The following is a 520,335-nucleotide window of genomic DNA, read 5'->3' as shown; positions in this document are numbered from 1 at the left end:
TGTAATTAAAAAGTAAAGTTTACACAGTCATAGATAAATGAAATTCACACACACACACACAAACAACCTTTACAAAACTACACCTAGAAGTATACTACAGTTACCAAAGCAAATAAATATCGTTAATAACGTCCTTGAACTTTAAGTGAATAAAAATGATTGGTTAAATGCAAAAATATGCAAAACAAATACGTTAACTTAACAATAAATAGGAAAATATGATATTTCAAGGTAATATAAAAAGAAAGCAAATAATATTCAACAAAGTAAGAACTGAACTAGAACCTGAACTAAAACTGAAATAGAACTGAACTAGAACTGAACTAGAACTGAACTAGAACTGAACTAGAACTGAACTAGAACTGAACTAGAACTGAACTAGAACTGAACTAGAACTGAACTAGAACTGAACTAGAACTGAACTAGAACTGAACTAGAACTGAACTAGAACTGAACTAGAACTGAACTAGAACTGAACTAGAACTGAACTAGAACTGAACTAGAACTGAACTAGAACTGAACTAGAACTGAACTAGAACTGAACTAGAACTGAACTAGAACTGAACTAGAACTGAACTAGAACTGAACTAGAACTGAACTAGAACTGAACTAGAACTGAACTAGAACTGAACTAGAACTGAACTAGAACTGAACTAGAACTGAACTAGAACTGAACTAGAACTGAACTAGAACTGAACTAGAACTGAACTAGAACTGAACTAGAACTGAACTAGAACTGAACTAGAACTGAACTAGAACTGAACTAGAACTGAACTAGAACTGAACTAGAACTGAACTAGAACTGAACTAGAACTGAACTAGAACTGAACTAGAACTGAACTAGAACTGAACTAGAACTGAACTAGAACTGAACTAGAACTGAACTAGAACTGAACTAGAACTGAACTAGAACTGAACTAGAACTGAACTAGAACTGAACTAGAACTGAACTAGAACTGAACTAGAACTGAACTAGAACTGAACTAGAACTGAACTAGAACTGAACTAGAACTGAACTAGAACTGAACTAGAACTGAACTAGAACTGAACTAGAACTGAACTAGAACTGAACTAGAACTGAACTAGAACTGAACTAGAACTGAACTAGAACTGAACTAGAACTGAACTAGAACTGAACTAGAACTGAACTAGAACTGAACTAGAACTGAACTAGAACTGAACTAGAACTGAACTAGAACTGAACTAGAACTGAACTAGAACTGAACTAGAACTGAACTAGAACTGAACTAGAACTGAACTAGAACTGAACTAGAACTGAACTAGAACTGAACTAGAACTGAACTAGAACTGAACTAGAACTGAACTAGAACTGAACTAGAACTGAACTAGAACTGAACTAGAACTGAACTAGAACTGAACTAGAACTGAACTAGAACTGAACTAGAACTGAACTAGAACTGAACTAGAACTGAACTAGAACTGAACTAGAACTGAACTAGAACTGAACTAGAACTGAACTAGAACTGAACTAGAACTGAACTAGAACTGAACTAGAACTGAACTAGAACTGAACTAGAACTGAACTAGAACTGAACTAGAACTGAACTAGAACTGAACTAGAACTGAACTAGAACTGAACTAGAACTGAACTAGAACTGAACTAGAACTGAACTAGAACTGAACTAGAACTGAACTAGAACTGAACTAGAACTGAACTAGAACTGAACTAGAACTGAACTAGAACTGAACTAGAACTGAACTAGAACTGAACTAGAACTGAACTAGAACTGAACTAGAACTGAACTAGAACTGAACTAGAACTGAACTAGAACTGAACTAGAACTGAACTAGAACTGAACTAGAACTGAACTAGAACTGAACTAGAACTGAACTAGAACTGAACTAGAACTGAACTAGAACTGAACTAGAACTGAACTAGAACTGAACTAGAACTGAACTAGAACTGAACTAGAACTGAACTAGAACTGAACTAGAACTGAACTAGAACTGAACTAGAACTGAACTAGAACTGAACTAGAACTGAACTAGAACTGAACTAGAACTGAACTAGAACTGAACTAGAACTGAACTAGAACTGAACTAGAACTGAACTAGAACTGAACTAGAACTGAACTAGAACTGAACTAGAACTGAACTAGAACTGAACTAGAACTGAACTAGAACTGAACTAGAACCCAAATAAGAACCTGAACTGGAACTGAAACTAATACTGACACTTCAACTAATTGAATCTTTACAATAACTTTTAGTTAAATACATTTTAAATTGCTCTACCGTTTTTTTTTAGCAAAAATATGAAAAACATTCTACATTCTTTGTTTTAAACAATTATTTAAATTTTCTTTCCACTTAAACTTCTATTTTTTTACTCTTGTTCACACTTTCAACTTTCACTTTCTGCTACAATACAGAAAAAATAATATTATCGTTGTGGCACAAATTCAGTATTGCAGTTGTATGTCATCTATAAATCATGTTTAGGCAACGTTAAGGACTTTAAAAAGACTTGTAAAACTAAACCAGGTTAAGCCTTTGCCATACGCCCACCATTCAAGCATCTTTATTCCTTTTTTTACTACTTTATTTTTGTCCTTTCATTACTGTGAACCAACCAACAATTGTAAAAGCTGGCTAGAAACTATAAAACTATAATAAAGTTTACATAAAAACTTGAAGGAATATTAAATAGAAGAGAGAGAGAGAGAAAACAAGAAGAATAAAAAACAAATAGTATTGAATGGCAAAACAAATCATCATATTTAAAAAAAAATCAAAAAAAAAAACCAGAGTAGGAGAAAACTAAAACAAAACTGTAACACAAATACAAAATACTGCAGAAAAACTCGGTCAGTATAATAATTTTTTAAGTAACCATAACAAAAGTGAACTGAACTGTACAGTAATACAGTGAAAGAAAAGAAAGTGTTGAAAAACTGAAAACAAACAGCAGTTTTCATTTTAAAAATAATCTGCTGCTGCAACTTTTATTTGCCATATTTGTTTAACTCGTAGTAGGTTCTACTCATTCATACCTTTAGTAAGTGCAAAAATGGCTTTATTATTATTAGTAAGTAGTAAATTTACTTTAGCTTTCAAGGTTTTTCTAGTTCAAAAACTTTTTCTCTATTTATTTAGGTTCTTTTTTCCCTTCGACTTTGTTTGTATTAACTGAACAATTGTCAGGGGATAGTTTTGTTCATGTGTGTGGTTAAATACAAAGGCTTGTAGTTGTTTTTGGAGGGTAAAAGTTAAGGCTGGAATTATTTAATATAGAATTTATGTAAAAACTAATTAAAATGTATTTATTTGTATTGAAATTTCTTTGACCAACAATTTCAGTTCATTTTAGGATTACTTATAGTGTATGGTGCATTCTCAATCGAATGAGTTTTCGTATCGAAAAATGATTTCGATGGCGAAATAATAATAAAATGTAGTAAGAAAATTACGATAAATTCGTCTCGATCACGAATGCAATAATTCGACTCCAGGTCAATTCTAGTTCAGGTTCTAGTTCAGGTTCTAGTTCTAGTTCAGGTTCTAGTTCTGGATCTAGTTCAGGTTCTAGTTCAGGTTCTAGTTCAGGTTCTAGTTCAGGTTCTAGTTCAGGTTCTAGTTCAGGTTCTAGTTCAGGTTCTAGTTCAGGTTCTAGTTCAGGTTCTAGTTCAGGTTCTAGTTCAGGTTCTAGTTCAGGTTCTAGTTCAGGTTCTAGTTCAGGTTCTAGTTCAGGTTCTAGTTCAGGTTCTAGTTCAGTTCAAGTTCAGTTCTAGTTCAGTTCTAGTTCAGGTTTTAGTTCAGGTTCTAGTTCAGGTTCTAGTTCAGGTTCTAGTTCAGTTCAAGTTCAGTTCTAGTTCAGTTCTAGTTCAGGTTTTAGTTCAGGTTCTAGTTCTGGATCTAGTTCAGGTTCTAGTTCAGGTTCTAGTTCAGGTTCTAGTTCAGGTTCTAGTTCAGGTTCTAGTTCAGGTTCTAGTTCAGGTTCTAGTTCAGGTTCTAGTTCAGGTTCTAGTTCAGGTTCTAGTTCAGGTTCTAGTTCAGGTTCTAGTTCAGGTTTTAGTTCAGGTTCTAGTTCTAGTTCAGGTTCAGGTTCTAGTTCAGGTTCTAGTTCTGGTTCTAGTTCAGGTTCTAGTTCTGGTTCTAGTTCAGCTTCTACTTCAGGTTCTAGTTCAGGTTCTAGTTCAGGTTCTCGTTCAGTTCTAGTTCAGTTCTAGTTCAGTTCTAGTTCAGTTCTAGTTCAGTTCTAGTTCAGTTCTAGTTCAGTTCTAGTTCAGTTCTAGTTCACTTCTAGTTCAGTTCTAGTTCAGGTTTTATTTCAGGTTCTAGTTCAGGTTCTAGTTCAGGTTCTAGTTCAGGTTCTAGTTCAGTTCAAGTTCAGTTCTAGTTCAGTTCTAGTTCACTTCTAGTTCAGTTCTAGTTCAGGTTTTAGTTCAGGTTGTAGTTCAGGTTCTAGTTCAGGTTCTAGTTCAGTTCTAGTTCAGTTCTAGTTCAGTTCTAGTTCAGTTCTAGTTCAGTTCTAGTTCACTTCTAGTTCAGTTCTAGTTCAGGTTCTAGTTCTGGATCTAGTTCAGGTTCTAGTTCAGGTTCTAGTTCAGGTTCTAGTTCAGGTTCTAGTTCAGGTTCTAGTTCAGGTTCTAGTTCTAGTTCTAGTTCAGGTTCTAGTTCAGGTTCTAGTTCTGGTTCTAGTTCAGGTTCTAGTTCTGGTTCTAGTTCAGTTTCTACTTCAGGTTCTAGTTCAGGTTCTAGTTCAGGTTCTAGTTCAGGTTCTCGTTCAGTTCTAGTTCAGTTCTAGTTCAGTTCTAGTTCAGTTCTAGTTCAGTTCTAGTTCAGTTCTAGTTCAGTTCTAGTTCAGTTCTAGTTCAGTTCTAGTTCAGTTCTAGTTCAGTTCTAGTTCAGTTCTAGTTCAGTTCTAGTTCAGTTCTAGTTCAGTTCTAGTTCAGTTCTAGTTCAGTTCTAGTTCAGGTTTTAGTTCAGGTTCTAGTTCACATCTAGTTCAGTTCTAGTTCAGGTTTTAGTTCAGGTTCTAGTTCAGGTTCTAGTTCTGGTTCTAGTTCAGGTTCTAGTTCTGGTTCTAGTTCTAGTTCAGGTTCTAGTTCAGGTTCTAGTTCAGGTTCAGGTTCTAGTTCAGGTTCTAGTTCAGGTTCTAGTTCAGGTTCTAGTTCAGTTCTAGTTCAGGTTCTAGTTCAGGTTCTAGTTCAGGTTCTAGTTCTGGTTCTAGTTCAGGTTCTATTTCAGGTTCTAGTTCAGGTTCTAGTTCAGGTTCTAGTTCAGCTTCTAGTTCAGGTTCTAGTTCAGGTTCTAGTTCAGGTTCTAGTTCTGGTTCTAGTTCAGGTTCTAGTTCAGGTTCTAGTTCAGGTTCTAGTTCAGGTTCTAGTTCAGGTTCTAGTTCAGGTTCTAGTTCAGGTTCTAGTTCAGGTCCTAGTTCAGGTTCTAGTGCAGGTTCTAGTTCAGGTTCTAGTTCAGGTTCAGGTTCTAGTTCAGGTTCTAGTTCAGGTTCTAGTTCAGGTTCTAGTTCAGGTTCTAGTTCAGGTTTTAGTTCAGGTTCTAGTTCAGATTCAAGTTCAGGTTCTAGTTCAGGTTCAGGTTCTAGTTCAGGTTCAGGTTCAGGTTCTAGTTCAGGTTCTATTTCAGGTTCATAAGGGATGTTATTAAAAAAATAAAGCATATTTTGTAGCGTTTATTTTTTTTAAATCATTAAATGAATTTTAATGAATAAATCGTCTTGATAAACTAAAAAGCAATCAAAAATTTATATTTTACTTTAAAGCCCTTCAGGCAGCAAAACCATTAAACTAAAAAAAAGCAATATTGATTTCAAAGTAAAATGCTGTACTTTAAAACTTAAATGCTTCATGAGAATGTGAACAAAAAAATTTTTTAAAATTATGTGCAGAAAAAGTTTAGACCAATTTTACCAGCACATCTTGTGCAAAATTGAAATATGGTAAAAGAAACATTGAAGCCAACAAAAAAACAACATTTCAGTTAAAGGCAATACTGATTTTGTGGCACAACAGTTTTACTATTTTGTACGTTAGAAAAGTAATATGAGAGTATTGTTTAAAAAATGTAGGTTCACTTATATTTAAAGAATTTTGAAAGAGATTGTGAGTTGTGTTTAATGTGTTTAAAGAATTTTTTGAGTAAAAATATAAATAATTAAAGATTATCAAAAATATGAGAAAAATAAACACATTACTGAAAATTTTTTTTAATTTAGAACAAATGATTCACAACAAAATTTAGAAAATGATTTAGAAAATCTTTCTTAAATATTTTGAAAAGCAGAATTTTCACTGTTCCCTTGACTAGTGAAATTTGAGTTTATATTGAACTATTTAATATTAAATTGTAATATAGCCTAAGGTATATTGTGTTTTTTTGTTTATAATAAATACGTTATAAACAGAATAGCATATTTTCCATCAACAATAGTATGCCTTAGTTTTTTTCAAAGCACCTTTAGTGCTGCCTATCTTAAGGATTCACAAAAAGTTCAATATTCATAATTAATCACAAAAAGTTGAGGCTGTAAAATATCTAGTTTTATGAAACAGACAATTTCTCTGGTAAAAATCAAAACCGACACTTCTTATCTCCAGGCAATTAAATATTATTTAGCCAAATATATGTATGCATAGAAAAACCTTTTAGTTTTCTTCTTTTTTTTTGCTATATATTATGGAAATTTTGTGGCAAACCTTGAAGGTATATTTCATAAAATGTTAAACTATATAGAAAACTTCATTTGAATTAAAAATGTATGAGCTAAAAGTAAATGCTGTCTGCATGCATACTTTTGGAGATTCAAATGCCAAGGGATATTTGTTGTATGAGAAAAATAGCAATGAGAAAATTTTGCAAACATATAAACAGACACATATGCTTAAAAACAATAGCCTACATTAGGGTGTTATGGAAATAATTACAGCTAAATATATTAATGGAAATTTTGAATGAAAATTAAAGGAAAATTCTAAATGATTTTTAAAAATTTAAAAAATCTTCTTTATATTTTCTTTAAATTTATCTAACACAAAATTTTGCTTTTTCTTTGAGAAATTTTAAAGCAAATTCCTAAGCTATAATTATTTCATTAAAAGCTCTATTTAGTTTTCTTACAGTAGCCATTTTTCAAGACTTTTTAAATACAAAAGTTGCCTTTAAATAATCCTAGAGTGAAGTGTATGTTTAGTAGTCTGAAAACTTTCCATTCGAATATATATAAACAATTCCGCGTGTAGAGCTATATACAAGAAAGTTTCATAAAACAAACTAAATACTTTATATTAAGTTTTATTTAACAAAACATAAAAATAAATATAAAATGCAATAAAATAAAACAAACTCGTTTATTTTGCTACCAAAAATAATGCCTTAGTATTGTTCTCTCTCTCTTACTCTTTATTGTTGTTATAGTTTTACCATTTTCAGGGTTTAAACCGCAACAAAGGTTAGGAAAAATTGTAGGAAATGTTGTTTTATTATCTTAATAATTTAAAACAGAATTTTGTATTTGTGTGTTGTTTTAAAAGAAAATTTCAAATAGTTTTAAGGGGTTTACAGAAAATGATAAGTAGAAATCATAGCATATAATCTAGGCATAGAAAGTGATTTTATAAAAATGTTGCCTATTTTAAGGGGGGAAAGGAAAATTGTTAAGAAAGTGAAACACAGTTGGAACAATTATTATAAAATGTCTGTTTTACTGATTTAGCTAAGAAAATAAGCCTAGCCTACTTTTGGGGATATGGCTAAATTTGGCAAATAATGCCTTTAATATACAATTATTTTAATTGATTTCTTTAACAATGTTTGGAATTTAAAAACTATGGTATTATTTAAACAAGGAATGACCACTTTAAACAGCCTGTCATACATTTTATTGGCCGCTTTTGCATGTTGGGGCAACAATTTGGAGAACATTGGTGGGAATTTAGGAATTAAAATCACGAGTTTGGAAAAATTAACTATCGTCGTAATGGTAGTACTTTTCTTTATATAACTACATAATTAGTTTTCTCTATACTAGTATTTTCTATTCGCTAACAGATTTCTAAGGTGGAAATAATAATAAGGAAATAATCTAAGATATAATTGACTCAATTTAGTTCATTTGCATACCCAGTGCAACACGAAAAAAAATAATCATATACGGAAACCAAAAAAAGACCAAAAAAATTCCCTTTTCTCCCAGTTTTGCCCAAAGTCATGCACTTTTTTTATGGGCCCCCAAAGATTTGGGTCCTCGGTGTGATCGTTTTCTCAGGCTCATATCTTGCAAACAATTCGGAATTTTGATTTACTCTATGAGGCAAAGTTGTAGCCCTTGTCATAAAGAACAAAAATTGTGAACATATAAAATCAAAAAAACTTCAACTTCAAAATCAAAATCGCAAAAAACTTTCGAAATAAATTTTTTTCATGCTGCCTTAAAGTATGCTTTAGTTTTAAAAAGAACAAAAATGGACCAAAACAATTAATTCCTTTAGTTTTTTCTTACTAACTTATATTGACCTACATAACAGGGTATTAAGAATCATTCCTAGGAAGTTCATATGTTCTAGAAAGTTATTTAACGAGATCTTAGGTACATTTTTGTAGTTGATTGTTCCCATGAATTTTGAACGGTTTGCTACCTATGGACCTCAACAGGGGAAACAATTTACAAAAAATATATTTTTTTAAGTTTTTTGCGATTATAAATTTCTATGAATTCTGCCTTTTTTTCTATGAAATTTCATTACAGTAAAAATTTCATTATACACTGCGTATGATTAATATTAATTTATCGCTTATTTATATTATTAAAAAAAAAAAATTTCTAAAGTGAAGTTGATAGTTTTAAGAAATCTCGTACATTTTTGAAAACATAAGACAAACTTTAATATTAACAAAAAATAGTTTTCAAAATTTTCTTTAAATTTTAAGGAAAAACGTGATATATTTGTAATACTTAAAAATATTTTCTTTTAAATTTTGGAAAATATTTTATACAAAGCATTTTAAATCACGTTTAATAAATAAAATATCTTAAATTCATTCAAATTAATAAGACCAATAAAATTCTAAAAATAAAAAAAAATTTAAAAAATAAAGTATTTTGCGAAATCTTTAGAAATTTTTAATTTTTCTTATGTAAAGTAGCATTTTTTTCTTTAATTTTAAATAAATATTGCTCAAATATAGATATTATTAAAAATTTAAACGAATTCTGTCTTGTTTCTATAACATTTCGTTGAAATAAAATTTATTTTATACACTGCGTATGATTAATATTAATTAGTGGCTTTATTAACATTTTATTAAAATTTCTAAAGTGAATTTTATAATTTTAAGAAAATTCCTATATATTTAAAAAGCAAAGACATCAAGCTTTAATATAAAATATAAAACACTTTTTAAAATTTCTTTACAATTGAGAAAAGCGTAAATCATTTGGAATATTTAAAAAAAAAATAATTTGGGGTTTTGGGCAAATTAATTTATAGAATGAATTTTAAGTGATAGACATTATTTTTAATAAATAAAATATTTAAAATTCTTTTTAATAGTAAAAGAACTTTAATTGTAAGTCTTAAAAATTTAAAAAAAAAAGTTTTCGAAATTTTCAGAAATGAAAACTGTTTGTTACCGAACTGAATTTTTACTAGAAAATAAGTTATTTTAAAAAGGATATTGTTTAAATTTAAAAATGATTAAACAGTTCAATGAATTCTACCTTGGTTATATGAAATTTCGTTAAAATTAAAAAATAATTGTACACTGCGTATGATTAATATTAATTAATGAATTTATTTACAATTTATTAAAATTTCCTAGATAAAGTTCACACTTTAAATAAAATTCATATATTATTAAACAGCTAAGACTTTAAAATTTCTTACAATCAACAAATAGTTTTAAACATCTTTCGAAAACTGAGAAAATAAGAAATTATTTTGAATATTTTAAAAAATTTTTTATAAAATTTTGGAAAAATATTATACACAAAGGTTTTGAAGTGTTTTAAATAATTTCTAATAAATAAAACATTTAAAATATGTATAAATTAATTAGATTAATTAAATTCATTAAAAATTAAGAAAAAAAATTAAATTATTTTGGATTTTTTTCAATTAGTAAACTGAAATTTTACTGATTAAAGGTAAATATTGTACAAAATTTCAATAAATTCTGCCTTTTTTCTGTAAAATTTCTTTATAATTCACAATTTCTTATGCACGGCTTTTGATTAATATTAATTAATGGCTTTTTTACCATTTTCATAAAATTTTTAAAAAAAAAATTAAATTATTTTGGAATTTTTTTAAAAATTTTTAATTTTTCAATTGGAATACTGAAATTTAACTGTTTAAAGGTAAATATTGTACAAAGTTTCAATGAATTCTGCCTTTTTTCTTTGAAAATTCTTTATAATTAAAAATTTGTTATGCACTACGTATGATTAATATTAATTAAAGGTTGTTTTAACATTTTCATAAAATTTCTAAAGTAAAGTTCATATTTTTAAGAAAATTCCTACATTTTCTAAAAACTAATATCTTAAGCATTAAAATAAATTAAAAATTAATTTTCAAAATTTCTTTAAAATTGAAAAAATCGTAAATTATATGCAACATTTTTAAATATTTTTTTGTATAATTTTGGAAAAATATTTTATGTTAATAAACGAAACATTACAAATTCGTTTAAAATAATATGATTCTTTATTAATTGGCTTAAAAATTAAAAAAAAAAAAAAACTGAAACAATTATTAGCAATATTTTAGAAATTTTAAATTTTTTAATTGCCAAAACAATATTTTCTTATACAAACTGTTTACCTTGAAAGAATATATTTTAAGTGCAAATATTATTAAAACATTCCATGAATTTTGCCTTGTTTTCTATGAAATTTCGTTATAATTAAAAATTTATTATACACTGCGTATGATTAATATTAATTAATGACTTTATTTAGATTTTAATTAAATTTCTTAAGTGAAGTTCAGAGTTTAAAGAATATTCAAGTATTTTTGAAAAGCTGAGATTTCGGACTTTAATATAATTTAAAAAAAAGTTTTTAACATTGAGAAAATCTTAAATAATTTGCATTATTTAAAAATTTTTTCTTTGAAATTTTTGAATAATATTTTTTATTTTAAATAATTTTTAATAAGTCGTAAAAATAATTTAACATAGAAATAAAAAAAACCTTTAGAAAATCTCTAAATCAATATTAAATACCAAAGTTTCTTGAACTCCTTTAAAAAAAAAACTTAAATAAACTAAATAAAATTTCCCATCAGCCTTAAATATTATTGACTTTTATTCTTAAACACTAAAATTTATTAATGCCTGGCACGCAACAAACAACTAAAAAACATTTGGCGACAGATAATAAAAACTGCCAACTTTTTAATAAATAACACACAGTCACAGCTCTAAAAAAGTCTCAAAAGTTATACACAGTAAACACTTGAAAACAAAAACACAAAGCGAAAAGAACTTGACCTGACATTTAGACACTTGACGATGCAAAAGAAAAAAAAAAGAAAACACTAAACAAGAAAGGTTAAAGGTTTCTTTCTCACTTATAAAATTAATTGTATTTATTATATGATTTAAATTACTTTTAAGTGCTTTGAAATTGTAGACAAACACTAGAACAGTTGTTTGTATTAATAAGTGTAGCAATTAAAAATGATTGACAAATTAAAGGGACGAACAACACTTCAACAGCAACAACTTAATGACAAAAAAAAAAATATACATATATATCTTATTAATATAGCAACTAAAAGTAGGCAACACTTTTTGTACAACTCATACAGCTAAGCAGGTGATAGCTAAATAAATTATGTGCTATTAAGAGACTTTAGTTTTTGTTTAAGTGAATTTTAAAACATTTAATTGACATGAGATCCTTGAAATTTAAATTAATTCAATAAAAAATTATATTATTAGCAAGCACCTAAAAGTAGGCCACACTTTTGATTCAACTCATGCCTTTATTGCACATTTGTATTTGTTTTATATAACGAACGCAATTGTAACTTAATATCAACTAAATTTAATTTTTCTCAATTCATAGAATCACTTGTACAATTTCACAGAATATATTTTTAATATGCAATAATAACAATTTTGTTTAAACTTGTGGATGTTTACTTAAACTTTCATAATCCAGAAATAATATTTTACTAAACCAAGCCAATAAATCAAAAATAATTTTTCTATGTTTTTAATAAAAATAATCTTTGTTTATATAATAAATACGCTTACGACGTAATTTTTGTTACTGAAAATAATATTTTAATAATTAAAGAAAATTTTCCATGGAATTTTTTATTTTTTTATACTAGAAAATGTTAAATATTGCGAAGTCGATTTAAAAGACTATAATATAATATAACTAATGATTGCTTAAATTTTTCGCTCTAAAGGAAAATTTATACAGATTCTGTATGTTTATTTTGTTATGAATACCTGCTTTGGTATATTATTATTATTTATTATGTACCTTATTTAAAAACAAATTATAATGCTATTTTTTGAGCTGTTGAATCAGAAAACAAGAATTAAATGTTTTTAGAAATTTAAAATTTTTCAATTGGCAAACAAAAGACATAAATACTTTAATTGAGTATTGTTTAAATAAAAATATTATTAAAAATTATTATGAATTTCGCGTTGTTTCTATGAAATTTCGTTAAAATAAGAAAATCGTTATACGTTACGTATGATTAATATTAATTAATGACTTTTTTAATAGTTTATCATGAATTTCGCCTTGTTTCTAAGAAATTTCGTTAAAATAAAAAAAATCATTATACGTATCGTATGATTAATATTAATTAATGGCTTTTTTAATAGTTTATCAAAATTTCTTAAGTAAAGTTCACTGTTTTAACAAAATTTATAAATTTTTGAAATGCTAAGACTTCAGGCTTTAATATACTTTAAAAAATACTTTTCAAAATTTCTTTAAAATTGAGCAAATGATAAAATATTTGCAATAGTTTCATAAAGTTTTGGGAAAATATTTCAAACAATAACTTTTAGTTTACTTAAATAAGTATTAATAAATAATATATTACGAATTCATTAAAATAAACAAAATTCTTTAAATATTGGACTAAAAATTTAAAAAACCCCAAAAAATTATTTTCAAAGTTTTCAGAATTTTTTTAATTGGCGAACTGACAATAAGTTTCTTTTTAAAATAATATTGTTTAACTACATATTTCAATAATATTAAAAAAAAATAACAATGAATTCTGCCTTATTTCTATGAAATTTTGCTATAAATAAAAAATTGTTATGCATTGCGTATGATTAATATTAATTAATGGCTTTATTTACATTTTAATAAATTTTGTTATGTGATTTTCACATATTTAATAAAATTCAAACAGTTTTAAAAAGCTAAGACTCAAACTTCAATACATAAATAAAATATAGTTTTCAAAATTTAGTTAAAATGGAGAAAATTGTAGAACATTTGCAATATTTAAAAAAAAATTGTTTTAAAAAAATTTTATAATTGTTTTAAATAAGCTTTAGTAAATAAAATCATTTAAAATAAAAATATTATTTAACTGTTGGGCTAAAAATTAAAAAAAAAACCCAAAAAATATTTTGCAAAATTTTCAGAATTTAAAATTTTTTTAATTAGCGAACTGATTTTTCCCTCAGAACCTTATTTATTATAATATAATACTGTTGCAATGATAATATTATTAACATTTCATGAATTTTGCCTTGTTTCAATGAAATTTTGTAATAATAAAAAATTCATTATATACTGCGTATGATTAATATTAATTAAGGCCATTATTAACATTTTATTCAAATTTCTTAAGTGAAGTTCATAGTTTAAAGAAAATTGCAACATTTTTGAAAAGTCATGACTTAAATCTTTAATTTAAACTCTAAAATACTTTTCAGATTTTCATTAAAATTAAGGAAATCATAAATAATTTAAAATAATTGAAAATTTTTTTTTTTTGTAGTTTTGGAAAAATATTTCATAACAAAATATTTAACAAGTAAAATATACAGAATTCATTTAAATTTATAAGATTATTTATCCAATAAACTAAAATTGCATAACATAATTGCATAACAGATTTTTATCTAGAAAATAGGTTTATTTTAAAATAATATTTATATTTATTATTATTAAAAATTTCCATGAATCTTCATTGTTATTCGTTAACATTCGTTAAAATAAAAAATTTATTATCCACTGCGTATGATTAATATTAATTAGCGAATTTATTTACATTTTATTAAAATTTCTTAAGAAAATTTCACATTTTATACAAAATTCTTACATATCTGAAAAACTGAGATCACAGCCTTTGCACTAAATAAGAAAAATTTTCTTTACATAATTCAAGGATTTATAAAATTTCAACTCAATCTTACTTTGGCTGAAAAATTATAATGTTTTGACTTTGCAGTATAAGTAAAATGTGATTATTTTGAAAGGTAAAAATATTTCGGATGGCAGTGACTGATTGGTAAACGTTTTTGATAAGAAACTTATTCAATGCATTCATAAATTTCTTTTTAATATCTTGAAATTAAACACAATTCTGATAATTTTCTTTAATTTTTCGATTGCCAAAACAGACTTTACTTAAAACACATTTATGCTTTAATTGATTATTGTTTAAATGAATATTTACATTAAAAATTATTATGATTTTTGCCTTGTTTCTCTGAAATTTCGTTGAAATAAAAAAATCGTTATCTGTTGCGTATGATTAATATTAATTAAAGGCTTTATTATTAGATTATTAAAATTTCTTAAGTAATGTTCGTTGTTTTAATAAAATTCGTTTATTTTATATAGCAATTGATATTTTTAGTTTCATTCAGTAGCCATAATTATGAAATGTTTTTTTTCCACAAGCTTATTTTATTAATTTTTTTTCCACAAAAATATTTTTTTTTTCATTTTGAATTTCTTTAATTATTAAAATCTTTTCCTTTAATTTTTATCTAGAAAATAGGTTTATTTTAAAATAAATATAAATATTATTAACAATTTCCATGAATCTTCATTGTTATTCGTTAAAATAAAAAATGTATTATCCACTGCGTATGATTAATATTAATTAGCGAATTTATTTACATTTTATTAAAATTTCTTAAGTGAATTTCACATTTTATACAAAATTCTTACATATCTGAAAAACTGAGAGCACAGCCTTTGGATTAAATAAGAAAAATCTTCGTTACATAATTCAAGGATTTATAAAATTTCAACTCAATCTTACATTAGCTTAAAAATTTATAATATTTTGACTTTGCAGTATGTATAAGTAAAATGTGATTATTTTCAAAGGTAAAAAATAATTCGGATAATGGCAGTGACAGATTGGTGAAAGTTTTTCATAAGAAACTTTTTCAATGCATTTATAAATTTCTTTTTAATATCCTGAAATTAAACATAATTCTGGTAATTTTCTTTAATTTTTCGATTGGCAAACCAGACCTTACTTAAAAGACATTTATGCTTTAGTTGAGTATTGTTTAAATGAATATTTACTTTAAAAATTATTATGAATTTTGCCTTGTTTCTATGAAATTTCGTCGATATAAAAAAATCGTTATCTGTTGCGTATGATTAATATTAATTAAAGGTTTATTATTAGATTATTAAAATTCCTTAAGTAATGTTCGTTGTTTTAATAAAATCGTTTATTTTATATAGCAATTGATATTTTTAGTTTCATTCAGTAGCCATAAATATAAAATTTTTTTTCCACAAGCTTATTTTATTAAATTTTTTCCACAAAAATATTTTTTTTTTTTCATTTTGAATTTCTTTAATTATTAAAATCTTTTCCTTTAATGTTCCACTATTTTTAATGATTCCAACTAAGTAAAAGCTTTTATTTCTTTGATTTTATGCTTATCTTCCCCTAAAAATATGCTTTAAATTGCTTAAAGAAATTGCAAGCCAAAGAAAGATATAGAATTTTAATGATAAGACATGTATTGAAGTAAATTTGTTAACAAAAGTTAAAACAAATCAGTTCTGGGAAAACAAATTCATTTTATAAAAGAAAAAAAATTCACAGAAAACTAAATTCTAACTAGACTGAAAACATAAGCAATACTTAATGATATTAGATTCTATAGAAATCCATAATTTAACAAAAGCCAGGTAGAGGGCAAGCAATTGAAGTATATATTATTTCTCTAATCATTATAAGGTTGGAGTTTTATTTATTACTTTTCAATGATTACTTGTAAAATTTTATGCTGCACACTTGATTTGATTTACACTCCTAAAAGTATGCTTTAAATTACTTAATTAATCAGAAAAGGCAGCTATACAATTTTAATGCTAAAACTAATATGTGAACAAACTTTAAAAGAATTAGAGTTAGAATCAGTTCTAGGAGTTTAAATTCCCTTTATTAAAGATAATAGTTATACAAAATTAAAAGAAAACTGAATTCTAACTAAAATAGGAAAATATAAACAAAATGTTTAGATTTACTAGAAACTTTTAATGTAATGAGTTTAACTCAAAGCTAAAGCAGAAATAGAAACAGTTGTCCATAATAAATAGATTTTCAATGCCTTCCAAATACTATTACAATAAAAATGTAACTTGAACAACAGTTATTTTTTCGCAGTTTAACATTTTTTTATTTCAATTTAAGAAGTAGTTATTCTACTCACAATAATAATAATCTAATGACCATTATCACTTAGTGATTTATATTTTATTTATCTTTTGGGGCAAAATACATTACAAATCATCTATCGATGGGTCAGTATATCTTCATTTTGGTATAAAAATTGATAATGATTTAGAATTTTCTCCATTTTTAAATGTGTTTTAATAAACAGTTTTTAATTCATATTAAAGTCTGAGATCTTAGCTCTCCAAAATTCAAAAAATTTCATTAAAAATTAAAACTGTCCTAAAGAAATTTTAATAAAAAGTAAATATAGTCATTAATTAATATTAATCATACGTAGAGTATACCGAATTATTAATTATAAAGAAATTTCATAGAACCATACAAGAATTCATTGATATTTTTAATAGAATTCATATTTAAACAATATTATTTTATAACTAACATGTTTTCTAGTTAAAGTCTCGTATAACAATTGGAAATTTATAAATTCGAAAAAGTTTGGAAATTATTTTTTTTGTTTTTTTTTTTAATTTAAGCTATTGGTGAAAGAATCTCATTACTTTAAACTAATTCTGAATATTTTAAATTATTTAAAAGTCTTTGTATAAAAAATGTTTTTTTTCAAAACTTGTTAGAAAAAATTTTAAATTATTCTAAATGATTTTCTTAATTTTAATGAAATTTTTAAAAGTATTTTATAGTTTGTGTTTAAGTTTCAAGTATTAGCTTTTCAAAAATGTAAAATTTATGTTAAAACTATAGACTTTATTAAAGAAAATTTAATGAAATGTTAATAAACACATTAATTAATATTAATCATACGCTGTGTATAACGAATTTTTAGTTATAACGAAATTTCATAGAATTTATTGAAATTTTTAGTAATATTTACATTTAAACAATAATTTATTATAATAAACATGTTTTCTACTTAAAATCTTGTTTGCCAATTGAACATTAATTTCATTAAAAATAAAGAATTGCAAATTTCTAAGAACATTGTAAATTTTTTTTGTTGCTCTTTTAATTTTTAGTTGTAAAATTAAGGAGTCTTATTAAATTAATCAAGATAGAAATTTCGTTTATTAAAAATTATTGAAAAAAATCTTAAAAATCTAAGTAAACATTGAAAACTATTGGGTGAATGACTTTAAAATGCGGGATTTGCAATAGATGGCGTAGATTTTGAACGGAGTTCTTGTATTTAATAACTTATATTCGACAAAGTCGAATTTTGTATATAGGAAGTTTTCCTTTACTTTTTTAATTTAAAAAAAAAATCCTCTAAAGCACACCGATTGCTCACCAAAGCTTACGGTGAATGTGTTCCATCAGTTTCAACATGCGAGAGATGGTTTTTATTGTTCAGAAGTGATGATTTTGACACGGATCGAACAGACCAACCAAAAAAGACCAAGAATTGTAGGCATTACTCTATGAAGATTGTTGTAAAATTCAACAAGAACTTGTAAATTCATTGAGAGCTACTCAAACAGCAGTTTAAAAACGTTTGTAGCAGCTGGATTCTTCAATAAACAGGAAAATTGGGTACCATTGAAGCTGAGAGACATTGAAAGATGATTTTGCATATCCGAAATTCGGTTTGAAACGCCATAAAAGCTAACAATTTTTGCACCGAATCATTACATGCGATGAAAAATCGATCCACTACGATTATCCAAAGCGTATGTGAAGCCCGGCCAACCAGCCGAAACGACACTAAAGCCATATATCCATGGCGCTAAGGTAATGCTCTGTATTTGGAGGAAGCAAAAGGCTTACATCTAATATGAGATGCTTAAATCTGACACAGAACCTGTACCGAATGATTAATTTGAACCGAGTATTTGCTGAAAAATTACCAGAATATGCGGCCAGACATGAAACCTTAATATTCCATTATGACAATGCTCGGTCACATGTTGCAATACCTGTTAAAAACTATTAAGAATGAAGCGGTTGGAAAATTTTGCCTCAACCGCCTTTTAGTGCAGACCATGCCCCATCCGCCTACTTTTTGTTTGGATCACTGCAGAATGCTCTCTCTGGGATAAGCTTCACCTTAGGACAGAGTATCCTAAATTGCCTTGATTCATTCTTGGTCTCAAAAGATGAGTAGTTATTTTGGCTCGGAAACCACATGTTGCCAGAAAGATGGGAAAAGGTCATAGCTAACAATAAAGAATACTTCTAAGAAATTTATATTTAAAAATAAAAGATAAACATTTTAAAAAATCCATAATTTTTAAGTCATAATCTTAAAACAAATTTCTTAATTTTAAAGAAATTTTTAAAAATATATTTTTAGTTTTTGTTAAAGCTTCAAGTCTTAGCTTTTCAAATATGTGTAAATTTTATAAAAAATGTGAAATTCGTTTAAGCATTTTTAACAAAAAGTATAAAATCTATTAATTAATATTAATCATACGCAGTGTATTCTGATTTTTAATTTTTAATGAAATTTTAATAGAAACGCTGAGGAATTCACTAATATTATTAATACTTTTTATGTTTAAATAGCATTCCTTTAAAATACAGATGTTTTGTTGATAAAATTCAGTTCGACCAATTGAAAAATTTAAAAAATGGGAATTTTTTTTTAATTCTTAATTGCTTTTTTTGGGATATTTTTTTTTTTTGTTTCATAAAAAACATAGCTGACATTTTTTGCCTTAATTGAGGATACTGATTCTAAACTACAGAAGCTCAGTCATTTTCAAATGGAATTTTATAAATTGTTTTCTGTATAAAAGTTAAAACTCATAACTGTCAAACAAAAGAAACAATTTTAAAAGTTTTTAACCAATATATTTATGGTGTTTTGAAGTTGTAATTTTAATAACACCTTTATTTCACTTAATGAAATCCTTAATCTATAGACTCTAACAAAACAGAATTTCTACTTGAGAACCCCTGCATAATTTTTTCGTTCACCTTTGTTTTACAGTTTGACTTTAGCACAAAAAGTAATATCAAGAAGTTGCAAAATATTAAAAACAATCAAATTCCTTTAACAGTAATCCTTATATCTTTATGTAGCATACAATTAGGAGCATTAAGAAAAATGTTAAATTATTAATAGGTCTTAAAAGATTCACATAAGACTTTATTTTCCCAAAAAAAAATATTTTTTGCCTTCTTAATATACCTAACAATTTGCAAATTAAAAAAAAAATATCCTTTAAATAATTATAACTCTCTGTTACAGCTTACATTTACTAAATCACACGCGTAAAACTTTTTTATAATAATCAGTGTTTTGATGGTTATAGCAGCGACAGCCCAAAAGTATGCTTAGGTTTTATCGCAAATTTTTAAAAGACACAATTTTAATAATCACAACACATACACTGTAAACTCAAGCACATACGACACGACATACGACATTCATTTATATAGAGACACTTCAAGTAGCACATAAAAGTTTATGGCAAAACATACATTTTTTTATTTTTTTTACTTTTATTCGTTTTTTTCTTCTTTTTTTTTTGTTTTAGCTAAGAAAACAAATTGGCGACATCAACAATCCGGAACTTTTTGGCGAAAAAACAAAAAACAACAACGCGAACGATAAACACGCGCTTCTCAGTTATCACAGGCAAAAACCTTAGCCTAACATTTAGGCGTTATGACAAAACTTTTAAAAGCCGAAAAAATAACAACATTCAAGTTAATATTTTATGTAAATTTTTCAGTTAGGAATTTAAAACACTTTTTTGTTTAATTTTTCAATATTTTTTTCTGAAATAATTTTTATTTTTTTTTCATATTTTTTCATTACTTTTTAAAGCCTATTTTTAGGGTTTAATTTCTTTTTTTTATATATTTTGCAAAATTTTGTTGCTTCTTATGTATTTATTTTTTTGCAAACTTTATTAAAATTTTTTTGGATTTGTTTTTGTTTTTTCTTAAAGCGCGCTTCCAACGTTTTTAGCGAACCGTTGCTCAGATTTAAACAACCGCACGTTTCCGCAGACACGAAAGAACTAACAGCAAACTGCTCAAATAAAATCTAACAAAAGTCGGCAACACTTACAAGAAAATCACCAAAAAAAAAACAGGCAACATAAATTATGTTTAACATCCACAGCATCCTGGCAAAAACACTCATAGTCTAGCTGCGAATGGCTGTGTAACCCAAAATCTATGTTCCACTTATGTTCATCGAAATGTGTTACCAAGAAAAAGCCGCAAATGAATTGTGTAACTTAAGGGTGTAACATTTACCAAATGCTCTCACAGCATCTCTTTTCTGTCAGAAACTTTAAGCTGAATCTGTTGTTCGCTCTCTCTCTCTAGCAGAGAGCACCCACTTGTGGATTGTATAAAGTCACGTTGCCTTTTTACTTCCAAATGAGTGCCAGTAGTGCGTTTGTTCGTATTTACTGGTTTAAAGTGCAAGTATTTTCCATTACTGAATATGTATATCACTGGGTCAATATCCACTTTGTTTATCCTTTTTGTTTTTGTAGTTTTTGTTGTTGTTGTCTTGTGTGCGGTAGGCTTTATTAACCCCCACATCTGAATGCTTTATTGCTTTGTAGCAGGATTATTGTCAATGAATTTTTCCGCTTGTTTTTTCAATGGATTTTTAAGGTACATGACTTTTTGTTCAGACTTTATTGTATAAGGTTTTTCTAATGGTTTTTTGTTGTGATTTTTTTTCTTCTTGTCTATTAAGTTTGGTAGTTAAAACAACCACTAAACGGAATTGCTATTGTAGGGGATTTATTTGGAAAATTTAAAAAATTTTTAAATTTTTTGCTACATTTTTTAGAAAAACATAATTTTTTTTTTTAATTTGACAAAAATAAAATTATGATATCATGGATTTTTTTAATGTATTAACCAATGTATGAGGTACGTTGAGAGAACAAAACAATTGTTTTCACTGACAAACAAGGAGGAGTCGATTTAGCCATGTCCGTCAGTCCATTTGTCCAATAGCTTACAAACATGACTGATACATCAATATATCGGGAATTCTGCCGGCTCGGATGATATTTAAAATCAAGGAAATCAGCCCACAAGTGGCAACCTCGATTTTTGGCCTTTTTTATCTATTTCTGGATTTCTAAGTCATTAATATAAACAATATGGATATCTAATGAGAGATATTTCAAAAACTATAGTAAGTTGGACTTAAAATTGGTCAAAATCGGTAAAAAAAAAAAATTTAAAACAAAAATTTTTTTACCAAAAAAAAATATTTTTGATATAAATTTGTTTTCACTAAAAAATTAAAATTTTTTTTAAAAAAATGAAAAAATTTTTTTTTCAAAATATAAAAAATAAAATTAGAAAAAAATTTAAAACCATCGAAAAAAATTTAATATTTTTATTTTAAAATATAATTTGGTAAAGGGTATAAAAAACTCAGCACAGCCGAATATAGTTCTCCTACTTCTTTCTGTTAATTTATGTTCTTATTTCGTATCTAATAATATCAAAGACATTCAACTGTTAATCTTAAATAGTTCCATGGATGACAATTTCAAACAAAAACAATGAAGATTAAAGTGATCAAGAAATTTTCTTTATAAATCAAAGTTAACGATATATTTTCTATAGAAAATTAAAATTTTATTAAGAAAAAATTTCAGTTATCGACAAATTTTCTACAGAGAATCAAAACTTATCGATACATTTCCAGCAGAAAATCAAAATTATCGATATATTTTTTTTTTATAGAAAATTAAAATTATCAATATATTTTCATAAAAAAAACAAACTGAACAATTTAGCGATACATTTTTTATTAAAAAACAAAGTTATCGACAAATTTTGTATAGAAAATTAAAGTAATCAAGACATTTGCTTTAGAAATTCAAAGTTATCTATAAATTTTCTATAGAAAATCAAAGTTATCTGTAAATTTTCCTCAAAAACTCAATGTTATCGCTAAATTTTCTATTGAAAATCAAAGTTATCGCTAAAATTTTCTACACAGGATCAAAATTATAGATGAATTTTCAGCAGAAAATCAAAATTATCGATCACTCTTCTATAGAAAATTAATGTTATTGATACATGTTCTATAGAAAGTTAGGTTAGGTTTCTACAGAGAATCAAAAATGATCGATAAATTTTCAGCAGTTATCAAAGTTATCGATATATTTTCTCTAGAAAGTGACAGATAAACTTTCTATAGAAAATCAAATTTATCTATAACATTTCTACCAAAAAATCAATATATTTTTCTTTTTAAAAAAATCAAAGTTATAAATTTTCTCTGGAAAATCAAGGTTATCGATAATGTTTTTATAGAAAATTAAATTTATCAATAATTTTTTTATTAAAAAAAGTTATCGTTAAATTTTTATAGAAAATTAAAGTAATCAAGAAATTTTCTTTAGAAATTCAAAGTTATCCATAAATTTTCTTACGAAAATCAAAGTTATCGATACATTTTCTATAAAAAATCAAAGTTATCGATAATTTTTTTTATAAAAATCAAAGTTATCGATAAATTTTCTTACGAATATCAAAGTTATCGATATATTTTTTATTAAAAAACAAAGTTATCGATAAATTTTCTATAGAAAATCAAAGTTATCGATAATTTTTTTTTATCGATAAATTCTCTGTAGAACATAAAAGTTGTCGGTAAATTTTCTTTAGAAAATCAAAGTTATCGATAAAGTTTCTATAGAAAATTACAGTTACCGATACATTTTTTATTAAAAAACAAATTTATCGATAAATTTTGTATAGAAAATTAAAGTAATCAAGAAATTTTCTTTAGAAAATCAAAGTTATGTATAAATTTTCTATAGAAAATTTAAGTTATCGATACATTTTTTATAGAAAATCAAAGTTATCGATAAATTTTGTTTTCGATAACTTTGATTTTTGTTTAAGTTTTCGATAAATTTTCTTAAGGAAATTAAAGTTAGCGATGAATTCTCTGTAGAAAATAAAAGTTGTCTATAAATTTTCTCCAGAGAATCAAAATTATCAATAAATTTCTACGGAAAATTAAAATTATCGAAAAATTTTCTATATAAAATTAATGTTATCGATTACAGATTTTCAAAAGAAAAAAACAAATCAATAATCTACAACGAAATTAAAATTATCAACAAATTTTCTAAAAAAAAATTAAAAAAATACATTTTTTCTACAAAATCAGTTATCGATATATTTTCTCCAGAAATCTTAGTTATCCATAAATTGTCTATCCAAATCAAAGTTATCAATACATTTCTTATAGAAAGTCAAACTTATCGATTCATTTTATTATTGATTCATAGATATCGGTGCAGTTTTTCTAATCCATAATATTTTTATATTAAAGGGTGTTTTTATAGAGGCGGAGAATTTTAAATTGAAATAAAACAGAGACAAACAAATTAAATATGCAACCAATTGGCTTTGTTAATTAGATACTTTTGTGGCCGCGGCTAGTGCGTAGTAGATCAAATTTTGACACACCCTTCATTTGAAAATTTTGTTCAGTGATGAAGCACACTTTTAAGTTAAGTGGACAATAAACTGAATTGCGATGATAATCCTCAAGCCATTGTGCAAACACCATTACATCCAGAAAAACTCACTATTTGGTGTGCTTTATAACGCTGGTCAGAGCGTTACAGTCAAAAGTTACTTACTAACTTTTGCATGCCTCAATTGAAAGGTATTAGTATTGCGGACATGTTGTAGCCACTGGATGGTGCTACATGTCACACAGCGCGTGATACAAGCCATTTACTAAGAGAAACATTTGACGAACAAATAATTTTAAGAAATGAACCAGTCAAATGGCCACCTCATTCATATGATTTAACGCCATTAGATTGTTTTGTACGAAGTTAATATCAACGCGTTAATGTTGATTTACTGCGAAAATCAACATTGTTGATGATTTTTTTTTAGAAATAAAACATTTTAAAGAAAAAAGAAGTTTTGCTACAAAATGTTGTTTAAAAACTTTCTATGTATATAAAAGATCAAACATTTTAAATTTCCTGGTACTGCATACAATACGATCAACATATATTAAATTACATAGAGTAACATAGAGATGAGACGTAATTGTCAATAACCTAACTCTCGCTACAACAAAATACATACTATTTAATATACATATATTTTTGTCAAGTATAGACGCCCTGTCTATACTTGACAAATATTTATCATAATAATTAATGACGTTTGTTGTCAAGACAAAGTTTTCTGTGCAAAAGCACTAACAATTTTGTCATAATACTAATAAATGGAGACTATATCTGATAGTTTTTTATCTTGACAACTATTTTGACGTTTATCATGATAAAAATTGAGCAGGTATAGACAGGGGGTTATATTTTTATTTGACAAATCGAAGTGTCTCATCATTTTCCATTATAATAGAACATATGGAAAATATTCCTCCCTGTGAATTTGGAAATTACGTAAAATGCGTATTCTATTACAAGCTGGAAACCAGCAGGATAACTCACGTGGAAGTTACAGCATTTAATTTTGATTAAATGAATAGAAAACCGGCAAAAAAATTCGCAAAAAATTGAAAAATGTGTTTGACATTGTTATGAAAAATAAGGGTAAATTTTAGATAACTGACGTCAATTAGTAGTAGTAGAAAAGCTTTTGCAAAAATAAAAGGGAAATTCATTTCATAACGACTTCATTAAAACTTTGATTTTTAGTTTAACAAATAAACAAACAGCCCTAAAGACTTGAAAATACTTACAAGCCACCACAATACTATTTACGAGAGTAACAACAATATGAAACACTTAAAATACAATTGCAAAATCCGCATCAATCTGTTTCATTAGTAGTAATTAATGAGATAATCAAGTTGAGAGTTTCTTTTTTCTTTCTTACTTTCCCTCACTTTTATTTCAGTTTACTTTTTTGTTTCTTAAGATTTTTTTTTTGGTTTTGTTTTTATTTGTGCGTGTGCTTAAGTGCTTATTTAGCACGCTGTAATGAAACTATAAGTGGCAAGAAATTGCAGAGGAAGAGGAAACTATGAGAAACATACAAAGACAATCATAGTTGTAAAGAGAAGCGAACATGTTCCAATTCACACGCAACATATGTTACATGCTTAAGAAAATCAACACTCATACACGAACTTACACACACACACTTGCAAAGTGGCCTTGTGGCGAAGTTGGAAGGAAAAGTTAGTTCGAAAAAGATCTTCTTGAACTCTGCTTATTTTTACCTTTCCATTTGGATGCCACAATAGGCTTGCGGGTTCGGTTCCCACCAGAGTGTTGCGGGTGGGAACATAAAAATAAAATTTATTCACAGACAGTTCACTACAAGTGTTAAGAGAAATATTATTAATTAATATTTTTGGCGATAATTTGAATTCATTTGGGTGTTTTACTGTTGAACTTCCGTTGTAATATATAGAAATTCCCCTTAACTTCGAATTTAGATAAATATTTTTTTTGTTTTCCTTTATTTCGAAAAGGCCTTTTCAACCAGCCTGCTGCAAAAAACACAAACTTATAGTATGTACTTGCAAACAAATAAACGACTTTTCTTAATACCAACAACCAAAAGATTATTATTATTTTTTTTCTTTCTCTTAGTTTCACTCAGTCTCTTAACAAATGCAATAGAATGAATGTGTGTGTGTATTGGTTCTAGAATCACATAATCACAACTAAAAACATGAACATTTACAATTAATCTTCTTACTAAATAAACATCATTGAAATACTCGTTCTAATAGTACTCGTTCAACTTCACATACCGCCACACAAAAACAATATTTAACTTAATTTTCAGCACAGACACACTCACACTTGTTCAATGAAAATAAAATCACTTTTCAAAATTAACAACGAAAAGCGTAAAAATACCACGCAAACAACAACAACAACAAAAATATCATCATAAAAGACAAAGAATCCTAAAAGTATGCTATATTTATCTTACAAAGAAATTCAATCAACAATTTATGCATACGATTGAAAATAATCAAAAAGAATTATGGACGTGGGAATGAATAAATGAATGATACAATGTTTTTTGTATGTATCAGCAGCTAGATGAGATGAAACTATATAAAAAAGAGGGTAATAATAAAAAAGAAGGAAAAGCTAAAGGTCTAAAACGAATGTTATGGGCTCTACATTAAATTTGTTATTTTTTATACCCTTCACCTCGATTGGCAAAGGTATAAGTTTGTAATTTCTACATTTTCTATTTATGACCCCACAAAGTATATATATTATATTCTGGATCGTTATAGAAAGCGGGCCGATATAGCCATGCTCGTTTGTCCGTATGTATGTTGAAATCAACTTTCCGTAGGCCTCAAATCAATATATCGGGATTTCTCCCGGATCGGTTGCTATTTAAAATCGAGACAATCGGCTAACAAATGGCTGAGTTATAAGGATAAAACCAGGACAATTTTCAAATTTTTTTAATCAATATCTGGATTACTGAGTCATTAATATAGACAATATGGATATCCAAAGACCTTTGCAATGGCCAAAGAAGCTGCAATGGGTGTAAATCGGGAATAATATTTTTTTACCCGAATTTTTTTTCAGTAGAAAAATTTTTTTGTTATACCATTTTTTATACCCTTCACCTTCGTGAGAAGGGTATATATAAGTTTGTCATTCCGTTTGTAATTTCTACGTTTTTCATTTCCGACCCTATAAAGTATATATATTCTAGATCCTTATAGATAGCGGAGTCGATTAAGCCATGTCCGTCTGTCCGTCTGTCTGTTGAAATCAATTTTCTGAAGACCCCAGATATCTTCGGGATCCAAATCTTCAATAATTCTGTCAGACATGCTTTCCAGAAGTTTGCTATTTAAAATCAGCAAAATCGGTCCATAAATAACGGAGATATGAGCAAAAAATCGGGACAACCTCGATTTTTGACCTATTTTTGATCTATATCTGGATTACTAAGTCATTAATATAGACAATATGGATATCTAATGATAGATATTTCAAAGTCCATTGCAACGATGTAGATAAGGCTATAGTAAGTTGGACCTACAATGGGTTAAAATCGGGAAAAATATTTTTTAACCCGATTTTTTTTTTCATCAAAAAATTTTTTTTTTCATACATTTTTTTCCAAAAAAAAAAAAAATTTAAAAAAATGTTTTTTAAAAAAATTTGGAAAAAAAAATTTAAAAAAAATAAAAGTTTGTTTACCTAAAAATATTTAAAAAAATTTATTTTAAAGTATAATTTGGTGAAGGGTATATAAGATTCGGAACAGCCGAATATAACTCTTTTACTTGTTCAGTATTAAAAAAAAATTAAAAAAGAAATAATTTCTTATAATTTTATTTATTTAAAAATATTTAAAATTTTTATTTTAAAGTACGTAATTAGGTGAAGGGTTTATAAGATTCGGCACAGCCGAATATACCTCTCTTACTTGATTTATTCTAAAAACTAAGTTGAACCTTCAGTTCCCAAAGAAAAGTTGATTTCTATAGAAAATTTATCAATGACTTTGGTTTCATATAGAAAATGTATCGATAAATTAAATTTTCTCAAACTTTCTATAGAAAAGTTATCGATAATTTAGAATATCTATAGAAAAGTTATCGATAACTTTGAGTTTCTATAGAAAAGTTATCGATAACTTTGAGTTTCTATAGAAAAGTTATCGATAACTTCTCTTTTCTATAGAAAAGTTATCGATAACTTCTCTTTTCTATAGAAAAGTTCTCGATAACTTCTCTTTTCTATAGAAAAGTTATCGATAACTTCTCTTTTCTATAGAAAAGTTATCGATAACTTCTCTTTTCTATAGAAAAGTTATCGATAACTTCTCTTTTCTATAGAAAAGTTATCGATAACTTCTCTTTTCTATAGAAAAGTTATCGATAACTTTGAGTTTCTATAGAAAAGTTATCGATAACTTTGAGTTTCTATAGAAAAGTTATCGATAACTTTGAGTTTCTATAGAAAAGTTATCGATAACTTTGAGTTTCTATAGAAAAGTTATCGATAACTTTGAGTTTCTATAGAAAAGTTATCGATAACTTTGAGTTTCTATAGAAAAGTTATCGATAACTTTGAGTTTCTATAGAAAAGTTATCGATAACTTTGAGTTTCTATAGAAAAGTTATCGATAACTTTGAGTTTCTATAGACAAGTTATCGATAACTTTGAGTTTCTATAGACAAGTTATCGATAAATTTGAGTTTCTATAGACAAGTTATCGATAAATTTGAGTTTCTATAGACAAGTTATCGATAATATTGAGTTTCTATAGACAAGTTATCGATAATATTGAGTTTCTATAGACAAGTTATCGATAATATTGAGTTTCTATAGAAAAGTTATCGATAACTTTGAGTTTCTATAGAAAAGTTATCGATAATTTAGAATCTCTATAGAAAGGTTGTCGATAAAAGTGATTTTCTATAGAAAAATTATCGATAACTATTATTTTCTATAAAAAAAGTTATCGATAACTTAATAGAAAATTTATCGACAATTTGAATTTTTTATAGAAAATATATCGATAACTTTGATTTTTCATAGAAAATTTATTGGTAGCTACGATTTTCTATAGAAAATTTAGTAATACAATTACATTTCCATAGAAAATATAACGATCAATTTAGCTTTCTATAGAAAATGTATTGATAAATTTAATTTTCTATGGAAAACGTATCGATAACTTTGATATTTCATAGAAAATTTAACGACAACTTTGACATTTCATAGAAAATGTAACAATAACTTTGATGTTATGTAGAAAATGTAACAATAACTTTGATATTCTATATAAGATTTATCGATAGCTTTGATTTTCCATAGAAAATTTATTGATATTTATCTATTGAAATTTTCTAACAAAAATTTTCTATAGAAAATGTATCGATAACTAAAATTTTCTATAGAAAGTTGTTCGCCATCTTAAATTCTATATAGAAAAGTCATCGATACTTTCGATTTTCTAAAGAAAAGTTGTCGATATCATTGAATTTCTGCAGAAAAGTTGTCGATAACTTTGATTTTCCATACAAGACTTTGAATTTTTATAGAAAAGTTATCGAAAACATACATTTTATATAGAAAAGTTGTCGACAACTTTCGATTTTTTATAAAATTAACGACAACTTTGATTTTCCATAGAAAATTTATCGATAACATTGATTTTTTAAAGACACTGTATCGATAACTTTAATTTTCTAGAGAAAATTTTTCGATAACTTTAACTGTCGTTAATTTATCGTTAACTTACATTGCCTGTTGTAGTGAATGCTTTTAGTTAAACTTCTAACACATCCTCTAAAGAACCCACTAATAAATAATTATTTTTTTTTTGACTCTGTCTATTTTTTCTTTTTTGTCTAATATTGATTTGCTGATAATCAAATCATTAATAAATCTTAGTAGTTGTTTCTTAAACTTTGCACATTTCATATACAAAACAAACTTTTACATTTTCTTCTATATTTTTTTTCTTAATAAGAAAAGAACTTAAACAAAACTCATTTACTGTTATTAGCATTTCCGTTTAGGTCTGTGCTGTCTTTTACTGTTTCTGAAATGTATGGCTAAAATACTTTTAGGAATAACCAACAATTGTTAAAGTTTTACTTTAAAAAAAAAACATCATGTTTAGACCATCATTTGTAGTTAAATGTATTTGGATTTTTTTTTCTACTTTCATCTTTTTTTAAGTTTTTTCCTTCCCCGTAAGTAATAGTTTTAAGGGATTTTTCTTAAGTGTATATGTGTTATATTAAAATAAGCTAGATGTTAAATATTTCTTTAAATAAAAGTGCAAAGTTTTATTTAGACATAAAGAACAAGGTCAGAAAGTTAAATATTAATATGAGGGGGGAAGACATTTAAAATAAGAAAAACTATTTATTTTTATAATAGAATGGCTATGTATGTATAATGTTGATACTCCAACCTAATCCGATTTTAGGGGCATTTAAAGTTGATGAATATATTTCATGGCTGTTTGGTTTTAGTGTTTCATACAAAATGTAAACAATTATGGAATAAAATTAAAATAAGTCTATTCAAATAGACAAAACCTTAAAGCTGTAAAAATTGTTATGGAAATGAGGAAACAAATATAAGATTTTCCAAAACATTATACAATATAAAACATTTTACAAGACCTTAAATATTCCTCTATTAACTCACACCCCTCAAAATTAAACAACACACCTGCATAGGCAAAAACAAACAAGATAGTAAACCAAACGTTTCTCAATATCAAGCTACAAAATAAAAAAAAAAATAAAAAACAAACAAGAGAACAACAAAAACATTGATGAGACAATGTCTTTCCCACAAAAAATATAAATAAAAACTTCAAAAAATCAACCAAACGCATTGTAAACATAAAACAGTCAAAGCTAAAAACAAATATCATCCTTAAGGACCAACAATAGTATAAAATCCCAAGCACACGCAGCAAATACAAAAATCACAACCAAATAAAAAAAGCTGTAAACAAAAGTTTCAAAACAAAATCAATAAAGAAAACAACAAAGTATTTGATGCAATTAAAACAACAATTTGCAGAGACAGTAGGGACATTATAACAACAACTAGACTTGGCTGTTAGATGTGGCGATTTTTCGCCAAACATGGCGATTTTTCGCCAAACATGGCAATTTTTATACAAATTTGTTTTGACGATATAGCGATTTTATTTGGCGATAAATAATTCTATTTCTATTTTCTAAGGCAAGTTGTCTGCTGTCGTATGACCCTGTGGGCAATATCTCGAAAGCTGCATTAAATTTAGTAAAACTCGCCATAATATGTATATTTCCTCAATTAAAACACAAAATTATTCATCACATTCAAATGAAATTTCTAGAACAAAATCTAACCGTTTTAACATACCATTTTCATAAAAATACAGTCAAGGTGTAAGGAGTGAGATCGAAAAATTCTTAACATACATATATGTTTATAAAAAAGAAACCACTAAACTTACAGCTTTAATTTTTTTTTTATTTGATTGAAATTATTATTACAATTTACAAAAAAAATTATTTTTATAGTTTTAATCACTAGTGATGAAATTTTGAACCTTTTTCGGAAACCCTTCCATTAACGTTTTTATAGTGCTTTCTGTCACTTTGCTCGAACATGTAGTCCATCTCCGTTTAAAATCTACCACACTTTTGGACACCTTTTTTGTACTCTTCAATTCTCTTTTAACAAGAGCCCAATATCTCTCCACTGGCCTTAGCTCCGGGCAGTTTGGAGGATTTGCCTCTCTTGGTACAAATACCACATTATTGTTCTTGTACCACTCAAGGGCTTGTTTGCCATAGTGACAGGATGCCAAGTCAGGCCAAAAATAAGTGGACACATTATGAAGTCTTATGAATGGAAGCAGCCTTTTTTGTAAACATTCCTTGATGTAAATTTCGGTATTTATAGAGCCCGTTGTAACAAATGAGTGGCTTCTTTTGCCGCAACTGCATATTGCTTGCCATACCAAGAACTTTCTGGGAAATTTTGTCTGCTTTTGGGTCCTAAACTTTTCTTCAACATTCCCTCGAGCATCAGCAACATAAAATTTTTGACCTGGAAGTTGCGAAAAATCTGCCAGAACATACGTTTCGTCATCCATTATGCAGCAAGAATATTTTTTTATAAAACTTGACTTCAATTTCCGTGCTCTGTTTTTGGCCTCTAAATTTTTAGTAGCGTTCCTGTCAGGAACTTTTTGAGCCTTGTATGTTTTTAAACCTGCATTAGCTTTAACTTTTCGTACCAAATAGTCCGAGCACTGAGCTAACCGGGCTGCTTTCCTACCGGATGTGTTGGGAGCTCTTTTGAAAATGCGTTCTATTTTTTTGGCTTTAGAAACATCATGTGGACCATTCCTTCTACCTGAACCAGGTTTTCTATCAACTGACAAGTTCTCCCGGTACTGTTTAATAACATTGGAAACAGTTTGACGGCAGACCTTTGTATGCTTGGCCAACTTTTTGTAAGACCAAGTTGGGTTTTGTTGAAAATATTTAATAATTTCAGTACGCACTTTTTTCTGGTCACTCATTTTAATCAGATTAACAAAAAAATTAATATAATTGACATTACACATAATAACTGACATGTTTTTCAAAGGTAACTTGATCAAAAAAAAATTCAAATAATACTTGGGTTAAAAAATGTAATGAAAAACGTGTGTTAAGAATTTTTCGATCTCACTCCTTATTCAATAAGGTGAAGTTACGAGCACAGCTGATTTTTGTTTGTTTATTTATGTTGTGTTTGAAAGTGTCAAAAAGTTGTTTACTATTTGTTGTTGACATTCGAAATATTTAAAATGAAAATAATAAAAATCTGAAAATTGTTTAAATAAATTTGTTCAAGCAAACAAAAACCATAATATCTGCAAGAACAAAAAAAGCAATATTGGAAATTGATTGGTGAAAATGCATCACATTTATAGCTTTTGCTGAATTTTAATACCAAACTCCTTAGAAGAATTTGGTTGTGTATTTTGGACGTGGTTTTGTATTTAGGACAGACAGACGGCCATATGTACATAAATGGATAGTTTGATAGTTCCGCTGGAATCACCTAGCTTTCTATCCCCGCTGGCCGTTTTTAATATTAAATCTTCAAAAAAAAAAACAGTGCAAACTACAAATAATTGATTTTTTATTTGTTTGTTTTTAATATTTTTCATATAAAAACTTGTAATTTATTTATTTTTTAATTGTTTGTTTTTTATATTTTTTGACATTTTCAATCTCTTGACAAATAACAAATATTGTCTTTGTTGTATTTGTTGCCGAGACGCTCTCACCTGATTAATACGATACATGTATCGTTATTTTTGTAAAATCTAATAAAATTCAAGTAGATTTTGGCAAAGTTCTATTAAGAACTAGATTTTGTTTTGTATGGGAAATCTAATTTAAATCTAGTAAAATAAACTGGACTGTGATCGAAAACTCATTTAAATTAGATTTCGGGCAGATGTAAATGATCTATAAAAGAGAAACCAAAAGGGATTATAAATGTAAACAAATGCAGAGATTTTGCTGATGAACCCTTTATGTAGGCAATACTTTTTAAGTAAATGCACCAGGGTAATGCAGTAATGATTGCTAAGGTATAATAGTGATAACACCGTCCGACAAATAGAGAAAAAATTCGTTAGACACGAACCGGATGATATACGTCTGAAACTATAAATTTAATGGAGGAAAACTGTGTTTTCAGTTTTTCATTTCGTGATCCTTTGGACTTCAAAGTTTCAAAGAAGTACATTTTTCAAAAACTATTTAAAAAATACTCCTGCTATACCAACAATGACAAATTGTATGTCAAAAGAACAAGAAGAGTAGTAAAATATTTTGTATTATCTTTATTTTATCCTGTAAGGATCAAAAGATGTCAAAAATGTCCTTTAAAATGTTTATCCTTTAATATCCTTTAAGATTGCCAATAAATTACTTTTAAAAAAATAGTTCGTTAAAGACCCAAATATTCTATACTAAATGTCAAAATTTCATCCTTTATATATGGGGCATTTCATGTCAAGTGAACCAACTTTTGAAATCGATGTCTTCCGATCGGGATGAAATTTGCACCAAGGTTAGCTCTATTGGATAGTAACTCAGACACAATTTTTCAACAACATCGGTCGAGAACTCTCTGAGTTATAGGGGGTAAAATTTTGACAATTTGGTCAAACAGGGGTTTTTTCTTATCCATGTAACTTATTACCTATTGTTCTTAGCAAAATGTGTCCCAAATAGTATAGATAGCTATTTCTTCGATCTTTCGAAAAAAAATATTTAAAAAAAAAAAATAAAAAGTTTTTAATATTTTTTTTCCGAAATCAAAAACTTTTTTGACTTTTTTTAAAATACGTCCTTTTTTTTTTTTTTTTTTTTTTTCTTAAAATAAAGTTTAGATATTTTCCTTGAACACCTACTTGGTCGCTTAGTGGGATGCGAGTGGGATATCTATCAAAATAAATATTTTGTAACTCAAAACATAAAATTTTTGACTTTTTTTGCAAAATTAAAAACTTTGTTGACTTTTTTTTTCAAAATGGACCCTTTTTTAATCTTTTTTTTTAGGTCAAACAAAAGCTTAGATATTATCCTTGAAGACCCTTTTGGTCGCTTAGTGGGATGCGAGTGGGATATCTATCAAAATAAATATTTTTTAACTCAAGACTTACAATTTTTGACTTTTTTTTTTGCAAATACGATTTTTTTTCCAAATGGGCCCTTTTTTTAAAATTTTTTTTGTAGTCAAAAGAAAGCTTAGGTCCATTCCTTTAAGATATTTTTAGTCCCTTAGTGGGATGCGAGTGGGATATCTATCAAAATAAATATTTTGTAACGCAAGACATACAATTTTTTAATTTTTTTTTTTGCTCAAAAGAAAGCCTAGGTCCATTCCTTTAAGATATTTTTAGTCCCTTAGTGGGATGCGAGTGGGATATCTATCAAAATAAATGTTTTAACACAAAAATTGTATGTCTTGAGTTACAAAACATTTATTTTGATATATATTTTGATAGATATCCCACTCGTATCCCACTAAGGGACCTAAAATATCTTAAAGGAATGGACCTAAGCTTTCTTTTGACTAAAAAAAAATTTTTAAAAAGGGCCCATTTTGAAAAAAAATTCGAATTTGCAAAAAAAAAGTCAATAATTGAATGTCTTGAGTTACAACATTTTTATTTTAATAGATATCCTACTCACATCTTCCTAAGTGACAAAATAGGTCTTAAAGGAAAAGACCTAAGCTTTCTTTTGAGCAAAAAAAAAAATTTTAAAAAAAGTCCCATATTGGAAAAAAATTTCGATTTTGCAAAAAAAAATTAAAAAATTGTTACAAAATATTTATTTTGATAGATATCCCACTCGCATCCCACTAAGGGCTAAAAATATCTTAAAGGAATGGACCTAAGCTTTCTTTTGACTACAAAAAAAATTTTAAAAAAAGGGCCCATTTGGAAAAAAAATCGTATTTGCAAAAAAAAAAGTCAAAAATTGTAAGTCTTGAGTTAAAAAATATTTATTTTGATAGATATCCCACTCGCATCCCACTAAGCGACTAAAAGGGTCTTCAAGGATAATATCTAAGCTTTTGTTTGACCTAAAAAAAAAGATTAAAAAAGGGTCCATTTTGAAAAAAAAAAGTCAACAAAGTTTTTGATTTTGCAAAAAAAGTCAAAAATTTTATGTTTTGAGTTACAAAATATTTATTTTGATAGATATCCCACTCGCATCCCACTAAGCGACCAAGTAGGTGTTCAAGGAAAATATCTAAACTTTATTTTAAGAAAAAAAAAAAAAAAAAAAAAGGACGTATTTTAAAAAAAAGTCAAAAAAGTTTTTGATTTCGGAAAAAAAATATTAAAAATTTTTTATTTTTTTTTTTAAATATTTTTTTTCGAAAGATCGAAGAAATAGCTATCTATACTATTTGGGACACATTTTGCTAAGAACAATAGGTAATAAGTTACATGGATAAGAAAAAACCCCTGTTTGACCAAATTGTCAAAATTTTACCCCCTATAACTCAGAGAGTTCTCGACCGATGTTGTTGAAAAATTGTGTCTGAGTTACTATCCAATAGAGCTAACCTTGGTGCAAATTTCATCCCGATCGGAAGACATCGATTTCAAAAGTTGGTTCACTTGACATGAAATGCCCCATATATAAAAGTCAAATTAAAATATAAAAAAAATGTATTAGTATACAAAAATGTTCTATTAAGAAAAGTGCATGTTTATAAATTTACTTGTTCATTAAAAAGTCTTCTTCGTTGCTTTTCACAACGGATTTTGTTATATTTTTTTCGAATGAAATATTAAAATAAAATAATTCAAATTTAAAATATTTTTTATCACTTAAGTAGTTAAGATAGAAGGATGAAAGTTTGGCATGTGGTATTCAATATTTGGATCTTTAACTGACTATTTTTTTAAAAAAAAATTATTGAAAATCTAAAAGGATATTCAAGGATAAAAATTTGAAAGGACATTATTGATATTTTTTGATCCTTACAGGATAAAATAAAAACAAGTAAGAGTGCTATATTCGGCTGTGCCGAATCTTATATACCCTTCACCAAATTATACTTCAAAATTTTAAATATTTTTAGGTAAACAAAATTTAATTTTTTTTCCAGTTGTTTTTTGAATTTTTTGAAAAAAAAAATTTTTCGATTGTTATTTTAAATTTAAAAATTTTTTTTTTTAAATTTAAAATTTTTTTTTAAAAATTTAAAAAATTTTTTTTTTTAAATTTTAATTATTTTTTTTTTTTAAATTTTAAAATTTTTTTTTTATTTTTTCAATTTTTTTTAAAAAAAAAAATTCGGGTTCAAATTTTTTTTCCCGATTTTGACCCATTGTAGGTCCAACTTACTATGGTCTTATATACGTCGTTGCAAATGTCTTTGAAATATCTATCATTAGATATCCATATTGTCTATATTAATGTCTTAGTAATCCAGATATATGTAAAAAATAGGTCAAAAATCGAGGTAGTCTTGGTTTTTTCCTCATATCTCAGCCATTTGTGGACCGATTTTGCTGATTTTAAATAGCAAAATTCTCGAAAGCATGTCTGACAGAATTATTGAAGATTTGGATCCCGAAGATATCTGGGGTCTTCAGAAAACTGATTTCAACAGACAGACAGACAGACAGACAGACGGACAGACAGACAGACAGACAGACAGACAGACAGACAGACAGACAGACAGACAGACAGACAGACAGACAGACAGACAGACAGACAGACAGACGGACATGGCTTAATCAACTCCGCTATCTATAAGGATCCAGAATATATATACTTTATAGGGTCGGAAATGAAAAATGTAGAAATTACAAACGGAATGACAAACTTATATATACCCTTCTCACGAAGCTGAAGGGTATAATAATACGAAATATTTTACAACTCTTCTTGATCATGTGACACCAAACTTGACATAGTAGGATGATCAGAAGTATTTTAAACCATTTTTTTAAAAATGTACTCCTCTGAAAATTTGAAGTCCTTTTAAAAGGAAACAGGATCACGAAATGAAAAACTGAAAACGCAGTTTTTCTCCATTTAATTTATTATTTCAGAAGTATAACATCCGGTTCGTGTCTAATATTGAGTGTCGTAGGGTGAAATATGGCAAATATAGAATTTGATAGTTTTTATACCCTTTACCTTCGTGAGAAGGGTATATATCTGTCTGAAGGGTATATATCTGACTGTCTGTCTGTCCGTCTGTCTGTTGAAATCAATTTTCTGAAGACCCCAGATATCTTCGAGATCCAAATCTTCAATAATTCTGTCAGACATGCTTTCGATAAGTTTGGTATTTAAAATCAGCAAAATCGGTCCATAAATAACGGAGATATGAGCAAAAAACCGGGACAACCTCGATTTTTGACCTATTTTTGATCTATATCTGGATTACAAAGTCATTAATATAGACAATATGGATATCTAATGATAGATATTTCAAAGTCCATTACAACGATGTAGATAAGGCTATAGTAAGTTGGTCCTACAATGGGTCAAAATCGGGAAAAATATTTTTTAACCCGAATTTTTTTTTCATTAAAAATTTTTTTTTTAAATATATTTTTTTTCCAAAAAAAACTAAAAAAAACTAAAAAAAAAAAAAAAAAATTTAAAAAAAATTTGGAAAAAAACTTTTTATAAAAAAAAAATTGAAAAACAATTAAAAAAAAATTAAATTATGTTTACCTAAAAATATTTAAAAAAAAATTATTTTAAAGTATAATTTGGTGAAGGGTATATAAGATTCAGCACAGCCGAATATAGTTCTCTTACTTGTTTTTTTTATTTTCCTTCAAAGTTGAGAAATATTGAAAAAATGGATAGTTGGTAAATCTCGATTTACCTGGACAAATACAAAGCAAACATCATTATTCTATTCTTAATAAATATATCTATCAATAGAATCAAAAATAATGACCATCCGTTACATAGTTTTCGATATATTGTATCAAAAATTACCTAAAATTTATCTGTTTTTTTGAAAACTGAAAATCAGTCAACTTTGAAGGACTATATCTTCTGAACCAATAATCTGATTGTAATAAGAGGTTTATTCAATTTTTTTTTAGCGGCACATGCAGTTTTTGATTTTTGCAACCTCACTTGTTCTACGGGCGCCACTAGGCAACGTGAAAATCGCTCGACATAAGTTAGAAAATATCGTTGACCATTTGATGGAAGTAGATAACCAACTAAATCAATATGAATTTCTGCGAAACGACGAGAAGGTAAAGGAAAATGTCCTATAGAACTATTAGTATGACAAGAAATTTTTGCTTTTTGACAAGCTTGACAAATTTTCATCCAATATCTGCAATAGCGTTTCATAAATGGCCAAATATATCGTTCAGTAACGAGATTGGTTGATGTTTTAGAGCCACAATGAGACAAATTCTGTAATCCATTGAAAATTTAATTTCCTAGATCTTATGGTCTAGGAAAGTTATCATTTGAAAGGGCTCTTACAGCCACATACAACTCTACAGCTTCATTTACCTCGATTTTTAAGAAAATTTTTTTACTATTTTTTTCCAATTAAATTTTTTGTTACCTTTTAAAAGTGGTGGTTTATTTATTTTAAATAAACCTTATTTTTTTAATTGCAAATAAAAACTCTCTTTTGATACACACACTTTAAAAACAGACTGGTAATACAGTTGATATTAAGTCTAACAGCACCTACATTTGAAAAATATTAATACACAGTAATGTCGTCTGTGAATACCTTTATTGATATGAACTATTAGTGATCACAGATTGAGCAATTTTTGATGTTTATAGTAAAAAGATTTTAGATTTCTTTAAATTCTTGGATTGAAAAATTTGTTAGTTATGTATCAATCTATTTCTAGTTTGTTTTGATAACAAAACAAAACTCATTTCAATACCACTTTATTTAATTAGGTTTCTTTATACAAATATTGTTAATTTCACTTCAAAAGCCCTTAAAATTCCATTTATAAATCGTACAAACTACAAAATATCTTAAATGTCATGAAAATTCTTAACCTGGCTTTTAATACCTGTCATCAGTCTTTAGAATTTATAAATTTTATAGCAAATTAGTTATTAAAATCGCAAAAACACAAAACATAATATTGCTGCTTTGTTTGACACTTAAGAATCAATACATCAATCAATAATACTTATACAATTTACAATATTTTTGATTTATTAGCAAAATTCATTTAATCAATTAACTTTACAATGAATGTATGTATTTATGAAAGCTAAAAATTTACAATTCAAAGTGTTTTCCAATTAATTTGTAAATTTGACCCAAAAATCCTTTAATTGTGTAAATGAATGAATATTTGATGCAGCATAAAATACATTAACATTCATATAACTTACTGCCTTTTAATGCTTTCGATATTAAATGCCAATTATCAATTGACTTTTTGTGATTTTATATAAATAGGTTGTTGCTGCTGCTATTGATGTTGTGGCTTAAAAGGCTCATTTCAACAAATATTGAGTTTTATTATGTTTTAGAGAAGAAATATTGTAGAATTCATATTTCTTTTTTTTTTTTGCTCAAGTATTTATGTTGAGGTTTTTCATTTTATAAGAATCAATTTTTTTTTTAAGTAGTTTTGTATAGGTTAACAAGTAGATTTTGTTTTCTATTGAAATGCTTCAACACTCAAGTAAAGAATACATTTTTATATAAACCAAATATTTGAAACCGTAACCAAATATAATAGGAAAGTTTTGTGAAGTAATAATGCAAAAGTAATGCTTGAGGAAGGCGACCAACTAAGGGAACCAAATGGGATTGTTGTTTAGTTGAATGGGAATGGAAAATTTTCAAATAGCTCAATTTGAAGCTAATAGTTTTGGTCCTTCGAATCTGTGTTTGATTAAAAATTACATATTTGGGTAGCATTTCGAATGATAAGTTCGAACTATTAGATTTTTTTAGCTATTTAACAAAAATTATAAAAGTTCTTAGGTACAAACCCGGTTCGTTTTAAGGAATCTTATTTATGTTGCTGTGAATTCACAAGTTATATGAATTTTTCTATAGATTTGAAAGGTTTAAAATGTTGCCAATATGAAAAATTAAAGAAAAGAAAACTAAAAACAAGTAAGTGAGCTATATTTGGCTGTGCTGAATCTTATTACCCTTCACCAAATTATACTTTACAAAAAAATCTTTAATATTTTTAGGAAAATAAAAAAAAAAATATTTTTTAAATTTAAAAGTAAAAAAAAAATCGAGATAAAAAATATTTTCCCGTTTTTTTTATTAGTGAAAATGATTTATTGCAAAAAATGTTTTAAAATTTTTTGTTTTCAAATTTGTTAAATTTTTTTTTTTGTTTTTAAAATTTTTTTTTCAAATTTTTCAAATTTTTTTTTTTTAACTTTTAAATTTGTTTTTATAACTAAAAAAATTATACGACAAAAAAAAAATTCTGGATAAAAAATATTTTTCACGATTTTGACCCACTGTAGGTCCGATTTACGTTATATTCAAAAGGTCTTTGAAGTATCTATCATCAATTTTTTTTTTAATTTTTAATTTTTTTTTTTAATTTAAAATTTTTTTTTTATATAACTAAAAAAATTATACGACAAAAAAAAATTTTTGGTGAAAAAAAAATCTGGATAAAAAATATTCCGATTTTGACCCACTGCAGGTCCGATTTACGTTGTATATGTCATTGCAAAAGTCTTTGAAGTATCTATCATTACACAGTACAACATTTTTCAGTTCATTGCTTTGGGACTCAATTCTGACAATTGCACGTGAAAGTAGCCCCAAAAATAAGAACTTCTGCATCATTAGTTTTGTCAAGTTGGCTGCCGTATTAATTTAATGGCCATACGAATTTTTTTTTCCTCAAGGTGGATTTTTATCACTTTTTCTATATTTTAGCACGGTTATATCTCGTATACCGTACGGAATATCTCTTTTGTGTCTGAAGCAAAGTTGTAGATATTGAATAGTAGAAAAAAAGTACGGAACATACCTACCCGAAAAAGGTGCATCCAGTGCCTTAAAAATCGCAAAAATGCCCATTTTTTAAAATTTTTTTACCAATTTTTCACCTTTTTTGCTCAATAGCTGGATTACAAATCCAATTATGGAGTAATCATCATGAAATTAGGTCGTGTGATTTGTGTCTATATAAAAGTTATTTATCATGAATTTTGTATGTATACCATAATTTTTAACAGATTTATTCACTTTAAAGTGATTTTCGGAAGCTGGTCTTATATGGGAGCTATGAATAATTATGGACCGATCATAATAAAATTTTTTGACATGAATTCTGTATATATAAAACTTATTTGGAGCGAAATTTGTGTATATACATATATAAATTAAACATTTATGACCGATAAAGTCCAATTTCGGGAGTACATTTGTATGGGGGCTAGGTGAAATAATGAACCGATTTCAGCCAATTTCAACAGTTTTCGTCCTTGGGCCGAACAAATTATATGTACCGAATTTGTTTATGATCGGTCCATAATTAGTCATAGCTCACATATAAGACACGCTTCCGAAAATCACTTTAAAGTGAATAAATCTGTTAAAAATTATGGTATACATACAAAATTCATGATAAATAACTTTTATATAGACACAAATCACACGACCTAATTTCGTGGTGATCAGTCCATAATTGGATTTGTAATCCAGTTATTGAGCAAAAAAGGTGAAAAATTGGTTAAAAAATTTAAAAAATGGGCATTTTGGCGATTTTTAAGGCACTGGATGCATTTTTTTCGGGTAGGTATGTTCAGTAGTTTTTTTCTACTATTCAATATCTACAACTTTGCTTCAGCCACAAAAGAGATATTCCGTACGGTATACGAGATATAACCGTGCTAAAATATAGAAAAAGTGATAAAAATCCACCTTGAGGAAAAAAATTTCGTATGGCCATTAAATTAATACGGCAGCCAACTTGACAAAACTAATGATGCAGAAGTTCTTATTTTTGGGGCTACTTTCACGTGCAATTGTCAGAATTGAGTCCCAAAATCATGTGTTGTACTGTGTTAGATATCAATATTGTCTATATTAATGACTAGTAATAGATCAGAAAAAGGTCTAAAATCGAGGTTGTCCTGGTTTTTCTTATATCTCATTCATTTGTGGACCGATTTTTATATATCGACTCTCTATCTATAACGCTCCAGAATATGTTCTTTTTTATTTTTTTTTCCAAAATTGTTAAAATTTTTCTTTTAATTTCGAAAATTTTTTTCTTAAAAAAAATTCGTTATACAAATTTTTTTTCCCGATTTTTTTTTCAAAATTGTTTAAAAAAATTTAAATTTATAAGTGGAAAAAATTTGTTGGTGAAAAAAAATTCGGATGAAAAATATTTTTCCCGATTTTAACCCACTGTAGGTCCAACTTACGTTATATATGGCATTGCAAAGGTCTTTGAAATATCTATCATTAGATATCAATATTGTCTATATTAAAGACTTAGTAATCCAGATATAAATCAAAAATAGGTCTAAAATCAAGGATGTCCTGGTTTTTTCCATATATCTCAGTCATTTGTAGACCGATTTTCTCGATTTTTAAATAGCAACCAAACCGGGTCTATAGCGTATATATTGATGTATAAATCATGTATGTAAGTTATTTGGGGGCTACGGAAAGTTGATTTTAACATACAGACATGACTATATAGACTCCGCTGTCTATAACGATCCAGAATATATTTATTTTGTGGGGTCGAAAATGACAAATGTGGATATTACAAACGGAATGACAAACTTATATATACCCTTGCCACTCATGGTGAAGAGTATTTGTTAAGAATTATAAGTAGAAACAGAATTTGAAAATGCACGCAAAAGAGAACAGAAACGAAAAAAAAATAAAAAAATTTAGTTAACAGGAACTAAAAAATGCCTATTGTGATTAGGTGTGTGTGTGTGTAAGCCAGTACAAATACGAATATATTAATTTTGCTCAATACTAGTAACAGGCCACACAACTTCCGTACCACAGGCAAACCACAAAACCAAAAAAAAGCAAAAGACCTACTGTATCGTAAGTTAACAAAATGAGGGGAAAAAAATTCGTTTTCTTGTTCTCAACAACAATATAAAATAAATTGATTGTAAAATCTATGTTTTACGGTATATCAAGTTATGAATACAACAACATTTGATTTACAATCTTTAATAACCAAAGCAAACCAATACCGAAAGCCAGCAGTTTGGCAGTAAAGGAAATGAAGAATGAAGAATGAAGAACATGTTTAAGGGTCTGCTTTTAGGCGCTGGTTTTATTTATTGTAGGTAAAACTGTAACAGCATAAATGAGTACTACTCTCACCACCTTAAAATGAAAATTCAGGCAAAAGCAAATACATAAATTTGAATATTCAAAATAAACCAATGCATTTTGCTCTACAAAAAAACTAAGTAAGTCCTTATGGATGTTTTTTTTTATTCTGTATCTAGTTATTGTGGTATATTGGTTACAAAAAAAAATTGTAGTAGTTAGTTGTAGTAAACAAGCTTTGGAGGCAATTAAAAACGTAATTGGAGTCCAAAGAAAAAATCATGTGCTAAACATCAGTTATCAAGAGATACTTCAAGAAAATTTTGGTCAAGTGATTGTTGTATACAAGCAGCAGGAGTTTATTTATTGGTTTGTTAGTTCAAATAGAATGAAAAAAGTTTCTTATCTTGGATCTCAATTTTATTTTTACAAATAATTTTGGTTTGTTTACAAACGGCCAGAAACTTGAAAATTTTTCAACACAAATTGATTGGAAGAACATTGTTATTTATGTGAAGAGTGAAGAGGCCAGGCAGGCAGGCAGGCAATACTCGTTAAATTCAAATGAAACTGAAATTCTATACAAAATCAAAGACTTTGTTATTTCGTTTGAATGTTGTTTAACAGTTGTAATTGACCTAGTCGTAAATAAATGCTTAGGTACTTGGTTCAATAATTTATTTAAGGCACTAAAGAACAGAATTAAGTAAATAAATAAATAAATAAAAAGAATTAAAGCAATAAAATTTCATTCAAATAATTTGCATTTCATAAGCCTAAATGAAAATCGGATTTTTAGTATGAAAATCCACACAAAGCCACAAAATCTAAAAAATTTTAAAGGCTTTTTAAAACACTACACAATTTGGATGGTCCAAATTTTAAATTATATTGAGAGGTTTTTAAAAAAAACAAGTAAGAGAGCTATATTCGGCTGTGCCGAATCTTATATACCCTTCACCAAATTATACTTTAAAATAAATTTTTTTAAATATTTTTAGGTAAACAAAATTTTATTTTTTTAATTGTTTTTCAAAAATTTTTTTTTTGAAATGGTTTTTTAATTTTTTTTAAAAAAATTTTTTTTTTTCAAATTTTTTAATTTTTTTTTTTTTTTTTGAAAAAAAAATGTATGACAAAAAATATGTTTTGATGAAAAAAAAATTCGGATTAAAAAATATTTTTCCCGATTTTGACCCATTGTAGGTCCAACTTACCTTAGCCTTATCTACATCGTTGCAATGGACTTTGAAATATCTATCATTAGATATCCATATTGTCTATATTAATGACTTAGTAATCCAGATATAGATCAAAAATAGGTCAAAAATCGAGGTTGTCCCGGTTTTTTGCTCATATCTCCGTTATCTCGTAAGCATGTCTGACAGAATTATTGAAAATTTGGATCCCGAAGATATCTGGGGTCTTCAGAAAATTGATTTCAACAGACAGACGGACATGGCTTAATCGTCTCCGCTATCTATAAGGATCCAGAATATACATATATACTTTATAGGGTCGGAAATGAAAAATGTAGAAATTACAAACGGAATGACAAACTTATATATACCCTTCTCACGAAGGTGAAGGTGAGTTATAATAACACATTGCAGCAAAACATATTTTTATACCCTTCACCTTCGTGAGAAGGGTATATATAAGTTTGTAATTTCTACATTTTTCATTTCCGACCCTATAAAGTATATGGGGCATTTCATGTCAAGTGAACCAACTTTTGAAATCGATGTCTTCCGATCGGGATGAAATTTGCACCAAGGTTAGCTCTATTGGATAGTAACTCAGACACAATTTTTCAACAACATCGGTCGAGAACTCTCTGAGTTATAGGGGGTAAAATTTTGACAATTTGGTCAAACAGGGGTTTTTTCTTATCCATGTAACTTATTACCTATTGTTCTTAGCAAAATGTGTCCCAAATAGTATAGATAGCTATTTCTTCGATCTTTCGAAAAAAAATATTTAAAAAAAAAAATAAAAAATTTTTAATATTTTTTTTCCGAAATCAAAAACTTTTTTGACTTTTTTTTAAAATACGTCCTTTTTTTTTTTTAAATAAAATAAAGTTTAGATATTTTCCTTGAACACCTACTTGGTCGCTTAGTGGGATGCGAGTGGGATATCTATCAAAATAAATATTTTGTAACTCAAAACATAAAATTTTTGACTTTTTTTGCAAAATCAAAAACTTTGTTGACTTTTTTTTTTCAAAATGGACCTTTTTTTAAACTTTTTTTTTAGGTCAAACAAAAGCTTAGATATTATCCTTGAAGACCCTTTTGGTCGCTTAGTGGGATGCGAGTGGGATATCTATCAAAATAAATATTTTTTAACTCAAGACTTACAATTTTTGACTTTTTTTTTTGCAAATACGATTTTTTTTCCAAATGGGCCCTTTTTTAAAAATTTTTTTTGTAGTCAAAAGAAAGCTTAGGTCCATTCCTTTAAGATATTTTTAGTCCCTTAGTGGGATGCGAGTGGGATATCTATCAAAATAAATATTTTGTAACGCAAGACATACAATTTTTTAATTTTTTTTTGCAAAATCAAAATTTTTTTCCAATATGGGCCCTTTTTTAATTTTTTTTTTGCTCAAAAGAAAGCCTAGGTCCATTCCTTTAAGATATTTTTAGTCCCTTAGTGGGATGCGAGTGGGATATCTATCAAAATAAATGTTTTAACACAAAAATTGTATGTCTTGAGTTACAAAACATTTATTTTGATATATATCCCACTCGCATCCCACTAAGCGATCAAAACCATCTTAAAGGAATAGGCCTAAGCTTTCTTTATAGCAAAAAAAAAAATTACAAAAAGGGCCCATTTTAAAAAAAAGTCAAAAAAGTTTTTGATATTGCCAAAAAATCAAAAATTGTATATCTTGAGTTACAAAATATTTATTTTGATAGATATCCCACTCGTATCCCACTAAGGGACCTAAAATATCTTAAAGGAATGGACCTAAGCTTTCTTTTGACTAAAAAAAAATTTTTAAAAAAGTGCCCATTTTGAAAAAAAATTCGAATTTGCAAAAAAAAAGTCAATAATTGAATGTCTTGAGTTACAAAATTTTTATTTTAATAGATATCCTACTCACATCTTCCTAAGTGACAAAATAGGTCTTAAAGGAAAAGACCTAAGCTTTCTTTTGAGCAAAAAAAAATTTTTAAAAAAAAGTCCCATATTGGAAAAAAATTTTGATTTTGCAAAAAAAAATTAAAAAATTGTATGTCTTGCGTTACAAAATATTTATTTTGATAGATATCCCACTCGCATCCCACTAAGGGACTAAAAATATCTTAAAGGAATGGACCTAAGCTTTCTTTTGACTACAAAAAAATTTTAAAAAAAGGGCTCATTTGGAAAAAAAAATCGTATTTGCAAAAAAAAAAGTCAAAAATTGTAAGTCTTGAGTTAAAAAATATTTATTTTGATAGATATCCCACTCGCATCCCACTAAGCGACCAAAAGGGTCTTCAAGGATAATATCTAAGCTTTTGTTTGACCTAAAAAAAAGATTAAAAAAGGGTCCATTTTGAAAAAAAAGTCAACAAAGTTTTTGATTTTGCAAAAAAAAGTCAAAAATTTTATGTTTTGAGTTACAAAATATTTATTTTGATAGATATCCCACTCGCATCCCACTAAGCGACCAAGTAGGTGTTCAAGGAAAATATCTAAACTTTATTTTAAGAAAAAAAAAAAAAAAAAAAAAAAAAAAAAAGGACGTATTTTAAAAAAAAGTCAAAAAAGTTTTTGATTTCGGAAAAAAAATATTAAAAATTTTTTATTTTTTTTTTTTAATATTTTTTTTCGAAAGATCGAAGAAATAGCTATCTATACTATTTGGGACACATTTTGCTAAGAACAATAGGTAATAAGTTACATGGATAAGAAAAAACCCCTGTTTGACCAAATTGTCAAAATTTTACCCCCTATAACTCAGAGAGTTCTCGACCGATGTTGTTAAAAAATTGTGTCTGAGTTACTATCCAATAGAGCTAACCTTGGTGCAAATTTCATCCCGATCGGAAGACATCGATTTCAAAAGTTGGTTCAAAAGTATATATTCTGGTTCCTTATAGATAGCGGAGTCGATTAAGCCATGTCCGTCTGTCTGTTGAAATCAATTTTCTGAAGACCCCAGATATCTTCGGGATCCAAATCTTCAACAATTCTGTCAGACATGCTTTCGAGAAGTTTGCTATTTAAAATCAGCAAAATCGGTCCACAAATGGCTGAGATATGAGGAAAAAACCAGGACAACCCGCTTTTTGACCTATTTTTGACCTATATCTGTATTACTAAGACATTAATATAGACAATATGGATATCTAATGATAGATATTTCAAAGACATTTGCAACGACGTTTATAAGACCATAGCAAGTTGACCTACAATAGGTCAAAATCAAAAAAATATTTTTTAACCCGAATTTTTTTTTCACAAAAAAAAAATTTTTTAATTTAAAAATAAAATTGAAAATTTAAAAAAAAAAATTCAAAACCAACGTTTTGAAAAGGTTAAAACGTAACAATATGAAAAATCAAAGAAATCTTAAATCTATAATAACATTGAAAATACTGAGTTTTTAGAGAAAATAAGCTCAATCAGTGATCACACATATTTCACAAATTTTACAATAAAACCTCAAATAATCTTAAATCGTTAATAACTTGGAAGATATGGCCTTTTTAGAGAAAATATGCTTAATCCCTGATATTTCATACATATATTTTTTCACATTACGTCAATAAAAAGGAAATAACAATAAGCAGAAAAACGAAACACTTTCAAATTACAATATAAAAATCATACAAATTCGAACGAATTTCTTTTCGAAACGATTCCCCAGATTAATTGGCAGAGCTGCTTTCTGCGATCCCTTTAGGCAGGCAATACTTTTTATTAAAAACATTAATGGATAAAGCAGTTCTTATAACAAAGATAAAACTGTTTCTTCCGTCTAACGGTAACTGAGTGGCTGTTTACAATAAAACTGTTCAATATGCAATTCTTCACATAATTAACCACCTTCAAATCTTAATAATTTTCTATTTTTATAATATTTAAAACATTTATGAGTTTTACATTTAAATTTCTTATTTTATTAACCATGTCTTAGATTTTGCACTTTCAAAATGTATTGTTTCTTTTTAAAACTTTAACTATATCTATCCTTTAAAGTTTTACATAAGATTTTGTTCTAGTTTGTTGGATTTCTTTTTTTTTACACACATATGGCAGTAAGTAAATAAATAACTCTGTTATATATGAGATTTCTTAGGTTTTTTGTTCTATTCTTGTGTTGTTTCTTCATTTTCATTTTTTTGTACATGAAAATATGAATGTTGGGTATGTGGTTACAGCTGCACGTGTTGCCGTCACGTTTTGAATGACTCTTATTATGCAGAGTTTGGGGGGAAGAGAAAAAGTAATTTCTAGAAAAGGCAATTGAAAAAAACCTATTAGTGGCGGATTTACAAGGCCTTAAACTAGCGAGCGATTTAATGGAAACAATTATTTAAAAATATCTTAAAAAAAAGAACACATAATTGCCTATATATTTATATTTAAAACGTCTACTTTATTTCTTCCGAGTGACAAATGAGTGACTTCCAAATTAACAACTGGCAGTAAATGAGTTTACCTGGTAATGATGTGAAATTCAATGCCGTGTTAGAAAATATGTGAAAAAAATAGCAGGATTCAGGAATTATCCTGCATGTTGTTGATTTTGAATCTAAATTTCGTTCATTACCTTTAAAAAAAATAATTGTTTTGTTACATATATAAAAATTTTATTTTATTTTTTCAATATTTTATAAGAATTCTAAATTTCCTTAATTGCTTTATAATTCAGTCATATTTACTTAAAATAACTGTTTTTTAAAATAAAATTCTTATTAAGTTACAAGAAATAATTTAACTTCACAATTTTAAAATTTTAAGCAACTGGACGTATGATTAATATTAATATAAAGTTTGTATTAAATAAATGACTATAACTTATAAACTAAGAAATATATTGCCACGAATTGAATTTCCAAGTAAGGCCAAGACATTAGCCATTATATATATAAAAGTTTTAAAAATAAAACCACTTTTTTATTAACAAAACAAAAATATTTTCTTAAATTTTTTTTAATTAATGGATTTTTTAAAATTATTTTACGATATTATTATATTTAAACTGTATTTGCTTTATATAATTAATTTAACAATCAAATTCTTTTGTTTAGTAACAAGAAATGCCACAATAAACAATTTTAAACTTTGAGTCATCAAGACGTATGATTAATATTTATTCATAGGATATATTAGATAAATGACTATAACTTTTAAACTAAATATGATATTAGCATAAATTAAATTCGTAAGTAAAGCCAAGACATTAAGCTTTAAATAAATAGGAGCTTAAGTATTTAAATTTATTAAAAAAATAGTTTTTTATTAAAAATAACAAAAAAAAATTAATATTTAAATTTATTTTTCAACATATTGTGAGTAATTTAAAATTCTTGTTAGGTTTTATTGATATTTCAGTAGTTATTATAATAAGTAATTAATTTATCAATCAAATTCCTTTATTTATTAGCACAAAATACTACAGTGATTAAACGATTTTAAACTTTGAGTCATCAGACGTATGATTAATATTATTTCAAAGGATATGTTAGATAAATGGTTATAACTTGCAAACTAAGTATGATATTAGCATAAATTAAATTTGTAATTAAGCCAAGGCATTTAGATTTAAATAAATAAAAGTTCCTGTTTTAGCAATATTAACAAAACTACTTTTTTATTAAAAATCAGAAACAATTTTAATTTTTAAATTTATTTTTTTAACATATTGTGAGTAATTTAAAATTCTTGTTAGGTTTTATTTATATTTAAAAAGTTATTACAATAAATAATTAATTTCTCAATCAAAATCCTTTATTTTGTAGCAGGAAATACTGTGATTAAACAATTTTAAACTTTGAGACATCAAGACGTATGATTAATATTGTTTTAAGGGTTATTCTAACTATAAGGCTATAACTTTTAAACGAAAACAGATATGGCAACAAATTGAAATGGTAAGTAAAGCCAAGACGTTGAACATTAAATGCATACATGGTTTTGTATTAAGATTTAAAAATAAAACAAATTTTTTATTAGCAAAACAAAACTTTTTTTTTAATTTTAATATTTTATGAATAATTTTAAATAATTTGGCTGTTTCTTTAAATTTAAACTGTAATTGCTTTGTACAATCAATTTCTCAGTCAACAATCTTTATAAAGTAATAAGAAATACTACAAATAAACAATTTTCAACTTTAAGGCACCATCAAGGCGTATGATTAATATTAATTCAAAGGCTATGTTAAATAAATCGCTATATTTTTTAAACTAAAGAAGATATTACCACAAATTAAAATAGAAAGTAAAGCCAAGATATTAGGCTTTTTACGGGTAATCTTTTGTGTTTTTAGTTTTATTAATAGTTTTATTAGTGAAAATAAAAATAAATTACTTTTTTTAGTTTTATTATTTTAAATATTTTATAATTAATTTAAATTTATTTTAAGTTGTCTTTGTATTTAAGCAGTAATTGCTTGAAATAATTAATGTTTCAATCAAAATCTTTCATTTATTAAAAAGAAATACAGCAATTAAACAATTTTAAAGTTTGAGCCATCATGACGTATGATTAATATTAATTCAGAGGTTATGTTAAATAAATGGCTATAACTTTTTAACCAAAAAACATATAATCATAAATTAAATTGGTATGTAATCGCAAGAGATCAAGCATTAAATACATACGTGTTTTTGTTTCATGTTTTAAAAACAACAACATTTTAGATTATAAAAACCAAATTTTTTTTTTTTATTTTATGAATAATTTATTATTCTCTTAAGTATTCTTTGTGTTTTTAAGCAGTAATTTTATCAAATAATCAGTTTCTTATTGAACACTCTTGTTATAGTAGTAAGAAATACCATAATTAAACAATTTTAAATTTCAAAATAACAGGACGTATGATTAATATTTATTTAAAGGTTATGTTAAATAAATGAATATAACTTTGAAACTAAACAAGATATTACCACAAATTGAAATAGAAAGTGAAGCCTCGACATTAAGATTTTAAACAGTAATAGTTTGTGTATTTAGTTTTATTAATAAAACTGTGTTTTTAACAAAATTACAAATAACTTAATTTTTTAAAGTTTAATTTTTAAAATATTTTATCATTAATTTAAATTTCTTTTAAGTTTTCCTTGTATTTAAGCAGTAATTACTTTAAATAGTAAATTTTTTAATTAAAATCCTTTATTTATTAACTAGAAATACTGCAAATAAACAATTTTAATATTTGAAGCATCAAGTCGTATGATTAATATTAATTCAAAGGTTATGTTAAACAAATTTCAATAACTTTAAAATTAAATACGATATTAGCATAAATTAAATTTTGGAGTAAAGCCTAGACATTAAACATTAAATAAATATAAAAACCATTATGTAGATTTTCCTATTTACTTATAAATAACAAGAAAAAATATTTTTTTTTAAAAAATGAAAATTGTAATTTTTCCCTCCCTGTAACTTACCTGGTTATAAGTCAAATATTTTGAAAGCATTAGTGCTGCTGTATAATTTTCAGATGCAGGGATTTTTAATCTGAACAAAATTTTTTATAAATTTCCTTTTATTGAACTAATTTTTACCTTAAACCAATAACAATACTCAACCATTTAAAGCACAAGTTGAAAAAAAATCCATATAGAGTATAACAGGCATGTGTGGAATCTTTTTATTTCCTTGAGTAGTCCTTGCTTATGACAGTTGTTGTTGCTAGAAATAAATATGAAAGTCAAATATGTATGTACGAAAGGGGGCATAAAATCTAAAATAATTTCTATACACTTCTCTATATATATTTCAAGTTTAAAATGGCAACAAAAAAACCCTTATATAAATTGTATTGGTAACAAATCTTTAAAACCACAAGCAACTCGTTAAAATATATGTGATTTATTTTATACATGAACAGAAATATTACAATAATTTACAAATTAAGTACAATTTATACACAAAACTAAAATACAGTTAAAGCTACAATAACTTTGGAAGCTTAATTAAGCACATCGTCCAGGCTGATAGCAGACAAAGGTCGACCCGAATGTATAAGTGTGGAAAAAATACCATCTGGTTTCTGCTTTAACTCTTGGGGTGAGCCATCTTCTATGATTTTGCCTTGATCCAAAACAATAATACGATCATAGTCCATAATGGTGGATAAACGATGCTAAAAAGAAAGGAATTTTATTGAAAAACAATTCCAGACAACTAAGAATTTAAACTTACAGCTATGGTGATAATGGTTCTGCCCTGAAAAGCCTTATGAGCGGCATTTAGTAAAGCCCTTTCTGTGGTAGCATCTAAGGCACTGGTGGCCTCATCTAACACCAAACACACGGAACCCCTTAAAATGGCACGTGCCAAACAGAACAGTTGACGATGACCCACACTCAAGTTAAGACCACCATCCAGGATTTCAGTATCTAAGTGAGAGAAAAAAAACATAGAAAATAGTAAAACAGCTTATATTAAAACAATTAAAATTCAGCTAAAATTTTTTTATATTAAATTAAGAGGATGTTGTAAAGTATCTACTGCCTAACAATGTAAATTGTTTTCCAATCCCCACCACCATCAACAACAATGAGTTTAGCAAAAACCAGCAAAATCAAATCATTTCCTTGACAACAAATTCCATAAATTCCTATAAAACACTTTAAAAATCATTGAAAACATTGAGGGAAAATAATAGCAAGAAGCTACAAAAAAAAAAATGAAAAAAATGAACAAAAAAAGATGAAGTATGAAAGCGGAAATGGGGGAAAAATCAACATATTAAACAAATACAGCAAGCAAAAGCCATAAAGACTACTTGACATGCTAAATCCTAAAACTTGTATGTAAACGAGGGATGGCTTCAAAGGTCATGCAGCATTTTTTTTATTTGTTTAAAATTGGCAGTTACAATGGGGAGCTACAATGTAAGTCCTTTTCCTGCTTAACCCTCGTAGTTTATTTACTCATATAGTAAATCCTGTATTCCTCAATTATCAAACTGCATTTTGTTGTTATTGCTGGTTTTTGTTGTTGTTGTATTCAAATACAGGCATAAATCTGTGCCAGAGTACCACGGCACAGTGGGGTGGATAAATACAAAAAAAATATAGAATTATTTAAAAAAAACAAAGCAAATATGTCATCGAAAGATTTTTAATTTTGTAAAAACATAATTTCTCAATTAATAAAGCTTTTCTGTAAAAAAAAACTTGTTTGGTTAAAAATGCTTGATTACTGACTTTTTTATATTAAAAAGCTTTTTTTTATTAGTAAAGCTTTTCCGTAATAAAAACTTTTTGTTCGAAACAGCATATTTTTTGTGCGAAAAAGCTTTTTTTGGTTAAAGAAGCTTGATTATTGTAATTTTTTATTAAAAAGTTTTTTATATAAAAAAAGCTTTTAGTAGAATAAAATAGATTTTTAAACTGGTTTTTAAATTAAATTTTTAGCGGAAGATGAATTTTTAGTAGCCTAACTTTTTTGGTAAAATAATTACTTAAGAACAAATTTCAAAAAAAAAAAATTTTTTAAAAATTATTTTATGATTTATTTATATTTAAGCTGTAATTGCTTTATATAATTAATTTATCAATCAAAAACCTTTATATAGTAACAAGAAATACTCGAATTAAACAATTTTAAACTTTGAGGCATCAAGACGTATGATTAATATTAATTCAAAAGTTACATTAAACAAATGGCTATTACTTTTAAACTAAATACGACATTATTAAAAATTAAATGCAAAAATAAAGCCAAGACATGAAGCATTAAATAAGAGTTTCTGTTTCTAGAATTATTTTGCTTTTTTAGCGAAAATAGTTGATACTGACTAAAGCTTTCCAAATGCAACTTATTAGCAAGTAATGCATTTTGGAGAATGAGCAAACTTTAGAAAAAGCTTTTTAGTAAATAAAAACTTGTTTTTAAATTAAATTTTTAGTGGAAGATGCTTTTTTAGTAGCCTAGCTTTATTGGTAAAATAATTATTTAAGAACAAATTTCGACAAAAAAAATTTTTTTAGGAAAAGTTGTTTTTTATAAAAAAAACTTGTTAAAATTATTTTATGATTTATTTATATTTAAGCTGTAATTGCTTTATATAATTAATTTATCAATCAAAAACCTTTATATAGTAACAAGAAATACTCGAATTAAACAATTTTAAACTTTGAGGCATCAAGACGTATGATTAATATTAATTCAAAAGTTACATTAAACAAATGGCTATTACTTTTAAACTAAATACGATATTATCAAAAATTAAATATATAAGTAAAGCCAAGACATGAAGCAGTAAACAAGAATTTCTGTTTCTAGAATTATTAGCATAACTAGTGATCTTTATTAAAAAATACAAAAAATTAAAATTTTTTTAAATTAATTTTTTTTATATTTTGCGAGTAATTTTAAATTCTTTTTAGATTTTATTTATATTTAAGCAGTTATATAATAAATAATAAATTCCCCAATCAAAATCCTTTATTTATTAGCATGAATTACTGTTATTAAACATTTTTAAACTTTGAGACATCAAGACGTATGATTAATATTTATTTAAAGGTTATGCTAAATATAAGGCTATAACTTCTAAAACGAAAAAAGATATGGCAACAAATTGAAATGATAAGTAAAGCCAAGGCATTGAACATTAAATGCATACAAGTTTTTTGTATCAAGATTTAAAAATAAAACAAATTTCTTATAAGCAAAACAAAACTTATTTAAAAAAATTTTATTTTTTTGAATAATTTAAAATAATTTTTCTGTTTCTTTATATTTTCTCAAAGTAACTGCTTTTTTAATCAATTTCTCAATCAACCTTCTTTGTATAGTAATAGAAAAAACTAAAATTAAAGAATTTTAAACTTTAAGTCATCAAGACGTATGATTAATATTAATTCAAAGGCTATGTTAAATAAATATCTATAACTTTTAAACTAAAGCAGATATTACAACAAATTTAAATTGAAAGTAAAGCCAATACATTCAGCTTTTAAATAGTAATCGTTTGAGTATTTAGTTTTATTAATAAAACTAGTTTTTTTAATAAAAATACAAATAAATTAATTTTTTTAAGTATAATTTTTTCAATATTTTATTATTAATTTAAATTTCATTTAAGTTTTCTTTGTATTTAAGCAGTAATTGCTTTAGATTATAATTTTTTCAATCAAAATCCTTTATTTATTAGCAGGAATTACTGGCATTAAACATTTTTAAACTTTGAGACATCAAGACGTATGATTAATATTGATTTAAAGGTTATGCTAAATATAAGGCTATAACTTTTAAATCAAAAAAAAATATTGCTACAAATTGAAATGGAAAACCAAGCCTAGACATTGAATATTCAATGCATGCAAGTTTTTTGTATTAAGATTTAAAAATAAAACAAATTTCTTAGTAGCAAAATAAAACTTATTTAAAAACAATAATTTTTTTTTTAATAATTTAAAATAATTTGTCTGTTTCTTTATATTTGCTCTAAGTAACTGCTTTTTTAATCAATTTCTCTATCAACCTTCTTTGTATAGTAATAGAAAAACTACAACTAAACAATTTTAAACTTTAAGTTATCAAGACGTATGATTAATATTAATTCAAAGGCTATGTTAAATAAATACCAATAACTTTTAAACCAAAGCAGATATTACCACAAACTGAAATATAAAGTAAAGTTAAGGGATTAAGATTTTAAATAGAAATCGTTTGAGTATTTTTAGTAAAACTATAAATAAATTAATTTTTTTAAGTATAATTTTTTAAATATTTTATTATTAATTTAAATTTCATTTAAGTTTTCTTTGTATTTAAGTAGTAATTGCTTTACATTATAATTTTTTCAATCAAAATCCTTTATTTATTAGCATGAATTACTGGCATTAAACATTTTTAAACTTTGAGACATCAAGACGTATGATTAATATTGATTTAAAGGTTATGCTAAATATAGGGCTATAACTTTTAAATCAAAAAAAATATTGCTACAAATTGAAATGGAAAACCAAGCCTAGACATTGAATATTCAATGCATTAATAATAAAACCAATTTTTTATTAAAAAAAAAAAACTTATTTTAAAAAATTTAATTTTTTTTTAATAATTTAAAATAATTTGTTTGCTTCTTTGTATTTGCTCTAAGTAACTGCTTTTTTAATCAATTTCTCAATCAACCTTCTTTGTATAGTAATAAGAAAAACTAAAATTAAAGAATTTTAAACTTTAAGGCATCTAGACGTATGATTAATATTAATTCAAAGGCTATGTTAAATAAATATATATAACTTTTAAACTAAAGCAGATATTACCACAAACTAAAATAGAAAGTAAAGCCAAGACATTAAGCTTTTAAATAGAGATCGTTTGAGTATTTAGTTTTATTAATAAATCAATTTTTTTTAGTAAACTACAAATAAATAAATTTTTTTAAGTATAATTTTTTCAATTTATTTTAAGTTTTCTTTAAGCAGTAATTGCTTTAGATAATAAATTTTTCAATAAAAATCCTTTATTTATTAACAAGAAATACTGCCATTAACCAATTTAAAACATTGTGTCATCAAGACGTATGATTAATATTAATTCAGAAGTTATGTTAAAGAAATGCCTATAACTTTTTAAGTTTGGCGGAAAAAGTCTATTTCGATATAAATCTTTTTTTAAAGAAAACTCGTTTTTAGTGGAAATACTTTCGCAATGAAGATGCTTTTAGTTAAATAATCTTCTTTAATTAAAAAGATTTTTTAGTTAAAAAAATGAAATAAAAATCTTTTCTATGAATAACTATTTTTATGGGGAAAAAGATTTTAAATATAAATAATATTTTGGTATTTTTCAATACAGTTGTTAATCCTGCCCACAGTGCTCTTTAATCCACTTTTCCCTCACAAAACTAAAACCCAATTCATATGAATTTTCCACATTTGTAGTGTGGCATGTAGAAAATTGATGTTGTTGCTGCTGCTCCTACTGCTGGTGCTGGTGTGGTGCTTCAACACAATAAATAAGAGCTAGGTAGGATTGTAATGTTTTACCACTTTTGCCATTTTCTACGACATGCAAACGTTATTGTACTACGATTCATTCATTCATTCAATCAAACATGCAACCACTCAAGTACATATTTATAACAGACACACATTTCTACATAAATCCATACATAGATATGTACATATGTATTTACAATCATACATACCCAAGCCCTGTGGCATTTTTGTATTGACAAACTCCTTCAATTGTGCCAATTCAAGGCAATTCCATAGCTCTAAATCCGAATAGTAACCAGACGGGTCAAGATTCTCTCTAACTGTCATGCTAAACAAATGCACATCCTGTGGGATTATTGATAATCTCGTACGTATCTCATCGGGATGTATGGTGGCGATATCATTGCCATCGATGCGTATGCAACCATGACTGATCTGTAAAACACCAAACAGTGACAAGGCCAATGATGATTTACCACTGCCGGTGCGGCCACAAATGCCAATCTGTGAGGAAGGGAGCAAAAATTAGAAAAAAATGAAATAAAAGATTAAAAGAGATTAATATGGCAGCTAAGGAAGGGAATAAAAATAATGAAATTTTAAGATTTTAGTTAAAGGGGAAATTCATAAAATAGAGTTTTAAAGCAAAGATTAAAAATAAATAAAGCTTTTAAGGGAAAAAATAGTAATAACGTCATATGTTCATTATTTCCTTTTTAAACAAAATTTAATTACAAAGTGACCTTCAATATCTTAAATTCTGAAACTTATTTAAAATGTTTTGTCTATTATTATGTTTAATTTTCATGACAATTGTTTTAAATTGCCAAATCTCTAATACCTGTAAGCTTTTTACTGACAATTAAATTTTTTTTTTTGTTTTTGTAAGTAGCTAAATTTATATATAAAAATATCTGCATGTAGCATTTAACTTTTATTTGTTTGCTGCATTTTTTATACAGCTCCATTAAATATCCAATTATTTTTCAAACAATTGTTAGAAAATTTACCAACAAAAAAGTCTTTAAAAAAATCAATTACATTTTTAGAATATAACCTACAGAAAATGTAAAAACAAATTACTATTTACAGGGCAACAGTGGCGGAAATTATGTTAAAGACAAGACTTAATAAATAAAAAAATATATTTCCAGCACTAATGTCATAAAGAAATAAATTTTTTTTAAATTTATTAGTGAACACAATTTTGTTCCAAAAATTTTTTTATTATTTTTTTAAATTCTTTTATAATTTTTTTTTAATTTAAAAAAAAAAAAATTTTTTAAATTTGTTATTGAAAAAGTTGTATTTTTTTGTTTAAAAACAATTCGGGTTAAAAAATATTTTTCCCGATTTTGACCCATCGTAGGTATGTCTTACTATGCTGTTGATAAATATGGATATCTAGTGATAATCCATATTGTCTGTATTAATGAGGTTATCCTGGCATTTTCCTTATACCTCAACCATTTCAAGAAGCTAATTTTGCATTTAAACATTGGCAAATATATTGCAATGTTGCATTTAATGAATTTTCAGATTGTGTTTTTGATGCACAATCTCCAATTTGTTTCCCTTTTTATTATAAATTTTAATTATATAAAAAAGTGTATACTTTTAGGGGCTGTAATAAAAACAGTGCTTCACTTAAAATTTCACCAACTGTTGTTATTTAATTTTTAAAATTTTTTTCCTTGCAAACATTTTCGGTCTTTTAGACCAAAGGCAATTTGTTTTTATAAAAAGTGTTTTTTTTAATTTTTTTTATATTTAATATAATGTGCGGCATACAGCCCAGGGATGGAAAATGAAAAAATATGTCGGTATCAAAATAATATTCAATTAGTACTTTTTCAAACCATAGAGTAGCAAGATGGAAAATTTTAGTTAATTTTCATATTGGCGTAGTTATACCCTACACCGCCATAGTGGGCAGGGTATTATGCGTTTGTGCAGATGTTTGTAACGCCCAAAAATATTCGTCTAACACCCACCTAGAATCACTTTCTAAGTCGATTAAACGATGTCCGTCCGTCTGGTTGGCTGGCTGTCCATGTAAACCTTGTGCGCAAAGTATAGGTCGCAATTTTGAAGATATTTCGATCAAATTTGGTACATATTATTTTTTCGGCCCAAGGACCAAGTCTATTGAAACTGGCTAAAATCGGTCCATTATTTCACCTAGCCCCCATACAAATGTCCTTCCGAAATTGGACGTTATCGGTCATAAATGTTTAATTTATAAATGTATCTCCACAAATTGCACTCAAAATAAGTTTTATATATACAAAATTCATGTCACCAAATTTTGTTACGATCGGTCTATAATTAGTCATAGCTCCCATATAGACCCGCTTCCGGAAATCACTTTAACGTGCATAAATCACTTAAAAATGTTGGTATACTCACAAAATTCAACATAGTAAACTTTCATAGAGACATAAATCATGCGACCTAATTTCATGGTGATCGGTCCATAATTGGTCATAGCCCCCATATAAGGCCCACTTCCGAAAATCACTCAAAAATATAAATTATTGAAATTTTAAAAGAAAAATGTTTTTGCTCTTTTACTTAGTGTAGGGTATTATATGGTCGCGCTTGACCGACCATACTTTCTTACTTGTTTTGTGTTGTAAATCATCATATAAAAATATTGCGATACTGAAGGATTTCTATAGCAAAATACTGTTATTCACAATATTTTTATAACCTTCAACATGAGTTTATCATTCCATTTGTAATTTCTACATTTTTCATTTGCGACCCCACAAAGCGGAGTTGATATAGCCATGTCCGTCAGTCTGTATGTTGAAATCAACTTTCCGTAGCCCCCAAATATCTTATATACATGATTCATACATCAATATATCCGGTTCGGTTGCTATTTAAAATCAAGAAAATCGGCCCACAAATGGCTGAGAAAGGAAAAAACCAGGATATTATTGTATGGGAATCTACTCTATGACCTCCTTAAATCTAAATATTTGGATATATTTCTCACTTTCTATCTGTTGTATAAAATAAGTACTATTTATAATTGTAATACTTGTTGGCTGATTCCAGCAATCATTTAAACATTAATTCCTTTTAAGAAAATAATGATAAAACAAACACATATCCGTTAGCATTAGGCTTAAAATATTAAAAATCATATTTTTCTATAGGAGGCGTATGATTAATATTAATTATTGGGTTATTTAACTAAATATGCTATAACTCTGTTGCTAATTCGGCTAACTAAACTATAAAAACTGTTTCAAATAGCTAACAATATTCACTAATAGGTAGATTTGAAACACTATGAAATATTGTATTGAAAATATATTGAAATTTGTATTCAAAACTGAAGTGATTTAAATTTTTTAAAAATAATTTTAATAAATTATAATTTTAACTAAATATTTATAGAGAGTTTTTGGTTTAAATGAAGAGTACTACTTTATTTTATGGGAATTTTCTTCATGAGCTACTTGAATTTAAATATATATGCTTTATATTAGTCCTCAAATAGCTGAAATATTTGGACCAATTGCAAAAGGGAAAGATCGGTACAACCTCGATTTTTGGCCTATTTTTTATCTATATCTGGATTACTAAGTCATTAATATAGACAATATGGATATCTAATGATAGATATTTCAAGGTCCATTGCAACGATGTATATAAGGCTATATATAGTAAGTTGGACCTACAATGGGTCAAAATCAGGAACAAAATTTTTTACCCGAATTTTTTTTACCAAAAAATTAGTTTGTCAGAAATTTTATTTCACTAATAAATTGAAAAAAAAATTAAAAAAAAAAATGGGAAAAATTTTTGAAAAAAAAAATTTAAAATAGTTTTGAAATATTTAAAACTTGTATTTTAAAGTATAATTTGGTGAAGAGTATATAAGATTAGACACAGCCAAATATAGCATTCTCTGACTAAATTTTAAAAAATATTAAAATTTTTAATTTTAGTAAAAAAAAAAACAATTTTAAAAAAATAATTAATTAAAAAACCATTTCGAAATTTTTTTATTTTAAAAAAAACAATTTTTAAAAAAATTAAAAAACCAATTTAAAAAAAAATTAAGTTAAAAAACAATTTTTTTTTACCTAAAAATATTTAAAATTTTTATTTTAAAGTATATTTTGGTGATGCATTTGTAAGACTCGGCATAGCCGACTATTACTCTCCTACTTTTATATATAAAATATTATTTTAAACAGGAATCTTTATAGAAATTTCTGTTACATACAAGATTTTTTAAATACAATACTGGTTATATTGAATATTTTCTGCAAAAAATACAATTTGTTATGAAAAACATTTTCTACAAGATTCTTTGTAGAAAAGTCTATAGGAATTTGTAATGAAAATATGTAGTTTGAAAGTTTTCCATATAAAGTAGTATCAAAAAAAAGTACGATTCTATTAACTTTTCCATCACTGATACAGACATATTTTGTAAATGTATGTATGTATATAAAATTAATAATTTTTTTCTATGGTATTGATTATGTAAAAAAAAATATTTTTACACATGATAAACCAACTTAAAATATCCCAAAATGATACAATATATAGTAAAAAAAATAGATTTGTTTTTTATCAAAAGCTTAAATCTGTAGTATATTAACAGGAGCTGAGTAGGTTAATAAACTGTTGTGTTGTAGTGATGATGCAGTTTAATTGAGCTCATATACTATGCAACAGCAAAATAAATGAAATTAGTTATTATGGGGGAAAAAAATCTATATTTTATGAAAATCTATAAATAAGTTAGCAACGTCTGTTGTTAACCGAAAGAAAAAATAGAAAAAAGAACAAAATTTATAAAAAATTTAATAGAGTCACGGTCTAATTTAGTGAGGACAAGAATATTAATAGACATCTATTGAGGAACACGAAAAAATATAACCATATACGGACACCACTACGTGATAAAAGACCAAAAAAAGACTCGTGTCTCCCAGTTTTGCAATCTTTTTATGGACCCCTAAAGATTAGGGGCCTTGGTGTCATTATTGCAAAAAAGTGATAATTTTCTCAGGCTTATATCTTGCAAACAGTTCGGAAATTTGATTTACTCTCTGAGGCAAAGTTGTAGCCCTTGTCATAAAGAATAAAAATTGAGAACATATAAAATCAAAAAAACTTCATCTTCAAGATCAAAATCGCAAAAAACCCCTGTTAAGGTCCATAGGTAGCAAACCGTTCAAAATTCAAGAAAACAATCAACTACAAAAATGTACCTTAGATCTTAATAAACAACTTTCTAGAACATATCAACTTCCTAGGAATGATTCTTAACACCATTTAGTATGTTAGTATGAAAAAAGTAAAGGAATTAAGTTTTTTGTGCCATAAACTATTAAATTATTATAAATTAAAGCATACTTTTGGGCAGCTTTAAAAAAAAATTATTTCTAAATTAAGTTTGATTAAGATTTTTGCGATTTTGATCTTGAAGATGAAGTTTTTTTGATTTTAAATGTTCACAATTTTTGTTCTTTATGACAAGGGCTTCAACTTTGACTCAGAGAGTAAATCAAAATTCCGAACTGTTTGCAAGATATGAGCCTGAGAAAATGATAATTTTTTTTTGCAAAAATAAAAGTGCATGACTTTGGGCAAAACTGGGAGACACGGGTCTTTTTTTTTTGGTCTTTTATCACAAACTGGTGTCCGTATATGGTTATATTTCCATGACTCACAAACTTAAACAAACATAAAAGTTTAATAAATTAAGATTTAAACTTAATTTTAAATAAAACTTTGTCTTTTTAAATATGTAAAACTATTGATCAGAAACAGTCCTATCAAAAACCTAACTCAGTTGTCAAAAACCTAAGTGATAAGAAAAAGCTATGTGAAAACAAAAACAACTCTTGTAAGTGTGATTTATTGAGTAAGTTTTTGTTGGGCTAAAAAATTTAAATTTCATTTTTTTATTGCATTTTTTTTTAAATTTCCTTATAACACTTTCCATATTTGTTATAAAATTTTACATTTCCATTATTATTAGAATTGACTTACCCTTTGACCTGATGCTATTGTTAAATTTAAATTTTTAATAACATCCTCTGGTTGGCCTTCATAACGTAAACTGACATTTTCAAAAGATATATCACCACGTTGTGGCCACGAAATTGCTACTGGTTTGTCTGTAAAATATCAAAAGGCACCAACAAAAAAAAAAACTGTTAGTATATAGAATAACAACAATAACAATATTTAAATAAAAAAAAAACAATACATAAATAAATAATAACAGACAAAAAAATAAAGCAATATAACAATATTTTAAATAAAAAAACAGATAGGAAATATATTAAAGGGAAAAGAAGCACCCTACAAGGAAGTAATTGAATTATTTTTAATAGTAAGCTGGAAAATCTTCTGATTTCTTCAGGATTTCTTGATAGCCGAGACAAATTTTTCCGCCTATAAAATAAATAGTCGTCTCAGCGAATATTTTTCTCCTCCTGGATGTTACATATCCTTGAATTAACCAACTATATCACTTTTTTAAATACCTCAAGGGACCAAAAGAACAGAAAAAAACCTCTTTATTGGTAGCTCAAACACTGTTCAAACAGGATAGGCTTGGTTAAAAACAAGTTACAATTATGTAATCGGTTGTGACGAATATTATATACCCTTCTAAAAGTAAAATCTAAGACAAGTAAGAAAGTATGGTCGGTCAAGCCCGACCATATAATACCCTACACTAAGTAAAAGAGCAAAAACATTTTTCTTTTAAAATTTCAATAATTTATATTTTTGAGTGATTTTCGGAAGTGGGCCTTATATGGGGGCTATGACCAATTATGGACCGATCACCATGAAATTAGGTCGCATGATTTATGTCTCTATGAAAGTTTACTATGTTGAATTTTGTGAGTATACCAACATTTTTAAGCGATTTATGCACGTTAAAGTGATTTTCGGAAGCGGGTCTATATGGGAGCTATGACTAATTATGGACCGATCGTAACAAAATTTGGTGACATGAATTTTGTATATATAAAACTTATTTGGAGCGCAATTTGTGGATATACATATATAAATTAAACATTTATGACCGATAAAATCCAATTTCGAGAGAACATTTGTATGGGGGCTAGGTGAAATAATAGACCGATTTCAGCCAGTTTCAATAGGCTTGGTCCTTGGTTGGAAAAATTAATATGTACCAAATTTTATCGAAATATCTTCAAAATTGCGACCTGTATTCTGCGCACAAGGTTTACATGGACAGCCAGCCAACCAGACGGACGGACGGACATCGTTTAATCGACTAAGAAAGTGATTCTAAGTCGATCGGTATATTTTAAGGTGGGTGTAGGGTATAATAAATTATGTGAAAAAAAAAATTATTTTTTTTTTTAATAAAAATAATTAAAAATACTCTTCTCAAAGTAAAATAGTAAAAAAAATTTAGAAAAAAAATGTTGGGAAAAAATTTTTGTTAAAAATTTTTTTTTAAATTTTTTATTATTTTTTTTTTTTTTGAACAAAATTTTGTTGGAAACAAATAGGTGAAAAATAGCCGATTTTAGATAACAACCTAAGTTGGATTATGGTGGTTATATTTATGTATTTAAGTTATTTGTTGGCTTCGGAAAGATGATTTCCAAATTATGGGGTCTCAAATGAGAAAAATGTGGAAACCACAAACGGAATGACAAACTTATAATACACCCCTTATCCATCATGGTGAATGGTATAAAAAACAGTTAGCCAAACGAAATGGCGGATGAAAAAAACAGAAACAAAAAATTCTACTCAAAGATTTATTGTTTTCCAACCACAAAATGTGTCTGTGTCAGTCAAAAAAACGAACTAGAAACAAATATTAAAATAAAACATGAAAGTAAAATACTAATAAATATTTAAAAGGATTTCTCTTAACAAAAACACAAAACCAACTTTCTACAAAAAAAAAATATAAAATAAAATTAAAGAAATTTGGAAAATATAAATAAAACATTATGATTTATTGTATAAACAAAAAAAAAATAAAGTTCAAATAAAATAAAATTATAATCATAATAACATAACAAGGAGTTTTTCATTTATTTACTACAAAATCGATAATGCAGTTATGAAATTGTCAATAAACTTTTAAACCGGAAATTGCTGTAATAAACCATAAAGCTTCAGTTATGCTTAGTTAAGCTTAACATAAAACACACGCCCTAACTAACCAAAAAAATATAGAAAAATTCTTTAACAGAATAAAAGCCATCATAAAAATATTTATTTTATATTAAAAATAATAAAATTAGAAAGTTCTAAGATATCTCAAGATATCTCACCCTTCACTTAAATTGAGCTTTTCAATTTCGCCCCTTATTTAAAATTATTTTTAATTCAATTACTAATTGCTTAAAGAAAAAAGTTAAACTATAAATAAGTAGTAAAATTCTCACATTTAAAGCTGAATATCCCTGCTCATTCCTTTACACTCAAACATTCCCATATACCTCACACACATACACAGCAGGATACCAAACAAAGTCAAACAATTTTGCTCATAAACTTTAACCATTAAACTTACCTTGAAATTGAAATCACTAATACACAAACAAACAAATATACACACACACGCAAATTCACACTCAAACTCACATACAGTTTTCAACATAAAAAGTAAACAAACATGTTTTAGACAAAAACCCCCCTTAAACTGTCTTTTATACACTGCACAGTAGGCACAACTGGCTAAACCGTTTAACCACCACAGCACTGCTCCACAGTTCTGTGAGGTCATTCGTCATAACAGAAAGCGTAATCGGATCAACCACTTGGATATGGCAGATTTATTTCCAAAATATTTTTATTTTGCCCCACTGTGAGCTTACACACACAAGCCATCAGACAGACATTTCAGCTCATTTTCAGAAATAAACTTTAAAATAGAGAAAAACATTAACAAGAGCAAAGAAACAAATACTTCAATGTTTACTTGTGCTGTATATTTTAAGGCGTTTACGCTGGCATAGACTAGACCAATGACCACAGCACAGGATGGACGATAGATTAGAATATAGACTAGAACTGAACTAGAACCTGAACTAGAACCTGAACTAGAACCTGAACTAGAACCTGAACTAGAACCTGAACTAGAACCTGAACTAGAACCTAAACTAGAACCTGAACTAGAACCTGAACTAGAACCTGAACTAGAACCTGAACTAGAACCTGAACTAGAACCTGAACTAGAACCTGAACTAGAACCTGAACTAGAACCTGAACTAGAACCTGAACTAGAACCTGAACTAGAACCTGAACTAGAACCTGAACTAGAACCTGAACTAGAACCTGAACTAGAACCTGAACTAGAACCTGAACTAGAACCTGAACTAGAACCTGAACTAGAACCTGAACTAGAACCTGAACTAGAACCTGAACTAGAACCTGAACTAGAACCTGAACTAGAACCTGAACTAGAACCTGAACTAGAACCTGAACTAGAACCTGAACTAGAACCTGAACTAGAACCTGAACTAGAACCTGAACTAGAACCTGAACTAGAACCTGAACTAGAACCTGAACTAGAACCTGAACTAGAACCTGAACTAGAACCTGAACTAGAACCTGAACTAGAACCTGAACTAGAACCTGAACTAGAACCTGAACTAGAACCTGAACTAGAACCTGAACTAGAACCTGAACTAGAACCTGAACTAGAACCTGAACTAGAACCTGAACTAGAACCTGAACTAGAACCTGAACTAGAACCTGAACTAGAACCTGAACTAGAACCTGAACTAGAACCTGAACTAGAACCTGAACTAGAACCTGAACTAGAACCTGAACTAGAACCTGAACTAGAACCTGAACTAGAACCTGAACTAGAACCTGAACTAGAACCTGAACTAGAACCTGAACTAGAACCTGAACTAGAACCTGAACTAGAACCTGAACTAGAACCTGAACTAGAACCTGAACTAGAACCTGAACTAGAACCTGAACTAGAACCTGAACTAGAACCTGAACTAGAACCTGAACTAGAACCTGAACTAGAACCTGAACTAGAACCTGAACTAGAACCTGAACTAGAACCTGAACTAGAACCTGAACTAGAACTGAACTAGAACTGAACTAGAACTGAACTAGAACTGAACTAGAACTGAACTAGAACTGAACTAGAACTGAACTAGAACTGAACTAGAACTGAACTAGAACTGAACTAGAACTGAACTAGAACTGAACTAGAACTGAACTAGAACTGAACTAGAACTGAACTAGAACTGAACTAGAACTGAACTAGAACTGAACTAGAACTGAACTAGAACTGAACTAGAACTGAACTAGAACTGAACTAGAACTGAACTAGAACTGAACTAGAACTGAACTAGAACTGAACTAGAACTGAACAAGAACTGAACTAGAACTAAAACCTAAACTAGAATTGAACTAGAACTCTTTTTTCCTGCTAGTGTAAACAGTTTTTTTCTTAAACACATTCTACTTACATTGTTTTTTATACTTGGCCAAACGACGCACACTGGCTCTCCTTTCTGCATCATTACGTTCTAATGGCTTCGACGATGTGTTCGAGTTAGAAGATGTAAAAGACTTCTTATTCTTAATGTTCTTGGCTGCTGCTGTAGATGTTCGTGGTGATGTTGCAATCGTCTTCATGTCATTGTTGTCGTCACATTTTGTTGCTCCTGCTCCTGATGCTGCTGCTGCTGCTATTGTTGTTTGCTGTTTATGTGCTAAAGTTTTTGTGGTTTCAGCTGCAATATGTCCATCATTAGTAAGATGATGATGGGTATCATCATCAGTAGCTGCTTTATTTATGGTACAAGCTGTGGCAGTAGCTGTATCGACATTGTTGTCGGTTGTTTTATTATTTGCAGTTAAGTTTAAACATTTATCATTGTTGTCTGGTGAAGTTGTAGACTTTGCTATCAGACCAGTGATAGTTAAAGTATTTGGTACAATATCTTCATTATTTTCTTTTGTTATGATGCACTCTTTACAATTGTTGTTGCTGCTACAACTGACATTTGCCACATCATCAGCGCCAGCTCTGTTTTCTTCATTATGTCCTGTTTTTTCTGTAGTTTCTTCTGGGTGCCCTAATTTATTGTTTTCATCATCGACTTCCATAGTTTCCGAAGCATCAGCATAATAAGCAATACGTTCAACGGAACCAACATACATTTCCATATCGGCCAAAAGTTTTACAACCCAATTCAAATAAATTGGCATCAGCAGTGTATAGTTTATGGCCAAACCAACTAAAGATGGTGTCGGTGTTAGGGGCAACAGTGTTTCTTTTGTGTCGCCTGTCATCATGTGTTCATCATTGCTGGATTGTTGCTGCTGCTGTTGTTTACTATAACTGTTGCAGGCTATTGTTGCCGCCAATAAAGCTGTCACTATGGCCACAAATACAATCACACCACCCAGGTAATCCTATTGTTTGTTGCCAGCAATATTGTCGGAGGGAAATGAAGGAAAAGAAAAAATTACTTGTGGTTTACTAGGGTGTGGAAATTTTAGAGGAATTAAAAATAAGAAGTTTTAATAGAAAATTGTTAAGAAATTGTAAGAGTCATTAGTTGTATAGAAGTACCATTTTATAATTTAAAACAATTGTAATATATTAGAAAATAATGTGTCGTCTTAGGGGTTGTTGTAAGAGGTTTAAATGTGTACTTAAAGAAAATTTCTGTTGATAGGGGTTGTATGAGAAAGACACGATATAACTGAAGTTGATAGTAGAGATGACTTAAATTATTTTTTAAAAAAAAGTCCAACTTGGTGAACAATTTTGTCGTATTGTATCTAAAATTTTATTTTAATACAACATATTGTGCAAGCCTAACATATCTTCTATCATCAGTTTAAACTTACTTTGGAGTTGATCAATATTTCAGAAGTTATATAATGATTACAATTGTATAATTTCATTACCCCCATGTCGTATGATAGATATTAATTTATTCCAAAGTGGAAAATGTTACTCATACGCAGCGATCTTGTATATTGTATATAATATTGTGAGAGCTTAACTTCTCTTCTATCATCACATGAAGTTATCTTTTAATCCGATCAGGATTTTAAAAGTTGTATAATAACTAAATATATTTTTAATTATTGGACATCAGGGCGTATGATTGTTATTAATTGTTTCCCAACTACATTTCATTACTCATACGTAGTGGTACATATGAAATAATGCAAATAGGGAGGGAACTGATACATGTAATGTTTCAAATTATAAAACGAATAACAAAATGTTAATAACATGTTGGCCAAAAAGAACTAGAACCTGAACTAGAACATGAACTAGGACCTGTACTAGAACCTGACCAAGAACGTGAACCTGAACCTGAACTAGAACCTGAACTAAAACCTGAACTAGAACCTGAAGTAGAACCTGAACTAGAGCCTGAACTAGAACCTGAAGTAGAACCTGAAGTATAACCTGAACTAGAGCCTGAACTAGAACCTGAACTAGAACATGAAGTAGAACCTGAACCTGAACTAGAAGCTGAACTAAAACCTGAACTAGAACCTGAACTAGAATCTGAACTAGAACCTGATCTAGAACCTGAGCTAGAATCTGAACTAGAGCGTGATCTAGAACCTGAACTAGAATCTGAACTAGAACTTGACCAAGAACCTGAACAAGAACCTGCCTTAGAATCTGAACCTGAACTAGAACCTGAACCAGAACATGAACTAGAACCTGAACTAGAACCTGAACTAGAACTTGACGAAGAACCTGAACCTGACCTAGAATCTGAACCTGAACTAGAACCAGCACTAGAACCTGAACTAGAACCAGAACTAGAACCTGAACTAGAACCTGAACTAGAACTGAACTAGAATCTAAATCTGAACTAGAACCAGAACTAGAACCTGAACTAGAACCTGAACTAGAACCAGAACTAGCACCTGAACTAGAACTGAACTAGAAATTAATTAGAACTGAACTAGAACCTGAACTAGAACCTGAACTAGAACCTGAACTAGAACCTGAACTAGAACCTGACCTAGAACTTGACCAAGAACCTGAACCTGAACAAGAACCTGAATCTGAACCTGAACTAGAACCAGAACTAGAACCTGAACTAGAACCTGAACTAGAACCTGAACTAGAAATTGACCAAGAATCTGAACTAGAACCTGAACTAGAACCTGAACTAGAACCTGAACTAGAACTGAACTAGAACGGAACTATAACTGAACTAGAACTGAACTAGAACTGAACTAGAACTGAACTAGAACTGAACTAGAACTGAACTAGAACTGAACTAGAACTGAACTAGAACTGAACTAGAACTGAACTAGAACTGAACTAGAACTGAACTAGAACTGAACTAGAACTGAACTAGAACTGAACTAGAACTGAACTAGAACTGAACTAGAACTGAACTAGAACTGAACTAGAATTGAACTAGAACTGAACTAGAACTGAACTAGAACTGAACTAGAACTGAACTAGAACTGAACTAGAACTGAACTAGAACTGAACTAGAACTGAACTAGAACTGAACTAGAACCTGAACTAGAACTAGAACCTGAACTAGAACCTGAACTAGAACCTGAACTAGAACCTGAACTAGAACCTGAACTAAAACCTGAACTAGAATCTGAACTAGAACCTGAACTAGAACCTGAACTAGAACCTGAACTAGAACTGAACTAGAACCTGAACTAGAACCTGAACCTGAACTAGAACCTGAACTAGAACTAGAGCTAGAACATGAACTATAACCTGAACTAGAACCTGAACCTGAACTAGAATCTGAACTAGAATTTGAACTAGAACCTGAACTAGAACCTGACCTAGATCCTGAACTATAACCTAAACTAGAACCTGAACTAGAACCTAACCTAGAATCTAAATTAGAACCTAAACTAGAACCTAAACTAGAACCTGAACTAGAAGTTGATCAAGAACCTAAACCTGAACTAGAAACTGAACTAGAACCTGAACCTGAACTAGAACTGGCCAAAAGGAAGGTGTCAGCTTAACAAATCTAAATTTTATATAGGATTTATCAAGCTACTCACACAATATCATTAATTTCAAATACATTTATTAGTAATTATAGTTTGATTTAAAACTAATTTCATTTTAAAAAATCTAAATTACTTTTTAATTTATCATTTAAACACACCTTACTAAATTTCTCAATCAAATTACATTTATTGAACCCTCTCACTCTTTAATATAGCCAGAAACTTTCAAAAACTAACTATTTTGTAACAGTGTCTAAATTAGTTTCTTACTTTCCCTGAGAATGTTGAAAATAAACATATAACTTCACTTTAATTTTGTACATAAAATGTACAAAATACTTAGGATGGCCTTTAGGAACCCTGGCACGTTCCAGCAGTTATGACAGCTGTTGTAGGGAGTTTTCATATTTGTTTTAAAAAAAAAACATAAGAAGTTTTCCAACAAAATTCTTAAGAAATTAAAATAGCCAGGGAAAGAGAGAGAGAGTTGCAAAGATTTAATGGAAGTAAAATAACAACAGGAATTGCTATGAAAACAAAATACATAGTTTGTTTAAACAAAAAAATAGTTTAACGTATTTCCTAATTGTTTTTTAACAAATGACTTAATGACTAAACATGTAACTAACATATTAAGGAGTAAGAGAGTTGGGGCTCCTGTACAAGGAACACATGTGATTTAATCCAACACAGGCAATTAAGGTTACATGAACCGGATTTGTTTCACAAAAAAATCAAAACAAATTTTATCAAACAATTTGAACAAATGTTTAATATTTTAGGTTAGTTAGTACTGAATGTATGTTTTCTTCACTTACCAATGATATTCCCAACCAGCGATTGCTTGTATTCAATATGGTAAAGGCTATAGTATTTTCTTCGAGACGCCGAAACAGGATTTCTGTGAAACGTGACTCCTGATTGTAGGCACGTATTGTAGTTACACCTTGTATTGTTTCCGATAGATGGGAAATGACTGGTGAGTTTGTGGAATTCTCAATACGCTGCAATTCTCTAAACAGAAACAAACAAAATAAACGAATATTAATAACAAGTAAAATATTTACATAAAAAACGAGGAAATATAAATATAACTAAAAATAATTAAGAACAATTTCCAATCAAATATTTATTAGCATAAAAATGTTTATACTAAAAACCAATTCATTTAAAACACTTTCAATAAAACAATAATAAACTATGTTCAGTTTGAATTCCTTTAAATTATACTTCCCCCTGTCTACCCAATACTAGACTGCTGCCAAAAATTGATTTTACTCTTAAAATAATGTAAAATATGTAGAACATGCAACAACACTAGCGAGTGCATTGTTGCAACAATACCAAACTACAACATAAACTAAACAAAGTGAGGCAAAACACAACACAATCGACAACCTCAAAGGGACTTCTGTTTATTTATAATCCCTCTTTCTCTCTATTGTGCAGAGTGCTGCGTGTTTCTTGATAAAGCTGCCAAACTAAAAGTTAAAGTATAGTTTTTATTATTTACTAAACTAGAATGGAACGTACACAGTTCCTTTTACATTTCTTTGGTTTTCTATTTTGTTTCAAAGAACATTTTATTTCTTACTTTTCCCCACTGGTACTGGTAAAACAACAAAGGGAAAACTAAAGAAAAACTTAACAAAAATGTAAACATGTTTAAGCAACAAATAATGATAATATAGCAACTAGCAGCAACTACTACAACACAAGGAGAAACAGGAACATACTCGTATGTGTGCAATAAATAAATGGTTTAAAACAGGGACAAACTTAAGGATTTGATTGTTTTGTAGTGGGAGTTAAACTATTTAAAAAGGGAATATTTAATTTAAAGTTTCCTTAAAAAGGGGGAAACAGGAAATATAGGGATATAAATAGAGATAATAAACGAGGGAATATGGAATAATTCAGATGACAAAATTATAAATGATCAGACCATGCAGAAGAATAGGAATAAGATAGCAATAAGAATAGGAATAGGAATAGGATTGGGAATAGGAATGGTAATACGAATAGGAATGGGAATAGGAATAGGAATAGGAATAGGAATAGGAATAGGAATAGGAATAGGAATAGGAATAGGAATAGGAATAGGAATAGGAATAGGAATAGGAATAGGAATAGGAATAGGAATAGGAATAGGAATAGGAATAGGAATAGGAATAGGAATAGGAATAGGAATAGGAATAGGAATAGGAATAGGAATAGGAATAGGAATAGGAATAGGAATAGGAATAGGAATAGGAATAGGAATAGGAATAGGAATAGGAATAGGAATAGGAATAGGAATAGGAATAGGAATAGGAATAGGAATAGGAATAGGAATAGGAATAGGAATAGGAATAGGAATAGGAATAGGAATAGGAATAGGAATAGGAATAGGAATAGGAATAGGAATAGGAATAGGAATAGGAATAGGAATAGGAATAGGAATAGGAATAGGAATAGGAATAGGAATAGGAATAGGAATAGGAATAGGAATAGGAATAGGAATAGGAATAGGAATAGGAATAGGAATAGGAATAGGAATAGGAATAGGAATAGGAATAGGAATAGGAATAGGAATAGGAATAGGAATAGGAATAGGAATAGGAATAGGAATAGGAATAGGAATAGGAATAGGAATAGGAATAGGAATAGGAATAGGAATAGGAATAGGAATAGGAATAGGAATAGGAATAGGAATAGGAATAGGAATAGGAATAGGAATAGGAATAGGAATAGGAATAGGAATAGGAATAGGAATAGGAATAGGAATAGGAATAGGAATAGGAATAGGAATAGGAATAGGAATAGGAATAGGAATAGGAATAGGAATAGGAATAGGAATAGGAATAGGAATAGGAATAGGAATAGGAATAGGAATAGGAATAGGAATAGGAATAGGAATAGGAATAGGAATAGGAATAGGAATAGGAATAGGAATAGGAATAGGAATAGGAATAGGAATAGGAATAGGAATAGGAATAGGAATAGGAATAGGAATAGGAATAGGAATAGGAATAGGAATAGGAATAGGAATAGGAATAGGAATAGGAATAGGAATAGGAATAGGAATAGGAATAGGAATAGGAATAGGAATAGGAATAGGAATAGGAATAGGAATAGGAATAGGAATAGGAATAGGAATAGGAATAGGAATAGGAATAGGAATAGGAATAGGAATAGGAATAGGAATAGGAATAGGAATAGGAATAGGAATAGGAATAGGAATAGGAATAGGAATAGGAATAGGAATAGGAATAGGAATAGGAATAGGAATAGGAATAGGAATAGGAATAGGAATAGGAATAGGAATAGGAATAGGAATAGGAATAGGAATAGGAATAGGAATAGGAATAGGAATAGGAATAGGAATAGGAATAGGAATAGGAATAGGAATAGGAATAGGAATAGGAATAGGAATAGGAATAGGAATAGGAATAGGAATAGGAATAGGAATAGGAATAGGAATAGGAATAGGAATAGGAATAGGAATAGGAATAGGAATAGGAATAGGAATAGGAATAGGAATAGGAATAGGAATAGGAATAGGAATAGGAATAGGAATAGGAATAGGAATAGGAATAGGAATAGGAATAGGAATAGGAATAGGAATAGGAATAGGAATAGGAATAGGAATAGGAATAGGAATAGGAATAGGAATAGGAATGGGAATAGGAATGGGAATGGGAATGGGAATAGGAATAGGAATGGGAATAGAAATAGAAATAGAAATAGAAATAGAAATAGAAATAGAAATAGAAATAGAAATAGAAATAGAAATAGAAATAGAAATAGAAATAGAAATAGAAATAGAAATAGAAATAGAAATAGAAATAGAAATAGAAATAGAAATAGAAATAGAAATAGAAATAGAAATAGAAATAGAAATAGAAATAGAAATAGAAATAGAAATAGAAATAGAAATAGAAATAGAAATAGAAATAGAAATAGAAATAGAAATAGAAATAGAAATAGAAATAGAAATAGAAATAGGAATAGGAATAGGAATATGAAAACATGAGGAAAGTCTGTTCTGTATCTTAGAAGGTCTTATGAGTGCCTTGTGCCAACCCTTGCTTGACTAACCTGCTTCCAATCCACGAAAATCTGAAGCTTCGCTGAGATCTTACAGTGAATGCATAAACTGTTAAAAATGAAACTAGACAATTTGTGAAGGATATGGACATGAACAATTCACTAAACAAAATCATGCTAAATATAACTTTGTAAATCTTATCTTGTGTATTGCACTAGTTTAGCCAAAATTTCAGCATTATCTTAAAAACCTTAATTTTGCTACTAAAAAAAACTTTTTCTTATTACAAAACATTGCATATTTCATGAACTAATAACAATTTGTTTAAAAACTTTTTCATTTCCTTCCATTGCTCTCCGAAATAAAAGAAAACTGCAAGGGAAATAACGAAAACTATTGACAAAAATAAAAACTAAACAATTTTGTGCGTACTTTATCCGGTCTTTGACACTTATACGTTTAACGTGTTCATTTCTATTAGCAGTACTATTGTTGTTTGTTATATTTGCTCAAAAAGTTCTGTGGTGGAAAGGAAATGGCAACAATTGTGCTTAATTTGTAGCAATCGGTTGTTGCTAAATATGAGTTGCTTGTCTTTGAATTCTGAGTAATAGTTTTTAGTTTTAAAATTGTTTTATTTGATGCTTTTTGGAAAAAGTTTATTATAAAACAACAGTGTTATTTAATAATGCAGTTTTCATATTTATTGAGAAAAGAAATAGCAAAACTAATGTGTATTTTGTTTTGATGTTCATAATTTCATTAAAAAGTTGGTCTAGACTTTTCAGCTGCATAAAGTTTTTAATTAAGTTGATGTTGAATATTTTTCTGTTTTTTTTTTTAAGTAAATCAAATAATGTTGATATAAATTCAGTGAATATTAAAAAGATTTCATATTTGGGAAGCAAAAATATTTTCTCAGCTAAATATATAGAAAATTTTATGCAGTTGTAGTACAAAAGACTTTAGTTTATTTAAAAACGTATTCAAACTCTTTAAGTCTTTTAACTTTTAAGTTATTATTTAAATTTTATTGAGCTCTTAATACCTATTTAATCTTTTTTGGTAATTTGCTAAGTTTTTGAAACAAATTAAACTTGACATTTTGTTTATCTTACCTGGAGGAACATCTATAGAACTTTTGAATGGCATAATATGCCAGACAGACGGGTATGGTCACCACCATAAACCAGGGGGTAATAATGACATTGATTAGAATGGCACACAGACACAATAAAGTAAATTGTAACAGGCGCTGACTAGTAGCAGCAATTTTCTAAAAAAAAAACACAAAATACATTAAAAAAGTTAAAAAGAAAATTTATTAGGGATATTCAAGGAAATAAAAGCAAAAATGCAAAATAATAAATGTAAAATTAGAGTCTTACTTAGTATGTATCTAGTCCATTCTTGTCTAGTCTATTGTCCAGTCTATTGCCTATACTATTGTCTAGTCTAGTGTATTGTCTAGTCTATTGCCTATTCTATTGTCTAGTCTATTCTCTAGTCTATTGTCTAGTCTATTGTCTAGTCTATTGTCTAGTCTATTTTCTAGTCTATTGTCCAGTCTATTGCCTATTCTATTATCTAGTCAACTGTCTAGTCTATTGTCTAGTCTATTGTCTAGTCGATTGTATAGTATATTGTCTAGTCTATTGCCTATTCTATTATCTAGTCAACTGTCTAGTATATTGTCTAGTCTATAGTTTAGGCTATTGCCTATTCTATTGTCCAGTTTATTATCTAGTTTATTATCTAGTCTATTGTTTAGTGTATTGCCTATTCTATTGCCTATGCTATTGTCTAGTCTATTGTCTAGTCTACTGTCTAGTCTTTTATCTAGTCTTTTCTCTAGTCTATTGTCTAGTATATTGTCTATTCTCCAGTCTCTTGTCTATTCTATTGCCTATTCTATTGTCTAGTCTATTGTCTAGTCTATTCTCTAGTCTCGTGTCTAGTCTCTTGTCTAGTCTATTGTCTAGTATCTTGTCTAGTATATTGTCGAGTCCATTATCTGTATAGCCTGTTGTCCCTAAATACCCCTAATGCTCATCATGTTCCCCTACATGTTTTACTTTTCTCTGATTTATTTTTTTATTGTTTGCCCAACATCAAACTTACCTTATCTATTATGGCCATATCATTACTAAACCTATTCATTATTCTGCCCAATGGGGTAATTTGAAAAAAATGCAATGACTTGTGCATAATCGACTGTAAAAGTTTATCATGCAAATTTTGACGAGCTTTACAGCCGGCCCATTGACCAGCCGGCGTTGATAACATGGCCATCACAATACAAACACCCGAAATGGCCGCATAAATATGAAAATAATACGTGACTTCATGACGATCCACATTTTCAGTCATTGTTGCTCCAGAAGATACCACTGATGCAGATGCAAATGCAGTCATTGTAGTTGTTGTTGCTGCTGATGCATATTTGTGGCTCATTTGTTGCTCTGTTGGCTGCTGTTGTTGCTGTTTATGTAGTGCGGATATATTTTTTGTGGCAGCAAGTGGAGCAACTGCTGTTGCTTTTTGTAGATTATATGAATGGATGTTGTAGTCAGTCCATTGCTGTAACCAGACATCCGTATAAACACGCAATGTTTGCCAAATTAGGGCCGTGATGAAAAATATTAAAACAATTGTTAAACCAGATGCACGCAAATAAAGCAAATATATTTCCGCCGGTATTTTGCCATATTTACGTTCAACATCATAATTTGTAGTTGTTTTTTCTGCTAAAGTTTGTGGCAATGTTGTTGTTGTTGCTGCCGCTGCTGTATTGCAGATTGGTTTATTGCAGGCTGTAGCAACATCAGCACCACCTGTTTTCATTGAATTATTTTCATTGTTGGCCAGCAACATTTTATAGTCAATATTGGCATCTGTATAAAATATGGGAAGTGTAAAGAAAAGAATAGAATTTTTATATGTATTGTAGTTTTTATGTAATAATTTTTAGTTTATTTTTGAGAGAATTTGTTACAAATGTAAAATAAATATTGTATTGTATAGTGGGTACAAAAGGGTGTGACAAAGAGCAATGTGTAATTCTAACATCAGTCTTAGGTCTTTATACAGTACAATATTAACATCAATTTGAGGTTTTTACACAGACCATTATTAACATCAGTATGAGAGCTTTATACAGTTCAATATTAACTCCAATATGAGGTATCTATACTGTCAAATATTAACATCACTCTGAGGTCTTTATACAGTCCTCTATTAACATCAATATGAGGTCTTTATACAGTCCAATATTAAAATGAATCTAAGGGCTTTATACAGTCCAATATTAATATCAATCTGGATCTTTATACAGTCCAATATTAAAATAATTCTGAGGTATTCATACAGCACAATGTTAACATCAATCTGACATCTTTATTCAGTCCATTATTTATACCACTCTGAGTTCTTTATACAGTCCAATATTAACATCACTCTTTGGTCTTTATACAGTCCAATATTAGTATCAATCTGAGGTCTTTATACAGTCCTATATCAACATCAATATGAGGTCTTTATACAGTCCATTATTAAAATAAATCTGAGGTATTTATACAGTACAATATTAACATTAATCTGAGGTCTTTATACAGTCCTATATTAACATCAATTTGAGGTCTTTATGCAGTCCATTATTAACATCAATCTGAGGTATTTATACAGTACAATAGTAACATTAATCTGAGGTCTTTATACCGTTCTATATTAACCTCAATCTGAGGTCTTTATACAGCCCTTTATTAATATCACTCTCAGGTTTTTATACAGTCAAATATTAACATCACTCTGAGGTTTTTATACAGTCAAATATTAATATCAATCTGAGGTCTTTTTACAGACCTATATTAACATCAATATGAGGTTTTTAAACGGTCCAATATTAAAATAAATCTGAGGTCTTTATACAGTCCATTATTAATATCAATCTGAGGTATCTATACAGTTAAATATTAACATCAATATGAGGTCTTTATATAGTCCATTATTAATATCACTCTGAGGTATTTATACAGTCCTATATGAACATCAATATGAGGTCTTTATACAGTCCAATATTAAAATAAATCTGAGGTCTTTCTACAGTACAATAGTAGCATCAATCTGAGGTCTTTATACAGTCTAATATTAAAGTAAATCTGAGGTCTTTATACAGCACAATATTAGAATCAATCTGAGGTCTTTGTACAGTTCAATATTAACTTCATTCTGAGGTATCTATACAGTCAAATATTAACATCAATATATCAATATACAGTCCATTATTAGTATCACTCTGAGGTCTTTATACAGTGCTATATGAACATCAATATGAGGTCTTTATACAGTCCAATATTAAAATAAATATGAGGTCTTTCTACAGTACAATAGTAGCATCAATCTGAGGTCTTTATACAGTCTAATATTAAAATAAATCTGAGGTCTTTATACAGTACAATATTAGAATCAATTTGAGGTGTTTATACAGTCTAATATTCACATCACTCTGTGGTCTTTATACTGTCCAATATTAACATCAGTATGATTTCTTTATACAGTTCAATATTAACTTCAATCCGATATATCTATACAGTCAAATATTAACACCAATATGACGTCTTTATACAGTACATTATTAATATCACTCTGAGGTCTTTATACAGTCCAATATTAAAATAAATCTGAAGTCTTTATACAGCACAATGCCAACATCAATCTGAGGTCTTTATGCAGTTCATTATTAACATCAATCTAACGTCTTTATACAGTCCAATATTAAAATAAATCTGAGGTCCAATATTAATATCAATTTGAGGTCTTTATCAGTCCAATATTAATATCAATATGGGGTATTTATACAGTCCAATATTCACATCAATCTTAAGCCTTTATACAGTCCATTATTATTATCAAATCATTATACAGTCCAATATTAACATCACTTTCATCTATGATGTAGTCCACGATATTGTCCAAGATATTGTTTATAATGTTATCTGTAATGCCTTATTTCTGCATCTCTCTAATTCTCTCCTTTTTATATCCCCTTTTTTTCCACAAAATTCTAAAATTTTCGATTTTTTGTTCACCCAAATTGTAACTCAGTATTGATTTTAAATGAAAACACAACCTTATATTTGTTTTATATGCATTTTAAGGCCAAAGGGGTTTTTGAGTTGATTTTCGAAAAGTATCATATATCAATAACAACAAAAACTATGAATTATTATTTTTCTATGAAATTTTTTTTAGCCTTTTGAAAGTGGTAAATTTGTTAAATAAAAAAAAACTACACATCCTGTGTTATAAAATACGACGAACACATTTGAAGCTGTAGGCTAAGGAAGCACTAACTATATCTAATATGTAAATACATAATTTTATTCTATAGATGAAATGTATTTATAACTTTATGGTGAAAATATTTGTTTTGGACGTTAAAAATTATACAAAAAAAAAGAAAAATCATAAATGGAAAAGTCTGTTTAATATAATATTTGAACAGAATTATTGGATTTTTGTGTGGTACTTATACACAAAGAAAATTTTTTGCAAAAAAAAAAAAAACTTTTTTTAAAATGGAAACAATTTTCTCGCAGGCTAATTCATGTCATGTTTTTATTTTATAGAAGACCAATAAATATATATTTTTCAAAAGAAAATTTAAGGTAAATGATATTCATACTATTTGTGAGCATATAAGCACGAATCCAATTATGCTCCATAATTTACACTTAACCCTCAAAAGCATATTTTAGCTTATTTTCTAAAACATTCCTTCCATTGCAAAACCAACATTATTTTCTTCTTATTGCATATTTGAATTACTAATACATCTTTCAGCTAATTGATATTTATCAATTAATATGCTTCATTTTGTCATTTATCACTTTTATAAACTTTTTTTTTTGATTTATGACACTTTTCATTACTTAACACACAAACTCCCCTCTCAAGTCGCTTTTAACTTACAAAAAGTGCCAAAAACTTTTCTACACCTCATCCGCGTACGTGTTGAGATGGCATCTCAAACTTAATTCAATTAAAATCGATTAAACAATTTCAATTTGAATTGCTGCCAATTGTTGAAATTGTCTGCTGTTATCGCTCTAAATATCAGTTATCATTAGTGCTTAATAAACACCTTTTTTCGTGCTGTTTCCCGCAGTCTCCTGCTCCCTTTATTTCTTTTCAATACAATAAGTATTTGTGCAATTGTTAAGCGGCAACAGTTTGAATTTCAATAACTGCAAGTAACCACTCAATAGTGGGCTCATGAAATGTGAAAGACTATAGAGAAATGCACCAGCAGTTGGAGAGTTGATTTGAGGTACAGAGATAAGTTAAATAAGGGCAAGTAGAAACAAATTATTACTTTATTTGATTTCGACCAAATAGTCAAATGTTAACATCAATCATTGGTATTATTTTGCAAAAATAATAACATCAATCGTAGGTCTTGATATCGTTTTCAATTAACTTCAATTTTAACATCAATCTTAGGTCTTTGTACAGTCCAATAAAAACATCAATCTGAGGTCTTCATACAGTCTATTATTAACATCAATATTAGATCTTTATACAGTTCATTATTAATATCAATCTGAGGTATTTATACAGTCCAATATTAACATCACTCTGATGTCTTCATACAGTCCTATATTAACATCAATTTAAGGTCTTTATACAGTCCAATATTAAAATAAATCTGAGGTATTTATACAGTACAATATTTACATCAATCTGAAGTCTTTTTACAGTGCATTATTAATATCACTCTGAGGTCTTTATGCAGATCAATATTAACATCGCTCTGAAGGCTTTATACAGTCCGATATTACCATCCATCTGAGGTCTTTATACAGTCCAATATTAAAATAAATCTGAGATCTTCATACAGTCCATTACTACCATCAATCTGTGGTCTTTATACATTCCAATATTAACATCAATCTGAAGGCTTTATACAGTCCAATATTAACATCACTCAGAGGTCTTTATACCGTCTTATTTAACATCAATCTGATATCATTATACAGTCCAATATTAAAATAAATCTGAGGTTTTTATACAGTCCAATATTAACATCACTGAGAACTTTATACAGTCCAATACTAACATCAATCTGAGGTCTTTAAACAGCGCAATATTAAAATAAACCTGAGGTCTTTATACAGTCCAATATTAACATCAATCTGCGGACTTTTTACTGTCCGCTATTGATATCAATCTGAGGTATTTATACAGTCCATTATTAATATCACTCTGAGGTCTTTATACAGTCCGATATTAACATCACTATGAAGTATTTATACAGTCCTATTTAACATCAATCTGATATCTTTATACAGTCCAACATTAAAATAACTCTAAGAACTTTATACAGTCCTATACTAACATCAATCTGAGGTCTTTATACAGTCCATTATTAATATCACTCTGAAGTCTTTATACAGTCCGATATTAACATCACTAGGAAGTATTTATACAGTCCTATTTAACATCAATCTGATATCTTTATACAGTTCAATATTAAAATAAATCTAAGATCTTTATACAGTCCTATACTAACATCAATCTGAGGTCTTTATATAGTCCAAAATTAACAACAAACTGAGGTCTTTATACAGTGCATTATTAACTTCAATCTGAGGTCTTTATTCAGTCCAATATTAAAACAAATCTAAGGTGTTTATGCAGTACATTATTAACATCAATCTGAGGTCTGTATACAATCCTATATTAACATCAATCTTAGGTCTTTATACAGTACAATATTAAAACAAATATGAGGTCTTTATACAGTGCGTTATTAACATCAATCTGAGGTCTTTATACAGTACAATATTAGAAGAATATGAGGTCCAATATTAATACCGATCTGATGTCTTTATACAGTCCATTATTAACATCAGTCTGAGGTCTCTATACATTCAAATACTAACATCAATCTGCGGTCTTTATACTGTCCTATATTAAAATAAATCAGAGGCCTTTATACAGTCCAATATTAAAATCTTAGGTCTTTATACAGTCCTATATTAACATCAATATGAGGTCTTTATACAGTCCAATATTAAAATAATTCTGAGGTCTTTATACAATCCAATACTAATATCAATTTGAGTTCTTTATACAGTCTAATATTAGCTTCAATCTGAGATGTTTATATAGTCCTATAATAACTTTAATCAATTCATGCTAAAGTTCACGATAATTTAATTTAATTGTGCAACAGTTTCACTAATCTCTTGCCTCACTGTACAGCCACCCTGTTGCCTGTTGAAAGTTTTCTGTAGGCAACATACTTATAGTTTGTTGTATAAATATATGTATATATAAAACTGTGCATCTCTGTATAAAACTTATAGAATATTTACTTACCTTGTATGGATTCTTCATTTTCTATACCCGCTATCCAACTTTCCGTCTCAGTTTCAGCATCCGTTGCAGCCACTGAACTCAATTCAATTGATGGCACTGAGGCAGCACTACAGCCAGCAATGCCAGATTCCTCTGAGATGCTTCTAAAGGGGGGTTTTGGTGGGAGAGGAAACATACATATATTCAAGTGTAACAATATGAAAAAAAAGAGGAAAAGGAAGTGAAAAGAAGAAAATAAAAGTGTGAGTAAAAAGTTGATGGTATAAGTTACAATTTCTCAGAGCTTCTTTTCAATAATAAAATAAAATAAAACTGAAATGTTTACAATGAATGAAGTTTTTAAATTATAGAGAAAATAAGATAAACATTTTCATTATTAAATAAAAATTGCATTAATAATAAACATTTTGTTTTAGATAAAATTAAAAAAATTCCAATTACAATATTGACCCAGTATTGCCATGCTGTCTTCTATTATGTTGCACTGTTACCACTCCCTTGGGCTTACATGATTTCCGCATGGACATTCTTCTTAGAAACTGTTGAAAACCATTATTGGATCCCGATGTCTTTACCAAATCGGCCACTAAAGCTGCATCCGAATCTTTTTCATCTTCCTCTTTCACCTGTTGCTCATCGAAAGCCGGAGGCGAGGAAATATTCCTTGCCACCGGCTGATGTTGTTTATTGTTGGTTGCTCCTACCGGCTGCCATGATTGGGTGCGTGTGGAAGGCGATTCATCACCATAATTGCTGCTTAAATTGGTCATATAACTATTGGCACTGCTGCAGCTGTTCGTTAGTAAACTTCTTCTCAATTCGGTGGGTGTATTGCTGATGTTACTCAAGCGACTAGAGGTTCGTGAGCTGGGCCGTGCTTTTTGCTGACTATCGCTGCGACTGCTGGTGCGTCTGCGGCGTCTTAGTATAACGTTGTCGGTTTGACATTCATCCAGGGGTAGAGGTACATCATAGATGAGATGTCTGGAGCCGTAGACGGTGGAGGGCGTACGTTTCAGTTTGAAACTGGTGTTGTGGGAGATCATTGAGGAATGCTGGAAGAAGAAAGAACAATTTAATAAATTGGTATTTAGTCGAATATTATCATTACACGTAGGTACTTAAATAGTCCAATATTAACTTCAATCGTAGCTCTTTATACAGTCCAATATTAACTTCAATCGAAGCTCTTTATACAGTCCAATATTAACTTCAATCATAGCTCTATATATAGTAAAAAATGAACCTCAATCGTAGCTCTTTATACAGTCGAATATTAACTTCAATCTCAACTATTTATACAGTACAATACTAACTTCAATAGTAGCTCTTTATACATTCCAATATTAACTTCAATCGAAGCTCTGTATACAGTCCAATATTAACTTCAATCATAGCTCTATATATAGTAAAAAATGAACCTCAATCGTAGCTCTTTATACAGTCGAATATTAACTTCAATCTCAACTATTTATACAGTACAATATTAACTTCAATCGAAGCTCTTTATACAGTCCAATATTAACTTCAATCGAAGCTGTTTATACAGTCCAATATTAACTTCAATCATAGCTCTATATATAGTAAAAAATTAACATCAATCGTAGCTCTTTATACAGTCCAATATTAACTTCAATCTCAACTCTTTATACAGTACAATATTAACATCAATATAAACTCTTTATACAGGCCAATATTAACATCAATATCAACTCTTTATACAGTCCAATATTAACTTCAATCTCAACTATTTATACAGTCCAATATTAACTTCAATCGTAGCTCTTTATACAGTCCAATACTAACTTCAATCGCAGCTCTTTATACAGTCCAATATTAACTTCAGTCGAAGCACTTTATACAGTCCAATATTAACTTCAATCGAAGATCTTTATACAGTCCAATATATACTTTAATAGCAGCTCTTTTTACAGTACAATATTTACTTCAGTCGTAGCTCTTTATACAGTCCAATATTAATTCTAATCATAGATCTATATACAGTCCAATATTAATTTCAATCGTAGCTCTTTATACAGTCCAATATTAACTTCAATCGAAGCTCTTTATACAGTCCAATATTAACTTCAATCGAAGCTCTGTATACAGTCCAATATTAACTTCAATCATAGCTCTATATATAGTAAAAAATGTACCTCAATCGTAGCTCTTTATATAGTCCAATATTAACTTCAATCTCAACTCTTTATACAGTCCAATATTAACTTCAATCTCAACTCTTTATACAGTACAATATTAGCTTCAATCTCAACTCTTTATACAGTCCAATATTAACATCAATCGTAGCTCTTTATACAGTCCAATATTAACATCAATACCAACTCTAAATACAGTACAATATTAACTTCAATCTCAACTATTTATACAGTCCAATATTAACTTCAATCGTAGCTCTTTATACAGTCCAATACTAACTTCAATCGCAACTCTTTATACAGTCCAAAATTAACTTCAATCATAGCTCTATATATAGTCCAAAATTAACCTCAATCGTAGCTCTTTATACAGTCCAATATTAACTTCAATCTCAACTCTTTATACAGTCCAATATTAACTTCAATCGAAGCTCTTTATACAGTCCAATATTAACTTCAATCGCAACTCTTTATACAGTCCAATATTAACATCAATATTAACTCTTTATACAATCCAATATTAACTTCAATCGTAGGTCTTTATACAGTCCAATATTAACATCAATCTCAACTCTTTATACAGTACAATATCAACTTCAAACGTAGCTCTTTATACAGTCCAATATAAACTTCAATCGTAGCTCTTTATATAGTCCAAAATTATGTTCAATTTCAGTTCCTATAATAACCCAAAAGTATCCTCAAATTTATTATTTATTTCCAAAGAATTTTTATGCCACCAAGAACTAATAATTAAACCACCAGACTGAAACAAAATTATTGCAATTTCATAATGAAAAAATAACAAAAACAGAAAAATTAATAGAAATTCTAAATATAAAACATATCACCCACACAAAACACACATTATCTGCTAAGTTCCATTATAACAAAAGAAAGAGACTATCGAAAATACAAAACCACATTTCTTATGTCTTCCGAAAACTACCACTAAGAATTTCTTTATAAAACACTTACCACCGGCATCATTTGATTGTAAGCATCTTCATCATCATCGGCCGCCAATATATTTTCCATAGAAATGGTTGTTTTCATTTCTGTTTCCGCATCCACTTCACTGTGACTGTTATGAGCAGCTGTAGCACTATTGCCAGCACCTGCATTTGTTATGGAGGTTGAGCGTTGTAGACCCACTTTGGCCACATTTTTAAATAATTTCCAACGTTCACGCGCAGTGCGTCCTAAGGCGGCATTTTCGACTGAACTAATTAAGGAAAAAGAAAAAATAAACAAAATATTTTCAGCTGAATTTAAAGTTTAAATGAAATTTTAATTTCCTTGCAAAAGTTAGTCACTAATAAGCTGTATTAAATGTAGGCTTTTCTCTATGACTTGCTGCTGTTTTATACTTTTCATTTAAGCCTTTAATTCTTGTCATTGTTTAATTTCATTCTGTCCTCCTTATTTATATCAATAATAAAATAAATAATAATAAAAATAAACTCATACCCTTTCATCATCAATGTCCTAATAGTCTTCATTATCATCGTCATTATTACAAAAACCTTATGGCATGTCAAATATTTAAATATTTTTGCAAAAGACTGGTTCATGCTGGCTATGTTCGTAATACGAGGGTTGTCCCAAAAAAAATAACAAAAACCTAATGTTTATCTTTTCAAAATTTAATGACTTTATTAAAAATATTTAATGAAAATTATTGTTAATATATAGCCTGATGTTTTAGCTTTCATTTAAGAGTTATTTGAATTAAATCGCTTAACTTTTGTTAAAGTTATGAACTATTTCATAAAATAACTCACAATTAATATTAATCATACGTATAGGAGTTCAAAAAATCTAAAATTATGATTTTACTCCAAAAAACATAATTTTTAAGATCTTTATCATGAAGTTTGTAATTTTAGCAGGAAGTAAAAACCAAATAGAAACAAAAAACTGAAATATAATTTATTTTTTTTTTTTTAGATACTAATTTCTTCTACCCTCGTTTTTTTATGTAAGACTATAACTTCATGCACTCCTTTCAATTATTTTAGAATTTGTTTCGTTCCACTTGAGTGAGCTACTACCTGTTGTTAACTTACTTAAATAACAAAAACCTAATGTTTATCTTCCCAAAATTAAATATTTTAAACACAAATTTTAAAATCATTAAAAATATTTAATGAAAATTATTCATAATGTCTAGCCTGATGTTTTAGCTTTAATTTAAGAGTTCTTTGAATTAAATCACTTAATTTTTCTTAAAGTTATGAACGATTTCATAAAATAACTCACAATTAATATTAATCATACGTACGGGAGTTCAAAAATTCTAAAATTCAGATTTTACTCCAAAAACCATAATTTTTAATTAATATTTTAACTAGAAGTTAACATCAAATAGAAACAAAAAACCAAACAAATAATTGAAAATAGCCTTTCCACCCTCGTTCTTTTATATAAGACTATAACTTCCTGCCCTCCTTTCTATTATTTTAGATTTTATTTCGTTCCACTTGAGCTACTACCTGCAATTAACTTACTTAGGCCTATAATCATGACTAGGAACCTCACCAGTTAGTTACTAATACTCATACTTATTAATTCTATACTACTTATTACTGCTCGTCAAATTTTTTTTGCACAAGCAAAACTTACTACTACTTATTTTGCTTACAATGTTAGTTGGAGCATCATGGTTTTAATTTACACAACACTTGATATATTCTACCATAGACATACACCAAGCCCACAAAACTCTTCTTATTAGCAACCAACCCCCCTGACTCTTTACCCAAACAGTTCATCTGCCTTAATTGAATTGCAAGTAACAACAGCAGCAGGAGTAAGTAATGGTAGAAGTAGAATTAGAAGTACAAGCAAATACTCTAGGAACAGTAGCCCTCAGTGATACTAAGCAAATACTTAGGAAAACCAATTTGAATGTAGGGTCATGGAAATATGACAGGGGGTATGACTACTAAGTACATTGAATATTGTAGATACATTTCATTCCTCTTGCCAACCAGCTGTTCCAACCAGCCAGTTAAGACGGTTAATGTCTAAGTAAATGAAATGAAAATTGTTTAAGTTGAAAATATTGTATGAAAATTTATGAGGTATAAAATTTTAATAGAGTGAACCTGCATAAAGCAGGAAATGGTAGCGGAAACGTGGTTCTTAATAGCAGGGGCTGCTGATGTTTAAGAAATGCGTGTAGTTGATTTGATAGCATGCTTTAAGGGGCAGGGGGGCTTAAAGCCAATAAATCGTTTTTGTCATATTTTTTGAAGGGTTTTCTTTCATATCTGGTGATTTATTATATTTACAGGGGGGCAATGGTAGGTAGAGCAATAATTATGTTGGCATTGTGTGGGGATTGTGTTTAACAGCAATTAAATAATGAAGGTCTTTAATATTTTCAAATTATCAAATAATTATTAGCAATAATAAGAACGAAACTATTTAATATTTTTTCTTATGATTAATGTATAACAAATCATTTGAAATTGATGGGTGTTATAATTAAATAACGATATTTATTTAAAAGATCAAAAAAATCTTCAAAGTAAAAAATTTGAAAAAAAAATCTGACTGTACCGCAGATGGAAAGAAATAGTTTTACACCATCACAAAATCTCTCAAAAAAAAGTATCGAATTTTTATTTGGATTTTTTCTCATTCAATTCTTTAAGAATCCGTTAATCGATTAAAATCGGCTATTTTTTTAATCGATTATTTAAGAAGAGATATATTTTTATTTACCAAGTGACCGTGTGTGATTTAGTTGCAACTATCTCATTGAAAGTTGCCTAAACTGAATAATATCAACTGTCGAATTCTATAATAACCGGTTCTTTTTATGCTATCGATTTTTTTACTAGGTTCTTTAAAAAAATAATTAACGGATTCTTTAAGAATCTGTTAATCGATTAAAAACCAATTATTTTTTTATCGATTATTTAACAAGATGTAAATTTATATTCGATCATATAATAGCATTTTAAAATTCGGTTAATTTTTTATTCGATTATTTTTCAATCGATTAAAAACAATTATTTAACAAGATGTAAATTTATATTCGATCATATAATAGCATTTTAAAATTCGGTTAATTTTTTATTCGAATATTTTTCAATCGATTAAAAACCGATTATTTAACAAGGTGTAAATTTATATTCGATCATATAATAACATTTTAAAATTCGATTAATTTTTTATTCGATTATTTTTCAATCGATTATTTAACAAGGTGTAAATTTATATTCGAGCATATAATAGCATTTTAAAATTCGGTTAATTTTTTATTCGATTATTTTTCAATCGATTAAAAACCGGTTATTTTTGAATAAATTCTTAAGAAGAGTTACATTTTTATTAGATTTTTTTTAAGCAATTTTATACGAACCGTTAATTTGTTCATGAGATTTTTATGAATCATTTTTTAATCGATTCTTTAAAAAACAAGCAAATTTGTATTAAATTTTATGTAAACTGGATTTTTTTCTCATTCAGTCGTTAATCGTTAATCGATTAAAAACCGGTTATTTTTTAATCGATTAATCATTTTATTTTTCAAATACATTCTTCAAAAACTAATCGTATTTTCTTTAAATTTTATGTGAACAGGAATTTTTTTCCCTCAATATTTCAAGAATCCGTTAATCGATTAAAAACCGTTTATTTTTTAATCGATTATTTAAGATGATGTAAATTTATATTAAATTTTATGTAAACTGGATTTTTTTCTCATTCAATTTATTAGGAATAATTAATCGATTAAAACTAACTGGGTTTTAATCGATTAATTACGAACAGGTACATTTTTATTCGATCATATAATAACAGGTTAATTTTTTATTCGAAAATAAAATATCCATTTAATTTTGTATTCGCTTTTATATGATCCATTAATTTATAAAAATTTTATGAATCGTTTTTTAATCGACTCTAAAAAAAAATCAAATTTTTATTCTTTTTTATGCAAACTGGATGTTTTCTCATTCAATTCATTAAGAATCCGTTAATCGATTTATTAGGAACAGGTTTTTTATTAGAAAATAAAAAAGTATTTACCGTTAATTTGTACGTGAGAATTTTATGAATCGTTTTTTAATCGATTCTTTAAAAAACAATCAAAAATATGGATTTCTTTAATTTAATGCATTAATTATAAGGTTCTTTAATTTTTTTAGTTGATTCTTTAGCAACATGTTAATTTTGTATTCGAATATTAAAATATTCGGTTAAATTTAAATTCGATTTTATTTTTTTTGTTTTAATTTCTTATACATGATTATACATGAACTGTTTTATTTTATTCGACTCTTTTATTTAATAACGATTCTCATTTTTATTCGGTTTTTTTAAAAACCGGTTTTTATTCGGTTCTTTAAATATCGTACATTTTTTATTAGATTCTTTAGGAAGAAATTAATTTTATTTAATTCTTTAAGAATCGATAATTTTCTATGTAAACGGATACATTTTTCGTATGATTTCTTAAGAACGATTAATTTTATTTTTATTCGGTTTTTTTAAGAACCGGTTTTTTTTGGATATTTAATTTTTTTTATTAGATTCTTAAGAAAAGAATTAATTTTATTAAAATCTTTAAGAATCGATTAATTTTTTTATTCGAATCTATTTGATTCTTTAAGAATTTGTTATATTTTTATTCGATTATATGAATCAAATAAATATAAAAAAATTTATTTGATTCTATGTAAACTGATTAATATTTCGTATGATTCTTTAAAAACTATTAATTTTATTTTTATTCGGTTTTTAAGAATCGGTTCTTTTTATTCGATTTTTTTAATACCGTTTTATATTTTATAAGATTCTTAATAAAGGAATTCATTTTATTAAATTCTCGATTAATCGATTAATTTTTTTTCGAATCTATATGAAACGGTTTATTTATTCGATGCTTTAAGAATGGTTTTATTTTTATTCGATTCTGATTAATTTTTCGTAAGATTCTTTAAGAACGGTTAATTTTACTTTTTATTCGGTTCTTTAAATAGCGAGTTTTTATATAATTGTTTATTATATTCTTTAGGAATAGACTCATTTTAATAAATTCTTTCAGAATCAATTAATTTTTTATTCGAATCTATATGAAACGTTTTTTTATTCGATTCATTAGGTATCACTTATATTTCAATTCGTTTATACATGATTTCTTTTATATATTTTATTCGATTCTATAAAAAGTGATAATTTTTATTTTTATTCGGTTTTTAAAAAAACCGCTTCTTTAAATAGCATTAATTTTCTTATTAGATTCCTTAGGAACAGGCTCATTTTAATAAATTCTTTGAGAATCTGTTAATTTTTTCTTCGATTAGAACGATACTTTTTATTCAGTTTTTTAAGAACCGGTTTTTTTATTCGATTCTTTAAATATTAGATTCTTTAGGAACAGGCTCACTTTAATAAATTCTTTAATAATCTTTAATTTTTTATTCGAATCTATATGAAACGGTTTTTTTTCTTCTCCAATTTTTAAGAATCGGTTATATTTTTATTCGATTATACATAACACTTTAATTTTCTTTGCTTCTATATAAAGTGATTAATTTTTAAAGGATTTATTAAGAAAGATTCTTTTTTATTCGGGTTTTTTAATTTCATTAATAGATTATTTAGGAACAGATTAATTTTAAAAAATTCTTTAAGAATCGATAAATTTTTTATTCGATTCTATATAAACCGGTTTCATTATTCAATTATTTCGGAATCACTTTTGTTCATCTGTGCATTCCTTTCATTCGGTTTTTAAGAACCGGTTTTTTTATTCGGTTCTTTAAATACCATTACTTTTTTCATTAGATTCTTAGGAACAGATAATTTTTTTAAAGTAATTTTAGAGCGCTTCATCATTTTTTTCGGTTTTTAAGAACCGGTTTTTTATTCGGTTCTTTAAATACCATTAATTTTTTTAATATATTATTTAGGAAAAGTCTTATTTTAAATTTTTTTTTAAGAATCGGTTATTTTTTTTTATTCGATTATAGAAACGGTTTTTTTATTCGATTCTTTTAGAACCGATTAAATTTTTATTCGATTTTATTTTATTTTTATTTTTCAAAAGATTTTTTGGAAAAAAAATTATTCGGTTTTTTATGAAACGGATTTTTTATTCGATTCTTTAAAAACCTATTAATTTAAACTCAATTATTTCCGTTTATTTTTTATAAGATCTTTTTAAAAATCATTTTTATTCGGTATTTTTAGAACCGGTTTTTTTATTCGGTTCTTTAAATACCATTAATATTTTTATTAGATTTTTAGAAACATACAATTTTGTTTAAGTTTTTTAAGAACCGGTTTTTTATTCGGTTCTTTAAATACCATTACTTTTTTCATTAGATTCTTAGGAACAGATAATTTTTTTAAAGTTATTTTAGAGCGGTTCATCGTTTTTATTCGGTTTTTAAGAACCGGTTTTTTATTCGGTTCTTTAAATACCATTAATTTTTTTAATAGATTATTTAGGAAAAGTCTTATTTTAAATTTTTTTTTAAGAATCGGTTATTTTTTTATTCGATTATAGAAACAGTTTTTTTATTCGATTCTTTTAGAACCGATTAAATTTTTATTCGATTTTATTTTATTTTTATTTTTCAAAAGATTTTTTGCAAAAAAAATTATTCGGTTTTTTATGAAACGGATTTTTTATTCGATTCTTTAAAAACCTATTAATTTTAACTCAATTATTTCCATTTATTTTTTATAAGATCTTTTTAAAAATCATTTTTATTCGGTAGTTTTAGAACCGGTTTTTTATTCGTTTCTTTAAATACCATTAATATTTTTATTAGATTTTTAGAAACATACAATTTTGTTTAACTTTTTTAAGAACCGGTTTTTTATTCGGTTCTTTAAATACAATTACTTTTTTTATTAGATTTTAGGAACAGATCATTTTTTTAAATTATTTTAGAACGGTTCATTACTTTTATTCGGCTTTTAAGAACCGGTTTTTTATTCGGTTCTTTAAATTTAATTTTTTTTAATAGATTTTTCCGGAAAAGTCTTATTTTAAATTTTCTTTTTTAAGAATCGGTTATTTTTTTTATTCGATTATAGAAACGGGTTTTTAATTCGATTCTTTTAGAACCGATTAAATTTTTATTCGATTCAATTTTTATTCGATTTTCAAAAGATTTTTTGCAAAAAAATTTATTCGTTTTTTAAGAACCGGTTTTTTTTATTCGATTCTTTAAAAACCTTTTAATTTTAACTCAATTATTTCCGTTTATTTTTTATTAGATCATTCAGTACTTTATCAAATAATTATACCCAAAATCCAAATTTCCAATTTTACTAAATATCTTGATAACAAAATTCCTTGCAGTAATTTTCCTAATTAACATTTAGGATAATTTAACTTAGGAACGAAATTATTTTACATTTATTAGTTACATTTCTTAAAAATCTCTTAATTTTTTTTCGATTCTATTACTCAACATTAGCGGTTTTTTTATTCGATTCTTTTTGAATAGGTTATATTTTTATTGCTTTTTTCGTGATCTGTTCTATTTTTATTCAATTCTATATAAATTGTTTTATTTTTATTCGATTAATTGTTAATAAGATTTTTTATTCGGTTTTTTAAGAACCGGTTTTTTTATTCGGTTCTTAAAAAAACTATTAAATTTAACTCAATTATTCAGGAAACTCTTATTTGTTATACGTGGGTTTAGAATTTTTTTTTTCTAAAAAAAAATCAATTTTTTTAGCAAAAAAAACGCATTTTTGCTGAATATCTTGGTAACCAAATTCGCTATAGCAAAAATAATAAACGTTTCCTTTCAGACTTCTGTCGATTGCTTGAATTTTATGCTAATGGTAATCAATTTCTTATTCTAGCAATTTATTCTCAAACTCTCCTGTATTATTCCAATTTTTGTACATGAGTTACAAAATTCCTTGCAGTAATTTTCCTAATTAACATTTAGGATAATTTAACTTAGGAACGAATTAATTTTGTTACATTTTTTTTAAAAAAATCTCTTAATTTTCGATTCTATTACTCAACATTAGCGGTTTTTTTATTCGATTCTTTTAGAATCGGTTATATTTTTATTGCTTTTTTCCTGAACTGTTCTATTTTTATTCGATTCTATATAAATTGTTTTATTTTTATTCGATTAATTGTTAATAAGATTTTTTATTCGGTTTTTTAAGAGCCGGTTTTTTTATTCGGTTCTTTAAAAACCTATTAAATTTGACTAAATTATTCAGGAAGAAAGAAATTGGACTGAAAAAAAATGGTGAGAAAAAATTCTTATTTTAAATTTTTTTTTAAGAATCGGTTATTTTTTTATTCGATTATAGAAACGGTTTTTTATTCGATTCTTTTAGAACCGATTAAATTTTTATTCGATTCAACTGTTTTATTTTTCAAAAGATTTTTTGCATTTTTTTCGGTTTTTTAAGAACCGGTTTTTTTTATTCGATTCTTTAATACTTGTATATTTTTTTAATTGCATTATTCGTGAACTGTTTTCGATTCTATATAAATTGTTTTGTTTTTATTCGATTAATTGTTAATAAGATTTTTTATTCGGTTTTTTAAGAACCGGTTTTTTTATTCGGTTCTTTAAAAACCTATTAAATTTGACTCAATTATTCAGGAAGAAAGAAATTGGATAAAATTTTGATAAAAATTCTTATTTTAAAATTTTTTTAAGAATCGGTTATTTTTTTTATTCGATTATAGAAACGGTTTTTTATTCGATCCTTTTAGAACCGATTAAATTTTTATTCGATTCAACTGTTTTATTTTTCAAAAGATTTTTTGCATTTTTTTCGGTTTTTTAAGAACCGGTTTTATTTATTCAAAAAACCCGGGTTTGGAAAATTTTTTTGGCTAAAAAAAAAGATTTTTTAGCAAAAAACCCACATTTTTGCTGAATATCTTGGTAAAAAAATTCTCTATAGCTAAAATAAGGAATATTTCCTTCCAAACGTCTCTCGATTTCTTATTCCAGCAATTTATTTTCAAACTCTCCTCTGTTATTCCAATTTTTTTTCCATGAGTTACAAAATTCCTTGCATTAATTTTCCTAATTAACATTTAGTTTTTATCTCTACAATTTCAACTTTATTAACAACAAAACACATTTGAATTTTGTTAATCAACTCAATACCAAAAAAAAATTCCTTTCATTATCACAAGCAGCAATAAAAATTGTTTATTCATTTTTCAATTGTTCAACTGGACATGATGGTCTTTTGCATCAATAACTATTTTGTTTTTTTTATTTTGTTGAATTTTTTTGTACTATACTCTCAAATATACTTACTTATTTTGTTGGTCTTTTGCATTGGCTTTAGCAATTATTGAATTCCATTTAGCGATTATATGAGGATGAGTTACTTCGATATCCTTGTAGCTACCGGATGCTTGCAGGCAACCATCTTTCAACACAATTAACTAAAAGTAGCAAAAAAAAGAAGGGAAAATACAAAACAAAACAAAACAAAGCATAAATGAATAAATATCTTTTGGAATGAAAGAAAAATAATAAAAAAATATTAAAACACCAATACAGCAGACAGTAATAAAAACTGAAAAGTCAGGAATTAAGCTAAAAACAACAAAAAAAATATGAATTGAAAAATTGCACAATTTAAGCAATAAATTAAATATTTCTTCAATGAAACACAGCAAAATCAAATAATTTGAAAGTATACAAAAGCACAATTGAGAAATTATTTGAATTTTAAACACAGAAATCTATTTCTAAAAACATATTTGATTTGAAATAATAATAAGAAAGAAAAAAACTAAAACAACTTTTAACAAAATTAATATTTGTCTATCATTTATACCTCAAGGCCAGCAGCTATAAAAAGCTGTGTCCTTTTTCCAAAAAAATATTAAAAAAAAAAATCATATAAAATTTATTAGTTTTTTAACACCAGGAAGTGACAGTTGAGTTATTTTTTTTTCTGTTTCTCTTTTGGTGTTTTTTATGCATTCAGTCAACCATTCTTATTACAGTTATAAAATATTTCAAGCACAAAAGGCGACTAAAGAAAAGAAAATGTCCTTTTTCTGGCTGGCTGTCTGTCTGTGACAAGTGAGTGTATTTTAGTGAGCAGCACTTACATTGTGCGCCTGTTGGAGTAAATTTAATTGTTGTGTCACTAAAATGACAGTGCGATTGGCTTTCAATAGCATTTTTTTAATACTTTGTTCAAATATGTGACGGGCCACTTCATTGTCTAACGATGATAAAGGATCATCCTGTTTGTAGAAAAACAAAATGAAAAGAGAGAAAGAGCAAAATATAAAAATCATTAAATTAAAAACACATTTCAAGTTATATGAAAAGAAATAGTAATATAGCTATTAAGTAAATAAAAATGACATAAACTAGTAATAGTAGTAGCTGTAGCTGTAGCTCACCATTATCACCACGTTGGCTGATGAGTATAAAGCTCTGGCTATGGCCACTCTCTGCCTTTGACCACCCGACATGTTTATACCCCGCTCTCCTATCACTGTCAAATCACCGGCCGGCATTAGCTCTATGTCTGGCTTGAGAGCACAGGCTTCTAAAACGAAATCGTAACGTCGTGGACGAAAAGATTCACCAAATAGAATATTCTCTCGAATGCTGGCATTAAGCAGCCATGGCTGCTGGGGCACAAAGGCAATGGTAGAGGTTCTGGAAGAAAAAAATAAATTTTTTATGAAAATTTTAATAAAACATAGGCTGGCAATCAATTTTATTTTATTTATACATTTTAGAATAATACAAAGAAAATCTCTCAATTACACCAGCACGTATACTTAATATTAATGAAGTTGTACATAAATCATACGCTCCAAATCAAGAAAAAAAATTTAAATTCAAAACAAATTATTTAATAATCCGTAATTATAACCAACTTGGGAAATTAATAGAGACAAAGTTAAGCTTTCATAATATTTCTGAAAGAATTGAATAATAACACTGTCCAACAGTATTCTAAAAGGCATGTTGAGTATATCATTTTTGTAGAATAAATTTATAGTCCAGCTGTTCTGACTTTTGAGAGGACTTTTTTGATTTTGTCGAAAAAAAGGTCAAATTGACCCCTAAAAAGAGGAGCTAGAGTGTTAAGATCTTCCACAAAAATTATCCTCATAAAATACTCTCAGACATTAACTTACATACTAAATGAAAAAAATGTTGTATGTTAATGTCTGAGAGAATTCTTATTGTCAGAGTTGCAATGTGGAATTTTATGGGGATAATTTTTGTGGAATATCTTAACCCTCTAGCTCCTCTCTTTAGGGGTCAATTTGACCCTTTTTCGAGAAAATCAAAAAAGTCCTTTCAAAAGGGACATTTAAGGATTAAAATATTCTACGAAAATTTTTTCATTTTCAAAATTATAGGGTCGCTATTCTGTTTCAATTAAAAAGACTCAATTAATATTAAATAAAACAGTTAAAGGGTGCTGAAAATCGAACAATTATACAAACAGTAATACAAACAGTTTTTAAAGAATCCAATAAAAAAATTAAGAGTGCTATACTCGGTTGTGCAGAATCTTATATACCCTTCACCAAAGTTTACTTTACGAATAAAAAGTTTATTTTGAAAAAAAAAAATTGAAATTAATTTTGGTGATTTGAAAAAAAAATAATATTTTTTATTCGTTATTCGTTCGATTAATCGAGAAAATTTTAAAAACTAATCAATCATTCGAATAATAAAAATAATTTTATTCGATTAAAATAAAACTAAAATAATTGACAACCATTCTAAATACCCTGCCACTCATGGTCATGGATAATAAAGAATAGTATAACAATTAACTGATTGAAATAGAATCGAATTAAAAAATAAACATTGGGTTTATAAATAAACATATTATAAATGCGCTGAATCATATAATAGCGAATAAAAAATTAACCTGGGGCCGAATTACCGCATTCGATATCGAGTAAAATCGATCGTAATTTTCTTATTTGAGATAACGATATCGATATCGAGCATGAAATTTAATACATTTTATTATAATTACGATATCGAAATTATTTTTCGATACGACAGTTCATTCGATCACGAGTGCGGTAATTCGACCCCAGGTTTTAAAGAATCAAATTAAAAAAGCTTGACGCAAATAAATTATAAATAAAAAAGAACCATTTCATATACAATCAAATGAGAAATTAACAGATTTTTAAAGAAACCGGCTTACAAAAAATCATTCCTGAAAAAACAAATAAAAACTTAAGCGTTCTTAAAAAATCGAATAAAAATTAATCAGCTTTTAAAAAACCGACTAAAAATTAGCCGCTCTTAAAAAATTTAATAAAAAATCAATAAGTTTATATAGAATCGAATAAAAATAAACCAGTTTCTGTATAATCGAAACCGTTCTTGAAGAATCGAATAAAAAAGAACTGGTTCATATAGTATCGAATAAAAAATAATCGGTTTTTAAAGAATCGAATAAAATATTACTCGATTCTTTAAAAACATGGAATAAAAAAACAACCGTTTTTTATAGAACCGACTAAAAAATTTAATGAAATGAATTAATCAGAAAATAATAAAAATAAACAAGTCCATGTATAATTGAATAATTATGTTAAATAATAGAATAAAAACTCCAAAGTTCAAATATTGTAATGTAATGGTTAATAACAATATTAGGGAAAATTAGCCTGTTCTAGAAGAATCGAAAATTAGATAATGAACCGTGCGTAAAAAATCGAATGCAAAATCGATATAAATTTTTCGAAAACGTTCTTGAAGAATCAAATAAAAACGAACCGGTTCACATAAAATCGAATAAAAAATTAATCGTTTTTTAAAGAATCGAATAAAATATAATCGAGTGGAAATAAATCATTTCTTAAAATATAGAATAAAAAAAGAATCGGTTTTTAAAGAAAGTACCGAATAGAAATTAAACGGTTTTTAAAAAATTGTATGAGAAAAGAACCAGTTTACATATATATTCGGCTGTGCCGAATCTTCTATGCCCTTCACCAAATTATACTTTAAAATACTAATCTATATGTATAAAAATGAAATGGTCCATGTATGTAATGTCATCACGTGAGCACGGCTGGAGCGATTTGGCTGATTTTTTTTATTCGATTCGAAATTTTCAGGAGATGTTTTGTAAAGAAAAAAAATTAAAAAATTCCGGGTAAAACTCGGAAATTCTTTTTTTTTGTGAGTCCAGTCAACTGTAATACAAAAAGCTCCCTAAAGTATGCAGTACAAATTTAGATATTTTATTTGCAAATAAATAAGAACAGGCTGGTGTGCGTGAGTTGGAGAAACTTGAAGAACTAACATTAGTAAATGCTGCCGGTCGAAGCCGCGACGATCAACTAGTTTTATATATTTTATAAATTTTAATTTTTTTTAAATTATTTTTGAATATACAAAAAAAAAAATATTTTTTTTTCAAAATTGTTTTTTTTAATTTTTTTCGAAATTGATTTTTATTAATTTTTTTTTTAATTTTTTAAAATTTATTAGTTAAACAAATTTATGACAAAAAAATTTGATTTTGACACATTGCAGGTCCGACTTGCTTTGGCCTTATATACGTCGTTGCAAATGACTTTGAAATATCTATTATTAGATATCCATATTGTCTATATTAATGACTTAGTAATCCAGATATATATCAAAAATAGTCTAAAAATCGAGGTTGTCCTGGTTTTTTTCTTATATCTCAACCATTTGTGGGCCGATTTTCTCGATTTTAAACACAACTGAGCCGGGAGAATTCCTGATATATTGTTGTATCAATGACGTTTGTAAGTTATTTGGGGGCTACAGAAAGTTGATTTCAACATACATAAAGACAGGCGGATAGAAGGACAGACGGACATGAATATATCGACTTCGCTATCTATAACGATCCAGAATATATATACTTTGTGTGGTCGCAAATGAAAAATGTAGAAATTACAAACGGATTGACAAACTGATATACATATGTATACCTTTGCCACTCATGGTGAAGGGTATAACAAGTATGAGTGCAATATTAAGTATATGAGGCCATCAGTGCATAAGTGGTGTAACCCACAATTTTTTTTTTTTTTGTTTTTTGAACATACCATAACATAACAAAGTCATGGTGTAAGATACCTATACCTATACCCCTAAGTAAATAGTTAGGGGTTACACCACGTTTGTGCTGATAGCCTCATATATACTTCACCAAAAAAAAAAATATGAAAAAAAAAATTTAAAAAAAATACGGTAAAGAAAAATTTTGGTGAAAAAATAAAATGTGAAAAAAAAATTTGGTAAAACCATAAAATATGAAAAAATTGTTTTTCATATTTTATAATTTCGGTAAAGAAAAATTTTGGTGAAAAAAAATGTAAAAAAAAAATTTGGTGAAAAAAATTGTGCAAAAAATTTTGTGAAAAATAATTTTGTAAAAACATAACTGAGAAAATATTTTGTTCAACAAAATGATGGTGAAGGAATAACGATATTACGATATTAAATAGCTAGGAGTGCCCTCCTACTTTCACTAAAAATCACTAATTTCTCAGCCATCAGACAAAAAACTAGACTTTATAAACCTTAAACACGGATTTTTCCACAATTTTATGGGTAAACAGGCCTATATAATTTTTCTATTAAATTTATATTCCAATTCTCTATTACACTACTCCACTCTTCTACAATTTATTACTAAAAACCAAAATTTTATTAAATTAAATACTTGGTGATTATTAACTCATTAAGTACTTAACTTTCTAGACTAATTAATTATGTTGTTTAGTTAAATAAATTTTTGTAATAATTTAAGTAAACATATGGTTGGTATTAAAATATTTATGAAAAATTCGGTAAAGCAACTAATCACTAAATGATTTAAACATTGTCATATGTATTTATCTCGAATATTAACTACACTTATTTATATGTTAACCAAATGTTGATAATAATTTCAAAATGCAAACATTTACCTCTGTATTTATATGAGCTTTTATTACACAAAATCAAATTTACTGCCCTGCATAATGTGGGAAATTAAAAATTATGAAATATTTTTGGAACAAAATGGGGTAAACAGAACGAAAAATAACTGAGAATAGTTGCTACAGAGCAAGCAGCAATTGTATACAGTAGCTTGTTATTTTCGCTCTTTTAATTTAAACTGATCTCCATCCTTATTTCTGCTCATAACTGAAATTCGAGTGTTTATGTGGAAATGTCTATGTAGGTATAATTATTTTAATGGCTGTGGATGTGTGTTTAAATGGGGTATACACATTTAATTATTGTTTATTATTTATACGAAAATTACCATACACAATTTTAAACCTTTTAAACTTGATTTAAATATTTAATTAATTTATGCCACAGCTTCTAAATAAGTATACAAAATACAATGATAGAGAAAGAGAGCACAACACACATAAAGTTTAGCAAAGTTTTGCAAACAGTTATAGCATGTATGGTGTGAGAGAGGGAGAAAGAGAGAGAGAGGAAGAGGAAGAGTAATTGTTAATTAAACAGTAGGAAAATAATAACAACTCACACTATTGAAAATAACAGTATTTATTATAGAAATTTTGAACTCTTAAATACAGTAAATGTATTTGTTATGAATGCTTAAGTAGCTAAGTGGGAATGTATGAATATTAGGGTGACAACGTTTCTATGGAATAAAAAAATAAGGTGTTGATGCTCCTGAGACCATTTCTCAACATTATTGCGAGTAACTGCTGAGCTGGGTCAAAGGATAAAAAGGTTATTTTTATATTCACCATCAAAACAGATGGACGGAATTTTGATTTTGCCATTCCGTTAGTAACACAGTGCAACACGAAAAAATATAACGATATACGGACACCACTACGTGATAAAAGACCAAAAAAAGACCCGATTCTCCCAGTTTTGCCCAAAGTCATGCACTTTTTTATGAGCCCCCAAAGATTTGGGTACTCGGTGTCGTTTTTGCAAAAAAGCGATCATTTTCTCAGGCCCATAACTTGCAAACAGTTTAGAATTTTGATTTACTCTCTGAGGCAAAGTTGTAGCCCTTGTCATAAAGAACAAAAACTGTGAACATATAAAATCAAAAAAACTTCATCTTCAAGATCAAAATCGCAAAAAAACTTTAAAAAATTCGATTTTTTAACCATTTTTCACCTGTTCAGGTCCATAGGTAGCAAACCGTGCAAAATTCAAGGAAACAATAAACTACAAAAATGTACCTAAGATCTCAATAAACAACTTTCTAGAACATATGAACTTCCTAGGAATGATTCTTAATACCGTTTAGTTAGGTCAATATAAGTTAGTAAGAAAAAACTAAAGGAATTAAGTGTTTTGGGCCTTAAACAATTAAATAATAAACTAAAGCATACATTTAGGCAGCTTTAAACAAATTTATTTAAAATTTTTTAAAGTTTTTTGCGATTTTGATCTTGAACATGAAGTTTTTTTAAATTGAAATAAAAGTACCTTTTGAAATAAAAGTACCTTTTGAAATAAAAGTACCTTTTGAAATAAAAGTACCTTTTGAAAAAAAAGCTAGCTGCAGCTAATATTGACCTTATGACTAAAATGTTGGAAAACACTATCTAAGAATGAATTCAACATTTATTTTTCATGGAACAAACATTTTTGAGTCCACCCTAATGTTTATATTTATTCTATATGTATAAGTTTTTAAGTCAATTTTATCACATATTTAGGGTATGTGTTTATAATGGATGGAGTTTATAAATTATTCTTATTTCTGTGTTATACTTTTAGGCGGGAGTGTTTATAGTTTTTATTGCCTAAAAGTTTGTATAGGCTTCGAAATTCATTGCATAATATTTTGGTAAATTTATGTTGAGTAAATAGTTTTCATTAGGTTTCTATAATCTTGACATTAAATCAGCAAAATTAGTTTATGGCCTTACCTAATTAAAATTAATTATTTTGATAGAACTCTTTTAAAATAAAAATAAAAACAAAATAAAAAAGCTAAATTTGTTTAAGCCACGATAAACACAAAACAAAATCTGTAAGTTTTTAGAAAAACTTTAATATTTTTTAAAACCGAGATGGTAAACTTAGGCCCACTGTAACGCCATTTGTGCTTAACATTTACAGCTCCTTAAACAATATTTCAAATCTACAACTCTTGCTTTATTGTTATTCCTAGTTTTAAAGAATTCTGTTTGGTAGTTTAGAAGTTATTTATTTATTACCGCTTATCTCGTGACTGATTGAGGTTAGCTCACATTTTGTGTTATAACTTTTTTCCTATTAAAAGGACGTTTCTGATTTTTAATACCAAACAAATTAGGACAATAATAAAGATGCAGCAACAATTTTATGGATTTCCATATTATGTTTTAGACGTTAGAGTGATTTACACTAACAGATATCACAGATATCTATTGAAGTTTAGGAGTTAATATAATACGAGTGCGGTTCAAGTCCAAATCCGCAACTTTATGAATGAAGCACAGGTTTTTGGAAAAAAAAAACCTGTATATCTCCTTTGAGATATACAGGCAAATCCCGGTATAACGAATCTCACTTTAACGAAAATCCAATTTAACGCACGGTCAAATTCGTAACATTGACTAACTTATATAACGAACGTTTAAAAAATAGTATGCTCGATATAACGAATGGTGAGAAAAAACAAACAAAATCAAACAAACAACCAAATTTTTAACATTGATAACCTTATATAGCGAACATTTCGAATATTGTATGCTCAATTTAACGAACAGAAAGTATAAAAAACAAAAGTTTAAAGAATGTAAAAATAAGAAAATAAGTCGTTACAGTACCTTTTTCAATGGTTACTCTCTTTAAAAATAGGTGCTGTAATTTTTTCTATAGTTGTTTTAATTGCTTGTTTCACAATATCGAATGAAAGATTTCGTTCGCATAAACATGAAGGCAGGGAATCCAAAATCAGCTTTCTTTAGCTTAGAATGCGAATGAAATCATTCATTCAATATTGTGAAACAGGCAATAATTGTGCAGGTATTCATGTGAATTAAATATGGGGAACCTTAGAAGAATTTTATTGAAAGAAAAAGTAAAAAATTTAAATGAATGAATGAAATATGAAAAAACAAAGTTATCAACATTTTGAAGAAAATAAAACAAACATTTTATCGTGACTAAATGTTTCCTGTAAATTATCTTCACACAAATTAAGTCGAATCTTCAAAATTATTTTTTTTTAAATGAGGGGTAAACAGTTTAATTTACTACAGGTTGAATCATTTCCAACGTTTCTCCAATTGTCTAATCCCTTCCAAAAAATAAGATTTTTCGAGTTCATCAAAATAGTGTGTGAGATGATTTCATCGTTGGAGTCAAATCTCTTTCCACAGAATCATTTCTTCAGGTTTGGAAACAAGTAATAGCCAATCGGAGCTAAATCCGGAAAATAGGGTAGATGAGGCAGCCATTCGTAGACTAATTCATGGAACCTGTGAGATACCTATGGCTTCCAATATCTCTCGCAATTTCAATCTCCGATCGGCCAAAACCACATTGTAATTTCTTTGAATTGTAGAGAGCATAACTGTTGCTTGTACGACCAAAACGAAATACAGTAAATCACTTTTTATACCCTTCATCATGAGTGGCGACCCCACAAAGTATATACATATATACTGGATCGTTATGGATAGCGAAGTCAATATAGCCATGTCCGTCTGTCCGTCTGTATGTTGAAATCAACTTTCCGTAGCCCCCAAATAACTTACATACATGATTCATACATTAATATATCGGAAATTCTTTTTAAAGTATAATTTGGTGAAGGGTATATAAGATTCGGCACCGCCGAATATAGCTCTCTTACTTGTTTACCATTGAAAATGATGGTTCAGAGTTTCCATAGTATTTATCGTGCTTAGCCTTGGGGTGAGAGATGTTCTTATACCCTACACCACCATACTGGGTAAGCTATTATGCGTTTGTGCAGATGTTTGTAACGCCCAAAAATATTAGTCTAACACCCACCTTAAAGTATACCGATCGACTTAGAATCACTTTCTGAGTCGATTAAACGATGTCCGTCCGTCCGTCCGTCTGGTCGGCTGGCTGGCTGTAAACCTTGTGCGCAGAGATTTGGTACATATTATTTTTTCAGCCCAAGGACCAAGCCTATTGAAACTGACTGAAATCGGTCCATTATTTCACCGAACCCCCATACAAATGTCCTTCCGAAATTGGACTTTATCGGTCATAAATGTTTAATTTATAAATGTATCTCCACAAATTCCGCTCCAAATAAGTTTTATATATACAAAATTCATATCACCAAATTTTGTTAAGATCGGTCCATAATTAGTCATAGCTCCCATATAGATCCGCTTCCGAAAATCACTTTAATGTGCATAAATCGCTTAAAAATGTTGGTATACTCACAAAATTCAACATAGTAAACTTTCATATAGACATAAATCACACGACATAATTTCATGGTGATCGGTCCATAATTGGTCGTGGCCCCCATATAAGGCCCACTTCCGAAAATCACTTAAAAATATAAATTATTGAAATTTTAAAAGAAAAATGTTTTTGCTCTTTTACTTAGTGTAGGGTATTATACTTTCTTACTTGTTTTTTTTAGATTCAGTAGCCAAAACCATAACTTTTCCTTTATTGTTATTCCAAGCTTCAAAGAAATCTGATAATTACTTCAGAAATTATAAATTTATTAACATTTATTTTGTGATTGATTGAGGTTAGCTCTCAATTTGTGTTATAATTTTATTTGCACTAAAAGTATTTTATTGATTTTTAATAGAATTTCAAGGAATTTTATTTTTCACATTCCAGGTGGTCATTTTTGGACCGCTGTGGCGCCGCTTAAGCATAAACTTCACATTTCCTTAAACAATATTCAAAAGGAACAACTCTTCCTTTATTAATGTTCCAAGTTTCAAATAAATCTGTTGGGTACTTTAGAAGTTATTTAATTATTACCATTTATTTTTCCATTGATTGAGGTTAGCTTACATTTTCAGTTATAACTTTTTTTCTGCCAAAATGATTTTATTGATTTTTAATAGGAAACTAACTAGGTCCATAATAAAGATTTACAGAAAATCTCATTAATTTCAATAATGTATTTTACACGTCAGACTGATTTACACTAACGCATAGGAGACACATAGTCTTATATGTTGTCTTGCATATCAAAGTTTTGTTTATTTTTTTTAATCTTTGATTCTTATAATTGTTAACATTTTTATTATAATATTCTCTTAAAGTTCTATCAAGTAAGTCTAGTTTTTCTTACAATCTTCCCTTAATAAATGTAACAATTTAAGTCTAATCTAAGAAAACTTATAAAAATAAATTTAAGTGTTAAATAAAACTCTTGTATAAGAACATATTGCTGTCAGATGTTTGAAGAGTCATAAAATTTTCTTTTTATTACAAGTAGATAATATTCCATATTCCATACATTTATTCCTTTTGATGTCTTTTTTTTTCTTTTTGCCATGGCTTTTTTAAGTTCTCTGCAATTCAAAATTATTAACACTAAAATTTATTTTTTTGCCCTTTTTTCCAGCAATTTTTATTTCAACTCATGTTTTTTTTGTAAACATAAAAGAAGAACAAATCTATTGCCTTTTAGAAATTTAAAAAAAAAATGTGCAATGTCTGTTACATTTCAAGAAATATGAAAAAAAAAACACACACATATGATGTTTATGCTTATCACGTAAGAACAATTTATCACAAATGTTAATTTTATGGGGTGAATACTCACTCGTTCATACAGATACAAACAGACAAATATATATTCATTGACTCAAACTAAAACTCATTGGAAAATTTTTACGCAGTTATGTTAACGTTCAAAATGTGGCAGTACAGTTCAGTATGTTTCAAGCTTTAGCTTTTTTTACAGCATTCTGATCTTTAGAAGGATTATGATGAAGATGATAAGGATGATTTTGAGAATGACGTAATACTTATGCATATGCTTGCACTTATAGACAAAGTCATCAAATGCTGAAAAAAAAACTGCAGCAGCTAGTCAACTGAAAATTGTACACTGAGGGTAAAATATAAAAAAAAAACTTATAAAAACATAACAACGCCTGGTAAAATATAACAACAAGTTAAAGGATTTTGCATGCAAAAATGAACTTAAACACATAAAAATTCAAGAAACTGCAACAGTTGCAGACATTAAAGCAGAAATACTTATATTAAACACAAGCCGGCATATGGCTCACACTTATATTTACATTAGGATGGCCCCAAAGAAAATGTTTTGGATGTTTCAAACTCAAATAAAAGATTATTTCAAAAAAAAATCATAGAAAGGAGCTTTTTATCTTTTGATCCAGCTCACCAAATACTAACGCCAGAACAAACATTTTAAAAAATGCACTTCTCAAACGAATTAATCCTTAATTTTATATTAAAACATCGACAACTTATTTTATCTCCCTACAAAAGGGAACACCCCATTATTACACATCCACAAATAGCTGGTGTTTTTGCATTTACTAACACCTACACACTTCAAAACAAGCAGTCTCTTGCTCTCCCTCTCAATCCTGATAAAAGTAACCATTTCTTAGCTACAAAATATTATTGCATACTTATTGGCGTTTGGTGTATTATTTCCTTTACACTTTCTGTAAACTAAAGCTTAAATTACAAAGAGAAATGCGTTTTAACTGCAATTTTCTATACTTACTATAACATTTATGGTGGCAGTAACTGTTTGGAAATGTCTGAGTTGCATTTTCTTTTTTTGTTTTTAAATAATATTGTTTTAAATGTAAGTTGTTGGAAATTTCATGAATTTCTTTTAATGCTACTGAAGCAGTTGAGTTTAAGTGGCATTATAAATGTTTATACAAATGAGAAGGAATATTTAAATGCAAATTGACCAAGATGTGTTTAAGTTAGCAAGCAATAATTGAAAATAAATTGAAATGTAAGAAAAATTCTAAAATATGCTCAACTTTGTTCCACTGTAGTGTTGTTTGTGCTTAAACCTCACATCTCCTTAAACAATATTTCAAAAGCCCAACACTTCCTTTATTAATATTACAAGTTTCAAAGAATTCTGTTTGTTAGTTTAGAAGTTATATATTTATTGCCATTTATTTAGCAAACGTATGAGGTGATCTTACATTTTGCATTATAACTTTCTTTCTATTAAAATTATTTTGCTTATTTTTAATACCAAACTAGCTAGGTCCATAGTAAAGAAATGAACAGAATCTCATTCATTTAAATTAAGTAGTTTACAAGATATCCTGATTTACACACACACATTCTTAGCAAAATACTTCTTACCTCCATTAACACAAAGACTGGTTAGGTGTTAACTAATAGATATACTGTCGGTTAAACTTATTTTTTGTATGAAAACTGTTAGTATAGTTATTAGTTAACACATAACCAGACTTCGTGTTAATGGGGGTTGGAGTATTTTCTAGTTTTCTTGATTGATTAGTATTAAAAAAAATTCTAAAATATTTGTTAAAAATTCCCTGAAATCAGAATTTTGTATATATCAAAATATGACAATCCCAAAACAAATATTTGAGAAATATGATGGAAAATTTAAAAAATTAAAAAACTTCTTTATTTAGCTATTTACTAATGTTAGCTCATCAAGTTTCTCCAACCCACATACACCTGACTGTTCTTATTTATTTGCAAATAAAATATCTAAATTTGTACTGCATACTTTAGGGTGCTTTTTTATTACAGTTGACTGGACTCAAAAAAACCGGTTTTAGCCGGAATTTTTTAATTTATTTTTCTTTAGAAACCAAAAATCAGCCAAATCGCCACAGCCGTTCTCACGTGATGACATTACATACATGGACCATTTAATTTTTATATACAAACAGTTACTAAATTATACGTACGATCGACTTTTCGGACCTTTTTTTAAAAATCTATATATTTAAAAATACAAAGCCTAACTCATTCATTCACTCACTGACTCATCAGTCATGAGTGAGTGAATGAATGAATAAGTCAGGCTTGTATTTTTATATATATAGAATTTTCAAAAAGGGCCCAAAAAGTCAATCATATGTATAATTTAGTAACTGTGTGTATATAGATAGACTAGCTGACCCTGTGCGCTTCGCCACCCCAATTAGATGAAAGAAATAGTACTACTAAGTCTCCCGCTCACTCGGGTCCACATAATCTTTATTTCGTGTTTCTAAATTCATTGGTGAAGAAATTACTAAAAGTACCATTCGAATAAAGAAATAGTACCAAAAAGTCTACCCCTAGAATCCTACTCACTTAGGACCATATATGCTTAATTTCATGATTCTAAGTCCATTGTTATAGAAGTTTCAAAAAAGTACCATTAGATTAATGAAAAAGTATCATGAAGTATCCCCTTGAATTTTCACTCACTTAGGACCATATATACTTGTAGTTTCCCACTCACTTGGGTCCATATAAACTTCATTCCATGTTTCTATGTTCATTGGTGAAGAAATTACAAAAAGTACCATTAGATTAAAGAAAAAGTACCAGAAAGTCCACACTTGTGGTTTCCCACTCACTCTGTTCCATATAAGCTTTTTTCATGTTTCTAGGTCCATTATTATAGAAATTACAAAAAGTACCATTCGAATAAAGAAAATGTACCAAAAAGTCTTCCCCTAGAATTCTCACTCACTTAGGACCATATATGCTTAATTTCATGTTTCTAAGTCCATTGTAATAGAAAATTCAAAAAGTACCATTAGAAGAATGAAAAAGTACCTATAGTTCAGTTCTCACATTTTGGTACCTAAATATAATCCCTTATTTCTAACACTAACTTCACTCAGATACATATCAGCTAACTTTAATGTCGATAACTGAAATAATTTAAAATATTAAAAAGCTACCATTAGGAGAAAAGTACCAATTTCCCTTTTCCTCCTTGAACACCCCTCAAATTTGAAATTTAAAAATATTCCATTTTGCCAAAATTGTTTATGCTGCAGACATGTCTCAAAATATTAAAATTTATGTTAATGTGCCCAATAATAAATATGTTTTAAAAAAAGTACCAAACTGTTTACCCGGATTTGGCCTAAAATACACCATGGCACTCGAGTTCCAAATAACAACCTGTTGTTAATTTTTGTTAATTTTTGAACCAATGTTTTAAAAATTATCAAAATCGGCTTAATAATTTGCAATAAAATGTATTTCCCGATTTTATCCCCTTTTTGGTACCTTTTTTTAAAATATTATTAAAATAATTTTCTGTATCGTGGTGGGAGCTCATAGTAAAATATTCGAATGTCTATGTCAAATTATAGAAAAACATATTTTATGAAAAAGTACCAAAAATAAACACAATTTTTATCCCTTAAGGGTTCGAATTTCCAAAAAGTACCAAACTTTTTTTATTTTTTGATAAGTAAAGAATACGATTTAAATTTTGTTTCTATGTTTATTGGTTTAAAAGATAAATAGGGTGCCTAAAAAGTACCAAAATATAGTTTTTACCCGTTTTCTCCGCTAAAAGGTTCGAATTTCGAAAAAGTGCGAAACACCTGTTAGCTTATTTTTTAAATGGAGTAACATGCAATTTCAAGTTTTTTTGTATCTTTATTAGTTTTGAAGATATAAGATTACCTGATTTACCCGTTTTTACCGCCTAAACGTTCGAATTTCTAAAAATCCCTCCTTAGTGGATAGTTTTGGGGAGGGAGGAACCCACAGTTAAAATTTCATGATTCTAGCTTCAGTCGTTTGGGCTGTGGGATGATGAATCAGTCATTCAGTGAGTCAGTAACGTTACTCTTTTATATATATAGATATAAGATTTTTCTTGAGTGTCTCACTTCTTTGTACCTATTTTTTTTTTCCTATTAACATTTTTTTGCATATTCCTATAACAATATTTTTAGCTCTATTCTAAATATTATGAGCTAATCTTAGTAATTTCTGTTTAGTTTTTTGGTATTGAGTGTGATTTACACAAACAGACGGAAGATCATAATCAAGCAAATCGGCAATTATCTTAGTTTTTCCTAATAGATTTAGAACCATATAGAAATTATAAAACTCAATGTTTTACAGAACATTTTTATACCCTTCACCTTCGTGAAAAGTTTGTCATTCCGTTTGTAATTTCCACAATATAATTTTCCGACCCTATAATAGATAGCGGAGTCGATTAAGCCATGTCCGTCTGTCCGTCTGTTGAAATCAATTTTCTGAAGACCCCAGATATCTTCGGGATCCAAATCTTTAATAATTCTGTCAGACATGCTTTCGAGAAGTTTGCTATGTAAAATCAGGAAAATCGGTCCACAAATGGCTGAGATATGAGGAAAAAACCAGGACAACCTCGATTATTGCCCTATATCTGGATTACTAAGTCATTAATATAGACAATATAGATATCTACTGATAGATATTTAAAAGACCTTTGCAACGACGTATATAAAACCATTTGGACCTACAATGGGTCAAAATCGGAAAACATATTTTTTAACCCGAATTTTTCACAAAAAAAAAATTAAATTTAGAAAAGTTTTAAAATTAAAAAAAAATCAGAAAAAATTAAAAAACCTTTGAAAAACCTTTGAAAAAAAAATTGTTTACCTAAAAATATTTAAAATTTGTATTTTGAAGTATAATTTGGAGAAGCATAGAACTTTAACTTCAAATAACCCTATAAAAATAAATCTAATGGAGGTAAATCACACGATATTAGAGATATAATTCAGATCACTGAATTCTACTTTACATTAATAACAATAAAATTTAATTTGTCAAAAAAAAAAATTGTGTTTTTTTACTTATTAAACTCAAAATTTCCCACCGTTTAATAGCATTTTAACTTATTACCTGGCAATGAAAACATTTTGCTGGGTTATGGTAGAGATAAAGAATAATAGGAAATTGTTGTATCAGAATTTGAAAATGGTTGCCATTGTAGTTGTTTTAAAGCACTCACGACCACAAACTCACACAACGCAGATTATTAATTACAAAAAAAACTAAATTCTAATGTTTAAATAAATAATCATGTTGCTAGTGGTTACAAAAATATTTGCAAATATAATTAAGTTATACAAAAGAGAACAATATCAACAGTCAATTTTAGAAAGAAAGAGAGGAATAAACAGTTATACCAAAAGTATGCTTTAATTTGGCACCGATTTTAATTATGCGCCTTAATTCAGTGATTTTCATTAGAAAAAGATAAACAGCATGGTATAGGATTTATTTAGTTGCAAATTATTGACAAACATAAATAAAATCAAATACACAACTAACATACCTAAAGTATGCTTTAATTTGGAACACATTTTAATTATAACCCTTAAGTTAGGCACACTCGTTCAGCAGAAAAACATAATCAGCCCAATATAGGATTTATTTAGTTAAATATAATCAAAATTCACAATCAGAAATAGAAATTTTAAGACCCAGCCATAAGCAAGCTTTATTTTGAAATTAATATTAAATATAACCCTTAAGTTAGGCAATTATTTTCTACAGAAGGTAAAAGTGTTTAAAGTAAAGGATTAAGCAACATGTTCTCAATCTCTGGTTATCGTTTTTCGTAATGATATACTTCCAATTAATATAATTTTTATATGAGAACAGAGATTGAGAAAATGAGGCTAAGAATACCATAAAAGTGTTCCAGTTGTGTTGAAAATATAAAAATGTCTTGAAATTATTGCCCGAAAATGAAAATATTTCTCTATTATAAAAAATCCATTGTCGGGGAAAAACATAAAATGTCTATAAATTTCTACTGGAAGAAAATATATCAGAATCACGAATGGGTTTCTAATTTTCTTCAGTACCAAAACAAATGATTGAAATAAACTAAATACTGATCTATATATATCGAAATTGATTTGTATATAATAGTGTGACCATAGAATTTTATTTATAAAACTTATTTATATTTTAAGTCAACAGATAAATGTTTTTATAACAAGTGAAGTTTAAATTTGTTTATGAAAATATAGGAACTAGTTCAGTAATATGAACAAATATTTGTTTGTATACAAATACAAATAATTTAGTTTTAAAAATTTTGTTTTGTCCGTTTTACTGCATCAGAATGAAAATCTTAAATAAATTTGTGTCATATTTTGTTTAAGAATTTAGCTTTTTTTACTTTTTTTATTTATAACTTAATATTATTTTATATTGGAAAAAAAATATTTCCTTCCTGGTGTCATATACAAACTCGAACACAAATACTCTTTAACATTAGGGGGGACCCAAAAAATAAGTGCTGGATGTTGAATTCATTCTTAAAATTGTTTGTGTTTGGGTTTAGTATCCACTGATGATAAAAAGATAATATTCAAAGGTTTTTTTCATATTTCTTACAGATAAAACATATGAAATATTGGTATCAGGTGAAAGTTCTTTAAAAGACGCTGTCAACAATATAGCAGAGCTGTAAATGAATCATTCTTTTTTGATTTTAATTCATTATGAATTAGCTAAATTTTGAATTAAATGAATTGAATGAAATTTGAATCAATTCAAACGAATTAGGCAGAAATGAGTTGCAATTCATTTCCAATTCATTTGAATTGATTTTGAATTAATTCAATTGAATTAGAAAAAATAATTAGCAATTCAAATGAATGAATCAAAAATGAGTTGCAATCAATCAAATTCAAGAGCAAATCTCTAGGGGTGAATGAACAATTTCTACTACCAAAATGAAAATATCCAGTACAAAAATTGAAAAGCCTTGTCCTGTATCGGCGCTTGATCAATGAAAAAATGGTGTTTGGAGTTTGTTTCTTCAAAAAGAACTGCTTTTTATTTTGAAATTCGCTGAACAACAAAACAGATTTAATATTCAAGAAGCAATTAATAATTTTTGAAATTTTGTAACCCACGACCACCCAACGACAAACTGTTTGCTAATATTTATGTTATATTTATTTCAAAAAAATAAAACTATCTGCAACAAATAATCAAAAATCAGGAAAAATAAAAATTAGTTGAATGATGTTTATTATAGATTTACTTACTAAATCAATTCAAATTTCATTCAATTCAAATGAGTTGGAAATGAATTCAATTCAAATTATTTGCTAATTCTTTTTTCTAATTCATTTGAATTGAAAACTAACTGCAATTCATTTTTACCAAATTCATTTGAATTGATTCAAATTTCATTCAATTCATTTTTTTTTTGTGAATAATTCGCAAATTAGTTCAAAAATTAATGATTCATTTACAGCTCTGCAATATAGCAAATATATTCGTGTAAATCCAAAAATATTCAGTTTTTAAATTTTTGGCAAAAATTTGAATTTTTTTTTAGAATTATATCCTTCACCAGGCATGAGGTTGTCATTCCGTTTGTAATTTCTACATTTTTCATTTACGAACCCCTGGATCGTTAGCGGAGTCGATATAGTCACGTCATGCCCGTCTGTATGGTGAAATCTACTTTCCGTAGCCCCCCAATAACTTATATGTATGATACATTCATCAATATATCCGATATAGACCCTGTTCGGATACTATTTAAAATCGAGAATATCGGTCCACAAATGACTGAGATATAAGGAAAATACCAGGAAACCTCGATTTTTGACCTATTTTTGATATATGTATGTGTGTATACTATATCTGGGTTACTAAGTCATTAATATAGACAATATGGATATTTGATGATTGGTATTTCAAAGACCTTTGCAACGACGTATACAACGTCGGACCTACAATGGGTCAAAATCGGGAAAAATATTTTTTAACCCGAATTTTTTTTAAACCAAATTTCACTAATAAAATTTTAAAAATAAAATTGGAAAGAAATTTTGAAAAAAAAAATTTTGGAAATTTTTTTTTCTTTCTTCTTGGCTGAGATATAAGGAAAATTCCAGGACAACCTCGATTTTTGACCTATTTTTGATATACATACATATGTGTGTATATCTGAGTTCCTAAGTCATTAATATAGAAAATATGGACATTTGAAGATAGGTATTTCAAAGACCTTTGCAACGACGTATACAACGTCGGACCTATAATCGGGAAAAATATTTTTCAAGCCGAATTTTTTTTTCATCAAAAAAATATTTTTGTCATAAATTTTTTTCACTAATAAAATTTAAAAAATGAAATGTTAAAAAAATTAAAAAGAAATTTTGAAAAAAAAAAATTTTAATTTTTTTTTTTATTTTTTTCTTTCTTCTTCGACCTACTCATGCAAAGCATTATGTTGGAACTATAAAAATAGATTATGAGAAGGAGACATGAGGGAGCAATGTGTGTGGACATTCGATTTGTACTTTCCTACATTGAAAGTGACAGGAAAAACTTCAGCGGGAAGTTTGTTCCACATAAGCACAATACGGCTAATTTTAAAATCGACCATAAAGGGATGTATTCTTGATGAAAAACGTGTATTACGTAAAAATCTGTCGGTATCAGTAACAAGTTCCCTAATTTCATCAAAACACATTCGATTGTAGTGCCGATAGAACATTGAAACGCAGCCCACATTGCGTTGGTGGGTGTAAAGAAGGAGGTCAGATGGAGTGAAGTAATTCCTACACCGTTTCAGAAAACCGAGACACTTGGAAAATGTGGTTAGACCAGCAGACATCACATTGTATTCTCATGGCCAGAACATCAGAAGCGTCTGATTCTAAAATATTTACACCAACCATAAATACAGATGAAGCGCCAAAATGAAGCACTGTGCCTTGCGAGCGCTGAAAGCGTCCCCATTCGCACGATCCCATTCAGAGATTGTCAAAAGGTCGCGATTAAGGGAATAATTAAAATTTTGCTTCATCTCCTATATACTTGTTTTATAACTGAATGAATATGATTGGAAAATGTTGCTATTTCTGCAAAAGATTAGATAGAGTTGGAAGTTTGAGGTAGAAGGTCGTTTAATAAAAAGCTCTATATAAATAGAGACGTTTTTACCGACATCAAGAGCAATAAGTTTAAAAAAAACACCTTGCCATACTCTATTGAACGATTTGGTAATATCTAGAGCCACAACTTTACATTCGCCAAAACGGTGAAGAAAGGCTAGCAAGTCTCCATTAGAGTGTCTTCGAAAATTGTTAACATATAAAATCAAAAAAAAACTTCATCTTCAAGATCAAAATCGCAAAAAACTTTAACAAATTCAAAATAAATTTAGAAATACATTTTTTTTAAGCTGCCTAAAAGTATGCTTTAGTTTATAATAATTTAATAGTTTATGGCCCAAAACACTTAATTCCTTTAGTTTTTTCTTACTGACTTATATTGACCTACCTAAACGGTGTTAAGAATCATTCCCAGGAAGTTCATATGTTCTAGAAAGTTGTTTATTAAGATCTTAGGTACATTTTTGTTGTTGATTGTTTCCTTGAATTTTGAACGGTTTGCTATCTATGGACCTAAAAGGTAAAAAATATCGATTTTTTTTTTAAATTATTTGCGATTTTGATCTTTTTTTGATTTTATATGTTCACAATTGTTGTTCTTTATGACAAGGGCTACAACTTTGCCTCAGAGAGTAAATCTTTGGAAAAAGCAAAACAACAAAGTTTAGCTAATGGAAGTGGGTTGAAGAGCACTGCTTCAAGACCAACGCTGGTATGTCATCTAACCCAGGAGACTTATTTATGTTGAGAAACAAACTAAACTTGAATTTTATTGGGAACATTGACCCCTTTATTTCCTCATCACACAAATGTAGCCACCCTATTATACATACATCACAATAATGTTTGCTTTTATGCACACAGACAGACAGACAGACGGACATAATTGTTATTATTTTTTCACACATACTCAAATAAAATTTGCAACATTCTTAAAAAAACATGCACTCTTCTTTGTATAAATAAACTAAATGTATACTTTTTTTCATATTTTATTATCAACAAATTCAATTTATATGCAATAAGTCTAGCAGCATTTTTTTATTATTATTATCGTTAGATTTTTATTTTACCAAACCACATGAATATATTTTTATTTCTTTACACTCAAGACCAGTGTTTAGGCTTTTAGCCAAAAAAAAAAAAAAACAGAGAAATAAATAAAAAATATAATATGAAAACAGTATTGGCCATAAACGTGTTTGGTTTGGTTCGGTTTCTATATCTATTACATTTTCCTCATTCATAGACTTTACGAAAATCTACTGTCAAAGCCATAAATAAGTATATTTATCAACAATATAGATTTATTATTGTATTTCGGAATTTATACATTTTATTTTCTTTCCGTTTTCTTTTATTTATTTTATCATTTCAAGTATTTTTCTATGCAGCCAGCATGATTGTCGTCATAAAATTGATAAATTATTTTTTAATGCCATAAAATATTTATTATTTTGTAGCTGTTTAGCTCCAGCAAGGTGTAAAAGTCAAGACAAATTGAATTGTCTAAAGGAAAACGAAAATAACACAAAATCAATACAAATATATATAAATGACTTTAGGACTTAATTTTGGTAATTATTCTTTAATATAAACACTTTGAAACTATTTAAAAACAAAAATTATTTAAGTCTTGGGATTTTTGATCGAAAATAGTGAAATTTTATTAAAAATTCGAAGTTTATCATTAAATTAAAAAAATGTTTCATCTTTTTTTTCAATTCTTTTTACAAATTATAATAAACACATTTATTAGAATTAATATAACTTTTAAATGATACCTGCCAGCTGAAAAACATTGACAACAGAGCAGATTTTCTAAAAATAGTCAAATTTTCAATAGTATTTTATTCAACTGCATAAAAATTATATCAAAATTTATTTTTTCGAAATTATTTTTTCTATTTTTCATTAAAAACTTAACAATCTGTTGAAATTTAGAAAAATTATTGCAATACCTTAAACGGTTACGTTTTTATAAGCTTTCAAAGCCAAAAAATAAATATGTAAGAATATACAAATTTATCCAAAATATATTATTTTCACTGCGCCCAAATGTATGCTAACAATATAGAAAATAATACACTTTAAACAAATTTGACTCGAGATATATATGTTTTAGCCACTTTAGTTACTAATTGCAAGGGATTATATAGACATATTATATATCAATGGAAAGCTAAATAAATGTACTTTTATATTTTATTTAAATTTAAATCCTACTGTAAAATAAAAATGGAAACTGATTGAAAACAATTTAAAATTAGCTATTTGTATGTCTTATATATTTATTTTTTGGGTTTGAAATCTCCTAAAATAATTAATGTTTAAGATAACGTTACCATTTTTGAAACTTATATAGCTTGTTATGTTTTAAATGAACAGAAAAAACCTCAATTTCGAAAAATTAAATTTTAGTGACATTTTTATGAAATTAAAAAAATGCTTTTGAAATTTGACTAGTTTTACAAAATCTGCTCCCCCTTATCACATTTTTGAGCCAGCTGATAACAATTAATAAGCAGATTAATTGTAATAAATATGTTTATTATAATTTTTAAAAATAATTGCAACAACTAGATGAGACATTTTATTTTTTTAATGATAAACTTATAGAATTTATAAAAAAAAATACTATTTTCGATTATTGACCGAAGTATGTTGCATTGGAATATCAATTTAAATATTCATTATTAGTAATTTCTCAAGTCACTTCTTATCAAATAGGTAAAAATATTACATATTTTTTAAGAACATCTTTGAGTAAACTGAATAACAATTACACTGTGTGTAATTTTTTGAGTCATGGAAATATAACCATATACGGACACCAGTACGTGATAAAAGACCAAAAAAAAAAAGTCCCTTGTCGCCCAGTTTTGCCCAAAGTCATGCACTTTTTTTAATGGGTCCCCAAAGATTTGGGGCCTCGATGTCATCTTTGCAAAAAAGTTATCATTTTCTCAGGCTCATATCGTGCAAACAGTTCGGAATTTTGATTAACTCTCTGAGGCAAAGTTGTAGCCATTGTCATAAAGAACAAAAACTGTGAATATATAAAATCAAAAAAACTTCATCTTCAAAATCAAAATTGCAAAAACTTTAGAAAATGTCTTCGTGTTGCACTGTGTTATGCTTCATTTTGGTCAAAATTTAGCAATTTTTCAAACTCATTTCCAAATTTTGAATTTGATTATTTTTCAAGACTAAGCGGAGTGAGTTATTGCCAAAAGATTTTTAATGTATTATATTTGAAATTATTAGAAATAAAAGGATATTTTTAGAAAAATATTTGAACATTTATTACCGCAGATATTTGCGAAAAACCAAATAAAGTCATGGAAAAAATTAAACTTAAATATCTTTTATACTCTAAGAGATAACCTAATGAAATAAAGAGGTGATTCTTAACCGTTACACTTGCTTTATAATAAAGTTTCATTCATTTAAATCTGTTAATATTTGCACAAGTTACAAGCTATACAAAGTTTTCCTAACCACAGGTTGTCGACTTTTACACCCTGTATCTCACCTTGTATTCCAACAAGTTGGTCACAAATTGTATTTTCTTAAAGCTAATGTGCTTCTCTACGTTTCGTTCATACATAATTTTGCAATCGGATTGATAGTTTAGAATATTCAGATTAATTACCACTTTTTTTCGAGCGTCCGTACTGGGTGGCGTATGATTAATATTAATTTTAATAAAAAATTAGTTTAATGCATTTAAATAACAAAAATTCAATAAACTGCTACTAAAAAACACAACGAATTTAAATATTTTATAGAAAAATTCAACAAAAATTGTAAAATATTTTCCAAATAACTGCACAGCATGCCTAGACATGCAATACTGTAACCTTAACTAAAGCACTGTAACTGACTGTTAATCTAAAAAGTGGCTAAATTAATTAAATGTAATTTTGATTTAAAAAAAAAAAAAACTTAATTAATTACTAACAACAAATCAAATTGACATAAAAATAAACATCTAAATATCATTTATCATTTAATTCATTCATTCATCAAATTATTATTATCAAATTTACAAAAAAACTTAGGCCACAAAATTTAACTCTATAAAGTAATTTTTAACATATCTACTTTTAGCATTAAATTTAAATTCATTGTGTAAACATTTTACACCATTACGGTAAAATAATATAATTAAATAATTACATTACGAAAACAGAAAAAAAAACACATTAAGCCAGGCATAAAAACCACATCACTTGCAACATAATGTTGTAATAATCTATTCATTACTGCTGTAAAACAAAATGACTATGTATATGATGCAATGACGGATAGTTGCAAATGAAATGAGTGCGAATTTGAAAATGGTTTCAATTGTATTTGTTTGGAAAGTGCTCACATGACCACACTCACACAACACACAGATTATTAATTAGAAAATAAAAAAAAAACAAACCTAAAATTTTAATGTTTAAATAAATAATCATGATGCTAGTGGTTTTAGTTGGTCGCCAAATAGTTACAAATATAATTAAGTTAAATAAAACGAAATCAAGTTTCAATGTTAGAGAGACAAACTATTAAAACTCTGAAAAACTAGTGAAATTAGACACTAACTTTCGATTGGAGCACAGTGGGCCATTTGCAAAAAAAAGTGGTAATAAATCTTCAAAGTATGACAACATTAACTGTTAAAGCTGTTAAATTGTTTCCCCTCTTCAGGTCCATAGGTAGCAAACCGTTCAAAATTCAAGGAAACAATTAGCTACAAAAATGTAACTAAGATCTCAATAAACAACTTTCTAGAACATATAAACATCCTAGGAATGATTCTTAACACCGTTTAGGTAGATAAATATAAGTTAGTAAGAAAAAACTAAAGGAATTAAGTGTTTTGGGCCATAAACTATTAAATTATTATAAACTAAAGCATACTTTTAGCCAGCTTTAAAAATATTTATTTCTAAATTTATTTAGAATTTTTTTTGGCGATTTTGATCTTGAAGATGAAGTTTTTTTGATTTGATATGTTCAACATTTTTGTTCTTTATGACAAGGGCTACATCTTTGCCTCAGAGAGTAAATCAAAATTCCGAACTGTTTGCTAGACATGAGCCTGAGAAAATTATCACTTAACACCCTTTTTTTTTTTTGGTCTTTTACCACGTAGTGGTTACCGTATATGGTTATATTTCCATGACTCAAAATATTACACAAAGCGAAATTCATAAAACTACTAGAAGATGGCACTGTGTACATAAATAAACTTAGTGAAATATACAATAATTTATTCACTTTCCCACATGCTTTATTAATTTCATTTCATTCATTGAAGTCTTTTTAAATTTGTTTAAGTTACAAGCTGTTCAAAGTTTTACTAAACAGCCTGTGAGAAATAGAGGGTCGAAATGATTAACCTTCTATTCCAACAAGGTGGTAACAAAGTAAATTTTCTTAAAGCATATGTCTCCTATATGATTCATTTATACATTTTTTTGCACTCAATTAGAAGAGTCCAATTTATTACCATGTTTTTCGAACTTCCTCACTGTGACATTTTTATAACTAAAATTTTCTACAGGAGGCAAAGGGGTAAAACGAAAGTTTTATAACACCCTGACTGGTCTTTTCGTTCTGAAATACACCATATATGAACGAAATATATGCATATCTGTAACTATATCTCTATCTCTATCTCTATCTCTATCTCTATCTCTATCTCTATCTCTATCTCTATCTCTATCTCTATCTCTATCTCTATCTCTATCTCTATCTCTATCTCTATCTCTATCTCTATCTCTATCTCTATCTCTATCTCTATCTCTATCTCTATCTCTATCTCTATCTCTATCTCTATCTCTATCTCTATCTCTATCTCTATCTCTATCTCTATCTCTATCTCTATCTCTATCTCTATCTCTATCTCTATCTCTATCTCTATCTCTATCTCTATCTCTATCTCTATCTCTATCTCTATCTCTATCTCTATCTCTATCTCTATCTCTATCTCTATCTCTATCTCTATCTCTATCTCTATCTCTATCTCTATCTCTATCTCTATCTCTATCTCTATCTCTATCTCTATCTCTATCTCTATCTCTATCTCTATCTCTATCTCTATCTCTATCTCTATCTCTATCTCTATCTCTATCTCTATCTCTATCTCTATCTCTATCTCTATCTCTATCTCTATCTCTATCTCTATCTCTATCTCTATCTCTATCTCTATCTCTATCTCTATCTCTATCTCTATCTCTATCTCTATCTCTATCTCTATCTCTATCTCTATCTCTATCTCTATCTCTATCTCTATCTCTATCTCTATCTCTATCTCTATCTCTATCTCTATCTCTATCTCTATCTCTATCTCTATCTCTATCTCTATCTCTATCTCTATCTCTATCTCTATCTCTATCTCTATCTCTATCTCTATCTCTATCTCTATCTCTATTTCTATCTCTATATCTATCTCTATCTCTATATCTATCTCTATATCTATCTCCATCTCTATCTTGTCTTATGTTTTGTCTTATGTCTTGTCTTATGTCTTGTCTTATGTCTTGTCTTATGTCTTGTCTTATGTCTTGTCTTATGTCTTGTCTTATGTCTTGTCTTATGTCTTGTCTTATGTCTTGTCTTATGTCTTGTCTTTGTCTTATGTCTTGTCTTATGTCTTGTCTTATGTCTTGTCTTATGTCTTGTCTTATGTCTTGTCTTATGTCTTGTCTTATGTCTTGTCTTATGTCTTGTCTTATGTCTTGTCTTATGTCTTGTCTTATGTCTTGTCTTATGTCTTGTCTTATGTCTTGTCTTATGTCTTGTCTTATGTCTTGTCTTATGTCTTGTCTTATGTCTTGTCTTATGTCTTGTCTTATGTCTTGTCTTATGTCTTGTCTTATGTCTTGTCTTATGTCTTGTCTTATGTCTTGTCTTATGTCTTGTCTTATGTCTTGTCTTATGTCTTGTCTTATGTCTTGTCTTATGTCTTGTCTTATGTCTTGTCTTATGTCTTGTCTTATGTCTTGTCTTATGTCTTGTCTTATGTCTTGTCTTATGTCTTGTCTTATGTCTTGTCTTATGTCTTATGTCTTGTCTTATGTCTTGTCTTATGTCTTGTCTTATGTCTTGTCTTATGTCTTGTCTTATGTCTTGTCTTATGTCTTGTCTTATGTCTTGTCTTATGTCTTGTCTTATGTCTTGTCTTATGTCTTGTCTTATGTCTTGTCTTATGTCTTGTCTTATGTCTTGTCTTATGTCTTGTCTTATGTCTTGTCTTATGTCTTGTCTTATGTCTTGTCTTATGTCTTGTCTTATGTCTTGTCTTATATTTTATATCTTATGTCCTATAGCCATCTTTTATTCATTATCCATATTTATGTTTATGTCTGTCTAGATTTTATTAAAATGTTTCTAAATCCTACTTACTTGTTCCATATCATATCACCCGATATCAAAGGCATTTCCATCAGCAATGCCGACAGCAATGAAGACTTGCCACTGCCATTCTTACCCACAATCATGGTCAGTTTCCCTCTAAGTATAACAATATCGCGTATATATAAGATTTGCAGCAACTTCTGAGGATTCCAAGAGAATTTACAATCCTTCACCGACACCGCTATATCATCGGGCATTTTCAGCAACAAAGAATCACGATGCCAAGAATCAGTTTTCCTGTGTATATTATTGGTCGCAGCAACATTAGCTGCTACACTAGGTGCTGGTGCCTGAGGCAAACCCGACATTTGTAGCTTTCTGGGTCTTATTACCACATACGGAGTATTGCGCAATAGTTCTTTGCGAGCATGTAACGATAGCTTTTTATGGTCATCCGAAAAACGTAGAGGCTCTTTCGTATCGCATATGACTAAGGGTGTGTGAGGTTCTGAATTGGCCAAGGGGGCCGGTTTGTCTGGTATTATAATCTTTATTTTAGGTTTCTCACTAACATTTTTAAGAGCAATATTTGAGGGTAAAGATTGAGACTTCACCTCATACATATCCAGAGAAGCATCACTTTTGCTTAAAATCCTTGCCATATTACGTATGCCTTCAAATTGTTTTTGTATTTCGTGGGCGGCCAAAAATGTCTCCAGTCTTTTGGTGGAGACCACAGCCGATAAAATGATGGGCACGGTAATGGGAAATATCAGCAGGGGTACGGTGAGTTGTTGAAACAGGGCCAAGGCGGAAAATAAACGACTGGCGGTAAAGTCAGCACCTGATTCGCGATAAACATAAACCGCCAAGGTAACAAAAGTGATTAAAACTGAAGATATGTGGGTTAAAATGGCTGGAAAATATTAAGATAGATTTGTAGGTTTAAAAAATGTAAATAAGTTTTTTATAAATTTTAAAACTTACTCATTATGGTCCAGTAGAAAGAGTCCTTATTTAGGTATTTCAATTCCTGTTTTCTAGCCTCCGTTATTTTCTTTATAAACACATTATCCCAGGCATTTAGTTTTATCAGTTTAATGGCCACAAAACAATCATGTAGTTTTCTTAAGCGATTATCAGTGAATTTCTAAAAAAAATAAAAATATTTTAAAACTCTATTTACAATAAAATCTACAAAGAAAAATTGTAAATATTATTTCTATAAAACACCTAGCATATCACCAGCCTAACAATTAATACAGCCCTTAAAAGTATGCTTTAAAAACGTAAAAAAACATATCATTTAACACATGCTGTTTGAACTCTATTAAAATAAAAGATAATAAACTCATGTTATCATAAAGTTTCCATAGAGTCGATACTAAGAATATAACCAAAGCATAGTTTAAGGCGAAATAACCCCTTTTTATGTTTACTAGCTAGAGTGTGTAAGTTCTTTCAGCAAAATTTCCTTGAAACTAATAATTATATTAAATAATTGGATATGAAGTAACTAAGTAACAAAAAAAAGGAAATATATTTTTATAAGAATAAGTTGGTAAATGAACAATAAACTATAATTGTATTATTTTATGCTCTTCTCCCTAAAATTATGCCTGTATAACAAACTTATCTAATTAAGCCTAAAGTTAGTTAATAAAAAAAATCGTTTACCTCTATTCCCTTGTTTAATATTTACAGTTAATTAAAATTAATTTTTAATTACAATTGTTCTGCCCAAAATAGAAAAAAATAAAGTTTTAAAGTGTATCCATACAAAAACTTTTGCCACAAATTAATTTAACTGCAATTCAACTGCGCTGCATACACACAGGCGAACACAAGAGCAAAAAACAACAACTTTAATTGAAAATAAATAAAGCCAGCTTTTTGGTGAAAAAGAATAATAATATACAATAAAAAAACAATAACTTCGTTGCGAGTAGAAGAGTTGTAGTAAAAAGGGCTTGTTTAACACAGTATAACAGTTTTTTACTATACATTGTAAAGACTACTTTAAGGGCTACGAAACAACAATAAAATTAAAGCATACTTTTAGGGTTTACTTACAGGTAATAACAATTGCTTTAAATGTTATACATTTATGGTGTACTTTTAGGACGAAAAGTTTTTTTTTATCAGATTTGTTTAACAAAATGTAACTTTAAAAACTTACCGCCATAACTTCAGTATTTTTGGACATGGCTTTGCCTATTAGAAACTGCAAAGGAGTCATGGTTAATATGCACACAAAAGAGCCAATTACCGCACTTATGCCCAGCTTTAAATACAGCAAATACATCACAATAGCAATCTAGAGAAAGGAAACAAAATATAATTAAATAGTAGTAAATATATTTTAAGTTAAAACAATTTAAACCTCTCATAGAAACTACAAAAAAATTTAAAATGGGAATGAAAAAAATAAGCAGGAAAAAGCTTCAAAGAAGCTTCAAAGTCAACTATATTTATATTAAAGGTCCAAGGTCACATAACGGATTCATAATTGTGAAATATAGCCTTCAATATTTGGAATATAACCTATATACTCCTTTTCATACCCAGTTCAATTTATTATATAATATTTTTACTAGACTTAAACATACAATTTCTCATTAATTTCATAGATATTTTGTATGAATAAAATGCTTTTAATATACATAATTATAACTAATTAAATCTTAATATCACATGAGCATTGCCACAAGTTTGAATATAGAAATATTTATTTCGATGTAAATAACACCATAATTGAATTAAAAGCTAATCAGACAAGTTTTTAAAATGCTGATAAACAAATCAATTTAAATAAATAAAAGAAAATTTTAAACACACTGTAAATTCATAATTGTTTATTAATAATTAATCTTAATTATGCAGAAATATATAGGAATTTATTAAAATAGTTTATATATGCATACAAAATTGTGTAAATTTATTTAATACCTAATTAAATTTGAGAAATATTTAAACACTTTTCTTTAAAACTAAAAATTTCTATTTAAACACTAATTAATATCAATCATACGCTGCAGGCAACTACAGAGATATTGCAAATAAAGTAATGCATATTTAAAGGGGCAAACTGAACTAGAACTGAACTAGAAACTGAAGTAGAACCTGAACTAGAACCTGAACTAGAACCTGAACTAGAACCTGAACTAGAACCTGAACTAGAACCTGAACTAGAACCTGAACTAGAACCTGAACTAGAACCTGAACTAGAACCTGAACTAGAACCTGAACTAGATCCTGAACTAGAACCAGAACTAGAACCTGAACCTGAACTGGATCCTGAACTAGAACCTGAACTAGAACCTGAACTAGAACCTGAACTAGAACCTGAACTAGAACCTGAACTAGAACCTGAACTAGAACCTGAACTAGAACCTGAACTAGAACCTGAACTAGAACCTGAACTAGAACCTGAACTAGAACCTGAACTAGAACCTGAACTAGAACCTGAACTAGAACCTGAACTAGAACCTGAACTAGAACCTGAACTAGAACCTGAACTAGAACCTGAACTAGAACCTGAACTAGAACCTGAACTAGAACCTGAACTAGAACCTGAACTAGAACCTGAACTAGAACTGAACTAGAACTGAACTAGAACTGAAACAAATAGACACTGAACTAGAACCTGAACTAGATCTGCATTAGAACAATTACTGAAATGGAACTGATTTTATAATTTTCTATGTAAACTATTGTTTAAACCTCCCAATTATTTGTATTTTTGTAATATAATCTGCTCTTTATAACAACAAGTTATTAGCTATTTTAAGCTGTTTTAATAACAAACAAATCAGAACTTAATTTCAGCAGCCAATATGAATAGTTAACCAACTATTTACTTAAAATGCGAAAACCTTAAAGATAATTAATTCAAATTTAAACCTCTTAACTAGAGCAAAGGGAAATAAGCTAAATAACAATACACATACTACCTTTCTCTTCCTTTCTCCAACCCAATTATCTATATGAACTTACACCTACAAGTAGGAGAATTTTAAGAGTGTGCACCTAAAAATAGACTACACATTTGCTGTTCATTTCAGTGCATGTATTATACTCAAGTGTGTGTAAATATGAAATCTAAGCCATGCATTTAAGTAATATTATATTGTGTTTTTGGATAATTTGAATATGTTTTTAAGGTAAAATATGGAAGACAAACGTCAAAAGGTGTTTTATATTAAACTTTCATACTGTCTACAATAATTTAGAAATAAACAGTGAAAAGTTTACTGAACAGATATAATAAATTTATATAGAACTAGTAGTGTTTTGTTAAATTTCACTGTAATTTATATTAAAACATGTGTTTGTACTTGAACATGATATTATTCATGGCTTTATACTTAAACAATTGTAACTAAATATATTATATATGCTGAATTACACATTCTATATAGCTTTTTATATACATACATTCATAAAATTCATGAACCTCTTCGAAATGTTATTTTAACCAAACCCTAGAAAATTAATTATGCACACACATGTTTGGATTTGTTACTTAAGGTTATATGTGTATATGGTGCAAATGTTGTTTTTATTTAAAATGTTCTCTTACGTCTTGAAACCAAAAAAAAAAGCAATTAACACAAGTATTACTTGTTTTAATTTTGTATCTATAAATGGGTTTTGCTAGAAATTGTAAAGGATTTATTTGAAAATAAACACAACTGTTGAGGTTGTTTTTTTTAAGGAACCCAAACATCATATTAAAAGTTATTTATGTCTTCAGTTAATAATTTTAAATGAACTATGAATATAAAGAAATGGAAAATTACACTTGTGCTTTAAAATTTATATATTTCTGTAAGTATTATTGTTATATTGTAAATATATTTCAAATCTGCATTATGTTAGCTTTACACAACCGTTGTTTATTTGTTAATTTATTATTTAAGAAAAAAGTTATAAGCAATTATTTAAGTATACTTAATACAAAAATCTAATTAATATCAATCATACGCCATAGGTGGCCAAATTTGCAAATGCTTTGATTTTAACAATTTATTGCAATTTAAAAGAAACTTTATAAATAAAATTTTTGCCAAAGCATTTTATTATACAATAAACTTTATATTGGTCTAAGATTTCTTTACATTTATTTTATATTTCCTTTATTTTTAATTAATAAATTATCTCCTTTAAAAAAATCTGTCTTTTTATTTAAAATTTATATAAATTTTGTATTATAATTTGCTTTAAATCTATATATTTAACTATAAATTATTGCAAAATATATATATTTGTTTGTGTAAACGATTTGTGTAATGAAATTACATTTAATTTAAGCCTTTAGTTGTTAAGTATTTCTCTTATTTTGTTTTTCCAGTTAAAATAAATCTTTTGCTATAGTTTCTTTTTTTTGTTGTTGTTTCACATTAAACATTTGTAGATATAAATATAAATTTAAGTATTTTCCTGCATGTATGTAACATAATTGTATTTAAAAGCCATTAATTTTATACTTTATTTCAACAGCACAAAAATAATATTATTTTGCTGAATCGAATAATTTATGGTCCATGGGCTATTAAAGAAGAAGTATGGCTGGCAGGCAGGCAGGAGAAAATTTGTTGCATTTTTCATATATACATATATATAAAATACAACAAGTTTTATAATAGTAGATGTGTACTTACTTTTAAGGGTATGGCCCAGACATAATGAGCAATCCAAAAGAAGGACATTATATTTAAAGTGTCTTCCGACATCAAATTTGTTATGGCACCAATATCACTTAAAGCTGGTAAATAAAAAAAATAAAAAAAGAAAATTAAATGATTAGCCGGAAATGTTATAAAATTTATGAGCCAAAAATAGTAAAAGTGTTTTTCAAATAGAAAAATAAAATGCTGGAAATGGGAAACAATAATTTAAATAATGATTTCAAATAAAGGAGAAATAAATCTGAATTTTCTAAACTTTTAATTCTATTGCAAAATAATGTACGAATGAATCATAGAGGAGGACATAGGCTTTAAGCAAATGCAATATGTAACCACCTAGTTAGAATACAGGGTGAGATATAGAGTGTCAAAAGTGACCACAACTTTTTACACATTTTTTTATATTTTTCAATCAGACTCCTTGTTTGTTTTCCAGTAGGAATTAAATTAAAATAAAATATAAAAATACATTTATTTAGCTTTCCATTGATATATAATATGTCTATATAAACCATTTCAATTAGTAAATAAAATGGTCAAAATATACATAGCTCGTGTCAAACGAGTATTATTTAGTAGGTATGGCAGCACATATAATTTTGTTAGCATACTTTTGGACGCAATGAAAATAACATGAAATAACAAAATAACAACTTATATTTTTTACATATTTATTGGCTTTAAAAGCTCATAGAAAAATAACCGCTTAAGTTATTGTAATATTTTTTTTAAATTTCAACAGATTATTATGTTTTTAAATAATAGTGGAAAAAATAATTTCGAAAACATATATTTTAGTAGAAGTTTAATGCAATTGCATAAAATGCTATTGAAAATTTTAGGATTAAAAACTGTACTAATTTCAATAAATAGGTTTTTTAAAATTTTTTCTCCATATAAATGTCCATGGAAAACATTTTAAAGTGTTTCTCGTAACTTAAAATTTAGCAGTTTAGTTTTAATGTCACATTTTACCATTGCCAATTTGTCTAAATTCAATACAAAGCTCCTACACAGGTTATTTTATAAGACCTATTAATAAATATAAAAAATATCTATAGAATTATATCATAAATCTCAGGCTAATTTCTATTTGGCTCCAAACTGTCAAAGCTAATATAACTTTGTATTGAAAAAATCTTTATGGCCCACATTAAATGCAAAATAAATCTTTATACAATACAAAAATCAAAAGGATAATAAAAACTTTCCAAGAACATATTCAAATTGTCCTAATTTATTGTAAGGCTCACACAATCAATCAGTTACATTCGTGTTAATAAATTATTACATGTATTCTTGGAAATTATGGCAACAATTTTGTTATTAAATTCAATTCATTGAATTAGAATTCATTTGGTTAGATTTTCATGATACTTGTAAGACAGTGAAGGACATAAAATAGTCAAAATATTTTAAAAATTACAAATTTTAATAACAAAAATAAATGTGTAACTTTTATGATGAACCGATTTCTGAACCGATTTCAAAATTTAAATATTTTTAGGTAAACAAAATTTAAAAATTTATTAGTGAAAACAATTTTATAACAAAAACAAATACCCTTTACCAATTCATACTATAAGATACAAAATTTTTTAAAAAAAATTTCAAAATTGTGTTTGAAAATTCAAATTTTTTTTCAAACACAAATACCCTTCACCAAATTATACTTTAAAATACAAAATTACAAAAAAAAAAATTTGAAAATTCAAAATTTTTTTTCGAAATTATTTTTTTTCCATTTTTTTTAATATTTTTTTTTAAATTTATTAGTGAAAAAAAAAATTATGACAAAAAAATTTTTTGTTAAAAAAAAATCGGGTTAAAATTTTTTTTCCCGATTTTGACTCATTGTAGGTCCAAATTATTATAGCCTTATGGACTTTGAAATATCTTTCATTAGATATCCATATTATCTATATTAAGGACTTAGTAATCCAGATATAGATCAAAAATATGCAAAAAATCGAGGTTGTTCAGGTTTTTTCCTTATATTTCAGCCATTTGTGAGCCGATTTTCTTGATTTTAAATAGCAACCGATCCGGAAGAATTCCCGATATATTGATGTATCAATCATGTTTGAAAGTTATTTGTGGGCTACGCAAAGTTGATTTCAACATACAGACGGACATGGCTATATCAACTTCGCTATCTATAACGATCCATAATATATATACCTTGTGGGGTCGCAAATGAAAAATGTAGAAATTACAAACAGAATGACAATGCGAAGGGTATAATTATATTGTGCAATCATTTAAACACTATCTCCTTTTAAGAAAATAATGAGAAAACAAACACTTATTTGCTAGGATTATGCTTATAAGACAAAAAATCATATGAGGCGTATGATTAATATTAATTATTGGATTATTTAACAAAATGTGCTATAACTCTGTTGCTAGTTTGGATAATTAAACTTTAAAAACTGTTACAAATAGCTAACAATATTAACTAATACCTAGAGTTAAAAAAAAATAATTATTAAATAGAAAATATGTTAAAATTCTTATTAAAATGCAAAGTTATTAAATTTTTTTTTTAATAATTTTAATAAATTATAATTTTAACTAAACATTTATAAAGAGTTTCTGGTTTAAATGAAGAATATTATATTATTGTATGGGAATCTACTCTACGACCTACTTGAATCTAAATATTTGGATATATTTCTCACTTTCTACTTGTTGGCTGATTCCAGCAATCATTTAAACATTAATTCCTTTTAAGAAAATAATGATAAAACAAGCACATATCTGCTAACATTAGGCTTAAAATATTAAAATGCATATTTTTCTATAGTAGGCGTATGATTAATATTAATTATTGGATTATTTAACAAAATATGCTATAACTCTGTTGCTAGTTTGGCTAACTAAACTATAAAAACAGTTTCAAATAGCTAACAATATTCACTAATAAGTAGATTTGAAACACAATGAAATATTTTATTGAAAATATTTTTAAATTTGTGAAGTGATTTAAATTTTTTAAAAATAATTTTAATAAATTATAATTTTAACTAAACATTTATAGAGAGTTTTTGGTATAAATGAAGAGTACTACTTATATATTGGGAATTTTCTTCATGAGCTACTTGAATCTAAATATTTATGCTTTATATTAACTCTCAAATAGCTGAAATATTTGTTGGTTTACTTACAAATTCCACCAATCATTTAAACATTAGTTCCTTTAAAGAAAATCATGATAAAACGAACACTTATTTGCTGAAATTAAGCTTGAAATATCAAAATTAATTTTTCACTATAGGAGTCGTATGATTAATATTAATTATTGGGTTATTTAACTAAATATGCTATAACTCTGTTGCTAGTTTGGCTAACTAAACTATAAAAACTGTTTCAAATAGCTAATAATATTCACTAATAGCTAGAGTTAAAACAAAAATAATTATTAAATAGAAAATATGTTAAAATTCTTATTAAAATGCAAAGTTATTAAATTTTTTTTAATAATTTTAATAAATTATAATATTAACTAAACATTTATAAAGAGTTCCTTGTTTAAATGAAGAATATTATATTATTGTATGGGAATCTACTCTATGACCTACTTGAATATAAATATTTCTCACTTTCTGACAAAATGCTCTAATAGGAGGATTTAAAATGAAATACTGTATAGAAAATATATTAAAATTTGTATTAAGAACTAAAAAATAATTTCAATAAATTGTAATTTCAACTAAACATTTATAGAGATTTTTCGGTTTAAAAGAAGACCACTATTTTATTTTGTGGGAATTTACTTCAATCTAAATATGTTTGCATTATAATACCCCTCACACAGTTGTAATATTTGTTGGCTTTCATAAAAATGTCAGCAATCATTTAAACATGAATTCCTTTTAAGAAAATAATGATAAAACAAACACATATCTGCTAGCATTAGGCTTAAAATATTAAAATTCATATTTTCCTATAGGAGACGTATGATTAATATTAATTATTGGGTTATTTAACTAAATATGCTATAACTCTGTTGCTAGTTTGGCTAACTGAACTATAAAAACTGTTGCAAATAGCTAACAATATTCACTAATAGGTAGATTTGAAACACAATGAAATATTGTATTGAAAATATTTTAAAATATAAAATATTCAAAACTGAAGTGATTTAATTTTTTTTAAAAATAATTTTAATAAATTATAATTTTAACTAAATATTTATAGAGAGTTTTTGCTTTATATAAAGAGTACTACTTATATATTGGGAATTCTCTTTATGAGCTACTTGAATCTAAATATTTATGCTTTATATTAGCCCTCAAATAGCTGAAATATTTGTTGGCTTACTTACAAATTCCTGCAATCAGGAATTCTCTTTATGAGCTACTTGAATCTAAATATTTATGCTTTATATTAGCCCTCAAATAGCTGAAATATTTGTTGGCTTACTTACAAATTCCTGCAATCAATTAGTTCCTTTAAAGAAAATAATGATAAAACAAACACTTATTTGCTGGAATTAAGCTTAAAAATCAAAATTAATGTTTCACTATAGGAGGCGTATGATTAATATTAATTATAGGGTTATTTTACAAAATATGCTATAACTCTGTTGCTAGTTTGGCCAACTAAACTTTAAACACTGTTTGAAATAGCTAACAATATTCACTAATAGCTAGAGTTAAAACAAAAATAATTATTAAATAGAAAATATGTTAAAATTCTTATTAAAATGCAAAGATATTAAAATTTTTATAATTAATTTTAAAAAATTATAATTTTAACTAAACATTTATAAAGAATTTCTGGTTTAAATGAAGTATATTATATTATTGTATGGTAATCTACTCTATGACACACTTGAATCTAAATATTTTGATATGTTTCTCACTTTCTATCTGTTGTATAGAATAAGTACTATTTATAATTGTAATACTTGTTGGCTGATTCCAGCAATCATTTAAACATTAGATCCTTTTAAGAAAATTATGATAAAACAAACACATATCTGCTAACATTAGGCTTTAAATATTAAAATGCATATTTTTATATAGTAATTATTGGGTTATTTAACTAAATATGCTATAACACTGTTGCTAGTTTGACTAACTAAACTTTAAAAACTGTTTCAAATAACTAACAATATTCACTAATAGGTAGATTTGAAACACAATCAAATATTGTATTGAAAATATTTTGAAATTTGTATTCAAAACTGAAGTGATTTAAATTTTTTAAAAATAATTTTTTAAAAATAATTTTAATAAATTATAATTTTAACTAAACATTTATAGAGAGTTTTTGGTTTAAATGAAGAGTACTACTTTATTCTATGGGAATTTTCTTCACGAACTACTTGAATCTAAATATTTATTAGCCCTCAAATAGCTGAAATATTTGTTGGCTTACTTACAAATTCCACCAATCATTTAAACATTAGTTCCTTTAAAGAAAATCATGATAAAACAAACACTTATTTGCTGGTATTAAGCTTAAAATATCAAAATTAATTTTTCACTATAGGAGGCGTATGATTAATATTAATTATAGGGTTATTTTACAAAATATGCTATAACTCTGTTGCTAGTTTGTCTAATTAAACTTCAAAAACTGTTTCAAATAGCTGACAAAATGCACTAATAGTAGGATTTGAAATAAAATTAAATACTGTATGGAAAATATATAAAAATTTGTATTAAAAACTGATGATTAAAAAATAATTTCAATGAATTATAATTTCAACTTAACATTTATACAGATTTTTCGGTTTAAATGAAGAGCAACATTTGTAATATTTGTTGGCTTTCATAAAAATGTCAGCAATTTTTCATGAAAATCATGACAAAACAAACACATATTTGCTAGCATTAACCTTAAAAGACCAAAAATTTTATTTCCCTATAGGAGGCGTATGATTAATATTAATTATTGGGTTATTTTACAAAATATGCTATAACTCTGTTGCTTGTTTGGTTAACTAAACTTTAAAAACTGTTACAAATAGCTAACAATATTCACTAATAGCTAGAGTTAAAACAAAAATAATTATTAAATAGAAAACATGCAAAGTTATTAAAATTTTTATAATTAATTTTAAAAAATTATAATTTTAACTAAACATTTATAAAGAGTTTCTGGTTTAAATGAAGAATATTATATTATTGTATGGGAATCTACTCTATGACCTACTTAAATCTAAATATTTAGCTTTATTTTATGCCTCACTGTTTGAGTTTTATAAATCCTGCCTTAAATTATATAAAAATTATACATGGCTGTAATATATGTTGGCTTACTTACAATTTTCGATTTCTTCTCTGCCGTTTTTGTTGGCCTTAAGGTAATTGGTATCTTTATGATTATTATTGGCCATATTATTACTAGGCTCATTTTGACAATTAGCATTCACACTATTCTCAGTTTTACTTCCGGCTACAGGAGGTGTTGTTGTAACATTACTAGCTTCATTTGTTGTTGTTGTTGTTTGTGAATTGATGTTCAAAGTTTCCGTTACATCAGCTGCACCAACACCACCATCACCACCACCAATACATGTTGAATTTAACAATAGTGTTTTACGATAAATAAGACCCTGCAGTGATGTCTTAATCCTGATGCCAGTCATATTGAGTATATGTGTGGAGGCCTGTGATAAGGCACCCTGTGCCAAAGCGGCCAACAAAACTAACCAGGCAATGGCCCAGCCATTCGCTAGTAAATCTAACCAAGTTGGATAGTAAATTTTCACTTCAGCACCACTTGAGTATAAATTGGAATACGGCGACGATGATGAGTAGGATGTGGTATCAATGTAATCGATGCCATTTGCAATTTGATTATACACATTGGTATTATTCTCATTGTACCTATAGTTGCTGTTGATGTTGCTGTGGCTGTTGCCATTGTTATAAGTGTCATTTAAATTTGGCAACCATATTGATCCTGTTGCTGCTGCTGCAGCAGCTTCTTGTGCTTGTGTTACTACTTGTTTTACAGTTTTAACAACTGCTGCCTGTATGTTAATAGGACTTCTAATGCTTCTGCCTAAATTATCTTCATTCTCTTCGTTAGATAATAATGTTGAATACGATGATGTTGCTGCTTTTGCTAATAATGACGTTAGAGATGACAATGACGTTTGCATCTCTGGTGGGGTAATTGATGTATTGTTATTGCCTCTACTTATATTATTGCTCTTGCTTGTGTTCATCTGTAGTAATGCATTATTATTGTTGTTGCTGTTGCTGTTTTTATTGTATTGCAAAGCATACATATTCTCTATGTATTGTACAATTTGTTGTATGGCCAGTGGCCCAATCACCGCAAATAAATCTCCAAACAATTTCAGCAGGCCACCCAATGTGAACATCCGCCAACTGCTTTTCAAATAGCACAACCACAAAGAGGGAGGTTTATTTGAATTTTTCTTCAAAAGGCCATGAGCAAAAATGAAAAGAATTACATACAAAAAGAATTACAAATTTGTGTAATTGAGGAATTTTTTTTGAAAATAATGAAAATTTTTTAGTAATCGTCAGAAATAATAGAAAAATTGTTTAAAATAACAGCAACTTCTTCAATAGAGCTCTGAAATAATTGTTGCCTATGGTCAAAAAGCTTTTTAAAATAAATGTTTTTCTATACAAAAATAAAAAGCTTTTTAAAAACATTTTATTTAGAAAAGTTTCAAAATAATTTAGTAATTCTTTCATATTAAAAAGTAAAGAAAAGTTTTTAAAAAGCTTTCGTCAAAATTACTTTAAGAAAATGTTCCACACGAAAAGGATTTTTGCCTTTCAAAAGCCTTTTATTTAAAAAAGCTTCGAAATAATTTATTCGCAAACAGAGAAAGTATTTCATTCATATTAAAAAGTAAAGAAAAGCTTTTCAAAAGCTTTCGTTAAAAATGCTTTTAGAAAATTTCCACACAAAAAGGATTTTATGTGAAAAGGAAAAATTACTTGATTTTTTCACAAAAAAAGCTTTTCAAAAGGCTTTTATAAAAAAATTTTGAACAGTGTAAACGAAACTTTTTGTACAAAATAAAGAATTTCATACAAAAAAGATAAAAAAAAGTCTTTAAAATAAGTAATAAAGAGAGACTGTTCCGAATCTTTACGCCCTTCATTAAATTACATTTTAAACTAAAAATTTTAAATATATTTAGGTAAAGAAAATTAAAAAAACTAAATTTTAAAATTTTATTTAAATTTTTTTTTTAATTTGAAAAAAAATATGGTAAACAAAATTAAAAAAAAATTAAATTTTTACAATTTTTTTTACTTTTTTCAATTTTGAAAAACCTGGGTTAAAAAATATCTTTCACGATTTTGACACATAACTATGGCGTTATTTTCAAAAAAGGTGTAGAAATACTACTTTTTAAAAAAAAAGGAGTAGAAATACTACTTTTTTAAAAAAAGGAGTAAAAAATACTAATTTTTTAAGAAAAGAATAGAAATACTACTTATTTGAAGAAAGGAGTAGAAATACTACTCTTTTAAAAAAAGGAGTAGAAATACAACTTTTTTTGAAAAAGGAGTAGAAATACTACTTTTGATAAAAAAAAGAAGTAGAAATACTACTTTTTTTTGGAAAAAGGAGTAGAAATACTACTTTTTAAAAAAAAGGAGTAGAAATACTACTTTTTTTAAAAAAAGGAGTAGAAATACCACTTTTTTTGAAAAAGGAGTAGAAATACTACTTTTGTTAAAAAAGGAGTAAAATACTACTTTTTTTGAAAAAGGAGAAGAAATACTACTTTTTTAAAAAAAGGAGTAGAAATACTACTTTTTTATGAAAAAGGATTAGAAATACTACTTTTGTTAAAAAAGGAGTAGAAATACTACTTTTAAAAAAAGGAGTAAAATACTACTTTTTTTGAAAAGGAGTAGAAATACTACATTTAAAAAAAAAGGAGTAGAAATACCACTTTTTTTGAAAAAGGAGTAGAAATACTACTTTTTTTTGAAAAAGGAGTAAAATACTACTTTTTTTGAAAAGGAGTAGAAATACTACTTTTTTAAAAAAAAGGAGTAGAAATACTACTTTTTTTTGAAAAAGGAGTAGAAGTACTACTTTTAAAAAAAAGGAGTAGAAATACTACTTTTTTAAAAAAAAAGGAGTAGAAATACCACTTTTTTTGAAAAAGGAGTAGAAATACTACTTTTTTTGAAAAAGGAGTAGAAATACTACTTTTGTTAAAAAAGGAGTAAAATATTTTTTTTTAAAAAAAGTAATAGAAATAATACTTTTTTTAAAAAAGGAGTAGAAATACTACTTTTTTAAAAAAAGGAGTAGAAATACTACTGTTTTTGTTAAAATCATTTAAACAAAAAAGCTCTTCAAGAGCTATTTTCACACATTTGTTTAAAAATAATGCTTTTTGAAAGCTTTCTGCGCAGTAGTTCTTTTGAAGCCAATATGTTTTAAAAAATTATTTTTTCACAAAAAAAAACGAAATTTTTCCCAAAAAAAGCTTGAGTTTAAAAAAAAATACAAATCATTTTAACAGAAAAGCTTTCCAAAAACTTTTTATACAAACATGTGTTTCACATAAAAAGCTCTTTTTACAAAATAAGCTTTTCGATAGTTATTATGCCTAGAAAAACATACAACAATAATTTTCATATAAAAAGCTGTTAAAAAAAGTTTTTCAATAGAAAAAGCTTTTCGAAATACATTTACTTTTTCCGCTAACTTTCACCGAAAAAGCTTATGGAAAAAATTACTTAATTTTTCTGAAATAAAAAAATTTTTAAAACAAAGCTTTTCGATAGCATTCTGCCCTTTTCCGGAAAATATTTTTTAGCAAATTAATTTTTCCCAAAAAAGGTTTCCAGAAAGATTTTTACAAAAATGTTTTGAAAATCTAAAAAGCTTTTAGAAAAAAAAACTTGACATTTCACAAAAAAAAAAAATAAAAAAAAGGAAAATCAAAAGATTTTAGAAAAAACTTGACTTGAGCTTAAAACAAATAAATAGCTTTTAAAAATGTATGCTTAGATAAACAAATAAACTCCTCAAAGAAATATTTCTAACAAGCTAATTTTCACATAAAAAGCACTTTTGTCAATTTTTAGCAATAGAAAAAGCTTTTAGGAAAAATTTTACTTTTTCCGCAAAAGAGTATGTTATATAGAAAAGTTAAAAGAAAGCATTCACCACAAAAAGCTTTTTAAAATCATTTTAACAAAAAGCTCTTGTCAATAACTATTTATGCAAACATTTATTTAACACAAAAAAGCTTTTTTAAAAAAAAATTTCGAAAGCTTTCTGATCAGTAACTCTTTTCAAGCTAATATTTTTTAGCACATTAATTTTTCACAAAAAAGCTTTCAATTAAGATTTTTACAAAAAAGTTTTCAAAAGCTAAAAAGCATTTAGAAAGAAAATTTACAATTTCTCCAACAAATCTATGTATATATAAAAATTAAATGGTCCCTGTATATAATGGCATCACGTGAGAACGGCTGAAGCGATTTGGCTAATTTTTTTATTTGATTCGAAATTTTCAGGAGATGGTTGTAAAGAAAAAAAAATTCCGGGTAAAACTCGGAATTTTCTTTTTTTATTTATTTATTTATTTAATATAAATCTTATAGATAAATACAAGAATAATATAGGAAAATATTAGCACTGGCTGCCAGGGTCATCAGCTATGTATGGTTTTTTAATTCAGTTAACTGTAATAAAAAAAAACACCCTAAAGTATGCAATACAAATTTAGATATTTTATTTGCAAATAAATAAGAACAGGCAGGAGTATGCGGGATGGAAAAACTTGAAGAACGGTCAACTAGTAGTTCTATAAAAACTAAAAAAAATAAAAGATTTTAGATAAAACTTGACTTGAGCTGAAAACAAATAAAAATCTTTTCCAAAGTTATGCCTAGAAAAACAAATATACTCTTCAAAGAAATACTTTCACAAACTACAAAAATTTTCACTTAAAAAAAATTGGACATTTTTCCGCAAAATCTTGTATATGGGAAATTCCATGTCATCGTACGTGACATTTTGCACATAAATATCACTTTTATCACTTTTTAATTTTATTTTTGTCACTAAAATTAAAATTAAAAATGGGTTAAATTGGACCCGAAGACCTTAAATAAATAGAATTGAAATAAACATTGATTTACTTTTTTTATTATTTAGAACTTTATTTCTAAACAATGTTTTTTCTAGCTATTTGCATTTAGTTGTCCCACCATTGCACCTGACTACTTTAGCAAGTTTTGCACAATTTGTTGTTTTTTACACTTTTTTTACACTGCTCTTTTGTAGAAAGTTGTCATTCCAGCTACTTATAATAATATTAATTAATTTTAATTTATTTAAATAAAATTATCATCAGAAAAAGAATTCCATGAAAAATTGCATTGTTCAAATTTGGTATTAAAAACAGAAGATCCAATAGAAAATAACTTGCAAAAGAAAAACAGTAGTGATAGAAATCAAATCATCAAAATGAAGTTAAAGAAAATATCAAAACTATTTTGTATTACTAGAGTCAATATCGGACACAAATTTTCTGTTCCGTAAGAAAATATCAAAAGAAAAAATGTTTAAGCCGAGAGAAAATATCAGAAAAAAATTCTACTCCGAGAGAAAATACCGCAATAATTTATATTGCGAGAGAACATATTGAAAAAAATCCATTCCCAGAAAAAATATCGAAAATATGTTCTACTCCAAATTTATATTCCGAGAGAAAATATGAAAGAAGATATTTCTAGAAACAACTTAATGCTGATAATCTCATATTAATGTTAAAAATCATTTGTTGGGCAAAGGTCTAACAAAGTCATGAAATATTAACAGGGTTTTTAAATAGAAGCAGCATCATAAATTTACAATTGGGATGTTAACATGCAATTAATTTCATTAACATATTTTTATTTGTATTAAAAATACATTAAAGTATTAATAATTAATCATACACACACGCAATCACACTATTGCAGATGCAAACAATTCTGCATCCAAATATGTATATAGAGAGAAGGAGAGAAAACAAAAAGTCACAAAATAAACATTATCAGCAATTAATTTACGAATATATTTTGAAACCTCAATAAAGAGCAAATAATTTGAAACAAAAAAAAAAAGCACAAAAACAAAGAAGTAATCAATAGTTAATTAATGTGGGAAAAAAGAGTGGGTAAAGAGATGAAGAAGAGGAAAAAAAAATACAGTTGTTTACATTGCATAGAATTACACACATCTACATAAAATGGCCTACCATGTATGAATATTATACTCTAGAGCTCAATTGTTTTTGTTTTTATTTACAGTTAAACAAAGAGTAACAACACAAAATTAGAGAGTCATGGAGTAAGTGCATGTGTGTATGTTGTATTGAGAAGTTGTTTATGTTGATATTAACAGTTGTTTACTAGTGTGAGATCATGTGTGATATGTAAGGATGTGTAGTTGTTTATGTTTATATTAACAGTTGTTTACATTTTCTACTATACTCTGTTACACAAAGAGAGTTATTATTGTTTTGTTATGTTGGAAAGATGGAATAAATCAGTAATTTAATTTTGAAGCAAAAAGGTTACAAAATGAAAGCAATTTGCATTACAAAGTCTTTCAGAAACTTTTGTTTAATGAAATGTAAGCCAAATTTTAAAATTATTTTCCAAAAAACTTTAATAAAAATAAATTCCAAATATGAAAAACTGTTCAGCTTTAGCCCTGTATTCTGAACTTTATGAATATGACAAAATTATAATAATTTAATAATAATTTCCAGACAAAAGTTATAAAATCTTTAGTTTTGTTATAATTTTGCCATAAAGTTCTTAATAGAATGTTTAAAAATCATTTCAACAGTCATTAATTCACTTTGCAGCCTTTAATTTACGTTTTTGTTTTATTTAATTTTCCCTTTACACACCTTCACACTTTTAAAATGAATTTCCCTTGTTTATATTAATTTTTGCCTTTGTGTTATTGTTTTCTTTCAATTTTTTAAACATTCAAAGGCAATTCTTTTTTTTTATTTACATTATTACTCTTTGTTCTTTTATTATTACCCCATCAATTATATATTAATTAATATTTATTTAAAATTACTGCAAAATAGTTTAATAATTGTAATATTTAATTAACATTTCTGTAACTTACCACTTTAGCTGTTTTATAAATTAACAGAAAACGATCATAGTGTGCTCGGGCACTGTCCTCTACACGCATTTGACCCAAATCTTCCAATTCCAAAGGTTCTTTATAGCCAAACCATAGCAAGGGGGTTAGCCACCAGAAGCAGGCTTTGGAATAAAAGGTAGCCAAAGTGTGTCTGTAGCCGATTTTGTCATAGTCTTCCAAGTAGTCGGGACGATAGCGCTGTTTAGGCAAAGAAATAAAATAAATTTATTTATTATTATAATTTTTATTTATCATAGATTCTTCATTTGAAGCCAGAGTATTATGAAATTGAAGTTTTTAACAAATATATACATATGAAATTAAGCAGATTTGATAAAGTTTTTCCATGTAATGAAAATAAATGAAAACTGGATATACCATATTTCTACATTTCTGCATTCCATTAAAGAAATTTTATAAAAATCTTCATCAAATTGAAAATTGAAGAAACATTTTTTTTTTTGATTTTTTTCACTTTAAGGATTGGAAGCAATTTCTCTAAAATTATGAATGGAGCTTATAATTGCAGTCTTTTTATTAAAAATTTACAAAGTATTAGCTTTCAGTAGCTGTTTTTAGAAATATTCTAGTTAATATATAAATTAAGTTATAGGCAATTGTTTAACACAACCTACGAATTAATATTAATCATACGCAGTGTTTGTCCTTTATCGAAAATTTACTTTAATTTCAACAATTTTCAATAGATTTGTATAATTAATAGCTTATTTTATAGAGAAATAAAAGCACTACAATAACTTATATCAAAATATTTAAAGACTTTAAAAAAGTCCCTTAAAAAGCTGATATAAAAATTAAAAATATAAAAATGTAGATGATTCTTCTTAAAGAAAACGCTAGAAACAAAATGTTTAGTAAGTTAGAGCTTGTAAAAGACTTAAACACATCATTAGCTTTCATTAACAGTTTTCAGAATTGTTCTAACTGTTTTACAAACAAGGTTATGCACAATTGTTTAACACAGCCTACGAATTAATATTAATCATACGCCGTGTTTGTCTTTTTTAGAAAACTTACTATAATTTCAACAGATTTTTACAATTAAAAGCTTATTTTATTGAGAAATACATGCACTACAAGAATTTATATAAAATAATTTTATAATTTTAGAAAAGTCTCTTAAAAAAGTGACATCAAAATTAAAAAACCAAAATATTTAGTTACAATTTCAAAATAGCTTGAATAATAATTCAACATATTATTAGCTTTCATTACCGGTTTTCAGAAATGTTATAATTATCGTAGACAACTTTTTAACACAACCTAAAAGTTAATATTAATCCTACGCCAATTTACCTTTGAATTTGTGTTATGAACATGGTAGGCGTATGATTAATATTAATTACTAAGTAACTTAACAAAACTTTGCATAACTTTGTTGTTATTTAATCAATCACAATATCATAAAATGTTTTGAAAAGCCAAACCTTCAACAAAACTAAAAATGTCATCGAAATAAAAAAAGCTGCAATATTATAACAAATGCAGTTATTTTATTCTAAAAAAAGGTACTTTTATTTCAGGGTTATTTTTTGTTAAGAAAACATTTTTCTCATAATTTAATTAATATTTTTTTCTCTATTTCTAAACATAATTTTTCAATAACTTTTATTATTGTTGTTTTAATATTTTCCATAAACTATTAGCAATTAATATTGAAATCATTTCAAAGCTTTATATACAAAACCCCGGGTATTCAGTAGAGGTTTAGTTGTTTTTTTTTGTTACAAAGTAATAAATATATTTTGCCATTAGCAGAGCCAACTCTAAAGGGGGTTAAATTTAGAAAAAAAAATCATGTTAAGCCATAAAACAAAAGCTTTAGTTTGCACAATTTTACTACCTTCATTTCACAAATGTTTTTATTTTGTTTTTTTTTGAAAAATAAAACGCTCAAAACGTCCTTCAAACTGAAAAAAAAATTATAACAAAAGCTAACACGAGTACAGCAAATGAAACAAATAGTTTCAAGCGGAAAATAATATACAAACAATATAGGAAATGTACGTGTAATGGAGGATCCCTAAAGGAAGTCACTTGTAGTATTTTTCATTTTTTTTTTTGTTTTTTTTCTGCTCGCAATAAATGTTAGTTTTATGCAACTAGGAAATAAACAGAGTACAGTTTACAGGATAAGACTTGCATTGTTTTACTAAAATTAGGTAAATTTTATAAAATCCTGTAAAAAATAATGTGATATTTTTTGCAAAATTGTTGCTAGGTTGTTTTAGCTTTTATAAAAAATTTTATTTATTTATATTTGCAGTTTGTTCTTTAGGTTACTTAGTTGGTTTTCCATAAATTTTTAATGCACTTGCAATTATTAAATATTTATAAATTCTTTAAACCTCAAAAATAAGCTGTTGTTTTAGTACTATTTGAAATTCAAAACAATAGAGGGCAGAAAAATAGCATAAAACAAAAAAACAAAATTTAGAAAAAATATTTTCAAATATTTTTAACGATTTCTTTAATATTTTGGAAGGGGCTTATAATTGCAGTAGCTTTATTAAAAGTAACTATTCATTGGCTTTTCGTAGCAATTTTTGGAAATGTTCTAACTGCTATACAAACAAAGTTATAGGCAATTTTGTAACACAACCTACGAATTAATATTAATCATACGCCATGTTTGTTATTTTTAGAAAATTTACTGTAAATTCAACAGTTTTCAATAGATTTTGAAAATTTAAAGCTGATTTTAGTGGGAAATAACAATATTACAATACTTTATATAAATATTTTTAAAAATTTAGAAAATTCCTTCATCAAAGTGACATTAAAATGAAAAAAAAAATAAAAATTTTGTTCTTTAAGTAAAACGCTGCAAAACAATAGCTTAATAAGTTATAACCTGCATAAGAATTAACAACATTATAGGCTTTCAGTAGCAGTTTTCAGAAATGTACTAACTGCTATACAAAAGAAGTTATAGACAATTTTCTAACTTAACCTACGAATTAATATTAATCCTACGCAGTGTTTGTCCTTTTTAGAAAATGTACTGTAGTTTTCACAATTTTAATTAGATTTTTATAATTCAAAGCTGATTTTAGTGAGAAATAAAAGCACTACAATAACTTATTTAAAATTTTTTAAAGATTTTTAAAAGTCCCTTAGAAATTAAAAATAAAAAAATAAAAATTTTGCTCCTTAAAGGAAAATGCTAAAAACTAAATGTTTAGTAAGTTAAAGCTTGAATGAGACTTAAACACATTATTAGGTTTCAGTAGCAGTTTTCAGTAATGTTCTAACTGCTATACAAACGAAGTTATAGACAATTTTCTAACTTAACCTATGAATTAATATTAATCATACGCAGTGTTAGTCCTTTTTAGAAAATGTACTGTAATTTTCACAATTTTAGTTAGATTTTTATAATTCAAAGCTGCTTTTAGTGAGAAATGAAAGCCCTACAATAACTAATATCAAAATGTTTAAAGATTTTTAAAAGTCCCTTAAAAAACTGACATCAAAATTAAAAAAAAAAAAAAAAATTTGCTCCTTAAGGAAAATGCTAAAAACTAAATGTTTAGTAAGTTAGAGCTTGAATGAGACTTAAACACATTATTAGGTTTCAGTAGCAGTTTTCAGTAATGCTATACAAACGAAGTTATAGACAATTTTCTAACTTAACCTATGAATAATATTAATCATACGCCATGTTTGCCATTTTAGAAAAAGTACTATAAAATCCAAAATTTTTATCAGATTTTTATAATTCAAAGTTAGTTTTAGTGAGAAATAAAAGCACTACAATAACTTACTTAAAAATGTTTAAAGATTTCTAAAAGTTCATTAAAAAACTGACATCAAATTGAAAAATAAAAAAAAATAAAAATGTTGCTCCCTAAGGAAAATTCAAAAAAACAAAATAGTTATTAAGTTATAACATATATAAGAATTAACAACATTGTCGACTTTCAGAATCAGTTTTTAAAAATTTTCTGACTACTATACAAACGCAGTTATATGTAATTTTCTAACATAACCTACGAATTAAAATTAATCATACGTCCTGTTTGAACTTTCTAGAAAATGTACTGTAATTTCCACAATTTTTAATCGATTTTCATAATTAAAGTCTGATTTTATTAAGAATTAAAAGAACTATAATATTTTATACAAAACTTTATTTACTATATTTCTACTCTCCTCTGTACCTCTTTTAATGCATACAAAATTAGCTTATACATTTATTCATTCATACTCAAACTCCTACATACAACATAGATCCACATAGATTTTGTTATTAAATTTCTTTCATTTTCTTTCTAACTTACCGCATATATACGAGTACTTGCACATAATACATACTTGCTATAGAGCTTAACCTCAATTAATTTGTAAACATATTAAAATCTCTTATAAAATTTTCAGTTTATTTAAATTTTTTCTTCCTGTTCTCCGTAAAGGGTTTTCTCTCGTTATTTACCAAATCTCTGTATAATTTTTTTTGGGAAAACACAAACAACAACAACAACAACAAAATCTTCTTAACTCCTAAAAACCTCATCATGTGATCTGTTGAATTCATTAAATATAAATAATATTAAATTTTTGTTGGTGTTTGTTTCTAACCAAATAGAAACAGGGTTGTGGGGAAGGTGTGAGAGAAAAGTAAGTTTTTATAGAGAAATCTAAATACGTTCTTTCTATATTAAATCAAACAGATTTTATTAAAATTATTTTCAAATTTTAATTTAAAGAAAAATAATTTTTGAGTTTAAGGGCGATTTTTGTAAAATTATGAATGGGTTTTATAATTGCATTAGTTTTATTACAAATTAACATATTGTAAGCTTTCCGTAAAAGTTTTCAGAAATGCTTTAGCTATAATACAAAAAAAGTCATAGCTAATTTTTCAACACAACCTATGAATTAATATTAATCATACGCCATGATTGCCATTTTTAGAAAATTTACTGTAAATTCCACAATTTTTATTAGATTTTTGAAATTAAAGCCTCGTTTTAGTGAGAAATAAAAGCACTACAATAATTTGTAAAAACTTTATTAATGAATTAAAAAAGTTCCTTAAAAAAGTTGCATCAAAATGAAAAATAACAAAATAAAAATTATGGCTTGTTAAAGAACACGCAACAGATTGGATTTTCAAATATTTTAGAAACTTTAGAACACATTATAAAACCTTTTTAAATTAAAAATTGTTTGAATAACATTAAGCCAGAGTATTAACTAATCGAAAAGTCCAACATATGAATCCACAGATTTTATCGAGTTGTTCCTCTATTGAAAACAACTGAAAGAATCGAAATACGTTCTGTCTACATTTAGATAAAGAGATTTTATTAAAATCATCATCAAAACATAATTTTTAGAAAATTTATTTTTTATTTTTTTTTTACTTTTAGGTTTGTCAGTGATTTTTCTAAAATAATAAGTATGAATTATAATTGCAATGTTTTTTGTCAATATTGACAGTTTATTAGCTTTTATTAAAAGTTTTCGGAATTCCTCTAAATGTTACCCAAACGAAGTTATAGACAATTCTTCAACACAACCTATAAATTAATATTAATCATACGCTGTGTTTGACCTTTTAATAAAATGAGCTGTAATCGATTTTGAAGCTGTTTTTAGTGAAAAATAAATCCACTACAATAATTTATTAGAAAATATTGATAGATCTAAAATAGTTTTCCATAAAATAATCATCACAATGAAAAAAAAATATATTCTAATTTCAATAATATTCAACAGATTTTTAAAATTAAATGCTCATTTTGGGAGAAATACATGCAGTACAAAAATGTATATACAAATTGTAATAAAGTAAGTAAAGAAAAATTAAAAAAATTTTAGTTTTTCATGTTTGATGGGATTTCTCAAAAAATTTTAATAAGACTGTTTATTATTACATTATTATTAAAAATTTACAACTTATTAGCTTTTATTAGCAGTTTTCAGAAATGTTCTATCTGTTATACAAATGAATTTATAGGCAATTGTTTAACACAACCTATGAATTAATATTAATCATACGCTGTGTGTGCCCCTTTTATAAAATTTACTGTAGTTTCTGTAATTTTTAATATATTTTTAAAATTAAAGGCTTATTTTAATTAGCCATAAATGCACTACAAAACCATAGATAAACATTTTTAAAGTTTTAGAAAAATTCCCTAAAAAAAGTGATATTAAAATGAAAAATAAGAAAATAAAATGTTGCTCCTTAAAGAAAAAGCTAAAAAACCAAATGTTTAGCAAGTAACAACTTAAATAATAATTCAGTACTTTCTTAGCTTTCAGTAGCAGTTTTTATAAATGTTATAACTGTTATACACAAGTAGTTATAGGCAATTTTGTAACACAACCTATGAATTAATATTAATCATACGTTATGATTGTCTTACTTTAGAAAATGTTCCATAATTTCAACAATTTTCAATGACTTTTTATAATTAAAATCTCATTTTAATGGGTAATAAATGCACTACAACAATTTTTATAAAAATTTCAGAAAAGTTTCCTAAAAAAATAACATCAAAAATTTTTTCTCCATTTTTAATGAATGTTAAAATAAAGAATGCTATAGATTTGTTATAGAAATTAAAAAATAAAATGTTTAGTAAGCAAGAAACTTTAGACTTCGTTGTAAGACTTTTTTAAAATTTACTATGGTTTGAAAAGTGCCAGAGTTCTAACTAATCGAGGTGTCCCATATAATTTTACATATAAATTTTCTCAGATTTATGAAGATTTTCCTTTTGTTAAAAACAAATGATTCATTCTACATTCATTCTACATTCAAACGAAGACATTTTATAAAAACACAATTTTTAGAAATATTTTTTTTTAGATTTCACTTCAACGTTTGGTAACGATTTCGGAATTATTTCGAGAGGTTAATATAATTGCAGTCTTTATATTAATGATTGACAAATTATTAGCCGTCAGTATCAGTTTTTAGAAATGTTATACTTCTTATTTAAAAAAAAGTTATAGGCAATTGTTTAACACAACCTATGAATTAATATTAATCATACGCTGTGTTTGCCCTTTTTAGAAAATATACTGTAATTTCAACAATTTTCAATGGATTTTTGTAATTAAAGTCTCATTTTATTGACAAATAAATGCAAAACAAATATTTGTATTCAAATTTTAATGAATTTAAAAAAATCGCTTAAAAAATTGACATTGAAATGAAAAATTAAAAAATGTAAAAATTAAGTTAATTAATAAAAACGCTAAAAAATCAAAATGTTTAGTGAACTGAAATATGAAAACTTGAGTAACAATTCATCATATTATTAGCATTCAAAAGTAGTTTTCATAAATGTCCTAATTATTATACAAAGGAAGTTATGGGCAATTTTTAACACAACCTATGAATTAATATTAATCATACGCTGTGTTGGCTCTTTCTAGAAAATGTACTGTAATTTGCACAATTTTTAATAGATTTTTAAAACTAAAGTTTCATTTTACCCACAAATAAATGCACTACAATAATTTATATACAAATTTTCTTTAGGTTTATTTATCAGCCCCATATTTTCACTCAAAATGTGACATTGTTGGTGTATTTTCCAACTCCCTTTTTGACATTTTTGGACAACTATGCTCATTTAAGTGTTTGTTTGTTTTTTCCTGATTTTATTTTAAATTTTTTTCCCCCATTTTATTACAGTTTTTGTTTTATTGTTTTGTTTTCGGGTGAGGTTTTTTGTTTACAGTGCTGTGTGATGTCAAGCTAATAGTTTATTTTAAATGCAAACAGAACCGAACAACAAAAACTAACAAGAAGAAAATGCAAATGCATTTTTGATGTTTTGTTGCGGTTTATTATTGCTGCTGCTGCTGCTGCTTAAACTGTAACGCTGTAGTTGTTGTGGTTATAAAAACAAATAAATTTCCGGATTTTATGAAAATTCAAAATGTCCTTGTGCTGCTAGCTTGCTATTGCTGTTGCCTTTGTAAAATTTAGTGTCATTCCTTGTTGCGCCTTTAAGCTTATCTTGCTTCATCTTGTAGCCTTTGTAGTAGTTGTTGTTTCAGTGGGATTTTATATTCCCTGTTGGTTTTTTTTATTTAAGCAAAAGCAAATTGTATTCTTAGCTGTTTAGCTATAATAGCAGTAATAATACTGACTTTTATACTCAGCTCAGCAAAAACTCAGACACACACTGCTTTTAGTTACAGTTTCAGTATTTTCTGTGTTTAGTAGTTTGTTTTTTGTTTTTGTTTTCTTAGATTTTGTTAGTCAACTGGCGGAAAACTACTTAGTTATAGTTGCTTTCTTCCGCTACACTGCCAAGTAAATTTAGTTAGTCTGTTGTTGTTTAACTGTAGAGATTTTATGATTTTTTTTCTTTTGGTTCTTTTTTATAAGTAAATATTTTATCACAAGGAATAAGCTTGATTTTAGAACAATAATTTTTGAGACTGTGAGTATTATTTATGCAAAGAGTTTGAGCTAAACTATTTTTAAATTCAAAACTAAATTGTTGTGCTTTTAACATGAGTAAGTTTATTTAGTTGGTTATCATTTTCAGTTTTTGTAATGTCTTAAAGTTTACTACAAAGCAATTTATTAAAATAACCTCTAAATTCATATTAATCATACGCTCCGAAATCTTTTTTAAAGAAAATGTGTCGTAAATCTAATTTCCAATAGATTTTAATGTCAAACTAAATGCACTAGGAAACAAATTTTTTATTATTTTTTTTTTCTTAATTTTTTTGCAAAAAATTTCTTCCATATTGCGAATGGTTTTTATACTTGCAGTATTTTTATTAAAAACCTATAAATAATTAGCTTTCAGTAGCAGCTTTCAGAAATGTTCTATCTTCTATACAAACAAAGTTATAGGCAATTGTTTAACACAACCTTAGAATTAATATTACTCATACGCCCTGTTTGACCTTTTTACAGAAAATTGTAAATTCCACAATTTTCAATAGATTTTTATAATTAAGGGCTCATTTCAAAGAGAAATAAAGCCACTACAATAATTTGTAGAAAAATCAACATCAAAACATAATTTAAAGAAAAATATTTTTTTTTAAATTTTTTTCTTTAAAGTGTGGTGGCGATTTCCGCAGTATTTCGCTGGCTCTTATAATTGCAGTGTGTTTGTTAAACATTAACAAATAATTAACTTTGAGTAGCAGTTTTCAGAAGTGTTGCAATTATTATGCAATCAAAGTTGTAGGCAATTGTTGAACAAAACCTATGAATTAATATTAATCATACGCTGTGTTTTCCCTTTTTAGAAAAATTAATGTAATTTCCACAATTTTCAATAGATTTTTATAATTAAGGGCTCATTTCAAAGAGAAATAAAAGTACTATAATAATATTTTTTTTAGTTAAATGATTGGTGGCGATTCTTGTAGTAATTCGAGTGGTTCTTACAGTTCCAGTGTTTTTGTTAAACATTAACAATTAATCAGCTTTCAGTAGAAGTTTTCAGAAATGTTCTATCTTCTATACAAACAAAGTTGTAGGCAATTGTTGAACACAACCTATGAATTAATATTAATCATACGCCATGTTTGCCCTTTTTAGAAAATTTACTGTAATTTCCTTAATTTTCAATAGATTTTTATAATTAAGGGCTCATTTCAAAGAGAAATAAAAGCACTATAATAATTTGTAGAAAAATCAACATCAAAACATAATTTAAAGAAAAATATTTTTTTAAAATTTTTTGTTCTTCAAAGTTTGCTAGTGATTTCTGCATTAATTCGAGTGACTCTTATAATTGCAGTCTGTTTCTTAAGCATTAACGAATAATTAACTTTCTGTAGCAGTTTTCAGAAGTGTTCCAATTATTATGCAATCAAAGTTATAGGCAATTGTTTAACACAACCTATGAATTAATATTAATCATACGCTGTGTTTTCCCTTTTTAGAAAAATTACTGTAATTTCAACAATTTTCAATAGATTTTTATAATTAAGGGATCATTTCAAAGAAAAATAGAAGCACTATAATAATTTGTACAAACATATTTGAAAATTTAGAAAAGTACCTTAAAAAATTTACATCAAAGTGAAAAAATAAAAAAAATAAAAATTTTTTTATTTAAGAAATCGCTATAAAAAAATCAAACTTTTTGTAAGTTAAAACTTTATAACTTGAATAACAATTCACCACATTATTAGCTTTCAATAGCAGTTTTCAGACATGTTTAAGTTGGTATACAAACAAAGTTATACGCAATTATTTAATATAACCTATGAATTAATATTAATCATACGCCATGTTTTCCCTTTTTAGAAAAATAACTGTAGTTTCTAAAATTTTCAATATATTTTTATAATTAAAAGCTCATTTCAAAGAGAAATAAAAGCACTACAATAATTTGTAGAAGTAAGATTTAGAAAATTCCCATAAAAAAGTGACATCAAATTGGAAAAAATAAAAATTTTCTTGCTTAAGAAAACGCAAAAATAAATAAAACGTTTTCTAAATTAAAACTTGATAATTTGAACCATTATTAACCACATTATTAGCTTTTAGCAGCAGTTTTCAGATATGTTTAAATTATTATACAAACGAAGTTATAGGCAATTATTTAACACAGTCTTTGAATTAATATTAATTATACGCATTGTTTGTAATGTTCTGTAAAATCAAAAAATTTCAATGGATTATTATAATTTAAATGTTATTTTATTGATAACTAAATGCACTACAAAAATGTACATATATGTAAATTTTAAACAAATTTGGAAAAGTCCCTTAAAAAAATGCATATAAAAAAAATTTAAAAATAATATTTTTTTTTCCTTAAAGAAAATGCTGAAAAAAAACAAAATGTTGAGTAAGTTAACAAACTACGACTTGAATAACAATTTATCACATTATTAGCTTTCAATGACAGTTTTTAGAAATGTTATAATCATTATACAAACAATGTTATAGCCAATTTCTTAAAACCAGCTTGAATTAATATTAATCATACGTTATGTGTGCCATTTTTTAAATGTACTATAACTTCGTCCATTTTTAATATATTTTTACAACTAAGGGTTCATTGTATTGAGCAATAAAAGCACTACAACAATTGCCATAAACATTTGTTTAAAATTTCTAAGTTTTTTCCTAACAAATATTTATATTTTGCAAATATTTTTTTTTTTTTCAAAAACCATTTAACTACTTTATCAAATCTCTATTACCATAAATGACACTTTAAAAACTAAAATCTACTCATGACAACAGCAACGGAAAAAAATAAAAAAAAAACACAAAAAATAGAACTAAAAAAAATATTTTCTATTTGATGGGAAAACTGATACTTTACTGCTTTAAATAAAACATTCAACAATAACAACTAACAGCAATATAGCCAATAATGTAGAGAGAGGTAGTGTGGAGAGAGGAGAGGCGGCTAAAGAGAAGTCCCAAAAATGAACGAAAAGGAGTTGATAACATATGGATTCATTGTAAATTCTACAATTCCCTTAGAATACAATAATGCCAATGGAAAAAACTACACAAATAAATCTCTACATGTGTATAAGTATTTATGCATATGCTCTCTTGTGTGTGTGTGTGTGTTTGTGTATCTATGTGTTTGAATCATAACCCAAAAATTCATATGATGTTATGATAGACTACTACAAATACAATACAATTGCCTGCAGCAGCAATATTCACAGTTCTGTATGTATGCAGCCATATTTACGCGTTGAAATCTCATTCCCTGAGAGCTATATGCTGATGCTGATGACGATGATAAAAATAAAAAGCGATAAAATACATTTCTACAAGTATCAGCTGCTCTAAAAAATGTACTTTTTTTGCCTTCAACTTTTCACTGTTGAAGTAGGTATGTGTGTAGTGCTGTAGCACTTCGTTTATATGTTAAAAAAAAATATATAAGAAAAATACTAGCAATATCACATAATAAAAAAAAGTAGAAAATTCACAAACAGCAACAATCTATACAACATATAAAATATTTAACATAACTGTAACTGTGACAAAAAAAAACGAATAGTACCCATCGTTTACAGTAAGAAACAATAAAAATAATGGCTTCATTGAGAACTAAAATCAGCCTTTAAGTAAAAAAAATTTACTGAAATTTATGGAAATTAAACAATAGTTTCTGAAAAGGGCAAACACAGCGTATGATTAATATTAATTCAAAAGTTGTATTAGAAAATTGGCCATAACTTTGTTTGTATAGCAGTTAGAAGATTTCTCAAAACTGCTTTAGAATCAAAATAATATGATGAATTATTATTCAATATATTGTTATAAGATCTAACCTACTAAACATTATTTTTCAGCATTTGCTTTAAGGAACAAAATTTTAAATTTTTTTTATTTTTCATTTTGATGTCAGTTTTAAGAGACTTTTCCAAATCTTTTAAAATATTTATACAAATTATTGTAGTGCATTTATTTCTCACTTAATTCAGCTCTTAATTATAAAAATCGATTGAAAATTGTTGAAATTACAAAACATTTTCTAAAAAGGGAAACAGAGCGTATGATTAATATTAATTCAAATGTTGTGTTACAAAATTGACTACAACTTCGTTTATATAATAACTAGAAAATTTCTAAAAACTGCTACTGAAAGCCAATACTTTGGCAATTTTTACTAAATTAATTGCAATTATAGATCGCTCTCTTAATATCAAAGAAATCTTTATCAAACATTAAAAAAAAATAATTTATTTTTTTTTTTATTTTTTTAAATGAGTTTTAATATTTTCAGCCTTTAACCACACAGTGTATGGTTAATATTAATTAAAAACACAGCGTATGATTAATATTAATTCAAATGTTGTGTTACAAACTTGCCTATAACTTCGTTTATATAATAACTAGAAAATTTCTAAAAACTGCTACTGAAAGCCAATACTTTGGCAATTTTTACTAAATATATTGCAATTATAGATCGCCCTCTTAATATCAGAGAAATCTTTATCAAACATTAAAAAAAATATATATTTTTTTTAGTTTTTTAAATGAGTTTTAATATTTTCCGCTCTCTTCATTTAGTACAAAAATCAGCCTTTAATTATAAAAATCTATTAAAATTTATGAAATTTACACAATAGTTTCTAAAAATTACAAAGAGAGCGTATGATTAATATTAATTCGTAAGTTATGTTAGAAAATTGGCTATAAGTTCGTTTGTATAAAATCTATCTTTAAGGAACAAAATTTTTACTTTTTATTTTTTCTTTTGATGTCACTTTATAAGAGACTTTTCCAAATCTTTTAAAATGTTTAGACAAATTATTATAGTACATTTATTTCCAACTAAATTGAGCTTTTAATTATAAAAATCTATTGAAAATTGTTGAAATTACGGTATATTTTCTAAAATGGGCAAACACAGCGTATGATTAATATTAATTCATTGGTTGTGTTACAAAATTGCCTATAACATATTTTAAATAACAAGTACTTCACTTTTAATACTGATACTGAAAGCTAATAATTTGTCAATCTTTAATATAAAGACTACAATTATAATACCCTCTCTAGATACTGTAGAATCATCACTAAAAGTTGAACTAAAATCTAAAAAAAAAAATATTTTTCTAAAAATTATGTTTTGATATCGTTTTTTATAATTTAACGTAGAATGAACCAATCTCGACTATTCAAGAAAAGGAAAAACTTGATAAAATCTAAAAAAATTCATATGAAAAATTTAATTTTTTCCATTTTGATCTTACTTTTTTAGGAAAGTTTTCTGAAACTTTTAAAATGTTTATAAAAATTGTTGTAGTACATTTCTTTCTTACTATAATGAGCTTTTAATTATAAAAAACTATTGAAAATTGTTGAAATTACAGTATATTTTCTAAAAATGGCAAACACAGCGTATGATTAATATTAATTCATTGATTGTGTTACAAAATTGCATATAACTTATTTTAAATATCAAGTACTACACTTTTAAAACCTGATACTGAAATCTAATAATTTGTCAATCTTTAATATAAAGACAATTATAATACCCTCTCGAGATACTGTAGAAATCATCACTAAAAGTTGAAATAAAATCTAAAAAAAAAATATTTTTCTAAAAATTATGTTTTGATATCGTTTTTTATAATTTAATGTAGAACGAACCAATCTCGACTATTGAAGAAAAGGAAAAACTTGATAAAATCTAAAAAAAAAACATACGAAAAATTAAATTTTTTCCATTTTGATGTTACTTTTTTAGAAAGTTTTCTGAAACTTTCAAAATGTTTATAAAAATAGTTTTAGTGCATTTCTTTCTTACTATAATAAGCTTTTAATTATAAAAATCTATTAAAAATTGTTGAAATTACAGTACATTTTCTAAAAAGGGCAAACACAGCGTATGATTAATATTAATTCGTAGGTTGTGTTACAAAATTGCCTATAACTTTTTTTAAATAACAATTATAACATTTCTGAAAACTGATACTGAAAGCTAATAATTTGCCAATCTTTAATAAAAAGGCTGCAATTATAATAGCCTCTCAAAATAATTCAGAAATCGTCAGCAAACTTTGAAATAAAATCTAAAAAAAATCTATATGGATTTTTATAAAATATCTTTGATTGAATGTAGAATGAACATATCTCGACTATTCATTTGTTTTTAATAAAGAAAAAAATTGATATAATCTGAGGAAATTCATATGTTAAATTTAATGCGTCATCCGTTTAGTTAACACTCTGTCATAATGGCATTATTCACACAATATTAAATTTTAAAAAGGTCTTAGAAGTTATTTGCTTACTAAAACTTTTCTTTTTTAATTTATATAACAAATATGTATATTAATTTCTTTAAGATACAACATTGCATTCAAAATGGAGAAATTGATTTGATGTTACTTTTTAAGAAACTTTTCTTTTATAATTTTAATAAAAAATTTTGTAGTGCATTTATTACCCACTAAAATGAGCCTTTAATTATAAAAATCTATTGAAAATTGTAAAAATTACAGTATATTTTCTAAAAAGAGGAAACACATCGTATGATTAATATTATTTCGTAAGTTGTGTTAAAAAATTGCCTATAACTTTGGTTATATAACAATGAGAAGATATCTGAAAACTGTTACTGAAAGTGTACTATGGTGAAAGTGAAATTCAAGTTCTAATTTTCTAAACATTTTCCTTATTAGAGAATTTTTATTAAAGAAAAACTATTTTTTTAATTTTTCATTTTGATGTCATTTTTTTAAGGGATATAGAAAATATTTCAAAAATATTTCTACAAATTATTGTAGTGGTTTTATTTTGCTCTGAAATGAGCCCTTAATTGATAAAATCTGTTGAAAATTGTTGAAATTACAGTAAATTTTCCAAAAATGGCAAACACAGCGTATGATTAATATTAATTCAAAGGTTATATTAAACAATTGCCTATAACTTTGGTTGTATAATAACTAGAAGATTTCTAAAAACTGCTAATGAAAGCCAATAATTCGGCAATTTTGACTAAATATATTGTAATAATAGAACTCTCTCTTAATATCAAAGAAATCATTATTAAACATTAAGAAAAATTTTTATTTATTTTTTTAAAATTTTTTTTTTTTAATGAGTTTAAATATTTTCCGTAAAATATTTGTTCTTAAATTGACCGCCTAATAATTTTAAGAACATTTATCTTTAGCTCTCTCCTAGTTCAATTGAACCGGTTATTATGAAAATTGAAGTCTTGTATGTCTTTACACTTTCATGTCTCTTTTTGGCAGAAGTTTTTTAAATGTATTCAAATATTTATGTAGATTATTATAGTACATTTATTTCTCAATAAAATAAGATTTTATATGTTCAAATAGTTGACAAACTGTTAAAATTACAGCACATTTTCTAACAATGTTGGCAAAGCGTATGATTAATATTAATTCAAAAAATGTGTTAAAGAATTGCTTTTACAAATTTGTATAGAAATTATTGTAGTACATTTAATTCTCACTAAAATAAGCTTTTAATTATAAAAATCGATTGAAAACTAACGAAATTACAGACCATTTCATAAAAAAGGAAGCACGGCGTATGATTAATATTAATTCAGAGTTTGTATTAAACAATTGCGTATAACTTTGTTTGTACAAATGTTAAAAGAATTCTAAAACCTAATTCTGAGAGCTAATAATATGGTTATTGCTAATAAAAAGACTGGAATAATACAACCCACCAGCAGTACTTCAGAAATCGCAAGCAAAGAATGAAGTAAAAAATAAAAAAACTAATGATTGAATGACCATTTCTTTCTTTTAATGTAGGGAAAAACTTTATTAATTTTTAAATAAAATTTCTTAGCATTTTTTTTTTTCAAAGTGAATTTTATTATACAAAAAAGTTTTGGTCAATTTTAAAATTGTATTTTTCAAGAAATATTAAATTTCACTTGAAGACAATTTAGTTTTCTCAAAATTTGTTCTATTATTTCTTTTTAGTTTCAATACTTTTGTTTGCTACTGTTTTCATAAAGGATTTTATTTGAAAATTGTTATGTTTCTGCTTTATTTTCGCCCAATAGAGAAACTATGTGTGTGAAATGAATAGTACTTATTATTCAGTAACAAAAAAAAAGGGGTTTTAACAATTCGTTTAAAAAATATTTTCCCATGTTTTTTGCCATTTTGTTTAGAACTATGATAAAGTTGTTAATAAATAGTTCATTTTTTTAACTATTCTATTCTGTTTGATTATGAATTATTAAGAGGAAATGTGTTGGCAAATAAATTTGACATGAAAACTAATACAGAAAAAGGAAAACCTAAGTAAAAATGCACAAACGATTTTTTGTGTAAAAACATTTCTGAAAAATTCTTTATATTTTGTGTTCCAAATAACAATTTATTTAATAGAATTAAGAATAATGTTATTACCAAATAAATACCTGCTTTATTAGCTATCTTTAACAGTTTTTAAATTTAAAATAGCTTTTAAAACAACAAACTTACACACAATTTGCCCAGACAACCCCCTAATTAATAATAATCATACGCCCTGTTATCCCAAATTTAAAATTGTTGCTATATTGCGCCTCTAATTTAAATTCCTCTTATTTAAATTAAATTTTAATTAAAAACTTACCTCTTTGTAAACAGTAAAACCATCTATAATGGCCAATAGCAATAAACAGAAGGCCGATGAGGCTTGTATAATAGATTCCAGGGCCATAATTGAATCATAATAAACAATTTCCGCCAATTCATAAATACGTAAAATGAAAATTAACACCGACAATGTGCTGCTGACATATAAAAATTCTAGGAAAATGAAAAAAGAACACAAAAATTTAATAAAAAAAAGAAATATTTTCATTTTGATTTCACTCACCTAAAGATTTTTTTGTTTCCACCAAACGATGATACCAAATTAACATGATGGTTAAAATCAAAGCGGCCAAGGCATTGGCCAGTGAGGCAAAACCAATAACAACTACAATATGATCCGGTTCGGTGTCTATAAATGTCTGCTGCTGCTGTTGTGGCAAATTACTTTCACTTCCGTTTCCTTGCTGGTAATTGTTTTCATATCCGTTGTTAGCACTGTTACCACCTATTCCTGCATCATTTATATTGCTGGGCAGCGGCAGCAATGCCTTGGCCAATTCTATTGTATTAATGGCGAATAATAAAAGAGCCACGGCTGCCCTTAAATTATGAAATGTTAACAAAGCTTTATGGCACCTGCAAAAATACAAAAAAATAAACATGAAAAATACTGCATTTAAAAAACAAATTTGTTTATGTTTATTTCATTAAAACTAAAGTTTTGTAAAACATTAAAAGCAAGAGTTTTGCAAAAATAAAAAAAAATTACCCAACAAATTAACTTTAATTAATTGTTATGGCTGCTCTAGCTTTTAGTCTAACTCCCACTCAAGTGCTCCCACTACAAGTTATGAGTTTGTTGTGTAAAAGTTTAAGCCTGTTAGTAGACATGTAATCGTTGCTAAAGAGTTGAAAATTATGTATTTTATTATTATTATCGTTCGTTCTTAAGTTACCATCTGGGAAAACATAATTTCTAGGCAATTATGCAGTATTATATTGCAAGTGCATGTGCAAAATGGCATACTTCATCATATATTTATATAAAAGCATAATTTATACAGGATATCCTCCTTAAAGCATGTATATGAAATTAGATTATCTTTATGTTTAGACAAAGTGTTAATGGGGTTTCTTAATATAAATAGCTTAAATCAAAAGTTTAAGGTCACTTGGCTACCTTATGTTATTAAGGTGATAAAAGCTTAAAGTGTTGGCTTTCAGAAACAAAAGAGAAATGTTAAAAATTTTAAATAGAAAAAAAGTTATTTAAGTTCTCTTGAAAATACCAAGAATTAATATTAATCATACGCCTTGTAAGTAAAAAAATATAATATGACATTAAAGTGAAAATGTATGATAAATTCTCAGGAAAATTTACTAGAAATAGCTAATTCTAGAGAAATTTATTGGGATTTGCAATAGATGCAGTATATTTTGAACTCTGTTTATGTTTTTAATAACTTATATGTCATTTTGAAGGCTGCATATCTGTCATTATGCCCTTCACCAAGAGTTGCCAGTGGTATATAAAAGTTTGTAATTTCAAAATTTTTCATTTGCGACCCCATATATATTCTGGATCGTTATAAATAGCCATGCCCGTCTGTCCAGCTGTCCGTCTGTATGTTGAAATCAACTTTCCGGAGCCCCCAAAAAACTTGCAATCATGATTGATACATCAATATATCGGATATTCTACCGGTTCGGTTGCTATTTAAAATCGAGAAAATCGGACCACAAATGGCCGAGATATAAAGAAGCTCGATTTCAGGCCTATTTTAGATCTATATCAGGATTACTAAGTCATTAATATGACAATATGGATATCTAATGATAGATATTTCAAAGTCCATTGCAACGATGTATATAAGGCTATAGCAAGTTGGACCTACAATGGGTCAAAATCGGGAAAAATATTTTTTAGCCCGAATTTTTTCAACGAAAAAAATTGGTTTGTCATAAATTAATTTTTTCATTAATAAATTTAAAAAAAATTTAAAATACAATTTCGAAAAAAAAAAATTTCAAAACGGAAAATTGGGTACCATACGAGTTGAGCTGATAAACTTTAAAGGACGGTTTTGTATGTCTCAAATGCTGCTTGAATACCTGGATCTGGATTACCAAGTCATTAATATAGACAATATGGATATCTAATGATAGATATTTCAAAATCCACAGCAACGATGTATATAAAGCTATAGTAAGTTGGACCTACAATGCGTCAAAATCGGGAAAAATATTTTTTAACCCGAATTTTTGCACCAAAAATTTTTTTGTCATAAGTTTTTTTTTTACTAATAAATTAAAAACAATAAAAAAATTTTGAAAAACAATTTTGAAAAAAAAATTATTTTTAAATTTAGTTCACCTTTAAATATTTAAAAATAGTTGACCGCCCGGCTTCGACCGGTAGCTATTTACTAATGTTAAGTCTTCAAGTATCTCCAACCCACATACACCTGCCTGTTCTTATTTATTTGCAAATAAAATATCTAAATTTGTACTGCATACTTTAGGGAGCTTTTTTATTACAGTTGACTGGACTCACAAAAAAAAGAATTTCCGAGTTTTACCCGGAATTTTTTTCTTTACAAACCATCTCCTGAAAATTTCGAATCGAATAAAAAAAAATCAGCCAAATCACTCCAGCCGTTCTCACGAGATGACGTTACATACATGGACCATTTCCTTTTTATATATATAGATATAGATTTGTATTTTAAAATATAATTTGGTAAAGGTTATATAAGATTCGGCACAGCCGAATATAGCTCTTTTACTTGTTTTACTTCGAAAATGTCTAATTTTCTACCAACAAATCGTCATATGCGGGAAGTTTTGCTTTAATTTGAAAAAAACTACCGCTTGCTCAATAAAGCTTATAGTGAATGTGTTCCATCGGTTTCAATGTGCTAGAGATTGTTTGTGCGGTTCAGAAGTGGTGATTTTGACACAGAAGACAAAGATAGCCCAGGCCAGCCAAAAAAGTTTGAATACCAAGAATTTAAGGCATTACTCCATGAAGATTGTTGTAAAACTCAACAAGATCTTGCAAAATTATTGGGAGCTACTTAAGCAGCAATTTCAAAACATTTTCGAGCGGCAGAATTCATCCAGAAGCAGGGAAATTGAGTACCATACAAATTGAAGCCGAGAGACCTTAAAAGACAATTTTGCATGTCTGAAATGCTGCTTGAACCCTATAAAACAAAATAATTTTTTTTATGGGCCCCAAAAATTTGTGATCTCGGTGTCATTTTCTCAGGCTCATATCTTGCAAACAGTTCGGAATTTTGATTTACTCTCTGAGGCAAAGTTGTAGCCCTTGTCATAAATAACAAAAATTGTGAACATCAAAAAACTTCATCTTCAAGATCAAAATCGCAATAAACTTGAAAAAAATCGAAATAAATTGAAAAATAAATTTTTTTTAAAGCTGCCTAAAAGTATTCTTTAGTTTATAATAATTGAATAGTTTATGGCACAAAACACTTAATTCCTTTATAACTTATATTGACCTACCTAAACGGTGTTAAGAATCATTCCTAGGAAGTTAATATGTTCTAGAAAGTTGTTTATTAAGATCTTAGGTACATTTTTGTATTGATTGTTTCCTTAAATTTTTAACGGTTTGCTACCTATGGACCTGAGCAGGAAAAAAATCGAATGTTTTTAAAGTTTTTTGCGATTTTGATCTTCAAGATGAAGTTTTTTTGATTTTATATGTTCACAATGTTTGTTCTTTATGACAAGGGCTACAACTTTGCCTCAGAGAGTAAGTCAAAATTCCGAACTGTTTGTAAGATATGAGTCTGAGAAAATTATCACTTGCAAAAATTACAATTTTTTGGGAGCCCATAAAAAACTGCATGACTTTGGGCAAAACTAGGATACACGGTTCTTTTTTAGTGGTGTCCGTATATGGTTATTTTATTTAAAATCGAGAAAATCGGTCCACAAACGGCTGAGATATAAGGAAGAAACCAGGACAACCTCGATTTTTCAGTTATTTTTGATCTATATCTGGATTACTAAGTCATTAATATAGACAATATGGATATCTAATGATAGATATTCCAAAGAGCTTTGCAACGAATAATATATAAAACGCCATAGTAAGTTAGACCTACAATGGGTCAAAATCGGGAAAAATATTTTTTAACCCGAATTTTTTTTTCATCAAAAAATTTTTTTTTTTTCATAAAATTCACTAATAAATTAAAAAAAAAATATTAAAAAAATAAATTTTGTTTACCTAAAATATTGTTACGAAATTGTACTTGAATTCAAATATAACGATTTTAACGGCTGACTTAAAGTTGCATAATGCTATTTGAAAGCAGTGCCTCTCAAACTGTAACATATCTGTGGGCATTATTAACATTAAATAAAAGCTTTGAGTTGATCATTGATCGTAAGTATGGCAACGCTGAATGTTTGCTGCGACTCGTATATTCGAATTTGAATATTCGAGTTTTGACAGTTAAAGAACATTGTAGAAAGTTCACCAGAGATGGCGTGTATATTCGAAAGCTCTAGGTTTCGAATATACGAGCTTTGACAGTTAAAGAACAATCTAGAGTGCAGATGACAGTGTTATAAATAGTGGCAGAGGTTGTAGTCGTTAGTGAGTTTATCAGACACGCTATTCGAATAAACATCAACTGAGTGCCTTAAAGTGTGTTAAAGTGTATTTTATAAGTGAATTCGTGTACATTATAAAGTGTGTCTGTATTTCTGCGAATTTATAAACGTGTATAAAAAAACACTGAGTGACTATTTAATTCTGTTGTTGTACATTTTAAATAAATAAAGAGTTGTTACAATTTTCAAACTACTAAATGGCTTTTATTTACAATCAAAAGTATCCGGTTTATTTAAAGGAAATAAATCAACGTTTTGAAAACGTTAAAACTTTTATTTTAAAAAATAATTTGGTGAAGGGTATATAAGATTCGGCACAGCTCTCTTACTTGTTGACTTTTGATGTTTTTTTTTATTATTTTCTTGCACCTTAAAATATTTGGAAAATCTTTAAAATTCTGTCATTGTTTATAAATTGTAATTAAATGTTTCGTTTTTATATTTAGCCAAACTTTTTTTATTATTATGGTCATAAAATTTCCTTAAGCCACAAAACATCACATAAATTTTAAAGAAAAATTTCCAAAAAATTTGTTAACAAAAAACCATAACTAAAGACCAAACGTGCTTAATTACAAAACATAAAACATATTTTTTAAACAAAAAGATTAAATACTGCTCCAACAACCCTAAAGAGTTTTAAAGTAATTAAAAATAAAAAAAAAGAAATCCATAAAAATACAACAAAAAATAACAACACATTGAAATATATTTAAATATAAACAAGTGCCACATAAACTCGTTGTATAGTAACAAAAATAAATAAAAAACATATTGAGGCTATTGATAAAGTTTTGGAAGATATAGTTGCTTAAATAAAATATAAAAGAATTTAACCTACATTTTTGCCTTAAACAATGGCATATTTTTAGGGGTAATAACCGTCTGCTTTTGCAGAGAGTTCAATGTGTGAATGAGTGCTCTCTTCATATACAGAAACACAAACTCAACTGATTCTTAACAAATATCGACACATTTTTTTCGGAAGCAAAAATATAATGAATTATTCTTGCTTTATTATATCGTGCATGCTCGATACGAGTTACCATTACTACAGATAATCTCTTTGTTTCTCTTCAAAAATATACAATATATTGGTCAATATATAAAACAAAAGAGCTGTTGGATGTAAGCAAATCAACACTCAGATATATGACTATAACACTGCCACAAATAGGAGGGCTGTTTGTGGAGTTAAAGTGAACTTTAAAAGTTGTGACAATAAGGCTTGTTCAATGTAGTTATTAAATGTAAAAACTTTCTAAAATCATTAATAAAATATTGAAATTTCTCACTCCTCCCCCCTTTATACCATTAAATATTTTGAATATTTTTGCCATTTACATGTTAGTTTTATTTCCCAAAATAAACTGCAGAATTTAAAATGAATAAAACAAAAATAATAACAAACTGCAGCAGCAACAATAACAATAACACACTTCTCGTTATAACAAGAATTTACGTAAATGGTGCGAACAAAATTGTTGCCATACATTTTGGGTGCTAAAATATATTTATTACTGTTGCATATTTCCAGGCGCATTTGGGAATTTCATTTAAACTCCCAGTACCTTTTTTGTAAAGCTCGTTTTTTAGCTCTACATACATGATATATGGCTAGATTTTTTGTTTTTTTTGTTTGCCCCAATAAAACATTCACAAATAAAATCTATGAGAGAGAGCTAAAAGTGAAAAAAACAAGGTAAAAATGAAAATTGTTTAGTTTGTTAAAAAATAAAGTATTAATTACTTTTTGGGTTTTTGCTCATACACTAACTAACTCATTCATTCACTCAGTTAGTCGTTTTTTTTATTTTTTGCTTTCTCTCTAAAGGCAACATAAATAATTGATATGTTTGGCATACTTTATGGATTTTCGTATATAGTTTTTTTTTTTTAAATTTTTGTTTGCGTATTGTTTTTCTTTTCAAATGGACTTTGTTTAGTATTGTTAGAGGAAAAATTAATGGTTTAGAAAAGTTAAAGATAAACCATAAACCAAACACAAAAAACAAAGAATGGTTTAAAACAAAAAAATATAGAAAATAAGTTCACACCAGGGAAAACTATAACCTTGAAATGGTCATAAAATACGAGTAAATAAATAAATTCTTAAATGAAAAATTTGAAAAAAAAAAACTTATATAAGAAACGAATAATTGACGATAAATACAAAATTCCTTAAAAATCATTGATAAAAAAAACAAAAAAATTACTAAAAATGCTCGATAAATAGCAAATTCTTGGGAAATTTACTATAAAATAGAAAAATCTTAGGAAATTTTCGATAAATTAGCAAATTCTTGGGATATTTTCGATAAATAAGAGACAAGTAAGAGAGCTATATTCGGCAGTGCCGAATCTTATATACCCTTCATCAAATTATACTTTAAAATAAAAATTTTAAATATTTTTAAATAACAAAATTTAAAAAAATTGATTTTTAAATTCTTTTTTTCAAATTTTTTTTTTGGAATTTTTTTATGTCTGCTGGTGAAAAAAATTTATAAAAAAAAAAAAATTTTTTGGTGAAAAAAAAATTCGGGTTAAAAAATATTTTTCCCGATTTTGACCTATTATAAGTTCTACTTACTAAGGTCTTATATACTTCGTTGCAATGGACTTTGAAATATCTATCATTAGATATCCATATTGTCTATATTAATGACATAGTACTCCAGATATAGATCAAGACAATTAGGAGAGCTATATTCGACTGTGCCGAATCTTATATACCCTTCACAAAATTATACTTTAAAAGTAAACAATTTTAGGTAACAAAATTAAAAAAAAAAATTTAATTTTTATTTAAAAATTTTAAATAAATTATTTTTTTTAAGTTTTTAGTTTTTATACCCTTCGCCTTCCTGAGAAGGGCATATATAAGTTTGTCATTCAGTTTGTAATTTCCACAATACAATTTTCCGACCCTATAAAGTATATATTATTCTGGATCCTAATAGATAACGGAGTCGATTAAGCCATGTGTCTGTATATCTGTCGGTCTGTCCGTCCGTCCGTCTGTCTGTTGAAATAAATTTTCTAAAGACCCCAGATATCTTCGGTTTCTAAGTCTTTAATAATTCTATCAGACATGCTTTCGAGAAGTTTCCTATTTAAAATCAGCAAAATCGGTCCACAAATGGCTGAGATATGAGGAAAAAACCGGGACAACCTCGATTTTTTACCTATTTTTGATCTATGTATATTAGGGTGGCCCTTAATAAACGAAAGTTGGATTATGGCAATTCTCACCCCCCAGTTTGGTGAACATTAGTAAAAAAAATCATCCTGAAAAAATTTTAAGTAAATCGGTTGGGGTTAAGACTGAAGCCCTCTGAAGTTTTGAGATGCGTTTACAAGGGGAAAAAATGCATTTTTTTCAGTTTTTGTAAAAATTTTGCCATTAAAAAATTACTTTTGCAATTTAATATAATAACAGAATTGAAATGTGTACGTAATTGTCGTTCTAATGAGACATAAAAAATAGAAATTGGTCAAAAAATTTTAAAGTTATTAAAAATTCGCCAGGCCATTAACGTGTCTCAGGCAACTAGAACAAGAAATGTAGGAACAAAATTAACATATTTTGGTAAATATTAAAATAAAAGCTCATTTTTACTTAAAATATATCCAGATTTACTTGTATATGAGTTTTTGCCTTCGTAGGATACCGTTAACCTATTCGCAGGTATGACCAAAAAAATTAAATTTTTTAACGGCAGTTTCAAAACTCCATTTTCAAATTTTTAAAAATTTTGTTAAACAAATTTCAGAATTTTTTGATCATCTCATTGGGATTTATTGAGAATATAATAGGTAATAAAAATGTGAAAAAATTATGAAAATATCTGATATAGTTTTTCCGTACCTGCGATTTAAATTTTGAAATTTTCGAGAAAAAACAATTATTTGGCGAATGAGCTCCATTTCCTTACTCTTATGAATTTTAAGCAAAACTTATTCAGAATATTATAGTCCAGATAATTCTAAATATACTCTGAAACTTTAACTAAAATCGGGAAACATTAACCCTTAAATCTTGCAGGTCAAAGGTCAAATTTTTCAATATTTGGAATTTTTCATGGAGAGATAGCGAAATATTATCTACTTTTGGACCGATTTTGATGAAACTTAAGAAAAATATAACATAAACTCTAGGGTTTATAATAACAGCACAAGAATGGAAAGTAACGCTTAATGGCACTTGGGGTTAAAATGACCCCAAACATTTAAAATCATAATTTTTTTATGGTTTTAGAAGTTTGGGGTCATTTTAACACCAAGTGCTATATAGGGTTAATTTTAATTTTTCTGCTGTTTTTGTAAATACTAGGCTTTGTGTTATATTTTTGTTAAATTTCATCAAAATCGGCCCAAAAATATACAACATTTCGAACATTTCGAAATCTTTCCAAGAGAAATTCTAAATATTGAAAAAATTTGACTTTTTACCTTCACGATTCACGACCACGGTCTATGCAAAGGTCTTTGACATCTATAATTAGAGATCCAAATTGCTATATTAATGACTTCGTTGGCCAGATATATATAAGTTTGTCTTTCCGTTTGTAATTTCTAAATTTTTCATTTGCGACCCGATATAGCAATGTCCGTCTGAACGTCTGTATGTTGAAATCAACTTTCCGTAGCCCCCAAATAATTTACATACATGATTTATACATCAATATATCCGCTATAGACCCGGTTCGATTGCTATTTAAAATCGAGAAAATCGGCCCACAAATGGTTGAGATATATAGAAAAAACTAGGACAATCTTGATTTTTTACCTATTTTTTATCTATATATGGATTACTAACTCATTAATATAGACAATATGGATATCTAATGATAGATATTTGATATTATTATATCCTTTGCAACGACGAACAGTGGCGACATTTGCAGATAATCAAAAAATTTAAAAGGCATATTATAGATAATTGATCAGCCTATGAAATGAGTGTTTTAAAATGGTTCTACGCCTTTCAGGTGCCTACTTATGGGTTAGCAAAGTTGAAGTTTGAGGAAAAATCAATTTTATGGCAAGTAAAATAAAATATTTTTTAAAATTTTTTTAATTTTGTATGTTTCTTTTTAAAGGCTTTTATGATTTAAAATTATTCCAGAAAAGCAATTTTTAAACTACTAAACGTCTTTTATTTGCAATCAAAAGTATCCGGTTTATTTAAAGGAAATAAACCAACGTTTTGAAAAGGTTAAAACGTAACAATATGTTCTTATTGATTTCATAATATATTTTCCCCAAATATTGGAAGCTACGAAGTCCTTTGGTCAGATTTCCTTTGGGTCAGCTTTAATCTATATATATAAAAATGAAATGGTCCATGTATGTAATGGCATCACGTGAGAACGGCTGCAGCGATTTGGATGATTTTTAATACCCTTCACCTTCGTGAGAAGGGTATATATAAGTTTGTCATTCCGTTTGTAATTTCTACATTTTTCATTTCCGACCCTATAAAGTATATATATTCTGGATCCATGTCCGTCTGTCTGTCTGTTGAAATCAATTTTCTGAATTTTAACCCGAATTTTTTTTTTCCAAAAAAAAAAAAAAATTTAAATAAAAATCGAAAAATTTTTTTTTTCCAAAAAATGAAAAAACTGGAAAAAAATTAAATTTTGTTTACCTAAAAATATTTAAAATTTTGAAGTATAATTTGGTGAAGGGAATATAAGATTCGGCACTGCCGAATATAGCACTCTTACTTGTTTTTATTCGATTCGAAATTTTCAGGGTAAAACTCGATTTTAACTCCAGTTAACTGTATACAAAATCCCCCAAAGTATGCAGTACAAATTTAGATATTTTATTTGCAAATAAATAAGAACAGGCAGGTGTATGTGGGTTGGAGAAACTTGAAGAACTAACATTAGTAAATGCTACCGGAAGAAGCCGGGCGGTCAACTAGTTATAAATATTATTGCGTCATCTATCTAAAAAAAAACAATTTTGGGTGGAATCGTGAATGCTTCAAATTAATTCAATCAAAAATTTAATTTTGAGCAACACGAAGTTTGCAAATTCTTGGAAAATTTTTAAAAATACTGTAGTAGCTAGATAATGATTTTAAAAATTCTCTAAAAATATGAAATTCTTGGAGAAATTTACTATAAAATAGCATATTTTTTCGTAAATGTATTTGGAGAATTTATTGAAAATTTTCAATAAATAGCTAATAATTCTTGGGAATTTCACTATAAATAGCTAAATCTTGAGAAATTTTCAATAAATAGCTAATATTTGGGAAATTCACTATAAAATAGGTACTAATTCTAGGGACAATTTACCGAAACCAGCAAATTCTCGAGAAATTTACTATAAAATAGCATGTTTTCTGTAAAGATTTTCCATAAATTAAAATTTAAAAAATTTTCTATATTTAATTCTCTTAAACCCCTGCCTACACACTCGGTACACACACACTTTTCGCATTAAAACATGTCTCAATTGCATTCATTAACAACTGTAATTATTTTGTATGAACGCGACGCGTATGGCGTTGCAAGTGATTCTTTTTCTACATACATTTGTACAATATACATACATATGTGTGTCATTAGTGTTGGTTAGAGGTGGTGGTGGTGTGGCAAGTGGCACACCGCTACTATACAACATAAAATCAACAACAACAACATCATCGTCATCATCTGTATTTTATAGTAAATTTAAAACACCAACAAACTCAAGCAAACAAGTGCTTGTGCATGCAAGTTAGTGTGTGTCGTAGCATGTTTGTTTATATTTATTCATACAAATGTTGCATTAATGTGGCATTAACACACTAAATATAAGCAGCAACAACAACTACAACAAAATCATTTTACAAAATCACAATTCAAATGCACGTGCATTCAGGCATCTGCACACCAACACTCTGGAAATGTAAAGTAAAAGAGATGGAAAGTACCAATGAACATTTGTGGGTACTTTTTTTTAATGCAATATAAAGTAGAAGATTTCTTAAGAATTTGCTATTTATAGTAAATTTCTCGAATATTTGCTGTTTAAAGTAACTTTCTGAAAAATTAGCTATTTATAGTAAATTTTCTCCAAAAATTTGCTATTTATAAAAAATGTTCTGAAAAATTTGCTATTTATATTCTCAAGAACTTGCTATTTATAGTAAATTTTCTCTCAAATTTGCTATTTATATTAATTTTTCTCAAGAGCTGGTTATTTTTAGTAAATTTTCTCAATATTTTATAGTAAAATTTTCGCAAAAACTTGCTATTTATATTCTCAAGAACTTGTTATTTATAGTAAATTTTCCAAAAATTAGCTATTTATATTAAATTTTCTCCCAAAAATTGCTATTTATAATAAATTTTCCAAAAATTTGCTATTTATAGTAAATTTTCTCAAAAACTCGCTATTTATATTGTGTGTTTTTGGCTTAAAAATGCGGGATTTAAAATAGATGGCTTATCTTTTCAACCCAGTTTGTGTTTTTTAAAACATTTATGTTCTTTTGAAGGGTACATATCGTCCCCTCAATAAAACAATAGCGTATAACCATTGCACACCAAGAATCTACATAATTGATTCTATATGTGGTCAACATTTGGTGAAATTCTACTTCCAGAAAGTGGGTCGAAAGATCAATTGAAATATTACTTCTGTTCCAGATGTCTACTAAAAAAATTATGCACTATTGTTTTATTAAGGGGACGATATCTGCCATTTATTCCCACTTAGTTATAAAACATTATAATGTAAACGAAAATGTGGAATTTTGTGCCAACAAAATTTTGCTTTACTTCTTTAATTTGAAAAAAAAAATAATGCAGCTGAAGCACACCGATTGCTTACCAAAACTTATGGTGAATGTGTTCCATCAAAAACGTGCGGGAGGTAGTTTGTGCTGTTAATCGCCCAGGCCAGCCAGAAAAGTTTGAAGACCAATAATTGATGTCATTACTCAATGAAGATTGTTGTAAAACTCAATATGAGCTTGCAAAATCATTGGGAACTTCTCAAGCTGTAATTTCAAAACGTTAACGAGCTGTGGGATCCATTCAAAGCAAGGAAATTGGATACCATACGAACTGAAACCGAGAGACCTCGAAAGACGATTTAGCATGTCCGAAATGATGCGACGATTTAGCATGTCCATATTTGAGGTGAAAAATGAATCGAAACCAACGCCATATATCCATGGCGCTGAGTAAATTTTCTGGGAGCAAAAGGGACCTATCTATTATGAGCTGCTGAAATCTAACCAGACCATCTCAGGGAACCCCTATCGAACGGAACTGATTCTTTAATATGCAGAATATGCAGTCAAACATTGAACCGTAATATTCCATGTAGTTTTAAACGGTAATATGTTGCAATACCTGTTAAAAACTATTTAGAACGAAGTGGTTGGGAAATTTTTATAGTCCAGATATTGCCCCGTCTGACTACTATTTGTTTCGATAGATGCAGAATGCTCTCTCTGAGATACGCTTCACTTTGAAACAGAGTATCCGATATTGGCTTGATTCATTCTTGGTCTCAGAAGATGAGCAGTTCTTTTGTTTCGGAATCCATATGTTTCCAGAAAGATGGGAAAATTTCATAGCTAACAATGGCCAATACTTTGAATAAACTTATGTTGTACAAATATTTCAAATTAAAGCTAAAAATTTTAAAAAATCCCTAATTTTTAAGTCATATACCTAAAAATTTTTCCAAAAATTTGCTATTTAGAGTAAATTAATAAGGAGCTTCATTTGTTACTTATTTAAAAAATAAGAAATTTAAAAAAATTTTAAAAAGTGCTAATGAATAAAATTAAGAAATTTAAAAAAATCTAGAAAATAGGGATAATCACAGACCTTAATATAGGATCTTTTAAAGATTCTTCAAATTTATTTAGCAAAAACTTTATTTTAAATTTGTTTCTGCCATGTATAGTTAATTTCCATAGATAATTTTCTCGACAATTTAATATTCTATAGAAAATTTGCTAATCTAATGTAAATTTCTCGAGAATTTGCTAAAAGCTACAAAAAGTAGTTAATTTCTTTACCTTATTTAATGATTACAACTCTAATTTGTATAAATTGCCTACTTTTAGACTTACAATTTCAGCTCATGTTCAAGAGACTTCTTTCTGCTATTTTTAGTTAATTTCCAGAGACTTTGCAATTCTATAGATAATTTGCTCGAGAATTTGATATTTTGTATTAAATTTGTTCTAGAACTATAAAAAATAGTTAATTTATTTACCTTAAAACCTTAATTAATGAATTACAACTCTAATTTGAAGAAATTGCCTACTTTCAGGCTTGAAATTTCTCAATTTCTACAAATTCCTGTTGTAATAAAGTCTCCTAATTTAAACAAAAATAAATCTTAATTAAAACTAATTTATTAATAATGATCATAAAATCATAAAAATACACATGTCATTTACTAGCACAAATGTCTCAAAACAATATTTTAAATAATTTTTTTGTTTACATTAATACTCTTTAATGATTTTTAATTAAAACGTCATAATGATGATGATATTTAGAGAAAATCTCATAATGACACAACATAAAAAAACTCATGCACACATCATTAATAACGTCATTATCATCATCAATCCGTCTAAGTTTCGTCACACTCACTAGAAAATACCTGAATTGGAATCAGAGCGTTAAACGGCAAACGACACCATTTTGCCATTCCGTTTGTAATTTCTACAATATTAGTTTTGCGATCCTATAAACTACAATATATATTCTATAGTAAATTTCTAGAGAATTAGCTAAAGCTTTTTTATACCCTTCACCATGAGTTTGTTATTTCTACATTTTTCATCTGCTATCCCACAAAGTATATATATTCTGGATCGTTATAGATAGCAAAATCGATATAGCCATGTCCGTTTATCCGTCTGTATGTTGAAATCAACTTTCCGTAACCAATTAACATTAATATATCGGGAATTCTTCCGGATCGGTTGCTATTTAAAATCGGTCCAAAAATGGCTGAGATATAATGAAAACACCGGGATTACTAAGTCATTAATATAGACAATATGGATATCTAATGCTGGATATTTCAAAGTGCATTGCAACGATGTATATAAGGCTATAGTAAGTTGGACCTACAATGGGTCAAAATCGGGAAAAATATTTTTTAACGCAAATTTTTTTTTTCATCAAACTAATTTCTTTATCTAAATACTTTCTCCAAAAAAAAAGAAACTTTTTTAAAAAAAATTAAAAAACAATTTCGAAAAAAAAATTTTTAAAAATTTTGAAAAAATAAGTTTTGTTTACCTAAAAAAATGTATTTTAAAGTATAATTTTGGGATGGGCAAATAAAATTCGGCACATCGCTCGAACATAGCTCTCTTAAATTGGGTAAAAATCGGGAAAAATATTTTTAACCCGAAACAAATTTTTTTGTCATAAATTCTTTTTCCGAAAAAAAAATTGAAAAAAAAACTATTAAAAAAAAATTAAAAAACAATTTCGAAAAAAATTTAAAAATAAAAAACATTTAATTTTGTTTACCTAAAAAAAATTATTTAAAGTATAATTTGGTGAAGGGTATATAAGATTCTAAGTCATTAATATAGACAATATGGATATCCAATAATACGTATTTCAAAGACCTTTTCAATGGCGTATATAAGTCCAAAGTAAGTCGGACCTACAATTTTAATATTATTTATATTTTTTACCCCGAATTTTCTTTTTCACCAAAAAAATTTTTTCACAATAATTTTAAAAACTAATTTTTAATATAAAAAAATACATTTTTTTTAAATTTTGTTTACCAGAATTTATTTAAAATTTTTATTTTAAACCATAATTTGGTGAAGGGTATATAAGATTCGGCACAGCCGAATATGGCTCTGTTATTTGTTTTTATATTAAATTTTCCAAAAATGTGCTATTTTAATTAGCTATTTACGGCACAAAAGTAGTATTTCTACTCCTTTTTTAAAAAAGGTAGTATTTCTACTACTTTTTCAAAAAAAGTAGTATTTCTACTCCTTTTTTAAAAAAGTAGTATTTCTACTCCTTTTTTTAAAAAAAGTAGTTTTCTACTCCTTTTTCAAAAAAAAGGAGTATTTCTACTCCTTTTTCAAAAAAGTAGTAGTATTTCTACACTTTTTTCAAAAAAAGTAGTATTTCTACTCCTTTTTCAAAAAAAGTAGTATTTCTACTCCATTTTTTAGAAAAAGTAGTATTTCTACTCCATTTTTTAGAAAAAGTAGTATTTCTATTCCTTTTTTAAAAAGCTGTATTTCTACTCCTTTTTTTAAAAAAAAGTAGTTTTCTACTCCTTTTTCAAAAAAAGTAGTATTTCTACTCCTTTATTGAAAAAAAGTAGTATATCTACTCCTTTTTCAAAAAAAGTTGTATTTCTACTCCTTTTTCAAAAAAAGTAGAATTTCTGCTCCTTTATTAAAAAAAAGTAGTATTTCTACTCCTTTTTTAAAAAAAGTTGTATTTCTACTCCTTTTTCAAAAAAGTAGTATTTTTACTAATTTATTAAAAATAAGTAGTATTTCTACTGCTTTTTAAAAAAGTTGTATTTCTACTCCTTTTTTTAAAAAAAGTAGTAGTAGATTTTGCTATTGTGAATTTTCTCAAGAATTTGCTATTTAATAGTAAATTAGCTTTTTATCGAGATTTTCTCGAGAATTTTCAAACATTTTCCGAGAATTAGTTTGAAGAAAAAGGTACTATTTATAGTTAGCTTTGCTCATCCTTAGCATTTAAGTGTATTATTATTATATTTTTATTAATGTGTATGACGACTATAAATAGCAACCAACAAAATTTTATTTCAAAAATAATTTTAATGGAGTTGTTTGGTTTGTGTGCGAGTGTGTTTTTTTACTCATTATTGTTAAAAATGTGCACTTTTGAAATAGAGCCGTCCGTCTGTTCGTTCGTCCATGTATAGCTCAAGTGTTTTGGGAAATTGTAATTGATCAGACAAATTACTGTTGAGTACACGGAAGTGATTCTATATGATGTCGCTGGCAGTTGTATATTGGTTGTTTGTTAGTTCTTATTGTTTAAGTGTTACATGCACTTGATACTTGCAGTCTTCTTGAGGGGCACATTTAGTAAAATAAATAAAGAAAAGTGTTTAATTTGAAATTAAATAAAACATAATTATTTTTAGAATAAGTAAAAGAAATAATTGGAAATAAGTTTTGGAATTTTTGATGAATGAATAAAACTTAAATTTTATATATAGATTATTTATATAATTGAAAAATACATAAATCTTTTTGACCTTTTTTTCTAGAAAAATTTCTTTAGAAGCTATAAATTTTATTTTATAAACAAATTTTCGGGAAATTTCAGTTCAATTATTATTGTTTATTGTTGTAGTTTTTGGAAAAGATAAAAAACTAAGAAAAACTGTTTCCGAAATCAAGTGCATTTAACACGTTTATTTGATTTTATTAATGCATTTTGGGGAAAATTTATTTATTTTTTATGGCAAATGATTTTATGGCCGTTTTTACTTTCGATATAAGGGGGCCATATTGCAGTTTAGTGTGAAGAAATTTATTGAAAGGAAGTTTTTAAAACATAAAAAAGCTCATTAAATGCATTAATAAAAAAGATTAATAAAAATGGCCAATTTTTATGGATTTTTGTTTTAATTTATGATGTGTGAACATCAGAATAACAAAATATTAGTTTAGAGTTAGTAAAATTAAGATTTATGGAGTTCTAGGAAAACAATTATTGATTGCTTAACAAAATATTATTTCAAATTTTCATTTAATTGATTGCTTAAGAAAATAATATTTCAAATTTTCATTTAATCTCACTCCTTGCCATAGTGTAGTTTTGATTTGTGAAAATCTTTTTCTGACACTTGTTAATTTTCTTTTTTATATTAGTTTCATACATTGTTGCTTATTTTCCTCAATTTAATTAAAGCGGAAAATATCCCAGCAGGTTTTCACACTTAATTAAACCGTCATACATTCAACACCACAAGATTTGAAATTCTAGTAAATGTAATAATAGTTTTCCTCTTATTAAGTAGCTAACATTTGTTATTTATTTAGAAAACAAGAAATTTAAAATTTTGAAAAGCAGCTAATGAAAAAAATTACGAAATTTTATAAAAAATCTAGGAAATAGGGATAATCACAGACCTTAATATAGGATCTTTTGAAGATTCTTCAAATTTAAATTTGTTTCAGCTATTTATAGTTAATTTCCAGAGAATTTGCAATTCTATAGATATTTTGTATTAATTTTATTCCAGAATTTGTCTAGAATTGGCTAAAAGCTACAAAAAATGGTTAATTTGTTTACCTTAAAACCTTAATTAATTCAAACATGAATAAATTGCCTACTTTTAGGCTTAAAATTTCAGCTCATGTTTTTTATCATTTTTTAGTTAATTTCCAGAGACTTTACAATTCTATAGATAATTTGCTGGAGAATTTGATATTTTGTATTAAATTTGTTCTAGAACTACAAAAAATCTTTAATTTATTTACCTTAAAACCTTAATTAATGAATTACAACTCTAATTTGAAGAAATTGCCTACTTTTAGGCTTAAAATTTCATCTCAATTTCAACAGACTTCTGTTGTAATAAGTTGTCATAATTTAAACAAAAATAAATCTTAATTAAAACTAATTTATTAATAATGATCATAAAAATACACATGTCATTTACTAGCACAAATGTCTCAAAAGAATATTTTAAATAATTTTTTTGTTTACATTAATACTCGTTAATGATTTTTAATTAAAACGTCATAATGATGATGATATTTAGAGAAAAACTCAAAAGTTTAAATGACAAAACATAAACAAACTCAAGCACCCATCATTAATAACGTCATCATCATCATTAATCCATCTAGGTTTCGTCACACTCACTAGAAAATACATGAATTGGAATCAGAGCGTTAAGCGGCAAACGATAGCATTTAGCCATGCCATTTGTAATTTCTACAATATTGTTAAGGTTTTACCTTTTAAAAACGGTGGTCTATTTACTTTAAATAAACCGGATGCTTTTAATTGCAAATAAAAGGTATCAGTAGTTTTAAAATTGTAACAACTCTTTATTTATTTAAATTAACACAATAATTTAACCCTTTAATGCATATTGATGCCAATTGTCTACATTCCAGTTCCACTTAATTTTAGACGAATATAAGCTTGATACTAATTTAGATTAAAATCACATGGAGTACGAAAAGTTTCAGTTAAAGAAATTCTAAATCAAACTAAAGCTAAAGGAAATAGAATAAATAAAAATCAACTAAAAATTTGATATTTTATAGAAAAATACAAGTAAAAATCATGCATTTAAAGGTTAAATAGTCATTCTCTTTTAATACACACACTTTATAAAAATAATTTACAAGAATACACTGGTAATACAATTTATGTTAACTTAAATAACGCCTATGATATACTAACTGATCTGCAGCTCGTTATTACTATTCATATACACAGTGCCATCTTCTAGTAGTTTCATGAATCATCTAACGGACAAAACTAGAATGTTTTATTTCCACATTGATGTCCTTTTATCAGCTTTAATGTTATTGTTAGCAGTTTTAACCGTTAATATTGTCATTAATTATAAACAATGTTAATAACAGCGCACAGTGGGGCAAATCTTAAAAATGGTATTTATTACAATTTTGCCCTTGGGGACCACATTTTCTTCTGGGCTGGGAAAATACTTTGCGGATAAATAGGGAACACATCAAGGTTTCTAAGGCTGCTTTGCGTTTTTTGATCTCAAGTTTGGGATTTTAGAACATGTGGCACAAAATGTTGATAAAAAATAGGTCACATTCCTAAGGGCGTAGGGGCGACATATTTGAAGAATAGGATATGTTTTTTATGCCAAAATTTTCTCCGTAAAGATAAGTGCAATATTTTTGAATCTAATTGAGATATTGACTTGAAATTTTTATTTGTAAGGCCAAAAATTAACTTATCTAAACAAAAAAAAAATAATTCGGAATAAATGTGGATCAAATTGCTGCTAATATTGCAATCCAATTAAAATTTTGATGCAAATTTTCGTTTTAGAAACTCAATAAATATGTAATACATATGTAATGAAATCTTTATTTATTAACAAACCTCAATGAAATTTTCAATGTTTTTTTTTTACACTTGTCATTCTAAATAACAAAATGTAAAAAAAATTTGTCAAAAGGTCAAAGGGAATCCCGTAATTCCTAAAAATTGTAGCGAAATTCCTAAAAATTTTATTTTTTACATTTTTGCCAAAATATGTCAAATTCTGAAGGGCGTAGGGGCAACACATTCAAAAAATATGAAATGTTTTTTATATCAAAATGTTCTCCATAAAGATACCTTACAGGAAAACATAAAATTGTTATACGTTCTTAAAGAAAGTTTTTTTTTAATAAAAAAAGAGTTAAGTAACCTTTTTTCCCAAAATACTGCAAAAATCTACTATTATTTTAATTTTTAAATTGAAAATCGTTTATTTTTGGATCCATAATTTAAATTGCCCTGAAATCTTTTACATATTATTGGTAATTTAGTTGTCTAACTAACAAAAAAAAATTAGAGTCCATTTGGTCCAAAAGTACGGCCTATATTATTAAAAAAGGGGACCAAGGTATGGCAAAATTTTTAAATTTCAATTTTCAAATGCCTATAAAGGTATTTATAGACGGCAATACTGAGTATTAATATTTGTCAAAAACTCAAGTATCATAATACAATTTCATCGTCTAAACAAAATTTGTATTAGATTTTCAAAAAATACAAATGATTTTTTTGATTTACGGTCGGTATTGAAAATTTGTTTAAAACAATTCAAAAACTTTTTATTTTCATATGTATCGAGTATGTATTTATAAAAACAAATATGGCAAATAAAAATGTCAAGAAAATATAAAATAAAAATCAAATTTTCAGAAAAATATCAATCAACAAAGAAATAAAATATTTGTAATACTATCGTGTAAACAATAAATGTTTTTTCGAAACGATTTTTTGAAATACCGACTGATTTCAATAATCTTTTAAATTTGAAAAGTGTTAATACTCAGTATTGCCGTCTATAAATACCTTAACTTGGAAATTTTAAGAGATAAATAGCACACACAAGCATGTTTTCAAGTCCTAGCCGAGCGCTTTTCAAAAATGTAAAAATCTTTATTATCGGATGGGAAACAAAAAAATACCACGAGTTTAAGGTACCCTACTTTGAGTAATCATAGCGCCGACCCTGGAGAATTTGTATGTCCCATTTTAATAACTTAAACTCGAATACTCCTTGTCGTTTAGAAATGCCAGATTTATTTCCAAAAAATTTCGATTCTGTCCCACTGCGCGCCCCTGGAGAATGTGTCCCATTTTAATAACTTAAACCCGATCGGACCAGCCGTTTAGAAATGCCAGATTTATTTCCAAACAAATTTGATTCTGCCCACCGTGTAATGCAGGATTATCTTAGCCCGGTGCTCCCTATCGTAGTAAACCATTATTTTGCCATTGAAAGTATAAAAAATATCCTGCGATTTAATGAAATATTGATACTTTCCTTAAGACTTTCGGTCCGCTATAATTTCGTATTTTTTTACAGTGAGCAAGTTTCAATCCAGCCTATATTTAGTTAAATTACTTACAATGATAGAAAAGTTATTTATAGAAAGTTAGAAGACTCTAGCTATAACAGTTCTTTAGATATTCGAAAGGAACTATTTACTTTGTATGGGAGGTGCCACACCCACTATTCCGATCCAGACCATTTTAACTACAGTTGCGTACTGTGATAGAATTCATTATTCATACAATGTGTAAATACTTTACAATTATAGTGCTCCAGATATTCGAAATTAACTAATTACTTTCTATCCAATCCAATGTAAAATGATAAAAGAGCTATTCGGACAAAGTTTAAAGAATCTTGCAATTATAGTTCTTTACTTTGTATGGAATGTGGCATACCCCCTGTTCCGATCCGTTCCATTTTTGGTTAAACTTCATGCAGTAATGAGAAATTGATTCATATAAAGTTTGAAGACTGTCACAATTATAGTTCTACAGATATTGAAAAATAACTATTTACTTTGTATGGATGATGCCACGCCCATTTATACAATCATGCCTATTTTCAGCCTAGCTGCGCACAATGGTATCCAAGTAAATCCCGCAAAGTTTTGCGGCTTTCACAATTATAGTGCACCAGATATTTCATAACAATTTACTTTGTAGGAGAGATGCCACGCCCACTTGAAATATCAAATAAAAAATAGAATTTCAAGAGGATCGGTTCAGTGGATTAGCTTCATGGACAAATAATCAAATAAATTGTATATTTATATATGGGGAATTTCATGTCAAGTGAACCAACTTTTGAAATCGATGTCTTCCGATCGGGATGAAATTTGCACCAAGGTTAGCTCTATTGGATAGTAACTCAGACACAATTTTTCAACAACATCGGTCGAGAACTCTCTGAGTTATAGGGGGTAAAATTTTGACAATTTGGTCAAACAGGGGTTTTTTCTTATCCATGTAACTTATTACCTATTGTTCTTAGCAAAATGTGTCCCAAATAGTATAGATAGCTATTTCTTCGATCTTTCGAAAAAAAATATTTAAAAAATAAAATAAAAAATTTTTAATATTTTTTTTCCGAAATCATAAACTTTTTTTTTTTTTTTAAATTTTTTCTCTTTTTTTTTTTTTTCTTAAAATAAAGTTTAGATATTTTCCTTGAACACCTACTTGGTGGGTGTGGGATATCTATCTATGCGAGTGGGATATCTATCAAAATAAATATTTTGTAACTCAAAACATAAAATTTTTGACTTTTTTTGCAAAATCAAAAACTTTGTTGACTTTTTTTTTCAAAATGGACCCTTTTTTTTAGGTCAAACAAAAGCTTAGATATTATCCTTGAAGACCCTTTTGGTCGCTTAGTGGGATGCGAGTGGGATATCTATCAAAATAAATATTTTTTAACTCAAGACTTACAATTTTTGACTTTTTTTTTTGCAAATACGATTTTTTTTGATTTTGCAAAAAAAAATTAAAAAATTGTATGTCTTGCGTTACAAAATATTTATTTTGATAGATATCCCACTCGCATCCCACTAAGGGACTAAAAATATCTTAAAGGAATGGACCTAGGCTTTCTTTTGAGCAAAAAAAAAATTAAAAAAGGGCCCATATTGGAAAAAAATTTTGATTTTGCAAAAAAAAATTAAAAAATTGTATGTCTTGCGTTACAAAATATTTATTTTGATAGATATCCCACTCGCATCCCACTAAGGGACTAAAAATATCTTAAAGGAATGGACCTAAGCTTTCTTTTGACTACAAAAAAAAAATTTAAAAAAAGGGCCCATTTGGAAAAAAAATCGTATTTGCAAAAAAAAAAGTCAAAAATTGTAAGTCTTGAGTTAAAAAATATTTATTTTGATAGATATCCCACTCGCATCCCACTAAGCGACCAAAAGGGTCTTCAAGGATAATAACTAAGCTTTTGTTTGACCTAAAAAAAAAGATTAAAAAAGGGTCCATTTTGAAAAAAAAAAGTCAACAAAGTTTTTGATTTTGCAAAAAAAGTCAAAAATTTTATGTTTTGAGTTACAAAATATTTATTTTGATAGATATCCCACTCGCATCCCACTAAGCGACCAAGTAGGTGTTCAAGGAAAATATCTAAACTTTATTTTAAGAAAAAAAAAAAAAAAAAAAAAAAAAAGAGAAAAAATTTTAAAAAAAAAGTCAAAAAAGTTTTTGATTTCGGAAAAAAAATATTAAAAATTTTTTATTTTTTTTTTTTAAATATTTTTTTTCGAAAGATCGAAGAAATAGCTATCTATACTATTTGGGACACATTTTGCTAAGAACAATAGGTAATAAGTTACATGGATAAGAAAAAACCCCTGTTTGACCAAATTGTCAAAATTTTACCCCCTATAACTCAGAGAGTTCTCGACCGATGTTGTTGAAAAATTGTGTCTGAGTTACTCTCCAATAGAGCTAACCTTGGTGCAAATTTCATCCCGATCGGAAGACATCGATTTCAAAAGTTGGTTCACTTGACATGAAATGCCCCATATATGTATATAATAACAAGTACAAAGAAATATAAAACTTCCTCATCTTTGTCGCCTTATGGTCTATCGTTTTCATTGTAATTCTTCGGCCACTGTGTGTTACACATTGTCAAACAAATTAAAAGATCTACTACAAAATCGTAATGAACCATGCCACATTCTTATAAATAATAATTTGTTTGTTTGTTTATTTTTTCTTTTTATAAAAGAAACACACAACAAAACGAATTTAATTTATGACTAAAGTTTATTTTCATTCTTAGTAATCTAAAAGCTGTGTTCATATGGCTTTTTAGGGGAATTCCTTAGGCGATCAAATTAATGACAACATGTGATCTTCTTTTTTTTTATTCACATTTTTCCAAAATGAGTTTTTTACTCTCGTTTTCTTTATTATTCGTATTTTATGTTCTTTTAACTCTTGCATTTTTTTTTTATAAAATTTTCAATATTTCAGCTTTTTTTTATTGTTATTTGTTTATACACATTTTTTGTTTTTGGTTTACTTTTTGTTATTTTGTGCTAAATTTAAAATGTTTGTTCATTTTCATTTGTTTATTTATTAATTTGCCTTTCTTCTTTTTTTGAAAATTTTTGTTTAATATCAAGCAGATTGTTTTTAAAGCAATTACAATTGATACAATTACTTTTGGTTTTTGTTTCGTTTAAAAATTTAAGGCAGTTCACAGTGCATAATGCTTAAGTTTAGGTGAATTTTTTTCTCGTGTAAAAATGGAAAAGTTATACTTATTTTACATCAACAGAAAGGAAATTGTATCTACTTTTCAAAAATATATATTTAATATATTAAACTTATAAAATCTAAATTATTCAAAACTTTAATATTACGGCATGATCATTAATATTGAGTCAATATATTTGTCAAAAAGGGAAGAAAATTCAAACTTAATTTATATCAATAGAAAGCTAATTGGGTCTACTTTTAATAAATTTAAAAATAGTTTTAAAATTTAAAAAGATTTTTTTCAAATTACCAAAAAATTCAAAAAAGTAAAATTTTTCGGCATGATCATTAATATTGAGACAATATATTTGACAAGAGGGGAAGAAAAGTTAGACTTATTTTATATCAATAGAAAGCTAATTGTGCCTATTTTTCATAAATTTAGAAATAATTTAATTTTTTAAATTATTAAAAGATTTTTTTAAAAATTAACAAGAATTCAAAAAAGTAAAATTTTTCGGCATGATTATTAATATTGACTCAATATATTTGTCAAGAGGGGAAGAAGAATCAAACTTAATTTATATCAATAGAAAGGTAATTGTGTTTACTTTACATAAATTTAGAAATAATTTTAATATTTTAAAATTTTAAAAGATTTTTTTAAACAAATTACCAAAAATTCAAAAAAGTAAAATTTTTCGGCATGATCATTAATATTGAGTCAATATATTTGTCATGAGAGGAAGGAAAGTCAAACTTATTTTATATCAATAGAAAGGTAATTGTGTCTACTTTTCATAAATTTAAAAATAATTTTAATTTTTTAAAATTTTAAAAGATTTTTTTAAAAAATTAACAAGAATTCCAAAAAGTACAATTTTTCGGCATAATCATTAATACTGAGTCAATATATTTGTCAAGAGGAGAAAAAAGTCAGACTTATTTTATATCAATAGAAAGCTAATTGTGTCTATTTTTCATAAATTTAGAAATAATTTTAAAATTTTAAAAGATTTTTTTTTTAAATTACCAAAAATTCAAAAAAGTAAAATTTTTTGGCATGATCATTAATATTGAGACAATATATTTTTGTCAAGAGGGGAAAAAAAACAGATTTATTTTATATCAATAGAAAGCTAATTGTGTCTACTTTTCATAAATTTAAAAATAATTTTAATTCTTTAAAATTTTAAAAGTTTTTTAAAAAATTAACAAGAATTCCAAAAAGTACAATTTTACTGCATGATCTTTAATACTGAGTCAATATATTTCTCAAGAGGGGAAGAAAAGTTACACTTATTTTATATCAATAGAAAGCTAATTGTGTCTACTTTTCATAAATTTAAAAATAATTTTAATTTTTTAAAATTTTAAAAGATTTTTTTAAAAAATTAACAAGAATTCCAAAAAGTACAATTTTTCGGCATAATCATTAATACTGAGTCAATATATTTGTCAAGAGGAGAAAAAAGTCAGACTTATTTTATATCAATAGAAAGCTAATTGTGTCTACTTTTCATATATTTAGAAATAATTTTAATATTTTAAAAGATTTTTTTTTAAATTACCAAAAATTAAAAAAAGAAAAATTTTTTGGCATGATCATTAATATTGAGACAATATATTTTTGTCAAGAGGGGAAAAAAAGCAGATTTATTTTATATCAATAGAAAGCTAATTGTGTCTACCTTTTATAAATTTAAAAATAATTTTAATTTTTAAAAATTTTAAAAGTTTTTTTAAAAATTAACAAGAATTCCAAAAAGTACAATTTTACTGCATGATCTTTAATACTGAGTCAATATATTTGTCAAGAGGAGAAGAAAAGTCAGACTTATTTTATATCAATAGAAAGCTAATTGTGTCTATTTTTCATAAATTTAGAAATAATTTAATTTTTTAAATTATTAAAAGATTTTTTTTAAAACTTAACAAGAATTAAAAAAAAGTAATATTTTTCGGCATGACCATTATTATTGACACAATATATTTGTCAAGAGGGTAAGAAAAGTCCTACTTATTTTATATCAATAGAAAGGTAATTGTGTCTACTTTTAATAAATTTAGAAATAATTTTAATATTTAATATATTAAAAGATTTTTTTAAAAAAAATTACCAAAAAGTAAAATTTTTCGGCATTATCATTAATATTGACTCAATATATTTGTCAAGAGGAGAAGAAAAGTCAGACTTATTTTATATCAATAGAAAGCCAATTGTGTATACTTTTCATAAATTTAGATATAATTTTAATATTTTACAATTTTAAAAGATTTTTTTTTTAATTACCAAGAATTCAAAAAAGTAAAATTTTTCGGCATGATCATTAATAGACAATATATTTGTTAAGAGGATAAGAAAAGTCCTACTTATTTTATATCAATAGAAATGTAATTGTGTCTACTTTTAATAAATTTAGAAATAATTTTTGTATTTAATATATTAAAAGATTTTTTTAAAAAAAATTACAAAAAAATCAAAAAAGTACAATTTTTCGGCATGATCATTAACATTGAGTCAATATATTTGTCAAGAGGGTAAGAAAAGTCCTACTTATTTCATATCAATAGAAAGGCAATTGTGTCTACTTTTAATAAATTTAGAAATAATTTTTATATTAAAAGATTTTTTTAAAAAAAATTACCATTAATATTGAGACAATATATTTGTCAAGAGGGGAAGAAAAGTCAGACTTATTTTATATCAATAGAAAGCTAATTGTGTCTACTTTTCATAAATTTAGAAATAATTTTAATATTTTAAAATTTTAAAATATTTTTTTAACAAATTACCAAAAATTCAAAAAAGTAAAATTTTTCGGCATGATCATTAATATTCAATCAATATATTTGTCATGAGAGGAAGGAAAGTCAAACTTATTTTATATCAATAGAAAGGTAATTGTGTCTACTTTTCATAAATTTAGAAATAATTTAATTTTTTTAAATTTTAAAAGATTTTTTTTTTGTTAATTTACCAAGAATTCAAAAAAGTAAAATTTTTCGTCATTATCATTAATATTGACTCAATATATTTGTCAAGAGGGGAAGAAAAGTCAAACTTATTTTATATCAATAGAAAGCTAATTGTGTCTACTTTTCATAAATTTATAAATAATTTTAATATTTTAAAATATTAAACGATTTTTTTAAAAAAGAACCATGAATTCAAAAATGTAAAATTTTTTGGCATGATCCTTAATATTGAGTCAATATATTTTTGTCAATGAGGGGAAGAAAAATCAGAATTATTTTATATCAATAGAAAGCTAATTTTGTCTATTTTTCATAAATTTAAAAATAATTTTTGTATTTAAAATATTAAAAGATTTTTTTAAAAAATTAACAAGAATTCAAAAAGTAAAATTTTACTGCATGATCATTAATATTGAGACAATATATTTGTCATGAGGGGAAGAAAAGTTAGACTTATTTTATATCAATAGAAAGCAAATTGAATCTACTTTTTAAATATCTAGAAATAATTTTAATATTTTGAAAATTAAACAATTTTAAAAGATCTTTATTAAAAAAATCAAAATTTATTTTATTATTTTTACAAAATCAGTTATCTAGGACAAGTTTATGGCCGATTGAGAAATAATATTTTAATATAAAAGTTTAGAAATTTCATAATTGCTACAAATTGGTTAAAGGTTTCTTAATTAGACTCCAAAATTTGGAAGTTCCTTTAAAAATTTTAAATTTTCCATCAATTTTGACACCCTGTAACTCATGTTGTATATAAACAGGGTGATTACAAATTTAATTTTCTGAAAATTTACTTCCTGCTTTATAAATTTCTCATACATCATTTTTTTATTATTGTAGAAAATTATAATTCCTTCAAATCTTTGTAAAAGTTACGATTTTTTAAATTTATTTATACTTGAGCTGTTGATCTTTGGCAGCCTGTAGCTCATATTGTATAATAACATGGTGTTTACAAGTTCCAGTTTCTGAAAGCTTAGCTCCTGTTCCATGACTTTCTCATACATTATTTTCTCATTAGAGAAGTAAAATATAAATAAATCCGTCATCATTTGTAAAAGTAACGGGATGAAAAGTCTTTTCACACTTGAGGTTGTCAACTTTGACACCCTCCCTGTAGCTTATGTTGTATATAAACAGGGTGATTCCAAGTTTAATTTTCTGAAAGTTTAGGTCCTGCTCTAAAGCTGCCTTATACATTGTTCATTCAACACAAAATTTAAATCAATTCTATTCAGTCATCATTTCTAAAAGATTAGAGCTCTAAATTCCTTTACTCACTTGAGATGGTCAACTTTTACACCCTGTAGCTCATGTTGTTTTTAAACAGGGTATTTCATTAGAATGCTTAGGTCCAGCTCTATATCTTATATATGGATTACATTGTCATTGTAAAGTTTAAATTCCGCCTAAATCGAAGTTATCCGAAAAAGTTTAAAAAATTTATTCACACTCAATTTGGCCATCTGAAAATAAAATTCAATAGAATCTGTCGGGTTTTGTAAGTGATATAAGCACTAAACTGACACCCTGTAGCTCAGGTGGTAAACACACAGGGTGGTTATAAATAAAAATTTCTGAAAGTTTAAGTCTACCTCTATAAGTTTTGTTAACATTATTTTCAATTACAAACTTAAATTTCGGCCAAATCGTTTCTCATTTGTAAAAATCACAAGCTCTAAATACTTTTTCACACTCGAGGTGACCAGGTTTGACACCCTGTATGTCATGTTGTATACAAACAGGGTGGTTACAAGTATTTATTTCTGAAAGCTTAAGTCCCGCTCTTTAACTTGTCTATACAGTACTTTTTAATCAGACTAGTAGTTTAAAAGTTATGTACATATTTAGTATTGCAAATAGTTTATTTACAGTCAACCTTTTTGCGCATTATATGAAATTGTTCCCGTAGAGAAATACACAAAGAGCGGAAACTATAAAAAAAACTCAAATAAAAAAATTATTTAAAAAAATTCCACAGTACACCTAGCTTTTTTATACTAATAAATTCTCACCACTTAGGTTTTTGACAACTGAGTTAGGTTTTTGCCAGGAGAGTTTACGATCTATGTGTATTTATTACTAAAAAAATGTGGTGGTTTTGTTTTCTCAGTTTTTTTTACTAATACAATCCCACCTTTAAAGTTTCTGACAACTGAGTTAGGTTTTTGACTGGAGAGTTTCCGATCCCAAATTGTTTAGGTTGACAATATTACTTTCTTATTTGGAAAATCAACGTGTTCTAATAAGAACAAATGTAGGCCATCGACCTACAGGTGATTAAATTAGCAGATGTTGAACAAAAAAAATTATTTAGCAGCAGGTCTTTTATTTTGGGGTAAAAAAACATAATAACTTATGGACACATTTGTTTGAAAAGTGTTTCAAAAACATTTGATTTAATCGAATTAGAAAATTCTTTTGTAGTTTTTCATATTTCTGTTATAATTTGTGCCAGTCATGGAAATTAATTGGCTGCATATTTGCTACTGAAATCTGAATTGTAAATTTAGCCTACATTTGTTCAATATCAAAAAAACTATCCAGGCAAATTTTCAAGAGAAAAAAGTTTAACAAAAATATTGAAATAAATTGAAAAAAAATATTCGAAATTTCTTTCATGTTTTATTGATTTTTATTGTTTTCTAATGTAAAACTAAAATATTCATATTCAAACGGATTTTTCAATTATTTAAAATAAAAAATTTCCAATATTTAGAATTGAAATTGTAATATTTTGTACTTTAAAAGTTTGTAGTTATTTTCACTTACCTAAATTTAAACTTCCACAGCATGTAAACTATAATGGCCAGCAGCAATGTAGCTGCTATAATGGAGGCCTCCCATTTAACGGTAGTTATACTGCAAATATCCGTACCCAGCTGCTCGTATATAGTTTCCGCCTTAACATTTTCACAATATATCGTTAAACCCATATTTTAAATTCTTGTTTTCTTACACACAATACCCAAAATACTTTTAACAAAATTTTGCTAAATCTATTATTTAAATTTATTTTCTTTCCATTGTGTTTCTGTTTTAAAAAATTTCGCAAAATATGTTTACTGTTTAATAAGGAAGACAACTAAAAATAAGTAAGAGTGCTATATTCGGCTGTGCCGAATCTTAAATACCCTTCACCAAATTATACTTCAAAGTTTTAATTTTTTTTCCAGTTGTTTTTTGAATTTTTTGGAAAAAAAAATTTTTTCGATTGTTATTTTAATTTTTTTTTTTTTAAATTGAAAATTTTTTTTTTTTAAATTTTAAAAATTTAAAAAATTTTTTTTTTTTAAATTTAAAAATTTTTTTTTGGTTTTTTGTTTTTTAAAAAAAAAATCTGGTTCAAAATTTTTTTCCCGATTTTGACCCATTGTAGGTCCAACTTTCTATGGTCTTATATACGTCGTTGCAAATGTCTTTGAAATATCTATCATTAGATATCCATATTGTCTATATTAATGTCTTAGTAATCCAGATATAGGTAAAAAAATAGGTCAAAAATCGAGGTTGTCTTGGTTTTTTCCTCATATCTCAGCCATTTGTGGACCGATTTTGCTGATTTTAAATAGCAAAATTCTCGAAAGCATGTCTGACAGAATTATTGAAGATTTGGATCCCGAAGATATCTGGGGTCTTCAGAAAACTGATTTCAACAGACAGACAGACAGACAGACAGACAGACAGACAGACAGACGGACAGACAGACAGACAGACAGACAGACAGACGGACATGGCTTAATCGACTCCGCTATCTATAAGGATCCAGAATATATATACTTTATAGGGTCGGAAATGAAAAATGTAGAAATTACAAACGGAATGACAAACTTATATATACCCTTCTCACGAAGCTGAAGGGTATAAAAATAACACAATATTGTTTCAACACCCAAAATACAAATCATTCCATTTGTTTAGATTCAAAATAAACAATCAAATAACAAAATTTCCATTAATTCAATACACAATAACGATTTTTGTTTAACATTTCGTTAAATACAATAATTATATTTCGAATATTTATTTTATATATTCCAAAAATTTGTTTCAGCACAAAGTAATATACAAAATATTATTTTTATATTCCAAAAAAAAACACACACACAGATTATTGCTGGACTTTTTTTTGCTCAATAATAATTATGTTTAAATGTACATATTTTCAATACTTTTTTTTAAATGTACACAAATATATACAATTTTAATATGTATTTCTTTGCTCATTTGTTATATCTGGGCAATTGCACATACATAAATTAATTTATTTTTCCAAAACAAAAAACTACAATATTTACACACAAATCGCAAACAATATATTTTCAAATCGTTTGCTTTGGTTAAAAACCACGAGTATTTTTATTAAACAACAACCGTTACCACCGACTTCTAAAAATCATCTAAAGATATTGAAAATATTTAAATATTTTACTTATTCGAAATTTGTACAAAAATTCAAAACTCATCATACTCATTTCACACGCCAAAACAAACATTCTCAATTTACTGTAGAGCAGATGATGTTGTTGTTATAAATTAAAGAATTATTAGGGCGAAGCTAAGACATTAGAGAAGAGAAATACAAAATGTGTCTCTATCTATACATTTTTATACCCTTCACCTTCGTGAGAAGGGTATATATAAGTTTGTCATTCCATTTGTAATTTCTACATTTTTCATTTCCGACCCTATAAAGTATATATATTCTGGATCCTTATAGATAGCGGAGTCGATTAAGCCATGTCCGTCTGTCTGTCTGTTGAAATAAATTGTCTGAAGACCCCAGATATCTTCCAAATCCAAATCTTCAATAATTCTGTCAGACATGCTTTCGAGAAGTTTCCTATTTAAAATCAGCAAATCGGTCCACAAATGGCTGAGATATGAGGAAAAAACCAGGACAACCTCGATTTTTTACCTATATCTGGATTAGAAAGTCATTAATATAGACAATATGGATATCTAATGATAAATATTTCAAAGACCTTTGCAACGACGTATATAAGACCATAGTAAGTTGGACGTACAATGGGTCAATATCGGAAAAAATATTTTTTAACACGAATTTTTTTTTTACCAAAAGTTTTTTTCGCTAATATAAAAAAAATTGAAAAAACAAAAAAAAAATAAAATTTTAAAAATTAAAAAAAAAATCCAAAAAAAATTTTCCAAAAAATGAAAAAACTTTGTAAAAAAAATAAATTTTGTTTACCTAAAAATATTTAAAATTGTTATTTTAAAGTGTAATTTGGTGAAGGGTATATCAGATTTGGCACAGCCGAATATAGCTCTCTTACTTGTTATTATTAAATAACAAATTAAAATAACTTCTAACTGAATATTTTACCTAGAACTTAATTATAAAAATCCTTAAACTTCTCTAACAAAAACATATTTAAAAAAAAAACAAAATAAGTAAGAGAGCTATATTCGGCTGTGCCGAATCTTATATACCCTTCGCCAACACTTTAAAATAAAAATTTGAAATATTTTTAGGTAAACTAAATTTAATTTATTTTTTTCAAAAGTTGTTTTATTTCATTTTTTGGGAAACAAAATTCAGAAATTGTTTTTAAATTTAAAAAAAAAAATTATTATTTAGGGAAAACAAATTTTTTGGTGAAAAAAAATTCGCTTTAAAAAATATTTTTTTTTTTCGATTTTGACGAAATTCTTTTTAAATTTTTTTTATTATTTAATAAAGAAAATTTTTCGTAAAAAAAATTCGGTTTAAAAAAAACTTTAAACAAAAATTCTAGATCTGCACTTGAGACGGATTTCAAAATAAAATTAAAAAAAAAAATATTTAGAATTGTTGTACAGTGGTGTAGTATAGTAGTATCTTCTAAAATATTGATGATTTTCCAAATGCGAAAATAATATTGTCTACATAAAGTACTCTACATTAGTACTCTCAGAAACGAATTTGTTATTCAAAAATATAATATAGTTTAATATAAATAATATAATTCTATTACGAAATTGCATTAACGATATGAATTTAACAACTGCTTGCAACATTCAGCATGTTTATAAACATTTCCAGTGCTCGAAACTTCTACTTATCAACAATGTTGATAATACGCTATTATTAACATTGTTTGTAACATTAACTGTTGAAGCTGCTAACATTAACATAGCTGCTAAAAAAACATGTTAGTTTTGTCCGTTACATAGATAATTCATGAAACTACTAGAAGATGACACTGTGTGTATAAATAGTAACAGAAAATTGCAGTCAGTCAGTTTATCATAGGCGCTGTTAGAATAACATCAACTGCATACTTCTACATTATAAAGTGTGTAATTTAAGTGTGTGTATTCCTGTGAATTATAAACGTATATTTGTATAAAATCACAGAGTGACTATTTAAACTGTTGTTGTGTAAATTTTAATAAATCACGAGTTTTTACAATTTTGTAATTAAAAGTATTCGGTTTATTTAAAGGAAATAAACCCCCGTTTTTAAAAAGTAAAAACACAAGTAACATTACAAGGCTGTCAAAGTTGATTATCTGGAGTGTGAAAGGAATTTTAAACTCGTAGCTTAAAAACTAATGATGACTAATTTTATTGATTTATAATTTTGTAAGTGGATAAATAATGTAAAAGAAAGTTGTAGAACCGAATCTAACTTTCTATAATTTCAATGATGGAAAAGTTAACCTGTAAAATATAGTATGTATATTTAAATATTGAAAAATCTGTCCATAACAAAATAGTTTTCTAAAAAGTAACAAAAAGGCAAAATATTACATAGACACATCAGGAAAAAGTAAAAGGCTACGCTAATTGTGATCCTCAAGAGGTCATAGAGCAAAAAAAATGTGATCAGTCATATTTTCCATAAAAAAATGTTAAATCATTCATTCATAATTCGTTAGAGTTCCCAGAGCAAAAAATAATGAAAATCTGTGATCAATTAAATTTTTATATGAAAATTTAATTCATTAATAATTCGTTAAATTGAAGTCATAGAGCAAATATATTGAAAATCTATGATCACTCATAATTTACATCAAAAATCAATCGAATCAATGTTTTATTTGATCACAATCGAGTGTGTCAAAGTTGACAACATCAAGTGTGAAAGAAATTCAGAGCTACTAACTTTTACAAATGTTTACTGTATTGAATGAATTTAAATTTTCTGATCGAAAAATAATCTATTTGTATAAAAGAGTAACGTTGGAATTTTAACTGTGGGTTCCTCCCACTTAGAAGGGTTTTTTGGAAATTCAAACGTTTAGGGGTTAAAAAAAATGGTAAAAACAGGTAAATTCGATAACCTTATATCTTCAAAAGTAATAAAGATACAAAAAAACTTTAAATTGCATGTTACTCCATTTAAAAAATAAGCTGACAGGTGTTTCGTACTTTTACGAAATTCGAATCTTTTGGGAGATAAAACGGGTAAAGAGTGTATTTTGGTACTTTTAAACCAATAAACATAGAAACAAATTTTAAATCGTATTCTTTACTTATCAAATAATAACAAATATGAATTTGGTACTTTTTGGAAATTTGAACCCAGTGTTATTTGGAACTCAAGTGTCCCCATTAAGGGATAAACATTTTTTGTACATTTTTCATAAAATAGCTTCACCACGATACAGAAATTTATTTTAAATAAAATTTTGCAACCGCAATTGGGATAACAAAAAGTTACCAAAAATGGGGGTTAAAACTGGAAAATACGTTTTATTTGAAATTATTAAGCCAATTTTCATACAACAATTAACGAACAGGGTGTTATTTGGAACTCAAGTGTCAATGAGTATATTGGGCCAAATCCGGGCAAACAGTTTGGTACTTTTTTTAAAACATATTTTTCTTGAGCACATTAACACTGAATTTAATCGTTTGAGACATATCTGTAGCAAAAACCATTTTGGCAAAAGTATTTTTAAATTTCAAACAAGGAGGAAAAGGGAAATTGGTACTTTTCTCCTAAAGGTACTTTTTGAATATTTTAAATTATTTAACTTATCGACATTAAAATTAGCTGATATGTATCTGAATGAAGTTAGAGTTAGAAATAGGGGATAATATTTAGGTACCAAAATGTGAGAACAGAACTATAGGTACTTTTTGTTCTAATGGACCTAGAAATATGAAATTAAACATATATGGTTCTGAGTGAAAAAGAATCCAAGGGGTGACTATGGTACTTTTTTTATTGAATACATTTATAATAATGAACCTGGAATCATGAAATTAGGCGCATATGGTCCTAAATGAGTAAAATCTGCCAAATGTGTATTTAGTGGTACTTTTTGTTCTTCTAATGGTACTTTTTGAATTTTCTTTAATAATCGACCTAGAAATATGATTCTGAGGGTACTTTTTCTTTATTTGAATAGTACGTTATGAATTTTGTTCACTAATGAAACTAGACAAATGTTTTCATTATATGGAACCGATTCTGTGGGAATCAACAAGTGGCTGCTTGTGCAAAATAAAGTTATAGAGCAAGATCTCAGCTTTCAGAAAATTGAGCTTGTAGTCACCCTGTTCCTATACAACATAAGCTACAGGGTGTTAAATTTATACCCCATTTAAACTTTAAAATTTTATAATTTTTACGAAATTGTATCGCTTTAACTGAATTTAAATTTCCTGAAATATATTTTCTATTCCGCTACAGGCATCTTTAGTTGGAATTGCATTTAGAAAGGTTTAGATCAAGGCAAATTATATATAAAAGGTGGTGTCGGTGGCGAATTCAGGCAAATACGAGCGAATTCATGCATTTTTTATATATGAAGTTTGACATTCGATACAATGAGAGAGTGGTTTTGAATGTCAAACTCCATATATAAAAAATTAATGAATTCGCTCGTATTTTCCTGAATTCGCCACCGACACCACCTTGTATATAAATTCGCCTTGGTTTAGATTAATGAAAAAAAGGAAGCTTTCAGTATTAAAAAAATATAAAAGCCAAATACCATAAACAAATATTGAGAAACTCATTTTTTTTTATTGTAAAAAAAAATCTACCATTTCTCAACGAAAAAATATTAAAAATTTTCACCAAAAATTCAAATTTTTAAAATAAATGTTTGGCAAGAGAAACATCAATAAAAAAATTTAATTTTCACCAAAAAATTAAATTTTCACAAACAAATAGCATGATTTCGTTTCCAAAATATGAGGCGCCTTAATATTTACTCTCACACAATTATTTCTCTGCATGAGTTTTTACGTGCTCTAGAGAATTTTGAGAAATAATATTCAAAATTCTTTAAAATGTATAAAAAAAAGAGTGCGTGCTTATTTCCAGACAATTGGGAGTTTATTTTCTTTCTAAACTCTATAGATTTGAGATTGAAAGCTGTATGTTTTAAATAAAATTTGCATTTTATTTTCGAATACACAATATTTTTCACTTGTTATTAAGATTTCGAAATATGTAGCTAGTTTTATGCTCTTGCCTCATTTTTTTTCATTTGGAAAAGTGTCTGCTGCCTGTTCTTTTTTATTTTTGTCTCAGCTGCCAGTAGATCTTCAAAATTTTGTATAAACAATCAATATAATAAAAGATCGTGTAGCCAACGCCGCCACCACTTGTAAAATGATTGCTATTTTTTACGAATTGATTTGTTTATAAAACAAATTGCAGCAGTTTTGCTGGAGAATCAGTAAAGTGTTTATTTTTTGTAAGATTTTATTTAGAATTTTCAATTAAATTGTTGTTTTTATTTTCTTTCTAAATGAGTTTTATATCCTTAATGGTTGCTGCTGCGAATTTTTCACAAAAAATAAAAAAAAAATTCTTGATGTTTGCTCTGTAAAACTCAAGAATAATACTTGTAATTTGGTTGAAAGACAACATAGGGGAAGTTGTATTAACAGAAATACTGCAGTAATTTCAATTTCTTTGTGTAATATGCTAATATTTTGAATCAGCTTTAGTTTGGCATACCTTCTCCCACTTGTAAGATCATAATTTCGTTTTGGAGTGTCTTTTTTTAAACAACTTGTTATTTTACTTACTAATTAGAGCATTAATACAATGTTTACATTTTCTTTATTATTATTGAGATGGTTTTTATTTAAAAATATATCAGGCTGCGTATTTACTGAAGATTTTGTTCGAAATGCATTCAAATAATGTCTTTATGTTATATTTCGTTTTATATTAATTGACCCTTAACTTGATCACTACTTTAATCAGTCATCATATTGCAGTAGTTTTATTTGTTTTTCTTCTTAAATATCGTTTTCTTTATGTTATTGCTGTAGTAGCAATGGAATTTCCTTAATTCATTGTATGGCACAATATTTATAAAAATATAACAAAAAAAAGCATGACAAACATGCAATACAATAAAAAAGCCACCCTCAAAGATTTAATTGATCTAGCTAGTAATTGGCATTTGTGTAGGTACTACACAAATTTAAAGAAAACTTTCATTTTTCGCATTTTCACTTTCAACCATAAAAATATCATTTCACAGTTTTTTTTAACACCACCTCAAATTTGCTGCAAAAAAACCCAACAGTAAAACAATTCCAACTCTTTTTCCTAAATTTTGTTTTATTTGCCATAAATGTTTTATATGCTTTAATGCAGTTGTTCTCGAATATCCTAAGCTTTTTTTGTAAGTTTATAAATACCAAAAAAAAAAAAGGAAACAAACTGTACAACTGCTCCTATTAAATAAAATCCAAGTTGAAAGCATTTTACCACGAAATCCTTAAAATTCTTACATTTTAAATGATGCTACACAATTTGAAATGCATCATCAAAAACCTAAAAGATGGATGAAACAAAAAAACATGTATAAGTAATACTGAACTCCCAACTAATGCAACGTCCTAGAAACAAACAAACAACTACAGCTCAACACGTTCTGCATACGATTTTCACCCCCCCAAAAAAAGTATAAAATAAAAGATAAAACTGGTGCAACTGTTCTAAAATACATAAGAAAATAGACAAGGACTGGTTAGGTACTCTATCTAGTCATAGTCTAGTTCATAGGCTAGTTCATAGTATAATTCCTTGTGTAGTTCTTATTAAAAATTCCCAGCCCAGTTTCCACTCTAATTCATAATCAAGTTCATAGTCTAGTTAGTAAACTATTTCATAGTCTGGTTTATAGTCTAGTTCATGGACTAGTTCCAGTCTAGTTCCTAGTCGAGTTCCTAGTCTGGTTCCTAGTCCAGTTTCTAGTCTAGTTCGTAGTCTAGTTCCTAGTCTAGTTCCAAGTCGAGCTTCCAGTCTGGATCACTGTCGAGTTCTTAGTGCAGTTGCTAGTCTAGTTCCTAGTCTTGTCCCTAATCTAGTTCCTTGTATACTTCCTAGTCTAGTTCCCAATTTAGTTCCTTGTCTAGTACGAAGTCTAATTTCCAGTCTGGTTTCTAGTTCCTAGTCTAGTTCATAGTCGAGTTCTTATTGTAGTTCCTAGTCTAGTTTCTAGTCTAATTACTATTTTAGTTCATAGTCGAGTTCTTCCGAGTTCCTAGTCTATTTCCTAGTCTAGTTCCTAGTCTAGTTCCTAGTCTAGTTCCTAGTCTAGTTCCTAGTCTAGTTCCTAGTCTAGTTCCTAGTCTAGTTCCTAGTCTAGTTCCTAGTCTAGTTCCTAGTCTAGTTCCTAGTCTAGTTCCTAGTCTAGTTCCTAGTCTAGTTCCTAGTCTAATTCCTAGTCTAGTTCCAAGTCTAATTCCTTGTTTAGTTCCTATTCTAGTTCCTAGTCTAGTTCCTAGTCTAGTTCCTAGTCTAGCTCCTAGTCTAGTTCCTAGTCTAGTTCCTAGTCTAGTTCCTAGTCTAGTTCCTAGTCTAGTTCCTAGTCTAGTTCCTAGCCTAGTTCCTAGTCTAGTTCCTAGCCTAGTTCCTAGTCTAGTTCCCAGTCTAGTTCCTAGTCTAGTTCCTAGTCTAGTTCCTAGTCTAGTTCCTAGTCTAGTTCCTAGTCTAGTTCCTAGTCTAGTTCCTAGTCTAGTTCCTAGACTAGTCTAGTCTAGTTCCTAGACTAGTCTAGTCTAGTTCCTAGTCTAGTCTAGTCTAGTTCCTAGTCTAGTTCATAGTCGAGTTCCTAATCTAGTTCCTAGTCTAGTTCCTAGTCTAGTTCCTAGTCTGGTTCCCAGTCTAGTTCCTAGTCTAGTTCCTAGTCTATATCATAGTCCAGTTCCTAGTCTAGTTCCTAGTCTAGTTCCTAGTCTAGTTCCTAGTCTAGTTCCTAGTCTAGTACCTAGTCTAGTTCCTAGTCTAGTTCCTAGTCTAGTTCCTAGTCCAGTTCCTAGTCTAGTTCCTAGTCTAGTTCCTAGTCTAGTTCCTAGTCTAGTTCCTAGTCTAGTTCCTAGTCTAGTTCCTAGTCTAGTTCCTAGTCTAGTTCCTAGTATAGTTCCTAGTCTAGTTACTGGACTAGTTCCTAATCTAGTTCCTAGTCTAGTTCCAAGTCTAGTTTCCACTCTGGTTTCTAGTTCCTAGTCTAGTTTCCACTATGGTTTCTAGTTCCTAGTCTAGTTCCTAATCTAGTTCCTAGTTTAGTTCCTAGTCTAGTTCATAATCTAGTTCCTAGTCTAGTTCTTAGTTGAGTTCGAAGTCCTGTTCCTAGTCTACTTCCTAATCTAGTTCCTAGTCTAGTTCCTAGTCTAGTTCATAATCTAGTTCCTAGTCTAGTTCTTAGTTGAGTTCGAAGTCGTGTTCCTAGTCTAGTTCCTAGTCTAGTTCCTAGTCTAGTTCCTAGTCTAGTTCCTAGTCTAGTTCCTAGTCTAGTTCCTAGTCTAGTTCCTAGTCTAGTTCCTAGTCTAGTTCCTAGTCTAGTTCCTAGTCTAGTTCCTAGTCTAGTTCCTAGTCTAGTTCCTAATTTAGTTCCTAGTCTAGGTCCTAATCTGGTTTCTAGTCTAGTCCCTAGTATAGTTCCTAGTCTAGTTCCAAGTCTAGTTTCCACTCTGGTTTCTAGTTCCTAGTCAAGTTTCCCCTCTGGTTTCTAGTTCCTAATCTAGTTCCTAGTTTAGTTCCTAGTCTAGTTCCTAGTCTAGTTCCTAGTCTAGTTCCTAGTCTAGTTCCTAGTATAGTTCATAATCTAGTTTCTAGTCGAGTTTCTAGTCGAGTTCCTAGTCTAGTTCCTAGTCTAGTTTGAAGTCTAATTTCCAGTCTGGTTTCTAGTTCCTAGTCCAGTTTTTAGTCTAGCCTAGTCTAGTTCCAAGTCTAGTTCGAAGTCTAAATTCCAGTCTGGTTTCTAGTTCCTAGTCAGTTCCTAGTCTAGTTCCTAGTCAAGTTCATAATCTAGTTTCTAGTCTAGTCCCTAGTATAGTTCCTAGTCTAGTTTCTAGTCTTGTACATAGTAGTTCCTAATCTAGCTCCTAGTCTAATTCCTAGTTTAGATCATAATCTTGTTCATAGTCTAGTTTCATGTCTAGTTCCTAGTCTAGTTTCTAGTCTAGTTCCTAGTCTAGTTTCTAGTCTAGTTCCTGGTCTAGTTCCTAGTCTAGGTTCTAGTCTTGTACATAGTAGTTCCTAATCTAGCTCCTAGTCTAATTCCTAGTCTAGTTCATAATCTTGTTCATAGTCTAGTTTCATGTCTAGTTCTAGTCTAGTTTCATGTCTAGTTCTTGTCCAGTTCCTAGTCTAGTTCTAGTCCAGTTCCTAGTCTAGTTCCTAGTCTAGTTTCTAGTCTAGTTCCTAGTCGAGTTCTTAGTCGAGTTCGAAGTCCTGTTCCTAGTCTAGTTCCTAGTCTAGTTCATAATCTAGTTCCTAGTCTAGTTCCTGGTCTAGTTCCTAGTCTAGTTTCTAGTCTTGTACATAGTAGTTCCTAATCTAGTTTCAAGTCTATTTCCTAGTCTAGTTCATAATCTTGTTCATAGTCTAGTTTCTTGTCTAGTTCTAGCCCAGTTCCTAGTCTGGGCACATCTTTAAATATTGAAATGTTTTATTTCATTTACGGAACTGAATATGCCATCCAAACTGTTTACAACAAACAGCAAAGCAACTGGTTGTTACATACAGATTATTTACTTCCTACATCATTCATGATTATATTTTCGGTAGATTTTTTTCAACTCCTTTTGCTATAAGGAACTTAAGATACAATTTGGTTGTAAATACCAAAAAAAAAATGGAGTAAAACATTGTGGTTTCTCTAGTACGTTGTGATGAATATGTTGTTGTTTTTATTTTAACTTTCAACGTACCATTTTTACAATTCGATTAACTTGGCAAAATTGAAAATTCGTACTTGTACATTTGTTTTTTTTTATTTTGATTTTGCTGTTATTTTGGTTTAATTTTATATTCAAATAAAGTTAAAATTTGAATAATTGCTTCAAATAGTTAAATGATGTTTTTGCTGCTCTGAAAAAGTTGGATATAATTGTAATCAATGTGTAAGGAAAGAATTGATATACTAAATAGTGTATTTTCAATAGTTATTTTATTTCCGTTTCCTGTTGGAGTAAAATAATTTTACACCAAGAAACTATTTTTATTGGAATATTGAGAATATGTTGCAAAGTCATATCAAAAAGCAATAGAACACATTCATTAATATATCATTAATTTAGGTATTAATGAAAATTTAAATAATAAATATGTAAAGGAAACGTTTGAAATTATTTAATTTTCAAAAATACTTTGTTGTCCTGTGTTGATATCCATTTTGTATATTGGTATTCATTTTGTACTAGAAGTTATTTTATTTTGTTAACATTCTTCTTTCTGTTGAAAAAAATAAAAACAATTTTGGTTTAAAATCTTATTTCAAAACCACAGATTGAGTATCGTATAACATGGAAATGCGGATGCAAAATACAATATTTGGCTTTTTTAATGATTTTCTATGTATATACGGGTTTACTTAAAGGGTTTTTTATAAAAAGCTGTCATTCTAAAAAACAAGTATGAAATCTATAAAATAAAATATTTATGTCTTTGTTTGACCTTTAAAGGGAGACAGGTCCCTAAAAAAAATTCAACATTTGGGAGGAAAATCTCTTCAAAATACTCCAAGGTAACTTAATTGAATATCAAGAGAGGAAATTTATTCTCAATCTGTTAGCTGGTCTGGTTGCTATCGCCACGCGAAATTTCTAAAAAAATAGCGTAATGCTGTTATGCAATTTGCCAAAGAACATTTAAAGTGGTCAGTTCCTAGTCTAGTACCTAGCCTGGTTCCTAGTCTAATTCATAGTCTAGTTCGTAGTCTAGTTCCTTGTATACTTCCTAGTCTAGTTCTTAGTCCAGTTCCTAGTCTAGTTGCTAATCTAGTTTCCAGTCTAATTCCTAGTCTAGTTCCTTGTCTAGTTCCTAATCTAGTTTCTAGTCTAGTTCCTAGTCTAATTCCTAGTCTAGTTTCTAGTCTAATTTCTAGTCTAGTTCATATTCTAGTTCCTAGTCTAGTTCCTTGTCTACCTCCTAATCTAGTTCCTAGTCCAGTTCCTAGTCTAGTTCCTAGCCCAGTTCCTAGTCTCGTTCCTTGCCTACTTCCTAGTCTAGTTCCTAGTATAGTTCCTGGTCTAATTCCTAATGTAGTTCCTATTCCAATTCAGTCTAGTTTCTATTCTAGTTCCTCGTCTAGTTCATAGTCTAGTTTCTAATCTAGTTCCTAGTCTAGTTTCTAATCTAGTTCCTAGTCTAGTTCTAAGTCTACTTCCTAGTCTAGTTGCTAGTCTAGTTCCTAGTCCAGTTCCTAGTCTAGTTGCTAGTCTAGTTTCTAGTCTAATTCCTAATCTAGTTCATAGTCTAGTACTTTGTCTAGTTTCTAGCCTAGTTCCTAGTATATTTCGAAGTCTAGTTTCCAGTATAGTTCCTAGATTAGTTCCTGGTCCATTTCCGAGTCTAATTATTAGTCTAGTTCCTAGTCTAGTTCCTAGTCTAGTTCCTAGTCTAGTTCCTAGTCTAGTTCCTAGTCTAGTTCCTAGTCTAGTTCCTAGTCTAGTTCCTAGTCTAGTTCCTAGTCTAGTTCCTAGTCTAGTTCCTAGCCCAGTTCCTAGTCTCGTTCCTTGCCTACTTCCTAGTATAGTTCCTGGTCTAATTCCTAATGTAGTTCCTATTCCAATTCAGTCTAGTTTCTATTCTAGTTCCTCGTCTAGTTCATAGTCTAGTTTCTAATCTAGTTCCTAGTCTAGTTTCTAATCTAGTTCCTAGTCTAGTTCTAAGGCTACTTCCTAGTCTAGTTGCTAGTCTAGTTCCTAGTCCAGTTCCTAGTCTAGTTGCTAGTCTAGTTTCTAGTCTAATTCCTAATCTAGTTCATAGTCTAGTACTTTGTCTAGTTTCTAGCCTAGCTGCTAGTCTAGTTCCTAGTATATTTCGAAGTCTAGTTTCCAGTATAGTTCCTAGATTAGTTCCTGGTCCATTTCCGAGTCTAATTATTAGTCTAGTTCCTAGTCTAGTTCCTAGTCTAGTTCCTAGTCTAGTTCCTAGTCTAGTTCCTAGTCTAGTTCCTAGTCTAGGTCGAAGTCTAGTTTCCAGTATAGTTCCTAGTCCACTTCCGAGTCTAATTCTTAGTATATTTCCTAGTCTAGTTCTTAGTCTAGTTCATAGTCTAGTTCCTGGTCAAGTTCCTAGTCTAGTTCCTAGTCTAGTTTGAAGTCTAGTTTCCGGTATAGTTCCTAGTCTAGATCCTAGACTAGTTCCTGGTCTTTTTCCTAGTCTAATTCCTAGTCTAGTTTCTTGTCTTGTTCCTAGTTTAGTTCCTAGTATAGTTCCTACTCTTGCTCCCAGTGTAGTTCCTAGTCTTCTTTTTAGTTTCATTTCTAGTCTAGTAGCTAGTTTGGTTCATACTCAAGTTCCTAGTCTAGTTTATATTCTAGTTCTTAGTCTATTTCCTAGTCTGGTTCCCAATCTAGTTCGTAGCCTAAAAAAATTATTTTAAAACATTTTGTCTTAAATTAACATTTATTTTTCAAACTCCCTTTGTACTGACCATGTTTGTGTTTATTTTTTGGTATATGGTCAATGTTTGAGTGAATGAATGAACGAACGAATAAATGTAAGTGTGGATATGTGAAATATTTGTTATTTAGTATTGTTAACATTATTGTAAACATTTTATTGACCATACTCTATGATTTGTACACTCAGGTTCTGAAAAAGTAAATGAGCTACTAGATACTTCAACAAATACAGTTAAACACAAAAATTAATGGATAAATTGTAAAGGATACATGGAAGAAAATCATGTTGATATTAAAAATTGAGTTAAAAAAAGTTAAATCAAAAACGTTTTCAGATTTTGAATATTTAATTTTTTCTCAAAAAATGTAAAAAATAAAATAAATTTGAAAATGTCTTAATTGAGAACCTTCCTACATTAGCTTAATAAAGTAAATTAATCGTCCTCGAAATAATTTCAAAATTGATCACGAAAAACCAATTTTCTTTTAAAAAAAATCAAAACTATAAATTTAATTACATCAAACACTGTACCATTATATATATGTATATCTCTAGCATTGCACTGTAATGATTTTAAACTTAAACTAATATTTAAGCCAAAACTACATGTTACACATACATTTATCTATTTACTTTGTCAATACATACTTATGTACATCCAAAAAATATTGCACACATATCCTTTCCTGTACTCCAATCCCTGTACAAGTATAGCATGTTAGTCAATATTTGATTTGGTTTAACAATTTACAAAATATGTACATTTGTAAATACTCAATCCACAAAATGGCTTTTAACTTTACTTTCGAACAGAATCTTAAATATTTAAATATTTCCTTTATAGGAAGGACAGGAGTACAAGTGTAAATGCACCACAAGTTTGATAACGACAACATGACTTCCAATTGTTGGCAATTAATGGAATACTATATGGAAAATCTGGAGAAATTCATTGAATAAATAGTGTGTAATGAAAGTGGCAACATTAATTACACTATCAATATAAACAATTTCAGCAGCTTGCAGTGAAATTAATTGAAAATGAAATTAATAAAACAATTATTTATTTAAGGTTTAGATTTGGAATTCATTTTATTACGGAAATAATATATGTATAAGGTGACCAGTCGGAAATTATAATAAGCAAAATCGAAATTTTGTTACGTTTTAATTAAATAGCAACTTAAACAAGAGTAGTAAAGACAATTTTTATTAAAATATCAGAAAGAATTCCCGAAAAATCAATAATTTTTCACTACCAACTTTCCCAGGAAAAACTTATTTTTATCAAAAAGTTATACGGGAATACAAAATTAATTTTTTTGTTAAGAATTAGTGTGCTGAATTCCCAATAATTGATAAATTCACTGAAATTTATTGTTGGGGGATAAGCTAGTTCCTATGCGCATTTCACTGGTTGCTTAGGCCACATCATCAGGAAACCTTTTCCCAAAAGGCTTTAGAAAAACTAAAGATATTATACAAATAAAACAATAGAGTGAATGAGAATTACAGACACTCAAGCTTTATTTGTAAAAATATCAAAGCTTAAACAAAACACCAACAATAAACAGTGAGTTTATCTTATCTTACATTCCCTATTTTATTTTTTTTATTTTCTTCGTTTTTTAAATTTAATGGACTTTGAGATATCTATTATTAGTAGGGGGCGGATTTTCATGCATTTATTATTGGAAAATATGCGCCTAAAATATGCTTCAAAAAAATCAAAATATGACCTAAAAATTTAAAAAATATGCACTTATATTTTTGTGCAGAAACATAAAATAATTAAGTTGGATTTCGAAATGTCAAAAAAATACACAACACTTTTGCCAGCAGTTAGAACTTTTTAAATTATACCAGGAATTAAACAATTATAGTTCTAAAACTATTTTTAAAATAACTTTTCTTCTGAAAAAACGATGGATATTTATATTAGTTGTAATATCTTGGTATGAATACTTGTTTAAAGCCATAGAGCTTCTATATTGTGACTTTCCTTTTAAAATCATCAATAATGTTCACTTGGTCTGATCACTTGGCTGACTCCAATTTATATATTTTGGGTAATTTGACGTGCTATTTGTAATGCAGAGAGAAGTCAATTGGTTATACATCCCATGTAATCTAACATAAAGACAATTGTCACTTAAGTGTCTCTATGTAATCTATAGTGTAGGGACTTTAAACGTTAATTGTGTAGTGCATTTGTCTCTCTCTAAGTTATCCAAAATCAATAGTTTACGACAGTCTCGTACAACTGCTTGGAAATGACTGTCAGGAGCGTTTATTGTGTAGGTGAAGTTACAAAATCTTTCGATAATGAAATCTCTTATAAATCGAATGTGCAATGAAAACAAATATGAATTTTTTCGACACATTTACTACTGAATTTTTGATACTTAAAAAAAATAAACTTTTTTGAAGCAAAATGTTTTGAAATGATAATTTTCAATTACTGATAGAGAAATGAAGGACTTAATGCCAGTTTCTCGATGTCGAAAGAAGTTAGTCGATAAAATTGACTGCTATTTCTATAACAAATTCGACAAAAAAAATTTTCTCGAAACAATGTATTGCTCATTAACGACAAAAAATTATATTTTTTATTAAAAATTGGCATAATATACATATAAATATGCATTTTGAAGTAAAATATAACAAAATATGCATTATCAATAAAATATGCAAAAATATGCACTAACAAATCGATGCCATTTTGCAGTAAAATGTGCGATTCGGATAGATAATTAGTCTACATTGTATTTGGACGTTCGAGAAAAAACATGCATTTGCATATAAATCCGCCCCCTAATTATTAGATATCCATATTGTATATATTAATGACTTAGTACCTAATCCAGATATAGATTTGTATCTATATCTGGATTACTAAGTTTGACTTTGGCCGAGGTTGAACTGGTTGTTTCCTTATATCCCATTTGTAAGCCGATTTTCTCGATTTTAAATAACAACCGAACCGGGTCTGAATCTTGTATGTAAGTTATTTGGGGGCTTCGGAAAGTTGATTTCAACATACAGACTGCCAAACGGACTTGGTTATATCGACTCCGCATAGTCTAGTTCATAATCTAATTCGTAGTCTACACCATTTCCAATTCTATTTCAGAAATTTCTAATTATATTTCAGAAAATTCCAATTCAATTTCAGAAATTTCCAATTATATTTCATAATTTTCTAATTAAATTTCAGAAATTTCTAATTGAATTTCAGAATTTTCCATTTGTATTTCAGAATTTTTAATTTATACTTAAAAAGTTTCTAATTGTATTTCAGAATTTTCCAATTGTTTTTCAGAAATTTCTATTTGTATCTCAGAAATTTCACTTGGTATTGCTATAGAATTTTCTGAAATACAAATTGAAATTTCTGAAATTCAATTTTAAATTTCTGAAATATAAATGGAAAATTCTAAAATATAATTGGAATATTCTGAAATTGAATTAGAAAATTCTGAAATATAATTCGAAATTTCTGAAATTCAATTGGAAAATTCTGAAATATAATTGAAAATTTGTGAAAATTAATTGGAATTTTCTGAAATATAATTAGAAATTTCTGAAATACAATTGGAAATGGTGTAGTAAACAGTTTAGTTCATAGCATAATTCAAAGTCAAGTTCCAAGTCTAGTTCCTAGTCTATTTTATAGTCTAAATCATAGCCTAGTTCATAGTCTAGTTCATAGCCTAATTCGTAGTCTAGTATATATTCTAGTACATAGTTTAGTTCATAGTCTAAATCATAGCATAGTTTATAGCCTTATTTATAGTATAGTTCTAGACTATGAACTATATCATCATAGACTAGTTCATAGCCTAATTCATAGTCTATTTCATAGTCTATTATAGCCAAGTGCAAAGTCTAGTTCATAGTCTAATTCATAGTCTAGTTTATAATCTGGTTCATAGTCTTAGGAACTAGACTATGAACTAGTCTAGTTCGTAGTCTAGTACATAATATAATCATATCCTTATTCATAGACTAGTTCATAATATAGTTCATAGACAAATTTATAATCCAGTTTCAAGTCTAGTTCCTAGTCTAGTTCCTATTCAAGTACCTAGTTTTATAAGACTGTTAGGCCCGGTCCACACTGTGAAACATTTGCTGCAAAACATTTTTAAATTCTCGTGTCCACACAGTGAAGTTTTCGCTTTTCAGTTTTTAACATTTCTGTGCAGAACGAATACGAACGAAGAAATGTGGATGACATACTCAACAAAAACTTCATGTACATGAAACAAAGTTTCCTTTTTCATTCCTCTTTCCCCGTTCACTTATGCTGAATTCACCCATGAGTTTCTGAAACATTTTTTGTTCGGAACAATTTTTTTTTTATATTTGAAGTCTCTCTCAAAAATAGAACGTCAAACTACATATAAAAAAAATGTTCCGAACAAAAAATGTTTCAGAAACTCATGGGTGAATTTAGCTTTAGTATTTTTTTAATATATACTTTTATAAGTCTACGTACGACCACAATTTTTACCACTTTATTAGAGAAAACCCGGTAAATAAAAAAATAATAATTTGTTTGTTTGAAATCTATTTTTATTGCTATGCACCAAAAAAAATGTTGTTGCAATGTAAACTTGCACTTTGAAAAGAACATGGAATTCTGGAAGCGAGTTGTGTTCACTGATGAGTTGAAGAATAACATATTTTGAAGTGATGGGAGAGATAAAGTATGGTGCAAAACAAATACAGCAATGAATCCGAAAAACTTACTGGCTACAGTTAAGCATGGTGTTGGCCGTGTGATGGTTTGGGGTACTGTCGCTGCTTCTGGAGTGGGAAAGTTAGTGTTTATTGAGGATAATATGCATTGTTATCAGTACAAATCCATTTTGGAACAAAATTTGAGAGCATCCGTTGATATTTTAATTTAACTCTTGGTTAAAGTTGAATTTTTCAGCAAGATAACGATCCGAAACATTGGTCTCAAATTTTCAAAGATTGGCTCCATGATAATTGTACACACCACCTCAAAGCCCGGACTTAAATGTTATTGAGCACGTGTAGGAAATTCTACAACGGAAGATCCGAAAACATCTTATTACTTGTGCACCAATGTTAAAGGAGAACCATCCAGAAGAATGGCAAAATATAACGTCCGCAGAACTGGAAAATTTAGTTGCTTCGATGCCCAGACGCTTGTAGATGCCCGTGGTGGCCCAACGAAATATTGAATTTAATGAAATTTTAAACTTTTGTCAACATATTTTTTTAATTTTTTGTGAATAACAGTTTAAATTAATTATAAATTTACCGATATTTTTTTGTAATATTAATAAAAATGCATTTGAAATAAAACTGCATCATTACTTTTACTTATTATGGTTTAGAAGTCCGCGAGTTACGAAAATAATGGTCGTATGTAGACTTTTGTCGGTCACTGTATATTAACAAAAAAATAAGAACATAATTAAATTAAAATTAAATTTCAAAAAAAATGGTAAATTACACTCTGATTTTTTTACATTTTAAAAAACAAACAAGATAAAAAATCCAAAAAAAAAATATTTTTATATTTTTTTGTGGAATTTTATTAATGTTTTTGTTGTGTAAAAGTGTAAAAAAATCAGAGTGTAATTTTCCATTTTTTTAAATGAATAATAACCTTATTATTATGGTATTAACAAATAAATAGAAAATGGAAATTTTCTGGCCCTTTTTGCGACTCAGTATTTGGGCAGTCCACACGTACCTTATTGGATTGTAACCTCTCGGTTATTGCTAGAAGTGTCATGCTGGATTTACCAAACCTATGTTTATATGGATCTGTTTAAAATGGATCCTGCCATTTTAAAATATTTTTAATGGTTTCCAAACAGATGTTCCACACGAATTCTTATGCAGATGAAGTGGAATTTTTTTCTTTTTATTTCATTTTATTTTATAAAAAAAATTATTATGACACGGTGGTATAAATAAAACAAATATATTATTTTCTTCAAGGAATTAATTTCAAACAATACTCATAACTATGGCTTACAAGATACTAAATATTAGTCAACCCTAAACTGAAAATTTACTTTGTTTAACTCGAAATTTCAATATTCAGGGAGGACTATATAACCTAAATTTATAACAAAAAAATACAATATCAAATAAAATAGAAAATTTCAAATAACAAAATACATAAATATATCAAGACTCCCAGAAATTCTTTTCTACAGTGAACAAAAATAATCACAATTATCACACATGCCCTCCACTTGTTTGGTCAAAGGATTAACAAAGAAATTCAATTTGTTTAGACATTTCTGTTCATGTTCATCCACACTGTGGGAAAGTTTTCCACGCAAACCCTCCATATTGGCCGAAAAATTAAAACTAATTTATGGTTTTAGCATAATTGTAAAATAAAAATTACAATTCAAAACTACTTACTTGGCATTACATTTGCATCTGTAATTGTAAGAACCATCTTTGGCCTGAAAGATTACCAAATTTGAGACTTGACAAATGGGACATACTAAATCTTGTGAAATGGCCACTTCAATTATATAGTTTTGTTCCTCCTCCAATTGATCGACAAACCAGTCATTTAGTTCTTCCTCTAATTCATTATAGATTTCATCTTGCAAAGTAATATCATGTTCCAACTCAGCCAATTCCTGGCGTACAATATCTCTTAGGGAAAACTTGAAAAAGAAATTAAAGCATAAAAAATAAAAACTATTACCAAATTCCCTTATTTACCGGTTCCCCAGCAGCTCCATCTGGACGATTGTGTGAAAAGCCCAATTGGCGAGCTTGCTTAACACGTATGCGACATTTCTATTTATTATCAGACAAAGAAAATGTTTTTAATTTACACAAAAATTTTACCATTTTTTAAACACCAACTAACCTCTCTTAAAAGATCCCGAAGTTTGGGCGTACCAAAACGATATAATTTAGCTGCATTTTTCGATTTTAACTTCTGCTCAGCACTGGTATGATATACCGGACTACTAGGACATTCCAAGGACATGTCGCTGGTTTAAAATATTTGGAATTTTCCACAATTAGAAATAAAGCAAAGGCGGCAACAAGTTTGTTTAAATGCAGTCAGCTGTTGTTTGTTGACAGCAGTGATGTTAATTTAGCAATTTTCTCATGACATTTAAAAACAATTTAGCGGAGGAAAAAGTAAATATAATTATTACCTATCTAGCGATTTGTTATATGACAAATTATTATTAGTATTTCTTATTTGATATGAAACTTCTTTCAAACATGACCTCTCTTATTAAAACATTAGGGAACAATACCCGAAAAGTACCGTTTTCTCAAAAAATCCCTATATAGCGGTTATTTTTTTTAGAGTCAGCTGTTGTTTGTTGACAGTAAATGTTAGTCAAGACAACAACCGGATGTGCATGTGCATACTAAGCATATATAGTAATTGCCATATTTTGGTAAAATAGTTGTTTATTTTTTGTACTAAATATGTTACAGTTATAGCGTTTTAATTGCCCAATTCACAATTGGTGTCGTAGCGTTGTATCGTTGTATGTCGTAATTTTTTTTATTAATGTTTTGTTTTTGTTTCGAAAAATTTGTTTTAAAAATATTTATGACATACAATGCAAGGTTTAGAATAAAAAGAATAATTTTTAAAAATTTAACAGTTCATCAATACCTGATGAAGTTTATCACATATATTAGGCAGAAAATAAATTATATAGATTTTAAATATAGTAAATATATGAGGGAAATAACAGTTTTATGGAGAATTTGACTAAAATATTTTTATAAATGAACATCACTTTGAAGTTGTAGTTTGTAATATTTTGCAGAAAAAAACAGATATAATAAGCAGATTTTTAAAATTCTCATCAACGTTCAATTGTTAACTAAATGTTATTCACAACAAATTTTGAACTGAAAGAGACATGGTTTATATATTTTATCAGAGTGATATATATTTTTTTATTTTAGATTTTAATAAAAATTTTAGTACTTTTTTTATTTAAAGGAATGGTTATATAAATTGAAGATAAATAAATAAAATATTTGTTATAAAAAAAAGTACTACATATTTGTATACAAAATCTAATTTAATTTTGGATTTTCCTAATGAAGGAAGGTTAGCGAAACAAAATTTTTACAAAAAAAAAAAAAAAATATTTCAAAAAAAAAATGTAGTTTGTTTTTAACGTCAATAACTTAATATTATTGTAAATTTATAGCAAAATTTTTGTGGGTAATAATTTATTTGGCTACAATCATATTAATTATCAAAAAATATGTATAAAACTAAATATGTTAAAATAAAATAAATTTTTATTTTATTGAAAATTAATTATGTACTTCTAAAATTCAATCAATTCTAATCTTTATATATATAATTCTTCTGTACGTGTGTTAGTAACTGAACTCCTCCTTAACGACTGGGCCGATTTCGATGAAATTTGTTGATCTATATAGGAACAATGGGCATGGTACCTCCCATACAAAGTAAACATTTATTAATGCATATCTGCAGTCCTATTATAATGGCAGTCTTCAAACTTTGTGTGAGCTATGGCAGAACAACGTTTGCCGGGACAGCTAGTTTTATTATATAAACAATGTTTATTTCTAATTTGATAATTTAAAAAGATACATAAAAAGATATTTTATTTTTTATTTTATTATTATAAAAATTATTTTTATACATATCAATATTTTGAGAATATTTTTATATAGAAACACAATATATTTTTAAAATATCTTTAACTTCTAATTTATTTATGTTTTAATTAAAATTTTACTATTAATATTATTTTATTTTTTTCTCTTTTTCTAAATTTATCGAATTTCCTCACCATTCATATTAAAAATTTAATATTCTTTCATTCCGTACACTTCCCAAGTGTCAAAACAGTACTAAAAATCCGCCATGTTTACAGTGCTGACAACATTGAAATTAACTTCCTTTTGCCTTTTCCTTTTCTCTTTCAACGTGCACTGTGACAAGTAAAGGTTAGTGAATTTTTTGGTGTTTTTTGTGAAAAATCCTCAAATAATACAGTGAATTGTTTAATAATCAGTTAAAATGTGTTTTTTACATAGATGCCTGCCACGGCCGCCAAGAAAACCGAAGCTAAAAAGCTTCCCGTTGTGCCCGAATCCAAATTGAAGTTCGCCAAGAAGGTGATCAGCAAGCGTGCTCAAGAAACCAAAAGAAAATTGAAGCGCTCTGCCGTTATTGCCCAACGCAAACGTGAAAATTTGGTACGTGCTGAAAAATACCAAAATGAATACATCAAGGCTGAGAGACGTGAAATTAAGTTGCGTCGTTTAGCCAAACAACGTGGACAATACTACGTTCCCGGCGAATCCAGATTAGCCTTCGTTATCCGTATTCGTGGGTAAGTGTTTAGAGCAGACTATCCTAACAAAAAAAAAAAGCAAAGGTTTTTCAAAGTGGATCAGACCAATCGTGTCATTTGTTTACAAACATAACCTTTCTTTTTTACAATGGATAATCTTGTGTGTTTTGTGTTAATGTTTATGGTCTCGCCCATTAATGTATTTTTATTTGTATTTTAGTATCAACAAGGTTGCTCCCAAGGTACGCAAGGTCTTGCAATTGTTCCGTTTGCGTCAAATCAACAATGGTGTCTTCATCAAGTTGAACAAGGCCACCATCAACATGATGCGTATTGCTGAACCCTACATCACCTGGGGTTACCCCAACTTGAAATCAGTCCGCGAATTGGTCTACAAGCGCGGTTTCGTCAAGCACAACCGTCAACGCGTCCCCATCACCGATAACTTCGTGATTGAACGTAAAATGCGCAAGGCATACAACATTCAATGCGTTGAAGATATGGTTCATGAACTCTTCACCGTTGGCCCCAACTTCAAGTACGCTTCCAACTTCTTGTGGCCCTTCAAATTGAACACCCCCACTGGTGGCTGGCGCAAGAAGGCTAACCATTACGTAGCTGGTGGTGACTTCGGTAACCGTGAAGACAAAATCAACAAATTGCTCCGCAGCATGGTCTAAGCAACACTTTCGTTTTATAAATAAGAGTTTAGTGTTTAGAATTGATTTGTTTAATATTTTTCTGGATTCCCCCTCCAAACAATAATTGCAATGACATCTAGCTAAAGGAAGAGAAAATTGTGGGAGAAACGCTATTAAAGCGTTTTAAATGATTTTTTATATATACTTTTAAATAAAAGTGGAGAAAATAAACATGTGGAAACAAAAATATTAAATTATGGGCATGGTTGTTTTTATTTATTTGTTTGTGTTAGGAACAGTTGATTCAAGAAAATTTTTATATTTGGAATCTTGTTACAAACAGTTTTGTTTGAATTATGTTCTTGCATTTAAAATTCAAGATTATTTTGAGTTTTTAATTTTAAAATTGGGTTGGATTGATTTATATCTTGCTGTTGATCAGCACAGCCGATAGCTAGCAAAATTTAAATTTTGTTTTTGGCAGCTGTTAATCAATTCAAACGATCATTAATTACAAAGAAATCACTGGACTTAAAAAGCATTTAACATACAAATTTGAACCATTTCGAATGTAGTTACGAAGTAACCCGTAGCTTTTAAGGCAAATTTAATAGATGGTATTTTGAGAAACTAATATAAATGATTTTTGAAAAAAATAGATTACATTAATAGGAAAAGCACAGATAAATAAGCCACATTTTCATCTTTTTATAATGAATTAAAAAAATTTTATACCTACACAAGGAAAAGTTTTTAGAAAAATTATGAATAAAAATTCCCCGGGAGTTTTTCTCATTTTTCCTATTCAAATTCAATGGGAAAAAATTCCCGGGGAACAAACTCCCGCGGAATTTTTTATTCATAATTAGGCTGTTAAGTTCCCTTAAATTTTTATAAAAATATTTATTTCGTTATTAAATAATTTTAAAATTATAATAAAATTAGCTCTGTACACTTACCAGACATCAGAACAATACACGGATATAAGAATGTCCATTCGATATCGAGTAAAAATTATGCTCATTTTCTTATTTTAGATTATGACATTAATTTACAAAATTAAAAAAAAATATATAATCGAAATTACTTCATAGATCATTCGATCATGAATACGGTAATTTGGCCCAGTTCTTATTATAAAACACAAAGTTTAATTCAAGATAAAGATTGAAAATAATGTGTGCTGAGTAAAAATTATGGTTGAACAAATTTTTTCGTGAAAATAAATATTTGTCGGAAAAAATGTTTGATTGTCTTTTAATTTAAAAAATATTTGTTTGACATTTTTTTTTTTTTTTTTTAAATTTGGTAGAAAAATTTTTTTTTAGAGAATTTTTTTTTTTTGAAAATTAAAATTCGATCTGAATTTTTGTGGCTTTATATCGTATTCATAATGTCTATGTTAATTGTTTAAATCCTGATATTGTAAAAAATCTAGGTATGTAGTGGATTTTTGCATATATCTCAACCATCTGTAGGCCGATTTTCTCGATTTAAAATAACAACCGATCCAAGACTGTAGCGGATATATTGACGTATCAAACATGTGAGTAAATTATTTGGGGGCTTCGGAATATTGATTTCATCAGACAGACAATAATTTCCGTATTTCGCTTCTTCAGAAAAAGTAAAACGAACATTTATTTCGGAATCAAACTACTTTCAGTTTTGAAAAATTTTTAATCAATTTCCGCAACAAAAACTTCACTTTTGTTATAATATATAATCCTAACTCAGTTGTCAAAAACCTATGTATGTGGTGCGAGTAAAAAACTATCAGCCCAATTATGAATAAAAATTCCCAGGAGTTTTTACCCTTTTCTCATTTTTACTATTCAAATTTAATGGGAAAAAAATCGCGGGGAACAAACTCCCGAGGAATTTTTTATTCATAATTGGGCTGTATGTGAAAACAAAAACTACACCCGTATGTGTGATTATTTTGAGTAATTATACCCTTCACCTTTGTGAGAAGGATATATATAAGTTTGTCATTCCGTTTGTAATTTCCCCAATATAATTTTCCGACCCTATAGTGTATATATTCTGGATCCTTATAGGTAGCAGAGTCGATAAAGACATGTCCGTTGAAATCAACTTTCCGAAGCCCCCAAATAACTTACTTCATACATCAATATCTTCGGAATTCTTCCTGCTCGGTTGCTATTTAAAATCGAGAAAATCGGTCCACAAATGGCTGATATATAAGGAAAAACCAGGACAACCTCGATTTTTGACCTATTTCTGGATTACTAAGTCATTAATATAGACAATATGGATATCTAATGATAGATATTTCAAAGACCTTTGCAACGACGTATATAAGACCATACATAGTAAGTTGGACCTTACTATATCGGAAAAAATATTTTTAACCCGAATTTTTTTTCACCATTTTTTTCGGTAAATATTAAAAAAAAATAATTAAAAAACCAAAAAAAAAAAAATCTAAAATTTAAAAAAAAAAATAATTCCAAAAAAATTTTTTACAAAAAATTAAAAAAAACTTTGGAAAAAAAATTAATTTTGTTTACCTAAAAATATTTAAAATTTTTATTTTAAAGTATAATTTGGTGAAGGGTATATAAGATTCGGCACAGCCGAATCCAAATAACAGCAATTAGTGTTAACGTTACCTTTTAATTCTTTCGAATCGTTAGCCAACCTTCTTATTTACCAAAAAACTCTTTTTATTTATCTAATAAACTTTATTTTCAAATAAAATATTCCATAATTATTTACACATTTCATTACATTAAGTCCTAAACTTAACACTCTTACTAACAGTAGCCTTAATACCCGAAATTTCACCGCCATATCTTGAAGTTTCTGTGCGCACAGTGCGTACCGCACCCTTGCGTCTGATCAAAGCCTTACGATATTTACCACGATGTTTAACGCGAGGATTACGTTGCTCCTTCTTGCGGTGAGGCATAAGACCTTTGTTCTTGGCAATTTGATAGGTAATACCACGACGGGCCTCGGCATCATCTTCCTCCTCTTCCATATCATTCTCATCGCCGTCATCATCATCCTCACCATCATCTGAAGACATTTCAGCCAAAGTGGCCAAATCTTGATCAACACCTGCCTCTGTTTTGGTTTTCTTTTTGGCGGGACCTTCTTTAGTTGCTTTCGCTTCGTCATAGGCTGATAATATACCCAACTTCGATTGTTTAGCACTACGTTTCTTGGGTTGTTCATCCTCTGGTAGTGGTGGGAAGTTTTTCAAATCTAATATTTCGAATTCATCACCATCCTGTATACGTTCGAGTAGAGCCTCCAATTGTGGTTTAATAATATTTTCATGTTTGTCTTCCAATTGACTTAACAATTTCTTCAGTTGTGTCAGTCTTTGTATAATGGGATGATTCTCTATGGAAGTTCTTTTAGCTTTAAGCAATAAATAAAAAGCCAAATTGGAACAGTAAGTCAAAGCAATATTTTGATAGTGTTGAGCAAACTGTAAAGCTGGTATCATGTTCAAATTCTTTTCATGCACATGACGTAGAACGGGAGCGTGTAATTGCTGGATTTCTTCCAAGTAGCCCTCAAAATCTCCCACAAGTCCCGCAAACTCAGGCGAATCTTTTTCGAATAATTCCAAACGTTCTCTTTTGCTAAGGCCGGAAAAATCAGCTTTTAGTAGAGTACCCTTTAATGATTTATCCTCTTCGTCTGTGCCATCTTTCTTTGATTTCTTCAACTTGCTAAAGGCTGAATCCAAGGCGAAATCTTCTTCCTTCAATTGTTTGGCCAATCTCAATTGAATGGACTTGGCTTCTTCTTCTTCCAGTTTAGCCAACTCCTCTTCTTTTTCATTGTAGGTGCTATAATCTTGATCTACAAAGTCTGTGTTATAGTAAGCACTGGTTTTCTTGCCCCAGTATTTGGTATCCGGTAAATCATCATTTACTTCAGCTCCTTCTATATCACTATCAGCCAAACCCATTTCATCGTCGTCTTCATCATCGTCCTCTTCAGCTTGTTCATTATTGTCTTCATCTTCGTCCTCTTCTTCCGATTCGGTAAAAGCTAAAACTTCTCTTTCCTTAGGCAGATTTCGTTGTCTGCCCTTTCGCACTTCTTTTAATAATTCTTTTTCTTCTTCACTATACTCATCTTCGGAATCTGTGGGTTCATATTCTTCGGCATTATTTTTAAATTTAATTTTATCCATTTTTAATTAAAATTATTCCAAATTATTTTTATTTCTTATATTCTTGTACGGAAAAATAAACAAAACACTGCTAGTAAATATGCACACGTGCAATAGCGATGGGAGAGTGTAAAAGTGACAACCATTTGTTTTTGTGAAACGTAGTGGAATGAAACACAAATAAAATAAAGAAAATAAGAAATATTCACTTGTGTAATTAAAATCGCTTGATTTGAAAATAATTCTGTATTTCTGATTTTAATTTGATGTTTTTTATATTAAAACAAATTTGGAGTTTTTGGTACAGAAATTGATTATAAATTTTAGAAAAACAAATAATTCCAAACATAATCTATTCCATTTGAAAATAGAAAGTTTTCAAATGGAATAGGTAGATATTTCGTTTTACTTTTTCTGAAGAAGCGGGATACGGAATTAATTCCACTTTCGATCGTAATGGAATTCTGCGACAGGCCTGTATATAGGGATATATAATTTCATAAAAGTCTGTAATAAAAATAATTAAAATAAAGAAATTACTGCGGAACGAATGATAATGAAATTAAACTTATCTTTATGTTCTAAGGAGCTTAAGATGTTTTAATAACTCCAAAACTTCGTATAACTGAGGAATGTACAATACATTTAATTTCTGTTACCTTTGACCTCTAATATCTCGAGTTGCCAATTTTGATTTCACTATCATTCATTCCGCAATTTAATAATTTTTGTGTCTAATTTCAATGGCCTATAAAAGGACGTTTGAAATTTCATCACAGATGTGATCATTATAATGATAGATATTTCAAAGGCCTTTGCAACGTCGTATAGAAGGCCATAATACAATGGGTCAAAATCTGGTAAAATTGTTTTTAACTAATAATTTAAAAAACAAATGTTTTTAAAAAAAATTAAATAGAAATTAAAAAAAAAAATTTGTTATAATTTTTTTTGTCATCATTTTTTAAAAAAAATGTTTTAAAATGAAATTTAAAAAAAAAATTTCACTAATTTAAATTTTTAATTTTGTTCACCTAAAAAATTTTAAATTTTTATTTTAAAATATAATTTAGTATATAAGATTCGGCACAGCCGAATTACATAGCGCTCTTACTTGTTTTCATTAAATTTTTTTCACCAAAAACTTTTATTCCAATTTTTTTACCAAAAAATTGTTCGATATCGAAATTATAATAAAATTTCTTGCTCGATATCGAATGCCAAAATTTCAAATAAGAAAATTACTATTAATTTTACTCGATATCGAATGCAGTACTTCGACCCCAGTTTTCAGATAAAGTTGAAAATACAAAATGAAATTGGGAAAACTTCCATCTTGTAAAATAGTTATTATTAATTCTTTTGGGAATTAACAAAATAAAACGGAATCTAAGCTAAAACAAAATCGATCGATTATAACGGAATTGTAACCATTCCGAACGAAATGGCCTGATATTTTAAAAAAGTTTGGTTTTTTTCGGAGATAATCGATTATTGTTTTTTGTCGAATAATAAAATATCAATGAAAATATATTTTTTTTTGAGAAAACTTCGTGGTAAATATTTTGGGATATTTGTTAAATATTATAAAATGCATTACAAAATACGGGACTTTATTGAGTTTATAAATAAAACAATATTTAAAATTATTCGTGACAAATTTATTATGTATTTTAAATATGATGCGTCTTATATTTACTGAAAAACCTTTTTTTAAATATGTTTTGAGACAAAAGTAATCTAGTCACGATATTTCTTCTAAAATGTAATATAGAATAATATAGAAAGTGTATGGACAAAACTTTAAATTACAGTATAAAAACAATAGAAAGGCCAGCAATACAATATTGTCCATTAAATCATTAACATTGTTTTTATACCCAATTTAATTAAGTTTTGTTTTATTATATGTATATTTCTTTGTAGTAATAAATAACCAAACTCTGTTTAAAATCAAAAAAAAAAAACTTATTTTTCTTCTTTGTTTTATTAACAAACTAAAACATAAACATGGACTATTCTCAACTTTTCTGGTTTGTGTTAAATAAATACAAATTTAATTTTGTAAATTACACAGAAAACATATACAAAAGCATAAGAACTAAATAATTAAAGTAAATTATTTCAATTTCAATTCAAAACACAACATAAAGAGGTTAGTTAATATTTTGTTTTTTGTAATAAAAGGAATGGTTAGAATTAAAAATGGGAAAGAGGGTGGATTTACATATTTTGTTTGATTTCATTAATTTGAAGTGACATTATTTATGTATGCCAAGTTATTGTTTAAGATTTAGTATAATTTGTTTCTTTTGTTTTGTTTAATAAAATGTTGGTGTCTTAAAGGTTTCTTTTTTAAATTTTGTTTAAATACTAAGATGCTATTGCTTATTATTAAAATGGGGGCTGGAAATTTTTAATTATATACAGGATGCTTAATATATATATGCATGAATTCATTACATATGTATTACATAGTATATATAAAATACATTGGCGTTTGTTTTTATACAAACGTTGTTACAAAAAAATAATAGCAACATTTTTTATTTTTCAATGGCAGTTTGGATTTTTTAACTTTATTTTCAAATGCTGTTTAAATTTAAAAGAAAAAATGCTTAATTTATATTTAAGTGTATAAAAAAATGAAAAAATATTAATTGAATTTATAAAAATCATTAACAATTTTAATAATAATTTGAAACCCTCTACCCATTTAATTATAATATGTATTAAATAATAAAAACATATTTTTTTAAACACCCTGTATATAATTAATTGTTTTACGTTTTTTTTTATTATTATTACATAATTATGTTTTCAAAGAGTATAAATATCAATTATGTATGTTAAATTTAAACGGAATTTAAAGTTTTATTTTTTTTTTAATTATTTTTATGTTGGATTTGAAAATTGTGTCATAATAATATAATGTTAATTATTGTTGTCAAGTATTTTTCTTAAATGTTTTTTTTTTAAATTTTGTTTACATTTTTGCAGTTTGCAAAACAAATATTTTCTTTGTTGTTTTAAATAAATGTTGTTGTTGTGGTTGTTTTTCTTTCAATTTGTCAAGTTTTTCAAATTTATATATATTTTGAATTATTAAAGTATATTTTTAAATCATTATGATTTTGTTATAGAGAAGCTGTCACTGCTGCTCTATTTATTGATGACCATGAGAGACATGTATGTTTTGAACCAGTCGCTGGCCCCAGTATTCCTCCAAATTAAATGGTTTAAAATTTTTTAATTGATTATCAGATTCGTTGTATAGCACTGATGTACTTTGTTCACTAACCTGGAATTAGAAAAGTTAGAGAGACAGCAAGTTTAATATTAAGCATTTTAATTATAACATAGTAATAAATTTAATTGAATTTGTATATTTTGAATAGCAACCGGCATATTGATGATAATTGTTTAAAATCGAGAAAATCAGCCCACAAGTGGCTGAGATATAAACCGCTACTACCTCTAGTTATTCAAGCAGTAGCGGCTTATATCAATTTACAAATTTTTGTATAAAAACACTCAAAAAGTATTTGAAAACTAAGTGATTTTCATACAAAAATTTTAAAATTTAAATTCTAAATAAAGCCCAAGTAAGAAATCACTAATGTACCAAGTTTTTTAAATTAAGTAGAAATGAGAAATCATTTTACCAATTTACTTACTTTTGTCCATGCTTCCCTTATGTAGCGTATAAGTTCATCGTGTTGTGTTATCGGTTCGCGGGACATATTTGATGTATTATTGCTTATGTGTGTGGTTGAATTTATATACATCGATGCAGACGAACCGCCCGACGACGATGATGTCGATGAAGTTGAATTCTGTTGTGAATTGTTGGAATAATGTGATGAGGAATTGTTGCTTGATGCATTACGATGTGAATAGGAATTATGATTATCATAATGATTATTGTTGTTATGATTATTAGATGAAGAGGATAGAGAAGATGACGATGAAGAGGAAAGTGATGAGTTTGAATGATTGTTATGGTGTTGATTGTTGTGACCACCACCGCTTTGTCCGCCACCCTGACGGCGATTGTAGGAATAACGGCCAGAACTGTAAAAGAAATTTGAAAAGAATTACAGCAAATTAAATATATGAAACACATATAAAATCGATATTAATAAGAGAGCAGTGTTTGTTCGTAATCGATATTTCAAACATACTTAAAATCTATATTACTCAAGAACTAATGCACTAAATAAGGCAAATATTTAAATACAAGTTCTATGGAATGTGAAGAGTGTTTCTGTAATGATTTATTTTTATCCCATAGATGGAGTAGTTTTAGATTTTAATCAATTATACCTAAACGGCTAAACCGATTGAATTGAAATTCGAAAGACATTTAGAACGTTTTGTGGAGTGCTATAACATAGAGAAATATACATAGAGCGGAAACTCTGCTGTCAAAGACCTAACTCAGTTGTCAAAAACCTAAGTGGTGAAAATATATTAGTAAATAAAATAATGTTAAAACAAAAACAACACTCGTATGTGTGATTATTTTGAGTAAAATTTTGGTTTGAGTTTTTTTCTAGTTTCCGCTTTTGTTGTTTCTCTATGTGCTATAATTCGAAAATGAATTTCATATATCATAATTAATTACTGTGTATAATAATTTTAGTAGCTAAATAAAACTAAATTAAAAAAAAACTTTTGTTTTAATAGAGCAAGGTTAAAGTTCAAATTTAAAGTCTACATTGGACATAAATACAAATAAAACTAAAAGCTAAATTTAATTAATTGGCAACAACAATTTCTAGTAATGGGACCAGAATTTTCTATTCAAGCATACATGAAAGACAAACAAACTGAACAATCAATGTCTACTGAAAATTTTTAATTTATAACCGATTATGGAATAAGGCTAGGATGTTGAAAATAAATAAAATTTAAATTTGAAATGGTAAAATAAAACGAAGTGTTCAGGGAACAAATCAAGATCCCAGTATCGGTTTATATTTTCATAATTTTTTTTCTGGTAATATTCATATTTTCTATCGAAGGGGCTTTAAACTCTGGGGTGTATCGAACACCGGCTTCGCTAAAATCACTTTTTCTGTATATCAAAATTGTCTGAAGTACTGCCATATAAATTCAAAAAGGAATTTTTGGATCACAATAATAATAAACAGTACGATAGTACGAAAACAATAGTGTATAACTTTTTTGCCATTTCGAAATAATTGAGTTTAAATTGAGTGTTAGTAGACATCTAGAACAAAAGTAATATTCCAATTGATCTTTTGACCTACTTTCTGGAAGTAGAATTTCTCCAAATAAATAATGGTGTATATGCTTATACACTATTGTTTTATTGAGGGGACGATATATCATATTAAAGGTATTTTGAAGCACTATTCAATGATACCCATAACGATCAGATTGTTTTCCAAACTGTTTTGCTGATATTGATATATGCTCAAAAACGTTGGCTGGAGCTGTCAGTCAGCCTGTTGTTTTAATGATTGTTATAGTACAAGAATCACTAGTGAAATTGACAGTTCGAGCCTCAAAACAAGTGAAGAAAAATATAATCACCTTAAAATGAATACTTTTTTTGTCTCCATAAACAGCATCAACAACAACAACGTAAATCCCCAATTACTCTCTACAACTACAAACCAAAACAAATCAAATACTCCCGCATAAACAAATACTAATAAGACTGAATACAAATACAAACATTCATCAATACAAGAGTTCTTTGTTTATAGATTGGAAAAAAAACATGTTTACTCAATTACTCGCCATGTAATCAATACAACTGCACAAAAAAGCCACACAATGAATGTAAAAAGATATAACAAAAACAACAGTTCTTTCGTAAAAACTACGAAATATAAACAAAAAAGTGAAAAAAATACAGAATGCGTCTACAAAAAAAATCATTACAAGGTCTGTTAAGATTTATAAAAAGAAATGAAATATCTCTCTTGCACTCTAATTATAAAATTAAACACACAAACTATGTATAGCGAATGAACCCCCAATAAATTGCAGCGGCACCTCTAAACACCCAAAATGGCCCTAATTTTCCGTGTTTTAAAAATAATAAAGACCTTGGCACAATTTATGTGAAATGCAATGCTTAACAATTGTATATTTATAATGTTAATTTAGTTTATATATAAAATTTAATATGTATACTTTAAATTACTAATTTTAAACTTACCCACGATCCATTTTTACTGTCTGTTGGGGATTTTTTTTTAGTTTTTGTTAATAGATTTAAAAGTTTTGTTTTTTATCTAAGAAAAAGACACGCAATCTTTTTTTTCAATTATTTCCGCCTTTCTCTTGCTATTTCTTTGTAGTGTGAGCTGTTTTTAATATAATTTATTTTGTGGAAAAATGCAAAAATTTATATTTAAGCAACGTTGTGGGTTTTTTCTTTTGTTTATTGCAAAATTCGTCTTTGTTATCTGCTACAACTATGAAAAGTGTTTTCTTTTATTGTTTTTCTTATTCTCCTTTCTGGCTATGTTTTGTCCGTTTATTTTGTTATTTTACTTCCTTGCTTTTCCTGTTTTATTCCAATTTTTTTTTTGTAATAAGACAAAATACGCAAAACGTATTCGGTGTGTGTGTGTTTTATGAATGTGAAAAGGCAGAAATAGAAAGTGGCAGCAAAAAATTTTCTGGGCGAAAATTATAATGTAAATTTTTCTTTATTCAAGTTTGTATTTAAACTTTTCGTTATATTTATAACATAAAACTGCCTTCTAACTTGTAGATTTGATAGTTTTTCGGTTTTAATAAGTTCTTTTAACTATATTTTTATAGAAAAAACTCCACGAAGTTACAATTTTAATCGGTTTTCTAGCTTTGCTGCTGGCGAATAGTAATAGAAAGAGAGAATCAAAGAGAGCTATTGATTTGGGTACTCGGTAGTTGTAGTGTTTATCATGATAACCATTTTTTAATACAGAGTTGCAATTTCCTTAATATACGTATTTTAAGCTTTGCTTAAAAAATATGTAAAAAATAAGAATGTTAATATTTTTTGTTTGTTTTTTATTGATAATGAAAACATATCAGTGTAATTGAAAACAAATGAGGGTATTTTTAATGTTAATAAGAAGAAAATTAAAGAAATAGTGTTAATTCCTTTCAAAATACTTGAGCTATGGAATTTTAAAAAAACATGTGTAATTTTTTCAAAAATTCTGAATCAATGTAATGTAAATTGCAAATTTGGACTTTTTTGGAATTTAATTTAGCCGTCAATTCTAATTAATATGTTAAGAAATGTCTACACAAAGTGAAAATTTGTATGAAAGGAAACATCCGAGATCATTTTGTTGTTTTTCACCAAATAGCATGCATTTCTAAAGTGAAAATATGTTATTGAATTAAACCAAATTTTGGATTTTTGGACTTTTCTAAATAGAAGAAGGCTTGTAGATTATGTAAAAATAAAAAGCGATAAAAATAAGACCATCAAACTCAAATAAGAGCTCAGATAAATGCAAACATCGGTATTTTAAACATCTATAGATGAAATCCTTCAAAAAGGTTTTATATATTATTGGGTTTAACGTTAAAAAAAATATAATCTTTTCTGTTTTTTTCACTTATTATTACTTTGTAAATACGAACTAATATAGAAAACTAAATATCAACTGAAACTGTTGTCACCTCTATCATCAGTAGCATTAGTGATGCCAATTATTTAAAAACAAATTTCGAATAATTTCAAAATCTCTGTGTCGATTTTTTTTTTCAATACAAATTTAAATATAAATTTTTACTTACAGTTATAATATTTAATTAAAACATTAATGGTAATATTTTCTTTATTCATTTATTTAATATTTAATTAAATAAAAAACTTTCAACATACGTGTTTTATTAAAGTGTTATTTTATTGATTTATTTTTTAATAGAGTAGTAAAAATAGTAAATATTAAATATTTTAAACTAATTTTTTTTAGATAAATATGTATGTATGTATATGTATAAAAAATGTAATAAATGCATTTACAAAAGATATATTGAAATAATAATTACATTAATAATATATATAAAAAAGTCGTATATATATAAAAAATCGTTATCTAAAGACATGAATATTAAATTTAGATTTTGGAAGAAACATTTTTAAACAACATAACAATTTTTGTTTTATCTTACAATAAATATAATAAATTCCATAACATTCATATTTTTGAAATATATTTAATTTTGGCAATAAATTGAGCTTTTGGAAAAAAAAAAACAAAATACAAGTAACAAAATTTTAAAATTCGATGTTTAAAAATGATATTTTATCAAAAAATATCTACCTGTTTCTTTTTTATAAATTTTAAATTTAATTAATTTTTGTTGTTGTAATAAAAATTATAAAGGTTTCATTTTTGTTCTACAAAGTTTTTGCAAGGGATTTATATGTTTTAACAAAATTATATAGATTGTTAATATGTATATATATATTTTTAAATGTTAAAGTGTTTTAAATTTATTTCCGTTTTTATATTTATTAACTGCACCTTTTTGAAAAAATTATAAATATGTATGTATTTATTTTACATTTAAGAGAATCCTCAATATTTTATTTTTCTATTTTATCATTGCATTATAAAATTATAAATTAAATGTGTATAACAGACTTTCAAGTCATAAAGTATTTTTTTTAACTTACAAAAAAAGAGAGAATGTGTGTTTGTTTAAAACTTGGCTAAATGTGGTTCCATTTAGGCCGTTGCTTTATATCTTAGTTTACTAGTAAAAAATAGTTTAAATTTATGTTGCAAAAACATTGTAATTTATACATAAATTGACTAAAAGCACTACAGTCTGTTATATTTTCGGGAAATGTGTGTAGTAGTAGGGTGTCACTGTAATTTAAAAAACTAAATTACATCAGTTATAGTTTCGAGAATTTTGATCGTTTGTAAATGGCTAAGATTTGGGCAAAATCCTACAATTTATATAAAGAATGTAGGAATGTGAAGAAATCCTCCAAATTACTTACTGAACTTGCATGCAAGTTGCACTTATCTGTCAGATAACCTGTCATGTAAAAGTGTTAAAAAAATCTTCCTTACAATACAGTGGCACCCTATTTCAAAATGTATTTTGATGAATTAATTGTTTAAAAAAAAATCTAGTATAGAAAAATTAGTATTTTTTATAATTACTTGTTTAACGGGACTTTTTAGTAAAAAAAGAAACTAGATCAGACCACACGCCACACAATTGCAAAAGGTTTTTGGACATTAGACCTTTGTGAGTTAAAGTAGCTACATAAGTATGTGATTTAATATGTTTCCTTTTTTAGTTTATTAAAATTCCTTTCGAAGATATACTTATTTATGTATTCTATTAATTTGTATGTTAGTACTCCTACAACTTTCGTAAATCCTACAAATCATCATCTCCTATGCCCTCAAAAGCCTCATTTTGCACCGCCTCCTCTTGGGCCAAAGAGTTTCGAAAAAATACCGCACCATATGAATGACTCTTGGTTAATCTAGGATTTTGTTTGTTTAAAATGCGTTGAGCTAAAAACCGTACGGGCGCCTCCGAAGACGGTGAGCACTCGTCAATCATGTGTGCAGATGATGATGTGGAAATGTGTGATGTTGGAGTTGGCGTTGAGGACGAAGACGAGGAGGAGGTGGGAGTTGAACGTGTAAAAGAGGTTGAGGAATTTGAAGATGATGTTTGGGAGTTTGTGGGTTTGGCTGTTAGTTGCTCATTATCTTTGTAGTTTAGTAACTCATTGACCATTTCTTGCAAGCAAACCGACATTAGCATGGCTTGTGGACTGTTAATGGTAATCCATCTTAAATTCTGTTTGGACATTAAATATTCAAAGGATAATTGTAAATTCGAGGACTTATCTTTTGTTTCCAGTGTATTGTGCAGAGCCGTAACACGCCATACACGCATGCGTGTTACCCGGAATTTAGTTTCTAGTATTTTGTCTTGTTTCACTGTACGCATACTTAGTTCTTTGTTACCTATTGCTATTAAAGCCGATGTTTCAGGATCGGGATAGTCCACGGTGGAGGTTAGAAACTGTAAACAACCATAAAGCGGCAATTGTCGGGCCACTTCTACGTACTCCTTATGCATGCCGTACTCTTGTAAGGACTTTAACTTTTTCAATATCTCCGCTGGGGCTATAATCCATTCTCTTTCTATCTCAGACACCGTCTGCAAGAACAGCAAATTCAAAGCTATGGAATTTTTCATTAATATTGCATCATAGTTGGGATTCCAGTAGCTTTTTCTTATCTGTATTTGACATGGCTGATTGTAGAGTCTAGAAACAAAAGGCGTTTCAAAATCCATTAGTTTTCTAATCAATACCAAGGAATCTTTGGTTTCTCGTCTAACGAGAAACAGGCAAAAGTAGGGCATCATATCTGTTGGTAATTGTACACAAGACAATGCTTTTTCTAACAAAGCGGTGGCATTGTCTGAAACACAGCAATTCACTTTCAACTGATAACCACTGGGCAGTATAACTTCCAAACGTATAGGCCGCATAAATTCCTCTATGCCATTTGAGGTATTCGATTCCTCGGGTCCATAGCCAAAATATTCCTCAAACACACCTTCAGCCAAAGCCGTTTCCAATTGGGCATTCAAAAAGAATCTTTGAAAGGAGTCCAATTTTGAAACTCTGATATCTTGTCCCAACATTTGCAGATAGTGTTCCAAAGCCTGACGTCGACTCTCTACCTGGTTGTTGGTTAAAGGCAAAAATTTCTTAGGTGGAAATTCTGGCATCACAACGCCCATGGGTAAGCAATGCCTACGCAGTTGTTCGTTCAAGGCATGCAGTTGTTTATAGCGCAAGCAGGCATGATAGCTGCCATTAATATAGATGTTGTAACCCGTGTAGGAGGTGCCTGTTGTTTCGCTAAACAACTCTTGTGTATGTGGTACCGAGAAATGCATCCTTTTTTAAAGTTTTCTCTTTATCAAAAGTGTTAAATATTTATTTTCACTTATTTATACAAATAGTTAAAAATATATTAATCTTATTTGCTTTAATTTGTTTCAATTACAAGCAATTGCACTTTTTTTATTGAATTTCTTTAGTCATTGTATAGTTTCTTGGTATTCTATTGAAGACGTTAGTTTTATTTAGCCAATAATTGTATATTTAAATTAGTCACCACTTGCTTATTGTTACTTTGTATTTGGTATAAATTTTATTGCAATTAATTAAAGTAAAAAGAGTTATTTTTGTATTTTTTGTTGATTTTTGCGTATTTTCTTCTATCTTCTTTACTCCCATATGTTTTTACGTTTCGATGTGTGAGTTTGTGTGTGGGTAGTAATTACCGAAGAAGAGTTGTATTTTGGGGAAGTAAGAATGCGAATGTTAACACAAAGAATTTTGCAAAATTGAAAAACAGTAATAGGATAATAATTGAAATCGTTTCAGCAACAAAAGACAATATTTGTATATATTGATAAATGATTTTCAAGGTCACAATCAGATAATTCATATGAAACAAACAAACAAAAAATATGCCATACAAAATTTTATGTATTTTATTAGATTTATGTGTAAAATAAGTTGTTCAACCTAAATTTTCCGTTTTATATTATTTTTTATTTAAAAAAGGATTGTTTGACAACAGCTAATATAAAAAAGTTTGACAATAGCGATCACAGCATAAACAAATAATAATCAGCTGTGTTCGTAAATTCATCTTATTGACCTTGTACTCAATATTAAATGCATTTGTATATGAAAAATACAAAATACGAAAACTTAAAAATTTTGACTTTTTTAAATTTTCGAATAGTAGACATTTGGTAATTTACGAAAAGTCGACTTTTTTATTCAAATTTAATATTATCAACTCTTTACTAATTCTTATCGTAAAAAAAATACATAGTTTTTACATTTATTGTTAAGTATTTTTGCACAGTGGAAAAAATTCAAGTGTACCGAATTAAGGCTATTATTTTATTTTTGTTATTGTATATTTTTAACAATCTAAAAAAGTGGATTTTTCGACTATTTTTTTGATTTTTTTTCGTTAATTGTCATTACCATTTTTTGGGATAACGATTTTGGAAGTTTTTCCGACCAAAATGTTAGGAAAATTTGAACAATCGACTTATTGAAATTAATAAAGATGTGTTTCGAGACACTGACTGTAGTTTTATCAACTCTGTATTTGACCGCTGTTTAACATCCCTGTTTAAGAACAAGCACGTGCATGATAAAACTAGTGATAAAACAACAAATCAAAACAAAACTGCAAAAAAACTGACGCTGATCAACAATTTCTTCATATTTTTCACATTTTTTATACATTAAATAATAATAAATATGGATGTTCAAAAACAAAGACCACAAATAGATATTTTGGAAGTGTTTAGAGAAGAAAAATCCCAAAAACATGGTTTTCTACGAGTATCAGCTCCCATGGTGCGCTACAGTAAATTGGAGTTTCGACGTCTGCTGCGGAAACATGGTGTGAAGCTATGTTTCACTCCCATGATCATAGCGGACTCATTTAATAACAGTGAAAAAGCCAGACAGAATGAATTCACCACAACATCTGAGGATAAACCACTGATAGCACAATTTGCAGCCAAAGATGCTATCGAATTTTCCAATTCGTCCCAGCTAATATATCCTTATGTCGATGGTATAGATCTTAATTGTGGCTGCCCTCAGTCATGGGCCATTGCCAAGGGTTATGGTTGTGGCTTACTGAAACAACCGGAATTAGTTAAAGATATCATACAAACAATTAGAAGACGGGTAAATGAAAATTTTAGTGTTTCCCTAAAAATAAGGTTGCTTAGTCATGAGTCCAGTAATTCAACTATAGAATTTGCCCGTCAGCTGGAAATGTGTGGTGCTACTTTTCTCAGCTTACATGGCAGAACCATGTGGCAAAAGACATCGGACCCTTTAAACGTTGCCGCCATTAGAGAGGTTAAGGATTCGCTGCGTATACCTCTTATAGCCAATGGCAATGTAAAATCTTGGCAAACGGCTTGTGAATTATATGAACAAACCAGAGCGGATGGTATTATGGCCGCTCGTGGTGTTCTTGCGAATCCAGTATTATTTAATCCAGAATATAAAAATGACAGCACGACAGCTCCCTTAGATTGCATACAAGATTGGTTAAATATAGCCGCCGAAGCGGGAGATAATTTACAGTTCCTGTGCTTCCATCATCACTTGACATTTATGTGGGGTTGTAATTTAAAACGTAAATTGCGTTTAGAATTTAATACCTTCACCAAGAAACAACAAATATTGGATTTCTTCTATGACAACTATAATGTCAAAGCCTCATCCGAGTTTCTAAGTAATCCTTTGAACTATACTAATTGCAATTACACGCATTATATGCCAGAAATAGCAGAACCTAATTTAGAAGAGGTGGATGGAACGTGGAATTCAAATACAAATGGTAAATTCTTCAATGAATTTAAGCAGGAAATGGATGGATCAGATGATGATGACTGTGATTTAGGTAGTAGTTTTTTTGCAGAAATGTAAAATAGTTTTGTAAATGAAATGAGTTTATTTTTTAGAAAAAAAAACAATAATAAAATTCTGATTTGTGGAACAATTTTATAAAATAATCGTGATTATAATTGCATTTTTATTTTCGAAAACGAGATGATTAATATCGAATTTTTTAATATTGGATTATTTGAAAATAGATTATAGTATGGGCACAAAAAGTATGTACTACCACGTTAACCAAATAATTAATATCAGTGAATTGTATTATTTTTTTAAGATCATGATTTTCATTATCTGAAAAAATCTAAAATAATACTTTATCAACTTTAGTAGTATATAGAAATTATTTTGTTTTTTTTTCTAATTAATTTGAATTTCTGGATCTGACTAGTACTTAAGAAAGTATTTGTGTGATTTCTTAGAAATTCTCAACCAGGATAATATTATTTTTTTTTATTAATTCTTCATTTAATTCTCTATTTAAGGTCTTTTTTGATAAATATCATTATAAGCAAATGAATAAAAAGACCTTAAACTTAAATAAGTATTATTTTAAAATTAAATAAAAAGGTTAAATAAATTATAATAACTATTTATCCACTCAGAATTATTTGTTTAATTTTTTTATGTTTATTGTATTCGAAAATTAATCGAAATAACACAAAAAATAATAAAATAGAACGTATTTTAAATATTGAAAAACCCGTATTTTATCATTTTTTTTTTTAACATCATCTAAGCTTCTATTCAAATATCGATTTCGCAATTAAATTGATCAAAAAGGAGAATTCGTATAATACCAGAATGAAAAACTTATTTTAGATTTTACATTATTTAAAAAAAATAAATATCTAAAATATAACAGTATACAGATATTTTAGATATTTTTTTTTACTACTAAATTTTGCAGAAATATTTTACTAATTTTATTCAATTATTTAAAGAAAATTTTAAATGCCTAATCTAGTGCTAAAGACTTGGCAACCTTGATGGACAGAGTTGTTATATTTAGTCAGTGTTGCAATTTTTTCAACAATGCGTTGCTTGATGTTTTTTGCCGATTATGTTTTGTGCTCGAAATTCGTAAATTTTCGTAATTAACGACAAAATAACGAAGAGAGTATTGGCACGAGTTTAGACGACAAGACGACGCTGCAACCAACGGTCGAAGTGTGCGGTAAAAAGAAGTTTTAATTTTTTCTTTGAAAATTTTCTAATAAATTTAACAGAGGAGAAATTATTTGTTAAAATAAATGTTGTGTTTTTAAGTTTTGTATGAAACATAAGTGAAGTGTTAAAATATTAAAAAAACGTTTGTATTCTAGCCAACGAAAACGAACGAATACACATTTTTACAGACAATTTTGTATAATAATTTGCCTGTTTCTTGGAAGAAAACTAAAAGCGGCGCGTCAACTACGTCTAAATTGCAATAAATTTGCAAAAGAAAACGGAGCATACAGCTAAATGAAAAGGAATTTTTCAAACATTTAAGGTAATTATTAAAAATATATGGAAATGTGGGCTATTTTTGAAATTAAAGGTGAATCTTTTTTTATTATACAAATTGTATGTACACCGGACGCTTGAATTTTTTAGTTTTCTTTTTTTTTTTGTACGCTTATTACATTATCGCAAATTAAAAATGGCGCTGTAATTTACATTTTTCTATTCCTTTGTTTTACTTGCATATTTGGTTTTGGAGTGTTTTCACAGCTTATTAATAGTTACTTCTTGTTTTTTAAATATATATTTTTTTATTTAAAACATCTTTAGCGGCATGTGCGATTTTTTTTTGTTATTTTATTCTACTTTTGTTTTTGCATTGAAATGCATTTTTTCCCGCTCACATTGTGTGAATATGGGAATTTTGAGAAGAGAGCGCAATTGAATGTTGTTTGGTGTGCTAACAGTTGCAAAAAAGTAGTAGTAGATACACTCCGGTTCTTCAGGCTCACTTCAAAGGCTCAAAGGCTTTACAAACACACAACGTGTATTTCTTATGGATTTCATAGGTTTGAAGACCCCACATTTCTCATTCCGAAAAACCCAATATAAAATAAATGGAATTGCTAATGTGAGCCATTTTCTCGAAAAAAAATTTCTACTACTATTTTTATGACTTGTTTAATTTTTCAAGCAGTATTGACAATGTAGCGTTTTTTACTTTGAGGTTTAACAAAATATATAAATCCTTCAAAATAAATGAAATTAATGGAAATATTAAAAAAAATATTGTCCAATTCACAATCGGTGTCGTAGCGTTGTATCGTTGTATGTCAATCATTTAAAAAAAAAAAATTTTCGAAACAAAAACAAGACATTAATAAAAAAAAAAAAATTGGGACGATACAACGCTAAATAAAGTAAATAATTTTGAAAAACACACTTTTTTGGTTAAACCGTTTTTGAATTTTCCCCAATTTCAAGGATGATTTATAATTTTAAATAAAAATGAGTGCAAACATTATTAATAATAAATTTCTTTCTTTTATTTATTATTGTAATATCTTACAGCTAGATTTATTGGTAAAAATTTCAAACAAAGTTTGAAATATTTGGAAAAAAGGAGTTAAAATCTCCTCATTGCTAAAAGTTGAATATAAAAGGAGCTTAGAAAAAGTCAACACAATGCAGAATGGTAGTAAAGCCGGCGGTGGTGGCATGTCCATCGAAAAAATGTACCAGAAAAAGTCTCAATTGGAACATATCCTTTTGAGACCCGATACCTATATTGGTTCTGTGGAGCATACTAAGGAATTGATGTGGGTGTACAATGAGGAACGCGGTCGTATGGTACAACGTGAGATCTCATTTGTGCCCGGTCTCTACAAGATATTCGATGAAATTCTAGTAAATGCGGCCGATAACAAGCAGCGTGACAGAAGCATGAATACCATCAAAATTGATATAGAGGCTGAGAAGAACTTAATTTCGGTGTGGAATAACGGCCAAGGTATACCAGTAACCATGCACAAAGAGGAAAAGATGTATGTGCCCACTATGATTTTCGGCCATCTCTTGACATCTTCGAATTACAATGATGATGAGAAAAAGGTTACTGGCGGTCGTAATGGTTATGGTGCCAAATTATGTAATATTTTCTCCACTTCTTTTACCGTGGAGACGGCCACCAAACAGTACAAAAAGAATTTCAAACAAACTTGGGCCTCCAACATGACCAAGACGACTGAACCGAGAATTAAAGAATTTTCGGGAACTGATTTCACCAAAATTACTTTCAGTCCTGATTTGGCTAAATTTAAAATGGATCGTTTGGATGAGGACATTGTGGCTTTGATGTGTAGAAGAGCTTTTGATGTGGCCGCCACCAGTAAGGGTGTTGCGGTGTATTTGAATGGCAAAAAGTTGTCGGTTAAAAACTTCAAAGACTACATTGATTTGTATGTAAAGCCGGATGACAGCGAAGCTGCCCAGCCCATAAAAATTGTGTACGAACAATGTGGAGAACGTTGGGAAATTGCCTGCTGTCCCTCTGATCGTGGTTTTCAACAGGTATCCTTTGTCAATTCCATTGCCACCACCAAGGGTGGTCGTCACGTAGATCATGTGGTGGATAATATTATCAAACAGCTGCTGGAAGTTTTAAAAAAGAAAAATAAAGGTGGTATTAACATTAAACCCTTCCAAGTGCGTAATCATTTGTGGGTGTTTGTCAATTGTTTGATTGAAAATCCCACCTTTGACTCGCAAACCAAGGAGAACATGACATTACAGGCCAAAGGTTTTGGCTCCAAGTGTGCCATTACGGAAAAATTCATTGGTGCGGTATCGAAATCGGGTATAGTAGAGTCGGTGTTGTCTTGGGCTAAATTCAAGGCAGAAAATGATATTGCCAAGACTGGCGGCAAGAAATCGACCAAAATAAAGGGTATACCCAAATTGGAAGATGCCAACGAGGCCGGTACCAAGAACTCTTACATGTGCACTTTGATTCTCACCGAGGGAGACTCAGCTAAATCTTTGGCTGTGTCGGGTCTGGGTGTTATAGGCCGTAATTTCTATGGCGTCTTTCCTTTGCGTGGTAAATTGTTGAATGTACGTGAAGCCACCTTTAAGCAGCTGGCTGAAAATGCCGAAATCAATAATCTGTGCAAAATCATAGGTCTGCAGTATAAAAAGAAATATCTTTCGATGGATGATATTAAGACTTTACGTTATGGCAAAGTAATGATCATGACAGATCAGGATCAGGATGGTTCTCACATCAAAGGTCTGCTGATTAACTTTATACACACCAACTGGCCAGAATTGCTGCGTTTGCCCTTCCTAGAGGAGTTCATTACGCCCATTGTCAAGGCCACTAAGAAGAATGAAGAATTGTCTTTCTACTCGCTGCCCGAATTTGAGGAATGGAAGAACGATACACCCAACAATAACACCTACAATATCAAATACTACAAAGGTAATTATTTAAAGCTTTTAATTAACATGCAATGTTTGTTTGTTTGTATGTTAGTTTAGGTCTAAATTTGTTACTGAATTTTTTAATTTTTCTTGTGTCAATTTAAAAACTTGTACTAATTTATGTTTGCTTTCTTTGCTGTCTAGGTTTGGGTACTTCGACCTCTAAGGAGGCGAAAGAGTATTTCCAGGACATGGAAAGACATCGTATACTCTTCAAATATGATGGCAACAAAGATGATGACAGTATTGTTATGGCTTTCTCACGCAAACACATTGAGTCGCGTAAGGAATGGCTCACCTCCCACATGGATGAAGTAAAGAGACGCAAAACTTTGGGTCTACCCGAACGTTATCTCTACACCAAGGGCACTAAAGCGGTCAGTTATGCAGACTTTATTAATTTGGAATTGGTTTTGTTCTCCAATGCGGATAATGTACGTTCCATACCCTGTTTGGTGGATGGTTTTAAGCCCGGTCAACGTAAGGTCATGTTCACTTGCTTCAAACGTAACGACAAACGCGAAGTCAAGGTGGCCCAACTTTCTGGATCGGTGGCTGAAATGTCTGCTTACCATCACGGTGAGGTGTCGCTGCAAATGACCATCGTTAATTTGGCCCAGAATTATGTGGGTTCCAATAACATAAATTTGCTAGAGCCTAGAGGTCAGTTCGGTACTCGTTTGACGGGTGGCAAGGATTGCGCTAGCGCTCGTTATATTTTCACTATTATGTCGCCACTGGCTCGTCTGATATTCCATCCCCATGACGATCCTCTGCTGCAATATGAAGTCGATGATGGCCAGAAGATCGAACCTCAATGGTATATGCCCATTATACCCATGATATTGGTTAATGGTGCCGATGGTATTGGTACTGGTTGGTCTACCAAGATCTACAATCACAATCCCCGGGATATTATGCGTAACATTAGACGCATGATTGCCAATGAAGAACCTCAAGTCATGCACCCCTGGTATAAGAACTTCCGTGGTCCCATTGAGTACATTTCCGATGGTCGTTACATCAGTTCGGGCAATATACAAATTATTCAAGGCAATAAAATTGAAATTTCCGAGTTGCCTATTGGCACCTGGACCCAGAATTACAAGGAAAATGTTTTGGAGCCTCTTTCAACGGGCACGGATAAGGTAAAGGCCATCATTTCCGATTATCGTGAATATCATACCGATACCACGGTACGTTTTGTCATAACTTTGTCCCCCGGAGAATTTGAGCGTATAGAGCAAGAGGATGGTGGCTTCCATCGTATTTTCAAATTGACCTCATCCTTGTCCACAAATCAAATGCACTGTTTCGATGAATTGAATTGTTTAAGGCGTTATCCCACTTCTTTGGACGTTATAAGGGCATTTTATCCACTACGTTTGGAATACTATGAAAAGCGTAAGGAGTATTTGGTGGGCCAATTGACGGCCCAAGCAGATCGTCTTACGGATCAGGCACGTTTCATTTTGGAAAAATGCGAACGTACTTTGGTGGTGGAAAACAAGAAACGCAAAGCCATGATAGACGAGCTCATCAAGCGTGGATATCGCCCCGATCCCGTTAAAGAATGGCAACAGCGCATTAACCAACAAGAGGAAGAAGTAGATGATGATGAGGAGGAAGAAGAGGAGGAGGGTGCTTCTACTTCGGTTGTTAAGAAGGAGAAGAAGACGGCTGTAGATCCCGAGAAAGCATTCCAGAAACTCACCGATGTCAAAAAGTTCGATTATCTCTTGGGCATGTCCATGTGGATGTTGACGGAGGAGCGTAAAAACGAATTGTTGAAACAACGCGATCAAAAGTTGGCTGAATTGGCAGCTTTGAAGGCAAAAACCGTACAAATGTTGTGGCTGGATGATTTAGATGAGTTGGAAAAGAAGCTCAATGAGGTGGAAGAGAAAGAGCGACTCGATGAGTTGGGCATCAATAAGAAGCAAGCCAAGGCATTGGCCAAAAACAAAGCTACTGCTAATGTGGTCTTGAAGAAGCGTGGCAACAAAGAGGGCAACACTGATGTATTCCCAGATCCTCGCGGCGTTAAAGTCGAATTCAAAGTTACCGAGGAAATTATGAAAAAGGTTTCGGCCGCAGTGGCAGCCACTACAAAAGTTAAAAAGGAGAAGGTGGACAAGAAGGCCGTCAAGGAGGGTGCTGCCAAGGAAGGGGCAGATGAGGATGATTTTGATGCTTTGGTGGAGGGTGGCGCAAAGGGACCCAAGTCATCACCCAAAGTTAAAAAAGAACCAGGAGTTAAAAGGGGACCCAAAAAGAAGGAGGCCACCGACGGTCTCAAACAAACAAAATTGGGCTTCAAGTCTAAAGGAGTAAGTATTGAAAAATCATGATGTTGTCTTTTTCTAACAATAATAACAATAGATAAAAGTAATAGGACGAAACGAAAAAAATATTTTTTGAACCTTTACTCTTTTGAATTTAATAATTTATGTTGAAATCAACATTCCGAAGCTCTCAAATAACTTACATATATAATTTTTCCACCAAAATTTGTTTCCACGACATTTTTATTACAAATTTTATTTTGACCAACAGTTTTATTAATTATTACTATTATTTCCCATTTTTAGCGTAAAAAGAAGGGCGGTAGTTCTGATGAAGATGAGGCTATGCTATCAGGTAGCGATGTCGATATACCTGTCAGTGTTGCTCCACGTGCCGATCGTCCGGGACGTCGCCAGGCCACTAAAAAGATTAATTATTCGGGTCTTTTAGATTCAGAGGAGGAAAAGAGTAGCGATGGTGAATTGGTATTCAAGGACAATGATGCCGTAAAAGCACCCACACATACGACCACCACAATATCTGATAATGATGAATCCGATTGTGTGGTGCAAAGTGATGAAGAAGAGTCATCACCTCTTAAAAAGAAACCTGTCACCACAAAGAGACCGCGTAAAAACAAATCATCTAGTGATAGTGAGGAAGACAAAAAGGTTGGTTTCTAAACAGAAACGATTGTTAAATTAAAAATCATGTTTGAAAATGTATTTATATTTTTTTATTTTTTTTTTCAGAAAAAGAAGAAGCGTGTAATAATTGATAGTGAAGATGAAGATGATGACTCTGATTTTGAGGCTTAAACATAAAATAATAATTTAATTTTTAAAAAATTTATATATTTTAATAAGGGAATAATAATACTAATTTGTATTCAACTTTAAAACACATTCTGGTCTGTGTCCCCTCATCCTGTCTCACTCCGTTATATCTTTACATAAAATCCTTACGAAATCATTGATTCTCTTAACACTCTCAAAATGTGTTTCAATTTGTTTTTAATGTAACCGTAACAATTACAATTATTTTTTAATTATAATAATTTTTAATTTTTAATGAAGAAATATGTTTAATTTTTTAAAACTTTTAAAAAGCTCTTACTATGTTTGTATTAATTAAACAATTGTTCTTTTTTTCATTTTAAATATAATTATTTTATTTATTCATTCATTATTAATTAAACAATAATCTAAAAGAAAGCTTAAATAATTTGCCTAAAAAAACAAGCATTTTATTTCGCAATGAAACCTTTAAAATATACAACATTTTTATATATATTTTTTTTCTTTTAAAACCCCTTATTAATGTTTAAATTATTAAACAAAATTTACCAAAATTTCAAATTGTTCATTTATTTTGTGTATGACCCCTTTAGTTTTTGTAAATACATTATTTTAATATGATTTTCTTACATTTTTATTTGAAAAGAAATAAATTTTACATACACCAAATGTTTTAAAGAAAAAATATAACGTATTTCTTTTTTCCAAACTTTTTTTTTTATAAATTTGTCTTATATTAAAACATTTTCTTAAAAAAAAAATATTTAAATAAGGTCTTGATTTTTAAAAATTTAATCATAATAGACAAGCAAAATATAAACAAACTCGAAAGAACACATTAAACGTATGTATTACAAATAACAAAAAAAATCTCTCATTTCTAATTATAAAATAAAACCAAGAAAAATACAATTTTAAATAAAAAAGAAACAATCATTTTGTTTTTTATTTAACAACATTTACAGACAGTCACAAAAAGCTCACTTGGGTCCATTAATTGTGCTTTAAGCTATTCTTCCATACGCACACCACCACCGAATTTTCTAGGTTGATCTCAAATTGAGAATGATTTGAAATCAAACTTATTCAAATGTCAAACGTTTGAGAATGATTTGAAAATAGTTCCAGAATTTTAGCTTTCTCAAAAATTAGGGGAATTTATTCTCAATTTGAGAAAACCGTTTATTCCCAACTTATTCTCAATGTTGTTTAACCTTCGCTTTACCAATACCCACCCGGGTGACCACTTAGTTTTTATTGGTTTAATATTTTTTTAATTTAATTTTATTGTTTCGATTTAAATTAAATTTATACTCACTGAACAAATTTTAGAGTTCTATAGAATTTAATAGAAACATTTTAAACTTTTTATAAGTTTGTACCATATATCGATCATATAACAAACGTTATAGTGGAGCACTGAAGCACTATAACTCCAAACTAAAAGCCTCCTTACACAAAATTACTAATCTTAAAATTCTACATTTAACTACATTTAAGCTAAAATATAATTTCAATTTAGAATTATTAAACCTAAACCAATAAGTACAATAGCCCCAAAAATTCAAGCACTTGAACATATTTGTTGGAATTTGACTTGAATACAAATGTAATTGTGTTTTAGACTTGAAAATTTTTATTTTTTCAAACTAAAAACACATGGCTTGAATTTATGTTACCTTTTTACTGGAGAATGCTATTGAAATAAAGTAATAAATACAACAGTAATTCAATAGCTTGACTACAATTCAAGGCTTGAATTACAATCGCTTTCAACTCGAATTATTAACAGGTTAATTATTTATTATTGATGTGTATACATTTTTGATTTCATTTGACTAATAATATAGACTAGTTATTTTTTAATGAAGCTGGAATAAATTTTTTAATTTCTGTATTTTATTTCTTATAAAAAATATAAATTTCTTTGAAAGTTTCCCTGATTTAACAGCCATGTTGCGGAATTTTTTAGAATAAATTTAGTTAAAAGAATAAATTTTTGAAAAATTTTCTTATTTTGGAGTTTTCAAATAGGGAAATAACTATTGTATATTGTTTTAATAAAAAATCACCTTTTTATACCCTTCAGCTTCGTGAGAAGGGTATATATAAGTTTGTCATTCCGTTTGTAATTTCTACATTTTTCATTTCCGACCCTATAAAGTATATATATTCTGGATCCTTATAGATAGCGGAGTCGATTAAGCCATGTCCGTCTGTCTGTCTGTCTGTCTGTCTGTCTGTCTGTCTGTCTGTCTGTCTGTCTGTCTGTCTGTCTGTCTGTCTGTCTGTCTGTCTGCCTGTCTGTCTGTCTGTCTGTCTGTCCGTCCGTCCGTCTGTCTGTCTGTTGAAATCAATTTTCTGAAGGCCGCAGATATCTCCGGGATCCAAATCTTCAACAATTCTGTCAGACATACTTTCGAGAATTTTGCTATTTAAAATCAGCAAAATCCGTCCATAAATAACGGAGATATGAGCAAAAATCCGAGACAACCTCTGAAAATTTCATCAAAAAACACAATGTATTGCATGCTTTGACAAAAAAACAACAAAACGTATGGTTGGATGTGCAAGCTTTGCGTATTTTGTTTTTTTTGTGTGTTTTGTTTCTTTTGGCGTTGTTGTTGTTTTTTATACAACTAACCGTTTGTTTGGTTGTGTGTTGGTTTTTTTGACAAAAAATCAACAAATCGTATGTTTGAATGTGCATGCTTTGCGTATTTTGTTTTTCTTTTGGCGTTGTTGTTGTTTTTTATACAATTAAACGTATGTTTGGATGTGTGTTGGTTTCATTGCCTTGCGTATTTTGTTTTTTCTTTTGGTGTTCTGTTTCGTTTGGCGTTGTTGTTGTTTTTTGTGTTCTTGATAAATTTAGGATGCTGTAAGCTGAAAGTGGGCAATATATTAATTATAAAAAATAATGATGCATCCACAACAAAGGTGAAGGGTATATAAGATTCGGCATAGCCGAATATAGCACTCTTACTTGTTATGATCTGATAATGTTAAAGCGTCCGTCAAGGTGAAGTTCACGAAGAAGCAACTTTAACTTACTAGCAAAATATTTAATACTAGTTGACAGCCCCGGCTTCGCCCGGTAGCATTTACTAATGTTAGTTCTTCAAGTTTCTTCAACCCACATACACCTGCCGGTTCTTATTTATTTGCAAATAAAATATCTAAATTTGTACTGCATACTTTAGGGAGCTTTTTTTATTACAGTTGACTGGACTCAAATAAAAAAAAATTTCCGAGTTTTAACCGGAATTTTTGATTTTTTTTCATTACAAACCATCTCCTGAAAATTTCGAATCGAATAAAAAAAATCAGCGAAATCGCTCCAGCCGTTCTCATGTGATACCATTACATACATGGACCATTTCATTTATATATATATATAGATAGAACACCAACAAACCTACATTGACATTTCCTTATTGGAAAACCCTTTAAAAATATTTAAATAAATAGGTTTTTGTCGAAAGCAAAATGCCGCGTCATGTCTGTTTGATTAACATAAGCTCTTTTACATTTGTCTTAACTTCTGTTTAATATAATTTTGATTTGTAAAATATTAGTTTTTTTAATAAATATGGAATCATAATTGACTAAGCCTTGCCATAGAACCCCGTAAATTGATTCAAAAGAGGAGAAACTTTAACAATTTTGAACAAAAACCTTGTTCGATAATTGAACTTTAGGGGTTACACTGTATCTGGATTCGAAATAAAAATAATCGATCCAATCCAAGCACATATCCCTCTTTGTAAATTAGATGATTTTAAATGAAAATAAATTTTAACTTTTAACCATTCCGCTAGTGAATTCATTATGAATTAATTAATAGACTTAATTCCTTTGAACTTCAAATGTATTCAATTCAGTTTTTATAGAATGAATTCCTTATTGAATCATTAAAATTTTCTTGATTTCAAATTCATTACAAAATAGCTTTAAAAATTTAATGAATGTTTAAATTTATCTTCAATACAAACTTTGTTTTTGTTTTCCAACAAAACAATTAATCATTCAAAGGTTGAATGTAGTCTATTTAAATAAAAGTCTTTGAATAAAGCTAAAGATTTATACGTATGTTAGAAATTATGGAATGAATGGCTGAGAATTAAGTTCAAAATTAATTAATTCGAATCTCTGTTTACGATATACTTAGTACGATTTTGTAAAATTAATGAGATTTAATATCGAAATATATTTCATTCGAATCGACTAATGTTTTTCGAACCCAGCTACGGTCTACCCTGCGGGGATCCTATAATAATAATCGTATCAATTCAAGTATTTCAACGATCAAAGTATCCATCACACTTTGTAAATTAATCAAAATATGCAATTTTGTTAAATTATCAAAATTTCACTTCGAACTAATTTTCTTTAGAACCCCCTTTTTCGATTAATGTTTTTCGAATCAAACTACGCTATATCCTCCAGGGATCCTATTAATTTTAATCAGATTTATCTTACATACATACCCAAATGCTTCTAATATTATATTCTTGATATTCTAATTAATTTTTTTTTAAGATAAATTCTACGTATTTATATTCATAAAGTGCAGAAAATAATGTTTATTTTAAAATAGTTTATTTTTTTTTTAGTTTTTACTAAAAGTGCTGTTTAATTAATTTATTTTTCGTAAAATTACATGCATTATAAACATATAAAAAGCATATATATTGGTATGTATATTTTTCCAAAAAATATATTAACATATATATTTTTGGAAACAAAAAATTCCATACATTTTCTTAATACAAAAATATAAAATGCAAATAAATATGTTTTCTTCAAACTGTCCTTATTAAATATTTAATGCAAAAAAAACAACAACCAAAAACTAGCAGAGAGAGGTTGAAATTATTATAAAATCAAGGGAAATGCTTAAACTCAAATTTGAAATTTTTAATCGCGACCAATTTTCTTTAAGATTTAAATTTTTGGTTTAGAAATGCTATTATTACTCAGCCTTGAGACTAAAATGAACGAAAATGCCAAAACTAAAAATATTTACAATCTTCAAATTCCATTGTGATGAAAATCTATTGTTTTCGAAACGAAAGATTTCGATCGATTCTAACCAAATGTTATATTCACCCTTATCGTGGTTGGCTTAAACACGCCTACTACTGTTTGGTACTAGATTAAAGATAAAATGAAAACTGTTTCTTTAATCTAGTACTAAACTGTCGTAGGTGTATGACGTATACGCCAACCACGATAAGGGTGATCATTTTCAAGCTAAACAAAGCCTAGGTGACAAATAGTAAATAATTTAACAGAATTTAGGAAAAATTTGTGATAATTCGTAATAGTTTTCGTTTTCGAAATCATTATCCATTCATTTTAGTCTCAGATTTTTTTAGAGTTAATTCCAATGTTTATCAAATGAGGCTGAAATTTTGCGCAACTAAAAAATTTTAAATCTCATATATAATTAAAAAGAAAAATAAAATATTTACAAAGGTTTTATTCTATAAAAAACATAAATATTTCAGATATAAATAAGTAATAATAAAATTATATAAATAAGTACTAATTAATACAAAATATTGGAAAGAAGCATTACAAAAATGTTTCAAAAACTAAATTATAATAAAGGGAAATATTTAAATAATTTAATGCTAATTATAAAAATAAAACCTCTAAATCCCACAAGTAAAATAACACAGCTAACTCTTTTCAACCTCCGTTATCAGCTCTGCTTGCCCCCAGTAATTATTTAATACAAACTAGTTTTCTTCATAATGCGTAAAAATTCATCCTGATTCACTTCGCCATCATTGTCCAAATCCGCCTCATCAATCATTTCTCTAAGCTCCTCATCGGTTAAAGTTTCACCCAACTCTCGAGCCACACGTTTTAGATTCTTAAATGAAATTTTGCCCGTATCATCGTCATCAAACAAACGGAATGCTTTCAATATCTCCTCTTTTGTATCCTTTTCGGCCATTTTCATGGTCATCAAATGCAGGAAATCATTGTAGCTTATGCGGCCCGTGCCATCTTTATCGATCTCAGCGATCATACGTTTGATTTCTTCTTTTTTGGGTTCAAAACCCAAAGCCCGTATGGCCACCTTAAGCTCTTTGACTTCAATGAAACCCGTGCAATCCACATCAAATAGATCGAAGGCTTCTTTGATGTCCGCCTTTTGAGCATCGGATAATTCAAATTTCGGTCCAGATTTCTTGCGACCACCAGTCGTATTCACCGAGGCATTGGTGTTACGTTTGGCCGTGGCATTGGTATTCGTTGTAGCTGTACGCTCCATTGTACTACTGTCCATTTCAAATATACAAATGTCACTTGTAAATGTGTTTGAAAAGTGGTTTGTTTTGTAAAATATGTTAAGCTTACCTTTAGTTTTATTTGGTTTAAATAAATAATGTCTTTTAAGTGGTATCCTTGGTCACCGCTTATGTTTCGTAATTAGTTTTTTTCTTTTGTACTAATGTCCTTTTCTTGACATGTATAATAAATGTTAATGATTTTTCTCGTTTTCTGTTTTTTTTTTTATCAGCCAGCTGACAACTATTTCCGTGTTTCTATTGTTATTTTCGTTTTATTTGTGTGGGAAGTTTAAATTCAACCACCCCTAAATGTGTTGCTATATTATATTTTTATTTTATTATACCAATTAAACTAACAGGTTGCTACTATTTTTAGTATTTTGCCAGTTATCCTTTGCGAAAGGATTCTACTACTTTTCTACAGTTTGCTAAGCAGTGCTGTTAAACCAGAGATTTTCTAGTTGAATCTAGCGATTTAAAAAAATAGTTATAGAAAAAATGTTCGCATAATTGCAATGATTTTACCTATATGATAAAATAAAAAGAAATTAATCAACAAATTGTATGTGCAACGTATATGAATGCACATATTTCGAATATATTAAAAAAAGTAAGCAAGATTATTATTAACATATGGCGGATTTTGAAAACTAATAGCTAACAACACTGCACATGTGGTATATTTTATCAAATGCCAGACTATTAAAACAACAACTATAGCAAATAGTGGCAGCATTGTTTAACAGTAAACAAATATTAGTGCTACCATATTGTCTAACATAATATAACTGTTAAATTTAAAAATTAAAAGTAGAAAATAAATAAGTAATGCAAATTTCATAAACCACATTGGTATAAACACTAAAATATTCATATTAGGAGTTTGTTAAGGTATTTACAGGCGAAAATACTGTGTTTAAATACTTTTCAAATTTGAAATATTATTAAATCCATTCGGTTTGTCAAGTAATCAAATACATATCTTGTTTACACGCTATTCAAAATAATTAATTGGTACTGATATTTTTCTAAAAATTTTTGGTGTGAGTAATCACAGATTAAACTTATTTTATTTAAAATATTAGAGTTTTTTTATACTAAAATTCGATTTTCTTCCTATTTTTTAATACGACCAATATTTATCGACTTAGAGCTATTTTTATATTTACGTTGATTTTCATATAAAAAATAGATTTTTGGTTGAAAATATAAGTGATCACAGATGATTGTCCTTTTTCCATTTGGACCACTATTTACCGACTTATAGCCAATTTTAGGTTTCACTTGATTTTCGTATAAAAAATCGATTTTTGGTTGAAAATATATGTGATCACAGATGATCGTCCTTTTTCCATTTGGACCACTATTTACCTACTTATAGCCATTTTTAAGTTTAACTTGATTTTCATATAAAAAATCGATTTTTGGTTGAAAATATAAGTGATCACAGATGATCGTCCTTTTTTCATTTCGATCACTATTTACCTACTTATAGCCATTTTTAAGTTTAACTTGATTTTCATATAAAAAATCGATTTTTGATTGAAAATATAAGTGATCACAGATGATCGTCCTTTTTCCATTTGGACCACAATTTACCGACTTATAGCCGTTTGTAGGTTTCACTTGATTTTCATATAAAAAATCGATTTTTGGTTGAAAATAGAAGTGATCACAGATGATCGTCCTTTTTTCATTTCGATCACTATTTACCTACTTATAGCCATTTTTAAGTTTAACTTGATTTTCATATAAAAAATCGATTTTTGGTTGAAAATATAAGTGATCACAGATGATCGCCCTTTTTTCATTTGGATCACTATTTATCACCTACTTATAGCCATTTTTAAGTTTAACTTGATTTTCATATAAAAAATCGATTTTTGATTGAAAATATAAGTGATCACAGATGATCGTCCTTTTTCCATTTGGACCACAATTTACCGACTTATAGCCATTTTTATGTTTTACTTGATTTTCATATAAAAATCGATTTTTGGTTGAAAATATAACTGATCACAGATGATTGTCCTTTTTCCATTTGGACCACTATTTACCGACTTATAGCCAATTTTAGGTTTCACTTGATTTTCGTATAAAAAATCGATTTTTGGTGGAAAATAGAAGTGATCACAGATGATCGTCCTTTTTTCATTTGGACCACTATTTACCAACTTATAGCCATTTTTATGTTTTACTTGATTTTCATATAAAAATCGAATTTTGGTTGAAAATATAAGTGATCACAGATAATCGTCCTTTTTTTTATTTGGACCACAATTTACCGACTTATAGCCATTTTTATGTTTTTCTTGATTTTCGTATAAAAAATCGATTTTTGGTTGAAAATATTAGTGATCACAGATGATCGTCCTTTTTCCATTTGGACCACTATTTACAGACTTATAGCCATTTTTAGGTTTTACTTGATTTTCATATAAAAATGGATTTTTGGTTGAAAATATAAGTGATCACAGATGATCGTCCTTTTTTCATTTGGACCACTATTTACATATTTATAGCCATTTTTATGTTTTACTTGATTTTCATATAAAAATCGATTTTTGGTTGAAAATAGAATTGATCACATATGATCGTCCTTTTTCCATTTGGATCACTATTTACCGACTTATACCCATTTTTATGTTTCACTTGATTTTCATATAAAAATCGATTTTTGGTTGAAAATAGAAGTGATCACAGATGATCGTCCTTTTTCCATTTGGAGCACTATTTACAGACTTATAGCCATTTTTATGTTTTACTTGATTTTCATATAAAAATAAATTTTTGGTTGAAAATATAAGTGATCACAGATGATCATTCTTTTTTCATTTGGACCACTATTTACCAACTTACAGCCATTTTTATGTTTTACTTGATTTTCATATAAAAATCGATTTTTGGTTGAAAATATAAGTGATCACAGATGATCGTCCTTTTTTCATTTGGACCACTATTTACAGATTTACAGATTTATAGCCATTTTTATGTTTTACTTGATTTTCATATAAAAATCGATTTTTGGTTGAAAATAGAAGTGATCACAGATGATCGTCCTTTTTCCATTTGGAGCACTATTTACAGACTTATAGCCATTTTTATGTTTTACTTGATTTTCATATAAAAATAAATTTTTGGTTGATCACAGATGATCGTTCTTTTTTCATTTGGACCACTATTTACCAACTTACAGCCATTTTTATGTTTTACTTGATTTTCATATAAAAATCGATTTTTGGTTGAAAATAGAAGTGATCACAGATGATCGTCCTTTTTTCATTTGGACCACAATTTACCGACTTATAGCCATTTTTATGTTTTTCTTGATTTTCGTATAAAAAATCGATTTTTGGTTGAAAATATTAGTGATCACAGATGATCGTCCTTTTTCCATTTGGACCACTATTTACAGACTTATAGCCATTTTTATGTTTTACTTGATTTTCATATAAAAATCGATTTTTGGTTGAAAGTATAAGTGATCACAGATGATCGTCCTTTTTTCATTTGGAGCACTATTTACCGACTTATAGCCATTTTTAGGTTTTACTTGATTTTCATATAAAAAATCGATTTTTGGTTGAAAATATAAGTGATCAGAGATGATCGTTCTTTTTCCATTTGGACCACTGTTTACCGACTTATAGCCATTTTTATGTTTTACTTGATTTTCATATAAAAAATCGATTTTTGGTGGAAAATATAAGTGATCACAGATGATCGTCCTTTTTTCATTTGGATCAATATTTACCTGCTTATAGCCATTTTTGAGTTTTACTTGATTTTCATATAAAAAATCGATTTTTGGATGAAAATATAAGTGATCACAGATGATTGTCCTTTTTTCATTTGGACCACTATTTACCGAGTTACGGCCATTTTTATGTTTTACTTGATTTTCATATAAAAAATCGATTTTTGGTTGAAAATATAAGTGATCAGAGATGATCGTCTTTTTTTCATTTGGACCACTATTTACCAATTTATAGCCACTTTTATGTTTTACTTGATTTTCTTATAAAAAATCGATTTTTGGTTGAAACTATAAGTAATCACAGATGATCGTCCTTTTTTCATTTGGACCACTATTTACCGAGTTACAGCCATTTTTATGTTTTACTTGATTTTCATATAAAAAAACGATTTTTGGATGAAAATATAAGTGATCACAGATGATCGTCCTTTTTTCATTTGGACCACTATTTACCGAGTTACAGCCATTTTTATGTTTTACTTGATTTTCATATAAAAAATCGATTTTTGGTTGAAAATATAAGTGATCAGAGATGATCGTCTTTTTTTCATTTGGACCACTATTTACCAATTTATAGCCATTTTTAAGTTTTACTTGATTTTCATATAAAAATAAACTTTTGGTTGAAAATATAAGTGATCACAGATGATCGTCCTTTTTCCATTTGGACCACTATTTACCAACATATAGCCATTTTTAAGTTTAACTTGATTTTCATATAAAAAATCGATTTTTGGTTGAAAATATAAGTGATCACAGATGATCGTCCTTTTTTAATTTGGATCACTATTTACCTACTTATAGCCATTTTTATGTTTTACTTGATTTTCATATAAAAAAACGATTTTTGGATGAAAATATAAGTGAGCACAGATGATCGTCCTTTTTTCATTTGGACCACTATTTACCGAGTTATAGCCATTTTTATGTTTTACTTGATTTTCATATAAAAAATCGATTTTTGGTTGAAAATATAAGTGATCACAGATGATCGTCCTTTTTCCATTTGGACCACTATTTACTAACTTATAGCCATTTTTAGGTTTTACTTGATTTTCATATAAAAAATCGATTTTTGGTTGAAAATATAAGTGATCACAGATGATCGTCCTTTTTTAATTTGGATCACTATTTACCTACTTATAGCCATTTTTATGTTTTACTTGATTTTCATATAAAAAAACGATTTTTGGATGAAAATATAAGTGAGCACAGATGATCGTCCTTTTTTCATTTGGACCACTATTTACCGAGTTACAGCCATTTTTATGTTTTACTTGATTTTCTTATAAAAAAATCGATTTTTGGTTGAAACTATAAGTGATCACAGATGATCGTCCTTTTTCGATTTGGACCACTATTTACCGACTTATAGCCATTTTTAGGTTTCACTTGATTTTCATATAAAAATCGATTTTTGATTGTAAATATAAGTGATCACAGATGATCGTCCTTTTTCCATTTGGACCACTATTTACCTACTTATAGCCATTTTTAGGTTTCACTTGATTTTCGTATAAAAAATCGATTTTTGGTTGAAAGTATAAGTGATCACAGATGATCGTCCTTTTTCCATTTGGACCACAATTTACCGACTTATAGCCATTTTTAGGTTTTTCTTGATTTTCATATAAAAATAAATTTTTGGTTGAAAGTATAAGTGATCACAGATGATCGTCCTTTTTTCATTTGGACCACAATTTACCGACTTATAGCAATTTTTAGGTTTTACATGATTTTCATATAAAAAATAGATTTTTGGTTGAAAATATGAGTGATCACAGATGATCGTCCTTTTTTCATTTGGACAACTATTTACCAACTTACAGCCATTTTTATGTTTCACTTGATTTTCATATAAAAAGCGATTTTTGGTTGAAAATATAAGTGATCACAGATGATCGTCCTTTTTTCATTTGGACCACTATTTACCGAGTTATAGCCATTTTTAGGCTTTACTTAATTTTCATATAAAAATCGATTTTTGGTTGAAAATATAAATGATCACAGATGATCGTCCTTTTTCCATTTGGACCACTATTTATCGACTTATAGCCATTTTTAAGTTTTCTCTTGATTTTCATATAAAAATCGATTTTTGGTTGATAATGTAAGTGATCACAGATGATCGTCCTTTTTCCATTTGGACAACTATTTACCAACTTACAGCCATTTTTATGTTTCACTTGATTTTCATATAAAAATCGATTTTTGGTTGAAAATATAAATGATCACAGATGATCGTCCTTTTTCCATTTGGACCACTATTTATCGACTTATAGCCATTTGTAGGTTTCACTTGATTTTCATATAAAAATCGATTTTTGGTTGAAAATATAAGTGATCACAGATGATCGTCCTTTTTCCATTTGGACCACTATTTACCGACTTATAGCCATTTGTAGGTTTCACTTGATTTTCATATAAAAATCGATTTTTGGTTGAAAATATAAGTGATCACAGATGATCGTCCTTTTTCCACTTGGACCACTATTTACAGAATTATAGCCATTTTTAGGTTTTACTTGATTTTCATATAAAAATAAACTTTTGGTTGAAAATATAAGTGATCACAGATGATCGTTCTTTTTCCATTTGGACCACTATTTACAGTCTTATAGCCATTTTTAGGTTTTACTTGATTTTCATATAAAAATAAACTTTTGGTTGAAAATATAAGTGATCACAGATGATCGTCCTTTTTTCATTTGGACAACTATTTACCAACTTACAGCCATTTTTATGTTTTACTTGATTTTCATATAAAAATTGATTTTTGGTTGAAAATATAAGTGATCACAGATGATCGTCCTTTTTTCATTTGGACCACTATTTACCAACTTATACCCATTTTTAAGTTTAACTTGATTTTCATATAAAAAATCGATTTTTGTTTGAAAATATAAGTGATCACAGATGATCGTCCTTTTTCCATTTGGAACACTATTTACCAAGTTATAGCCATTTTTAAGTTTTACTTGATTTTCATATAAAAAAGCGATTTTTGGTTGAAAATATAAGTGATCACAGATGATCGTCCTTTTTCCATTTGGACCTCTATTTACCGACTTATAGCCATTTTTATGTTTTAGTTGATTTTCATATAAAAAATCGATTTTTGGTTGAAAATATAAGTGATCACAGATGATCGTCCTTTTTTCATTTGGACAACTATTTACCGAGTTACAGCCATTTTTAAGTTTTACTTGATTTTCATATAAAAAATCGAGTTTTGGTTGAAAATATAAGTGATCACAGATGATCGTCCTTTTTTTAATTGCACATTGATCATAGAAGTTCGTCCTTTTACCATTTGGACCACTATTTAACGACTTATAGCCATTTTTAGGTTTTACTTGATTTTCGAATAAAAAATCGATTTTGATTGAAAATATAAGTGATCACAGATGATCGTCCTTTTTTTAATTGGACCACTATTTACCGACGTATAGCCATTTTTAAGTTTTACTTGATTTTCATATAAAAAATCGATTTTTTGTTGCAAATATTAGTGATCACAAATGATCATCCTTTTTCCATTTGGACCACTATTTAACAACTTATAGCCATTTTTAGGTTTTTCTTGATTTTCATATAAAAATCGATTTTTGGTTGAAAATATAAGTGATCAAAAATGGTCGTCCTTTTTCCATTTGGACCACTATTTATCGACTTATAGACGTTTTTATATAAAAATCGATTTTTGGTTGAAAATAGCAGTGATCATAGATGATCGTCCTTTTTTCATTTGGATCACTATTTACCAACTTATAGCCATTTTTATTATTTACCAATTTATAGCCACTTTTATGTTTTACTTGATTTTCATATAAAAATCGATTTTTGGTTGAAAATATAAGTGATCACAGATGATCGTCCTTTTTTCATTTGGACCAATATTTACTGAATTATAGCCGTTTTTAAGTTTAACTTGATTTTCATATAAAAAATCGATTTTTGGTACTTGATTTTCATATAAAAAATAAATTTTTGGTTGAAAATATAAGTGATCACAGATGATCGTCCTTTTTCCATTTGGACCACTATTTACCGACTTATAGCCATTTTTAAGTTTAACTTGATTTTCATATAAAAATCGATTTTTGGTTGAAAATAGAAGTGATCACAGATGATCGTCCTTTTTTCATTTGGACCACTATTTACCGAGTTATAGCCATTTTTAGGTTTTAGTTGATTTTCATAGAAAAAATCGATTTTTGGTTGAAAATATAAGTGATCACAGATGATCGTCCTTTTTTCATTTGGATCACTTTTATGTTTTACTTGATTTTAATATATAAAAAATCGATTTTTGATTGAAAATAGAAATGATCACAGATGATCGTCCTTTTTCCATTTGGACCACTATTTACCGACTTATAGCCATTTTTAAGTTTAACTTGATTTTCATATAAAAATCGATTTTTGGTTGAAAATAGAAGTGATCACAGATGATCGTGCTTTTTTCATTTGGACCACTATTTACCGAGTTATAGCCATTTTTAGGTTTTACTTGATTTTCATAGAAAAAATCGATTTTTGGTTGAAAATATAAGTGATCACAGATGATCATCCTTTTTCCATTTGGACCACTATTTACCGACTTATAGCCATTTTAAGGTTTAACTTGATTTTCTTATAAATAATCGATTTTTGGTTGAAAATATAAGTGATCACAGATTATCGTGCTTTTAAGATATTTAAGTTTTTTTACTAATTTTTTTATACGATTAGTTGTATATAACATGAATGAGTTATTTTCCTTAAAAACTCAGTATTTATAAAATTATGAACCATTTAAAATATTTGAAAAATGATTTTTGTTATAAAATATGAGTGATCACAGTAAAATAACTTTATATTATTTTAGTTATCTTACTCTTTACCTTGAAAAGATCGTTGTTTGGTGAAAAGTATTTAAGATTTTTGCTTAAATATCAAAAATTTGTGGAAAATTTAAAGTGTTTTTCAAGTCCATTGACCTTTGTATTGGTCACTGCGAAAAATTGATTTTAATTTGCTTTTAGTATTATTCTATGCTCAAGAAAGTGTTTATATAAGAATTTAAATTTGTTTTTCACAATTTCTGTTACTTCCTCATCTCAGCTTAAAAACCATAAAAATTATATTCATGCAGATGACAAGTGGCAATTAAATTATAACGGTAAAAGTATAATCAAAACAAAACAAAATGATAAGTAAACAAATAAAAATAAATAAAAACAAAAACAAAAACATGAAGACAATTTTATGGTATAGAATACTAAAGGAAGGGTTTATAACAGAAACCATTTAAATGTGAACGACACCTTCTTTATACTCCTGGTCATCTTCTGGATTTGATGCAAGTCTTTTGAATAGCAGTTAATTGGCAATTTTAAGTTGGTGCTAAACCACATTTTGCAATGTTTGGTTATATAGAACTCGTTTTAAAGGATGATGCTCCACAAACAAAAAAAACAAGCCCCCAAACCAAACTTCATCAAATAGAGATTCAAATCTAAATGTTTTGCTTTTCATTTCAGCCAGAATTTGTTAATCTTGTTGGCTTTAAGTATTTTTTTATGCAAATTTTGTGTGTGTGTGCTTTTTACATGCTTTCCAACTGTCATTCTCTCTTTTTTTATTTCGCTTTTTATTAAAATGATTTTAAAGTTCTTGACTTTTTTTTTGTGAATTTAAATAAATTTTTTTTTTATTTTCTTTATAACGCGTTTGTATTTCTTTCAGTCATTTATGAAACGTGACTTCTTCGGGGTTTTGTGTATAAATAGGTGCGTTCTGGCCACCATTATAAACAGTTTTATTCTTACGCGCGTTTAACGCGGTTGTTTGGCTGGATAACGTTTTTGAATTTGAAAGAAACAAAAGTGAATAGTGAAAAAAAGATTTTAATATAAAAAAAGAAACATTTGATTTCTATTTGTGGCTTAGCAAAGAAGTAAGAGAAAAAGTGTTAAAGTGTTTTTTAAGAAACAAAAAAAAAAAATAATGAAAATTAAATTGAAATTTCAATTTAATGTGTGTCACTAGAATCCTCTATTTCAAAACACAGACGTGTTTAGAATATTGAACAAACTTTTAATCGTATCTAGTGAATTTTCTTTAAAAAAAATATTCTTCTTTCAGACAGTCTTTGTCTCTTGAATCTTTTGTTTTGTTTACCAGTGTTTTTATCAAGTCTTTTGTTCTTAAATTCCTGTTTAATTTTTTATTGTTTCATCCAAATTTATTTTGACTTTATGGTTTTCCACTGGAGATTTAATTAATAATTTGTTAAACATTTTTTTGATTTCTTTATAATTCAGTTGCTTTAATTAATTTAACTCTAATTGGAGTGTAATTTATTGGTGTGTTGTGTGTCGTTATTTTTATTTGTGAAATTCATAAAGATGAAATTTTTATGGGCTCAACAAAAAATGTAACAAATGTTTTGTTGAAAATATTACCTGCTGTGGTAATAAATAAAACAGTAATTGAAAATTGTTGTAAGAAATTAACAAAACAAGTGATTTAAAGATTTTTTTTAAATAAAATTTGTGTAAGAAATTATTTAATTTCAACATTTCTCTAGAAAAAGTATATTTTTTTATGAAAATTATAAGTGATCGCGCATGATATTTTAATAAAAAATTAGAAATGATCACAGTTTTCTTATATTTTTCTATTAAAATCCCGATTAATGATGATCGTTCTTTGTCGATTGGATCATTATTAAAGAAACCACAGCCATTTTATATTTTTCTATGCAAAAATAGATTATTAATGAAAAGACAAAGTGATCACAGATCTTGATCATTTAAAAAACTGCATCACGTTTAAGTTTTCTTGAAATTTTCTATTAAAATCCCGATTTATGATAAACAATTATAAAATAAGAGTGATCGCAGATGATCGTGCATTTCTCGAAAGAAACAATGGCTATTTCCAGTATTCTTATTAATATTTTTTCTATTAAAAAATTATGAAAAATATAACACAGAAAAAAGAAATCCATAATTGGAATGAATTTTGTAATAAATATTATTAATCGAACATGACTTTTTTTTCCCAAACTTTTTTCATTCCGAATAAGAACATGTTCATAAATATTATAAAATTGTACATGACGGAAATTTTTGTTTTTTTTACGTAAATTGCAATATAATTGTATTATACAATGAATTAGTGCAAAAATATTTGCATAATAGCCATATATATTGGCCAATATTTTAAGACAAATAAAGAATATCTGAAACTTAAAAATTATCATTTAACTTAATAAAACATCCATAAACATAAGAGCATTTCATCCTCTTAAATCAATTTAATAATTTTTGCGCATATTGTCTCATTTTGTAGCTGAAAATCATAAAAAAAACTAAAAATTTTCCATGAAAAATTTCAAACATTTTTGAACAACATAAAAATATAAATGAAATTGAAATTATATTTTTCAAGCCTTCTAGATTTTATTTCAAAACATAAAATATGAAAAAAATCATACTATTTAAGAAATTATTTATAAATGTTATGAATTAAAATCAATGAAATCGAATCATAATATTTATATTGAAACTTTTTTCTGTGAAGGGATCACTGATCGTATATGATCATATTTTTTTGATTTTTTTTATGAAAAATCGAAAGGATCACAGATCTCAATCATTAAAAAACTTAACGGTTTTTAGTTTTTTTTTAAATTTCTATTAAAATTCTTATTAAAAAACTAATTATTATTTAAAACTATGAAACATCTAAGTGATCACAGGTTGTATTCTTGTTTAAATCTACCATTATTTAATAACTGTGCACATTTTTATTTTTTTTATAATTTTGAATTATAAAAAAGATTTATTAATAAAAATTGTGAAAAATCTAAATGATCGCAGTTGATCGTGCTTTTCTCGATTAAATTATTAAAGAAAATTGTAAAAAATCTTTGTGATCACAGATCTTCCTTTTTTGAGTTGATAATTTTTTAAGAAACTTTTATATTTTCTTACACTTTTCATAGTGATCACAGATCTCGATTATTTAAAAAATTACCAGTTTTCTGAAGATTTTCTATTAAAAACTTAGTTAAGATTAAAAATGATAAAATTAAGAGCTATCGCAGATTGCCGTTCTTTTCTCATTAGATTATTATTAAAGAAACTAAGGATATTTTTAGTTTTCTTATAACTTTTTATATAAAAACGATTTATGATTAAAAATATAAGTGATGTCAGATGATCGCTCTTGTTCTATTAGATAATTTTTTAGGACTTTTCTATTAAAAAATGACAACCATTTTTAGTTTTCTTAATTTTTTTTTAAAAAATTACGAAAAATATGAGTGATTGCAGATGATCGTGATTGTCTTGATTAAAAATTATGAAAAATATAATTGATCGCAGATGATCGTTTTATATTTTTTTTATTAAAAAAAACACAATCAGAGTTTGATGCTCGTCGTTTTCTCAATTGTATCATTATATAAAAAAACTAAGGCCATTTTCTGTTCTTTTATTTTTTCTGTTAAAATTTTCTGTGATCACAGATGATCATTCTTTTCTCAATTGATGCATTATTTAAAAAGTAAATTTTTAATTATAAATATTACAGATCAGGTTATTGATGTTTTATTGATCAGTCCAATATTAAAGGTTTTCAGATTTTGGCGATTTTTAGTTTAAAAGTAAAATGATCACATATTATAGCTTTTTAATGGTTTAAAATCTACGGTATCCTACATATTTAATATGAAAGAATTGATTTTTGTTACAGAATGTAATAAATGATCACACGCGATCGTAATAATTTGTGAAACTAAAGCTATTCAACGTTTTCCAAAAATGTCAACTAATTTGCTACAAGAAAGCACAATAATTCACAATTTTCTTGAAATTTGGTCTTGGAACATAATGGAATAAAGTGAAATTTTTAAAAATTAGTTTTAAATTTGTCCTTTTTTATTAATTAGGCTGCAAATATAGAAAAATTTCAATAAGAAGCATAAAATCTTTGATTGGAACAAAATGGAATTAAGCGAAACACGATACAAATTTAGCTTAAACTTTACCCCCTGTCTATAGCTGATAAATTTTTATCATGATAAACGTCAAAATCGCTGTCAAGATAAAAAATTATCAGGTATAGTCTCCATTTATTAGTATTATTGCTTCGCTATGACAAAATTGTTAGTGGTTTTGCTCAGACAACTTTGTCTTGACAACAAACGTCATTAATTGTTATGATAAATATTTGTCAAGTATAGACAGGGGGTTAGAACAGTTTAGTTTTTGTACTTTATTGTTTGGAATTAATATTTTTCAATAAATTTCAAATACTTATTTTAAAACCAGGTAGTTTTGTATAATAAAATCCAAATAGGCAATTAATTTGTTAGTTAATAGTTTATGGAAAACTAATGAAATCTATAAGGAAACATATGGAAATTATAATTGTTTTGTAAACTGCAGGAAACATCTTTAAATGACAAAAATTAAATTAAATACTAACATAAGGAAGTCTGTAATAAAGTACTAACGGATTAAAGAAATTTACATTTTATTATTCTTAATAATGCAGAAAGATTATTCACATTTAATTCTATAATCCCTTTTTACAATATTTCCCTTTCTAATTACATACATTGTTTCCAGAAAAGTTTACAAGAAAAATCTAAGCTGTCAGATTGACAAGTGTCAACAGCAGACTTAATTTGTCAACAGCAAAGTAACAAAATGATTCCCCCAGTGATTTGTAAGTGAACCTCAACTATTTGACAGATTTAAAGTTATTACAAACAATGGGACAAAGGTATATTTCTATGGTATATTTCCAGTCTTTAATTACGACCTAATCCAGTCTTTAATAATGTTCTAATTATAGAAATCTGCTTTATATATATGAATATCTTTTTTACAAATCTTAAATTATATGCTTAAATTAACTTTAGTATTTTGCTGTTACCAGGTATTTCAGCAGATTTTGAATAATTTTGTTAACAAAATTAAGAAAAAGTTTCTATTATTTCTAATTATTGTACATAGAATAACCATAAATCTTAAAAATTAATTCAAGCACGGCAAAATTTCTTTTTTTATTGATGCATGCGTTTTAAGTCGTTTGTTTTCGTTTTACTGAACCCATAAACTTCAAAAGAATTGTCATAGAAATTATTTATTAAACAAAAATGAATAATTTATAAATTAATGGCTAATTTGCCACTTAAAAACACCCATAAATTCTGATTTTTACCACACACAACATTAATTAATCTTTCTTTCACCAAATGATTCTACATGCTAGCGCTAGAATTTTACATTGTTTACCTTAACAATTTGTTAAGAGTTTGTTTACTTTTATTCATACATGTATGTATTTAGATATTTTGACGTTTAGCTGATTTAGCGTCGCGTCGAACGGTATCATGCGTATAGTATGTTAATTAAGTAAGAGATTATAATCATTATAACTGACAAGTTAATTATTTATGATTTCTTTACAATCTTTCTCCCTCATTCTCTCTCTTGTTCTTTATAAATGAGAATTATTAAATTATTTCACAGCTTCTTAATTGGCACGAAGTGACTGATTTAAATATAACAACAACGAAAAAGTAATTTGAAACTTATTCTTTGTTGGATTTTTTTTTGCATATTAATTTTTTGCTGGCCGAAAAAGAAACAACCAAAATAAACAGCTAAAATTAGGTTAATATGTTTTTGTGCTCAAAAAAGAAAAAAAAAGAGTTGTTACTAATGCGGTCAACAAACGATAACGAAACTTATTTTGACTTGATCTTTATGGTTCTTTACGGGAGCAAAACCAATTAAATAAATTGTAATGCCTTCTTTTGTGACTGGAACGAAAGGAAAACAGTTAAAAATCAGTGATTTTAATTAATTGATTCAATTGAAATAAAAACTGTTATAAATCAATATTTTGGGGATAGTTAATTAAAGTTATAATAAATGATCACAGATGTTCGTTATAATTTGAGAAACTGTAAATGTTTTGTGTATGAAAAACATTGTTCAATTTTGAAAATTTAATTTTTCTTAGTTTTTCCGTTAGAAATATAGCATTTGGGATATAGATTTGGGAAATTTGGGCTTGGAACAAAGTGGAATTAAGTGAAACATGGCAATTTTTTCGTTCTGATTAATCAGGCTGCAAATATAGGAAAATCTAAATAGAAAGCATGAAATCTATGATTGGAACAATATGGAATTAAGAGAAACATCATACAAATTTGGCTTAAACTTGTAAAACTTCATGTTTTTTTTTCTCAGTTGTTTAGAACTAAAATTATTCATAAATTTTTGGAACTTTATAGTAGGAACGAAATGGAATTTAGTAAAATACTCAAAAAATTTTGCTAAATTTTAATAAAATTAAAAGCTATTAGTCGTTTGGTTAAAAATGTGGCAAAATTTTAAGTGGATTTAGGAAATTTGGGCTTGGAACAAAATGGAATTAAATGAAACATGGCAAATTAAGGTTTCAATTTAAGAAAATTTTTAATTTTAATCAGGCTACAGATATAGGAAAATTTAAAAAAGAAGCATGGAATCTATGTATGGAACAAAATGGAATTATGTGAAACATGATAAAAATTTGGTTTAAACATGTAAAAAAAGCTTGTTTTATGTTCTTGAATTAAAATTATTCATAAATTTATGACATTTTGTAATAGGAACGAAATGGAATTAAGTGAAACATAATTTTTTTTACTAAATTTTAAGATAATTAAATTTTTTTAGTTGTTTTGTTAGAAATATGGCAAAATCTGAAATAGATTTGAGAAAGTTGAGCTTGGAACAAAATGGAATTAAATGAAACATGACAAATTTAGGTTACAATTTAAGAAAATTTTTAATTTTTTATTAATTTGGCTACAAATATAGGAAAATGTTAAAAAGAAGCATGAAATCTATGAATGGAACAAAATGGAATTAAGTGAAACATGATAAAAATTTGGTTTAAACTTGTAAATAAGCTTGTTCTATGTTCTTGAATTAAAATTATTCATAAATTTATGACATTTTGTAATAGGAACGAAATGGAATTAAGTGAAACATAATTTTTTTTTACTAAATTTTAAGATAATTAATTTTTTTTAGTTGTTTTGTTAGAAATATGGCAAAATCTGAAATAGATTTGAGAAAGTTGAGCTTGGAACAAAATGGAATTAAATGAAACATGACAAATTTAGGTTACAATTTAAGAAAATTTTTAATTTTTATTAATTTTTCTGCAACTAAAGGAAAATGTAAGTAAAAGCTTGAAATCTATGATTGGAACAAAATGGAATTAAATGAAACATGGTAAAAATTTGGCTTAAACTTGTAAATAAGCTTGTTCTATGTTCTTGAATTAAAATTATTCATAAATTTTTGACATTTTGTAATAGGAACGAAATGGAATTAAGTGAAACATTAACCATTTTACTATATTTTCAGAGAATTAAATTTTCTTTGTTAAGTTTTGATATATAGCAACATTTAAAATAGATTTGAGAAATTTGAGCTTGGAACAAAATGGAATAAAATGAAACTTGGGAAATTAAGGTTTAAATTTAAAAAAATGTTTAATTTTTATTAATTTTGCTGCAATTAAAGGAAAATGCAAATAAAAAGCTTAAAATATATGATTGGAACAAAATGGAATTATGTGAAACATGATAAAAATTTGGTTTAAACTTGTAAAACAGCTTGATCTTTGATCTTGAATTAAAATTATTCATAAATTGATGCCTTTTTGTAAAAGGAACGAAATGGAATTAAGTGAAACATAAAAAATTTTACTAAATTTGAAGATAATTAAATTTTATCTCAGAAACTTATGAAATTTTGTGACAGGAACTACAATACAATTTATGCCTAAATCATCAGCACGCACGACTTTGTTCTGGAAATAAAAATAACTGTATTTATTATAAAAAAATCGTATCCAATTATAACATCTTGAAATCAAATCAATCACTTTAACAATACCAATGATTAATTTCACGACTTAACGATAAAACTAATTTAAAACAAATAAAATGGTTTATTTTTGTTCTTAATTCCTTTGTGTTTATAGCAGACACACGTGCGTAATTCATGTTGGCAAAAATTTAAACAAAGTGACAAATTTGCCACAAAAAAAATTGTCATGATTTTATAAACAAAAGACTTCTGAGGCCTAAAGTCTGATTGTGATTAATTCAATCACCTTTAAAACCATTGTTGTCATTTAATTTTATGGCTAATAAAAAACTGCAATTCCTGGTAATTTATCGGGAATTGATGGATGAGTGTTAAGATATTATTGAAAGTTGGGGGCACTTCCTGAACAAATTAGAAACAAAAGATTTAAGACGCATGTAGGAATTATTTCTTGAATATTTTGACAACAAAAGATTCGAGACAAATATGTTTTAAATATTGTTTAACTGACATATTCTTGACACCAGTATTTGCTAATAAATTATATTGAAATCTTCTATTTACCTGCTTAGTTTTCTAAACAACTTGTTACACTTTTTCCAATTTTATTTTAAGTAAATACATATTTAAAATTTTTCATTTGTTATCTTGGCAATTTTTCAAAAATTTCTTATTTTTTTTTTTGCATAAAATTCTTTGCAAACACTTCATATGCTCATTTTTATTTTATTATTTCAGCTTAAAATTATTATTTTTTGTTGTGTATATTGTCTTTTTACACAAAAGTTTATTTTATTTTTGAATTTTTTTCCTCAACTCTCATTTCTGTCTGTTTAGTAACCTTTAAATCGTGGCCAGAATTTTTAATTTCACCTTAAACAAAAAAAAAATATTGAATATTTTTCTGTCTGTTTTAAATGTTGTGCCAGTTCTTTTTATTGTTTTTCATTTTCATATAAAATTTTATTTATTTTAAGAACTTTGTTTACTCGTATTTTTGTCGTAGAATTGAATTTAAAGGTAGAGAATAATTTTATGTTGAGAAAACTCAAGAATGATAAAAAAAAAATAAGTGTAATTTTTAAATTACACGGAAGTCGGTTATAATTTTCATTGAATTTATTTATATGCAATGCATATTTATATTTTAATAGTTAGTTTGTGTTGTGGAGACTTGAATTATTTTGGCAAACTTTCAAAAAATATCCAAAAATTAGTAAGTAATAAAGAGAGAATTAACAAACATTTTATAGTTCTGTTTTCTTCTGTTTACATAAAAGTTGAAATAGTTAATTCTATTTGATATTTTATTTTAGAAACATTTTTTACAACTAGAAATAACAGCAAACAAAAACTACTAAAAATTAATTTTTTAGCGATTTTTTATTGAAATCATCTGGCTGTCCTGAAAGTGAAAGAAAATGAAGGAACAACAAACATCAATAGTAGAAAACAAAAACTTAGGCTGGCAACTCGGGAGATAAAATGAGAGAGAGAGAGAACCATAAACCGTTATATTGAGTGAAAAACAAATCTAATGGAGGTTTTTGTATATTTTAAAGAAAACTTCTTGTAGAAAACGAATTTTAAAACGGAAAATTTTAAATTCGTCAGCATATTTAGGGGGAAATTAACTATATTATTCTTTAGGAAAATAGATTTATAATCGTTACCGTAATATTAGAAAGTGGGCATTAATTGAAAAATCTCAATACAATTTTCTATATCTTATCACAACAATTAGAGACCATTTTTTCTCCCTCTCTCTCTCAATCCCTCTTAAACTCACGCAAACATTACATTAACCTTAATTATTTTAAAAAACAAAAGTAAAACTTTTTTATTAAACAAAAAAAAAATTGTACTTCCTAATTCGTCAAACGATATTCTCTATAATAATAAAATAAACAAAAACAGAAAACACTACTTTATTAATATTCATATGATGAAGCCATTCCTTATAAAATTGAACTAAAGAATTAATCATAAATAATTAAAAAAATATAAAAAAATAATGTATTGTTTAATGTGTAAAAATTTTAATCACAAAACATGCAAAAAAACATGATCTATAAATAATGTAATAAATAAATCTTATTTTCCACTTATTAAAGCAAACACAATAGAATAAAACAGCGATTGGAATAATAATAAACAAAGGAGAAAGGAAAATTCTCTTAAAATCTCTTAGTCATGAGAGAATTTAGAGTTTTAACGGCAGTAGTGTTGCTGGTAAGTCAAAATTTTAGATTTTCAACGGTTAAAATCAAATTGAATTTAGACCAAGGCGAATTTATGTACCAGGTAGTGTGGCAAATTCAGGCAAATACTAGCGAATTTATAATTTGTTATATATGGAGTTTGACATTTGAAAGAACTCTTTCACTGTTGAGAATGTCAATGTCAATGAATTTGCTCGTATTGGCCTAATTTGCCACCAACATCTCTTGGTATATGAATTCGCCTTGAATTTAAACAAGGAGCAAGGCGAATTTATGTACAAGGTGGTGTCTTTGGCGAATTCAGGCAAATACGAGCGAATTCAATGAGAGAGTGGTTTTGAATGTCAAACTCCATATATAAACAATTAATGAATTCGCTCGTATTTTCCTGAATTCGCCACCGACACCACCTTGTATATAAATTCGCCTTGACAAGAAGGTGGCAGTGGCAAATTCGAGCGAATTCAGGATGTTTCGAAACAATGCTCTTATTGTATGAATTCGCCATTGCCACGACCTTTTATAAAAAAATACTTGGTAAAAATACTAAATTCCTTTTCGTTTTTTTTTAGTTATACTGCTCTTTTTCAAACACTAATGCCCACATACGTTTGGAGGCTCCCGAAGAGCATTATACCCCCAAATATAAGCCTGGTTTTGTACGCTCGGCAATAGAAAGCGTTCCCGAAGATGATTCTTTGGAACCCTTAAGTCGTTTAAGCATGGCTCCCACTTTTGGTGAAGTATTCTTACCTTTACGCAGTGCTGTAGAAAGTGTACCCACCATTAGCACCCGTTCGATAGCAGACTTGAAAGAATCTTCCTCCGTAAGACATTTTGTAAGAGACGCTGTTGAGTCTTTTCCCGAAGATGAAGATGATGAGTTCATTGAAGAGGAGGAATATTCAGCCAGTATTAGAGATTCTTTGGTAGCAGAAGCCATGCCAGAGAAATTGGTTTTAGAAGAACCCGAACCAGAGCCAGAGTTTGAAGTTGAAACTTTCCAGCAACCGGATGCCTGGTCGGTTTCTGACAAATATGCCGCCTATATAATACCCAATAAAAATAATGATTATGTGGAAACTTTGCTGCCAGAACCCTTCCGTTCGGATTCGCCCTTTCAACAGCTGGTTAAGGCTTCTGAGGTCTCGCAAATCGACCAGGTTGAAGATGTGGCTAAAGTAAGAGACAAGCTTACTGCATATGGCGCCTTGTCCTATGTACGTTCCCAGGAACATGAAGATGATGCCGAAGACACTGAAGATACCAGACCTTATGGAGCTTTGGTCCAAATTAAAGACGGCAAACCGCCACGCAAAAATTTCAATAATTCTCCCGAAGTTTTGTGTTATATTACCAACTGGGCTTTCTATCGCAAAGCCGATGGCCAGTTTGTTCCAGAATACTTGAAGAACAAACGTTTGTGTACAAAACTTATTTACTCCTTTGCTTCCTTGGATCCGGATCATCTTAATATTAAGGAATTTGATCCTTGGGTGGATATTGACAATCAATACTATAGCCGCATGGTGGCAACTGGTATTCCAGTGTTAATAGCCATGGGTGGTTGGACTGATTCTTTTGGTGATAAATATTCCCGTTTGGCGGCTGATGATATTAAGCGTAAAGTATTTGCTTCCAATTTGGTGGGTTTCCTTCAACGTCATGGTTTCTCGGGTCTGCATTTAGATTGGAATTATCCCAAATGTTGGCAAAGTGATTGCTCCAAAGGACCAGCTAGTGATAAACCCAACTTGACCAAATTACTGCGTGAGATACGTTCGGAATTTGAAAGGGTGGATAAGAAACTGAAATTGGGTGTGGCCATTTCTGGTTACAAGGAGATAATTAGCGAGGCCTATGAATTCCCTGAGCTGTCCAAAATTGTAGATTATATGACGGTAATGTCTTATGATTATCATGGTGCTTGGGAAAGACAAACGGGCCATGTTAGTCCTTTGTATGGACGCAAGGGCGACAAATATCCTCAATATAATACCGATTACACCATGCAATTGCTGTTGAAATTGGGTGCCAAGAAAGAGCGCATTATTATGGGCATACCCTTTTATGGCCAGACTTTCACTTTGCAACGAGATAGCAATCAGTTGGTGGGTGAGGGTACTGCTGCTATTGGTCCCGGTGATGCTGGAGAGTTTACCAAACAACCGGGCATGTTGGCCTATTATGAAATATGTCAGCGTATACGCAAACAGAAGTGGTTGACAGGTCGTGATACTGAACGTAAATCGGGACCTTATGCCATGTTCCGCAATCAATGGGTGGGCTATGAGGATGCAGCTTCGGTGGAGGCTAAAGCTAGATATGCTGTTAATGCTGGTTTTGGTGGTGTTTCTGCTTGGACTGTGGATTTGGATGATTTCCAAAATCGCTGCTGCAGTGAATCTTTCCCTCTACTTAAGGCCATCAATCGAGCTTTGGGTCGTGAGAGCAGTGAACCACCGACTCGAGTTAATTGTGCTAAGCCTGCAGTACCAGTTACTCCCATACCGCCCGTTATGACCACAGTTAGTAGTGATGGCTCCTCAGGTGGTGGTTTAATTCACGATCACACCACAGCCAATCCGGCCTGGCAATCACCTTCCACAACGACCTCAACTACCACGCCTAAGACCTCCACTATCTGGTGGTCTCCACCTTCCACTACCACTAGCACCACACGCAGACCTACTACCACCAGCAAACGTCCCACAGTTACCCAAAAGCCCACCCAAATAACTCAAAAACCCACCACCATTCCAGCACCAGCTGTGGTAAGACCTGTTATTCAAGCTTCAAATTGTGTATCTGGTGACTTCTATCCCGATCCCACCAACTGCAATGCTTACTATCAATGTATAGTAGCCGGAGAAGTTAGACAACAGTTTTGTCCCGGAGGCTTACATTGGAATAATAATGATAAGAATTGTGATTGGCCCGCCTCGGCAAAATGTACGGTGAAAAAGAAGCCCTCATCAACAACCAAGCCTCCTCCCAGGCAGACTTCTACCGCCAGAACTACCACCACTAGAAAGACAACACAAGCTCCACCCAAACGCACTACCACTTCCTCCTATTGGTCTAGCTCAAGACCCACGAAACCCATAACTACACGCAAACCTGCCGCTAATAAACCTCATCGTCCCGCCATGAGTGCTAAATGCAATGAAGGAGAGTACTACAGCCATCGTAATTGTGGCCAATACTATATATGCATTAATGGTGTGTTGGTGCCCAATTCCTGTGGCAGCAATTTGCATTGGGATGGTGTTAAGAAAATCTGCGATTGGCCGGAAAATGTCAAGTGTGTTACCACGAAAAAATACCTAAGAATTGTACAATCGAAAGCCAATCCCGAGGATCCTTGTAATGGCGAGGAGAGAGTTCCCTATCCAGGAGATTGTTCGAAATATTTATTCTGCCTATGGAATCGTTTGCAAGCAGCTGATTGTGGTCCTGGCTTGCATTTCAATGAGGCCTCGGGTCAGTGTGATTGGCCCAATGCGGCAAAATGCAGCAATGAGGGAGCAGGAGGTGATACAAATGATATTAATCCTGCCAAACCCAAGCCCGCACCTACAACTGCCAAGCCTACCACCACCTCCATGAGACCTACATATCCCACGGACAAACCCTCGCTACAGCCTTTGGATGGTTACTATAAGGTGGTGTGTTATTTCACAAATTGGGCTTGGTATCGCAAGGGTTTAGGACGTTATACACCCGATGATATTAATGCTGATTTGTGTACTCATGTAGTTTATGGTTTTGCCGTTTTGGATTACTCCGAATTGATCTTAAGAACTCACGATTCTTGGGCTGATATTGATAATAATTTCTATACTCGGGTCAGTGGTTTGAAGAGTAAGGGCATTAAGGTCAGTTTGGCTTTGGGTGGCTGGAATGATTCTCAAGGAGATAAATACAGTCGTTTGGTACGCAGTCCCCAGGCTAGAGCACGATTTGTTAAACATTCCTTGGACTTTATGGAGAAATATGGTTTTGAGGGTTTGGATTTGGATTGGGAGTATCCGGTGTGCTGGCAGACGGATTGCACAAAGGGTATGCCCGATGAAAAAGAAGGTTTCACAGCTTTAGTCAGAGAGCTATCGGAAGCGTTTGTGCCCAGAGGTTTACTGCTTTCCACAGCCGTATCACCCAGCAAGAAAATAATCGATGCTGGTTATGATGTTCCGGAACTGTCGAAATATTTCGATTGGATAGCTGTTATGACTTATGATTTCCATGGCCAGTGGGATAAAAAGACGGGTCATGTTGCGCCCTTGTATTATCATCCTGAAGATGAATATGATTACTTCAATGCGGTAAGTTTGGAACACTACAAAAGAATATAATTTAAATAACGATTTTTTGTACTTTCCTTAGAACTACTCCTTGAATTATTGGATTGAAAAGGGTGCTCCCTCACGTAAAATTGTTATGGGTATGCCTTTATATGGCCAGTCATTTACCTTGGAAAATACACGCAATAATGGTTTGAATGCCAAGGCTCCAGGACCCGGAAAAGCAGGAGAATTTACAAGAGCAGCTGGTTTCTTGGCCTACTATGAAGTAAATAATTCAAAATAATTAATAAAATAAATGTATATCTTTAATATATATAAATTTTAGATCTGTGACCGTGTTAAACATCAAGGCTGGGAGGTGATACAAGATAAACAAGGTCGTATGGGTCCATTTGCCCGCAAGGGTAACCAATGGGTGTCTTATGATGACAAAGCCATGATACGCAAAAAATCACAATTGGTGAGAGCTTTGGATTTGGGCGGTGGAATGGTATGGGCTTTGGATTTGGATGATTTCCGCAATCGTTGTGGTGAAGGAGTACATCCTTTGCTAACACAAATTCATGATGTTTTAAAAGATCCTCCCGCAGGTCATGAACCAACACGTACGTTGCTAAAAAAATAAATCAAAACTCTTTTCAAACAATTATTTTTTTCCATTTCAGCTGGTTTAACTCCCCCTTCTGAGCCAGAATCTGTGGAAGAAGTGGTAAACTCTCAGGAAATAGTATATCCCATGGAAATTGAAACTGGTCAAGGTGTCAGCGAACAAGAAACTATCTCGGGTAGCATTGAAAACGTGGTAGATCCCAATGATGATGTTGAGGAAACTGATTTTGAGGTAGTAACTGCTGAACAAGAATCTAGCGAAGAAGCTGTTTCTACACAAGACTTTAAGGTCGTGTGCTACTTTACCAACTGGGCTTGGTATCGCCAGGGAGGTGGAAAATACTTACCCGAGGATATAGACTCTGAACTTTGTACCCATATTGTTTATGGCTTTGCCGTGCTCAATCGCCAATCTTTGACCATACAACCTCATGATTCTTGGGCCGATTTGGATAACAAATTCTATGAACGTGTTGCGGCCTATCGTAAAAAGGGCACAAAAGTAACGGTGGCCATTGGAGGCTGGAACGATTCGGCTGGTGATAAATATGCTCGCTTAGTAAGAAGTTCACAAGCTAGGGCTCGTTTCATACGTCATGTTATGGAGTTTATGGAAAAGTATGGTTTCGATGGTTTAGATTTGGACTGGGAATATCCAGTATGCTGGCAAGTTGACTGTAAGAAGGGTACTTCAGATGAAAAGGAAGGATTCTCAGATTTGGTTAAGGAACTGTCGGATGCTTTTAAACCTAAAGGCTTGCTGCTCTCGGCTGCTGTATCGCCAAATCAAAAGGTTATTGATGCCGGCTATGATGTGCCCAAACTAACGAAATATTTCGATTGGATTGCTGTTATGGCCTATGACTACCATGGTCAGTGGGATAAGAAGACAGGTCATGTGGCTCCTATGTATGATCATCCCGAAGGTACCGAGGGTTTCAATGCCAATTTCTCCATTAACTATTGGTTGGAAAAGGGTGCCGATCGCAGTAAATTGATTATGGGCATGCCTATGTATGGCCAGTCTTTCTCCTTGGCTGAGGCCAAAAATCATGAGCTGAATGCTCAAACTTATGGTGGCGGTGAGGCGGGAGAAGCTACTCGTGCTCGAGGTTTTCTGTCATACTATGAAATTTGTTCTTACATACGCAACAAAGGCTGGAATGTGGTTAGAGATCCCCGTGGTAGAATGGGCCCATATGCTTATTTAAGAGACCAATGGGTATCATTTGATGATGCTCCCATGATACGCCATAAATCGGAATATGTTAAGGCTATGGGCTTGGGAGGTGCTATGATTTGGGCTCTAGATTTAGATGATTTCAAAAATGATTGCAATTGTGAATCGTATCCTTTGCTGAAGACCATTAACCGGGTATTGAGAAACTATCCAGGTCCTCATCCCCAGTGCATGTTGGAAACCAAAGATAAACTAATGAGTAAGTAGAGAATTAACATGAATAGGAAGTAATTAAATTACATTCTTGTTATTTGTAACAATTTCAGTTGCTGGTTCCAGTTCAAAACCTATGACACAACCCAAACCCAAACCTACTTCTGTTACTCAGGTGCAGTCCCAACAAATGCTGGCCAAACCTACAAAACCTACACAGGCTCCGGTTAAAATGGAATGTTTGGGTAGAAACTATGCTCCTCATGACAGAGACTGTAATAAATATTACATTTGTCAGTATGGAGAGTTGGTGGAACAAAAGTAAGTTACATTTTGAAAGCTAGTCCAATATTTTTATTCTAAAATTTCTATAAATTCAGATGTCCTGCTGGTCTTTACTGGAATGATAACTACTGCGATTGGCCTCAAGCGGTCAAGTGCATGATAAGAGATGATCAAACTACTCACCGTCCAGCAGCAGCCAGACCTAAGCCCACCAAACCAGTTGCCACCACAAAAGCTCCAGCTAAAACCACAAAGAGACCTATAGCACCACCCAATAAAAAGCCAGTGGCTCGTCCCAAACCGAAACCCACACCCGCCGCACCACCCCTAAGCAGCAATGAACAGTACAAGGTGGTTTGCTACTTTACCAATTGGGCCTGGTATCGTCGGGGTGAGGGTAAATATGTTCCCGAAAATATTGATGAAAATCTCTGTACACACATTGTTTACGGTTTTGCTGTGCTCAACAGCAATGCTTTGACCATTAAGACCCATGATTCTTGGGCGGATATAGACAATCGTTTCTATGAAAGAGTAGTGGCCTATAAAAATAAGGGTATACGTGTTACCGTAGCCATTGGAGGTTGGAATGATTCTTTGGGTAGTAAATATGCTCGTTTGGTTTTGGATCCTCAGGCTCGTCAGCGGTTTATTGAAAGTGTCTTGGCTTTCTGTGAGAAATACGGTTTCGAAGGTTTAGATTTGGACTGGGAATATCCAGTATGCTGGCAAGTGGATTGCACTAAGGGCTCGTCTGCGGAAAAGGCAGGATTTGCTTCGCTGGTAAGAGAACTTTCGGCGGCATTTAAACCCAAGGGTTTACTGCTATCAGCAGCAGTGTCGCCCAGTAAAAAGGTCATAGATGCAGGCTATGATGTACCCACTTTGTCGCGTTATTTCGACTGGATAGCGGTCATGACCTATGATTTCCACGGACATTGGGATAAACAAACCGGTCATGTGGCTCCCTTGTACTATGTAGAAGGTGATGAAAATCCCTATTTCAATGGCAACTTTAGCATCAACTATTGGATTGAGAAGGGTACACCGCCAGAGAAACTCATAATGGGTATGCCTTTATATGGTCAGTCCTTCTCTTTGGCCGACACCAATGCCCGCAGCCTAAACGACAAATCGGTGGGTCCGGGTCGTGCCGGAACATACACACGAGCTGGTGGCTTTTTGGCCTACTACGAAATCTGTGAACAAATCAGCAATGGCGGCTGGACGGTGATACGCGATCCCCAGGGCAGAATTGGTCCCTATGCCTACAGCGGTAATCAATGGGTATCCTACGATGATGTCAATGATATAAGACGTAAGTCTCAATTTGTGAGAAAAATGAGATTAGGCGGCGGCATGGTTTGGGCCTTAGATTTGGATGATTTCCGTGGCCGATGCGGCTGTGGCAAACATCCTTTGTTGCGTACTTTGAATCAAGAACTACGTGGCATACCGGGCCAGAGAGCGAATGATTGTACATGAGGAGAGTGCTAGGGAATGAACAAAAACTTTATGGGAGGTTTTTAGTTAAGTAATGTGCCAATATATAAAAATGTATGATTATAACTCAGATTTTTTTTTAGTATTTAAGTAAAATTCTTTAGAATTTTAAGCGAAAGTAAAATATTCGAATAATTATTATGATAAAATATATAGGTTATATATACTATGTACGTACACGATTTGAAATAAACGAAAATAAATTAATAATAATATGTAAAATTACTTGTAATCTTTTATGAGGAAATTGTTTAATTCTTTACTACTTCTTACATTTTAATAGAGGTGTATAAAAGTTTTTGGTCAACTATTACCGAAGATAAAGCCAACGAAAATTTCAAAATTTAAACTTAAATATAATTCGAGGTACAAGATATAACTTAAAGAAATTTCCAATTTTTTCTTCATTTCCTAAATTCGTTGAAGTTTTATTTTGTAGTATTTCATTAATATATACTTTAATTTACTTTTATTAACAACAAAAAATTAGAACATAATTAATTAAATTCCGAAATTGAAAAGTATTCATTATTATGGTATTAACAAAACAATGGCAACTTAGTTGTTCTGGCACTCAGTATTTTGAAGGAAAGCCCGTATTTTTTATTACTGCTTTACAGAGCCGATGAATTGAACCTGCTAAAGAATCAATCGTCTGCTTTGAAATTGTTTGCGATTCCCTTATAACCGCAATTACAATAACTACTCTTTAAAAATATGATATTTATTAAATACATTAAATTTTAAACCATATTAACTTAACAAATATTAAAAATTATGATAGACAATCTCATATTTTTGAAAAATCAAGTGAGAAAGTTGTAAAATTCACATTTAAAACTAAATTAAAGATTAACGGTAAAAAGCTTATTGGAAAAATTGAACAAAATGGCAGCTCTATTCTATTAAATAGATATATAAAAGCTGAGTGCTATGAAATCATTATATATAAAGCTGCCATATTTATTTTAAAGTTCATTGCTATATTTTTTTACCATACAACAACACTGTTATTCAAACAGCTGTTAATTTTTTTTTCGCTTTTTGGTTCTAACAGTTGTCAAAGCTTGTTTTTATATTTAAATATCTACACATTCTAATCGTATTAACAAAATATTTATTGTTTACATAAATAAGTAAAGCCCTCACTATACAATTATCTACACTGCATTAAGTTTTAATACATATTTGTTTAATTTTTGTTTTTTGCCATTTGTTAAGACCAATTGTTGTATTATTTGTAGAACTGATAGCACCAAGAAGGTGACGAGAGAACTACAACATTTACAAAAACAACAGGTACTTTGTTTTTGTAAAAAGATAAGTGAACTGTCAAAGTTGCCTGTGGTTGTTTTTGGGTTTGTTGTATTTCTCGCTGCGTTTCGCTTTTTTTGAGTTTCACAAATCAAATTCTGTCGCAGAAAACACCTTCGAACAACGAGTCATGTGTAATCCTTACTTGTTCGACGAGTAAAAAATCCCTGCTTTATAGTGTTTGTCAAACACGCATGTAATTTAGATAGGCGTGTTTGATGGGTCTGACTGACGAACATGAAGCATGTTCGCTGCCGTTTCCAGTCGTGGAAATTGTCAAATACAAAATGCAACTCTGTACGAACAGGGGAGCAAAACATAATGTCAGAAAACAACAACGTAATAGCTGGACAAGAATTTAGTACGAAAGAACACAGCGGAATTTAAGGAACGAAAGCGGATAAATAAATTGAAAATAATATAGAAAAAATGAATTATTTATAAAATATTAAACGCGTTTAAAAAGAAAACATAGTTTTTTTTATATGAAAAGAGAGCAAAGAAATATTGCCAAACTAGAAACAAAACAAAAATATTAGTGACGTCATTGAATGAATTTGTGTAATAAAACCGACTAAGGTTGCTGTTTTTAAAAAAAATCATAATAGTGTTTTAATAATTTATACAAAATGCATAAATCACAAAGAGTTTTTGGTCAAATTGGCCGAACTTTGCTAAATCAACACTCCAACAACTATCAATTAAACAAGCAACCCCAACAAAAGTTATTAACATTAACTTGCCATTTAACAAATAATACCCCAAATGCTCCCGAGGAAGATGGTAGTAGTAGTAAAAAATCTTCCTTAAGTTTGAGAATTCCCGCCCAAAATTATTCGAAATTTACTGCCGCTCGTGAGGGTTTACCCCTGGCTGGCACCCAGCTTATTTGTGAAGAACGAGCTTTAGATTTGATCTCAAATCTGAAAGAAACCGAATTGGCGGCCATCAAATTGGCCTTAAAGAAATATGATGCTAAACAGCAAAAGGAAAATTTTGAGGGTAAGTTTTCTTTAAAACACTAATTTTATATTCCAAAAATGTTCTTTATTATTAAAATTTTTCCATTTCCTGCAGAATGATTGATTAATGCTTGTTTGTTTATCTTTACTCTTGATGTTTGCCTAACTTTTTATGTATAAATAAGATTTTGTTTATCTCAATGTTTATTTTTGTTCAAACTATTCTTAGAAATTCCTTTTTCATTATTAGCTGGTTATTATTTTTAGCTCCATAGTCAGTCTGTCTCGGTCCTGTAATTCGATATATGTAGCTAACAGACGTACATTTACACTGTTTTTATATAAATTCTTCATATTTGTAAACAGTTTTACACTTTTTTATTTATTTTACATTAGGTTTATTTACTTTTTAGTATATTCAAAACAATAGTTGTTTTTGTTATTTTTATTATAACTGTGATGGGTAGTTGTGTGGAATTGTTTATCTCTCAATACATCTTGAATTTGGAAGGTTATTGACACTTTAGTTTATGTTAATCAATAGGGTTTTGTTGATAAATATCTTAATTATGTATAAATGTTTTAGGGATGTAGTATGTATTGAATTTTTAATAACTATGAAAATTTTACATTTTTCCAAAAATTTCAAGCGAATAAAAAATTATTCGAACCATTTTCAGCAATTATTCGATTCAAATTATGGTTTCATATATATTTTTTAAAATTCCTATAAAAAAGGTAGACATTTTTCTATTTTGAAATATATTTTCAAGCAATTAAATATAATTCGAATAATATTTTACGATTATTCGTTTAGAATTACATTTTAAGTTAGTTTAATAAGGATTTTTTTACAATCTATAAATATATTTCGTTAATAAAAGTAAAAATTTTGATATTTTAAGCGAGTAAAAAAAAATATTCGAATAATTTGCAACACTAATTCGTTCTAAATTTTAATTTATGTGCATTTAATAAAGAAATTTTTCAAACAAAAATACTCCAACAATTTATAACGATTATTCGTTTAAAATTGAGGTTTTACTTTTGCTTTTTAATAAAGTACAATTTTATAAGAACATTTTCATGCCTACAAAAATTATTCGAATAATACAACGATTATTCGTTTAAAATTTCGTTTAAATTTTGCTTAAAAAGGAATTTTTTAAAATTCATTAATATATATTTCGTATTAAAGGTAAAAATTTTGATATTTCAAGTCAGTAAAAAAATTATTCGAATAATTTTCATAGAATTTTTACAATTTATTTAATAATTATGAAAATGTAAAAATTTTATAAATTTTTAGGCGAATAAAAAATTATTCGAATAATTTGCCACGATTAATCGTTATAAATTACGATTTATTTTCATTTAATAAACAGCCTAACTATGAAAAAAAATTTCCCGGGTGTTTTATCTCATTTTTCCTATACAAATTCTATGTTAAAAAAAAGAAAAAGGGAAAAAAAATTTGTAACAATTATTCGTTAAAATTATGATTTAAGTTCTTTTAATATAGAATTTTCACAATTTATTTAGTTATTTCTCATGAAAAAGTTAAAATTTTATAAATTTTTAGGCGAATAAAAAATTATTCGAATTATTTTTAACGATTATTCTTTTAAATTTATGTTTCAAATTCATTTCATATAGAATTTTTACAATTTATTTAATAATTCCTCATGATAAACTCAAGATTTATAAACTTTTAGGCGAATAAATAATTATTCGAATAATTTTCAACGAGGAAAGTAAACATTTTTAAATTTTAAAAAACATTTTTAAACTAATAAAATATAATTCGAATAATATTTATCGATTATTTTAAAATTTCATTTTAAGTTCGTCTGATAATGAATTTTTACATTTTTGAAATATTTCTCTAAAAAAAAGTAAAAATTTAGCAACGATTATTCGTTTAAAATTAAGTTTCTACAGCATTTCTTAATATTTCTCTTTTAAAAGTAGAAATTTCACATTTCGGGGCTTCAGTTAAAATTCGATGGTGATTTTGATTCGGATGATGACATATCTCTATAAAATTTGTCTAATTCTTATGTTAGTGACTTATCTATCCAAACTACAGTGGTGGAATCAAAATGGGGAACAAATTATCGATTATAAGAGCCGGGTGTTTGTAAAAAGAGCCGAAGTTGTAATGTCTCACCTACACAGCTATTTATTTTGATTCAGAAAGTCAGAAAAGTTTAATCAATTTGTATTATAATTAGTTTTCATGACACCGCATTGGTGGTTAATAAACTAACCACCCTATTCCATAAGAGTTAAATAGCAACGTATGTTAAGTTGGACTATAGGGGATAATACATTTATGTTGGTTTAGAGGTTTCGAAAATTTGTTTGCAACAGGACTCCGTTCCGCTATCTGTAACGATACAGAATATCCATATATACTTTATGGGGTCGCAAATTAAAAATGTAGAATTTACAAATGAAATTACACCTTCGTCACTTATGGTGAAGTATTTAATTATTCGAATAAGAGAAATTTATTTGTACAGTAATTTAAAAAAGAAATAATAGAAAAGTTTCTAAACAAAAAAATCAAATTTTGAGCAACAAAAGCTAAAATTTCATGATTTTGAAAAAAATTTAAAGCGAATGTTTTTTTTTAAGATTATTTTTTTAAACAGTGTTTTACGTTTCTGCCACAAATATTTTTTTTGCCATTTATTCAAATATTTCTGTAATAAATATAAAATTTTTATAATTTTAATACTAAATTTCAAACAAATAAAAAAATTATTCGAATAATTTATAACGATTATTCGTGTAAAAATTATACCAATTACTTTAACATATATTAAAGTTTAAAAGAAAACATATTATTAAGTTTTAACCTTTTCAAAACGTTAGTTTATTTCCTTTAAATAAACCGGGTACTTTTGATTGCAAATAAAAGCCGTTTAATAGTTTGAAATTTGTAACAACTCTTTAAATTGTCACTCAATGTTTTTTTTATACACGTTTATAAATTCTCAGAAATACAGACACTTTATAATGTATACGAATTCACTTGAAAAATACAGCACACTTTAATGCACTCAGTTAATGTTTATTCAAATATCGTCTCTGATAAACTGACTCACGACTGCAACCTCTGCCACTATTTATAACACTGCCATCTGCACTCTAGATTGTTCTTTAACTGTCAAAATTCGAATATTCTAGATCTTACTAATACGCCATCAGTGGTGTACTTTCTACAATGTTCTTTAACTGAATATTCGAATTCGAATACAGCGTTGCCAAGTTACGATCAAATCAACTGAAAGCTTTTATTTAATAATGCCCACAGATATGTTACAGTTTGCTATTACAGCACTTTTAAATTAGCCCTTAAAATCGTTATATTTGAATTCAAGTACAATTTCGTAACAATATATTTTAACGAATAAAACAATTATTCGAATAAGAAAAATTTAGATGCTCCAAAAGGAGGAGTAGAAAAGGTTTTTTTTTTGGTTACATGCCATTGTAAATCTTTATTTTTTATTACTTTTAATTTTTTATAGCTATTTTATATACTTTTTTCCTTTTAATAAATTTAATTTAAATTATTTTTCTACCTGTAATAAAATGTTATGTTTATTTTATTAAAGAAATTTTTCTTTTTATTTTATAACTAAAATGAGTTTAATGTCCTTTGTTATCTTACAAAAAAAACTCATTCTTATTCAAGTTATAAAATTCATACGTGATTTTTGGCTCATTTCTCAGAGAATTATAAAAAAGTTATAATAAACATAGATAAATACACATTGATGGGAAACACTTCTGTCAATGACCTAACTGAGTTGTCAAAAACCTAAGTGGTGAGAATGTTTAGTAAAAAAAAACTATATGTAAACAAAAACAACACTTTTATGTGTAATAATTTTGAGTAATTTTTTTCTAGTTTCTGCTCTATCTGTATTATGATTATAAATTTCTATTCATCTAACAAATTGGATTCTCTTATGAAAATTTCCCTCAATTATTGATTAATTTATTACATTTTCTCTAGATTTATTGTATTAACTATTTAAATTTTTAAAATTTGCCTTTAGTTGCCTTTAATTTCCTTTTTTTATCTTATAAAATACTTATATCGTAAAAAATGTATACAAAAGGAAATCTATTGTGAATTTTTGCTCATATCTCAGAGATTTATAAAAAAAGATTTTATGTTTTTTGTATTCCTTTTAAAAATATGATTTCCTTATTTAATTTCTTTCAATTGTAGACATTTTCTTTAATTAACTATTTACTTACATACTTTTGTTTATCTCATAAAACCATAAAACAGTCATATAATCTTTTGCAGTTGCAAGGAATATTCAATAGTTTGACTGTTGTGGTTTCTTTTTATGGCTTTTACTTACTAGAACATAAATCTCCTAGCAGCTATTATATGGTAATAATACAATTACTTAACACAAAGCTAAAAACCATAAGTAGCTATAAAATACTCGTAATAATAAGTAATAAAAAATAATAAAAGCAGCTACATATCGATGTGAAACTGTTGTAATGGTAAACTACAAAGTAAATCATAATTTAATAGGAAGTGCTGGTTCGTACATGTCAAGTTTACTTGAGCAAGTCTAGAAATTATAGAATAGAGAGTATGGAAAAAGGAAAAATCTTTCGAAACTGCTTTCCTCTCTCTTTAAGACTTGATCAAGCAAACTTGACGTGTGTGAACCAACACTAAAATCAAAAAATAAACTAAATTGTTAAAAATGTCTTCCTTTCTGCTAAAATTTTCTTGTGAGATTTTAGAAAATCCTTTTGACTTCCTCATACTTTTATAAAATTTCAACTTTACTTACTTTAACAAAGATTTACCTAAGATTATTTACCAATTTCAAAGGTTTTACCCACATTTCAAGCCCATTTAACCACTTAATGTTAAAATACATGAAAGATTTCACCAAATCTACGAACAATTACAAATTGTTATGACTTTTTCTGCAAAAAAATCTCCTCAAATGCTTAAAGTATAACAATAGCAATCATCCTGCCGCAACATACACTTAAAATAAAGATAAAATGTACGTGTCACATTTGAAAAAATCATTAAGGGACCATAAAACTTGTAAAACAAACAACACAGCTGCTTTTACACGCTCACTCACTCTGGCATGACGTATTTTTCGAGGTTTTACTTTTAAAGATGTGCCTGTTAATGTTGCTAATGGGACTTAGCTACTCTTATACAGCATAAAATATGACTTGCTCTAAATGTTATCGTTCATAATTTTTGTTATAGAACAAAAGTTTTCACCGAAAACTGAACATTTTGTTGTTATTCTTGCTTGGGGAAGTGTTAATGAAGATGTATGGACAAATTGATAAGAATTATGAATTTTGTAGGTTAAATCGAGTTAGAGCAACAACATAACAACATAACAAAAACAAACAAATAAATAATCTTATCGTAAAATATTCCAAACTAAAGTAAATTGTTATTTAATATGATTTTTGTTTGTTTTGGTTTTTTTTTTTTGATTTAAAGCTAATGAACTTTTGTTATTGAATATCAAGGTGGTAGTTTAGAAAGAATTTAGAAAATGTATGTCAAGTTAAAATGGAAATATACAAATTTTTGTTTTGTAAATTTAAAAAAAATATTTTTAAAAAAAAAATAAACCGAACAAAAAATTATTTAAATACAAAATTTTTATTAGAAATTTCAAAATATTCATGAAAAATATCAGGCGTTTAAAAATTATTCGAATAATTTACAACGATTATTCGTCTAACATTTATACTACTAACTTAAACAAATAATAAAGGTACACAAATTAAATATTTTTTAAAAAAAATAAAACGAATAAAAAATTATTCGAATAAGAAAATTTTATTTGTTTGGAAATATCAAGCATAAAGTATTGGAAAATATTTTTAAACAATTAATACGTACAAAAATGATGTGCTCTGAGCAAAAAAAAGTTAATTTTCTTTTTTGGAAAAATTTCAAGCGAAAAAAATATTCGAATAATTTAGGTTTTACGCTTATTCTATAGTATTCTTTACAGTTTATTTAAATAAGCCTTTAATAAATGGAAAAAATAAACAATTTCTTTAAAAAATTTTAGGCGAATAAAAATTTATTCGAATAATTAGCAACGATTATTCGTCTTAAACCTATACATTATACAAGAAAATTTTGAAGCGAGTAAAATATTATTAAACTTCGAAGACAAAATACCTAAAACGAATAGTTAAAAAATTCTTATTCGAATAATTTTTATTCGTTTTATTTTTTTATAGAATATCTAATTTATCTAATTTATATGATTTTATTGTTTATTTTATTTAATAGTAAAAGTTTTAGACGAATAATCGTTGTAAATTATTCGAATAATTTATTAATCGCTTGAAATTTTTCATGAAAATTTTTAAATTTGTACTGTTTCTCAAAGTAATAATTTAAAATATTAGTAATTGTTTAAAATATTTTATAATACATCATTTTTTGATATTTCTATACTAATAAAATTTTCTTATTCGAATAATTTTTTGTTCGTTTAATTTTTTTTTTTAAATATTTAATTTTTGTGCCTTTATTATTTGTTTAAGTTATTAATATAAGTTTTAGACGAATAATCGTTGTAAATTATTCGAATATTTTTTTTAATCGCTTACAATTTTTAATGAATATTATGCAATTTTTTACTTTTATTTCCCGAAACTAATTATTTTATTGTTAATAATTGTTTAAAAAAAATGTCCAACTCTTTGATATTGATATTTCTGTACGAATAAAATGTTCTTATTCGAATAAATTTTATTCGTTTTATTTTTTTATAAAATATTGAATTTTTATACCTTTATTATTTGTTTAAGTTAATAGTATAATTTTTACGCAAATAATCGTTGTAAATTATTCGAATAATTTTTTTAATCGCTTAAAATTTTTCATGAATATCTTGCAATTTTTTACTTTTATTTCCCGAAACTAATTATTTTGTTGTTAATAATTGTTTAAAAACATTTTCCAACACTTTGATATTGATATTTCTGTACGAATAAAATGTTCTTATTCGAATAATTTTTTATTCGTTATATTTTTTTATAAAATATTTAATTTTTATACCTTTATTATTTGTTTAAGTTAATAGTATAAGTGTTAGACGAATAATCGTTGTAAATTATTCGAATAATTTTTTTAATGGCTTAAAATTTTTCATGAATATTTTGGATTTTTTAATTTTATTTATCAAAACACGAATAATCGTTGTAAATTATTCTAATAATTTTTTTAATCGCTTAAAATTTTCCATGAATATTTTGGATTTTTTAATTTTATTTATCAAAACTGATTATTTTGTGGTTAGTAATTGTTTAAAAATATTTTTCAATATTTGACAATTCTGTTCGAATAAAATGTTTTTATTCGTATAGTTTTTTATTCGTTTTATTTTTTTTGTAAAACAACATTTTAAAAGTTCCTTAAGTAACAAACTTAAATTTGAATTTTAAACGAAAAATCGTTGCATATTATTCGAATAATTTTTTCTTGCTTGAAAATCTTTGTCAAAATTGTGAAATTTTTACATATATTTAGGAATATTAAAAAAACTGTAAAACAATAATTTTCAATGAATTATCGAATAAAAATTATTCGAAAAATTTTTTATTCGCTTGAAAATGTTGTTGGAAATTGTGAAATTTTTACTTTTATTGGAGAAATATTTACATAAATTATAAAACAAACTTCAACCACAGTTTTTAAATTTTGGTTTCAACGAATAATCGTTGGAATTTATTCGAATAATTTTTTATTCGCTTGAAAATTTTGTTGAAAATTGTGAAATTTTTAATTTTATTGGAAAAATATTTAAATAAATTGCCTTATTAAAACAATGTTAAAACATAATTTTAAACGAATAATCGTTGAAAATTATTCGAATAATTTTTTATTCGCTTAAAAAATTTTCTAAAAATTGTGAAAATTTTAGTTTTTACACTTCATTTTCTCTGCCTTATGAAATCAAACATTTTAAACAAACTTAAAACATAATTTTAAACGAATAATCATTGCAAATTATTCGAATAATTTTTTATTCGCTTAAAAATTTTTCTAAAAATTGTGAAAATTTTAGTTTTTTGTACACTTTGTACACATTTGCTTTGCCTTATGAAATCAAACTTTTTTAACAAACTTCAAACATATTTTCAAAAGAATAATCGTTGAAATTTATTCGAATAATTTTTTATTCGCTTGAAAATGTTGTTGAAAATTGTGAAACTTTTACTTTATTGGAAAAATATTTAAATAAATTGTAAAACGCCTTATTAAAACAATGTTAAAACTTAATTTTAAACGAAAAATCATTGAAAATTATTCGAATATTTTTTTATTCGCTTAAAATTTTTTCACAAAATTGTGAATATTTTAGTTTTTACACTTCATTCTCTCTGCCTTATGAAACCAAACTTTTTAAACAAACTTAAATCACATTTTTAAACTAATAATCATTGAAAATTATTCGAATAATTTTTTACTCGCTTAAAAAATTTTCTAAAAATTGTGAAAATTTTAGTTTTTTGTACACTATTTTCTTTGCCTTATGAAATCAAACTTTTTTAACAAACTTCAAACATGTTTTCAAACGAATAACTTTGAAATTTATTCGAATAATTTTTTATTCGCTTGAAAATGTTGTTGAAAATTGTGAAACTTTTACTTTTATTGGAAAAATATTTAAATAAATTGTAAAACGCCTTATTAAAACAATGTTAAAACATAATTTTAAACGAATAATCATTCAAAATTATTCGAATAATTTTTTATTCGCTTAAAAAATTTTCTAAAAATTGTGAAAATTTTAGTTTTTTGTACACTATTTTCTTTGCATTATGAAATCAAACTTTTTTAACAAACTTCAAACATATTTTCAAACGAATTCATTGAAATTTATTCGAATTTTTTTTTTCTTCGCTTGAAAATGTTGTTGAAAATTGTGAATCTTTTACTTTTATTGGAAAAATATTTAAATAAATTGTAAAACGCCTTATTAAAACAATGTTAAAACATAATTTTAAACGAATAATCGTGGAAAATTATTCGAATAATTTTCTATTCGCTTAAAAAATGTTCTCAAAATTGTGAAAATTTTAGTTTTTAAACACCATTTTCTCTGCCTTATGAAATCAAACTTTTTAAATAAACTTAAAACATCATTGAAAATTAGTCGAATAATTTTTTATTCTCTTAAAAAATTTTCTGAAAATTTTAGTTTTTTGTACACTATTTTCTTTGCCTTATGAAATTAAACTTTTTTAACAAACTTCAAACATATTTTCAAACGAATAACGAATAAATTTATTCGAATAATTTTTTATTCGCTTGAAAATGTTGTTGAAAATTGTGAAATTTTTAATTTTATTGGAAAAATATTTAAATAAATTGAAAAACGCCTTATTAAAACAATGTTAAAACATAATTTTAAACGAATAATCGTTTAAAATTATTCGAATAATTTTTTATTCGCTTAAAAAATTTTCTAAAAATTGTGAAAATTTTAGTTTTTTATACACTATTTTCTTTGCCTTATGAAATCAAACTTTTTTAACAAACTTCAAACATATTTTCAAACGAATAATCGTTGAAAATTATTCGAATAATTTTTTATTCGCTTCAAAAATGTTACTTTTCAAACTTTTCTATGCCCCAACAACAACAGAAACTTTTTGGTTTCCTCTTTGACAATAACACATTTCCAGCCAAATAAATAGTTGGCTGTATTTCAATATTGTTTTTTTGACAAACTTTTATGGAAAAGTTCATTCAACTTAATTGCTCTACTCCAAATATGACAAAAGGATAATTGATGTAGTCCTTATACAGGAAGAAAAAAGCACACACCCAACACAGCTATTAAATGGTGTATGTGCGTTTATTTTCAATGACCTACAACATTTACATTTTACTGAAAAGACCTCATTCATAAATATTCATAATTCAATGGCAATCTATATATAAATATTTATGCAACTATATTTATATACAAATTCCCTAGCTAAGAAGTATAAATCTATGTATAATAATATTCATCAGAAACAGCTGCAAAAGTTTAAAACATCAAGTCAAAACAAAATTTTGCTGTCAAAAGTCTTTCATGAAAATGAATGTAATATTTTCTAATACTATTTATATTTACAAGGAAAATTACAGCATAAACCAAAGCCTTGATTTGCAGGGTTAATTGGAACTATATTGAACTTTATTACTGTTAAAAAGAGTTCACAAAAAAATGTGCTAAATTAATGTATAAGATTTATTAGTTCTAAGTGTAAATATTGGAAAAATGCTAAATCTAAAAGCAATTTAAAATTCCATTTGTCAAACACAAATCACATCAAATTAGCATATTTAAGGGTTTTATATTTTGTATTTAACTTAAAAGCCAAAGTTCAATATTATCTACTTCAAAATTTAAAACCATATTTACTGTAATAGAAAAATATAAGCTTAAATTTTCTAAATTCCTTTAAGTTTTCTCTGTTCTTAACAAATTATTTACTTCCTGGACTGGTTGGCTAGCTGGCTGGATTGCATGTACGCTTTTTATCACATTTTAAACACTTTATTTAGCTGCCCTGAAGTTGAAAGGATTTTTCAACAAAGTTTTTGGTCACGTAATTTTGTTTTAGCAAAAGGAAAATAAAATAAAATATAAGGAAGAGGTGAAAATTGTTCAAATATTGGCCATGAGTTTTAATAGCAAACTCATGCGGCGAATACTCACATATACTTCACGTAAGAAAAAAAAAAGTAAAAAAAAGAGCCACAGGATTATTTGCCAGGATATTGATAAAGGAAGTTGTAAATAGTTATTGATAAGAAGATGTTCTTAACAAATACTCTACAGATTTTTATAGTGGCATTGAATGACAGGAAAAGTAAGATATGTTCCCAACAGTAATATAGATTTATTACAATTGAAATTGATTTTATATGAAATATTAATACAAAATAGTACACAAATGTAGTTCACTTAAAGAGGAAATTGTTTATTTTGTTCAAATTACAATTCCTAGTAAAATTAGAAATGTATTGAACACAAAGTGACCAAATAAAAACATAATAAAACTTTGAATGATAACTTTAATATTATACAATTTTAATAATATTTGACTATTATTCTTTCATTCATTCCATTTTTTTTAAATATTTCATTAAGAAATGAATAAATTTCAACATTTTCAGAAATTATTCAAGCGAATAAAAAATTATTCGATTAATTTACAACGATTATTCGTTTAAAATTTACATTAAAGTTTATTTAATGTGGCATTTTTAATATATATTGAAATAATTACAAAATAAAGTTACAAATTTTACTATTTTCAGGAACATTGCAAGCGAATAAAAAATTATTCGATTAATTTACAACGTTTTTTCGTTTAAAATTATGTTTTAAGTTGGATTAAATAACACGTTTTAAAAAATTTCACAATTTTTCATGCGAATAAAAAATTATTCGAATAATTTACAACGATTTTTCGTTTAAAATTATGTTTTAAGTTGGACGTTTTACAAACGTTTTAAAAACAAAAATTTCACAATTTTTAAGAAATTTTTGAAGCGAATAAAAAAATTATTCGAATGATTTACAACGATTATTCGTTTAAAATTTACATTAAAGTTTATTTAATGTGGCATTTTTAATATATATTGAAATAATTATTAATTAAAGTTACAAATTTTTACTATTTTCAGGAACATTGCAAGCGAATAAAAAATTATTCGATTAATTTACAACGTTTTTTCGTTTAAAATTATGTTTTAAGTTTGTTTAAATAACACGTTTTAAAAAATTTCACAATTTTTCATGCGAATAAAAAATTATTCGATTAATTTACAACGATTATTCGTTTAAAATTTACATTAAAGTTTATTTAATTTTGCATTTTTAATATATATTGAAAAAATTATTAAATAAAGTTAAAAATTTTACTATTTTCAGGAACACTGCAAGCGAATAAAAAATTATTCGAATAATTTACAACGATTATTCGTTTAAAATTATATTTTAAGTTGGACGTTTTACAATTTCTCCAATAAAAATAAAAATTTCACAATTTTTAAGAAATTTTTGAAGCGAATAAAAAATTATTCGAATAATATACAACGATTATTCGTTTAAAATTATGTTTTAAGTTTGTTTAAATAACACGTTTTAAAAAATTTCACAATTTTTCATGCGATTAAAAAATTATTCGATTAATTTACAACGATTTTTCGTTTAAAATTATGTTTTCAGTTGGATAAATAAGACGTTTTACAATTTATTTAAATATTTCTCCAATAAAAATAAAAATTTCACAATTTTTAAGAAAATTTTTGAAGCGAATAAAAAAATTATTCGAATAATTTACAACGATTATTCGTTTAAAATTTACATTAAAGTTTATCTAATTTGTCATTTTTAATATATATTGAAATAATTATTAAATAAAGTTAAAAATTTTACTATTTTCAGGAACATTGCAAGCGAATAAAAAATTATTCGATTAATTTACAACGATTATTCGTTTAAAATTATGTTTTAAGTTTGTTTAAATAACACGTTTTAAAAAATTTCAAAATTTTTAATGCGAATAAAAAATTATTCGATTAATTTACAACGATTTTTCATTAAAGTAAAAATTTCTAAATTTATAATTTTCAGACAAATTTTCAAGCGATTAAATAACTTTTCGAATAATTTACAACGATTATTCGTCTGAAACTTATACTATTAAATTAAAGAAATAATAAAGGCAATAAATTATATTATTTTATAAAAAAATAAAACGAATAAAAAATTTTTCGTTTAAGAAAATTTTATCCGTAAAGAAATTTCAAACATGATGTGTTAGAAAATCTTTTTAAACAATTACTTATCATAAAAAAATCAGTTTTGAGCAGCAAAAATTAAAAAAAAATATAATTTTCAAACGATTTCAAACGATTAAAAAAAATATTCGAATAATTTACAACAAATATTCGTCTAAAACGTAAAGGAATTTCAAACTTGATCGATTAGAAAATGTTTTTAAACAATAATTGATCATAAAAAATCGGTTTTGAGCAGCAAAAATTAAAAAATTAAAATTTTCAAGCGATTTACAAATTATTCGAATAATTTATAACGATTATTCGTCTAAAACTTCTACTATTTCCTTAAGCAAATAGTAAAGATATTAAATATAAAGCTTTTATTAAAATATAAAACGAATAAAATATTATTCGAATAAGAACATTTTATTCGTATAGAAATTAATAAAAAAAATTAATAGAAAACGATTTTAAACAATTAGTAGCAATAAAATAAACAGATTTCAGCAATAAACGAATTTTAATCGACTAATAAATGATTCAATTATTTACAACGATTATTCGCTTTAAATAATATCTTAGTTTTATTTAATACATTTTCAAAATTTATTTAAATATTTCTCTAGAAATGTAAAATTAGACAACTTTTAAGACAAATTTCCGGCGAATAAAAAATTATTCGAATAATTTCAACGATTATTCGTTATTTTTTTATAAAATATTTAATTTTGATGCCTTTATTATTTCTTTATGTTATAAATATAAGTTTCAGACGAATAATCGTTGTAAATTATTCGAATAATTTTATAATCGCTTTAAAATTTTCATGAAAATTATGAAATTTTTACATTTATTTGGGGAACAACTAAGGAAATTTGATAAATTCTTTATAAATGAAATTAAAACATAATTTTTTTAAAAAATTTTCACTTTCATGAAAAATCGGAATTTTTACTTTAAGTTTTTTTACAATTTCTTTAAATATTCCTAAAATAAAAGTAAAAATTTCACTATTTTGAAAAAAAAAATTAGGATTAAAAAATTATTCGAATAATTTACAACGATTATTCGTTTAAAACTTATACTATTGACTTAAGCAAATAATAAAGGTATAAAATATATAAATTTTATAAAAAATAAAACGAATAAAAAATGTAATCGAATAAGAAAATTTTATTCGTAAAGAAATTTAAAGAAAAAGGTAATAGAAAATATTTTAAAACAATTTTTAGACACAAAATAAACAGTTTTAAGCAATTTAAAAATGCGAGTAAAAAATATTCGAATAATTTACAACGATTATTCGCTTTGAATAATTTAATGCAAGATTTTTAAAATTTTTTAAATATTTCTTTAATAAAAATAAAAATTTCATAATTTTCAAAAAAAAATCAAACGAGTAACAAATTATTCGAATATTTTATAACAACTATTCTCTTAAAATGATGTTTTAAGTTTATTTTTTACAAAATGTTTATAATTTATTTAAATATTCCTTTAATTTCAAAATTCCAAGACAAATTTTTTATCGAATAAAAATTTATTCGAATAATTTACAACGATTATTCGCTTTGAATAATTTAATACAAGATTTTTACAATTTTTTTTAAATATTTCTTTAATAAAAGTAAAAATTTCATAATTTTGAAGAAATTTTTCATACGAGTAACAAATTATTCGAATAATTTATAAAGATTATTCGCTTAAAATGATTTTATTTCTTCAAAATTTTTACAATTTATTTAAATATTCCTTTAATTTCAAAATTCCAAGATAAATTTTTTAACGAATAAAAATTTATTCGAATAATTTGCAACGATTATTCGAACAAAAGTTATACTAATCTGTTAAAAAATTTATTTTAATATATATTTGCTTTACTTTTATCACGAATGCATTATCAAATTTTCATGCTGTGCACAAAATTGATTTTCCACTTTATTTGTGGTTTAAAAATCATCTATACATTTTAGATTTATGGCAATTTATCAGGAATTCATAAATGTTCACAATTAATACACTGTTGCCAAATATATTTTCCCATGCACGAGTATTTTCTATAATTACTATAACAACAGACTACCAGGGAGGAGGGACTTGCTGCAGATTAGCAGAATAGCAAAAAGTCACACAAAACCGCAATGGGCTAATTAATGAGAATATTATCTCTCTCACCATGAAATTTTTCTTACACCTTAATGATGCTATGGAAGAATATTTATCTCAGTTTACCAAAATATAATAACAATATAATTTTTCGTATTTGAATAGATTTAAACGAGATTTTACTTTATTTACACACAATTTGTACGTAAACCTGGGGATATTTACATGCTCAAATTTATGTTTATTAGGAGGGCTTGGATGAAAGTTTGGTTGTTTTTGGAGCAAAAGAAAACCTGGAGATTCCATTTTAGCTCTTTGATCTTGCTTACCTTTAGCCAATATTAAGAGAAAAATGTTTAGAAATGGCTACATAGAAAACTTCGATTGTAGTTGCCTCAAAATAGGGACCCTCCTAATCTATGTATTATAGGAATTGCACACATTTGTATTGTATAAAATAACTGCTCAATTATCCACCCCCTCAAACAATTTTGCTCTGGGTTTTTTGTTGCTGCTGCTGCTGTTGTTTGCTGGAGCAAATTTGATTATAAAATACTCATTTTGTGTAGATTTTCTTTCAGCCTGTTGCTGGTATTTTGTTGTTGTGGTGTTATTTTTATGGCCTTTGGCTGTCATATATTTTAAGTGCGGCTGGAATACACACATTTTCCTCTCTATAGTCTATTGTGTGGCCATAAAAAAACAATTATTGCTATAATGCTGGAAAATAAAATTAAATCATTTAATAGCTAATGTTTAATTATATTATGTTACACAGAAAACATGGTCAAAAATGTGGGAAATTATGTAGCAAAAGTGTTATATCTACTAGGGAACTGTCAATAGATCGTATTACAAGATGTTTTGGGGTAATAAATATGATTTCTCCTTTATAAACTGTATGTATTCGTTTAATTTTATTTATAAAACCATATTTTGTATAACTTTAGACGAATAATCGTTGTAAATTATTCGAATAAGTTGTTATTCGTTTAAAAATTTTCAGGAAAATTTAAAAATTCTTAGTTTTGTTATTGAAATACTTCAATTAATTGTAAAAATGGTATTTACAAGAAAATTGTGAAATATACGAATAAAATTTGTTATTCGAATAATTTTTATTCGTTTTAGTTTTGTAAAAAATATATATTTTTTATGCCTTTATTATTTGTTGAACAAATTGGTATAAGTTTTAGACGAATAATCGTTATAAATTATTCGAATAATTTTTTATTCGCTTTAAAATGTTCATGAAAATTGATAAATTTTTTACTTTTATTTTAGAAATATTACAATAAATTGTAAAAATGTTATTTTCATGAAAATTGTGAAATATACGAATAAAATTTGTTATTCGAATAATTTTTATTCGTTTTAGATTTGTATAAAATTTATATTTCTTATACATTTATTATTTGTTGAACAAATTGGTATAAGTTTTAGACGAATAATCGTTATAAATTATTCGAATAATTTTTTATTCGCTTTAAAAGTTCATGAAAATTGAGAAATTTTTACTTTTATTTTATAAATATTACAATAAATTGTAAACATGGTATTTTCATAAAAATTGTGAATAATACGAATAAAATTTGTTATTCGAATAATTTTTATTCATTTTAGTTTTGTAAAAAATATATATTTTTTACACCTTTATTATTTGTTGAACAAATTGGTATAAGTTTTAGACGAATAATCGTTATAAATTATTCGAATAATTTTTTATTCGCTTTAAAATGTTCATGAAAATTGATAAATTTTTACTTTTATTTTAGAATTATTACAATAAATTGTAAAATTTTATTTTTATGAAAATTGTGAAATATACGAATAAAATTTTTTATTCGAATAATTTTTATTCGTTTTAGTTTTGTATAAAATTTATATTTTTTATACCTTTGTTATTTGTTGAAGAAATTTATATACGTTTTAGACGAATAATCGTTATAAATTATTCGAATAATTTTTTATTCGCTTTAAAATGTTCATGAAAATTGATAAATTTTTACTTTTATTATAGAAATATTTTAATAAATTGTAAAAATGTTATTTTTATGAAAATTGTGAATAATACGAATAAAATTTGTTATTCGAATAATTTTTATTCGTTTTATTTTTGTATAAAATATATATTTTTTATACCTTTATTATTTGTTGAACAAATTGGTATAAGTTTTAGACGAATAATCGTTATAAATTATTCGAATAATTTTTTATTCGCTTGAAATTTGTCTTCAAAATTGTAAAATTTATTGTTCAAACTGATTATTTTGTGGCTATTAATTGTTTAAAATTTTTTTTTATTTCTCATGAAAATTTGTTATTCGAATAATTTTTATTCGTTTTAGTTTTGTATAAAATTTATATTTTTTATACCTTTATTATATACTGAAGAGATTGGTATAATTTTTAGACAAATAATCTTCATAAATTATTCGAATAAGTTTTTATTCGCTTGAAATTTGTCTTCAAAATTGTAAAATTTATTGTTCAAACTGATTATTTTGTGGCTATTAATTGTTTAAAAATGTTTTTTATTACCTACTTTTTGAAATTTCTATGCGAATATAATATTTTTATTCGAATAATTTTGTATATGTTTAATTTTTATTTAAAATACATATTTTGTGTAGCTTAATTATTTGTTTGAATTTTAGTATAAGTTATAGGCGAATAATCGAATAATTTTTTATTCCCTTAAGAATTTTTCTGAAAATTGTGAAATTTTTACTTTTATTAAAGAATTATTTCAATAAATATTGAAAATGATACATTAAATCAAATTTAAACTAAATTTTAACCGAATAATCGTTGTAAATTATTCGAATAACTTTTTAATCGCTTTAAATTTGTCATCAAAATTGTGAAATTTTTTGTTTTTATTTCTCAAATTGTTGTTTTGTGGCTACTGATTGTTTACAAATGTTTTTTTTATCCCCTTTTTGAAATTTCAATACGAATAAATAATTTTTATATAAAATATAAAATTTGTATACCTTAATTATTTGTTTAAATATTTAGTATACGTTATAGACGAATAATTTTTGTAAATTATTCGAATAATTTTTTATTCGCTTGAGAATTTTTCTGAAAATTTTTACTTTTGTAAAAATTATTATTTCAATAAATACAGAAAATGCTACATTTCTCAACTTTAAACTAAAGTTTAAACTAATAATCGTTGTAAATTATTCGAATAATTTTTTATTCGCTTGAATAATTTCTGAAAATGTTGATATTTTTTTTATTTATTGATTAAATATTTTAAAAATTTGTAAAAATTTCCTTATTAAACAAATTTAAAATGGAATTTGAACGAATAATCGTCAAATATTATTCAAATTGTATTCTGGTCGCTAAAACATTTTTTTCTAAGTTGTGAAATTGCTACTTTCATGAGAGGAATATTAAAAAAACTGTGAAAACATAATTTTAAACGAATAATCGTTGAAAATTATTCGAATAATTTTTTATTCGTCTAAAAATTTATAAAATTATTACTTTTTCATTAGGAATAGCTAAATATTCCTAATTCAATGAACTTAAAACTTAATTTTAAACGAATAATCGTTAAAAATTATTCGAATAATTTTTTATCGCCTAAAAATTTTTAAAATTTTGACTTTTTCATGAGGAATAATTAAATAAATTGTAAAAATTATATGTTAAATGAATTTAAAACATAATTTTCAATAATCGTTGCAAATTATTCGAATAATTTTTTTACTCGCTTGAATATCAATTTTTTAGTTTTATTAGTGAAAAATATTAATAAATTGTAAACAATTCCTTATTAAACAAACATAAAATGGAATTTAAAACGAATAATCGTTGTATTATTCGAATAAAAATTTTACTTCATTAAAAAGCAAAAGTAAATCCACAATTTAAAACGAATAATTTCTGAACTCCCTTAACTCTGCTTAAGAATTTTACTTTATTAAAAACGAAAAAGTAAAACTACAATTTTAAACGAATAATCGTTGAAAATTTTTCGAATAATTGTTTATTCGCTTCAAAATTGTGAAATATTTTCTATTATTGTAGGAATATTTAAATAAATTGTAAAAATTCTATATTACATGAATTTAAAACTCGATTTTAAACGAATAATCGTTGCAAATTATTCGAATAATTTTTTACTCGCTTGAAATATTGAAATTTTTTACTTTTTTTTAGTGAAATACATATTTTACTTTATCAAAAAACAAAAGTAAAACCACAATTTTAAACGAATAATCGTTGCAAATTATTCGAATCATTTTTTATACGCTTTATAATTTTCCTGAAAATAATGAAATTCTTGCTTTTATTAGAGGAATATTGAAAAAATTGTAAAATGTCTTTAATAAATAAACTTAAAATGTAATAAAATTTGTACTTTTATTATAGAAATATTATTTTAATATCAATAAAAATCCATTTTTACCTGGTTTATTTATGTTGACACTTTCGAAATCTCCTCTGGGTATGTTTGTGTGCAGTGTGTGTTATTTTAATGAGTTTAAAATGTAATAACATTAACATTTTTAGTTTTCCACTAGAACGTGATGTTATAACCACAATGCTAATTAATGTTCTTAATTAATAATTATGGTTTTAAAATAGAAATTATTAAGTGCAAAAAATAAACATACACAAATTAAATCAACAAATAGATGGAACAAATTTAGAGCATAAATTTAGTTTCATTAAACATAAAATTTTTACACAAATTAAGAGAAATATTTAAAAATTGTTAATGGACTTTTTAATTAAATTTAATAATTAAATTTTTAATTAAATATATTTAATTAATTTTCACATTTCAAACCGATATCCATCTGGCGCCATCCTAATTTCAAAATACCACAAAAACTGTTTTTATCTTTCACATAGTGTATGGTTGCATAAAATTGAATTTTAACTTAATTTTCGTGTTTGTTTATTTATGCACAAATGATTTTACTCTAAAACTGTCAATACAATTTTCAATTAATGCAAAAAAAGAACATTTTAAAACCAAAACTAATAAACAATACGCAGGGGTTTTGTGCTAAAATTTTAATAAACAATTTGTGAAATTCAATTAATTTTTCAGCAAATCGTCCGTTAAATGGTGTTTTAAATTTCGAATTCCGCTAAACTGCAGAATTTAAAATAAAAGACTTTGGGAAAGCCAAATAAAACTTGGTAAAACTTTAAATACAAAATTTCAGCTATAAAAATCATAAATCATTTCTTATTTAACCATTTTTAACATAGGAAAAGTTTCGAAAAACTTCATAAAACTTAAGTAATCGATTACTAAAATCTATAAGTAACTGGTTTTCTGAAATCTCTCTTAATTTAATATTATTTATGATAATCAAAATATTATGGCATCAAAACAATTTGATAAACTTTAAAATTCAATACAAGTGAGTACCGGTTACTTCTAAAAACAAATGATTAAATTTCTTGATATTTAGTGGATTTTATAATTTTTAACATAAAAACTGTGAAAATAAATATAAAAAAATTTAAGTAACCGGTTACCAAAAACTAAAAGTAACCATTTTTATAAAAATTTTAGTAATTTTAGTTTCTTTGTGAGAATACAAATTTTATGACATCAAAACAATTCAAAAAACTTTAAAATGTCAAAAAAGTGAGTACCGGTTACTTTTTTTAGTAAATGATTCTAACCACAAAAAAACTAAAATTTCCTGTTATTTATTGGATTTTGTAATTTTTAACATACAAAAATTGCACAAAAATTTAATAAAACTTAAGTAACCGTTTACCAAAAACTAAAAGCAGCCGTCTTTATAAAAATTTACCAAATTTTAATTTTTTGTAAGATATCAAATTATGTAGTATCATAACAATTCAAAAAACTTTAAAATGTAAAAAACTAAACTAATGTGAATACCGGTTACTTTTTGAAATAAATAATTCTAAGCACAAAAAACTTAAATTTCCTGTTCTTTATTGGATTTTATAATGTTTAATATAAAAATATTGGGAAAAACTTTTATAAAACTTAAGTAACCGGTTACCAAAATCTAAGAGTAACCGTTTTTATAAAGATTTTAGTTTATTTGTAGGATAACAAATTGTGTGGTATCAAAACAATTCGAAAAACTTTAAAGTGTAATACAAGTGAATACCGGTTACTTTTTGAAATAAATAACTCTAAGCTCAAAAAAACTAAAATTTCCTGTTATTTATTGGATTTTGTAATGTTTAGTATAAAAATATTGGGAAAAACGTTTATAAAACTTAAGTAACCGGTTACCAAATTCTAAGAGTAACCGTTTTTATAGAAATTTCCTTACATTTAGTTTATTTGTAAGATAACAAATTTTGTGGTATCAAAACAATTCGAAAAACTGTAAAATGTAATAGAAGTGAGTACCGGTTACTTTCTTAAATTAATCATTCTAACCACAAAAAAACTTAAATTTTCTGTTATTTATGGGATTTTATAATGTTTAATATAAAAATATTGGGAAAAACTTTAATAAAACTTAAGTAACCGATTACCAAAAATAAAAAAGTAACAGTTTTTAGAAAATGTCGATAATTTTAATTTATTTGTAAGAAACCAAGTTGTGGGCCAGCAAAACTATTCGAATAACTTTAAAATGTAATACAAATGAATACCGGTTACTTTTTTAAATAAACGATTTTAACCAGAAAATAAATTAAATTTCCTTTTATTTATTGGATTTTATAATGTTTAATATAAAAATATGGGGAAAACTTTTATAAAACCTAAGTAACCAGTTGCCAAAACTAAGGCCCTAATTTTGTAAATCACGTCACCAAAGTGATATTTATATGGAAAGAAAAAACAAAATTTTAAAAATTTGTTTTTGTTTTATATACAAAATTTTCAAATTATGAAAGGCAAATCAACGTTTGAATTTTGGTGCGTTTGTTCTGTTGAGAAATTGTATATAAAACAAAAACAAATTTTTAAAATTTTTGAAATTTTGTTTTTGCTTTCCATATAAATATCACTTTGTGAAGTGATTTACAAAATTAGGGCCTAAAGTCGCTGTTTTTGTAGAAATTTTTCCAAAATTCAGGTTATTTGTAAGATCACAAATTATGTGGTATCAATAATAATCTGAGAATAACAATTGATATTTAATATTATTTTGCAAACAATCTAAAATTTTATTCAAAGATTTGAGAAACCTTTGAGAATTACGCTCGATATCAAATGAAAATAATTTATTCTGGGCTTTAAGACTCTTATTTTGTCACAGAATTTAAGTAATTACAAATGACATGTAGCACATTTGGTAGTCATACCAAAACACTACGCAATAGCTTATGTTGGAATAGAATTTAATAAAGCATTCTGTTGTTAAGTCTCCCCTGGGAAGTTTTATGGCTCAAATGAAATATATATAAACAAAATAATAACAAATTATGGAGGCTGAAACAAACTATTGTAGGACATGATGTAATTTATTTATTTTTTTGTTATTCTTTTGCCACTATCATGTTTGTAAATGGCATACTATTTGTGTGACGTGTATAAATAATTTGCAAATAAAATCACTGGTTGTATTACTCATTCAAATAGTTTATTAATTTATGCAAAATATTTATAGCTATAAAGCAATTATAGTTAACAAATGTAACCATTAAGAAACTACAATTACAAAATAATAAATCAATTTAAATAAAAAGCGTGTCCATTTAAAATTTCAACTTGAAATTATATACAAGAGATTTGCTCAATAAATTCTTTATATGTATATGGAAGCTTGAGATTATTTAAACTCAAGTACATGTTTAAAAATCTCAAGCTTTCATATATATAAAGCATTTATTGAGCAAATCTCTTGTATATAATTTTTAGAGTTTTTCTTAAATTTAATTAAATGTTTTTATTAATAAAAATATATAAATATTTTTAATATAAAATTATTAATCCAGTTTTGTTACAATTTCTTTGTTTCAGTTTTTGGGTTTTTATCTAAATTGTTTGTTGAATTTTAATGTTGAAATATTAATGGTTTTTGATATATGCAGATGGTTAGTCGATGTTTTTTCTGTAGAAAATTACAAAACAGATTTTCATTTTTTTTTCGTTATCATCTCTATAAATTTACTTTTTCCTTTTTGTAAAATATCCTTTTTTTATCAGGATATTGTTTGAACAACACATACCTAAAAACAAATATGCACGAAGGTAAACTCACACAATACTGACATTTGTAAACACCTGCCAACAAATGTACGTGCCACACACTGAGGTATACTCTCAATCGTGCCACATATCAGGCATGCTTTTTGATTCTATTTATTTAATTTTGTACATACTATAACTTTTTTATTCAGATTTTGTTTTTTTATGTTCAATATACATAAAATATTTGTTTACTTCTGTTGATGCTGACAGCAGTATGTATTTAAGAATGTACATAAACATGTAAATTGAAATCCCGTAGGAAATTTTGGCGATTTATACATACATTTTAGGAGAGAATTTAATGACATTTAAGTGTGTGTGCTGACATTTTCCATTTTGACCGGGTTTCGTTTATAATTCGGAAGTTTTTCAGCCAGCAAGTCTCTAACAAAAAGGAGATTGTTTTTTTAAACCGTAACTTGGGCATTTATGAACCGATTTTCGCGATTTTGAAATATAGCTATAATTTAATAGCACACATAGGTCCCAAAATTATAAATGGGCCTTGGAATATTGATTTCAACATACTACTTTTATACTGCAGAATACAAATCAAATGATGAATGAAGTCAATACAAATATCGTGTCATGGGCGGGAATTGAACCAATAACCTTTATCCACATTAGTCAATATATGGATATGCCAAGAGGAGGACTTTTCCAAGATATCTTAACCTGTTGCCTTGCCTACAAACAAACACTTCTAATTTTATATTTACACTTCCAGTTTCAACTGGGTTATAATGTCAATATATTTGATTTGTGTTTGCTTCTTTATATTCGACAAATTTGTCATTTTATAAGCTCAACATATACATACTAAATACATCTATATAGAGAGTATAAAATCCTTAATAATACTTAAATATACTCGTACATACATTATTTATATTATCAAAAGAGGGTGTCGACAAATTTTGTATTAAAGTTTAATACAAAAAGAAAATTTAAAACATTGTCAAATAAAAAACACTTGGATTTATCAGAACAATTACTCCCACATAATAAACTTTCGTTTTACGCTAAAAACTTGTTCAGCAAACAAAATTTTTTTTTATCAAAAATTAGTTATTTATAATAAAAATCTATAAATCTTTATTTTTTAGGAACATTTTTTAAAGCAAATTTTCTCAAAATAAAAAAAAAACACAATTTGTTTTCTTACAAATAAATTAAAATTATGGGCATTTTCTAAAAAGCGGTTACTTTTTGTTTTTCCCAATATTTTTATATTAAAAATTATAAAATCCAATAAATAACAGAAAATTTTAGTTTTTTTGTGGTTAGAATTATTTATTTCAAAAAGTAACCGGTACTCATTTGTATTAAATTTTACAGTTTTTCGAATTGTATTGCTAGCACACAACTTGGTTTCTTACAAATAAATTAAACTTGTCAACATTTTCAAAAAAACGGTTACTTTTTGTTTTTGGTAATCGGTTACTTAAGTTTTATAAAAGTTTTGCAAAAATATTTTTATATTAAAAATTATAAAATCCATTAAATAACAGGAAATTTAAGTTATTTTGTGGTTAGAATCAGTAATTTAAAAAAGTAACCGGTACTCATTTGTATTATATTTTACATTTATCGAATTGTATTGCCAGCACATAATTTGTTTTCTTACAAATAAACGAAAATTTAGGAAATTTTTATAAAAACGGATATTCTTAGATTTTGGTAACCGGTTACTTAAGTTTTATAAAAGTTTTTCCCAATATTTGTATATCAAAAATTATAAAACCCAATAAATAACAGGAAATTTAAGTTTTTTTTATGGTTAGAATCATTAATTTAAAAAAGTAACCGGTACTCATTTGTATTACATTTTACAGTTTTTCGAATTGTATTGCTAGCACACAACTTGGTTTATTACAAATAGATTAAAATTATAGACATTTTCTAAAAAACGGTTACTTTTTGTTTTTGGTAATCGATTACTTAAGTTTTATAAAAGTTTTACCCAATATTTTTATATTAAAAATTAAGAAACCCAATAAATAACAGGAAATTTAAGTATTTTTGTGGTTAGAATCATTAATTTAAAAAAGTAACCGGTACGCACTTTTATTAAATTTTAAAGTTTTTCGAATTGTTTTAATACCATACAATTTGTTATCTTACAAATAAAATAAAATTTAGGAAATTTTTATAAAAACGGATATTCTTAGATTTTGGTAACCGGTTACTTAAGTTTTATTACTACTTTTTGCAATTTTTGTATGGTAAAAATTATAAAATCCAATAAATAACAGGAAATTTAAGTTTTTCCGTGGTAAAAATAATCTATTTAAAAAAGTAACCGGTACTCACTTTTATTAAATTTTAAAGTTTTTCGAATTGTTTTGATACCACACAATTTGTTATCTTACAAATAAACTAAAATTTTGTAAATTTTTATAAAAACAGTTATTCTTAGATTTTGGTAACCGGTTACTTAAGTTTTATTACTACTTTTTGCAATTTTTGTATGGTAAAAATTATGAAATCCAATAAATAACAGGAAATTTAAGTATTTTTGTAGTTTGAATCATTTAATAAAAAAAGTAACCGGTACTCACTTTTATTACATTTTAAAGTGTTACGAAATGTTTTGATGTCATAAAATTCGTATACTCACAAAGAAATTAAAATTACTGAAATTTTTATAAAAATGGTTACTTTTAGTTTTTGGTAACCGGTTACTTATTTTGTTTATATTTATTTTCACAGCTTTTTTATGTTAAAAATTATAAAATCCACTAAATATTAAGAAATTTAAGGTTTTTTGGTTATTGAAATGATTTGTTTTTAGAAAGTAACCGGTACTTGTATTAAATTTTAAAATTTATCAAATTGTTTTGATGCCAAACAATTTTTGAGTATTATAAATAAATGAAAATTAGGAGAGATTTGAGTAAACCGGTTACTATTAGATTTTAGTAATTGGTTACTTAAGTTTTTTTTGCAATTTTATTATCTTAAAAATGATTTTTAGGTTAGGAAATTGTGTATTTAAAGTTTTAGCAAGTTTTATTTGGCACTTAACTTTTCAAAATGTTTTTCAACAAAATTTCTTCTCAATCTTTATCTTAAAGTATAATTTGGTTAAAGGTATATAAAATTCGGCTCAGCCGAATATAGCTCTCTTACTTGTGATATTTAAAACTTTGCATTGATTTCTTTTACAAATGAAATACATACTCTTCTAATTATAAAAAATAATACTAAATAGATATTTTAGTAACGTATTAGCTATGACATCAAGAGTATCTATTTTTAACTAGTAAACAACTTCTATCTATCTAATTATAAATTCATTTTAAAACTTGTAGCTGCAAGTTATAGGCTGAATATGCTAATATGCTATTTACGTACTACAGCTGCTACTACTACTACTAGATAAAGTACGTGCTTTAAATAGCTTATTTTCAATATAGTTTATGTGATTAACATAATTTTAAATAGTATTGGAACTTATTTTTTGGATTTAAGCAATGAGTTTATAAATTTCAAGGGCGACAAATAAAGTTTGGTGAAATAATTTAAACATTAACGGTATTGTAGTATTTAATTTTTAAATTACCAATTTCGATCTAGTGCAATTTTCATTCTAAATTCTTTCTTCTTATCTCTTTTGTTTAATTTATTATTTAACTTTTAACAGTTTTATCATTATACTTTATGTTCTTATCTAAATCACGTTTTGTTTCCTGATAAGCTAAAATGTAGTTTAAAATACAATTTATTTGCAAAATTCTTTAAAAACTATTATTTTCTAACCCAAAACTTTATTTTTAACTTAGCTAATATTTGCTTGTCTCAACTTTTCTTCTTTGTGCATTAAAAGATTTGATAAGTGTTTTTTTACCATTTGAACTTTTATAAACTTTAAAATTTTCTTAGTTTTTTTTTTATAAATTTTCCTCTATTTGTTTTTGTTTTATAATTTCATGCTACCAGTGCATTAAGTTGTTTGTTTCTACTTATATTTCTTTATTCAATTCTTATTTTTTAGCAAGTCACAGAGTCTGTGCTATTATTTAGTTTTCATTTAAAAGCAGAAAGTAAAAGTTGGAAAAAATAAACTTGTTGAATACATAGTTTATTTGAATTCATTTTGTCTTGAGTTTTTAAAGGTTTTAGATTTTCTTATTATTCTTTATGTAGTTTGTAAATTGTTAATTGTAACCTTTAACATAATAGATAGAGGTCATTACAAATTTGTTTGAAAAGAGAATAAAAGTAATAAAATTTATTTGAAAATGCGTCATAGTCTCTTTATGCCGACCACTGATTTTAACACAAAATGAGACACTGCAAGTCGAAACTAACGATATATAAAGTAACAATACAGCCAATTTAAATTTGAATCAGAGTTCGGCATAGTCTCTCTATGCCGAGCTCTGATTTCAATTTAAAGACAGCCATTGTATATCATATTTGACCATCATTCTATCATAAAAGTAGTTTTTAAAACTTTTCAAAAGAAACTAAAAACTTTTATTTTTGCCAATTATTTATTGCAGAAAAATTTCACTATTTAAACATTTACAACCTTTTAAAATAATCTTTTATTCCGCATTGAATATTCTGCTGCACTTTAACACTCTTGATTTCATCGTAAAAAAAACCAAATAAACAGAAAAAAGTAAACGTTCAAAACGTTGAGTATACAAAAATCCTTCTGATTCCATGGGGAGAGCTAGACGTTGGTAAAATGAAAACTCGCAAACGTACTCGTATTAATAACAATGACAGTATAATACATACAAATTGCATACAATTTTATACTTATGCCATTTTGATTAACACTGGCATACATACAAAACACACACACACATGCTGCTCAGATCAGAACTGGAAAAATTGATAGGATAGTACTTTTTTTTGGTACCATTTCATTATGAAACATAGTCCGTGACTTTTTGAATGCTTCGAGCACTATTCACTTTCTCCAACATTTCTAAAAATTGTTTATCCCTTCTTTGTGAGATGATTTGGAGTCAAATCTCTTTTCGCCGAGCCATTTCTTCAGGTTTGGAAACAATAAATAGTCACTCGGTACTAAATCCGGAGAATACGGCTGATGAAGGAACAATTCCTAGCCTAATTCATAGATTTTTGCCATGGAAACTGCACATGAGTGCACCCGATTGTGAGCAAACGCGACACCCATCTTTCGGAAAGCTTTCTCATACCCAAGTGAGCATTCGAAATTGAAGCTACTGAATAATGTAAGATACCTGTGGCTTCCACAATCTATCGCACTTTCAATCTCCTATCGGCCCCAATACCACATCGTGAATTTTTTCAATTGTTTCGGCATCTTCCGCGCTTGTACGGCCCCAACGAAATTTATTAAACCATTTTTTTACCATTGAAATTGATGGTGCAGAGTTCCGCCAAAAAATAATGCTTAATGAGCACACGAAATTCACTTTTATCCATTTTCTCCTCAAGTCACGCGGTAGTCTGTTATTTTGCAAATTTTTACTGGAGTCAACTGATAGATAGATGTCTTTTGACAGAAGCAGTGTTGCCCAGTTAAGAGGCGGGAAATTCCAAAAATTCATGGACTTATTGACTCGGCCTCGTATCATGGTACTGTGTATAACACTTTTTTGTATAGAAAAATTGGTGTTTAACAGTTATTTTCTATAGAAACAGGTTTTTCTATAGAATAATTTGTGTATAACATTTCCTAACTATAGGAAACTTATATAATTGTTTTTATACCCTTCACCTTCGTGAGAAGGGTATACATATATAAGTTTGTCATTCCGTTTGTAATTTCTACATTTTTCATTTCCGACCCTATAAAGTATATATATATTCTGGATCCTTATAGATAGCGGAGTCGATTAAGCCATGTCTGTCTGTCTGTCTGTTGAAATCAATTTTCTGAAGACCCCAGATATCTTCGGGATCCAAATCTTTAATAATTCTGTCAGACATGCTTTCGAGAAGTTTGCTATTTAAAATCAGCAAAATCGGTCCATAAATAACGGAGATATGAGCAAAAAACCGGGACAACCTCGATTTTTGACCTATTTTTGATCTATATCTGGAGTCATTAATATAGACAATATGGATATCTAATGATATATATTTCAAAGTCCATTGCCTTATCTACAGGCTATAATAAGTTGGACCTACAATGGGTCAAAATCGGGAAAAATATTTTTTAACCCGAATTTTTTTTTCATCAAAAAATTTTTTTTTGTCATAAATTTTTTTTCCAAAAAAAAAAAATTTAAAAACTAAAAAAAAATTTTTTTTTTAAAAAATTTGGAAAAAACTGTTTTTAAAAAAAATTAAAAAAACAATTTAAAAAAAAATTTTGAAAAACAATTAAAAAAAAATTAAATTTTGTTTGAAAATATTTAAAAAAAATTATTTTAAAGTATAATTTGGTGAAGGGAATATAAGATTCGGCGCAGCGGTGTATAACAGTTTTCTCTATAGCAAACTTGGTGTATAACAGTTTTTCTAAATATGACAGTATTTTCTATAGAAAACTTGGTGTATAATAGATTTTCCAATATAAAACTTGGTGTATAACAGTTTTTTTATTGAAAACTTGATGTAAAAAATAGTTTTCTTTAAAAACACTTGGTGTATAACAGTATTTTATTTAGAAAACTTGTTGTATAACAGATATTTCTATAGAAAACTTGATAACATTTTTTTTGTCTAAACATTGTTTATAACTATTTTTTCTTTATAAAACTTGTTTTATAACAGTGTTTTCTATAGAAAATTTACCGCAGATCAGTTTTTATATGGAAAACTTGGTGTATAACAGTTTTTCTATAGACAACATAGGCCCATAATCATGGTCAAACACTAAAGTCGGTTCTTTTTAAAAACAACTTTAAAATAAAAACCTGCTTTTTATTAATTTGCAACCATAGTCAAAATTAAAGTATGTTTTAAATTGAACCGACTTTAACTGGGTGCCACGTCAAATGTAGAAAATGTTTTCATACAATATACAACAATATACAGACAAGTGGCACCGCTGAACAGTTGACATAGAAAATTAAAACAAAAACCAAAAAAGGTAAACAATAAAAGTAACCGAGACAACTAAAGAAAAAAGTTTTTTGTGGTGGAAAAATAGAAAAGATAAGATTAATATCATATTTAGAATATTTTGGTACTAAATTTACTATTCAATAATTGCAAAATCTCTGCCAAATTCTTTTTTTTTACTTTTTGCAGAACTTTTTTACATGGCGAAGAACAGCTGATGCTGTTGTTAAATGAGTTAATAACAGCTTCAGCATGTTTTATATTTACAGTCGACTTTATCGTCAAAAATATATTTTAACTTGTCTATGGTAGACCTAAAGTCCACTCTTAAGTAAGGACGACTTTATTTCTATTAAAATATACTTTATTTCTGACTATGATTATGGGCCATAGTGTATAACACTTGGCGTTTAACAGTTTTTCCTATATAAAACTTGGTGTATAACAGTTTTCTCTATAGCCTACTTGCCGTATAACAGTTTTTTTCTACAGAAAACTTGATATATAACAGCTTTTCTATAGAAAACTTGATGTATAACAGTTTTTTTGTATAGAACATTTGGTGTATAACAGTTTTGTCTTTAAAAACCTTGGTATATAACAGTTTTTCCTAAATAGAACTTGGTGTTTAACAGTTATTCCTAAATAAAACTTGGTGTATAACAGATTTTCCAAATTAAAACATGACTTTTCTATAGAAAACTTGATGTATAACATTTTTTTTTGAATAAAAAACTTGATGTATGTTTACGCCAAAACAACACTTAGCGATTTTCCTCATTTCGCTGCAATTCCTATTTTTCCTTAATATATATAAATGCTGAATGATATGTGTTGCAGCAGACTTCCAATTGTCATTAGTACTAAATTAATCGTAAAGAGTCGTAAATACTTCTTTTTAGAGAGAGATACAAATCAAACTTTGAACTGGTCACTTCGCTATCCTAATCCTATTGTTCTACATGGTAAGAATCCACCTTCCAAATAATTTAGTAAATAATTAGAAAAATTCCTAATCCTTTGGTTTTATTCATTTCTTTCGTTTCATATTGTTTGTTAAATTACTCTGAGTACAAAATCTAAACGATTTTGTTTCGGCTCAGAGAGTTTGAACAACCTTCCAATTCACCCAGCCCTTTCTCCATTCACCCAGCTTCTCAGCTTAACAGTGTATAACAGTTCTTTCTTTAGACAAATTTGTTTTTAACAGTTTGTACATAGAAAATTTGGTGTATAACAGTTGTTACTTTGTTTTTCTTTGTATAACAGAATATTCTAATGAAAATAACAAAAAAAACATGGTGATAACCGAACCAAAATTTTATTTTCCATCCCTGGCTTAGATAATGAGTTCTCAGAATAATAGAATGAAATTAAGGAATCAAGGAAACGTTATAAAAAATATATGTATGTATAAACATTAGGGTGGTTCTTATTTTGCACTTTTTTAGATTTTCAGCGCTCCCAAGGTCTCAAGTTAAAAATTATAAAATCGTAATTAAAAAATCAAAAATATTTTTTGGAAATTTTGTTTAAAAAATTTTTGGATTTGAGATATGAAACTGAAATTTTATGATCTTTTTAACGATGTTAGAAAATTGTAATAATTTTTATTTAAACATCTAATGGTAAATGAAATATAAAATTTTTTTAAATAGACTTTTAAATATTGTAAATTTTACCCAAAATTCGAAATTTCAAACCTCAGTATTTGCTTTTTGATGGAGAACAATTATATATCTTGAGAGCTTCGAAAATCAATAATAAAAAATTTGAACCATCCTATTATACAGACATATGTAGATATATATTATAGTATATGTATATACTTTCTATACACCCGTCCAAACATGTTCGTGCAAGGCTGTTAAATTAATAACATCAAGTTAATGTTTAATACATATATTTATGTGAATGTATAAGGTTATTAATTGACCCAGTATACACATATTGTACATATACAAAACCCCTTTTTAACATCCTTTAACTAAAATATAACTTACTTTCAAATTAATTTCTCTGCTTTGTATTTGTGCAGAAAATGAGAGAATAGTGGATTTTGTAATGATAGCATTAATAAGGATGCTCCTAGTCTGTAATATTTGAAAGCAAACATTATTCCTTGACTGTTTGAGTGGATTAAACGATATCCTTCCATTCCATAGAACATTTGGGTTTTTTTTTGTTAGATTATTCATGAAACTTCTAGAAGATGTTGCTGTGTATATAAATAGTAACAGTGAGTTGTGAGTGAGTTAGTGTACATCAACCGTATTACCAGTGTGTCTATTCTAACCGTATTGCAATGAAAATGAATGAAGAAAAATTCAGATATTTTTATTGTTTGCTGTTTTCTCAGAAAAGCTTAATAAAAAAAATAGAGAAATAAAATACTTCTTTTTCGCGTTTTTTTCCTTCAAAATCTCTATGGTTCAATTTAGAAATATGTGTGTATGTTTTTATATGCCATATTTTATTTATTTTATATTTAATTTTTTCTTTCCTTTAATCTAAAAACAAAAATATGTTGTGTGTTGTATTTTTACCACAAAACTTTAGAAAAATATTATTCAACTTGCCACATTTTATTGCACAGCCAACCATAGCAAATAAAGTGCCTGCTTATCGATTTCACTTCAGCCACAAAAAAAAGTTCTTTTTAAAATTTAACAAAACATAAATACTATAAAAAAAATGTATATGTGTTTTTCTAAACTGTATGAATAGAGTTACAAGGAAAGTTCAATGTATAGCCAAATGCTGGGAGTAGTGATAGTGAAGAACACTGTTTCCACAAAGGGCTGGAAAAAATGGTGAAAAATATTTGAACAAATCTATGCGATTTTTTGCCATACATATTAGCCATTTGTGTGCCGAGTTGATTTCAAAATAAATTCAAGTTCAAAAGTTTCAGGAATTTTATTTCCTCATTGTTTTTAAAAACTGTGTAACATCTAAAACATTTTCCCCATCAACATCATTATTTTATATCAAAACTTTTCTACAACATTTTTACTTTTTTTTTCATATTTTCTACCATTATTTTTTTGTTTTTTGTTAACCGATTTTTATTTTGTTGAAATATTCAATCTAAATACACATTAATTTTCAACACTTTCTAGCATACTTATACTAAATGCTTTATGCTTTACAAAATGGCAAATTAAATCGGTATGAATGAAATATTGTTATAGCAATGAATTATAACATTTTAATGCTGGTCATTAGGGTGAAACATTTATGTTGCATAATAGCCAATGGAATCTTTTTGATATTCGATTGCGGGTATTTTAATTTAGCATTTAAATCAATTTTAATCATAGACATAAAAATTTAGAGAAACGCTGGTGTAGACATAAATTAAGAAATAATGTTAAACATTGACATAAACATCGACATGAATATAGACATAAATATGGACAAAAATATAGACAAAACAAGCAAGAGAGCTATATACGGCTGAGATAAATTATAATTTTAAAATAAAAATTTTAAATATTTTTGGAAAAACAAAATTTAAAAAAAAATATTTTTTTTTCGATTTTTATTTCAAAACTTTTTTTTTTACATTTATGTTTCATAATAGCCAACGAAATATTTTAGATATTCGATTGAGGGTATTTTAATTTAGGATTTATATAAATTTTAATCATAGACATAAAAATGTAAAGAAACGCAGGTGTAGACATAAATAAAGAAATAATGTTAAATAAACATTGACATAAACATTGACATGAATATTGTTACGAAATTGTACTTGAATTCAAATATTACGATTTTAAGGGCTAATTTAAAAGTAGCATAATGCTTTCAAATAACAGTGCTGTAATAGCAAACTGTAACATATCAGTGGGCATTATTAAATAAAAGCTTTCAGTTGACCATTAATCGTAAGTTGGCAACGCTGTTTGAATTCGAATATTCAGTTAAAAAACATTGTAGAAAGTACACCACAGATGGCGTATGATCTAGAATATTCGAACTTTGACAGTTAAAGAGCTTTCTAGATGGTAATGCAGTGTTATAAATAGTGGCAGAGGTTGCAGTCGTTAGTGAGTTTATCAGAGACGCTTTTCGAATAAACATCAACTGAGTGCCTTAAAGTGTGTTGTGTTTTTCAAGTAAATTTGTGTACATTATAAATTGTGTCTGTATTTCTGAGAATTTATAAACGTGTATAAAAAACTTTGAGTGGCTACTTAATTCTGTAGTTGTTGTACATTTTGAATAAATAAAGAGTTGTTACAATTCTTTTAAACTACTAAACGGCTTTTATTTGCAATCAAAAGTATCCGGCTTATTTAAAGGAAATAAACTAACGTTTTGAAAAGGTTAAAACGTAACAATATAGACAAAACAAGCAAGAGAGCTGTATACGGCTGTACTAAATTATACTTTAAAATACATATTTTAATATTTAAAAAAAAAAACAAAATTTAAAAAAAATTAAAAAAATTTCCGATTTTTTTTTAAAAAACTTTTTTTTTAAATTTATTTTGTGGAAACAATTTTATAACAAAAAAAATTTTTTTTTTGTGGAAAAAAATTCTTCCCCCGAATTCTTAAGGCAGTTGGGGTTCATTTTAACCCCATCTGCCATTAAGGGTTTAGTGCTGTTATTATAAATACTAGACTTCTAGTGTTATAATTTTCGTAAGTTTCACCAAAATTCAATTAGAAATTCCAAATATTGAAATATTTGACCTTCACGATTTAAGGTTTAACGTTTTCCAATTTTCGTAAAATTTTCAGAGTATATTAAGAATTATCTGGACTAAAATTCATTAGAGTAAGGAAATTGAGCTCATTCGTCAAAATATGGCCAAATAATTTGTTTTTTCCAACATTTTTAACAAGTAATAGGGGGGTCAGACGCATGTATTGCTTGTGTATTGGGACATGTATTCGATACATATGGAATTCCATGTGTATGTCAAAATTCACGTTATACATACGATTCATAATTTCCACGTTCAAACGTACATACATATGTAATTGCATGTGACATAACTTCTATTAGTTTATATGTTTGTTGTTTTTAACAATATATTTATTTAAAACGTTTTTAAATCACAATAAATATATTTAATGCAATGAAACTTATTTTGTTATGAAAATTAAAATTTTTTTTTTTTAAAAATTAAAACTTTTGGTGAAAAAATCGGGTTAAAAAAATATTTTTCCGATTTTGACCCATTACCCCAACTTACTATATATGTATACGTCGTTGCAAAGGTCTTTGAAATATCTATCATTAGATATCCATATTGCCTATATTAATGACTTAGTAATCCAGATATAGGTCAAAAATCTAGGATGTCCTGTTTTTTCTTATATCTCAGCCATTTGTGGACCGATTTTCTCGATTTTAAACAGAAACCGAGCCGGAAGAATTCCGGAGATACAGATGTATGAATCGTGTATGTAAGTTATTTGGGGGCTTCGGAAAGTTGATTTCAACAGACTGTCAGACGGATATGGCTTAATCGACTCTGCTATCTATAAGGATCCATAATATACATATATACTTTATAGGGTCGGAAAATTATATTGTGGAAATTACAAACGGAATGACAAACTTATACTATGTTAAACCCTTCTCACGAAGGTGAAGGGTATAAAAAGAGGCCGAACAAAGGATTAACGGTAATATTTTATTATGATTTTGTTCATGTTCCAATGTCGCGTTCCGGTACCTAAAACATCGTTTGTTAATAGCACTCCGGGATTGTTCCAATAAAGTGGTTGAAAATTTTAATTAAAATCAAAATGTTGTGGCTTTAACTAAAGAACAAGTTACTGCATTTATTAAACACACTAAATAGTTTATTTTGATAATCAAAGCGGGTCACGTTCGCGATCGTCAGTTCACATAAAACAGGATTAACATTAAATTTTTAATATGATTTTGTTCGTTTGTTATAAGTACTTCGACATTGTTCTAATAAAGTGGCTGAATATTTTAATTCAAATCAAAATTTAGTGGCTTTAACTAAAGAACAAGTTACTGAATTTAAGAAGAACACTAAATAGTTTATTTTGATAATCAAAGCGGGTCACGTTCGCTATCGTAAGTTCACATAAAACAGAATTAACGGTAAATTTTTAATATGATTCTCCGCTATCTATGAGGATCCAGAATATATATAGAAACGAAATGACAAACTTATATGTATATACCCATCACACGAAGTTGAAGGGTATAAAAATTATCAGGTATAGACATAGAACATAAATAAATTACATGACATAACAAAAATAAATCTTTTTATTAGATTTGTATCACAAATAACTTAATTAAAACATTTTTTTGACTACAATCTCTAAAACTCTCCTTTACAAAATTTAAATTATTAAATCAATCCTTAACACAAAATTAACATTTCACCCAGAACTAATTAAATAAAATTCTCCTTACAAACAATAAAAGAAATCTACTAAAATGTTGAGAGCATAAATTTTTAAGAAAAAGTGCAAAAGAAAGCAAATAATAAAAAGAAAATATACATTAACTATATAAAATAAAATCCATGATGGGTGAATAAAAATAAAAAAAACAAACAGCAACATTTACTTTTCATGGTACAAAGCAAATGTTAACCCTGGAACTTACTAACAAACCAAAGACATAGAGCGGAGGCAAAATGTTGGAATATTTATAAAATCTTTTTGTATTTTTAAACTGAATTTTAGAGCAGAAGCAGCAACAAGAGGTAATAATATGGTGAAAAGAAAAGAAGCATCAAGCATATGCTAATACAATATACTCCAAGGCAGGCAGGGAGTTGACTGCCTGCCTGTTGCTTTATACATACACAAAAATGTTTAAGGGTAAACCTGAAAGAAAATATTGGTTGTCTAAGGAAACTTTTTATGACGGTATTTAAGTATCTTTAGGATCATCCTAATACTGAGACACACACACTCAATCTCAAAGGTACTGCAGGATTCAGTCAAATAAACACAATATTTCTTGTTTCCAGGGTGGGTCCCATAAAGTGTGTTACAATTTCAATTTGTCTTTTTTAAATATATTTTTTTGGGTACTTTGAGAGTGTAGATAAATTATCCAAGTCAAATAAACGTAAAAGCGTGTGTGTATTTTAACATTTTGTTTAAGCTTTATTATGACCTTTTACTCCAGCTAAAGAAGAAAATAAAGGACCTCAATGTTGGTTGGTGTCGTTAAATTAAAGTGTTTAATACTGACGATGATGATGATGATGACTACAAATAAATGGTTTCGCAATATGTTATTTTTATTTTCTCATTATAATGTCTTCTTTTATTTCTACGCAGACATTGTTGGGATCATAAAACACTGTAGGGAGGGCCATAAAACAATTTGAAAATGGGTTTTAATTTATGGTAGCAAAATTAAAAATGCATAATTAACAGGATGTACACATGGCTTCAAAATTAACATATATAATATGTTGTAGTAGGTTTCAAAAGAAGACTTTTTCTTAATAGCGACCCTTTTTCTCCTTAATCTCTGGTGGAAAATTAAAATTTGGTAATTAAGAATGCTAAAAAAAATAATAGAAAATGTTCTAAAAACATATAAGTAATATTAATATTACTCATACGCTCTTTTAATTAATATTAGACGTATGAGTAATAGAGCTCTATTCGGCTGTGCCGAATCTTTTATACCCTTCACCAAATTATACTTCAAAATAAAAATTTCAAATATTTTTAGGTAAACAAATTTTTTTTCAAAGTTGTTTTGGAAAAAAAAATTTTTGAATTGTTTTTTTTAAATTTTAAATTTTTTTAATATTTAGCGAAAAAAAACTTTTAGTAAAAAAAAAAATTCGGATTAAAAAATATTTTTTCCGATTTTGACCCATTGTAGGTCCAACTAACTATGGTCTTATATACATCGTTGCAAAGGTCTTTGAAATATCTATCATTAGATATCCATATTGTCTATATTAATGACTTAGTTATCCAGATATAGGTCAAAAGTAGGTAAAAAATCGATGTAGTCCTGGTTTTTTTCCTAATATCTCAGCCATTTGAGGACCGATTTTCTCGATTTTAAATAGCAATTGAGTCGGAAGAATTCCGAAGCTATTGATTTATGCAAATCTTGTATGAAAGTTATTTGAGGGCTTTGGAAAGTTGATTTCAACAGACAGGCAGACATGGCTTAATCGACTCCGCTATCTATAAGGATCCAGAATATATATACTTTATAGGGTCGGAAAATTATATTGTGGAAATTACAAACGGAATGACAAGCTTGAAGGGTATAAAAAGAGGCCGAATAAAGGATTAACGGTATATTTTTAATATGATTTTGTTCATGTTCCAATGTCGCGTTCCGGTACCTAAATCACCGTTATCAGTACTCCGAGATTGTTCTAAAAGTGGCTGAAAATTTTAATTAAAAACAAAAGTTTTGGCTTTAACTAAAGAACAAGTTACTGCATTTAATAAGAACACTAAATAGTTTATTTTGATATTTTGTCACGTTCGCGATCGTAAGTTCACATAAAACAGGATTATCATTAAAATTTTAATATGATTTTGTTCATGTTCCAATGTCGCGTTCCCGTACCTAAATTATCGTTTGTTATCAGTACTCCGGGATTGTTCCAATAAAGTGGATGATAATTTTAATTCAAATCAAAATTTAGTGGCTTTAACTAAAGAACATGTTACTGCATTTATTAAACACACTCAATAGTTTATTTTGATAATCAAAGTGTGTCACGTTCGCGATCGTAAGTTCACATAAAACAGGATTAACGGTAAATTTTTAATATGATTTTGTTCATGTTCCAATGTCGCGTTCCAGTACCTAAAACATCGTTTGGTATCAGTGCTCCGAGATCGTTCTAATAAAGACGCTGAATATTTTAATTCAAATCAAAATCTAGTGGCTTTAACGAAAGAACAAGTTACTGCTTTTAATAAGAACACTTAATAGTTTATTTTGATATTTTGTCACGTTCGCGATCGTAAGTTCACATAAAAGAGGATTAACATTGAATTTTTAATATGATTTTGTTCATGTTCCAATGTCGCGTTCCCGTACCTAAAACATCGTTTGTTAATAGTACTACGGGATTGTTCCAATAAAGTGGCTGAATATTTTAATTCAAATTAAAATGTTGTGGCTTTAACTAAAGAACATGTTACTGCATTTATTAAACACACTCAATAGTTTATTTTGATAATCGAAGCGTGTCACGTTCGCAATCGTAAGTTCACATAAAACAGAATTAACGGTAAATTTTTAATATGATTTTGTTCATGTTCCAATGTAGCGTTCCCGTACCTAAATCATCGTTTATCAGTACTTCGACATTGTTCTAATAAAGTGGCTCAATATTTTAATTCAAATCAAAATTTAGTGGCTTTAACTAAAGAACAAGTTACTGCATTTATTAAACACACTTAATTGTTTATTTTGATAATCAAAGCTTGTCACGTTCGCGATCGTAAGTCCACATAAAACAGAATTAAAGATACATTTTTAATATGATTTTGTTCATGTTCCAATGTCGCGTTCCCATACCTAAAACTTCATTTGTTAATAGTACTCCGAGATTGTTCTAATAAAGTGGCGGAATATCTTCATTCAAATGAAAATTTAGTTACTGCATTTAATGAACACACTAAGTAGCTTATTTTGATAATCAAAGCGTGTCACGTTCGCGATCGTAAGTTCACATAAAACAAGATTAACGGTAAATTTTTAATATGATTTTGTTCATGTTACAATGTCGCGTTCCGGTACCTAAATCATCGTTTGTTATAAGTACTTCGACATTGTTCTAATAAAAAGGCTGAATATTTTAATTCAAATAAAAATTTAGTGGCTTGAACCAAAGAACAAGTTACTGCATTTATTAAACACACTCAATAGTTTATTTTGATAATCAAAGCGGGTCACGTTCGCGATATGATTTTGTTCATGTTCCAATGTCGCGTTCCGGTACCTAAATCATCGTTTGTTATCAGTACTTCGACATTGTTGTAATAAAGTGGCTGAAAATTTTAATTAAAATCTAAATTTAGTGACTTTAACTAAATAACAAGTTAAATAGTTTACTTTGATAATCAAAGCGTGTCACGTTCGCGATCGTAAGTTCACATAAAACTGTTTTTTTTTTCTCCAAAAAATTGTTTTTCACAAAGAACTTTCTAAAACAAAAGTTTTTCACTTAAAAACGTTTTTTCACAACATGCTAAGATGCATCACAACACAATGTTATGGGACCCCTATTGGCTTCTTTAATTTACATTAACATTTACTAAGATAATTGCTGCTTTTCATGGCGTCTAGAAGCTATTAAAAGTAAAATCTGTTTGCCTTCAAAACCTCTATTTTTAATTAATTTAAGGCTGCTGAGATACACGCAATTTAAAATTAAAAATGTTCCCAAATGGTTATTGCTATAACCAGCTACGACAAACTCCTCACTTCTATTTCGAAAGCAACAAACTTAAACTGTTAATTAATTATTTAAAACAAATTTTAGAAACTTTAAACCATAAAAGAAAACTACAATGTATAATAATATGAAAAAATATGTATTAAAGTTTCAATAACATGAAAAAACTTTTACTAGCATACAAAAACTAAGGTCATTCTCTGAGGAAATGTTTAACTAAGCCATAATCCCACTTGAAACAAGAAGATTACTGGGGAAAGTACTCAAAAATTAAACTACAAAAAACATGCACATGAACATCATCATCAATTTTGTGTTAAAAAGGATGTTAGAACAAAAAAATATCAGTCTGTCTGCCATCACTCAAATGACAATAATGTATTAAGACATGCATGACATGAAAGGATATACAAATGGAAAAATTTTAGCTTTTTTTAACCTTCAAATTCTGGGAAACATTTTAAATGTTGAAAAAGAAATATGTATTTGTTTTTTAGAGGGATAGAGAAATGTTTCATATTTCTTTCTAAGCAAATTAACAAGAAACATGTTAGAATTTCTGTTCATTTTGTTTATTTGTTGCTGCCTTTTAATTAAAATGTTTAAGATGATTTTCATTTATTGAAAAGAAAATTGTTTTCTGTATGAATGCTCACTTTCAGTTGCTTATATTTCTCTTTTTTTTCTGTATCTCAAGGTGTCAAATAAAATTATTGTTTATTGTTTTGTCAGGTATGAAAACAAAATGGAAATATATAGAGGACTTGACTTAACACAAATGTCATTAACAGGCTTTTAAGCTAGAGATGACATTTCAAAAAGGAAACAGAAAATGTTCAATTGTATAAAAGAAAATGAAAAAAAGAGAATTGAAAGAAACTGTTATAAAATATGTTTGATGATTTATGTAAGAGTATCTTAGGTCAAGACAATTTAGAGGAATTGTGAAATATTATTGTTCAAATACATATATTCTAAAAGATATAATAGTTTTGAACATTTTAGGTAAGTTAAGCTAAATTTAAAATTCTAAATTCACGAACGCGACATTTGTACGCCTTTAAAGTGAAAAGATATCTAACTCTTATTTACATTGTTCGACAGCATATTTGTAGCGCTATGTTTAGGTGGAAAATATAGATTTTGTTGACTAGTTGTTTACAACATGGTATCCCGAACGTGACAAAAATAGAACTCGTTTTCGGCAGCCTCTAGAAAAATGCAAAAATCTGTGAATTGCACCATAATTTACTGAAAAAAATTTTATATAATAACGTATCTATCAATTGAGAGTTGTATTGTTGAAAAATTTGTTTGTCACGCGACATTCTTAATGCGAAATTAGATATATAATTGTTCAAATACTTATATTCTAAAAGTATTAATAGTTTTGAAAATTTTAGTAATGATAAACTGAATTATAATATCACAAACGCGACATTTGTACGCTTTTGAAGTGAAACAAATCAGTATTTTTAACATTCGATAGTATATTTGTAGCACTATGTTAAGTGCAAAATATAGGTTTTGTCGTTTAGTTGTTTCCAATATATTGGCAATAAACATGGTATCCCGAACGTGACAAAAAATAGAACTCATTTTCGACAGCCTCTAGGAAAATTCAGAAATCAAGAAATTGCAAACATTTAATATAATAATGTAGCTATCAATTGAGAGTTGTATTGTTGAAATTATTTATTTTACAACCTTTATTATGATTTGTCACGTGATATTCGTAAAGCGAAATTTTAAATATTATTGCTCAAATACATATATTCTAAAAGAATTTATAGTTTTGAAAATTTTAGTAATGATAAGCTGAATTCTAATATCACGAACGCGACATTTGTACACATTTAAAGTGAAATAAATAAAGAAATCTGAATATTTTTTTTTCTTATTTACATTTTTCGATAACATATTAGAAGCACTAGTTGTTTCCAATATATTAACAATAAACATGGTATCCCGAACGTGACAAAAAATAAAACTCGTTTACGGCAGCCTCTAGAAAAATTTAGAAATCAAGGAATTACAAAAATTTAATATAATAACGTAGCTATCAATTGAGAGTTGTATTGTTGAAATGATTTATTTTACAACCTTTATTGTTATTTGTCACGTGACATTCGTAACTCAAAATTTGAAATATTATTGTTGAAATACATATATTCTAAAAGAATTTAAAGTTTTGAAAATTTTAGTAATGATAATCTGAATTCTAATATCACGAACGCGACATTTGTACACATTTGAAGTGAAATAAATAAAGAAATCTGAATATTTTTTTTTCTTATTTACATTTTTTGATAACATATTAGAAGCACTAGTTGTTTCCAATATATTAGAAATAAATATGGTATCGCGAAAGTGACAAAAAATAGAACTCATTTTCGCCAGCCTTTAGAAAAATGTAAAAATCTTTTTTTTTTTTTGAATCCAGTCAACTGTAATAAAAAAGCTCCCTAAAGTATGCAGTACAAATTTAGATATTTTATTTGCAAATAAATAAGAACAGGCAGGAAGGAGTATGTGGGTTGGAGAAACTTGAAGAACTAACATTAGTAAATGTTACCGGGCGAAGCCGGGGGCGGTCAACTAGTACATTATAAAATTAGTTTTTAAAGTGTTTACATTAAAAGAATGTGACTATTTAAATTGTTGTCTAAATTTAAATAAATAAAGAGTTGTTAAAAATTATATTCCAATAAACTGCTTTTATTTGCAATCAAAAGTATCCGTTTTATTTAAAAAAAAATAAACCAGCGTTTTTAAAAGGTAAAAACGTAACAAACTAATGTTAGCAAAAATTCATGTGTTTATGAACATTTTTATTTTCGGCCAGTGTCGACCAGTGTTCGACCTCTCTATGGAAATGTCTATATATAACATTTTTAGAGCTGGACAAGTAACATACAGTTTGTTTGTTTAAAAACCTACTCTGTAATGCCACTGTCTTTTTACGCTGTTTTATATTTTTTCCTCGTTTTTGTTTCCAACCAAATTTTTAGTTATTCACTGTAATGAATAATTTAACAAAAGTAGCAAAATATTCTTTGGAGTATAATTAGAAATTCTACCACCAAAAAATGTGACCTAAAGAATTCTCCTGGGCTACTTGGTAGTTAATTAAGTAAAATGTTAACCACAATAAAGATAAAAACTAAACAGAGGTTACTTTTTTTAGTTGTTTAAATATTAAAAGGGTTTAAATTTAATATATAAACGTTAAAAAGCAGAAAAACATTAATTTATAAAGATTTTTTGTTGTTAAAAAGGTTTTAATTATAATAAATTTATGTTTGATTACTAAAACAAATGCAAAATTTGCACAATTTTTTTTCAAAGAAACCATTTATTCTAAATTGTTTTTTTCTCTTCCACTATTTTATTTTAATTTCCGTTTAAAGTTTCAACAAATTTTAACCAACCGAAACTGTCAGTCAAATCCTTAATGTCAAGATATTTAATCAATCATTTTATACCATTCAATTTTATATGCGCATAATTGTTAGAAATTAAAACCAAAAAACACATGACACAACATTTATTGAATTCAATAAATAAACAATTATACATACACTCTGCAAAATGTCAATCATATAAAATAAATATAGTAACACAAATAAAATGCATACAATAAAAAATAAATACTGCACAGATTAAATGAATAAATTAATACAAAATCTACCTTCCGTTAAGCGAAATTTAAAATAACCCAAATGGAAATTTGAAGTTTCAGCTAACTTAAAACAAAACTTAATTAAACTTCTCTTCAGTTCTCACTTATTTGGTCAAATGTCAAACTGACAAAATCAGCAATGTGTCGATATTGTTACATTTTTACCTTTTAAAAAAGGTGGTTTATTTCCTTTAAATAAACCGCATAGTTTTGATTGCAAATAAAAGCAGTTTATTAGTTTAAAATTGTAACAACTCTTTATTTATTAAAAGTTACACAACAACAGTTTAAATAATTCACAGTAATACACACACTAAAATTACACAATTTATAATGTACAAGAATGCAGTTGATGTTAATTCCAACATCGTCTATGATAAACTAACTACCTACTGCAATCTCTGCCACTATTAATACACAGCGCCATCTTCTTTCCAGTAGCTTCATGAATGACAAAACTAGAATATTCAAATTCTAGAGCTTCTTGAAGCTTCAATGTTAATGTTATCAGCTTAAAAATTTTACAAACAAATGCTAATAACTGCGTTAAGAAAATTAAAAAAATTCATTAGATTTTTGATATGGAAACTGATGAAGAAGTTTGTAGCAAAGTAAAACTTCCAACTGGCTACAAGAAATGTACAAAATCATACCACTTTATGTATAAAAATCATAAAATTTTATTTGAATAGAAAAAATAAAATAAAAAATTCAAATAACAATAAATGTTTATTTGTATTTTATAGTAAATATTAGTAATATTGCTTGGCTTCTCTGTGTATTAGTAAAATAAAAATTGCAAAACTACAATATAAAATATTCTACTAAAATTTTGTGAACCATAAACTGAGTATTGCCAGCATAGATGAATACACATAGATGGGAAACTCTCCAAACAGAGACCTAACTCAGTTGTCAAAAACCAAAGTGGTGAGAATGTGAAAACAAAAACAACACTCGTATGTTTTATAAGTTTGAGTAATTTTTTTGTTTGAGTTTTTTTTTCTAGTTTCCGCTCTATGTGTATTTCTCTATTATTGCCACCTCAAACCAATCAATACCGTACAAGTTCGAATAGAATTGACTATAAAGGTTGCAAACAAATTTACCTTATACGAAACGTTATCAAATTGACTGTGAAGGTTAGTGTTTAGTGCGAGGTGCAATTCTTTATTAAGTGACATTTTTTTTTTACAAAACTGTTAACCGAAAGGAACAGCTAGAGAATGCGAATTTTTATATTTCTTTGTCGTCGTATTCCATTATAAATTTTCAAAAAGATGATGATACAAGATGGTGTTGAGATAAAATTTACAATATCTGCTGAAAAATCAAATTTAATCAATCAACTAAAGAAAAATTTTCAATAATTTTAAAAAAAATCGCTAAAATTCAGGGAATACTTGCGAATAATTTTACAAACAAATTTCACCAAAAAATATCGTTAATTTCACTAGAAACCTAAAAATTCACCAAAAATCCCTAATTTCATAAGTCGCTACTTCAGAAAGAATACAGTTAACAAAAATTTCATATTGTTACGTTTTAACCTTTTCAAAACGTTAGTTTATATCCTTTAAATAAACCGGATAATTTTGATTGGAAATAAAAGCCGTTTAGTAGTTTAAATTATTTATTTAAAAATATACAACAACAACATAATTAAATAGTCACTCAATGTTTTTTATACACGTTTGTAAATTCGCAGAAATACAGACACAATTTATAATGTACACGAATTTACTTGAAAAACACAACACACTTTAAGGCACACAGTTGATGTTTATTCGAAAAGCGTCTCTGACTCACGACTGCAACCTCTGCCACTATTTATAACACTGCCATCTGCACTCTAGACTGTTCTTTAACTGTCAAAATTCGAATATTCTAGATCTTACTAATACATACGCCATCTGTGGTGTACTTTCTACAATGTTCTTTAACTGAATATTCGAATTCGAATACAGCGTTGCCAACTTACGATCAAATCAACTGAAAGCTTTTATTTAATAATGCCCACAGATATGTTACAGTTTTCTATTACAGCACTGTTATTTGAAAGCATTATGCTACTTTTAAATCAGCCCTTAAAATCGTTATATTTGAATTCAAGTACAATTTCGTAACAATATTTTGAAAACATTAAAAAAAAAATCGCCAAATTTTACAAAAATCAAAATCGCAAAAATTTCAAAAAAAAAACCTTATTTCAAAATATGTTAATTTCATAAAATTTCACTAAAAATATTTTAAAAACTATAAAAAAAAATCGCCAAATTTTTCAAAAATTAAAATCGCTAAAATTTAAAAAAACTCTTATTTCATAATATTTCCCTAAATATAGTTAAAATCATTAAAATTAAAAAAAAATCGCGTATTAAGCGAATTTAAAAAATAAAATTTCACCAAAACGCAAAAATAAATTAATTGTTTTGGTCCTAGTTTATTTGTATACCCTACACCACCATAGTGGGAAGGGTATAATGCATTTGTACTGATGTTTGAAACGCCCAAAAATATCAGAATCACTTTCAGAGTTGATGCATTTGCTTTAGGTTCATATAAAATATGAAGACAATATTATAAGACAATTATGAATGTTCAAATCATTTGCTGAGTGCGGCCTTATATGGGAACTAGAGACAAATGTTGCCCGATACTTTATAGTATAATTTCAGAGTACTTAGAACTAATTTGTGCAAAATTTTATCGGGATTGCCGCATAATCGACATATTTATGACTGCTAAAACAGTATTCCGGGTGAAACAAATTTGCGGAAAATTTCGGCTAGCTACCTCCTTTTGTTTGGGTCTTATGTTGTTTTCAACAGACAGACGATCGGATATAACTAGATCGTCTTAGATTTTGCTTATTTTCAATACCAAACAAATTTGCGTAAAATTTCAGGTAAACAAAATTTATTTATTTTTTTTCGAATTATTTTTTTAAATTTAAATGTTTTTTTTAAAAAATTTTCGAATTGTTTTTTCAATTTTTTTTTTAATATTTAGCGAAAAAAAACTTTAGGTGAAAAAAAAAATTCGGATTAAAAAATATTTTTCCGATTTTGACCCATTGTAGGTCCAACTTACTATGGTCTTATATACGTCGTTGCAAAGGTCTTTGAAATATCTATCATTAGATATCCATATTGTCTATATTAATGACTTCGTAATCCAGATATAGGTCAAAAATCGAGGTTGTCCCTTCTCACGAAGGGTATAAAAAGAGGCCGAATAAAGGATTAACGGTATATTTTTAATATGATTTTGTTCATTTTCCAATGTCGCGTTCCGGTACCTAAATCACCGTTTGTTATCAGTACTCTGAGATTGTTCTAAAAGTGGCTGAACATTTTAGTTAAAATCAAAATTTTTGGCTTTAACTAAAGAACAAGTTACTGCATTTAATAAGAACACTAAATAGTTTATTTTGATATTTTGTCACGTTCGCGATCGTAAGTTCACATAAAACAGGATTAACATTAAATTTTTAATATGATTTTGTTCATGTTCCAATGTCGCGTTCCGGTACCTAAATCATCTTTTGTTAAAAGTACTCCAAGATTGTTCTAATAAAGTGGCTGAAAATTTTAATTATAATCAAAATTTTTGGCTTTAACTAAAGAACAAGTAACTGCATTTATTAAACACACTCAATAGTTTATTTTGATAATCAAAGCGTGTCACGTTCGCGATCATAAGTTCACATAAAACAGGTTTAACATTAAATTTTTAATATGATTTTGTTCATGTTCCAATGTCGCGTTCCGGTACCTAAATTATCGTTTATCAGTACTTCGACATTGTTCTAATAAAGTGGCTGAATATTTTAATTCAAATCAAAATTTAGTGGCTTTAACTAAAGAACAAGTTAGTGCATTTAAAAAACACACTAAATAGTTTATTTTGATAATCAAAGCGAGTCACGTTCGCGATCGTAAGTTCACATAAAACAGCTTTTTTCTCCAAAAAATAGCTTTTCACAAACAATTTTTCCAAAACAATAGTTTTTCACATAAAAAGGTTTCTTCATAAGATACTAAGATTCATCACAAAGTATTATACAAGGACTCCTATTGGTTTCTTTAATTCACATTATCTTTTAACAAGAAATTGTTTGCTTTTTAAAAACTTCATCTTCATCTTATAGTAATTTAATAGTTTATATGTTCTAGAAAGTTATTTATTGAGATCTTAGGTAGTTGATTGTTTCCTTGAATTTTGAACGGTTTGCTACCTATGGACCTGAACAGGGAAAAAAGGTAAACAAAAAATCGAATTTTTTAAGTTTTTTGCGATTTTCTTCTTGAAGATGAAGTTTTTCTGATTTTACTATATATGTTTATTTTTGTTCTACAACTTTGCCTCAGAGAATAAATCAAAATTGTTTGCAAGATATGAGATAAAAAATTTGAAAATTTCCGAAAATATCTAAATATAAAAATATAAAAAATTCAAAGTTTTATTAAAAACTAGTTGACCGCCCCAGCTTCGCCTGGTGGCATTTACTAAAGTTAGTTCTTTAAGTTTCTCCAACCCACATACACCTGCCTGTTCTTATTTATTAGCAAATAAAATATCAAAATTTGTACGGCATACTTTAGGGGGCTTTTTTTATTACTGGACTAAAAAAAACCGGTTTTAGCCGAAATTTTTTATTTTTTTTTTCTTTACAAACCATCTCCTGAAAATTTCGAATCGAATAAAAAAAATCAGCCAAATCGCTCCAGCCGTTCTCACGTGATAACATTACATACATGGACCATTCATTTTTATATATACATATAGATAGATTTGCATAAATATTTCGCAAAAACGCTGCATTATAAAAAACCTCTGGTATTAACATTGTTTCCCGAAATTGGGAAAAATCAGTACATATATTTTATTTCTTGTTAAAAATCCAATTTTTTATAAAAGCTACTTAATATGTTTTACAAAAAAGTTGTATTTGAGTTTAAAAAGTTAATAATTCTAAAATGTTGTTTAGTCTACTTTCCGATTTTCAGTTTACTTTTAAAATGCTCCACGTATTTATGTAAATGTCTCTAAGTTTCTACTTTTATAGTTTGTTACTTGAGGTATGCAACATGTAGAGTATACCTACAGTATTCGTTTGTATCTATGTGTATAAATAAGCAAATATTACTAAAGGTATACAAATAAGTAGACTCAAATACAACTACATTTAAGCATATAAGCATATATCTACAAACCCAAAAGTATTTTTGGGTAAAACAATAAAAGCAAGAAACAAAAATAACAACAACACAGATACAAATTGAAAATTCAAATATGTATTTCAATTCCTTATATAATGTTTATCTATTTGAATTCTATTACAACTTACACTCTTTCTGGGGCACACACACAAACATCTGACATACGCTTACAAATGCTTTTAAAAGTTTAAACATGTCTAAACATGTTTGTTTGCTCAATGTTTTATTCATGATGCATTCGAATGTAGACACAAAACAAATTGAAAGGAAAAACTCCTATTCAACTTATTGTAGTGTGTATTACTCTTGATTATCGAAATTTTAACACCTGTTAAAATTATATATTTCTTTAACTTTAACTGTTTTTAATAGAAAAAGTTTCTTATTACAAAAATAATAAATTTATAGGTTTAAAAGCAAATTTTATTACAAACAAAATTTTACTTACACGTGCAAAAACCTCATTATAAATATTTAACTGTTAAATTGCTATAAACATTTTCCAACTTAAGTTATTAAATGTTTAACAAAACGTGAACGAAACGTATTCATTGTATTTATATGTTAAATTCTTCTTATTTGAACACAGCTGCCGGAAATGAAAAAGTTTTTTTTGTTTGTTTGCTTGCCTGTATATAAATATGTTTGTGTTTACTTTCCTGTTACCTATACAGTTAGCAGTGAAAGGAGAGAGTGAGAAAGAGAGAGACAGAGAGTGTGTAAGAGATGTAACTGTGTTGTTAAGGAGATATATAATGATTTCGACAAGTATTCTTGGCATTAATTACTGAGTTACACTTGTTGTCTATAAAGTTAATTATAACATTCGGTTTCTACGCTGCACAAAAACAAAATTTAATTTGCAAATTATAAATGAAACTGTTGTAATGTTTATGTTGTAGTTTATGTAATTTTAAGAGGATTGGAAAATTGTAAATGTTTTAGTAATTGATTGAAATTTGAAAATCTGTTTCTGGAAATAAATGTTTTAAACACTTTAATGAGGCATATTTTAAGGCTTAAGAGGTAATAATGTAATTTAAACATATCACCATGCATTTGGGACAAATATTTTAATGGAAAACTATAGAAACATCATAGTGGGACAAAGTTTTCTATAGAAAAATCAATTTGAGAAAAATTTGTCAATGGAAAATTCCATGTATGACAAATTTTTCTAAAGATAAATCCATTTGGGACAAATTTTTCTCAAGAAATATCTATTTGAGACATAGTTCTCTATAGAAAAATCTATTTGGGACAAATTTTTATATAAAAAATCTATTTGGGACAAATTTTTATATAGAAAAAATATTTGGGACAAATTTTTCTAAAGAAAAATCCAATTGGGACAAACTTTTCTATAGAAAAGTTTATTTGGGACAAACTTTTCTATAATTTAATTTGGGACAAACTTTTCTATAGAAAAGTTAATTTGGGACAAACTTTTCTATAGAAAAGTTAATTTGGGACAAACTTTTCTATAGAAAAGTTAATTTGGGACAAACTTTTCTATAGAAAAGTTAATTTGGGACAAACTTTTCTATAGAAAAGTTAATTTGGGACAAACTTTTCTATAGAAAAGTTAATTTGGGACAAACTTTTCTATAGAAAAGTTAATTTGGGACAAACTTTTCTATAGAAAAGTTAATTTGGGACAAACTTTTCTATAGAAAAGTTAATTTGGGACAAACTTTTCTATAGAAAAGTTAATTTGGGACAAACTTTTCTATAGAAAAGTTAATTTGGGACAAACTTTTCTATAGAAAAGTTAATTTGGGACAAACTTTTCTATAGAAAAGTTAATTTGGGACAAACTTTTCTATAGAAAAGTTAATTTGGGACAAACTTTTCTATAGAAAAGTTAATTTGGGACAAACTTTTCTATAGAAAAGTTAATTTGGGACAAACTTTTCTATAGAAAAGTTAATTTGGGACAAACTTTTCTATAGAAAAGTTAATTTGGGACAAACTTTTCTATAGAAAAGTTAATTTGGGACAAACTTTTCTATAGAAAAGTTAATTTGGGACAAACTTTTCTATAGAAAAGTTTATTTGGGACAAACTTTTCTATAGAAAAGTTTATTTGGGACAAACTTTTCTATAGAAAAGTTTATTTGGGACAAAATTTTCTATAGAAAAGTTTATTTGGGACAAAATTTTCTATAGAAAGGTTAATTTGGGACAAATTTTTCTATAGAAAGGTTAATTTGGGACAAATTTTTCTATAGAAAAGTTCATTTAAGTTCATTTTCTATAGAAAAGTTCATTTGTGACAAACTTTTCTATAGAAAAGTTCATTTGTGACAAACTTTTCTATAGAAAAGTTCATTTGTGACAAACTTTTCTATAGAAAAGTTCATTTGTGACAAACTTTTCTATAGAAAAGTCCATTTGTGACAAACTTTTCTATAGAAAAGTTCATTTGGGACCAACTTTTCTATAGAAAAGTTCATTTGGGACCAACTTTTCTATGGAAAAGTTCATTTGGGACCAACTTTTCTATGGAAAAGTTAATTTGGGACAAACTTTTCTATGGAAAAGTTCATTTGGGACAAACTTGTCTATAGAAAAATTAATTTTTTCTATCCAATTTGCATAAATTTTTCTATAGAAAAATTCATTTGAGACAATTTTTTCTATATAAAAATTTGGAACTAAGTTCTCCATAGAAAAATCAATTTGGGAAAAAATTGTCTATATAAAAATCAAGAAAAATAGATTTTGAAAAAAATTGTGTAACATTTATCTCTAGTAGAAGCAATTTGGGATAATTTTTTTTATATAGAAAAATCAATTTTGAAACACGTTTTAATATAAAAAATTAATTTTCACAATGTTTTTTACCGAAAAGTAATTTGGACATTGTTTTCTATAAAAATGTAAGACATTAAATTTATATGTATTTCAATTCCATATTAAAAATTAAAAAAAAAATCTATTATCATTATCCCTTGGTAATGAAGTTTCTACTCATAGCATTTTAGCAACTTTGAGTTTTTCCCGGCGCCATTTTAATTAAACTCAACAAACCAGTTTTCTGTGTTTATTTTTCTTTTTTCCTAAATAAATCACTTAAAAAAGAGTCAACATCAGTTGTCCTTGGTAAATGTAGACATTTTGTCTTCAATGTTTTAATGGACACAACTAAATAAATACTAAAAATGTATGTATTACAATAAGTACTTACGCATGTTTGAATATTTGTTTGTCTACATACATAAATATATTTTGACATTTGCATAACGTTATGAATGAAGCATTTAAATTTATTTATGTATTTAAGTACATAATAAAATAAATATTTAATAAGCAACATAAAAAAGCTTTTTATATTTACATACATACCTACATACTCTTAAATAAATATGGCGAACTAAAGAATAAGAAAGAGAGAGAGAGAGCAAAGAAGGAAACACACTCAAGCGTATACGTAATAAAATACAGCTGCATACATTTTAAAGGCACAACATTAATCATACGCACCGAGTAACTTCATTACTGTTTCCCAGCCATCAACAATTTACAAAAGAAATCATTAAATACATTTTAAAAATAATGTTGTATAAAAAAATAAAACTATTTAATTGTATTAAAAATAAAAAAAGCCTTGACAGGCAAGGCTTCTTTTGTATTGTACGTACTTGAGGGCAATTTGTAAATGAATTATTATTTTATTTTTATATATTATTATTAAATAAACTGCGGTAATGAACAAACACAATGTTGTTTTTACATTAAATATTGAAAGTAATAACATGTGTTGATTCTAAAGGACATGTTTTTATTTTCAGTGGGGGAAACAAATTTTATCAATACAATTTTAAACAATAAAACATATAAAGAATTCCTTATAATTAAATTTATAAAACATATCAAGTTATACATAACTATTGTCTCGTTTGTTAAACCCTAGAGATTTTTATTATTGTAATATTTTGTTGAATTTAATTTTGATTAAAAGTTATTTGTTTAAATCTGTTTTTATAATCCGTAACTAACTAAATGAGCAAGTCAAATATTAGTAGTGCATGGTTATCATTAAAAAGGCTTTAAAACGTCAACAGTCTTAAGCATAAACACACATTCACTCGCTTTGAAAATTCATATCCACAGACTCACTAAACCAACCAACTATTATCCATAATGTCACAAACATTAGTTAAGTGCTCGTACAACTATAGAAAACTGCCTCCATGTACACATATTGTGGGAATATTTAAGGCAGCAGGTGATGAAAGGAATAGCAGAAAATGTTTTGAATAACTTTTTTAATAAATGAAAAATGTAAAAAAAAAAAAGAAAAAAAAATATGTGCAAAATTTCCAAATAGATCTTTTGTAGATAGAACTGATTATATTAGTAGAAAATTATGTCCCTATATTATTTTTCTATAGATAAATAACCCACATATTTGAAAATATTAATTTTTTTCGTATCACAGTGCGTATGATTGATATTAATACTGACATTTTTCAGTAAATTGTCTATAATTTATATAGTTTTTAAGTGATTTTAATGATTTTTCTATAGAAAACTTTGTCCCAAATGAACTTTTCTTTAAAAAGTTTGTCCCAAATGAACTTTTCTATAGAAAAGTTTGTCCCAAATGAACTTTTCTATAGAAAAGTTTGTCCCAAATGAACTTTTCTATAGAAAAGTTTGTCCCAAATGAACTTTTCTATAGAAAAGTTTGTCCCAAATGAACTTTTCTATAGAAAAGTTTGTCCCAAATGAACTTTTCTATAGAAAAGTTTGTCCCAAATGAACTTTTCTATAGAAAAGTTTGTCCCAAATGAACTTTTCTATAGAAGAGTTTGTCCCAAATGAACTTTTCTATAGAAAAGTTTGTCCCAAATGAACTTTTCTATAGAAAAGTTTGTCCCAAATGAACTTTTCTATAGAAAAGTTTGTCCCAAATGAACTTTTCTATAGAAAAGTTTGTCCCAAATGAACTTTTCTATAGAAAAGTTTGTCCAAAGTTCACTTTTCTATAGAAAAGTTTGTCCAAAGTTCACTTTTCTATAGAAAAGTTTGTCCAAAGTTCACTTTTCTATAGAAAAGTTTGTCCCAAATTCACTTTTCTATAGAAAAGTTTGTCCCAAATTCACTTTTCTATAGAAAAGTTTGTCCCAAATTCACTTTTCTATAGAAAAGTTTGTCCCAAATTCACTTTTCTATAGAAAAGTTTGTCCCAAATTCACTTTTCTATAGAAAAGTTTGTCCCAAATGAACTTTTCTATAGAAAAGTTGGTCCCAAATGAACTTTTCTATAGAAAAGTTGGTCCCAAATGAACTTTTCTATAGAAAAGTTGGTCCCAAATGAACTTTTCTATAGAAAAGTTGGTCGCAAATGAACTTTTCTATAGAAAAGTTGGTCCCAAATGAACTTTTCTATAGAAAAGTTTGTCCCAAATGAACTTTTCTATAGAAAAGTTTGTCCCAAATGAACTTTTCTATAGAAAAGTTTGTCCCAAATGAACTTTTCTATAGAAAAGTTTGTCCCAAATTCACTTTTCTATAGAAAAGTTTGTCCCAAATTCACTTTTCTATAGAAAAGTTTGTCCCAAATTCACTTTTCTATAGAAAAGTTTGTCCCAAATTCACTTTTCTATAGAAAAGTTTGTTCCAAATTCACTTTTCTATAGAAAAGTTTGTCCCAAATTCACTTTTCTATAGAAAAGTTTGTCCCAAATTCACTTTTCTATAGAAAAGTTTGTCCCAAATTCACTTTTCTATAGAAAAGTTTGTCCCAAATTCACTTTTCTATAGAAAAGTTTGTTCCAAATTCACTTTTCTATAGAAAAGTTTGTCCCAAATTCACTTTTCTATAGAAAAGTTTGTCCCAAATTCACTTTTCTATAGAAAAGTTTGTCCCAAATTCACTTTTCTATAGAAAAGTTTGTCCCAAATTCACTTTTCTATAGAAAAGTTTGTCCCAAATTCACTTTTCTATAGAAAGGTTTGTCCCAAAGCAACATTCCTATAGAAAAGTTTGTCCCAAAGCAACTTTTCTATAGAAAGGTTTGTCCCAAATTCACTTTTCTATAGAAAAGTTTGTCCCAAATTCACTTTTCTATAGAAAAGTTTGTCCCAAATTCTCTTTTCTATAGAAAAGTTTGTCCCAAATTCTCTTTTCTATAGAAAAGTTTGTCCCAAATTCAATTTTCTATAGAAAAGTTTGTCCCAAATTCAATTTTCTATAGAAAAGTTTGTCCCAAATTCAATTTTCTATAGAAAAGTTTGTCCCAAATTCACTTTTCTAAAGAAAAGTTTGTCCCAAATTCACTTTTCTATAGAAAAGTTTGTCCCAAATTTACTTTTCTATAGAAAAGTTTGTCCCAAAGGAACTTTTTCATAGAAAAGTTTGTCCCAAAGGTACTTTTTCATAGAAAATTGTGTCCTAAAGGAACTTTGCTATAGAAAAGTTTGTCCCAAATGAAGTTTTCTATACAAAAGTTTGTCCCAAATTAAGTTTTCTATATAAAAGCTTGTCCCAAATTAAGTTTTCTATAGAAAAGTTTGTCCCAAATTATGTTCTCTATAGAAAAGCTTGTCCCAAATGAACTTTTCTTTAGATAAGTTTGTCCCAAATGAACTTCTCTATAGAAATGTTTGTCCCAAATGAACTTTTCTTTAGAAAATTTTGTCCCAAATGAAGTTTTCTTTGGAAAATTTTATCCCAAATGAAGTTTTCTTTAGAAAATTTTATCCCAAATGTAGTTTTCTATAGAAAAGTTTGTCCCATATGAAGTTTTCTATAGAAAATTTGTCCCAAAGGAATTTTTATATAGAAAATTATGTCCCAAATCATGTTTTCTATAGAAAAGTTTGTTCCAAGTGAATTTTGCCCCAAATGAAGTTCTCTAGAAAATTTTGTTCCAAATGAAGTTTTCTATAGAAAATTTTTTTCCCATATGTAGTTTTCTATAGAAAAGTTTGTCCCAAATGAAGCTTTCTAACTTCATTGTCCCATATGAAGTTTTCTATAGAAAATTATGTCCCAAATGGATTTTTCTATAGAAAAATTTGTTCCAAATTGATTTTTTTTATAGAAAAATATAGGAAAATTTGTCCTAATTTGATTTCCTAAAGATATATCTGTCCTTATTGGATTTTTTGGCGACCAAAGGCAGCCTAACCCCTATAAAATGTATAATTCATGAACATAATACTCGTTTAAATGTACTTACCTTTCTTGAGCAGTAAAATACACACTAATACAAACAATTACTAAAGTAGGTGCAACACAGAGTATTTACAAGAAAAGAAAATAAAATTTAAAGAAATATGTTTGCATTGTTGGAAAAAAAATTCACAATTTTAAATATAACTACCATTTAACTACTTCCTGAATACATTACTTTTTAGCCAAGTCAAATATAAATCTAACCATGAGATAGCGAGTTCAACCCCCGGTTGGGGACAATTTTTATTGCAGTTTTCTTCTGTAATAACTATTTCGTGTAGACTCTTTATACTTAAGTTTGTGTTTGGTATGTTCATTAGTATTTTCAATGTGTGTTTTTGTACTTTTCTTTGCCATAGTTTTAACATCTTGTTCTACATTTTCCACATTGTTGAATTTTAAAAAGGAAATTTGTATAATTCTATGTGTTTTTAACTCTGGCATAAAATTTATAAAATAAAGAATAGAAGAAGCATTCTTTATTTCAGGGATTCGTTGTCAGAATTGTTAAGTTATTTATGTATATATTCCAACAAAATTATGTGATGGCTTGTCGGTTAAGTTACTGGCATTTGATACTTGTCGTTCATATTTATTTATTCCTAAATAAATGAATAACTAACAAAATAAGCGCTTAATACAAAAAGGTTCTTTATTTTAGCTCTAAAGCTTTAAATTGTTTAAGAGATTAGAGGTGGACTTATTGAAATAAAATGTATTTATAATAAAAGGATTGAAAGGATTCAATGAAAAAGCTATTGGTTTGCAAAATAATTTAATCCCAAACTTAAACAATTGATTTTTTTTAAACCAAGGATTAGTTAACTATAATTTAAATATTCTTATTTTAAGTTTATATAATTTTTGCTTGCATTTTGGAAATAATTTTATTTATAAATTTTAATTTGATTTTATTTTTTCTCTATTTTCATGACACCTTTAAAAATAAACACATTCTTCTTCTTCTACAACTACAACTTTTTTTCTAATTATTGATGTTGTCTATCACAAACACCTACCTACACAATAATTTCCTCTAATTGTTGTTTAAAACACTCAACAAACACTTAAACAGGAAAACTAGCAGCTACACAATGGCGTACACGCTTTGGTCGTCTATCCAAAGTACCCGCTTTGGGTGAAGTCGATCCAACTGGATCGTTTTGTGCCTTCCCAGATGATTGGTTGAAAAAGAAAGCCGGTAAACATACATATACTTAACTTTTATAACAACACTAACAATTTAAACAATTTACTAAAACAATTAGACAAATAAGGCCAACAAAACTCAAAACAAAAACTATTAAAACTCTAATTTAACACTATCTAAATAAAATTCGTGTATGAAATTTAACAAACTGTACTTTATGTGTAATTGAAAAAAATTGGTTGTTTTTATTTTAAAAACTTGTTAAACAAACTTTTTTAACGTTTCTATGTTTTCGTTTATATTTTTTTTATGAAACTTTTTAATTAAAGCGGAAAAGGCTGCCAATCCTTCTAGTTCGGATTTATGGAAAAGTAAGTTAAACAATTATAATATAAAATAGAAAACAAATAATTTGTAATTTTCATAATCTTTTTCCCAAAAGTTTTCTTTGTAAATGCTGTACCATTTGTGGGTTTCGGTTTCCTAGACAATTTCACCATGATCATTGCTGTAAGTTGAAAAATTAAATATTCATTTCATAAATTTATCTTATATTTCTATAGAACAAATTGTTTTCTTTTATAGAATAATTTGCCTCAAATTGTTTTTTCTATACAAGAAATTTCTCCTAAATTGATTTATTTATAAAAAAATCCAAATTTTTCTATAGAAAAATCAATGTTGTAAAAAATATTTCTATAGAAAACCTAAATTTGTACCAAATTTCTATAGAAAATTCAATTTAAGACAATTTTTTTTATAGAAACATCTATTTGGGACATAATTTGTCCCAAATTAACTTTTCTTTAGAAAAATTTGTCCAAAATGAACTTTTCTATAGAAAAGTGTGTCCCAAACTCTTGTATAGTTTCTCCCAAATGAAATTTTCCATAGAAAAGTTTCTCCCAAATGAACCTTTTCTATAGAAAAATTTGTCCCAACAGAACTTTTCAGAAATGAAGTTTTCTATAGAAAAGTTTGTCCCAAATGAAGTTTTCTATAGAAAAGTTAGTCCCAAATGAAGTTTTCTATAGAAAAGTTAGTCCCAAATGAAGTTTTCTATAGAAAAGTTAGTCCCAAATGAAGTTTTCTATAGAAAAGTTTGTCCCAAATGAAGTTTTCTATAGAAAAGTTAGTCCCAAGGGAACTTTTCTATAGAAAAGTTAGTCCCAAGGGAACTTTTCTATAGAAAAGTTTGTCCCAAATGAAGTTTTCTATAGAAAAGTTTCTCCCAAATGAAGTTTTCTACAGAAAAGTTTGTTCCAAATGAAGTTTTCTATAGAAAAGTTTGTCCCAAATGAAGATTTCTATAGAAAAGTTTGTCCCAAATGAAGTTTTCTACAGAAAAGTTTGTTCCAAATGAAGTTTTCTATAGAAAAGTTTGTCCCAAATGAAGTTTTCTATAGAAAAGTTAGTTCCAAATGAAGTTTTCTATAGAAAAGTTTGTCCCAAATGAAGTTTTCTATAGAAAAGTTTGTCCCAAATGAAGTTTTCTATAGAAAAGTTTGTCCCAAATGAAGTTTTCTATAGAAAAGTTTGTCCCAAATGAAGTTTTCTATAGAAAAGTTTGTCCCAAATGAAGTTTTCTATAGAAAAGTTTGTCCCAAATGAAGATTTCTATAGAAAAGTTTGTCCCAAATGAAGATTTCTATAGAAAAGTTTGTCCCAAATGAAGTTTTCTACAGAAAAGTTTGTTCCAAATGCAGTTTTCTATAGAAAAGTTTGTCCCATATGCAGTTTTCTATAGAAAAGTTTGTCCCAAATGCATTTGGGACAAACTTTTCTATAGAAAAATTTGTCCCAACAGAACTTTTCTATAGAAAAATTTGTCCCAACAGAATTTTTCTATAGAAAAATTTGTCCCAACAGAACTTTTCTATAGAAAAGTTTGTCCCAACAGAACTTTTCTATAGAAAAGTTTGTCCCAACAGAACTTTTCTATAGAAAAGTTTGTCCCAACAGAACTTTTCTATAGAAAAGTTTGTCCCAACAGAACTTTTCTATAGAAAAGTTTGTCCCAACAGAACTTTTCTATAGAAAAGTTTGTCCCAACAGAACTTTTCTATAGAAAAGTTTGTCGCAAATGAACTTTTCTATACAAGAGTTTGTCGCAAATGAACTTTTCTATACAAGAGTTTGTCCCAAATGAACTTTTCTATAGGAAAGTTTGTCCCAAATGGACTTTTCTATACAAGAGTTTGTCCGAAATGAAGTTTTCTATAGAAAAGTTTGTCCCAAATGAACTTTTCTATACACGAGTTTGTCCCAAATGAACTTTTCTATAGAAAAGTTTGTCCCAAATGAACTTTTATATACAAGAGTTTGTCCCAAATGAATTTTTCTATAGAAAAGTTTGTCCCAAATGAACATTTATATACAAGAGTTTGTCCCAAATGAACTTTTCTATAGAAAAATTTGTCTAAATTAACTTTTCTACAGAAAAGTTTGTCCCAAATTAAAGTTTGTTTATTATTGATTTATTAATTAATATCTTCTTATTTTTTTCTACAGGGCGACTATATTGAACACATATTTGGCACTTTCATGTGCATATCTACAATGGCTGCAGCTGGTTTGGGCAATACCATTAGTGATGTGCTGGGCATTGGTTCCGCTTTCTATGTTGAACGAGGTTGTGAATATTTGGGTTTAAAGCCACCCGATCTAACACCCATACAAATGGAAATGAAATCTAGTCGTAAAGCTGCAAACTATGTAAGTTTCTTACTTAAATCCTAAATAAATTTATTTAAAATTAAAAATAATTTCTTTTAAAACACTTTAGGGTCGTATTATTGGTATTACGGTTGGTTGTTTAGTGGGCATGTTCCCACTATTGTTTATGGATCGCAAGGCCATCGAAGACGAACGCAAAGAAGAAGAACGTTTAAAAAAAGAGGAGGAAGAACTTAAGAAAACAGAAGTTAATTTAGTAACGGCTCAATAGATTTACGAATTAAGTGTTGATTATTATTTTTAAATTATTTTTCATTTTTTGTTTGTTTAAATTATTGTTTTAAAAATCATAATTTAATTCCACGAACGATTAAGTAGCTGCAAAGTTTATGATTTACTCAAGAAAGCAAAAGCAATAAACGATTTTATTTTTTATAGGAATTTATTAACTTAAATTATATTTTTTAACTACCTCTACTAAGAATTACTGATTATTATTATTATTACAATTTTTGGTGTGTAAATTTTTATTTTTCAAATAATAATTTGTATTAATTTTTACAAAATTTTTCAATTAACGGGTTTTTTTGTTTATTTTTGTTTCAATTTTCTAAAATTTTCAATAATAATTTGTATTGATTTTTACTAAATTTCTTTCCTTGAACGATTACTTTTTTCTCAAATTTTCTATATAGACTTAAATCTAAGAGTTAAATAAAATTTCACTGTACGTACCTTTTTTAACTTTTATACTTGAAGCGGGTTTTTAGTTATTTTAAATTTCTTTTAAACATTTTCCAATTCAGTTTATTTCATTCTTAAATTTTTAATTTTTTATTGTTATTATTTGACACCTGTTTTAACACCGTCCAATTTTCTTACCTTATTAAAGAAAACTGCCCTAAGAAATTGTCATTAAATCATGTTAGAACAAGTTTAAACCTTTTGAAATCTATAAAATCATTTAATTATTTTAATATATGAATCAAATTCAGCTAGACTTTTTATATATTACCGTGCTTCTTTAAGAATAACTCTTATATTAATTCCTTATTTTGATTTTACTACAATCATTTCTTGTGTGTATAACAGTATTAAGGGAAAGTTTAAAAGTACCAAACGTAATATTTTTGTCATTAACCGAACTACCACAGATTCCTTTCGAAATGTTTACCATGCCGATCGATTTGGTTTTAACTTCTTCAGATTTGGTTCAATTGTTTAATATCGCAAAAGTTTTTTTTTGTTGCTTAAGAAAACCAAAACTGTTTTTTTGATAAAGAAATTGATTTAAAAATCTAGAAAAACCAAGACAAATATGTATTCCTCTTGGAAAATTAAAGATGTTTGAATCCAAAACGTTTGTTCGTTTTAATTTTGAAAATATAAATTTATACAACGTATTGGCCATTGTTAGCTATGTCCTTTTCCCATCTTTCTACCAACATATGGATTTCAAGCCAAAAGAACTACTCATCTTTTGAGGCTAAGAACGAATCAAGCCCATATCGGATACTCTGTTCCAAAGTAAAGTCTATCCAAGAGAACCTTTTGCATCGCTCGAAACAGCCCATATCGGATACTCTGTTCCAAAGTAAAGTCTATCCAAGAGAGCCTTCTGCATTGCTCGAAACAAATAGTAGTGAGGGTGAGACAAAACTTCACAACCAGGCCGAGCGTTGTCCTGATGGAATATTACGGTTTCATGTCTGCTCTTTACAAAAGAATTAGTTGCGATCGGTACAGGTTCCCTGAGATGGTCTGGTCAGATTTCAATAGATAGGACCCTTTTGCTCCCACCAAAGACAGATAATTACCTTAGCTCCATGGATATTTAGCTTTGGTGTAGATTCAGCTGGTTGGTCGGAATCACATACGAACTCTTACACTTCTGGTTATCATAATGGATCCATTTTTCATCGCATCATTTTGGACATGCAAAATAGTCTTTCAATATAAAAAATAATTTATTTTTGATTGCTGAATTTCAAATTCAACTAGCTGAATACCTAAAATAACGGATTATTATAAAAAATACTTATTTTTGATGGCGGTATTAAAAAAATGAGTTGCTGAATTGTGTTTATTTAATTCAGCCAGCTGAATAATTCATAAAAAGCCATTTAAAAAATTATTTATTTCTGAATTTCAAATTCAGCTAGCTGAATACCTCAAACAAAGCTATATTTATATATATAAAAATAATTTTTAGTGGGTGCATTAATAAAAGCAGCAGCTGAATTGATTTTAAACTAATTCAGCTAGCTGAATACCTAAAATAAACCGATTTTTATAAAAAATATAAATTTCTAATAATTGAATTGTTAATTCAGCGAGCAATTTTTGTATATAAAATAAATTTTTGATAGGTATATTACTAAAATGAGTTGCTGAATTGCATTAAACCCAATTCAGCTAGCTGAATACCTTCCATTTTTATACAAACAAATATTTCTTATAGCTGAATTCCAAATTCAGCCAGCTGAATACCGTTAATAAAACGTATTTTTATTATAAAACGAATTTATGAAATTTTTATTAGTAAAACCAGCAGCTGAATTTATTTTGAACTAATTCAGCTAGCTGAATACCTTAAATAACCCGATTTTTATAAAAAAATAGGCTTAGTTGGTAATTCAGCGAGCTGAATACCTCTAATAAAGCAATTTATGTATATAAAACAAAGCAATTTGTGTATATAAAACAAATTTTTGGTAGGTGTATTAGTAAAATCAGTTGCTGAATTGCATTAAAACCAATTTAGCTAGCTGAATACCTTACACAAATCCATTTTTATATAAAAAAGTTATTTGTTATAGCTGAATTTCAAATTCAGCTTTTTTATTATAAAACGAATTTATGAAAGATTTATTGGTAAAATCATCAGCATTGATTTTAAGTTAATTCAGCTAGCTGAATACCTTAAATTAGCCGATTTTTATAAAAAATATAAATTTAGAATGGCTGAATTTGTAATTCAGCTAGCTGAATATCTCTAATAAAGCAATATATTTAATGAACAAAATAAATTTTGATGAAGTTATTAAAGAAATCAGCTTTAAACTAATTCAGCTAGCTAAATTATAAAAAAAATTCAAATTGACGAATTGTTAATTTAGTCAGCTGATTGAATCGAATAAGCCAATATTTTGTATATAAAACGGTAGTTGAATTGCTTTATTTTTAAATAAATTTCTGATAGCTGAATTAGTAATTCTGCTTGCTAAATTCCTCTACTAAAGCATTATAATAAAATTCAAGTAGCTGAATCTGTCTGATTGAATTTTTTATTTTAAATAAAATGTTCAGTTTCAGCTTGTTTGCAAACTAAGCGGAAGGATTCCTTAAATAAATAATACAACAAGAAGTCGAAGACAGCAGCAGAATTATAACATTTATTCAAAATTAAATAAAATATTTCAAAATAGGTTTTAAATCTGTCTTTAATAGCTGAATTAATAATTGAGCAAGATCTGAACTCAAAGTATTTTGTAGCAAAAATTCAAAGTAGGATTTTGTCTTATTTATTCATTTGCATAATAGTTTAACAATTTTTTTAATTTACTTTCCTTTTTTGTATTACTTTTTTAATTGTTTCAAAACTAAACACCTTCCCAAACACTCACTAACTCTCACCATTAACTCCTCACGGCCTCTGTATTCCTCTCAAGTGCACTTTTTATACGAAACTACTATGAATTATATAATTTAACTAAATTAAAATTTACACTTACATGATCTTCCAATGAATAATACCTAACTAAATAAAACAAAATACTAAAGTACCTTTTAAAGCTATTTATTACAAAACAACAATTATATATTTAAATTAAAAACCAAACAAAAAATGTTGCCATTAAAAAAAACTAAAAAAAAAACAAAAAATTAGAATTTGAGTAGCGCCTCTAAGTTGATATAAATGAAAAAAAGCACCAATAAATTGTATTTACTTTATTAGTTTAGAAACCAAACATACTATACATACATAAATACATTCGTATATTAGTAATTTAAGTATAAATGAAAAGAAATTGGAATTCAATCAAAACTAAATGCAATAGATTAAAAGCTAAAATCAAAGCATGCTTAGATTATTTCAAAAAATAAAGAAATATTAATTAAACCATAAAGGTATGTGATGAAAATCGATTAAAACTATTTGAAATCTAAATAAAATTTATTATTATTTAAAAAATAATTAAATTTTGTAACACTTTAACAGAAATTAAATTAATGAAATTAATTTTTAGTAAAAAAATAACCAAGTCAATAATAAAACTTGTATTTATACCAAATTTCCTATCAATCGTTTACCATCATCACATACCCATTTAAAATAGCTTTATAATCATTCAATTAAATCAGTGTCAATGTTTTTTTTAGCTTAAAATTATTATTAAAATTACCCCAAAAAAAAAAACAAAAACGTAATTAGTTGTGTGTCTAATATTAATTTAAATAAGTCCAACTAGTGTGAACCAACAAAAAAAGTAGAGAAAATAAAATAAAACCATTAAAAACCACTTCATTTTTCAGCTTGTTTTATTATTTATCAAAGGATTTAAAATGTTCTCAAAAAAGGTAATTTAAATTACAATTAAATAAACTCCTCAAAGTATGCTTTAAAATAATAATTATTGTAAAAATAGCGCCCTCTATTGTTTCTACTATTGTCGTTTTATTATTGCAAAAATCTTATTTTATAGGGTGGCAGCTTTTCAGCAAATTTCTGATGCCACTAATGAAAACTATGTGGCAGCACTCTCTAAAATATTTTATAAAAGCAAGGTGCTGCCATATTATTTATTATAGTGGGGTTAAGAAATTAGCTGTTGAGTTGCCACCCGAAAAACTAGTTTTTGGAAAATCTAAACAGCACTATACACAACTATAGATGGCGCTAATTTGTGGTCATTTGTAAAAACAAAAGCATACTTTAAGGCGCTTACGGGAAATGTTTTCTTGCAGCAATCTAGCTAACAATATATGAAACCAAACAAACGAGTTTTCATTGTTTTATACCCTTCACCTTCGTGAGAAGGGTATATACTATAAGTTTATCATTCCGTTTGTAATTTCCACAATATAATTCGGCAAAATAGGTCCAAAAATGGCTGAGATATGAAGAAAAAACCAGGACAACCTCGATTTTTGACATTTTTTTTACCTACATCTGGATTACTAAGTCATTAATATAGACAATATGGATATCTAATGATAGATATTTCAAAGATCTTTGCAACGTATATAAAACTATAGTAAGTTGAACCTAAAATGAGTCAAAATCGGAAAAAATATTTTTTAACCCGATTTTTTTTTCCAAAAGTTTTTTTTCGCTAAATATTAAAAAAAAAAAATTAAATTTAAAAAAACAATTCGAAAATTTTTTTTCCAAAAAATTTAAAAAACTGCAAAAAAAATAAATTTTGTTTACCTAAAAATATTAAACATCTTTAAGTATAATTTGGTGAAGGGTACATAAGATTCTGCACAGCCGTATATAGCTGTCTTACTTGTTATTAAATAAGGTTTTTTTTTCATAAAAAAGAAATATTTTCAATAAAAAACCCGATTTTTCAAAAAGAAAAGAATTTCACTATAGAAAATTTGTATAAAAAAAAAAAAATAGTTTAGCTTAAAAGAAAATTTCCACTAAAAAACAGAATTTGTCAAAGTATCAAATTTTCATTAAAAATATGTTTCGTTTTTTTTTCATGAATTTACAAAAAGTCACAATCTAATCATATCAGCCCAATCATGAATAAAAATCGGCAGGAGTTTTTTCCCATTTTTTCTATTCCAAGTCAGCCTTAACAAGTAAGAGAGCTATATTCGGCTGTGCCGAATATTATACCCTTCACCAAATTATGCTTTAAAATAAAAATTTTAAATATTTTTAGGTAAACAAAATTTAAATTTTTTTCCATTGTTTTTTAAATTTTTTTTTAATTTTATTTTAAATATTTTTTTTAAATTTAAAATTTAAAATTTTTTTTTTAGTTTTTAATTTTTTTTTTTTTAGTTTAAAATTTTTTTTTAATAATTAGTGAAAAAAAATTTTGGTGAAAAAAAAAAATTCGGGTTAAAAAATACTATGGTCTTATATACGTCGTTGAAATATCTATCATTAGATATCCATATTGTCTATATTAATGATTTAGTAATCCAGATATAGGTCAAAAATCGAAGTTGTCCTGGTTTATCTCAGCCATTTGTGGACCGATTTTCTCGATTTTAAATAGCAACCGAGCCGGAAGAATTTCGGAGATATTGATGTATCATTCGTGTATGTAAGTTATTTGGGGGCTTCAACACACAGACGAACAGACGGACATGGCTATATCGACTCCGCTATCTATAACGATTCAGAATATATATACTTTGTGGGGTCGCAAATGAAAAATGTAGAAAAATAGACAAACGGAATGACAAACTTATATATACCCTTGCCACTCATGGTGAAGGGTATAAAAATGGGAAAAAACTCCTGCGGATTTTTTATTCATGATTGGGCTGTATTCATTCAATTTATTATTTTATTTTTAATCACTTACAAAATAAATTGTAATAAATTGTTGAAAGCCAATTCGCAATAGATTTAAATTTAACAAAAATAGAACCATTCAATAAACTTTATTAAGCTTTTTGTAAGGGAAAAGAAATTGATTCTTAAACGAATGAATTCAATACCCGTGAATTACTAAGGAATTAATGCTATGAATTAATTCGAATTTAATTCATTAAGAGATAAAATATAATTTGATTTTGAAAATTGATTAAGAAATAAATCTTTCGAATCTTTGATCACATAAAATATTTTATCAATAATAAAATTCGCCAAAACCAAACAGTAGAGGCTAATTTTTAACTTTTTTGAGAAAATTTTATTTTTATTTTATTTTCAACCAATGGGCCAGAATCCAATAAAAGTGACAAAACTTTGTTATCGTAATCAGTAATTGGCGTTCATTGTGACTCAAGAGGGCCTGTTAATTCACGAATTATTCCAAAAACACGGCCTTCGTCATGCAGTTGTGCTATTAAAAGAATGATGGGATGAGTATAAATTGCAGAATAGGGATAATCATCAGTATGATGACGTAGACGTTATCCCTTTATAGGTGCGGTTTCCACCGGATTGTTTTTATAATCGTATAATCGAAAAGACACAACAGTTGTTGAATAGACTTGAGCCTGATTGTACTCTCTCATGTGAATATATTGCTGCCGGTTATAGCTCGATGAGAATGTAACGGACACAGGCACGGATCAATATGATGATAATATTTCCGAAACTGCACCCGCAAAACAAACTACTTAACTTTTTCTAGCCTCTACTGTATTTACAATAAATACATAATAATAAACTTAAAAACCAATCTATATCTAAAAGGTATTAGTATATAATATGGTAATATTGTTTATATCTACAAGTCTACTTGCTTTTTACTTTTACTATCAAATTCATTTAATTTTGAATAAAATTACAATAAATTATTAAATAAAAACAACATTTTCATATTATGTATGCTCAAAAAATATATAATATATTATTTTGTTAAATATTATAAATATGTATATTAATTTGTTTGTTAGTTAGTTGTTGTTATGCAAATTTTATTTGCACAACTACGTTTCAGCAAACGTTAATTTAGTAAATCATTTATTAAATATATAAAAAATTAAAAGTGATTAATAAAAAAAATAAAGAAAAAAAGTTAAAAGATATTCCAAATACATATCCGTAAAAAAAAACTATCAGATTTATGTATGTATATTTGTATATGAAAATTTATGTTTACATAAATTTCAGCCATACAAAAGGCAAACGCATAAATGTTGTATGCTGTACACTATCGGCTAGATAGTGCCAAAGCAAACCTACCATAGTAGAATTATCATAAGATGTTAAATGATGTGTAGATTCCTGTTTAAATCCTCCAGAATGTATTCCTTTAGTAGCATAGTCATGGCGGGTTTGCATTAATAGCGGTTGACGATAAAGATCCATATCATAGTGCTGTTGAGCTTCTGCCGACAACTTACCATAATCACTGTACTCTTCCTTGTGGGCAAACCACTGACCCTGTTGCTGATACTGTTTACCATGTTTAGCACACTTTTGATTGACATTTATTTTGGCCATTAGCATTTGTTGGGGCAATGTTAGACGGGATTCTGTGGAAATTTCATTATTCTTTTGCAACAGACTATCACGCAAAGCCTCTTCACGATATTGTCTCTCTAGTTTGAGCAATTCATCTTCAACATTTAATGCCAAATTGGTATGATTGTGCTGTCGTGTTATAACCACTGATGTAGCTGCGCTTACGGTCGATCCATTTACGTTAACATTGCCCACATCCACATCGGCATCGTTTAACAAATCTGTATTATTCGTTGTTAACTGAGTACGTTGACGATGCAATGATGTGCCGGGAATTTGTGCTGCCAAAAATAATGCCCCAGCTATGGTCATAACACTGGCGGCATAGCTGACGGCGATTACGGTTATGTTACTGAGCAAAAATTTGGCTAAGGCGAATGAGGGCAACATTTGTATGAGCTCGCTGTAGGTCAACCAGCCACGACGTAGACCCTGTCTTCGTGCCAAAGTTTTTTCAATACTGGTGAGTTTTTCGAAAAACTGTTCGTTCGATATGTATATGTTCCAATCCTAGTGGAAAGCAATTAAGAAGAAATTGTAGTGTTTTTAAGGTGTGATTTGGAATTTTGTTTGTATATATTTTTGGATTCTAATAGTTAGGGGAGTTGATTTAAGAATATCGCTTAATCCATTGAAATTTATTTTTCGAAATGGTCAAATAACTTGGGGTATAGATATTATGCAAGCTATTTAATAAAGATATTCATTACATAATTAAAACTAATTCTTAACTAATTCGTAATTCGTCCTAACATCGGCTTAAAAAAGTGGCTTCAGTCGGATACTAATGCTATTGATAAATATCTGATTGATCATCAACCAAAATTGTCTGAGTTATGACCAAACTAAATATTTTTCTTGCAGTATTTAGCTAGAAAGAATTGCTGTGAATTGCAAAACAATTCTGAATTGAGATTTTAGTGAATTAAGCTAAAATTGAACTAATTATTTCGAAGCTCTGGTAGCACTCTTTTTTGCTTGGACCAGCATTCAGGGGATGACCCCTAAGTGCAGGAGGATAGAGGAAGTCGTGTTTGTGCACATTTGATTTGAATTTTTGTATATTGAAAGTGACAGGAAAGTCAGCATGAAACTTATTCCACATACGGACTGTACGAATTCGAACAGTTGATCACGAATGAATGTGCACTTGGCGAAGATCGTGTATGGCGTAAAAAACTACGGGTTTCGGTATCGAGTTCGCTAATTTAAGCAGAGCACATTCAATTGTAGTATCGGTAGAACAGTGAAACACAACCCACATTGCGACGATGTTCCAGTGAGTCAATAAAGCTGGATACCCTACTGTCACCGATAAGCAACTTCGCCTTCTCCTGTGCGCGACGATGGAGTGAAGTGTTTCCTATATCGAAAACCAAGATACTTGAATGCTTCCTTCGACACTTGAAAAATGTGTTTTGTCCATCGCACTGAATACTCATGCCTAGAACATCAAGAGCTTTTGACTGTTTAATATTCACACCACCCATACAAAAACAGATGAAGCAACATGATATGTGGTGCGCTTCTGTGTTAACATACAACACTAAGTCTTGCATATATTCAATTCGACTGTGTTAGCACAAGCCCATTCAGAGATTGTCACAAGGGCCTGATTAAGGGAATCATTCATGTTTTGCCTCATTGCCCCAATCTCCGACAGGCCTGCTCTACAATTGAATGAATATGAATGGGAAATGTTGCTTTTATCTGCAAAAGAGTAGATAGGGTTGGAAGTTTGACATAGAAGGTGGTTTAGAAAGATAAGAAATAGAGTAGGAGAAATAACGGAGCCTTGCGGTACCCCTGAATTAATCTTGAACTCCCTTGAACTTGATCTGCGATCTCTGAGAATGTTATATATATGTTATTAACGACACCAAAAGCAATCAGTTCTGATAAAAGCGCACCATGCCACACCCTATCAAACACCTTAAAAATGGCTATATCAACCATTTTACTTTCGCCAAAATGATGAATGTAACGACATTATTTTTCCGATAGGAAGGCTAGCAAGTCTCCAGTAGAGCGTACTCTACGAAAGCCATACTGCCGACCACTGATTACATTGTTGGACTCTAAATATTTCACAAGATGTTAGTTAACCATCCTCTCCTTAATTGTGGAAAGAGCAGAACAAATTGCTATTGGGCGATAATTGTCAGGATTGTTAGCATCTTCATTTTTAGGAATTGGCGTTTCATTAGCAACCTTCCAATATACAAATATATAGTAATTAAAAATAATTTTGATAACTAATGTGATAAAAACTTCTGAAATGTAATAAATTACAGATTTAAACCTTTTTTTGGTTTTAAGTTTTTATAAATAATCTGCAATGCACCACATATTTTATATTTTGTAGACTGTATTTCCATAGGCAAATTTTGATACTAAAAAATCATTATATTTAATTGTTTATTGCCATATCATTTCGTTCGATAGCCGTCATAAACTGCAGTCCTAAACCTACCTCAGCGCATCACATACAAAAACATATCGAACACTTGATCACTTTAAAATAAAATTTCCCCATATGGTCTAGTGACAAGAATAGTACAGAATATAGATTTTCTTTAAATACTTACAATTGCGCATAAGAATTTTAACTCCAATTGCTTTAAATTATCCTCCGATATGTTACCATACTCAGCCCAATCAGACATGTATATTTCCTCATCGTGTCCCACATAAAACTTGGTTGAAATCATCTACAAATGCAAAAACAAAAATGAAATTCTCAATCAACAGGTTGTATTAAATAAATCAATATGTGTGTGCAGCATTTACCATAGAAACAATAAACAATTCCTGAGGTGTTATACGTCTAACATAGCCGGGATCCGTAACATTCAAACGATCCAAGTATATTAAAGCCATAATCAAAGTAGCCGGTGTGGCCGTTTGTACACTGGAAGCCTCCACACAACTTAAACGATTCAATGTATAACCACGATGGCTGTCGCTAAACAATTCGGAGGCATACTCCGCCAAGGGTTTAGACATCTCCATGGTAGTATGAGGAATATTATCATCATCATTGTCAGTGAAATCATTGCCGAAATATAAAGTTTTATTTATGCGTTTCATAAATTCATCGTGGGACATAACCTGCTTATTAGAAAGAATCATATTTTAGTTGTTGATAACACAGATAGACAAATAAAAAAAACAATTGCTTTAAAAGTGCATTCAATTGGCGATAACATTATCTAATTATTTATTTATTTGTATATTTCTTGCTTACCTTTTTTGTCGTTTTTGTGGTGGTCGCTGAGCTTTTAATGACGCATCCCCGAAAGCTGCGCTCCAACATTGTGTTGGGAATTATATTAAGCACAGTTTTTTAGGAGAAATTACTGTGCCTTTCACCAATTACACTAAGAAAAAAATACACACAGTTAAAATATTATTTAATTTGTTATATTTTTATTGCTTTAAACCTTTTAATGACGGCAAATTTAATAATTTATTTACAAAATTTTCTATGACACAATTTTATTGGAGAACAATAATAGAACACGCGAAAGTTTATTCTTTTAGAATATAATAGAGAGTGGGAAAATAACAAACAAACAAACCGATACCAGCAAAGTTTTTCACTCACTCAAGAGGGGATGAGTAAAAATACTCTCTTCTGCAGTGTTGCCAGAATGTATAGGGAAAGAAATATGAAAATAGGCAATAAGTGCGATTTTAGATGAAATTCATCTGCAGAAGAAGGTTATAAGTATTGACTTATGTGTAGAACAGTACGAACAAAATGAAAAAATATATTTTTTTTTCCATTAACAACTTTGTTATCGCTACATTTGAAAAGTATTATTATTATTTTGTATTAATTTATATTAAAAATGTTTATATATTATTTTGTCATAATTAAAATAATTTTGATAATTTTAAATGTAAATGTACCAAGCCAATGGGCTTGGTTTTGAATAAATAAAAAAAATGCAATCTAACAGAAAAGATAAAATCATTTTATACCCTTCACCTTCGTGAGAAGGGTATATATATGTAAATTTGTCATTCCGTTTGTAATTTCTACATTTTTCATTTCCGACCCTATAAAGTATATATATTCTGATAGATAGCGGAATCGATTAAGCCATGTTCGTCTGTCTGTCCCCGTGTCTGTTAAAATCAATTTTCTGATGACCACTGATATCTTCGGGATCCTTCGATAATTCTGTCAGACGTACTTTCGAGAAGTTTGCTATTTAAAATCAACAAAATCGGTCCAAAAATTTTTATCCAACCAACGACCAACATGACCAATTAGTTGGCACGTGTAAGGGCAAGTTTTTATTTCGGTTTGTATTTAAGATTTAGAGGATTTGGTTCTCACACAGTTGACTGCAAAAATCAAAAACAGGGGTGAAAATAAATAAAGACGTACAACTAATGTAAACAAACTTTGATACATAAGTCAGAAAACCTATCGATCTAAAAAATAGTCAGCTGGCTTTTTAACGTCACTTGTAATGAATTCGTCTTATTTTCAACCAACATAAGGATATCGTTATATCAAATTTCTTAAAGCCTTTATAAAATTAAAAATTTATTATGAATAAGGGGTTAGAATATATATACTTATAGGCTCGGAAATGAACATTATACAAATTATAAACGGATGACAAATTTACGTATATCCTTTCCACATAAATCACTATTACCTATTATGAGTGAAAATTAAACAAGATTGGGGTTGTTAACTTTCCACGTAAACTACTCAATAATATTGCAAGATGTGAATTTTTATAAACGATTTTGACAAATAGATGGCGCTTCTCGTATATGATTTCGGTATTGCCAGACACGAAATTCATGTATATTTGAATGCAGAAAGATAAAATCTTCCAATCCCAAGTCCAACCATCCCAATAAAAACCCAAACATTTTATAACTTTTAAAATTATTTTTAGTTGATTCTCTATTTTCATACTCTTCATCATTTGAACATAAAATAAGTAAATTCTTAATAAATTGTACTAAGTATAGGTAGTTGTTTAAAGCTTTGCTCTTAAATTATATAACATGGGGGCCTTTTGTTTAATATACCTTTCTCCTCTTTTTCATACAAATACAACAAAATAATGATAAACTCACAGGAAAAAAACAGATTTTATGTTTTTGGTTGGATGGTAATAACTTAAATTATTTGTTTATATAGAGTACACAATACACATTGTTTGGCTGTTTTTAGCAAATTTAAATAACAGCTGGAAAAATCTACTTCCATCTCTTGTTTTCGTAATCCCATTTGGAGGAGACACCGGTAACGGGGTTCATTTCCAAATCCAACATACGTTTCAATTGAGCCTTTTGGTGCTCTTCATCGAAGGTAACTGGCATTTCATCGTAGACTAAAAATTAACACAAAATAAAAATCAATAATAAAATGAAATTTCTCAAAATGCTGTTTTTATTAAACTTACCAAAGGTGTTCATGAAAATGGCAACCCAGATGGCTAAGGTGGAGAAGATCAAACCCAAACCAACATGCAATTTCCATTCGCCGGTACCGGCCTTCATTTCAGCGAAAGTTTGACAGAAACTGGCACGGTATAAGGCCTTCTTTTCCTCAGTGCTCATTTTCTTCCAATCTTGCTTCTCCTTCTCGCGCAAGGCATTGATTTCATTGGTGGCCTCACGGAAACGGATGGCTGGCATGGGATAATCGACACGATCGGCATAACAGGCAGTACCGTTCCAGCCATAGCCTACGATTTCACGTTTGCCAATTTTGTCCAAGGTGTGGACAGAGGCAACGCTGCCAACTTGAGAGGTAAGTGGCATTTGTTTGGCCAATTGACGGCGCAAAGCCATATTGAGAACACGTAGAGCCATAGCGGATAGAAATCTAGAAAACAAACAAGAATATATTTAATTTTTTAAAATTTCTTAACTAAAAAATGACGCAGAATCATAGGGGACAGACTACAAAAATAGGTTATGTAACAACCTTTACCAAAAAATGTATAGACGGTATGAAAATTGTATTTATTCAAACAAAATTTCATAAAATTTGGCTTACTTTTAACAAAAATAAGCTAAATTTTTTATTATTAACAGATTTTTTTATAATAATATTGATTATTTACAATATTCACGTTTTTTCTAATAAAATATTGTCAGGTCTATTAGCAAAAGGTTACACAACCACTTTTTGTAGTACAAATCACATATAAATCGAAAAATATATAAAAATTATCAATTATATATTTGTTTAAAAGATTATTGGAATAAAAATCTAAATACTTTCTATTATTATTTAGATTTTTTATATAAATTTATTTAATTTTCTTGGAAAATTTACAGAAACCGAACTCACTTTTCACTCGCTGCTAGTCGTTGAGAAAAAAAACTGACATGACAGTGTTGTAGTTGCCCACATCAAACATATGGCAGCAGAGTTGTATTTAAAGAGTAGTAGTATTTTATATACTACGAAAATAACGGACATGAAAATGGCACAATTGAGCAGTTCATATGAGCAAAACCATTTTTTTCTATTGTTTTTTCCAAATGAGAAATGGGGGGTCTTCAAACAAATCAAAGTCTGCTTTTACACACAGCAAGTTTACTTGAAGCAAGTCTCTTCGATTCCCTTTTAAACTTGCTCGTCAAACATTTTTAAATTTGTTATAAGATTAAAAAGATTATTTTATATTTAAAAAAGTGAGTATTTGTCACCGCTTTATGTGCATAAAATATTTAAAAGTGTTAAAAAAAAACTATTTCATTTATAAAAGTGCGTTTTTGTGATTTTTTTTTGACAGTTTACACGGTTTTACACAAACAAAAGTGACTATTGTTCTTGTATTGTTGTAGTTACGCTGCCACCTTGTTAATACATCTTGTGTGCACCCCTCTTCTTTCTTCTTGACACTCTCTCCAATAAACTCTAGACTTTTGCAAGAAAACTTGCCCTGTGTATAAGCAGACAAAACCCATAAAACCCTGTCTACACTTCATAAATTTGTATCATGATAAACGTCAAAATGGTTGTGAAGATAAAAAATTATCAGGTATAGTCTCCATTTATTAGTATTATTGCTTCGTTATGACAAAGTTGTCTAAGTGCTTTTGCTTAGACAACTTTGTCTTGACAACAAATGTCATTTATTGTTATGATAAATATTTGTCAAGTATAGACAGGGGGTAAGAAATACACGGTGTATGTGTGTAAAGCTTTTGAGCCGGAGGTTTTCTTTCTACTACTGCTTTTTTGCAACTGATACCACAAAATTTTGCATATCATAAAATATAAATTATTGGCGCCAATGGCGCAATAATGAAAGTGTTTATACTATTATCAAGACAGAGTGGAGTTAAATTAAAATCTATTAATCTTCACATAACATGTAAAATAAGGAGAATATTTCATTGATGCCACCACAATTACATACATACTAGTTCGTATAAAATGCAAACATCAATTCTGTTTAATTTCTTTAATTAATTTTAACATTTAATTTGTATTCAGTTTGTAAAAGTTGTTTGGTTAAACTTCTACAAGTGTAAATGGCCTGTCCTACCTGTGGAAATGTTATACATCAATCCCAACAAATAAAATTGTTTAAATTTATAAAAATTATCTTTAAACTCTATAACTGTTGGAGTGCGTTCCCACGACAATTGGATATATGATCCTGAACAACTCGATTAACAATCGGCCAATAATTATCAAATCGGCAACAGCTGTATCAACCGGAAGTATTTTCACAGGAAAGAAATTCCAACAACGGCGGAACTTTTACAACAATAACTGTTGGAGTGTTTTTGGTTAAATTCTATTTTAACAGCATCAACCCCAATCTCAACAAATTTTATACCACAGGTACATCTTTTTTCAATGCCTTATAGTTACGGCATATATTATTTTTCAGCGGTCTATAGTTCCCCAGTTATACCACTTTAAGTATTGGATATTCCATGCGATATTCAATATCAAATAATTCTTTGCCCAGCAGTCAAGAAAAAAACTTTATTTTTGAAAATATAGATGGTAAAAAAAAATTAAAAATAGGTGAAAAAATTGAGGTTGTTGCGGTTTTTTTGCAGCCACTTGTGGTCCGATTTCCTCAATTTAAAATAGTAATCTAAGTTGGTCTATTGATTTCCACAGTCAGACGGATATGGTTACATCGATTCCGTTATAATCTTTATACTAAAATCTTAATATAATATTTAAAATCGGTAATAACTGTAAATACTGCGATTTTAGGAAAAATAGGCTTTCAGCTATTTTTACTACAAAAACCTCAAATAACTTAAATCATTAATAACGTTGTAAATACTGCGATTTTAAGGTAACTGTAATCAGTCATATTTTATACCAGAAATAGAGTTTTAGTATAAAAAAAATCAAATATCTTAAATCGCTAATAACTTTGTAAATATTGCGATTAAAGGGAAACTAAGATCAATCTGTGAGCACTCATATTTTGTACCAAACATTAAATATCTTAAATCGTGAATAACTTCGTAAATACATCGATTATAGGGAAACTAAGCTCAATCTGTGATCACTCATATTTTATAACAAATATCGATTTTTAATATAAAAAACTCAAATATCTTAAATCGTTAATAACTTTGTAAATAATGCGATTCTAGACAAAACAAGCCTAATCTGTGATCACTTCTATTTCCAAACAAAAATCGATTTTTTATATGGAAATCAAGTAAAATTTAAAAATGGCATAAGTGATCCAAATGAAAAAAGGACGATCATCTGTGATCACTTATATTTTCAACAAAAAATCGATTTTTTATATGAAAATTAAGTTAAACTTAAAAATGGCTATAAGTCGGTAAATAGTGAAAAAGGACGATCATCTGTGATCACTTATATTTTCAACCAAAAATCGATTTTTTATATGAAAATTAAGTTAACTATAAGTTGGTAAATAGCGGTCCATATGAAAAAAGGACGATCATCTTTGATCACTGCTATTTTCAACCAAAATTCAATTTTTTATTTGAAAATCAAGCAAAGTTGAAATAGTGCACCAAATGGAAAAATGACGATCATCTGTGATCATTGCTATTTTCAAACAAAAATCGGTTTTTTTTATATAAAAATCAACTTAAATATAAATATAGCTATGAGTCGGTATGTAAATAGTGGTCGCAATGAAAAAAGGAAGCTCAATCTGTGATCACTTATATTTAATATCAAAAATCGATTTTTAGTATAAAAAACTCCAATATACTCATATTTTATATAAAAAATCGATTTTTAAAAATCTCAAATATCTTAAATCGTTAGTAACTTTGTAAATACTGCGATTCTAGACAAAATAACCTAAATCTGTGATCACTCATATTTTATACCAAAAATAAATTTTTAGTCTAAAAAATTAAAATATCTTAAATCATTCATAACTTTGTAAATACTGCGATTTTTAGGAAAATAAGCTCAATCTGTGATCACTCATATTTTATACATATGGGGGATTTCACGTTAAGTGCAAAAACTTTTAAAATCGATGTCTTCCGATCGGGATGAAATTTACACCAAGGTTAGACCTATTGGATAGTAATTCAGACAAAATTTTTCAACAAGTCCAGAACTCTCTGAGTCAAAAAAAAATGTAACTCAAAACATGGAATTTTTGACTTTTCAAAAATCAAAATCAAAAACTTTGTTGACTTTTTTTTTCAAAATGGACCCTTTTTTTAATTTTTTTTTTTGCTCAAAAGAAAGCTTGGATATTTTCCTTTCAGACCAATTTTTTGGCTTAGTGGGATGCGAGTGGGATATCTTTCAAAATAAATGTTTTTAACTCAAAACTTGCAATTTTTTACTTTTTTTTTTCAAAATCGAATTTTTTTTCCAAAATGGGCCGTTTTTTTAATTTTTTTTTTTTTGCTCAAAAGAAAGCTTGGATATTTTCCTTTCAGACCTATTTGGTGGCTCAGTGGGATGCGAGTGGGATATCTTTCAAAATAAATGTTTTTAACTCAAAACATGCAATTTTTCACTTTTTTTTCAAAATCGAACTTTTTTTTTTGCTCAAAAGAAAGCTTTGGTCTAGTCCTTTAAGATCTATTTGGTCGCTTAGTGGGATGCGAGTGGGATATATAGCAAAATAAATGTTTTGTAACTCAAGATATTCAATTTTTGATTTCTTTTCGGCAAAATCGAAATTTTTCAAAAGGGGCCCTTTTTTTAAAATTTTTTTTTGCTCAAAAGAAAGCTTTGGTCTATTCCTTTAAGAGCTTTTTGGTCTCGTAGTGGGATGTGACTGGAATATCTATCAAAATAAATATTTTGTAAGTCAAGACATATAATTTTTGTGTTAGAAAATTTATTTTGATACTATCCCACTCGCATCCCACTACGAGACCAAAACGGAAAAAAAGTTAAAAAAGTTTTTGATTTCGGAAAAAAAATTGAAAATTTTTTATTTTTTTTTTTTAAATATTTTTTTGAAGAAATAGCAACCTAAACTATTTGGAACAATAGGTAATAAGTTAAATGGATGAGAAAAATCACATGTTTGGCCAAAATGTCTAACTCAGAGAGTTCTGGACCGATCTTGTTGAAAATTTGTGTCTGAATTACTATCCAATAGGTCTAACCTTGGTGTAAATTTCATACCGATCGGAAGACATCGATTTTAAAAGTTGGTTTGACGTGAAATCCCCCATACTATATATCGTTTAAAATCGTTCATGGTTTTACTAATTTTGTTATGAAACCTAATTTGCTATTACATAATAATTCGTTAAAATTTTACTGTAAATCCGAAATATTCTAACCATTCACCTTTGACCCCGATAATAAAGGGTTGTATTATACACCATCTTTTAAATAAAACTCTGTTTTTTTATATTTTTGAAAAAAATTATTTGCTTTCTTTTTATTATGCAGCATTTTTCGTTCTCATTTGTTGTTGTTGTTGTTGTTATTTAATTGTAGTTTTTTTTTTTAAATTACAAATTATTTTGATTTTACATTTCATTGATTTTGACTAAAACTAAATTTATGTTATTTTATTTAGCTTAAACATTACAACTACATATTTTCCTTTCTCTCATTTAAATAGAATTAAATAAACAATGTTTAAGTTAATTTCTTTTTGTTTTTTCTGCAGCAAAATAAAGAAATTTTAAACATATATTTTTTTTAGTGGAAAATATCATTTTAAAAAAGTTATACATATAAAAAAACAAATAAAATAAACTAAATTTATATATAATATATATAAAAAAAAATGAAAATAACTATAACAAGCTTTAAGAAAATTAACTATTGGTTTTGTATATCGTACGTATTTTACTTTCTTTTCAAGGACATGATGTTTGAAAGTTAAAGGACATTTTTATATGATTTTTAGTTAGGTATAAATAGTTATAGTTATTTGTTATTTGAGTGTATAAAAAAGTTAGTTTAGATTTGTTACTATTGACAATTAGTTTTATGTTTTGTAAGATTAATTAATTCTCTTTAGGGGAGTTTTAAAGAATTATAGTTTGGTTTTTTTGTTTTTATTAGTTTATACTTGTTAGAAGCGTTATATTTTGTTTGTTTTTTTTTATTAAATATTAGTTTGTTGTTAATAATTTGGCTTAAAAGAACATAAAATATTTATTATTTACAATTTACATTTATTTGAAATTTTTATGATTTTAGTGTTATTTTTTTACATTTACAAGTTTTATGTGAAATCTTTAAAATAACATTGTATGTTAAATTTGAATTTTTTTTCTTGTGTGTTTTTTTTTTTGTTTTATATTAATTTTTTTAATTATTAAGGGTATTCATTTCAAAAAGTGGAAAATTACACTGATTTTTTACACTTTTAAAAAACAAAAACCAAAAAAAAAAAATCAAAAAAAAAGTTGTATTTTTTTTGTGGAACTTTGTTTAAGTTTTTGTTGTGTAAAAGTGTAAAAAAATTACAGTGTAATTTTCCATATTTTTGTAATGAATAATTTTTTTAATTAAAATATTTTTTGTTAAGTTTTTTTCAGGAGTCTTGAGTTTGGGCTTAAAAAGTATTGAAATAGAATTATTTGAAAAGCATAAACAATTGCCCAATTCGCAATTGATATCGTAGTGTTGTAGAGTTGTATGTCATAAATATTTTTCAAACAATTTTTTTGAAACAAAAATAAAACATTAATAAAAAAAATACGACATACAACTATACAACGCTATGACACCAATTGTGAATTGGGCAAATGACTAAGCAAGGACTTGAACCTAGTTCCCACTATAATTGGATTTTCGCTCCGGAACTACCCGTTCAAATATTGCCAACCCAGCGACAGCTGCAGTAAGTAATTTTCGCAGTTAAGAACTCGGGACAACAATAGATCTGTTACAAAAACAGGCTGAGGCCTGGTGAAAGAACGGAAGTCGTGACGTTAGACCTATCGAAACCACATTATACCCTTTTGATCATACTACAATTTACAATGGCGATCATTTACGGATGGACCGTAAATATATAATTGGCCGCCACTAAAGTAGTTAATTGGGGCGAGGTCCTGTCTCACACTCCTGTTTAGCTTCTGCAACATTATTCACCACCTGCATGAAGAAGGTAAAGCCCAATATTGGCAGCCATAATTTAAACTGTGAATTACCCATAAAGTTTGGGGAGAACTTTTACAGACTCTTTACCCCCTCAATCACGCACAAATTCCGAAGTAGGCACATGATTTTTAAAGCGTTAGCCGTCAACATTTTCCGCATGGATATAGAGACATTGTTAGCAACCTACAAGACGTTTGGTTAGGCCTTGAGTGATTGAAATATTCGAAGCTACCAAATCGCAGCCTTTAGGAACATTTGGATACATCATTTGCTTGAGAAAACGAAGGTTTGGAATAAAATGTCATGTTGACCATAGAGAGTCATTCTTATTGCAAAAGCATAACGTTGGAGTCTCCCCGGAGGCTTGTCAGTAACGAAATTCGAATACACGAGGAGAACATATGGAGGTATGTCCAAGATCCTCTGGATTGTAACTAGAGACAAGCAGCTTTGAACGTCATTCATATAGAAGCTGTAAATGCTGCGGTAACAGGATACCGCAATGAATTTTGTATTTGAATGACCGCTCATTGCAGTTATGGAGAAGAATCTGCCGCCAAAAAAGTCTGGCACAACTAAGGACAGGATAAAGTTTACGGTACCGCATATTCCGTGCTTTCCCCAATTTATGTGGTGAGAGTCCTCATAATACCCCCACATTCTCAATCACATTCTACTTCCCTTCGTCCAGTAGACTAATGGAATAGGTCGATATAACTAGCAGAATTCGTTGAACTAGAACTCACCAGATTAAAAAATGTCTAGTTTTAGCTGTAATGAACTCAAAAAGACGCCTAAGTCTCGTCGAGTTCGTGAAATCTTTATCCCAAAAGAAGGAAACAATACATTTTCAGCTAAATTAATGGACCGAAACTTTCAAAAGCCATAGATTTCCAAAAGGATTAAAAAGATGTCTAGTTTTAGCTGAAATGAACTCAAAAAGACGTCTAAGTCTAGTCGAGTCCGTGAAATTTGTATCCCAAAAGAACAGTCATACTCTGTGAGTAAGATCAAAAATATTTCTACGGGTACAATACAGTTTCAGCTAAATTAAGGGACCGAAACTTCCAAAAAGATTAAAAAGTTGTCTAGTTTTAGCTGAAATGAACTCAAAAAGACGTCTAAGTCTCGTCGAGTCCATGAAATTTTTATTCCAAAAAGAACAGTCGTACTCTGTGAGCAAGATCAAACATTTTGCTAAGGATACAATATTGTTTCAGCTAAATTAAGAGACCGAAACTTCCAAAAAGATTAAAAAGCTGTCTAGTTTTAGCTTTAATGAACTCAAAAAGACGTCTAAGTTTAGTCGAGTTCGTGAAATTTTTATCCCAAAGGAATAGTCATACTCTGTGAGCAAAATCAAAAATATTTCTAAGGATACAATACATTTTCAGCTAAATTAAGGGACCGAAAGCCATGGATTTTCACTTAAAAGAGCATTTAATGGAGGCTTTACGAATTAAGGACTGCCGATTAGTTTTGGTAATTTTGGCAATTCACGAAAAGTCTTTGGTAAAAGAGCTTCTAAGCGAGCTGTTCTTTTTCTGCTGCTTATCCTGAGTCGATCAACTGGAACCTATATAATCCGAACTGTGATGTCTTTGCATGGCTGTGGGCTGGCCGTTTGAGCTGGATTGCTGTTGCTGAAGATGTTGGCAGTATTTTTCATTTTAAAAAATAATTTTATGGAGGCTTTAAGAATTAACTGCAGGTCTTATTTTAAAGACTTTATATAGCTACTAATTGTTTCTTTTCTTATACTTTTTATCCCCTACCAATTAAAGAAATTTGTTTTAGTTTAACTATAAAATTAATTTTAGTCAAGGTGCAAGGTAATTTTCTTGGCAATTTTTTCTTTGCTCAGTGTAGTAGTTAGAATAAAAAATTTTGCATTTTTAACAAGTGCCGCTAAAAAGTGCAATTTTGTATTTAACTCATAATCATAGCTAATTAATTTTTTACAGTGTTTTTAGTGTTTATAAAAGTGTTACTTAAGCTACTGCTTTCAAATTTTTTTTTGTGTAAGTCAAAAAAATCAAATTAAAGAAAGTAGTGCAAGTTAGGGAGAAAATAAATAAATAAAAATAAATAATAAAAAATTATAAATAAATTAAATGTTAAAATGTTAGAAACTAAAACAAATTTCTTTAAATGTAAAGCACCATAGAGAAATATACAATACATAGAGCGGAAACTGTGCTGTTAAAGACCTAACTCAGTTGTCAAAAAGCTAAGAGTTGAGAATGTATGTGAAAACAAAATCAACTCTAGTATGTGTAATTTCTTTGAGTATTTTTTTTTGTTGGAGTTTTTTTCTTGTTTCCTTACTATGTATATTTCTCTATGGGTAAAGACTCTTTCCTAAATCAATTTCAACTTAATTTTAAAACAGACAATTTTGGCATATTATTGGGTTTACAAGCTGTTTGTTATTTTATCAAACTTTCTTTTAAATTAAAAGTTATTTTTTTAGTTAATAATTTACTTGTTGCTATTCCCTAAACAAAAGTCTTGGAATCTAGTTAATTAATTTTTAGATTTTCTCATATAAAATATACAAAAATTTTGGTATTTAATACATTTATAGTTTGTATAGGGTTTGTGTAAAGTTTATATAAATAAAGATTAGTTGTTATTATTGATGATTATATAAATATATGATATATAAACTTTGGGGGAAAAGCTGTATAGAGTTTGTTTAATATTTTTTTTTGTGATAATTATAATTTTTACTCTTCCTATAGTTTTATTTTGCAAGTAGCCTTAGAGATTTTATAACCAATGCTTAGTGCCGGCCATCATTAAATCTCATTCAGCTCCGGCTGAAGAATCGGGAGTAATATTTGAATCTAAACTGGCACAGTCAGACTCTTGATCTTGATTTTCCGAATAGTTGGCAGCCTCTTGTAAACGCATTAGCATGTTTAACTAAAAATATATAAGAAAATGATTCCAAGTTAGTTTCGATCTTTAAATTATGTTAGATATACAGCCCAATTATGAATAAAAATTCACCAGGAGTTTTTTCCTTTTTCCCATTTTTCCTATACAAATTCAATGTTAAAAATAAGAAAAGGGAAAAAAACTCCCTCGGAATTTTTATTCATAATATGGTAAAACTTACCAAAGGATCTTGATTATCACCATTACTGGCTGCCACTCCCTCCAAACCTACATCTTCGGCATTAATCTGCCTTAAAGGTGGCACTGAATCGGGACCATAAGGCCAGGGATAGGAATTTCTGATAAATGCTGAGGGATCATTCCAAGCTCCTCCTCGCCTGCCATAGAGCTGTACTCCCTCTCTTACCGCCTCTATTAGATATGGAGACAAATGATAGTTCCATATATCGGTAAACCAAACTTGAGACTCTTTCAAATCCAAAGGACAAGCCAAAAACAAACGGGGGCCTATGGTCACATCACTAGAACTGTGGGCCTCCAAAAATCTGTTAATATGCTGCCAAACAGTAGGCAGCCAGGCCAAAACTGAAGCCAATTCGGGTTGAGGATGTTGGGTTTGTAATTCCAGCTGGAATAAACGTCTCCTTAAGAAGCGTCCCAGGAATCCCTTAACCGGTTCCATGTGGTTGGCAGTCAACACCTTTAAAAAACCATAAAATTATTAATCATTAACAATTTTTATTTAAGCTATAACTATTTTAACTTACCCATCGGAAATTGTGATGCAATTGCAAATTGGTGGTATTGCAGGTGGCCTGCGACATGGTGCCTATAATGCAGGGCAGCTTAGCTGCTGGTCCCGCACTCAACAGACAAGAGAACACATCACCCAAAGCCGAGGCATGATGTAAATTATCCAATATAATCACAGAAGGCAACTCAGAGGCACCATTAGCTATGGCAGCCTGCTCGGCAATATGGCCTAAATATTGTCTTAACTCCTTGGAGGATTTATGATCCACACTATATTCATAATAACAAGAAATAAAAAGAAAAAATGGTTAGGACTCACACTCTTCAAACATTTAAATCAAACAACTTACTTAAATGTAGCTATAGCTTCCGAGGGATTGCCTCTACCCGATCGAGCCACTAAAAATTCCGCCAAACGTCTGGCCAAATATGATTTGCCCGTACCACTGGGTCCACACAATATCAGTCTACGATGCTCGGTTAGCAAACTAATATAACGATGCACTATACTCCTGGGTATTAGACTGTCAAATGCCAAACTGCCTACACCTTGCAAACAAATATACAAAGTACGCACATTGCCCACTATATAGCCACAGGGCAAAAGTTCCGGGAAACCCATTTCGGGACCTCGCTTTGCCTCGCCCAAATGATAGGAGGTTATGGAGTCTGTATTCAAACCCAAATTGGTGCCTGGGTCTATGCGTGACACATAATCCTTAAAGGTTTTGCGTACTATATAATCCAAATTTTGCCAAGATGTCTTGCCCGAAATATAGGTATAAGCAATAACAAACTCATTGGGACTGGCCGTGGGGAATGCTTTACGTTCGCCATTTTCATCTAAAGTGCTGCCAATCATTGAGCTATTGGCATAAAAATCATCTATCTCCAGCATTTCCTCGCAGTATTTACCAAACGACTCGGGTTGACCCAAATAACAGGCTATGGCTAATTTCTTGCCATCACTGACATCCTGCATTTCCTCGGCTGTATTGGGTATGTGAGCAGGACTCGACATGGCTTCTAAAGCTGGAGGAGGAGGTGTCAAGTCTATGTGGGTGGTGGGTGAAATTGGAGGTGGTGGAGGTTCTGGTGCTGGGGCAGGTGGTATATTTTCCTCTTCTACCTCCTCTTCTAATCTTTTGGGCAATTCCATGGGTGGCCTAGAGTTGCCATCGGCCAAGGAGTAACGCCTTGATTCACCTATGGAACCATTGGGACTAATAGCATTACCCAAAGAGACCTCTGAACCAGCCAAAGATCTGCTGGTTACCATTTTCTGTAGTCTCTCATTATTTTGCTTGAGCGACATCATTTCGGCTCTCATTTTATTCACCGTCTCCTTGAGACTCTCCAATTGTGAGGCTGAACTTAAAGCCTCCAATCTGATATCTGTGAGCACTAAATCCTTTTCCCTCAATTGTTTCTTAAGATCTTCAACCACATGGGTATTTTCCTCATGATCTATGGCATCTATGGGTTTGGCATTATCTATCAGAGTAACGGTCTTGGCGGGGCTAGATTTGGTGGGTGAGGATGGCATGTTGGGAGCCGGTTGTGTGGCCAAGGCCGACAAGCCCGGAGGTTCACCATGACCATTACTGCGATTTAGCCCGGAGGCATGACTGCCTATATCACTGGCCTGTGAACCCGAGTGATTGTGACCCACATGACGACTAGTTTTGGATATTTTGGCATTACGCGAAAAGGCTTTGGTAAAAGAGCTTCTAAGCCAGCCCTTCTTTTTCTGCTTCTTATCCTGAGTCGAACAACTGGAACCTATGGAGTTGACTGAACACATAGAATCCGAACTGGGATGTCTTTGCATGGCTCCTGGCTGGCCATTCGAGCCCAATTGCTGTTGCTGATGATGTTGGGCAGCCCTTGACATATGTTGTCCGGCCAAAGAGGGTGGCAGTGGTGGTGGTTTATTGCTTAGTAAATCATTTTGAGTTTGACTTTGTGTCTGCACACCCATGCTTTGCATATGAGCGGTAGTTAATCCTGCCTGTATGGACTGTTTGCGCAATAGCTCTATAGTCTGGCGCATATCCGTTAGTTCGCCATCCTTACGTTCTGCTGTGGCCGTCAAGTGCTGCAGACGTGATGTCATGTTGGACAAAGATTGTTCAAAAGCAGCCACCACATGAGCCTACAAAGAAACGGAAATAAAGAGAAATTAGTTTAAGAAAAAAAAAAAAGATTTAAAGAGATTAAGCTGGCTTAAATCAAGTGCCATTTGTTGTTAATTAAAATTGATTTCAAAACATTGTTGGCCAACTCATTATGTCCATTAGCTAAGTAATTAAATTACACTTTATGTCTTTATTTTGTGTAGTTGAGGTATCAAATATCAGCAGCTCTCTTGATATGTATATTGAATTGAAATACCACACCTAAGGCAACAAATCTAACAACTCATTCAGTTAACCAAACATCCAGCCAGCCAGTCAGTCAGTCACTTAATCATCTAACTATAGACCATGAAAGATGCTTAAATTACGACAACTATGAATATTAACATAACAGGCTCCAATTAAAGAGTTGAATTGACAGTTCTTGTGTTAATTTAGCCAACATTAAGTAATTAAGCCTGTACATGTTTTGTTGCCAACTTTTGTATAGTTAAATTTATGTTGTACCGCATTGCCAAACACTGCTACAATTATGCCGTTGTATCACGCAAAATATTTGTTATCTATGGTCTTAAGTATCGCGTTTTTTTTTGGTTGGCTTTTGTCATCTGCTGTTGTCTTTTTTATGCCAGCCAAGGTCTTTTTTATTTCTTCTTACAATTGCTAAGTTTTTTTATTTATAATTTTTTACTATTTCCTCCTCTAATTACAAATGCAGCACCTGCTGTTGCTAGTAGTATACAACTGACGGGCTGTTTCCAACATGTTCTGGTTGAAAAAAAAATGTTGTAATAAAAAAATATGTTACAATGAAGAAACTTTATGTTAAAACCATAGAAAATATTCATAAAACAATTGCAAAGGGAGGGGGGTTTATAGCCAAAACAACAGGCAACCTCACGTGGTTTAAGTAATGCAAACGGAAGTTTATTTGCTGCTATAGGCTTTTGTGAACTTCACGAGAAAGAGTTGGTGAATGCTGCTTCCTTTTTTCTTTTTTTTTTGCTGCTTGAAATTCTAAGTAAAGTTATAAAAATTATTCATTCTTTTGAGGAAACCTAAGAATATTTTAGTTTTTGTAAGTTTATAAGAATTAAAAATGCCGGTAAATTACTTAAAAGCGGCTTAGCTAGGTAAACTTTATTAAACTGAAGTTTAAGTTTATAGTAATTTGGAGAGATTTGCTTAAGGGTGTTGTCTATGTTAAGAATGCAAGGAAGTGGTTATTTAATGTTCAAGTATGACATTATGCGGCCAGTTTTATACTAAGATTAAAGTATTTAAAGAAACTATAAAGGAAATGCTTAAGGTAGTTTAACTAGTCGAAACAGGGAATTTAGAAATGAAAACTGATCAATTAATAGGAGTCAATCGATAATATACACATCTGCTCAAAATAATAGATACACCAAAATTTATTTTTTAAAAACGAAAAAAAATAATGGTATATTGTAAAATTATAAAAAAAATTCAGTCGATTTTTATTTATAGTTAAAAGGAGAGTAAAAAACAAAAACAAAATATTTCATAATTAATAATAAATATTATAAAGTAAATTAAATTTCTTAAATTTCGAAAAATTTGGTGCTCATAATAATAGATACATTTTTAAAAATTCTTATTAAACAAAAGCTAATAAATTTTATCTTAAAAAAATTAGTTTATTATTAAAGTAAAGCTAGTATCCAGTATATCCACCTTTGTTTTGTAAAACTTTCTCCACTCTTCTGGGCATACTGGATATCAAGTTCTGACACTTCTCCAATGGAATCTCGTACCATATTTTTTGCGTTTTCTCCCATAAATCGTCTTTATTTTTGAAAACTTCCTTCGAAAGCCTTATCTTTAATTCACTCCACAAGTTTTCTATTGGGTTTAAATCAGGGGATTGGCTGGGCCAGCTTAAAACAGGTACGTTATTCTCCAAGAACCAGTTTTTAACTAATCTTGAACTATGTTTTGGGTCGTTGTCTTGCTGGAATGTCCATATTAATGGCATATTTTCCGATGCATATGGAAGCATTACGTTTTCCAATATGTCTCTATACCCACTAGCATTCATGGTATCTTCTATTCGGAATATCGGACCAACACCATTCCATGAAAAGCAACCCCAAACCATTATGTTTCCCCCGCCATGTTTTACCGTCTTTTTTGTAAATTAAACGTGGAATTCTTTTCCTTTTGGTCGGCGTACATTTCTTTGGCAGTCGTTTCCAAACAAATTTATTTTTGTTTCGTCGCTCCATAAAATATTTCTCCATTTTTTTTCGCCTTCACACCCGGACCATTGTAAGTGCTCTTTAGCAAATTCTAATCTTGTCTTGATATTTTTTTGGCGCATTAGTGGCACTTTTCTGGCAATTCTTCCCGGCAATTTAGCTTGTAAAAGACGACGACGAACTGTTTGTGGACTGATTTCGTTACATAGCTCCGCAGAAATAGCTTTCGATGATATGAAAGGGTCTTTTTTAACCATAAGGACGATCCGCCTATCTGTTTCTGGACTGGTTTTCTTTGGTCTACCGCGAGTTTCTCTTTTTTGTTTTTTAGATAAAGCATTTTGGACAAAATGTAAAGATCTTCCTATGCTCTTTGCTATTTCCCGTAATGATTTTCCTTGATTTCTCATCGTTTGAACAATTTTTTTCTCATCTTCGGTACAATGATGATTTCGTCCCATTTTCTTCAAAAGAGTCCTATTTTTTATAAAATTGTTGCTAAAATTTAAATTATACTTACTGTTTCACGTAAATAGGAACAAAAAATTGCACAAAAAAAAAAATTGTATATAAACAAATTACAAATTACTGATGTGTATCTATTTTTATGAGCAAATAATTTTTTGTAATTCAAATAAATTCGTTTTTAAAAATCAACATGAAAGCAAATAGTTGCCAGATTTTTGACTGACATGACATTGCCAGATAGAAATTTTAATAATATGATGTATTCTTAACGCTTGCGAGGAAATTTTCAATGTTACCGCCATTTAAATTTTTTCCAATTAGGTGTATCTATTATTTTGAGCAGATGTGTATGTTATTATAGAGATCAATATTTATTGTCTGTAAATAGTTTTTGACCAAGGAATAGCGATGTTTGTATGTTATCAGGAATATTGAATAAAAACTTGGGAATTTGGAGACGCATATATCTACTAATAAATTCCAAGGTGATATACTTAACTAACCGGCTTCGCTCGGTAGCTATTAATAAATGCTTACTTCGTATAGGAGGTGCCACGCCCATTGTACCTATATAGGTCAATTGTGAACCATCCAGGGACCCACTCAAACATACAAAATTTCTTCGAAATCGGCCTAGCCGTTAAGGAGGAGTATATGTAAAGATAATGGAGGCGTGTGGATCCAGGAAGAGAACTGTACCTAGCTTTTCTGTATATTTGCTTGATCAATTACTTTTTTCTGTGACTTTTAGATATGTACAACAGAGAAACATTATTAAACAAGCTAAATACGACTTAACTATGTTGTAAAGTTCCTAACTAGTCTTTTCTCTTTAAGACTGCCATGATTTTATCTTTGACAAACTTTTTGAAATCGAAGTTGGTTTCAGGAAGAGGTGGGAACAAACTAGTTTCAAATATGTTGCCCATAAGATAATTGAAGTGCGACGTATGTCAGTTATCTATAAATATATTAAGAAAGAATAATATTCCAAGAGAGATATAGTTTTAAATTGTTGATATCGTAATTAAGTAGATGTCTCCACCATTCAATTCAGGGATCATATGTTATTAATGGATAGATGAGAATCGTATGAAGCATGTCGGCTGGATTCACTACTTGGTTCCGAGACTCTGAGACATGTTCAATAGAAAAAAGGTTAGACTGAAGCTAAAATCAGCTTAAAATTGGTTGCAAAGCTTTTAAATAGTCTTTCTCTTCAAGAATGTCAATTCCGGGATCCGATATTATTAATGGACAACCGTATGAAGCATGTCTGCTGAATTTAATACTAGGTTCCGAGACTCTGAGACATGTTCAACAGAGAAAAAATTAGACTGGAGCTAAAATATGCTTAAAATTGGTTGCAAAGTTTTTAAATAGTCTTTCTCTCCAAAAATGTCTAGCGTTTCATTACGGTAGTTTTTTTTCAAATGATTGAAATTAGTAAGATATGCGAGGTTCCAGGAAGAGGGCGAAACAAATCAGTTCAATATCTGTTAGATACATGTTTATGGTGGAAGGATAATAGGTAAAAACTGAGCTATTGCTTTCGAAATTAAGGTGGAGCATTGGTGTCACTTGGATCAATCTTTCAATTGCAAGATCCTAAGCTAGAGATGGATGTATGTTGATCCAGGAAGATAACCAATACGAAGCATGCCTGCATGTTTCCTAGATCAAGAACGACTATCCAAGACTGATAGAAACACTTGACTAAACCTTTCGATTCCGAAATCCTAAGCTAGATATGGATGTATGTTGATCCAGGAAGACAACCGTAGGAAGCTTGGCTGCATGTTTCCTAGATCAAGAGCGAATATCCAAGACTGATGAAGTCACTTGACTAAACCTTTCGATTCCGAGATACTAAGCCAGAAATGGATGTATGTTGATCCTGGAAGACAACCGTACGAAGCATGCCTGCATGTTTCCTAGATCAAGAACAACTATCCAAGACTGATAGAGACACTTGGCTTAACCTTTAGTTTCCCAGATCTTAAGCTAGAGATGGATATATTTTGATCCAGGAAGACAACCGTACGAAGCACGACTGCAGGTTCTTTAGATCTAGATGGAGGATCCAAGACTGATAGAGACACTTGACTCAATCATTAGATTAAGAGATCCTAAGCTAGAGATGGATGTATGTTGATTCAGGAAGACAACCATACGAAGCATGCCTGCATGTTTCCTAGATCAAAAACGAAGATCCAACACTGATAGAGACACTTGACTAAACCTTTCGATTCCGAGATCCAAAGCTAGAGATGGATGTATGTTGATTCAGAAAGATAACCATACGAAGCATGCCTGCATGTTTCCTAGATCAAGAACTAAGATCAAAGACTGATAGAGACACTTGGCTCAACCTTTAGATTTCGAGATCCTAAGCTAGAGATGGATGTATGTTGATCCAGGAAGACAATCGTGCGAAGCATGCCCGCATGTTTCCTAGATCAAGAACGAAGACATAACATTGATTGAGAAACACAGTATAAATCAAGGTAAATGTTAATTGAGTTTCCATGATCTTAACTCTTAATCATTGTTACACTTTTAGCAAGTTCTCAAAATTGAAAAGAAGGATAAAAGATAAAATTTGAGTTTTTGATTTCGACATTAAGTCTGTGGACTTTTCGATTTCGAGATCCTAAGCTAGTGATAAATGCTTGTGGATCTAGGATGGTCATTCTCTTCAAAGATTGTCAAACTTATCTTATGCAGAACTTGATAGACTTGAGAACTTGATGACTCTTGGCTCAACCTTGGTTGGTTGCCAGCATTTGGATACAGGAAGGGAACCTTACCAAACATGTCTGCATATCAATCAGTTTAATGCGAATTAAGTGTTTTTCAATGTTCATAAAGGGTTTTTTTATGGTATTCAAAATTAGAAGGAAGAATAATAGAAATATCTTCGATTCCGATATTCAAAGATGGGGTATGAATCATATTTGATAGATCTAGTACGTAGTTTCGTGACTTTTAAATCTGTTCATAAGAGAAACACATTATAAATCAAGCTAAATGTGACTTTAGTTGTTGGAAAGTTCTTAACAAAGTCTTATCTTTACGGTTGTGTAATCGTTACAGTTTTTGCAAGTGTACGAAATTGGTTCAATGAATTTGGAACCGTGGAATCCTGGAATAAGTCCAAATGAAATATATTCAAGACTTGGAGTAACCTGTGATTTAAATGGGAAGAGTTTTAAAGAAGATCCAGGAAGAAGGCCTTACGATACATATTGAGTACTTTTGAGACTTCCAAAATCTGGAGTTAGGTTTGGAAGGCAAATACTACAAAGAAGCTTAAGGCGCATTGTATTGGGTCTTTTTCATATATAACAAATATATGAAACAAATATTGTACGGGTTCTGAGACATGGAAACATGTCTGTGGTACAGCAAAAGCATTAAACTTTTTAAGAAGAATAACACATGCGGCAAAGTTGCAGTTCGTCTTTTTTTAAAGATTGATGAACCTGGATGTTTGTTAACGTGGATCCAGAAAGAAGACCTTGTGAAGAAAAGGCCTCCGGAGATAGAATTGAAGAGGAAATATTAACAAATATGTTTAAGGCGAATTGGATTTGATCCCTTTAAGAGACCAAACTTAGATTATAATAATCAATTTGGGATCTTGCTAAATTTTGCTGGTGGTATTGAGATTTGGAAATTCCAGTGAGAAAAGTGCAATATTCAAAATTTTAATATTTCAAAATTCCGCTGAGAGATTTGAAGAGGAAATAGTTTAAATAAATTTAAGGCGAATTGGTTTTAATCTCTTTAAGATACCAAACTTAGATTCTAATAATCAAGTTGGGATATTATTAACTCTGGCTAGTGGTATTGAGATTACAGTGAAAACATTGCAATATTAAAGATTTTAAATTTAAGGAAAAGTTGCCAACTTGTCTTCTTCTTCTTCCTTCTTTCCATAAATGTTGCCAACGTTTTACCAAATATTTTTTTTTTTACAAATTTCTTTTGATTGTTTTTTTTCCACACTTTTAATGCACTCTAAGGATTTGTAAATATTATAAACTTCTTTATATGTCTGCCACAACAAATACTAATATTTCCTGTATCAAAGAAAGCTTTCCGAATTTGTGACACATTCAAAACTATTACTGTATTGACAAGGAGACACATAACCAAAGTGGAAGAGGGGGGAGAAACATTATGGTGTCGCTGTAATCAAATTTTATGTTGAATTTTATACGTGATGAGACAACAAATGTTAAATATATTTGCACGAATTTCTATTTTTTTTTCCAACAAACAAGGAGGAGGGGATAAGGTTTGTTTGCCATACGAGTTGTGTTGGTACTTGTTGGTGGCGAGTGAGGCTTTTACGTGCCAACCAAAAATGTTTGCCAAAATTAGCAATTTGCTGGTTGTATATTTTTGTTTCCATCAAAAAAGGATTTTTAATTTCAATGTAATTACAAAAATTTCAAAATTACAAAATATGTTTCATCAGTTTGTGGCAAATCATTAATCATTCTTTTATGAGAACTTAGACTGCACTGAACAATTAGAAACACAATAGACATTAACATGAAAAATTGTCTTCCTTCAGCTAAATGCCTTTGCGTGTTGCTATTCTTCTGTTTGTTTCTGTGTTATGGCAAGACCAGCTCTCAAATATGGCTCGAAAAGAAGAATTTATCTTATACGTTTGGTTATGCCTGAGTAAACCACAAATCTGGAATAATTTTCTTCTTTATCTTCCTTTTGAATTTGTATTTGTGTTTTCCTTTATACAGACAAGAAAAGCCAATATAGACAGACATTTAGAATGTTGAGTGAGAGATGAGATTTTGAGTGAAGCAATGGAGTAGGAAATTTAATGGGTAGTTGGGTAATCGGGTAATCATTTGAAGGAAAATTTACTTAATAAAGGTAAGACGGTATTGGAAAGATGGGATTTTGGGAGAAAAGTGAAGGTTCTAGAATCTTAAATTTGTTTTTTTTGGAAATAGACTTTATTTTATTCAACCTAACCTAACTTGGATACTTGTCATTCTTCTTCTTATGTTTTACAACACTATTTTCCTTTTACGTTTCCCCTCATTTTCCTCTCTTCCTCATACCTCTTTACCAATACCATTAATTATTAATTAATATAGAGCACTAGACTGACAGCGGATCTCAGGGGGGAGGCATGGTGAACATTATAAAAGATGCCTACAAAAAAAAAAAACTATAAAGTATTCTGTTTACAGACAACCTCTTCTTGTCTCTATTGAATATTGAAGATGTGGTTTAATGATAAAAACAACAAAGATTTTCTTACGTAGTAAAGTATTTTTCATCTACTATTCATTTGTAATACTTTAGATGCATTATTCATAAGTTCAGGAACAACGCTTTTGTTTTATTTCATGCTCTAGGAATATTGAGTAGTGATGGCGAAGGTACAGATTGATTAATGATCATTACTTTAGCTTTGCTTTAATATTAATCAAACATTTGAACAATTACCAAGCTAGTCAAAGTTAGAGAATACAAATTTAAACAAATATTTAAATATGTAAGTATTTTAAAGTAAATTTAAACAAAAACGTTTTAAGAAATTTGATATTTACTTAAGCAATTATTTACATTTTTACGCTTACTTTAGTTTGTTTACTGGGTTAGATTTCATTCATGTCTTTTATAAACCTACAAACACGTAATCCATAAACAACACAAAATAATAATAACTAGCATAACCCGGTGCACTTCGCTACCCCTACCCTAGTAAAATTAAAAAAATATAAATGGAAATACGAAAATAACACATACAAAATTTGAAAATCTCTCAATTACAGTTCAATTGATATTCGAAAGTAACTAACTAATTTTGTATTGGAGATACCACTCCACTGCTCTGATCCCAAGCTTTACTTTAACTTTCCTTTATAAGGGAGGTGTCATTCCTACTATGCCGATCATGCTTAGCTAAACTTCGAACAGGGAACAGGAATAAATTCGTTTTTAGCTAACCTCCGTAGAATGGTAATAAATTGATTGATACAGAGTTTAAATTCTTTTACAACTTGCCTTTAACAACTACTAATGCAATGTAGAGCCTTGCAATTATTACTTTGTATAGGAAGTGACTCACCTCCTTATCCGACCCCTCTAATTTTGGGTGCTATGCCCTCTAATCTAATTCCGTCTATATTCAGCTAAACTTCGCACAGTAATAAGAAATTAATTTGCTAAAAGTTTAAACACTTTTAGAATTATAGTTCCACGCCCACTATTCCAATCCTGAACAATTTCAGTGAAACTATGCAAAAAAAAAGGAGCCATTTAGACTAAGTTTGAAGAATCTTGCAATTATAATAGTTCACAAAATATTTAGAAATAACTATTTACGTTGTATAGGAGGCGACTCACCATTTTTCCGGCCCGTCTCATTTTTAATTAAACTTCATGCAGTGATAAGTAATTGATTCGTATGAAGTTTGAAAACCGTCACAATTATAGTTCGCACATATTATAAAATAACTATTTACTTCTGTACAATTACATATTTACCCCCATATGCATAAACAGATTTATAAAACAAAATTTCCATTCAAAATTTGTTTTATAATCCTTTGACAAATTTAAAAATTGTTTATGCATGTGGGAGTTAGAAAATAAAAAAACACCTTCAAAATATATTGTTGTGACTTTAAATTACTAAAGTCTTCTTCTTTGTTTTCTATAACAACTCTCACTTAAAACAGAGCGAAATCAATACTGTTTAATTGTTTCTCTTATTTATTTACAACAACAAATTTGCCAAACACGCATTGCTTTGTTTACATTTTAGCTCAAGGTTCACATGTACACGTTTTTGCATATGTGTTAGTAACATATTTAAACGCTTATAACTCCTAAAAAACTGAACCGATTTCAATAAAATATATTTTCTGCACTTCTGTGAATAAATCCCTTTAAAATGGTATATTTCTTGCCCAAATTGAATGTATAATGTGAGTGTAAAAGGGGTCTAAAGAAATCGACTTGCCTATTAATATTATGATAACATTTTGTGTGTCATTTACATGAAAATAATTGTCATTACTATTGTTTCTCTCTCTCTCCCTGTTGCCTTTTTCATTTTCTTCTTCTTTACAAATTTAAACGTGAGTGGCAGGCATTTGCCATCATTATTTGTCAATCTCTGTTTTGTTCTTAATAAATAACCAGACAAAAATACAAAAAAAAGAAAATAATTTTAATAATTGTCATGATAATGATACATAATTTTGTGTAAAAAAGAAAGATTTGAAAGTATTAAACAATTATTTACAATTATTTGGGAATTATTTGTACCGCTAAAATGAAAGACAATAATCATTCTTAAAAATCTAAATTTTATTTAAAAGAAAAATAGTTCTCACAATAGAAATGCCAAGTTTTTATTTAAAAGTTCAAGAAACAAGAAATTTTTAAGTTTATTTTTATAAAAAAATTATTGAATTTAGTTTGTTTATGTTAAAAATAATTTGAAATTCTTGGATTTGAAAATTATGGCCGATTTTGGAGTTGCCATTTTTTAAAAAATTAAAATTTTATGAAACGTAGAGTATTTCAGCAAATAATGCCTCTTTTTTTGCCAATTTTGAGAAACATTTTAAATTTAATAGAAAATTTTGGTCAAATTTCGGTTAAAGTTGCCAACATTAAATGAAATTAATTTTTTTTTTTGAAATTTTAAATATTTTTAGCAATTTTTTTATTTCTTTTTTATTTAATAAAATTTTAGATTATTTTAAAACAATTTAAAATTTTTGGATTTAAAAACTTTGACCGATTTAAAGTTTTTATAAAACGTAAAGATTTTTTTGCAAATAAATGTCACTTTTTGTATTACTTATTTAAGAAATATAAACAAATTTTAGAATTGAGCAGCTCGGAGTGGCCAATTTTTAAGTAAAACTTAAATTTTTCTGAAAATTTAACTTTTTTTTAGCAAATTTTTGGTACTTTTGTATAATTTTTTAAGAAACATTTTGAATTTTGGGCAAATTTCGGTTGGAGTTGCCAATATTAAAACCAATTAATTAATTTTATGGAAATTTTCGTTTTTTTTAGCAAATACTGCTAGAAATTTTTAAAATTGTGAATTTTTGGAGTTGCCAACTTTTAAAAAAATCTTTAATTTTAATGAAATTATAACTTCTTGTATAATTCTTTTAAAGAGAAATATAAAATTCTTGGAAAGGCGAAATTCCTAGAATTGCGAATTTCGGTTGGAGTTGCCAATATTAAAATCAATTAAGCAATTGCGATTTTTTTTTGTCGATTTTGGAGTTGCCAAATCTCAAATCAAAAATTTATTAGCAAAACAATTTAATTTTTTATACTTATTTTAAAGAAAAATATCAAATTCTTGAAAGGCGAAATTCTTTGAATTGTGTATTAATTTTGGAGTTGCCAACATTAAAACCAGTTAAACATTTTCATGGAAATTTTAGCTATTTTTAGAAAATATTGCTAGAAATTCTTCGAATTGTGATTTTGTAGTTGCCAACTTTTAAAACAAATCTTAAATTTTAATAAAATTATGACTTTATTAGCAAATAAATATAAATTTTGTAATAATTATTTTAAAGAAAAATATCAAATTCTTGGAATGGGGATTTTGGAGTTACCAATTTTTAAACAAATCTTAAATTTTAATGAAATTGTGACTTTGTTAGCATATAAATGTCAATTTTTGTAAAGAAAAATATAACATTTTTGGAAAGGCGACTTTTGAGCGATTTTCGAGTTGCCAATTTTCAAACAAATTTAAAATTTTTATAATTGTAAATTTGTTTTTTTAAAGAAAAATATATAAAATCTCTCGAATTGCAAATTTTTAATAATTTTGGAGTTGCCAACTTTTTAACAAATCTTTGAATTTATTCAAATTATATCGTTTTTACCAAAAGCTTGTCTCTTTTTGTATAATTATTTAGTAAAAATACAAATTTATTAAAATCATATCATGGAGTTGCCACCTAATATTACTAAAATCAAGTAAAATTTAAATTATAAAATTGTTTGTACTTTTTAAACAAGTAGTAGCCTTTTTACAAAAAATTAATTAATTAAAATCAATATTTTCAAAATTTTTCAAATAAGGGGTTGCCACCTGCTTTTAATAAAATCAAAAATAATTGAATTTTTAACAAAATTTTATCTTATAAACCATGTTGTCGCCCTTTTATTCTAATTAGGCTAATAAAATTGTACTAATCTTCAATATTTTTTAAATTTTAAAGTTGCCACCTAATTATTTCATATTAAGTAGAGCTTAATTTTTATGAATTTTATGCTTTTTATTAGCATAGAAACAAATTTAATATATTTAAGCTCATATATATTTAAATTTTCAAGATTTTACAAATATGGAGTTGCCACCTAATTTAGCTTAAATCAAGGAAAACTTTATTTGTATTAAATTTTTTAATTTCTTATAATGGAGTCGCCATATGGGAATAATTGAGCTAAGAAAAATTGTACATATTGAATATTAAAATGATGGAGTTGCCACCTAATTATTTTGAAATCAAGTAGAATTTAATTTTTATGAAATTTATTTGCATGCTAATCAAGTGGTCTCCATTTTAAAATATTTAAGCTAATAAAAATTTGAATTTTCAAGATTTTACAATTATGGAGTTGCCAACTTCTTTTGTTAAACTCAAATAAAACTAAATTTCAATGAAAGTTTAGGCTACTCGACATTTTATTTTAATTAATGTAATGAAAATAAAAATTTACAAAATATTGCTATTAAGGAATTGCCAACTATATAAGTTTTAATTAAAGAAACCTAAATTTTTCCAAAAACCTAACAAAATCCATATAAGAAATGGTTTCTTATTTAATCTAAATACGTCAAACTTATCAACTTGTTCTTTAAAACCTTTTTAAAAAATGGCTAAAGGTGGTCCCCCTCCCTTTCTCCATTACACCTTTAACTCAAATGCACAACAACTTCAAATTTATCTTTTTCACATTCTTACGCTTCAATCAGTTTACAAAATTAAATCTCTAAAGAATAAAAAAAAATACAAAATTTTACTATATTTCTTTTATTCCAACCATTAAGAGAGAGAGAAAATCGCGTAACCAACTTGTTACGAAAACAGACAGAAACACTACTCGTACTTTTTATACAATTTATAATGAAGCGAAGCTGTTAAGCTTGAACAAGCACCCTTCTTCTAGCAAAACATAGTAGTTGTAGTAGTAGCAGTAGTAGTTGCAGACACTTGAAAAATCTTACAGCAATAGCAGAAAAAAGGGTAATTTTGTTGCATATAAATGAAGAAAGAAAACCAAAAAAAAAAAAATTTTTTTTAAAAAACTAGAGGTAGACAAAAAATGTTCATGAAACTTGCTACATGTAGTTAACAAGATACAATCTAGTTGATGTTTTATTTTTCTTACTTGTTCAAACCAACATTAAATACTTGAAATTTATATAGAACCCAGTATGCAACATTTCGAGCCAGTTCTTTTTATCGAACTTATTTCGAATTAAAATCGAAAATATGAATTTATTATGATGCTCTATCCAATCTCTTATTCTATCAATAACATATTCATAAAAATATAGTTTAACACGAAAAATGGATCAAAGACGTCTTAAAAGAAAAGCGCAGCCAATTATTGATGTTGTTTTTGACAATTCGAATCTCATAATCAGCAAACATCAGAAATATGTGCAGTGTTTATTGCATTTGAAAATGAAAACACATCTAACGCAACATTATTGGATAATAATAAAGGTATTGAATATGCATTATTTCAAGAAGAAATTGCTCGATGGTATAAAGTATACGAAATTGTTCATATATTTCATCGAAATCGAATCAATTTAGAACATTTTTAATACCGAAAAAAGTATAGTATATCGATAAAAATTAGAATCAGAATAATAAATAATTTTCGACTCTTTATCGCTCTGCACTCTACTTAGGAAAACACGCACATTCTCGACATTATATCGATTATATTTACGAAAAAATGATTCATATTCGACATAACTTCGAATCATTTTGCATACTGGGAAGTATTTCATTTTATTTTAGCATGTTTTTCCCAAAACTGAAAAAAAGAATAGAAAGAATGAAAAAAAAATATAAAACGAAAACCATCCATATGCCATTGTAAAACATGTAATCATCATCATGACACCCTGCTTCAGCGAGAAAAGTATTAAACTACATTGTGTAAATTTTTCATTTAATAGAGGTATTCACAGTCAAGGGAAGACTGAGTAAATAATAATGAAATTTGTTTTATATGCAAAACTTTTGCCTTCAATAACATTATTTATTGTGAAATTACGAGAGTATTTTATGGTATTAATCCAAAAATTTTTAATTGCGCTGCCAACAAATTTCATAATTTTTTTAATATTTGAAAATTTATTTATTTATTATATTTGAAATTTTTCAATATTCCAACCATATTTATTGTAAAATTTCGACAGTATTTAATGATATTAACCTTGTTTTATATAATTAATAAAAAAAATTTTAATTGCGTTGCCAACTATTTTCATAATTTTAATATATTTCTTTTGTATTATAAATTTTACAATTCTTTTATAAATTTTGATTATTTTTCTTACTTTGTTGCCAACTTTTTAGTTTTTATGTTACCAACTTATCAATTCTCTTATAAATTTTGATTATTTTTCATACTTTGTTGCCAACTATTTTAATAATTTTTCATACATTTCTTTTATATTTAAAAATTCACAATTCTCTTATAGATTTTGATTACTTTTCTTTAAAATTTTAAAACTGTTGCCAACTTTTTAGTATTTATTTTTTAAAAATCAATAATTCCAAGTTTCGAGTTCAACATATTTCTTTAAATTTACTTTTGCCTTCAATAACATCATATTGTGAAATTTCGAGAGTATTTTAATAAATTAACCTTGTTTTATGGAATTAACACAAAAACTGTTAATTGCGTTGCCAACTATTTTAATAATTTGTTAACAATTTGAATATATTTCTTTTGTATTTAAAAGTTTACAATTCTCTTATAGATTTTGATTAATTTTCTTACATTGTTGCCAACTTTTTAGTTTTTATGTTGCCATGGAATTAACACAAAAACTGTTAATTGCGTTGCCAACTATTTTAATAATTTGTTAATAATTTTAATATATTTCTTTTGTATTTAAAAATTTACAATTCTCTTATAGATTTTGATTACTTTTCTTTCAAATTTTAAAACTTTGTTGCCAACTTTTTTAGTATTTATTTTTTAAAAATCAAGTCTCGAGTTCAACATATTTCTTTATCTTTACTTTTGCCTGCAATAACATCAGTTATTGTGAAATTTCGAGAGTATTTTAAGATATTAACCTTGTTTTATGGAATAAATAAAAAAAGTATTAATTGCGTTGCCAACTATTTTAATAATTTGAATATATTTCTTTTGAATTTTAAATTTTTCAATTCTCTAATAGATTTAGATTACTTTTCTTACTTAGTTGCCAACTTTTAAGTTTTTGTGTTGCCAACTATCATTAAAATTTATTGCCAACTTTTTAGTTTTTATATAAAAATTCAGAATTCCAGGTCTCGAGTTCAAAATATTTCTTTATCTTTACTTTTGCCTGCAATAACATCAGTTATTGTGAAATTTCGAGAGTATTTTAATATATTAACCTTTTTTTATGGAATTAATACAAAATTGTTTAATTGCGTTGCCAACTATTTTAATAATTTGAATATATTTCTTTTGAATTTTAAATTTTTCAATTCTCTTAAAGATTTTGATTACTTTTCTTACATCGTCGCCAACTTTTAAGTTTTTGTGTTGCCAAATATCTTTAAAATTTATTGCCAATTTTTTGGTTTTTATGCAAAAATCCAGAATTCCAGGTCTCGAGAGCAACAGATTTATCTAGCTTTACTTGAGTTGCCAACTTTTATTTCTAGTTTGTGGTCTTATTTATTCTTTTATTCTTTTTGGACTCTGTATGACTCCCCCTTGTTTTTAATGTTCATGTTAAGTTTGGCATTATTCATGTTGGCACTTCTTTTAAGATGTTTTTTTTTTCTTTCTTTCTTTTGAATGATGATGATGATGGTTGGTATTGTTGTTGAATTTTCTTTTTTTATTGTTCTGGGGGGATTTTCATTTAGTAAATTCTGCTGCTGTTGTAATAACCAACATGAAATGAACACAAATTCTTGTGTTTTTCTTTACAAACAATAAAACTACTACTATAAATTGTTTTTTTTCGTTAAGCATTGTTTATTTTAAACAGCTTTAAGCTTACAAAAATATACAGAAGTATTTTTTAGCAGTTTTATTACAATAACAAACCACTAACCCCACAACTACTGGCAACCCACCATTAATGTGGCAATATTATGAAAATAAGAAAATAGCAACAGTGTTGCATTTAATGGCGGTTAGTTCAAGTTCAATGGCATTTAAATTGGTTACACTTGATTCTCTCTCCCCCACTCGCTCTCTTTAAAAAACTGTAAACAAAAACTCAACATTGAATGGTGTCTTTTTAACAGTGGTCGGCATAAAGATGACATTATAATAACATGTTGTGCATTTTCTTTAACTGTTGTATTCTAACCAGCTATTTACAAACAAAATTTGGTTCTTATTTGATTATTTATTTGAACTTCTAACTGATGTCCTATGAGTGCCGATCACTGCTTTAAATTTAACTATATTTATATCTGGTTTTATTCCAATTGTTTATGTACTTTAGATTTCTTAACATAGAGAGGGAACTAGAAAAAACTCAAACAAAAAAAAATTACTTGAAAAGAATGTTGTTTTTGTTCTCATTTAGTTTTCTACTAATAAATTCTCACCACTTAGGTTTTTGACAACTGAGTTAGGTATTTGTTAGGAGAGTTTCCGATCTCTGTCTACTTATCTATGTTTGTAACAATTTAGTTTATGTTGGCAATTATTTTTCCTATCTTTACAAACAATTTGTGTTGTCTTTCCCTCAAAGTTTAAACCATTTAAAGTAATTGTGTAAAATTATTTTAAATTAAATGTTTAGCCATTTAAATAACATTATAAAGGCTGCCTCTATTATCTTAACATTAAATGTAATACATTTATTATATAGAAAAATAATAAACCTTTAAAGTTTTATGTTGAATATTTTTTGTAAATTTCCGCCTTTGTACAGTGTTACACCCTCCAAAAAAAACGCAAATATATGCTACATGTGTTTTCAATATTGTGTTTATAAAAAGCATGTGTTTGTTTTTAAACAACAGCAAACAAACTGCAAGTGAAGTGCACTTGTCATCACCACTAGGGTCGTACAAGAAATGTGTTAACAAAGATTTGAAAAAAGAGTAACCAACTTAAAGAAAAAATATTGAGTTTTAAAGGGAAAAGGAAGTTTTCGTATAAAAGAAAATCAATTCAGAATTTAATTTGTTTATCCAAAATATAGTTTGGAAATTTAAATGCCGCCCTAAGTTAAAAATATCTTGAATACATATTTCAATACTAAAGAAAAAAATGTCTTTATCCCTGTCTATACTTGACAAATAATTATGATAACAATTAATGACGTTTGTTGTCAACAATTTTGTCATGACAAAGCAATAACTCTAATACATGGAGGCTATACCTGATAATTTTTTATCTTGACAACCATTTTGACGTTTATCAAGACAAGCATTTATGTTGAATGGATAAAAATAAATTTTCGAGTTGCCAGCTATATATTTTAAAACTACTACATCTTTTCAGCAACTGCTGAAACATATGTTTTTGTAATATTTATTTAGAAACAGAAATTTTTAGGTTTGCCAACGATTTTGATTTTCTGCAATAAATTCTGGAGTTGACAATTATACTTCGAATGTAAGAAACTTTCTTTCTTTGAAGATTTTTCGCTAATGAGTTCATTTGTATATGAATCCTTATTATTTGAATGTGTTTGTGAAATCTTTGGAGTTGCCAATTATTTGAAAATTTAGTAGATGGCAACGTTAAAATGTTTAAAATCAAAATCTACAGTAACTAACACCTTCATTAAACATGTTTCTTTGTAATATTTAAATAGTGAAAGGTAAATATTTTTAATTTACACAATAATATCAAAGAACTCATAATTTAGAAAAGAAAATTAACAAAAGTTTAAACTGAAAACTAATTTCGCGTTGCCAAATTTTTTTAAAACTTTTGGTTTTTAGTATATTATTAGGTTTAAATTTTTTTAGACTTAAAACTATTTTTTTGAGTTGCCAACTAGTTTTCAATCTGATATTTGGCTTCCCAAAATTTCTAAAATTGCAAAAATTTTTTGAAATTTTATTTATTTTCTTATTTTTATATTCGAATTATACATTTTGGCAGTTTTTAAATAATTTTGCGTTGCCAACTTTTTGTAAAATAAAAGAAAAGTCAGTATTATTAGCAGATTTATATGTATTAAATTCATAAAGACTTAAATTTTAAAATTTTCTGGGTTGCCAACTTAGTTGTAAACATGTAGTTGCCAACGCACATTTTCTTAAATTAATGTACTTTATAAAATTATGTTTATTTTTAAATTTAAATATTCAAATTACAGTTTTAAAATAATTTCGCGTAGTAATTTCTTTTAAAACTTAAAAAGAGTTAGGATTTAAATGTTTAAATTAAAATGAGGAGTTTCCAACTAATTTTCTTAAATTAAAAAAATAGCTTTAAAATTTTTTCTTTTTTTAATTTAAGTAGATATTTAACATTTCTAAATTTTGTAAAATAATTTCGCGTTGCCAATTTTTTTAAAACTTTTTAAAATCTAGTTTTTTATTAGATTTATTAATCTTTTAATATATTGTCATGCTTCAAATTAATTCAGACGAAAAATCTTAATAAAATACTGAACTTTTCATGTTTTGGAGTGGCCACCTATTTTTGAAATTGATAGTTGGCAACGTAAAGTTTCCTAAAATAATAAAAAAATGTTTTAAATTATATTTATTCTTCACTTAAATAATCGAATTATAATTTTTTCAGATTTAAATTAAATTTAAAAAAATATCGCGTTGCCAAACAATTTCAAAATTTAGATAATTTGGTATTTCAATAAATTATTAAAAGATTTTCCTTCTTTTTAATCCGTTTAAGTGTGAAACGCACTTTTTAAAATTTCGAGTTGCCAACTAACTTCAAAATTGAGTCAAAAGATTTATTTTTAATTATTAATTTTGTTAATAAATTTCGAGTTTTTATGAAATGATTTAAAAAAAATTGTCATTTAATTTTGAAGCCCTAAGTTTCCCTCTTATATGACAACTCTGTTGCTCTGCTGTTTTAGTTTTGCGCCTTTCAGTTACACATATTTTCTTCTTTTTAACGCCTACTGACCTTTTGTGTGTGGCAGTTTATTATGGTTTAGTGCCTACAAAAATCATAAATTATAACAAGTGTTTTTTTTTTGTTTTTCAAAAATTTCTACACATGACTTAATGGAATTTGATGAAAATTTATGCTCATTTGTATGTAGTACAATTAAATTAAACAAATTTCAATTTAATTCAAACTCAAAAACATAACAAAAAAAGCCTAAATTAATAATTTAATAGTTATTGTCTTGAACATTTCAAATATTAAAAAAAAAACAAAACAACTTTTGACAGTTATAAATCAACAATTGCTGTCTGTCATTAGCATTACCAACCATTTAGTTGTTTTCATTTAGCTGTCACACCACGCACGCACGCACTTGTAATAAATCAAATTTGTTAAAAAAATTTCATGTTGTATTTTGTGTTGGTCTTAGTTTCTTTGATAAGATAAATTACAAAGAGTAACACTGGGTGGTTTTAGTTGGGTTTTTGGATTTTCTTGGTCATTCTCAACATGGGGTATTTTTTATGAAGCTGATAATAAAAATTTGTTTATTTTTTTGTTTGAGTTTTTTAATGATAAAGACGTAAAATATATAAATATTATCTTTGTAATGAAGACAGAGTGAAACACTTGACCTTAACCTACTAAAAGGAGTTTTAATTGTTGGGAAATGTTTGTTTATTTTTGGTGAATTAAGTTTGAGTAGAATAAAGAGGGGGTGGTAATAACAGGCAGATCTGAAGTCCAAGAAAAAATAATAGAAAATTTGTTGTTTATTTTCTACCAAAACTTGATCGAGATTCGTGTCTAAATTTTGTCTAGATTATGGTTATTTTTCTCCCTTAAATACTTCAAAACTATTCTTCTGTCCATTCTAAACATCCTTGGCTTCTCTCTGAGAAAAATATTTATATTTTCCTCTCCCAATAGCTTGAGCAAAGGAGAATACAGTTTTTCCTAGTTTGCTTAGAAGCCAGACGTAAATATCGTTAAAGCAATTAAGGGACGAGGGGTTTAATTTGTACACTTGTCTCTCTAACAACGCTCTTCTTAACCCTATGTCTATACCTGATAAATTTTTGTCATGATAAACGTCAAAATAGCAATTAATTTCAATGAGGGAAAATGGGGTCTAAATTATACAAAAGAGTTATAATATTTTAAGAGAATGAATTAATAATCTTATTTATTGGCATTCAAAGTTTGAATTAAATTTCCAATGGATTTTGTCTCACAATTTACCAACACTGAATCACTCTGTTTAATAGTTTCCATAAAACTATGTATTAATTGCATTATTAAAAAGTAATTTTAATTAAAACCCCATAAATTTTTAAAAGCGTTGCTTTTGATATATTAAACTAAATTAATTAATTGCAGTTGTTTCTTGGTTTTTTCGCCTTTTAATCAATAAACAATTAAAAAGCTTAGTCAGCTTTAAAATGCTTACTTCAATTAACTTTCAAGTTTTCAAAAGACAACAGAAAAACTTAGCAAAACAATAAAAATAAAGTGGAATTAACAAAGTTCAAGGTTAAATTTGACACCAGTACAAAATGCTCTAATTTTATAACATAAACAATTCTGAAGAGTATTAAAGTATTGAAAGAATATTGAAATTTTAACAAAATTTTGTTTATATTTTAATTAAAATTTAGTTTGGCTTAGTCTGGCCTAAATTCACATGTTTCTGGCAGCAATTTTTTTGTTTTGTTTATTTTCCAAATGTTTTTGCAAATCTTGTTTAAAATCTTTGTTTATTTAAAATCAAATTTCTTTGCTTTCGCCTGCTGCTTGCTGCCTTATCAAATTGGTCAGTTATAATTTAGCGTGTCTAAACATGTTTAAAGGGGGAATTTTGGTTATGGTTAAATGAACATAAAACTCATAATTATAAGTAATTAAGTGTTAATGCTTGGTTTTTCAGTAATAAAACACTTAAAAAGCTGTATAAAATAAATAAAAAACTTAAGTTTTTAGAAAACTAGGATTTTCTTTAAACAAATTTAGAATTCTTTGCTAAATTCTCTTTTTGTTTTAAAAAATTATAATTTAACATGAAAGTTTATTTTTTTACCTATAGAAATTAAGGTTTTAATAATGTTTTCAATTGTTTGCGTTGCCAATTTCTTGCTTAAACAAGTTATTTAGCCCTTTTTAATATTAAAAACTTAAGTACTACAGCAATTGCAAAAGAATATTAAAGAATCTACTTTATTTTCTTTGGAAAAAGCTTTACTTATTATGTTTTCAATTTCGCGTTGCCAATATTTCTCTAAAATGTCTCTGTGGTGTATAAATATTTGTAATTAAAGTCTAAAGATTATGATTAATAACCTTATGGAACTTTATTTATTTGAATTCATGTTTAAACTATTGTTTTAACACAATTCTAACTTTTTCGCGTTGCCAATTTTTTGCTTAAGTAGCTATTTAAACACTTCTGATACTTAATACATGTATGCTACATCATATGGAAGATAAAACTAAAAAAAATTCATGATTTTCCTGCAAAAAAGGCCTTAATTTGTGATTATTTTCATTTTCGCGTTGCCAATGACAAAATTTTTTGTATAAAAAATTTGTATTTAAAGATTCAAGCTTATGGTTAATAATGCTATTTAATTTATTTTACTATTGTTTTAACACATTTTAAACTTTTTCGCGTTGCCAATTTTATGCTTAAATATGTTATTCATCTGTTTTGAATATTAAAAACTAGTTTCCTACATCATTTGGAAAATAAAACTTACAAAAAGGACTTTAATTTTTGCTTTTTCATATTTTTTGATTTTTCGCGTTGCCAATGTTTCACTAAATTTGCTCTTTGTTATTGATTTTTTGTAATTATAGATTAAAGTTCATGAGTAATGCAGAAAAGCAACTTAATTCATTTGATTTCATGTTTAAAATATGGTTTTAATACAATTTGCTTCATTTGCGTTGCCAATTGTTTGGAAAATAACTCAACAATTTCCTTAATTTTCTTTCATAAAAAGTCTTTAATTTTTAATTATTTAAATTTTCGCGTTGCCAATGATTAGCTTAATAAACTGTTTGGTTTAAAAATAGATGCAGTTATAGATTAAAAGTTGTTCTAAATAAATGTCTGCAACTTAATTTATTTTTGTCATGTTTAAAGTAGGATTTAAATGCATTTTAAACTTTTTCGCGTTGCCAATTTCTTGCTTAAACAATGTATTCATCAGTTTTTAATAACTAGTTTACTACATCATTTGAAAAATAAAACTTTGTAAAAAAGACTTTAATTTGTACTTTTTTTAATTTTCGCATTGCCAATTATTAGCTAAATAAACAATTTGGTGTAGATGCAATTATAGATTAAAAGTTGTGGAAAATAACTTTCTGCACCTTTTTTTGTTAAAATTAAGGTTTTAACGCAATTTTAAATTTTTCGCGTTGCCAATTGCTTTTTTATACTTGGCAGCTAAAAATTAATAATACCGAAAACTTGTTTGCAGCTATAAATGGAAAAAAAATATATTTTTTAAATGATTTTTGTTTTAAAAACAGTTTAATTGTTTTAATTAAATTTTCGCGTTGCCAATTTTTTGAGAAATTGTCAATTTGGCGTAAAAATATGCTATTTATTCATACATTCGATGGCCTACCACTTCATCAAGGTTGAGCTATTTGGTTTCATTTATTAAATGTTGTTTTTAACAAAGTTTTAATCTATTCTCGTTGCCAATTTTTTGAGAAATTGTCAATTTGGCGTAAAAATATGCTATTTATTCATACATTCGATGGCCTACTACTCCATCAAGGTTAAACTATTTCGTTTCATTGATTAAATGTTGCTTTAACAAAGTTTTAATCTATTCGCGTTGCCAATTTCTTGCTAAATACCCAAAAAAACTTATTGTAATATATAACTTTTTTATGAATACAGCTGGACAGTGCTACATGTGAATTATTGTTTAAAATATATTTCTTTTTAGTTTTCGCGTTGCCATTTTTTTCTAAAACAAAAAATTTGGATTATAAATATGCAATTTGTAAATACATTTTAAGTGCCACTACTTCATGAAACCCAAACTATGTGTTTTTCTTTATTAAATATTGATTTAACTAGGTTTTAAAATAATCGCGTTACCAATTTCTAACGAAAAACTTAAAAATTGTGATTTCAAAAACAAAAATTAAAAACTTTGACAACTGCTTCGTGATATACCAAATTTTCCAAAAAGAATTGTTAAACTTTTAAAATTTAACAGTTAATTTTTTACCAAATTGCTTTGCCAAATGTTATGGATTAAAAAAAATCAAAAAACTTTCTTCAGAAAATGTGAATTTTTTTTATTTATTTTTTTATTTTTAAAAACATTCAAGAAATATGATATTTGATTTATGATATCATTTTAATTAGCATTTTTCCGCTTGATTTATTTATAATAAGAATTTTGCAATATACTGTGCATTTTGCAATATACTGTACATTGCTTAAATCATACTAATGATTTCATTTAATTGATTTAATAAATTTCAAAATTCTTTATAACATGTCTATGTTTAAACAAGTCATTGTTTAAACAACAACTACACAAAAAAAACACGTTTCTAATTCGAAAACAACCTCAAAAAGAAAACAAAAAACTAATGAGTTTAATGCAATCATCGGGAGATTTCAAAAAGCTGACATCAATTTCAAAATATTACTCAATACAAACTATTCTACAACTACAATTTAACGTATAGATATAAGAGATGCCAATTCAATCTTTTTGGGTGTCAAATACACAGCTTTTTAAATTGATTGATAAACTTTTAATTGGCCTCACGTTTATGTAAGTTAAAGAAAGATTTATAGTTTAATGAAAAGGTTAGAATTTTTGACATTGATTGGCAAACTATTTTTGTATTTAATATTAAAAAGAAACCAATTCAATATAATTTCTTTAATTGTTTTCTTTTCTTGTGTAATTAATTGAAATATTTATTTATTGTTTAGCTTGAATTGAATTTTGTTTATGACATCATGTAATTTTACATGTTTTCTTTTATTTATGACTCATTTAATTTGTGATTTTCTGGTTTAATCTGAAGCCTTAGTTTAATTACAACTAGACAAGCCCCTGTCTTTGATTATTTTAAATTGAACATGAGAGGTTTTATTTCTGTTATGTTATTTTTGTTGCAAGTTTGGTCATGCTTAAAAAACCTCAAGCCTCATTTAGACTTCCTCTTTGTGATAAATGCATTATTTCAAGTGATTTTAAAATCAACTGATGCTTGTTAAAGTGGCTGGATTAAGAGGCAAGTGTTTTATAGTGATGTTTAAAATTAAAAAAATAGTAATCGAATCCTTGTTTTCAAACCGGTTTCTTTTTTAAACATCACTATTGTATAAGTAATTATGAGTATGACTTATGCCTTTAAGATCTGGTTTTTTACATTTTCAGACAACATTTTTTTTTCGCTAGCGTCAGTCAGTCTTGTGCAGATGCTTTTCAATATTTTTGCAAAATTTTTATTTGGTTTTCTTGGTCTTCTTGATCATGTGTCGAAAGCTTTAAAATCTTTATAAATAATACTTAACAGTGTTTTTTGTTTCTCCATTTTTCTAAAATCAAATAACATTAAACTACAAATTGTTTGATCTTCAACCGCATTCAGCTGAAGTGTGAGAGAAGTTGCAGCAAAGGCTGTGTTCTCAAGTGTTGTTTAAACACGATTTACACAAGTTTATAGTGCAATTTGCATTATAAAGTTTTTTGTTTTTCTCTACTTGTAAGTAATTGTTGGTTCAACCGGATTTTCTCATTAGAGTATTGAAAGAATTGAATATGAATGATGATGGATGAATGTTAGGTTGTGTTTTCTAATGATTTTTTTGTTTAAATTTTAATGATAATGGGTTTTTTATTTTTGTAGGGGAAATATGTATATAGGTTTGTAATGGTGGTTTAAGTTATGTATTTTGTGTTAGAAAAAAAATTGACCCTTAGGCATTTGTCTGGCTTAGGCTTACCCCATTTGGGTTTTTGTGAACTTACCTAAAAAGAGAAGAGCAATATGAAAGAAATATTAATATATAATTTTAGTTTTAAAGGTTTTGTAAAATATTTTTAAGATTGATAAAGATTTTTTTTAATATTTTGTGGTTTGTAAACATATTATTTTAATACATACATATCTAGGTATGCTGTTCTATTTTTGGATTTAAAACTGTGCGTATAATTTGTGCAAAAGTTGCTAATAATATTAGCTTGAAGCTGTTTTTTGTATTATTATTAGGAAAATGTCAAGTCCTGAGGGAAATTAAGTTGTTTACAAAATTATTTACAGTAAACAACAGCAAATTTTTAATATAAAAACATATTTTTGTTTAGAATTTGAATGTTAAAGATTTATATAAATTATATTAAAGACATTTACATCTTTTGATTTATTATTCATCTGTTATATTTATCAAAATTACCTTAATATTCTTTTGTATTCTTTATTCTATTATTTTTTATTTAGTGTCAACATTTCCTTGTGATTTGCTTGCTATTTACAAGGGTAATCAACTTCGCGTGAATGGTTTCTAGTTCTTCTTCTTCCTCCATTGTTTATAATTCTTATTTCTACTATTATTTAACTTATTATTAAACAAAAGATTTTTAAAAATATTTATTTATCATATGTAAATGTTATTATTAATCAAAATATTATTTAAGTTTCTTAATTAATTCTTTTTTTCTTTTATTGTTTCATTACAGTGATTTAAAAAGGGTAAGTTTTTTTCTTTAATTCCATAGTATATTATATTATTTAAGCCTTAAAAGACAAATTGTATTAACAATAAATTAAAAATTCTTTAAACGTTGAAACTTTTAAAGAAAAAATACAAAAAAAAAAAACTAAAATCCCTAAAAATTCCCACACTTAAAATAGTAGATCCCCAAAAACTTAACAAAAACAAATCTTATTAAATCCCCAACACCACCTGTTCTTTATTATTGTTTTTATTTCTTACTTAAACAAAAAAAAAACCATGACCAAAACAATAAACTCCACTAAAATGTTCAATGAAGTGAGTGATTTTTATTTTTTTCCACAAAACTGGTTTCATTAAACAGCTAAACAAAAAACAACAAATTTAATGCTTAAAAAACGTAAATTTTAAACCACAATAAACCATAAGAAATGCATTAAATCCAAACAAAAATAAAGCTACTGCACTTTTTAACAGCACTGTTGGTTAAAAAATAAAATCTCTCTTGCATTGCATTTCTCTTGTTAGTTAGAGTGAGAACACACATGTGAGTGTGTCTGGTTGTTGTAAAGGGTTTTTGTTTATGTTTTGTTTGTTGGATTGTGCTTTATTTTGGTATCATCAATCTTATTGTTGTTGTTATTTTTACTTTTCGTATTTTCTTATTTCGTAATGTAAACAACAAACTTGTTTTACATGTTTTCCAACTCATGCCTTCCACCCACCCTCTCTCCTTTCATACAAGCGAGTAAAAGACGAATGACCACATTACCATTGTTTGTGTATTAGTAGTTCTTCGTTTTTTTAGTGTATTTGCTTTTAGTGTTGTTGTAATGTAGAGGAATCCCTTAGGAAATCAAAACAAAGCAATACAACAACAAAAACATAAACAAAATGAAAATACAAGTAAAATAAAAGTACTAAATAAAGAGAAAAGGGGATAAAAATAGTAAATGTTGATAGAAAAAGTAGTAAATAAGGATATTTTTTAACCAAAAAAGTAAAAACAACTATTTTTAAATAAACTAAAGTACTAAATAAAGGGAAAAGGGGATAAAAAGAGTAAATGTTGGTAGAAAATAATAAATAAGGATATTTTGTAACCAAAAAAGTAAAAAATATAAGAAAAACTCAAAATTTAAATCAAAGGGAGAACATTTTTTTAAAATTACTAAAACCAACAACAAATATTTACAAAATAGAGAACCCTAATTCAACAGTTTAGTTTTTTGTTGGGATTTTTTAAACAATTTCTTAAACATTTCAGTAAAAAATACTGAAAATTTTCTAAAAACAAAAATTTAAATAGAGAACTTAAAAAAATTTTCAAAAAAATGCAAAATTTAATTTTTTCAAGTTAATTTTTGTTCACAACTTACGAATTTGAAATATTTCAATATTTTCAAACTGAACCACAAAGTTACCTTAAAACATTTTTTATTTTAAAACAGTTTTGTTATTTTTATCTTTATTGGTTAGGAAAAAATTCCACATTAAACTTGTTTATCTTAATTAATTTATGTAAAATGTTATAGAAAACCATTAAACCATAACAACTTTTTACTTTAGTTACAACTACTCGGTTAAGCGGCTAATTTTTGTAACACTTTTATAAATAAAAACAAAAGATAAAATAAATTTTAAGACAAACAAAACATTTATGGTTACAAACTAAAGCCGCCGCTGAAAACAAAATTGCAAAAAAAAACTAAACTTGATGAAATGTCAAAATTGACATTTAAAAGATGCCAAAAATAGCAACTTTGCACATTATTTAGCAATTATTTCAATGTTTGCCATTTTAAGTTAATACATTTAAACAAATGTTAAAACTTTTAAACATCATATTTACAGTTTTTATAAAGCAATTGCAATTTATTTTTTTTAACGCACACACAAAAACCATTATTTTATTATGGTGGCTCATTAAACCAAAAAAATACACAAAAAACTTTATGGGAATTAAAACATTTTGTGTAAGAACGTGCTGGGAATGTAATATTGAGTTATATTATTATGCATAATATAGAAATGAAAATTTATTAGTAATAATCATAAACTGTTTTAATTAAACTTGTATTATTACTATTAATAACAAAGATAATTTAAAGTAATTAAAAAATTTACATTTTAATGTTTATGTTTTTTCAGTTTATAGAGATTTTTTAAATGTAGTTAAATTAAATGTTTAAAAATATTTACATGAGATAAAGCTTAAGGTGTTAAGTTTTAATAGGTATTTGTTTGAGGTTTCTAGGTGATTTTTTCAAAAGTTATTGGAGAATTAAAAAAAAATTCCTTCAATTAAAATTAATCATACGCTCTAGGTTTTTAGATTTTTGATATAATTTTTTTTGTCAAATTAAGCAGATTTAAAAAGAAATTGTTTGGTAAACATTTAGTAAATAATAGAGGCTTTTTAGAACCAACTTTTTTTTGTAAGAAAATTGTTTCTTTTAAAGCTGGGTAGGTCAAATTAGAGAAATAATAAAATTTTAAAAATAAAAAATTTAATTAAAATACATAAATTGTCATTCTAACACTATTTTTCAAACTATTGTTTTATATTTTAATTAACCAATTATTCTTAATATCAAATATAATTAAAAGGAATAATTTTTCAGTATTATTTAAATGTTTTTTTTTCAGTATATAGAAAGAAATGTTTGTGTTAATTTACAGGAAATAAAAGCTTCATATGTTTAGTTTTAATAGCCAATTGTTTCAATTTATTAGCTGTTTTATATAAAAAGTTGTGAAGGCATTTGTGAAAAAGGCCATAATTAATATTAATCATACGCTCTAGGTTTTCGGATTTTTGAATTGCATATTTTGCCTAAATTAAAAGGAGTTTCAAAGATATTGTTTAGTAAATCTTTAGTAAATACTAGGGACTTTTTGGTAAGAATTATTTTGGCGGAAAAAAGTTTTGCTAAAAGAGCAAAGCCAAATTTTAGAAAAATAAAAAAATTTTTAATAAACAGATTTTTATAAAAGTTTAATATGTATTTAGTTTTCGGAGCAAAATGCAAACAATATTCTTATAGTTTAATTAACGAATGTATAATAACATTAATATCAAAAAAGATTTTAAAAATATTTATTTTTAATTTATCAACATTATTGGCTGTATTTTTAAATATTGTTAGAAGAAATTTTTATGATTATTTAGCTGGAATATAAGCTTAAAGTGTTTAGTTTTAAAAGCAATTTGTTTTTTGTTATTAGCTGCTTTTTATAAAAAGTTATAAACAAATTTGTGAAAAGTGCACATAATTAATATTAATCATACGCTCTAGGTTTTTGAAATTTTTTAATTGCTAATTTTAAGCAAAATAAACAGATTTTTATAGTTATTAGGTATAGTTATTTAAGTAAATACTAAAGGCTTTTGAGAGGCACATTTAAAAATAAAAAATAGGTTTAAACAAAAATTTAAAATTATTTATTTAAAATTTTTCAACATTATGGGCTGTATTTTTAAATATTGTTAAAAGAAATAATTATGTTTATTTACCTGAAATATAAGCTTCAAGTGTTTAGTTTTAAATGCAATTTGTTTTATGTTATTACACGCTTTTTGTAAAAAGTTATAGACAAATGTATGAAAAATGAACATAGTTAATATTAATCATACGCTCTAGGTTTTAAAATTTTTGAATTGCTAATTTTAAGCAAATTAAAACGATTTTTATACATATTGTTTAATAAATCTCAAGTAAATACTAAAGGCTTTTTAGGTAAATTCATTTTGTCATAAATTTTTTAAAAAAAGTCAAATTTAAAAAAAAAATAAAATTTTTAAAAAATTTTAAAATTTGATTTCATGGAAATCTCATTAACAGAACATTAGTTTTTAAATTGTTGGTTAAAATAATGCCCTTTTTTATACATTTTTTTATACTGTTGCTATTTTTTATTTTCCTTTATTTCGTTTTTTTTTATTTATGTACAAAACTCTCTGTTGTGTAAAAAAATTACCTTAAACCAGGCAATAAATATTAACCTGTCACTTGCCGTTATTTTCTTGTAAATGACAATCACGATATGCTTGATTTTGTTAATATTACTCTGGTATTAACTTGACATGATTGACTTTTGTTGTTGTTAATTTAAACAAAAAACAAACTACGTTAACACTGACAATTAACAACAACTTTATCAATATTTTATTGTTGTTATTTAAACAAAACATTAAACACCAAAGTGCAGTCAGGCATAATAAACAAACAAAACATGAAAAAGAAAACTTGTTGAAAAAAATAACAGGCATTGTAAACTTCACTTGCAAACATAATAATAAACCAGTGATAATAAATCGAATTAATAGCAATTTTTTTCTTAATTTATTAAATGTTTTTTTTTTTATAATTTAAACGGATGTCAAGAGAATTTAAACTAATTTGTTACAAACGAAAAAAAAATATATTTAATAAAACAACCTACACTTTAATCTAAAACTAAAGCAAAACATACATTGTATTTGAAGTTTTCTATAACAAACACTTTGCTGTCAAGCTGCTGAAATGTCAAAAAAAAAACTCTTATTAAATTCTACTTATGGTTTCTAAAATGCATTGCATTGAGAATACAACAAATGACCTGATTTCTTTTAGATTTTTCCACCTCTACTCTTGTGTTTTGCCACTACCGACAGCGCTAAGTATCACAAAAGAAATGTGTGTCTTGAAGCCAACCACAAACAAAAAAAAAAACGCATTTAATGTCAATTTTGTGTTGAAAACTCTAGCAATCAATGTCACTTTTTTTCAAATGAGTTTCTTACACTAGGCAATTGTTTTGTTATTGTTACTCTTACACTCACACTTACTCTCCATTGTAAGTGAGGTGTGCAAGCAAAAAACCAACAACAACAATGTTGTATTTTTTAGTAGCAAAACAAAATAAACAAACCAACAAAATATCAACACAAAGTTGCCATAAATTGTAATGTTTGTGTACAAAATGTCCAAATGACAGTTTATTTAAACTTCAATGTTGTTTTTTTCTATAATTTTTTTTTTTGCAATTTTGCCCACCATTTTATATTGTTGTTATTTTTTTCTATTTTAAACATTTATAGGTGCATTTTGAAATGTGTAAGTGTAGAGCGTTTGTAACCTTTTTAGGTTTTATTTTATTATCACAACTATTTTATATAAAATATTTGTTTTTTTTACGTTTGTACAGCTTTACAACAAACTCACGTTGTAATGAGAAAAAGTTTTTTTGTTTCTATTTTTTTTATTTAACCATTTTAGGAAAATATGTTTAAAACAACAAAGAAAATTGAAATTGTTTGTTTTGTTTGTTTTTTTTTTTTGTAGAACGTGAGAATTGTTAGAGCTTAAATAAAAGGGGATTTTGAGAAGAAGTGTTTTATAAAAATATAATTTAATTAAAAAATTAATAACTAAATTTACTTGAGAAACAGTTATTTATATTGGATGGAATACTGCTGAATATTAAATATTTATAAAATAAAAAATTATTTTTTTTTTTTTAAATTTGGTCTGGCCATTTTTAACGTAATTTTTTTCCCTCAAAAATTTCTATACTTAAAAGCCTTTACTATTTACCAAAGATTTACTAAATAATTTCTTTAAAAATTTGTTTAATTTGCTTAAAATTTTCAATTTAAAATTTTCTAAACCTAGAGCGTATGATTAATATTAATTATGATAAGTTTTTACAAATCCATTTATAACTTTTAACAAAAAGCAGCCAATAACTTGAAATAAATTAAAATATAAACTAAACACCTTAAGCTTTTAAATCATTAAAATATATTTCAACATTTCTTGTCAAAATATTTAAAAAAAATCACACATAATGTTGAAAAGTAAAAATTATAATTTTTTGAATTTCCTTAAATTAACATGGTTTGTAATATAAATAATCAATTAATAGAAATACACAAAAATAGTTTATAATATAAAATAGGAATAGAAAATAATTACTTTTTATTAGAAAAAAATATTTGAAAAATTTTATTATTTTTTAAATTTGGTTTGGCTATTCGAAAGCGACAACTTTTTGTCACATAATATTAGATACTTAAAAGCTTTTAATATGTACTAAAGGATAACAAAACAATTTCTTTAAAAATCTATTTAATTTAAGGAAAATTACTAATTCAATAATCTTTAAACCTAGAGCGTATGATTAATATTAATTCTATGCATTTTTACAAATTCACTTATAACTTTTAACGAAAACTAACTAATAACTTGAAATAAATTGCTATTTAAACTAAACACCTTAAGCTTTTAGCTCATGAAAATAAAATTAAAGATTTTTTGTAAATATATTTAAAAAAAATCACACATAATGTGGAAAAGTAAAAATAAAATTTTTTTTTTTGAATTTCCTTAAATTAACTTGATTTGTAATATAAATAGTAAATGCTGAATAAAAATGTACAAAAATAGATTGTTATATAAAATAGGAATAGAAAATAATGGCTTTTTATAAAAAAATAAAAATATTTTAAAAATTTTATTATTTTTCAAATTTTGACTGGCCTTGAGAAAGCGACAACTTTTTGTTACATAATATTAGGTACTTAAAAACTTTGAATGTCTATTAAAGGTTTACAAAAAAATGTCTTTAAAAATCTATTTAATTTAAGGAAAATTACTAATTCAAAAATCTTAAAACCTAGAGCGTATGATTAATATTAATTATTGGCATTTTATACTTTTAACAAAAAGCAGCGAATAACCTGAAATAAATTGCTATTAAAACTAAACAACTTAGGCTATTATCTCCTTTATAAATAAATTATAATTTCTTTAAACTATATTAAAAAATCCACAAGGAATTAAAAACAAAAAATAAATAAATTTTTAATTCCTTTTTTATCTTGGTTATTAATAATAAATATTTAATTAAAAAAACAATAATAGTTTACAAAATAGTCTAAATATAACAATTAATCACTTTTAATTCAAATTATAATTTTCAAAATTTTGATTATTTTTAAAATTTGTCTTTGACATTTATTTGGGAAACCTCTTTCCCTTAAATAAGTATTTACGAAAAGGCCTTTAATGTGCACTAACGGTGTGTTAAGCAATTAATTTAAAATTGTCTTTAATTGCTTAGAATTTTCAATTCAAAAATTAAAAAAACCTAGAGCGTATGATTAATATTAATTATGATAATTTTTCACAAATCCAATTGTAACTTTTTACAAAAAGCTGACAATAACATGAAATAAATTGCTATTAAAACTAAATATCTTAGGCTTTTAGCTCGTGGCAATAAAGCTAAACTTTTTTTGTAACTTTATTTAAAAACAGCGATTTTTATAAAAAAAGAAATTTAAAAAAAAAAATATTTTTTTATAATTCCATTTGAGATTTATTTGGGAGACCTTTTCCCTTTAAAATTGTATGTACGAAAAAGCCTTTAATGTGTACTAACGGTGTGTTAAACAATTTATTTAAAATTGTCTTTAATTGCTTTGAATTTTCAATTCTAACATTTAAAAACCTAGAGCGTATGATTAATATTAATTATGGTAATTTTTCACAAAAACAATTATAACTTTTTGCAAAAAGCTGCTAGCAACTTGAAACAAATTGCTATTAAAACTAAACACTTTAGGCGTTTAGCTAAACTTTTCTTGTAACTTTATATAAAAAAAAGAATTTTTATAAAAATAATTAAAAAAAAAAATATTTTTTTAATTCCATTTAAGAAATTAAATTTTATATCCTTTTAACACACCCTGTTCCCATATACACACACATAAAATAATTGAGATTTTATAAATTTTCTAAACAAAAAACCTGATGGCATGAAAGAAAATCAATTTTCAATGGAATTCATAAATCCAAACCATTTATAACGAAAGTATTTCAATAATACCAAAACAAAATGCAAGCCTTAAAAGGCAATAACTCACACCTTAGAATAAAATAATTTTCAATAAAAACGAACCTGATTTTCTGTACTGCGGGCCGCTGTTAAAGTCTGTGTGCCATTCACATGTAAACTGGAACTGATGGGCGGACACGATTGCCTTTTACTTAAATCCCTTTTAATGGCCAATTCATACCAGGGTATAATGGGTTTACTTCTCAGGGTAGTTTGGCAGCCGATTTTGAAATCCAAAGGATCCATATATTCCGGAGCCAATTTATTTAAATCCTCTACAGCCGCCTCGGCTGAGGCATAAATATTGCCAGCCGATTTATTGGGATGTAAATTGCTATACAAGTGATGGACATTACTGTTGACATTGTAATAGACGCCTGACATCATATTAACCAAAGAACCCATGGGTGAGTCGGGAGCGCGATGTAAACTACTGCCCAAACTTTGTACTCTCATGTGTCCTAGGGTGTGATAACGTCTATCCACCGGATTTTGTAACACGGGCATGGCCGAGGGCACGGCCAATATTTCATCTTGATCGATGGTGGCTAAACTATGGCTGGTATAAGATCTTTCCAAAATTTCGGCACTAGAACTTCTTTGAGGCGGTGGAGGCAGTTGATAGCAAGTTATTTTTGATGTTGACCCCTCCAAAGGCATCATAAGAGAGGGTGACCTGCTGGCTGAGGTATAAATCTTTGGTTTGGCATACAAACTCTCCCGTCTCACTGGAGTGGGCGGAGGTTTATGGCTGGGTGAGGGTGGTGGTCTATTGGTATATGTAGGACTTTCACTGTCACTGCGTTGAAAGGAGGAAGTCATTAAAGTTAAGGGTCTCCTAGAGTGTTCACCCAAGGATTGTGTCCGCTTGTAGTTGAGTGACACCGTAGAGGGCCGTCTCGATTTGGCGGGCGAATGAGAGTGAGAGGACTGAGAATGTTCTGAAGGCGTTCTTATAGTTGGATATTCTTGCAATTCAAAGGCTTGTTTACTCAAAGGCGAATACTCTCTTTCCGAGGACTCGTCATAGGAATTGCGTATGCCACTGTCCAATCTCCTCTTGGGCGAATCGGGGGCTGTATACAAAAATATTTGATCTTCATCGGCTGTGGTGTAGTCGGGAGTTTTGGCGGTATTACTAGAGTGCAGGGAATCCAAAGAGAAGCGAGAGTTTTTCTTAAGGCTATGATAGTCCACATTAATGCTGCCGGAGCCAGAAGAGCCCACCACACTGTCGCGACAGCCGGAACCTGAGTTGGCTCCACCCGACGAAGAACTGGCATCTGAGAGAGGACGGAAGGTGGAATTTGCTGAGGAGGCATACAAAGGTTCCATATCCGTTATGGTGGGAGTTTTAACGGGTTTGGCTGATGGACGAGAAATATAAATATCCTCATTTGGGGCTGAGGAGTTAGAGTTGGGTTGATACAAACTTTGAGACATTTTATTATGGCTGTCCGAGCGAAAGGGTGATGTCTGGCTATAGTCACTGCGCAGGGAGATAGTTCTTTTACGTTCTCCAGGTGTTGTAATGACATATTGTCGAACTGTTACCTCCTCGGCAGCCTTTTCCTGTTCCTGGGCTGCCTCCAATTCTTTGGCTCTTATCGATAGGGATCGCGTTAAACCCCGGCCCCTTATGGTGGCATAACCATCATACAAAGGAGTAGTGGCGGGTGAAGGCCTGGACGAGGTAGTGGCCGACATAGTTTTAGACTTTACAATTTTAGCCTCGTTGCTGGAGGTTAACAAACATAAATTATCGTCGTCTTCGTAGTCACATTCACTGTCATCATCTATTTTAAGGGGATTTTGTTGTTGTTGACTGGAGTTTTGATATTCACATTTTTTATAGTTTTTATTTAATTTAAATTTTTCAATTTTCTTTTGTAGCTTCAGTTTTATGTTTAATTATGATTAATTGCTATTAAAACACACACAATACATAAAGAAAAAAAAGATTATTATGATGCTGTTGCTGACGAGGGTCTTAAGAGACAGCTGGTTTAAAGTAATTTAATAGTTCACTTGATGAATTATGTTTTAAAGTCATGACGTTGCTGGTGGCACAAGGAATCATTATTAAACACTTTAGAGTTTTCTTTTTTTTTGTACTTTTTAATTGTAATTTGAGAGTACAAGGTTTAAATTTAAGGATTTTTATATGAAATATAGCTGAAGTCATAGGTTTAAATTGGTTATGATAATTTGTTTGCTTTAATTATGAAATTAATAACTTGAGTAAATGAAAACAATTTAGAAATGTTGTGTTTTTAATTTTATTAAAATTTTTATTTTTTATTTGATTATTTTTCAAAATTGGCCTTTTTGCGAAACCTTTTTATTACAAAAAAAGTATTTACCAAAAAGCATTTAATATTTACTACAGATTTTGTAAATAATTTCTTTAAAAATCTCTTGAATTTGCCTAAAATTTCCAAAACAAAAATTTTAAAACCTAGAGCGTATGATTAATATTAATTATGACAAGTTTTACAAATTTCCTTATAACTTTTTATAAAAAGCTCGTAATAAGTTGAACTAAATTGCTAACTAAACTAAACAGCTTAAGCTTTTAGCTCAGATAAATAAACATTAACATTTCTTCTAACTATATTTAAAAATTAGCCATAATTTTAAAAAATATCAATTAAATTTTTTTTTTGAATTTCTACTAATTAATATGTTTATCAATACGAATATTAAATGTTTACTTTAAATATACAACAATAGTTTACAAAATTGGTTAAAACGGCCAAATAATCACTTTAATTTTTTTTCCAAATTCCAATATTTTGAAATTTGACATTGACAGCTTTTTGCGAATAGTTTTTTGCACAAAGAAGTATGTACCAACAAGTAAGAGTACTATATTCGGCCGTGCCGAATCTTAAATACCCTCCACCTAAATATGATGGTATAACAACTGAAATAATATAACAATCGTTAGAAAGACTAATTTACGAAGTAGATATTTTATTTCAAATGTACAAAAATTTTTTTCTAATTCAGCAATTTATAACTGAAATTCCTATTAGAACGTTTGACGCAGTTAATTATTGTCTTTTAATTGAGAAATTGTAGTCTAAATTTAATTTTTCTAAATCTTCGTGTAAATTATTATTTTCTTACATAGGTAACCGTAAACAGTTTGTTGGAACTGGGTTAAACGATCTACAATATCTGAGTGTCAAAGTGGCGCACAGTGGTGTGAGAAAAAAAGAGGGATATAAATCTGTAACATCTAAACCCTTAGTCCGATTTTAATGAAATTTCACATGCGCAATTATCGGCCGATCTTCATAGAATTAGGAACAGCGATTTTGGTATATATGGGGATTATTCATGTCGAATTTCAACTTGATAGCGATATTTATAAGACATTTATGCTTATTTAAGTGATTTTCGGAAGTGTACTTTATATGGGGGCTATGGTCAAATATGGGCCGATCCACGAAAAATTTTCTAATATAATTTGTTTTACCACGAAACTTATTTTTGCTGAATTGTATGTGGATATTCCTATTCTGTAGGCATTTATAGACCATAGAACCATATTTCGGGAAGAAATTTGTATGGGGGCTAGGAGAAATCATGGACCGATTCTTATAATTTTCACCATAGTTACTCCTTTTATCATAAAAGTAACGAGTGCAAAATTTTATGATATTAGCTGCAATATATTTACAAAAAATTTCCAAAAATATGTGAAAATTATCAATTTTTTTTTTTAGGTTGTCCCACATTTTCATTCATAACTTTGGTTCCACTGTACCGATTTTGCTGATTTTCAATACCAAACTGCTTAGGACAATAGTAAACATATTTCTTGCAACTCTACTAATTTTGTTTGCGAATTTTGGACGTGAGCGTGTTTTACACAGACGGACAGACGGACAGACAGACGGACATGGCTCAATCGACTTAGAATTTCATAAGGATCAATAATATATATACTTTGTTGGGTCTCAGATGAATATTTCTCAATGTTACACACGGAATGACAAACTTATATATACCCTCATTCACCACTTATGGTGGTGGAGGGTATAAAAAGCATTTAATATTTACTAAAGGTTTTGTAAATAATTTCTTTAAAAATTTCTTTAATTTGCTTAAAATTTCAAAATCAAAAATTTGAAAACCTAGAGCGTATGATTAATATTAATTATGACAAGATTTACAAATTTCCTTATAACTTTTTATAAAAAGCACGTAATAAGTTGAAATAAATTGATAACAAAACTAAACAGCTTAAGCTTTTAGCTCAGATAAATAAACATAAATATTTCTGCTAATTATATTTAAAAAATAGCCGTAATATTAAAAATAAATATTTTCTTAATAACATTCATCTTTATTAAGTTTTCTTAACAATAGCTGAGGTTTATCTCTGTATGTTTATGTTGGTGGCAACTAACTTAACAATATCAGGAAATAATTACTATATCCCCCTCTTAAATCTAATCTAAAACTATCAATCATCAATTTAAATAGTAAAGTTTGTTTTAAAGATTCCCTTATAAAAACATTTAACCAGTCAGCCCTTTTAATAATAAAAAAAAACATTACAAAACATTTCCGTTTAAAAAAACTTTATATATTTTGCATAAAAAAGACCGAACGACCAGCAACTCCTCCTCTATAAACATTTATGCTTTTTTATGCTGTATGACTCACTTGCAAAACAAACAAACTAGCAGCAATCCAGCAACTCAAAAAAGGGAGTTCATTCGTATGAAACTAACAACACACAAAATCAACAACAACAGCAACTACAACTGTCAGTTAAAATAAAAATTATGGCAATGCATAAAAATATAAAAAAAATTTAACTATACGCCGAATGTATTTAAAATAATCAAACGAAATTAACTGTAAGAATTGCAAATACAAGGAATGAGAAAAAAGTCAACATACAAAACAACAAAGAAAATATAAACAAACTCGTGCATGAAGGAAAGAGTTGCCAACTATTAAGCAATATTAAAGGGAAATGTAAATAAAAACCTTAAACAAAAAAAAACTTTTTTATTTAAGGATATTAGTATAGGAAATTTTAAACTGTATTAGAAAATTGTTAATTTTTGAAAATTTTCGCATTGCCAAATTTTTGAAAAACTTATTTTTTACAAACACAAATATGATAATATGACTTCAATTTATTATAGAAGTTAAAATCACAACAGTTTTTGTTATTTTCTTCACTTTTGAAAATGTCCGCATTGCCAACTTTTTTAATATTACTATTAATTGCAAAAGTTACTAAAAGGCTTTTGAAGGCAAATTAAAGTTATAATAAAAGGCATTTACTATTTTGAAATTGATGAAATTTTTAAAATTTTCGCATTGCCAACTTTAAAAAAATATGGATTTAAAAAGAAACCTTTACAATAGTTTGCCTTAAATTTGTAATAGAAGTGGAAAACTGTAAAAAATTTATAATTTTCTTTACTTTTGAAAATTTTAGCATTGCCAACTTTTTTAATATTGCCAGATTTTAATAAAATTACTATAACATTCTTATACAGAATTGAAAGCTGTTGTGAAAAGCACTAAATATTTTTGAAATTTATTAATTTTTGAAAAAAAATCGCATTGCCAACTTTTTTCAAATTTATGATTTTGTAAAATTTATAGTAATATTTTGTTTTAAAATTTTAAGAGGGGCTGAAATTATTAAAATTTTTGTAATTTTCTTTACTTTTGAAAATTTTTGCATTGCCAACTTTTTTAATATTGTTAGATTTTAATAAAATTTCTAAAAGGTTCTCATGCAAAATTTAAATTTTTTGTGAAAAGCATTAACAAATTTTCAAATTTATTAATTTTAGAAAAAATCGCGTTGCCAACTTTTTAAAATTTATGATTTTGGGAAAATGATAGTAATATTTTGTTTTAAATTTTTAATAGGTATAAAAAACGTTTAATTTTGTGTAGTATTTCTTACTTTTGAAAATGTTTGCATTGCCAACTCTTTTAATATTTCATGATTTTGGTAAATTTACTAAAATGTTTTTAAAGTAAATTTAAAGCTGTAATGAAAGACATTTAAATTTTTTGAAATTTGTTAATTTTAGAAAAGTTTCGCATTGCCAACTTTTTAGAAAAATTAATATTTTTCAAAAACCATTATAATATTTTGCTTCTTATTTATAGCTGCAATGGAAATCAAAACACATTTTATTGTTTTCTTTACTTTTAAAAATGTTCGCATTGCCAACTTGTTTAATATTAGCATATTTGCGAAAAGTTGCTAAACATTTTCTGAATGAAATTTAAAGCTATAAAGAAAAGCAGTTCCATTTTGTTAATATTGGTGAATTTTTTAAAATTTTCGCATTGCCAACTTTTTTAAAAATTTAAATTTTTCCAAAAATGATTATAAAATTTTACCTAAAATTATCGCTGGAATTTGAAACTGTAAAAATTTTAGTAATTTCCTTAACTTTTGCAGTGATGTATTGCCAACTTTTTGAAAAACTAAGGATTTTATAAAAGTATCTTCAATATTTTGCATGGAATTTTGAAATAGAAATAGAAACCATTAAAAAAATTTAAAATTTTATTTTTAATTGGCAACTCTTTTGTTTATGGCAATTTTTTTGCTTACAAAACTAGCATATATTGTATTCATAATGCGTATTACTATATAGTGAAGTGGTATTTAAACAAAATATCTATCTAACTAAACAGAAAAAAGACTATTTCAAGCATAAAACTATAAAAGATACGAGTTACAAGATAGAATTGCAAAAGATAAAATAAAATAAATTAAACACAAACGCAATAAGAAAAATGTCATTTATACTTTTTTCTTTTTTAAGTTAATGTAATGAAGGCAAGACCAACGACGACGGTCCAGTCGTTTTTGTTTTTATGTAGATTTTTCTTTGTTAGAAAAATATTTCCTGAAGCTGGTCTTGTAGTTGTTACATTAAAGCTATTTTCATTGTTTTATTATTTGTATAGGTTTTTTTTAATGTAATTTTTTTTTCTTTAAATAAAATGAGCATTTTATGAGTGTGTAGCCTAGTTAAAGCAATTTAAAACTATTAATAAATACAACTGACTGACTGACTACTAGCTAGAGCCATGTCGAGCTGGGTATTGTGTGTGGAGTAGAATAAGTTGAGGCAGAATTTATTTAGATGGTTTGTAATGAAATGAAAATTGAAAGTAATTGTTTTGATTAGATAAAACATAAAATAAACATTAGTTCTTGTTGAAAGTGTCACTAGGAAAGTTGCTGGTTAATGTACGTTGTTTTTTATGAAATGAGCAATAAATTTAGTTTAATTAGTTGCCAACTACATATAAGGAAATAAAGTGTCTTAAATAAGATAAAATTAGTTTAAACACATTTTGAAGGTGAAATTGTTTTAAATTTTAAATGTTTAAGTGACAGTTTGAATAAACTAACATAACTGAGTTGCCAATTATATGGACAACAAGTTGGCTACACTGCCAAATTATTTCCACAGGTATTATTTCTTCTTTTTTTAAACTTTTGTTTACTAAGACTGCCTGACTGTAGGTTGGCAACTTTAATTGATTTCGTTTGCACTACAATAGAAAGACTAGACAACAATTAAAAAAAACACACAATTTAATTTACAAAAAATAATAATAATAGAAAAATTAAATAAAACGAAAAACAAATATTTGTTCCTCCCCCTAGCATTTGCTTGAAAACTATTCAAAATATTCTAAAGGAAATTCTTAATTGTCATTAAATAGAGTTGTTAAAAAGCACACAATAACAATTAAAACGAAAAATAAAAGAATAATTTAACAACATTATAAAATAAACTATATACAGACAAAGAATTTAACAAAGTTTTTATGTAAATAGATTTTTTTGACAATAAATAATGGCGGCATGAAGCCAGCAGATTTCTTTATAAAAAAAAATAATGAAACGGGTTTTCTTAAACAATTTAAAAGACAATAGAAACAAATACAATATAAGATTAACATTTTTGGCCAGCCTCTAGAAACTAAAAGGTCTGGCAAATTTAAAAGAAACCAAACAAAATGTTTTATAATTGAAACAAAACCCAATAATTTATTTTTACTACAAAGTAGGTGTTTAATTGCCCTGAGGGCTGTAAATGCAGGTTTAATAATTATTATAAGCAAAATTATTCTTATAGCAAAAAATGAAAAACAAATTTAACACAGCAGGTTAACAGAATTCCTGTTTAAAACTGGAGTTTAATAATTGTTTCATTTTTGTAGAGTGGGAGTGAATAAAACAATTACTTCGAAACAAAATTCAAAAATTCTTAAAAGTAGAAACAAATACAGTTGCCAACCAAACAAAAAAACTCTTGAATTTTTCACAACAACTTGAAATTATGATTTTTTAAAGAAAATTTTAAAATTTCATTGCACAGCTTTAAACATTTAAGAAAATTCTTAATTTTTAAACATTCTCGCATTGCCAACTTTTTAAAAAACTTTAGATTTTACAAAAATTAATATGATAGTTAAATAAAATGTTTAAAAGGAGTGGAAATTATTAATTATTAAAAGGTTTTTAAAGGAAAGGAAAAGGCAAGCTGTAATGAAAGAATTTTCGCATTGCCAACTTTTTCCAAAACTTAGATTTTTACCAAAATTTCTATAATACACATTTAAGTTGAACTTTCTAAATGGAACACATTAACAATTTTATAATTTTCTTAAATTTTGAAAATTTTTGCATTGCCAACTTGTTTAATATTAGCATATTTGCAAAAACTTACTAAAAGATTTTTGAACACAATTTAAAGCTGTAAAGAAAGACATTTACAATTTTTTAAAATTGTGAATTTTTGAAATTTTCGCATTACCAACTTTTTTAAAAAATTTAAGTTTTCTTAAAATTATTATGATATTTAGTTTTTGCTTTTAAATAGGAGTAAAAAAGCGTAAAAATGTTTCCAAATTCTGAACTTTTTAAATTTATTGCATTGCCAACTTTTTTATTATTGCAAAATTTAAAAAAAATTACTACATCGTTTTTAAAGGAAATTTAAAGCTGTAATGGAAAAAATTTACAAATTTAAAAAATTCTATAATTTTGGAAATTTTCGCATTGCCAACTTTTTAAAAAACTTTAAATTTTAGAAAACTGGATATGATAAATTGCTTGAGATTTTTAATAGAAGCAGAAAGCATTAACAATTTTATGATATTCTTGCAAACTTAAATTTTAGTATTGCCAACTTTTTTAATAGTACAAAATTTAAAAAAAAAATTCTAAACCTTTTTTAAAGGAAATTTAAAGCTGTAATGAAAAAAAATTACAAATTTAAAAACTATTAAATTTTAGAAATTTTCGCATTGCCAACTATCTTAAAAACTTTAGATTTTAGAAAACTGGATATGATAAAGTGCTTGAGATTTTTAATAGAAACAGAATCCATTAACAATTTTATGATATTCTTGCAAACTTAAATTTTTGGTATTGCCAATTTTTTTAAAAGAAATTTCTAAACCTTTTTTAAAGGAAATTTAAAGCTGTAATGGAAAAAATTTACAAAATTAAGAAATTATGAAATTCTAGAAATTTTCGCATTGCCAACTTTTTTAAAAACTTTAGATTTTAGAAAACTGGATATGATAAATTGCTTGAGATTTTTAATAGGATCTGAAATCATTAACAATTTTATGATATTTTTGAAAACTTAAATTTTTGGTATTGCCAATTTTTTTAAAAGTACAAGATTTGACAAAAATTACTAAAAAATTTTTATAGGAAATTTAAAGTTGTACTGAAAAATATAAACATTTTTGAAATTATAAAAATTCTTAAAAATTTTCGCATTGCCAACTTTTAAAAAACTTTAGAATTTGCTAAAATTGATATGATAATTTGCATTCGATTTTTAAAGAAAGTTCAAATCATTAAAAAAATAAAATTTTAATAAATTTTTTAAAAATTTGCATTGCCAACTTTTTTAATATTCACATATTTGCGAAATGTTACTAAACGTTTTTTGAAGGAAATTAAAAGCTGTCATAAATGGCATTTAAATTTTTTTAAATTTATAAATTTTTGAAAATTTTCGCATTGCCAACTTTTTGCTAATATTGGATTTTCTTCAAATTATTATGATATTTTGCATTGGATTTTTAAAATTGAAGGGTAAACATAAACATTTTTGTAATTATCTTAACATTTGCATTTTTTAGCGTTGCCAACTTTACACCATTTACAAATCCTACTAAATATTTTTATTTTTTTCAAATTCCTCTTAATTTATAACTTATGCACACAATTCACATATATAAATCTTCCATTTCACTGGTTTTTATTTAACACTTTTAAAACAACAACAAACTATCTTTTCATATTCAATGCGTCAATACGTAAAGTGGGTTTAACAGCTAATGGCTGAAATTTGTTTCGAAGATGTTATGATTTGGTTTGCTGTGGCCTCATAGTTTGTTCATTCGTTATCATTCACAAAAAATCATCAAGAAATTGCTATAAATTATTGAACCAACTCAAGAGGGGTTTGACAACAGCTAGAGGAAAGCAAACTTGAAAAAAAACAAAACATAATCGTAATCCAAAAACAACAACAACACAAGCTTAAAACTAAAGCTGTCAAAATGACACATGAGTTGGCGCGTAGATTATTTATATAGAAGATTTATGTAAATTATGTTTTTGAGAGGATTTCTTTAAACGGAATTATGGCTGGTAATTATTACATGGGAATATAAGAGAAGAGGGTTTTTGGACAGACATAATTTTCTCATGTGTTAACAGTATCCAGCTTTATAACTTATGACACTTAAATGATAATTATATAGATTTGTGTGTGTTGAATTGTTTTTTTTTGTCAAATTTAATTGTAACCGGAAATTAAAACTTCGTTTTGAATTAAAAAAAAAAACAAATTATTAGGGGGGAACTTTCTGCATTAAATTAATTTTAAATATAGTTTTTGCCTTAAAAATTATGGCCCAACTTCTATCAATGCCAACCGTTTGTATCGAAAAGAACATTTATATTTGATTTCTTGAATATTATTTTTTTATTATTTGTCAATTAAAGCTTTTTGTTTAACTGGTTTCATTTTGGCCACAAACATTCCGTGACATTGAATTTTGTGGTAATTTAAACAAGCTTAAAATTTAACAACTTTTTGCGAATGAAAATAAAACTTGGTTGACATGTTTTCGACAAAATAACACAAACATTTTATAAATAAATAGCATAATAATAGAATAATAATTAAGCAAAATTGAATTATCAACAATGATGTCAGTATTTTAAACTTCCCCTGGCTTTTAAAAAGAAAAATAAGAAAAAAAAACAATCATTAGATCATGCTCATTAATACCTCCCCTCTTTAAACAAAATCTTCTATTTTATTTAAAGATTAAAAAAGATTTTTGTTTTGTTTTTTTCTATAATTTCAAATGTAAATAACCCTGAACTTTTGTTGTAAGAATTCCCAGTTTGCAAATTACATTTCATTAGTCATAGGTTTTGTTTTAACTTAACAAAGTAGAAATGATTCTTTTGTGATTTTTTTTTTATTTCAATAATTCCTTGAAGTTTTGTCGTTATTAATATTTTATGCACATCATGTTTGCATAAGTTTTTTTTTTCAACAAAAATAAATCGTTGAACAAAAAAAAAACTGCAGAACCTGCACAACTGTAGAGAGGGAATGGAATCATTGCTTAAGCAAGCATTTATGTTTTAATTTAAAATGCAGCACCACTTGTATCCAGCTAAATACTCGTAATATTTTATTTTTTTTAAATACATACAAAAAAAAGAAGGGGTTCTCTACCTACTCTCCCCGTAATTTGGCTCAATGGTGCTCAAGTGTTTTCAATTGAAAGTTTTTTGTATTTTTTTTTTTTTGTTGTAGTAAGTTTAATTGAAAATAAAGCCAGAAATTAAGAGTCAACAGACATGATTCAACATAATTGTGGAATAATATTGTAAAGGAATTCCTGGTAAAGCTACCTAAACAATTAAAATGAAAATTATTCAATTAAATTAAAGAAAATATAACAGAAATATTTAACAAAATACAAAAAAATACGATAAATTGTCGCATTGCCAACTCAAGAAACTTATACTTTTATTAAAATATCTCATAAAACTGAAGCCTAATTAAGTTTGTACATAAAAACGTTTAAATTTAAAGGAAATTTTAATGGAAACTAAAAGAATTACAGAAATTTTGAAAATTGTAAATTTTTGAAAATTTTCGCATTGCCAACTTTTTTTTAAAATATAATATTTCCAAAAATTAATATGATATTTTGCTTCAAATTTGTTAAAGGTTTTTAAAACATTACAAATTTAATAATTTTCTGAACTTTTGAAAATTTTTGCATTGCCAACTTTTTATAATTACAAGATTTTAAAAGAGCTACTAAAACATTTTTAAAGGAAATTTAAAACTAAAATAAAATTAATTATTTATATTTGAATTTACTAATATTTGAAATTTTTCGCATTGCCAACATTTTTTAAAACTTCAATATTTTCAAATCTTAATATGATGTTTTGTTTCAAATTTGTAAAATATATTAAAAACATTACAAATTCAATAATTTTCTGAACTTTTGAAAATTTTCGCATTGCCAACTTTTTTATAATTACAAAATTTTAAAAAAGCTATTAAAAGGTTTTTAAAGGAAATTTAAAACTAAAATAAAATTAATTATTTATATTTGAATTTACTAATATTTGAAATTTTTCGCATTGCCAACTTTTTTAAAACTTTAATATTTCCAAATATTAGTATGATGTTTAGTTTCAAATTTGTAAAATATATTGAAAACATTACAAATTTTATAATTTTCTGAACTTTTGAAAATTTTCGCCTTGCTAACTTTTTTATAATTACAATATTTTATACAAGTTACTAAAACGTTTTTAAAGGAAATTTCATGCTAAAATGAAACGCATTTATTTTTTTAAATTTACTAATATTAAAAAATTTCCGCATTGCCAACTTTTTTAAAACTTTAATTTTTTAATAATCTATACAATATTTCAACTCATATTTGTAATAGCAATAAAAAACATTAACAATTTTATAAATTTCTTTATTTTTGAAAATTTTTGCATTGCCAACTTATTTATTATTAGCATAATTCCATAAAATTTCTGAAGAGATCTTAAAGGAAATTTAAAGCTTAAATGAAACCCATTAATTTTTTCAAAATTTATAATTTTTAGAAATTTTCGCATTGCCAACTTTTTTTAAAAACTTTAATTATTATAAAAATATCTACAGTATTTAAAATCAAATTTGCAAGGGAATATAAACTGTAAAAAATTTTAACAATATTTTAACTTTTGAAGATATTTGCATTGCCAACTTTTTAAATATTACAAGTTTTCAAAAAAAATACAAAACTCTTTTTAAAGGAAATTCAATTATATAATCAATGGTGCATTTTTGGATTAAAGTTAACTTTTAAAAATTTTCGCATTGCCAACTTTTTAAAATTCTTTTTTTTTAAATTCTTTTTTTAAATTTCTGAAGAGATCTTAAAGGAAATTTAAAGCTTAAATGAAACCCATTAATTTTTTCAAAATTTATAATTTTTAGAAATTTTCGCATTGCCAACTTTTTTTAAAAACTTTAATCATTTTAAAAATATCTACAGTATTTAAACTCAAATTTGCAAGGGAATATAAACTGTAAACAATTTTAACAATATTTTAACTTTTGAAGATATTTGCATTGCCAACTTTTTAAATATTATAAGTTTTCAAAAAAATTACTAAACTCTTTTTAAAGGAAATTCAATTATATAGTCAATGGTATATACATTTTTGGATTAAAGTTAACTTTTAAAAATTTTCGCATTGCCAGCTTTTTAAAATTTTTTATTTTTTTTTAATTCTTTATGATTTTTTGTTTTAATTTTTAAATAGCAATGGAAATCATTAAAACCAATTTTATATTTTTGAACTTTTGAAGATTTTTGCATAGCCAACTTTGTAAATATTATAAGAATTCAAAAAATTTACTAATTTATGAAAGTAAATTCAATTATATAATCAATGGTATATACATTTTTGGATTTAAGTTAACTTTTAAGAATTTTCGCATTGCCAAATTTTTTAAAAAATTAAATTTTTTACCAAATTCTTTACGATTTTCACCTTTAAATTTTTAATTTCAATGGAAATCATAAAAAAAATTTTATATTTTTGAACTTTTGAAAATTTTTAAATTCTAAATTTTACAAGATTTCGAAAAATATATTAAACAATTTTTAAAGGAAAATTTAGTTTGTTGTCACTTCGTTTTAAATTTTTGAAATTAAATTAATTTTCAAAAATTTTCGAGATGCCAACTTTTTTTAAAAAAAATATTTTTTTTTGCCAAAACTAATACGAAAAGTTAAAATTTGTAATGAGAATGGTAATTTTTAAAAATAGCAATATAATTCTTTAACATTTTTGTAAATTTTTCAATCTTTGAAAATTGTGGCATTGCCAACTTTTTAAATATAACAAGATTTTAAAAAAATTACTTAACATTTTTTAAAGGAAATTTAATTTTATAATTAAAGGCATTTTAATTTTTAGAATTAAGTTAATTTTTAAAAATTTTCGCATTGCCAACTTTTTTAAAAATTTTATATTTACCCAAAATTAATAAGATTTTTTTGCTTAAAATTTTTAATACGATAGGAAATCAGTAAAATTAGTGTTATTTTTAAATTTTGCAAATATTTGCATTGCCAACTTTTAAAGTAATTTTTAAAAACTTAGTTTTTATGAGAGTAAATATGATATTTTTGCTTTAATTTCGTATACAAGATGAAATCATTTAAAAATTTCTTAGTTTTGTTGATTTTAAACATTTTCGCATTGCCAATTTTAAATTATTTTTGAAGATATTTAAAAAATATTACTTTTCAGTATAAGGATCTGTTATGTTTCGTTACTGTTACTTATTTTAGTTTATTAGTGTTTCGAAATTGTTGTTGCCAACTATAAATTTATAGCAATTTATGTTAACTATATGTAATTTACCAGTTTTAAATTTTATTTACTATGATTTATGTTTTTCATTATAAATTATCTTTTAATCTGGTTTTTTACACTGCTATGTGTCTTATTGCAAGCAATTATCGTTAATTTTTTTGTCACCGCCAGTTTAAATGAGCCTAATTCCTTATTTGTAACGTTAACTAACATATCACCTGCTGTAAATTCCATTGAAGCAGTAGGACCACAAAATGAAAGCAGCTGTTTTGCAGTGAGAGAGAGAGAGGGAGAGACGGAAGAAGAGCAGGAAAATGTAATTATTACACTAATTGTCAAAATGACAGGCGTGTTTTTTTTTAATAAACAGACTGCAATATTTAATAGTTTCATTAATAAGCAGCATCTAAAAGTTTAAAAATTTTCCATTTAAATTAAAAACACCTTTAAGTAAATGATGGCCAGCCTTTAGTTTTACAAAAACAAATCCTAGTTGACAAAATTTTTAATAATAGGTTGTTTGCAGTAAAGTTGGTTTTGTTTTGAAATTACTTTTCAATGCAGCTGCTTTTTCATGTCATAAATTTGTAGTTGAACTATTTTTTTTTGTATTGTATTGGGCCTTAGCCTGAGTCTTGTCTGCCTGGCCTTTGTCTGAGTTTTTGGTGCATTATATCAACAGTTTTATTGGACAATTTATGTACTTTATGTTGCATGCAACCCTTAATTATTTTGTTTAATATTTATTGTTTGCTGGGCTCTAACAATGGCTGTTTGGAATTTGTTTCATCTGTTAAGGAATTTAAATTTTTCTTTAACAACCCTTGTGTCTTCTTCAGTTTATTATTATCCTTGTGCAACTGTTGCACTTTTGTAATTATTGTGCTGTGTTGTGTTTGACACGAGACAAAAAACATTAAACTGTCAAGAACAAAATTTTTATATATAAATACAAAAACTTCCTTAACAACTAAGTTGTTTTGAAGGATTATTAACTGAGTAACAGGAATGTGAGGAAAAAGCAACAGTTTGTTGAGAAATGTTTAAAGGTTTTGGCATTTAACTGCAGCTGAGTACTAAAGTTTAGGGCATTTAAAAGGACTATTAACAAGTACTTAAAGTTTTTAAACATATTTGAACAGCTGATTTTATAGGGAGGATCAGCTCAAGATCAGTTAAGCAATAGAGAGATTATACAACAAGTTTAAGAGAATCTAAATCAATTATTGGCTATTTTTGTTCTCTCTGTCGGTTTAAAAGATCATTTAAGAAGCAAGAGAGCTGTATCGAATCTTAAATACCCTAAACCAAAGTATTCTTTTAAAAAATTAAAAAAAAAATTTTGGTGAAAAAAAATTCGTGTTAAAAAATATGTTTTCCGATTTTCACCCATTGTAGGTCCGTTAAGTACATCGTTGAAAAGCTCTTTGAAATATCTATCGTTAGATATCCATATTGTCTATATTAATGAATAATACAGACATATATAAACAATTTATCAGAAATCGAGGTAGTCTTGGTTTTTTGCTTATATCACAGCCATTTGTGGATCGATTTTCTTGATTTTAAATAGCACGCCAACCGCCACTATAGCGGATATATTAATGTATGATTCTTTTATGTAAGTTATTTAGGGGCTAGGGAAAATTGATTTCAACATACAGACAGACGGATGTAACGATCCATAATGTAATAATTGCAAATGAAAAATGTAGAAATTGTAGCAATAGAGAGAGTAGACACTAAGCTCAAGATAATGTTTAACAATGCTTGGGTGTTTAGTTCCAAATATTTAGCTCTCGCTCTTAATTAAAAAACCTATTTAAACGTTTTTAATGTTTTAAATATTTTTGAACACCTGACTCTGTTTGGAGGATCATAGAGAGTATACAACAAACTTAAGAGAATGTACAGCAAAACTTGGTGGGTTTGGTTTCAAATGTTGGAACAGCTGACTCTGTTTGGAGGATCAGCTGATGCACAGTTAATTACTACAGAGAGTAGACAACAAGTTCAAGATAATGTTACCAAATGTTTAGCTCTCGCTCTCTTTGGAGGATCATAGAGAGCAGACAACAAGCTCAAGAGAATGTACAACAATGCTTGGGTGTTTAATTACAAATATTTAGCTCTCGCTCTTAATTAAAAAAACCTATTTACAAGTTTTTAAAGTTTTAAATATTTTTGAACTCCTGACTCTCTTTGGAGGATCATTGAGAGCAGACAACAAGCTCAAGAGAATGTACAGCAAAGCTTGGATATTTGGTATCAAATGTTAAGCTGTTTAAAAGAACTTTTAAAAGCTTTATATATTTTTGAACTCCTGACTCTCTTTGGAGGATCAGCTGAAGTACAGTAAAGCTCAAGATTTTGAGAAATCTTAAGCAAATTTTCTGCAATCCTTTTTAAATATGACCACTTTGTTGAGCTTTCTTTTTGGAACCCAGCATATTAAATGATTATCTGTTAATTGTGGCAAAAATTCTTAATGATTTGAATGTTATGTTTAAAACCCAAAAGAACTGGTTTTTAGACACTCATTTGTTTAAAGCCTTTCTTGATTTGCTCACGTCAATATTTATGCAAATTTCGTTTAGCTTTCAAACTCATTTCAAAAATTTTATCAAATATTTAACAGACATTTAATGAAAGGTCTGATGTGTTTTATTTAGAATTTTAACTCTGAATAAAGGTGACATATAGATAACACAATTTTTTTCTAAAGAATAATCTTTAAGCAGCAGGGGTTCTCAAAAAATAAAAAAAACCCTTTATTTCTTACAAATTAATAGTTCCTAATAAAACCATAAATTAGGGAGGGGCTTAAATACTAAACAGTTTTAAGCATAAGAAGCTTCATAATGTTTTACATTTCTGTTAAACAATATTTAGTTTTTTTTAATGATTTTTTTTTTAAAGAAAAACGTGTCTGTTTAAAAACTTTGAAATGGTTTTTGTTTTTATTTTTATTTTTCAACAAAATAAAAATTCTGTTGTTAAATACAACGTAGAAAATTTTATGGATTTTTTTTGTTTGTAACTAAAAAATACTTGTAACTAAACTACCTGTGTGTACTTGTGCACGTTTGATATTTTTTTTTTATAGTATTTTACTTCTTTTTATTTGATTTCTATGTATCTGCTGTTACGTTTGTCTTTTAAGTTTGTTAAGGTTTTTGTATTTTTATTTTTAAACATTTCGTTTTATTGATAAATTGATTTGAGACGTGAGTTGAGTTTGTTTATCAGTAAAAAAAACTTTCTTTTATAAACAAATTATTGTGCATAAAATAGTGTAAAAGAAATGTAAACCTTGTAAAGATTAATTACATGACAAGAAGAACCAATTATTGTACTAGAAAAAAAACATGACTTTAAGAAAACAAAGCAATAGAAACACTACTTAAAATGCACTTTACTAGGGTTTTTCCAAAACCTTATTTTCACATTAATAACATGAGGTAAACAATGTAAACAATAGGTAATTTAGCTAAACTAACCATTCCAATATGAATTTCGAATGTAAGCAATTTATTTTCCCCAAATTTCAATTGTTTACATTATGTAAACTATGTAAACAATAGGTAAATTAGCTAAAATAGCCATTACAATTTGAATATCGAATGTAAATAAATTTATTTACATAAATTATCAATTGTTTACCTTAGGTAAACAACCACGAAAGGAGAAAAGTAACAAAAAAACTGGAAAAAATATATGAAAAATATAAAATTTGATAAATTTTACCTTTAATTACATTGTTGACATGAAGGTAAACAATGTAAAAATAACTTTATTAAATGGGAAAAACAAATAACCTTTAACTTTATAGAAAAATCATATAAATCTACAAAATAGTTAATTGTTTACATGAGGTAAATAATGTCAAAAATTAAAAATTTTCCTAAAATCAAATTTTCTTAATAAAAATGTTATGAAAATATAAAATTGTTTTTGAAATTCAATTGTTTACATTAGGTAAACAATGTAAAGCATACAATTTCTAAGAAAAATATCAAAACCTTGAAAAACTTATATAAGTAAATTATGTAATTTGCCCAGATTTAATTTAATTACATTGTTGACATAAGGTAAACAATGTAAAAAATTAATTTATTAAATTTTCTAAATAAATAGCATTTAAATTTATAAAAAATCCTACAAAACTACAAAATAATTAATTGTTTACATTAGGTAAATAATGTAAAAAATTTAAAATTTTCCTAAATTAAAATTTTTTTCAAAAATATGGCAAGAAATTATAAAATTGCTTTTGAAATTCAATTGTTTACATTATGTAAACAATGTATAGCATAAAATTTCTATGAAAAATATCAAAACCTTGAAAAACTTATATAAGTAAATTATGTAATTCGAACAGATTTACTTTAATTACATTGTTGACATAAGGTAAATGATGTAAAAAATTAATTTATTAAATTTTCTAAATAAATATCATTTAAATTTATAAAAAAAATCCTACAAATCTACAAAATAATTAATTGTTTACATGAGGTAAATAATGTAAAAAATTAAAAATTTTCCTAAAATCAAATTTTCTTCAAAAAAATGGCAAGAAATTATAAAATTGATTTTGAATATCAATTATTTACATTAGGTAAACAATGTAAATAATATAAATTATAAGAAAAATATCAAAACTCTCAATAAATATATACAAGTAAATTATGTAATTCGAACAGATTTACTTTAATTACATTGTTGACATAAGGTAAATGATGTAAAAAATTAATTTATTAAATTTTCTAAATAAATATCATTTAAATTTATAAAAAAATCCTACAAATCTACAAAATAATTAATTGTTTACATCAGGTAAATAATGTAAAAATTTTTAATTTTCCAAAAATCAAATTTTCTTCAAAAAAATTACAAGAAATTATAAAATTGTCTTTAAATTTCAATTGTTTACATTAGGTAAACAATGTAAACAATATAATTTCTAAGAAAAATAACAAAAGTTTCAGGAAATTTATAAGAAAATTTGTTAATTGTGTCAATTTTACATTAAATTACATTGTTGACATTATTTTCTTTATTTATTTTCTAACAAGATCTTAAGGATCTTATTAATAATTAATTGTTTACATGATGTAAACAATGTAAAAATTTCAAAATCTTGTTAAATTTATCTCGGTTACTTGGTAATCGAAAAATTAGAATAGCATTCCTTAAACAGTTTTTAATTATTAAAATTTTAAAATAAATTATGTTAATTTTTTCGCAATATTTGGAAATGGTTACTTGGTAACCACTTTTTGGTAGATTTGATTATGGTTAAAATACTTGTGAAAACTTATATTTCTCAAGCTAAAAAAAAATTAAGAAGAAAGGCATGGCTAATTTTAACAAAATAGCAACATCTGAGAATGGTTACTCGGTAACCACATTTACCGAATAGTTAGAATATCGTTATTTAAGTAGTTTTTTATTATAAAATATGTTTATTAAAATTTTATAATAAATCATAAACTTTATTCCCACTAATTTAAAGTGGTTACTCGGTAACCACTTTTTGGGGGACTTGAAAACTTATTTTGCATCAGTCTAAAATTATTTTAAGAAAAATTGCATGGCAAATTTTAACGAAATAACAACATCTGTGAATGGTTACTCGGTAACCACTTTTAACGAATAGTTAGAATATCGTTATTTAATTAGTTCTTTATTATAAATTAAGTTTATTAAGATTTTAAAATAAATCATAAATTTTTTTCCCAATAATTTAAAATGGTTACTTGGTAACCACTTTTTGGGAGACTTGATTATGGTTAAAAAACTTATGAAAACTTATTTTTTCAGTCTAAAATAGTTATAAGAAGTATGGAATGACTAATTTTAACAAAACGCCAACATTTTGAAACGGTTACTCGGTAACCACTTTTAATAAATTACAATTTAAACTCATATTTTCTTGATTTAAAAATGTTACGTTAACTACCTTTTGAAAACTAGTTTATTTAAGCTTGAATTACTTACAAAAACATAGCAAAATGTTGGACAGGAAAATCTGAGAAATTTCTATAAAAGTCAACATTTTTAACGATTACTCGATAACCATCTCCATATTACTTAGTAATAGCATTATTATAATACTATTTTTGTATTTAAAATACCAATTTGTTAACAGTTTCATACAAATAATGTAATTTTTTGGCAATATTCTAAAACGGTTACTCGGTAACCACTTCTTTGAAAACCGGTTGGTAACATCATTATTACAATAGTATTTTTGTATTTACAACACCGATTTGTTAACATTTTCATACAAATAATATGATTTATCTCAATGTTTTAAAACGGTTACTCGGTAACCACTTCTTTGAAAACCGGTTACTTAGTAACGTCATTATTACAATAGTATTTTTGTATTTAAAACTTTGATTTGTTAACATTATCAAATAAATAATATGATTTTTCGCAATATTTCAAAACGGTTACTCGGTAACCGCTTCTTTGAAAACCGGTTACTTGGTAACATCATTATTAAATTGGTACTTTTGTATTTAAAACAACGATTTGTTAACATTTTCATACAAATAATGCGATTTTTGAAATATTTTAAAATGGTTACTCGGTAACCACTTCATTGAAACCGGTTACTTAGTAACATCATTATTACAATAAAAAACAATATTTAAAAACAGTATTTAAAACAACGATTTTTTAACATTTTCTAATAAATAATATGATTTTTTGCAATATTTCAAAACGGTTACTCGGTAACCACTTCTTTGAAAACCGGTTACTTGGTAACATCATTATTAAAATAGTATTTTTGTACTTAATACTTTGATTTTTTAACATTTTCATACACATAATCTGATTTTTCTCAATATTTCAAAACGGTTACTCGGTAACCACTTCTTTGAAAACCGGTTACTTGGTAACATCATTATTACAATAGTATTTTTGTATTTAAAATTTTGATTTGTTCACAATTTCATACAAATAATAAGATTTTTCGCAATATTCTAAAACGATTACTCGGTAACCACTTCTTTGAAACCCGGTTACTTAGTAACATCATTATTACAATAGTATTATTGTATTTAAAACTTTGATTTGTTAACATTTTCCTACAAATAATGTGATTTTAAGCAATATTTCAAAACGGTTACTCGGTAACCACTTATTTGAAGTCCTGATTATAGCTGAAATAGTTGTAAAAACTCATTGTCTTTATTTTAGTTGTCTTTATTTTAAACTGCTGGTTCATTTTTAACAAAATAACAATATTAAGAAACGGTTACTCGGTAACCATTTTTAGGAAATTCTTATTTGAACCATTTTTTTGATTCAAATAAATTGTAAGTCTGTTTTTATATTGAAATCATATAAATTATGTTTTTTGTATAAAATTTAAAACGATTACTCTATAACCACTTTCTTTGTACACTTTTTAAAGCAGCTATGATTACCCCTGATACAAGCAAAGACCATAAATTTTAATAATTCCACATGTGTCTTGCCTAATTCTACTCAAATTACAAACTGCCATAAATTTGTAGACATTTTCTCAACAACAATGTTTTCAAAACATGTCATTATTCAAAAACTGTCATAAATATTTAAAGGTCTATAAAATAAAATCTCAATGCGCCTGCGTGTATAATCATAAATGACTGTGAGTATTTTGAAAACTATTGATTGTATTTCAAGTTAAACTAATTGCCATCAATTGAAATTCATTGCAATGTAATGATTTTACAAAAACTAACTATACAATGAATTTTAAATTATTTTTTTTTTTTTAATCTCCGTGACATTTTTTCAAAATGTGTTTGTTATTTTTCTCCCTCTCTCTCTATTATTGAATTTTGAAAGTTGGCATCATTTTTTTAATTTCTCATGTTTTTGTTTTCTTGCCTTCAAATTGTTAGAATTGTTGATGATTTCATGTTTGTTGTTGTTTTTTTTTAAATTATTTGTTTTCCAATAACATTTAATTATTTTAAGCGTTTCGTTAAGAATTTTAATTAGAATTGTACTGAAATTGAAAAACAGTTTATATAACAGTTTTTAAGGTTAGGTTTGTTTTACTGACAGATTTTATAACTTAATAAATTTCTCAATATTGATTGGGGATAGAAAATTAATGATTTGAAAGAATGTTGTTGAAATTTCTATTTTGTAGTCATGTTAGCAGTATTGTGAGACATTTAACTGTCTGATTAGTTAAATGGTTGACCACCTGATTTCAATAATTTTGAAATAAATTGTATGATAATAAACATTTAGTTGGACAAATGACAGTTAAACTACAATTAATATAACATGAGATATGGGTTTGGTTAAGAAACTGTGAGTAGCCTTTTAGAGAAAATTTAACTTTTTCAATCCCTTTAAGTCACAATAACAAACCAAACTGTGAGTAGCCTAAATAAATTTCATTCTCCTCCCCCCTTGCGCAAGAATTATTCATTATTTTCTTTTTCTTTTGAGAAAAAACTTCTTAAAAGTAGAAAACTAAAGAAATTTTTCACGCTTCATAAAATTTAAAAAAAAAAACTAAGACTTGAATATTAAAAAAAAATGCATTCTCATTTTGTAAAAGTATTGTAGTATTGAAGGAAAAACGTGTCTTTTAATAAAAAGAAAATATTCCATTTTTAGAGAAATAATAATTAATTGCATTGTTTAAATATTAATAAAAATTTATGAATTATGAATTATTATTTTTTCAAAGTCATGTCATGTTTTAACGAACAATATAATGAACATTTTTTATTATAATTTCTTTAAATAAAAAGTGCTACTGTAATTACTCTTAACGCCTTGAAGTGGTGGTGGTTTGAAATAGTTTTGTAAGTTTTTTTTTAATGAAAAGGGTCAATAGCGGAAATAACCACTAATAATAAGTGTTAAAAAGGTTTTAAATTATATGAAATAATAAGAGTAAATTCAAATAGACAAAGGAATTTCAAAACCTAAATAAACTTCCATCATATGGTTACTGAGTAATCACTTATTTCAAAAGGCATTTTTGTAGAAATTTATTATATTTTTTTTTTTTTCGTTTTAATTTGGTTACTTCTAAATAATTTTTAATGATATTTCGAAACGGTTACTCGTTAACCACTTAGATAAACTAAAGCTTTTCTGAGTTATTTAATATTTTAACCTTAATTTCCAACTTAAATAAAATTTTTTAATTTATTTTTGACTTTTAAAAGTAGAAAATAAGAAATGATTAACCGGTTACTTGGTAACCGTTTTATTAAAATACAACTTTTTGCTTAAATTTTATTAAAAACGTTATTTATTTATTTAACATTTCAAATTTATTAATGTATTTTTTTTCCAAAATTTTAAAATGGTTACTCGGTTACCCACTTCTAAAAAGTCTGGATTATGATTGAAATTCTTTAAAAACCCAAGGTCTTCAATATAAAGAAATTTTAATAGAAAATTTTTTAATGAATTTTTGACTTTCAAAAGTAGAAAATAAGAAATGATAAACCGGTTACTTGGTAACCGTATTATTATAACGCAACTTTTTGCATAAATTTTAATTAAAATGTTATTTAATTAACATTTCAAATTTATTAATGTATTTTTTTCCAAAATTTTAAAATGGTTACTCGGTTACCCACTTCTTAAAAGTCTGGATTATGATTAAAATTCTTTTAAAAATCCAAGGTCTTCAATATAAAGAAATTTTAATAGGAAATGCATTAAAAATTTTAACAAAACTCCAACATTTAAAAATGGTTACTTGGTAACCATTCTAATGAAATTATAATTTAAAGCTATATTTATATAGTACTTTATTAAAAAGGTTAATTAATTAACATTTCAAATTTACTAATGTATTTTTTTCCAAAATTTTAAAACGGTTAAAACGGTTACCAACTTTTAAAAAACTTGATTATGATTAAAATACTTTTAAAACTCAATGTTGTCACTCTAGACTAATTTTAACAGGAAACGCATTAGAAATTTCAACAAAATTCCAATATTTAAAAGCGGTTACTTGGTAACCATTTTTAAGAAATTATAATTTAAACCTATATTTTTTGATTTAGACAAATTTTAAAAATTTGTTAACTATCAAATATAAGAAAATTTGATATTGAAATATTTTATGATGGGTACTCGTTAACCACTTTTCAGAAACTTGTTAATTTATGCTTAAATTACTTATTAATTTATTTTTCTTCAATATAACAAAAATATAAAAATTAATTAAAACAAATTTAAACATCTTTTAGACGAATACTTGGTAATTAAATGTTGGTTACTCGGTAACCGCATTATTATAATAACATATTTGGAGTAGTTGTTAATTATAATGCAAATCTGTTAACTTTTTAATGTAATAATGAGGTTTTTTTCAAAAAATTTTAAATGGTTAAATGGTGATTGAAATATTTATAAAACCTTATTGTTTTCAAATTAAAATTATTTTAACAGGAAATTCAAGGAGAAATTTAACAAAATTACATTATTTAAAAATGGTTACTCGGTAACCATTCTCAATAATAACAAATTTGAAGTAATTTTTATGATTTAAATAAACTATAAAGAATTTTTCATTATAAAATTATACCAAAAATTTGATTTTTTCTATTATTTTAAAACGGTTACTCGGTAACCACTTTTAAGGAGGCATGACTATGATTAAAAAACCTATAAAAATTCATTGTTTTAAAGCTATCATTAGTTTTAGAAGAAACATATAGACAGTTTAAACAAAATGGCAGTATTAAATAACGGTTACTTGGTAACCATTCTTAAGAAATTCCAATTTAAAACTATATTTTCTGAGCTAAGCAAATTTGAATTAATCTTTTACAATAAAATTATATAAAAACACATTTTTATTGAAATTTAAAAACGATTACTCGATAACCATTTTAAAGAATGTTTCATAATGACTGAAAACTTATAAAAACTCCTGGTTTTCAGACTAAAATAATTTTATGAAACAATATGTGAAACATTTTTGCTAAACTCGAACATTTAAAAACGGTTACTCGGTAATCACTCTTAAGAAATTTTTGGAATTTTCATTTTAAGTCAAACAATTTGTTAAATATCAAGTTTTATATGATTTTGTAAAGGAAAAATCAATTTTAATTATGTTTTTGTTAAACATTTTAAAATGGCTACTCGCTAATCACTTATTGTGAATGAGTTTTTATGGTGAAATTACTTGAAAAATTGGTTATTGCTTTCTAAAATAAATTTAAATTTGTATTTTATATAAAATTTTTGACAAAAATCAAATATTTTAAAACGGTTACTCGGTAATCATTCTCAATAAACTTTTGGAATTTTTATTTTAAGTCAAACAATCTGTTTAATATGAAGTTTTTTGTGATTTTGTTTAGGAAAAATACATTTTAATTAGGTTTTTGTTAAAAATTTTAAATGGTTACTTGGTAACCACTTTTTCGAAATAAGTATTTAATGCTGAAATTACTTAAAAATTAGTTTTTGCCATCTAAAATAAATTTTAATTTCATTTTATATAACATTTTTGACAAAGATCAAAAATTTTGGAAACGGGTACTCGGTAACCATTATTATCAAATTCAAATTTATATAAACATTTTTGATTTAATATGAATTCTTATTTAATTTTATGCATGAACAAAATTATTAAAAAAATTTTTGTAAAATTTTTAAATGGTTACTCGTTAACCGCTTCTCCAAAGTATAGTAAAACTATGATTAAATGATTGAAAAAAATGTTCTTGTGATTATGTGAAATATTTTATGTTATTACAAGCAATTTTTGGAAGTTTTTAAAAACGGTTACTCGGTAACCATTTCTATAAATGTTTCTTAAATCAATATATTATTATTTCTATTATTTTCTCCTTACATAAGGTTTCTTAATTATGTTTTTTAGGCAATTGTTTGCTGGGTTCTAAGGCAACATTTGTTTATCTTTCCTTTTTTTAAACAAAAAAAAAACTTTCTTAATATTGTTTTTTTTTTTCTTTAAAAATTATATCAACACACACATGTTGCTTCTATTACTGCACAGAAATTATCATAATTTCTCTTTTTATGCTCTTCTCAGCCATAATGATGATCTTGTTTTTTATATATTTTTGTTTTCAATTCCCCCTTTTCAAAATGTTGTTTAATACAACATATGCTGGTCGTCTATCTACTTTAGTATTTAAAAGTCATTTATATTCATTCTCCTACAAAAACATTTGAATTTTTGCATATGTTTAGAGTATTCAATATACAATGTCTTTCAAGTTTCATAAAATTATGCAAATGCATTAAAGTAAAAGTAAATATTTATGTTTTATTTATTTTTATTATTTTACTTTTCAACACCACTCATTCACTCACACACAAATATATTGGGAATTTTGTAAATAAAGAAGACATAAATTTCTATAATTTTCTCTGATCCTCAGAAAACAGAGTTTGCATTTGAATGGTTTGTTTGTTTGTTTTTCTTTAAAAACCCACCTGAAATAACCCAGCCAGTTACGGTAGCAGAATCTTTATTTATCATTATCAACTTAATGATTGTAGTTTATTTGAAAATTTGTCAATGACCTTTTATCTGCTTCGTGTTACCTGCATAGTGTTCAAACACCTTTAAAGTGGTTGGTTTGTTTAAGCGTCTGGTTGAAGGGTTATTGAAGAATATCTTCAAAAATTTCCCACTCTAATGGTTTTGAATAATAGAAATGAGAAAAAGGTTTCATTAAAAAGTTTAAGAGGTCATGGGAAAATGGTTTAAGACACCATAATATACAAGTTTTTTTAGTGGTTACTTGGTAACCATTTTTTGAAATCACAGAAATCTTATAGAAATTTCTGAATTTAACACTTAAATGTAATCACAATTGAAAAATTAGATATTAAAAATGTATAGCTTAATATTTTAAAATGGTTACTTGGTAATCGTTTATTAAAATTTTGAATAACCCCTTTAAAAACTCTTTAAAATTAACAAAATATTATAGAATATTTATTTATTTCTAAAAACAATGAACACGAAGTAGTTAAAACAAGTTTTAGAAGTGGTTACTTGGTAACCACTTGAACAAAATTAAGCAAAACTTGTATAATTTTCATATTTAAACACTTAAATAGAAACCCGGTTTAAAAATCAGGTACTTTCAGTTTATTATCAAACTTTTTTTTAATGGTTACTCGATAATCGTTTAAAAATATTTAGAGTAACCTGTTTTTATATTAAATAAAATTCTTAAAAAATGCTATAGTTCCTATTTGTTTCTAAAAATATTTAAAATTATGTAATTAAAACAAGTTTGAGAAGTGGTTACTTGGTAACCACTTGAACAAAATTTAGCAAAACTTCTATAATTTTCATGTTTTAACACTTAAATAGAAACCCAGTTTAAAAATAAGGTACTTTTAGTTTATTATCAAACTTTTTTTTAATGGTTACTCGATAATCGTTTAAAAATATTTAGAGTAACCGGTTTATATATTCAATAAAATTCATAAAAATGCTATAGTTTCTATTTGTTTCCAAAAATACTTAAAATTATGTAATTCAAACTATTTTTAGAAGTGGTTACTTGGTAACCACTTGAACAAAATTAAGCAAAACATGTATTATTTTCATGTTTTAACACTTAAGTGTAAATGCAGTTTAAAAATAAAGTGTTTATATTTTATTATCAAACATTTTTTAATGGTTACTCGGTAATCGTTTATAAATATTTAGAGTAACCGGTTTTTATATTCAATAAAATTCATAAAAAAATTATATAGTTCCAATTACTTCTAAAAATACTTAAAATTATGTAATTAAAACAAGTTTGAGAAGTGGTTACTTGGTAACCACTTGAACAAAATTAAGGAAATCTTGCATTATTTTTAAGTTTTTAAACTTAAATCTAAACACAGGTATTTTTATTTTAATACCAAATATTTTTTAATGGTTATTCGATAATCGTTTATAAAAATTTAGAGTAACCGGTTTTTATATTAAATAAAATTCTTAAAAAATGCTATAGTTTATATTTGTTTTTAAAAATATTTAAAATTATGTAAATAAAACAAGTTTGAGAAGTGGTTACTTGGTAACCACATTAGCAAAATGTTGGAAAACTTGAAGCAATTCCATAATTTAATACCTAAATGTGAACTCAGTTTAAAATTAAGGCATTTTTACTTTATTATCAACTATTTTTTAATGGTTACTCGATAATCGTTTATAAAAATTTAGAGTAACCGGTTTTTATATTAAATAAAATTCTTAAAAAATGCTATAGTTCCTATTTGTTTCTAAAAATATTTAAAATTATGTAATTAAAACAAGTTTGAGAAGTGGTTACTTGGTAACCACATTAGCTAAATATCAGAAAAATTGTAGAAATTTCTTAATTTAATACTTAAATGTTAATACAGCTTAAATTTAAGGATTTTTTTATTGTATAACTCAATATTTTATAATGGTTACTCGGTAATCGTTTATACAAATTTTCACTAAATGCTGTTAAAAATTGTTAAAATTCTTAAAACCTATTAAAATCTGTAATTATTTAAATAAATTAAAAAAATACCATGATTTTATTGACATTTAAAAATGGTTACTTGGTAACCATTTTAAACAATTTTTCAGAAAAACTTGAAAAAAACAAGGGAAATCTGTTTTTAGATATGATTTTAAAGAATATATTTTTCAAAACATTATTAAAATTTTCAATAAGATTAACTTTACTAAAACACTTAAACAACATCATGACAACAACATGAACATAATACAGAATCCCAGAAAAATAAAATAAACAAAAACACCACATGTGGCTCTGCAATGTAGAAGTAGCAGAAGTAGTCGACTTTTTTTTTTAGGTAGTTGCTATAGTAAATAAATAATGGCTCCGCCAGCACAACCACCACCAAACCACTCCACTAAATAATACTCCAACAATAACAACAACAGTTATAGACGCACAATTAAAAACAATAACACTAAGAGCACATTATATAGAGAATAGAATGACTTGATTTTGTTGTTATTTAAACTGATGTGTGTGTGATGCAGACAGAGAGACACAAGCAGATGTGGCTGGATGTGGAGTCGCTAATGTATCTGTTGTTTCCAAATGGAATAAAAAAAAACCAAACTCACTTAATAGGGATGGTTAGGGAGGTATAATATTATATAGCGGATATTAGGCATTATATTACAAAAAAAACAAAAAAAAACTACAGTGGAACTTAAAAATTACAGGACTTTTTTAAAAATCGGCTATATTTTTTAAGGATTAAGAGTAAAATGTAAAATTGAATGATTTTTGTTAGAAATAAATAACTAATTTCAAGTTTTTTATTATTATTTTGTTAAAAACGTCCTAATTTAATAAGTGGTTACCAAGTAACCACTTAATATTTTTTTGTTAAATACAGTTTTTATTATTATTTTCAGGTTAATAATTAATTTATAAGTGAAAATTTATAATTTAATTAAATATTTTAACGAGTAACCATGTTATTTTTATGGATTACTTGGTAACCGTTTAAGCAGGTTCATTAAAATTTTTTTTATTTTATTAATTTTAACTAAATAATGCTTTTATACGAGAAATTTTGATTTTTTTTTTAAATTTTCAAAGCGAGTAACCATTTCGGTTATAATGATTATCTAGTAATAGTTTAAAAATTTCACTGAAATTTATTTTATTTTTAGTTTTAATGTGTGAAATTTTGAAAATGTAGAGATTTTTCAAACGAGTACCCATGTAATTATATTTGGTTACTGGGTAACCGTTTAAGAAATTTCACTTAAATTTCATTTATTTTAATATATTTTAGTAGAAACTTGCATTAAAGTGCATTTTTTTTAATTTTATAGTGATTTTTTATGAGTAACCCTATAAATGATAATGGTTACCAAGTAACCGCTAAGGAAATTTTATTTCAATGCTTTTAATTTTGTTATTTTAAAGTATATTATTGTTTTATAAGAGAATTTTTTAGATTTTTCAAACGAGTAACCATGTAATTTTAATCAGTTACTGAGTAACCGTTTAAGAAATTTCTCTTAATTTTTATTTATTTCAATATATTTTAGTAAGTAATTGTTTTTAAGTGCAATTTTTTTAATTTTTTAGTGGATTTTTTAAAAAGTAACCATATAAATGATAATGGTTACCAAGTAACCGCTAAGGAAATTTTACTTCAATGCTTTTAATTTTGTTATTTTAAAGTAAATTATTGTTTTATAAGAACATTTTTTAGATTTTTTAGATTTTTCAAACGAGTAACCATTTAAATTTTATTGATTACTCATTAATCGTTTTGAGAAATCTCTTTGAAATTTTAGTTTTATTCAATTATTTTCTATTAAATATAGTTTTAAAAGTAAAAATTTAATGGATTTTTAAACGATTACCCATAAAAATTATGACGGTTACTCAATAACCGTTTAGAAAATTCCACTGAAATTTTTATTTTAAATTATTTTCTATTAAATAATTTTTTTATTAACGACATTTTCTAAATTTATATGATTTTTCAAAGAGTAACCATTAAAATTTTAGTGATTACCCAGTAACCATTTAGGACATTTCAATTAAATTCATTTTACTTAATTATTTGTGTTAAATTACCTTTTTAAAATTGGAAATTTCTATTTTGTTTTATTTTTAAGCGAGTACCCATTTAAAATATATTGGTTACCCAGTAACCATTTTAGAAATTAAAAAAAAATAATTTTATTTCATTATTTGTTAGTGAATTATTAATCAAATAGCGAAATTTTATTTATTTATGTGGTTTTCAAACGAGTAATCGTTAAAATTTTAGTGGTTACCAAGTAACCGTTGAAGAAATTTATTGAAATTTTTTTAATTTCATAATTTTCTAGTAAAATATTTATTAAAAAGTGAAAAATTTAACAAGTTATGGTTTTCTTGAACGAGTACCCATATAGAGTATAATGGTTACTTAGTAACCGTTTAAGAAATTTGACTTTAAATCGTTTTATTTAATTACTTTTCAATAAATAATTATTTCATTGGCAGAATAAATAAAAATTATGGGATTTTTCAACGAGTAACCATTACAGTTTCAGTGGTTACCCAGTAACCATTTAAGAAATTTTATTTAAATTTGCTTTATTTCATAAATTTTTAATGAATTATTGTTTCATGAATGAAATTTTTAAAATTTTTAGGACTTTTCAACAAGTAACCACATAAGTTTTAATGGTTACTCAGTAACCATTTTGAAAATTTTATTTAAATTTGTTTTATTTGATTATTTTTTCTTAATTAGTGTTTGATATAAGAAATTTAAAAAAATTTAAGAATTTTTTAACGAGTACCCATGTATTTTATATGGCTAACCGAGTAACCGGTTTTGCGATTTTAATTAATTTTGAGGTTTAGTTTATTTTTTTATTTTTAAAAGGTAAAATATACTGAATTTTGAATAAAAAATTAAATGGTTACCAAGTACCCGAGTACCCATGAAATTTATATGGTTAACCGAGTAACCGGTTTTGAGATTTTAGTTAATTTTGAGGTTTAGATAATTTTTTTATTGTTAAAAAGTAAAATAAACTGAATTTTGAATAAAAAATTAAATGGTTACCAAGTACCTGAATACCCATTTATTTGGTTAACCGAGTAACCGGTTTAGAGATTTTAGTTAATTTTGGGTGTAGATTATTTCTGAATCATTTAAAAGTAAAGTAAACTGAATTTTGAACAAAAAATTTAAATGGTTACCAAATACCCGAGTAATTTACATGGTTAACCGAGTAACCGGTTTTGAGATTTTAGTTAATTTAGGATGTAGATTATTTCTGAATCATTTAAAAGTAAAATAAACTGAATTTTGAACAAAAAATTTAAATGGTTACCAAGTAACCGTTTGTTGAAACTTTGAACTCTCGATATTAAATTTGTATGTTTTTATTCTTTGATGTTTTTGTGGTGGATTTGTTAACATTAATTAAAAGTATTGATGTTTTTATTTAGTTTTTTTTTGGTTATGAGAGTCAGACAGTCGTTATAATTTTCACATACAGGCTGTCTAACTAAAGACCTTTTTTGTTTTTGTTTGTGGTGTTTTATAGTTTTTAGGGTGTGTATTGATGGATTTCAAACATGTATGATGTATGAAAAGGAATTTTTGTTTTTTGTTTTGCCTTAACGCACAAATTCCGGAAGCACACCCAAATTATCGTTAATTTCAATTCCATGTTGTAAATTTTTTTGCTGTGTGATAAATTTCTGTTCAATATTCCTTAATAGTTAAAATTTTTTGTTAGCTAAGAACATTTTTTTTTGTGCTGCCACCAATTAAATTGATGGGAAATATTTTTGTGTGTGTGTTTTTCTTTTAAAGATTTATGAGCGCCACTAAATTTTTGATAGCGAATATCTTGAGCAGCTTCTTTGTTTTTTTTTTTTGGGAAGGTGGTTTGTATTTTTAAGTGGATTTAAAGTGTCAATTAGCGTCTTGAGAATAGTGGGGGAATTATGAAGATGCATTTGCAATAAATTATGTTTGCTTTATAAGAAAAAACCAAGAAGGTAAAGTGGCAGGAAATATAAGACCAGATGATTATAATTATGATTATTAATTATTAATAAGGGCTATAAATTTTGTAAGAGGAAAGAAGACCTAATTGGGTTAGACAGCAATGTGGTTTTTTTATTGATTAGTTTTTAATGATAGTTTTTGAACAAAATGGCATAAATTAAACACTTAAAAGGTAGGGAAACTTAATAAGGCCAAGGGATTTGAAGTGTAAATTTATGATTTTATGGTAAATTTGAATTTCTTTAAGTGTTAGAGGTTTTGAAATATCATAATTTGTAAACACTTGAACAAAATGGATTAAATTTCGAAAACTTTTACAAAATAATTAAAAATTTTGAAATTATTAAAAAAAAATTTTTTTTTTTTTTAGTTTACGTTTAATTTTTTTTATAACTTTGATATTTATTAATAGATTTGTTATATATTGAGTAATTGTAAAGCTAACAAATTAATATACTTATAATTGTAAAAAGATTTTAAAAATTTTGTTTTTATTTTGAAAAAAAATTAAATCAAAATGAAAAAAATTTCAAAAAAATAATATTTTTCTAACAAATATTTCTCGAGTTGGAAATAAAATTTTAAAATTCTTTTTAAAATTATGAAATAATTAACATGTTTACATTAATAATAGAAAATATAAACAAAATTGTTACGTAAATAACAAAGTTATAGCTAAAGTTTTAACATTGCCTGAAAAAAACAAAATTTTTATTTTAAAATTTTTCTTTAATTTTATCTATCTCCTCTTTTTAATCTCATAAATTTCCATATATGAACACCTTTAACTAAATTTTCTTTTCTAATTTATGTTAGTCAATTCATTATATGATGGCATGTCACAGACCCGCACTATTTCCATATAATCGTATAAGTATTTGATTTCAATCTACTACAAAAAACAATATCACAAATAAAACTAAAACAAAAAGAGCTGTACTCAACCACCAGAAAAATGTAAAAAATACCAAAAATAAAAAAAAAATAGTTTGATTAAAAGGAAAAAAAAAATAATCATGGTATATTGTCTGTTACCATTGAACCAATAAATTACACCCAAAGAAAATAATCAATGTATAGTGAACGTGATAACAACAACAACAAAAACTTTTAAATGGAAACAAATTACCCTGGCCATGCACACAGAGATAGCTGCATAACTGTCTGTCCGTCCGTCTGTCTGTCCCATCTTGCTTTACAAATGTTTAAATTTACACCCTCGTTGTTGCCGCAAAACAATAACAAAAAACACTAAATTAAACACCAGCAAACATTAAACGCTACAACAACAATATTAAATTAACTATTACCAACATTAATAAATTACAATAACAACCGTTATTTAAGCTAAAAACCAATTTGGGAAATCTCCTACACAAAAGCATTTTAAGGGAATTTAGAAAATGTTTAAAACAAATATTTGAGGTTATGACACATATTTCTTTATAACTTTAAGAAAATTTCAGGGATTTTAATAGTTCTTGCGTTTTAAAATACTGAAAACAATAAGTATTTAATAATAGCAAAATGATTTTAAAAATCTTTTACTAGGATTTAGAAAAATATAAATTTTGAGAGAAAAAAAAAATTAAAAAATCTATTAAAATTTTTGGTTATGACACATTTTTGTTCATAACTTTAACAAAATCTCAAGGATTTTAATAATTCTGGCATTTTATAAAGCTCACTATTACGAGGATTTTATAATAGCAAAATCATTTTAAAAATCTTTTACTAAGATTTAGAAAAATATAAATTTTGAGGGAAAAAAAATTCCAAAAAATCTATTAAATTCCAAAAAATCTATTAAATCTATTGCACATTTTTGTTCATAACTTTTAAAAAATCTCATGGATTTTAATAATTCTTGCATTTTGTAAAGCTCTATACTGTGAGGATTTAATAATAGCAAAATGATTTTAAAAATCTTTTACTAAATTTTAAGGAAAAAAAAATAAAAAAATCTATTAAAATTTTAGGTTTTTGCACATTTTTGTTCATAACTTTAACAAAATCTCAAGGATTTTAATAATTCTGGCATTTTATAAAGCTCACTATTATGAGGATTTTATAATAGCAAAATGATTTTAAAAATCTTTTCTAGGATTTAGAGAAATAGAAATTTTGTGGGAAAAAAATTAAAAAATGTATTAAAATTTTAGATTTTCATACATTTTGGTTCATAACTTTAACAAAACCTCATGGATTTTAATAATTCCTGCATTTTATAAAGCTCAATACTGTGAGGATTTAATAATAGCAAAATCGTTTTAAAAATCTTTTTCTAAGATTTAGAAAAATAGAATTTTTGGGGGAAAAAGATTAAAAGATTTATTAAAATTTTAGATTTTCACACATTTTGGTTCATAACTTTAACAAAATCCCATGGATTTTAATAATTCTTGCTTTTTGTAAAGCTCAATACTGTGAGGATTTAATAATAGCAAAATTATTTTAAAAAAATGTTGCTACAATCGAAAAAAATATTTTCCAAAAAAAAATATTTTCCAACTCTTCTAACAAACTTAACATATTTCCAAAAAACCCTCATCATTAGGTCTCAACAAAACATTATTTCCATACAACTAAATAAAATTTGTTATAAATTAGTTGCCACATTATCTTGCAACGTATGACAATACAGCACATGCATGCACAAGCCTGTGCAAGCAAGCAGCATTTTGTTTAACGGCCTGTTTTGTCTTAAGTTTTTGTGCACAATTTTGTTTTATTGATACGGGGCATTTATAGCCGTAAATTATACTCTCACCGCACACTCTTGTTTTGTTTGCCACATGCAAGCAAATATTTTTATTTCTTTTTTGTTTTCAAAAAAAAATTTGCAAATTTTTGCTTCACAAAATATATGTCAAATGCATTATAGCTGCCTATAGAAAGAAAACAACCATTTAGAAAAGATCGTTGTTGTTTTTTTTTTGTGAGATATTAAATTTGAACAAAAATTTTGTATATTGATTGCATTGTTTTGAGGCTAAATTTTGTTTAGTTTTTTTGGGATTTATCTTCTAAATATTTTCGAGAGAAAATAATAAATTGATTTGTACATTTCTTTTTGGAAAACGATAGGAATTAAATGATTGTGGGTAATTTTGTAGATATTGATAAAATTTGTCAGTTAAAGAATAGAGAGAAAGTTGGGTAGAATTTTGAAAGTTTGATAGATTAAAACTGTCAAGCAGGTTGGAATACTAACGCCCCCTTTCAAACACTTAATATTGTTAAAAAATTCTTGATTTCTGTGAATTACTCAAATAAACTAAAGAATTCCCCTACAGCTTTAAATAAACTCTCTTCAGAACGACTAAAATCTAAAGAGTCAAAATTATAAAGAACTGGCCAAATTTCGAAAGTTTTATAATAATTTCAAAACTGTTCAAAAAAAATTCTGATTTGTTAATACGAAAGTTTTGAATGGCTTCACTTAACTTAGTTTCAGGGGTTAAAATTACATAAACCCTGTTTAAACTTAGTTTAACTAGACTTAATCAAGTTTAAAAACTTATTTCTACTTTTATATAACGTACGAAAACTTGTAAAGCTTAAACTGGAATTTCTTTGGTTTAAACTTAGTTTAACTAAGAAAAAAATCTAAAATTAAGGAAACTAGGCTCAAATCAAGTTTAAAAATGTATTTTTGCTTTAAATAGGATTCAGATCTTACTATTTTAAACAAGTCATCTACACTTAGTGCTTAAACTTGGATTGATTTGGTTTAAACTTAGTTTAACTAAGAAAAAACTTAAATTAAAGAAACTAGGCTCTAATAAAGTTTTAATATTAATTTTATTTAGGTTTCAGATGTTACTATTTTAAACTTAGAGCTTAAACTTGAATTTATTTAACTTAAACTTAGTTTAACTAAGGGAAAATTAACTTTAAGCGATTTATTTTGGTTTAAAATATTTTCCCGGAAAAGTGAATTATATTGCAACTCAAAATTGTTTAAACATTTTAATATTTTATAATTTTCTAAGAATTTAAACTTTTATAATAAATCGGGTTTAAACTTCTGTTAATCGAGGCAAGTTTGAAGACTTAATTTTACTTTAAAGATTTAAATTGTTGAATTTAGTACTTAAACTTGGATTGATGTGGCTTAAACCAAGTTTAACTACCGCAAAACTAAGTTTAAATGTTTCTACTTGATATAAAATATTTATTCAATTCGTACTAATTGTCCTTAAGTTTCAATATTCTATAATAAATTTCCTAAGAATTTCAAACTTCTATATAAAAACTCGTTTTAAACTTTTGTTAAATTAGCCTTAAATCAAGTTTAAAAAATTATTTTTACTTCAGAGATTTAACGGTTTAATTTAGTATTTAAATTTTGAAATAAAAAATTAGACTAAGATATGCTAAAGCTAAGCTAAGTTTCTTTGTGAAAAATAAATGAAATTTACACTTCAACAGTTTCCTACATTTTGTACTTAATCTTGAATTTATTTGGTTTAAACTTAGTTTAACTTAGGAAAAACTAAGATTAAGTAATTTAATATGGTTTAAAATATTCATTCTATGTAGTTAATGAAATTCAAAATCAAAATGTTATAAAAATTTTAATATTTTAAAAAAAAATTCAAAACGAAAAATTTCAAAATTTTGAAAATTCAAAATTTTTTTGGATTTTATTCAAATATAGTAAATTGTAAACAAATTTCAGAATTTAAAAAAATTCTAAAATTTATTTTTTTTTTAAATATAAATTTGAAAATTTTATTTAAATTTCGATTTATTTGTTTTAAACTTAGTTTAACTTGGGAAAAACTAAGTTGAAGTGATTTAATATTGATTAAAATATTCATTCTATTTAATAAATGAAATTCAAAATTTAAATGTTATACAAATTTCAAATTTCAATTTGCAAAAAAAAATTTTGGAAAAGTTTTATTAAAAATTTAAATGCAACAAAATTTTCAATATTTCTTTTAAATTTTATTCAAAAATTTTATAAAATTTGGAACAATTTTAAAGTTTTATTAAGAAACAAACTTTTCAATATTTTTTTTACAAATTTTATGGAAATTTCAATATTTGATACAATTTGCGTGTAAATTATTTTATTTTTTTTTTAAATAATTGCCAAAAAATATATAAAATGAATAATTTTAACATTTAATAAAAATTAAAATTTTTGGAAAGTTTTATTAAAAATTTAAATGCAACAAAATTTTCAATATTTTTTTTAAATTTTATAAAATTTGGAACAATTTTAAAGTTTTATTAAGATTTAAGTGAAACAAATTTTTCAATATTTTTTTAAAAATTTTATGGAAATTTCAAAATTTTATACAATTTGCGTGTTAATTAATTTTATTTTTTAATTTTTGTTAAAACCTATACAAATTGTATAATTTCAACATTTTATAATAATTTAAGAATTTGTAAAAAGTTTGAAATTTGTTTTTTTAAATTTCATAAAACTTACAAATTCAAAATTTCTTTAATGTGAAAATTTAATAAATAACATAAAATTTTATGCAAAAAAAATTCATTGAAAAATATAAAATTCAAATTCTATAAAAAATCAATATTAAGATTTCTAAACTATGAAAATTCTTTAAAAATTTCAAAATTCCATTTAAAACTTCCACCTATTTGTAAAAATTCCTTAAGAGTTCTATAAGAACTCTTTCACTGTTGTTATTTACTCAAGTTTTTAACTCAAAATTTGTTTAAGTTTTGAAAACTTTTGTTTATATTTCCTGGTTGCTTTATGATGTAAATCGCTGTGTAAAAAGTGTTTAATAATGATTCCCACGATTCCGCTGCTAGATTTTTGTATTATTGAATATTTTTTTTTAAATTCTTTCACATATTTGTTCAAAATTTACTTTTGCAGTAAAACTTTGTTGTCTTCTGGGTTTCTTCTTATCTCCATGATAGCGCAATATTTAAACGTACTATCTTTACGTAACACTTTGATATCAAGTAAAATTCTGATAAGAATTTTATTGAATTAAAAAAATACTCTTTCTTAACACTTTGAAGCAAAAAAAAAAAAATTAACATATTTTTTACGTCATTGTTGCTTTATTTTTTTCGAAATAAATAAATTAAGAATACGAATTTTAATTGAGTATTTTTTTGGTTTAAATTCAGGGCTTTCAATTTATTGGTGGATTATTTATTGATGAATTTTGTTTTTGAATTTTTAATTGAGTTTTTTTTTTTAATTTTAGTTGATTATAATTCCTTTTATCTTTAAACCGGTTTAATTTATTTATATTTTTTTTAAAACTTTGTTTCCCTTAACATTTTGTTATTATTATTTTTTTTTACTTCATTAATTATTTATTATTTTTATTTAAAATTTAAATATTTTTCTTTACTATTTATTCCCATTTGTTTTAAATATCGTTCTATTACACGTTTTTTTTTTTGTTGAAATTTTTTCCTCAACACACATTTTTATTCATATGATTAGACTAGAGCTGTTGGCAATCAGTTAAATAAATAAACACTTGTTTTTTAATTAAATGCGAAGCGCCAAAACTTACAAATACAACAAATTATAGCCTTTTAACGTTTATTTTTCTTTTATTATTTTTTTTTTCTTATTATACATACAACGATCGTTTGCTACTTGAGATTTCGAGTCGTAACAAACAAAATTTTCAAACACAATAATCCGTTACACTGTTTTAAGATACACGAGTGTTAAGAACGAACTAACTTCATACGGAAAGTAACACAACAAACGAACCTCTCGAAATATAAATGATCTTGTAAATTAAAGAGCGACAGATATAGAGAGGGAGAATGAGAAATGCACAAAATGTAAACAGAGTGGTTTTAATACACACGAAGAGAACTAATAAGTGGTGGTATGTTTAGCAACATGTTGTTAAACAAGATTTTACAGTCATAAAAAAATGATCGTTATAAATGGTGTTTAAAGGAATTTAAAATAACAAAATTAAAAGAAAAATTTAACAAAGTTTTTTTGCTTCGAAAATGTCGATTTTTGTACCAACAAAACGTCATATGCGGGAAGTTTTGTTAAATGAATAAATGAATTGGTTGGGACGTTTAGCATCACTCGCTTTATAGTCCAGATCGTGCCCCGTCCGCCTACTATTTGTTTCGATGCAGATGCAGAATGTTCTCTCTGGGATACGCTTCACTTTGGAACGATATTGGAAATTTTGGTGAACATTTTGGAAATGTTTAGCAACATTTCTTAAATGTTGGTAAACTTTTTGAAAATGTTGCTAAACATATTGGAAATGTTGCTAAACATTTTGGAAATGTTGCTAAACATTTACGACATGATGCTAAACATTTAAGAAATGATGCTAAACATTTAAGAAATGATGCTAAACATTTTGGAAATGTTGCTAAACATTTTGGAAATGTTGCTCAACATTTAAGAAATGTTGCTAAACATTTATGAAATGTTGCTAAACATTTATGAAATGTTGCTAAACATTTATGAAATGTATTTAAACATTTATGAAATGTTGCTAAACATTTAAGAAATGTTGCTAAACATTTAAGAAATGTTGCTAAACATTTATGAAATGTTGCTAAACATTTATGAAATGTATTTAAACATTTGTGAAATGTTGCTAAACATTTAACAAATGTTGCTAAACAATTAAGAAATGTTGCTAAACATTTAAGAAATCTTGCTAAACATTTAAGAAATGTTGCTAAACATTTAACAAATGTTGCTAACTATTTAAGAAATGTTGGTAAACATTTAAGAAATGTTGCTAAACATTTAAGACATGTTGCTCAACATTTTGGATATGTTGCTAAACATTTAAGAAATGTTGCTAAACATTTAAGAAATGTTGCTAAACATTTAAGAAATGTTGCTAATCATTTATGAAATGTTGCTAAACATTTAAGAAATGTTGCTAAACATTTAAGAAATGTTTGTAACTATTTTAGAAATGTTGCTAACTATTTTAGAAATGTTGGTAAACATTTTGGAAATGTTGCTAAACATTTATGAAATGTTGCTAAACATTTTAAAATGTTGTTAAACACTTTAAAATGCTGCTTAACACTTTAAATGCTACTTAACACTTTAAATATTTCGAAACATTTCAAAAATGTTGCTAAACATTTTGACACGTTTTTTGTGTTTGATTTTAAACTTTCTTATTATTTTCCTTATTTTAAAGCACTTTTTTATATATCTAAGTTATTATGAACGTTTTAATGTTTTAATTTATTTCAAATAGTTTATAATTAAACCATTATTTTATAAACAGTTTTTTAAAAGTCCCTCCTTTAAGTCTTCTTTTCAACACTAACATTAACAATTATTACTTCAAACTAATCACTCGAAATTGTCCTCCCGTGTAATTACTTTTAATTTTTTGTTTTAACAAAAGCCAACCAGCCACACATTTTTGCACTATTTCTCTCTCAGCCTTTACACGTCAAAAGCTGCTGCGGAACTGAATTTGAGTTAAGCCAAAGCGAAGAGACAGCTTCCCCAGCGCAAACATCCCAAAAAAAAAAGTCAATAACATTTTATTGTTTTTTCGTTTTCATAGCATCTTCTGTAGTATTTGCCAAAACTATTGGCGCCTAGTTGGCGCCATTTATGTAACGACATTAAAATTGAACATACAGCTAAAAAAAAAAAAACTCAACTGAACTGTCTGTGAAACACATTTTTTGCGCATTACCAAGCAACAAACTGCTTTAAATACAACAACAGAGTTATTCCCAGCTCCATAAACAATTTGCCATTGAGCTAAACTTATACATATGGCAACTTTGCCAATCTAATATTGTTGGAGTTTTATGATTCAAGCGTATAAAAACATGACAATTTATTTTGCAAAAAAAATAAGAAAAATTTTTATAGAAATGAACTAAATATATGACTGATTTTATTTGCAATATGATAATTTTGTAAATGACTTAAATTTCCTCTATTTGGGGAGGGTGGTTTTTATTTTTTTTGCTGTAGTATATGCATTGATTCAAATGTGTCTAGTTAGTGTTGCAGACTTTTAGGCGCCTTTAGTTTAAATGTTATTTGTAGTTTAAAAGGAGTTGTTTTTTTGTTGTTATGTTTCAATGTTTGATGTCCTTAAGCCAAGAAGTCATTGGAGCAGTTCAAAAGTTGTTGTTCTCACCACAAACCTTGACAATAACTTCATGATAAGTAGAGACAAATTTGAGATTTTGGCTCTTATATAAAAAAAAATCCCTGATAATCAAAGTTTATGTTGTTAGTGTCTAGTAATCATTACTTTTAGTTATAAGGTTACAGGGTTTGTTTTGTATTTTTTTTCTTTCTCTCTTGTCTACTTGTTATACATATTCTTGGCGCCATGTCGTACAGAGTTAATGTCCTGCTATTATGATTTATTTATGGTATAGTAATTCCTTTTTTCTATAAGTATACAATTATAGGGCGATATAAAAGGGTTTTATTATTATATTTATCTTCTAATAAGACATTTTTTTATATATGTAGATTATAGTACAAAAAATATTAGAGATGTTTACATACCACACAATATTTTCTTGATTGAAAATGAAAAGGATAAAAATAACTTACCTAGAAAGAGAAAAAGAAAGAAAAGTTTAAGAAATATATAGCATTAATATAAAAAACAATCGATAGTATGACAAAGAAATGGATATTATTAAAGTTATGCTCTAAAATGTAAAATGTTTAATTTTAAAATCAAAAAATCAATATTTTGTGTATTTTAACAAATGTTGCTAGCAACATGTTGCAGCAACATTTAAACAAAAATTACTAGACCTATTTCTGCTTATTAATACTAAACAAAACCTTAAAAAATTAAGAATTTGTGTCAAATTTTAAAATGTATCTAGCAACATGTTGCAGCAACATTCAGAAAAAAATCTCAAACTTATTTCAGATTATTATACTTAAAAAAAACTTAAAAAATGGTGGATTTCTGGCAAGTTTAAAAATGTTGCTAGCAACATGTTGCCGCAACATTTTGGAAACATGTTTCAAACTATGTCTGCTTTTAAATAATATGTAAAAAGTTAAAGATTAGCACAGTTAAAGCTAATTTTAAAATGTTGCTAGCAACATGTTGCTAGAAAAATAAAATGTATATTTTAATAATAATGAAAATTATACTAAACTACTGGTCTGATTGCTATAAAACTTGGAATATCAATTGCGAGAGAGGTAAACATTCAGATGTTGCCAGCAACATGTTGCTAGAGAAATATTTTTTTTTTCAAAACACGGTTTTTAATTATGAAAATAACTAAAAAACTAGGTTTAAAAAATGTTGCTAGCAACATATTGATAAACAACAACAAATTTATTTAAATAATAAGTAATAAGTGAAAAAATATTGAAATTATAAAGATTGCTTAAAAATTCTGTAATTTTTACAAAATAAATAAATGTTGCTAGCAACATGTTGCAGAAAAATTTTAAATTTTTTTATCAAAAATGTTACTGTTTTTGAATACTATACTAAATGTTAAATTTTGGTGCATTTAAAATAAATTGTGAAATGTTGCTAGCAACATGTTGCAGCTACATTTTGTAAAATATGACAAAAACATTTCTGATTTCTAATAATAAACATAAAGCTAAAATTTGATGGATTTGCTTACAATTTTAAAATGTTGCTAGCAACATGTTGCCAGAAAGATTTTATGTATACTGTAATAATGTTAAAAAAATACTTAACTGAGGCATATATAACGCATATAACTTGGAATATCAATAGCGCGGGATGTAAACTTTCAGATTTTGCTAGCAACATGTTGCTAGAGAAAATATTTTCTTTAGAAAGTTGATTTTAACTACGAAGTTTTGGTATCGAAAATCAATTTAGCAACATGTTGCAACAACATTTATATATTAAGTGTTTTCTGGGAATATTATTGGATTTTATTACCAAATACAATAAAAATTTGTTTGGCAACTTGTTCTTACTCAAAAATATGATTCATTTATCAAACCATTTTAAAATGAAGTGTGAGTGTTCCTGCGTCTGCGTTAGTACTACTAATTATTTAAGTGGTCACCTACATGTTGTTTATTTCTGACAGCGAACAGTGACAGTTCTCATAATACTTGTAATAACATTTTGTTGACATTAAACTAACTAATCAAATCTTAAGCACACAACAACAATGTCAAAAACAAAACAAATAAATAAATGCAAAGCCGACCAAAAGACCCAAATGTGAGTGAGTGTGTGCAACTCAAAATAAGATTTATTTACTACCAAATAAACACTTGTTAAAATGACAGATAATAACACATGTCAAATAAAAGCAAACAATAAATGAAAAAATACACAATAAATTTACTATAGTTTTCACTAAGGTTTCTTTTGAAATAAAGTGCAGGGGACAGACACCAAGACGGACAGCTAACCTTGCAACATTTTAACTTTGTATTGAATATTTTGGTTTCTTTCAAAAGGTCTATATAAACAAACATACAAAAAGTAAATAAATATAAATTTCTTAAATAAATATAAAGTATTAAACTCTGTTATGTATAAACAACCTATTTACAAGATTGAGGACACAATTTAAGTTTTATATTTTTGGATTTGTAAATATTTAAATTTCAAATTAGAACCTTTTGCTGATATGAAAATGTTACATAGTTTTAGTTTACATCATAGGAAAAATGGTTTTGTATAATGGGGGGAAACAAATCAAGGTAATGTTTTGTTGGAAATTGTAATAATTTACAAAACGTTTTTTTTATAATTAACTCTAAACACTTGTGTCAATATTGTAGAGAAAATGTTATAAATATGTTTTATATTAAATGATGTAATTGATTTGAAGAGACTTAAGGTGTTAAACAAGTTTGAAATTGGTTTAAGAGCGATTTAAAATTAAATATTTCTTTGAAAAAGGTTTTTGAAACCTCCAAAATGTTGCTGAGACTTAAGCAACATTGTTGAGAAACATTTAAAATGAGTCTTATTAAAAAAGAAGATTAAAAGTTAGTTTATAGGGAAATATTCTTAAAGAAAATGGCTAAAATAGGCTTAGCAACATTTCAAATGTTTCTAGCAACATTTTAAATAATGCCTAAAAATATGCAACAAGTATTAAACATGATTTTACTCACACAGAGGACTAAAAAATTTGCTTCGCAACATGTTAAATGTTGATAGCTTTTACACAATTAGACAGTCTTTTAAATAAGTTATTTAATGATAATAAAAAGCTTTTTGAAACCTCTAAAATGTTGCTGAGATTTAAGCAACATTGTTGTGAAACATTTGAAATGAGGCTTATTAAAAATGAAGATTAAAAGTTAGTTTAAAGTGAAACATTCTTAAAGAAAACGGCTAAAATAAGCTTAGCAACATTTCCCATGAGTCTAGCAACATTTTAAATGTTGCCTAAAAATATGCAACAATTATTAAAAATGATTTTAATCACACAAAGGATTAGAAAATATGCTTCGCAACATGTTAAATGTTGATAGCTTATTTACAATTAGGAAAAATAAGTCTAGCAACATTTAAAATGTTGCTAAGAGTTAATAACTTAAAAACTCCTAAACTATTTATCCGATCGTTATAAAATTTAAAATAACAATAGAAGAGGAGATGAGCTTTCACAATATATTTAACACAGATAACATATTCAAACTCAGCGGGCTCTACAATGGGCCAAAGTAGGGCACAATTAGGAAAAATAAGTCTAGCAACATTTAGAATGTTGCCAAGAGCTAATAACATAAGAACTCCTGAACAATTTATCCTATCGTTATAAAATTGAAAATAACAATAGAAGAGGAGATAAGCTTTCACAATATGTTTAACACAGATGTCATATTCAAACTCATCGGTCACTACAATGGGCCAATGTTGACTACCCCAGGTGCGAAAAAAGATAGCAAAATTGTTTGTTTTTTTTCTTAAATTAAAGTCCATTTTATTGCCATTTTATTTAAATGAAATAAAAACTTGAAATTAATTTTACATTTTCTTACAAAATGCCATTAAAAATTACAAAGTTTTTTTATTTTACGATTATTTTTCTTTCATTTTTAATTTGTCATGGCCCTTTGCCGTAAAAAAGTAAATAGATATTAAGTCTTAAGATTGCTAGTACTTTTTCTTTAAAACATTTCATAATAGAAACTGCTTCTACAAAAGAAACTTTTATTATACCGGGTTTTTATTTAGACGAAAAAGTCAAGTGCAGTTTTTTTTAAAAAAAAAACTTAAAAAAAACTGATAAAGTTTTTCCTACAACAATAACAATTTGCTGTATTTATATTTTTATCGTTTTTGTTGATAACGTTACAAAGAAAAAGTTTGGTTTTTAGAATTTATTAGGGGGGAAAGTTTGTTGGTGACTCTGTGATTTAATTAACCAGAAATTTTTTGGGAGTACAAGAAAATAAATCTGGAGAAAAAAAACTTAAATCAAAAATGAAAGTAAAGTTTTTGTTTAAGGCAATTAATTAAACAAACAAAAACTATTTAATGGTTTTCAAAAAGTTTTTTTTTTAATAAATAAAATAGGTTTGATTCGTAGAGATAAGATATTAAGAAAACAAATTACTGTTTAATAAGACAAATAAAGCGAACCTTTAAAATTTGCCGAGAATTTTCTAAATATAAACATTTAAACAAAAATTGTTTCAATCTATAGCAACTCAATAAATCGTCTCAGCAGTGATACTAATTTTTAGGTTTTTAAAGTTAGCAACAATGTTGCTAAACAATTTTTATTATCCGAAAATACTCATTTATTTAGAGTGCTTTAAAAATATATAGAAAGCAACGCTCGAACTTTAATTGAGCAAGTTTAAACTTAGTTTAACTATTACAAATTTAAGTTTAACTATTTTTTGTTACTCAAATTCTTTGTAATTTATATTATTTATATTAAAATCATTATTTTTATATCTTAAACTTAAATTTTGTGAGTTTAAACCTAGTTTATCTAAAGAAAATGTAAGTTTAACTATTTTTCACTGCTAAAATGTTTTTAGTCTAGTATATTTATATAGCAATTGAGATTTAAATTTCTTAAACTTAGTTTTAGAGAGTTTAAACCCAGTTTAACTATGAAAATATCAAGTTTATCTACTTTTCCATTTTGAAATATTTGTAGTTTATTTGAATTTTATTGGTTTCAACTTAAACTTAGATTTTCTGAGTTTAAACTTAGTTTAACTAAAAATAATTAAGGTTTAACTATTTTTTTATGTCTTAACTCTTTTGAAATAATGCATAATATATAGAAATCTGCATAGAATTTCTTAAACTCAGATTTTGTGAGTTTAAACCCAGTTTAAATGCAAAATTTAAATTTTTCATTTAGAATGATTTTGGAATATTTTTGTTGAAATTGCTATTTTTGTACTGCATAGTCTCGGGTATATGAAACTTACTATAAGCTAACTTAAACTTAGTTTAGCTATTAAATAAATATGTTTTAAATTTTTGCTACTCAAATTTCTTTACAATTTATTTATATACATTAATGCGTTAAACTTATATTTTTTGAGCTTAAACCCAGTTTAATTAAGAAAAACTTAAGTTTAACTATTTCAGGTTTGTGCTGTAGTTTATTATATTGATATCTATATGAATTTCTTAAACTTTGGTTTAGTGAGTTTAAACCTAGTTTAGATAAGAAAAAGTCAAGTTTAATAAAATTTTTATTCTGAAATGTTTTATAATTTAATATATTTTTAAAGGAAAGAATATTTCAATTTCCTAAACTTTAATTATGTGAGCTTAAACCCAGTTTAACGAACAAGAAATCAAGTTTAACTATTTTTTTGTATTCAAATATTTTAAGTCTTTAATATTTATACAAAGTAAAATATTTAGATAACTTAAAGTTAGATTTTGTGAGTTTAAACTTGGTTTAGATAAGAAAAAGTCAAGTTTAAGAAAATTTTTATTCTGAAATGTTTTGTAATTTAAAATATTTATAAAGAAATCGATATTTAAATTTCCTAAACTTTAATTTTGTGAGCTTAAACCCAGTTTAACGAACAAGAAATCAAGTTTGACTATTTTTTTTTATTCAAATATTTCAAGTCTTTAATATTTATACAAAGTAAAATATTTAGATAACTTAAACTTAGACTTTGTGAGTTTAAACCTAGTTTAGATAAGAAAAGGTCAAGTTTAACAAGTTTTTATTCTCAAATGTTTTGTAATTTAATATATTTTTAAAGAAATGGATATTTAAATTTCCTAAACTTTAATTATGTGAGCTTAAACCCAGTTTAACGAACAAGAAATCAAGTTTAACTATTTTTTTGTTTTTAAATATTTTCAGTCATTAATATTTATACAGATTTAAATATTTATATAACTTAAACTTAGATTCTGTGAGCTTAAACCTAGTTTAGATAAGTAAAAGTCAAGTTTAACTATTTTTTATTCTAAAATGTTTTGTTGTTTAAAATATTTATAAATAAATGGATATTTTAATTTCCTAAACTTTAATTTTGGGAGTTTAAACTTAGTTTAACTATGAAAAACATAAGTTTAGCTATTGTTTCTTATTGAAATGTTTTATTATTTAAAATCTTTACAAAAGAAAGTATATTTTAGTTTCCTAATCTGAGATTTTGTGAGTTTAAACTTAGTTTAACTATATAGAAACAAAGTTTAAGTATTATTTTTATATGAAAAATTTTATTTAAGATTTGCCAATATATAATAGACAGCTTAAACAAATTTTGTTTAACCTCAATTAAAGTTAAACTTAGTTTAACTATAAAAAGTTTAAGTTTAACTATTTATTTCAACACCAAAAATTTCAAAAAATTATTCAATTATAAAAAAATTATTTTAAGCAACATTGTTGCTAAACATTTTAAAGTATTTTTAGCTTTTACTGCGAAATTTACTTTAAATTGCTATTAAACTATACAATTTCCTTATTTATTTTATGATTTTTTTGAATTGGTGGCCTTATCACGTATCGTAATCATTTAATGTATTTAAACAAAATACAATTTTAGACCAATAAGCAAACACATTAAAGTGCGTATACTATTTCTAAGGGTCACTGAGGCACTACATTTTAAATGCTCAATAAAATAAAACCTAAAACCATTTAAACTACAGATAAGATAGTCTTTTGAATTTCTTTCTTTTTTTCAAACTAACACGCGTTCACAGCCAACTCTATCTTAGATGAAAAATAAAAGACAAATAAAGAGGGGTACCGAAAGAAAAAAAAACTATTAAATAAAAATTATGTTGATGTAGGTTATTTCAACAATTTTTTTAATATTTCTTTGTACAAACTCAACATGCACATTACTTATTATATTGTAAACATGTCAGTTAATTTCTTTATTTAATGTAAAAGAAAAAAAAACTATGAAACACACACATTTATCTTTTTATGTTCAAGTACATGTTTTAAAGATCTTGAACTGTCCATTTTCGTTTTGAAACTGGATGGAAAAACTATATTTTTTATTTGGTGAAAATATTTTTAACTACATTTCGCTACTTTTCTGTTTGAGCTCATAAAACACTTTGTTTGTTTGCCTCCTTATGTACTCCGCTTTTTGAAATGAGCTGTGGTGAGCTGTTGTTGTCTGCTGTATCCAACATCCATCCACCCATTTTATATGGAGAAAAAAGACAAGGCGACGGCTTGTCAGGCCATCATTGTTGATTCTGGTTGCCACAGCTACTGCCCACAACATCTCATTATATTTTGCACATTTCTCATTCATTCACTCACTCAGTCAGTCTTCAGCCAATGAATGCAATGACAGATAAATGTTTGTGCAAAAGAAAATAACAATATATATAGACTTTTTTGTTATTATTGCACAAATACCAAACAGAAAAAAATAAAAAAAAATAAAGCAAATGTCCAAGTTTTTGTGCAATATTAAATGTGTATACAGCATTCATCAATTGACTGCAGCTACATGTTATATAAATATAGCAAAAGGTTTTGCAATTGTTTGCCAACTTTTCTCCATAAAGTAAATTTTGTAAGTTTTTAATTAAGTTTAAGTCATGAATTGTGTTTAAGAAAATGTTTAACTTGGTTTCTTATACTAAACTTATATTAAATTGGTTTAAACTTAGTTTAACTGGGCTTAAAACAAGTTTAAAGATAATTGTTTGCTTTAGCATGACTTATTTAAATTAATACAGCTAAATTTGCTCCCTAAACTTGGATTTATGAAGTTTAAACTTAGTTTAACTAAGGAAACAATTAAGTTAAAGATATTTATTTTAATTTTGTGTTCTTCAAATTATATTTGAAGTGCTTAACTTTGTTTCGAGAGTTAAACTAGAATAAAACAGATTTAAACTCAGCTTAAACGGATGAACTTTAAGTTTAAAAATTCGTTTAATTATATTGTTGATATATTTAGATTGAAACAGCTAAATTTCCTCCCTAAACTTAGATTTATGAAGCTTAAACTTAGTTTAACTAAGAGAACAATTAAGTTAAAGATGTTTATTTGAATTTTTGGTTGTTCAAATTAAATTTTAAGTGCTTTACTTAGTTTCGAGAGTTAAACTAGAATAAAACTGACTTAAACTCAGTTTAACCGGGTGAATTTTAAGTTTCAAAAATCGTTTAATTATATTGTTGATATATTTAAATTGAAACAGCTAAATTTCTTCCCTAAACTTAGATTTATGAAGTTTAAACTTAGTTTAACTAAGGAAACAATTAAGTTAAAGATATTTATTTTAATTATGTGTTCTTCAAATTAAATTTGAAGTGCTTAACTTTGTTTCGTGAATTAAACTAGAATAAAACTGATTTAAACTCAGTTTAACCGGGTGAATTTTAAGTTTAAAACTTCGTTTAATTATATCGTTGATATATTTAGATTGAAAAAGATAAATTTCCTCCCTAAACTTAGATTTATGAAGCTTAAACTTAGTTTAACTAAGAGAACAATTCAAATTAAATTTTAAGTGTTTTACTTAGTTTCGAGGGTTAAACATGAATAAAACAGATTTAAACTCAGCTTAAACGGATGAACTTTAAGTTTCAAAAATTGTTTAATTATATCGTTGATATATTTCAATTGAAACAGCTAAATTTCTTCCCTAAACTTAGATTTATGAAGTTTAAACTTAGTTTAACTAAGAGAACAATTAAGTTAAAGATATTTATTTTAATTTTGTGTCATTATGAAATGTTCAAATTAAATTTGATGTGCTATCGAGACTTAAACTTGCATAAAACAGATTTAAACTCAGTTTAACCGGGTGAATTTTAAGTTTAAAAACTCGTTTAAGAAATTATTAAATTGGAACTGCTAGATTTGGTGACGAAACTTAAATTTGTTTGGTTTAAAATTAGTTTAACTAAGACAAACTTAAGTTTAAATTTTTTTTCAAAATTTTGAAATTTTGAACTTGATTTCAAAAAAGGTTTAAACTCAGTTTAACTGGTTGGTCTTAAATGTTTAAAATTTTGTTGTTGTAATTGTCTGATTGATAATATTAAATTGAAACTGCTAAATTTGGTGACTAAACTTAGATTTGTTTGGTTTAAACTTAGTTTAACTAGGACAATATTAAGTTAAAATTGTTTTCTTAATTTTGATCCAATTTTAGTTTCGAGCCTTAAACTTTATTAAAACAGTTTTAAACTTAGTTCAACTGGTTTAACTTAAGATTAAAATATTTTGTTTTGTTGTAATTGAAACTGCTAAATTTCGGGACTAAACTTAGATTTGTTTGGTTTAAACTAAGTTTAAATATTTATTTCGACAAAAAAAAATATTAATTTATAACAGCATGAAATTTACTATGAATTACGTTATATATTTAGAAACATGTTTTAGCAAGCTAAGTTTAAACTTGGTTTAACTAGATTTAAATGAAGATTAGCTAATTGTTGAAGGTTTTAAAAGTAAACGAAATTATAAATTGATAAAATCTCAAAAAATATTTTCTTAAACCTAAGATTTTCTTTATTAAGTTTAAACTTAGTTTAACCCTAAGCATTTTAAATTTTTGTTTTAGAACTAAAATTATTACAGCATGCCATTTGTCAGGAAAAACGTTATATTTTTAAAATAGAATTAAGTAAGCTAAGTTTAAACTTAGTTTAACTGGGTTAAAATCATGTTTAACTTTAAGGTTAAATAATGAAATCAACTTCTAGATTTTTAAAATCACTTAAAATTTTTTCTTAATCGTGAGATTTTATTTATTTAAACTTAGTTTAACTGTAAAAATTTTAGGTTTTAATGTTTATTTTAGTACAAAATCTTTACTTAAATTGTTATAGCATTTAATTGTCAGGGAAAAGGTTATATTTATTTATAAAATAGACCAAAGTTTAAACTTAGTTTAACTAGAATTAAATCAAGTTTAGCTTACTGTTTAAGGTTGAACAATTAAATCAACTTCTAGATTTTAAAAATCACTTAAAATTGTTTCTTAATCCTGAGATTATAATTTATTTAAACTTAGTTTAACTGTCAATATTTTAAGCTTAAATGTTTATTTTAACCCAAATTATTAAAGCATTTAATTTGTTAGGGAAAACGTTATATTTATTTATAATACAAACTTAAGTTTAAACTTAGTTTAACTAGGTTTAAATCAAGTTTAGCTTACTGTTTAAGTTTAACAAATTAAATCAAATTCTGGATTTTTTAAATCACTTAAATTTTTTTCCTTAATCCTGAGATTTTCTTTATTTAAACTTTGTTTAACTGTAACAATTTTAAGTTTAAATGTTTCTTTAAACAAGGAATTTGCTATGAAAAATGTTATATATTTAGAAACGAGAGTTAAGCATGCTAAGTTTAAACTTAGTTTAACTGGTTTTAAATGAAGTTTAACTAACTGTTTCAGGTTTAAAAGCGGAATAAAATTTAATTATTAAGAAATCTCTAAACATTTGCTTTTTAACTTGAGGTTTTCTTTAGTTAAGTAAAGTTTAAACTTAGTTTAACTGGTTTTAAATGAAGTTTAACTAACTGCTTCAGGTTTAAAAGCGAAATAAAATTTAATTATTAAGAAATCTCTGAACATTTTTTCTTAAACCTGCAATTTTCTTTAGTTAAGTTAAGTTTAAAGTTAGTTTAACTAGTTTTAAATGAAATTTAAGGTTTAAATGCGAAATCTCTAAACATTTTTTCTAGTTAAAGTTATTAATATAGTTTTGAGTTGTTAGTATACTTGATTTAAAGCTAAAAATTGTGGTTTAAGTTGAATTTTTGTCCCCTTTATTTCAATTTAATATCATACCAGGAAACTTGCCAGACATTTAGGTTTACCACAAAGTTTTCTATAAATTGTATTTCAAGGCAGCTTTAACGATTTGCCATATTTTATGCAAAATCATAAGACAAATATTTCATAAACAGCAACTACCTTCAATAAATTGTCTGCGAAAGCAGTGGCTTTGATGATGACAAAGATAAAGATGCAATGCTTCAATACATTGCCAGATGCTTAAGAGATGCAAAAAACTTATAAAGTGTGAAACAGCAATACTATATATATAATACAGCAATTGTCAACTCGTTTGTCATGCCGTTTTGAGCACAGTCATGCTTAATGCAATAAATAAACTGAGTTTAAAATGCATTAAAGCAACAAAAAAAAAATCCTCATATTTTAATGATTTTCAATAGACTTCAAGGAAATACACAAAATTTGCAAAATCATGAAAGTTATAACAAAAAAAAAATTACAAAATGTGTTGGTAGGTTTAGATCTAGTTAAGCGGTTTATTTTCCTATTAAACTAGGTCATTTTTAGTTTTAGCTATCGACTTTCATAAACCTCAACTATGTTGTCTCTAACTTTTATCTCATTTTGAGTTTTGTTTAGCTGTATTTCTTTCTACACCTTTATTTTTCATATATTTCCAGCAGATTTTATTACCTCCATCATTTGGAGAATTTCTTAGCAGAATCTCGATGGATTTATATTTTGTTTGTGCCCATACAGCAAATATGTTTAAATAGAAAACATTGTTATGGTTAAATATGTATAGTTTTCTAACTAAAACCTCCAACTTCCTTTAGATGGTTTCCCCATATAAACAGAAAAATCTCAGCGGCAAGAAAAAAAAACCCCAACACTTCATCTTTAAACCACTATAAACTGCATGTTTGGATGCCATAAAAGTGTAAAATACAGCAGTAAAAAGATATATGCGTTGGTATTATGAGCATTTCATTGCATTTGTGCAGTTGCACAAATATGTTTCAAAAGGCAACCACCACCAACATCATGATGATCATTGTCATCACAATACAAACCTCAAGTTTTTTGCTTTGAAACCTCATCATGAGCGAAACATTTCTTGGTGACCGCCAAATTGATGTTTAAGGAAAGTGCCAACATAATGAAACAAAACAAAAAAAAAATAATACAGCATCCGTGTTAAAATTTTACTGCAACAAAAACCCCAACCAACAGTGCGTCATTTTGTACGTCTGTACCTACAGCTAGCTAACATTACTACCTCAAAATGTATGATTTTATGGAACTTTAAATGAGAATGCTGTATAGAAATTGTAGCAGAAATAAAAAAACTAAACAAAACAGTTATTTTTTTGCCATATAGAAATAATGCCGCCAGCTTAACAAACTAAAATATTAGAAATACTGGCAAAAGAAAGATAAAAACTACAAAAGTAGCAACTTAAACTAAAGTTTAGCGGCAAGTAAAACAATATTTAAACAAAATATTCGTTAAATTTTCATTCCACATAGTTTAAATTACTTCAACTTGCTTTAAGCTAGCTTAAACTAAGTTTAAACCCACAAAAACTAAGATTAAGCTAAAGTTCAGCCATAAAAATAATAAGCTTAAATTGAATAAAACCAAAAAGAAATTATAAGTTTAAACTTAGATTATAAGTTTAAACTTAGATTAAACGCCTGTTTAGTGATATTTTTGGAAATTCGAAAAAGCTAAAACTTATATTTTAACAAGACCTAAGAAATATTAAACTTAAAATTTCATACATAAAATCCTTAAACTTTAAATATAAAAGTTTAAACTAAGTTTAAACCAACAAAAACTAAGATTAAGCTAAAGTTTAGCGAAAAAAATAATAAGAAGCTTAAATTGAATAAAACCAAAAAGAAATTATATAACAAAAGTTTAAACTTAAGTTAAACTCCGTTTAGTAATATTTCTTGGAAATTCGAAAAGGCTAAAACTTATTTTTCAACAAGACCTAAGAAATATTAAACTTAAAATTTCATACAGAAAATCCTTAAACTTTAAATATAAAAGTTTAAACTAAGTTTAAACCAAGAAAAATTAAGATTAAGCTAAAGTTTTGCGAAAAAAATAATAAGAAGCTTAAACTGAATAAAACCAAAAATAAATGATATAACAAAAGTTTAAACTTGGGTTAAACGCCAGTTTAGTAATATTTTTGGAAATTCGAAAAAGCTAAAACTTATTTTTCAACAAGACCTAAGAAATATTAAACTTAAAATTTCATAGATAAAATCCTTAAACTTTAAATATAAATGTTTAAACTAAGTTTAAACCAAGAAAAATTAAGATTAAGCTAAAGTTAGCGAAAAAATAACAAGAAGCTTAAAGTGAAGAAAAATAAAAAAATTACAAAAGGTTAAACTTAGATTAAATGCCATTTTAGTGATATTGTTTGAAATTCGAAAAAAACTAAAACTTATTTTCCTAAGAAAATTGTAACTTAAATTTTCATAGATAAAGTTTAAACTTACTATAACTAAGATTAAATTTAAGTGAATCAAAAGAATTAATAATCAGCTTAAAGCAAAAAAAAAACGAAAAAATTAAGTTAAACTTACAGTAAACTCGTCGTAAAGGTAATTTCTTGAAAAGCTATAAAACTAAAAAAAGCTAAGAAAAATCTAACTTTTTTTATTGGAAAAACTCTTTAACATAAAATTTTAAACTAAGTTTAAACGAAATAAAATAACGTTTAAGCTAAAATGTATTAAAAAAATCATAAGAAATTGAAATTGAACAAAAACATAAGAGACAAATTGGACTGCAAAGTTAAACTTAGTTTAAACGTCGTAACTGATCTTTGTTTTAAAAACAAAAAAATAAACCCAAGAAAAATTTAACTTCATTTATATTAGAAAAAATCCTTAAGCTTTAAATATCAAAGTTTAAACTTAGTTTAAACAAAAAAAAATTAAGTTTAAGCTAAAATAAATACGGAATCATAATCACGACAGCAAACTTAAAAATATGATAAAAGAAAAAAATTCTAAACTTAAAACAGGTTTTTTCGCCATATTGAAAAATACAGTAACTGATAAAATTTACAACAAAAAAAATAAAATAAAGTTTTGCATCAAGCTAATAATATTATAAATTTAATTTAAATTTGTATTTAGCATGGTTGGAATTACTTAAACTTGCGTTAAGCTAGCTTAAACTAAGTTTAAACCAAATAAACTCAAGTTTAAGCTAAAGTGAATCGAAAAAAATCATAAGAACATTAAATTGAACAAAAACAAAGATGAACAAAATAAATAAAGATTAGGTTAAACTGGGATTAAACTCGTGGTAAATGCATAAATTTAAAAAAAAATTATACTGGAAAAATAAATCTAAGCAAAATCTGACATTATTTTCACTAAAAAATAACCTTAAACTTAAAATATTATAGCTTAAACTAAGTTTAAACTTAAACAAGTAAAGTTTAAGCTAAAATGAATACGGAATTATAACCACGGCATTTAAAATTATATACAAAGCGAAAGACAAAATGTTTAACATAATTGAAAACAATTTAAACAAAGTTTAAACTCTGGTTTAAATGACTTAATTCCAAGAAAACATCTAACTTACTACAAATAAGTTATTAGGTTCAAGTTTTTAAAGAAAATATATCGTTAAACTTGAAATATATAAAAATAAACTAATCTAAAAGACAACAAATTTTACAAAAATCTTAGTCCTGAAATTATATAATAGAGGTTTATTTAAGAATTCAACTATATATTTTGTTCATTTTCGAGTTTTTCTTTTATTTAAAAAAGTATTTTTATTTTTCAGCTGCAAGTTATTTCCCTCTTGTTTTAATTTATTTAATTTTTTTTTTAAATATTTGTTTGGTGGTGTCTTGTAAAACTATGTATTGCATTTCTGGTAACAAATTTTAACTATACAACAAAAATTATGCAACGTTATGTTGCCGTAAACCTCAAAAATCATGGTAGGAAAAACTTTCTATGGGGTTGGTGGTTAGACATCGTTCGTTGAGCAAAAAAACTAATTTTTTGGCTTCCAGCCAAAAAACCTCATAAAAGTTAAAGAATTATAACAAGCAAAAAAAAAACAAAAATAATGAACAGAAAACTACAAACTTGTTGTTAAAACTACACGAGAACATAATTCTAACCAGATTTTTGGGAAAAAATCTAAAACTCAGTAAATCATTTTAATATCAATCATAATTTCTGGCTAGTATTCTTTCTGTATGTGATGAATACAATAAAAAACTTTGCTTAGATGAGACATTTTCCTTAAAAGTAGAATAAAACTACTTTTGTAATTTATTTAAATCTACTACTATTTTTAAGCAACTAAGTGTAGTTATTAATAGCTGACATGAGTAAATTTTGTCTGGCAATACCTTGTAGAGTGAGTGTGTTTTATTTGTGTTTGTTTTTGTTAGAGTCCACTACTACACAAATACCAGTGTGTTTGTTGGTGTGCGCATGACATCATGTCGTGTGTTTTCTGTCAGTTTTCTGTCAACTGGCTCGTTGGTCTAGGGGTATGATTTCCGCTTAGGGTGCGGGAGGTCCCGGGTTCAAATCCCGGACGAGCCCAAGTGAAATTACTTTTTTTTTTATTTATTATTTTTATAAAATGTTAAGGACAGTAAATTATTTTTTTAATATTTTCTTTTAATCAAACTAAATTTTTGTAAGGAGGACACTGGTTCAAATCTTCAAAGCGCCAAAATGGAAAAAACCTTTTTTTCCTTTTTTTTAATTTAAAGGAATGAATTTATTTAACAATTTTTTTTTAATTTGTTTATAAAAACCGACAGCCAGGGAGAGAATAAAAAATGATCTTCAAGCTAAATTTTCTTTTAAACCTTATTTTTCCGTAGAAAACTATGTAAAAACTACTTACAATGAGCTTTTAAAGTAAATTGTAAGGTTTATTTATAAAGTTAAGCAGAAAATTAGCCTTAAACTTTGTCTAGTTTAATTTAATCTACAGTTATCAAGACCTAAAGTTAGCTTAATCTGTAATTTGTATTTAAAACTGTAATTAATAACTAATTTATTAAGAATTTGAAAACAATAAACCCCTTAAACTTGACTTAGCTTCGTTTAAACATAGTTTAAACTCAGTTTAAGCAAGTTTAACTGACTAATATATTATTAAACAATAACTCGATTTGCAGAGATATATAATATAAATTTTATGTGTGAATATCTCTATTTTACCTAGTTTAAACTAAGTTTAACATTACTTTAATTGAGTTTAACTCTTAATTTTTGCTTTAAAATTTTTCTTAAAAGGCATATATAAATTTAGGCTTATTTATTTTTATAAATTACAGAATTTAAAAAATTTGAAATTTAAACTTAGTTTAAATATTTTCTTTATTTTTGTTTTTCAACATTAATTTTTATTAAAATTGTATTTTAATTTATTAAGACAACACAAATAATTTATTTATCTTCTCTAGAATAGAGAAGAAACTTTAAACTTGATTTTGCTAAGTTTAAACTTGGTTTAACAAGTCGAATTCGGTTTAAAACTTTTAGTTTAGTTTCAAGCTATTATTAATATAGTATAATTAGTGTAAGCAAAGTGTTTGATAAATTACTTAATCTGGGTTTAGCTAAGTTTAAACTTAGTTTAACCTAGTCAAATCGAGTTTAGGTTCATAATTTCTTTGCATACTATAATTTTGATAGTTTAAATTTAATATATGGATATATCATCTCAATATAGTAATTCGAGGAAGTTTAAACTTTGTTTAACTTATCATTTTTAAAGTTTAACTCTTAATTTACTTTAGCTTGAAGTTTCATATATTGAATTTCCTTTGGAAGTTAGTAATCTTGCTTAATCTGGCTTTAGTTAAGTTTAAACTTAGTTTAAGCGCAGTAAAATCGAGTTTAGGTTCATATTTTAATTGTAACTATAATTTTGATAGTTTAGATAGTAATTCGAGCAAGTTTAAACTTTGTTTAACTTATCATTTTTAAAGTTTAACTCTTAATTTACTTAAGCTTGAAGTTTAATATATTGAATTTTCTTTACAAGTTAATAACATTGCTTAATCTGGCTTTAGTTAAGTTTAAACTTAGTTTAAGCATAGTCAAATCGAGTTTAAGTTTATATTTTAATTGTAACTATAATTTTAATAGTTAAGATTTAATATATGGATATATCATCTCAATATAGTAATTCGAGCAAGTTTAAACTTTGTTTAACTTAACCTTTTTAAAGTTTAACTCTTAATTTATTTGGGATTTAAACTATAATTGATTAAATTTTCTTTGGAAGTTAGTAATCTTGCTTAATCTTGCTTTAGCCTAGTTTAAACTTAGTTTAATTGAGTTTATTTTGAGTTTAGCTTATTATTTAAATTTTTAACTAAAACTCATATTTTATAGATTTAAAATATGAATATTTCATCTCCATATTGTAACTAAGTTTAAACTTAGCTTAAACTAAGTTGAGTGTAATCTTGCTTTAACCTAGTTTAAACTTAGTTTAATTTGAGTTAAGGTTAATATTTAAATTTTGAAATAAAATGAATATTTTATAGATTTAAAATCTCATCTCTATATTATAACTAAGTTTAACCTTAGCTTAACCTTGCTTAGGTTGAGTTTAGTTATTTGTTTTGGTTTAAAACTATTACTTTGTAGACGTTCTTTTCTAATAATAATTTAAGGTTATATTATAACTTAACTAAGTTTAAACTTAGTTTAACCAGGGCTAAGGAAAGTTTAGCTACTTATTATAGGTGGAAAATATTATTTAAATTTTAAAGATATATAAAATATCAAAATTGAATTTTATTTGCATTTCATAATATAATTAAGTTTAAACCTTGGTTAACCATGGCTAATTGCAGTTTAGCTATTTATACAGTTTTAATATATTTATTTAAATATTTTATCTCCATGACATGGTTGAATTTAGTTTAAACTTAGTTTAACTAAGCTTAAATGGAGTTTAAGTCTTTAATTTGATTTATTAACTTTTGTTTTGTACTTACATTTGTTGACAGTTGACCGCTTAGACTTAACACCTGTTCTCGAGCTTCCATTAATTCACGTTTAAGACGGCGTATTTCCTGGGCCTGTCTCTCCTCTGAAGTACCATATAAAGAACTGCCACCCGACAATAAAGAAGCAGTACTGCCATGAACTAAAAAGATATACAAAAATTAAAGTTTTATAAATTGTAGCCAAACTTAAGTTAAAAGTTTCTCAAACTTACCCTCATCGTTCTTTTTAGGATACGTTAACCGATGCGAGGCCGTCGAACCCTGCGATAATCCCTGCATGCTGGGCATGGTATTGGCGTGTGTAGGTGACATGGGTCCACTAAAACCCCGGGTAATGGGTGTCGGTGAGGTGGGCTGACTCCAGGCTATGGAATTGTTTTGTTGATTGTGATTGTTGGCCTGGGCATTTGCGGCCGCAGCAGCCATTTGAGCAGATAAAACACCATTGTGTTGAGCACCCACTGGCAGACAGTAATAGGGTTCAATTTCAACCTCCGCTCCCCTGGTGGACAACATAGAAGGATACATTTTTTCAGATTTTGTAGATCTATTTAAAATAACACAAACAAATATTGTTTTTTTTTTTGTAAAACAAAAAACATTTTAATGAGTATACGCTTACACTCATTGCAATTTGATAACAACAACTAAAAATAGGCTACAGAAATTGACATGCTTGGGCTAAAGGCAGCATAAAAAGAATAAAACGGAAAAAAAACTGGCTTTGATTTTTTAACAAACATTTAATACAAAAATATTGCTCTAATTATGCAAGGACATGATGAAATGCTATTGTATATAAATTCAGCTATATATTTTTATGTCAATGCCTAAAAGTATGCTCGCTTGCTCACACCCTGGTGACATTTCGTTAAACTCATTTGTTTTCATTGCAAAATAAAAGAAAATCCTTAAACATTTTTCAACACATTTAACATTCGTACATAGTTTCACACTCACGCTAACAGCCATCAATGTCTAACACCATACATTTATTTATATACACATGTGCTCTAACATCATTCATTCATGACTTGCTTATATTTATCAGCACAACTGCCAAAATGTATGCTATGAAATTTTGGTAGGTTGTTGCTATTTTGCAGGCTTAGATTAGAGCAACACATTAGTCAAAAAAAGGGGTTTTAAATGTATACATTAGTATAAAGAATTTGGTTTTATTTTTGTTTGTTAATGACATCCATCTATTTATATGGAATATACTTTTAGGCTGGTTGTAACATACAGATAAAATTAGCTGGTTTAGCTTTAAAAAGAAAGTAAAGAAATTTAAGTTATTTTATTTAAATTTGTTCAAGTTTTTCTTTTTATTCCCTCTTTTTTTTGTTCTGATGTTTATTGCCCAACAAAATTTCCTGTTTCAAACCGGAAATTTGCAATAGTCTGCCTCAATGTGAGAGGTGTTAATTTGCTCCTAAGGCTAGACTAGACTTTATTTTGCTCTTTCTCTATTTTATCGTTTTCATCGTCATCATCATCATCAAATCATTTATTTCATTTTATTCAATATATTGATGATGAGTTGGGTTTGGCTAACAAAGTTTTGTAGGGAATTTTTGGTGTATGTAGATTTTATAATAAAATTTTGTGGTTTTTTAAATTGAGCGGAAATTAAGGAATAAATTATGATAGAAAATCATAGAAACGATAAATGGTTTTTGCATAAGTTGAGAAGGGGTGAATAAGGCAATAATTTAAGGTCTTAAAAGAGCAATAAACAAATACTAAAAATAGTTAAATTGTCAGAAGCATTTAGTTTTTCAAATCAAATATTGGACAGGAAATTTTCTTATATACATATAACAATTTCAAATCGCTTAGTTTTGATTTTTTAATAGAAAATAAGCCTTAAACTTGCTTTAGCTCAGTTTAAACTGAGTTTATCTTTTGAATATGCAAGTTTAAAGTTTTATTTATATCACATATTACTACCTAAAACAAATTGTTACTAATCAATAACCTTGTAAAGCTTAACCTTGATATAATTAAGTTTAAACCAAGTTTAACTTTCCTCAAATCAAGTTTAGCATTTAATAAGTAATTAATTGTTTTAAATTGAGTAATTTGTTGTAATATAGAAGAAAAATTAACCTCTAAACTTAAGTTAGCTTAGTTTAAACTTAGTTTAACTAGGCTTACGGCAAGTTTAAGCCATAAAATCAGTATCAAATTATTATGTGAACTGAAACGATGTAGAATATTAATATATTATAATGAAATCTCCAATTATTTAATTTTAAACTTAGTTTAACTTTGCTTTTATCAAGTTTAGAATTTAATAAGTCAATAATTTTATTAACTAAAACAAATAATCCAAAGACAGGCAAGAAGTAAGCCTTAAACGTGCTACAGCTTGGTTTAAACTTAGTTTAACGATTGTTTATGCAAGTTTAAACTTGTATAGCTATTACAAAATATAGCTTGCAACAAGGAGATATAAAATAATATAATTTTATTTTAGTTTTTTAATTTTTTTTAGTTATTATAATTAATTGTAAATTTTAGCTGAAGCAATTCATTTTAAAACTAAGCAAAAATAAACCTAAAATATGAATTAACTTAGTTTAAACTAGGTTTAACAGAGGTTGAATGAAGTTTAATCTTATATGAAAAATTAGAATTATTATTTGCATTGAAGAGATAAATCAGCAATTTAAAGTAAGTTTTTGTTGAAGCAGTAATAAATGTTGATATTTTATATGGAAACCATAATTCACAAGGTTTAAACTTAGCTTAACTGTAGATTTATTAAGATTAACTCTTAATTAATAAAAAAATATATTTATTGAAGTTACTAAATCCAAAAATACATAAAACAAAATCCTTAATGCAATTTAAGCCTGGTTTAAACTTCGTTTAACTGGGTTTTAAGTGAGTTTACGTTTTATTTTAGTTTCATACTATAATAGTAATTTAAATAATATGTAATGCATATCTTATACAACAAAACCATACTTTAGCTAAGTTTAAACCTAGCTTAACTAAGCTTTTGTTAAGTTTAACTTTTAATTTTGATTTTAAAGAATTAAATTGAATTTATTAGTTTTAAAAGTGAGAAAAACAAAAGCTTTAACTTAGTTTTAGCTGGGTTTAAACTAGGTTTAACTAGGGTTGAAGCGAGTTTAACGATTTCTTTTAGTTGCATACTATAATAGAAGTTTAAATAGTATGTAATGCACAACTCATATAACTAAACCTTGCTTTAGATAAGCTTAAACTTAGCTTAACTAGGCTTTTTTGAAGTTTAGCTTTTAATTTTGGTTGTAAATTATTAAATTGAATTTATGAATTTTAAAAGTGAGAAAAACAAAAGCCTAAACTTAGTTTTTGCTGGGCTTAAACTAAGTTTAACTAGTGTTAAAGAAAGATTAACCTTCCCTTTTAATTTCAAACTATAATCAATATTGAAGTATTATTTTTTATAAAACTTATATAACTAAACTATAGTTTAAACCTGGCTTAACCGGACTTTTGTTAATTGCATTACATATGTTTAACTTTAAATATTAAATTTAATATATTAAGTAAAGATTTTATAACAGATTCTCAATTTATCTAAAGTTTAAACTTAATTTAACGAAATTTTATAGAAAGTAACTACAAAGGATTGTATTAAAATAATAATTCGAATGGCTCATTTAGATATGAGCAATTTTAAACGTATAGAACTTTGGTGTTTTCCTTTTAGTATCCATTTATGCTTGAATTCTTTAATTTAAAAATAGACATCAAATCTCAAAAATATTGCTCCTGAAAAGTTCATTGTCCTGGGAAAAATGTTATTTACTTTGAAATTATAAAAGCCCTTAAAGAGCAGGGGTTTAGTTGTTGTAAAGAGAAACATTAGGTAGTCAGTCTTTTTGCAAAGCAAATAATGTAAGTGTTTTTTATTTTTCCATTGTGTATTTTGAAGTACTACTTAACATATTACAAAACAGACTGAAACAATATTTTTCACAAAAAATAAAACATTGTTATTAAACAGCAGCAAAACAAAAATAACTTTATACGTGTATTCGTATCAACAAATATTATCAAGGCAACGCCTAAAATTATGCTACATTTTTTGTCTGCTCTTAAAACAAAAAATATTGCATACTTTTCAACGCCTTAAAAACTCATAAATTTTGCACATAAACAGCAGTATTCAAAAGCTGCAGCAAAACAAACAAACAAAAAAGCATAACTTTCAAAATATATTTATTTTTTTTTTGCTTTCATTCCATAACATTAAACCTGTACTTAACTACTAGGAGTATTTTGTGGAAAAAAAATTCCTCTACACAAGTATATGTGTACGCACTTGGGCACACACTCATTCGAATAATGAAAAAATTCCGAAAAACTTTTCTACTTGTTACAATACAACTTGTCGGAGAGTGAGTACTCACTATTCACTCATACAGTTGGGCTCACAATGTTTTTAATATATATTTATGCCGGAAAGTATGCTATACTGCATAAATTAACAAACAACTCATAGAGCAAGAAACTACACACACACACACACAAAGTAAATGAAAAATGTATCTCTATAAAAAATTACTTGTATAAAGTAAAAGGCAGTCATCATTTTATGCTTGTTTGAACTAAACTTTGATACTAACATTAACATACTCGTACCTACATGTACAAGTTTATGTTAAAAAATTCTACTATATATTTGTAATATGAGAATGTATAGCGAAGTGTGAAGGTTGCCCAGAGTAACATGAAGAATGTCAGGAATAAAAAAATGGTGTAAATAAGTAATAAAGTATTTCAAATATTTTTTCGACAATATGTATTAATGTGTGTGCATGAGAGTGTGTCTAACATGGGCAAAGGTGTGTACAAGGAGCAATGAATTTTTGTAAGTGTGAACAAAATACTGTCACATAAATTGTTGTCTTGTGTGTAATAAATGAAATTCTTTTATATTTACATGAATTTTATTAGAAAAATTACGAGAAACTGATGAAATATAGAAAGATGTTGCCTACAAGTAGGCTTTAGTTGTTGGAAATAAAGGAAAAGTTTGAGCAAATTACAGATTTTATATAAACCGACAATTATTAAATAAAATATCCACAAATTCTGCACATATTTCCAATTTTAGGCAAAAGCTCTTATGAAATTAAAAAAGCTCTGAGACAATTACAAAGAAAAATAAAAGCTTTGGTATATAAATAAGATATTTTTAAATAATTTTATTGTTTACATGAATAACTATACTTTTATTATACAATAGCTCTGGGGGAAAAAATTTAAAAAAGTTTTTTTTTTAAATATTTTAAAGTTCAGAATAAAAATGTTAAACTAAGAAATTTTACAAAAAAATCTCAAAAGCTTTTAGGAAAAATATATAAATGAATTATTATAACATATTTAGTACGAGTTTAAACATTTTAAGCAAAAACGTTCACAAATTCTGTACATATTTCCAATTTTAGGCAAAAGCTCTTATGAAATTAAAAAGCTCTGAGACAATTACAATGAAAAATAAAAGCTTTGCTATATAAATAACATATTTTTAAATAATTTTATTGTTTACATGTAAAATTATCTTTTTATTATACAAATGTAAGCTTATTATAAAAAAGCTCTGGGGAAAAAAATTAAAAAAAGTTTTTTTTTTAAATATTTTAAAGTTCAAAATAAAAATTTTAAACTAACAAAAGCTCTGAGGACCATTTTTTAAAAAAAATATTACATTTTAGTCAAAAGCTCTTATGATATTAAAAAAGCTCGTATGCAATTACATAGAAAAATAAAAGCTTTGCCATAAAAATAACATATTTTTTAATAATTTTATTGTTTTTTATTGTTAAAAAAGTTTGTTTTTGAAATATTTGAAATATTTTTTTGATAGTTTAACCAAATAAGCATGTTCTTGCAAATTGAAAAAAACGATTTTTAAATTATACAAAAAAGCTTTGAAATTTTACAAAAATGCCCAAAAGCTTTTTGGGAGAATATCATATAAATGAATTTTTATAACATATTTTGAACGAGTTTCATTATTTTTTTAGGCACATTCTGCAATAGCTATACACTTTTTAAAAAAGCTCGTAGCTCAGTCTTTACAAAATAAGCAAAGCTTTTGGGAAGAATATCATATAACTGAATTTTTATAACATATTTGGCACTAGTTTAAACATTTTAGGCAAATTCTGCAATGGCTATACATTTTTTTAAAAAAGCTCTTAAGACAATAAAAAAGCTCTTAGGACAATACATAGAAAAATAATAGCTTTGTAATATAAATACACAGTTTTCAATAATTTTGTTTTTTGTATTATTAAAAAATTTCGTTTTATTTTGTGAATTAAAGCTTTTTATGAAAAAGCTCCGATGAAAAAACGTTTAAAAAAGCTTTTTATATTGAAAATTCATTTAAAATGTTTAAGCTTTGAATTTTTTCTAGATAAATAAATACACGGTTTATACAAGTTTTAAGGAAAAATATTTTAAAAAGCTTTGAGTATGAAAAATGTTCATCAAATATAATAAAAAATAAGCTTTAAAAGCTGAATGTTAATATTTTGTGAAAAAGCTTTAATAGAATATAAACGCATACATGGTTTTTAAAACAAATTTTATATATTTGAAAAATTTTGGCAGAATTTTAAAAGCTTTAAAGAACAAAAAAAAACTTTTAAAATAAAAACAAGTAAGAGAGCTATATTCGACTGTGCCGAACTTTATATACTCTTTACCAATACTAATTTTAAATACTTTTAGGTACAAACAAATTATATGGGAAAAAATTTCTATAAAATTAATTTTTTTTTTAATTTTTAAAAAATCTTTTTTTTTAATTTTTTAAGGGGAACAAATTTGATGAAAAAAAAAATCACTCATGGTGAAGGTTATAAAAAACAACTAAATTCAATGAAAAATACATTTTTGAGCATGAAACGTGTTTAAGAGAAAAAGCTCAATATTTCATTCAAAAGTTCTACAAGCATGGAAAAAGCTCTGAAAGGCAATCATACAGAACAATGTTATTAGAATAAATTTTAAATTAATACTGAAAATTAAACAATCTTTCCAACATTTTATTAAAGTTTAGTTAAACGCTGCAAAGTAAAGCTCTAAAATCAAAAAGCTTAGAAGAGAAATCTTGATAAAAAGCTTGGAGGAATTTGATTAAATTATTTTTTATTTAATTTCAAAAGTTTAGTTAAAAGCTGCAAAGAAAAGCTCTAAAATTAAAAAGCTTAGAAGGGAAATCTTGATAAAAAGCTTGGAGGATTTTGATTCAATTATTTTTATTTAATTTCAAACACATATTATTATAAATTAAACAATATTTTCAAAATTTTGTTAAAGTTTAGTTAAACGATGGAAAGAAAAGCTTTAAAATTAAAAAGCTTAGAAGAAAAATATTGATGAAAAGCTTTGAGGACTTTGATTAAATAAGTTTTAATTAATTTCAAGCACATGGTTTTTTAAAAAAATAGAAGTGAATGAATAAATTACAATGAAAGCTCATTAAGTGTAAAAAAGCTTTGGGATTTAGATGTGATGTATACTACTTTTCGAAAAGGCGTAAAAGTTACTTTAATGTTAAATAAAGAATTCAAAGAGTTATCCTTTTTAAAGGTTGTATGTAATCACCTTGGAAATGTCCTTTCTTTCAAGTAGCTTTTAGTAAAAAAAATTAAACTTTCTAAGTAAAATTCTTTACATGCTTAACTAAAAAATTTGTTAAAATTGTTTAAGTTTTACTTACCTTATGCTATTACTGCGATTCAAGCGAGGACTCTGCACATAAGGTGACTCCGAGCCCGCCATACTATTCGTATTGGCAGCCGCTGCATTGGCAGCAGCCACGGCGGCCGCTGCAGCAGCACGATGTTGCATCATTTTATGATTGTGCCGTGACATGGAGGGCGAACCACCAATTTGCATATTCTCCATAGAGTCACCCTCGGATAGACGACTGCCGGCGGTATTGCTGTGCTTTAACCACATGGCATAACTGCTGTATTCAGGTTTGACCTCAGCATACGTTTGGGTGTCGGATAAAGAGCCGTCCAGCATTTTGCCAGGGCGATTGGATAGTCTACAAAAAGAAAATGAAAGATTTATTAAATTTTTATACAATTTAAAGCATATTTTTAGGCTTAAAAAAAATTATTTGCTGCTACTTATTCTAAAAATAATTATTTTATATAATTTAATGAAATACTAATTAGTATTCAAACGCTATTTATAGTTTTTAAACAGCATTTTAATTAAGTTGTATTTTATATGTAAAAACATTTGTATTAAATATCATATTGCGGTATTGTGCTTCACATTAAATTAATGATATTGAACCACAAAATAATGTCGACATCCACACACAATTTTAAACATTAAATGACATTCATGTTGCATGTATGAATTGCTGTTATAAGTGGCATTAATGCAACTATAATTAGCTGGCACTGTCACTAATTAAATGTGTGCAAAAATTAATGAATTCATATAAATTGAGTGAAAGCCACAAAATGTTGCATAATTTTAGGTAATAGATTTTGATAAATTTAAATATAAGGGATAATTATAAATGGTGCATACTTTTAGTTGCTTGTGCTTTAAAATTATCAAAATTAAAAAGGTGTTGCCTACTTTTATTATAGTTTTACGCATAACAGTCGTAACTTACCTATGTTGAAACATGTGCATATCTGAACCCGGTTTTGGTAGACTGTGCGAACCAGCCAAACGTTCCCTTATACACTGGCTTAATTGCGTGGCACCTGGTCCCGTCAATGAATAACTGCGATGCTGGGGATTGGAAGGCATTTCTAAAAAAGTAAAAAAGAAATAAAGAAAAACAAACCAGGCAAAAAAATGTATTAAAATCCTACTTGTCACTTCATGCGGCAAAGTCTGTGTACCCCCCTGCACCTTACGGCCCCCCGTCGAGGTTCTCGGCACAGCCGACACATGAGCAGTTCTTCCATTCTGTGGACTACTGCCACCACTATTGGTGGCCATCATCATGGCTATGTTTTGTTGCTCAGCTGTGGCGGTATTACAGCCATTCGAACGTTTCACATAACCAAAACTGGGTGGTACCCCCTTAGTGCGACTGGAGGAGGGAGAACCCTGCTTGGAATTCGAACCACTTATGCTGCGGCGTGAGGGTGAGGATTTCTCTTTGTGCTCTGATTTCTGGCCATTAAGTGGCTCAGGCATTTTGGACCAGTTGTCGCGTCCATTACGCGAAGATGAACGATGATGACTGGGACTGCTGTGATGATGCTGGGGACTATTGTTGGCGCTGTTATTGCCCGAGCCATTAAGGCCATTGGTCATGTCCATTTTGGGATTAGAGCCTCCGCTGGAACTGGCCTGTGAAGCAGCCGAGGAGGCAGCCGCTGTGCCTATGCTATCTAAACTGCCGCGACTATTGCGAATTCTGAAAGTAATAAAAGACAAAATAATTTAATTAAAATATATCTTATAAATTTATTGCTTATAACAAAATTTATTGCCTACTTTTAGGCTGCTTTTATAAAAATAATTTTATTTATCTTCTTCTCCTTGATTGATATTGTTTTAATTTCCTTTCTTATTTGTCAACATTGTCACTGCAAACATGTCTAGCAATTTGTTTAATTTCTTACTTCATCTTCTTTATACTAGCGCTTCCCTATTTGCTCAAGCTTCTGCCACAATTTCAATATTGACTTAACAAATTTTCCTATAATGCCACAGACAGCTTGAGATATTCATAATGTTTGCCCAAACTAAAACAACCACTTAAGTTTATCTTACAATGACCATATACCAAAAGAAATATATTAAGCAAACACACTGAGAGACGGACAGGGCAAGAAACTATAGACAAAAGCTAAATTTTTAATCGAATTGAATGCATTTGTGTTCAGGTTTAGTCCATGCAAAAGTGATTTTAGACAATAGCATTAAATGGACAATGGAACAGGATGTTCAAAGTAAATCAAGGATTTTTATGTGCAACATAGAAACAATTGTTAAAAAAACTGTATTGAAAACTAACAAAGGAAATAAGATATGAATATTCTAGTCATTTTTGTAGCATTATAAAATGTACAGCATACTTTGAGGTAAAAATAAAAAGGAAGAATAAAATATATTTGTTTATAAATTAGATGGAATTTGTGTAATAATTTTCAACAGAACTAGAACAGAACTAGGACAGAACTAGAACAGAACTAGAACAGAACTAGAACAGAACTAGAACAGAACTAGAACAGAACTAGAACAGAACTAGAACAGAACTAGAACAGAACTAGAACAGAACTAGAACTAGAACTAGAACTAGAACTAGAACAGAACTAGAACAGAACTAGAACAGAACTAGAACAGAACTAGAACAGAACTAGAACAGAACTAGAACAGAACTAGAACAGAACTAGAACAGAACTAGAACAGAACTAGAACAGAACTAGAACAGAACTAGAACAGAACTAGAGCAGAACAAGTAAGAGAGATATTTTCGGCTGTGCCGAATCTTCACCAAATTATACTTCAAAATAAAAATTTTAAATATTTTTAAGTAAACAAAATTTATTTTTTTTTAAATTTTTTTTTTTAAATTTAAAAAATTTTTTTTGTTGTTTTTTCAATTTTTTTTTATTTTTAGCGAAAAAAAAAACTTTTGGTTAAAAAAAAATTCGGGTTAAAAAAATATATTTTTCCGATTTTGACCCATTGTAGGTTAGAACAGTTACCTGTCACTTTACTTCACAAATGTTACGAAATTAAACTATTTTATGAATTTTCTAATAATTTCCCCAACAACCTAAAAGTATGCTTCATAGTTTAAAAACTAAATAAAACCGTTACTATTGCACGTTTGCAGAAATAACAGCAATTATTTGTAATTGCTTAAAATAGGCCATAGTTGAAAGAAATTCAATTCATATTTACATATATTGTGAATACAGAAAGTTTTCTTAGTTGAAATGTTCTACTAAACCATTTAAATTATTGCCCTGAAATCATATGTGTTTTTCACACAAACGCCACCCTCATTTTTACTTATTTTTTTGTACAGCAAAATGCAATAGTTGTAATAAAGTATTTCAAGGGTAATTGAATAATGTGCACATAACAATTGTTCCTTTATGCCCTAAAGAGACTGCTTGGCAAAAAAGGAAAATGACATGCACAAATTTTTTTTTATTTAAGTTTATATACAAATTTTAAACACTATTAAGCACGCCAACACTTTTTCATACTGCATTAATGTTTTGGAATACTGACTTTGTTTATTGTATAAAAAATATAAAGCAGCTGTTCTTTTTTTCCTTTTGTTTGCCAAAAAAAAGTAAAATGAATTGCATATAAATGAAATGAAATGCAAAAAAATATTTTAATATTTTGTTTGTAGCATATTTTTGGTAGCTGGGGAAAAATACATTTTTGTTGATAAAATATGTATATAAATGTTCTTTTGTCTATGAAATAAACAAAATTTTATTGAAATAATTGTTAAATGTTTTAAAGCCTGGAGACTGGAAAATTATTTTTATTTTTTAAATAAATTTTTTTATTTAGAATTTTAGAAATATGCCTCAAATTATGTTCTATTGTTTTATTAAAATATTTAATGTTATTTTATTAAAGTTTTATTGTGCAAAAGGTTTAAATTTGTTTACATTTATTTATGACCTAAAACTTGCCTTAAAGTATGCTTTACTTTTTCTAATTTTTGTGTTAAACTTAAAGCATAAGATCAAAGTGTTTGTGTGGCATTCTTAATTTGAGATCTTTATAAAATATTCATGAGTTCATAAATTGTAAAAGAAGGCAAGTAGCACAGCACAGTGGTGCCAATGAAAAGTATGTAAAAACAAATGTTTAATGAAAAAAATCTTTGAATTCTTTTTAACTTCTTATTTTATTAGAAAACTCTTTGATATTTTACAAGCTTTAATGTTGTTGTTGTTGTCTACTTTATTGCATTTTCATGCTCTCATGAGGCAACTTCTTTTTGCCATAAAAACTCAGCTCCTAAAAGGCCACTATAAATAATGCGGCGTATGTGTTGGTGTTTTTTCTACTACGAGCTTATCTAATAAAGCTTAAAAGCAACGATTAAAAAAACAGCATGTATAAACGTGTTATAGCCAAATAAAATAAAATCTTTTAACAACAAACAAAACCCTCCCCAGACTAACATTTAACCTCACCTCCCCTCCCCTAACTTCCTTTTTCTTGTTTTCTGTTTTGCCACCAAGATTACGTGGTGTTTAAACAATAGCTACGACATAAAACACAATAAAAATAAACTACAAGATTTTAATCTTAAGTGTAAAAGGCAGATTAAGTTATTTTATATAAAAAAATAATAATAATATAAACAAAGCATACTTTTAGGTTCATTGTTTTATTTTTTGGATAATTGAAAAGAATGGAGTAAATTTTTAGAACAAAGTTAGTTGTTAAGTTTAAAAGTTTTGTTTTAAAGAAATTATTTTATTGTTTTAATTAAAACAAAATATATATAAAAACCATTATTTGAATGCATATATAAAGACAACCATACTTGAGAGTCTAAGTGAAAAAAGTTGTTCTGGGAAAAACGTTTATTATTGTTGGCTAAAACTAGGCAACGTGACTTCAAAGCAAATTAAATCTAAATGAAAATTAATGGCTGGTAGAAGTTTATTTTTTAATTAAAATTTAAAGAGAAATAAAATTGGTTTCTTAATAAAAGCCTAGTGTTAGACTACAGTTTTGTAAATTTAAATTTAAGCTCTTTAATTAATTAAATCCCTTTTGCTGGTCTTTATATTTAGTTTAAGCTATCTTTATGATGCTTTTTCCTTTTGATTTCTGTTGAAAAAGTTTGTAAATCTTTTTTTGAGCCAATTTCTATACTTCCTTAACATAATTACTATAAATTAGCTGGGTATTACTTAATTAACATTTTATTAGCTTGATTTTCTTCCTTATAATGTCTCGCCTTCTCCAAAAACAGCCAACACTAAACAAAACTTTATTAACTTAATTAACAACTCTTAAGCTCCCAAAAGTATGCCAACCTTTAATGCTATTTTCAGTTTATTGTTGCTTTATGGTTATTTAATATTTCCATAGCATGTTTCAAGGTTGTTTATACTAATTTTCAAAAAAATTTATGCCACAACCATCAAATTAGGTGCTTGTACACAATATAAGAATTTTTATAACATGTTTGTAGAGTGTTTTAATAACATTTGCTATTTATTGGTAATTTTGTTATTTATTACTGCTGCCAGCCTAAAAGTCTGCTGTATTTTTTTGTTTGTTGTTAATGTTCTTGTGGTTAAGGTGTAAGAAACTAATGTCACGGTTTATTAAACCAAATTTTGAAAATATAACGGTGGAAAGGATATTTTTTTAATATTCCGAAAGGAAATTAGCTGCACTAAGCAATTATTGAACATAAAATTAACAAGCCTTAAAAGTGGGTGGTTTTTTTTTAATATAAATATTATGCGCCATTAACAGGTGAGAAAATTGCTATTCATTAGAGAAGGTGTAGCTAAGAGGTTAATAAGTTTCCTTTGGCTTTTTTGTGATTTCCTTTTTTTGCCTTAAATTATGCTTTATTATTTATTATAAAATATTTAATACAGGATGTATAGGAAATGACAGCAATAAGGACAAATGAACACGTTTACAGGTTCTAACACAAAAACAAATCGAAATTTTTTTTCCAAAAGCCTTAAACTAGGCAATGTGTTTTAAATTCTATCACAAAAACTGTCAATATTTATTAATTTTTATTAAAAATTATCAAAATTTTTAAAATTCCTTAAAGTAGGCAACATTTTTTTGAAATATAGACCTTAAAGTATGATTTGTTTTTTTCAAAAATGCCTTAAAGTATGCAATACTTTTAATTTGAAGTAATTTTTATGTGACATAATAAATATATGCGGAAATTTTAAAAAAATAGGCCTTAAACTAGGCAATACTTTTTAGTTCTTGTTAGAAAAACTCTGTAGAATTTAAAATTTTATATTTTTTTATTAATTGTTTTTTTTTTTCTAAATTAACTTAAAATATCCAAAGTTTTTCTAAAAAGTACCTAAAACTATGCTTTACTTTTTTTTAAATTCCTTAAAATATGCAATAGTTCTAACACAAGCTTTCTTTCTATACACATTAAAAATAAAAAAAAATAATTTATTTTGTTAAAGTTGCCTTAAATTAGGCAACAGTTTTTGTAAAAATTACCTAATGTTGGGCTTTATTATACCCTTCACCATCGTGAGAAGGGTATATATAAGTTTGTCATTCCGTTTGTAATTTCTACATTTTTCATTTCCGACCCTATAAAGTATATATATTCTGGATCCTTATAGATAGCGGAGTCGATTAAGCCATGTCCGTCTGTCTGTCTGTTGAAATCAACCCCAGATATCTTCGGGATCCAAATCTTCAATAATTCTGTAAGACATGCTTTCGAGAAGTTTGCTATTTAAAATCAGCAAAATCGGTCCACAAATGGCTGAGATATGAGGAAAAAACCAAGACAACCTCGATTTTTGACCTATATCTGGATTACTAAGATATTAATACAGACAATATGGATATCTAATGATAGATATTTCAATAGATATAGTAAGTTGGACCTACAATGGGTCAAAATCGGGAAAAATATTTTTTAACCCGAATTTTTTTTTCATCAAAAAATTGTTTGTCATAAATTTTTTTAAAAAAAAAAAAATTTTAATTTTTTTTAAAAAAAATTTGGAAAAAATATTTTTTTTAAAAAAAAAATTTGGAAAAACAATTAAAAAAATTAAATTTTGTTTACCTAAAAATATATTAAAAAATTTATTCGGCACAGCCGAATATAGATCTCTTACTTGTTTTTTAAGTAATTTCCTTTAAAAAAATTTAATATTTTCTTGAATATTATTGTATACCGTTTACACTGATAAAATTAGTCTTTAATTAAGTTAATTTAAGGGAAATCATATTTTTTAAAGTTTCACCATAATAATTTCTTACAAAAGCCTTAAACTAGGCAATAGTTTTTAAGTTATATCACACACTCTCTATACTATTTAAAAATGTATTGTTTTTTATTAAAAAATAATGTATTTCTTAAATTTTCCTTAAACTAGGCAATACTTTTTGTAAAAAGGGGCATTATTTTTCTTTTCAATTACATATTTCTTAAGAATTTGTTTATTTTCATCTCTTTCAATTATTTTCTTTAAACAAAATTTACATATTTCCCTTACTTTTTTAATTTGCCTTAAACTAGGCAACATTTTTCTAAAATATTTAGTTTTTTTGTTCACATTTCCTTTATGAACAATTTAAATTGCCTTAGGCTTTTCAGTCTTTTGCATATTTAAGGGTTTAGGTCATGTTTTGTGCATTTATTATTGCACATATGTTTGTTCTTTCTATGTAGTATTACTTTTGTCTAACTTTGACTTATTTGCCTACATTAGTTTGCTGCCTGCCTACAAAGCCTACACAATATGCAATGCATTTTTTTTTGTATAATAACACCATTTTATAATATTTATGCATGTTTATACATATATTTGAAATTGAAAAGAATTAAAACCTACATTTTCTTTAGAAAAAAAAAGGAAGTTGTTTTATAGAAAATTGCACTCAAGTGTGGACTAGTTGGAATCTAAACATTTAATAACAGGGTGGGAAGGAAGGCTGCCTTTAAGGCTAAAAGTATGAAGCATCAGGCAGAGGCAAACAAAAATTAAAGGAAATGAGCTAATGTTTAGGTTTTTGTGGGCAGTTGTGGTTTATTGTAAAAGATGTTTTAAAAAACAATATTTTTGTAGGTTACAGGATGTTGGCTTGGTTTTGAGGACAAGATAAGGAAAGTTGAGATAAAAATGTTTGTATATTATTTGGCACAAAACCTAGAAATATGCAAAACATATATAAATTGTAATATTAATTAAATAAAATTTTTATTTTCTTAAAGCTTTAACAATATTATACCAAAAATCATTACAATACATGTTGCTTTATCATTAAATGTATTCATTCCTTAATCATAACCATATGAACAATATTACCAGTATTTTAAGATCACAAAGGACTCCCCTTTTTTCAATATTCTGAGCAAAATAAAACAAACTGTCGAAACTGAAAAAAACCCATAAATAATGCTGCCATTAGTTTTTTTTCAATGTTCCTCCTTTTTATCCTTTTTATCATTTTCGTTACAAAACAATAAAAACAAAAAATCACAAAACATATCTTGTAACACAAAGGATAATACACAGACACCGATACAGCTGTGTATTTTCGGTTGTATATGTATTTTTAATGACGTCATATTGTTTGGAAATTCATTTAGTTAAGAGGGAAGTTTAGTCAAAGTATTACATACATTAAGGATAATCGCTACAACTGTATGTATTGACTGTGTTGCCTACAATCAGGGGTTGCATGTAATTGCCTGAGAGTGTGAGTTTAAGTGTGTGTGAAGGGGGAGGGGGTGTTGGAGCGGAAATTGTTGGTCTAATACAATAAATTTGATATTAAAAGGAAATCGAAAAAGGAAGAAGATTAATTACAGACCAAAAAAACTTAAGTGTAATAATAGCAAGTGGTAATTTAAGGGCAGGTTGGCCTAATTCAGCTCTGCTTCAGTTTCTAGTTCAGGTTCTAGATCAGGTTCAGGTTCTAGTTCAGGTTCCAGTTCAGGTTCTAGTTTAGGTTCTAGTTCAGGTTCAAGTTCATATTCTAGTTCAGGTTCTATTTTAGGTTCTAGTTCAGGTTCTAGTTTAGGTTCCAGTTCAGGTTCTAGTTCAGGTTCAAGTTCAGGTTCTAGTTTAGGTTCTAGTTCAGGTTCAAGTTCAGGTTCTAGTTTAGGTTCTAGTTCAGGTTCAAGTTCAGGTTCTAGTTTAGGTTCTAGTTCAGGTTCTAGTTTAGGTTCCAGTTCAGGTTCTAGTTCAGGTTCCAGTTCAGGTTCTAGTTTAGGTTCTAGTTCAGGTTCAAGTTCAGGTTCTATTTTAGGTTCTAGTTCAGGTTCTAGTTCAGGTTCTATTTTAGGTTCTAGTTCAGGTTCTAAGGAGTGAGATCGAAAAATTCTTAACATACATATATGTTTATAAAAAAGAAACCACTAAACTTACAGCTTTAATTTTTTTTTTATTTGATTGAAATTATTATTACAATTTACAAAAAAAATTATTTTTATAGTTTTAATCACTAGTGATGAAATTTTGAACCTTTTTCGGAAACCCTTCCATTAACGTTTTTATAGTGCTTTCTGTCACTTTGCTCGAACATGTAGTCCATCTCCGTTTAAAATCTACCACACTTTTGGACACCTTTTTTGTACTCTTCAATTCTCTTTTAACAAGAGCCCAATATCTCTCCACTGGCCTTAGCTCCGGGCAGTTTGGAGGATTTGCCTCTCTTGGTACAAATACCACATTATTGTTCTTGTACCACTCAAGGGCTTGTTTGCCATAGTGACAGGATGCCAAGTCAGGCCAAAAATAAGTGGACACATTATGAAGTCTTATGAATGGAAGCAGCCTTTTTTGTAAACATTCCTTGATGTAAATTTCGGTATTTATAGAGCCCGTTGTAACAAATGAGTGGCTTCTTTTGCCGCAACTGCATATTGCTTGCCATACCAAGAACTTTCTGGGAAATTTTGTCTGCTTTTGGGTCCTAAACTTTTCTTCAACATTCCCTCGAGCATCAGCAACATAAAATTTTTGACCTGGAAGTTGCGAAAAATCTGCCAGAACATACGTTTCGTCATCCATTATGCAGCAAGAATATTTTTTTATAAAACTTGACTTCAATTTCCGTGCTCTGTTTTTGGCCTCTAAATTTTTAGTAGCGTTCCTGTCAGGAACTTTTTGAGCCTTGTATGTTTTTAAACCTGCATTAGCTTTAACTTTTCGTACCAAATAGTCCGAGCACTGAGCTAACCGGGCTGCTTTCCTACCGGATGTGTTGGGAGCTCTTTTGAAAATGCGTTCTATTTTTTTGGCTTTAGAAACATCATGTGGACCATTCCTTCTACCTGAACCAGGTTTTCTATCAACTGACAAGTTCTCCCGGTACTGTTTAATAACATTGGAAACAGTTTGACGGCAGACCTTTGTATGCTTGGCCAACTTTTTGTAAGACCAAGTTGGGTTTTGTTGAAAATATTTAATAATTTCAGTACGCACTTTTTTCTGGTCACTCATTTTAATCAGATTAACAAAAAAATTAATATAATTGACATTACACATAATAACTGACATGTTTTTCAAAGGTAACTTGATCAAAAAAAAATTCAAATAATACTTGGGTTAAAAAATGTAATGAAAAACGTGTGTTAAGAATTTTTCGATCTCACTCCTTAGTTCAGGTTCCAGTTCAGGTCTAGTTCAGGTTCAAGTTCCGGTTCTAGTTCAGGTTCCAGTTCAGGTCTAGTTCAGGTTCTAGATCAGGTTCAAGTTCAGGTTCTAGTTTAGGTTCTAGTTCAGGTTCTAGTTCAGGTTCTAGATCAGGTTCAAGTTCAGGTTCTAGTTTAGGTTCTAGTTCTAGTTCAGGTTCTATTTTAGGTTCCAGTTCAGGTTCTAGTTTAGGTTCCAGTTCAGGTTCTAGTTCAGGTTCCAGTTCCGGTTCTAGTTCAGGTTCCAGTTCAGGTTCCAATTCAGGTCTAGTTCAGGTTCTAGATCAGGTTCAAGTTCAGGTTCTAGTTTAGGTTCTAGTTCAGGTTCTAGTTCAGGTTCTAGTTCAGGTTCTAGTTCAGGTTCTAGTTCAGGTTCTAGTTCAGGTTCTAGATCAGGTTCAAGTTCAGTTTCTAGTTTAGGTTCTAGTTCTAGTTCAGGTTCTATTTTAGGTTCCAGTTCAGGTTCTAGTTCAGGTTTTAGTTTAGGTTCTAGTTCTAGTTCAGGTTCTATTTTAGGTTCCAGTTCAGGTTCTAGTTTAGGTTCTAGTTTAGGTTCTAGTTCAGGTTCTAGTTCAGGTTCTGGTTCTGGTTCAGGTTCTAGTTCAGGTTCTAGTTCAGGTTCTAGTTCAGTTCTAGTTCAGTTCTAGTTCAGTTCTAGTTCAGTTCTAGTTCAGTTCTAGTTCTAGTTCAGTTCTAGTTCAGTTCTAGTTCAGTTCTAGTTTAGTTCTAGTTTAGTTCAGTTCTAGTTCAGTTCTAGTTCAGTTCTAGTTCAGTTCTAGTTCAGTTCTAGTTCAGTTCTAGTTCAGTTCTAGTTCAGTTCTAGTTCAGTTCTAGTTCAGTTCTAGTTCAGTTCTAGTTCAGTTCTAGTTCAGTTCTAGTTCAGTTCTAGTTCAGTTCTAGTTCAGTTCTAGTTCAGTTCTAGTTCAGTTCTAGTTCTAGTTCAGTTCTAGTTCAGTTCTAGTTCAGTTCTAGTTCAGTTCTAGTTCTAGTTCAGTTCTAGTTCAGTTCTAGTTCAGTTCTAGTTCAGTTCTAGTTCTAGTTCAGTTCTAGTTCAGTTCTAGTTCAGTTCTAGTTCAGTTCTAGTTCAGTTCTAGTTCAGTTCTAGTTCAGTTCTAGTTCAGTTCTAGTTCAGTTCTAGTTCAGTTCTAGTTCAGTTCTAGTTCAGTTCTAGTTCAGTTCTAGTTCAGTTCTAGTTCAGTTCTAGTTCAGTTCTAGTTCAGTTCTAGTTCAGTTCTAGTTCAGTTCTAGTTCAGTTCTAGTTCAGTTCTAGTTCAGTTCTAGTTCAGTTCTAGTTCAGTTCTAGTTCAGTTCTAGTTCAGTTCTAGTTCAGTTCTAGTTCAGTTCTAGTTCAGTTCTAGTTCAGTTCTAGTTCAGTTCTAGTTCAGTTCTAGTTCAGTTCTAGTTCAGTTCTAGTTCAGTTCTAGTTCAGTTCTAGTTCAGTTCTAGTTCAGTTCTAGTTCAGTTCTAGTTCAGTTCTAGTTCAGTTCTAGTTCAGTTCTAGTTCAGTTCTAGTTCAGTTCTAGTTCAGTTCTAGTTCAGTTCTAGTTCAGTTCTAGTTCAGTTCTAGTTCAGTTCTAGTTCAGTTCTAGTTCAGTTCTAGTTCAGTTCTAGTTCAGTTCTAGTTCAGTTCAGTTCTAGTTCAGTTCTAGTTCAGGTTCTAGTTCAGTTCTAATTTTAAGGCTTTTAATCTGTAAATTCTTTATTAATCAATAAATATTGTACAATAAACTCCTTTTAAAAGCAAATTGAAGTTATTTATTTTTATTGATCAATAGAATTTTATGCTCATACTTGAAAAAACCACAAAATTACAAGAATTTTTTTATACTAAAAAAACAATTGTACCACAAAAGAAAAAAATAACCACAACAATAGTCGACCCACAATAAAAAAGAAACATTTTAAGATAAAAATTAAAAGAAAGGTTATAAAAAAAGCCCATAATGTAACCCTTAACAATAGCTAACATTCTGTGATTAAATTTTTAACACCCAAATAGTGGTTTCAATAACAATAGCAACCAACAACCAAGCAATAATGGTAACAATAATAAAAAAACAATTATTAAGGTGTCTGCTTTAAGTGACACAAACAAATGTTATAAAAAAAGCAACAAGAAAATAGACAAAAAATTAGTTTCAAAATTAAAAAAATATAAAATTTTCCCTTAGAATTGTAATACATATTTTCAAAAGTTTAGGTTAGTTCAGTTATAAGGCGTCTCAGAAAATCAATAGGTTTTATTATGCTAGACAAGCAGACAGACAGAGGGTTAGACTGCTGCTGTTAGTTGACCAAAAGTGTAAATAAGTTGCAACAGACAAAAGAAAAACATGAAATTATTAGTTTTAAATGGGCCAGTAGTTAAAAATCAATAATTTTAAGTGGCAATAATTGAATAGTTAAAAGAAATACCATAAGGTACATTTATTATTTATAATTAGCCTTAAAGTAGGCAGTAATTTGTTAAACTAAAGACATGTACTTGTGGTAGGCAATAGATTTTACTGCTTAGGAGTTTTATGGCTTAAATAATTTATGAAAAAAGTTAATTTCTTTGAAAAAATGCTTTACAATTCATTTAAATTTGTTTGTATTCCATATGGTAACAGTTTTAAAATTCTACATTATCTGTAGCTGAGCACAAATTAAATTTATTAAAATTCCGTTTACTTTTAATCCTTTATTGTTACTCAAACGAAGTTCTTCCTATCCTGCAAATAATGGTGAAAAAAATCGATATAAAAAACCGATTCATTAAAATTCATTTTATAGTAAAATTTACATTCAAAAGCTTAACATCATGCTGCAGATTACTTTGTACAAAAATGATACAACTTGCTTGTTTACAAACACAATTGTTTATTTTTTTTTTGGTAGAAAAAAAGGAAACAATTTTACTTTTGGCCGGGTCAAAAAACTCTTTGCCATTTAACCCATTTAAACGAATAATAAAACAAAGCCCTGAAAAACGCGTACTACTATAAATAAAATTATAGAAAAATGCCAGCCAGAGTAGAGTTCTGAGTACTGCCATGTGTCAGTCAGTGTTTTGGGAGGACAATATTTATGGCCTCCTAACTGTATGCCTTACTTATGTTTATATCTTTATAAATATTTAATAAATAAATTGTTTGTGCTGCCAGCGTAGTGATTGGTTCAATAAACTTTTAATATTCGTATCAATAAATAAATATTGTATTGTATTGTATTGATTTTATTGTATGGATTTTTATGTGTGTCTGTTTATATATATAATAAAGCATAATAAAATGTGAAATAAACTGAAAATAAAAATTGTAAAGAAAACACTTATGGTTTCCTAAAAAATATTATTGGAAATGAGCTTAGGGAGGCAGGATAAAAAGAAAAATCAATAATATTAAAATAAATACATACATTATATTGCAAAACAATTAAACTGCCTTAACGTATGCTTCAAATAATTTACCATAGCTCCCATTGTAGTCAGTACTAGTCTTAGTTCTATTCTAGTTACGTTCTAGTTCTGTTCTAGTTCTGTTCTAGTTCTGTTCTAGTTCTGTTCTAGTTCTGTTCTAGTTCTGTTCTAGTTCTGTTCTAGTTCTGTTCTAGTTCTGTTCTAGTTCTGTTCTAGTTCTGTTCTAGTTCTGTTCTAGTTCTGTTCTAGTTCTGTTCTAGTTCTGTTCTAGTTCTGTTCTAGTTCTGTTCTAGTTCTGTTCTAGTTCTGTTCTAGTTCTGTTCTAGTTCTGTTCTAGTTCTGTTCTAGTTCTGTTCTAGTTCTGTTCTAGTTCTGTTCTAGTTCTGTTCTAGTTCTGTTCTAGTTCTGTTCTAGTTCTGTTCTAGTTCTGTTCTAGTTCTGTTCTAGTTCTGTTCTAGTTCTGTTCTAGTTCTGTTCTAGTTCTGTTCTAGTTCTGTTCTAGTTCTGTTCTAGTTCTGTTCTAGTTCTGTTCTAGTTCTGTTCTAGTTCTGTTCTAGTTCTGTTCTAGTTCTGTTCTAGTTCTGTTCTAGTTCTGTTCTAGTTCTGTTCTAGTTCTGTTCTAGTTCTGTTCTAGTTCTGTTCTAGTTCTGTTCTAGTTCTGTTCTAGTTCTGTTCTAGTTCTGTTCTAGTTCTGTTCTAGTTCTGTTCTAGTTCTGTTCTAGTTCTGTTCTAGTTCTGTTCTAGTTCTGTTCTAGTTCTGTTCTAGTTCTGTTCTAGTTCTGTTCTAGTTCTGTTCTAGTTCTGTTCTAGTTCTGTTCTAGTTCTGTTCTAGTTCTGTTCTAGTTCTGTTCTAGTTCTGTTCTAGTTCTGTTCTAGTTCTGTTCTAGTTCTGTTCTAGTTCTGTTCTAGTTCTGTTCTAGTTCTGTTCTAGTTCTGTTCTAGTTCTGTTCTAGTTCTGTTCTAGTTCTGTTCTAGTTCTGTTCTAGTTCTGTTCTAGTTCTGTTCTAGTTCTGTTCTAGTTCTGTTCTAGTTCTGTTCTAGTTCTGTTCTAGTTCTGTTCTAGTTCTGTTCTAGTTCTGTTCTAGTTCTGTTCAAGTTCTGTTCTAGTTCTGTTCTAGTTCTGTTCTAGTTCTGTTCTAGTTCTGTTCTAGTTCTGTTCTAGTTCTGTTCTAGTTCTGTTCTAGTTCTGTTCTAGTTCTGTTCTAGTTCTGTTCTAGTTCTGTTCTAGTTCTGTTCTAGTTCTGTTCTAGTTCTGTTCTAGTTCTGTTCTAGTTCTGTTCTAGTTCTGTTCTAGTTCTGTTCTAGTTCTGTTCTAGTTCTGTTTTAGTTCTATATTTATTGTAATTTCCTTTTTTTAACTCCTTGCTAAAAGTTTTATACATTATGAAAAATTTTATTCATTACACTTGTCGTTTAAATTTCCTCTTATTTTATTATGAATTTCTTGTTTTTGTTGCTGTTAAAATATCCTTTTTTCCCTTTTTTATTGTACTTGTATTCATAAAACCTTAATGATTATGTATGTAGGTTACTACAGCCAGTTAGTGGCTTCAGGCTGTTTTAATGTGTTTTGTTTAGTTTACTTAAACTTGGTTAAAAACTCCCTTCCCTACCTATTAGCTGTCTAGGCAGCAAGGCAGTATACAATTCACAGCCCCCTAACATATGCAATAATATGAAATAGGTAAAAGTTTGTGAATTTACTTAAAATTATGGTAGTTGCTGTTAAAATGGTTGGTAACAAGGAAAAAGTTTTTAAACAAATGCAATTGTTGAAATTTTGATGTGTAAATTAAATAGAATTTTGTAGTAGCTACTAAAAGTTGTTAGTTAAAGTAGGTAAATAGGAAGTAGTTGATATTGAAACTAAATTTTAAAATATATTAGTTTACCGAAATTAATAAGCATAAATAATATGCTTAAAAAAGTTTCTAGAAATCTTAGTTTAAGAATTAATATATAGGAATTTGCAATGCAAACTTCTCGGTATTACATAAACCCTTAAAGTATGCTTTATTTACTAATAACATACGTTAGCTAACCTAATGTGATTTCTGGTGTCTTTCTTGATACAAAAATCTTTGCAAAAATCTAACTTTTATTAAGTTTCTTGTATACAGGTTACTTTCTCTTGTCTGTTTTGTAACTACTTTAAGGCTTTTCAAACAAATTATTTATTTACCCAACCACAAGCAAACAACTGTGTGCAAACTGGTATTGTTTAAACTCAATTTCTTAACAATAATCTATAACAAATAACACCAAATCTAGGTGGTTAAAGAAAAACAATTTTCTACTTTTCTTTATATACTTGAAAATGTATAACTGAAACTTTTGTTGTTGTTATATCCTTAAAGCCATAAACATCCTGTTGCTGTTTTCCCTTAACAAAAAAAAAAAGTAGAATGTTCTTCCATTTTGTGTGTTTTTTATTTTTTGTTTGCAACATCTGTCTGTAAATATTTTATTGCCATTTCGTTCTTTTGCGTTCATTGTGAGAGAGAAATTTTCACTTTGTTTTGCAACGTATTTTTATGTTGTCTCTATGTTTTTATTTCAAGTAACTTTTCATTGGGGAATTTTATATATTTATTACTTTTTTTGGTTGTTGGAATCATCCATATATTTCTTTTACCAATTCTTTGGGTATAATTTTGTATTGATGTTCGTATTTTTGGTTGGAGAAGGAGGGAACCATATCAAATGGTCAATAAATTAGTCTCTGGTGTAGACATCAAACCCGAATGTTTTATAAATTACAAAGAAATTTTGTATTTTGCAAATAAACTAAGAAAACTAAAAATATTTTCAACTAGAACTATAGTTTATTTAAAGAAATTTAACAAAACACCTTAAGATATGCTATAGATGTTGAATTAAGCATTTAAACCAAAAAATATAAGCTTTCTAAACATTTTAATATGGCTTTTTACAAAAGCTTGTTAATTTAGCAAAACACTAATAAATTGCTTTGTTTTATAAACATAATAATACGAATTATAATGTTAAAATTTCCTTTAGAAATTTGAAACCCTAAAAATAGGCAACAAATATAATTAAAATTAAGCATAACACTTATTATGTTGTGTAGTTATTTTGTGATATCAAATATTAACAGCAATATGAAACCCCTAAAGTATGCTAATAATGTAGAGCAAGCCACATATAATGAAAATTACATGCCCAATCATGTTACAAATATGAAAATGTCACTTGAGACTTAATCTAAACCAAAAAATACAATTATTTTTAGGAAATATTATGAATATAAAGTAAGTTTAAGTATTAAGTAAGTTTTAAAGTATTAAAGCATACTTTCAGGCAGCTAAATAATATATTACAAATATCTTAATTTAGATACATTTTAATAACTATAGAACTTTCAAACTACAAAACCGATCAACACCAAACTTAATACATTAATAGAGAACAAGTTAAGCTTTTAGAGTATGATGAAAGAAAATGTCAAAATCAAACACAGAAAAAGCTACTTTAACACAAAGTTATTTATATCATATGAGATTATTTTGGAAACATTAATTTATTTCAAAGATTTTTAACTATTTGATTAAGTAAATTTCCTATAAAATCTTAAAATTTATTTAGACCAGGAGTTAGGCTTTTAGAATTTGTTAAGCGGGGTTAACATACTTAAATACAAAGGGGCATATAGCCAGCCAAAGTCAAATCGCTCAACTGTAAACAACTTTTACAAAATACAAACCGTCTTTAAAAAATTTGTTCTACCGATTTTTAGAAAACTTAAGAAATCAAGAGAAAATAAGTTAGGCTCTCTTGATATTACTTCTACAGATATCTTACATAAACTCAGCGAGCTTTACAGTATCACAAAGATCAGCAACTTCGTGTAATTCGTATTTAGAATGACTTGAAAAGTACAAACGATTTATTAATATTTTTATAAATATTAAAAAGCACGTAGAATACTGATCTTTCTTTAACGATTTCAGTTTTTTTCTTGAATTTTTTTGGGGGGTTTTTGGCCTAAAAAATGGCTGATTTTTGGTATTTGGCACAAAAGTCTTCTATGAATTTTCAAATAATGAACACTTTTAAACATTTTTGAAAAGCAGACACAATATCCTTTTAAACGATATATAATATGTTTCAATAATTTTTTGCTCATATCAATTTCAAGGAGTCTGAATAACGCTACTTACTGAAATTTTTGCAGAATAAAATTATTTTAATTTTTGCCCAAAAGTATTCTACGAATTTTTAAGTAATGAACATTTGTAAACATTTTTTCAAAGTACAAACAATTTCCTATTTAAATATGTATAACATATCCAGCATAGTTTTTATTTATGATAAATTATGGAAGCCTTAAAAACATAACTTAGTAAAATTGGTGATTTTTTGTATTTTGCACAAAAGTGTTTTATGAATTTTCAAATAATGAACACTTTTAAACATTTTTGACAAGCAGACACAATAACCTATTTAATGATATATAATATGTTTAATTAATTGTTAACATATATCAATTTAAAGGAGGCCTAATAACACTACTTAGTTAAATTTTTATAGAATAAAATTATTTTTATTTTTGCCTAAAAGTATTCTACGAATTTTTAAATAATGAATATTTGTAAACATTTTTTAAGAATGTATAACATATCCAGCATAATTTGTATTTGTGATAAATTATTGGAGCCTGAAAAAAACATCTCTTAGTAAAATGGCTGATTTTTGGTATTTGGCACAAAGGTCTTCTATGAATTTTTAAATAATGAAAATGTTTATACATTTTTGAAAAGCAGACACAATAGCCTTTTTAACGATATATAATATGTTTCAATAATTTGTTACTCATATCAATTTAAAGGAGGCTGAATAACGCTACTTAGTTAAATTTTTGTAGAATAAAATTATTTAAATTTTTGCCTAAAAGTATTCTACGAATTTTTAAGTAATGAATATTTGTAAACATTTTTTCAAAGTACAAACAATTTCGTATTTAAAGATGTATAAAATATCCAGCATAGTTTTTATTTGTGATAAATTATGGAAGCCTTAAAAAACATAACTTAGTAAAATTGCTGTTTTTTTGTATTTTGCACAAAAGTGTTCTATGAATTTTTAAATATTGAAAATGTTAAAACAGTTTGGAAATGTAGACACAATAACCTATTTAATGATATATAATATGTTTCAATAATTTTTTGCTCATATCAATTTAATGGAGCCTAAATAACACTACTTAGTAAAAATGGTAACTTTTGTTATTTTGTTTAAAACTCTTCAACGAATTTATGAATAATTTAAGTTTTTATACATTTTTGGAAAGTAGGCATAATTTCCTTTTTAATGATGTATAATATGCCTAGGTTAACTCTTATATTAAAATCTCAAGCAACCCCTCTAACTAAAATTTTTCATTCTGGTTGTTTACTCAAGTTTCTGACACACATAATTCATTAAAACCCTTTCTAATAATTCTAACTTAAATTATGTTTAGAATATGAAATACATAAGACTGTGCTCTATTTACCCAATAAATTTGTTTTAAGCAATTTGTAATTTCTTTCTCATGTTATTTTTTTTTCTATCTCCTTTTTTGGCCTGAAAATAATTGCATGTTAAGCAAAATTGTCTTGGTAATGTCTCTGTTTGGTTTTCCCGCCATTATTAACATACAATGAGGCAATAAATAAAGTACAGTACTTTGAAACACACTACCTCCCTCTGGCCCCTAAAAATATGCTAACACTCAAACATCGAAATTGAACCATTAGTTTTAGGAGAATTTTTTTTGTGTTCTTCCTTGCATTAAAGACAAATTTTAATGAGAGCTATTTTTATTTGTTGTTGTTTAATGTCCTTTCTCTTTAAGTTTGTATGGCCTGTTCCTTTTTAATATTGTTTCTTGTAAATGTATTTTGTATATCCTGTTTTAACTTGGAACATGAGTTCATTGCTCTTAAATTAAACGTTTAATTATGCCTGTTTGTTTTTGCTGTTTTTTTTAGCCCTTAAATACATTACAAATAACAATTTTATGTACTTAGTTTGTAGCCTGGCAAGGAAAGAAAATAATGTTAAAAGAAAATAACATTATGTGCTGAAAAAAAACAAATTCCAGAGGGGAGTGAGTGAGTGAGTTAAAGCTAGTAGTTGTTAACTAATGAACTGTAAGTTGTGAGCTAATAAGCATGAAATAGGAAATTTGTGTGTCATAGATGACAGTTTTTGTAATAAAGATTGGCAAACGTTAAGGATAATCAACAAATAAATGAAATATACTTTAAAATTGTTAAAGGTAAAGGAATTATTTAAAAGAAATCAGGAAAATTTTAGAGATTAAAGAAAGCCTAAAAGTATGCTATAATTTTTTAATGAATTTTGATCATAAAAGTAGGCTACACAATTTTAAATATTAAATTTTCAGGTCTCATATTTTATATTAAAATTTTTCATAAACAAAATTGTTGCTTTTCTAAAGTGCTCATTAAATTTTGTTTAACTGAAAAACAGTGATTTTAGTGTTAAACCCCTACAACTGAATAATACAAAATTTTAATTAGTTTTACTTCTAATTAAAGTACATATTTGTATAATAAAGCACTTGCATATTTTTACCAAGAAAACATTTAATTAGTCGAATTAAAACTTTCTATAATATTTTTATTAACAATAATAACATTTTATTGCTAAAATCCTACGATGTAGGCTATAGTTTTTCCATGCTTGCAATAACCACAAAAGTATGCTACACAATTTGAATTAATATTAATAGTAAGTAAAGTATTTCATTTAAAAAGGGTTTAATAAAAAAAATTTAAACAAAATTGTAATAATATAAAACAACTTAATGGTTTTTGTTAAGTTTTTATTAAAAACATTAAGAAAACTTGAGCCAAGTTGAATTGAAATTTTTTTTAAGTAAAGCTACTTGTGATGTCACTAATTTAATATGTCTAAAAGATATTTTAAACATATTATACATCATTAAATAGGTAATTGTGTCTATTTTTAAAATAAATCCTAAAATGTTTTATACTTGCAATAACCACAAAAGTATGCTACATAATTTGAATTAATATTAAAACCAAGTAAAGTATTTCATTAAAATGGAATGCTACTTATGGTTTCAATAATTTAATATGTATAAAAGATATTTTAGACATATTATACATCATTAAATAAGTAATTGTGTCTACTTTTCAAAAAAATAATAAAAATTTCCATTATTTAATAATTCATTGAAGAATTTTAAGCAAAACCAAAAGTAATCAACAATTTTTCGAGTTGTGTTACTGGAGACTTTTTTATATTGTGTGTAGAATACAACTAAGGGTTATTATATATCACTAAAAAGGAAATTATGTATACTTAACAAAAATATTTACAAATATGCCAAATTTAAAAATTCATAAGAGACTTTTGTGCAAAATATTAAATATTAGCAATTTTACTAAGTACTTGTACTTGGGACTTCCATAAATTGACATAAATAAAATAAATTTTAGAAATGTTATATATCATTAAACAGGTTATTAGGTGCAGTTTTCAAAAATGTTTCAAAATTTCCAATACTTAAAAATTCATAAAAGACTTTTTCACAAAACAACCACAATGTAGAATTTCACTTATTACTAGTGTTTGTAGCTAAACTAACTTGTCATTAGTAAATGTTAACCTAGACTTATTATATTATATATCATTAAATAGGATATAGTGTCTACTTTTCGAAACTGTTTAAAAATTTTCATTACTCGAAAATTCATAGAAGAATTTTGTGCAAAATACAAACTAAAATCAGCAATTTTAATAAATAATTTTTCTTAAAACTCCAATAATTTGTTACGAACCACAAATATGCTGGACATATGACACATAATTAAATGGGAAATTATAAGAACTATTAAAATTTTTTCACAAATATTCATTACTTAAAAATTCGTAGAATACTTTTAGGCAAAAATTACAATAATTTTATTCTACAAAAATTTAACTAAGTAGTGTTATTTAGACTCAATTAAATTGATATGTGTTAACAATTATTTAAACATATTATATATCATTGAAGAGGTTATTGTGTCTGCTTTTCAAAAATGTTTAAAAGTGTTCATTATTTGAAAATTCATAGAAGACTTTTGTGAAAATTACAAAAAATCAGCAATTTGAATAAGTGCTGTTTTTAAGGCTACAATAATTGATCACAAATAAAAATTATGTAGTATATGTTATACAACTTTAAATTGGAAATTGTTTTTACTTTTACAAAATGTTTACAAATATTAATTACTTAAAAATTCGTAGAATACTTTTAGGCAAAAATTTAAATAATTTTATTCTACAAAAATTTAATTAAGTAGTGTTATTTAGCCTCTATTAAATTGATATGAGCAATAAATTATTGAAACATATTATATATCATTGAAAAGGTTATTGTGTCTGCTTTTCAAAAATGTTTAAAAGTTTTTATTATTGACAAATTCATAGAAGACTTTTGTGCCAAATACAAAAAATCAGCCATTTTACTAAGTGATGTTTTTAAGGCTTCCATAATTTATCACAAATAAAAACTATGCTGAATATGTTATACATCTTTAAATAGCAAATTGTTTGTACTTTGAAAAAATGTTTACAAATATTCATTACTTAAAAATTCGTAGAATACTTTTATGCAAAAATTAAAATAATAGAAAAATTTAACTAAGTAGTGTTATTAGACCTCCTTTAAATTGATATGAGCAAAAAATTATTGAAACATATTATATAGCGTTGAAAAGGTTATTGAGGCTGCTTTTCAAAACTGTTTTAACATTTTCATTATTGGAAAATTCATAGAAGACTTTTGTGCAAAATACCAAAAATCAGCCATTTTACTAAGTGAAGTTTTTAAGGCTTCCATAATTTAACACAAATAAAAACTATGCTGGATATGTTATACATCCTTAAATAGGAAATTGTTTGTACTTTGAAAAAATTTTTACAAATATTCATTACTTAAAAATTTGTAGAATACTTTTAGGCAAAAATTAAAATAATTTAATTCTACAAAAATTTAATTAAGTAGTGTTATTTAGCCTCTATTAAATTGATATGTGTTAACAATTATTTAAACATATTATATATCGTTGAAAAGCATATTGTGTCTGCTTTTCAAAAATGTTTAAAAGTGTTTATTATTTGAAAATTCATAGAAGACTTTTGTGCCAAATACCAAAAATCAGCCATTTTACTAAGTGAAGTTTTTAAGGCCAACAACCCGCCAAAAAAATTAATGTAAAAACCTGAAATCGTTTAAGAAAACATCGTGCTTTTTAATATTTATAAAAATATTAATAAAACGTTTGTACTTTTCAAGTCATTCTAAATATGAATTACATGAAGTTGCTGAACTTTGTGATACTGTAAAGCTCACAGAGTTTAAGTAAGATATCTGTAGAAGTAATATGAAGAGAGCCTAACTTCTTTTCTTTTGATTTCTTAAGTTTTGTAAAAATCGGAGAAAAATTTGTTTAAAGACGGTTTGTATTTTGTAAAAGTTGTTCACAGTTGAGCGATTTCACTTTGGCTGGCTATATGCCCCTTTGTATTTAAGTATGTTAACCCCGCTTAACAAATTCTGAAAGTCTAACTCCTGATCTAAAGAAATTTTAAGATTTTATAGAAAATTTCATAATTAAATAGTTAAAAATCTTTAACATCAATTAATGTTTCCAAAATAATCTTTCATATTATATAAATAACTTTGTGTTAAAGTAGCTCTTTCTGTGTTTGATTTTGGTATTTTCTTTGATAATATTCTAAAAGCTTATCTAGTTCTCTATTAATGTTTTAAGTTTGATGTTGATCGGTTTTGTAGTTTGAAAGTTCTATGGTTATTAAAATGTATCTAAATTAAGATTATTGTAATATAATATTTAGCCGCCTGAAAGTATGCTTTAATTTATAGTTTAAAGGTTTTTAACATATTTTGGTAGTTTTATTAATATTTTCTCTTAGCTTTTGAATGAATGAACCTTGAATATGTTTGATCATAAATTTTTGTTGTTTTTTTTGTTGATGATTTCCCTTTTTTGCAGCATACTTTTAAGAGCAAGTCTTAATAAAAGCTACCTTCAACAGCTAAAACCTTCACATATATTACATATGGATTTTTTTCTTGCTATATTTTTTGTGTTTTTAATGTTTTTTACAAGCACCTACATATGTATAGTTTTTAACAATAAAAACCTCGTTATTTTAGTTTTTATACATGGGAAACAATGCCAGCAATAGTACAAGTAGCAGCAGCATCATCATCATCATCACCAGCACTACAAAAGTTGCAATATTGATTTAGTTGGCTGAACAGCAAGAACACTCCTATTATAGCAATACACAGAAAATATACTGCCAACACTCCTACAACTATATTGCGATTAACAACTACATTTCTGCAACGAATTTTTACAATTTTCAGAATTTTGTAACAAACTTGACCTTTACCTTTACACGGTTGGGATGAAAACCATCATATAGAAGTATCCTTAGTAAGAAATTGTTTAAATTTTTGGAATTTCAGGGTATAATTTGTTAATTTCTCTTCTGTTTTAATTAAATTTTTTTTAGTTAGTTTTCTTTGTAACTTTATTTGAATTTTTAATTTGCAAATGCTTGCTTTATTACTCTCTTTAAATACTATGAGCTTGTCAGCCTTAAAATATGCAACGTTTTTATTTGTTGGTATGCATTTTTCTTTTATTTTTTTGGTTAAACAAGCTTATATTTGCACATACACTTCTGCACTCGTCTAAAACTAAAACTACACAAGCCTTTATTTAAATATTTGCCCAAAAGGTTAAAGCACTTCTTACAAACGAAAAACAAACAAAACAAAAAAACTGTTTTTTCTTGAAATTACAAGGTTTGAGGCAACAAAAAGGACACTTAAAGCATTCATTAATAATATAATTTTTTTTTTCGAAATTTTAAGAATTTTTTTTCAAATAAAAATTTTGTAAATTTTTTTTATTTTTTTTTTTTAAAATAACGTATATTTTTTTATTTATTTTTATTTATTATTTAGAATATCTCGTTTTAATTTTGAGACCAGCAATTATATTAAATATTTTTGCGACCGCACCAACCGATAGTCAAAATACGTTTTCAGGGTGGTTTCCTTCGGCAACAAATGTTATTGTCCAATGTTCGAAAAATTTAGAGAATATATTTGTTGTTTTGTTTGTTTTGAAGAGAGTTTTAGTCTATTAATTGTAAGCTTTTGCTCTTTAAGAGAGTTATAATGTATTATTTTACTCAACATGTTTGAGGTGAATTTAATTGTTAGAGAAAAGCTTTTGATAAAAGCTTTACAATTTGAATTTATGCAGAATTATAACGGTCTAAGAAATAAATAAGCATTTTTGTGTCAAATTATGTACTTAGACCTCGCAAAATAAATATTTTAAATAGTACCAAGCGTAAATATAATACAATTTTGTCACAGACCTAACTCAGTTGTAAAATACCATGTCCGTCTGTCTGTTTAAATCAACTTTTCGAAGCCCCCAAATAACTTACATACACGATTCATAAATCAATATCTCCGGAATTCTATCGGCTCGGTTGCTGTTTAAAATCGAGAAAATCAGTCTACAAATGGCTGGGATATAAGGAAAAAACCAGGACAACCTCGATTTTTTTACCTATATCTGGATTACTAAGTCATTAATATAGACAATATGGATATCTAATCTATCTATATACATATATAAAAATGAAATGGTCCATGTATGTAATGGCATCACGTGAGAACGGCTGGAGCGATTTGGCAAATTTTTATTGTATTCGATTCGAAATTTTCAGGAGATGGTTTGTAAAGAAAAAAATTCAAAAATTCCGTGTAAAACTCCAGTCAACTGTAATAAAAAAGCTCCCAAAAGTATGCAGTACAAATTTAGATATTTTATTTGCAAATAAATAAGAACAGGCAGGTGAAGAACTAACATTAGTAAAAGCTAACGGCCGAAGCCGCGGGGGCGATCAACTAGTGATAGATATTTCAAAGACCTTTGCAACGACCTATATAATAGTAAGTTGGACCTACAATGGGTCAAAATCGGAAAAATATTTTTTAATCCGAATTTTTTTTTTTCACCAAAATTTTTTTTCGCTAAATATTAAAAAAAAATTGAAATTTTTTTTTTTTAAATTTTAAAAAAACAATTCGAAAATTTTTTTTTCCAAAAAATTAAAAAAACAAATTTGGAAAAAAATTAAATTTTGTTTATCTAAAAATATTTAAAATTTTTATTTTTAAGTATAATTTGGTGAAGGGTATATAAGATTCGGCACAGCCGAATATAGATAGCTCTCTTACTTGTTAAGTTATCTAAACAATTTCTGAGATACTTTCTGAACAATTTATACTTTCTGAAAAGCTAACATTACATAAAATATTTTAAATGAATAAATTTAAATTTTTTGATACCGAGGGCAGCAGGTCTATCCAAAAAACGGTTTTATACTTGCAATAACCACAAAAGTATGCTATAGAATTTTAATTGATATTAATACATATCAAAGTATTTCATTAAAAAGGAATGCTACTTATGGTTTCAATAATTTAACATGTATAAAAGATATTTTAAGCATATTATACATCATTAAATAGGTAATTGTGTCTACTTTTCAAAAAAATAATAAAAATTTCCATTATTTAATAATTCATTGAAGAATTTTAAGCAAAACTAAAAGAATTCAAAAATTGTTCGAGTTGTGTTACTGGAGACTTTTTTATATTGTGCGTAGAATACAACTAAGACTTATTATATATCATTACAAAGGAAATTGTGTATAATTTACAAAAATGTTTACAAATTTGCCATATTTAAAAATTCATAAGAGATTTTTGTGCAAAATATGAAATATTAGCAATTTTTTTAAGTACTGGTACTTGGGACTCCCATAAATTGGCATAAATAAAATAAATGTTTGACTTGTTATATATCATTGAATAGCTTATTGAATATACTTTTCATAAATGTTTCAAAATTTCCAATATTTAAAAATTCATAAAAGACTTTTGCACAAAACAACCACAATAAAGAATTTCACTTATTGCTAATGTTTGTAGCTAAACTAACTTGTCATTAGTAAATGATAACCTAGACTTATAATATTATATATCATTAAATACGATATAGTGTCTACTTTTCAAAACTGTTTAAAAATTTTCATTACTCGAAATTTCATAGAAGAAATTTTGTGGAAAATACAAACTAAAATCAGCAATTTTAATAAATAATTTTTCTTAAAACTCCAATAATTTGTTACGAACAACAAATATGCTGGACATATAACACATAATTAAATGGGAAATTATAAGAACTATTAAAAATTTTTCACAAATATTAATTACTTAAAAATTCGTAGAATACTTTTAGGCAAAAATTAAAATAATTTAACTATGTAGCGTTATTCAGCCTCCTTTAAATTGATATGAGCAAAAAATTATTGAAACATATTATATAGCGTTGAAAAGGTTATTGTGTCTGCTTTTCAAAAATGTTAAAAAGTGTTTATTATTTGAAAATTCATAGAAGACTTTTGTGCCAAATACCAAAAATCAGCCATTTTACTAAGTGAAGTTTTTAAGGCTTCCATAATTTATCACAAATAAAAAATAAGCTGGATATGTTATACATCCTTAAATAGGAAATTGTTTGTACTTTGAAAAAATTTTTACAAATATTCATTACTTAAAAATTCGTAGAATACTTTCGGGCAAAAATTAAAATAATTTTATTCTACAAAAATTTAACAAAGTAGTGTTATTCAGCCACCTTTTAATTGGTATGTGCAAACAATTATTTAAACATATATATATCGTTAAATAGGATATTGTGTCTGCTTTTCAAAAATGTTAAAAAGTGTTTATTATTTGAAAATTCATAGAACACTTTTGTGAAGAATACAAAAAATCATTCATTTTACTAAGTGAAGTTTTTAAGGCTTCCATAATTTATCACAAATAAAAACTAAGCTGGATATGTTATACATCCTTAAATAGGAAATTGTTTGTGCTTTGAAAAAATGTTTACAAATATTCATTACTTAAAAATTCGTAGAATATTTTTAGGCAAAAATTAAAATAATTTTATTCTACACAAATTTAACTAAGTAGCGTTATTCAGCCTCCTTTAAATTGATATGAGCAAAAAATTATTGAAACATATTATATATCGTTAAATAGGATATTGTGTCTGCTTTTCAAAAATGTTAAAAAGTGTTTATTATTGGAAAATTCATAGAAAACTTTTGTGAAGAATACAAAAAATCGGCCATTTAACTAAGTGAAGTTTTTAAGGCTTCCATAATTTATCACAAATAAAAACTATGCTGGATATGTTATACATCCTTAAATAGGAAATTGTTTGTACTTTGAAAAAATGTTTAGAAATATTCATTACTTAAAAATTCGTAGAATACTTTTAGGCAAAAATTAAAATAATTTTATTCTACAAAAATTTAATTAAAATTTATTCAGCCTCCTTTAAATTGATATGAGTAAACAATTATTGAAACATATTATATAGCGTTGAAAAGGTTATTGTGTCTGCTTTTCAAAAATGTTTAAAAGTGTTTATTATTTGAAAATTCATCGAAGACTTTTGTACCAAATACCAAAAATAAGCCATTTTACTAAGTGAAGTTTTTAAGGCTTCCATAATTTATCACAAATAAAAACTATGCTGGATATGTTATACATCCTTAAATAGGAAATTGTTTGTACTTTGAAAAAATGTTTACAAATATTCATTACTTTAAAATTCGTAGAATACTTTTAGGCAAAAATTAAAATAATTTTATTTTACAAAAATTTAATTAAGTAGTGTTATTTAGCCTCTATTAAATTGATATGTGTTAACAATTATTTAAACATATTATATATCGTTGAAAAGGTTGTTGTGTCTGCATTTCAAAAATGCTTAAAAGTGTTTATTATTTGAAAACTCATAGAAGACTTTTGTCTTCTGTGAGGGCAGCAAGTCCATCCAAAAGACGCCTATTTTTTATGTATTTTTTTCAACTATGGAAAAAAATCTCAAATCGCTTAGTCGATATCAAAATGTAGTAAACCATTTTAGATGGCTTAATATGTTCTTAATTATATTGTAAAGAGTTTCGATAACCCCGCCAATGATATGGATATTATAGCCAAAAAACTAAAATATCCCATTTTTGGGATTTTTCCAAACTTGTTTGGGAATTACGGGATTCCTGATAATAAATTTCAATATTTGTTTTTGTTTTTCCATTTTCAATAGAAAAATCTATATAATTAAAAAATTTCATTAAAAAATATTCATAAATAAAAATTTTATTTAAATTTAAAAAATTTGTATCTTTCCAAAATCTCAATAAAAATAATTTTTTGTCATATTTTTCTTAAAAGTATTCTATGAATTTTTTAATTGTCAAAAGTTATAAATATTTTTGAAAAATAGACAAAATTGTCTATCCATTGATGTATAACATGTCGATCTGATGTTTTCTATGTGACAAATTAATTAAGTAAAACTTAACAACTCGCAGAGAATTTTTTTGGTTAAAAAATATTTTTCCCGATTTTGACCCATTTAGGTCCAAATTACTATAGCCTTATATACATCGTTGCAATGTACTTTGAAATATCTATCATTAGGTATCCATATTAATATATTATAGCGAACTTAGCATCAGATTGCAATTTAAAGCCATGCCCTCTTGAATGTAGGCGTCCCTGATTTTTCGCTTATATCTTGGCCATTTATAGACCAATTTGTATGATTCTTTCAATACATATTCATAGCAATTTTAATTTTCTAATAGCAATCTATAGTAAGTAGCTGCTATTAGTTGTTAGCACTAACTCATATTTATTAAGTATTTTATAATAAAGAAAAATAGTGTATTTTTTTTTGTAATCTCTAGCCTTAATCTCTCTTTATAATTAAAATATTTCTCATTGACTTTTGTTCATGACTTTGTGTCTTCATTTTAACTTTTATAAACTCTAATAAAACTGGCAAAAACTTTTCCAAAAACTCCATTTAAACTTATTTGATAGTTATTTAAGCCTTAGAGCGCATGACGCTGAATTTTAGTTATTTTCTTAAACAATCCTGAAGTGAACTTTGGCAGCATGTGTGTGTTTGTGTGGTAAAAGAGTCTCGAGCAATGTCACTTTATCTGTCAAATTATGCTCTTTTAAAAGCTTTTCAAGGATGCTAAATGGGAAAAACAGCTCCCTTTTAAAACCATTAAATATCATTATCATCTTAGCTAGACAATAATAATGACAATGAAAATTATAAGTAACTGCGAGTAGTTAAAAGAATTTCGAAATAAAAGCAACAATTAGTCTTTTGCTATTTCGAAATTTTTATTTTTAAGAGGAGGTAGTATGAGAGTAACGTGTATTCATTCATTAAAAATTTTTATTTTTAAAACTTTTGCTAAAATCAAAAACTTGTTATTAAATATCTAAAGATTTCTGGCAAAGGCGTATATGTACTTGTTTTTGTTATTAATTTTTTTTTTTATTTTTTTTTTTGAAACCAGCAAGTGTTCATTTGGCATTTTCCATTTGAGTTTTTAGTATGAAAGCGAAACTTGTTAAAAATGTATTTAACATAAAATTTGTTTTAAAATTTTTGCAAACTGTAGGTAGCTGCCACAAGATAGTAATGACACCTAAACACAGAAAACCAACAGGTTTCTGGCAACAAAACAAAAAAATTCTTCGAAACCACCCTTTTTTTCCAATGAAAATCATTAAAACAAGACAAATTGATTAAATATTTTTTTTTTATTTCATTAACGAGTATTTCCCTTTATAATCAAAAACTGTTTAAATCAATAACAAACATTTGAAATGTCACACATCAAAACAATAATGTTTTGATGGGGCGGGCAGGGGAACAAAAAAGTATCTGGCTTAAATAGATTTCATGGCAAACTGATATCTTGCACACAATCTCTGTGTTGTTGAGCAAAATAAAATAAAGTAAATGAACGAATGAATGAATGAATGTTTTCAATTCTATATCATTCATTGTAAATGCAATATTTAATAACTCATACGAATGAAATTGATTTTATGAAATTACGAGTATTTTACAATGTGCAGGCAAATACATACATATCATCAGTATCTATGGCTGTTTTTATGTGGTAATACAAAACTTATACTATGAAACGCCTACGCTCACTTAAGACCTGGCATACGAGCCCCAGCTACTATTAAATTTCATATTAATTCATTCATTCATTCAAACACACAACATGACAACATCATGTTTATAAACTGTATTAAATTATAGGAAAAAAAATCAGCAAAACAAAAAATCAAAGATATTTTGCAAGACACTTTTATGCACAAGGGGATTTTGTAAAGAATTAATAAAGTTCGCTATAAAGGAAGTAAAAAATGTTTAAAAAAAATAGTAATATTTATAGTAATAGTCATATATTCATATATTCATATATTCATATATTCATATATTCATATATTCATATATTCATATATTCATATATTCATATATTCATATATTCATATATTCATATATTCATATATTCATATATTCATATATTCATATATTCATATATTCATATATTCATATATTCATATATTCATATATTCATATATTCATATATTCATATATTCATATATTCATATATTCATATATTCATATATTCATATATTCATATATTCATATATTCATATATTCATATATTCATATATTCATATATTCATATATTCATATATTCATATATTCATATATTCATATATTCATATATTCATATATTCATATATTCATATATTCATATATTCATATATTCATATATTCATATATTCATATATTCATATATTCATATATTCATATATTCATATATTCATATATTCATATATTCATATATTCATATATTCATATATTCATATATTCATATATTCATATATTCATATATTCATATATTCATATATTCATATATTCATATATTCATATATTCATATATTCATATATTCATATATTCATATATTCATATATTCATATATTCATATATTCATATATTCATATATTCATATATTCATATATTCATATATTCATATATTCATATATTCATATATTCATATATTCATATATTCATATATTCATATATTCATATATTCATATATTCATATATTCATATATTCATATATTCATATATTCATATATTCATATATTCATATATTCATATATTCATATATTCATATATTCATATATTCATATATTCATATATTCATATATTCATATATTCATATATTCATATATTCATATATTCATATATTCATATATTCATATATTCATATATTCATATATTCATATATTCATATATTCATATATTCATATATTCATATATTCATATATTCATATATTCATATATTCATATATTCATATATTCATATATTCATATATTCATATATTCATATATTCATATATTCATATATTCATATATTCATATATTCATATATTCATATATTCATATATTCATATATTCATATATTCATATATTCATATATTCATATATTCATATATTCATATATTCATATATTCATATATTCATACAGTGGTGGTCAAAACATATGCAACCAGAAACAGAATTTTACAAAAGTGGTTTAAACTAGTTTAAGATGTAAACAAAAATATTCATTTGCTTATAATATTTTTTAATTAATGCTTTAAAAATAAGAATATGAAATTTAATTCAGAATTGTTTGCATTGAAAAGAAAAAAAAATTATAAAACTACGTATGGGTTGATATTTCATTGTTCAAAACATATGCAACTAATTGCTTTTAAAACATTTCTGTCTATAAAACTTAATATTTCGTGGAAAATCCTATATTTTCAATGACGGCCTTACATTGGCAAGGCAGTGAAGCTATCAAATTGGTAATAAAATTTGCAGGAATAGCGTTCCAAGCATCTACCAATCCTTGAAACATAATATCTGAATTAGTGCAATTTTCGGGGTCGATTCTTTGATTAACGATTTCCCAAATATTCTCAATGGGATTTAAATCTAGTAATTGTGGTGGCCATTCCATTACCGAAACTCTTTCTTGTGCTAACCACGATTTAACAACATGTGAAGAGTGCTTGGGGTCGTTATCGTGCTGAATAACTCATCGAAGAGGCATATTATCCTCAGAATTTGGAAGCATTACTCTTTCCAAGATGTCTCTATAGATAAATCCATCCATTATTTAATTAATTTAGAGCGATGGGACAACTCCAGCAGCAGAAAAACAACCCCCATACCATTACGTTGCATCCTGCATGCTTCACCGACATTTTCCCTACGCGCAAAAACCGCTTATATCAAAACGTAATCAAAAGAAACGTTTGAAGTTTGCTATGGAGTATTCAAATTGGCCAGAAAACAAATAGACGACTGTCCTATTTAGCTACGAATCCGAATTTAATATCATCGGAAGTGATTTCATGTGTTACGTAAGACGACCACTTAACACGCTGCTTCAAGCACGATACTGTAAAAAGACACTGAAACATGGAGGATGCAACGTAATGGTATGGGGGCAGTTTTTCTGTTGCTGGAGTTGTCCCATCGCTCTAAATTAATGAAATAATGGATGGATTTATCTATAGAGACATCTTGGAAAGAGTAATGCTTCCAAATGCTGTGGATAATATGCCTCTTCGATGAGTTATTCAGCACGATAACGACCCCAAGCATTCTTCACATGTTGTTAAATCGTGGTTAGCACAAGAAAGAGTTTCGGTAATGGAATGGCCACCACAATTACTAGATTTAAATCCCATTGAGAACATTTGGGAAATCGTTAATCAAAGAATCGACCCCGAAAATTGCACTAATTCAGATATTATGTTTCAAGGATTGGTAGATGCTTGGAACGCTATTCCTGCAAATTTTATTACCAATTTGATAGCTTCACTGCCTTGCCGATGTAAGGCCGTCATTGAAAATATAGGATTTGCCACGAAATATTAAGTTTTATAGACAGAAATGTTTTAAAAGCAATTAGTTGCATATGTTTTGGCCAATGAAATATCAACCCATACGTAGTTTTTTATTTTTTTTTCTTTTCAATGCAAAAAATTCTGAATTAAATTTCATATTCTTATTTTTAAAGCATTAATTAAAAAATATTATAAGCAAATGAATATTTTTGTTTACATCTTAAACTAGTTTAAACCACTTTTGTAAAATTCTGTTGCTGGTTGCATATGTTTTGACCACCACTGTATATTCATATATTCATATATTCATATATTCATAAATTCATATATTCATATATTCATATATTCATATATTCATATATTCATATATTCATATATTCATATATTCATATATTCATATATTCATATATTCATATATTCATATATTCATATATTCATATATTCATATATTCATATATTCATATATTCATATATTCATATATTCATATATTCATATATTCATATATTCATATATTCATATATTCATATATTCATATATTCATATATTCATATATTCATATATTCATATATTCATATATTCATATATTCATATATTCATATATTCATATATTCATATATTCATATATTCATATATTCATATATTCATATATTCATATATTCATATATTCATATATTCATATATTCATATATTCATATATTCATATATTCATATATTCATATGGCTACAAACGTAGCAAAAGCAGTAATACAGCTAATAGCTAAATTTGTATGTAATAGCAATAATAGTAGTTGTTATAATAGCAACTATAACAGATAGCAAGGATTTGCATTGAAAGTTTTTGGGCTCCAATAGCAGGAGGAGCCATTATAACACCAATAGCATACCTATTTTTGATAGTAACATATAATTAGAAGTTAAAGCTTTATAGTAACAATAGTCAACTTATTTTTGTAGTAATAATACTACTAGCACATGTAGCATAATAATAGCAACTAATTTTCTTTACAATAGCAAGATTTGAATTAAAACCTTTTTGGCTACAAAAGTAGCAGTAGCAGTGATACAGCTAATAGCAAACTTATGTATGTAAGAGCAATACTAGTATTACATTTCATGTAATAGCAATATTGATAGCACTTGCTATATGAATATTCTAAGAACTGGTCCTTTGTAAATTTCTATAATTTATTTTATTAAAAAATACTTTACTTTAAATAAAATATTCTTCCTTAATCAGTCTTTATTACCAACTATAGTTTTTCTCTAAAGCACAAAGGCACTTGTTTACAAACCATTGAACACAAGTGTGGGGTAGAAAAATATCCAGCACACACTGCCTGCCTTGCCTGCCTATTTGTTTTTGCGTCATTTTGTTGTCTTTTGATTTCTTTAAAAGATTTCACATGTAAAAAGCACGACTCACTTACGATAACTGACTGCCTTTGACGCTGACTTGGTTACCGGGGTAAAATCATGAATTGAATATTTGTGCCATGTTTTTTAATAATTACTTATCAACAAACTGAACAACAAAACAATCAAAACGTCAAGCTGTAAATCGAATTATCGTTATGAAAGAAATAGTGGATTAAAAAATATGAATTTTTTCTTGTACATAGTTTTAAACAATTTTGTATTTAGTTGTTTGGTTTAGTTTTATGATCAGTTTTTTGGGGGAACATTTCAAAAGAATTAGTCATGGTAATAGAGATTATTAAAAGTTTGTCAATAGGAGTCTATTAAAAAATTTCTGTTATGAAATTTTTGGAAAAATTTTTCAAAGATTTAGGGATTGTTTGATTCTGCTTTAATTTTTTTAGTTTCGAATTTTTTAAAAAAATATTTTCCAAACATTTGTAAAAAATTTATTAAGAATTTAATTTTTAAGATAAAATTTTTTTTAAAAGATATTGAAAATTTTTAGAAAAAAATTCAAAATTTTTTTATTAAGAATTTAAATTTTTTTTTTTAAGAATTTAATTTTTAAGAAAAAATTCTTTATTTTTTTATAATATTGAAAATTTTTTAAAAGCTATTTTTAAACTTTATAAAAAAAATTTAAATTTTGTTTAAAAAAATTTTATACTTTTTTTTATTTTGAAATTTTTTGATATTTTTTTTCTGAAATTTAAAAAAAAATTTAAATTTTAAAATTTTCTAAAATGATTTTGAAAACTTTTCTATATAAATTTACAAATTTTAAAATTTAAAAAATTTATATTTCTATGGAAGAGTTTTCAAAATCTTTGAAATTTACATAAAAAAAAATTTATTTTTCAAAATTAGAATTTTTAAAAATTTCCAAAAATATTTTGAAAACTTTTTTTTACAGAAATTTATAAATTTTAAAATTACAAAAAAATTTAAATTTTTATAAAAAGTTTTCAAAATCTTGTAGATAATTTTGAAATTTTTAAAAATTCCAATTTTAGTAAATAAAATTTTTTATGTAAATTTAAAAAATTATTTTATTTTTATAAAACATGTTTTTTCCAAATTTAAAAAAAAAAAATTTAAATTTGTGTTTATAAATTTTGTGAAAATTTAATTTATTTTTTGAAGATTTTGAAAATTTGTATTCAATACTAATTAATAAAAATCTTTAAGGTTTTGAATTATTTGGTAAAAATTCTGACTATTTTAAATAAAAAAAATTTAAAATAATTTAGATAATTAGCATTTTAAGCCGCTCAGTAATCTTCCTTTCATGACTGAGGAATAAAATGCGGGATTTTAAAATTTTTATAAAACTTCAGCAAATTATACAACGATACAACACCGGTTGTGAATTGGTAAAAATTTGATATTTCCTCAACAAATTGAAGTTTCTTCTTTCTGTATTTCCTAAAAATACTACAATACAAATCATAATAAAACAAAAAATCTTTAAAATGCTCTTAAATTCCCAAAAACTCAACATTTCTCTTAATTTTTAAACATAAAAAGTTGAATAAATAAGAAATATTAAACTGTCAAGCTTTTTCATAGATTGTTGTCTCAGCTAAACCTAAACTCCCCTTATAGTTTGGCTCTTAACCTCTATGGTGAATTTAGTCGAGACACCTTAAACTATCACTAGCCACCGCTGGGAGGTGTTATGTAGCAGTATTTTTTAAACAAATTTAAGTTCATTAAACTGTTTCGGTAGATTTCTTTTCAATATTGAATTTTTTGGCTTTTTTTTTGGTTTTCTACCGCAAATTAAATAAAAATCTGTTACTAATTTACTAACAAAAATATCTACTACTAAACGACTATATATTTTTGTCCACGTTTAATTCAATTGTGTGAAACAAAAGCACTAAGAAATAACATAAAAAAAACAAATTTACACTTCATTTACTAAAAGGGAAATTTATGAAGAGGGTGGGAGGGATACTAAAATGGAATACAAAGTGCTGAAAAAGTTAAAGGGGGAGTTAGGACGAGAGGTGTAACAGAACTACGCATAATATTTTTGACACTTTTTTGTGGCAATAGGATGTGAGGAACTCCTCGTTTTTTTTTAGCACATTGTGTTTTTAATCTAATAGAAATGGGGGGAAAATTAAGAGTATTCATGGTCACGTTAAAATTCATGGTCATGCCTGAGTGAACAGGAAAATATTGTAAAACCATAAAAAAGTGGAAAAAAAACTTTAGGTATTATTATGAAAATTAAAACAAATAAGGATTTGTAAAATACATTAAATGGTTTTAAAGAAAAACTCAATAAAATTTTAACTAAAATTAAAAATTAAATAAACTTAAAGTATATTCTAATTTTTATTTCCATAAATCTCCTCTAAAAATTTGTTATTGTTTAAATTTTCTTTAAACGCTTTTTAAAAAAGGTTTACAATTTTTTATGCCTTGAAATTTTATTAAAATTTCTATTTTCTAACCCCTTTCTTGTTACTTCAAAACAAAGTTAAATTATTCTTGCACTTGTAACTCCCTCCTCTCTCAATTCTTACATGTCATTGTCTCGGTATCATCTGTTGTTTTTTTTTGTTAAATGACAATTCATATTTTCGCTGCAGCCTTTAAAATCTTTAACAATTGTCACCTGTCAAAGTACTCAGTTGGTACTTTAAAATGTCATTGCCACAATTGCCTTTAAATGGAGTCTTAGTTACTTCAAAGAGCAGAGGCAACAAAATAAATAAATATGTATTTTATGGTTGTCATGACAAAATCATAAACATCAAGTAGACAGCAAATGAAAATGTGATTTAATCTAAAATTTTTATGAGAAATAAATGAGTTACATTAAAGGGAAATTAAAGAAGAAACTTTTAAAGAGTTTTTTAATTTTTATTTTTTTTTTGAACAAAATATATTTTCTTTTTCTGCTCAAGTTTAAATTCTTTGGTACTATTTTAAAAGCCCATTTAATACTACTATAGAGCATTAAGTCTTTGCTTTCTAAAGCATTTTAAATTATATTGAAATCTCTTTTAGTTTGGGAATTACTCGTTATCTTGTGAAAATGGTCATAATTAATATCAATCATACGCCACCAGTTAAATATTTTAATATTGCTTTACTGTTACTAAATCTATATGATTTTAATAAGTTTCTTGTGCTGCTTGTATAACCAAATTTTTATATTTCACAAAATTTTATAAATTGTGCAACGTTTTGTTTTCAAAAAGCTAAATTTTCTTGGTTTGTAGTGTTTTGAAAATTTTGTTAAAAAATTATTTTTTCTTTTTCTGCTCATATTTAGATTTTTTGTTACTATTTTAATAGGTCATTTAAAACGATTATAAAGCTTTAGGTCTTAGCTTTCTAAAGCATTTTTAATTATTTTAAAATATCTTTTAGTTTGGGAATTATACGTTCTCTTGTGAAAAAAATCATAATTAATATCAATCATACGCCCCCATTTGAAAATTGTAATATTGCTTTATAATTTGTAGATCTATAAGATTTTGTTAAGTTTCTTGTGCTTATTTTATAAAGAAATTTTAATATTTCACAAAATTGTATAAATTGAGCAACGTTTATGTTTCCAAAAAGCAACATTTTCATGGTTTTGTAGTGTTTTGAAATTTTGTTAAAAAATTATTTTTTCTTTTTCGGCTCATATTTAGATTTATTGGTACTATTTTCATAGGCTATTTACAACTATTATATAGCTTTAAGTCTTAGCTTTCTAAAGCATTTTAAATTAGTTTGAAATCTCTTTTAGTTAGGGAATTATACATTGTCTTATGAAAAAAGTCATAATTAATATCAATCATACGCCACCATTGAAAATTGTAATATTGCTTTATAATTTGTTTATCTATAAGATTCTGTTAAGTTTCTTGTGCTTTTTTAAAAAGAAATTTTAATATTTCACAAAATTGTATAAATTGTGCCACGTTTCTGTTTTCAAAAAGCGGAATTTTCAAGTTTTGTCCTATTTTGAAAATTTTTTAAAAAATATTTTTCCTTTTTCTGCACATATTTAGATTTTTTGGTACTATTTCAATAGGATATTTAAAACTATTATATAGCTTTAAGTCTTAGCTTCCTAAATCATTTTAAATTAGTTTAAAATATCTTTTAGTTTGGGAATTATACGTTGTCTTGTGAAATAAGTCATAATTAATATCAATCATACGCCACAATATGAAAATTGTAATATTCGTTCAAAATTTCAAGATCCATAGGATTTTTTTTTAGTTTTTATGTTAAAATTTAGCTTATTTTCCTAAATTTTCGTTATTTTGTTATATTACTGCTTTTAAATTTTATATTATTTGTATTTTTTGTTGAAATTAAAAAATTAAAAATTTTTTGGAATTTTTTTTTATCCCAAAATTTTATATTTTTTATACTAAGTTAAAAATAAAATAAATGCTGTCAAATAGCTTGGAGTCTTAGCTTTCAAAAACATGTATTACATATTTAAAACCTTTATTAGTTTTGATGTTATAAGCTTTATTCTGAAAAATTCCTTTATTAATATTAATCATACGTTTCCTTTTAAAAATGTTCTTATTTCGTTATTTTAGTAAAATTTATTGATTTTTTGGGATTTTGAAGTTAAATTAAGATTCTTTTACTAATTTAGATTAATTTTGTTATATATTTAGCTTTTAAATTTGCTCAGTTTTTATTATTTTTGTAAACCTTAAAATTTCAAAATTATTTTGAAAAATATTCTTCTTAAATTTATAATTTTTTTTTCTTTTAATTGATTGACTATTTTTATCAAATGACTTATAGTCATAGCTTTCAAAAATAATTACCATCTCTCTGATTTGTTTATTTGTTATAAAGTTATAAGTATTCTTAGGAAAATTAATTTTTTTTTTAAAAATTTAAAAAAAAAATTTTTTTAGTTTGTGATTTTTCAAAAATTTGACTATATCCTTTAAAAACTCTATGGTGTTGGCTTTTAAAACCACTTTAACTTTACTTAATTACTACATCAGTTTAGAAGTTTTTAGCTTTTTTGTGAAAAAATTTAATCGTTTTAAATTTTTTATTATTTCTTTATAATTTCCAGATTTATGAATTTTTTTAAAAAGATTTTCCTACACATTGCTTATGAATACATTTTTACATAAGTTAGCTTTTAATATTTTTAATTTTTCTTAATTTTAATACAAAAAAATTTTTTTGAAAAAAATATTTTTTTTTTTTATTTTGATCTTAATTCTTTTTAATTATTTGCTTTACCTAAATAAGTTTATTTTGGCCTTAATAAAGCTTATGATGCTGGCTTTCAAAAACAGTTTAAGTTTTCTTAATTGCTTTATTAATTTAGCAGTTTTTAGCTTTTTTGCTAAAAATGTCATAATTAATATTAATCATACGTCCTATAAAAAAATATAAATTTTTCTTTATATTTTCCACAGTTTTTTAAATTTTAAATAACTTTTTATTAACTTTTATATTAAAATATGTGTATTATTATTAAATATATTAAATATTTGCTTTAATAATAAAATTTCCACCTAATTGCCTTTCTTTTCCTTTTAACAATTCATTGAATTTTTTTTAAAAGCAGCAGCATTTTACAAAAATTTCTTAAACACAGCATGTGTGCCAGGGTTTGTAACTGACAAAGGCTGTTTCTGATGCTTGTCGGTTAGAAAATAAGAAAATAAGACATCATTTTATAATGCGTAACAGCGAGAGAGTTTACAGGGAAACAATAAAAAGGAAGCGGAAATTTCTTAAGCAGTTTCAGGCATAAATCATGAGATTTGTTTCTTTTTTTTCTTAAAGAAAGAACAAAAATAATAATAAAAAACATTAAGAAACGTTACAGGATTATTTTAATATAAAGAAAAGGAAAAAAGGTTAAGCAAAAAAAATATGAGTTTAAAATAGAAAAAATCAACTGTCTGGTCAGTAAAATAAACTTTGCTAAGGACACTAAAGTCTGACTGCGTGTTTAGTATTTAAACCATTTCTCTTCATTTACATGACCAACAATAAAAGACAGACAGTCAGACTGTTAGTCTCTGTTACCAGCCAACGTTTAGTTGCTGTTAAACACACTTTCCCAGATAAGGTTTATTATTTATTAGGTGTATTTCACATTATTATTATTGCCCACATCTAAAATGTAATCATTAGATGAAATGTAAGAGTAAAAATATTAAATAAATCATGTTTTAAACTAAATAAAGGTCCTACTATTTTCTATAGATGGCAAGGAGCAAGAAAGCAAAAGCAAATATATGTAATGCTTGTTAAGGTTTGATTTTATCAAGGTGTTTTCTTTTCCTTATGGTTAAAATTCAATTACCTGGTCTTTCCTATCAAATAAACATAATCCAATAGATAGAGTAGACATCAGATAGATGTAAGTACAAAACGTGTTAGAATTTCAAATTACAACTACAAATGCGAAGTAATAAAATTGATGTTGAGAAAATTTATAGCATACTTTGGGGATTTGCTAGCAGCAGCAAGGTAATTTAAATGCATACGGTTTTACAATATTTTAAAAAGGACTTGTTGAAAATGTTTTTATTGAGGTTGAAATTAAAACAGGAAACCAATTTCATAAATTATTTATAAACTATGTATTTTAATTATTTTACAAGACAATTTCCCAAAATGGAACATTTCTAAAACTATCAGATATTAAAGCGAATTTTAAATTAAAGAAGATTTTATCGAGATTAAATTGAGACCCGTTAAAGCTAAACTTTTAGGTTGAGACATAATTTTCATATCAAATTTAAAGTGATCTAGGAACCTTAATTCTAAAATTTTAATATGAGGCGTATGATTGATATTAATTATGGATTTTTTCTCGAAATAATTCATAACTCCTAAACTAAAGATGTACTAAGGCAAACTTATACTTATTTTAAAAGCTAAGACCAATAGCTATTTTATAAACATATTAAACATTTTTGTTATAATACAAAAAAGTAATAAATTTCAAGTTCAAACTAAAGAATATTTAAAAAAAAAAATTTTTATACTAAAATCACCAAATTTTAACAGATAAGTTGTGAGAAATTCTTTTGATATTTAAAGCCTATAAAAATCTCTTTAAATAAATTAATATAATATAAGTTATAATGAAATAATAAAAATTTTAATACAAGGCGTATGATTGATATTAATTATGGCTTTTTGCACAAAAACACTAATAAATCCTAAACTAATACATTTCTTAAGCAGATTTAAAATTACTTTGAAAGCCAGGACCATAAGCTTTACTATAGCCATAATTAACATTTTGATGTAATACAAAAATGTAGTAAATTTGAAGCTTAAATAAAAAAATATTTTTTATCAGGCGTATGATTGATATTGATTTTTTTACAAAACACTAATAACTCCTAAACTAAAGAAATACTAAGGCAAACTTATACTTATTTTGAAAGCCAAGACCAAAAGCTATATTATAAAAATATAAAAACATTTTGTAATAATACTAAAAAGTAATAAATTTTTTGAAAAAAAAATAAAAATATTTTTTAGAATTTTTAAAAATAATTTTTTTATACTAAAATCAACACAAATAAAAAATTTCAAAAGATAAGTTGAGAGAAAATCTATTTATATTTAAAGCCTACAAAAATCTCTTTAGATTATTTAATATAATGGCAATTATAATGAAATAATAAAAATTTTAATACAAGGCGTATGATTGATATTAATTATGGCTGTTTTCGGAAATCTAATAACTCCTAAACTAATGGAGAACTTAAGGAAATTTAAAACAATTTTGAAAGCCAGGACCATAAGCTTTACTGTACACATAATTACCTTTTTTATGTAATACAAAAAAAGTGTAAATTTTAAGCTTAAATAAACAAAAATATTTTTTATTTATTAAAAAAAAATATTTTTTTTACAAATATGTGACATGTCTTTAAATAATTTAATATAATGGAAATTGTAAAGAATTAATAAATATGTCAATATGAGGCTTATGATTGTTATTTATTATGGCTTCTTTTTTACAAAAAAGATAATAACTCCTAAACTGATAGAGTAATTAAGCAAACTAGATTATATATTGAAAGCCAGGAGTATAAACTAAATTTAATAACCTTAATACAGTTTCTGAGCTAAAACAAATTATTAAATTTGAAATTTTTTTTTTCAAATTTAAAAAAAAATATTTTTTTTTTACAAATATTTGCTCAAATGGGAAATTTTAAAAGATAAATTATGTAAAAATTTAGCTATATTGCTTATAGCTTATAAAAATATATTTAAATAATTTGATATAAAGGAAATAAAGAAATATTAAAAAAATGTAAGTGAGGCGTATGATTAATATTAATTATGGCTTTTTTTACGAAAAAGCTAATAACTTCAAAACTAATAGAGTTATTAAGCAAACTTAAACTTATTTTGAAAGACAGGGACACAAGGTATATTATAGACTTAATAAATATTTTGAAATAGGACAAAGAAGTAAACAATTTAAAGCTCAAACTAAAGAAATTATTTTGGTTTTATAATTTAAATTTTTTTCAACATCGACTAAATCCCAGAAAAAGGATTATTTTAATAACATTAATATAAATAAATCAAGGAAATTTAATTAAAAAATAAAAATTTAAACATAAGAATTAAAAATATCCTTAAATCTTTACTTTATAAAAAAATAAAAAAAAATAAAAAGGGGGCGTATGATTGATATTAATTAAGACATGTTTGGGAATATGCCTACAACATCAGAACTAAAAGAGATATTAAAAAAATTTAAAGTTGTATAGAAAGCAAACACAATAGGCTATATTATGACAATAATAAAATTTTAAAAATTAAAGCAGGATTAAAGAAATTTGTATGAAAATGTTAAAAATAATTTTAATCAAATTTTCAAAACATAATTAAAGCCTGAAAATTAAAACATTTTAAATAAAAAAAAATACTAAAGATTTAAGAAAATGAAAAATAAATGTAAGAATTTCTTTATAAAAGAAGCAGTTTTCTAGAAATCTTGTCGTTATAACGATGTAAGGAAATTTTAAGAAGTTAGCGTATGATTGATATTAATTGGAAAGTTTTTCCTATTAAAATTTAATGGGGAAAAACTCCCGGGGAATTTTTATTCATAATTGGGCTTATTGATGTTATACAGAAATCAAACACTATATTATGGCAATTGAGTAGCTTTTTAAAATAAATTCAGGAAATAAAAATTTTTTAAAATTTAGAAATGTTTAAAATTTAAAGATGAAAACTGGACAATTATTAATGAAAAAATACTGAAGCTTAAGGAAAACTTACCAAACTGTTAAAATTTGTATATAAAACAAACATTTTTCAACAGATCTTGTCATTATAACAAAATTATAAAATTTTCCAAAGGTGGCGTATGATTGATATTAATTAAGAAATTTTTAGGAAAAAAGCTTATAACTTCAAAAGTAAAAGAGATATTAAATAAATTTAAAGTTGTGAAGAAAGCTAACACAATAGGCTTTATTTTGGTAGTAAATAGATTTTGAAATTACTATCGGGAAATATTTAATTTGTATAGAAATGGAGATTTTTTTTTTAATAAAAAAGAAAAGCATGAAAAATTAAGCTAATTTGCAGTTAAAATGTAATATTCTTCATTTTAATTAAATTTTTACTTATTTATAACATAGATTTTTATTTTTTTCGTATTTTTCCTTAGAAAAAGTAAATATCTTTAGGCTTAATAATTCTTTATTCCATTTAAGGAATTATTTTTCAATTATCTACACATTTAGAAACACTTGTTGTTTTTTTCCTTTGCCTTTATTTCCCACAACATTGTTGTTTTTCGAATTCATTAAAAAGCAGGGTGGATTTTGCTTAATTAAAATGCACCCAAACAAATTCCAAAGAAAACAACTCCAGTAATTTAATACAATTTAAGCTCAATTTGCCGCTTTTTTTACCCAAATTTTTTATCTTTTAACAATTTCATTTCATTAGCATACAAATCAACACGTCTGATCTAACAAAATTAATGCACAAACACGTAACTGTTTGCACTAAAAGGAATTTAGGCAAAAGTAGAAAAAAATCAACTAAATTAGAAAAAACATGAAGTTTCCATCAAAAGGAAACTTTATTTGCAAATAGCTATAAAGAAAGAGAGAAAAAACAGGAGAAACTAAACTGTAACAAATTTGTTACTATTCAAAGGAACAATATTTAAGTGCAAATTTGACACTTTGCTTGTTTTTTTGCCTTAAAGCTCTTCTTATCTAAAGTAGTTAAAATGCAAATTGATGCCTGTTAAAATGAAGAAAAAATAAGTATTACACATACTAAAAGAAATATATTACAGGAAAAAAGTAAAATAAACGTTTTGATAAAATCTCAGAGTAAAAAAAATGTAGTTAGCTTGAAAAGAAATTTTTTGACTACAAAGGAAGTGTGATAAAAGTTAGAAAAAAAACTTGTTATTACTATAAAAAGGCTTTAAAAGTTGTAATATTCAATGAAGTTTTTATTAGAAAAAAAATCTGTTAAAAAACTTAATAGGTCTAGAAACTATAGAAAAATTAAAAAAAGTTAACTAGGGGGCGTATGATTGATATTAATTATGGCATTTTTCAGCATAATGCTAATAACTCCAAAACTAATAGCTATATAAAGAAGAATTAAAATGTTTTAGAAAGCCAAGACTATAGGCTATATTATAGCATAAATTATATTTTTAAAACAATATATAAAATTAAGAAATTTAAGGAAAAATTAAAAAAAAAATTTTAAAACAAATTTTTATTTTTTTACTTAGAAGTAATAAATATTGCGTTTAAACATACAAATCTGTCATATAGAAATAATTTGTTTAAAACTCATGGCAAAATTATTGATTTTTAGTGAATTTTATTTTTTTACAAAATTTTTGTTTGAATTACATTATAAATTATCAAACGTATCCAAATTTTATATCTATATTACTTAGCCCTTTTCAAGAAATATGTCAATTTCTTCTCTTTCTTTTATCATCTTGAGGCTTTAAGATGACTAACAGAAAATTTCTTTTACATATTCAGCTAAAGACAAAGTAAACCACTGCACAACTTCATGGCTACTTAAATACCAACATACATACATATGTGTATGTTTTTTTATATATACAGAGAGACGAATTTTGTGAGTTCCAGTTAATTAAATTGTATGCCACAATGACACAATTAGAATGCGTGATATATAAAAATTGCTGCTAACAACCATGAAATCAAAAGAAACACTTTAAGTGACAACAAATAAAACAAAAACAAAGCAAAAGTTTGAAAAAAAAAAATATAAAATAAAAGAATCTTTACTACAAGAATCTTAACAAAATTCAAAGAAATCAGGGAAATACTCAAAAAGAAATGAAATATTTTTTAACCACAACCAGATTGAAATGTAAACAGAAAGGCCAGGGGTTCTTAAAGGGGGAAAAAAGCATTAAAATCTTTTATTCATGTAATGAAATCAGGCTAGATATTATTTAATATAAACCTAAGCAATGGCTTAGACTTTTTATACTATGTATTAAAAGCTTTCAAGTCAGAAATCTTAAAAAGCTTTTTTCAACTTTTAGCATCAGTTTAGAAATTATTTGAGACAAATTTAAAGAGAATTTTGACTAATTAAAGGCTTTTACACAAAAAAATTTGTATGAAAATTTGCTTAATATTAATAAATCAAAGTAGTTTTCCAGGAAAACTTTTAAGACAACTATTTAAAAAAGCTTTATTCCCTATTAATTATCACTTTGTATGGTATTTTAATATATATTAAAAGCTTTTTTCTATGAAAGCTTTCAAATTTTTTTTCTTATTTCATATGGAAATTTTAATTATATAAAAAATTGAAACTGTTTTTGATATTTAAACATATACTGAAAGATTTTTCGCTAAAAGCTTTGAAAGCTTCTAGGAAATCTTAGTGAAAAAACTTTATTTGATATGAAAATGTAAATTATATAAAAAAATAAAGTTTATTTTGATATTTTAAGAGGTATTAAATTCATTTTCCCGAAAAGCTTTAAAAGCTTTTAAGACAAATTTATAAAAACTACTTTATTGCGTATGAACGTTTTATTTATTTTAATGAAATAAAACTTTATTTAACACTAAATTAATTTTCACGGAAAGCTTTAAAAGCTGTTCCAGAAAGGTTTTATTTCATAACACATTTTTTTGAATAAATAAATTGCAGGTTTTCATGATATTTTATGCAAATAATAAAAGCTTTCTTCAAGAGAGCTTTAAATGATCAGAAAGCTTTACATAATTTCTTAATATGTTTACCTGTATTAACAACGTTTTCCCGAAAAGCTTTGAAAGACTGTTTATTTCATAAAAATATTTTGTAATAAATTAAAGCATTTCATGATATTTTATACTTTTATAACTTTCTTCTAGAGAGCTTTAAATAAGCAGAAAGCTTTATATAATTTCATCTTAAAACGTAATTCCTTATGGAATTTTTTCATAATAATAAACTAAAGCTTTTAATGATATTTTATTATGCATCAAAAGCTCTATCCAGTAATAATGTAGAAGTTTCATAAAAAGCTCTAAAAGCATTCAGGAAAACTGTTTGTAAAAACTGGAATTCCTTATGAAGATTTTATTTATACAAAAAAATTAAGTTTTGACGAATTTTAACATGTATTACAAGTTTTTTTCGGGAAAGCTTTAAAAGTTTCCAAATAAGATTTTTGTAAACGATTTTATTTCATATGAAAATTTTAATTATTTAACAAATTTAAGCTTTTCTTGATATTTTAACATTTGAAAAGCCTTAAATTCTTCTATGAAAAGTTATAAAAAAGCTTTATTATGAAAGCTTTAAATATTTTTTTTTTAAATAAACTAAAGCTTTTAATGCTATTTGAACACGAATTAAAAGCTCACTCCAGTAATAGTTAAGAAGTTTCTTAGAAAGCTTTAAAAGCTTTCAGGAAAACTTTTAGTAAAAACGTTTATTCCTTATGCAGATTTTATTTATAAATTCGAATTTAAGTTTTTGACGAATTGTAACAGGTATTACAAGTTTTTTTACCGAGAAAGCTTTAAAAGCTTTTAAGTAGGATTTTTGAAAATAACATTACTTCGTATGAAAATGTGAATTATGTACAAAATTTAAAATTTTCTTGATATTTTAATATGTATAGAAGTTTTTTTTAGAAAGCTTTAAAGCTTTTGTTGCAAATTTATAAAAAATTGGTATTCTGTAGGAAAATAATATTTATAAAAATAAATTAAAGCTTTTTATGATATCTTAATATAAATTAAAAGCTTTTTCTCGGAAAGCTTGGAAAGCTTTAAATATTTTTTTTTTTTTTAAACTTAATTTCGTTTGAAAATGTGTTTTGCAAAAATAAATTTAAGTTTTTTATGATACTTTAACATATATTAAAAGCTTTTCCCAGGATAGACTTGAAAGTTTCTAAGAGAGCTTTTTGCAAAAAAAGTTATTTGACATGAAAAAGTTAAAAGTTAATTAATATTTTAACATGTTTTAAAACACTTTTCAACAAAAGCTTGAAAGAAAATAAAGCTTTCAAATCCAGCTTAAATTTTTGATCAATTTAGAAACATTTTGTAATAAATTTAACTTTGGTTAAGCCGTATAGAAAGAAGTTGACATGTATAGAAAGAAGTTTTTTTTAGAAAGCTTTAAAGCTTTTATTGCAAATTTTAAAAAAATCGTTATTCTGTAAGAAAATAATATTTATAAAAATAAATTAAAGCTGTTCATTTTATCTTAATATAAATTAAAAGCTTTTTCTTGGAAAGCTTTAAATATATTTTTTTTAACTTAATTTCGTTTGAATATTTGTTTTACAAAAAAAAATTTAAGTATTTTATGATACTTTAAAATATATTAAAAGCTTTTCCCAGGAAATACTTGCAAGTTTCTAAAACAGCTTTTTGCAAAAAAACTATATTTGATAAGAATATGTTAATTATATAAAAAATTTAAGATTTTATTAATATTTTAACATGTTTTAAAACACTTTTCCACAAAAGCTTGAAAGAAAATAAAGCTTTTAAATCCAGCTTAAATTTTTGATCAATTTAAAAACATTTTTTTTATAAATTTAACTTTGGTTAAGCCGTTTCAGCAGAATTTAAATCTTAACTTTCTCCAAGCTTTATTAAAGCTTTCACAATTGTGGTAAATATATCTTCCGGATATGTTTTAAAATACCAGCAAATTGCTTGAGATCATTTTGGTTTAAATTAAATTTTAAAGCTTTTGGAAGTCCGAAAAGCTTCTTTATATCTCTCTATTTTTTTTTGGATTTATTGTAACAAACATTGTTTAAGATTCCCTGCCTTTATTTTCTGCACACAAAAACATATCTCAAACAAACAATTTAACATGATGATGATTCATTTGAAAATTTCTTAACATTCCTACATTTCAGCTAACTCTGCTTGTGGCAGGAAAAGGATTATTTTTCTCTCAAATAAAATGATTCATTTCTATAAACTTGGAATAACCAGTTGTTTTATTCCTCTGAAACAGTAACAGTAATAAGGGGAAAAGAAGTAACAAACTTACCTTTCTTCTATGGTTGTGGGCAGCTGAGTCCTGGCTCGCATCATGCTCAGAAAATGTTTGCCATGGCCATTCTGGGTTAGGCCTATACCACTACTGCCCTCCGACAAATAGCCATTATCAATGTCATGAAAACGTGGCGAACTCTGTAGAGGCGACTGATGGCCCATGCGTGAGGTGCTAAATCTCAAAGAGTCCCCATCACTACAATAGCCCTGATTAATGTCATTCTCACAGAAATCGGCCACATAATGGTGGGTGCCTCTAGAGCCTCGTGTGGGCAAAGTGACATGGGAGTTGTAGCCCCTCAAAAGAGGACGCATGGGTTGTACATTTACCGGTTTATCTTCCTCGTAGATGGTGCCCACTATCTTGGAGGGTATGGTGTGGAATTTATTGGCTGCTGTATTAATGAGCCCATTGGGCGGTTGTGTGGTGGGCGTGACCGGTTGGGAATGTGTGGCTGGTGCTGTAAGACTTCTGAGCGGAGAATGCTGTTGAGGCTGCAATACTCCGGGACCGGAATTATATTCCAATTTTCTTACGGATGAGGGTGTGCCCAAACCTCCGCCTCCGGTTTTGGGAGGAGGCAATCTGCTGTAGGTGGGCTCTTGCAGGGGTGATGCATGTTGCTGGGCCATCATTTGTTGGGTTTGATGTTGCTGTTGCGTTGTATTGGCATAGTAGGGAGGTTTGTGTTGGGTTTCAGTCATCAGGTTGACTGGTTTAACGATATGTGTGAGTGGTTGTTGCTGTAGGTTGCTTGCAGTTGCTGCATGATTGGATATGTGATGATGCTGTTGCTGTTGTGCGTTTGATATGTCGCTCTTTTCTCTTTTTATCATTATGTCTTGCGAAGAATTGGAATTGCTCAAGCGACTTTTATTGTCAGTTACAGATTGTAGTTTACTGGTGCCTTTTATGGCAGCTATGGGTTTGGGCAAAGCCGTGCCATTGGGACTGTTCAAAGCCTTAGAGGGTGGCATTATCAAAGAGGTTTTAGAGTCCGATTTATTGTTCAATGAAGTTCTACTAGAGGTCTTGGATTTATCATTACTGAGACCCGTTCTAGACAGCGAATTCTTACTTCTGTTGAGAGTAGAAGATCTGCTGTCCATGCCTGTGTCCTCTTTGTGCAATGATCTGGCCGGACTTTTCTCTTTTTTATCCAATTTACTGGAATTTTTCACTTGCTCCTTTTTGGTTTGCTGCTTTAACAAATTCGTTTGTTTAACTTTAGCATCCTGGCGATTTTTATTGGCCGATGTTAGCGATACAGTGGGTGGTTTGATTTGCGATATATGGCCATCGTTGAGACTCAAACTAGAATCGGATCTTTCGGAGCGTGCCGAGGAGAAACCTGAAGATGAGGAGGTTCTTTTCGATTGCATTTGATTTTTGTTTGCCTGATTTAAGGTGGTTTGTTGTTGCTGCTGCTGAGAGGATTTCTCCTTGTTGAACAGCTTGAGTTTATCCAGCATGGAGTGCTTTTGTGGGCCATTGACGGTGGGTGTGATGTTGGTGCCGGGTGCCGGTATACCCGACTTAACGCTGGGCGGTCGTAGTCCATTATTATTGCCACTTTTTAAACTTTGTACACTGTGATTGCTGGAGGGTGGACTATTGGGGCGGCTGCTATTGAAATCGCTGCCACTTTTGCCTAAGCCGGGGATGGCTGGAAAAAAGGAGAAAAATGAAAAAATTAAAATTGGAAAATTTAACAGCAACAAGTAAAATTGTCTTATATATCCTTCAGAAATTATAGTTTTTGTTTTAATTTTTTTGGGTAAAAAAAATTTTTTTTTTGAGGAAATTTTTTTTATTTTTAGTGAACAAAATTTATTTTTTTTTAAGAAAACAATTGTTTGTTTAAAAAAGAGTATATTGCATTGAAAAGCTGCTTGAAATAGCTTTCATTTGATATACATATCATCTTTGTAAACAACTTAGTAATCGAGATATAAAAATATTAAAAAAAAGAGGTAGTGTTGAATTTTGGATCATATCTCAGCCATTTATAAACCGATTAGGCATATTTTCAATAGTAAAATTCCTAAACGTACAGGCAATTAACAGATATAAGATTTGAGTCCCTTGCAAATCTAGGACATGCGGGAAAATGATTTACACTAACATCTTTTTATTAACATTTTTTCTTTATAGGCTTGCACACGCAATGACAAACTTATATACCCCTACCAACTGAGATGAAGTGTTTGAAAAGATTTAAAACGTGATTAATCATGTCTTGAAAACAGATAACAACAATATCTCCATTAAACCCACTTAACCTATTTTATCCTACAGCATTACATTAAAGTTTATTTTGTCATCATTTCTTATCTTGACTTAATCTGTTTTAACTTTGTAGCACAATTTATATTCTCTACATTTTGTGAATAACTAAAATATGTTTTAATTAATGTGCCTTTACACGTGCGCCTACACAATATAAATATGCGCACAAAAAAAAAATTATGCTCATGAGCCACATGAGCTGTAAAAATAAGTGTTTTTTTTTGAAATTTTATTTTTCGTGTTGTAATAAATAAAATTCCCAGTTTGATTTAGCATTAAATGCAATTAATTATGTTTTGTGATATGTTGAAAGTTGTACTTAAAAAAGAATACAACAGCCAGCAAAACAAGGAAGAAACCAACAATGAGACAACATGTGGCAGGCAAACGACGGAAAATGAGAGGCAGCTGAATAAAAAACAGAGTTTGTGTTTTTTTTTTTGTTAACTTTAGAAATCAATGATGGTTTAAGGAAATATCTTAAACGTTTGAGGTATGAGGAAACATTTTTGCTAAAATTTCTGGGAAACTTTGATAAAGTTTGAAAATTTTAGAGAACAATGACCAACGGGAGCTTCCAGAATTGAATGGAAAATATTTTTAGAAAATTTTATGAAACAAATTTCACAAATGACTTTAAAAGACTTGAATTTAGAAGGTGTTTCAAGAATTGTTAATTTTTTTTTGTAATTTTTTAAGTAATGTAGCTACTTAAGTACATTTTGTACTTACAAAATGTACTTGTTTAAGTACCAAAGTTAGTTTTTTAACCACAAGACATAAATTTAAGTATTAAAGGCTCTTTTTTGATTACTAACTTTTTTTTACTACTTTTTGAAGTACCAAAGTTAGTTTTTTAACCACTACATATAAATTTTTAAGTCCTACAAATACTTAAGTACTAAAGGCTCTTTTTTGATTACTAAAGGTTGGTACTTTTTAACAACTAGAGATACATTTTTAATTACTGCAGGTACTTAAGTACAAAAAGTAGTTTTTAAGTACCAATTTAGCACTTTTTTAAGTAATAAAGTTATTTTTTAAACTACTTGAGATGACTTCTGAAGTACTGCAGGTACTTAAGTTCAAAAAGTACTAAATGTACTTTTTTTAGTACCAAAGTAAGATTTTTAACCACTAGATACCAATTTTTAAGTACTTTTTATTTTTTAACTACTAAAAAAATTAAGTTTTAAATGTACTTTTTTACGTACAAGTTATTTTTTGAAATACTATAGATAAATTTTTAGTTCAGCAGGTACTTAAGTTCCAAATGTACTTTTTTAAGTACTAAAGTTATTTGTTTAACAACTGGAGATAAATTTTGAAGTACTGTAGGTACTTTTTTTAGTATGTACTAAAAGTACTTTTTTATGTACTTATGCTTCTGTTTTAAGTACTAAATTTACTTTTTCGAAAAAGCAATGGTCTCTTTTAAGCGTTTAACGAATTTTATAAGATTATATTTTTGAAATCATTTCAATTAATTGACTGCTTTAGAATAAAAATTACTTATTTTTAGTACTAAACTTTTTTTTAGTACCATATGTAGTCTATTAGGTTCATAAAAAAACGTTCATGTTCAATATGTTTTTAAAATATATTTTTATTGCTGCATAACTTAAGAAAAAATACATTTTCAGTAGCACAATCAACCTTAAATTACTTTTTAAACAACATTTATATTGGCAAACATTTAGCTGGATTTATTTAAAAATGTTCAAATAACTTTTATTGTGGTACTATTTTCAAATTTCTACAAAAATTTATTTTCTTTTAAAAGTTCGGTTTGTTGATCTACAGGAATTGATTTTTATTCTTTTTTGGAAAAAGGTACCACAATAGTACTTAAACTATTGATTACTCAAAAGCTTTGGTCTGTTATTGAAATTTTTAACACCAAAAAAATCATATGATTTTTTAAGTGTTGGTACTTTTTTTGAGGTACTTTTATTTCGGTACTTTTTCAAAATTATAAAAAATTTAATTTTTTAAACGTTTAACCTTTTATTCTTATAGAAAATGTTTGCTTTTACGAATTGTTTAAAAAAATAGTTTTTAAAAAAACTATTATGACATTTTTATTTCCGTATTTTTTTCCAAAAAAAGTCAGAATTTTTTAAATGTTGTTTCTTTTTGAAGTACTTTTATTTTGGTACATTTTTTTAATTTCTTTAAAGTTAAATTTACTCTATGGTTTAAACTTTTATTTTTATAGAAAATGTTTTCCTTTATAAATTTCCTAAAAAGTACTTTTTTTAAGTACTGCTATGGTACTTTTTATTTGGTACTTTTTCAAAATTCCTCAAAAATTGTGATATCTCTTAACGTTTAATATCAAAAAAGAATATTATGATTTTTTTAAGTTTTGGTACTTCTTTCACGTACTTTTATTTATAGTACTTTTTTCAAGTTACTTAATATTCAGATTTTCTTCAGAAAATCATTTCTATTAAGAATTCCCTAGAAAGTACTTTATACAAAACTATTGTGGTATTGAAGTACTTTTATTTTGGTACTTTTTATTAATTTATTGATAATTAAAATCACTTTAATCTTTAACCTTTTATTTTTACTGTTTCCACGTGCTTTTATTTTAGTACTTTTTACAAATTACTTAAAAATTTTATGCAGAACATGATTTTATTACGAATTACCTAAATAGTACTTTTTACCGGGAGTTTTGTGGAATACTTTTTAAATAATCGTACATTTTTGGGTACTTTTATATTAATACATTTTTCAAATTCTTAAAAAAAATCTATTTTTTTAACTTAAAACTTCATCTATGTTACATAGAAAATAGTTTATATATCAATTCCCCTAAAAAGTACCATTGTGGCTGGCACCTTTTCAAAAATAATTTATCTTATAATTTAATTTATAATTATTTTGGTACTTTTTTTAAACTACTTAAAATGATGTTTTCTTTTAAAATTCTAACTATAATTTTTAGATATAATTATAAGATTTTTAGATTTGGTACTATTTTTAAAATACTTTTTTTGTGTACTTTTTCTACTCTAAAATTTTGATTTGCCATAAAAAATCTATATAGAATAATATATTATTTAATTTTTTAATTTTGGTACCTTTTCTGGTACTTTTTTCCAAGTTAATTAAAATTTGTGGTTTCTTTTTAATTAAAACCGCATACAAATAATTTATTCAATTTTTATATTTTGGCACTTTTTTGTTAAGTACTCTTCAAGGTACTTTTTTCAAATTACTTTAAAAATGCAGCTTTCTTCCTTTTCTAAATTACTTTAAAATTTTGAAAATCTATTAGAAAAATCAATTATTTAATTTTCAAAATTTTGGTACCTTTTCTGGTACTTTTGTTTTTGGTACTTTTTTCCAGGTCAATTAAAATTTGTGGTTTCTTTTT

At 27.1% G+C, this 520,335-nt stretch overlaps 14 protein-coding genes and 1 non-coding gene across 22 annotated transcripts in view; 6 read left to right on the top strand and 9 right to left on the bottom strand.

Moving 5' to 3' along the window:
• Positions 1–52,941: 52,941 nt before the first annotated feature.
• Sur (Sulfonylurea receptor) lies at positions 52,942–191,087 on the bottom strand. Its single transcript, XM_065502075.1, has 23 exons — positions 190,839–191,087; positions 160,940–161,292; positions 160,694–160,869; positions 143,608–143,826; positions 136,771–137,896; positions 130,468–130,571; positions 126,984–127,121; positions 125,792–125,954; positions 124,853–125,720; positions 98,003–98,264; positions 97,703–97,840; positions 96,894–97,024; positions 87,586–87,832; positions 84,893–85,506; positions 84,452–84,594; positions 78,191–78,963; positions 77,188–77,345; positions 72,858–73,053; positions 68,529–69,480; positions 64,081–64,208; positions 58,263–58,557; positions 53,294–53,490; positions 52,942–53,234 (listed from the first exon to the last, which is right to left on the bottom strand). The coding sequence occupies exons 1-23, from the start codon at positions 191,000–191,002 to the stop codon at positions 53,061–53,063; spliced, it is 7,719 nt and encodes a 2,572-aa protein (XP_065358147.1). The 5' UTR covers positions 191,003–191,087; the 3' UTR covers positions 52,942–53,060.
• A 19,775-nt stretch (positions 191,088–210,862) lies between these two features.
• Positions 210,863–211,976, bottom strand: Ripalpha (RPA-interacting protein alpha). The gene is made up of 4 exons (XM_065500756.1): positions 211,794–211,976; positions 211,643–211,720; positions 211,331–211,584; positions 210,863–211,273 (listed from the first exon to the last, which is right to left on the bottom strand). Exons 1-4 carry the CDS (start codon positions 211,914–211,916, stop codon positions 211,111–211,113), a joined length of 618 nt encoding a protein of 205 aa, XP_065356828.1. The 5' UTR covers positions 211,917–211,976; the 3' UTR covers positions 210,863–211,110.
• Positions 211,977–213,759: 1,783 nt separating this feature from the next.
• RpL7 (ribosomal protein L7) lies at positions 213,760–215,140 on the top strand. The gene is made up of 3 exons (XM_065502070.1): positions 213,760–213,892; positions 213,983–214,281; positions 214,463–215,140. Exons 2-3 carry the CDS (start codon positions 213,983–213,985, stop codon positions 214,920–214,922), a joined length of 759 nt encoding a protein of 252 aa, XP_065358142.1. The 5' UTR covers positions 213,760–213,892; the 3' UTR covers positions 214,923–215,140.
• A 2,430-nt stretch (positions 215,141–217,570) lies between these two features.
• Sas10 (UTP3 small subunit processome component Sas10) lies at positions 217,571–219,136 on the bottom strand. Its single transcript, XM_065502069.1, has one exon. The coding sequence runs from the start codon at positions 219,061–219,063 to the stop codon at positions 217,639–217,641; it is 1,425 nt and encodes a 474-aa protein (XP_065358141.1). The 5' UTR covers positions 219,064–219,136; the 3' UTR covers positions 217,571–217,638.
• A 1,552-nt stretch (positions 219,137–220,688) lies between these two features.
• LOC135952219 (probable cyclin-dependent serine/threonine-protein kinase DDB_G0292550) lies at positions 220,689–225,400 on the bottom strand. The gene is made up of 3 exons (XM_065502067.1): positions 225,239–225,400; positions 222,720–223,116; positions 220,689–222,343 (listed from the first exon to the last, which is right to left on the bottom strand). The coding sequence occupies exons 1-3, from the start codon at positions 225,247–225,249 to the stop codon at positions 222,209–222,211; spliced, it is 543 nt and encodes a 180-aa protein (XP_065358139.1). The 5' UTR covers positions 225,250–225,400; the 3' UTR covers positions 220,689–222,208.
• A 1,994-nt stretch (positions 225,401–227,394) lies between these two features.
• On the bottom strand, positions 227,395–230,330 carry Snx17 (sorting nexin 17). The gene has a single exon (XM_065502066.1). The coding sequence runs from the start codon at positions 229,975–229,977 to the stop codon at positions 228,430–228,432; it is 1,548 nt and encodes a 515-aa protein (XP_065358138.1). The 5' UTR covers positions 229,978–230,330; the 3' UTR covers positions 227,395–228,429.
• Positions 230,331–231,296: 966 nt separating this feature from the next.
• Dus4 (Dihydrouridine synthase 4) lies at positions 231,297–232,647 on the top strand. Its single transcript, XM_065500635.1, has one exon. It carries the CDS (start codon positions 231,371–231,373, stop codon positions 232,559–232,561), a length of 1,191 nt encoding a protein of 396 aa, XP_065356707.1. The 5' UTR covers positions 231,297–231,370; the 3' UTR covers positions 232,562–232,647.
• A 1,012-nt stretch (positions 232,648–233,659) lies between these two features.
• Positions 233,660–240,975, top strand: Top2 (topoisomerase 2). The gene is made up of 5 exons (XM_065502064.1): positions 233,660–234,026; positions 235,049–236,957; positions 237,104–239,289; positions 239,551–239,916; positions 239,998–240,975. The coding sequence occupies exons 2-5, from the start codon at positions 235,163–235,165 to the stop codon at positions 240,061–240,063; spliced, it is 4,413 nt and encodes a 1,470-aa protein (XP_065358136.1). The 5' UTR covers positions 233,660–234,026; positions 235,049–235,162; the 3' UTR covers positions 240,064–240,975.
• A 4,537-nt stretch (positions 240,976–245,512) lies between these two features.
• LOC135950327 (uncharacterized) lies at positions 245,513–246,785 on the bottom strand. Of its 3 annotated transcripts, none has more exons than XM_065499868.1 (2): positions 246,418–246,785; positions 245,513–246,365 (listed from the first exon to the last, which is right to left on the bottom strand). In XM_065499868.1, the coding sequence occupies exon 2, from the start codon at positions 246,344–246,346 to the stop codon at positions 245,780–245,782; it is 567 nt and encodes a 188-aa protein (XP_065355940.1). In that variant the 5' UTR covers positions 246,347–246,365; positions 246,418–246,785; the 3' UTR covers positions 245,513–245,779. The 3 variants fall into 3 exon arrangements, with proteins under 3 accessions (XP_065355940.1, XP_065355941.1, XP_065355942.1); XM_065499869.1 differs by having other exon boundaries at positions 245,513–246,338; XM_065499870.1 differs by having other exon boundaries at positions 245,513–246,335.
• A 19,029-nt stretch (positions 246,786–265,814) lies between these two features.
• On the top strand, positions 265,815–273,547 carry Cht10 (Chitinase 10). Its single transcript, XM_065502063.1, is given in 5 exon segments — positions 265,815–269,553; positions 269,615–269,800; positions 269,861–271,583; positions 271,651–271,858; positions 271,918–273,547. Coding segments are annotated over 5 exon segments (7,110 nt in total). The 5' UTR covers positions 265,815–265,950; the 3' UTR covers positions 273,308–273,547.
• A 1,442-nt stretch (positions 273,548–274,989) lies between these two features.
• Positions 274,990–336,821, top strand: LOC135950948 (uncharacterized). Its single transcript, XM_065500482.1, has 6 exons — positions 274,990–275,641; positions 333,319–333,444; positions 333,723–333,764; positions 333,836–333,903; positions 335,905–336,108; positions 336,179–336,821. The coding sequence occupies exons 1-6, from the start codon at positions 275,269–275,271 to the stop codon at positions 336,338–336,340; spliced, it is 975 nt and encodes a 324-aa protein (XP_065356554.1). The 5' UTR covers positions 274,990–275,268; the 3' UTR covers positions 336,341–336,821.
• A 6,761-nt stretch (positions 336,822–343,582) lies between these two features.
• The window catches only part of LOC135952210 (protein CNPPD1), a 526,375-nt gene continuing 349,622 nt past the window's right edge, over positions 343,583–520,335 (bottom strand). Inside the window, exons 1-5 of one of the 2 annotated variants that reach the window (XM_065502056.1) lie at positions 347,680–347,818; positions 347,484–347,616; positions 347,027–347,347; positions 346,825–346,947; positions 343,583–344,746 (exon numbers count right to left, since the gene is read on the bottom strand). In XM_065502056.1, coding sequence (XP_065358128.1) covers positions 343,868–344,746; positions 346,825–346,947; positions 347,027–347,347; positions 347,484–347,552 — 1,392 coding nt within the window. In that variant the 5' untranslated portion in view covers positions 347,553–347,616; positions 347,680–347,818 and the 3' untranslated portion in view covers positions 343,583–343,867. Of the gene's footprint in view, positions 344,747–346,824; positions 346,948–347,026; positions 347,350–347,483; positions 347,617–347,679; positions 347,819–520,335 lie in introns of those variants that run through there. The other variant, XM_065502057.1, reaches the window with a different exon arrangement.
• LOC135952209 (cytochrome c oxidase subunit 4 isoform 1, mitochondrial) lies at positions 349,342–350,589 on the bottom strand. Its single transcript, XM_065502055.1, has 3 exons — positions 350,571–350,589; positions 349,675–350,099; positions 349,342–349,602 (listed from the first exon to the last, which is right to left on the bottom strand). The coding sequence occupies exons 2-3, from the start codon at positions 350,084–350,086 to the stop codon at positions 349,469–349,471; spliced, it is 546 nt and encodes a 181-aa protein (XP_065358127.1). The 5' UTR covers positions 350,087–350,099; positions 350,571–350,589; the 3' UTR covers positions 349,342–349,468.
• The window catches only part of sick (sickie), a 234,646-nt gene continuing 73,633 nt past the window's right edge, over positions 359,323–520,335 (bottom strand). For 2 of the 5 annotated variants that reach the window (XM_065502052.1, XM_065502050.1), the window contains exons 3-12: positions 514,653–516,324; positions 465,795–466,348; positions 465,590–465,731; positions 464,669–465,001; positions 457,143–457,477; positions 456,919–457,070; positions 360,800–362,604; positions 360,464–360,719; positions 359,917–360,396; positions 359,323–359,720 (exon numbers count right to left, since the gene is read on the bottom strand). In XM_065502052.1, coding sequence (XP_065358124.1) covers positions 359,601–359,720; positions 359,917–360,396; positions 360,464–360,719; positions 360,800–362,604; positions 456,919–457,070; positions 457,143–457,477; positions 464,669–465,001; positions 465,590–465,731; positions 465,795–466,348; positions 514,653–516,324 — 5,849 coding nt within the window. In that variant the 3' untranslated portion in view covers positions 359,323–359,600. Of the gene's footprint in view, positions 359,721–359,916; positions 360,397–360,463; positions 360,720–360,799; positions 362,605–396,292; positions 398,154–436,322; positions 436,609–456,918; positions 457,071–457,142; positions 457,478–464,668; positions 465,002–465,589; positions 465,732–465,794; positions 466,349–489,170; positions 489,246–514,652; positions 516,325–520,335 lie in introns of those variants that run through there. The other 3 variants (XM_065502051.1, XM_065502054.1, XM_065502053.1) reach the window with 3 other exon arrangements.
• Positions 454,424–454,495, top strand: TRNAP-AGG (transfer RNA proline (anticodon AGG)). The gene has a single exon. It is a non-coding gene; the product is annotated as a tRNA-Pro (tRNA).

Source organism: Calliphora vicina, chromosome 2 (assembly GCF_958450345.1).
Source record: "Calliphora vicina chromosome 2, idCalVici1.1, whole genome shotgun sequence".
Taxonomy (NCBI): domain Eukaryota; kingdom Metazoa; phylum Arthropoda; class Insecta; order Diptera; family Calliphoridae; genus Calliphora; species Calliphora vicina.
This window is presented reverse-complemented; position numbering and strand designations above follow the sequence as displayed.

Excerpts from the sequence above, each read along its gene's own strand:
- Sur (XM_065502075.1), bottom strand. The coding sequence starts at position 191,002 with ATGGGTTTAACGATATATTGTGAAAATGTTAAGGCGGAAACTATATAC. Across the intron at positions 98,265-124,852 it reads GGTGATATGATATGGAACAA|AACCTCTACCATTGCCTTTG; the intron begins GTAAGTAGGATT and ends TTTTTCTTCCAG. Across the intron at positions 78,964-84,451 it reads AAATGAAGAATCCATACAAG|ATGCCAATATTGACTATAAA; the intron begins GTAAGTAAATAT and ends TATTTTATACAG.
- Ripalpha (XM_065500756.1), bottom strand. The coding sequence starts at position 211,916 with ATGTCCTTGGAATGTCCTAGTAGTCCGGTATATCATACCAGTGCTGAG. Across the intron at positions 211,721-211,793 it reads TTCGGGATCTTTTAAGAGAG|AAATGTCGCATACGTGTTAA; the intron begins GTTAGTTGGTGT and ends GATAATAAATAG. Across the intron at positions 211,585-211,642 it reads ATGGAGCTGCTGGGGAACCG|TTTTCCCTAAGAGATATTGT; the intron begins GTAAATAAGGGA and ends TTCTTTTTCAAG.
- RpL7 (XM_065502070.1), top strand. The coding sequence starts at position 213,983 with ATGCCTGCCACGGCCGCCAAGAAAACCGAAGCTAAAAAGCTTCCCGTT. Across the intron at positions 214,282-214,462 it reads TTCGTTATCCGTATTCGTGG|TATCAACAAGGTTGCTCCCA; the intron begins GTAAGTGTTTAG and ends TTTGTATTTTAG.
- Sas10 (XM_065502069.1), bottom strand. The coding sequence starts at position 219,063 with ATGGATAAAATTAAATTTAAAAATAATGCCGAAGAATATGAACCCACA.
- LOC135952219 (XM_065502067.1), bottom strand. Across the intron at positions 222,344-222,719 it reads TAAGGGAAGCATGGACAAAA|GTTAGTGAACAAAGTACATC; the intron begins GTAAGTAAATTG and ends TTCTAATTCCAG.
- Snx17 (XM_065502066.1), bottom strand. The coding sequence starts at position 229,977 with ATGCATTTCTCGGTACCACATACACAAGAGTTGTTTAGCGAAACAACA.
- Dus4 (XM_065500635.1), top strand. The coding sequence starts at position 231,371 with ATGGATGTTCAAAAACAAAGACCACAAATAGATATTTTGGAAGTGTTT.
- Top2 (XM_065502064.1), top strand. The coding sequence starts at position 235,163 with ATGCAGAATGGTAGTAAAGCCGGCGGTGGTGGCATGTCCATCGAAAAA. Across the intron at positions 239,290-239,550 it reads TGGGCTTCAAGTCTAAAGGA|CGTAAAAAGAAGGGCGGTAG; the intron begins GTAAGTATTGAA and ends TCCCATTTTTAG. Across the intron at positions 239,917-239,997 it reads ATAGTGAGGAAGACAAAAAG|AAAAAGAAGAAGCGTGTAAT; the intron begins GTTGGTTTCTAA and ends TTTTTTTTTCAG.
- LOC135950327 (XM_065499868.1), bottom strand. The coding sequence starts at position 246,346 with ATGGACAGTAGTACAATGGAGCGTACAGCTACAACGAATACCAATGCC.
- LOC135950948 (XM_065500482.1), top strand. The coding sequence starts at position 275,269 with ATGCATAAATCACAAAGAGTTTTTGGTCAAATTGGCCGAACTTTGCTA. Across the intron at positions 333,904-335,904 it reads ATTTCACCATGATCATTGCT|GGCGACTATATTGAACACAT; the intron begins GTAAGTTGAAAA and ends TTTTTTCTACAG. Across the intron at positions 336,109-336,178 it reads GTCGTAAAGCTGCAAACTAT|GGTCGTATTATTGGTATTAC; the intron begins GTAAGTTTCTTA and ends AAAACACTTTAG.
- LOC135952209 (XM_065502055.1), bottom strand. The coding sequence starts at position 350,086 with ATGGCTCTACGTGTTCTCAATATGGCTTTGCGCCGTCAATTGGCCAAA. Across the intron at positions 349,603-349,674 it reads CATTTTCATGAACACCTTTG|TCTACGATGAAATGCCAGTT; the intron begins GTAAGTTTAATA and ends GTTAATTTTTAG.